Raw genomic sequence first — 576716 nt, forward strand, 5'->3', positions numbered from 1 at the left:
TGGAGACAGAACCAGAGGAAATCAGATTATTTCATCTCAGAAGAAAAAAAGTTGTTCTCTCCCATGTTCCAATTCTTCAAGTCATTCCTGGAAACTAGGGTGAAGAGAGTGAGGCATTCACATTTGTCTCATAATATAAGGGGATGCCAAAACTTCCTAAAATCGACCAAAAATATTTTAATACAGCATTTTGAAAAACAAAAATCAATGTAAAACAATCTACCATTTAAAAAGATGGCAAAGTTTAAAATAAAGACAGGATCAGTATTACTGATTTTCCTTTTGCCTCAGGCTCTCATGAAGTTTGGCAGGGCATTGTCACTGGTCTTATTACCACCCCACCACCACCTCCCACCCCCCCCACCCCCTACCCCCGACCCCACCCCCCCCCCACCCCCCCACCCCCCCCCCGCTGACCCACATGCCCATACCATCAATGACTTTGACATTGGATGTTTACCAAATTTTTCAAAATAAAATAAACATGCTAAGGGCAAATAGACATACAGACAGACACAAAACACAAAATGATCAGTTGAGGAGGGAGGGGAGAAAAATTTTTATTCTAAATAATTTTGCCTCAGAGCAGCTAACATTGTAACCAAATTCTGATGTGACAATTTGCCCTTACACAGACTGTTGATCAATCGATACTATTTAGTGCCTAATAGTCCATAAGTCACTGAGATTCAAGTAATACAATTATGAAGGTGTAGTAAATTGGGGAGTTTAAACACAGCCTTTCTACTTGGTGAGCAACCAGTGTATCAATTGATGAATCTTAACTCCAACCCAGATTCTTGCCATCAGAGGCATACTTAGTGCTTTTATAGCCCTTGATCTACCAAGGATTATGAATTCTTTTCCTATGACTAATTGTTCATTGTCATGGATTCTGTGTTTTACCACCCAAATCTCCCTTCATGAGCTGAAGGATTAATTCCCCCCAGCTCTTGGGACTTTGTTGTCTGACATTACTCAGCTGCCAATTCTTTTCAGAATTGTCATGCAGAAGAAGGCCACCTTACCCATGGTCACACTTCCCGCTGGGAGCAGCCTGCATCCAATGACTGGCTGATGACTGATCCAGCTCCCTTACCCCAGTTCAAAGACTATACCAGCTTCAGCACTCCTAGCAGGGTCAGCTGAGGCCTTTTCCCTCTTCCCAACCCTGCTTATCTCTCTTCCCCTTCTGCTGTTGATCCTGAGAACATTCCTAACTAAATTTCCTGCATGCAAATCTCCATCTGGGAGTTTGCTTTCCAATGAACCCAACCTGCTCCACTTATGGGACTTCCTATCATTGTGTTGTGTTGGTTAGATCAAGGTTTAACACTTGCCATATGAAGAAACAAAACTGATTCAGACAGTAAGTTCTGCTAATCATCAACACTAAAATTATTGGCACCCCTCACTGGGATACCAATAAAGACATCCCAGTATCTTTTCAAGTCTCACCTTTAATGCTACCATATCTGTATGTTTATTCCAAATGACTCTTTAAATATTTGCAAAGGCCTCATAAGTTCAGGTTTCAGGAGACCAAAGAAGATTTTTAAGTGAATTTTATCTGAGTTGAGGTTCTTTCTGATGCAACTTCATGGTGTTTGGATCTATGCTTATGATCTTCTCCTCCCCTTATAATTTGATAATCAAAGTAGAACTTAGGGTGGTGGTGACTAGGATGGAGAATAGAAGTGTAAACCATCTACTTATTTCAACTTGAATCAGTTTAAATTGAGATGTATTCAATTTCATCAGCTTTTTTCTGGCTCTTTCTCTAAGAAGTTGTTGTTGTTGTTGTTGTTGCTGCTGCTGCTGCTGCTGCTGCTGCTGTTCCTACTTGGAGGGCTTAAAAGAGCCCAGAGGAGGTGATGCAAAGAAAGTAGGATCTGGATCATAAGAGGGGTCTAGTCAACCTAACAAAACATGGTATAGGTGGGTTAGAAAACCAGAGTCTTTACCAGGAAGCACTAAGGCTATAGCCAGAATAGTGCCAGGCATCTATCCAAAGGTAGATAAGAAGACAAGAGAACAAGAAGCCAGGCTGGTCCTTGAAAAAACATTGAACAGAATCATGTATCTGGCATAATTTAAGGCATGTGGTTCAAAACCAAGTGAAAGGTAAACAGGTGCTGGAGCTTCCTTTGTCAGGTTGCCTGGTGCATACAGCCTGTATTATCAGCATGGCAATTTCAAATCTGTCCCGGACAGTCTCTCAATCTTCATCCCCTTTTCCCTGAACCCATCTCCTCAAAATGTCACCCACTGAAAATGGGGACTGGCAGGTGACGAATGTGATAGCAAAGAAAGGGTCACAAGTCCTCTTAGATGTCTAACCCTAACCACACATTCATTGCTTCTTCACACGCATTTTCCCATACCAAAAGAAGCTACCGCCCCACACACGGCATTCTAAGGCATCCTATGGTCACATGACAACAGAGCCCTCTTGCCACATTAAGTGCAATGTACCAGAGAACAGCTTGTGGGAAAAACCAGTGTTCTCCCCTGCTGATAGGATGGAAGCAGCATGACAGGCAGGTCTGCACCGAAATCCTATTTTAGCCTACGGTGGAGCTGACGGGTTGGGAAAAATGGAAAGCTGAATTCCCTCAGTCCAGATTATCCTCTTTTGTAGCGACCCTGATGAGATCGTGCCTAGAAAGGCAAGAGTGTGACTCATCCAGGATGCAGAATGTAGGGCTCATGCCCCAAGATGGTGACTGACAATATAAAGTTATAGGTTACTTTGTTGTTGTTGTCATTGTTTTTAAATTGTGTCAGGTTGGGACGCCTGAGTGGCTCAGCCATTGAGCGCTTGCCTTTGGCCCAGGGTGTGATCCTGGAGTCTCAGGATTGAGTCCCACATAGGGCTCCCTGCATAGAGCCTGCTTGTGTCTCTGCCTCTCTCCCTCTCTGGGTCTCTCATGAATAAATAAATAAAATCTTTAAAAACTAAAACTGGTCCAAGTCCCTGCTCCGTTGTATCGGGTATACTTGGACCCAAGCTCGAGCTTGTAAATAAACCCTCATGTGTTTGCATCGGTGTCAGATCCTTGGTGGTTTCTTGGATACATAATCTTGGGCACAACATTTGGGGACTCGTCCGGGATCCGAGAAACCCCCAGGACCCCATCCGGAGGATTTCAAATCCACCTCGGGGTCCAAGTCCCTGCTCGGCTGTGTTGGGTATACTTGGAACCAAGCTCGAGCTTGTAAATAAACCCTCATGTGTTTGCATCGGAAAAAAAAATAAAAATAAAAAACTAAAACTAAACTAAAATAAATTGTGTCGGGTTCTAATCCTAATTTTGAGATGCCACAGATGAACCCCAAATATCTTAAGGTGTCGCTAAAATTTCTCAAAATAAATTTTGTCTTACTTTTCTTCAATTCGAAAACACTTCTCTAAATAAATATAAATAAATAAATAAATAAATAAATAAATAAATAAATAAATAAATAAATAAAAATCAAAGCACCTCTCTAGGCTACATGAGAGTTTTACAAAAGGGAGCCAAGTTTGACCTGGGGAATAGATCCAAAGTAAACCAGTACCTGCAGTTCCTACCATATTGCTGTGCCTATCATTCTGGATTCCTAAAAGATTAGGAACCACTAGCCTAAAGTTTCCAAAGTCCAGGTAGATCCCTTCCCAAGTGACAGCCACAAAGCAAACACTGGATTGCACCCTATCTAAAGAAAAGAGAATGGTAACTAAAAAAAAAAGAAAGAAAAGAAAAGAAAAAAAAGAAAAGAAAAGAAAAGAAGAAAGAAAAAGAAAAGAAAGAAAGAAAAGAAAAGAAAGAAAAGAAAAGAAAAGAAAGAAAAGAAAAGAAAAGAAAGAAAAGAAAAGAAAAGAAAAGAAAAGAAAAGAAAAGAAGAAAAGAAAAAGAACCGCCCGCCCAGCAACGAGCAGACATAACAGAAATAGTAACGACCTGAAAGCAGCCCCAGCCCCCAAGACTACGACAAAGCTAAAGAAACGTAAAAGAAAAGAAAAGAAAAGAAAAGAAAAGAAAAGAAAAAAATCCCAAGTCTCCTAACCATGCTCCGTGATCTTGAGCAAGAGCTTTCCCTTCCCTGGGCCTCAGAGTTCTCTACCCTAAATCCAGAAGACTGTGAGCTCTCACAGCCCCCAAATTATGGGACCAGACGCTTGTCAAACCCCGCCCCAGACTACCTGGTGATCTCACTATTTCTGAGTCTGGCTCCTCCCAGTGACTCCTTCCCTTTCAATCCCTTCGTTAAATAGCTTCCCCTCCGATGGCTTTCGCTCTGGGAACAGCCCCTGCAGCCTGGCGCCGGAGCGCGGGCGCCCCAGCATGAGCGCAGCCCTGCTCCCCCAGGCCGGGGCCGCCCGCCCGCGCCTCGGCCTCCTGCTCCTGCTCTCCTTGTCGCTCCACCGAGGCGCGGTCGCTAAAGAGCTGAAGTTTGTGACGCTGGTGAGTCGATGTGTTTCCCCCCCTTACAACTGTTAGCTGCGGGGTGTGACAACCAAGTGTCAGGGGTCACTTAGCCCCTCCGGTAGGGCTGCTGTAGGTCTGCCGGGAGACCAAACTCAGAAAGTGAATAATCAAGTTTTGCAAGTTCCGCCAAACGCTTAACGTGTCCTGACAAAAAGGGTTTGCTTTGGTTATCTGTGCCTTTGCCCATATTAGGTATTTATTCACTTACTTTCCAGCTGCCTTGAATGCATGTCCCTTTTGGCAGCCCCACGACCCGGTGGGGGGAGCCCAGCTGGCAGGCTCAGCACCGGGAGCTAACCGGGCTGCCATCGGTTTAATGATTGTTCTCAAACCAAAAACCAGTCATTTTCTGCATTAAGTGGGCTTCTTACCCCTTTATTTATCGGGGACTTGGAAACTGTATTTGTAAACAGTCTCTGAAGCATAAAAGTGAAACTAAATTGGATTTTTCGAGGGGGACTTCCTGATGCGTAGATCTGGTTGACAATTAAAATGTTTTTCTCCACCCTGTGTAGGGGTGGCGAGTTATGGGAAAGGAGGGATGGCTGATGCGCGCGGTTAAGGAAAGAAAATGTACCGTAGGCATTGGCTTAAACAAAGGTAGGAGGGGGGTTTGCAAAGTGAAGGTGATGAGGGAGCAGAAGGCTTGAAGACCAAGCAAGCTGATGACGGGCGACACTCCCAGGTGGGATATGTAGGGCATTCCTCAGGCACTCCTGGCTGCCCTAAAGCCCAGGGGAGGAAAAACAAATGGTTAACTAATAGAGATCACAGTCCAGCAAGACAGGAGTCTCCCTCTGTTTACAAAATGTCTTAGTGATTTAGAAGAATAAAAGCATTCTTATCAATAACCTAACTTCCAGAAGGAAGCTCCCTACTGTCTTAATGCTAATGCCTTACTGGAGGAGAAAAACAACCCTGCAAGGCCTCCAGGATCTTCTAGGTCCTCTTTAGCATATGAAAGTTCTTTGGAAAACCTCCCTTTCCCCTACCCCCAATTCCCACGTGTATAATCAGCCACCCCTGACAGCCCTGGTGCAGCAGCTCTTTCTGCCCACAGGTCCTGTCCCCGTGCTTTAATAAAACCACCTCTTTGCACCCAAGATGTCTCAAGAATTCTTTCTTGGTCGTAGGCTCCGGGCCTCACCCACATTCCAAAACTATATCAAAGGGGATTTATCAATTTACCTATAAGTCCTGAAATGAATCCTTCTGGTTTCTCTGTGATTTGTTTGTTTTTGTTTTTAAAGATTTGTTTATTCGTGAGAGACGCAGAAAGGGAGAGGCAGAGACATAAGCAGAGGACGAAGCAGGCTCCTTGTGGAGAACCTGATTAGGGTCCTGATCCCAGGACCTCAGGACTTGATCCCAGGACCCTAGGATCAGGACCTGAGCCAAAGCAGATGCTCAACCACTGAGACACCCAGGTGCCCCGTCTGTGATTTTCTCTGTATCCCTACTTCTCTTATTCTGTTTCACTCACCGGCTCCCTTACCTCTGCCCCTCTCTTTGTCTTTCACACCCGCTCTCTCAATCTCTTTCTCTTCCTCACTTTTTTTTTTATAGAGTGAAAATATGCTGATAAATAAGTAAATTTTCTTACTTAAGAACACTCAAAATTTATTTCTATAATTTGCAGGGAGGTCATCTTTTACTTAAAAAACATGAAGTTCCTATTTCCTCAGCTTCAGTATTTTATTTTTATATATTTTTTATATTTTTATATTAATATATATATATTTCCTCAGTATTCAGAACTCCTTTCTTTCCCTTCTAAGGAAAAAATTTATAACCATATGATTATGCAAATTATGATTATTAGTCCAGTAAATCTTTACTAGGTCATGAGTCAACAAATGAGAGACAGAGAATCAAGAGAAACATATCATCAATTTATTTACAAATGATTTACCAAGCTGTCAGCCTTCAGTGCTGGGGGGGAAAAAAAAGTGAATTGTGTCCTGTACGTTCTGGAGAGAAGTCCACGCAAGTTGGACTTTTTTTTTTTTTTTGGACTTTTACATATATTCATGGCATGGATTCCTTGCCAACACGTATATTAAGCAAATGTGTGGACTCTGCAGAAGTTGCACTGTCAACACTGTAATTCTATAACAAGTTGAGACGTAATCCTCTTTGAGATATTACAGTGAATTTTAAGTTAACTGCATGTGATATGTTTTCTCCCTGTTTTACTACAGTGCAGGCTCATTTCCCTTGACTACTAAACTTGCGGGCTTCCTTTCTCCTCCTTCACTCTTAGTTAACATGTGTTCAGGGACAACACATTATTTCTTCCCTAAGAAAAACCTTACAAAGATAACACTCTTGGAGCTAAAAAAAATTAACAATTATCACACAAGGCTAATAATGTTAACGATTTTTTCCTACCAAGGTTTTCCTCCATCGGTGGTAGATAAAGGGCATTTTAATACAATTTCCTGGCCCTTACAAAACAGTATCTATCCAAGGACTTAAGCGATAAGATGCTACTTTCTTCTTTTTATCAATTATAGAGAATACTTGACTATAAATGGTTAAATCACATACCCAGGCAAATCCTTAGAAAATTATTAGAACCGAAATAAAAGGTGCCTCTGATTAAAGTGGTAACATTCATAACAATAAATGATCAATACTCAATGCTTATTATATGCCAGGCACTGTTCTGAGAGTTCAATATGGAATAGGTCACATTACCCTCAAACAACCCTGTAAAGTAAGGCTGCTAGGAAAACACAGGATACCTAGTTAAATGTGAATTTCAGATAAACAGCAAATAATTTTTTAGCATAAAGGATGTTTCATGCAATATTTGGGACATCCTGTAGTTTGGTTTGCTACATCTGGCAACTGTTCTATAAAGCTATAAAGTTATAAAAACCTTACTACCTCGATTTTATAGATAAAGAAAGTGAGATTCAAAGAGGTTAAGCAACTTGTCCATGGTTACACAGTAATCATGGAGTAGTCAGGATTTGAATCCAGGCTGTACGATCAAAGAGGCTACACCCCTAATCATGGTACATATTGCATTCCCGCCATGTGCATTTAAGCCAGCACATGGATCTGAGATCTCCCCATGGAGGTTGGGTATACAGACTTGTGATCAGCAGCTAGTTTCCACACTGTTTCTCTATGATACAAGAAAAATAAATCTTCCCCAATTCTGAAAAGCTATTCTTGGCAGAAAGAGCAGGAAACTGTCCTGTTCTTGTTCTCTCTCATAAACAGAGTTATCAGAGTTATCACACAGTCTTTTAAAACAGGTTTTTCAAAGCGTGTCCCACGGAATGCTAGTATGATGAGTTATTAACAGGAGTTGCTTCGTAAAAAACGGGTTTCAATAGGCAAATCAGTCTTGGGAACAGAATGAGGGTTAAACTGTATTTCAGGTCTCTGAAGGGCAGGGCTTCCTAGTCTTTAATATTCTGATATATGCTATGGCTTTAAAAGAAAGGATTTAGTAGTGAACTGTATTTCCTAGACTTTGACCAAAGAATCCACCTCCTTCTTTTTCCAGTGTCCCCTAGAAAACTCTTAGAGAATCATTATTTTTAACTTTTTGGAGAGAAAATAATAAGCATGGTGAGTATGGGAGGTCAAGGGAGAACTCTCTTGGTTGCCTTTTTCAGGAGGGACCTGAGTTTAGTGACCACCAGGATTAGAAGTGGAAGTTCCAGGCAACTAGAACATCCTTGCCCTGAGGCTGGAACAATGACTGTGTGGAAGAGCAGGGGCTCTGTGGCTAGGCATGTTTAGCAAGCGTGTAAGGTAATAACATCGAGGTGGGCAGGGCCAGAACAGGTAGGATGCTATAACATGCCAAATCTCCTTACTCGATGGAGAAGGATCATTCATAGGGGTACCAAATCGTGGTTCTTTTTTTAAAAAGTTACCTATGATCTAAAAGGTTGAAGTAAATGTGATGTGGTGAGGAAAACAGTGGGTAGCATTCACAAAAAGTAGAGATCTGGATGGCTCATTCAATCTCTTTCAACCTGTCTCCTTCTTTGTTCAGGATAGGGCCAGCCTAGTCTCAGGGAGCTGTGAGAATGGAAGGGGGGACGGGGGAGGGGGCTGTAGGTGTGTAGATTGTACAAAACCATGGGAGGTTGCACAGACATAAAGGGTTGTTCTCCTGGATATCTTCCTATTGCAATTATCACTGATACTGCAAAATAGTCCTACTGCTGACCCTATATTTTTAGGTTTCTAAAGGATTTCATGGCATATGCTGGACCGAGAACAGAGGTTACAAATTTGGCAGAGCAACAGTTAAGAAGTTTGCCTTAAAATAGACTTACAGGAGCACCTAGGCACAGTCCAGAGGCTCCAGCCTAAACTCTAGGAGCTCAAGAAGGCCATGCGTGCACTTGAGAGCACTCACTGATATGTGCATGTGCACATGGTTTTGTACAAAATTAATATGTATGGATTTCCAGACTCTGGTGGGAGGTGGGGGTCTGAGGATAGGGGGCAGGTGGTTTATTAATTGTCTCTGTTGGACACTCCTTCTGAAGAGCCCACAGCATGTTTGAACCACTACCTCAAAAACCCTTAAAATCTATTGAAATATAGGGGAGTACAATTATTCCTGACCTGTAGGGACAGACTAAGAAAGCCTGTTCAAGTCTATGATTATGGTCCAGGGCTCTGCTATTTAAAAAGCTCTCCTTTAAGAAGACTGCACTTCTTTTTCTGCACAGGCCATATTGTCATTTAGATGCATAATCGCAATTTTATTTTTTAAATAGTATTTGGAATTGTTTCTTACATCAAGGTTTTATTTTCCTTTAGTGTAACACCACCACCACCACCACCACCACCACCACCCCAACACACAGAGCTTCCAATCTTAGAGGAAAAGACTAGAGTTTATTAAGAAACCCCAGATCCCAGATCACCCAGTGATAGGATGTTGAGGTGTGTGCTTTAGCAGAGAGATGAGCCTCTTACACAGGTTAAGAAGGCTGGCATTGGAGGCACATAGTCTGTGTTTGGATCTCCGCTGTACCATGTACACCCTATGTGACCTTGAGGAGGTCACTTAACTAGGGCTGATTTACTTGTTTGTGAAATGAAGATAATAATCGTAAATCCTTTGTAAAACTGATGAATGGATTAAATTTTGACAAGCACTTAAAACAGTTTCTAGGACACAGCAAGCATTAAAAAAAACCTTATTGTGGTCACAGACTGGTAGGAAGCATTGTAAATTATTTTACTAGTGTCTTTCATCTGACTTCCCTTTGGCTAACTCAGTTCTCACTCAGAAATATCAGTGAGGGTGACAGAGCAGGAGAGACTCCTAACTCTGGGAATCGAACAAGGGGTGGTGGAAGGGGAGGTAGGTGGGAGGTTGGAGTGACTGGGTGATGGGCACTGAGGAGAGCACTTGATGGGATGAGTACTGGGTGTTATGCTATAGGTTGGCACATTGAACTCCAATTTAAAAATATATACAAAGAGAGAGAAACATATACAAATAAATATATACAAATATATACAAAGAGAGAGAGAGAGAGAGAGATGATTTTGCCCCCTAGGGCACATTTGGCAGTGTCTGGAGAACTTTTTGGTTGTCACAATTAGGGATTGCTACTAGCATCTGGTGTGTAAAGGCCAGGCACGCTGCTAAACATTTTACAGTGAACAGGACAGCCCCTCACAAGGAATAATCCGGCCCAAAATGTCAATCGTGCTAAGGTTGAGAAACCCTAGAAACTAAACATGGTAGGATTTATAATTCACTAAAACCACACGATAATTTTAGTTACTCAGATCTAAGAAAGCATTTTTCACAATTACCTGGGATCTTAAAAGTCTAAAGTATGTTTAGATTATAGAAAGAAAACTAATGAGGGGCTCCTGGGTGGCTCAGTTGGTTAAGCATCTGCCTTTGGCTCAGGTCATGATCCCAGTTTCCCTGCTCAGTGGGGAGCCTGCTTCTCCCTCTCCCTCTGCTCTTCCCCCACCCAATTCATGTTTGCTCTTGCTCTCTCTCTCTCTCAAATAAATAAAATCTTTTTAAAAAAAAAAAAGAAAGAAAGAGCACTAATGATGAGCCTTGATAATTTCTGAGACTATGCAGCCTTTCTTCCAAACCATGAAGGGACCATTCACAACAATAGTTTCTTACCTAACCAAAATGATTTCTTAAGATCCACTATACCATGTTCTCTCTGTTTGCTGTAGCTTGAGATTTTAATTTCTCATCAGTTTAGGGATCCAAAAAATAAGCTTTCTTTATACACTAGAGATACAACCCAGGTCCTATAAGTCTCCCTAACTTTCTTGGAATCCTATCTGATAGATGGGATTTACAGCCTAAAATTTAAGTCTGTTCCATATTTTGTGTCTCCTGGAGCATCTTAGCTGGGTAATGTAAATGACAAGTGCAGGAAATCTCATAATGCAAGATGTTATGCAGCCCTCCTCTGTATTAAAAATGTTTGCTGCCAGGGACACCTGGGTAGCTCAGCGGTTGAACATCTGCCTTTGGCTCAGGGTGTGATCCCAGAGTCCCAGGACTGAGTCCCATGTTGGGCTTCCTGCATGGAGCCTGCTTCTCCCTCTGCCTATCTCTCTGCCTCTCTCTCTCTCTCTCTCTCTCTCTGTCTCTCATGAATACATAAATAAAGTCTTTTAAAAAAATGTTTGTTGGCATCAGTATAGACTTCATCTTGGATTTCTTGAATATTTTCCATGTTTTATCTTTTGCTTGTAAAAGAACTGTGTATTTGGCTTGATATTTTATTCAGAAAGCATACTGGAGTTACAAAACACCAAGGTTTTGAAAGTCCAGACTACTCTCCCCAAAGAGGAAAATGTCCAATCAAAATAGCATGACATGCATACTAATCCAGAAATATGTTCTTAAGTATTAAGAATTAGCTTTTCTAATCTCCCTAACCATAAGTCCTTTATCCCTCATTTCCTAAAAACTAATAAATCACTGGCTCAGGATGGTCATAAATTGTATGTGGCATTTAAGAGCTATTATTTTTGTCATATGTAAGAATTTTTACACCATTCATTAAGGAAGAATACTTCTCATCAGAGTCTATCTGCAATAAAATAATCTTGCTAAGCTTTGTGCTCCTTCTTGCCCCAATATACAAACCAGTCTCCATGTGTGGCTCACCTGCTTTCTGATAACTGACCATTACTTACACTACCTGAAACAGAGTGTTAGTGAGCTTAAAACAGTGGTTTTTTTTTTTTTAAGATTTTTATTTTTTTATTTATTCATGAGAGACACAGAGAGAAAGAGAGGCAGAGACATAGGCAGAGGGAGAAGCAGGCTCCATGCAAGGAGACCGACATGGGACCCGATCCTGGGACTCCAGGATCATGCTCCAGGCCGAAGGCAGGCGCCAAACCCACTGAGCCACTCAGGGATCCCCAAAACAGTAGTTTTTAACCTGATATTTACCTGAGGAGGTCTTTAAAATCCTGATGCCCTAGCCACATCCTAAGGTTGAGAACCAGCAGTTCGAAAGAAAATCTATTAGGATGAACTGAGGCAAAACACCAACGTGAACTTTGTAACATTACTGTCTCAATCTCTTTTCAGGTGTTTAGGCATGGAGATCGAAGTCCCATTGAGACCTTCCCAAATGATCCCATTAAGGAAGCTTCATGGCCACAAGGATTTGGCCAACTCACTCAGGTTGGTTGGATTTTCAGCTAAAGGTTGCTGATGAGTCTTATGGAAAACTATGTGGAGTTTGTAATACATTGAAACCATAGAACTACTTTAGTTACTCAGATTTGGGAGAGTTTGTGTGTGTGTGTGTGTGTGTGTGTGTGTGTGTGTGTGTCTAAAGTGTGCTTTGATTGTGGCAGGTGAAGCACTAATGGTTAACTTCAATAATTTCTGATCATAACCAAGTCACCCCTCATGACTAGTAATGGGAGGAAAATTGTATAAAATTGCCCATTTTGATCTTTTTTTGCCCTATTTGGCTTTATTAAAGCATAAGAACTGCGCATGGCAATAGACGAATACATGAGCTTAAAGATGCTGAAGAGAGCCAAGAGGTCCTTGGAAACTAGCTCTTGAGTTTCTCTGCTTCCACCTGAGGAAGTAGAAAACCACCTTGTAATCAATAAACTGGATCAGCAGGGTTAGGAAAACAGGATTCCTCTGGAAGTGCTGATACCAAATTTGATTTTTTTTTTATCAGTGGAATACACTGGGATTGAACCTTCTTTTAAGTGGTCTTTTTTTTTTTAAAAACATTTTTTAAAGATTTTATTTATTTATTCATGAGAGAGAGAGAGAGAGAGAGGCAGAGACACAGGCAGAGGGAGAAGCAGGCTCCATGCAGGGAGCCCGATGTGGGACTCAATCCCAGGCCTCTAGGATCTTGCCCTGGGCCGAAGGCAGGCGCTAAACCCCTGAGCCACCCAGGGATCCCCTTTTTAAGTGGTCTTAAACATAAGGAGCCCTAACTCCTAAAGAGCACAAAAGGAGAAGGGTTGGGTAGGGGAAATACAAAGGCATCTGTAATCACTGTTGCAGTGCCCCACTCCCTCCCCTTGTAAGAGTAGATGGCTCTTCTATTTGGAGCCACAAGGCCATGTGTATGGCTTCTGTCCCGACCAAAGCACTGTTTAATTACATTAAGAAAATGTCGTAGAATGTTTAGAGTTGACTATCTCTAAACATTTAACCAAACATTTAAACCAATAGGTCTCAGTCTGGGCTAAACATTGAAATTATATGGAGAGCTTTAAAAAATATTGATGTCTGGGAGGGCACATGATGTGATGAGCATAAGTGTTATATGTAACTGATGAATTATTAAAAACTACATCTGAAACTCATGATGTATTATATGTTGGCTAATTGAATTTAAATTTTAAAAAATAGGAAGGTTCTTACTTAATTCATATAGAGTGTGGCCCAGACATTGGGATTTTCAGAAATTCCTTAGCTGATCAGTTGACTCTGAATGTGCAGCCAAGTCTGAGAACCACTTCTCTAACTCGACCACAGTGTTTCATAGAGGAGAAATCCCACAGAGGCTATTTGAGGTCAGCATCTTTTGACCCCCTGATCAGAGCTCCTCTCAGCATAACCTACTCAGCTTCTGGCTCCTTAAAAGAGGGAACAGTAATAAAAACTCAGGGCTACTTCTTAATACCTGTGGCTACATGGAGACTCCTGTTCCCATGTTCTGCTTTTCCAGGAAGACTTTAAGATTCTTTCAGACTGTGGGGATCTGGATTCTCCTTCTGGGAGTCTTTTGACTAGCCATCAAATTTTCCTAGAGCAGTATTTTTCAAGCTTCCAAGTACAAATGTACCATTTGGAGACCTTGTTAAAATGCAGGTTCTATTATTCAAAGGAAATGAAAACATTAGTTCAAAGGATATCTGCAACCCCTTGTTCATTGCAGCATTACTTACAATAGCCAAGCTATGGAAACAACCTAAGTGCCCATCAACAAAAGAATGAATAAAGAAGTTGTGGTATTGACATATAATGAAATATTATAGCTATAAAAAATGTATAAAATCCTGCTGTTTGTGAAAACATGGGTAAACCTTAAGGACATTATGCTAAGTAATATAAGTCAGACAGAGAAAGACAAATACTGTATGATCTCAATTATATGTGGAATCAAAAAAATTTTTTTAACCAAACTCATAGGAAAAGGGATCAGATTTTTGGTTACCAAGGCAGGGGGTAGGGAGAAGAAGATTGGGGAAAAGGCAGTTAAAAGTACAAACTTCCAGTTACAAGGTAAATAAGTACTAGGGATTTAATGTACAGCATAATGACTACGAATAAAACAGCTCTATGATACATATGAAAGTTGCTGTGAGAATAAATCTCAAGAGTTCTCATCACAAGGAAAAACAATTTGGGTTTTTTTTCTTTCTCTTTTTATTGTATCTCTATGAAAGGACAGATGCTAACTAAATTCATAATTTATCATTTCACAATATATGTAAACCAAATTGCATGCTGTATACCTTAAACTTATACAGTGATGTATGTCAATTATATATCAATAAAACTTGAGGAATAAAGAAAAAAATGCAGATTCTAATTCAGCAGGTCTGACATGGGCCTAAGAGTCTTCATTTCTAACAAACTCCAAGGTGACACCAGTGGTGCTGGTACCTGGCCACTCCTGGAAGTAGCAAGGTTCTAGAGCTCAAATTCCAGCCCTTGGCCTGGTACTTCCAATCTATATAATGAAAGGGTGATAGCTTTCTAGGTCAGTAGTTCTCAAAGTGTGATCCCTAGATGAGCAACATCACCATTACTTGAAAATTTGTCAGAAATGTAAGTTCTCTGGCCCTCCCCACTGAACCAGAAACTCTGGGCTTCAATTCTGGGAACCTTTGGTTTAACAAATCCTCCAGGTGATTCTGTGCATGCTGACATTTGAAAACCACTGCTCTATAGAAGATGATTCTTTCGTCAAAATTCAGCTATAAGTTAGTACAACAAATTAGGCCCAAAGTACCTACTTCTTTAACTACCCATGTCATCCAGGAAACTAGCAAAGCTCAAAGTACACATTACTCTTTTCCTACCTCCTTCCCCATCCTAGAAGGGTGGTGATGATCATGGGAGCCAGGAGTACAAGCAAATGAATGAGTGGGACCAAGCAGAAGCTCTAGTGACCACATCCTCTCTGACTCCTGAAGCTCTAGTAAAATTTTAGATTAAAGACAGACTTGAATGCAGTGTTTCTCAAGCATGACACTCTACTACATGGATCTGAATCACACAACACACTTATTAAAATGCAGATTCCAGGGCCACTCTGGGGTCTAACAAGCAGGAAATCTCTGAGGGAAATGCTGAGGCATCTTCATTTCAACAAGCACCCCTGGATAATTTTTCTTCTGATGCTTGAGGATCACTGAACTAAAGCAACATTCCTCAATAATTACTATCCATCAGAATCTTAGTAAGCTTGTTAAAAAGAGGTTCCTGAGCTCCACTCCCCAAAGGTTCTGGCTTCATAGATCAAGATGGGTCTCAAGAATTCGATTTCTTACATACTTCCAAGAAATGCTAATACTGCTGATCCCCAGACCACACTTTGGGTAACAGGCTCTCGTTTTTCATGAACAAGGCATAAATTAACTGTGCAGATAAAAATTATCACACCCCGAAAGTGATTGAAAGGTGAAAGTGATCTTCAGATTAACCAAGTCCAACCTCTTATTAGATGGTTGAGTTTCTTCACCAACTCTCCACCATGTGGTCAACCAGCTCTCCTGAACGTTCTACCAACAAAGATGAGCAAGTAATGTTCCACACTAGAGATGAACCATTTACTTAAATTAGATCAATCACTAGTTATTAACTGTGCTCTATGTTAGGTGCTAAAGAAGGTGAATAAGTTTTCTCAAGGAGTCATGGTTAAAGATTACAACCCTTTTTTCTTGTTTGCATTTACAATTATGTTGTTATTGTGGAACTATTAAAGTACACCATGGTTTGCTCTACGCATTCAGTAAGGAGAGATAAGATCATACATGAAGTGCACAGAATTCACTTTCGCTGATTTTTGCTTTTATTTGTTCCTGTAGCTGGGCATGGAGCAGCATTATGAACTTGGACAGTATATAAAGAAAAGATATGGGAAATTTTTGAATGAGTCCTACAAACGTGAACAGGCAAGTTGGGGAGCCAAGAATGGGAACCTTTGTCCTTGAAAGAGTTTAGCATGATGTTGCATTTGTAAAAGTGCTTTGCCTATTTCCCAAGGGACTTACACGAGTCAGAGATCTTATTTACAAATGTACTCCTCTTTTTTTTTTTTAAGATTTTATTTATTTATGAGAGAGAAAGAGTATAAGCGGAGGGGAGGGGCAGAGGGGGAGGAAGAAGCAGGCTCACTGCTGAGCAGAGAGCCTGACTTGCTGGATCCCAGGACTCTGCGATCACTCTCTGAGATGAAGGCAGACATGTAACCGACTGAGCCACCCAGGCACCCCAAATGTACTCCTCTTTATATGAATACTCTGTTCCTAAAAAATTTATGAATACTAAGTTGAAAATTTTATGGACACCTATGGCAAATACTTTGGCTTAGCAAGTAGCCACCACTTAAATGGTCTCTTTGTCAATTCAACTATTGACATACCAGGGTGGCATTCTCATAATACTCTCTCTTCTATAGTAGATATCATGATGCTTGCTACCAGATGTCTGCTAATGTTTTGGTGTGAGGGTCCTGGCCTTTCTCAGATGTGCTCTTCATTCCCCAGGGATAAACCCACAGTTCCAAGCAGTTAGAATCTCCTTTGATTTTCCTACTCTAGGTTTATATTCAAAGCACGGATGTTGATCGGACGTTGATGAGTGCTATGACAAACCTTGCAGGCCTGTTTCCTCCAGAGGGTATCAGCATCTGGAATCCCAGCCTACCCTGGCAGCCCATCCCAGTGCACACACTCTCTCTTTCTGAAGATCGGGTAAGTATTATGGAAAAGCCTGCACATCCCATTGGCCTAGGAGGAGGAAGGCAGGTTGCCCAGTACTTGTGGGTTTGGAGGTCTGGACACTGTTTGGTCTGTGCAATCTTAATCCTTTTCTAAATAAACATATGAAGGACAAAGTAGGACATAGAAAGCCCCAGGCAAGAGAGAGCAGGAACAGAATTTCAGTGTGGACCTTTATCATCCACATTGTTTTGCCACCCTTTCAGCAAATGGCAATATGAGGGCACCTGGGTGGTGCAGTTGATTAAGTGGCCAAATCTTGGTTTCAGCTCAGGTCATGATCTCCCAGTCATGGGATTGAGCCCCAAGTCAGCTCCACACTCCACACTCAGTGCCAAGTCAGCTTGAGTTTCTCCCTCCCTGTGCCTCTGCCCCTCTCCACCACATGCTTGCTTTCTCTCTCTCTCTCAAATAAATAATCTTTTTTTTAATGGCGATTTGCCCCCTCCACCTTCACATGTACATGCATGTGTGTGTGCGCGCACACACACACACACACACACACAGTCCCCCTTGTTCTACCTTCAATTCCTAGGCTTTTGGTGCCCCACATAGGGTTCTCCTCCCTCTAGAATATCCTAAGATCTATCTACAAAATACCCCTCCTCACATGAAAACCCCCATTCTGAGATAGGGGATTAAAGAAAGATTTGAGTACATAGTCAGTGACCAGCATTTTGATATATGTCATCATATTTACCTTTCATAACAACCTTGAATGGACAACATTATGTTCTCCTTTTATAGCCAGAGAAATATGTACTCAGAGAGATAAACAAAATAGGCCCAGTGCCACAAAGCTGGTAAGCATTATTACTGAGACCAGAACCAGACTTATCTCATTCCAGAGTAATTTCCTTCCCTGTAAACTAATAGTTCTCAAAGTTATTATATTAGAGTTACCTGAAAAAAATGTTTCAAATCCTGGCACCTAGGACACTCTATAACAAATCAGAATCTCTGAGGTTGGGATGCAGGCGTCAGTACTTTTAAAATAATCTCCCTAGATGATTCTAGTGGATAGCCAGGTGTGAGAACCAGTACTATAACCAAGTTGCCTAAAAGAGGCTAGTTGAGAGAAATTCTCAAATTTATTTGCACTGGGTAGGATGTACCAAAAGCTCTTTAACATTTTCAGAGGAATTGCTTTTGGTTTTAAATGGTATTAAATAAATCTAACTAATCTCCCAGGTGTGGAATTTAAGACTATATAAAGGAGGGGTGCCTGGGTGGCTCAGTCAGTTGGGTGTCAGACTCTTGATTTTGGTTCAGGTCATGATCTCAGGGTTGTGAGATCGAGCCCCGCTTTGGGCTCTGCACTGATCATGGATTCACTGGTCATGACTCCCCTACAGTCCCATTGTAAGTATGACTGGGTCATCTCTGTAGCTGAGGCTTAGCATGACTTCTGTACCCACACTGTTGCCCAGGGTCCCCTGGGGTAGGCTTCTATCCTCTTTTCCCTGCCAGTACACTTAGATATTTTATTTAACTGTTGCATTTGATGACATTAGAATCTTTCCCAAATACTTTGTAGAAACAGCCTGACCCTGTCAACCTCACTCTAGGTAAGTCTACTCCAACCACTTTTTCTGATGTTTCTGGAAAAAGCAAGATATATTCATACCTCTTTCTTTCCCAGAATCAAGGGAGAGGTATTATGATGATCCGTATTCTTAGGAGTTTGTGAATATTTTCTTCCAAAAAGAAAAAAAAATCACTTTGCCACAACCTTTTCTGCATTAGATAGACACTGTACAGCAGCACCAAATTTAGCCAATGTTGACCAAGGTAGATGTTTAACCCTTAGTCCTGAAAGATAGTATTTAATTTATGTAGTAAAGAGACTATAGGGGCTATTAGAAAACGAAAAGGGAGGGGAGCCTGAGGGGCTCAGTTGGTTAATCTGCCTTTGGCTCAGGTTGGGATTTCAGGGTCCTAAGATCAAGCCCCACGTTGGGCTCCTTGCTCATCAGAGAACCTGCTTCTCCCTCTACCTGTCACTCCCCCTGCTTCTGGCTTTCTCTCTCTCTGTCAAATAAATAAATAAAATATTTAAAAAGAGAAAAAGAGAAACAGGAGTGAGGGAGAAAGAAGAAAGAATTTATCAATACAAAGTTATTCCCAGGGCTGTGCTAAGTGCCATAGAGAAATATGAGGCTAAGTTTCTTCCCTAATTTATCATCCATTTGATGAAAACAGATTTGCATGTATGACCTGTGTAAACCACGATACAAAGTGGTGGGCCATGACGCAAGGGCCAGGTACGCTTGCTAGAGGAATGGACAAGAGGATGCCTGTGGTGCTCCCATAGGGTAGCCATTTGAGTCTTCACAGAGAGAGTGAGAGCTTGACACAGGCCTCAGAGAAAGGGATGGAAGGGAGAAGAAGGTGGCCCAAAAGCATGGCAGTGGGTGAATATACAGAGGGCTTGCCCTTCTGTGTTCAGAGTTCTTATTTAGGAGCAATGAAAATGTCTGACTAACTATGTTGGGCACAGACAGGAGACTCCCAAGTTAATAGCCAGGAGGAATCTTGAGGTGGAGAGGCAGTGTTGTAAGAAGGATTTAAAGCCAGGTAAATCCAGATTGGAGAGACAACTACCATTTCAGACACTTGACCTGAAGTCACCTCCCTACACTAGTGTCCTTTTCTGTGACATGGGAACAGCAGTTCCCTACTTAACTACTTCGTGACAATTTGTGAAAACCCAGTTAAGAAATGGAAGAGATTTTTGTGAATGGCAAAATGTTGGTCAGCTATTGAGGTGATTATCCCACTTATTTTCAGCCTCATGTGGGATGAGGAAACTAAAATCTAGGAAGGTCGAGTAATTCACTAAAACCTAGACCTTTAAATGAATAGTCCTGGGCCTTTCCCTCCGTAGTGCCATCCCTTCTGTGGAAAAATTGGAAAGCCACATAGGGCAATTGAGATGTCAAGCCGTGGACATCAAAGAAACCTGTGCACATTCGTTCTTCAGTACTGTGCATGTGTGATGAGTGGTGCTGTGAGGCATCTGTCTGACCAGTGGTTTGGAAGAAGAGGATACAAGAACCTCGGAGAATAACTGCTGAAAGCAATTCAGGAATGAGGAAATGGAGGTCTGAAATTAGAATAAGGCAAATGACACAGAATCGGGAAGCAACCTATTTTTAAAAAGGTTTCTGAGCAGCTGCTGATATGCCAGGCTTTGTTCTAGGCATTGACAACACAGCAATGGACAAGACAAACAAGATCCTGGCTGCCCTCATGTTGATATTTTATAGGAAATAGACAATAAAGAAGTAAAAAAAAAAATAGTAATAATCTCCAATGGCGATGAGTTCCCCAAAGGAAATAAAGCAAGGCAATGTGCTCATGGCTGGAGCAGAGTGGCTAGAAGAGCCTGGCAGGGGTCCCTGGGGACAAGGTCTCAGGCAGGGAACAGTCTGCAGAGCCCCTAAGCCTGTGAGGTCAGGGGACAACAAGGAGGCCCCAGTGTTGGTGCAGAAAAGTGAGGGGACAGTAGTAAGACAGGTGGGCAGGGATCTCTAGGGTTTACTGAGTTTGGATTTTATTCCAAGTGAAGATTATAAACTACAGAATGGCATGATCTGATGAATGCTTTAGAGAGATTTGTGTTTCTAAAAATAAAAGGAAAAGGATTAGGGTAGCTGTGGTGATACGGAGAATGAATTGTAAAGATGGAAAGAGTGGATGCCTACTGACCAAGTGGCTCTTACATCAGTTGAACACAGGTTATGATGGTTTAGACTGGAAGGGAACCATGAATATGAAGATGAAGAGTCTATTTTGAATTTTGGATTTTTTTGAAAGTAAACAAGCAAGGCTGATTAGTCTATGAAACAGGATGATAAATTTTACCTTTGGCCAAAGTAGACAGATTACGGAGGTAAAGTGGTTAAAAATGAAGCCGACTTCAGTTTTGTACATGTGAAACTTGAGGAAGAAGAGAAACAGCCAAGTAGTGATACCTACCAAGGGCTGGAAATACAAGACAAGACGCAAATGAAAAGTAAGAGCAACAAAATAAGCTGAGGATCACCAACCTACAGATTATAGTTAAGATTACAGAGGATTGTCAAGTTTAAACTCATCCCTTTGTCCTTATAATGGGTTTTAAAATACATTTTTCTATATATTTAGTATATGCGCTTATTTTGACCCCAACTTAAGTCAATGAATGGTTAATCCATCTCTTAAGATTCTTTCCAGAACCTCTCATTCATTTCTGTATACTCACGTTATGTTGGAGGGGGGTGGGTGGGATGCATTTACTCACATGTATGTTGGGGGGGTGGGATGCATTTACTCACGTGTATGTTGGGGGGGTGGGATGCATTTACTCACATGTATATTGGGGGGGTGGGATGCATTTGCACACACGTGTATCTCATGCTAGAAATGTAAGAGGTCCAGTAGAAAGTGAGATAATAGTTATATCAACATGGAAAACCAAGAAGTATGAATATTTACCAACAACACAGTCCTATTTAGGCAAGTTCATGAAAGGAAAAAACCTTCTCAGTTCTGGGTGCATATCCTACTATCTAAGACCTACATACAGACCATTTATCTCTTTTCCCTCAATTTTAGAGTTTCCGTTCAGCTCAAAACACATGTGTATCTTTTACTCAGGTCACTTTGCATCTAATGTGGTTTAAAATATGGCTGCAGCTTCTTTAGCAAAGTTCTTCTGACTAATAAAGAATTTATGATTTTTCTTTTGTCCTCAGTTACTGTACCTGCCTTTCCGGGACTGCCCCCGTTTTAAAGAACTTACAGAGGAGACTCTCAAATCAGAGGAATTCCAGAAGAGATTGCATCCTTACAAGGTTAAAAATCGTGTCATTTAGTGGTGTACAGGAGTGTGAGAGCCAAGACAAAGGATGAAGTTCCAGCTTCTTAAAAGTGTGGGAGAAATGTGTCTGCCAGTGGCTGGTGATAGCAATGGGTTAAAACGTTTAATAAGAGTCAGTCATCACTTTCTGATCCCCTTCCCTGTGTGGGGCCACAAGCCAGTAGAGAAGCCAGTCCCTTTCTAATCCTATACCTGTGTGCCAGAAGGAACCAGACAAAAGTGCATGGCTGGGTCAGAATAAATGCAAATCTAAAATAATTCTGCCTTAATGAGGCTAAGGGGCTAGGACCATTAATCTTATTCAAAGGATAAATATCAAGAATGCTGAAATTGAGAGACTGTAATGTAGCAATGTTCTCTCTGTCTGTGTATGTTTCAGGATTTTATAGAAACCTTGCCAACATTGACAGGATACCATACCCAGGACCTTTTTGGAATGTGGACTAAAGTCTATGACCCTTTATTTTGTGAGGTAAGAGAAAAAATATCAAAGATTAACTTGCAGTTGATTTTTATCATTTATGCCAATTTTGAAACAGATGAATACATTTTCTTTTACTTTTTTGGCAGATATATTAATTCTGCTTCCTCTGACATTGAAACATAATTCAAGACTTCTTTATATTAACTTGAAAATTCTGACTTTTTTCTCTCCATTATTTATGTTTTCACCCTTTAGCAAATTGCAGGCAAAATTGCTTTTTTCTATGGCTTGCCATTTACTTATTTCTCGGTCAGTCAGGAATGCTGGGCTCCTGTCATGGATTTTACTGAAAAAAGAAATGTTATATAGACAGACCAAAAAAACAAACAAACAAACAAACAAACAAACAGTACCTGATTTCTGGATATAGAAATAAGCAAGCCAACTTCAAGCCAGGGTGTTGAAATTGGTTTATTGGGCATCTCTTCTTTGCTATACACACATATGAAATAACCTCTGTAGCTAGATCAATTACCTACCATTGAGGTTTTCAAGGCTACAAAGTATTTTTCACTCACTATATACCATCTACTGGCCAAAAAGAGTGCTCTACAATCCTGTTTTCCCTACCAGGTTCACTGAATCCGAAGGCCAAATTCTCACCACCCATAAGACTTCTAACCACCTCTAATCTCGAGCTCATCATGAGGGTCTAAGGGTCATAGTAACTTAGTAACAAATGACACAATTTGCCCCCTTCCATGACAGAGTTCATTGACCTTCACATGACCTTCCTGATATTTTCACTCTATCATTAGCATCTGTTTCAAGGAAGACTAGCTAGCCTTATAAAAGACTCTTCAGAGCTGCCTGGCTGGCTCAGTCAGTTCAGCATCTGAGGCTTGGTTTGAGCTCAGGGTCATGAGGTCAAGTCCCTAGGTTGGGCTCTGCCCTGGGCCTGGAACCTGTTTGGGATTCTCTCTCTCTCCCTCTCTTGCTGCTCCTCCCCCCACTCATGCTCTAGCATGTGCACACACTCTCTCTCTCAAATAAACAAATCTTTAAAAAAGAAAAAAGATTCTCCAGTAGAAATAAGAGCTCAGGGATCCGTGGGTGGCGCAGCGGTTCGGTGCCTGCCTTTGGCCCAGGGCGTGATCCTGGAGACCCAGGATCGAATCCCACGTCGGGCTCCCGGTGCATGGAGCCTGCTTCTCCCTCTGCCTATGTCTCTGCCTCTCTCTCTCTCTGTGTGTGACTATCATAAATAAATAAAAATTTTTAAAAAATCTTTAAAAAAAAAAAGAAATAAGAGCTCACATTTTGCTTCAAATCTTGATTTTTTTTTTTTCTTCCTTACTACAGATTGATCTGAGCTGTTCCATGATATGGCCATGGTGCAGGTTTCCTTTTCACTTCTCTCCTACATATTTTCTCCCTAGGCACTCCACTTTGAGCTGTTTCAAGAACTCTCTCTCTCTCTCAATTCTGTCTTCGAATCTGAGGATTCTTTTTTTTTTTTTAAGATTTTATTTATTTATTCATGAGAGACACAGAGAGAGAGGCAGAGACATAGGCAGAGGGCAAAGCAGGCTCCTCCTAGGAAGCCCGATGCAGGACTGGATCCCAGGACTCTGGATCATGACCTGAGCCAAAGGCAAGACACTCAACTGCTGAGGCACTCAGGTGTCCCAAATCTGGGGGATTCTTAATCAGTTGTCCATAGCAAGTAATAAATATTGGCACAAAGTCTATACCTGCCCTGCTGTACAGCTTATTCATCCATTTAACAAAATTCACCAAGAGCCTACTGTGTGTACAGTGCACTTTCCCCAGGAGTCAGTACACTGGAAGATGCTGGGAGTTGGAAGGGTCTGGTACTGAAAGCTCCAGAAATATATTGCCTCTCCCAGCTGTCCTCTCAGGGCACTCATTCATCTTTGGCAGAAACATCATCTAACCCTGTCAGTGTCACCTTCCCTACAGGTTAATAGATTTCTAAACCTCTCCTAAAGGAATGAGGTACATTCTTGCCCTACCTCACTCTTCCTGCAAAATAGGAATCCCCCTTTGGACCCACACTGAAGCCAAAAGCTATGGACTTGGTAGGAAGGAGCAAATCAGTCTCTGTGAGTTTCCCTTCTGAAAAATCAATACCACTCCTTATCACAAAGTCAAGTTTTCCTAGAGAGAAATGGCTGGACAAGAAAGGCTAGACCCAGTAGATGCTGTGAGAGAAAGAGGACGAGAAAGTCAACAAATGAAAATACACATTTGCTTTCCTTTTTCTTTGCTACAGAGTGTTCACAATTTCACTTTACCCTCCTGGGCCACAGAGGACACCATGACTAAGTTGAAAGAATTATCAGAATTGTCCATCCTGTCCATCTATGGAATTCACAAGCAGAAAGAGAAATCTAGACTGCAAGGGGGTGAGTATATAAAAAAGTAAAAAGAATTGCACTGGATTTGTGGTTGAAAGTAGACCCAGGCAAAAGGCTGCCCAGCTCTTAGAATCAGGATAAGTAGGTGGAAAAAAGAAATGAGGACCAGGCAGGGCAGCAATAGATGCTGATGCCTCTGAGAGTAGTTGGGGTGGGGGGTAGGCCAAGACGCCAAAGGGGGCATCAGGTCTAGGTATTATTAATGTAGACATTTAAAGTAAGGATGGAGAATAAGATGAAGTCCATTATGTCAGATTGACAGAAGAGTGAAGAAATTCTAAGCCACAGGAGATGTCCCAAGTCAAATAGTCTAGAAAGTTTGAGAAAACCAGAGCAATCACATCAGGACTCCAACCATTTCCAGACCCTACTCACTGTGGGGTCAGGACAAGTTCAGCAGAGCCCCCGGGAGGATACATAGAGTCAAAGACATCTTGGCTGTTGGACCAGACTGGGCAAATGTTCACTCAGGACATGGCCCAGGCAGCAGCCCCATCTGATGTGTTAAACAAGAAGGGGCGGAGGGTAGAAGTTGGGCCTCGTTGGCTACACATACACCACGTCATACTCCTCAACTACCAGGTACCAAGGTATGACTCAATCCCAAGCCACATGAAATGGTGGAGACAGGGCTCTTAGTGGAGGTCCCCCCATGATGGGCTGAGAAATTCACCCCTCACTACTCAAAATGCAGTCCATAGGAGCAGTAGCAGCAGCAACATCACCAAGTCTCTGGTTAGAAATGCAGAATCTCAGACCCCACCCCAGCCAGACCAGCTGAATCAGAATCTGCATCTTAATGAAAGCCCCAGGTACCTCATGAAACATCAAAGTTCAGAAGCCCGTCTCTAGATGCAAGAAATGGTGAAGAAATGGGCAGGGAAAGCCAGGCAGAGGTTGAGAATAGTCTAATAATAGATGCAGATGTCTGTATGGGAAGAAAAACTGGGGGTTTCCTCACATTTGGTTCACATTTGCTCTTTTTGTTTTCCTTTGACTATTAAACATTGAATTTCAGAGAAGTCACTTCCCCTCTTGGTCCGGTTTCCCCATTTGATCAGTGCATTAAACTAGATTGCTGGTTAAGAGCTCTTCCCTAAGGTGTTGTTTTGGTGTCAGACTCTAAAGGCTGGTATTTGTGTGAATGCACCTGTCCCATTTTCTGGAGAAGTCCAGAGTATTGATTGACCTGGAAATTGTTTCCTGAGTGATTCCTGCCAAAACCCAAGTCCAGCCTATTGTTTGGATCTGGCTAGGCAAAGAGATTTGTCAACTACGTGCTTGTTGGGTGATGAAGCAGCTAAACACAATCCTGCAAAGAAAACATGTATTGTCTGAGTGACATGGAGGCACACAGGAACATCAGGACTTTGACTGGCATCTTCCCATCTCTGCCAAAACTTTTGTTTCATTGGTTGATTTTAGGGATGACACAATTTGGTGCTATGCACGCTTCCACCCACCTCCTTCTATGCATACACACACACACACACACACACACCCCACAAAAATTCCTAAGGTCCATTTAGGAATTTATGATATATGGCTGGTCATATCTGTATTACTGTAAACCTCTTCTTGCTGTATACCACAGGTTGGTGTAAGCTGCAGCCTGCAAACCAAACCAGCCTGCTGCCTATTTTTTATAAATAAAATATTATTGAAACTCAGCCCACACTCATTTAGGTAGGTAGTGCTATGGCTGCTTTTGGGCTTCCACCCGAGAGTGAACAGTTATGGCAGACCATATGGTTGACAAAGCCACTGTCTGGCCCTTTACAGAAGAAGTATGCCAGCCCCTGCTGTAGCTCAAGAGTGTGGGAAGGGAAGTTTATATCTTGTAGTCAGTGATATTTTGTCTAGTGTATGCAGTTAATAAACGATGTCACAGAGAACTTAGAAGCTAGCCTATGCTGCAGTGTAGTCTAATTATTAAGACATGCTGGGTTCAGAGAAGTCCAGCCCCTCTGTGTACATGTTGTGGAACCTTGGACAAGTCATTGAATGTCTCTAACCTCAGTTTGGCCTCCCATAAAACATAATTATAGGCATGACAGAGCCTAGGGGGTAACTGTGGTAGTTAGTGCTAGTTTTCTTCTGGGGAAAAATGGACAATCACTGCAGAACCAAGAGCTGATGTCATATCCCATTATCAACACCGAAGGCTGCTACAGAGGCAACTATTAAAGGCCAAGTTGCTGATAGGTAATGATGTTGCCCCTAAAGGACTCTGAGAAAGCAACCTTCTCTGAAACACAGTGGTCTAGACCTGTTGGAGATGTGCAGCTAGCTTCTTCCATTCCTAGTCAAGGGAGTCCCAGCATCTGCAGGAAGCACAGAACACCTCCCTTCACAATCAACCCTTTATTGTGCCTCTTGGTATACAGATGAATAAACAGTCTCTTTGAACTGTTTTATGAGCTTTTTGAGGGCAGGAGTCTGATTCACCTCACACAGTATCTGGCCCATGGTAACTGCTCAGTGTGGTGTTTGCTGAGTAGACCACAGAGTCTAGAATGATAGTCTATTAACGTCCATGCCCTGCTCTTTACAAAAACAAACACGTCATTCTGAAGCTGGGAGAGTACATGTGTAGTAAAGAAACCACCGGGGCAACTGGGTGGCTCAGTCAGTTGAGCTTCCGACTCTTGGTTTCTGTTCAGGTTGTCATCTCCAGGTCATGAGATCAAGCCCAGGATCAGGCTCCCCACTCAGAATAGAATCTGTTTCAGATTCTCTTTCTCTCTCTCCCTCTGCTCCTCCCTCCTGTGTGCTCTCTCTCTCAAACAAATAAATCTTTAAAATAAAAATGGATGGAGGGAAGGAGGGAGGGAAACAGGGAGGGAGGGAGGAAGCAAGCAAGCACCAGAAATATAAGAAGACTTCAGGTGATGGTTGTGGAAGTTCCTGGGGCCACATGTTCTAAGACAGCACCTGGCACCCCAAGATACCTCTCAGCCTTCAGTGTCTGCCAAGAGGATGAAGACTCTGAATTGTGTACCTGTCCTTCACCACCTCAGGAACAACAAAGATGAAGGGCAGGAGCTCTCCTCTACTGAAGACAAGTGGAGCCCTCAGATGAAAGATGCTGGCTGCCCCCTAATAGTGATACCAGGGTAGCCTAGAGAAACAGTCCACAGAAAACAGTCCATGACCTGCACAGACATCCAGAAAGCTGCCTTCTCCCACAGGTTTGACTACCAGAGAGCAGAAGCAAGAGGGGTAAAGGAGTACAGGCCAGGCTGTCATTTCAGGGCTGCCCCGGAGAAGAGCACTAGCTAACGACTGTCTGAAAAAATGCCATTGGTGATTCCTTCCAAGTCCTTCAACCTCCTATCTCAAGCTTTAACAAAACCTGGGGATAGTAGGGCCCTGAGTGTGCCGATCCAACTTTCCTTGCCTAGCCTGCGCTTGAGTCCCTGTGTGTCGCTGGGCCACAGCTTTCTCACTATAAACGGGATAGAAGTCAAGATTCAGTAAAATCATGTAAAGCACACAGTAGATGCTCAACTGAAGTTACTGCTTTTCGTCTCTTAAGACTTGAGAATGATGGCAGGGAGAATCGCAAAGTAGGAATTAATGAAAAGTGTAAGCCCATGTTTGGTTCAGCTCTCTTGTTGGTCTATCTTTTTTAAGGTGTCCTGGTCAGTGAGATCCTTAATCACATGAAGATTGCAACTCAGCCATCAAACCACAGAAAACTTATCATGTACTCTGCAGTAAGTATCATCACCTCTGTTCAACGTCGGTTTGTTTAGGCAGTGATCACTTTAAGGATGGAGCCTCATTTTCTTCATCATCATTTCCCTATTGTCCAGTAGATGGTAGGCATTTTAGATATTGATCCTTCAGATCTCCTGTGTATATTACGTGTATATATGACCATCTATGTGGTTGGCATTTTTAAATTTTATTTTTTTAAGTTTAAATTTTCAATACATAATTCTGGCCCTTGAGGACTTTACAATCTAGGACTGACTAGAAGACATAAACACCATTCAAAGCAAGATAGAAATGCAGTGCAAGCAAGTACTTTGGTGGCACGGAGGAAAGATGCATCACTTCTGTTCCAAACTAAAAGCAGAGCATGAACGGGATGTGGTGATGAATGGGATGCAGACAGAGAGTAACGATGTGGAAGTAAAACCACAAGTGAAGGCCATTTTTCAAGCCTCCAGGACTGGAAGGGGAGTGGAGCCATTAACAGAGGCACCTTTGGGCCAAGGGAATGTAGCCCTTTAGACGAGTGGGTTTGAAATGCCAGGGAGCATCCAGATAGAAATCTCCAGGAGGCAAAGGAAATAGAAGGGGTGGGGGAGGGGGCTGCAATGTGAAGCTAGAGCTACATTGGATGCAGAAAGAAAAAGAGAAGTCTCGGAGAAAACTTTAGTCTTAGGAGCAGGAGCCAGGGAAAGAGGCACTGTTCAGGGGATAGTGGGGAGGGGGGGCGGAAGGTGGAGATTCAAGGGGTGCACTGAGCACTGAAATGGCTGTCTAGGGAATCTGCAGGGACAGGGAACCAGGACACATAGTATGGTAATTCAGCTTCCCACCCACTTCTCGATGACAGAGGATTTCTCAGATGTGGTTTGGCTGGAGAAAGCCATGTTTTCATTCTGCAGGAAGTTGGAAGAGGTGACTGCAGGTACAGGGAAGTTTGTGTATCATCCGGGGTTCTAAACGGTGTAAGAAGACAAAGAGCTCATGGACTGAACAGAGTGTAGTGCTTCCTGGAGAGGGGCTTTCTGAAGCCAATCCGTTCTGCTAGTTTCTTTAATTTCTCATCTGGTTTCCAGTTCTAACCTGCGAGATTTCTGGCAAGTCATAAATCTGTAACTGTATTTCTTTCTCCAGTAAATCAGTTCTAGGCCCTTTTTATTTTTTAATTTTTTTCAAGATCTTATTTATTTATTCATGAGAGACACAGAGAGAGGCAGAGACATAGTCAGAGGGAGAAGCAGTCTCCCAATGGGGAGCCTGATGTGGGACTTGATCCTAGGACCCTGGGATCATGCCCCTCTAGGATCCCGGGATCACGCCCTGAGCTGAAGGCAGGCGCTCAACAACTGAGCCGCCCAGGTGCCCCTAAGCCCTTTTTAAATATGCCATATACTTTAGGCAACCAATGTTATGCCCATTTTGTAAATATAAAAGGTGAGGACTATCAAAGATTATGCAATTAATTAGTAGCAAAACTGGGATGGAAAACAAGTCCCCTATGCCTTCCAGCCACTCTGGGATAAACAATTAAGAATTATTTTTGAGATATGCACTCTATTTCCTTACATTTTATCATCTCTAACATTTACAACCTTGTATATTTTTTCTCAGCTTTAAAGTCACAGATTATCCTAATCTGGAGAAGAAATATAATCTAGCATTAATATGTTCCAAAACCTTTTAAAATTTAACAAAAATCAATGAAATAAACTAAAACAGAGATGTTCCACTAGAGAAAAGCATAGTACAAAACCAGAACATTAGACTCAAATTTACTTCCTTCCATTTTGGGGTTATATGACAGTAAGCAAGTTACTTAATTTATCTAGGTCTGTTTTTCTTTTTATTAGAAATAATGATATATTTTTTAAAAAGCTTACCACCTAGCACACAACAAATGCTCAACCAAAATTAATTCTTCCCCTTTCCACCATGGGGGGTATGGCCAATTTAAGTGAATCAGAAACCATCATGGTTCTCTATAAGTGCTTAATACTACTAGCTATGGAATGTACATCGGAATCACTGGTAAAGATCAAAAATACTTTGTTTCAAATCCCCGCAGCATGACACTACTGTGAGTGGCCTACAGATGGCACTAGATGTTTATAATGGAATCCTTCCTCCCTATGCTTCCTGCCATATAATGGAATTATATCTTGAAAAGGGGTAAGTACCTACAAGGTGCTTTTCACAATTAAAACCACTGGACCCCAGGCTTTGCTATTGTTATTGTTATTATTAGCTTAAATATTTTCTTAAAATAATCAATTTTCAGTCGGGTACGTAAATTTAAAATCATATACTATGTAAAATAATTCACTAAGTTAAAAATATTGCTTTTCTCCACTTTCGAATTTCATGAAACAATTTTATCCAAACTCTCTGTGTGCGTCTTGTGTCTTCACCATTAGAGCCAATTTGGAGTCTCCTAAAACTGTTTTCCAAATATATTAACTAATAGGGATAATTTGGCTACTGTACAAATGAGCCTCAGATTCTCAGAGGCTGATCCCAATGGACATTTCTTTCTCACTCATCTAATACTCCAAAAGAGATGACCCTCCCTCATGGTGCCTGGGTGGCTCAGTCTGTTAAACATCCAACTTTTGATTTTGGCTCAGGTCATGATCTCAGGGTTATGACATCAAGCCCCGAGTCAAGCTCAGCACTGGGCATGGAGCCTGCTTAAGATTCTCTCTCTTCCTCTCCCTCCCCCCTAAAAAAAGAAAAAAGAGAGACATCCCTAGTCATTAGGAGGTGACTCACCCATGGTGGGATTTGGGGACCCAGGGTTCCATCTTTTTAGGACCTATAGTAAGGCATTAACTGTCACAGATACATTAGTGATTCCTCTCTGATACATTTGAGCTATGTAAATTGAAAGGCTTCACCATTTTTAAATGCCATTAAGGACATTAATGATTCAGGGGATGAAGTCAACATTAACAGAAGTTTGGAAGAAGTTGATTCCAAAGCCCACATGGATGACTTAGAGGGATTTAAGACTTCATTACAGATGTGGTAGAAATAGCAAGACAACTAGAATTAGAAGTGGAGACTGAAGATGGGCCTGAATTGCTGCGATCTCATGATCAAAACTAATGGATGAAGAAAAAAAAAAAACTAATGGATGAGGACTTCCCTCTCATGGATGAGTAAAGAAAGTGGTTTCTTGAGACGGAATCTAGTCCTGGTGAAGATGCTGGGAAGACTGTTGAAATGACCACAAAGGATTTAGCTTATCACATAAATTTAGTTAATAAAGCAGTGGCAGGGTTTGAGAGGATTGACTCTAATTTTGAAAGAAATTCTGCTGTGGGTAAATTGCTATCAAAGAGCATCACATGCTATAGAGAAATCGTTTGTGAAAGGGAGAATCAATCAATGTGGCAAAGTTCATTGTTGCTTTAGCCACAGTCACACCAGACTTCAGCAACACCCCCCTGCAGTCAGCAGCCATCAGCATCGAGGCAGGACCCTCCACCAGCAAAAAGACTATAACACGCTGAAGGCTCAGATGATGGTTAGCATTTTTTTACCAATAAAGTATTTTTTATTAAGTTAAACACATTTTTTAGACATAATGCTATTACACACTTAATAAACTACAATATAGTATAAACATAACTTTTATACACACTGGGAAACCAAATAATTCATTTGATTCACTTTATTGTGATATTTGCTTTATTGTGGTAGTCTGAAACCAAACCCACAATATCTCTGAGGAATGAGTGTAGTCACTTGGTCCTACCTACTGCAAGGGAGTCTGGGAAATGTAGTCACTTTTCAGCCATAACTCTATTATAGGGAAAGAGAATCATGAATTTTGATTGACTATTAGTCATCTTTGCCATATCATCTTGAGATAAAATTTGCTATCACTGGGTAAGTCATCCCAGGGTATAAGTAGTCATTCATATACTATTAGGAAGTTTCTTTTTTTTTTTTTTAATTTTTATTTATTTATGATGGTCACACAGAGAGAGAGAGGCAGAGACACAGGCAGAGGGAGAAGCAGGCTCCATGCACTGGGAGCCCGATATGGGATTCGATCCCGGGTCTCCAGGATCACGCCCTGGGCCAAAGGCAGGTGCCAAACCGCTGCGCCACCCAGGGATCCCCTATTAGGAAGTTTCTAAAAATATATCTCTATATAGTTATTACTGTTTATGTAGCTTTTAAAAGTGATTTTTTAAAGATTTATTTATCCACTTAGAGAGAGAGAGAGAGAGACAGAGACAGAGCTAGCATGAGCAGGAGGGGCAGAGGGAAAGGGAGAGAATCTCAAGCAGACTTCTCACCTAGCACAGAATGCAATACAGGGCTCCCTCCCATGACCCTGAGATCATGAAACCAAGAGTCGGATGCTTAACCAATTATACCACCCAGGTGCCCCTGAAAGTGATATTTTAAAAGGCTTGATTTTAATAACACCCAACAGTCGCAGTTGTGAGGTTACTACCTCAAGAATGATCACTAAATCCTTTGAGTTTCTCTCCTGCCTCTTTGGCAAGTGACTTCCATAAGGCCCTCATGCTAGTTTTACAACATTGGCATATACCTTGTTTTTCCAAATAAAGTATCAAATATGAGGGAGTATAAGGACTTAGGTGTACACCCACACCCTCTTTCTGAGGTGTAATCTTGACAAAATCTTGATGTATATTTAAGCACATATGTTAAATATTGCTCAGTTCCACGCTTATTGCCTGGATAAGAAGAGCAGAGATACCTTCATTCAGAAGAAAGCCTAAAAGAAATCCTGAGAGGAAAAGAGAGAATGAAGCAAATAAGAATCATGAAGGAGAGAGAATAGGAGAAAGAAAACCCAACACCCCGTCTGTCCCCCACTTCTTACTCAAAGGCTCATCATATCACCCCCAACTCCCCTAGTCATCACCTGTCCGCTCCCTTTCAGAATAAGCATCCTGGTCCCCACCTCTTTTGCCCCTGTTTATCTAACAAACCAGCCCTCCCATTTCCACCCTCTGGGTCTGACCCACCTGCCCCAATCTCCCTATTCCCACACCTAACTTAGCTAATATCTACTCGTTCCTGTAAATTCTTCTCCTCGTCCTACAGCTGACATGTTACAGGCCAGGCGGGAAAAAAATCCAATGGCAGTTCCACAACACAAAACTAACAGCCCTGTCTTCTACCTTCCTCCACCAGGGAGTACTTCGTAGAGATGTATTACCGGAATGAGACCCAGCACGAGCCATATCCTCTCACACTGCCAGGCTGCACTCCCAGCTGTCCTCTGACAGAGTTTGCTGAGCTGGTTGCCCCTGTCATCCCCCAAGACTGGTCCACGGAGTGTATGACCACGAGCAATGACCAAGGTACTGAGGATATTATGGATTAGTGTGCATGCAGAGCTCTGCAAAAAGGCACAATACCCTCTCTCCAGGCAGATGGTAGCTTTAAGAGTATAACTTGGCCATCACCCCCAGCTTTGAGAGAAATGGGTTTGGGATGATAATTGTATGTTTCAGGGACCCCTGATTTCAGTCAATTCCTATCTCTCCATGAAGCCCTGCCCCCACCTGCCTAAACCTTAACTTGGTAGTTTTTTTCAGTGTTAACAGAAAAGGGCCTCAAGTCAAATATAATCAGAGATAAGACTTAGATCAAAGTTTGTGGGGCTGCCATGAGCTATTATGATTAACCCCATAGAAACTTTTGGTTGTTTTTGTTTTTTGTTTTTTAAGAACTCCCAGATATCACTTGAGTAGGATTAAATGAGGTAGTTCTTTTAGTGTCTGAAGTGAAAGGGATTTTTTTTTTTAAGATTCATTTATTTATTCATGAGAGATACAGACTGAGAAAGAGAGGCAGAGACAGGCAGAGGGAGAAGCAGGCTCCCTACAGGGAGCCCGACACAGGACTCAATCCCGGATCCCAGGATCATGACCCGAGCCTAAGGCAGGCACCCAACCCCTGAGCTACCCAGGCATCCCTGAGGTGAAAGAGATTTTAAACAAAATCTACAATCTAGAGTGAGAGCAAGGAAGGGAAGAAGTTAATTCTAGGCAAATAAGCAAAGGACCAGCTTGTCTATCAAGTTCCAGCCTTCTCACAAGGAGAGGCAGAGAAATGCATACAGTGGAGCAATCAAGAGAAATCATCTACAGTGGGAAACTGGTACTATCTTCTTATATTTATGTTAAAACATATTGGGTAGAAAAGCTGAAAAGTAAATACCTCTTTGTATCCTTTAGCCCTGGAAAATCCATGTTACTTTTGAAGAAACCAAAAGCAAACTTACCAGAAAACTTTGCTGTATACAATATATACGGCAGCTCTTGGAGTGCAGACATCATAACAATTAAGTAATTTTATTTAGACATACAACACATCAGAGATGCATGAGTGGTTTCTCTTGAAGATGGTAAGAGATGTTGAATCTGGAGTTGAGATAAGAGAGAAAGTATGATGACACATATCAAACTGGAACAAAATTAGAAATGTGAGAATGTTCTAAATGCCTCCAAGATCAAAACTTACCAGCATGTTGGAAGTATGGCTGTGATAGCTGCTCTGAGGACAAAAGGAATGTGTAAGGCTTTGATCCTGAGATCTTCAGAAAACCTAAGCAAGCTCACATGTCCTGCTGAAACTACTCCCTATACAAGAAGAAATCATGTTCAAATGACACTCTTTAGAGTCCTATAGATTTAAGGAGTGGCAGATGCAACACATCTAGAGAACACCGTGCTACGTTACTATTACAGATAAAGATGAAATGGTTTCTAGAGATGGTTTCTACTGGATGCCAGAGTCCAGAGCAAAGCCATTCCCTCTCCTTGTGGGTCATGGGGTGACCGACAGGAGACCGTGATTCATACATTTATTTGTATTATTTTTTTTCCCAAGTAACTATTTGTCCTCAGGGCTACCATCTAATTACTCTTCCTCCCCCATGCATGTAACTTTCTTCCAGCAGTAAGCCAAATGTAAAATAGTGAATAAAGTCACTAGTAGGGAGTTCAAAAACATTACTTTTATGATGAATTTTGAAAAGTGTGTGTGTTTAATCAGAATAAAATTCCTGAAGGGCAGATTTTAGGGGCTTTTTTTTGTTTGTTTGGGAATGTTATTATAATGTTACCGGAGGAAAAATATTCGTGTAAAGAAGAATGATTTTGACTGACTTAGATGAATATTTTACATTGAAAATGTATTTAGTTTGGACCTGACTGCTTCAGAAAAAGGCTAAGCTGATGGATGGCTCTGCTTCATCTATTAAGGTGGAACTTGCAAGAAAACATCCTTGGAAAATGTACAATGTAGTGGGGAGGAAAAAAGATACATATTACACAGAATAACAAGGGTTATATCTTTTTTTTTTAAGATTTTATTTATTTGTTTATTCATGAGAGACACAGAGAGAAAGGCAGAGACACAGGCAGAGAGAGAAGCAGGCTCCACGCAGGGATCCCGTTGTGGGACTGGATCCCGGGACTCAAGGCTCATGCCCTGGGCCAAAGGCAGGCGCTCAACCGCTGAGCCACCCAGGCGTCCCAACAAGGGTTATATCTTATGACTTCAAGGTTTCTGTTGGACAAGAGTTAACTGGATTCAGAGGGAGGGAGGCAGTAAGGAATGTCAGAAAGGGCTACCCTATAGAAGGTAACAGCTGCACCTTCTGAAATCGGTTTGGATGGGAGTTTCTAATGGTATAGTACAAGGTTCTAGAAAGCTATTTATCAAATGTCTTTGTGTCTTGAACCTGGAAAGGGTAGGGGAGTTAGCAGACGATTTTGGGTCCAAGGAGATTCCTGCAGGTTTCCCTCAAGGGGCCAATTATAATAAGATGAAATATCATCTCCACAAGAGCAAGGGTTTTTATCTGTTGTGTTCTCTCTTATATGTGTCCTCAGAAATACTTGTGCCTGACATGGATTAGTGCTCAATAAATATTTGCTCAAGGAATGTTTAAATTATTTACCTTTCCTCCCTGAACCTACTGTCTCTATCTTGATTAGCAACAATACCCAGTAACCTGGTGGTTACTTTTGATCCCATCCTCTCCTTTTTTCTCCACAGCCAATTCATCACCTCCTCTTATCAAACCTAGTTTAGAGTGTTTATAAAATTCTTTTCCTCAAGACACCAGCACCAGGGTGCCCGGGTGACTTAGTTGGTAAAGTGTCTGCTTTCTGCTCAGGTCATAATCCCAGAGGCCTGGAGTTGGAGCCGCATGTCGGGCTCCGTGCTTAGCGGATAGTCTGCTTCTCCTTTGCCGCTTACCCCACTCGTGCTCTCACTCTTCATTCACTCACTCTCTCAAATAGATAAAATCTTATGGGAAAAAAAAAGACACCAGTATCAACAATTCAATATTCAAATAGAGTGAAACGAATTACAAAATATGTTAATAAAAAGAAGACGTAGGGATTGTTGTGCTGGATCCAGCCCATACCAATCTCAAACGTGGAATATGTACATCCCTTCCTGACTCTGAGTTCAAAGATTTGACTTTGATAGTGTGAAATTGGTCATAATGTCAAAGCAGGAGCCTTTTCACCACAGAAATCAGCCTATGCCACAAATCAATGTCTGTCTGTCTGTCTGTCTCTCTCTCTCAAAATAAATACACCTTTAAAAATAAATAAATAAATGTTCAATCCCTCATACTTAGCCTAATTTCTTCATGGTGAGCCCCAGATATCAGAAACCTAGAACCCAAATGTTTGGGGCACCTGGGTGGCTCAGTGGTTGAGCATCTGTCTTCCTCAGGTTGTGATCCTGGGCTCCTGGGGATTTGAGTCTCACATCGAGCTCCCCACAAGGAACCTGCTTCTCCCTCTGCCTATGTCTCTGCCTCTCTCTTTCTGACTCTCATGAATAAATTAAATAAAATATTTAAAAAAAAGAACCCAATCATTCAATAAGTAGGAGAGAGAAGCTATGAATGAATGAGCCTCAAATGTGACTGTGCTATAAAGACCCAGTCACAGACTACATTTACATATGTATATTCCAGTATGTCTGTGTTATTTGATCTGTTTTCAGCATAGTCATCTTGGCATTTTCTTGTTCCCTCATTGCTGGGTAGTGCCTCTGTTCAATGATACCCCTTCTAGAACCGTCCCTCCCTCAGAGAGAAGGCCAGTTACAGCACCTGTTTCTCATTCTTGTTGTCACTATCATCAGTTTCCCGGGACATGTGTCATCATTCATTAATGACATTGGGAATTTGCTTTGGTATACACCAGCTCACTCCTCACTCCCACTCCTGTCCTCGATGTAGGCAATTCTGACATCCTAATAGTGGCCCATCCCATACCCTGCCCACCACAGCAATATCCAACCCTAGATTAAAACAACCATAGTTTCTGCATTCTGGTCAGCTAAGTGGAACAGAAGCCTATTGTTATTATTTCAAATTATGAATGTTGAAATTTCTGTTCCAATCCCAGCTGGATCTTTCAACACTGCTTAGCAAATAAATGTATTCACCCTTACTAGACTCTTTTCTTATATTCTACAGGAAAGCCTTGTTATTTCCCCAAAACTTGTAATTCCATCTTGGCTTCTTTAATTCTTATGAGATGTCCTGAGGGGAGCAAGATATTCCATTGAAAAGTCTTTTAGGGGATTCCTGGGTGGCTCAGCGGTTTGGCGCCTGCCTTTGGCCCAGGGCATGATCCTGCAGTCCCGGGATCGAGTCCCATATCAGGTTCCCTGCATGGAACCTGCTTCTCCCTCTTCCGGTGTCTCTGCCTCTCTCTGTGTATGTCTCTCATGAATAAATAAATAAAATCTTTTTTAAAAAAAAAGTATTTTAGGTTCTCCTGTCACTACCTCAAAATATCTTAGCCTTAACCTGCCTTCCCTGTGCCCCTCCCCCTCACAGGAAAACATATTCCTCCCTGAGTAACCTAACTCCTTTCCTCATGCATATGCTCCCACTCCTCATCTCTTGGAACCTCAGTGAATCTTAGCTTCATTTTCTTCCTCTGCACTGGCTCCCTTCTACTATGAACATGCCCAAATCACTCATCAAAGAACAGCTTTAAGTGCCTGCTCTCACTCTCTTCAATCCTAATTTTCTTGAACTAATCATTTGAATTCTGTATTTCTTCATCTTTCACTCCTGAGCTATTTGAAAAAATGATGTTCTTCCTTCCATCTCTCTTTGGAAATATCCCTTTTGAAAGTCATTGATGGCTTAATTCAGCAACCTGTCTTCCTTTTCTTGCCAATATCATGTATCCCCATTTTATAGAGAAGAAAACCAAGCCTCAGAAAATAACATGACTTAAGTGGTAGAGTCAGGATTCAAGCCTCACATTCTCCAACACCATATTTCTACTGTATCATCTTCCCTTTCCATCACACACTGGTTTGTTGACTACCCCCTGGGACAGATTCCCAGAAATTAAATTAGTGAGTCAAAGTATATGAATATTTAATAAACAGTAGCTATTTTTTGAGCACCTATTATGTACCCAATAGTGCCTATGGAGGAGGTGTTAAATCTGCTGAGGAAACAGCAGTAAGACAAGAAAATTGTCCCCATATGACCTGGACCCCTTGGCAATGGTGAAAGGAGGTGGGCAAGGAAGACAGGGAGATAAAGAATTAAACAAGCCCTAACAGTTAAGTGTGGTGAATACTATTATAAAGGACATATGGGAAAGGCAATTAATTAGCTTACATCTAAGGGGTCAGAGAAAGCTTTTCTTTCTTTCTTTCTTTCTTTTTTTTTTTTTTTTAGAGAAGGCTTTTCAAAGGGGGTAATGTTTAAAGCCTGAAGGAGAGAAGGAATGAGCTGGGTGACTGGAGGTGAAGAAAGAGGAAAATGTTACAAACAAAAGAGAGAAAATATATAGAAACCCAAAGGCTAGAGACAGCATGGGGCATTTTAGGAATTAGGAGTATGTCTGGTTAGAGCGCAAAAACTCGGAGGAGGCTGGCATTAAGTGTTTCAGGTCAAGAGGAGTAGTGCTGGACATTAAAGGTCTTAGGCAGATAGAGGTCCCTGGGTGGTTCAGTTGGTTAAGCATCTGTCTTCGGCTCAAGTCATGATCCCAGAGTCCTGGGATCAAGCCCATATTGGGCTCCTTGCTCAGTGTAGAGTTTGCTTCTCCCTCTCCTTCTGCCCCTCCCCCTGTTCCTGCTCCTCTCGCTTACTCTCAAGTAAATAAAATCTTAAAAAAAAAAAAAGGTTTTCGGCAGAGGACATATGATGGGACTGGCTTCTTATTTTAGAAAGCCCTCTGCCCTCCGTGGGGAGAACAGATTGGAGAGCAGTGAGACTGAGGGCAGGGAGCATGGCTGGGAGGCTGGTTGCAGTAATCCAAGGATGAGTAGGAAGGCAGACTTACTCAAAAGGGAAAGAGGAAGAAGAGTAACAGCAAGAGGAAGAGGCTTTTAATACTTACTGCCAAAATAGTTTTCAGAAAACATTGTGCTAAGGAGCATCGGGTGGCTCAGTGGTTGAGCATGAGCCTTTGGCTCAGGTCATGATTCTGGGACCCTGGGATCTAGTCCCACATCCCTTGCATGGAGCCTGCTTCTCCCTCTGCCTGTGTCTCTGTCTCTGTCTCTGTCTCTCTCTGTCTCTCTCTTTCGTCTCTCATGAATAAATAAATAAAATCTTTAAAAAAAAAGTGCTAATTCACACTGCCTTTAGCAACTTTCCCACGTTCCTGTATGGAAGAGGGTTTGTCAGTCATTACCAGTCCTGTCTCTTCACAGTAAGATAAAACTGATCACTCCTTGTTCTCAGATTCTAGAATCTTACTCTGTCAAATTCACAAAATCCTTCAGAGTACAAACGAGTGTCTAATTTAAAAAATTAAGGAGACAGAGAATCGTAAGAGAGAGAATCTCTCCTGAGTCTGAGTCTTGTCTTTTTTTTTTTAAGATTGTATCTATTCATTTGGGACTGAGTAAGCGCAGGGGGAGGGGCAGAGGGAAAGGGACAAACAGACTCCCTGCCCAGCAGGGAACCCCATGCAGGACTCAGTCATGACCAGAGTCAAAGGCAGAAGCTTAACTGACTGAGCCACCCAGGTGCCCTCCTGAGTCTTTTCTATATTCTCAGACTCCCACCTCCTCCAGCCCCCTAAATGATCCTGTCCTAGTGCATTGTCTCTGGTGCCCTCACTCCACCCTCACCATGAACCAGTTTTACACAGGCCTCCCTCTCCTACACCCACAATCCATACAGAATTCTAGACCTGTGTTTTGCAGTTGCCCCATGTTGTTTCTATGAGGATAAGAACCCATCTCAATCCTAAATTTAAAGGAAATTTATTATCTCCTCCACTCCAAAGTCTTCCTTTTAATATGCCTCCAATCTCAGTTCATAGCCTAATCATCTTCACCCAAAGTAGAACCCATGGGTGGCTGTGACTCTCCATTTCTCCTTTCCCAGCACATTTAGTGCATCCCAGAGCCTGTCAATTCTCCTTCAGGAGTACACTAGAGTTCCCTCATCCACACTATCAGGACCACACTTCCAGTGCTGAGCCCTCCATATTTTGTCAAAGGCATTTCTATAGTTACCAAGCCCATAGTGTCTCCACCATCCTGTCTTTCCCTGCAGTTATTTTCTTTTTTTAAACACAAATTGGGCCATGTCACTTCCATGTGTCATAATTGCTGCTGATTTTCACATGTCCCATGACAAACCAAACCTTCTAAGACCTAGGCCCCAACCTACCTATCTGGTCTCAACTCACCAGAAGCTATATTCCAGCCACATGCAACTGCTCATTATTTCCCAAACACACTCTTGTGCAACTCATTCGGTCTTATTTATTTCAAAGGCCAGTCAAATCTTAGCATTTTCTCAGAAGGCTTTCTAACCTCTTTCTCTTCTAAAAAGAAAGCTTTGTACCAATCTCAACTTTTTCTCCATTCCAATAGCAGGTCTGCTACACTTTTATTTTACTATTTCTCACATGATCTCATAATGGTCTATCTGGTTCTCCCACTAGATATTGATGATTCCAAAAGCAGGGATTATGGAACCCCAGAACCCAACACTGGCTTAGGCCAATAGCTGGCCTAGCTTATGGTGTATGCCCACTGCATGTCTAAGAAAGAATGAAGGAAGGAAAAAGATTGGGAAAGCATATTCCATGGGACCACTATGACAACATAGCCAATAAAAAATAATTGAAAATAAATTTCCAAATATAGAAAGTCATCCATGAACATTAATTTTAAAGAATCATTAGTCTCTGCTTTCTTCCCTCATTTCCATTTAGTTCTTTCGTTCCTTCCTCAAGTCTGTTCAGTTCCCTCCACCTTTATATTAACTCCATTCACAGTGGTAATGGCACTTGTCCACCAGGATCTAACTTTATTAATAATCACCTTCTCATGATGCTAAGAGGCATTCTGACATCATGAGAAAAGCACTGAACTACAAATTGAGAACCTATGAGTTCTAGATTATTCTTTCCACAAATATTTATTGAGCACCTGCTAAGTGCCAGGTACTATTCTAAGTACCTGGAATACATTCATGAACAAAAGAGACAAAGATTTCTGCCCTCATGAAACTTACATTCTATTAGAGGGAGAGAGGGATGGATAATAAATAATAAACATAATAAATACTTTGGAAGGTGAGGATCCCAAGTGCCAAGCTGGATGGTGAGTGTGGGAAAAGGGCATATTGGTTGCACCTTTAAATAGAAAACCTTCACTGAGAAGATGAGATTTGAGGGGCCCATGGGTGGCTCATTTGGTTAAGTGTCTGACTCTTGATTTCAGCTCAGGTCATGATCTCAGGATTATAGGATCAAGCCCTGCACTGGGCTCCATGTTCAGGGGGAGCCTTCTTCAGATTCTTTCCTTCTTCCCTTCCCTCTGCTCACTCTCTCTTTCTCACAAAATAAATTAATAAATAGATAAAATAGATAAAAGATGAGATTTGGGCAAAAAAGTGATGGAGTTACCTAAAGCAGAGATTCATGAGAAGAACATCTAGGTGACTGTAGCAACTATAGCAAAGGCAATAAATGGGTGTGTGCCTGGCATGTCTAAGTAACAACAGGAAGGCCTGTGTGGCCAAAAGAGAGTAAGTGAAGGTGGTAGGAGGGTAAAGGAGGGTAGTAGGAGAGGAAATCTAAGAGGTGAATCAGGCCAGATGTTGTAGAACTTCACAAACTGTTATCATTAGGACTTTGGCTTTCATTCTGAATGAGATGAAACATTCATTGCAGACTTTAAGTAGAGGAGTATCATGATTTGACTTGAAGTCATTTGGCTTCTGTGTTGAAAATAGATTGTAGAGGAGAGAGGACAGCAGCTAGGGAACAAGTCAGGGGAATGTTGTAGCAATTCTGGCAAAAAATGATCATGGTTCAAAACAAGGTGGTGGTAGAGAAAAGGAGAAGTCATTGGTTTCTGGATATAGTTTTTGGTAGAACCAATAGGATTTCCTGACAGATTGATAAAGAATGTGAGAAAAAGAGAGGAGTCAAGGAAAATTCCAAGACTTTGGGACTGAGACACTAGAAGAAGAAAGTTTCCATCAACTGAAATGGGGAAGACTGCAGTTAGAATATAGTTTGGGGAAGGAGAGGGCACAAGGGAACTAGGAGTTGACTTATTGAGATTGAAATGCCCATTGAAATGTGTCCAAGGAAATATGTCAAGTATTTGGATATATGAGTCTTGAGTTTGGGGAAGATTTCAAATTGGAAGTCATTAGTGAACAGATAGTTTTTAAAATCATGAGACTGATAAGCTCACATATTCCAACCCAAATACAATTAATTATCTTCTTATCCTTAACCAAATTATCTAATCTCTCTACTTTTTTTTTTCATCTCTACAACAATAAGTTTAGGTTAAATAAGTGATTTTCACTTGTGTTCCATGGAGCACTAGAGCTTCTGTAGACAGAGCTGCCAGGATCAGAGATATGTTTGCTCTCCCACTGCCTAAGCCAACAAGCAATTCTTTCTTTCTTTCTTTCTTTCTTTCTTTCTTTCTTTCTTTCTTTCTTTCTTTCTTTCTTTCTTTCTTTCTTTCTGCAATTCTTTATTTTTACAATGAAGATCAGACATACATTTAGAGATGGTACAACATGATATTTATGATGTATACAGTATCATGGACTAGGGTGTGTGTGTGTAGGGTAACTTTCCAGATGAAATAATGAATAGCATCTCATGAAAAATAACCCCATATATCTCCCCATGATTGGTCAGCTATCAAAGGGATATGTGCAAATAAAGGTACAGATTGGCAGTAGTACACAGTTATCCTAAAAATGCTTACCATTGTTGACATGTACTCAAAGTTTCCTCTCTAAAAGATATTTGCTAGAAATCAAATCCAGAAACTAAAAGATAATATTCAATTTCTTTTAGACCCAATTAATGATGGTTTTTCCTTTGACCTTGAGACCATAAACAATCGATCATTTTAATTGTATAAAAATGCATGAAGTTATGTTGGGAAAGGACCTTAGAAATACTTCAGTCAAAAAAAAAAAAAAAGTGGAGTGCCTAGGGGCTCCAGTAGCTTAAGCATCTAACTTTGGCTCAGGTCATGGTCTCAGGTTCCTGGGATCCAGCCCTGTGTCAGGCTCCCTGCTCAGTAAGGAATCTGCTTTTCCCTCTCCCTCTGCTCCTCCCCCTACTTGTGGTCTCTTGTCTGTCTCTCTCAAGTAAATAAGTAAATCTTTTATTTATTTAATGTATTTTTTTAAGATTTCATTCATTTATCTGAGAGAGAGAGAGAGAGAGAGAGAGAGAGCATGAGCGAAGAGGCAGAGGGGAAGGGAGAAGCAGACTCCCTGCTGAGGAGGTAGCCCAACAGGGGGCCAGATCCCAGGACTCCTGAGATCATGACCCAAGCCAAAGGCAGATGCCCAATCAACGGAGCCACCCAGGCACCCCTAAATAAAAAAATCTTTTTAAAAAAGAAAGAAAGATTTCAATTACTCTCCCTTTATAGTGGAGCTGAGGCCCAAAGGTCAAATGTCATGCCAGAACCAGAACCTAGGTCATCTCCTGACTCTAGTCTAGTAATCTTATCAATACACTATGCTGATTTCAAGGTTCCTTCAGAAATGTCACTGAAAGTTTACAATTAAGGCACTGATGATGTATGATCTTCCTATTTTCCTCATCTATTAATTTTACAATCTTTATACTTTCCTAATCCATTAATTTTACATTAATGCTCTTGCAATTTTTCCACAGTTCTAAGAGTCTACCTTGCTGTTGCCTTTTGCCTGGTGTCTGGTGTCCTAGTGGTGCTGCTGTTTACCCTCCTCCGCCACGGGCCCTGCTGGCAGAGAGACCCTTATCGGAACATCTGAACAGATGGCTGAAGGAGGGTGGACACACCCGACTGACCTCCTGTGATGCCTCATTCAAAAGACAGGCTTTCACCGTGTGGACATCACCCCATCCACTCCCTTCTCTTTTAGTCTGTCTGGAGCAGGGTCTGAACTTACAGTGACCCAGGGACTGATGAATGAACCCCAGGTTACTTGGTCAGGTCTCCTGACCTCCTGACTCCTCGTTGTAGTGCAGGCTTCTCATTCGGCTCGAAAGAGGCTCTTTCACAAAGGATAGTTGTATTCTCTGGCATGGATGTTCAGAAAAAAAGAAGAAATCAAACTCCAATCAGCCTTTTGCCTGCAAAGAGCAAAAGGTTACAGTGTGTGACAGAGACATAGATTAAAGAAGACTGGATAATGAGGACAATTAAACTAGAAGTAGTATCATGTAGGATGATTCTTAAGAAGTAAGACCTAATTAGAAGGTATAAATAAATTATTTCTTTAGCCTTTAAGTAGGTGTAATACAAACACGTACACATTCCTGAAAAGAACCTCCTACACAGTGTTTGGTAGCTAACAGATTTTTGTATGTGTATGTATACTAACACACATGCATATACATAACTGTGTTGAAACTGTGTTGACACAGTTTCTGTCATTCTCAGAAACTGTAATATCAACTACTGCAATTATAGCTCAGGTCATTTTCCCCACAACTTCTAAAATGGGGAATAACTAGAGAACCCATGCAGCCATGTTTCTTTTTTTTTTTTTTAACGTCTACCATCATCAGACCTAGATATTTTTATAGTTCCAGTTTCTTTATTTCATTTAAAAAGAGATTTACTTTGATGGAAACTCTTCATGACCCATCTCTTAGTCTCAGGAATCTTCCTCTCCCTTTGGACTCCACAACTTTCTCTTGTTAAACTTCAAGCACTTACCTGTACCACTTTCTACATAATTCTTACTGAGCCAAGGCTATTACAAAAAAATAAAAAAAGAAGGGAGTTGTGTTCTCTTGCCTAGCAACTGCTACTGCCTCCCATAACATAAAAGGCACGTAGGCAAGGAAATGCAAGATCTGGTTTCATCCTCAAGCTGGGAAAGGGAAAAAACATCTATAGCAAGTAAGAACAAAGGACAAATTACTGTCTTCCTAAAGTAGCCAGCCATATTAGTAATGAGACCAGAACATCTTATGCTGATAAGTGATGAGATTTGAAAATAGAAGTAGAAAATAGAACCATAAGTAATGGATTTTCTCACTTATTTAACAAGCCTTGATAGAACACCTACTATTTGCTTATTGCTGGCCTAACTGCTAAATTGCACATCCCTAATGTGATTATTAATGTGTTTGGCCCCAACAACAGCCCTTATACAGTTGATAGAATGTACAAGTAAAAGCTTTCACAACCTTTCCCTAATATTATCTTTTAATACTGTCAATGGCTAAAAGGACCTCTACTTTCTACTGTTTCTGGATTTTTTTTTAATATCCCCCATTTCTCTTCTTCTACCATTTCTTAATTATTGTAAAGAAAGCTCTGACTCCCACCTTAGTGGTTTCTTTTACCTTCCACAGAGCTACTCAGTTAATAAACACTGTAATTGTTGTTCATAGTTCATGTCAGAGTGAAAAATCACAAGTGATAAATGATCTATAATGATAAAGCAGAGAACACAAATGCACTGTAACATTCCTCAGGAAATAAGCTAATCATCCAACTTCAAAAGAAAAATATGCAAATTCTCTCTACTGATAAAAGTGACCTTTTCAGATGGGTCAGGGAAGCTCAGTTGACATGAGGACAAATATTGTTTGAAAGATAACTGCTGGATTGAGATAACTTCTGCTCTGAAATGTATTCCCCACATTTGAATCACTGTAGAGGTCTTTGAACAGGATGAGAATAATGTAGTAATTACCACATCAATGTAGGAAAATGCCCTAACAAAAAATATGATCAGTATATATGTAGAAAATTCTAACAAAGTTGTAGATAGGGAATTCCCAACTAGAATGGCATTGTGTAAAGAAAGTATTAAGAGAATATGAATATAAAAAGAATAACTTATGGTAATAGTAGAGTACAAGCTTTGGAGGCAAACATTTTATTGGAAGTCATTCAACTAACAAAACTTTTTTTTTTTTTAAGATTTTATTTATTTATTCATGAGAGACACAGAGAGAGGCAGAGACACAAGCAGGCTCCATGAAGGGAGCCCTACGTGGGACTCAATCCTGGGTCTCCAGGACCACATCCTGGGCCGAAGGCAGCGCTAAACCGCTGAGCCACCCAGGCTGCCCAACAAACCTCTTTTATATTAGGCATTTCTTCTCCTTGAAGTCAGTGATGTTCCCTATTCTCCCAACTTCCTATTCTCATTCTGTTTCGTTCTAGTACTGCTAGCATTGATCCTTCCTTTATCGCCAGGGAAGTGTTTTGATAAGTGAAAGTCAAAATGATAGTTTTCTCCTTCAAAACGCTATAGAAAATTCATTTGAGTAGTAATGGTTGTGTATTACATTTTGGTGCTTTATTCCAGGACTGTCTAATAGAAACATAATGCAAGCCACAAATGAGGACCACATAAGGGATTTAAAAATTCTAATAGTACATTATATAAAGGTAAAAATAAACATAAAATTAATTCTAATAAAATTTATTTGACCCAGTACACTAAAAAAAGTCACTTCAACATGTAATTAATATTCTTAACATTATTAATGAGGTATTTTTCAGGGTTTTTTGGAGTAAATACTTGAAATCTAATGTGTATTTACCCCTACAGCACATCTCAATTTGGACTAGTTACATGTCAAATTCCAGCAACCATATGTGACTGGAGGCTACCATATTGGGCAATTACAACTAGATGACAAACTTCTTGAAGCAGAAAGAATGTTTTGGTTTGTTGTTTTGTTTTATTTCTAAAGGTTTTTTTTTTTAAGATTTTTTAAAAATTTATTTTATCCATGAGAGACACACAGAGAGAGAGAGAAGCAGAAGCAGGCTCCACAGGGAGCCTGATGTGGGACTCGATCCCATGACTCCAGGATCACGCCCTGGGCTGAAGGCAGGTGCTAAACCGTTGAGCCACCCAGAGATCCCATTTTGTTTTGTCTTTAATTTGTAAGGTTCACTTTCAAGTGAAGAAATGAAAGTCATCTTTCTTATATGTCTGTATCTTACTGTTTTTGTATATGTGCTGAATTGATCAAGGATTTTTCTGAAATGTTTTATTTGCAGATATGTCTTAACAGCAGCACCCTAGACTTTTTCCAAAACCAAACTATACTAAATGAACTAGTTCTTCTTTAAAATGTCTAAAGAAGGAATCTAACAACACAATTAGAATATAAGTACTGCTAGATTGGGGGATGGATGCCTTTTAAATTTTTTGTTAAATTTTTAAAAAGATTTTATTTATTTGACAGAGAAAGCATGAGCAAGTGGAGTGGGGAAGGGAGAAGTAGGCTCCCCACCAAGCAGGGAAGCTGATGCAGGGCTCCATCCCAGGACCATGGGATCATGACCTGAGCCAAAGGCAGATTCTTAACTGACTGAGCCACCCAAACATCTCTGAATTTTTTATTAAATTCTTTGTTACAAATAATTGTATTTAAAACAAAAATAAATTCAGGTAATACAGAAGGGTATAAAATACAAGGTAAAAGGCCTTTCTACCCACTTCCATTCATCAGGGGCAATCCTGTCAACAATATCTGCTTTTAGTTCTTCTAGAGACTAGCATGAATTTTATGAGCTATACTTACACTTAGATTTTCTGAAATTTCACACACAATTATAACACATGGTGTCTTCTTTCTTGTAGTATTTTTTTCATTTTCTTGAAGGAATTTTTTAAAGGCTACTTGAACTAAGCTTTCTGATTCTGACATGTATGTTTTGACCTCCATTTACCCATCAATCAGCAAGGTATACATTTTCAGGTTGAAAATCATTTTGCCCCAGAATGTGAATGCAGTATTTTGTTGTCTTCTAACTGCTGATAAGAAGTCTGATTGGTATCATTCTCATCCAATGTAATTGTTCTTTTTTTCTGAAAAAAAAATTTTATTTTCCTTTTTTTTTCTAAATCTTTTTAAGATATTCTTTTTATCCATGAAGTTCTGAAATTTCACTAGGATGTATGTAGGTGTGGGTATTTGTTTTCTAATTATATGTGGCTTACACATGTCTTTGACTCAAGAAAACTGTATTCTTGAACTTGAATTTCCTGGGTCTATCCTTCAACTTCAAACTTCAAAAAATTACATTTTTTCTACCTTTTAATTTTATTTCTCTGCATTTTAGGAAATTTTATTTTCCAGAACACTAATTTAGTCTTCAGCACATTATTCTTTTTTTTTTCTTCTAAGAATACTTTCCTATTCATTGATTTTTCCTTTTTTTACAATGGCCACTTCCTATTTTATGATGAAACTTTAAGACTCTGACTTGGAATTTTTTCAAGTTCTCTTCTGCTCCGTAAATTATTTCTGTTTTCTCTGGGCTCAGATGTTTGAATTTATTAACCTTGGACTTTCTCTTTCATCCTCTTTTTCTCAGATTTTCATGAATCATAATCCACAAGTGAAGAAGTCTGTGGATTAGTAGGGATGACTGGTCTTGATTTCCCTATTAGTCATATATATCTGTTTTCCCAACAAATATCCTCTTGAATAACTACATTAAAAGTCTCTTTCACTTGGAATATTACTTAGACATCAAAAAGAATGAAATCTTGCCATTTGTAACAACATAGATGGAGTTAGAGTATATTATGCTAAGTGAAATAAGTCAGTCAGAGAAAGACAAACCATATGATCTCACTCATATGTGGGATTTAAGAAAGAAAACAGATAAACATATGGGAAGGGGGCAAAGAGAAAAGGGAGAGAGGGAAACAAGCGATAAGAGACCCTTAACAATTAAGAACAAAGAGGCTTGATGGAGGGGGATAGGCTAGATGGGTGATAGGTATTATGATGAGCCCTGGGTGTTGAATTCAGAATCACTGAATTCTACTCCAGAAACCAATATTGCACTGTATTTTAACTACCTAAATTTTTTTTAAACTTAATAAAAGAATTCTAATTTTGTTTGCTAATTGCAACCTCTTCATCATCTCGGAGTCATTCTTAATTGATTGTCTTTTTTCCCCAAGTATGGGTTATGTTTTCCTGTTTCTTTGAATATAGAGTAACTTTGGATTGTGTCTTAGACATTGTAGATATGTTGTAGAGACTCTGGATTCTATCATGTTCCTCTACAAACATTTTTTTTTTCTTACGCGGTTAGTTAAATTAGCTAAAATTAAACTGCAGACTGTCTCCCCTACAATGGACAACAGCTCAAATATCACTTCAATTATTTTAACCTAAATTAGGCTACTTGGAATCTTCCCTCTGTATGATTAGTTAAGCTATGGGGGTCAGCCACAGAGTCTGGGGAGAGTTTATACAAATATCTTGGGGTTACTCCTTTCTGGCTTTCACTTTGGGGGCATTTCCCTTTCACTTTTAAGAGCTATGGATGCCCCCAAACTCTGTCCTCTGGTAAGACTATGTCTTGTTTTGTTCTCCTGCATTTTAACCATCTATCCCCATGCTCTGCCCTTGCATGGCACAGACTTTAGCCTACACTCAGGTTAAAGGTTGTTCAAACAAACAAACAATAACAAAAAAAGCTAACAGCTATTCCCTTTTTCCAAATGCTGAATTTCCCCCAGAATCTGCCTGCTTTTGATTGCTCCCAAGTACTGTAATTAGTTGTATTTTCTATTTTTCCCAGAGTTTATCGTTTGTATCGGTGAAAGTTAGTCTGATAGGAACATAATGATTGTCAGAAGTGAATGCTGTCATTCTAATGAGAAAGCCTGGTTTCAATTTCTGTGTAAGGATGATAGTTACAGCATCAGGCGCCCAAGTAGTGTTTGTGGGCAGGAAAGTGGCAAGTCAGCCAACAGACATATCAAAAAAATAAATAAGTAAAGAGTCTTTACTTTTGGCTGGGTGACTATTTCAGTGTATACATCTCCTGGGTGGAATGACCTTAACTTTAAAAAGTTTTCCCTCCAAGTCTGTGATAAGTCCTGAGTTATCTCAACATTTATTGTTTCTCCCTCAGGGCACAGCAGCCACACGAGGAGGCCTCCCAAATGAGCACCCTCTTTCCACAAACAGCACTCCTCCAAGATTTTATCTGGGAGGCAGCCACTCCATATATGGAGGAAGGAGTAGGATGTGCAGCTGATGGAGAATGCATTCTTTATGTAGGTATCCTGACAAGTCCTCCACAGTTCCCTAATGCTCTATGTGATGAGCAAAGGTCCAGCCTCCTCTGTGGCTCCCTCAGAAAGAACCACATTCATCTCTTGTGGGTATGACTACAATTTCCCCGTTTTTGACTTCTTCATCAGTTCAATCCTGTCTGCTTATCTTTGAAGAATTTTTCGAAATACCTGACCTGCCACTGTCACTCTCTGCAGCACTGTTATGATTTCATTCCTTTTTTACGTATCATCCTTGCGAGAGGGGCCATGCTAATCTTCTCTGTATCGTTCCAATTTTAGTATATGTGCTGCCGAAGTGAGCATGATTTCATTCCTTTTTTAAAGAAATATTTTATTTATTTATTTGAGAGAGAAAGAGAGCGAGACTGCACAAGCAGGAGGAGAGGCAGAGGGAGAGGGAGAAGCGGGCTCCCTAATCAGCAGGGCTTAATCCTAGGATCCTGGGTCACGTGACCTGAGCCAAAGGCAGACACTTGAGCAGACCTGAGCCACCCAGGTGCCCCTCATTCTTATTTTTAACATCTTTTGTGTTACTGCAGGAAAACATTGGGAGGAAAGGAAATTAAGTGCAATGGGTCTTTTTTTCCCTAAACAGGAAACCTTGAGTTTGTTTTTCTCGCAAAAGTGTCTATAAGCGTGTCCATCAAAGTTAAGAAAGTTAGTCAAGCCATTCAGTAAAGAAAAAAGGAAAAGAGACGTAATGTTATGTATACAATTTAGTCTCACCAACATTTGCTAAGTGCCTGCTCTTAGAATGAAGTAGGGTCACTAGTTTCTCCCATATTTTTCAAAGGGTATCTTAGCTCAAGGAAAGGTTAATTACCATTGTGCCATTATTTGACATAGGGAATACAGTACTGAATTATTTATAGACCCTGCCTTTATAAAGCTCATGGATAAATAATTTCTTTAACTGGGTTTTTCTGATTTTACTAGCCTATATTATTTTTCCTTCATAATGTCTCAAGGACTTGATCCTTCCTTTATAGTGCTGTCATCAAATTTTGCCCTTCAGTACATGTCTGGTTTTATTTTTTTAATTATTTATTATTTGAGAAAGAGCAATAGAGAGAGAGCACAAGCAGAGGGAGAGGCAGAGGGAGAGGAAGAAACAGACTCCCCACTGGGCAGGAAGCCTAATGCGTGGCTCCATCCCAGGACCCGGGGATCATGACCTGAGCGGAAGACAGATGCTTAACCGAGTCACCCAGGTTCCCCATATGCCTGTTTTTAAACCATATGGTTTTCTCATCCTTCCAGTTAATTTTGCACAAAACATTCATATTCCCCTAAAGATAGCTGTAAAGGTCTGGACTGCTTGCCAAGAAGGGGCCTGGTGGGCCACCACAGTATCCTCCAATATGAGAAGCCTGAGAGCTTTGATGGCTGGTAAACCCAGGACTCCAAAAGGCAACCATTCCAAATGGGGACTGACATCACCAGCTTAAATCTGCTGCCTCAGAGTTTTGGGAGTAAGTTCCCTCCACCCTGGGGTAGTAGTACAGGTAGTTCAGGACTGATTAAAAACTCCAAAGGCCTGGAGTACCCTGGCTGACCTTGGGGGCTGACAAGATGTGTGCCTCATTCATGGGCTGCACACATCTGTGGAGACAGGGCTCTGGAACAGGGCATCTATAGGGGTATGCAGGGTCACAGGAGGGAGTTCTTGGGAGTACAAGCATTTGCCTAATCCAAGCCATAACCTACACAAATGCGCATATTCTTCCGAAGGCAGAGCTGGAGAAATCTGGACTAACTTGCCAGGTTGGTGGTGTGCAGGATGTCCTTGATGGCTGGAGAAGCCGATACCCCATCAAGCAGCTAGTCCAAATTGGGGCTGACTGTTGCCAGTTTAAAGCTGCAGACTCAGAAGGATTTTGGGTGAGTTGGCCTCCCTCCTCCCGGTAGGCTCATTCTGGAACTCCACAGACCTGAAGCGCCCCCTGCAGGCTAAGGCCAGCTGATAAGGTGTGGTTTGCGCATGGGCACACCAGGCAGTTCAGAGTAACTGGGGAACTGGAGTGGGGCAGGTGTAGAGGTAGGCTGGGTCAAAAGAGAAGGCTGTTTCAGGTATCTGGCATCTTCCTAATTCCAGCCTTAACCTACAGAAATGCACATATTCTCCTTGAAGTTAAAAGTGGAGGAATCTGGACTGCCTTGCCAGTATGGGGCCTGGAGGGCTACCAGGGTACCTTCACTAAGAGACACCTGGGAGCCTTGATTCATTGGTATGGACCCTCTCAGGCAACCAGTCCAAATGAGGACTGCCTATGAGCAGTCTAAATTGTCTCCTCAGAAAGAACTTGGGCTGGTGTGCTCCCTCCACCCTTAGAGGCCAGGCAGAGCTTCCGGACTGGTTGGACTCCCCAGGCCAGGAGGGCTCGGGGTTCCCAAGGCAGGCTGCCCAGGTGCATACAGTGCCTGTGTGAGCCACCAGGTAGCAGGGGCCAGACCTGGAAGAAGTCAAGTGTCTGGAGAGGTACGGACTCATGGGAGCAAGCTGTTGGGCGGGGGATACAAGGTATCTGCCTAATTCCAAGTCTTAACCAGTCAAATTCATATACAGGGCATATCTCAGAGATATTGGGGTTCAGTTCCACTTACTGTATTAAAGCAAATACTGCATTAAAGTGAGTCAATTGAAATTTTTGGTTTCCTAGTGCATATAAAAGTTATAATTGGGGCACCTGGGTAGCTGATATTTTTACTAAAAATATTTTTTTTTAAATCTATAAGGATGCTGGTTAAAGATGCAGATTCCCAATCCTCAATCTCAGAAATTCTGATTTAGGAAACTGGAAATATCCTTTTTTAGAGGTAGCACACCTGATTCTGCTGTAGACAGTTCCCAACCTTGTTTTGAGAAATCCTACTCTAAACTATGCAGTAACCCTCAGGTTGAGCAGAATGCTCATCTGCTACCTCAGGTTTATCTACTTCATCAGGAGTCTGTAAAGTAACCCAGAGGTTGAAACTTGCCTTAATTAAGTGGACATTGAAAATGCATTTTCAGGGCACCTGGGTGGCTCAGGCAGCTAAGCATCTGCCTTTGGCTCGGGTCATCTTTTTGAAAATGTATTTTCAATAAAAGAATCATAGAAGTCAGAAACAAGCTCACATTTTGAAATGCAGTTTTAGTAAGTCTCACTTGAAGAATAGAGGAAACTAAAGACCTAAAGGCCTATTAAAATTGTGGTTTTGAGAACAGAGATAGCTCCTCAAAAAAAGTCAGCCATTCACAATTTGTGGTTCCAAAAATAACTAATTTTGTTCCTAAATGATTCGAAATATGTTACAGTGATCATATTTTCCAGGCCCAAACATAAGAAAAATAAACTTACGTGCAATAAAATATTTGAAACAACGACTTCCCTTAAAAAAAACTGGAACAGATAGTAACCTTACCAAAGGTAAGCAAGTAACATACCAAAGAAAATTTAAAGCCAAACTTTATTTTTTTAAATTATTTTTAAAAGATATTTCTTTCTTTATTTGAGAGCAAGAGAGAGAATATGAGGGAGGAGGGGCAGAGGAAGAAGCAGATTCTCTGCTGAGCCCAGAGTCCAACATGGGGCTCAATCCCTGGATCCTGAGATCATGACCTACTGAGAGCAGATATTTTACCGGCTAAGCCACCTAAGTGCCCCTAAAGCCAAACTTTAATATGTAACTCTGTTGTTGTGTCACAACTAAAACTACTTGTTCCATTTTTTTTACATCTCCCCTATTTATGTTGTACAAAGTAAATCAGACAATAAGATGGATAGGGGAAAATAAAATGTGTATGTCTCTCCTTCAACCTTTAAAAGTATATTTTTTCCTTTTTTCCACTTGTTTGGCAGTGTCTTTTCACATCTATGTCTGATCTACCTATAATCAAATTATTTTAAAATTTTATAGAAGAGGAGCCAGGTCTTTTAAACCAAAATTTTGGGGATGCCTGAATGGCTCCGTGGTTGAGCATCTGCCTTTGACCTAGGATGTGATCCTGCAGTCCCAGGACCCAGTCCCACATCAGGCTCCCTGCAGGGAGCCTGCTTTTCCCTCTGCCTGTGTCTCTGCCTCTCTCTCTCTGAATAAATAAATAAAAAATCTTTTTTAAAAAATTTAAAAAAATAAACATTTTGGCAAGTACTTCTGTGTTAGGAGTTATTATTCTTGGGGTGGGGTGCCTGGGTGGCTCAGTTGGTTGGGCAGCCAAGTCTTGATTTTGGCTGGGGTTGTGATCTCAGGGTCATGATATCAAGGCCAGCATTGGGTTCTGTGCTAGGTATGGAGCCTGCTTAAGATTTTCTCTCTCCCTCTTTGCCCCCACCCCTCTCTAAAAAAAAAAAAAAATAATAATAATAATAATAATAAAATTTAAAAAGGAAAAAAGTTATATTTTTAGTGAAGTGACTCTAGAGGAATTTTATTCAATACTATTATTAAACATGGGCAACAAAAGAGAATAAGGTAGTGGAGCCAAATTAGCATGGATTCAAATCTGTGCTCTGCCACTTACTAGCCACATGATCCTGGGCAGGTTATTTAACATTCCCACGCCTCAATTTCCTCATCTGTAAATGGGAGCAATTATAGTACCTACCTTAGAGCATTGTTAAAGGAATAAACAGGTTAATACTTGTAAAGTGCAAGGAACAGTGCCTGGCACATGGTAAACACCATGTAAGTGTTTGTTAAATAAAATATTGAATGAAAAGACAGGGATTTATCATTCTTAGTTGAAAGCATTATAATTTTGAGTTTTATAAAGTACAAAGACATAACCATGAGATGTCATTTTTCGTTAGTTCTCTATATAATCTTGAAAGCAGGGTTTTTTCCCAATCTTTTAAACCACATCTTGAAGTGACACCTATTATTAAAATGATGAAAAGTTTCATTTAATGGAAGAATAAGGAAACTTGAGATCTTAATAAAAATATTACTTTGGGTGGAAATTTATTTCTGAGAGAATATAATGTTCTTAATATTCTCTGGAAAAATCAAAGCACCTAGATTTTAGCACAAGGTCAACTGTAATAGAATGCTTAGAAAATAAAAGTTATTAGGGACACCTCGGTGGCTCAGCAGTTAAGCATCTGCCTTCAGCTCAGGGTGTGATCCTGGGGTCCCAGGATCAAGTCCCACATCGGGCTCCCTACATGGAGCCTGCTTCTCCCTCTGCCTATGTTTCTGCCTCTCTCTCTCTCTTGTTCTCGCTCTCTCTCTCTCTCTCATGAATAAATAAATAAAATCTTTAAAAAATAAAAGTCATTAAAACATGAACAAAGATTCCACAGCAAAGCCAGCTTAAGTTATTACCAATTCAATGTAAAGGTAGATGCTACAAACAAGCAAAAACCAAACAAATGATTGGTTTTCTTAAAATTTGTTATCTTGTTAATGATAGAGTAATTTCAAGTAGACTAATATTGAATATAGGTGGATAAGTGGTAGATATCTTTCTTTCTTTAATGTCTCACTGTAAGTTAACTTCTTTCTTATAGAAATAAATTACCTCCTCTGTGCCCAGGCTTCAATGACCTCAATGAAACAGATATGACAATGTCTCCAAAATTGAACAGACTGTTGATGAATGAAGGCCCATCAGTAAGTAGGTGATTTCAAGCAGGATGTAGTCATCCCAACGATCAGACAACGAAGCAGCTTTTCCAGGTCGCGTTTGCATTCTCTCTCCAGTAAGTCAACAGAAAATCATGAATGGTTCTTTCTCACAGCATGTAAATCCTGAATGGAGTAGCTATGAAGTTACTAAAACAGTCACTTTAATTTCTTTTTCCTTTCCACACACATCATCTTCCTTGCTTCTTGAGGGTGACATTCAGTTCAGATCATTTATCATGTAAAAATTACCTCCCTTAGTTTTTTTAAAGGGTGACAGAGACAAATGGAGATGAGAAAAGCATTTATTTTTTTTTTTTTTGAGAAAAGCATTTAAAATGTTTTTAATGCAATGACGTTTCCAAACATAAGACATTAAGAAGCTGTTATTTTCATAATCAAACATTTTACACACACACACACACACACACACACACACACACACACATATATAAATGCAATTCCTGAGAAGTTAATCCTTGTTAAAATGTCAAAAAGTACCTGTATGAATAGGAATTTGTAAACTCAGAACACCCTAGTTTCACTAAAGCAATTGATGAAACATTACTGTGTTCAACAAAGAAATTTCATACATTCATTTAACAAAGACTCATATGGCACTTACCATGTGCTAGTCCTGTGAGGTAGATACAAATAGTAATATCATGGCCATTTTACAGATGGGGAGACTGAGGCTAAGTAATCTGCCTACAGTCACAAAGCTGGAATGTGCCAAGGATGGCGTCTGAGCCCAAGATGTCTTCTTCTAGACAGCGCACTTTTAAACTGCTAAACCACACTATCTTCTTCCTTTGGGGAAAAGTCCTCAGGTAAGATTCTCAGAAAATCACATCACATTCTTATTTTATTTTGTTGTTGTTTTTGCTATCCAAAATGTCTCACTTGTGTGATGTTAATGCCTAAAGAAAATGACCACTAAGATGATATGTGAGTCCCCTTCAAGTAGAATGTCATTTTATTTTGAAAATTTCAAATTTGATGTCTCCTAATGAAATTAAGTTGGGTGGTTTTTTTTTAATTTTTAAACTTTATTTAGGATAATAACATTCCTATCTGGCCATTTCAAAATCCCTGAAATATTTAGGAAGTAGCTCTCTATTCACAAAATATGTAATTCTCTTAATTAACTGGGACCTGCTACAATTACATAGACATAACCTTAAAGTGGTTTTTATGTAGATGCAATAGGATATGGAAACAAAATTTGATATTTTCACAATTTTATGAATGACATTTTGGGGCTAAGATATTCAAGTTAACAATCTAATATGTTGATAATCAGATATTTGTTAATAACTCAGCTCTCCCTTAGCTCTACTTAACAAAAAATTAGTGCTGAGAACTCTGAGTTGTCAGATCTCCCCCTCACTTTCGTGCTGCAAAATAAGTGTCAAATTATATCATCACAACTGAAGAGCTGATTAGTATTGAAAGTCCATTATAAGCTTCTCAAGGAGTGCTAAACCTTGACAAAGAAAGAAAAAGAAAAGAAAGAGAAAGAAAGATCCCAGAAAACCAGAGCACATAAACCAGAGCACATGACAATAAAGTTAGTCAACCGAGTGAGAATTTACATTTACCAAATTAACACAATAGTTTTGTAGACCAGTGTTTTGTAGACTATAATTAGTGATCCTTTTCAGGGAAACATGCTGAAATGAAAATGTTACTGCTTGCCCCATTAAAGATACATTATCCTTTTGGAAGGCAGATATAGATTCTAAATATGTTGCCCATTTTTTGAGTGGTCAAACATAAAATAAATTAATGCAAAGAATTGCTGGCACTGGATGCTGGTCGAGTGACTATGAATAAGTGACTCCATTTTTTTTCCCTTTTTCTTTTCTTTCTTTCTTTCTTTCTTTCTTTCTTTCTTTCTTTCTTTCTTTCTTTCTTTCTTTCTTTCTTTCTTTCTTTCTTTCTTTCTTTCTTTTTGAAAGGGGAAGGGCAGAGGGAGAGGGAGAGAGATTTTAAGTAGGCTCCACACGTTCAGCTCGGAGCCTAACTCAGGGCTCGATCTCACAACCCTGAGATCATAACCTGAGCCAAAATCAAGAGTCAGAAGCTTAACCCATTGAGCCATCCAGGCATCCCTAAGTGACTCCATTTCTGTATTCCTCTTTCCATTGTAAACTCTTGGATTTGCAACTCCTGCATGCCAACTTCAAGCATTTTAGCTTCATCTTCACTATTTGGGCATTAGATATAGCATTTACAGCCTAATGTATCTTTTAATTAACCTCTTTTAAAATATTATACTATCCTTTGTGTGAACCCAGAAATGCTAGCTATAAACATTCTATATGCATTAAGCCAAATATAAACTACTATAATTATACAAAGTTGATATGCACACTATGCATATGCATATGTATCTATATATATATGTGTGCATGTGGCACATATATATTTTAGGAATCATTTAAATAATTCAGAAGTCACTGAGAGTATCTCAAGAGAGATCTATTTGGGAGCACCTGGATGGCTCAGTCAACTAAGCCACCAACTCTTGATTTCGGCTCAGGTCATGATCTCAGGGTCCTGGGATCAAGCCCCCATTGGGTTCTGTGCTCAACATGGAGTCTGCTTGAGATTCTCTCTCTCCCTCTACCCCTCCCCCCCGGTTCATGTGCTCATTTGCTCTCTCTCTCTCAAATAAATAAATCTTTAGGAAAAAAAAGAAGTTCTGGGAAAAAAAAAAGAGAGAGAGAGATCCATTTGGACTTCAGTGGGAACTATGTGTGCCAAACAATGTTTCAAATGTAAACTCATCTAAATCTCATTATACTTCTATGGGGGGGGGGTACTATTTTATTCCTAGTTTACAAACGTGTAAATTAAGGCACAGATTAAGTCACATGCCCTAGTCTCATAGCAGGTCCTGTGGTGGAGCCAGATTTCAGTTATGACAGGTTGATTTCAGAGCCTGTGCTCACAACCGTGATGCAATAGCACTCCTCTGAGTCTGTCTCCAGACCCAGTCCAAGTGTTCATATGTACAGAGATTGCTTCCAGCACAACTACACTATTTTAACTTTCATTTCCATTATCTTCTCTAATCCTCTTATACTCTTCTCTGGAGAGAGTGTAACCTCTGAAAATCTTTGGGAACCAATCCAGGAGTCAGCATTTGGGAAGGATCCTGGGGCTAAATTGAGATCTTGAAAACCAGGCTGGTTATCTTAGGAATCATAGGCCAGGGCCACCTGGGTGGCCTAGTCACTTAAGTGTTGGAGTCTTGGTTTCAACCCAGTGGAAACCAAGAGTGGGTTCTGAGATTGAGCCCCAGAGCCTCGTGACGGGCTCCTTTCTCAGAGGGGAGATTATTTGAAGATTCTCTCCTTCTGCCCCTCCCCCAACTCATGCACTGGCTTGCATGCTCTCCCCCTCTCTCACTCCTTCTAAAATAAATAAATATATATTTTAGATTTTTAAAATTTATTTATTCATGAGAGACACGGAGAGAGGCAAAGACATGTGCAGAGGGAGAAGCAGGCTCTGCGCAGGGAGCCTGATGCAGGACTCAGTCTCGGGACTCCAGTATTATGCCCTGAGCCGAAGGCAGATGCTCAACTGCTGAGCAATCCAGGCATCCCTAAATAAATAAATCTTAAAAAAAAAAAAAGAATCATAGGGCATTTATTGGACAAAATACTTTGATTTCATGATATTACTCCCTGTAGTTCTTTAATGACAGCCAAATGCTATGCAAATCTCCATATGTCAATAATAATTCCAGAGTCCCTTTTTTGTCTGCATATCAATTTGCCAATTAATGTGAAGGATTCAAAAGACATGTGAAACATGGTCATGGTCCTCCATTCTATCTGTTACTCTCTAAAAATTTCCCCAAATTTCAGTGGCTTGAAACAGGTATTTTATTTTGCCCACAATTTTATAGGTCAGGGATTTTGGAATAGTTCAGAGGAGCAACTCACCTCTGATCAACATGGCATCAAGTAGGGTGGCTAAGACTAAAGGATCCACTTCCAAGAAGGCTTCTTCACCCTCTCTCCACTTGCAATTTCATGCTCCAGGGTCTCTTCATAGGGCTCAGTTAGGTTTTCACAGCATGGTGGTCTAGGTTAATTGTACTTCTTACATGGTGTCTTGCTTCTATGAGGAATAAAATAGAGGCTGACAGATCAGTTAAGGCCTGTACTCAGATGGTTATAGCATCACTTCTCACACATTCTCTTGGTCAAAGCTGTCACAAGAGGATTCAAGGGAGTGGAGAAACCTCTTGATGGGAGAGTGTCAATGTCGTATGCTGAAAGAGCATGTAGGGGCAGGAAAACAGCTGCCACCATCTCAGGAGCACACAGTCTGCCAGACCTCAAAGAGCTTTTACTCTAAGTCAGAGATTCATAAATAAGAGTCCCTGCATAAAATTCAGGAGGTCTCCAAAAGACAGCCGACAGAGTGGAAGAAGATATTTGCAAATGTCTTATCAGATAAAGGGCTAGTATCCAAAACCTATTATAAAGAACTTATCAAACTCAACACCCAAAAGACAAATAATCCAATCAAGAAAAGGCCAGAAAACATAAACAGATAGTTCTCCAAAGAAGAACTACAAATGGCCAATAGGCACATGAGAAAACGCTCAACTTCATTCAGCATCAGGGAAATACAAATCAAAACCACATTGAGATACCATCTCACAACCAGTCAGAATGGCTAAAACTAACAAATCAGGAGATGACAGATATTGGTGAGGATGCCAAGAAAGGGGAACCGTTTTGCATTGTTGGTGGGAATGCAAGCTGGTGCAGCCACTCTGGAAAATAGTGTGAAAGCCCCTCAAAAAGTTGAAAATAGAGCTACCCTCTATTTTACAGCAATTGCTCCAGTATCATGAGAGAACCTAAGCCAGAACTATCCAGGGTAAATACTCCTGGGTATTTACCCCAAGGAAACAAATGTAGTGATCTGAAGAGCACCTGCACCCCAATGTTTATAGCAGCAGTGTCCACAATAGCCAAAGCATGGAAAGAGCCCAGATGCCCACTGACAGATGAATGGATAAAGAAGATGTGGTAAATATATACAATGGAATACTAATCAGCCATCAAAAAAATAAAATCTTGCCATTTGCAATGATATGGATAGTACTAGAGGGTATTATGCTAAATGATATAAGTCTGTCAGAGAAAGATAATTACCATATGATCTCATCCATATGTGGAATTTAAGAAACAAAATAGAGGATCATAGGGGAAAAGAGGGAAAAATAAGACAAAATTAGAGAGAGAGACAAACCATAAAAGACTCCTAATCATAGGAAACAAATTGAGGATTGCTGGAGGGGAAGGGATTGGGGGGGATGGGGTAATTGGATAATGGGCATTAAGGAGGGCACAAGATGTAATGAGCACTGAGTGTTACATAAGACTGATGAATCACTGGCCTCTACTTCTGAAACTAATAATGCACTGTATGTTAATCGAATTTAAATTTAAACATTTTTAGCTTTAAATTTTTAAAAAGTAAATTAAATAAAACCTCAAAAAAGAGTTAATATCATTGGAATAACATGTAGTTCCTAAAAACAAGAAGTGTGTAAGCTCTGTTAATAGAAATATGTATAAACTGGGGGGGGGGAGCTGAACACAAAATATGATGCAAATACTGGTTATAACTTGTAGTAGTCTCTAAGATGGCCCCCAGTGATCCTCACCTCCTAGTATTTATGCCCATTCTCTCACACATTTCATCAGGGTTGGTCTGTATGACAAATGGAATATGGGGGAAGTAATAGTGTATGACTTATAGGGCTAAGTCATAAAAAACCATGGTGCTTCTACTTTTCTCTCTCTTGGATTTCCCAGTCTGGAGGAGCCAGCCACCATGTTGTAAAGGTATTCAGGGGCCTTTGGAGAGCCCACATGGAAAGCTGAGACTTCCTTCCAACAACCAGCATCAACTCACCAGCCATTGAGTGAGCCATTTGGGAGGTGGGTTCTCAGTTGCAGTCAAGCCTTTGGTTGACTGCTGCCCCAGCCTACATCTCAACTCCAGTATCATGAGAGAACCTAAGCCAGAACTATCCAATTAAACCACTCTCAAATTCCTAAACTGCAGAAACCGTTAGATAATAAATGTATGTTATTTGTTTAAAAAAATTCATGTGGTCTTTGAACTTAGAGGAAGAAAACTATATTTTTATTTTCCCTAGTCTCTTACTAAACTTTAGAATTTTTTGTCCATTTTGAATATAAGCACAAATTACAGTACTTACAGCAACACTCGTGATTTTGTTACCAACAGAAATCACATATATTTTTATAGCACATTGGGTTGTTATAAATATCTCAAAATATCACTTCTACTCATCACTATTTTGAAATTATAGTGGCTATAAAATCCTCCAATATATCTTACTTAAAGTGTTAATAAAAAAGTGATACAGGGCCGCCTGGATACGTGGCTCAGTCTGTTAAACATACAACTCTTAAATTTGCCTCAGGTCATGATCACAGGATTCTGAGATGAAACTCTATGTAGGGCTCAGCGCTGGGTGTAGAACCTACTTAAGAGTTTTTCTCTCCAGGGCACCTGGTGGCTCAGTCAGTTAAGCATCTGCCTTTGGCTCAGTTCATGATCCTAGGGTCCTGGGATTGAGCTCTGGGTCAGTCTCCCTGCTCAGTGGGGAGTCTGCTTCTCCCTCTGCCCACTTTCCCCCACTTGTGCTGTCTCTATCTCTCTTTCACTCTCTCAAATAAATAAATAAAATCTTTTTTTTTTAGGGGAAACCTAAAGCTCAGTGGTTGAGCATCTGCCTTTGGCTCAGAGCATGATCCCGGAGTCCTGGAATCGAGTTCCACATCAGGCTTCCTGCATGGAGCGTGCTTCTCCCTCTGCCTGTGTCTCTGCCTCTCTCTCTCTCTCTCTCTCTGTGTGTGTGTGTGTGTGTGTGTGTCTCATGAATAAATAAATAAAATCTTAAAAAAGAAAAACTTTTTTTTAAAAAGGAGGAGTCTCTCTCTCTGCCCCTTCCCTCTTCTCTCCCTCTCTAAAAAAAAGAAAAGAAGAAGCAGCAATATTTTACTCTATTACAATTTTGGTTTTTAGCATTTTGATAACTACATTTCAATTTAAAAGGTCTCTTTCTTAATCATATATATTTAATTTTAAACATTTAAAAACATTACTCTGGAAAGGGGTCTATAGACTGCACCAAAAAGCCAGAGGGTTTCATAGTCCAAATAAAACCTTAAGAATTCCTACCTTGAATGAAGATCAAAGCATTAAACATATAAATGCAAAATAATTAGAGAAACCCTACCTAATGGTATAATCTAATGTTGAATGTTGTAGTATAGGCTTTAAGTACTACAGGATTTCTTCCTCCTGATGTTACAGTTTGATTCAAGATACTACATTTTTTGATGATTTTTGACAGTTGTACATAATGTAATTATGACCACAGGAGGAATTAAAACAAAACAAAAACTTCAACAGTGGCAGATCTTCAAGAAATTTCTTAACTTCAAGCATCTAGAGAGTATCCTAAGGTTCCAGAGAGGAAAAAATATGGCCTACAAGGGAACAAGACTATGATTTCATCTTAGAATCCTCTGAGAAAAATAATTATGAACTTATTCTATTCTTAGTAAACATGTTAATCAAGTGAGAAGGAAAAATAAAGTCACTTTCAGACATGTAAAAATTCAAAAGGTTTATTTCTTATGCATCATTTCAAGAAAATTGTTTGAAGATGTTCTCAGCCTTAACAAGAATAAAATCCAAGAAAGGTAAAATTTTGAGCTCTAAGAACACTGGCTTCAACCCAAGACCATGGTAAAAGGAAGTCAGGATGACAGGCTGGCATCCAGCCCGGAGTGTTCTCTGGTCCAGATTGGAATAAGAAGGCAGAAGTTTCTGGGAAATGTATCTTCAGTAATTATATTGCATCTCTTACCATGGATGGAATATATTTAGGAAATTAGATAATGTTAGTGACTTGATGAAGACATATGACTAAAAAAGTAAAATAAAGACAATTTGGAATCATAGAAAAATGAACCATAATAATGCAATCACAATAATGGAAATACTGTGTATTGATATTATCAGCTTTAGATTCAACCAATAGATCATGCAAGAATTAATTATGATTACAGAAGAGATCATGAAAGTTCTCAAATTTGGAGGAGCTTACAGGTAGAAAAGTGGAAAAAGAGGCAGAGGGATGGAGTCCTCACTTACTCATGCTATTAATAATAGCTAACACTGAGTACTTATAAGCTCATCCTAAGAAATAATCATGAATTAATTCATCTAATTTCCAACGATGAGGACACTGAAGCAAAAAGGAGTACTGAACTTTCTATCATTTGTTGTTTCTTACTTCATGGGAAGTTAAAAAGGTACAAGAGATATTTTGTGATGGATCAAGAAAATAGATTTATATGTATTATTTCTAGAAACCATAATGTATCTATCAAAGGCATAATGGCACAAAAATGGATATGTATATGACAGTGGTGGTTTTTATAACTTCATAGGAATTAAATCAGTTTTGTACAGACTCATGGATAACCCAATGAGGAGAAAAAGAATATAAAATCCAGAAATATGCACAAATGACATATAAATTGATACATGACACAAGTGGTATTTCAGTGAAGAAAAGACAAGGCTAAGAAACTGGCTAGCTATTTAGAAAGAATATGAGAAATAATTTTCAAATGAAAACATATTTTTAAGTGAAATAATATATACTATACCAAGAAAACATATAAGATTATATAGATATATGTATGTGTGTGTGTGTATATATATATAATTTGGGCAATAGGAAAGGTTTTTTAAAGGCTTTTTAAAACTTTGAAGTGATAATCTATGAGATTAATAAACTTAAGTACATGCATATGTATTAAAAATTAGAGCATGGGACAAAATAACATAAAGTCAACAACAAATAACAAACCTGGAAAGAAAATGGCAACATGACTGATAGTGGGCTTTTTTTCCTTCCTTTGCAGAAAAGGAGCTCTTAGAAATTAATTAGAGGGGGGACGCCTGGGTGGCTCAGTGGTTGAGCATCTGCCTTCGCCTCAGGGCATGATCCCAGAGTCCCGGGATCAAGTCCCAGGATAGAGTCCCACATCTCAGGGAGCCTGCTTCTCCCTCAGCCTCTGTCTCTGCCTCTCTCTCTGTGTCTCTCATGAATAAATAAATAAGAATCTTAAAAAAAAAAAAGATTTCGCAGTTGAACCAACATTAACCCTTCTGAGAGCACTTTTAGTGATTTGGCAGGATAAAGAACAAATCAGTGGAATGATAAACTAATGGGGGGTATGGAAGTTAAAGTAAAGAATGTAAAGAGAAAAAAAGGTAGGGAACTGGACAAGACTTGAGGTCCTTGGGTCAAAGGAAGAAAGAATCAGCCCAAGAAACATTTCAAGCTATAAAAAAGAGGAGCTGGATTAAAAAAGTCAAGTGGTTGAAACTCCTGGGTGGCTCAGCGTTAAGCATCTGCCTTTGGCTTAGGGCATGATCCTGGAGTCGCAGGATCAAGCCCACATCGGGCTCCCTGCATGGAGCCTGCTTCTCCCCCTGCCTATGGCTCTGCCTCTGTGTGTGTGTGTGTGTCTCTCATGAATAAATACAATCTTTAAAGAAAAAAAAAAGTCAAATGGTTAATTGTGAATTTCAAGCTGGAAAAAAGAGTAGTGGGAAAAATGTGGCGCTGACACCCAGAAGGAAGATGGAGAGACCAATGGGATCTGACGTTTTATGAGGCAGAAGTATGGGCATGAAAGAGCAACTGGGATTTTAGACTTTGATTTCTTAGATGGATCAAATTCCCCTATACAATATGTGACCCATTTGGTGGGTAACTGAACTGGAGAGTAGTCATTGGAGTTGAATTTGGGCAAGATTAATATTTTGGATGGACCACCTACAACACCACTGAAAGTCTAGATGATAGAAGCAGCTGAGAAGCATAAGGGATTGAGACCCAACAGTGGATATCATCAGAATGGCCAACAGATGACATTGAGGAAGCCGCTGTTAGCAGGCATAGTGAAGGAATATTTGTGGGAGCGGAGCAGGAGTGAGGACCCTAGGCTTTGCAAGGTCATCAGTCTAGAATGTCAGAGCTGGAAATGAACTGAAGAACTTCAAGTTTCCAGTAATTAACAGATCTACTTATAATATCTATTTCATAAAGCTGTCATGACAATCCAATGAGATGATATATGTAAATAGCCTGGTGCAGCGGTAGCCAGCATTATAATTAGCATAATTAGTCTTTTTTTTTTAAATTTTATTTATTTATGATAGTTACAGAGAGAGAGAGAGGCAGAGACACAGGCAGAGGGAGAAGCAGGCTCCATGCACCGGGAGCCCGATGTGGGATTCGATCCTGGGTCTCCAGGATCGCGCCCTGGGCCAAAGGCAGGCGCCAAACCGCTGCGCCACCCAGGGATCCCCATAATTAGTCTTATTAGGTATTCCTGGGAGCAGAAAGGAAACACATGTAATTAATCACACCTCACATTTTCATTTGGGAGATGGAATACTGGAAAGCAGACTAAGGGACCTGCTAAGTCATGCCATGATTCTGTGATGAAATTCTAGATTCTGGAACTGGTTCCTTACTCCCAACTGAATTAGTTCATTGCGGGGGGGGGGGGGGGGGGGGGGGGGGGGGGCATTTTTCAAAAACTCTACATGCATATGGGCAAACAAATCTGTGTTCGGTTTCACATGGGCAACAGAAAATATCATAACAAATCCCATGAGTAAAATAAAATGAGTCCTTGAATAATTTTAGGGAAATATAGTACACAACTATAAGAAAGGAAAATATAGCTCAAAATTGTTTTATTGGTCAGTTTATCACCTTGATATAAAATACACTAACGGAAACTTAAAAATAACATGTCTTTTGAATTTTTATGAATTTCAGTGAAATGTAGTTACAATTTGTAGTTATATAGATGAATAGATTGGTGGAATAAAGTTCTATATACTCATATATGTCCATTGATGAAACTTTTTATTATTAATCTGTTAAATTTTTTTAATTCAGTTTGAACTCAGTTTGAATTAAGTTTCTGAACTCAGAATTGCAATTATATTTTTGTATTAATAGACCTATTTCATGGTTCCAGTTGTATATGATATAGATAAATACCAGTTGATAGCTCAACAACAATCATTTCTTTTTTAAAGCATAAAACTATAGTATTCAACCATAGAAGACTTTTTTTCTTAGGCTCACTCAGTAGCTGTGTTTTTGGTAGAACAAGATAAAAAACTGAGCAAAAGTTGATGATTCTGATTAGAAGGGTGGAATTTGGCTCCAACCGCCTTCTTTTCTTCGAGGGATTTTTAAAGATTTTATTTCTTTATCTGAAAGAGGGAGAGAGGTGCATGAGTGGGGGGGAAGCGGCAGAGGGAGAGGAAGAAGCAGTCTCTCTGCCAAGCAGGGAGCCTGACATGGGGCTCCATCCCAAGACCCCAGGTTCATGACCTGAGCCAAAGGCAGATGCTTAATCAACTGAGCCACCCAGGCACCCCCTTCAAGTACTTTTTAAAGGAAAGGGACGTTAAAATCTTTTTTTCATTTTTTTTCTTTTTAAATTTCATTTTCAGTAAAATTCGCCTTTTCCCTTTTGGTGTACAGTTGTATGAACTTTAACACATACGTAGATCCATGTATCCATCTCCACACTCAAGGTACAAAACAGTTTCTTCACCCCCAAGAAATCCTTTGAGTGATCTCTTAATGATCACTCCTCCTCCCTGCCTATAATCCCTGCGAATTTCTAATCTGGTTTTCATCTTTGTGGTTTTGTCTTTTGGAGACAGTCATATAAATGAGATCACACAGTTCGCAATCTTTTGAGACTAACTTCTTGTACTCAGCATGCTTTTAAGATCCATCCAAGTTATGTGTATCAGGAGTTTGTTACTTTTTACTGCTGAGTAGTATTCTTTAGTACAGATTTACCACACTTAGTTTATTATTTATTATTCACACTTATTATTCATTATTCATTCCTTCCATTGAAGGAAGTTTGTGTTGTTTGCAAATGTGGGCAATTATGAATAGAACTATGATAAACATCTGTGTACAGATTTTTATGTGGATATGTTTTCATTTCTTAAAGCAGGTACCAGGAGTGGAATGTAGAGGTCATGCAATAAGTGGATGTTTATAAGACACTATCAGGGGATACCTCGGTATCTCAGCAATTGAGTGTCTGCCTTTGGCTCAGGGTGTGATCCCTGGTCCGGGGATTGAGTCCCATATTGAGCCCCTCGCAGGGAGCCTGCTTCTCCCTCTGAGGAAGGAAGGAAGGAAGGGAGGGAGGGAGGGAGGGAGGGAGGGAGGGAGGGAGGGAGGGAGGGAGGGAGGGAGACTGGGAGACTTTTTCCAGGGTGGCTGTATCGTTTTGTATTCCCACCAAGCAGCAATATAAAAGTCCTAGTTGCTCCACCACTTCAATAGCACCTGGTGTTGCCAGTAATTCTTACTTTAGCCACTCAGAAATGTAATATCTCATTGATTACTAGAGTTTCCCTAATAGCTAATAATAAACTTTTTTTTTTCCTGTGCCTATTTGCCATCCATTTTTTCTCTATGGTGAAGTATCCACTCATGTCTTTGGTGGATTTTTAATTGAGTGTTTGTCTACTTATTGTTGAATCTTGATAGTTCTTTATCTGATCTACATAAAAGTCCTTTATCAGTATATGACTTGCAAATATTTCCTCTCCTCCCAATTTGTAGTTTATATTTTCATTCTTCTAACAGTGTCTTTTGCAGAGCAGAAAGGTTTTTTTTATGTGACAAAACTCAACTGATCAATTTTTTTTTGAGGATAATACTTTTGGTACCATAAGTAAGAGTTCTTCACTAAACCTAAAGTCTTCTATGTTTTCCTCTAAAAATTGTACAGTTTTATATTTTATATATAGGGCTCTGGTCTATTTTGAATTAATTTTGGTGTATTGCATAAGGTTCTGGTTAAAGTACTTTTCTCTCTCTCACTCTTTTTTTTTTTTTAAGATTTTATTTATGATAGTCAGAGAGAGAGAGAGAGAGAGGGAGAAGCAGGCTCCATGCACCGGGAGGCCGACGTGGGATTCGATCTTGGGTCTCCAGGATCGCGCCCTGGGCCAAAGGCAGGTGCTAAACCGCTGCGCCACCCAGGGCTCCCCTCTCTCTCTCTTTTTTGAACCCATGGATGTCCAATGGTTATAACACCATTTGTTGAAAGACTTTTTTTTTTTAAGATTTTCATCTATTTATTTATTCATGAGAGACACACAGAGAGAGGCAGAGACACAGGCAGAGGGAGAAGCAGGCTCCCTGCAGGGAACCTGACGTGGGATTCGATTCCAGGTCTCCAGGATCACGCCCTGGGCTGAAGGCGGCGCTAAACCGCTAAGCCACCCAGGCTGCCCTAAAAGACTATTTTTATTTGTTTGTTTGTTTGTTTGTTTTAAGTAATTTCTATGTCCAATGTGGCACTTAAGCTCATGACTCCAGGAGTTGCATGTTCTACCAACTGAGTCAGCCAGGCACCCACAAGATATTTTTAATACTCTAAGTGGCATTTGCATTCTTTGTCAAAAATTATCAATTATATGTGTGAGTCTATTTCTGGACCCCAATCTGTTCCACTGATCTATGTGTCTATCCCTTCAACAAAACCACACTATCTTGATTACTGTAACTTCCTAGTGAGTTTTAAAATCAGGTAGTGTGGTTTATTAAAACAATTTTCAGAAAAAGGTAAAAGCATGACTCAGATATAAATGAACACATGCTAAGTATTTTACTTTACTTGATAATAAGGAAGCCAAGGAGATGTTATAAATCATTCAAAGGAAAGGTCAAAAGAGCACACATTTTATGGAGTAAAGGAATATTGAAATGAATTGCACATGGAGAAGAAACTGGTTTTCCAGACTGTGAAGGGAGTACATTTGAGCCTCTACCAAATAAAACAGAATGCCTATCTGTCTTACAGCTCCCATAAAATCAGAATCTCATAAAATAGAAAGGTACATTTATAGACAATGCATAGTTTTCCACTGAAATACAAAATGTTCTTTATACAGATTGCTCCAAATTTATTCTTCCTTTAAAAACTTGCTTTACCTCTTCTATTTTGTTTGCTTTTTCATATAAGTGTTAGAATCAGCTTATCTATATCTACAAAATCCTGCTTGACTTTTGATTGGTATTATATTAAGTTAATATTTCAATTTGGGGAGCAAATGATATCTTTACATTGCTAAGTCTTCTAATCCAAGAATATGATACATTTTTTCATTACTACATCTTCTTTTTTTAAAGATTTTATTTCTTTATTCATGAAAGGCACAGAGAGAGAGAGAGAGGCAGAGACACAGGCAGAGGGAGAAGCAGGCTCCATGCAGGGAGCCCGATGTGGGACTTGATCCCGGGTCTCCAGGATCAGCCCTGGGCCAAAGGCAGCGCTAAACTGCTGAGCCACCCAGGCTGCCCAAAATAAAATCTTAAAAAAATAAAAAAATAAAGAGTTTAGCAGGGTTGCAACATACAGTCAATGCTCAAAAATCAATTATACACTAGCAATGTAAAACTAGAAAGCAAACATTTTAAAATACAGTTTACAATAGCTCAAAAAATTAAACACCTTGGTCTAGCTCTAACAAAACATGCATAGCATCTGTATGCTGAAAACTACAAAATGTGGATAAAAGTAATCAAAGAAGATGTATTGGGACACCTGGGTGGCTCAGCGGTTGAGCGTCTGCCTTCGGCTCAGGGCATGATCCCAGGATCTGAGATCGAGTCCCACATAAATAAAATCTTAAAAATATATATTTTATTTTATTTGTGAGAGGCACAAAGAGAGAGGCAGAGACATAGGCAGAGGGAAAAGCAGGCTTCCTATGGGGAGCCTGATGCAGGACTTGATCCCAGGACCCCAGGATCATGAGCTGAAGACAGATGCTCAACCACTGAGCCACCCAAGTGCCCCAACCCTGCTAAACTCATTAGTTCCAGGAGCTCTTCTGAAGAGTGCTTGAGATTTTCTACTTACAGAATCATGTTATCTGAGAATAGGAACCATTTTGGTTTTTTCTTTCAATCTGTATGTCTTTCAATATGATGCTGAATAAGAGTGGTGAGAGTGGACATCCTTAATTTATTTCTGAGTTTGGGAGAAAGCATTTAACCATTAATTGTGATATTAGCTGTAAATTTTTTTTCCCTGTAGATACTCTTTAGCAGGTTGAAGAAACTTCCTTCTAATCCTAGTTAGCTGCAAGTGTTTGTTCAGAATGATCTTTGGATTTTATCAAATGCTTTTCTGCATCAATTGATATGCTCATAAAGTTTTTCTTCTTTATATTGTTGATATGGTGGATTACATTGAATGATATCTGAATGTTGAACCTCCCATCCTGGGATAAACTCCACTTAGTATGATCTATCATTCTTTTAATATATCCCTCAATTCAATTTGGTAATATTTGTTGAATACTTTAGCATCCATATTTATGAGCAATATAGATCTATAATTATTTTTCTTTTCTTTTCTTTTTTTTTTTTTTTTTTTTTTTTTTTTTGGTCTACTTCTGGCATCAGAGTAATGCTAGCCTCATAAAATGACCTAGAATATGTTCCCTCTTTTTCTATTTCCTGGGGGTTATTGTGTAGAATTGGTGTCACTTCTCCTTTAATTGTTCCTAGAACTCATCTGTGGAAACACTGGAGCTGGGCAATTTCTTTTTGGAAGGTTTTTTTTTTTTTAAAGATTTTATTTATTTATAAAGACACACAAGGAGGGGGGGATAGGCACAGGCAGAGGGAGAAGCAGGCTCCACGCAGGGAGCCCGAAGTGGGACTTGATTCAGGGTCCCCAGGATCAAACCCCAGGCTGCAGGCGGCGCTAAACCGCTGCTCCACTGGGGCTGCCCTGGAAGGTTTTTAACTACAAATTTAATTTCTTTAATAGTTATAGAACAACTCAAGTTATAGATTTTTCTTGGTTGAGCTTAAACTGGCCCATTTCATTTAAGGTATTGAATTTGTGTGCTTAGAGTCATTCCTAATAGTCTCTTATTAACCTTTTGATGTTTACAGAATCTGTATTGATCTCTCCATTTTCAGTCTGATAGTGGTAACTTGTACCTTCTCTCTGTTTTTCTTTGTCAGTCTTGCTAGAAGTTATTCAATTTTATTGCACTCAAAAATCAGCCTTTAATTTAATTGATTTTCTCTGTTTTCTGTTTTAAATTTTATTAATTTATACTCTGATCTCATTTTCCTTTGTTATCCTTTCTTTGGGTCTAGTTTGCTTTTCTTTTTCTCTGGTTTCTTAAGGTAAAGGTAAGTAATTGACTTGACATCTTTTCTAATATAAGCATTTTAATGCTATAAATTTTCCTCTAAGGATTCCTTTAGCTGCATCCCACAAATTTTAATGATACATTCATCTTCATTTCATTCAAAATATTTTATATTTTATCCTGAAACTTCCTTTTTCAGCTACAGATTCTTTGGAAGTATATTGATTAGCTTCAAGTGCTTAGAGATTTTTCTGTTATATTTCTCTTATTGATTTATAGTTTGATTTCATTATGGTTTGAGGATATATTTTGTATATTTTGAATTTTTAAAAATTTGTTAAGGTTTGTTTAAAGATTTGGAATATGGTCTATCTTCGTAAATGTTCCATGTGCACTGAAGAAAATGCTTTCTTCTGTTGTTAGGTGGAATATTTTTCAAATATCAGTTGGTCACTGGCTTTGTTCAGTTACTCTATATCCTTGATATTTTATTAGCTATATTACTGAGAAAGAAGTGTTGATGTCTCCAACTCTAATTATAGATGTATCCTTCTCCTTCCAATTCTGTCAGTTTTTGTTTTGTATATTTTGAAACTCTGTTGTTGCATAATTGGTTAGGCTTCTTGTTATGGCTTCTTGGTTAGCTAATTCTTTTTATCACCAGTAATTTTCTTTTCTCTGAGGTCAGGTAAGTCTGATCTCAATATACCACCTAAGCTCTCTTTACTAGTGTCTGCGTGAAATATTTCCTTCTATCCTTTTACTTTCATCTATGTGTCTCATCATGTTTGAGCTAAGTTTCTTAGAGATGGCACTGAGTTGAGTCATGTTTCTTAATCCATTCTGAGAATTTGGGTTTTTAAATTGGAACGTTCAGATCATGTATATTAATGTTATTATTGATATGTTTAGATTTTGATTGATGGTACTCCAAATTCTGGTGTTTTTCCCCAATCTCCTAGTTATTTTCCAGAGTCTTCAACTATTGTTCCATGCATTCTGTCCAGATTTTGTAGCTACACCCAGAGAAAGACAAGATATAAAGTATGCTTACTCCATCTCATTTATAACTAGAACTCTGGAAATGATTATTTTTAGAGCTCCCATTAATCTAAGGATTAGATTCCAAGTTTCTGACTGTCATGTTAAAGTTCCTGTCAGATCACAGAATCTCAAATTTGCCAGGAATCCAACATACTTACATAAGTATTTTCTTTCAGCAGTTAAAAAACAAAACAAAATTCTCTGGATCCTTAAGGAAGACTGCTAGAAATGTACCCCTGCAGATTCAGAAGTTACCCTTAGTTCAGAGATGCTTGGGGTGAGGACCCACAATGTTGCCGACTTTTCTAAAACCAACCAAACGGAATATCTAGGCTGGTAGATAGCTGATGTCACAAAGTCATGCCATATATAGAAATATCATTTTTAAGGTTTTACTGCCTGTTTCCTGCCATATTGCTTAAGTATGTTACCTGTTGTCTTTCAACCTAGAGAGTGCTAAGGATTTCAAAGACCCCCTCTCCACCCACCTTCTTTCAAAACTCCTAATTTAAGACAACTATCAGTGTCTGTAAGCTCCATGTATGGTAGCTTAGATCCCATAGGACTGAGGCTGGGATATTTCAGTAATTAAAATATTCTTTCTCAGGGCCCAGAGCCCCTTAGATGTCTATTTACTGTGAGGGTAAATTTCAACGGTATCAGAATACAGAAACTTCCTATAATTATAGGGTTTTTATAGATCTTGATATATACCCTTTGAGTGGTCTAATCTTTGCCATCAAGAAGCTGGGTCCAGCTCCTTTACCAACTGTGTTTGAGATTAGGGAGGACTTAATCACTAGTTTGTAGGTATAGTCTGCCACCTACTGTCCAAAAATGGTATTTTTCATGCTTGCTTTCATAGTTTAAAAATATGATTCAAAATGCAAATTACATGTTTCAGTGTTTCTTATGAATGAATGAGACAGCAAATCTGGATTTTTAAAATCCACAATCTAATGATTTGCCTCCTTCATTCTAAACACATATCTAGGGGTGCATGGGTGGGTTAGTCAGTCAAACGTCTGCTGTTGGCTCAGGTCACAATCCTGGAGTCCAGAGGTGGAGCCCAGCTGGGGCTCCCTGCTCAGTGGGCAGTCTGCTTCTTCCTCTGCCCCTCACCTCACTTATGTTTTCCCTCTCTCTCTCTCTGTCAATTAAATCAGTAAAATATTTAGAATGGAAACAAATAAAAGCCATATCTAGCTAAGACTCACCATCTCTATATCCTTAATATTGAGCCAGAACTTGGGCTTTAATTGATCTGCAGAAAAAAAATATTAAGGGAGTGGGTTATATCAATCAAATTCCAGGGTATTTTATTGCCTGTGCATAGTTTGAGGTTTGATTAAGGTCTCCACTAATTCAGAGGGGGAAAAGGAACAATTTTCCTCATCTAGATTTAAATTCTGAGGGCAGGGGACACCTGGGTGGCTCAGCGGTTGAGCGTCTGCCTTCAGCTCAACATGTGATCCCGGAGTCCCAGGATCAAGTCCCACATCAAGAAGCATGGAGCCTGCTTCTCCCTCTGCCTATGTCTCTGCCCCTCTCTGTGTGTCTCTTATGAATAAATAAATAAAATCTTTTTTAAAAATGTAAAAATAAAAATAAAATCAATTCTGAGGTCAGAAATGTAGAAGAGGTAGAAAAGGGTAGACCAGACTTGGGCAATTTCATTTCTCTTTTCCTGGAAACTTCTGCCCTGATGTCTTCTCCAGTTTCCATCCTTGAGAACATTCAGATTCCAACTCAAATGCTTCCTACAAAGTCTTTCCAGACCTGCTGGGTAAAATAGCCACCCTGTCATCTCCCCACCCCCATCACTCTGTAGCCCGTTACTCTTTTTTTATTTCTTCCCAATGCTTGTCACTAACTGGAACTATTTGATTCATTTATTTGTCAGTGTGTCTATTGTCTTTCTTTCTTCCCCACCCTACCCCCACTAGAGGTAAGGATTATTTTCTTGTTGACTGCTTCATCCCCAATACTCAGAACAAGATCTAACCCACAGTATTTTATGGGGGGAAAAATAGATACAATTATTTTGTAACACCAGCCATCTGCTAGCCTACACATTCTGTCTGGTTTGGTCTTAGAAAAGTCTACATTATGAATATTCTCCAGAGCATATCCTAGCTCTGGAAAACCCGAGTCTGCAGCAGTGACCTGGGAAGGGTTTTAGGAGTAGCTCATCCTGAGAGTCCTTGGCAGTTTTGTTTTTTTATTGCTGAAGGAAGATACCTATATAAGTATGTTGGATTAATTATGGCAAATTTGGAATTCTGTGATCTGATAGGATCATTAAAGTGACCACCAGAAACTTGAAATCCGATCCTCAGGTTTAAGGAGAACTCTCTAAAAATAGTTATCCCTAGCGTTCTGATTGTAAATAGATGGAGTAAGGGTGCTTCACACATTGTCTCCCAATGAATAAAGCCATAGAACCTTGACGGAATGCATGGAACGACTATGTGAAAAACTCTAGAGAGTAAATAACAACAGGCCAGTTGGAGGGGTAGGGGAACACCATAATTCAGAGTACCATCAATCTAAATCTATTTTCAAAAACAGGCTCAAAATGGAGTCATTTATACTAAGCCCCATGTCACCAAACTTAGACTTAATTACAGTTTCAGCTCTCCCAGAAATGGAATCTTAAACCAGCCAATCAAGAGTTGCCTGATTAGTACTAATTAGATAATCTGTCTGATAGACCTATCTCCTACAGAAAAATACCTTTGCAATAACCAATTTACATTTTTGCCTAGTGTAACTTTCTTGTTCGCACTCTCTTCTGACTCTGGTAGTCTTTAATTTTATACAGCTCTTTAGAGCTTCTTTTTATTTGCTACTTGTATGCTGCCCTGATTTGAATCAATTTTTGCTCAAATAAACTCTTAAAATTTTTAATATGTCTCAGTTTATTTTTTTAACAGTATCAGTAATGATCTAAATGTAAATGGGATCTAAACATACTAATTTAAAAATAAGAAATGTCAGGATGGATTAAAATGTTACCCAACTCTGTGACATCTGTAAGTAGCTCAGTTCACCCATGATACCCATGGATCAGAAGTAAAATGATGGAAAAGGTATGTACATCATCCCAACTTGGGAGGAAATACATATCCCATTTCAAGCAAGTTCTGTATCATTCATTTCAGCAAATATTCATTCATTCAGCAAATATTTGTTGAAAATGTACTGGGTTTATACAGCACAGTATTACAGGTAATCTTAAGAGCTATAGTTAAAGGATGCCTGGGGGGCTCAATTGTTTAAGTGTCCAACTTTTGATTTGAGCTCAGGTCATGATCTCAGGGTCCTGAAATCAAGCCCCAGGGTGGCTCTGAGCTCCATGCTCCATGAGGAGTCTGCTTGGGATTGTCTCTTCTTCTACCTCTGCCCTAACCCCTTACACTTGTGCAATTTCTCTCTCTCACTCTCACTTTTTCTCAAATAAATAAATCTTTTTAAAAAAAGAACCATAGTTAAGAGTGAATTGTACTAGCTAGGCAACTGGGTCAATGTGGGATAGGTAAAAATGCCAAACAAACAAAAAACCTACAACTCAATACTTGAGATAGCTTTTGATCCATTAAGGGAGGTAAGACTCCTTTTCCAAACAAAGTGGTGAAGTGGAAATAAAATAGCGACAGCAAAATCAACCCAATCCTTTATCGGGCTGTACACCCTTTATAATAAAAGCGTGCTTATCAAAACTAAAGTAGAATATACACTAATCGGCCCACCATTATCACTTAGATAATAGTACTAGTTAGGAAGAACTCAAGACAAGGTTAGGAATTCTCACTGATGGGGATAGTATGTGTATTTTCCATTCTTTCTTTTGATAAACAGATACTTTTCTTTAATGTAAGGGTTTTGTTTTTGCTCCATGTTATCATTTTTACCATCCCATCCTTTTCCAGTTACCACCATGTGGTCTGCTGACCAATACTGTACTCTTAAATGTGTCTTTTAAGATTATGAATTAGTACCTAAAGGTACACAGAACATAAAATCATGCCTTAAACATAGTAAATTTCAATATTTGATGAATTAATATGATACTTCTTTAATGTGCGATATTGTCTGCTCCTTTATTGGAATGTGTAGATTCCATCAACAGTAAGTAGGATATTGCTACAATTTTAGAAAAGTAGTAGGAAACATTTTCCAAGTACTTATCCTGGGACATACATTGCTCTAAGTGCCTCACAAATATTAACTGGTTTAGAGTCTCAGCAAACATGAAAAAATATTATTATTAGCCCCATTTTTCAATTGAGGAAACTGAGACATAGAGAGGTTTAATAACTTGTCTAAATTCACCTTTCTTAAAAGCGGTACTAAATGATAGAAATGGGATTCCCCTTCAGGCAGTCTGGCTCCAATTTTCATGCTCTAAAATACTACCTGTGTTGTGGTCCAGGAATTCTCAAAGTTGAATGTACTTCAGAACCACTTGGAAGGCTTGTTGCAACAGATTGTTGGGCCCCACCCACAGAGACTCTAATCCAGTAGGCATAGGGTAAGATCCTAGAACTTGCCTCTCATTAAATGTGGAATTCCCACACTCTAGCTGAAGAAGTGTCTAATCCTGAGTGGATATGACTCCAATTTCTGATGCAATCTGTGACACCCTAGTGAATAAAGTCTAATTTAGTATTCCCTCCCCACTACTAGTTGATCCTAGAAAGTATTGTCTTCTCTGTGGTGATAACCAAGTCAATCCTAGATTCAAGCACTTAGTCCCAAATGAAATGATGCCGTCAATTGATGATCATGGGAACCTTCTGTTGATTTCACCCTGACCCTTCCAATTTTACCTGAGTTATGCCGCAGCTAGGAAAGGTTAATTTCTGAAAAAAATATTTCTTGCAGTTTTATTTTGCTCAAGATCAAAAATTTTGAAAATGTAAAAAAAGCACAATGAAGTAAAAAAGATATTTCTTACCATACCACTACCAAATGTTAACCAATTTTAATGTATTTGCTTCTAGTCATCTTTCCATTTCCAACTTTTTTAAAAAATAAAAATTAGTATACCCTTATTAGAGGATCTCAGCAAATAGTGTTCAAAAGAACACTGGAAATCAAGATGAGCTGACCAGGAGATAACCCAGGCTCACCTAAGATCTTTACAAATTACATCCTTCAGGATACCTCTGAGCAAAGAGATGTATTCCTAGGAGACATTGATCTAACTCCCATTCAAGTTGTCTTTTTTTTTTTTTAATTTTTATTTATTTATGATAGTCACACAGAGAGAGAGAGAGAGAGGCAGAGGGAGAAGCAGGCTCCATGCACCGGGAGCCCGACGTGGGATTCGATCCCAGGTCTCCAGGATCGCGCCCTGGGCCAAAGGCAGGCACTAAACCGCTGCACCACCCAGGGATCCCTCAAGTTGTCTTAATATGACTTCATAAGTTTGCTTCTTGTTAAGAGGACAGAATTATGCTGATTTTATCTAGTTATGCTTTCAGCCACAAAGAATTTCTCCTGTTCACGGTGTTCATATGATAAGCCACTAAACTCTTATCAAAAGAGTGAGACAAAGGGGGCACCTGGGTGGCTCAGTAGTTGAGCATCTGCCTTTGGCTCAGGTCGTGATCCCAGGGTTCTGGGATCGAGTTCTGCATGGGGCTCCCAGCTCTGCCTGTCTCTGCCTCTTTCTCTGTGTCTCTCATGAATAAATAATAAAAATCTTAAAAAACAAAAAAGGTGAAAACAAGGAACATTTAACAGAGACTTTAAAAAAAAACAGAGACATGCAGGTTCCTATTAAGGCATCTCTAATACCTGGGTTATTTTATTACTTTAAGCATGTTGTCTTATATTACCTAATTTAGTTATCTATAGTGATTAAACTGATGGCCAAATTCCCATTTCATTTCATAGTGACAAGTAAAAAAGCAGGAATTCTTCAGATCCACTAGTCAAGAATCAAGTTCTTCAAAGCTTTTTCACTGTTCTTGGTTTAGTTATAAAAATTACTTTCTACCTGTCTCAACTTGGACAAGCTCTCTAATCTCAGTGTCTTTATCTGTAAAATGTGAATTATAATATTATCTATCTCATAGAATTTGTTGAAGATTAAATGAATTGATCCCTGCAAAGCACCTATCAAATACCTGGCACATGGGAAACAAAATAAACAGCAAACTAATATCTATTATTAATAAGGATTGTATAATGTAATTCCTAAACTGTTTTCAGATAATTTCTGAGAAGCAATATTAAAGTTTATAGTCTTGTGATGAGTTCAGTAACATGTAAAAATGGATATAATGGCTACTTTCATGGAAAAACATAATAGGATATTAAATGGAAGTGCTGTTTTGAGAAGTGAATAATATACATGAGGAAATATGCTTTCTTAAGGACATAAAGGTGAGCAAAGTCATAGATCACTTCCATTTTTTAGAATATTGTCTCTAAGCCTGGGTTCTATACCTTAAAAAGGCCCAGAATAACAAAGAAGGAACAAATAGATAATATATAATTTGTGGGTGATATATATAAATTATATATAAAAATTGTATGCAAACAATAACATTGATTTAAGACATAATTTTTGACACTTTACCATACAACTGAGAAATTCCACACTTAGGTATCTACCCAAGAAAACTGAAAATATGTCCAACTGAAGATTTCTACAAGAATGTTCACAGAAGCATTATTCATATTCACCAAAACTGGAAACAATCCAACTGTCCATCTGCTAGTAAAAGAACAGAAAAATTGTGGTATATCCGTACGATGGAATACTTTCAGGAAATAAAATGGAATTAATTGCTGACAAATGCAACAGCATGGGTAAACTTTTTAGACATGCTAAAGAAGCCAGACACAGAAGACTGCATGTTGTAGGATTCAATTTATATGAAATTCTAGAAAAGGCAAATCCATAGAGACAGAAGGCAAATTAGAATTAGCCTCAGGCTAGAAGTGGGAGCAGGGAATTACTGCAAATGGAAATGAAAAAACTTTTTGGAGTGATTGAAATGTTCCAAAATTGGATTGTGCTGATGGTTGCATAACTATATGAATTTACTCAAATACATTGAACTATGCACTTAACACGGGCAACCTGTATTATATGTAGATTGTACATTAATAAAGCTGTTAAAAAGCTAGCAGGGAAAAAAACACTTTGTGGGTTGGAAAATAAAAACTGGTAAAGAGGGGCACCTGGGTGGCTCAGGGGTTTAGCGCCTGCCTTCGGCCCAGGGCGTGATCCTGGAGTCTGGGGATCGAGTCCCACATCAGGCTCCCTGCATGGAGCCTGCTTCTCCCTCTGCCTGTGTCTCTGTGTCTCTCATGAATAAATAAATAAAATCTTTTAAAAGAAACTGATAAAGATCAAAAGTACTGGGATTGTTTAGATTGGATCAAAGCTAAGACTCTATAAGCAATTATTATCCAATACTGGTCCCCAATTTAGCACCCAATTTATTCCACTGACAAATTTAAATGCAGAAAATAAATTCTGTATATAAGAATTTGTGATAATATCAAATCAAAATTACCTTTGTTTCAGCCTATACTTTTAAGCAATGGTAAGAATCCTGAAAAGTAGCAGATAATTCAAAAATGCTTAAATGGAAATGAATTTTCTTATAACAAAGTAAAAGCACTCATTACATATGAATGGATTGGAAAAATTCAAACAGGATAGTGCAGAGTGCAAGCTTACTAAAAGCATGCCTTCTATGGTGCTGTAAACAATATGAGAACTGCATTTGTCCATCACTTGACCATGCATCCGATCTATTTGCTTGCAGAAGGACCAATTTTTAGTAACCTATTTAGATCAAGTTCTTTAAAATTTCATGTGTGTATTTTTTTTTCAAATATAAGAAACAAGATAGTATATGATAGCATTGTCTGGAATGGCAAGAGTCTGGGGGAAAAAAAAACCCTAAATATCCACCAATAGGGGAATAGAATTATGTATAACTTACTGTAGAATAATGTGGAGTTCTCAGGACGCCTGGGTGGTTCCGTGGTTGAGCGTCTGCCTTCCACTCAGGGTGTGATCCCAGGGTTGCATGGAGCCTGCTTCTCCTCCCTCTGCCTATGTCTCTGCCTCTCTCTGTGTCTCTCATAAATAAATAAATAAATAAATAAATAAATAAATAAATAAATAAATAAATAAATAAATAAATAAAATCTTTTAAAAAATGTGGAGTTCTCAAAATCACTGTTAGATTTATATGCATTGAGCTGAAGGAATGTTTGTGATATGTTGGGGGGAAAAGCAAGATTTAGAGGAACGTATATAGTATCATCCCACTTTTGTAAAAGCTGAAACTATCTTTGTCTAGATGTATGCAGGTGTTTGTAAAAGCACACAGAAAACCTTGAAAGAATAGAGACCAACAGAATGTTAATAACCTCAAGGGGCTGAATTTGGAGAAAGGTGGGTGGTATGTCTCTACTGATTTTGTGTTGATGTATCTCTGTATTGTTAGACCAGTTACAATGAACAAAAGTTAGTTTGCAATTTCAAAAGTCAACTAAAATACAGTTGCTTTTCTTTCTTTCTTTTTTTTTTAATTCATAAGAGATGCAGAGAGAGAGGCAGAGACACAGGCAGAGGGAGAAGCAGATGCCATACAGGGAGCCTGATGTGGGACTCGATCCTGTGACCCGGGGATCACACCCTGAGCAGAAGGCAGATGCTCAACCACGGAGCCACCCAGGCGTCCTGAGTTGCTTTTTTTTTTTTTTTAAGATTTTATTTATTTATTTGAGAAAGATAGTGAGAGGGAGCACGAGCAAGCTAGAGGGAGAATTAGGCTCCCCACTGAGCAGGGAGCCTGATGTGGGGCTGACGTGAGGCTGGATCCCAGGACCCTGGGATCATGACCTGAGCCAAAGGCAGGTGCGTAACTGATTGAGCCACCCAGATGCTCCTACAAGAGTTGCTTTAAGTGTTCATTTCCTTATTGCTTTATTCTCAAGATACCAATGTTTACCCAGAGAAATTGAGGGGTGGTTGTACTATTTGAAAAATGGTGGAAATGGACATATAGGAAAATTGAACTCCTAGGACTTGTTTTAGTTCTTCCTCTTTCCTCTCCCCACACTCAGCCAAATTCTTCATTCATGTTTATATACTGGACTTGGTATGAAATAAAACCACAGAGCTGATTTCTTTCCTAAATGTGGAAGCAAATGATAGATCCAATCTCTTGAACAAACTTGGCTATTGCCATGTATAGATCAGCTGGCATTCATAGATGATTTACTGCCAAATTTCTTTTTTTATTTTATTTATTCATGGAGACACACAGAGAGAGAGGCAGAGACAGAGGCAGAGGGAGAAGCAGGCTCCATGCAGGGAGCCCAATGTGGGACTCGATCCCAGGACCCCAGGGTCACGACCTGAGCCAAAGGCAGATAGATGCTTAACCTCTGAGCCACCCAGGTGTCCCCTTTCTGCCAAATTTCAATGACAGTTGTTGATTTTTCCTGTTACTACATTCCATTTTGTTCAGATAAATTGTTTTTGGTGAGCCAATTAAGCATATAAACCTATGCTGGAAGAAATTGATAGGTAATACTTCAAAAGCGAAATGGAAGCATGGTAATCTAATTTTATTCCGTAATGTAGGGTTTCCACAATCTCAGTAGAATCTTAGTAATTAGAAATCAAATTAAACAACATGTGTTTCAACTTATTATTTACCAGGCCTCTTCGTTGAGTTCAGAAAGAGTTGCAATCAAAATGAAAGAAACAAGGAAGTAAAAAAAAGAATTCAGTAGTCAATTAGAGTTAAAAATTGAAACTTTTTTAAAAACGTATTTTCTTGGGATACCTGGGTGGCTCAGCGGTTGAGTGTCTGCCTTTGGCCCAGGGCAGGATCCCGGGAGTGCTGGGGATCGAGTCCCACATCGGGCTCCCTGCATGGAGCCTGCCTATGTCTCTGCCTCTCTCTGTGTGTCTCTCATGAATAAATGAATAAAAATTTCTAAGTAAATAAAGTATTTTCTTGGGGCACCAGAATGGCTCAGTGGTTGAGCATCTGCCCTCAGCTCAGGTCATGGTCCTGGGGTCCATGAGATTGAGTTCTACATCAGGTCCCCATGGGCAGCCTGCTTCTCCCTCTGTCTGGGTCTCTGTTTCTCTCTGTGTGTCTGTCACGAATAAATAGGTAAAATCTTTTTTAAAAATGTATTTTCTTTATAAAGTGAAGTGGTTAAAAGTATTAGAACAGAATACTAACTCTACATATATATATGAGTTGGGGTAAGTTTTCTTATCTGTAAAATAAGAACTAATAATTCCACTTCTCTCATAAGGTTCTGAAGGATTAAATAAGATATATATATATATATATATATATATATATATATATATATATATATATAGTGTAATTAGCACAATGTCTGAAAAGAGCAATAAACATCAGCTGCTGTTATTATCATTTGGGATTGTTCTATGGTTAGGTATAAAACTGCATCTTAGTGATGCCCATCGTGGACTTAATGGTTGAATTCACGGATACTTCTCAGCCTATGTCTTTTTTAATGCAATTGAATATAATCCTTTTTTCCTATGGGAGTTTATATTATTTTTGTGTTTTCAACATTATTTATATTGAATTCTGCAAGATTGCTTTACTGCTGTTGGAAATTCGTCTGTCTTCAAAATATTTAGAATTTCCTTGCTTTTGGAGACAGCTAAAAGAAAAAACACAAAACCACAGCTCACCATCTTCATTTCTGGAGATAAAAATGATAAAATATAGGGTATGAGAGATGATCAAGGGATATAGCAAGGGAGTCCAACTCCAAGAAGATCTAGGATAAAGCATAACTAGAGGCTGTAGTTATTAAAGGGGTAGGACACTTAGATCACAAGGTTGTAACTTAAAAGAATCAATATCAGAACTGGGAGTGGTTGTTTTCAGGAAATCTTTGCAGACATTACCCATGTGGTTATGTACTTTATTTTGTTCATGCTTGGCATAGGTAACATATAATAACATATTACACATGTTAAATATTGTGCATATATATTATATAAATAACTGTGGAAATAGTCTGAGCCACAGGAAGGCTACAATTTATTTCAGAGTGAGAAAAAATTGTACAAGTTGAATAATAAAGTCAAGAGATATTCTTGCACACTTTTTTCTTGGACCTTTTTTGAAATGACCTATGTCCAATGATTGATTCTGGACTTGATTATAAAAGCAAAAGATTGGAAACAACCTAAATGTACATCAATAGGAGAGAAGTTGAATTATGGTTCATCTGTACAATGGAATAATTTCTAGCCTTCACATTCACAAAGAATGAAACGAAACCAATTTTGAAGATATATTGTTAATCAAAAATGTAAGATATTGAGCTGTGGGTGTGGTTTGGCTACCATTTATGTAAAAATTAACTATATATATACATACACATATATACCAATACACATTATGCATTATTATATGTGCATACATCTGTAAAATACTCAGGACCATGGAATGGTCCTGATGCTCTCTAGTTCTCATTCTTGTAACATTCGAGAATAGCTGGGATTTAAAAAAAAAAAAACAGAAAAATTGAAATGCTATTCAGTTTTTTAAGTGACATCTTTTTAGGGAGAGTAGTTTAGCCTTACTGGTACTTCAATGGAACAATTATCATTGCAATTGTAGTACTAGTAGAAGTAGCAGCAGTGTTTACTGTGCTCTTGCTATGTTCCAGGCACTTTTCCATGCACTTTAGATGTGTCTAGAAATCTTCACTACAACTCTATGAAATGTGTGTTCTTTTTATTCATTTTAAGATGAGGAAACAGAAGCAGAGAGATTGGGTAACTTGCCTAACTCTCTCCCTCTCAAAAGCAAAGTGTAGACTGTGTGTTCTTCATTCATTAAGGAGGAGGGTCGGCCAGTATCATTCTTATCATCCATGTTCTCATCTGATTTCAGCAGGACCCCTGTCAAGATGAGTTCCTAGGTCACTGTGAACATAGAACTTGAAACACCTGCTTCACCCCACCTCAGACAGTTTCAATGAGCACTGAGAAGTGAACAAATGTGCAATAGGCTAATATTTTTAAGAAAAATGACATGCATTTTATTAATTCTGAAACACTTAAGATAGAACAAGGTTTTTATAACCTCAATACAGGTAATATTACCATTTACCTAGCTGGTAATTTCTACAAGAAAAGTTCCTTTGTTCTTTGGATCTCATGTATTTTAGGAAAGCGATTTCTCTTTTTAAATAAGTCTAAAAAAGTTCCAACTGAGGAAAATTGCGGCAGAAATCTCCATGCCAGGGCACTGGGGACAGCAGACAATAAGGAGCAACCAAAGAAACAGACGATGACAAAGGAAACCCCTGACAGCTCCTACTGGTGAGCAGTAAGGAGAAAATCTCTTTGAGCCCAACTGTTTCCTAGCTTTCCACTTACAATAAGGACAGAGCTGGCTCAGAACAGTCATAATTCTGAAAACTAAAATATATGCTAATGTTGCTACTGTGTCTTTTATGGGAGATTTTAAAAACATTTTACCCAAAGAGACCACGTTGACAACTTCTTTATTCTCCAGAGCAAACCTCTTGCCCGGGATATTGGAGGTTTTACCAGAAGCTGGTACAAAATCAGAGGGAGACTTCTGTCCTTTGTTTTTGGACTCGAACTCCCTCCCCTATAGAAAACTGAGCTTGGGAAATACACAGCACTGACACTTCAGAAAAGATAAGCAAGAAAATGGTTAGATTATATAGTGAGAGAGCATCATGACTCGATTATGGAAAGCTTTTTCTCAGCAACATCAGCTCTGAACTGTAAGCCAAAACACTGCTTATGGCAGCAAGAAGTTTACGGAGCAGTAAACATCTTTCCTCTCTAACTAGTCTGGCTTATAAAGAGAATAATTGTGTGGAGCAGATAACAACATGGAATACAGTGGGAAGTGAAGAGAGTCTGGAGCAGAACGGGGTCAGAAGAGAAGAGCTGAAAAAAAAAAACAAACATTGATTTTATTTATTTATTATGGATTTTGTTTTTAAGCCTTTCATAGCAGAGAATGGACCATTGTCTTGGTCTGGCTACTATAGACTTCCCAATGCCAGAAAAGGGTAGAAAAGGGAGAAAACATCTCCCTTTTTTTTTGCCTTAGAAAGAGAAATGTCAGCAAAAGGTATTGGTTTATTTTCTTTGTTCTTTTTATCAGCAAAGCCAGTGTGCTGCTATTGTTTGCTGGCCTAACAAAAATGAAATCAAGGCTTTCACTGAACAGCCTTCTATTCTTCTGCCAAATGCTGAATCAACAGCCCAGCTTCTGCAACAGCTTGCTTTAATGATCCTAGACAGTTTCTGTTCATGTCATATACTGGGTCACAAAGAGGAAAGAGGGATAACTGAAAGCAGAATGGGACAGAGACGAAATTAGAGCTTTGAAGGCTATGTGCACTGATACCAAACCAGTTTCTCAGAGAGGTGTAACTGGAATGTTTAGTAGCTGCCTACTACATATGCTTTGTAGTGATTTCATGTAGTATGGTAAAAAGTATTGTTTTCTGAAATCTCCATCCTTCTCATTCGACAGAGTACATTTAACTGTTCTCAAAAAATCCTGTTGTGATCTTCAAAACTTCCCTGAGAATTTTGTTTTATTGATTCTCGAAACTGTGGTGACCCTATCTGATGGACAGAATCAAGGTTTGATGCAAAATGAGATAAGCAGCTTCCAGTCCAGAGGCTTGTTAGGGTCTGGAGGTGTCACATGATTCACCCCGGCCCCCTTCCCCAGACAGAACTCCAGTTCAGTTCCCACAGTCCAAATTGCTGGAGGATTGAGTGAGCCCCCGGGGCTATGGTCACAGTGATGACTTGTAGTTACAATTGTGGTATTCTGAACCAGAGGAAGTCAGGGTTCCTTTTCAGACACTCAAGCCACCACACCCTCCTGTCTGGTTGGTGGCACCGGATTTGCCATCATCCAGGACCCCCGCAGTGGAAACGATGTTCAAGACCAAAGTCATGAAGGGACAGCAGCGAGGGATGATTAGCTGCTTCTCTCAACAAAAAACACTCTAATAATCTGAAATTATATAATCAAATGCCACCTAAGCCAATGCAGATTCTTACAAACAATATTAATCAGGGTGTTTTGGTTGTAAAAGTTGCCTGAGTAATGGGCTATGTAGGAGGCCTCTTCAACTCTGTTGATGGCTGAAGGCCTTTTAGTCATTTTTTTCTTTCCTTTTTCTTAAAAGATTTTATTTATTTATTCATGAGAGACAGACAGAGAGAGAGAGAGAGAGAAGCAGAGACACAGGCAGAGGCAGAAGCAGGCTCCATGTAGGGAGCCTGACGTGGGACTCGCTCCTGGGTCTGGAGGATCACACCCTGGGCTGAAGGTGACTCTAAACCACTGAGCCACCCTGGATGCCCTGGTCATTTTTTTATGTTAAAATCCCTTTGAGTGAATTGAGTGAAGTTGGGGGAGTGATTAAAAAGTGAGGTTAAAAAAAAAATACAGTGGAGAAAGAGAAAAGAAAAAAAGAGAGGTCAGTTAAACATGTTGGAAGATAAAACTAGCTTTCCTTGCTCACCCTTTGAGAATTGTCACCACCACTAATGGCTGCGGTAATACATTCATCTGCTCACTTCTTAAAATAGTGAGAGATTGTTCCCAATATTGAACTAGTGCTCCTTTTCCCAAGACACTTTTTGCCAAATGGAAGAACAGGTGAATGAGTTAAGGAGTAAAACTAAAGGGAACAAAGAAAAGAACCAACGGCTTCTAGGACCTCGTTTCTTCATATGCCCGATGCCATATAGATGTGCAAGTCAACTGATACTGTGATAAATTAACTCAAATCCTAAGATATAGACATTTTACATTTTTTAAAGGAAAACATGAAAATGTCCTCTTTAATCCATTAGCTTTGACCCTATGCATTTTAATTTCAGTTGATTTTGGATTATTTTGCAGTTTCACTTCCCCCTTGCCATTTATTTGATGTCAGTAGAAGCAGACTATTTAATTTCCATTTTTGTTACTCCTAATTTAGGCTATAAATGGGCTGGAACTGAAGGATCGGTTGCAGATGAGGGTAAATTATATTTTCTGTTATTTAAATTTACAGGCACAATATTTTTTTGAGGAGCTAATTCTCCTATAGGTCAAATTTTAATAAAAAGATAATACAATATTATAAAATTGATGTCGATAAGACACAAAAGTAGTTCTTCCATATTATTTTAAGAAAATACACACTTTCACACAAAGTGTGGAAGAGTTTTCCTCCATTTAAAAATCTCTAACATAAATTTTTAGAAGAATTATAAACAGAAATGACTCTTTAATGAGAAAGGAAAGAGGAAATCATGGCTAGTAGACTTGTGTGTTAAATGAAGCTAATCAGGTTAGAGCATGGATTTTGAAATCCAAGAGACCTGTCTGGAATGGGTCTGCAGCATTTGGTGATAAGACATTGGAAAAGCTAACTACCTTCTCTAATGTCTTAGATTCCTCACCTATGAAATGGAAATAATAATAGCATGTTCCTTTACAGGATTGCAATGAAAATTAAATCAGATGATGTAATAAAGCTCATAGCACAGTACACAGAGTAACTATAATAAATGATAGACATGAGATAGGTTAATATATGATATATTTCTTTAAAAAATGGTCCAAACTTAACTAAACTTGTAGATTAACTGGAGTATCTTTTCCTTAGCCTTTTGAGATAGTATAGAAATCCTTAATAACAAATTAATAACTTTTGGAAGGAGAGGGTGTTAAATAATGATTTAGCACATTTTGTTTGTTTCAGACTTAGGGTATCATAGAGTCATCATCTGTTTGAATTTCTCACTGTATTATTCATTGAGGATATTTTTGCAAAACCTGGGTTTATTCATGTTTTAGAACCAATTTGGTTGTCGACAGAGATTTAAATTTAGAGATAAAAACTATTTTGTTGGGCAACCCTGGTGGCCCAGAGGTTTGGCGACGCCCTCTGCCCGGGGTGTGATCCTGGAGACCCGGGATTGAGTCCCACGTTGGGCTCCCTGCATGGAGCCTGCTTCTCTCTCTCTTCCTCTGCCTGTGTCTCTGCCTCTCTCTCTGTGTCTGTCATGAATAAATAAATAAAATCTTTTAAAAAAACTATTTTGTTTTCATATTCGTAAATAATCTTAAATTATTTAACATATTTAAATATAGAGGTATCTTATGGCAAATATAGCTAATAGTTATAGTTTTTCAAGTAATCAATATTTACACACAGACACATAGATTAATGAAATCCACATTAGAGAAAATATATGTCTTCTAAGGCTGTGTTGAAAACAGAATAAGAAGGACATCAAGCTTAGTGATTTGGTGAATTTTTAGAGTTCCTTAATCTAAGATTTTTGAAAGATTCTGTTATCAGACCATCAATGATACAATTCAGCCTGCATATAAAACTGTGTGTTGGAAATTCCTTGTTTTAGAAATGTTTAATGACCCTCATGAAAAAATTAACCCCTAAACTTCTATTACTATGTACATTTCTTTCTGGTGGAAATTCTCATTTTGTAATTCTCCTAAAACCATCTGTGATGCCCTTAGGTATCTTTTCCTCTACCTACTGCTGGTGGAACACAAACATGACACAGTTTCTGTTCTGGTCATAGCATAAAATCTTTAAGTTCCTAAGGAGTACTGAGGAAGGACCAGAAGAATATCTAAACTATTGCTCAAAGTATACCATCTCACCTATAAATAAAAACAGTCATCAGGGCAGCCCGGGTGGCTCAGTGGTTTAGCACTGCCTTCAGCCCAGGGCCTGATCCTAGAGACCCAGGATCCAGGTCTCTGATCCTGGGTCCCAGGATCCTGGAATCCCATGTCAGGCTCCCTGCATGGAGCCTGCTTCTCCCTCTACCTGTGTCTCTGCCTTTCTCTCTGTGTCTCATGAATAAATAAAATCTTTAAAAAAGCAGAAGAAAGAAGAAGAAGAAGAAGAAGAAGAAGAAGAAGAAGAAGAAGAAGAAGAAGAAGAAGAAGAAGAAGAAGAAGAAGTCGTCATCAAATTACTCTTGGAAAATTCTGAACTTTGGCACCAGGAGGATGTGAATTTAAATTCTGATTCTGGCACTTACTTAAGTGGGGGCTGGGGGCAAGTCCCATAGCCCTCTGAACCTTGAAGAGTTTCTTATCTATTCAAAACAGGTAACAACATGTTTTAACAGATGAGGGTGCAGGATAAACTCTCAGTACACAGTAATGTCCTTCCCTTAAAACTCTTTGATCTCTCATGCCTGTCTTCAACTTCCATTGTCAACATAGTAATATAAAGCATCCTATTCTGTTAATATATATTCACAGACATTAAAAAAAAAAAAAACTCCTCAACTCAGAGCTGGATTTAGATCATTAAAAGTCCTCAATTCAAAAAAAAAAAAAATAAAAAAAATAAAAAAAATAAAAGTCCTCAATTCTATACCCATGAAATAAGTGAAGGCAACTCAATAAAATTTTTATTTTTCCCATGATTATTATTTTTAGTATATGTGCTGCCGAAGCGAGCACCCATGATTATTATTTTGATGCATTTTATAAAACATTAACTAGCAAATGCTTTTTAAATTTCTCTTATCTTGGGGGTCCTTGCTTTGTTGGTGTCCTAGGCATTTTCTTCAGCTGCCTACTATGTAATCCAGCACTGCCCCCAAATGTTTCATTATGTGCTTCTAGAATAACAGAGAAAGAGAACAAAAGGCATATAAGAGAGGAAGTTAACACTTAGGAAACATGAATGGTGCTTAATAAATGGTCCATAAAAGTTAGTTTTCTTCTGCCCTTCTTTCTTGGTTTTTAAAATTTAGACAGTATGAATTTACTCCTTATAATGAAAGATAACAACTTGCCAGGTTCATACTATCACCCTCTCCCTTACCCCATTTTTAAGTTTATGATTTTTATTCTATTATGCACCTTTATAATATTAAATAATATTGGTTCATCATTATTAGTGTGTCTTGACCCTTAATGCTCAAAACAACTGTAGTTGATATGTATATTGCCTTCCTTTAATTGATAAGGAAATTGAGGTTCACAGTTAAGTAGCTAATAAGTAGTAGAATTGGAACTTGAACATATACAAGATGAAGGAAAGATAAGAGAAAAAATATGCCTCCTCAAGTAAGTAAATGCAGCATCCAAAGACAATTATAAATGGGGGAAAAGCGGGGCTTCACTTATAACTAAACCATTGTTTCTTTCTAGTACAGTACACTGTTTTCTACTCCTAAAGTTTTGTCTGACAGGCAAATCTATAATAGACCCAATTTAACTGTACTATTCTTTGAAATTGGGTGGCTGCAATGACTAATATATGTGAGTTAATTTTATATTAGTAAGATTTTTTTCAAATTGCATTTATTAGTAGATACCTTTTATTTTTGCTTGACATTGATTTACTATTTATTATTTGCCAAATCCGTAGTATGGATTTGAGAACCAGTAGCTGAGCTTGAAATACTACTTCCTATATTAGTTTTGTTTTCCTTTATGCTAAGTAAGTGGCTGCCACCTCATTTACTGCTGCTCAGAAGGAAAAAAATGTCATATTTTTCTTGGAAAAATTAGGTTTCATACAGAAATGGCAGTCATCTTCATGTGTACAAAGTCAGCAAGAATTTAATTGTGTAATTAAGTTTTATGTTCTTGGATGAACATAATATGAACAAGTCATTATCCAATATCAACAGATAGACATCTTTTCCTGTAGTTGAGATGAATTTTTTTTAAGATTTATTTATTTATTTATTTATTCCTGAGACACACACACACACACACACACACACACACACACAGAGACAGAGAGAGGGGCAGAGACACAGGCCAAGGGAGAAGCAGGCTTCATGCAGGGAGCCTGATGTGGGACTCGACCCCAGGTCTCCAGGATCACGCCCTGGACTGAAGGTGGCGCTAAACCGCTGAGCCACCAGGGCTGCCCTTAATTAACTTTAGAGGACGTTTCCTCACCTTGATTTCTACGTGAATGGGCCTTTGGTATTCTAAGAACTTCACGATCAAATTTTGGTTCATTACTCAAATATTCTATTGTGCAAACAGTGCATGCATCTAGGTCTTTTTGTGTCATTAACATTCATGTATGACTTTAAGCAAGGCAATTCTCTGTGTTCTCTTGTAAGAAATAAAAAAAATTAATGACACCTTTTTGGCATGAACTGTTTTATGATTTTGCATGATAAGAGGATTCAGATACAGTTGTCAAGAACTTGAATTTCCTGTTTTGTGAGTAATAGATAGTTTAAATGTCTGTTTACCTTGTCTTGGTCAGATGGAGGAAACTCAAGCACGAGGGTTATATAAACCAGCTGGAGAGGCTGGGATTAACTTTAGTGTAGGAATCAGCAGGTGGGTACTATGTGTTTTTAGTAAGCAGGTGCTCCACGTAACATATTTTAACTCTCACTACCATCTCTCATAGTATCAACATCCCTACTTTAGGATGAGGGAAGTGAGGCCCAGAGGGGGTCAGGAACTTGCCTGTGATCTTTTACCACTTTATATTTCCTTGAAGGGCTGATGGGTAAAAATGTCTGACTGTAATAATTTCAGAGCAGATTGGGCATCTTGTTCACTTTAAAACCCTCTATGGGAAAACATATATAAGCGTAGATTTTTCTCAAATCTGGTAATACTGAAAGTGTTTGCATTAACTAGTAAGAATATTTGAATTGGAAAATCCTCAGCAATGTGTATATTACAAAAAAGAGAGAGAGACAGGGAGAGAGAAGGAAAGCCTTTGAGGTTAAGTTTAACCAAAGAACACAGAAAGGCCTTTTCCTTAATCAATTAATATTTCAGTAATGGTTTCAAAATGTTAAATGACATACCAAGTATTTCATTTTCCTCTTGATTCAACCCTGAAAATATGATCAGAACTAATTTTCTGTAATTAAATGAAAGCATATTTTTGGTAATAAATTCAAAATCCTTTATATAACAATGATACTTTTAATTTTTTTTAAAGATTTTATTTTTTAATTCATGATAGACACAGAGAGAGAGGCAGAGACATAGGCAGAGGGAGAAGCAGGCTCCTGCAGTTAGCCTGATGTGGGACTAAATCCCAGGACCCCAGAATTAAAACCTGAGCCAAAGGCAGATGCTCAACCATTGAGCCACCCAGGTGTCCCAATGATACTTTTTAAAAAGACGTTTTCATTTGTAATAATTGACGCAGTTTTTCTTTTTTTTAAGATTTAATTTATTCATTCATGAGAAACAAAGAGAGAGAGGCAGAGACACAGGCAGAGGGAGAAGCTGGCTCCATGCAGGGAGCCCGACATGGACTCCAATCCCCAGTCTCCAGGATCAGGCCCAGGGCTGAAGGCGGCACTAAACTGCTCAGCCACCCAGGCTGAGTAGTTTTTAAATGTAGTTTTTGAATGTTGGTGAGGTCTGGAGTTGACAGCCAAGAAGCAATTCTTGAGACGTCTTTGATGCAAAAGGTGATTTTATTAAAGCACGGGGACAGGACCAGTGGGTAGAAAGAGTTGCTGCCCTGGGATTATGAGGAGCAACTGATTATATACTTTGGGGTTTAGGGGGGAAGTAAAGATAAGGGAAGTTTCAAAAGGATTTTCGTTTGCTAAAGAAGATTCATGGGACACCCGAGGATTTGCAAAACCAAGGTTGTTTTTTCCTCTAGCAAGGCATTAACACAGTAAGACAGTTGGGAGCTTCATGGAGGAACATTAGACCCTGCCTGCCTCAAGTATTTATCAACAGGCTGCAGGTTATAAGGACATTTAGTTTTATCTACATTTCCTTCTGCCTTTGTTTCCCACATCATTAATAGAGTTCCTGGGGTAGGATTAAGTGAGCAGGGGAGACCAGACTATGATTTTTTTAAATTATGGAAACTGTGTATGTGCACAAACATATGTACATGCATCAAGGAATCCTTGTGTCATCATCATTCGTCACATGTTAGCAATAATTTCAAGTCTATGCAACTATTAGAATAGTATAGAGGAACACAAAAAAACTGTATGCAGGGAGATAAATTCTTGAGAAAAACTGACAAAAAACAACCACATAAAAATTTTAAATGAATTCTGGTAGATGATTCTGAGGGAACTACAAGCTTGCCAACTCAACTAAAAAGTATTTTCTGTGTGTCTGCACAGACTTTCTAAACCAGCATCTTCCAAGAGAAATATAATAGCAGCTACCTATAGCATTTTACATTTTCTAGTAGCTACATTTTAAAAAAAGAAACAAGTGAAATTAAATTTAATAATGTATTTTTTTAGATTTATTTATTTGAGAGAGAGAACCAGAGGGAGCATAGGAAGAGGCAAAGGGAGAGGGAGAGAAAAACTCCAGCAGACACCTTACTAAGTCCAGAGCCCAAAGCCAGGCTCCATCTGATGACCCTTTGATCATGACCTGAGCCAAAACCAAGAGTGGGATGCTTAATCAACTTGGTCACCCAGGCACCGCTTCATTTTTTTATTTTATTTTTTAAAGATTTTCTTTATTTATTCTTGAGAGACAGAGAGAGAGACCGAGAGAGAGAGAGAGAGAGAGAGAGGCAGAGACACAGGCAGAGGGAGGAGCAGGCTCCATGCAGGGAGCCCGACGTTTGACTTGATCCCAGGTCTCTAGGATCACACCCTGGGCCAAAGGCAGGTGCTAAACCGCTGAGCCACCCAGGCTACCCAGGCGCCCCTTTAATAAAGTATTTTATTTAACTAAATATATATATCCAAAATATTATTTCAACATATTTTCAATATATAAATTATTAATGCAGTATTTTACAGTTTTTCATATTAAATCTGGTGTGCATTTTATCTTTATAGCAAGTATTCAGGATCTACATGGGTTAGTGGCTACTGTACTAGAAACACTTCCAATCTTGCTGAATTACACAGTTTGTAGGGATTTATCCTGGATCTGGACATTGATATAATTAGGAAGAACAATTTAACAGCAATATGGAGTTTGATAAACTCACATCTTGTGAGTTCCCTAAAATCTAAAACCTCTCCTACCTTATAAATTAACTTACACCACTGATGAAGGCTATTGATACCTAAAAAGCTGTGAAATACTGTCAGTATAGGTTACACAATTTAGAAGGGCATCTTCTATGTTCTCCTTTCCTAACTAAATTTGATTTGTGTGCACTATGAAAGTGTTAGGAAAGCTAATGCAAATTTAAATTTTGACTAAAAAGGCAAATCCAGAAAGAAAGAGAAGTCTGAGAAGCTTGCTTTGTATCTGTCACTCTTTTAAAAAAGAATGCCTACGTGTGTTGGAGGTGGGGGTGGGTACTGATTTAATGGAAGAAGAGGGAATGAAGAGACAAGTCCTCCTACCCTTCCTGGCTCTTGCGTTTAGTTCCAGTGTCCTAAGAATGACACTGACAAACTTGTACAAATCAAATTAAGAGCCACCAAGGCAATTGTGAAAAGGCTTGAAACCACATCCTGTAAGCAACAGCTGAAAGCATGAGGGATATGGCTTCTGAAGATGGGAAGCTGTGGCTGGGGTAGTCACAGTGATAACTAGAGGAGAGTGACACAGGTAATGAGCTGTATGGGCAAATACATGAAGGGATGTCACACAGAGGGGAAAAAAACAAAATACTTATGAAAATGAAAGAGAGGTCATAAGTAAGTTGGTTGAGTTAGATAGCTTCTAAAAATGGAAGATAAATGTTTTGGGAGGCAGGCAATTTTCCACTACTGGGGCTGGGGACATTTTGGAATGCCTAAGTCTCCTCCCAACTCCTAGAACTGATACTGTCTTATCTCAAATTTATTGAACAGCGAGGCAGTGTGGAGGTTTACTATTTCACAGGCCTTGATGTTACCAGTCCTGCAACTAAATCTCTGCTTAACCTTTAGGAGTTAGGTCACTTGGGCAAATCTCTTGCACACCCTGGGGTTGTTTCCCCTACAAAATAAAAATAATACGCTCCATACAGACTTCTGGAATTACTGGGAGGCTTTGCAACCTATAACATGCTGCATACACATAAGTTTCTGTTTCCATGGGATAAGACAAGAAAGCCCCTTAACTCAGCCCTCCTTTTTTCTTCTCCTCCCCTTCTGCTCAGTATAAGGTTCTGTCCACACCCAGCTCTTCCTGGCACCACCCCTTAGATGCATCCTTATCTTACTGCTGCAGTACAGGAAAGACTACTATAAGGTTAAATATAGTCTTTTTCTGCCCCAAGGTAGGGCAAAGAAAGGGTCAATAAAAGCCAGAAGCAAAGTCTGTAAAAACTACTGTCTACATTTTTTCATTCTGCAACCACCATCTCTAAAACCAAGTCAACCGCCGAAAGGGACTGTGAGAAATCAGTCCCAACACTGCGCTGCAGAATATTAAACTGCTTATCAGACACCTTTAACCTTCATGAAACAATGTATCCATGCAAGTCACCCCCATCCATTTTTTTTTTTTTTTTTGAACTTTGCAGCAGAATCATTCATTTTTGAACTGTGATCTTTAGAACTCAGGTCTGGGAGACTGAAGTGCCTTAAACTTGCTCGCAGTCCCCTTTTCTGAAACCTGACGCCCCCACCCTCCAGCTAGCTCCTAAGTGTGTTCGGGGAGATGGTATTGGGGGCACAAGGCTACGGAGTCAGACGGCGAGGGTTCAAACACTAAGCCCGTTACTGTGGGGAAGGTGCTTTCATTTATCTGCAAAACGAGGATAATTCCTACTTTCAGAGTTGAGGACTAAGTGATGCAAATAATAAACCCCTGACATGTGGCCAGCAGACAATAAACGAAGCTAGCCGGCGCTCCAGCAGACGACAGGCAAGCCGGAGGCATCTCCCAAGCTTTAATCTTGGCGACGTCCCAGACCAATCAGATGTAAACCCTCGACTGTCGTTGCGGCAGGTCTCGGGAGGGGTGAACCCGCTGGCTCGCCATCCTGCCAAACTCGGTAGCAGGTGAGCCTTCGGATTGCCTCGCGGACACTCCACAAGCATTTGAAAGCCCAGGGCGAGACTGGGGAAAGGCTCTGGCACAGGACTTCGGGAATTAACAGTAGAAACAGCCTGGACGGGCAGCCCCGGTGGCGCAGCGGTTTAGCGCCGCCTGCAGCCCAGGGCGTGACCCTGGAGACCCGGGATCGAGTCCCACGTCGGGCTCCCGGTGCATGGAGCCTGCTTCTCCCTCTGCCTCTCTCTCTCTCTTTCTGTGTCTCTAATAAATAAATAAAATAAAATCTTAAAAAAATAAAATAAAACAAACAGCCGGGACGCGGCAGGCAGCACTACCGCCCGCGGGACCCGGAGCCACACGCCGAGGGGCGTGACCTTCGCAGAACACGCCGGAGGGGCGTGGCTCCACCCGCGCGCACGCGCACCCGGGCGCGCCCTCGCCGGCGCTGCGTGGACTCCGGCTCCTACAGCTGGCCTCGTCGCTCTGTGCATGTGTGAGTTCTGGCGGGCGGGCGGGCTCGCGGGTAGGAACCCGGAGGTTCTGGGAAAGGGGGCCAATGAGACGGGGAGAGCCGAGCAGCGCGCGCGGGAGGGCGGGACAGAAGGCGGAAGAGCCGGAATCAGCTGACGGGGTCTCGTGACCGCCGGGGCGGTGGCGGCGCAGGCGTAGTGGAGCGCGGTTGCTGAAACCCTGAGCGAAGATGGCGGCCTCCAGAGTGAGCCTCTGAGAGGCAGAGGGAGGAGGCGGAGGGGGCGGGGAGGCCGCGCCGCCGCGGCACCAGGAACCCGCGGCAGCGGAGCTACAGGGCCCCGACGGGGGAAAGGGGAAGTGGTGAGCGGGAGGAGGCCGGAGGGCACCTCAACTCACTCCGGACGCAGAGCCGGCGGCGGGAGGAGCTCGGGCTGGAGCGTCTCCAGCCTCCCGCGAAGGTAAACCACTCCCGGCACCGGCCTGTGGGGCTCTGCCTTAACCCTCTCCCCGCGCCACGGGGACTTGGGGGGCTGAGGGCTGGGAGAAGGAGGGGTGGTGTCTTGGCCGCCGCAGCCTCCAGCTGCTAAGGAGAGCAGGTGACCCTCCCCCAGGGCTGCCGGTCGGGTTCCTCCCGTCGGATCCCCCCGGCTGCAAGTGACATTCTCCCAGGGCGCTGCCGTGTCCAGCCCCACCCCTCCCCTCTTTTTTTTTGGATTGTTTGTTTCGTTTCCTACTCGCCTTGGTCCCCAGATTCCCTCTGCACATCCTTACCCCCACACACCCCTCGTTCCCCTCCGGGCTCCGCCCTCGGGATTCTCTCGCAGCTTCCTAGTCTGAATGCACTTTTCTGCTGGTTGCCGGCAACTCTTGTTTGTCGGGGTCCGCGACCCTCCTTCCCCTCACGCGCGGTGTCGACTTTGAGGTTCTTGGATTGGCTTTGTTTCATTTCCTTGGGAGATTGGAAGGGGGGGTTATGGGGAGGGAAGGACCCGCGACGTTTCTTCTCCAGGCTTCTTCCTTTTCCAAAATCAAGCTTACCCCCCAAGGTTTTTTACTTTCCTGCAGGGGAGCCTGTTTGCAGTGGCCTTTGGTTCACTGCTGTGGTGTTGCCTCTGAATGTGGCCTTTGGAGTGAGTGAAGAAGGACTCAGACGCTCAGTGAGTGGCGGTGAGACGCAGATTTGACTTCTTATCCTTAAGAAGAGTGTCTTCCCTTACATTGTTTTCCTGTAGGGTGTTCAGTTACCCACTCTGGTCCTGAGGTGGGTTTTTTTTTTTTTTTTTTTTAATCAGTTGATGTCTTTAGATTGTCTCATTTTCCAGTTGTTCGGGGGAGGGAGGCCTTAAAAAAAGCCCCCCCCCCCCCCAACGTGGCTGTGGTCTCTCTCGAAAGTAATGATTTCTCTCTTCTCTACTTTTCCCCTTTTTATCCTACTGTGGTTTCCTTCAAACAGGAGGGCCTCCGCTTGATGCTTTTACCTCCCCTATGGAGGGCTTTGCGCTGTAGGGTTATTTAGAGTCTCTTGGGAGTATAATGTTTTCGCAAAAAACAAACAAACAAAAAATTCAGAGTCTGCCCCAGTGATTGTCTTTCTTACTGTATTTTCTTTCTTACTCTATGGATCTGATCGATTTCTAGGTTTGAAAGTACCATCTGCAGAGTTTGAGGAAATTACAGTGGTCAGGTTTTGCAGTATGTCATCAGGACTCTGTGAGTCTATGGGAATCTGAAATAGGACTTGCCCTAAATATTTAAAAAAAAAAAAAAAGAAAAGAAAATTTGAAAACTACCCGTAAGAAACTGGCTATTCAAAAAAGACTTGATTCACATTTCTTTGGTTTTGGAAAGTGCTGTATTGTTTGAATTTAGCATGTAAGCTAAAACTTTGTTAACATTTTAAATGTATTATGAAACAATGTTTAAGCAGCTATATCTCAAACTTGGCTTCTGCTATTAATGTCACAATGGGGCATAAGTCCTGTTTAGAAAATGTTACACTGTATTCCTAGTTTGAAAACAGGAAGTAGAACATATTAAGGGAGGAAAAGAATAGTCAGAGGGTTATTAAGAGATAGGAATGTCAAGAACCTTAAGTCTCTAGTCTAGTTCATGGAAAATACCACCATTTGTATTCCACTGGGAGGCAATGGATGTTCCTCTTTTTCTAAAGTGACAGTAGTAAATGGGCTAAACTATATAAGCATTATCAATGCAAAAGTTAAGGAATCACGGAAAGCAGGAGTTATTTATAAGAATTTAACTTTATCCACAAATAAATAGAAGCTAGTTGCCAAGGTAGACTGTAACAATGCTGACTTCATTAAATTTGTAAAAAGCTTGATAGCGGAATCTGGTTCTCAATACATACTAAGTTACAGTTGAAATTAAAAGATCTGTTTTAACTAATTTGGCTCCATTCCTTAACCATTTCTGCTTACACAGGTGATTTTGAGATTTTTCATAGCACTTACCTTTCCCCTGCTTCTCTGATTGAGGTACTTAAAATTAGTAAAATAGAAGCAAGGCTGTGCAGATAAACTATAGCAAGGATTTGGTTGCTAATAGTTTTAGGCCTAAATGTTGACTGTAATTTAGCAGTGGTTAAAGGGGAGTTGTTTAGAAAGAAATCCTTTGAATCACTGTTTCTCAACTTCATGAAACCCAATAAAGACCCCCTTTTCATTTCAAACAGTTTGTAACACCTGCTCTATTATCAGGAGATAGTTTTTATATAACCACCTTCTGACTCCGGTCTTGGGATAAAAGAAGCTTTGCTCTCACTGTTGCACCAAAAAAGAATGGGACTCACTTTAAATTCTTGACCTTTTTTTTTTTTTTTTTAAGATTTTATTTATTATTCATGAGAGAGAGAGAGAGGCAGAGACATAGGCAGAGGGAGAAGCAGGCTCCTTGCAGGGAGCATAGTGTGGGACTTGATCCTAGGACCCCAGGATCATGACCTGAGCCACCTAGACACCCAAATTCTTGACTTTTTTTGACACCTGCTAAAGAACTGAGGTCACACAGCAAACCACTGGCCTGGAATTTAAGGGGAGAGAGTAGACATGAATTCAGTTTCACATTCATTGGACATAACACTGGTGAGAAGAGTTCAGCTAGAATAATTGACAGGCTGATGAAGGCCGAGTGTACCTTTTTCCAAGGTCTTTCTCCACAAACTCACTGGGCATTCTTAGAAAAGATTGAAAAAGAAGAAAGAAAGGAAGGAAGGAAGGAAGAAAGAAAAGAGGAAGGAAGGAAGGAAAGAAAGAAAGAAAAGAAAGAAAGAAAGAAAGAAAGAAAGAAAGAAAGAAAGAAAGAAAGAAAGAAAGAAAGAAAGAAAGAAAGAAAAGATTGGAAAGAACCATGGGGAGTCTTTGGGGTCTGTTGTGGTGCTGATATAGGAGGCGAAAAGCAGCGCAGCTTTCAAGAGGGGCACAAAACTCTATCTCTTTGTCTCTTTTATGGAACAAAAATCTTAATCTGCGAAGGGAAGGGCATCCCTGCTGGCTCTGTTGGTGAGCATTCATTGAGCTGGGCAAAACAAGAAAAGGGGAAAGAATCTTCTCCAGGAGGGGTACTGAGGTTAAAATGCAGCCAGGATGAATAAGAAGATCACACCCCTGAAATCCAGGGATACAGTATATACCTAAGACTGAACCTTAATCGGAACTACAAAGACTGTATCTCCACTCCCTGCCACTCTAAGAAGTTTTGAATAACAAGTGAATGCAGAATATTACTAGGAACAACATCATGCCAAGAGGCACAGCACAAAGAATCAAATAGACTTTGCTTTAGTAAACCATCCCCCACCATAGGCACTAACTATTTTGCAGATTTTTGAAGCCTGTGGTGCACTGAGAATAACCATAGCAACAGCAAATCATAAATCTAGCCCAATTCCTAAACAGATGAACACAAACCCTGCACTAAAGACCTAGTTAAGAAAAGATGTGTCCATTTCCAGCCACAAAAATTATTTACCTCAGTCTCTACTGTTCTATACATGTCAAGTTTTCAACCAAAAATTATAAGGCATACAAAAAGGCAAAAAATTCTCGAGAAAAGGCAGTCATCAGAAATATACTTAGATTAATATAGATGCTGTTACCTGCTAGGGGATTTAAAATTACTTTAAAGGTTGAACAGAAGAGTGGGCAACATGCAAGATCAGGTGGGTAATTGCAGCTGATAGAAACTATCAGAATAAAAAGAAATGCTAGAGTTATTATTACACAGTAAAGAAATGAAGAATGCTTTTGGACTTATCAGAATTGACATAGCCAAGGAAAGAATCAGTGAGGGTAGAAGAAATTACCTGACACACAAAAGTTAAAATGAAACACCCTAGAGCTTGGGGATAGATATATTTATATATCATTTTAATATATAAATGATTGGAATCTCACAAGAAGAGAAAAGAGAATAAATATTGAAATGTTTGAGGAAATAATAGAAAAATCTCCAAAATTAATGACAGACATCAAACCACAGATCCAGTAGCTTAGATAATACCAAGGAAGGTAAATCCCGCCCCCCTAATTCAAACAAAACTTACCTTGACATCATATTTATAGTGATGTGAACAAAGGACAGAGAGAAAATCTTGAAGATAGCTAAAAGAGAAATCTATACAGAGGAACAGAGTTAATAAAACAGAAACAGGGCAGCCTGGGTGGCTCAGCGGTTTAGTGCCACCTTTGACCCAGGGCCTGATTTCTGGAGACCTGGGATCGAGTCCCGCATCGGGCTCCCTACATGGAGTCTGCTTCTCCCTCTGCCTGTGTCTCTGCATCTCTCTGTCTCTCACGAATAAATAAATAAATAGGAATCTTTAAAAAAAAAAAAAAAAAACAAAAAAAACCCCACAGAAACAGTGCAAACAAGTAGACAATTGGGTGACAACTTTAAAGTACTGAAAGAAAAAAGAGCAAAAATATTTTTTCAAAAATGAAGACAAAATAATAGACACTGTCAAACAAAACCCAAGAAGATAGTCTCCCCATTTACATGATAGGTGGATTCCTAGAAAATTCTATGCATGTTAAACTCTGTGAAGCATATTTTGTGATTTGTATTTAATACAGAATTAAAATTGGGATTAGTTATAAATGAATTTTTACCTATGTGAATGCCCAATTGGATATTTGAAAGTCACTTGAGGGTAGTTTTCAACCCATGGGTCTGTATTGTACATTGAGGTGTATCTAGCCCTATCCATTAAATCATAGTAGAGTGGTCACTCCTTATTCACTTTTCACAGTTCAGGTTTTGAGGTCAGTAGCGATCCAGAGTCAGGTAATCCTTCTAATGAATTGTCAGGTCAGTGGTCTCCTAATGCTATGGCAGTGTCCATGTTACCTCATATAATCTCATCACATAGACATTTTATCTTAAAAGAAGGCTTTTTTTTTTTTAATTTTTATTTATTTATGATAGTCAGAGAGAGAGAGAGAGAGAGGCAGAGACACAGGCAGAGGGAGAAGCAGGCCCCATGCACCGGGAGCCCGACATGGGATTCGATCCAGGGTCTCCCGGATCGCGCCCTGGGCCAAAGGCAGGCGCCAAACCACTGCGCCACCCAGGGATCCCAAAAGAAGGCTTAGTAACTGTCGTACAATAAGGCAATTTGAGAGAGACCACATTCACATAACATTGCAGTATATTGTTATAATTGTTCTATCTTGTTAATATGTTACTGTACCTAATTTATAAATTAAACTTTATTCTAGGTATGTATGTTTAGGGAAAGAGAGTGATAGGGGATTTGATAGTATGTGGTTTTAGGCATCCACTCAGGTCTCGAAGCACATTTCCTGTGGATAAGTGAGGAGTACTGTAGTTTTATTTTTTTAAGATTTTATTTATTTGTGAGAGAGCACACGTGTGAGCATGAACCCAGGGAGAAGCAGAGGGAGAGGGAGAAACAGACTCCTTGGTGAGTGGGGAGCCCAATGTAGAACTTGATTCCAGGATCCTGGGAGCATGACCTGAGCTGAAGGTCAACGCTTAATCGACTGAGCCAACCAGGTGCCCCTACTGTAATGTTTCTAGTCATAGTGTCTCTTAGGGCAGCATCCTCCCCCAACCATTACTTTAAAATTGTAGTGTGGTGCTCAACACATTTTTCTGCTTCAGCAGTTTTCACATGCTCAGCACATGCCAATCAGTAACATCTCTTGTAGTATGGAGTGATTTCTAATTGTGGAAACTCCTTTGAGAATCACTGATTTGGGGAATATTTTTGTAATAAGTAATGTAAACCAACATGGTTGTGATCATCTTTACTAAGATATTAAGTGTGGTTCAGCAAAATCTTTATCAGTAAAGATAAACATAATTTGCTAGTAGTTTTCACAGGCCCTTAACTTTATTCAGCAGCCTGCATATTTGAATTTTACTTGCACTTTTATAAACTGCTTATTAAGAATAGTGATCTCTAAAACAACAAAGTCTACATTCAATGGGATTTTATAGTTGCAGCATTCTAAGTTGCCCTTAAAAGTAGACCACACACCTAAGCAGTGTTCACGTATTTAGTGCATGGCCATTGGTAGTATCTCTATGAGTAATAAAAATTTGGTCTTTGATGAACAGATCAAAAACAAAACCCCAAAGCAATCTAAAATAATTACCTAAATGTTTTGATTTTTGTCAAGTATAGTTGCCAGAACATAATGGAAGGATTGATAAGGTTATGAATGTAGGAGATTTTTCCTGATATCTCATAAATTCTATGCTAATTATAGTAAAATTTAAATTCTTATACATGGTTTTTAGACATGTATTCATTAGTCATCTAGTGCTATGAGGTTTCTCTCCCCCTCAAACTTCTAGTTAAGATACAGAGTGTATTTTGGATGTTTACCAAATCCTAGAGTAGATAAAACCATTCCTTCCCCCCCAACCTTAGATCTGCTGGGTTTAATTTTAAAAGGGGAATTTTCCTTTTTTTTTTTTTTTTTAACTGGTAGATTTGGGGGTGTTCTGTAAAATCTGAAGAACTATGGCAGAGTTAGGAATAACAGGGACATTTCAGAAAGAGCCAAAGGAGAAACCTACATGTTTTTTTTGCTATTTTGTATTGGGTTAAAGGGAAATCGTAGTAGCCTAAGCTCCTTGTCTTTTAATACTGTGTTTGCCTATTAGAGCCCTTACTATAAAACTTCCTCTAAGATGTATTTGTAATATACTTAGGAAATTTAGTCCTCCATTATACATTCACTGCAGTGATAGAGAAAACAGCAACAAGTTAAAACATGGCGATTGAAAATCTCTTTTACCCATTAGAATCTATTTAGTGTAATAGAGCAAGATTATTAAGTACCTGTTTGTGAGCTGAAGAAGAGCTTATTGAACTAGTATATTTTGTTCTTGCATGAGTCAAGTTAGCTTTAAAGATGAAATAGAAATTAGGTCTAAAAATCTTCTATGTGTACAAACTAAAACTATGTAAATGATCATAGCATTGATTTCACAGAATTGCTTAAACACATTTGTTTGGTAAATATTTAGATGAGTATTTCAAAGCATTTTTTCATTTTGGAAAGGAGAGTCAAATTCATGCATCTTTCTTGGAAAACAAACTTTTTGTGATTACAACAGATAGAGGTCTATTTTGTGAGAAGTAAGAATTATTCCCTCAGATAAAATCAGCATACATGTGATTAAAATGTAAAGACAGGGATCCCTGGGTGGCGCAGCGGTTTAGCGCCTGCCTTTGGCCCAGGGCGCGATCCTGGAGACCCGGGATCGAATCCCACGTCGGGCTCCCGGTGCATGGAGCCTGCTTCTCCCTCTGCCTATGTCTGTGCCTCTCTCTCTCTCTCTCTCTGTGACTATCATAAATAAATTAAAAAAAAATAAAATGTAAAGACATTTCTTTCAATATTTATATTGAATAGGAAGGGACAAAATTAACTGCTGTGATATTTATGCTTGCCCCTCCCCCAATTAAGATACTGTTTTTTTCTTAAGATTTTATTTATTTGTTTGATAGCACAAGCAGAGAGGGAGCAGCAGGCAGAGGGAAAGGGAGAAGCAGGCTCCCCGCTGAACAAGGAGCCTGATTGTGGGACTCTAGCATCCCAGGACCCTGGGATCAATGACCCAGTCAAAGGCAGATGCTCAACCAACTGAGCCACCCAGGCGCCCTTAAGATACTTTTAAAAATGTTTCTTCAGATTTAGGAATTCCTTTTGAGTTTTCCTTGCCCATTTATTTCATAAATGTATATCTGATTTCTAATGGGAAAGGAACAGATTTTTTAAAAAGAATGGAGAGATGGATCATAAATTATTTTGCCCTACCCTGTGGTGGTGGAAGTATTTAAAAGTTCATTTTAATGTGGCAGACAGTGCAAAGGTTTCTGTATTCTAACTTCTGAACAATTATTTAGAGATAAGATTGTCAGCTGACATTTGATAGTACCACTGGCTTTCCTCCAACCACATTTATCTCTGGAGTTAGTGGGTTCTTCAGTGCTTTTAGAAATCTAAGATAGGATGTATTAAAACCTTACTTTGTGGTCTATTTTATAGTTGTTTAAAGACCCCTGTACAGTAGGTATTATACACATTACGCATACTGATTTGTTATTTTTAGAAGGAAATGCTTTTGTCTATACTTGTGTTATATATTAAAACATGAAGTTAAAGATTAAAAAGAGGGTTAAAGTTTATATCAGGTTTCCCCTGTACAGAGCATATTCTAAGTCTGGTTGTAGCTTTTTAATCAAGGTAAAAATTAATGTTGTTAACTATATTTTGTCCTCTCTTCAGCACATCTAAAATTGGATCATTAAGTATTTATATTTTTACATTTTATTTGAAACAGAACTAGCCTAGTGATGTAATTCACTCAGATTTTGAATCCAGTTACAAATCAAAGAAGGCTTTTTTATTTTTAAGATTTTATTTATTTATTCATGAGAGAGACACACAGAGAGAGGCAGAGACATAGGCAGAGGGAGAAGCAGGCTCCATGCAGGGAGCCCGATGTGGGACTCAGTCCCGGGACCCCAGGATTAAGTCCTGGGCCAAAGGCAGGTGCTAAACTGCTGAGCCACCCCGGTGTCTCGAAAGAAGGCTTGTAAGAAGCTAGTATTAATTGATTGTCTCTTTGGTTAGCCTTTGCTAATCTTTCAAGATTAGCCTTTGTTTTAGCTTTGTGGTTCTCCTTCCCCCTGCATTTTTAATAGGGTATAAGTTGTATGAGAAAATATTAAGTTAATAAATTCCTGCCATGTGACTATCATGTGTCTGTATACCATATTTTCAGGTATAGTGTCACATTGTAGCAGAAAAATAACATTTCTATGATAGGAGAGCTTGGTCAGAAAATAAAGGTAAATGCAATTCTCCCCCCAAATAAGTTTTTCATCTACAGCTAAATTGAAAGAACTTTACATTACATACTCATATACTCCTCTCCCAAGATTTTTACATTAACATTTACTGTACTTGGGAATGAGTGGGTGGCTCAGTGGTTGAGAGTCTACTTTTGGCTCAGGTCATGATCCCGGGGTCCTGGGATCAAGTCCCACATCAGGCTTTCTGCATGGAGCCTGCTTCTCCCTCTGCCTATGTCTCTGCCTCTCTCTCTGTGTGTGTCTCTCATGAATAAATAAATAAATAAATTTTTAAAATTACTGTATTTGCTTTATTATATATATCCATCTTTCTGTCCATCTTATTTTTTAATACATTTCAAGACAAATTAATGTTTTAATACATTATTTGAGAGCAGAATTATTTCTTCATGTTAATAGACGCAAAGTGGAAAAATTAGTATCTTATTTGCTCACTCCAAGTTGTTGTAATTGTGTAAAAATTAGTGGGTCATGCAAAATGCATGCTTTAAAGGCAAGTAGCCTTTATTAAAGCCATTTCCTTCATTTAATTCACTAATGTATCACGGATGGTCCCCATCTTAATAATAGTTTGACTTACAATCTTTCAACTTTATCATAGTGTGAAAGTGGTATGCATTCAGTAGAAATTGTACTTTGAATTTTGATATTTTCTCAGGCTAGTGCTGTGTGGTACCATACTCTTGTGATGCTGGGCAATGGCAGTGAGCCACAGCTCTCAGCCCTGTGGTCACAAGGGTGAACAACTGATAGACTTACGACAGTTTTGTTTTTTCACTTTCAGTACAGTATTCAGTGAATCACATGGGATGTTCAGTACTTTGTTATAAAATAGGCATTATATTAGATGATTTTGTCCAACTGTATGCTAATACAAGTTGAGCACATTTAAGGTAGGCTAGGTTAAGCTATGATGTTCAGTAAGCTAAGTGTATTAAATGCATTTTCAGCTTACAATGGGCTTATCAGGACATAACCCCATAGTACGTCAAGGAAGATCTGTATTTTTCTGAGCATACACACTCATCTCTGGCTAAATGAGGGCTCTGTTTTTACTTAACATAAGACTTGCACATACACTTAGTTTTGCTATGTGTGCAAATTCTTTTGCTTATAGCTTGGCTGTAATCTGCTTGGGTGCCTGTGGTGTTGAGGCCTTTCAACCTGGTTTTTGTTCTTATTATCAGTTTGGTGTAGACTCCTGCTTAGTGGACTCTCAAATCCTGTGGTTTTGTGTCAAAATCATATCTTCTGAAAGATGATTCTCATTCATAAATTATCTTAAATGGATTGCCGGTTTTACTGCCAGTAATAAATTAAAGAATGTGAGAACATTAAATGTTCGAAAGCATGAAGCAAGGGAATTCAATGAATAGGGTGAATCTAGCCAAAATGACTGTGTTGCCCTGAATTTGACTTTTTAACCGCTAGAATACTTCTTTCAAAAGAACAAACTGTGAAGTTGCAAAAATGCTCTGTTGGTAGTATAATAAGATAGAGAATGAAAACAGGTGAGAAACCAACTAAAATTAGAGATACTTTCAATGTGAGTTATAAAGGACATGTAAACTTGTGTTTTTCTCATCAAAAAAATAAGGGGGGGTAAGTCTGAGAATTTGAAGTGGAGCACTATTGTAGGAATGAAGGAGATGATTTTTTTTTTTTTTTTTTAATTTACTGAGAGAGTATGCAAGTGAGCACAAGCTGGCAGGAGGGACAGAGAGAGAGAGGGAGAAGTAGACTCCCTGCTAAGCAGGGAACCTGATGTAGGGCTCATCCCAGGATCATGACCTGAGCCAAAGGCAGACATTTAACTGACTGAGCCACCCAGATGCCCCAAAGGGGATGGTATTTAATCAATAATTAGTTTGAACAGGTAAATTCTTGCTAACTTGTTGAATACATCTTAACAACTGGCAGGGTGGCAAGTGCTGATGATGGAGCTGCTACTAAGATATCATCCAACAAGTTTCACATTTTTTTAGTTGGACAGTTCATTGCTATTTAGAGAATGTGCCTATAAATGACTGTTATTGCAATTGCCTGCTTGATGCTTGAGCTGCTTGATACCGGAAGTTTTGTATATTTTTCATCACGATTAGTGGGAATTATGGTCGCTTAAGAGTTTTTGCCTATGAACAACAATTTTATTTTTTTTTTTAAAGATTTTTATGTATTTATTCATGAGAGAGGCAGAGACGCAGAGAGGCAGAGGGAGAAGCAGGCTCCATGCAGGGAGCCTGACATGGAATTCAGTCCCGGGTCTCCAGGATCACACCCTGGGCTGAAGGTGGCACTAAACCGCTGATCCACCCAGGCTGCCCGAACAATTTTAGAAACACTTTCAGAGCTTATTAAAGAAACATGCAGAGAATCCTAAGCAGGCTCCATACCCAGTGCAGAGCCTGAAGTGGGGCTCAGTCTCACAACCCTGAGGTCATGACCTGAGCCAAAATGAAGAGTCAGACTTAACCGACTGAGCCACCCAGGTGTCCTTATTTATTTCTTTTATAAACATTCTTAGATAAGATAAATTGTAAAGAATAAAATAACAATGGATATTAAATAATGACACCCTTATATATTCAACACAGCTTAAATATGTATCGCTATTATTTTTGAATTAGCAGGTGAAAAATATGAGTACTGATTAAAGCAATAAAACACTTTTTTTAAAAAAAGATTTTTATTTGTTTATTCATGAGAGACGCAGAGGGAGGCAGAGACACACACAGGCAGAGGGAGAAGCAGGCCCCCCGCAGAGAGCCCGATGTGGGACTCGATCTCCAGATCCGGGATCATGACCTGAGCCGAAGCCAGACGCCCAACTGCTGAGCCACCCAGGCATCCCAAAACACTTTTTTTTTTTTTTAAGATTTTATTTATTTATTCATGAAAGACACACACACAGAGAGAGGCAGAGACACAGGCAGAGGGAAAAACAGGCTCCATGCAGGGAGCCTGATGTGGGACTTGATCCCTGGTCTCCAGGATCAGGCCCTGGGCTGAAGGTGGTGCTAAACCACTGAGCCATCCGGGCTGCCCAACACTCTACTTTTGCAAGTAGAAATCCTAGCTGATATTTGTTGGTGATATACATTGAATAAATAGTATAAGGATTGAAATTAAAAGATTTATGATTAAGTAATAGTTTTAACTTTCCCGCCCAAGAAGCTTTAAGAGAGATACAGGGCCCTGTAAGCCTGAAAGTGAGAGAGGTAATCATAGATAGGAAACAATTATTTCATATCTAGGGTGGTATATTTAAAGTACAGTAATAACTATTATGATTGTAGTCCATGTTTTTGAGTGCTTGGGTGGCTCAGTCAGTTAAGCGTCTGTCTTCTGCTCAGGTCATGATCCAGGGGTCCTGGGACTGAGCCCCACATGGGGCTTCCTACTCATTTGGGAGTCTGCTTCTCCCTCTCCCTCTGCCCCCACCCCCTCATGCTTTCTCTATCAAATAAAATCTTTAAAAAAATATATTTTTGAGTGCTTATTCTGAGCCAAGCATCACACTCTCCCCTTTACTTATCTCATTTAGTCCTCACTGAAGCCCTTTGTCACAAATGCTGTTGTCTCTCTTTCATAGATGGTCTGTGATTCTGAGTTTAGGAAGCTTTTCTTGAGAGTTACACAGCTAGTAAATGGCAGTTATTACTAATCAGTGTTCAACCATAAGTAACATTTAAAAAATTCACTACCTTACTTACCTTGATGATAGATTGAATACTAAAACTAGTTTAGTGTGCATATTAATGTAGCTTTTTGTGCCAGTCATTGATTAGTTTAGTGTAGTCTGGTACCTATGCTACAGGGAGGTATTCAAAGTTTGAGTTGCCAGATTAAGTCATCACTTGAACACTGTCCTTGGAGGACTCCCCCACCTCAGTTTTGCTTTCAGTCATTTCCCAGTGGTTTCCTTAAAGTTGTTCCAAGTCTCATTTTGAATGATACATAGTACAGAATATTCTTATCCTATTTCTTCTGCATTTTTCTAATATTTGTGTATTGCCATTGTCCACTACTGAGTTTTGTGTTTGGGAGTATCTTCATGGTCTGAAAGAGTTAGTGCAATTTTCAGACCAGTAGCCTTCATCAGATGAAATGACTACATCAAAGTGGTTAAGGTTTTATTGGGAATATAAAATAGACTTTACCTGAAAATTTGGAGAAGTTAATATTATGCTGTTGGGAAGTAGGTCCCAGCCTCAGATCTCATTAATCTGGTTGTTTTAAAAGTTCAGTGTTAAAGTAATATTTTTTCTGTTATTGAGGGCTCCTTGAAGACTATCCTGGAATCATATTGGTGGCAAACTTCTGTCATGTTTGTTTTGAACACTTTATTTAAAAATCTTTTTAAAGCTTATCTATAGAAATTAATTTTTAAAAGTTTATTTTTAGATGGTAGAGTATTTCAGCCTTGGAGCCTTCCATTTTCTTTTATTTCTTTTGCCTTGTGTTAAATATAGCAGTTTGTTTCATTGTTTGCAATTGTGTGAAAGTAATAATTGGAACTGGTTCTAAATTAATCCAGGAATGTGTGGTCAGATAATACATCTGTAATTACATGGTCAGGATGAATTTATTTTGAGTTCCTAAATTTGAGGGAAGGTTTTATTGCTTAGGTTAAATACGTAGAGTGTAGAGTTAAGCAGATTGAGTCCAAAGTCTGGCCCTGCTGCTTACCAGCAATGTGTCCTGGGAGAAGTGATATAAATTCTCTACAATTTTCTTGTCAATAAAATGGGTTCATCAGATCTGTACTATAGTGATGTTATGGAGATAAAATGAGGTAGGTAGATCAATGCATAGTCAGAGCCTGGCCAAATCATTAATACACGATGAATACTCAAAGAAATCTAGTTTTTGCATAATTTCAGGATGTCTCTTAAGTCATTTTTATAGAGTCACCGTGCCTCCCCAATTTCAAGGTAATCTTTACTGAGGGCTCAAAAAAAGGATTATTCTGATTTCTATTATGAAGCTATGCAGATTACTAGCAATAAATAGCACTGAATTATCCCATTATTTCTGGAGTTGACTTGGTTACTTAGGTATCTCCTCCCTTTCTTACCTCTCAAATATACCTCTGCCTATATATAACATGGCTGAAGGCAAGCTTTTCAGATAGAGAAATAATTTTCTTCCAAAGAGAGCACCTCCATTTTACTAGCCTTTTTTGGTGGTGGTATTCAGAATTGGATGCACAATAGCAATATCACTTGTTGCTTCCTAAAATATTAGAGATAATTGTCAGGTGTGCTGATTTTGGCCATAGGAGCTTCTAGTGATGTCCAGAGAATTGAAGTACTTCTTTAATCTTATATTGTATTTTTCTGTCAATATGGTTATCTGCATGATATCTTTTCTACCAGACCAAGTAATCAGTAGTTTATTTTAAAATTTTCTTAAATTTTATTGTATTGTGGTAAGAACACTTAACATGAGATCTGTCCTCTTAACAGATTTCTAAATGTGCAGTACAGTATTGTTAATTATAGGCACCATGTTGTAGAGCAGATCTCTGGAACTTAATCATCCTGTACAACTGAAACTTTATACCCATTGGTTAGCAACTTCCCATTTCCAGTACATCCCAGTTCCTGGCAACCACCATTCTACTCTCTGTTTCTGTGAGTTTGACTATATGACTATAACTCATATAATTGCATGTAGTCACGCAGTATTTGCCCTTCTGTGACTGACTAACTTCAAGCATCATGTCCCCCCCCAAAGTTCACCTGTGTTGCATATTGCAAGATTTCCTTCTTTTTCAAGACTGAGGAATATTCCATTTTATGTGTGCGCCACATTTTTTTATTTATCCATCCTTTGATGGACTTATAGTTGTTTCCACATCTTGGCTTTTAAGAGAAAAATGCTTCAATGAGTAGTATACCTCTTCAATGTTCTAATTTCAGTTCTTTTGAATAAATATGTGGAAATTTGATTGCTAGATCATCTGGTAGTTCTAATTTTAATTTTTAGGAACTTCCATACTGTTTTCTGTACTGCCTACACCATTTTATATTCCCACTAAACAGTATTCAGTTTCTCTACATCCTTGCCAAAACTTGTTGTCTTTTGGGGTTTTTTGTTTGTTTTGATAATAGCTATTGTAACATGTATGAAATAATATGCCTTTAAAAAAAGATTTATACTTATATAAATAAGTAAAATATATGTATATAAATATAAATATTTATATTTTGGTAATCTCCACACCAAATGAGGGCTTTGAACTCACAACCCCGAGATCGAGAGTCCCAGGCACCCCCTCTCATACTTTTGAGTTGCATTTCTCTGATAGTGACATCAAACATCTTTTTATATACCTGTTGGCCATTTGTATATCTTCTGTTAGTTTAATAATTAATGTGTATGTTAGGTCTTTTCTTCCTTCCTTCTTTGATCTATCCTAAGAAATCTCTAGAGTTTGGTGCTGCTTTCAATCACCACCAAGTTCCTAGGTCTTCAGAAAGTTGTAGATAAGCATTCTTGATATAAACTTGTTTTATTTCCCCTACTAAAAGATCCATTTGAGGGGATCCCTGGGTGGCTCAGCGGTTTAGCACCTGTCTTCGGCCCAGGGCGTGATCCTGGAGTCCCAGGATCGAGTCCCACGTTGGGCTCCCTGCATGGAACCTGCTTCTCCTTCTGACTGTGTCTCTGTCTCTGTCTCTCTCTCTCTCTCTGTGTGTGTGTCTCTCATTAATAAATCTTTAAACAAAAAAATAAATAAAAGATCCATTTGAGTTACATATTCCCCCAAATCAGTGATACCTATGAAGTCATCTTCAGGGTTTTTATCACCCTCCTGGGTCATGTTTTAAGTTCTTTGGGGCTATCATTTTATGTCTTTACTATTTTTCTCTCACTTCCATTTTAAATTTAAAGTTTTTTAATGGTATCTTCACTCAAGTACATTTTCTTATCAGTTTTTCTAAGATAGGTCTTGGTACAGAGTCTATCATTCAGATATCATAAGTTATGGACTAGCAATCCAAACTTCACTCTTAATATCAGCCATTGCCTTTTTTATCCTCCTTTTTTATTCTCTTATTCCAATCTTCAGTTGTAGTATATCTAATGGAAAGATAACATCTGTAGACCTATATTTTTTATTATTTTGGCGTATTCTAGAGATCCTACCTAAGTTTCTTTTCAGCAATATCATTTACTGCAAATGATTTAGAAGGCAGGGAAAATGTTGCTGGTTTTAAGAAGTCTTATTGGCTGTCTATTTCATCTTAGATACACAATCCAGGAAAAAAACAAACAAAACGCACCAACTGTCAGGACTATATTTAGCTGTCTCCATACACACTAGTAGGAAGATGTCAGTTGACTGTAATTTCCTCTCTAGTAACAGTAAAGGTTTCCCTAACCTTGCTCTTACTTGTGGTTCTCTTATTCCTCGGAGCATGAGTTGATGCTTTTTCAGAAGATTTGACAAAATCTTAAGAGTACTTGTAAAAAAAAAAAAGAGTACTTGTTAGAACATGAAGTATAAAATGGACATCAGAATTTCCCATGGGATTGCTGCATTTCATTTATTCACTCAAATACGCATTGAGCACCTGTTTTGTGTCAGGCACTCTTGTAGGCTCTAGGGATGTGTGTGTGTTTGTGTGTGTGTGTATATATACACACACATATAAATGAGCTTAATAAACAAAAATGCTTCTCTCTGGATACAGTAGCAGGATTAGAGAGATAATAGATTACACATTAGACAATGAAAGGTGCCATAGAGGAAAAATAAGCAGAGTCAGAGGGAATTGAAAGTGTAGAATGAGGAAAGTGATGACAATTTATAACAGGATAGTTAGGGTAGGCCTCATGAAAGTGCCATTTGAATGCAGATTTGAAGGACATGTGAGCTATGTAGGTAGGGGAAGAGTATTCTACATAAGAGTATAGAGGCCCTTGCCACTTTGCTGATACAAAAACAAGTAGTAGAAATAAAGCAATTTCAAAATAGAGGTGTCTTAAAATGTTTTTGCCAGGCAGGTATATATATACTCCAGAGAAAAACGTATTCGTACAAATATTTGTAGCAGCATGATTCATAATAACCAAAAAGTAGAAGCAACACGAATGACTCTCAACTGATAAACAAATTTGGTATATCTATACAATAGAAGGAAATGAATCCATGCCACTGTATGGATGAACTCTGAAAATGTCATGCTAAATGAAAGAAGGCAGTCACAGAGAACACATTTTGTAGGATTCATTGATATGACATGTCTAAAATAGGCAAATCCATAGTAAGAGAAAGTAGATTAGTGGTTGCCAGGGGCTGGGAGTGAGTGGGAAAGAGGAGTGACTCCTCTAACAGGATTTCTTTTTGGGGTGACAAAAATGTTGTAAAACAGTATCGGTTGTAAAAATCTGAACATACTAAAAACCTCTGAATTGTACACTTAAGGGTGAATTCTATGGTGTGTGAATTACATCTCAAAAAGCTGTTATAAAAATGTTTTTAAATGAAAATAGTTTTATTCAAATTTAAAAAAAAATACTTGCTGATTAAAAAAATTAGACCAAAAAAAATTAGACCGGTGTGAACCATAATATGGTTGGAACCATAATTCCAACTATTTGGTGTGCATTGACACTTTGGTATGTATCCAATATTTTTTTTTTAAGATTTTATTTATTTATTCATGAAAGACACACAGAGAGAGGCAGAGACATAGGCAGAGGGAGAAGCAGGCTCCCCTTGAGGAGCTTGATGTTGGACTCGATCCTAGGACCCTAGGATCTCACCCTGAGCCATAGGCAGACGCTCAACATCTAAGCCACCCAGGCGTCCCAAGTATCCGATATTTTTTAAAGTAGGTTTCTAATTAAGGGTAGGGAGAGATAGTCAAGTCACAAAAGAAGAAATAAATGACCTATTCATTTTTAGCTTTTATGCAGTATGAAACAAATTATGTAGCATTTTCAACATTTATCAGTCTTTTCATTAGTAAACAGTTCAAATATTTATCCTGTACAATTAGCTAAATTTAATTTTTTTCATGAAGTAAGTGGGTTCTGGATTTCATACACTTCTGGGCTACAGTCAGTAAACTAATTTTAAAAGATAACATGTGACATTGTCCCTCTGGTAGTAAGCTATTACCATGTGATTCATCACACAAGTTCAGAGTCCTGAACTGTTTGGTCTATATACTCTTCAACCAGAGGAATTCACTCACCAAACTGCTATAAAGGTTTCTAAACACTTACTGTCAGTTTCTGTACTTAGCTTGATGTTTGCAGTTACACCTTAAGTAGCATTGTTCTAGTATATATTCATACAATGGAATACCATATAGCCTTAAAAAATCACTTTCTCAAAGAATATTTAATTCCACAGAAGATGATTAATATTGTGTGAAAATAGGCTTAAGCAGTACAATTGACAATCTTAATTTTGTTTTTTAAAAACTAATTCTAAATAGAAGAAGGGAGGCTAGAATGAATACTTTGCATGCTAGAATTTCCTTTATGAGCATTTTAGATTTTTTACTATGGACATGCATTACTTTTGTAATGAAAATGTTGCTCTTTTTAAGTTAAATTGTATTTATAGTGGGTGTCCTTTAAAGTAACAGTGACTACTGACAGTAGCTCAACAAAAACCTTTTGGAATTGGTTTGATACTTGGCCGATTTTTAGGTGCTGATATTGTGTCAAGCCTTTTTTTTTGGTAATGTGAGAGTTAAAGATTCATTTACTTAAACATTTCTTATTAGATTCTTTGTTTTTGGAATGTTGAGGACAATTCTTGTCCTTAAGAAACTCAGTGTAGTGGAGGGGAGCAGATAATCACAATATGGTGTGCTAAAGTCTATGGCAGCAAGGTGAACAGACCAGTGCCTGTCCACTAAAATCTTATGGTTTCATGGAAGAATTTGTTCCTTAAAATCAGTACTATATGGCAGGCTCTGGAAGTATGGATGGGAAATTAAGGAAAAACTCGAAGGATAACTGTACTAAATCCAGCCATATTTTTATCTTCCAGGTTTCGGCACAAAATGAACATAATTAGGGAAAACAAAGATTTGGCATGTTTCTATACAACAAAACATTCATGGAGGGGAAAGTAAGTATTTCTGTTGGTTTTATTTTTCTGTGCTTCTGTGAAGTATCATTTGAAACATAACTTTCAATATCTTGAGTAGTACCACACAGCTCAATTATGCCATTCAGCCCTTCTCTTCTGAAAAGCATATGTGCATATTTTAAATGCAAATGCTACACTTGGAATAAATTATTGTTCTTTTTTTCTTTTGACATTTCCGGTGTTCTGTGTCTGTCTTAAGGAGTGGGTAAGAATTAAAAGTAACAAAAGGAAAACAGACCATTTATCTACCTTCTTGGATGCTGTCAATTAATGATTGGATTATATAGTAATGGCAGAGTATTAATTCCACAGCTTTATTGCCCAGAGACTAAACCGTGTGTGATGGGTGCATTTGCATGTCGATTTGACTGTCAGAGAAAATATGCTAATATATAGTGCCTTTTATAATCTTTCTTTAGTCCTATAATGATTTTTAAAAATTGGGTTTGATCTGAGGCACCTGGGTGGCTCAGTTGCTTAAGTTTCTGCCTTTGGCTCAGGTCATGATCCCAGATTCTTGGGATCAAGCCCTGGGATGGAGCCCTGAGCTTCCTGCTCAGTGGGGAGCTTGCTTCTCTCTCTCTGCCCCTTCCCCTGCTTGTGCTTTCTCTCTCTCTCTCTCTCTCTCTCTCTCAAATAAGTAAATAAAATCTTTAAAAAAACAATGAGTTTGATCTTATCTTTTCCTTGGGAGAGGCAGTGATAGTTTTTAGTAGCCTGCCTGGTCAGACCAAGATGTTGATGCCTATGTTTCCTTTTTGTAAAACCAGTAATAATTCCTATCCCTCAGATTGTTGTGAGGACATGGAACATGTGAAAGTTTTTAAATCTTGCCTTAAATACATTGAGTATTCAGTGAATGGCACATACTGATCATTACCAAAAAAAGTTTCCTCTCTAATCCTTTTAAGTAGTGATAAGTAAAATGAGTGTCCCACACTTTGACAAATAGGTGGCCACATTATTCCAAATCAGGCCTTGGATAAACCATGCCATGTACACAAAGCCAGTAACTTTAGATCTTTTTCTGAACTTTTCATCTTTTAGGTAATAGTGTAGTAACTTCTTAGAATGGTGCAACATCTGAATTCTGTAGTGTTTCTGGTTTGCATTAGCAAACTGACTATAATTTTGAAAGATAGTGTTTGTTTCCTTTTAATAACTCAATTGTACGAGCTCCTAAATTAGGGAGCATAACTGTTACACTTGTAGAATATTTGTCTTGAAATTTTTTCTTCATTTAATTTCAATGAGAAAAGTTAGAAAATTAATATACCCAGGGTAGTGTGAGTCTCTTTGGTTCTTTGCGTAAACCTTAAAAAAATTACATATTGAAATGATTTTTATTTTTTCCCCAAGTGGTAAATTACTCTGGTCATCATACTATAACTTCTATTTTTTTAATACAAGTATTACATATTGATGCATTGTTCTAATTCTAAAGAACAAGCTTGCTGAATACTTTTTGGGTTTTTTTGTTTGTTTTTTAAATTTTATTTATTTGTTCATGAGAGACACAGAGAGAGGGGCAGAGACATAGGCAGAGGGAGGCGTAGGCCCCATGCAGGGAGCCCCAATGTGGAACTCGGATCCCAGGACCGTGGGATTACACCCCGAGCCAAAGGCAGACGCTCAACTGCTGAGCCATCCAGGCGTCCCCTGAATACTTTTTGTTTTGTTAGCTTGTCAGTAATTGTGATCTCCGGGAAATTTTCTTATATTCTAAGGAAAGTTGTGACTAAGACTAAAGACAGTCCTCTTTTCTTTCTTTTGTAACAATTTGGAGCAGAACTGTTTGGTTTTTTTTGTTTGTTTGTTTGTTTGTTTTTTGGAGCAGAACTGTTTATGTGCTCTCAGCACAATTCCTTGCCTCCATCATTGACACCTTGAACCTTATTTTTATAACATCTTTATTGAGATAAAATTTACAAAACATAAAATTTACTTTTTAAAGTGTACCATTCAGTGCTTTTTAATGTATTCAGTAGAGTAGTGAACTGTCACCACTAACCATTTTTGGAACACTTTCATCACTTCCCCAAAAATCTAATCTAATAATATTAGCAATTCTTTTTTTTCCCCATCTTCCTAGCACCTGGCAGCCCATAATCTACTTTCTGTCACAGGATCTGCTTTTTTTTTTTTTTTTTTTTTTTAAGATTTATTTATTTTGAGAGAGTACAAGTGCATATGTATACTAGCACAGGGAGGGGAGATGCAAAAGAAGAGGGAGAGAGAATCTGAAGCAGACTTTGCACTGAACACGGAGCCCAACATGGTGGGCTTGATCTCATGATCCTGATTTCATGACCTGAGCCAAAACCAAGAGTCAGATGTTCAATCCACTGCACCATCCAGGTGCCCCAGGATTTGCTTATTTAGGACATCTCATGAATGGCATCGTATAGTATGGGCTCTTTTGTGACTGTCTTCTTTCACGTAGCATGTTTTTAAGGCTCATCAATATTGTAGCTTGTGCATTTCTTTTTATTGCCAAGTAGTATCCTATTGTATGGATTTGCCACATTTTGTTTATCCATTCATCAGTTGATGAACATTTGTATTGTTTCCACTTTTTTACTATTATGAATAATGCTGCTGTAAATGTTTTTGTTTAACCTTAGGGTGAATGTGTATTTCCAAGTCTCTTGGGTACATACCTGGGAGTGGAATTCTTATATGGAGTTATATATAGTTATAACTCTACATTTAACTTTTTGAGGAACAGCCAAGCTTTTCCAAGTGACTGAAGCATTTCACAATCCTTCTATCACTGTATGAGGAGTCCAGTTTCTCCATGTCCATACCAATATGTGTCATTGTCTTTTTTTATTTTAGCTATCCTAGTGGATATGAAGTGGTTGTTATCTTATTTATTTATTTATTTATTTATTTATTTATTTATTTATTTTTTAAATTTATTTTTTGAGAGAGAGTAAGCATGCGTGTGCGTGAGTGGAGGGAGGGGCAGAAGGAGAGAATCCTCAATCCTCAGCAGATTCCCTGATAAGTGTGGAGTCTGAGGGTGGGGCTCAATCCCACAACCCATGAACTCATGACCTGAGCTGAAACCAAGAGTTGGACACTTAACCAGCTAAACCACCCAGGCACCACTTGTGGTTTTAATTTGCATTTCCCTGATGACTAGATGTTGAATATCTTTTTATTTCTTTGTTGACCATTTGTATATTTTTCATAAAGTCTGTATTCAAATCACTTACCCATTTTTTTTATTTGGGTTACTCATCCTTTTGTTGAGTTGTGAGAGTTCATTATATATTCTGAATACAAGTTGCTTATCAGACATATGATTTGCAGATATTTTCTGCTATTTTGTGGGTTGTCTTTTTACCTTTTTAATGGTTATCACCTGAAGCACAAGGTTTTTGATTTTGACGAAATCCAGTTTATCTTTTTCTTTTGCTACTTGTGCTTTTGGTGTCATATCTAAGAAGCCATTACTTAATCCAAGGTCTCAAAGATTTACTCCTATATTCTAAAAATGTTATAGCTTTGATTTTGGGTTAAATTTTGTATATAGTGTGAAATAGAGATCCAATTTCATTCTTTTTGCATGTGGATATCCAGTTGTCCCAGCACCATTTGTTGAAAAGATTATTCTTTCCCTATTAAATTGTTTTGGGACTCTGGTAAAAAATAATAGGCCATAAATGTAAAGGTTTATTTGTGAACTGCCAATTTTGTTCCATTAATTTATATGCCTGGCCTTATACCAGAACTATACCGTCTTGATTAGTTTAGCTTCGTACTAAGTTTTAAAACTAGGGGGACAGCCCCAGTGGCTCAGTGGTTTAGCGCTGCCTTCAGCCCGGGGTGTGATCCTGGAGACCCAGGATCCAGTCCCACGTCAGGCTCCCTGCATGGAGCCTGTTTCTCCCTCTCTGCCTGTGTCTCTGACTCTCCCTCCCTCCCTCTCTCTCTCTCTCTCTCTCTCTCTCTCTGTGTTTCTCATGAATAAATAAAATTTAAAAATCTTTTAAAAAAATAAAATAAAAATAAAACTAGGAAGTTTGAAATTCACTTTTGTTCATTTTCAAGATTTGACTATTCCGGGTCTCTTGCATCTCCATAAGAATTTTAGAGTTAGCTAGTCAATTTTACAAAAAAAGCAGCTGGGATTTTGATAGGGATTATGTTAAATGTGTGGATCAAATAGGGGAGTATTGCTGCCATAACAGTAATGAGACTTTTGATCCATGTGCGGAATATTTCCATTTATTTACATCTTTTAAAATTTGTTTCAAAAAAAAATTTTGTTTCAGCAGTATTTTGTTTTTAGTGACACCTTGAAGTTTTTAACTTCTTAAAAGATCTTTCCTTTCCAGAGAGGGATAGTTATTTCATTAATCATGTACATTATTATGTGGCACTCAAATTTTTATTACACTTACATATTTTATGTGGCTGATTCTAATCTAATTTTAAAGCATTCCTCATCATCTTAATGTAAAAAACAAATGGCTAACATTAAAAATTGTGTTGTTTTGGGCAGCCCCAGTGGCGCAGCAGTTTAGTGCCGCCTGCAGCCTGGGGTATGGTCCTGGAGACCCGGGATCGAGTCCCACGTCAGGCTTCCTGTATGGAGCCTGCTTCTCCCTCTGCCTGTGTCTCTGCCCCTCTCTCTCTGTCTCTGTGAATAAATGAAACCTTAAAAAAAATGTTGTTTTATTTATTTTTTTTAAGATTGTATTTATTTATTAATGAGAGATACAGAGAGAGAGGCAGAGACACAGGCAGAGAGAGAAGCAGGCTCCATACAGGGAGCCTAACGTGGGACTCGATCGCGGGTCTCCAGAGTCATGCCCTGGGCCAAAGGCAGGTGCCAAACCACTGAGCCACCCAGGCGTCCCAATTGTGTTGTTTTAGAATTGTTCGTTGAACCCTTTCTCTAGAAACAAGTCTGTCTACAACAGATTTTATGTGTGATTTTGGGGATTTAAGGCCTCGGTTTTAAGTGATTTTGTGCCTGTATACATACTGCTAACCCAGGCCCGACATTGAGAAAAACATTATTGATAGTGCCAGCAAGGATGAATAAGTATTTTTCTTTTTATGTATGTCTAAATTAAAAATATATGTCTTAAGTTAAATATGTATATTTACATACATCTAAATTAAAGAATAACCACTTTACATATTTCTCTTGAGATATTCATGTGACCTATTTCATGTTACCTTTGTAATAGTTTTCACGGGTCTTATTTTGCAGCCACTACTCCATGCTCTTATTAATTCAGGTCTATTTATGGTTAGTGTAGTCTCCTTGGCTGACAAGTAGCCTTTTCTCCTATGGTTATCATGTTCCCCCAAGCAAAGTACCTAACTATATGTTTGCTCTGGAAGGACCAAGAAGGGGGAATAGCTTTCAGCAGTAAAAAGCGCTTTTCTTTCATGAAGGAGCGTAGTTTCCTTTTTGGTCTAAGCAAACCATTTCTAATAAGAAGGAGGATGCACATATTTCAATTAAAGCGGAAGTGCAGATTCACTTAGAGAAACTTTAGGGTGATTTTTATTTATTTTATTAAGATTTTATTTATTCATGAGAGACAGAGAGAGAGAGATAGGCAGAGACATAGGCAGAGGGAGAAGCAGGCTCCATGAAGGGAGCCCGATGTAGGGCTCGATTCCGGGACTCCAGGATCATGCCCTGAGCCAAAGGCAGACACTTAACTGCTGAGCCACCCAGGCATCCCTTTAGGGTGATTTTTGAAGTACAGGTTTTTAGTTTTTTCTGGGTGGAAATTACAAGTAAAATCTACTTGTGCATCACTTTGATATTTGCATACATTAATTGTAGCAAATGCTCTGAATTTAAAAGTACTATTTTAGTATCTGAACTAGGTTCTAATACCTTGGGATGGATATATGGTAATCAGTCTATTAAATGGCAGGTGTTTATGACATTCATATATAGTCACTGTAATGACTAGATACAGGAAATTGAGAGGAAAGTTGGCTGAAAGTAAAGCTGGCAAATTTCTGATAACCTTTCTTATGTGTAGAAATAGAATCCTGCAACATAAGAGATACTCTTCTCTTTAGCCATCTGGTATTTATAGATCTCACCAACTCTGATAATCCTAGAAATCCTGAGGGTTTTTTACCCTGCTTTATTGATCTAGTTCTTGACCCTGCCAGCCTCTAAACCTCAGTTGAGTCCCATCCTGAACTGTTTTTGTGTTTTCTTTTATAATTCTTTGTGCTTATTATCACGCAATCTGGGATTTGAACATTTGTCATCCAAAAGTGGAAATAGTAATGCATTTGCTTGATAGGAATTTTATATTTTACACGTAGTGTTGTATTAGAAGCTAGCTCCAGGAGCGAAGGTAGTCTTTTCAACAAATGATGCTGATTACTTGGACATGTACATGCAAAAACAAACAAACAAAGACTCTAGGCACAGACTTTAAACTTTTCACAAAAATTAACTCAAAACTGATCACTGACCTAGTGTGAAACACAAAAGTCTTAAAAGATAACATGGGAGAAAATCTAGATGGCTCTTGGGTTTGATGATTACTTTTTCAATACAACACCAGAGATGCAGCCCATGAAAAAATGAATTGGTAAAGCAGACTTCATTAAAATTTTAAAACTTCTGCTCTGCGAAAGACACTGTCAAGAGAATGTAAAAACAAGGTGGGAGAAAATATTTGTAAAAGACATTTGAAAAAAAAAAAAAAAGACATTTGATAAAGGACTATTCAAAGTATACAAAGAACCCTTAAAACTCAACAGTAAGAAAACAGACAACTCAACTAAAAAAATGAGCCAAAGACTTTGGCAAGAATCTCACCAAAGAAATACAGATGGCAAATAAACACATGAAAAAAATGTTTCACATCATCAGTCATCAGGGAAATGCAAATATAGAGATACTACTGCACATTTAATGGATTGGCCAAAATCCAGAACATTGACAGCAACACAAATGCTGGTGATGAGGGTGTAGAGCAAAGGGAACTCTAATCATTTGCTGGTGGGAATGCAAAATGGTATAACCACTTTGGAAGACCTTTTGGTGGTTTCTTACAAAACTCAACGTCCTCTTACCATATGATCCAGCAATCACACTCTATAGTATTTACCCAAAAGAGTTGAAAACTTACACAAAAACTTTTGTGTTGAAAACATCCACCCAAAAACCTGCACACAGATGCTTATAACACCTTTAATCGTAATTACCAAAACTTGGAAACAACCAAGAAGTCCTCCAGTAAATGAATGCATGGATAAACTGTATTACATGCAGACAATGAATATTATTCAGTGCTAAAATGAAATCAACCATCAAGGTAGGAAAGCTATGAAAGAAACTTAAGTGCATATTATAAGTGACAGAAGCAGTCTGAAAAGATTGTATACTATATAATTCCAACTATATGACATTGTAGAAAAGGCGTAGAACTTTGGAGCAGTAAAAAGATGAGTGGCTGCCAAGGTTTCAGAGGGGAGGGAGGGAAAAAAGTGGAGCACAGAGGATTTTTAGGGCAGTGAAACTTACTCTGTATGATACTGTAATGGTGGATACATGTCATTTTATATTTGTCCAGACCCATAGAATGGGCAACACCAAGAGTGAACCTTAATGTAAACTTGACTTGGGTTGAAAATGTGTCAATGTAGGTTCAGCAGTTATAACAAATAGATGTACCACTGTGGTGAGTGGAGGATGTTGGTAATGAGGGAGACTGCATGGATAGGGTCAAGGAGTATTTGGGAAATCTGTACCTTCCTAATCTTGCTGTGAACTTAAAACTACTCTAAAAATTGAGAGTATTAAAAAAAAAATAGCTTTAACTCAGCTGGAAAAAAATACAGACCTTGTATCATGAAATTAAGCCCTTACATTTCATGGGATGTGCTTTATTTCTTCTGAAAGAAACGGAACATTTTCTTACTGAGTTATTGGGATATTTGCAGAGGGAGTATGTACTATATATGCCTTTCTCTTTTCTGAGGAGTATAACTTCTGATGTAAGTGAGCCATCTCAGGTGAAACTACTCTTTCAATTGGAATTTGACCAGAATCAGAGTATCCTGGTATTATAGGCATAGGAATGATCACTTTGCCCATTAATTTTCTTCTCTGTATTAAGTATAAATTTAGTAGTCATGGTTACTGGAAACATAATGATACTAATTATAATTAATTCAATGGCTCTGTTGGAGTTTTGAACCCCTCCCCCCTGTTACTTAATCAGCAGAATAATAGCAATAAGAATAGCTAACATTTACCATTATAAACAAGTGACAAATACTTTACATGGATTATTTCTTTTAATCTTCACATTATGAGGTCTGTGTGTGTGTGTGTGTATGTATTCATTCCACATCTTTCAGATGGAGAAGCTGAAGCTTGAAGAGATTAAGCAAATTATCAGAGGATACATAGAAAGTGAATAGTTCAGTGTTTGAACAAAGGCAGTGACTCCAGAGCTGGTGGGTTTAATTATAAGCTGTAGTTCCTCCTTCAGTATTGCTTACCATTGATCTCCTCTCTGAGAAACCTTGTGTTTCAGTTAGCCTTAATTTCATTATTTCATGGACTAAAATTCTAATTCAAATACCTGGATTGTGAAGCTTTTAGTAGTAAAAGGAAAAACCCTAGATTCTATGAGAATACTAACAGCTTCTTAGAAATTGGTAGCCAAAACTTATTTTAAAATGATCGAAGGAGGGATCCCTGGGTGGCTCGGCAGTTTGGCGCCTGCCTTTGGCCCAGGGCGTGATCCTGGAGTCCCGGGATCAAGTCCCGCGTCGGGCTCCCGGCATGGAGCCTGCTCCCTCCTCCTGTGTCTGTCTGTCTGTCTGTCTCTCTCTCTATGTTTATTATAAATAAATAAATCTTTAAAAAAAATAAAAATAAAAATGATCGAAGGAACTAGGGTGTTCAGCTTAGGAAAGAGGTTTCAAAGTGAAAGTCTGGTTGGCAGAAAAATTATTATATCCTATGTGAAGCTGAAAGACAGAACTTGAACCAGAGGGTGAAAATTGTAAGAAAGTAAATATTGGCTTAATTCTAAGAAACAATGGTCAGTATCTGCAGTACTGGAAATAAATAGAATTACTCTTAAGGAAGGTGAGTTGGTTCTCTTGCACCAGTAATGAACAATTAAAATCTAGCCAGCTTTGATCAGGGTATTCCAAAGGTTCAAGCTGTATGTTCTGGGGACTAGGCTAGGTAGCATAAAAGCTTTCAACTCTGATTGTTTGGGTTATTTGAAGCCTATTGCATAGACTATCTCCTGAAAGAATTGAGGTTCTTAACTTTAATATACAAAGGTTTTATGACCTCAAGAAACTTGAAAAACATTATTCTATAGTAAACACAAGCTTTGTCTGTACTTTACAAAAAGAAAGTAATACTGAATTTTCTCTATTTTGAGAGAGTTGAATGGTAGTGAAATCTTGTGCAGAAGAATATTGTGATGGTGGTCAATATTTTTGGAGTGTCCATTGACACTATTGTGTGTGTCTAATTGATACATTCTAGTTAAGAGTATTCAAGTCTGGAATTAACTTTCAAACAATGACAAGTATATTATCTCTTAACTGCTTTAAAGTTCATTTCAGTTGTTTGAATTAGTTAATTTAATAATAAAAGGTTGGGAGGGGCAGCTGGGTGGCCAGACTCTTGGTATAAACTCAGGATATGATGTAAGAGTTGTGAGATCAAGCCTGTGCTGGGCGTGGAGTCTGCTTAAGATTCTCTCTCTCTTTCCTTCTTCTCACCCCCTCTCCTTTCCTCTCTCTCTCTTCCTCTCTTAATAATTTAAAAAAATATTGGGAAGAAACTGGGTCTTTGAGGGACTGGACTCCTTCATTCACTGCCATGTCCTTGAACCTAGCTCTGATATATCCTTGTTTAATACTAGGTTGATCTATGGTTATACTTAATACGATATCTGATTTAATACATTAGGGTTTTTCCCTAAAAAAAAATTGCCGTAGGAAAAAAGTCATGTCATAAAAAGGAAAGCAATATTTATAAGGACTATAAAATTTAAAAATGGCATAACATAGGGACACCTGGGTGGCTTATTTGATCTGAGCTCAGGTCTTCTATCAGCAGTATCATTAGCACCTTTTTACTTGTTCTTATCTGTACTACTAGTTGTTATGGGAGCAAAATGCCCCAGATAAAGTGCCTCAAATATGTTTTTTATTTAAATAGCTTTAGTTTCCTGATTTATAATATTAGAGTTAATGGGTAATGTAAATTATATCACTTATTAAGCTGTCCTATTAGAATAAATCTATGATTTATAAAAACTTGAGAGAAGAAAATGCCTATTCCTATAGACATTTAATGATGTGTATAACTTTAGTTCTGAATAAAACAGAAACAAGTGCAATAAGTAAAGTCAATAATGAATATTAATTTCTCGGCGAAAAAGGTGTTAGCTTTTACGTTTCTTCATATTATGTATATGACATCATCTGTTATAAATTTCTCATACGTACATTTTGTTTAGTCTTTATTCCTTTTGTTATTTGGTTTTAATATAGTTATATTTTATAAGAACTTTTAGGGACCTCCTGGGTGGCTTAGTTGGTTAAGCGTCTGCTTTTGGCTTATGTGATGATCCCAGAGTCCTAGGGTTGAGCCCCACCCTCAAGTTCCCTGCTCAGTGGGGAAGCCTGTTTCTCCCTCTCCTACTCCCCCGGCTTACACTCTTTGGTACTCTGTCAAATAAATAAAATCTTTTTTCTTTTTTCTTTTCTTTTTTTTTTTTTTTTAAGATTTATTTATTTGTGAGAGACATAGAAGCAGAGACACAGAGGAAGAAGCAGGCTCTCTACAGAGAGCCTAATACAAGACTCCATCCCAGGGCCTGGGATCACAACCTGAGCCAAAGGCAGATGCTCAACCACTGAGCCACCCAGGTGTCCCCACTTTTTAAAAAAACTTTTAGTATGAATATTTTTAGGAATTAGCCAACACATTCATCTCAAACCCATAAGAACAGCAAATTCAATTATAATTTATAGATGGCATTTTCTCTTTGCAGATAAATAAAATGGGAGTACTGTCTTTCATAAAAATAACACCTTTTCATTTCCTGATATAGTGGTTATGAGTAAAAATTGGTATGGAATTAGTTGCTGTCTGACATATTCTGTTTTAAAAGCAAGAGTAAATGAACAGGTCATAGATTTGAATGCATGTTGATTTATTATTGGATAGATTGGTCTATTTAGCTATTTGATGGACACTGAGCATGTGCTGTATGTAGTGATGGGTCCTATGTAGAGGAGTTAGAGTTTCAAAGATAATGAAGACATTACTGCACTTAGGGGAATCCCTCCTTGTTCTTTATGATGAAGGACACTAGTGACTTAGTAAAAGATACCAAAAAAAAAAATCGTTTGTAGGTGTTGGGACTAACACACCATATAACACACCATATCTGTGATTCAGATTTTAATCTCTAAATTTGATATCCAAGGAGGCTTTACAGGTAATCTTTGAAGATTTAAGGCTTCTTAAAATGTTTTTAATGACCTAGAAGTATTTGTTCTATCCTTAAAGGGAAGTACGGCACACATTCTAGAGGACAGAGGTAGAGGGAACTCTCATGGAAGGGGGAGAGAGGAGAATAGAAGAGAATTCTCTTAAGAATTTCCTTATAGCTTTCTTCTTAGGGAAGCTGTAGAGCTCAGTATTTTGTCTGAATGATAGGTCTGAGTTTACTAGTCATGACAGTATTTTGGGCCTAATGGACACTTGACTCCAGCATCCTTTTGCTGAAGGATCTAGAATATGCTCTCTGGTTATGGTAGTCACTAAGTAGCTGTGGCTATTTAAATTTAAAGTAATTAAATATAAAGAAAATTTAAAATTCACTTGCATTAGCCACATTTCAAGTGCTCAATAGCTACATGCGGCTCATGGCTGCCTCATCAGACAGAAAGTTCTTTTGTGTAGCACTGATCTAAACAACTAAGTTACATGAGAAAGATGTTCAGAAGGCCTTTAGTTGGGTGGAGAAAATTAGTTTTATTTACTTTTATTTTTATTTTTTTTTAAGATTTTATTTATTTATTCATGAGAGAGAGAGAGGCAGAGACAGAAGCAGAGGGAGAAGGAGGCTCCATGCAGGGAATCCGATGTGGGACTCCATCCTGGGACTCCAGGATCATGCCCTGGGCCGAAGGCAGGCTCTAAACCGCTGAACCACCCAGGTGTCCCAGGAAATTGATAAGAATTTAGAATTCTTAGAAATCTAAAAGAATTTAAAAGAATATCTTTAGAATTGAAAAGAATATCTTCTTAACTGATATCCTTTAAGACTTTGAGTGTGAGGGACGCCTGGGTGGCTCAGCGGTTGAGCATCTGCCTTTAGCTCAGGGTATCATACTGGAGTCCGGAATTGAGTCCCACGTTGGGCTCCCTGCATGGAGTCTGCTTCTCTTTCCCTCTGCCTATGTCTCTGCATCTCTCTCTCTCACCTCTCTCTCCCCCTCTGTGTCTCTCAGAAATAAATAAAATCTTAAATTAAAAAAAAAAAAAAAAGACCTTGAGTATGACAACAGTAGTTGACATTGGAAAGGAACATTTCAGGCATTTAATCCTTATTACTTTTGCTCCCAATGCGTAAAATATAAACAAATTCTGTAGTTTCATTTCAGTATTATATCATGACTTTCCAGATGATTCTGAACGTTAGAATTTGTGAATTCACATTTCTGTCAGATATTTGATTTCATTGTGAAGTCTTCTGAGGCAGATAGTGATTCAACAAGATCTTTGTCCCTGTTAATTGATAAAAACCTCTGAAGTTCTGAGACTTTTTAGATGTTTAGGTTAATTTTCAGGTACTTAAGCAATCTCTCAACCCTCACCTAGCTTAAGAAGGTAGCAAATGAATGTTTTTATGTTAGAAGAAGATGCTTTTCACTCTTTAGATCATTTCCCACTCTATTTTAGACATGTGAAATTAGGGAAGAAATATTTGTAACATTTGTAATATGGCAATACTTTTGTAATGACTATATGGCAAAGATTAATATAATTTATCATTTTCTTTTTTTTCCCAAATGGAAATAACTTCATTTTTATCATATAATACACTATTTAGAAAAAGATGGAAATAGAAAAATTAAATTGTGAAAGATCTCTCTTGATCTCAATGGAAATCCTTATAGTGTGTTACCCTCAAGTCTGATCATGGCTTTTGGCTTAAGGCATGTATATCTTTTTACTGTATTAGTAGTTTAAAGCAGAAAAACATGATTTTCATAGATATCAAAAAGGCATTTTGATTGTATTTAACATCCATTTTTGGTAATTTAAAAATCTCTTGACTGAAATACAAATAGATACTTCAGTAAATATGATTGATTATATTAATAGATTTTTCTAATAATTGAACTCTCTTTTCCTAAAATGAATCTTTTTTGGTCATGGTGTACTACTATTTTAATAAGCTACTTGATTTTTTTTTTTAAAGATTTTGTTTATTTGACAGAGTACAAGCAGTGCGGGGAGCAGCAGGCTGAGAGAGAGGGAGAAGCAGGCTCCCCGCTGAACAAAGAGGGCTGATGTAGGGCTTAGTCCTAGGAATCTGGGATCATGTCCTGAGGCAAAGGCAGATGCTTAACCAACTGAACTACCCAAGGCACCCTGTTAGGGACTTCGTATCTTTTTAAAATTAAAAAAAAAATTAAATATATTTTTTAAACATTTTATTTATTTGAGAGAGAAAGAGCACAAGAGGCGGGGGGGGGGGGGAGGAGGACGGGGGCAGAAGAAGAGAAAGAAGCAGGCTCCTTGCTGAGCAGGAAGAAGGACATGGGATAGGATCCCAGGATGTGGGTCTCCATCCCAGGACCTGGAGATCATGATGAACCAAAGGCAGACACTTAACTGACTAAGCCACCCAGGCCTCCTGAGCTATTTGATTCTTATTGTTAATATTTATTTTAAAAATTGGTATATCTTTTTTGTCTTTTTGTGTTGTCTTACCAGATTTTAGTATCACTAAAAGAATTGAGTAACTGTCCTTAGTCTATTTCCTGAAATACCTTAAGGAGCATGCAACTTAACTGTTTCTTTAAGGTTCATCTTGTTTGAGCCATGGTGCTTTTGTAGGTTGTAATTCTTTGCAGCTTTCTTGAATTCTTCTGTTTAGGGGTTGATTTGTTCATAATTTGCAAATTTTTCTGCATAGTGTTACATCATTATTTCTTCTGTATCTGTGATTATAAATTCTTATATTCTTAATTTTGTTTTTGTGTTTTCCTAAACTAGCCAATGTTTTATGTATTTTATTTTTAAAAAACTATTTTTAAGTAGGTTTTTCTATTTCAGTTTCTATTTTTGCCATTATGGATTCCTCTTATAAGGGATTATTGATATTGAAGTGATTTTTCTCCTTAGATATGTTACTTTAAGTGAAGAAAGTGAAGTGAGAAGTGAAACTTGCTTGTCTATGGTGTAGGTTTCCTACTCCTATAAAATTGCAACACTTAAGTGTAGTAGATACTTGCTTAAATACAAATGATTAAAATTCTAGAATATTGCTGTGACTTACCAGTTACAGGCCATAGGTTTTCCTACCTTTGGATCATGGTTTTGTTGAAAGGATATTTTGAAAAAATTAGTAGTGTGCAGTGTTATTGTTGTTTTTAATAAAATTTTCCCATTTAGAATCTTGGCATCCTTAGGTAATATTTTGCTGACTTCATGTATACTAACAACTCAAGCTTGCATAAGGTCCTAATTCTCTGCTTAAGGATCTTACTAGTTCCTTCACTCACAGTAGAATGAGTGGTGGTAGGTGGGTTTTAATATCAATAACACTTTTGGAATATAAAACTAAGCTATATTTAGTTATCATTAATCAACTGATACATTTCTATTGAAATATCCCTTTTGGTTTAATATCATATATTTTATTATAAAATGTTTCATTTATTTAAGACTAAATTTAAGTCCTTGTCTTTCTTTGTAGGTATAAGCGTGTCTTTTCAGTTGGAACCCATGCGATTACTACCTATAATCCCAATACCTTAGAAGTAACAAATCAGGTAATCATGTTAGAAGCAGTCAGACATTTTTTGAATTCCATTTGAATTTTAAAGCCAGATATGACCCATGATTCCCTGGCCTGAAATCAATACTTTAGGTTAGAAAAGTCAACTTCAAAAGAGATTGATAAGCTTATATAATACAAAAAAATAAGTAAATAAGTAAAAGAGGATGGTGACAAATGTTTTTTTTTTCTAGACTCTAAGGAGTATAACTTTTTGATATGTTGTTTTTGATTGTTGCCATCTCTTATGTAAATTGGTACATTAATTCTTCATAATTTTAAAGACTGTATTGCTGCAATAAAGGCATACATAAGTCACAGTGCAGTGGTTGGAAAATACTTGTAATGGAAGTAGGATTACTGTTTATAAAGCAAGACCAACTTGAATATGGATAAGTAAACATATTTAGCTTATTTTTAATTCTAAATTAGGCATGTTTTACAGATTTTGTTTTAACAGATCATAAAATTTTATTCCTCACTTTTCACTTTTCTGTATTTTAATTGCTTTGGATTAATGTTATTAATCATTAAAATTGAAATACAGATGAGATTTTTATTGTCTCTGATCTGATAACTGAAAATCTTTAAAAGAATTTGTTGCAGAATTACTGTAATATATAACATCTTCTAGGCATCTCTTATTTTGTAAGATTTTTCTCATTTAATTGTGAAATTAAAGTAGTAAAAATAGTGTAATATTTAATATACCATCAGTTGGAAGAATTTTTCTTTTTGTTAGTGGCCTTATGGAGACATTTGCAGCATCAGTCCCGTTGGAAAAGGACAAGGAACAGAATTCAACCTCACATTTCGTAAAGGCAGTGGGAAAAAGTCAGAAACTTTAAAATTTTCTACAGAGCACAGGACAGAACTTCTTACAGAAGCATTGGTAAGAACGGTTTCATGTTAATAAGCTAAATTTTTCTGTCCTTTTTTTTAAATGAAACAGTTGCAAAGTGCAGATATTAATGTTCTGAGCCTTTGTTCCCACACTGCTCATTTTTTTCTTATTGACTGTAACTTGATTCTGTGAAACTTTCACTTTCTCTAACTGAAAGGCTGGAAAATCTTGTGTTTAATAGTGTTTAGTCTTTTTAAGCACACATACAGAGCAAAGCAGTTGTATGTTTAATCTATCTTAATTTTCAGCGAAGTTTCACACATTTTTTTATTGAACAGTCTTAAACTATAATTCAATAATATTTTTTATTATCAAAGTTATCAGGTTGGGATTTTACATGTTTTGGATAAAAAGGACTGAACTATTGAGTTGTCCTTACCAGTTTGTTGTCATAAACTTTGATTATGTTTTTCTCTTTCAGAGATTTAGAACTGATTTTTCAGAGGGAAAAATCACAGGAAGGGCAAGTATTAAACATTATGAATATCTATTTTTATTCTAATGTTGCCTGTCATTATAGAAATCATTCTGTGTTCTGTGTGTTCCTTTTATGGCAAAGCTAAAGGGAAAAAAGGAATCCTCATTTGTTTTCTGGCACTGTGTGATAGATGTAGTTTAACAGGAAATTCCAATATGAGGAATTAGATTTATGACTATTAATGCCAATGGTTGGGGAAAAAGTTTTGAGACCGAACTATGGAACATTAAAAACAGTGCTATAACCACTCAGGGTACTCTTTATTCAATACTCTAAACAGCCACAGTAAGCATCACACTGTGGGTAATACCTGTTGGAACACACAGTAGTTGTTTGGTATAGGATTTTCCTATTTCAGAAGAATTAAGGTTTTAAGTTTGGAGTATATCAGAATTGTCATATATGTTCTTGCACTGCTAATAAGGCTTTGCATGGTGCACTGACAACTTTGGAGAAGTCACCATTGCTTATTAGAATCTTCATAACTTTCTCAGGCATTCTGTAGTAATGTTACAACAGCATGTAAACTAAATCAGAGACTTCTGAGGAGGGGATATGGGAGTTTATGCTTTTTCCCTTCCTTGAAATACTGAATTTTTTTCCATGAGAATGTATTGCTTTTATAACAGGGATGGGGACAGAATAATGCCTACACTGGTAATACTGTTCAGAATTCTGACTTCTGGTCAAAGGCAGGAACTAAAAATTCTAAGAAGCTGGCAGTACCTGTCTTTCCCTGTCTTTTTTAAAGCCCTCATCCTTTCTATGGATGTTTCTGTTAGGAGTTTTAGCATCTTAGAAGCCTCACTGATCTCATCAAGCAACTGACTGGTTGCTGAGGAGACATTTAAAATAGATAAATGGCAGTTGACAAGCTGCTTTTTTCTTGTTTCTCATGAGCCACAGTCAAATTTCTATAAATTATAATTTGGTGTGCTTATTTTAATTGTTTTATGTTAGCAGTTGACTTTTCCATATTCCTTATATGGAAAACAACTGCTTCCAAAAACATACTTTTAGATTTTGTTTATAAGCTTCTCAATACTTCACAAAACTGAGATGGAAACTGTCTTTAGAAGATTGCCTGGAAGTCAGTCTGCTTAGTTTTAATCAGGAGTGAATTGCAAAAAGCTTCCTCTCCCAAAAGCTCTGCTGGAAAATACTCTTGTATAAATTGAATTTGACCCTCAGATCTTCAATTGTCCCCAGATAGACTCTATATCAGATCTCTAAGTCTCTGTCTTTTAGCCACTACAATCCTGAGGTTAATGATGTGTTTCTGTCAGCACATCTCGTTATGACAGTTGATTATCCGCTGTGAGGAATAGACGATCCTGCAGAGTGAGTTAGGGCATGCAAAAACAAGTGTAGTTTGGAAAAGCACCACCATTTTTGTGGTTTCCCTTCTTCTGGAGAGAAGTGGCACTGCTCCATCCTTTAGTTCAGAATCAAGGTGCTAAATATATTCTTGGGTTAATGCAGGCCCTTGTCTTTCTGCAAATTCCTTTTATGGAACTATAATATGCATTATTATGCAGTCGATCTGTAATGCCAAAGGGACTTGATGTCATATGATTCTGAGCCAGACTGAGGCTCATTGCTGAGTGTAGTGTTGGGGTGTTGTGGAGGTGTTTATTATTTAATGCCTTACTCACTTTTCTGAATACCTACAAGAGAATTTCTCTCATTTCAGTATTAAAAATAGTTGTACTTCTGAGTAACGGATTTACTTTTACTTAAGAGTCCTGTGACTGACCATGTGTTCCTCTTCATGTTGTTGGGTAGGAAACTTTGTGGACTTTTTGGGTGGGTGAGGGGATATTCATTTCACATCTGACACTTGGTTACTTTTCTCTTGCCTCATTTTGTCTTTATTTTAAATTATTTTCTCTTGTATCATAACATTTGGTTAGCAGCCTCACCTAAACCTATTTTTTTTCTTTTTAAGAATAAAACCGGGTAGTAAATGAATGTTGACCATTCTAATCATTTCTGATACTAAGTACTTTAATTTATAAAGGAATGTTATTATCTAAGTGGAATTTTACTTGCTAATACAATCAAATACAACTTTGCATTGGTGTGATTAGAAAAGCCTCAGGTCAAACTGAGGCTTCAGCATTCTTATGTATGTAGAAAGAAAATCTATATTAGCATTCTGAACCAGCTCAGATTATTTAAACTGAATATTGTAACTTCCCCAAAATATGATTTACCTCTTTTCCATATGTAAGTTGAATTAAAAGAATCCATCAAAAAAGTTGAAACTTTATTCCCAATAAAACTTTCAGAGTATTATTTCTTTTAGAACTTTCTTTTTTTTATAGATTTGCATAAACTGACTCAGAATTGTTTCACAAAATATTATAACCCAAACCTTTGTTAATTTAAAAAAGATATAATATCTTCAGTTTGAGCAAACCTTTTTACTTAAATACAAAGCTTTAAATACCTAAAATTAATGTTTTTAACAATTTGAATAGTAGCTCTAAATATTTATAATATTGTTTAGATTTCTGGTTGTTTTAGCAGGGACTGATACAGTAAATGTAACTTTATTTTATGGTAAGCTTACATATGAACCTAAAAGTAATATTACTTCTCTTTCTAGAGATATAACTGCTATAAACATCACTGGAGTGATACAAGAAAACCTGTCATTTTAGAAGTAACTCCTGGAGGCTTTGACCAGATTAATCCTGCAACCAACAAAGTCCTCTGTTCCTATGACTATAGAAATATTGAAGGCTTTGTAGATCTCTCTGATTATCAGGGAGGGTTTTGTATACTTTATGGAGGATTTAGTAGATTGGTAAGTAGTATTTTTAAAAAGTGGTGCCTTTAAGGGGTGCCTGGGTGGCTCAGCAGTTGAGCATCTGCCTTTGGCGCAGGTCATGATCCCGGGGCCCTGGTATTGAGTCCTACATTGGGCTCCCCACAGGAAGCCTGCTTCTCCCCCTGCCTATGTCTCTGCGTCTCTCTCTTGTGTCTGTCATGAATAAATAGATAAAATCTTAAAAAAAAAAAAAAAGTCATTTAAAAAGAGACATGATGGGGCATCTGGGTGACTCAATTGGTTAAGCCTCTGCCTTCGGCTCAGGTCATGATCCCAGCGTCCTGGGTTTGAGCTCCACATTGGGCTCCCTGCTCGGTGGCGAGCCTTCTTCTCCCTTTCTCTCTGCTGCTCTGCTTTCTTGTGCTTTCTCTCTGTCAAATAAATATCTAAAAAAATAAATAAATAAGGCATGACTATTTGAAAGAAAGCAGGGTTTTTACACTTGATTTTCAGATTTCATGTGAGTCTTCTGGAAAGAAGTATGGTATTAAGAGTGCAGGCTTGTTATCAAAGAGGCTTGAGCTTGAATCCCAACTGGGAGCTTTTTAAAGTGAGGAGAGTAATACATATATCATAGATTTTTTTTTTTGAGGCTCCAGTGAGATAATTTATGTAAATGTTTAGCATAATATGTGGGTTAGTATTCAATAAACGGTACAGTTATTTTAATTAGTATTAATGTCTTAGCTGAAAGAGTCTAAGCTTTCTTTGAAAAATAAGATCTTTTTTATAGTTTTTCCTCCTTTCCCCAGCTGTTTGTAATTTGGAATCTAAGTATTCATTGAAACTTCAAATTTGGAGTTCATTGCCTGTTTTTGTCTTGAAATTCTGAATTATGTGTGAATTGTGTGGTACAGAAGAAGCCACTTAGGATGCTCAGACCCTGTTTGTTAATTGGTAATAGAAGCTGAGCTAGAGGGACACATGGGTGGTTCAGCAGTAGAGCATCTGCCTTCGGCTCAGGGAGTGATCCCAGGGTCTGGGACCAAGTTCTGTATCAGGCTCCTTGCAGGGAGCCTACTTCTCCCTTTGCCTGTGTCTCTGCCTCTCTCTCTGTGTCTCTCATGAATGAACAAATAAAATCATAAATAAAAAAAAAAGAAGCTGAGCTAGAGATGATGACCATATTTTTTTTATAAGAAACATTTTGCCTTCCTTAATTAAACCTCACATCTCAGGGATGCCTGGGTGGCCCAGCAGTTGAGCGTCTGCCTTCAGTTCAGAGCGTGATCCTGGAAACCCAGGATCGAGTCCTGCATCAGGCTCCCTGCCTGGAGCCTGCTTCTCCCTCTGCCTCTCTCTCTCTCCCTCTCTCTCTCTCTCTCTGTGTATGTGTCTCTCATGAATAAATAAATAAAATCTTAAAAAAAATAATAAACCTCATATCTCAAAGACAAGCAATAGAGTTTACACAAGGAAAGTCTTGTTTGAACATATTCTCAGGGTTCCTTTCTCTTGAGAATTTTAGTGTCTGTAGCTATCTTGGTGGCCTGAGAACAACTACTCCCAAGATTTAGTGTTCTATAGATAAATTATCCTTTTCTGGGTAGCAGAGCCAAGACAAGCCTGAATATGGGCTAGAGGGTACCAGAAGGAATATAAAAGGAATGATGATGGGGTAGGAGTGCTGAACTATTTGATTTACAAAATATGTTAGCTCTTCAGAGTTACAGGCCTTTTTCCATCTTGGATTTCTCTCTTTGCTTGGGTAATGGGTACTAACCTAAGTATCTCTCATCTAGGAACACATATCTAGACATTTGTTACCTCTGAGTCTAGACCCAAAGGATGAAGGCCCAAAGAGAAAATTCGTTCCCTGTCCCACCCTAGAGCAGCTTAAATCCTGTTGTTGAAGTGCTGTCCAAAGGCTTATCTCTTCCATGGACATTGAAATTTATAATGATTAACTCCTTGGTGGGGGCACCTAGTTGACTCAGTTGGTTATATGTCTTGATTTCAGCTCAGGTCTTGATTTTGACTCATGTCATGATCTCAGGATTGTGAGATTGAGCCCAGAGTCAGGCTCTATACTAGGGATGGAGCCCACTAAAGATTCTTTCTCTCTCTCTCTCTGTCTCTCCCCCTTTACCCTCCCCTACCATTTACCTGCTCGCTCACTTTCTCTCTCTCCTTCTCTCTCTCTCTCCAAAAAAAAAAAAAAAAAAAATCCTTGGTGGAAAATGAACCTAATTGCAGGAGAGAGCCTTAATAGACTTTAATGGGACAATTGTACCACAGTAATTCAGCCAAGCTTTCCAGGGCACAAGGTAAACAGTAAGGATGAGAATTGTGTGATATTTCTCAATTGGCAACAGTTTTTATTGCTTAATGGCATCAAGCAGTTTTAATTTTAATCATCTACTTTCTAAGTATACTCTGCCTTTTAAAAGGTGGAGTCAGTTCACTACACATGTGATACCGTGACAGATTCATTCAGCAAACCTTTATGTGGTACTTTTTGCATGCATAGTGACTATCCTAAGCAGCTGGGGATAAAATCAGGTTTTAGGATTTTGTTTATTCATTCATTCATTCATTCATTTATTTATTTACTTATTTATATTTTTTAATTTTTATTTATTTATGATAGTCACAGAGAGAGAGAGAGAAAGAGGCAGAGACACAGGCAGAGGGAGAAGCAGGCTCCATGCACCGGGAGCCCGATGTGGGACTCGATCCCGGGTCTCCAGGATCACGCCCTGGGCCAAAGGCAGGCGCCAAACCGCTGCACCACCCAGGGATCCCCAGGATTTTATTTATTTTACCTAATTTCTACACCCAGCATGGGGCTTGAACTTATAAGCCTGAGATCAAGGGTTGCCCACTCCATTGACTGAGCCAGCCAGGTACCCCTAAAATGAGGTTTTATTTTATTTTTTTAAAAGATTTATTTGAGAGGGAGCACACACAAGCAGAGGCAGTGGCTGAGGGAGAGGGAGAAGCAGATTATCTGCTGAGCAGGGAGCCCAACATAGGGCTCATTCCCAGGACCCCAGGATCATGACCCAAGCCAAAGCCAGCCGCTTAATGGATTGAGCTACCCAGGCATCCCTAAAATCAGGTTTTAACATGATCTGAACCAGTGTTTCTCAGCCAGGGGGCTATTGGAGTCTGGACAGGACAATTCTTTATTGTGTGACACTTTCCTGCCTTGTCCTTTGCAGCACATTTAGCATTTCTGGCCTCCTGGCATCAAATGCAAGTAGCAATATCTTATCTTTACCTTCCTAAATACACTCCTGGAAGTTGATTTGTAATATCCATTGGCCAAAGGCTTGTAAACATTTAAGCATTCTTCAAGGTAATCTGATAAGAAAGTTCACTGTATAAGAACATTGTATCAGAGCTACTTTAGTTGAAACTGGAAATACTCACTACCCCCACTGGACTTGGCTGGAGTCCCTGGGACCCTTTCTGGAAGCTCCAGCATGCTGTTTTCTATATGGTGACAGGAACTAGACTTTGAGAAGTTATGAGTTAATTTCCACTCAGTTATTTGCAAGGCTCTATATCCTAGAGTCTGTGATTTTTAACTTAGTAACAGTGATTCAAATACAGCACACTGCTTACTTACCTTTGATAAGATCTACCATTATTTTCTTTTAGAATTGCTACTTCACTGTCTTTCCTGTGAATTAATTCAGAATGGTCACATTTTAGTTGTTTCAACCCTGACTTTTTAAATTTCAAAATTTATGCAGCATTTATTTGCATCAGAGCAAAGAGAAGAAATTATCAAAAGTGCAATAGATCATGCTGGCAACTACATAGGTATTTCACTGCGCATCAGAAAAGAACCTTTAGAATTTGAGCAGTATTTGAACCTTCGCTTTGGGAAATACAGCACTGATGAATCCATCACATCTTTAGCAGAGTTTATAGTCCAAAAAATATCACCTAGACATTCGGTAAGACCCTGTGTTAAAAATAAAAATTTGTTCATCTGATTTTGATATTTTTCTTCAGTAATTTTTTATGTCTCAATTTTGTTTGAAGGAACCTGTAAAGCGAGTTCTAGCACTTACAGAAACATGTTTAGTAGAACGTGATCCAGCAACCTATAATATTGCAACTTTGAAGCCTTTAGGAGAAGTAAGTTTGACATTATTAGCTTAAATGAGACTTCTTCCTGTTGCTAAATTAGGATAATTTTCTATTTTAATATTTTCCCATGCTTAAAGAATGGGAAATAAGGAGAATCTATTCTTCACATTATTATATTTATTATACTTAGAACAATGAATATTATAAACTTTATTTCAAAACAAATTTATTTTCAAAGTATGTAAGGTGAAAGGAACTTTTTATTCAACAATTGTATGAAAATTTGAGACATCTAAGCGGCTCTTAAATTATGATACTGTAAACAGTTTTTAAATACTGATTTTGTAAGCTAAAATGGGGATGTGTAGTTCTTATAAGGAAATGCCATAAAACTAAACATCTTTTGTTGAACTTGGTTTTTGTTTTCATTAGGTATTTGCATTGGTTTGTGACTCAGAAAATCCACAACTGTTTACCATTGAATTTATAAAAGGGCAAATACGGAAGTATTCTTCAACAGAAAGGTATTTTTTTTTTAATTCATCAAGCTTTTGAGATCCCAGTATATTCAAGGCGAAGTCCTCCATCAAAGAGGAAAGACAAAATTTATAATCTAGAACTTTGAAATCATATAACTTAGAAAAGACAGCATTATTTTGTTGTATATTGAAAATGAACTTCATTCAGTTTTCCAGTTTCCAAAGAGAATAAAAATGGTGATTTGATTTTAAATATAATGTTGAAAATGTAGTTCTGTAACTTAAGCTTTTAATGTATTTTTAAAGAGCATCTTTCACTTTCATTGTTAAATTGTTTGGATACCAACAAGTTACTTTAAATATACTTGAAGTTAGAGTTTTCTAAGTTAGCATCAGTAGACTAGTTACTAATTTTCCAGTGGAATGTGCCTGATTTTTTTTTTTATATTACTATGACTTGGCTGTTGATGTGAAAACGAGTGAGATGCTGTAGCTCATAAACTACTCCTGTAAGGTAAACCACTTATAGTGATGTTCTACTGTGAATGACTAGATCTCCCTTCATGTACTAAGCCATTGTAATGGGATTGGCAGTTTTTATATTTTGGACAGTTTTTTTAATGGTGTTGTAAATAGATTATGACTGAATCTGGTTTTAAAAGATAGTTGAAACAGTTCTGGTACATTTTGCCACTGTCTACCATACAGCCTTATTGAACTGCTGTCACTTCCTGGAGTATGACCAGTAACTGTTTCTTACCTTGGAAAACTTTTGATCTAAGTTCAACAAAAACGGCATTTTAAGCAAAAGGTTGTATTTTTTCCTGTCCTGAATTCAAGGAAGAGAACTTCTGAAAAAAAAAAAAAAAATAGTGCACATGTTCTAATCAGAGAAGAGATCTCAACATTTACAGTTGGTCATGTGCTTTATGTACATCAGATTGTTTAATCTTGATCCCTAGAAAGATGCCATTATTCCCAATAAAGCCAATATGCAGGAAGCAAAGCAATTTCTTTGTGACTTTGGATTAGGAAAAGATGTCTTAGATACACACAATTCATAAAAGTCTGATTAATTAGACATTGTAAAAATTTAAAACTTTGACCCCCATTAAGAAAAGGAAATGACAAGCCACAGACAGGAAGAAAATATTTGGAAAATATATAGCTAGTAAAAGACATGTTTCTAGAATATATTAAGAACTCTTTTGGGGTACCTGAGTGGCTCAGTTGGATGAGTGTCTGCCTTTGACTTAGGTCATGATCCCATGGTCCTGGGGTTGAGCCCTGCATCAGGCTCCTTTGCTCAGTAGGGAACCTGTTTCTTGCTCTCCCGCTGCCTGCTGCTCTTCCTGCTTGTGTGCTTGCTCTCTCTCATTCTCTTTGTCAAATAAATAAAATCTTTAAAAAAAAATTACTCTTTTAACTCAATACCAAAAAACAAATAATAAATGGGCAAAAATATTCAAATAGACACCTCACCAAAGAGGATATTTGAGGTAAACAAACACATGAAAAGATTATGACTCATTAGGGAAAAGTAAAACTGCTACATGTACACTGAAATGGATAACGTCCATTCAGTTGAACAACAAATTGGCAGTGCCAATTGTTGGCAAACCTGTGGATTCTTATACATTGCTGGTGATGATGTAAAATCATAAACTTTTAAAAAATAGTTTGGGAATTTCTTAAACATATAGTTATTATATGACCCTATGTCAATTCTCCTAGGTATCTACCCCAGACAAAAACATATGGCCACAAAAACTTGTATGTGAATGTTTATAATAATAATTCATAATCAAAACTAGAAACAATTGATATATGTATCACCTGGTGAATGAATAGGCAAAAATATTGATTATCCATACAGTGAAATACTACTCAGCAATAAAAAGGACTGAACCTTAAAAATGTGATATATAAAATAAGCAAGACACATAAGGCTATATATTATATGATTCCATTTATACGAATTTTTTAATAGACTTTTTTGGAGCAATTTTAGGTTTGGAGTAGTATTGAGCAGAAGGTACAGAGGTTTCTCATATACCTCCTCCTGCTTTGCCTCCTAACTGGAGTAGCCTCTCCCATTACCAACATCCCCTACCAGAGTGATACATTTGTTATGAATGATGAACCTGCAGGCTTGAACCAATGTATAATGACACTTATCCACCATTTTAGTATCTTACAGACTATTTTCACTGCCCTAAAAATTCCCAGGGATTCTCTCCAGCAGTAATAATACTGCTCCACTGATTTCATCTTGCCCTCCTCCCTAAACCTTGACAGTCACTCATCTTTTTACTGTCTCCAAGGTTTTGCTTCTTCCACAATATCATAGTTGGAATCATGTAGTATATAGCCTTTTCAGATTGTCTTTCATTTCCTCCCTGTCTCCTATGTCTTCATGTCTGGATAGCTCATTTCTTTTTAACTTAGTAATCCATTGTCTAGACATACCATGGTTTATTCATTTGGTCTCTTAGTTGCTTCCAAGTTTGGCCAGTTATGAATAAAGCTGCTCTAAACATCTGTGTGCATCTGGAACATATGATAAGAGGATGTTGAGTTTTTTAAGAAACTGCCAAACCGTTTTCCAAAAGTGGCTGTGCCATTTTGTATTCCAAGCAGCAGTGAATGAGAGTTCCTGTTGCTCCATATCCTCACCAGCATTTGGTATTATTAATGTTCAGTTTTGGTCATTCTAATAGGTATGTGGTTATTTCTCATTGCTGTTTCAGTTTGCATTTCTGTGATGATGTATGTGTTGAGTATCTTTTCTTATGTTTATTTTCATATGTTTATTTGCTATCTGTATCTTCTTTGGTGAGGTATCTATCTGTTAAGGACTTTGGGTTTTTTTGTTTAAGATTTTATTTATTAATTTGACAGAGAGAGAACGAACAAGTAGGCAGAGTGACAGGCAGAGGGAGAGGGAGAAGCATGCTCCTTGAGGAGCAGAAAGCCTGATGTGGGGCTGGATCCATGACCCTGGGATCATGACCTGAGCTGAATGAAGGCAGATGCTTAACTGACTGAGCCACTCAGGCACCCTATTAAGGACTTTGAATCATTTTAAAGATTTTATTTGAGGAGAGAAAGAGAAAACACTAGCAGGGGCAGAGGGAGAGAGAGAAGATGATTCCTTGCTGAGCAGGGAGCCCGATGCAGGGCTGGATCCCAGGACCCTAAGATCATGACCTGAGCTGAAGGCAGACGCTTAACTGACTGAGCCACTCAGGTGCCTCTGGATTGTTTTTTAATTGACTTGTTTTTCTTATTGTTGACTTTTAAGAGTTATTTGTATATTTTAGATAGTAATCTATTATCAGATATGGCTTTTATAAATATTCTCTCACAGCCTGTGGCTTGCCTTTTCATCGTCTTGCTGGAGTTGTTTGAAAAAGGAAAACTATAGAGATGTAAAGAAAATATGTGGTTGCCTGGAACTGGAGAGTTTTTTGTAGATGAACACAAGGGAATTTTTTAGGGTGATGGAAGTATACCAAAACTGATGATTGTACAACTGTATAAATTTACTAAGAATTCTTAAACTGTACATTTTAATTGGGTGAATTTTTGATTTGTAAATTATATCTCAGTAAAACTTTAAAAAGTTCTTAAAAAGCAAAAATATTACATTTATAGTGCTTAAGTAATTTGTGAAGATATGTGACAGTAAAGTGCAGAGCTAGTATTGAAACTCTAGGCTCTCTCTTAAAGCGCCCTATTCTGTTGTGCTTGTACTCAGAGTGTCCTGCCTGAGCAGGTGACCTGCTAAAGGGCCTATGCTGTATTCTGATTCTAAATTCCCCTTAATTATCAATCCTAAAACATTTTTTTTACTTTGCTTAGAGATTCCTTATTAGCAAGTTTGCTGGATGGAGTAAGAGCCTCTGGTAACAGAGATGTTTGTGTAAAAATGACACCAACTCATAAAGGTCAGCGATGGGGGTTACTCAGCATGCCTGTTGATGAGGAAGTAGAGAGCCTTCATCTCAGATTTTTGGCCACACCTCCAAGTAAGTATTGATTAAGTATAATTCCATTTCCATCCATCTGCTTAATAATTTAAATATTAGGAATGCAAGCCTCTAAATCTTTTTGAACCTTTTCATCTTACAGATGGCAACTTTGCAGATGCTGTATTCAGGTTCAACGCTAATATTTCATATAGTGGAGTTCTGCATGCAGTAACGCAGGATGTAAGATTGTTTTATAACTTGTTCATTGTCATTAATTTTGGGAATGGAAACTTTTTTGAGACATTCTTCCTTTACCTAGGGTCTCTTCTCAGAAAACAAAGAAAAACTGATCAATAATGCCATAACAGCATTATTATCCCAAGAGGGAGATGTTGTTGCTTCAAATGCAGAACTTGAGAGTCAGTTCCAGGCTGTGAGGAGGCTTGTGGCTTCCAAAGCTGGTTTTCTGGCCTTCACTCAGCTTCCAAAGTAAGTTGTCTTTGAACTTTTAGAGAATACAAACAACTCAAAATAGCAGAAAATCAACAGTTTATCTTTTTATATCTGTGTAAACCTGATACCTTTCATATGATGATATGGTAGTTTTTATTCATGTGAAATAAAGGAAGGTAAGTGGAAGTGAAAGGGGTAGAGATTGGTCCTACACATACCTGCAATATGTTGACTCGTTTTAATGAATTTGAGCAGGAAAGTAGATCCCTTTTAGTTTTGTTTTGTTTTGTTTTGTTTTGTTTTTTAAGGTTTATTGAGAAGCCCAGGGGAGAGAGAGTCTTTAAGTAGACTCTGAACAGAGCCTGATGTGAGGCTCCATCTCACCATCCTGAGATCACGATTTGAGTTGGTACAGAGTCTTAGCTTAACTGACTGTGCCACCCGGATGCCCCAAAATCCCTTTTAGTTTAATTAATTTTTTAAAAAATCTTCCCCCTCAAAGAAAAAAACTGTTAGGAGAACAGATATGTTCTAGAGGTAGAATTTAAAATATGTACTTGTTGAATGCAATAGAAACTTAAGAAGACTTATAATTCTCTGATATTGCTATTATAAGCTTGTTTTTTTGTTGTTGTTCCATAAGGTTTCGGGAGCGTCTAGGAGTGAAGGTAGTAAAAGCACTCAAGAGGAGCAACAATGGAGTAATCCATGCAGCTGTTGATATGCTCTGTGCCCTCATGTGTGTAAGTAGTATTTATTTTGTTTTGTTTTTAAGATTTTATTTATTCATGAGAGACACAGAAAGAGGCAGAGATATAGACAAAAGGAGAAGCAGGCTCCCCACGGGGGGCCTGATATGGGACTTGATCCCAGGTCCAGGATCATGCCCTGAACCAAAGGCAGACACTCAACTGCTGAGCCACCCAGGCGTCCGTGGTGGTTTGTTGTTGTTGTTGTTGTTTTTTAAGAGACTGGTTTTTCTTAAGTTGATTGATGGTTTAAATTTCCACAAACTCAGATTTTCATTGTACCAATTAAATTCAGTGTTTTGTATTTCCCAAATTGCTCTTTTGGCAATTTATTTATTCAAATGAAGGTTCGTTTAGCATATCCTATAAACCAGGCATTGTGCTATCTGCTAGAAATACAAAGTTCCTTCCTTCCTTGAAATTGCTGACAGTCTAGTAAGGTAAGCATGTGTGTGTCTCATCTAAAGTAGTAGGGGCCATGGGATCCCTAAAAAGCAGAACTTAGCTTTTTGGGTTTGTGGTGAGGAGAACATAAAAGATTTGAGGCCGGTCTTTTCAGATGTTACACATGAACTGAATCTTAAAGGACAGGCAGGTATTTTCCCTCTGTGTGGGAAAGGGGGCGTATACAAAGGTATGTTTGGGAAGAAGCAAATAATTGAAATGGCTGGGTCATAAAACATGTATGGAGGTGTGTGGGATTAGGAGTTATAGCTAGAAATATATGCAGAGACAGTCATCAAAAGCCTTTGGTATCAGACAAAGAGGCTAATAAATTTGTATCCTTTAGTAAGGAACAACTGAAAGATTTTTCATCAGGGGAGCAGTAATACTAGGTTTGAACTACCGAAAGCTGACAAATATTATGTGGAGACTGTATTAGAGGTAAAATTAAAGACAGGTAGACCAAATAAGAAACAAGATGCTGAGGTAGGATGGGGTTAAAGAAGGCACATTTGAAAGCTGAGGGTAAAGATCTAACTTAGTGACAGCTTGTATGGAGGAGAAGCAATGAATTATCCAGTATAACTTTGACATTCCTGATTTACTAGTGTTGTATATAGCATATGGGACTAAAGTGTTTAAGGCAAGTTTAGTGGTATAGGATAAACTTTAAGTAATCACTTGTAGAAAATCTTCCATTTATACTCAGAAATGAATTTTGCTATCTTTACTGCTTCTAATAATTCCATGGAAAGAAATAGTGGAATAAGGGTTTCTGAGTGGCACAATTGGTTCAGTGTGACTCTTGGTTTTGGCTCAGGTTGTGATCTCAGGGTCATGAGATTAGCCCCACGTTGGGCTCCTTGCTGAGCATGGAGTCTGATTGAGACTCCCTCCCCCTCTGCCCCTACCCCCAATGTTCTCTCTCTCTCTCTCTCTCTCAAATAAATAAATCTTGAAAAAAATTAGGTAACTAGAATGTAAAATAAAATATCATAGTGTGAAACAAACCCAATCTTCTCTCACTACATATTAGGGTTTGGCTATATATTTTACATGAATTATTTCATTTAAGCTTCATAATAGTCCTTTGAGCTAAGTATTATTAATCTCACCTGGACGGCTAAGGAAAGTGAAACTCAGAGTTAATGCAACTTAACCTTGCCTGAGGTCAGCTATAGTCAGCAAAGTTAGAATTGGGTCTTTATTCCTAACCCTCATGCTAGAATCTTTTTCCCATTTTAATTTTTCCACCAATCAGAAGAGACAAATAAATATTTGCTGCTCATTTTAGTACCTGCTTTTAAACATTTTTTAAAAAAAATAAGTAAATAAATGCCAAGTTTTATCATTTCAAATTTAAATATAAAATAGGGAGAGAGAAAAATGGGTCTTATTTGCCTTTTAAGAAGGAGACTTGTGTCTTTTGAGAGAGTTCCTTCTGCAGTACTCTACAGATACTTGCTAGGCACAGTGTCTATGAAGCCTCATCAGACCCTGGGGGAAATCATCACTTTTGCCTGATTGTCTTATCACGAGTTTCCTTTCTGCCTTCAACTTTAAAGGCTGTGTTTTTAAATTTTTTCAATATTTAATGAATACTCTTTACAAATGACTTTCGTGTGATACCAGCATGTGGGACTGCTTATGAACTATCATTGTTTTTAATCAACAGCCCATGCATGATGACTATGACTTAAGACAAGAACAGCTGAACAAAGCTTCTCTTCTCTCTTCAAAGAAATTTCTGGAAAACTTACTGGAAAAATTTAATTCCCATGTGGTAAGTTATAATTAAATTTGGCTTAATGAGAGATACCATACATTATTGAAAAGTATTCTAGAAGTGCAGTTCAGGCATTTTTTTTGTTTTCAATTGTGGCTCCCAACTTTGGTCAGTATCGGTCATACACACTTTGGTCAGCTTGGTCTCTCACTAATAGTAAAATATTTCTGTTTTAAGACTATATCCATTCATCTGGGAAGAATAAGTTGCAAAGACTTTAGGTTTTTTTCTTTATGTCATTATGAATTAAGCTTCTCCAAAAAAAAATCTTTGTTCCTCAGTCACTGGTAACAATTTTGGAGATGGGCAATCTATATAGATCTAGAAGGAACAAATTGGTGGAGTGGTTTAACTGTTGTCAAAGATTGCTTTTTATACAAATACTATACATACTAATCTTAGTTGTATTTGTTTGAGGAATCTTGTTTATTTTCTTGAAATTTGACCAAATTTTAATTATTTTCCTTTTAATATATAGTAAAGAATGAATTTACTGTATTAGTAAAACCAAGTACTCCTTAGAGTAATCAAACTTTAGGCCTCATGTTGAGGAATTATGTTTACTTTTAACATTTAGAATAACAGAAGCACATTATTGCTGCGTTTTACTTGAATTTCTCTGTCCTAAGGCAATGTGTTACTTTGTTTCAGGATCATGGGACTGGTGCCCTAGTTATTAGTTCACTCTTGGACTTCCTTACTTTTGCCCTCTGTGCTCCATATAGTGAGACAACAGAAGGACAGCAGTTTGATATGCTTTTAGAGATGGTAGCATCCAATGGAAGAACCCTCTTTAAGCTCTTTCAGGTGAGAGCTTGTATCTTTCTAATCAAATAACAAATAGCTAATCTAAGAACCACTTTTTGGGTCAGTTTGGTTTTAAAATAACGGATGTGTTTCTGAAGTAATGTTGATAAATAAATACATCCTAGTACATAATCATATTAAGAATATTTAATTCCACAGATCTCTTGGTGTTTCATGTAGAGTTCTGTTGATGGCTTTTGACCACCGTTTTGACCATGTTGCCCATCTTTTCTCAGAACTAGAGTAGAAAAAAATCATAAATAGTTGAAAACATTCTTATTTCATATACTGTTGTACTTGTTATGTTTCTATGTAATACTTATATTTTCGTTTATATTGTGTTATGTCAATTTGTGTTATTTTATCATTGCTGTTTGATATTTATCATTCCAATATGTATAATTATCCGAGTAAGTGCCAGCTATTTCCTGCTGATGTTTTAATTACCCTTAAAGCTATATTTTAAGAATACTTAAAATTTTTAACCAAACTGTGATCTGGCTTTGAGATGTATCCTTTACTAATTTTATGGCTTATAAAATTGTATATCCTCCTTAAAAGCAATAGCTAGTATGTTGAAATAAAATTATTTTATTCTGTGATACTTTTTTCCCTATTTTAAAGCATCCTTCCATGGCAATTATAAAGGGAGCTGGATTGGTTATGAAGGCAATAATAGAGGTGAGAACAATTTTCAAATTTTAAACCTACTTGAATTTTGATTGGGTATTTTAATTGAAGCTGACAAAATTACATTTCAGCTTTTTATGGGAAAGGTGAAGTTTTTCTGAGTAATAAAAGTAATTTTGAATCTTTATTCAGAAATTAGTTTTAAACTACAGAAACAATCCTTGGTATTAAACTAAGAGTTTAAAGTTCTGAGGTAAGTGGGCTTAGGGCAAATAGATCTTTTGGTTCCTACATTATTTGTATTTTGTTTGTTTTAAAAGAATTAAAAGTTAGCATTTTTCCTCTTACTCTTTTTTGAGGAGAGATGATGGTATTGATAATTTTGAAATCTTTAGGTACTGAGGTTACATAGGAATCTGTTAATGGAGTTATTAGTTCATAGCAAAATAGAATTAAATAACAAAAATTGGTTCTCATGCTAAAGTGCTCTAGAGATCAGGACATATCGTTGGACAGACATGGGATATTGTTTCTGTAAGATGGTTGCTTTAGCTTTCTGTCTTTTAGAAAATAAAATCATGGCTATGAACATCAAATTGCATACTGGATGTTTATAATGACATCAGTCCAAATGGCTTTGGATTCTTTTTGTTGTTGTCATAGTTGTAATTTGGATAAAATGTAAGAGTATTTGCCCCTTTTATCAAAAAACTCAGTGATTGTAGCTTATAAATACAACATTTGGCTAAAACAAAATGCACAGAATTAGTATACTCGTAAATAGGTGTTTAAAAATTAGGCAATACACATCAAAGGTTTTTTAAGCATTTTTAGTATGTATTTACAGATAAGGCCAATTTTCTTCCTCTAGCAAATGGGTTCTAGCTTCCAAAGTAAGTAATGTTATCTCTCACACAGCTGGTGGTAGCCAAGGGCAAGTAAGACCGTGAGACCAAAAAAAAGTGTATTCCTGACCCTGCTCCTCCAATATATTGCTGTTCATTCAGAAGTATTTCTGAAGGGCCAGGTATAACCGAAGTAGACTTTGGGGTTCAATAACAAGCCACACATGTTAGACGGATAGCCAGTGACTAGAGGTGGCTTTATTTATCCTGAAATCCTAGCAGGTATCTTAAATTGTTTTTTCTGATTGTAAAAGCAGTATATAATCTTTGAATAAACACTGGTGTTTACAGAAAAAAATTCAAGGAACAAATACAATAAGTCATTGATATTTTTATCATCCAGAGATAACTACTATTACTACCATTTTGGTAAATTTTCCCTCAGATTGTGCAATGTTCAAAGTTATATATGTATCTGTACTAACGGTGTGTGTGTGTCTATATATATGTACTTGCTATGTATATATTTGTATTGATACTACTGTCAGAATGATATATGTACATATTCACACTATGTGAATATTTGTATATATACTACATATTCAGTTGTACCATATACTTGTACTATTTTTCACTAACATTGTGAGCATTTTTGCTTATTAGTAGGCTGTCTTGAATATCACACTGCTTATATTTCATAGTTCTCTGATGACCTTTGACTAGTAGTCCTATCTATCTTAACTCTATTGCCAAAGTGAGTCCATATAAGCAAAGTAAAATCAGGATAAAAAACTATCCCAACTTACTATATCTTCTTTTAAAAAAAAATGAAGAACCATGTTCACCATGAAAATTATATTGTTAATAATAAAAGCAAGCCAGGTTTGCAGATGCCTTTGGTAGGAATTGCTGATTTCCCTGAGTCGCCTTTGCCTTTCATTGGCTGATATAACTCAGAGAATGAACCTAATTTTAATGCTAAATTAAGCAAAGCATAATTCATAAAATGTATCTGTAAACATTTAAAACCTCATTTCATAGGCAAATAATATTTTTAAAATTACTTGTATCACCTGTGTTATTTTTGGGTAATTAAGTTGCATTTCAAATTTTTATGACATTGTATACTACATAATTATTTTACCTAGAGGTGTTATAAAATTAGGATAGCTTGTTCTAGATTGCTGCTTTAGGGATCATCTTACCCTTTTTCCAAAGGAAGGTGACAAAGAAATTGCTACAAAAATGCAGGAGCTTGCCCTAAGTGAAGGTGCCTTACCTCGACACTTGCATACTGCGATGTTTACAATAAGCTCAGATCAAAGGATGCTTACTAATAGGTAGGTTAAATTTAATTTGCTATAAATGAACTTGCTTATAAAATGGATTTAGATATTATATAAAACAAACTGAGTAAGTGTTCAGATTATGCAAATGTTTCATTTTCTTCTGATTCACCTAGTTCTTTTCCTTTTCTTATAGAAGAAAGATTGTGCCTAGATGATGATTGCCCCTCCCCCCTGGAGAGCTTGGGGAGGGGAAACAAAACTGTTTGCTTTTTTCCCCTCACTATCCTGTTACGGCTCTATACCCATAGTCATGGGACTGGAACATGGAAAAGAGTGCCTAGAAGCTTATGGAACTAGAACCACATGCCCAGGATTTTTCTCCTTTTATTTTCTGTGGACCATCATATCAATTTTTAAATATCTTTGGTCAGTTAGGTACTCTTAAGAATCCAGAAAACCTTATCTAACTGTCCTAGGTATCCTAAATCTCTTGTAGTTAAGCAAGTTCTCCTTTGGTAAATTGTCTTTTTTTATAGTAATCCTTCAAATATAAGGAAGCACATAAATCTGTTCATTTATTCCAGGCCATGTGAATTCCATCCCTTTTAATCTTTCTTTGATTTCTGATGTGTGACCCTTCAAATATCCTTAGCATACTATGACTCATGACTCAGTTTAAGAAAAAGGATATCATAAATATTTTTAATCATGTTCTTCAGACTTTTTAAATGATCACACAAATTGCTGACTTAGGTTTACTTCGTTATATCATGAATTTCCTTTTTTTGTCACCTATATCCAGTTATTGGATGTCATAGTATGCCTCCTTGCCAGTAGTTTTCTGCTCTTTGTGCTATTATAAGAGGCAGTCTGCATCCCTCAACTTAACAGATGATGGCCACAAAAGTAGTCTTTTGTGTTGCCTGAGAGGACAAAAATAAAAGAAAGATGATTTCCTTGGTGTACTTATTAGTGATAGTAGATACCATCTTTCATTAAAATAGGCAGTGTTTGACATCTTACTCTGTTAAACCCCCAAGTTAGACGTTTGCTTATTGTGTTCCTCTTTATTAAATAATCAGTTACATCCCTTACTGTGATCAGTGACAGTATTTATTGAAAAGCTGTCTGCTTATAAGTTGCCACTTTTCATTTGCATTGCTTTATGCAGATCGCTATTATAAAATGTTATCCCATTTGTCCCTACTTAAAGCCTTTTCAGGAATCCCTGATAAATGATACCTATCCAATGCACGTGGAAGAAATTATGATTGTTTCAGTAGTACTGAATTTCCAAATAGACATCGAAATGAACAGTTTTAGTCGTGTTCCTTTTTTTTTTTTTTTTTTTTTTGTGATAGAGTATACATAATTTGGGTTTTTAGACTTTTCTTCTGGGAATGTAACCTGTGTAAATACATATGTCTGTAGGTTTGGTTATTTTTCTCACAGATTTCATACTCCTTCCTGTAGCAAATGGCAATTTGCATTCCTACCAAAGCACAGAAGGGTCAACAGTGAATAAAATATATTCTCTGCTCTTGAGGAACATATCGTGAGGGTTAAAATTAATAAATGACTAAATCATAGACTCAACATGGATCTTATATTTATATTCTTCACTTTGAACCAGAATGTGCTTTTACCTCTAAAGTGGCATGAGTAAAATAATTTGCTTTAAGTGCTTTAAGTCTTTCTCCAGACTCCACAACTTAAAATATTTTCTATCTCTGACTTTGCCAGAAAGATTATATTAGAACATAGTTATTGAGTTTTGCTCATGTTCAGAATTCCAAAGAATGCCAGAATGCTATATGCTCACTATATCAGGACTTGTTATACAAACTAATCGTATCATCAAGTCTAAGTGTTTCATTTATTTTCCCTCTTTAAATGAAATAAAAACCTACTTCTTCATGTTCAAGTCCATTGAAAATTAGTTTATCAGGGAAGCATTTTGATTCAGAGAAGATTCTAGAATATTAGCAATATTTTTAATTACTATCTCCTACACCTCTCCACATCAGAATACTAACTTTAAATATTTAACATCAGAATGATTTCTTTGCTGTAGCCATATTTCTTATGTGATATTTTGTTCTTAAAAATTCCTTTCTGTTCTAGCTGAGATAAAGCAGCAAACCTTTCTCAACGTCTGCTTTTTTCAGACAGCTAAGTAGACATTTAGTGGGACTCTGGACAGCTGATAATGCAACTGCAACAAACTTGTTGAAACGCATTTTGGTAAGTCAGTTCAATGACCAAGAAGATTTATGTATTCTTGCCCAATAAAATTTCATTGAGTGAGTTTATACTGTTAAAGGATGTTTTTAGTTTTTGCTTGTTTTTTATTTAAAAGATGCTTATCAAAGGAGTTACCACATAATAAATGCTAACCTTACTAGCTTAAATCATAGTATTTAATTAGGTTTTGAAAGCCAGATTTTCTTTTGCACAGTTGTTTTGAAAATGGATTTTATGTTTTGTGTGTGTTTGCTTTTAGCCGCCAGGCTTGCTGGCATACTTGGACAGCTCAGATCCAGTTCCTGAGAAGGATGCTGATCGGATGCATGTTAGAGATAATGTGAAAATAGCAATGGTAAATAATTATTGTCCTAAGTGTCTTTTCAGGTTGAAAAGAATAATCTCTCTAATACATACCAAAAATAAGCCAAGAATTTACTGTATATTGAATAGTAGTACCAAAAGTAGTATTATTAGTAACAGTTTTATTGAGGTAAAATTTACATCCCGTATAATTCACCTGTTTTAAGTGTACAATTCAGTAATTTTTAGTATATTTATAGGGTTATAAAACCATCACCACAATCTAATATTATAAATAATAGTAATCTTGTATGTTTTGTTTCCCTTAACTCAGCTTGTTGGCACTTTCAGGAATGGATTTTTTTTAAAGTATATTCATACGTATAATGTGATATTTTACAAATAATGTGTGATTGATAAATGTTGGTTAGAAGGGGCCAACAGTGAAAAAATTAACTTAGGGTAGGACTTTTTTTTTTTTTAAATAAAAACTATGTTTATTATTAAGATTGGGCTATCTCTGAGAAAATTACTTAAACATCTTTCAAGATACACCATTGTAATAATGTCTTATATGTGTTCTTTTCCTTTCCTCACTCCATTTTTCTATTTACACCCATTTCCCATTCACATCTTACCATCTCTCACGTAGGAATCATCTTGAAACTTAAGCAGAAAAGTTAAGATTTCTTGGACAAAAGTATAATTTATTGTAGAAATTTTCACTTTGTTTCTTCACTGAGCCCCCAACATCCAGTATGTATTTTATCATGTAAAATAAATAGTGTGACTCAGCTTTACTTAGATTTTAAAAATAAATTTGCAAACAGGAGTATAATGGATTTTAACATTATTTTACAGGATCAGTATGGAAAATTTAATAAAGTTCCAGAGTGGCAAAGACTAGCTGGAAAAGCTGCTAAAGAAGTTGAAAAATTTGCCAAAGAAAAAGTAGATCTTGTGTTGATGCACTGGAGGGATAGGATGGGCATTGCACAAAAAGAGGTAAAAATAAAATCTGCTTCCACGCTTCTAGCACTTCTGTATATTGTAGGTTTGCTTTCATTGTTGCAGTTCACAGAGATGGTAGTCAGATATTTCTGACTGAACATATGAAGAAATGTCACCTAATTCTGATTCATATTTTTATATAAATTTTTCTTAATTCATAGTTTTATGAATCATTGATAGGATTTTAGTTAGGTATTTTATATAAAATTGAATATAAAATTCCACCCATAAGTTTTCCTTCATAGGTTTTCGGTTTCCATACTAATTTATTCATAGATGTTTCTTTCCTTCTTTTTCTGAATTTTATTTTATAGCTATAAAAATAAAGGTGCTCTTCTTGTTTAGCATTTTTATTCAGAGCTAGCCAGATAGGTGTTTTGGTAATAAGATTCACATTTTTAAATTAAATATACTGTATGTACTTAATTTTTTCAGTATTAGCTCCTTAAATCAAGGTCAGATCAAAAACCATTTTAGTCTCTTGTTCCTTAGCATGTAGTATGATCAATAGAACCTAATTCAGTAATGTGTATTCTTGTGTCTAGGATAAAATGTGCAGTGGTTAAATCAATAAAAGTTGACTTGATCTCACCATTTTTGTTGACCACACTTACATTCTTTCTCTTAAACCGTCTCTTTACTTAATGGTAGCTATTTCTTTATACAAAGAAAATAATATAAATACCTCACCAAGCAGGTTTCTTATCTGTTAAGCCTCCAATTCTTGATTTCAACTTAAGTCATCATCTCTGGGTAGTGAGATCAAGCCCTGCATTAGGCTCTGTGCTGAGTGTGGAGCCTGCTTAAGATTCTCTCTCTCCCTCTTGCTAAACAAGAGCACCTTTATTTTTATAGCTATAAAATAAAATTCAGAAAAAGAAGGAAAGAAACATCTATGAATAAATTAGTATGGAAACTGAAAAGCTATGAAGGAAAACTTAAGGGTGGAATTTTATATTCAGTTTTATATAAAATACCTAAATTGAAGAAAGCTAGAACTGGTTGTCCTTTTTGTGTGTAGCATTTACATTTTCACTAGTCTAGACTCCTAGCTTTTTGTCTTGAGGGCCGGGGAAATTGAAGAAAGCTAGAACATTTAAATGTAGACATCAGGTGCCACAGAAGAATTATAGTCATGTGGTATCTGAAATTGAGACCAAAATTCAGTTCTGTAGAATTTGAGCATAAGGAGTTTATGCTGAACTGTATGAGTAATATGTGCAATATAAAGAATCACTAGATATGCTTTCTAAATGGCTAGGATAGTGAAGAGATATTGCACTTTGAACTTTTTTTTTAAGATTTTATTTATTTATTCATAGAGACAGAGAGAGAGAGGCAGAGACACAGGCAGAGGGAGAAGCAGGCATCATACAGAGAGCCCGATGTGAGACTCGATCCTGGGTCCCCAGGATCACACCCCGGGCTGCAGGCGGCGCTAAACCGCCGCGCCACTGGGGCTGCCCTGAACTGTTTGACCTATATCTGAGACTAGTTTTATTGTTTAAGACAAGTTACAAGTTTTCAGAGTGTTATTTCCTCTTTCATAAAATCAAAATAACAGTACTTCCCTTCTCTATTCTGGAGGGCTGCTTTTATGTAAAAGCAAGGAAATAATAGGGATGGCTGGGTGGCTCAGTCGGTTAAGCCTCCAGTTCTTGATTTCAGCTTAAGTCATCATCTCTGGGTAGTGAGATCAAGCCCTGCATTAGGCTCTGTGCTGAGTAGGGAGCCTGCTTAAGATTCTCTCTCTCCTTCTCCCCCACTCCCTGCTCGATCACTCACGCACGCTCTCTCTTAAAAAATAATAATAATATAGCAGCACTATATACATGTCTGTTCATTATAATATTCCTGAAACATTCGAGTAATCAAAAATCTACAGATATGATCTGATTTTCAGTTATTAAAAGTATGAGCCGCTGACTTCAAGTAATTAAGCCCATTTCTAAAATAATAGTTTTCAAGCTGTTGGATATAATTATCTAACTGAAGTAAGTTTTTGGATTCCAATTTCATATGTAACATTTATCCAGCATAAGTTTGAACACAAAGCTATTTTAGCTATAAATGTGGATAATATATGCTGTTTAAAGAAAATAATTCAGAGGAAAATAATGCTTTTTAATAGCAATAATGTCTTATTGGTCTGTTTCATATATGTGGGTGTTATCTAAAACATTGAGCAGGTAATGATGCCAAAAGATACGCTGGTCAAGAAACTCTTTAGGTAATAAAGAGATTATTTTTACTGTACTACTATTTTTAACATTAATTTCTTTAAGAAACAGTGAATAATCTTTGGGACTATTTTATTTGTAGAAATATTAACACCCAAATATGGAATGATCATGTGCTTTAGCTAGTCTGAAAACTAACCATTATCAAGATTAACTGGCTAGCCTTGAAAGGAACTGCATTTCTTATATAATCAAAATATTTTAATCAGAATGTTTTTAAGTCAATTTCATTTGTAGCTAATGTTCTGTGTTTGATTAATAATAACCTTCGACTAATGTATAAAATTGCTTTTTACTTACTTTGTTATTTTAGTTGAGGAATTTAACTAGTTAGGGGTTTTAGCCTAAGTGTGAACTCTGTTTATGGAGAACTGGTTGTCCTTTTTGTGTGTAGCATTTACATTTTCACTAGTCTAGACTCCTAGCTTTTTGTCCTGAGGGCCGGAGAAATTGAAGAAAGTGCTTCTTAATTAGAAGTTTTAGAGAAAGTTTTATCATTAAAACTCTCCTTATGTAACCAATAGGTTTCATGTTTCAAACAGTATTTACTTTTTAAAATTTACTACTCAGCCTTTATTCTTTCTATTTATTGTGCTTTATTTTATATAATTTGTCACTTCTTTAATTAAGTTATAGACTTCTGTGCTTTACTCTCTATTACTTTCTACTTTTTGGTTCTGTCACATTGAGGATCAGAATTTTAATGTTTTGCCATATTTACAGGTTTGACCTGGAGCAGAGATTCCTCATTGCCAGCCCATGTATATAGACTTCCAGAAATCTTTGAACTCTTCACCTCCAGTTAGTTATAAGCCTTGTGTATATGTCTTTCTCTAGAATAGGGGCCATAGCTTTCTTTGAATTCTCAAATAGGTTTATGACTGCCTAAAATTTGAGTCATAGACTTAGAGAAGCAGGTGGATCTCTGTCTTAAAGTGAAGATGATTTATATTGGTGACATCCTTGTGGAATTCGTATGATAGATGCAGCGTAACACATACAGACTCACTCTTTTATTTTTATTTAAAACTTTTTCATTTTTTCCTTTTTACAATTAAATTCAGGACAGAAACAATATGGTGAGTTTAAGTCCCTGCTACATGTGTGAAATGCATTCAAGTGCCTGGCATGTGGAGTTGTCTTTGAGATTCTTTGTCTAATAAATTAAATTCAAATCTCACCTCACATGTGTCTGATTGTAGATTCATATTTCTTATCCATTAGCTGTTTCAATTTATACTTGCTCCTTATGGCTTTGGTAGCAGTTTAATAGCCTATAATATTTTGCATTTGTTGTCCCATGAGTTGTGTATTAACTGCATGTAATGTAAATGTTTAAAACAAGTCACTGTTTTTGATCGTTATAAATTTTATCAGTCGTCATTATAAACTGTAACAAAATTTGGTGTTAAAACAATAACTGTAGGCTACATGGAAAATGCTTCAACAACACTGTAGAAATATCTGCTAGTGCCTATTTATTACATTGTGATATAATTTTATATTCACACTTTATAGATTTTGCTTCATTAATTTGTTTCTGCCAAAATTTGATAGAGAAAACGTTTTGTATCACTGATAAAGTGATGATTTTCTGACTGAGCCTATTTGATAGCCCCAGATTGAGCACTATGAAGTCTTATTGTTTTTTCCAGAATATAAATCAAAAACCAGTAGTTCTTCGAAAGAGAAGACAAAGAATAAAAATAGAAGCAAATTGGGATCTCTTCTATTATAGGTAAACATAAAGCCTCTTTTCCAACAAGTTAAATTTGGCATTGCCATTAGAGCAATCATAATAGGTTTTTCTTGTCTGAAACTAACGCTTTATGCAATGGGTATTTTTACACTACTGAGGTCAAGAACTGTAACTGTTAAGATTGGTATGATTAACAATGTTTCCATAATATTAATATCTTTTATAGTACAGTATTGGTAGTCTGAGGAGCTAAAGTTACTTTTAATTTTTTATTAAGGCTTTCAGCTGATTACTTTAAAGAGATAAATGATGAAAACATAAGGAGACTTGTGGGAAATGGGTATCAAGCTTAGCTGGCCTAACAGACTTTTCCAGCTTTCTGTTCTGTTTACCTCTTCTCCATCTACTGCCCCTGCCCACCGTTCTCCACCACAAACACACACAGACATATGCACATAAGAAGACTTTGAAACATTTTGAGGATTTGCTAAATTTTGGGGGATAATTTACAGTGCTTATTCTGGAAGCTGACATATTAATTATACCGTAACTTATAAAGGAAAACAAGTGTTTTGGAAACTTCCCACAGTACTTTTAAATTGTATAGTATAAATATAGTATATAGTATAGCCTTAAAAATACTGATTTTCTTCCTTAGGATTATGTTGTCTCCCCTAGAACTTTCTTGGAACTTTGACATTAGACTTTGTAGGAGTGTTGCAGAATGAAAATGAAAGGATATTGTGCCCATCCACCTCCAGTTCAGACCTGTGTCCAAATTTATTACAGTAGTTAAATTATTCAGGAATAAAAGGAAGATGTTTTACAAATATCAATCAGAACACGGCAGTATAGCTGTATTCTTAGGTAGTTTGTAACATTCTAATCTACAATGTTGCTCATCCTACACACTTTACATCCAGGTGCATAGTTCAGAAATTCTTATCCCCAACCTGAAATTTAATATCTAATAGTAATTATTCTCTGACTGGAATTTATACTAGCAATAAATATTGAAATTGAAGTATCAGTTCCTTGTTTTGAAATCCACACAGATTTGTTTTGTGGTTTGGGTTCATTTTTTTTCCCTTAGCATTTTATTTTGAAAACTTTCAAACATACAGAAAAGGTTAAAGAATTTTATAGTGTACAACTCTTATCTATCACTAAGATTCTACCTTATAGAATTGTACATTCTACTAAATTTACAGAGATTTTATTTACACTTGCTGAAGTTTATTCCAGTGTTTTCTTATTTAAAAATGTATAAGGTATATTTATAGATTTTTTTTTAATGTTTACTCCTTTCTACTATTTTCTAATTATACCTATAGGTTTGGTCAGGATCATGCCAAGTCAAACCTAATTTGGAATTTCAAAACACGAGAAGAACTGAGAGATAGTCTTGAATCTGAAATGAGAGCATTTAATATTGATAGAGAGCTTGGTAGTGCTAATGTGATCTCCTGGAACCATCATGAATTTGAGGTAAAGTTTGCTTTTTGTAATATTAGTTTTTTCTTTTTGAAAGTACATATTATTTGTGGAGTGTTTTTAAAAGATTTGTGGTTATATAACATTTTTACCTTTCCTTCTTAATTTTGTGGAGGAAATATTAGAAATATTAGAAAACCTTAGCATTTATCTGAGACAAAAATTAAAAATGCATTATGTTAAGTAACTGGGTTTTGTATCTGAGATCGTATAGGAGTTTTAATGAATTTGATCCCATGCTTTCTAGATCTGTTCTTCGCTTAGTTTTTCTTCCTTAGGTTTTTTTTCCTCCATTGAAATACAGCTAGTTCTACCTTTTTCCTTGTACTTACACCTTGTTTAATTTTTTTTTTTTTGTGGTAGTTTGATTCTGAATGTGATCATATTTTGCTTTTCTAGTAAAATATTGATGTGAAGAACAACAAAATAAGATCAGGAAACATGCTGGTTAAAAAAAAAGAAACATGTTGGTTAAAAAAAATGTTGGCAGTAGATAACCGTGTGTGTGTGTGTGTGTGTGTGTGTGTGTGTGTGTGTGTGTGCTGTAAGCTCTCATAACAGTTTTTTTTTTTTTTTTTTTTTTTTTAGATTTTTATTTATTTATGATAGGCACACAGTGAGAGAGAGAGAGAGAGGCAGAGACATAGGCAGAGGGAGAAGCAGGCTCCATGCACCAAGAGCCTGACGTGGGATTCGATCCCGGGTCTCCAGGATCGCGCCCTGGGCCAAAGGCGGGTGCTAAACCGCCGCGCCACCCAGGGATCCCTCATAACAGTTTTTAATTTAAGCATACTCCTGACCCTGTAGGCTTTGATCTTTAATCCAACTGCATTTGCAGAATACAACGATTTGCTTGTGCTCATTCCCTCCTCTTCAAAAAACTTCCTTTGCTTTGATTTTGGGAGTCTATGTTCTCCTGGATTTTTCTCCTCCTTCACTGTGCACTCCTCCTTTGCTTCATTTTTCTTTTTTTCTCAACTGCTAAACTGGCCCAAAGGATCTTGGACTTCTCATTTATATTCATTGCCTCATGACCATTTTTTGTTTACTGGTGACTTCCAGATTTTTATCTCAGATTTTCTTTCCGAGACCTCATACTGTTATCTTATAATTGGATACCCAATAAGCAACTGGAGCTCTAAAACTGTGCCCTTGTTCTTCTCCCAAACCTGCTTTTCTTGCAGTCTTTTCTGATCTTAGATAATGGCTTCTCCTTATTTTTTAGTCAAAACCCTTGAAGTCCTCTTTTCTCTTATATCCCAAATCAAGTTTGTCAACAAATCCTATTCAGTACACTTTCAAAATTTATCCAGAACCGGACCATCTTCTCTCTGTGGGGCTGTAGCAATATCTCTGCTACCCACTCGTCTCCCTTTAATCTGTTACCAACATAGCATTATGATCTTGTTAAAGTAGATCGTGTTATTTCTGTGCTCAGAGCCCTTTTGTGCTTCTATCACTTCCCATTTCATTTTGAAAAAGCCTGGGTTCTTGGGTTCTTCAGATGGCTTACAAGGTTGGTGTACCCCCTAGCCCTAAGCATTCTTTCTTTAATCTCATGTTTTACTACTCACCCTTTTACTCTTGCTCCAGCAACACTGACTTCCCTGGAAACACCAAATTCAGGTTCTTGACCTAAGGTCTTTCTCTACTTGCTAGAATATTCTTCTCCCCTAGATTAGTCTCAGAACTTGTTTCTTCCTTCAGGTTTTTAACTGAATATTATCATCTGGATAGGCCCTCCCTGGCCACTGTTTAAATATGGAGCCCTCAGGGGTATCAGGTTGGCTCAATTAGTTAAGCATCTGACTCTTGATTTCAGTTGAGGTCATAATCTCTGAGTTGTGAGATTGAGACCTGCATCAGGCTCCGCACTGAGCAGGGAGCCTGCTTGAGATTATCTCTCTTGCTCTCCCTCTCCACCTCCTCCTACCGCTATATTCTCTCTCTCTAAAAATGAATAAATAAATCTTTAAAAACACAGCCCTCTTTGTATATACATACAACTCCCTACATTCTCTCTCTCCCTCTCCCTTTTCCCTGCTTTATTTCATTCCATGGCACTTACCTACCACCTAGCTACCATGTATGTTTTACTTTTTTATCTGCTATTCCTATAAGGACAGTAATTTTTACGTTTGTTTATTGCTGTATCCTTGACTAGAACAGTGCATAGCACACACAGTATCTGTTTAATAAAAGTTGAATGAATTGAATGCTCAGTTTATAAAGTGAAATGGATACACACACACACACACACACATATATATTTGATTTTATATAGTTCATATTTTTAGAAATTAGTTTTTTTAGGCTTTGGAAAATGAATTTTAATAATTTGGCCAGTAGGAAATTCCTTTTTACAATTGCTTGCAAATCTTTACTTTAGACAAGTAGCCTGAGTACAGGTCAAAAGGTCATGGTGTTACCATATCCCCTGATCATCATGGACCACTCCTTCATCTATCACCTCCTTTGTATTCTTGGGTAATTTGACATGCAGAGAATGAATAAATAAAAATACACCATAAAGTGCAGTTCATGTGTTGGGAGATGAGGGAAATCCTGAGGTAGCTTGTGTGAATTGCACAAACTGTGTATGTGCAGGATCAACTTACTCCATAGTTGGTTGTGAGAAGGGAGTGAAACAGATTCTCTTAACAGTGTTTGAGCCTTCTTTCCCTTCACCCTTATTAGTACAATATAGTCCTGTGAAAGTTATCAGCAAGATTTACATTCATACAATTGGTATGTAATTTCAACTCTTTAACATTTAACTAAAATAAAATAGTAAGTTATATTAATAATAATGAATTGCTAGATATTTTAAGAAATGATGAATTTTTTTCTACTAAAGATGGTCTTACCAAGAAAGAAAAAAGCTCTAAACAGAATTTAAGAAGTGATTATGTGGAAACTGCCAAAACCTTCTTGTAAACTAAAATACTCTAATGTGCATTTATTAACAAAGGTTAAATATGAGTGCCTGGCAGAGGAAATCAAAATAGGAGACTATTACCTGAGATTACTATTGGAGGAAGATGAGAATGAAGAAAGTGGATCAATTAAGAGATCGTAAGCTATTTTTCATATCTTGTTATATTTGTTTTCACTGTTAGTTTCATGGCTAATTCTGTTGTGAACTTTTTTTTAAAATCTAGATATGAATTTTTCAATGAGCTCTATCATCGTTTCCTGCTCACCCCAAAAGTAAACATGAAGTGTTTATGTTTACAAGCCCTTGCTATTGTTTATGGCAGATGTCATGAAGAAATAGGACCTTTTACAGATACGAGATATATCATTGGAATGTTAGAGAGGGTAAGAATATCATTTAAGGAAACTATTAGATAGTGCATTTGGCATACTTGTTAAATTTTCAAAAATGAATATAAATTCTGTTTGATTACATTGTTACTGTAACGTTCTGCATGAGTTTTTTTGTAGTTTACCTTATACTTGATTAATTCTAAGTTAGATGAGTAGGAAAATGACTGCTGGGTTAGTATTTGTCCATGTCAGTTTATTTTTTTCAGTTGCTGCTTTTGAATGACTTTAGCGACCTATTTACCAATCTTTAAGTATGGATGAGCTGGACAGGTGTGTAAAAGAAGTAGTGACTATTTTGTATGTACATTTGGTTTCCACTTTAGAAAAATCTTAAATCATGCTAGCATATTAAATTTAAAATTGTGAAGATAATAAAACTTTAGAACTACAGTGATACCCCAAAAAAGAGAACCTTGAGTTAGCACATTTTAGGAAGTTTGTCCTTTAACACTTGAGCTTGCCTGGGGGAAAGAACATATTGACCCATTCATCTATTGTGCAGCTCAAATTTGAGTGTAACCTATTTGTTGCAGTGTATATACTTTGTTCTTTCACTTGTGCTTATATTATTCCTCTTAAATTTAACAATTTGAATGTCAGTGAACTGCCTTAGAACCATTCACCAATTTTTAAATGGCCATCAGTGCTTGTTATAATTATCTTAACTGTTAGTCATGCTTTATAGATTAGAAAACTGATGCTAGATAAGGTTATAAAACATGCCTTAGGAAATAACATAACCAGATGAAAATCCTTATTAATTACTGTTAGGCCAGATTGTACTATTGAATTTTAATTTACTGTTATTCCAGTGAACCAGAGTACTTATAGCATAGCCTTTGTATTTTTTAGACAAATATAAGTTTCCTTCTTGTGTTCTGCATGATGTTATTTGTATGAAACATCATTAATAATACTTTAGAATATTAATTGAGAAGTGTCATTTGGGGCAATTCTTTTATTGGTTTCAATTTTTATGTACTTAAAGCTATATACTAAAGTAATCTGTTGTTGACTTTTAATATATATGCTTTTCGAGGGAAATTAGACAAGTTATATAAAATTGCAGAGAATGCAGGACATTGAAGAATTATAATAATTGACTGTTTTCTCTCATGTTCTTGCTGTTTAAAAGGTGACATTATTTCTTATTGGTGGCGTTGATTTTGTCCATCAATGATAATATCTTAATTTGTATTTTTGTTCACTTCTGACTAAATTCTCATTTTTTTCAATAGTGCACAGATAAACTTGAACGAGATCGGTTGATCCTCTTCCTTAACAAGTTGATCCTTAATAAGGTACAGTATTTTTGCTTAAGCAGGCAGCTATTTCCAAATAAATCACATGAGTATATAACAAAAAAATTATTACAGCTTGAGTTAATTATCCAGACATGATTCTTTTCTTATCTTCTCCTTTTAGATCAGAAATCTCTGTGTGCTGTCAACTTCTGGAGTGAAAATTTTTTGCCAGATAGTCTCTGTACATTCTGTCCTACTGTTACAGATACTGAATAAATTAATAATAATAATATTCTAAAGGAAGAATAATGAGGGATGAAACCAATAGCTGATTTTACTTTAAGGACTCTTTAGGATTGGACTTTAAGTAAAATAAATGTTTGACATAAAATGGAAAGTTTTTAATTTATTCAGCATACATTTTTTTTTTTTCAGCATACATTTTGATGATAAGTAATTTCAAGATAAACTAGAGAGTCACTTTAGCTCTTCATATTCTCCTTTTTAAGACATTTTGATAGGCTCAGAGCTCTTGGGTGGCTCGGTTAAACATCTGACTCTTAGTTTCAAGTCAGGTTATGCATGATCTTAGGGTGGTGAGAACAAGCTCCACATCAGGCTGTGCACTCAGCATGGGATCTGCTTGGCATTCTCTCTCCCTCTCCTTTGCCTCTCTCACTTGTGCGCTTTCTCAAATATTAGCTTTTCTTTTTAAGAAAAAAATCCATTTTTTTAAAAAAGATTTTATTTTATTTATTTGAGAGAGAACGTACAAGTGGTAGGGGGTAGGGGCAGATGGAGAGGGACAAGCAGACTCCCTACTCAATGCAGAGCCCGACACAGGACTGGATCCCAAGACCTTGAGATCATGACGTGAGCCAAAGGCAGACACTTAAAATGACTGACCCAGGCATTCCTAAAATAAATAAATCTTTTTTTTTTTTAAAGGACATTATAGTAGGTTCATACTGGTTTGTTGTTGTTGTTGTTTTTTAAGATTTTATTTATTCACAAGAGACACAGAGAGAGTGGCAGAGACATAGACAGAGGGAGAAGTAGGCTCTCCATAGGGAGCCTGATCTGGGACTCAGTCCCCTGACCCGGGATCATGCCCTGAGCTAAAGGTAGACGCTCAACTGCTGAGCTACCCAGGCGTCCCAGTTCATACTGGTTTCTAACAAAAATTCATAGTTGTAAATGTAGCTTAATTCACAATTACATGGTGTTGCAGTGAAATCTGAACAAGTCTTTTATATCTTAAATCTTTGATGTTCTAACTTAGTTTTATTCTCACTTTTAGAAAATAATGCATATGTTTTAAAATGAAGTATAATTAATAAATCTTAGGAAAATGTAAATTATAATCTCTTCCAAACTTCTAAGAAATTGCCAGTTTTTATCTTAAGTTTATAAGAATTGGAACATTAAAAGGTTTTTAATATAACTGATTTTGTTTCTGATTATAGAATAATCTGGTTATTAACATAAAAACCTAGGAAAAGGCAGCATAATTTGAGAACCAGAGAATTTTTTTTTTTTTTTTTTAATTTTTATTTATTTATGATAGTCACAGAGAGAGAGAGAGGCGCAGAGACACAGGCAGAGGGAGAAGCAGGCTCCATGCACCGGGAGCCCGATGTGGGATTCGATCCCGGGTCTCCAGGATCACGCCCTGGGCCAAAGGCAGGCGCCAAACCTCTGCGCCACCCAGGGATCCCGAGAACCAGAGAATTTATTGTGGGTGTTAACTCCTTTCAGGCCTTGTTTATTTTTATTTTGTTTTGTTCAGAATATATTTAAGTAAAAATTCTTTAGGCAATGTCTTTGTTTTGCACTTTTCACATTTATCTAAATTCATGTTCCTTGAACACAAAGTCCTAAAACACTAAGTAATAATCAGTTGTATGTCAGTTTTTCCAAAGAGATTCTAAATGTTTTCAATAAATAAATAAATAAATAAATAAATAAATAAATAAATGTATGTATGTATGTATGTATGTATGTATGTTTTCTTCTTTGAGAGTCCTTTAGGTAATAATACGCATTGGAAAGAAAAATTTTCATTTAGGTAAAAGTGTTTTTGTCTTCCAGAGAAATGTTAAGGATCTCATGGACTCAAATGGAATTAGAATCCTTGTGGACTTGCTTACCCTTGCACATCTCCATGTAAGCCGAGCTACAGTGCCACTGCAAGTATGTATGCTTATCTAGATTTCACAAGTCTAACAGCCTCTGAGTATAATTTAGGATCCAAAAGAATCAAAAAAATTGACATGAAAACATGTCAAGATATGTGGCCATGAATATGGCCAATAAAAGTTAAAGTAACCATAAGCACAATCTAAAATGGATAGTGTTGATCCAGTTTTATTTTTCATGTGTCCCTTTTTTGTCTTTTAAAGTAACTATATCTCTAATATTACTTATTTAAAATTTAGACTGAATTTGTCAGTTATAGAATTAGAATTTAAAGCATTGACAGCCACTGAGAATACACTTTGCTTTTAGGAATCTGGGCCTCATAGAAACCAGCCAATAAGAGGATAGAGCTGCAAATCTCTACTGAAAGGCCTCTTTTGATACCTAATTTTAGAAGAGATTTATACCTAGCTCACTGGTGATTATTTTTGGTGTTTTGTTTTTGTTTAATCTCCTGGTTCAAGGAGATGTTCCATGTTAGCTTTTGGCTGAATTATGTACAAAAGTGCTATTTGAATATTCAGAATATGGCATTTTCTATTATCAGGTATAAATAAAGTAATTGTAATGCTTGTGTAGCATGACATTGTACTAGGTACTGTTCTGGTACATGATATATTAACTTTTTTAATTGCCCAGTGGCCCTCCCATTTTACAGATGAGAAAACTGTGGGACAGAGTAGCCAAGTGTATTACCCAAAGCCACCAGTTAAGGAACAGAACCAGAGTTAGAATCCAGATGTCTGTGCTCTTAACCACATAGCTATGCCTCTCTATATAAATCTAACCAAAAACTGGTAGTTATGAGGGTAGTTAAAACCTTGTTTTACTAAAATATATTAACTGCATAAAAATTTTATCTTAGGTTTTCATAAACATTGATATATAAATTGTAAGAATTATCTGTAGTGAGGGTAGTAAATTGAAAATGTTTAAAAGCAAAAAAAACCTTCCTTTTAGTATTTTAGCTCTTTGATCTCAGGTGCTTATTGAAACTGTTAGTTGGAGTGAGTTTTTTCCCTCAAAAACTTTAGTGTTTTTAGCATTATGGTTTAAGTTTAATGTTGTGTTTATTTATAAAGTTATTTGTAATATTCTTTGCTACTCAAGTTTTACTGTCCTCAGAATTTATTAGTGACAGTAGGATATATAGATGTCTTATAATTTAGCTTAGATTGCCAAGTGAATTTAGGAAGCTATTTATTTCAAATGCATATTAGTAAGGAAATAGATTTTTTTGGACTACTTGGTTAGACACTGGTTCTTAAAATTAAGGTCACCTGAAATTTAGGTGATTTTCCAAAGGAGTGTAAACCCAGGAAAGTTAGTTCTGTATTACTTTTTATGATATCTGCCCCCTTAGATTTCTGCCTTGAAAAATAACTGTATATTTTTAAAACTTAGAGCAATGTAATCGAAGCTGCTCCAGATATGAAAAGAGAGAGTGAAAAGGAATGGTACTTTGGCAACGCAGACAAAGAAAGGAGTGGCCCATATGGATTTCATGAGGTTTGTGTCTTAGAGAAACTTTTTGTGATGGTCTTTCTTCTTCTTATGCCCTTCTGCTTAGCATACATAGAGATGTGGAGTATTTTTAAACTATGATTTCAAGTACTATCATCAGGTCTAAGGGCTCTGTCATTCAATTTCCATATGAAGAATTAGATGGCTTGCAGTTCTAAACAACCACACATACATATAGGTGCACACATACACACAGTTATGTCTTCAAACCTTTTTGTTTATAAGCTGTTGTTACAGAGGTAGCACTTAGATTTTTAATAAGTTTTAAAGTAATAATAGCAATGGATTTCTTAATAGTTATAAGATATAGATAATTAAGGCTTTTCAAACTACAACGCTTCTATATGGAATAAGTAGGTAAATTTTATTATGCAGTCTGAAATTCACTGAAAATTGTGCAATTCAAGGGCAATTTCCATCTTAACAGCTACTGTTACTTGATCTTGACATCTTAGGCTCAGTTGGAATTTAGCCAAAGTTTTATAGAAGACCAAGCCCTCTACTTGTATATATCTTGGTCATTTTACACTCTGCCTACTGTTTTCATTCTTTCCAGTGTTCTTGATGCTCTGTAGGTTGGCCAACTAAATGGTTATTTTCTTATATTAGTAACCTATTTCAGGTTCTTGAAGACTTGTCAACAAAAGTTTGTTGTTTTTTGATAGTGAACTTGTATGTTTATTGTCGTAGTTCATGTGTTTTCCACAAAATAGAAAACCTTAGCAAACATCATTTGCTTCATTCATGTTTGTAGTAATGGTGCCTTCCATTGATTTAGATGCAAGAATTGTGGACCAAAGGAATGTTAAATGCAAAAACCAGATGTTGGGCTCAAGGCATGGATGGATGGCGACCACTTCAGGGAATACCTCAGCTTAAGTGGTGTCTGTTAGCCAGTGGACAGGCTGTACTAAATGAAACTGACCTTGCTACCCTTATATTGAACATGTTGATCACAATGTGTGGATATTTTCCAAGCAGGTAAAATGTAATTGCACATTTCCATGGTTAACAGGGACTCCAAAATACCTTGCTGTTTCCATTTATATGGCTGCTTCCTCAGTAACAACATGGGGATTACCCTGGTGATTTAGAGCAAAGATATCCATTTGTGACCTTGAGGAAATGCTGCTTTGAGTTTTGGAGCTTTTGAAACCTATAAAGAAATAATTTGCAAATTATATTGATAAAGTAGCTAAAAAATGACTTTCTCTGGGAGACTTCAAATAATGTTACCAAATCCAGGCTTACTCGCTGCACTCTAGCAACAGTAACAGTTGAATAAATATACTGCAGACTGTACACTGTAGTGAGTGCCACCAGCTCATCAGTCAGGTTAGCTCCTGGTAAAAAAGTTGATTCCAAGCCCACATCTTGCCCCATAACTTGTCCCACTTGACCAGTGAAGGTGAAAATATGTTATATAACTATTGCAGGGAACCTTTCAATCTTTATAAAATATTTATATATGTACATTTTGTGTATTACTCTTACTAGAGACCTTTTGTGATGGAAGTTACTGAGAAACTAGCAGTTTTATAACATTTGAGGCTTTTGTGGTTCCAATTCTCTTTAAAATTCAGATTGGACTTAAAAGCACACGGTATTTAGAAGGAATGTAGCATTAAAATTAAAGCTATACAGGGAAAATACTGAGAGTAGTTAAATTTATGCGACAAAGTTTGATATGCCCTTTGGGGGGAAATATCCTCTGACAATGTGTTGGGCAACACCAAGTTTAATCAATTAAATAATAAATAAGAGTCTTTGGCTCTTCTAGGGTACTGTTTTTCAAGGAAATCTTATGGAAGGAAATGAAGTCATATTAAGCAGCCAAATAGATTTAAACCAAAATACCTAATCATGTTCCCAGCTGTATGAGAGCTTAGTCTTCATTAACAAAAAAGTAAGGTAACATGCTTCATGCCTAGTAGAATGTCATATGCTCTGCACGTACAAATTTTAATAAATATATTAAATGTTGACCTTAGAAAATATTTTCTAGGGATCAAGATAATGCCATCATTCGGCCTTTACCCAGAGTGAAAAGACTGCTGTCAGATAGCGCTTGCCTTCCCCATATTATTCAGGTGAGTTACTTTTGTGTTCTCAAATTAGGAATAGTATTTTAAGAATCATTCTCCCTTACTCAATTTTGGTATGAGCGCTACCTAGTCTTTGTTGTATTGTAGTGTATTCCATTTCCTAAAACCTTGAACCCTGATTACGTTTATTTCACTTATTCCTAATTGAGTTGATACTCTGATTATACTGTGGAAGATTGCATATCCAAGAACATAAACATAGGAAGCCTCCAGACTCCAGAATTACTCTCAAAAAGTTTTATTTATTATGCATTCTTCAATCACACCGTTGAAGTTAGGAATCCTGGGAAGTACACCAGTGGCCACAGACATGGGCATGTGGTAGGTGATAGTCCAAGAAATAATCGCAGCCATATTGCCAGCTTGCCTCAGAGTTTGACTCTTTTCAGTTAAGTATTTTAATGAATAACAACTGATCTAATGCATTGAGTTGGAATTATGTAGGATAATGTATTTTTTTCTTCTTTTTTCTCCCCATTCTGCTCTTTTGGGATTAAGCTTTTTCTAGATTAGCATTAAATCCAAATAAATCAGGTCCCAGAGATTTCAGACCAGTGTTTCCCTCTATTAAATATCCTGTTATTAAATCTCAGTTTTATATTAACCACGCATGGTCTGACTTTAAAGTATTTGGCAGTAATTTGTGTTATTTGTATACATCAGTTGTACATTGATGTGAAAAGAATTACTTACTTTGTATATTTTTATATTCACAAATATGCAAGTGCCTATGTAAGTCACTGATAATGAACAAGTCTTCTGAAATATGACAGTGACAGTGCCCTATCAACTCCTGCCCACCCCACAACTTCTATTACTTAAGCATATCAGCATTTCCAAATTTGTATCTTTTCTGTTGTGGATCTGTTACACTACCTAAATGAAAAAGTGCTACAATTACTGTTTCTTGGAACCCATCATGCAGTCCAGCCTAGAGGACCATGTGGCTGTGTATGTGAGGGGGTACAAGGAGAGAGATTTGTTTTCAATTCTGGATGTGTAGATAAAGGCCTAGAAAATCTACCTCTCTCAAACATTTTTCCAAGTCTTAGGAAACTGAAAAAAAAAAAAAAAGTAAAAGCAAACACTGTTGAATTTCAGGTCAGAAAAGAATGACTAAAAAACTTGTAAGAGATGTGGTTGGCATAACATGAAGCTTTGGAGGGGAAGAGCCCATTTTAATTAAAAAAGTTTTTAGCAATATCTGAACAATTAAAATGATTTAGGAGAAAAAATTCATTGATAAGCCTACCTGTTCTTAATAGTATATACTGCCTTTTATGCTGAGTTTAAAAAAATATTTTTTTAGAAGCTATTTTTGTTTTTCCTTAATTTTAGAAGTCTAAGATTGAGTGAATGTCCTAGGTTTTCTGATATAGTTGTAATTTTCAAATATTCTTGAGTTTTGCCTGCTAGTTCCTATATTTTTATTAAAGTGATAGCAAGTCTTGAAATACAACTGCTGTTAAACTAGGGAAAAATCCTGTTACTGTATCTAGGTTTTTCCTCTGTAAAACATGTCATAGTATTTTAAACACTCAATCTAAATAACTTGAACAGGTAAAACAACAAAACACAGAAAAATCCAAATTATTAAAGACGTATAGCAATTCAGCCTTATAACTGAGTCTACTAACTTTGACTTCTTATTGTGAGCTAGTATTTACTCATACTCTAATTTTTTTACTGGTAGTGTTTGACCCAACGTTGGGAATTCTTGGGAAGTGTTTACAGAAAATTGAAATGCCACTTACATTAAGATAAAACTTATTAAATATCTTTATCAAGTGTTTATTCATAGTAATTCTATGGTTTCTTAATCACCCAGATTCATTGTGGTCCCAGGTAACTCCCTTTGGTACTGTAAGCTTAGATTTCTAGAGACATCTGCTTGGTACTTACTGACAGTAGTAGAAGTACCACTGGTATTTGGTTACCCATTTGCCTTCTACTTACACTTGTAGATCTGTTTTTTTAGTGCCATTAGTGTGCACTGATAGTTGTCCTCTGCTCTGCTCCTTGAGTTCTCCAGTAATCTTCAGAGAATGCCTCACATCCTGAAACTCTCCCAATGCATAGCTACTTTTCTTGTTTATTTTGTCGTTAACAAAGAAGTCCACTTAGGAAGATTTCTGCATAAGAAACAATTTTATCTATAGTTATGACAACATAGCTTCAGGTATCTTTGGACCTTTTCTGAATAAGTTTTGACCAATTCTCAATTAACGTTTTTCTCTCTGTGCATTAACTATTGTAAAATGAATTAATTTTCAAGTATCTTGAGTCGGGTAGACAAACAAGCTTACTAAATCCCACAGATTTTTATTTTCTAGCTTATTACATATAAGAAACTATAACTTCACATGAAATACATAAACCTAAATGATGTTATTGTGAGGTTTTTTTTTATAATCCAGTAACAAAAGCATTTTTTTTTTTTAGCTACTGCTGACCTTTGACCCTATCCTTGTTGAGAAGGTTGCGATTTTATTATACCATATCATGCAAGATAACCCACAGTTACCTCGTCTTTATCTTAGTGGAGTATTTTTCTTTATCATGATGTATACAGGTTCCAATGTGCTTCCTGTTGCTCGGTAAGAACTTTGATGAAAATCTTATTTAAAGTTATTTGAAATGTACATGACAGTTTTTTTTAATTGATTCTTTTTGTGAGTACATCATTGCTCTCATTACATTTTTCATTTTAAAAGCCATTTGGAAATAAGAATGGGGAAAAAATAACTCAGAATTGTGCCACTTTACCATATCTAACCTAAGAATTTATCACCATCTTTTAAAATATAGTTTTAGCAGATGTATTTAATATAACTACTTGTATTGCACATACAGTTTTACATTTTGTGTTTTTCTTCAGATTGGGTAATTTTTCATATTACTACATAATCTTAATATGACTATAATTTAAAAATCTTCCTAATTCATTTAATTTCTTGCCTAATTAGAAATTAAACAATTTGGAAATATGTATTTACAAGTGGTCTTTAGTGGTTTTTATTTATGAAAAAAACTGATCTTTAGAATATTAAAGTTACTAAATTTAAATCAGTTCCCATATTTGACAAGTCATTTTTCTTCCCTAGATTTTTGAAGTATACTCATACCAAACAGGCTTTCAAGTCAGAAGAGGTAAGCCAGATTAATCATCTGAATATATAACTTAACACTGAATAAGCTATCTTAACAATGAGCTGTGTATGTTTACTAGATTGTAAGCATTTGAGGATAGGTACTGTCTTACTCATTTTTCACATTTCTTGTGGTGGTACTTTGCACATAGATTGTCTTAAGCTAGCGTTTATGATGAAAATAAGTGTTGCCCGTTAGACTTAACACCAAATTGTAGATATGAATTATAACTTGACACTGCAGTAAATATAACTTGTTTCCTTTGTGTAAAATTTAGATTAATAATTTTCATAAAACTTGAGTATATACCTGAATCTCATATAATCAGCTAAAATTCAGTTAAGACTTCAGCCTTCTTTTTGTTCAGATCACAAGGTGGCAGAAGTGCCAAGTTTCTCTTTTGAAGCTACTTAATTTTTTAGGTGCTCTCAAGTGTCCTTGCCATTTTACATTTTACTAGGGAAGAAAAATAGGAATCCAAAAAAGATAAGACTCATCCAGATAGCTTTGACAACCTGAAACCTTATACCTACATTTTACAGAGGTATTTATTGTCAAAACGTAATGGATTTTTCTAATTTAGTTAAGGTTCTTATGGAGCAGTGATGTTGAGAGCCCATTGAAAGCAGAAGAACAAACCAAAACCAGACCACTGTTGAGGAGACTAACCAAGGAATGTTACACATCTTTGACAGTGGGCACTAGACCAAACTTCATGTTTGCTAGAGCAGCCATTGAAGCCCTGGAAAATAATCTAATAATATTAAAGTGATGCCCATGGCAATATAATTTCCATAGCTTTTATACAAATAGAAAATGAAAATGTAAAAAAAGTTTTTAAAAAATTACTTTTAATGCTATCACAGTAGTGTAGCATTAGGCATTTTTTGGCATTCTTTTTTCCCCTTTTTTTTTCTGTGCAGTTCTGCCTATGTAATCTTTTTTTCAAGTTTTTAACATAGAAATGATACATTATTTCACCTAACAGTATTTTGAATAATTAGAGCAAAACTGTAACAGAACTCTAGATGCAAGAATTACCAAACAATAGTATTCTAAAGAGCAAAGAAAGCATTTCTTCATCCCAAATTTTAACAGATAGTGAATTTATGGCTTTTATTAACAAAAAGCTTTGGCAGTATTTATCATCTAATTTGTCTTGGCTCTAGGTGATAAAACCATGTCTGGGTTTATTTTTTTGTCTCTTTGTCACATCCTAGAGAAAAAAAAATTCTCAATTTGCCTAGAAGGAAAGAAGAAAAGTATTAAAGTCCTTAGGATTTTATTTCTATCAGGTAAAGAAGTGAGTTTTAAAATTTAGTATGATAAAGTATAATCATTATCCTGACTTCATTTGGCCAGCCAGAGAATATGAAGTCCTTAAAATAGTCAATTATAATTACTTTGAATAGATATTCTTCATCTAAGTGTCCACACTTCATGAGGACAGGCTTTTCAAGATGTTGATTTTATGGACTTACTTGTTTTTGAAAACAGAAGCAAGTACAGGTGAAAACTGCAACCAACAGTGTAACACAGAATAATTGATGTGGATCATTGCAGGATCTCTCCTTATATTGTCCATTCCTGTTACACATGGTTCAAAGCCAGTTGTCCTAAATAATGTTGGCATCACCTGACACCTGAGGAGCTTAAGACTGCTGGAGATCCAGAGAGTGTTAATTCTGCCTTAGAGCTCATGCCAAAGCAGTTAATACCAGACATCTTCCACTTTACATTTTGCCATGTTTCCATCGTAATTTCCAAAGCATAAAAGCAATTTGTTCCAGTTGTTTTCTTAAAATGTTCTCTAACCCTAATTAATTTATTAAAAAATTGAAAGATGACTTTAGTGTTTCTGTGTTTTGTTTTAAAGACAAAAGGACAAGATATTTTTCAGAGAAGTATACTCGGGCACATCCTTCCAGAAGCAATGGTTTGTTACTTAGAAAATTATGAGCCTGAAAAGTTTTCTGAGATTTTTCTAGGAGAATTTGATACTCCAGAAGCAATCTGGAGCAGTGAAATGAGGTAAATAGCTTATTGATTATTTGTATTTTATTCTCAGAATCTTTTCATCTTCCATCTGGCTTGACTTCTGTTAAGAGAATTGCTTTCATTAGTTACATAATCTAAGCTACAGCAGTCATTGGTGCCAAATTAAGTGATGAGTTTGACAGGGCTGTATAAGCTTTTTTCTGTTCTAACATGATTTGACAAAGCTCCTGTTCTCTTAATAGAACTTTATAAAAGGTTAGAGCCTGTTACTACTAGTGATGCTTAAATCAATCTATAGAACTGGTAAGATTTTAGGTAGTGTATATAAGGAATATATAGGGATAAAATCATCACATGCTTCCTTGGTATTTGGAAGTAGAACTGTACTCCACTAATTAAAAATTATGCCCACATAGAATGGATCACACCAGAGATAACACAGATCATTTTAGAATGAGGCCCCCTAGTCAGCACATTTTAATCTTAATGTGAAAGTTAGCATTCCTAAAGAATATCCTTTAAGAAGAAAAGCCTGTGAAAATAAGAAAAAGTAGAGGCACAAAAGCAGATGTCAGCATTCAGACAGGCTCTGGAAAAGAGTACACACTTCATAGATCAGATGTCAAGGCCACCTCTTCTATGGAGAACGCCTCAGTCCTCTTAGCTGGATGGCAGTTGATTTTCTGATTCAGTTGTTTACTTCCTTGGCTGACATCATACTCACAATGCCACTTGCTTGTTATCATTTGTCGTATCTCTTAGGTTAATCCATAGACTTGGCATGTGCTAGCCACCAACTATGACTGTCTTTATAGGCAAGTACTATAAATAAGTTTATATCCATTGAGAACTTTTACATAATAACTTTAGAATGCCCTCAGTAACATATTTATAAACACTCAATTTTAGGCCAGTAATTAATTGAATTACTCTAAAGAAGTTCCATGTGATTATCTTGTGTGGATTACCAGTCTTAACCTTTTTTTTTTTTTTTAAACTGAAGTCATCCCTTCATAATGCTTGGAGATTTTTGTAATTGTAGGCGCCTCATGATAGAGAAAATTGCTGCCCATCTTGCTGATTTCACACCACGTCTTCAAAGTAACACAAGAGCACTTTATCAATATTGTCCTATCCCGGTAATCAACTATCCACAACTAGAAAACGAGCTATTTTGTAATATTTATTACCTCAAACAACTTTGTGATACACTCCGGTTTCCAGATTGGCCCATTAAAGATCCGGTAAGTCAGTAGATTTTTTTTTTGTGCCTTCTCAAACTGTAAAAATATCCTCTAATCACTTCTGGGTATTTTTTCCTTTAATAAGGATAATAGCTTTCTTAAGTGATTTCTCTTACTTAAGACTACGTAACTCTGAGTGTAATTTAATATATTTGGGTAAATCTCAAACTGAAAGATAACTTTGAGGAAGAATTAAGAACTTTACAATCTTGATCTTTTTGACAAATATAAACATAATTTCACGTATATAAACAATTATATACTGTAATGGCTTGGTGGAAGCTTGTCTTTATAGCACATTGAGTAAGCTCACAGATATTGGAGATAGGCAGTCTCGCATTGAGTCTCAGTTTGACCATTAATAAGGTCTGATTAATATTTCTTGATTTTTCTAGGCCTCAGTTATAGTAATACTACTACTACTACCAACAGCAATAATCTCATGTGGTTGGGAAAATTGAGAACTCAGATTAAAAGATAGTGTAATTCTTAAAAAAAAAAAAAAAAAAAAGATAGTGTAATTCTTGACACACATAGGCAGTAGTGGGACCTACTCATTTATTTAGCAGTGCCCTTAGGAACCCTTCTTCTTGAGCCCCTTAATATATATTGGAAGCCTGGAATAAAGTAGGCCTGGGTGGCCATGTTGCCTTGTTACTGAAACAGAGGTTATACCGTCATCCTTATCAGCAAAAAATTTCAGAACAGTTCTGCTCATACCAGTAGACATTGCCACTTTACAGCACTACAGCACTATGACCAAATGAAGACAGGTATTTTTGCTACTTGGTCTGGATTTAACTTGAAGTGTAATGGAAAAGCATGGGCTTTTTTTAGTCAGACCTAGGTTTGAATCCAGTTCTGTCACTTGGTAAGTGGGAAACAAGGAGCTGTCTCTCTGAATCTGAATGGTTTCATGTATTATTGAACTTTATGAAAGAATTAAGTTTGCTACAGTCTGTAAAGCACGTAGCCCGTTGGCATAGAGGCATGCAGTAAATATTAGCTTTCTTCTGACCTGCTACCCAGACTCCCATGTTTTTACTATTCCTTAGATTTGTTTTGGATACCAGCCTACTGGTAATTACATTAGATCACCTTCAGGAGCATGTTGCCGTATACTGCTTTCTTTCATGCTGCAGTGTATCATCTACTAATTTCATATTTTTCTGACTTCCTGAATGTTTAACAATTAAAAATAGATAAAATGTGGCAGAGAATAAAAAATACCACATAAGAGAAGTGCCTGGGTGGCTCAGTCAGTTAAGTGTCCCACTCTTGATTTCAGCTCACGTCATGATCTCAGGGTTGTGGGATTGAGCCCTGCATCAGACTCCGTTCCAGCTATGGAGCCTGCTTAAGATTCTCTCCCTCTCTCTTTCTCATTCTGCACCTCCCCCCCCACAAAAAGAAGATCACATATGAAGAGAGAGATGTAGCCCTATAGCAGATACCTTGCTGCCTATTTAGCAGTGTTTGAGAAAGTGGTTTTGGTTATTTGTATTTCAGAAAACTAATAATTGGGTAGCCTAGAAATGTCAGTTTAAATATATATAGCACAAGAATTCTGTAACTTAAAAATTATATTCTGAAATAGTTTTACTTTAAGAGATAAAAGTTTTAATCCTCTTGTCTTTAAGGTTAAGCTTCTAAAAGATACCCTTGATGCCTGGAAGAAGGAAGTAGAAAAGAAACCACCTACAATGTCAATAGATGATGCATATGAAGTGCTCAATCTCCCTCAAGGACAGGGGCTGTGAGTTATTTTCAGTATTACAACAGTAAAATGTCTGCCTTGTCTTAGAATGTGAATATCAAAGACTCAATTATTAAACAATTCTTAATTTTTTTACCTATTCTTTGATGTATACACCTATAGAAATAACATATGGAACTGTATCCATGTGATTATCTTTTATTCCACATTTTTTAGCAGATTAACATCTTTCTGTCCTTGCTGGTACAGTCTTTGCTCTCTATTAATTGAAATAATAGATGCAAAACACTTGGCACTATATCTGACATATAATGGTTACATATTCATATTCCCCCTTCCTCTTACTGTTTGTGTTATACATGAGGAAGAGATCTGGTAGCAATGTGTTTCGGACACTGACTGACAGATGTATAAGAATGCAGATTTACTTCATTAATTTATTAGAGATTTTTTATAGTAGGATAGATCATATTAGAGAAATATAATTTAAAAGAAAATTTTCTTAAGTGTAAACTGAATTTGTATATTTTTGGCAAGGCTGATATTTAAAATTAAAATTAGTTTGAGGTGTTTGAAAAAACTTCTTAGTTCTTCAAATATGATTTTGTAATTTGAAGTGATTGATAACTTTCCATAGGGAACATTGAGATTTTTTCTTTCAGATATAAAGATACATAAAGAATATTCTTTCTTGACTCTTGCTGAGTTTAATTTGATGTCTGATATATGATCATATACAATAACAGTAAGGTTCTTATTGTATTGTTTTAAATAATTCTGTAAAAAAAATTTTTGCACCTTACTCTGTTCATAAAATAATTTTACTATTTAACAGGCATGATGAGAGCAAGATTAGAAAAGCTTACTTCAGACTTGCACAAAAGTACCACCCTGATAAGAATCCAGAAGGGAGGGTATGTACTGCCTTTGGCATTAGGACTTTGGGGTTGACTTCCTTTGGCTGTATTACTATTTTAGGTAGAGAAAAAGATAAAGTCACTCTCTTTGCTAGTGTCTGCCTCATAATATAATGCCCCAGTGTATGTTAACTTTTAGCCCACATGCCCATGATTTCTGCATGAATGGTCCTTCCTCAGTTTACCAAAAGGACTGCCCTTGTGACTAGTAACTTAAGGATATTTTCTCCTGTCTGAGAATTAACTCTAGTGGGCAGTCACATGAATAATTGAACATTAAGAATGTGGATGAACTTAATTCATCGGTGATGTTACTGCCATTCAAATTACTTAGGGTAATTTTTTTTCCTAATGACATCTAACTTCATATTGTTCTAACTGAAAAAGTAGAAAATTTGGATCAGACTTTATCAGGTGCCAGCATTTCCTGATCTACCTCTTCCAGCTTCCTACTAAAATAACCAAGAAAGATTCATAAAAGATGAAATCACACAATGACTTCTATAACTAACAGTTTATTGCTAGAAACTTGGAGTAATTTCCACTGATTTCAAGGTTAATTTTTTTTATTAGAGACAATATTACTAAATGGGAAGACTTGGTATTGAAAAGATACTACTCTTAAATGTTTAAGACATTTTTAATCAAAAGCTTGGGATTTTTTGAGAAATGTATAGCAATCCAGATTCATTTGGAAGAGAAAACAACCAAAATAAGAAGAAATTTTGAAATCATTATTACATTACTAGACTTAACCTCCCGGATGTTAAAGTACTCTATAAAGCTATGGTAGTAAAATGATATGACACTGATGCAAGAATCAACATGTAGATCAAGGAACATAATACAGTGTTACAATAGTTTAAGAAGAAAAAATACATATAACAATATAGTTTAAGAGCAGGGATTTAGGAGTCAGACCTGGGTGTCTTAGTCCATCATCAATTGACTTTGTGATCTTAGGCAAAGTTATTTAACATTATCTAAAAAATGAGAATAGAACTGTACACCTCATATGGCTGTTTGGAAGATTAAGTGAAATAGTATTTGTAAAGCATATTTAGTACAATGCCTGCTATAGTACTCAATAAATAGTAGCTCATAACTATATAATAGCTCAGAAACTGGGGATCCCTGGGTGGCGTAGCGGTTTGGCGCCTGCCTTTGGCCCAGGGCGCGATCCTGGAGACCCGGGATCGAATCCCACATCGGGCTCCCGGTGCATGGAGCCTGCTTCTCCCTCTGTCTCTGAGCCTCTCTCTCTGTGTGACTATCATAAATAAATAAAAATTAAAAAAAAAAAATAGCTCAGAAACTGTCTTTAGTGTGTATGAGTTCAGTGTGATATATATTTGTATAAACCCAGTGAAGAAGAATTTTTTAGTAAATGGTATTAAGATCAATAAATCGCTTTGGGGCGGGGGAGAAAGTTTCATCTTCCAAGTATACCAGTTAGATTACCACTGGAATGAATTCCTTAATGTAAAACAAAACAAAACAAAAAATAACTAAAGAAGTTACTGGTAAAATACAAACCAGCTCTGTTCTGTTTAAGTTGTGGTTTGAGATGTTCCAAACTAAAAGTTAATTATCTTTGGTTATATACAGGATATGTTTGAAAAAGTAAATAAAGCGTATGAATTTTTATGTACCAAATCAGCAAAAATAGTGGATGGACCAGATCCAGAGAACATAATTTTAATTCTGAAAACGCAGAGCATCCTCTTCAACCGTCATAAAGAAGGTAGGCATATGTTATTCTCAAATTTAAATTTACCTTCCAGCTAATTCTACCATATATTTTTTTAAGATTTTATTTGTTTATTCATGAGACAGAGGGGGCAGGGGCAGAGGAAGAAGCAGGCTCCTCACAGTGAGCCCAATGTGGGGCTCGAACCTAGATCCCGCCGGGGTCATGCCCTGAGCCAAAGGCAGACACTCAGCCACTGAGTCACCCAGGCGTCCCTACTGTGTTGTTTCTATAGCATATTTTAATAGGTTTAAAGTTTTTATTGCAAAAGAGTCTTAGAATTACATTTTAGATAAAGTAAAAGAGTAATTTTCTTTCAGAAGGTCCAAAATGTTGTCTGTATTATACTTTCCACTTCTTACCTAGGTTTTTCAGTACTTGCATTTCTAGCAAGTTTCGTTATTTCTTCCTGAAAGGACATTTGTATTCTGTGGAAGTACTTAGGTTAGTTTTTTGTGTTAGGCCATTTAGCAGCAAATGTATTAAACGAGATCTATAATGGATCTGGATTTTAATAATCATTTCGTGTTGTTCTTAAATCACATGTAGAAGACTGTGCCTTTTACAACTTCAAAAGCTTCTAAAGAATAGTCTGGCCTTTAAAAAGCAACAGGAACTTTTCACATGATCATATGCTTCTCTTATACTTCTCACTTCCGGTGGTATCTTTCAAAACTCTGATCCTGTGGGACAGCTTGAAAAACACTGGTGTAGAAGAAATAGGTATGATTTCAGAGTACAGGTCTTTGGGAATTTCCAGCGTGTTCACAGGGCCATTTGCAGGAACAGTACCATCCAGAAGGCCAGGAGTATGTTGTAAACTTTAAAGGATTTGTTGGGGTTGGGAAGTTTAGGTTTAAGACAGCAGGTATCCTTTGGCTTGGGAACTGAATGAACTTGGCTTAAAGCACAAAGTGGGAGACCCATTTGCTCTGTTGGATGATGTTGGGAGAGAAGGAAGAGAGGACGCTGGCAATTTGAGATCACCAGAATTGTTGAGTTATTGAAGACAAGTAGGCTTTTCAGTTTTAGTATTAGAGGGGACAGCTTGGGGTTCTAGCAATTTGAGAGTAGTGATTAATTGATTCACTTTTGCATATGAGTTCAACAGAACACATTTATAAAGCATTTAGCTATATGGCATTTACTACTAATCAGAATGAGTTTAAAGAAGTCTTTTTCAAACTGTTGGTTATGCTTTAATGGCTAATGACTCTATGAGAGTTGCAGTTGTGGCTCACCATTGCTTTGTTATCAAAGTCATAATGTTTTTTCAGACTGTGTCTCCCACCTACCCCAAAGGGGATTTTTATACCTAGTAAGTTCTGTTGTGAGGTCCTGATCTGTCTGCTGTCTGAGATCAAGTGAAAAGTTACAAAGATCCCATGGACAATATAGAAAGTAGATATTTTGCGAAGGATCAAAACCACTACACGCTTAAGTTCAGTTAATCAACCACAAAATATTCTATTTTTGGTGGTAGCATTTTGGAGAAATCAGCCAAACCAAGTGTGCAAAAAAAAAAAAAAGAAATATCTGAGGGATTTATACCAGGTTTAATTTCTTTTTATGAATATGTTTTCATTTTCTTTTTAAGGGAATATAATTAAACATGGTGTCAAAATTAACACCATGACAACCACTTTTTGTTTTGTTTGCTATTTTCCCAGCACTAACCTTTGATTATTTCAGATTTACAGCCTTATAAATATGCAGGATACCCCATGCTAATTAGGACTATAACAATGGAAACTTCAGATGACCTCCTTTTCTCAAAAGAATCACCATTGTTGCCTGCTGCCACAGAGCTGGCTTTCCATACTGTCAACTGCTCAGCCCTCAATGCTGAAGAGCTCAGAAGGGAGAATGGAATTGAGGTAATATGGAATGACTTCTGTGCTTCTCTGCAAGCTGATTCAGGCACACCGTATGACTTTTGGCAATAGAAAATTCACCAAGTACAAGTACACTTGATAGAACTTCCTAACTTTAATTTATTCCAGCAAATAACATGTCATATTCTCCATTTAAAGGTAGAATGGAGCTTTATTTCATAATATGAGTTAGAGAGGATTGGATTCAAAATTGGTAAACTTGTTGCCTAAAAAATAGCTTATAGGGAATGTTTAAAAGGAAACTTCTAGGGAAGCCTTTGTTTACTTGTTCAACAAATGTTAATTAAGCAAAACACATTCATTTACAAATATCTAATAATAAAAGATTTTTAACATTTTATTCCTACCAGAAAAGGCTTTTCAGACTTCAAGCCTGAATGGAGAATTAATGGCTGACTTCTTTCTGTGCAGGTGTTACAAGAAGCATTTAGTCGCTGTGTGGCTGTCTTGAATCGTTCTAGTAAACCCAGTGACATGTCAGTACAGGTGAGGCTAAAATGGATGGTTCTAAGAAAGTTACACTAGACTATTAGTAGTTCAGACTTGAACATCTATGAGGATCACTTGGAGGGCTCATGAAAATGTGGGTGGCTGACCTCCACTCCCCCTGCTGCCCAATTTCTGACTCAGTGAGTGGTTTTTGGGTGGAAGATTGAAAATAAGCTTTTGTAACAAATTCCCAAGTGATACTGATGCTATTGGTCTCTGTATCATGCTTTAAGAAGTACTACACTAAATCACTTGTGATTAGTGGCTTAGTTGTTTGTTTGTTTGTTTGTTTTTTCTTAGAGAAGAGTATAATGAATTCTTACATCCTCACCACCCGGTTTCAAACATTTGTCATTTTGCCATTCTTGTTTGATTTCTCATTTGTCCATTTCCCTAATTTCCTTCCTTACCTCTGTCCCCCATCTCTAGTCTTTTTTTTCCAGTTGTATTGAGAAATAATTGGCATGCATCATTGTATAAATTTAGCACATATAGCATGATGCTTTGATTTACACATATTGTGAAATGATTACCACAGGTTAAGCTAACATTCATCAGCTTATATAGATACAATAATCCATTCCTATGGTGTTTTAATTGGCTTATTTTCTATTAAGGTTATAATTCTTTGATAGAAAATCCATCAGGAATTCATCGAGATTATTATAGAATGCATCTTTTTATGTGATCCTATATTTATGCCAGCAGATTTTAGAATTTAAAACAATTGAGTTCAGGCTTTTTAGTTTCATCCTTTGTTTTGCAGTACATACATAGAATTGTAATTCTGCAATGTTAATAAGTTGGACAAAAATACCTTAATCCAAAAAAAATACCGTAATCCAGAGTTGGCACACAATTTTTATAAAGGGTTAGAGTAAATATTTGAGGCTTTCAGGCTATATACAGTCTGTGTTGCATATTTTTGTGGTTTTCTTACAACCCTTTAAAGATGTAAAAATCAGTCTTAGCTCCCTGGCCGTACAAAGACAGGCCATAGTCAATTTGGCCCATGCACCACAGTCGCCTTTGTTTGCCAGCCCTGCATCTATGGGAAATCTTAAACAGAAATACTAACAATTCAATAGTAATGTTCTTTTTTAATTTTGGAGCATCATATATACCATTAAGCATTATTCATATATCTCTGCTGATTTGTTTTAAGGTTTAAATAAAATCTAAAAATAAATAAAATAAATTTTATTTATTCATGAGAGAGAGAGATAGGCAAAGACATAGGCAAAGGGAGAAGCAGGCTCTATGCAGGGAGCCCAATGTGGGACTCAGTCCTGGGACTCCAGGATCATGCCCTGAGCCAAAGGCAGATGCTTAACTGCTGAGCCACCCAGGTGTCCCTGATTTGATTTCTTCTGTCTTAAATAAGGAATGTATGTGTGACTCTTTTTTTGCTCTGTTGTGTTGTATGCAGGTGTGTGGACACATAAGCAAATGTTACAGTGTGGCCGCTCAGTTTGAAGAATGCCGAGAGAAGATCACAGAAATGCCTGGCATCATCAAGGATCTCTGTAGGGTGCTATATTTTGGCAAGGTACAGTTCATCTTTAATGCTTTCTGGATGCAGTAAGCAAAGGGTGTTCTTGTCTCATAGCCAATCTCCAGTTTATAAATAAGCTGTTTTCCCCAAGTTATTTTTATCTGCTGTATTTGGATCTCTAAATAATAATTTTTTTCGCAGAACCCTTGCTGTAAATGGAAGCTTTTGTTCCTATGGTGGCCCAGAAGGAATAAGACTAAAGTAATATATATAAAGGGAAGGGAGTCTCCCCTGAAAATTCCAAGAGAGGCAGAGAAGAAATGAGAAACTAGAGTAAATAAATCTAATGCAAATAAAGGACCACGTGAGATGTGAAAAAATCAATCACTGCCTGAGGGGAAGGGCTTTGGGGAGCTGAGAACTTAACACTTCCTCCCCATCCAGTACTGCTGAGAGAAGCTGGCTGTGGATAGATAGAATAGGTGACAGGGAAGGAGAGGAAGATTTCTTAGATAACTGGATAGATTTCTTAGGTAACTTGTGTTGGAATAGAACAGGATTGGAGTGCTGATCCTGGACTGAGGTATCTAGGAATAAGGAATCAGATGAAAATCTCTCAACTGTATTTACATGGTGTTCTTAGAACTATGTAATAAGAATACTAACTCTCAGGGCAACCTGCGTGCTCAGTGTTTGAGTGTCTGTCTTCAGCTCAGGGCATGATCCCAGGGTCCTGGGATCAAGTCCCGCATTGGGCTCCCCACAGGTAGCCTGCTTCTCCCTCTGCCTCTCTCTCTGTGTCTCTCATGAATAAATATATAGAATCTTAAAAAAAAAAAAAAAGAAAGAAAGAAAGAAAGAAAGAAAGAAAGAAAGAAAGAAAGAAAAGAAAGAAAGAAAGAAAGAAAGAAAGAAAGAAAGAAAGAAAGAAAGAAAGAAAGAAAGAAAGAACAGTAACTCTGATATAAGGAAGCAGACCTGCACTAGATATTGCTGATCCTAGCATGCTGCTATTAATACCTTATCACTATTTTTTAAAATTAAAGATACAAAAAAAAATGAAGAACTGTATTTCTAAGTCTTTGACAACTAGCCTCAAAGATAATTCTGTGGCTTGTCAAAAGGTCACTTTTAATTTTAGGCTTTAAAGATATTGGATTCAGATTTAAATTGGAATTGAAAATATAAGAGGAGGGAAACATTTTGCATAATAAGATAGCTGTGATATACATTCACAACCAATTTCTTTTGGGAGTTTTTTTTAACCCTGTAATAAATTTCATTATTCTTACTCTCTCAGAGCATTCCGCGGGTTGCTGCTCTTGGAGTAGAATGTGTCAGTTCTTTTGCTGTGGATTTCTGGCTACAGACACACCTATTCCAGGCTGGGATTTTATGGCATCTGCTTGGTTATCTGTTTAATTATGACTACACACTAGAAGAGAGTGGCATTCAGAAAAGTGAGGAAACAAACCAGCAGGTAACTTTCACACTGCTTTAATCTTGAATTTGAATCCAAACCATAGGTTAATGCTGAATTAATGCAAAGCAAAGTTCCCGCTATCCATAACCCCAGACATAAACTGTTTTTCTAGATAGCTAAGTTTATTGCTGTATAAGCCCAAAACTTTTTATCTTAACCATTTGTGCTAGAAGGATTCAACAGGAAGGAATTTATAGTAGCATATACTGGATATAATGTAATCTTTTTTTGATTACTTAGAGTCGTCTTTATGATCGCAAAATTATGGTTGTGTCACACAGGGAAATATAACAGTACTATTGGACTGTTGGGGCTAGCTCCCCCAGATACTTGAGTACTTAACTGATTTTCTTGAATATTTTTTGTCTCTCCTTTTTTAGTCGTCATTCATTATTCCTATTGTTAATGTCCTCTAGCAGGCAGGTCTTCTTGCCTATCTGCTACTCCCTACCCTATCCCTAAATGTGCTTCTTCCAGTTAGCCATTGTATTGACTCTGAATGAGTGTATTGATTCTGATGTTCTTTAGTATAAATGAAAGAGTAAGCTCTAATCCATAAGCTCTGACATCAGTGTTGGGGGACTTGCTTTCTGCTCCTTAAGTATGTCCCATCTGGTTTTTTGGTTTTTTTCCATATGGTTTTGATTCCATAAAGGTACCATGTTACCTATGTAATATGACAAATGTACTTTAATTATCTTAAATTTTTTTTGTAACAGGAAGTAGCCAATAGCCTTGCTAAACTGAGTGTCCGTGCTCTGAGTCGCCTTGGAGGATATCTGCCTGAAGAACAAGCAACCCCAGAAAATCCAACCATAAGAAAAAGTTTAGCTGGCATGCTGACACCCTATGTTGCTAGAAAGCTTGCTGTGGTTAGTGCTACGGAGGTACGTGCTTCAGAGGTAGCCTGTGTTTTGATGAATATTGCAAGATCATTTAAATAGTAGAGGAACACAAAAATGTTGAGTGGTTTAGAAAACCTAAAAGTTAAAAATATTCATGTTTGTTTCTCACCCAAGAAACTGAGTTTATTGTGGATTGATACTGATGATATCAGCTTTACAAGTCTATTCTTTCTGCAAGGGGAAATTAATTTTATGTTTCTTGGCTCTGGAACCCACCATAATTCTTACCAACCTTGAGTCACAAGGGGACAGGACAGGAGAATGAACTTGGAAATGGTGTTTTACAACAGGCAGAGAGCTGGGAGTTAGGAGATCCAGAGTCTTATTTTTGGCTGTTTCTTACAAGCAATTTCTAACCTTTTAAACTCAGAGTTGAAATCCTAAAAGCTAATACACACACACACAAACACACACACACACACATTCATGACCAAAATCAAACATGATCCCAACTTCCTTGGCCTCTTCTGTGAGGATCATTGAGAAACAATCTAAGAATATAGCACTAAAGAATTAAACTGTAGAAATCCATTCAGTAGAATACTATGAATAATTGTAAAGGTATATTTGAAAACATTAAAAGATGTTTAAAATATTTTAAGTGAAAAGGCTAAAAATCACATTTTTGGAATTAAAAAAATGGATGGATGGATCTGTACTAATATATTAACTGTAATTATCTGTGAATGGTAGAATTGTAGGCTATTTTTATGTTTTCTCCAATGATTATCCAATACTTTTGTAAGAGAAAAACTCCTCAGTGTTCCAAATGTTAAGGTATTCTTAGGATTTACTAAATATTTGTTATTAATTCAATATTCTTTTGTGTGTGGAGGGGGGTATAGTCCATTGCTTTTCAGTGCCCCTTGAGTAAGAATAAAGAGCTTTAGATGCCACTCTTGATTTTTGTACTCTTTCTGAATTTTGTGTTCACCAGCATGATGCATTTTGCTGACTGAAAACATTCTTTCCAGAAATACTGGCAGGTTGTTGATAAACTACAGTGAGGAAGAAAGGTATTTCAGAATCTTGGTCTGAACTCCATCTGGATTTGTCAAAATGCTTATTTTAAACCTCCATTCTCAAAGTTTTACAATTCTCTTAAGAACATGTTCTTTCAGTCATTTTACTTAAGTAGTAAACATTTTAAAAACAGGTTAGATGGTTTTATCTAAAATAAAGGTAATAACCTAATTTCCTGCTAGCATAGAGCTTTTTTAAGTGTAAAACGTACAAAAATTTGTATTAAAACAGTTGAAGGAAGGCAGCCTGCATAGCTCAGCGGTTTAGCGCCGCCTTCGGCCCGCAATGTGGTCCTGAAGACCCAGGATCAAGTCCCACGTTGAGCTCCCTGCATGGAGCCTCCTTCTCCCTCTGCCTGTGTCTGTGTGTCTCTCATGAATAAATAAATAAAATCTTTAAAACACAAAAAATAAAACAGTTGAAGGAGAGTCAAATGCCTACTTATACGCTTCTAATTAAGGAGAGCCACATAAACAGGGAAAGCACAGTGGACGGTTCAGCGGTTATGCCTTTAGAACTGCTTAATGCAGCCTTGATTCGGAGTTTGGACCAAGAAAATCTGAAGTGACTCTCTGCCCATAAATTTTACCTCCCTTGGTAGCAGTATGCTTCAGAAAAACTTTGATTTTGTTTTCAGATATGTTTATATAAAGTAAGGATGGTATGATTCTTTTTAGGCATGTATTTACTGAGTGTTCAATAAATACTGCAGCATAAACTATCAGGTAACTTTTGCTGTAGCAGAGCAAAACAAATGTTAAGGATATGAAGTCAGGGATCCCTGGGTGGCGCAGCGGTTTGGCGCCTGCCTTTGGCCCAGGGCCCGATCCGGGAGACCCTGGATCGATTCCCACGTCGGGCTCCCGGTGCATGGAGCCTGCTTCTCCCTCTGCCTGTGTCTCTGCCTCTCTCTCTCTCTGTGACTATCATAAATAAATTAAAAAAAAAAATTAAAAGGATATGAAGTCATACAGATTTCTATTTGAATCCTAGTTTTCCCCACTGTAAGGACTGTGTGAACTGGGATAGATCATTAGATTGTTCTTAGCTTTGACTTTTCTCAGCTGCAAAATGGATAATATCAACAAATTTGTTAGAATTATTGAGCCCCATTATACTTACAGCACTTATTACAGTGCTTGGCATGTAATCAGTTTCACTAAATGATAACTTGCGTTATTTTTTCCTAAATGTTACAAAACAGTAATATTCTGTATCCTAGATTCTGAAGATGCTCAACAGCAACACCGAGAGCCCCTATTTAATATGGAACAATTCTACAAGAGCAGAACTACTTGAGTTTCTTGAATCCCAACAAGAAAACATGATTAAAAAAGTATGTTATTGTTTCATGAACTTCTGGGGTGACGTCTCAAAAAAAATTCTCTGGAAACATAATTCAGTACTGACAAAACAGAAACGTACTGTTTCTCCATTTGGTGTTAATCAAGCCTACAGGTTTTTGCCACCTAATATGTGGCCCATGTAAGAACGGCCCTCTTGTAGTTAATGATACGTTCATGTTTTCGTCACTATTTACATGTAGCTTGTTCCCCATTTTAACAGATTATTCTCACCCAAAGCACTCTTGCAGTTCTCTTCATCCTCTTTCCTAGTACATCAAAGTGCTTTCTTGTATCAGAATTCAACTGTTTTTCCCATCTTGCTACCTTCTGGTAGAGAATCTATGAAACTGGTGAAAAAAAGCAAGACAATACTGTGGCCAGTAAGGATAAGGCCTGCATAATTCATGCGCTATATGGTTGAGACTTGAGGGTTTAGCAGACATTTATGTTTATAGGCTTAGAATTTATTAAACAATAAACACCACTGTTATGTCCTAAGTTTTTCAAGAATTTTTTAACTCATTTCGTGATAGTCACTGAGAATGCTATATAGAAAGAAGTTTTGAGAATTACAGAGCTGAGGAAAACAGGTCTTTTTTATACACCTGTTCTTTTACCAGAAGAGACATAAGAGCATCTTCTCTTTGTTTAACACTTTACAATTTATTGTATACTTTTCACATATCATTTCAGCCTAACTTAAATTCTGTGTAGTTTCAACATAAATCTTCATTGGTATTGTTTCTTCCATTCTTCTTTTCTGTCTTTTTCCTTTTCCTTAAATGGAAACTCTTACTGGTTTGGTAACTTCTGTAATATTACTCACCCACTCCCCCACCCCCCACTCTGCAGAGACTCTGTTTCCCAGCACTTTGATTCAGTGTATTACTTTTTAAATGCCAGTCCAGATATGTTCATTTCTTAGCTCCATCACCCTAAAGCTGACACTAAGCCAAATAGCTGCTGAGTGGAGTGAGAAGAACCAAGTGTCATACTTGCTTTATAAACATTAGCTCTAAGACACTTCATTGGATGACCTCTGTGATCTTTTGGAATTTTAAAATTAGTTATAGTATTAACTCCTGGAATAAAAAATAATCCATGCCTATTCCAGAGTTCATATTATTAGTTATATACATTAATACTGTATTGAGTGTATGATGTGTGTCCCACCACATTTTTCCTCTAGAAAAGAAATGGAATTTTCAGGCTAATTTCTGTTATTAAATTGAATATAGTTAGATTTATAAATCGGACACTAATGATTCTTATTACATCTAACAGTCTATTCTCTTTTTTAAAAAGGGTGATTGTGACAAAACTTACGGATCAGAATTTGTCTATAGCGATCATGCCAAAGAACTTATTGTAGGAGAGATTTTTGTTAGGGTGTATAATGAAGTCCCTACTTTCCAGCTAGAGGTAAGCTGTCTACTTTTAGTTTTGTCTGATACCTTCAGTCATTTGTTATTGAAAGCTATTAGTTTATTCACACCAAATAAGTTGAAATAATACATGTTCTTTGCCAAATGCCTTATACCCAGCTGTGTGATGGGGTGACCATTGGTAATTTATAAACTTCTTTATTTTGCATGTTGAAGAATTTAGTTTTATGGATTCATAAAATAAGTCATTCCTTGCCGAGCTATTTTTTTTATATTTTATGTGTAATGCTACCCAACTGTGTCATGTGCCTTCAACTTACTAGTCTCTCCTGGAAGTGCAAGGTCATTTACACATTCACCCCATCATGTAGGTTATCAGACCACCAAATAGTATTTCTCTGGCCAACTATAAGAGGAAAATAAGAAAATACCACTGGAAAGCAAGGAGATTTTTTTAGAACATGATTGAGGTCAAATCATGTCACCTCTTGTGACAGCCACTTTCAGAAGCAAACAAGCTTTTTCTCAGTGCTTGGTGATCGTGTAGGAATTTTTTGTTGTAGGTTTTTCGGAGGGAGTGGCAGTGGGGATGTGGTGGTTGGTTGGTTTGTATGGAGGGAAGAAGTGAAGCTATGTTTTAAGGTTTGCACTTAGGAAAAAAGGAATCTAACAATAATGTATTTTATGTATCATAAAACAATATATATAAATAGCTGTTAAGCAGAATGAGTTCATTGATTTGTGAAGTCTCTTTGAAAACTGTCCTTTGAATTTATATTCTAAATGATTTTTAAAATATAAAAATATAACCAAATTGTAGAAATTATATATTGTACTATCAATTACATTGATTTGTAAAAGGAAGAGATTTGCTAATTCAGGATTGATATACTAAGGTCCTAGTGGGAGTAAATCCCACTGTTTTAATCCCTAATGTTTTAATGCTTTGTTGGGATAAAAACCAGTTGGGAAATGCTTTCTAAAGCAACTGTGCTTAGCCACCCTCCTCCCACCCTGGTCCATAGGTGTTCATGTATATGTATAATTTAATCATTTCATACCTTGAAGTTTTTTGGGGGGGAGAGGATGGGTGTTACTCTGGAGTTTTATTGTTATTTCTGAGGGTACACGTGTTTGTAAATATTTCTCCACTCGACCTAGGTTCCAAAAGCATTTGCTGCAAGTCTTTTGGATTATATAGGCTCCCAGGCCCAGTACCTCCACACATTCATGGCCATCACACATGCTGCAAAAGTGGAGTCGGAGCAACACGGAGACCGCTTACCAAGAGTGGAAATGGCTTTGGAAGCTCTGAGAAATGTCATAAAATATAATCCAGGTGTGTGACTATACACTTGATCGGTAAGATCCTTACAGTGAAAGAGCCCTAGAAATTCCAGTTCTTGATTTTATCAGAGAAACTCAAAGAAAATAGTATACTTTGCCTCTTCTGGTATCTACCCAAAATTTTGAGAAACTACCTGAAGGTTTTAGCGTATAACAATTGAAATTTAAAAATGTGAGTTTTCGTTCTTAAACAGCCTTAAGAGGACACTTCCAGAAATGTTAGTCATGCCTAACTCCAGGGAGATGCATGAGTGAAAACTTCAAAGCTTCTTCTAACGTCGATAACAAATACGGAGTATAAAACCTACAACCATAAAAAATCAGTTTAAATAACTTGAAGATCCTAGATCCTTCTTACTAACATTTGTCATTAACTTTCAGATACTCTTTTGCTCTTTTCACTATATATTTCAGTGCTATAGTGGTTTGAAAATGATTTTAAAAGTAACCTATTTAGGGCACCTGGGTGGCTCGGTGGTTGAGCATCTGCCGTTGGCTCACGTCATGATCCCTGGGGTCCTGGGATTGAGTCTTGCATCAGGCTCCCCAGAGGGAGCCTGCATCTCCTTCTGCCTATGTCTCTGCTTCTCTCTGTGTGTTTCTCGTGAATAAATAAATAAAATCTTTTTAAATAAATAAATAAATAAATAAAGGCAACCTATTTATAGAATATTTTCAGGCTCCTTTAAGTCAAGGGGTCTTACTGAATTATCTTCTGAAGCCTCAAAAAGATCACAGATTACACTGTATTTTACTACCATTTAATAAAAGGAAAAGCACACTGAATAGAATCTTAATGTTTTTATTCTATTAACAACAGAATGATAGTAAATATGTGGAATTGGGGTTTGAGTTGGGTAGGAATAGAAATACTGTTCATTTTTTATGTATTTTCACAAGGAGCCCATACGGTTGTTTGTAATATAGTCATCATCTGGAAGAGTTCTAATTCAGTCTTAATTAAAAGCAAATGATGTCACACTCTTCCAAAATGTAACTAGGCTGAGAGGGTAGCTAGAGTCTAGAGGTAGAGTAAAATTACCACCTTACACTCTTATTTTTTAAGTTGTATTTGGATTGTGTATTTGCTATATTTCTTGTTTTTAGCTTGAGGCCTAGAGGTGTGGATGGAAATGAAAACAAAACATAAATTCTATCCTTTTTGCCTCTTAAGATTTGTTCAGGAAGTACTCCATTTCATGTCAAAAATGTTGAGAAAGGGTTATCAGACTTATAATTGACAGTAAACAACAATGTAGATTAGTTTTTTGAAGATCTGTAATTTAGAACATCTCTTAGAAATAAAAGATAAACATTTTATTCTTATTCCTTAGGTTCTGAAAGTGAATGCATTGGGCACTTTAAATTAATATTTTCTCTTCTCCGAGTCCATGGAGCGGGTCAAGTGCAGCAATTGGCTTTAGAGGTAAAAGAATTTTATATTAAAGCATGTTGTCTTTCCTATCACTACTATATGTGGTTTAGGCCTTGATTAACCACCATTTTTGGGAGGTTTTTTTTTTTTTTTTTAAATTCAGTTTGCCAACATACAGTGTATAACGCCCAATACTCATCCCTTCAAGTGCCTTCCTTAGTGCCCATTACCCATTCACCCCATTCCCCCAACCCACCTCCCCTTCTGCAACCCTTTGTTTGTTTCCCAGAGTTAGGAGTCTCTCATGGTTTGTCTTCCTCTCTAATTAATTTCCCCACTTAGTATCCCTCCTTTCCCTTATAGTCCCTTTCCCTGTTTCTTATATTCCACATATGAGTGAAACCATATGATGATTATCTTTCTCTAATTGTCTTATTTAACCACTATTTGAAGTTGAGTGGAAGTTTGCATGTGTTTTCTTTTTCTTTTTTTTCTTTTTTTTTTTTTCGTTTTAGCAAGTCAAGTACATATGTTCTTAAAATTTAAATTAGTATACTCATTTTGAAGAGCAGATGTTGCACAGGATCGTTTAAGGTGTAGTCCCTGTGTGGTCATTGTCACACATCAGAACTTGGGATGCATTGTATAGTGTCAAAGTGTCGGTTAAGGAATGCTCTTTACTGGGGAAGCTTGGAAACCAGAGATAACAAAAAGAGGGGGCAGGATTTTCCTGATCTCACAGTATCCTCAGAGACCAGGGCATACTGCTGGCCACACACTGTAGATTTGTGTTCAGAGGACAGACCTTCCCCTTTCCCTTCAGTTGCTGTCCCTTTTTGTGGATTAGTACAAAAGCAACCTTACAGTGAGGGTTACAGACAACTGGGCTGTTATGCTGTTTATGGGAACTAAGAAAGCCAGGTGCCCAGAACCTTTGGGCTTTAGAGATCCAAGAGAAGTTGGAAGTCTGTCTTTTAGGAAAATGAAACCACTGGTCCTGTGGGAAGCTGGATGCAGCCCTTTCCTCTGGGAGAAGCAGGAGGTCCCTGGCGACAGGGGGTCTCATTGTCTAGGCAACCCAGAGTAAGCTCTCAGGATCATTTTTCAGATGATCCTGCTAATTGTAACATACATACACAATTGTAAAGAACACCAAATTAAACCTTGCAGTGACTGGTTTATGAGCAATTTATGATTTGTATAATATGTTCTTAGGTTGCATTTTGGTTTAAAAGACTTAATAAAATAATACAAATAATATGAATTGGTCAAAAAGCTCAACAAGCATGTTCTTTTAATTGAAAAATGTGTTTCTCTACTTAAGTCCTCCACACCTTAGAACTTTTTAAATGAACATTATTAAATCTAATATGTTGGTTTGAGTTGCTGACCATGTGGTTCAGGTTAAGTGACCTTGATCTTTAGATGTATACTATAAAAGTAAGACTTGAGAGGTCATCCTCTCTGAAAGAAAAATAGGCCTGTTTCTTGATAATAGAAAGGTAAACCAATTCTGTTGTGTTGGGCACTAAAGACATTTTCTTTCTCCATCTAAAAGCAAAAAGACAGTCCCAGTAGTGAGAATCATTATCTTCCTAAACACTCCCTACCCCAGTTCTTTAATTGGAATACATAGTTATAGAGTAGGAACCAGTATAGGATTGTAGGCTTCTTAATAACCTCAAGATTGTGACTTGTTTCTAAAATATTTTCTAGATTATTACATTTAATTCTCATCTCCAAATTAATAGGAAGCTAATACATATATATGTGAGCATTAGCATTTTTTATTATTTTTATTATTTCACAAAAGATCCAAGTAATAAAGCCAATCTTTTTAAATTAAACTCTTCTCATTAAAAATTATTTTGTCCTCCAAACATCTTTTTCATTTTTGGGAAGCCTCAAATTTATTTAGGTCTGCTTAATTTTATTTAGGTCCAAAATTATTTACCAGTCTATTAATATCCTCTTGATTTAATTTTCAGGTTGTGAATATAGTGACATCTAACCAAGATTGTGTCAACAATATTGCTGAATCAATGGTTTTGTCCAATTTATTGGCTCTTCTACATTCATTACCATCAAGTATGTATATATCATGAATGGAATTTTGGAAACCATAGCATGGCCAGCCTGTAGAGGGAGCAGTTACATAGGGAATATAAAACCTCTGACAAAACATGATACCCATACTTGGCATCTTTTAAGCTGTACTCTTAAAGTTGTCTTTCTAATTATATTTTATTTAAGTTAATAAAACTATTTTGTACTTCCCATTTCAAAAGTTGAAAGTTGGAGGTGAGAGATCCAAAGGGAAGGGAAAATAATGGGTTTTTCAATTTTCTGGATATGGTATGCCCGTGAGTAACTGAGAGTTGACCCATGGTTTATAAAGAAACATCATTGGTATTGGATGATAGGGAAAAAATGCTTTAAGATAAAAATTAACTTGTTTTCAGCTTAGAGTTCAATCCCGCATTATTTGTCCTTCACTGATTTGATACAGATAGAGATTATTAACCACCAAGATCAGATCAGTTTTTAAATATACACCAATCTTATTTCATGAATACAGCCTGTACTAATATAAGCTCCTTTCAAACTGTGCAATTGTCTAACGTGGTAATATATGTTTGTGCTAGAATCAACCTGGAGATAGCTTTTCAAAGGCAGTTGGTGTATAGCTTCAACTTCACCACTGACTATCAGAATACTAATGTATTCTCAGCTAGCTTTACCAACCCTTGGAAGCCATGTTGCTCTTGGCTCACACCTGTCTACTTCCTTGAGAACAAGAACTTGTCCCTTTCATTTTACACCTTAGTGCCTTGCACACATTACTGTAAGTTCAGTGACTTAGATGGAGTTGAATTTCCATTGAATAATTTTGTTTTCTTTAATGGGTGACATTTGAAATAATTCTCTGAAATGACAACTTTTAAAAGTCATTTGCAGATTATTTTTTATCATACTTATCGCAATTGGTTTTTCTTCTTCATTGGTTTTCAGTAGCTTTGTGAGTCTTCACATAATACAAAATTACACTGATGAAGTAAAGAATGTTACAAAATTCATAGTTTGAAAATGTAATTTTATATTTTTATCTGATTTGTATAGTCCAATCAGTATTTTAATCTTACAGGTAAAATCGCTAATATGAAGGTATCTCAGCCTACTCTGCTGTCATTTATATTGTAGACTAAATTATCTGTCTTCCACTCTTTGCTAAAGGATATTAAATACATAAAATATTTAACCTTCCTATATCCCCTCCAGAGACTTGTTTTCCTTTGAAACTATGTTTAAACAGTGGTACATTTTCAATGAAGTATTGTTGCTTCTCTTAGGAACCTCCTTTTGTGTGTTTATTCTCCTATGTGAACAGAGCCCAGCCCAGTGACCAGCCATTGTGGTTGCTTCAGTGTCAGCCTTATAGTTGGCAGGCTTCACCCTCTTTGCCAACTCTTACCCCTTTGGTCACCTGTCTGAAAAAGAAAAGTCTAATAGCTGAGTATACTTTGATGGCAAGGGATGAGACATGTATAGGCTATGTCTAGAAGGGTACTGTCATGTCTTAGATTGGAGCAGTGTCTTGCAACTGCTACTTCCTACTCACTTCTCTAAGACCATAGCACCAGGTAAGAATCTTCAGTGCCTGACCAGTGTGTGTTCAGGGTGGTGACAGGAGGTGAGAAGATTTTGCTTGTGTAGTGAACAATGAGGAAGATAATATGGCACAGTGGTTATGAGCATGAACTTTGGAGTCAGAAAGACCTCTGTGTAAAACCCAGCTATACCACTCACTAGCTGTTACACCATGGACTGGTTAAACTGGGGCTCATCTTCCTCATTCCTGATGAGGCCATGGTAATACCTGTTGCTGGTTATAGTGAAGATATAAGTATGATACCCTCTATAGAATACCTAGGTTAGGGCCAGGCACAGAGCTGATGCCCAGTGCAGCTAATGTGATGAATGCATTCATTGAAGTATCTTTTACCCTGCAGGTCGTCAGCTTGTTCTGGAAACTCTTTATGCTTTGACATCAAGTACAAAAATAATCAAAGAAGCCATGACAAAAGGTAATGTTTAGGGTGCTTTCTCATCCAGTCATGCTCAATGATGATAAAGCGTATTTTGAACTGTTTTCGACAGTCTGATAAACTAGAAGGAGGTTTCAGAAGGCTTACAAAAAAAAAAAAAAAATCAAACTGCATTAAGTTGAACTAAAGTTGAGGGCAGCCCAGATGGCTCAGCGGTTTAGCGCCACCTTCAGGGCATGATCCTGGAGACCTAGGATCAAGTCCCATGTCAGGCTCCCTGCATGGAGCCTGCTTCTCCCTCTGCCTGTGTCTCTGCCTCTCTCTTTCTCTCTGTGTCTCTCATGAATAAATAAATAAAATCCTTTTAAAAAAAAAAGTTGAAATAAAGTTGAAAATGAATTCAGCTAATCAAAAAGTCATATTCTTTATGGTATAAATGCTAATTCTTTTTTTCCTTTGTAGGAGCTTTGATTTACTTACTAGATATGTTCTGCAATTCAACACATCCACAGGTTCGAGCCCAAACAGCAGAACTTTTTGCTAAAATGACAGCAGACAAACTAATAGGTCCAAAGGTGAGCACAAAATAGGTCCCTAGAAAGAAATTAATTATTAAAGCTCTGTTACTTTGATAATGATTTCATGAAGTTTACCAACGTCTGATGGTGAGGGTAAGGTCATGATTTGATGTGAAAGTTGGAAGGTTGACATACTTGAAATTGTTGCTCTATATTACTATTTTGAGAAAAATTATAGTTGGAGAAGCCTGTAGTGGAATTGAGAAGTCTTAAGACAGTGTTTGATTATGGTGATAAACTGTTTACCTTCCTTGAAAAAACGAACAAAAGTATATGTAAGTTTTGGCAGAAGATGATTACATTAGACCTTGACACTGTGAAGATTGCCTGTGGAAGCAACTAGTGAAAGGGAGATTATGATATGTGTTCTAATATACTCCATATCTTTGTTAGTAAGGATACACCACCTCGGGAAATAGGTCCATACAGGCATGTGAGTGTAACAGCCTCTCCATGCTGCAGGGGGATCTTTCATCCAGAATCTGGAGATGACCAGATGATCTTTGGAAACATGGTCCAATTTATAGACCAGGAACGTGTTAAAATGGTACTTCTAAGTAGAATTCCATCCAGACACAGGTGTAGTCAAAGTCTCCTTCTGTTATTAACTTGATTTCAGCAGTATAGTACTCACTGAAGCATTCATTGTCTGCGCTAGCCCATGAGGTGGCACCCAAGAGAAATGTGTCAGGAGTCAAAGGCTCCCCAAGCCCCCACTTCCCGAGTTGATTTTATATCAATAAAACAATCTAGATTTAGTTGTTTTTTCTCTAGATCTGGATATTGAGAATATGTCACAGCCCTGAAACAATTTTACTTTGGGAATAAAGTTAATCTGTCATCACAGGGGTTGATGAGGGAAATTACATTTAGATGTCTATAGAAAGGGTCCATGAACACATTTGAATATTGGTATTTAATATTGAGTTTTCTTAAAGCTAGAGTGGGTTAGCACTCTAAAACTAGAGTTGGGTAGTTGTAATATCCAGTATTACATGTTTTAGATAATGTTTTAGATGCATAAAACAAATATGTACTGGAGTTGGAGTTGACTTTGAACTCTTCAGTAATTTTTTTGTCCTTCAAAATACATGAGGGACAAATTTTGTCAAGGTAAATATATCTACACTTAAATTTTTTGTATGGGAATAATACAAGAACCAGCTCCTTAACTGAATGGTTTGCAAGAAGATATTTTAGAACTGGGGTCAGTAAACTTTTTTCCCTTTTTGGTTAACAGTTTTATTGAGATATAATTGACATGGCATACTGTTCACACATGGAAAGTGAACAATTCAGTGGTTTTATTATATTCACAGATTGGGTAACCACTGTCAGTTTTCATCAACCCAGGAAAAAAAACTGTTCCCTTTAGCAGTCACTCCCCATCTCCCCTCTTCCAGCACCTGGCAACCACTAACATTCTACATTTGTCTATTTTGGGCAATTATATGAATGAAATCACACAATAACTGGGTTCTGTCTCTTAGCATGTTTTCAGGGTTATTCCATATTGTTGTGTATGTTGGATGTATTATTTTTACTACTTTTCTTTTTTAAAGTAATCTCTACTCACAACATGGGGCTTGAACTCACGCCCCCAAGAGCAAGAGTTGCATGCTCTACTTACTGAGCCAGCCAGGCACCCCAGTATTATTTTTAGAGCTGCATTTTAAGACCTTTATGGGAAAAGGCACAATATATAATAGAAAACATAGTATAGCAAAAGAAATGCACTAAAAAAATACTTGAAAGATGAAGGCAGCATGAGAAAAATTTGTTCACAAGGGGCATGACAGAGAGTTAGAGGAACAGGCCAACTAAGGATATTCTGGGAGGAAGGAATAGTATGTGTAAGGCATGATCTAGCAGGCTGTGCTCTGGACAGTATGTGCATCAGCAATATTGATTTCTTCAAATGTCTTAAATTTAAGACAGAAAGGAAATGAAACTGGATGGTACATAAGAGCGGGTCGTATGAATCCTATTAAAATTAACTTTGCATAAACCAAGGTTGATCTCTTCTCCCACTCCAGATGGTTTGGTTAATAGTTATGGCCCAAATCAGCCAGCATTCCATCCTAGAGAAATACGAGGCACCCAAACACTGAGCTGTCCAGTAAGTCTTTTTTCGTTTTCAAACCCCCTCATATAGGTCCGCATTACATTAATGAAATTTCTACCAAGCGTTTTTATGGATGCTATGAGAGACAACCCTGAAGCTGCTGTACATATTTTTGAAGGAACTCATGAAAATCCTGAGTTGATTTGGAATGATAGTTCCAGAGATAAAGTGTCTACAACAGTTAGAGAAATGATGCTAGAGTAAGTACAGCCTTCACATAAATCGCCAAGAAGGATAGATGTTTCCCGCATTGTCCATCACCTCTCTAATGTTTATTCTAAAGGTTAATGAAAGTGTATTTTGTGACTGAAGTTTGATATTACCCTCTCCTTTTTTTTCCCCCTAAGGCACTTTAAAAATCAGCGCGACAACCCTGATGTAAATTGGAAGGTAAAATATGCTTTTATTCAGGGGAAGGAATTTTACATTTTACTGTCTTTTTTGTTGACTTGTTTTTTAATTCCTACTGAGTCAGTTTAATGACTATTAAATATCTTGTTATTAAGATACTTAAGTAAAAAAAAAAATGATACTTAAGTATTCCCCCAGAAAACAAGGTTTTAAATTTAAAAATAGGAATATTCACTTTTTAAGTAAGTAACTAATCAAAGCACCTTTTTTGAATTTTATTAAGGGAAATAAACTTATAGTAATTATAATTTGATTATATTAATAGCCATTTAATGGGCTTTGCATTTTTTTGTGTCATGTAGGACTAATGATTAAGTGACTTGACTATGATTCTTTCTTTTAAGTTGCCTGAAGATTTTGCTGTGGTGTTTGGAGAAGCAGAGGGTGAACTTGCTGTTGGAGGAGTTTTCTTGAGAATCTTTATTGCACAACCAGCATGGGTTCTAAGAAAGCCCAGAGAATTTCTTATTGCACTATTAGAAAAATTAACTGAACTCCTGGAGAAGAACAATCCACATGTAAGCTTCAGCCAGCAGCAAAACGTTTCAAATAGTTTGCTAAATAGACTGATGGTATTTCTGTTAAAATCAAATGCATTGACCCATGCATTAAGAATTGGTTACCTCTTCTAAGGAACAGCCACATTTAAATTCACATATGCCCATTCATCTTTGGTGGGGGCGGGGGGCATTTTCAAAAGTGAAATTTGTTAGAGATGTCTGTTGACAGAATACTATTTCTAACAAATGTAGAGGCTCTAAAAAAAGGTTTCTGGCACTCCATTTCCAGTGACTATAATTTTAAGGAGAAACCTAAATGTTCAGTGCTCCCTGGAAGTATGTCCTCTAGGGCATGTTCTTCTCCAGCTTTGCATATATGACCAGCTTGGCCCTTATGAAAGAAGTTGACAGGAGAGTAGTAACTATATGAGTGAACCTACTACTTGTGTTCAAAGCCAAAGGCTACTAGGGAAATAGAAGTGAGAAAGTAGCCTTGTCTTCATTCAGTGAGTCAGAAATCCCAGTAGTGTATAAATTTTTGTTATTTAAACCTTTAGATTAAAAATAATTGAGAGATATGACTATTGTTTTATTAAGCTGGCCATGGAACAAAGTGATAGCCCAGGCTGTGTTATTAAATGGTCGTGGACCCCAGTACCAGCTCCACTGGTTGCAGCTCTGCCTCATTTATAGAAGGATCATAGCACCTATCCCTAAGACTGGGGTTTTAATATATAGAGAATAGTTAGCATAATGTCTGGCACATGTCAAGTACTTAGAAATTACTAGTTACTATCATTAGTTTAGCACAACTTAAAAAAAAAATGAATGGTTTACCAAATATTTGCATATGTCACTTTCCATAGTCCTGTTTTCTCTTTACTAGGACTTTTACTACACATATAGTTTCCTTTTTTTAAAAAAAAAAATGAAATCCTCAAAAAGCAGAAACTTTGGGAAAGAAACAGTATTTTCCTCTTATCACCTTTCTTTGCGGGCTTATTCCAATTTCCATGTTTGCTTAAGATGCTGTGGTTATATATGTCTGGATATAGTGGTATAAGTTACAGGTCTTTTGCGATCCACAACAGAAGGTGCATTATGGCAGACAGATCTGTTAAGTAGAATTTTTAATAGAACTGGGAAACACATTTCATGAATTCTGCATTCTCCCAAACTATTGATGTTCCCTGATACTAATATTTCTATAACATTGAATAAAACTTTGTAGTAATATCTTTTGGAAAAAAAAATATATATATCTTTTGGGAGATGATCTCTTAAACTTGCAACAGCGATATGACCTGGCCCAGTGATAAGCTGCTTAGATTAGAATATGACATTCTTAAAGTCCTTTGAATTCATTTTTTCAAGATGGGAAGTTTGTTGTTTTCTTAGGATTTGTGACTCAGTTTTCAAAAATCAACTCTTAGAATTTACAGATCTCTAGGTTAGAATGTCAGATAATTTACACAGATATTTAGGACTGATGGTCAGTATCTTATAGTTTGTTTGTTTGTTTACACCCTCCAGGGAGAAACTCTGGAAACTTTGACAATGGCCACAGTATGTCTCTTTAATGCACAGCCTCAGCTGGCTGACCAAGTTCCACCATTGGGCCACCTCCCCAAAGTGATCCAGGCAATGAATCATAGAAACAATGCCATTCCTAAGAGTGCCATCCGCGTTATCCATGCCCTGTCTGAAAATGAGGTACTGATAAATCCATTTAGTAGCTTATAATTCTGGAATTTATTAATGCTCTCTCTCTCTGATTAATGCACATTACAGTATAAATCCTCTTCCTACCATGTGCCTTTCTGCCTGTGAACCAACAGGATTGTGACAACTCTTACAATAGTTCAAATGATATAATTAATAGACTGATTTTGAGTTTACTGTTAAGCTTGAGCCAAATGTAGATTTTTCATGTATTATTATATTTACTGTGCTATATGAACTACTGCTGTTCTACAGGTAAACTTCTTTTTTTTTGGACACTTAGCTGTGTGTTCGAGCCATGGCATCCTTAGATACCATTGGCCCATTGATGAATGGAATGAAAAAGCGACCAGATACTGTTGGTCTAGCCTGTGAAGCAATTAATCGAATGTTTCAGAAGGAGCAGAGTGAATTAGTGGCACAAGTAAGTGACTTTCTAGATTCAGTACTATTGGGCAGCCTAGGTGGCCCAGCAGTTTAGCGCCGCCTTCAGCCGAGAATATGATCCTGGAGACCCAGTATCAAGTCCCACTTCAGGCTCCCTGCATGGAGCCTGCCTCTCCCTCTGCCTGTGTCTCTCCCATTCTCTCTCTCTGTTTCTCATAAATAAAATCTTGTAAAAAAAAAAAAAAAATTAGACTCAGTACTATTTTAGGAAAACAAACATATCAGGCAAATAGATTTTCATTATTTATCTCATTATTTAACACTGATTTGGTTTCTCTGACTTAGGTTTGGTATGGAGATAACTTGTGGGTTTGTGCATGCATGATTTTATATTTTATACATACACGTATACAGGCACATACATATATATACACACACATATGTAATATATTCATATACACACACTGAAAAAGGTTGGCCAGCTGTCAAAAATCTTACCAACTTCAGAGTACCTCAGTGGCTCTGTCAGTTAAATGTCCCAACTCATGATTTTGGCTCATGTCATGATCTCAGGATGGTGAACTGAGCCCCATGTCAGGCTCTGTGCTGGGTGTGGAGCCTGCTTGAAGTTTCTCTTCCTCTCTCTCTCTCTCTCTCTCTCTCTCCCCCTCTCACTCTCCCCACCGCCCATCCCCCATCTGCCTTTTGCCCTTCCACTTGCTCCTGTGCTTTCCCTTAAAGAAAAAAAAAAAGTTCAAAAAAAAAAAACACGTCAGAGTACTTTTATGATGTTTAAATTTTGGTTTTCTGCTAAGCATTTATTCTTGGCTTGCTTTGTAAAATTTGCTTCATCCTCTTTGGAAAGACTCACTCTGTTTATTGATGCCTTCATTTCTTAAGTTATGTTTAGGAAACATACCAAGATTTATATGGTCTTTTTCAAAGAGACTACCCACCCACCTAATGTAATAGGACTTGGTGGATACCAGTGTAGGGTAGACAGACACCAAAGGAACAAAAACCATTGCAAAAGTGATCTTTCTAAAATATAGCTCTTAAATATAACTGGGTCACTGGTCATCCTCACAACCCTTCATTGTCATCTGGCAGTAATGGGAAACCAAAGTGACAGCTGACAGCCTCAGTATAAGGTCCTGCATCTTTATATCTGGTCTTCCAGTTCTCCCAGCCCCATCTCCTATCCCTGTCCACCCTTGCCCTTCATTTAGGCGGGTTAGAAGTACTGGGTACCTCTCAAATAGGTAACTGGATGCTCTGAAGTTCAAACTTGTAATTGACTCAGAGAGGGTTGTTGTATTGGAAAAAACTTGAGCTAGTACTACCACTTGATGGCTCTGTGATGCCAGGTATAACACATAAATTTACAACATTCAGATTCCTTACCTGTGAAATAGTTCTGATTCCTCACAAGGTTGTTAGGAGAATGGTACTATAAAGGGAGGTATGTACACTCAGTAAATGTTAGTTACTTCCACCTCCCCTTTGAGCTTTAGAGTGGGTAGTGAAAATTGTGTGATACTTGACTATTATCTAGCTTTTATTAGGCTGATATGAAATGTATGGGAATGCAAAGGTTGATGTTTTAAGAAAATGGAAAAAAATATTAAAATACGTCAAATTTTGTGCCCATTAGTACAGTGTCATTAGAGGAAACAACCCAGTAGAGTGGCTGAAAGGTCATGTTCTGCACTTTGTGGGTCTAGATATAGATTCCATCACTGCCTCTGACTGTCAGATTTTTACCGTTTGTGCACTGATTCTTCGAAAAGTAATAATAGTGCCTCTGTCATTACATGTGAAGATTAAATAATTAGTCTATAGCATTTAGAACAGTTGAGGGCATGGAATAAAATCTCATTAACTAATAGTGTCATTATCATTAGATCTATAAAAGAAATCTTTATTTGCATTAAAATGAAAGAAAGGAGGTTGTCTTTTTCCAGGTATGGTTCTGCGGGTGAAAGTGTTTCTTCAGTGAATTTTTTTCAGCATTTTATATATGCTTAAAACTCTCTTCTAGGCCCTCAAAGTAGATTTGGTCCCATACCTCTTAAAATTACTCGAAGGCATTGGCCTTGAAAATCTTGACAGCCCAGCAGCCACTAAAGCTCAGATTGTTAAAGCTCTCAAGGCCATGACTCGAAGCCTGCAGCATGGAGAACAGGTGAGTCTGCACAGGAATGACTTCAACTTACTGGTTACAGGAGGGTATTATCTGAGCCAAGGGTCTTGGCTATGGATGATCTGTGTACCTCACCTTAGATGCTCAGGTAGTCACTCAGGGAGATTCTTTTTTTTGAATACTGATAGCATGTTGTACATTTCAGGATGAAAAATGCTGAAATTCTTCATTATAGAAGAATATTAGCGTTTAATGCCAGTGAAAGGCTAATGGTTAGTTCTAGGATTTATTGCTGGGTAGTGATAGCCACATTCATTAACAGTCCATAATGCCATTTCTGAAAAAGCTTTATCCTTTTTGCTGACACTTACAATGTATGTCAGCTGCATGCTTACGCTGACTTCCAGCTGGCCCAGTAATTTAATTCTCCTCTTTGGTTTTATTCTTATTATTGTTTCTGATGGGTTCCTCATTCACTTTTATCATCCAGCATTATCTACTAATGTTCTCTTGCTCTGTTGTTTTTTTTTAATTAAGGTGAAATTTATACAACATAAGATTAATGATTATTTTTTAGATTAATGTTTTTAAAGTGAACAATTAATTTGTGTTTAGCATATTAACAGTGTTGTGCCACTACTTCTTACCTAGTCCGAAACATTTTTATCACCCCAAAAGGAACCTCTATACCCATTAAGCAGTTCCTCGTCATTTCTTCCCCCACCCCCTCATTTCTCCCCCCACCCTCAGCCTCTGGCCATCATGACTTTGTATTCTATGAATTCACCTATTTTGGTTATTTCATGTAAAATGGAACCATACAATATATGACCTTTTCTGTCTGGCTTCTGTCACTTAGCATGCTTGCTTGCTTGCTTTCTTTCTTTCTTTCTTTCTTTCCTTCCTTTCCTTTCTTTCCTTTCTTTCCTTTCTTTCCTTTCTTTTCTTTCCATGTTTTCAAGGTTCGTGTTACAGCATCTATCAATGCTTCATTCCTTTTTATGCTGAAATATTCCTTATGTATATGGCACAATTTGTTTATCCATTCATCTAGCGATAGACATTTGAATTGTTACTGCCTACTAATGTTCTTTCATAGGTTTAAATTGTCTTTTAGTGAGAGAGACAACATATCTTGCTGCAGTCATCAGCTGTATGTTTAGAAGTATTTGGGGTTTTTTTCTGTGGGTGTTCTGAACTTGCCAAGCAGAGGTACTCCTTAGTATCATGTGCAGGCAGTTGTCTTACCCTTGACCTGCCTGAGGATTTCTGTTGATGAAATTAGCCAAATAACACTGACACCCATCTTCCAATCTCAAGGGGGAAGAAACAAGTGTAATAGTTTTCAAAATAGCAGCTCCTCCACCACCTCCTTCTTGTGGTGCTTCCAAGGCTGGGACAGGGAGTCTCTTAGACTCACATAGCCCTGTGTGTATCTCTATTCTGTTTCCTGCCACTGAATTATCTGGCACCATCTGTCTCCCCCACTAGACTAGACATAAGCACATCAGAGACAGACATGTCCATCATCTTTGTGTCCATCATACCTCCACATATGAGGTACCCAGTAAATACTTGATCTGAGTGTTGATATGCAACTTGGAGTTAGGATTTCCTAAACATTTTCTCTGTACCACACAGAAATATGTCCTTCATCTTAGTCCATTATACTCTACACACGTATTTTATACTTATGTATGTACATCACAGATCAGCATTTAGCCATTTTGCATGTGATACTCTGGTACTTTCTGGTATTTTCTCAAACATACTGATCACAACCTTCTAAATCGATTTCATAAACTTTTAACAGGTCACAACTGATAATTTGAAAGACTTGAAGTCTTAGCTTGAGTTTGTAGCATCTTCTCCCCAGGGCCCTTACTCGGGAATACTTCATGAACTCATGCTACATTCTCAGCCAGTTGTTAATATCACAAGAAAATCTTGCCCAGATTACAAACAAGCCGGTAAATTATAGCTTCTAACCCTAAAGGGAAGATTGACTTATCAGGGACTTCTTTGGGTCTGGTTTAATGAGATGTGCCTCTCCCAGTGCCTGATATAGAGTATTTGATGACTACTAGGTCTTGCTCCATCTTTGAGTCTTTTCTCAGCTGACCTTTTTCATTTTATCTTGGAAGTTTGCTTTTTCTCTTTAGTTCTGTCTTCTACCACCCAAACCTTTTTAATTCATTTATGCTCAAAGACTTTGCTTTACTTCCCTAGGTGAATGAAATCTTGTCTCGTTCTTCAGTCTGGAGTGCCTTCAAAGATCAGAAACATGATTTGTTTATTTCTGAGTCACAAACAGCAGGATACCTCACAGGTAAGCCACACTTAATTGGTTACTCTAAGGTATAGGGCAAAAGCCACTTTGAACCTTCCTTGTTTTCTGACTAAACTGAATGTAGCATTTAAAGTTTCTTCCTAGGCTACTAGCCACCTGTTGTGGAGGTGCTATGGCATGCAGTGTATCTCTGGGGTTTGCCCTGGACAGATGTCAACTGCTCTTGTGTTGAATGTGTATTGACTAAAATGTGCACTTTGCTCAGTTTTGACCCAATTAATTAATGGTGTCATAGTTTACACTTGGAACATGACTGTATTAAAATGTTTCTCTTAAATGTGTAAAAAAAAAAAAAAATAGAGACGTATCTACTCGGAAGTATCAGTATCAGAAACATGATAGCATCATTCCATTTCTATCAGAATAACAGATTGAAACTCCAGATATGTACCTTTATATGTGAAATGGTTTTCTTCTAAGTTTCCAGTGATTAATCTGTTGTTTAAAAATATTTTCAGTTTGGCCTCTCATGGGAATATGAGAGTATTCCATATTCCCACTCCAAATATGTGGATACCATAAAGGAAAGGATATTTTACTACTTAAGGATCAAAGGATGATACATTTTTGAAGCTCAGGACATTTGTCCATTTGACACACTAATTGCATAATAATTTTGGATTTTTTTTTCCATATTAGCTTGTGTTTAAAAACAAAGTCATTATCCTTTTATTGCTATATCTGAAGATGAAATATAGTCTCTGGTATAAAAGTTTTCAGTTTGAAAATAGCCTTAAGAATAATAGGCAATTTTGCCATCTGTTTGTAGTGTATATATTTTAAAAAGTAAGCTCTGCATCCTCCTCTAACTAGAGATGGTGTGAGTAAATTGAGAGGAAAAAAAAAATAGTAACCAGTGGTTTGCATGCCAGGGTAATTGTTTCAATAATCCTGATTGGTAGCATAGAAGTTTATAAATCATGAAGACTAAATCTTGAGTATTCAGAAATGGCAACTTTAGAAAAGATTTTTCTTGGTTTTCATTTTAGTCTCAGTTGTGATACTACTGCTGCTTTCTTCACTATGACCACTTAAATATGAATCCTAATGTTTATAAACACACAGTGCTTTGACTGCTAGTCCTGGGTGTATGTGAAGAGCAGTGTCCTAGGTCTCCCTTCTAACTTCTCTATCCCCTGTCCTGTGATTTCTATGGAGAGAAATACCTAGAAAGTGGTCTTTGCTTATCTCCTATCTCTCTTGCAAATGTGAAGTAAAGTTATAGCCTCTAAGAGTGTATTCTATAACAGGCACACTAAAAACTCTCTTTACACTCTTTTTCCAAAAGTTTATGTAATATTACCTTTTTTGTGGTATTACTATCATTACTTTGTATCTAAGGATGTTGGACTGGAAAATCTGTCTGAATTTTTTCCAGCTTGGAAAAAAAAAAAAAAAAAACATACTTATTTAGAGTTTGGCCCTGAAGAATAATAGGATATAGATTATAAACTTCCCTATGGGGAGACCTCTTCAAATTTACTGTGCTCTCTATTGTGCTTAGCATTCATTGACTTGATTTAGAGTCAAGACTTGAGCTGGTCCTTGACTTACTAACAGGATAATGGACCAAAAGGTTTGTGGTTAGAATACAGAAGAAACGGATTTATCTTCAGGAGCCTAGATTTCCTTGCTTTTGATCCTCACTCCATCCAAATTTGCTATACCTATAAAAGAAAGCACAGGGATTGAAAAGTTTCCTGTCTGTGCCTTTCCTTCTACTTGGATCCTTGGGATGGCTTTTGAGTAAGGTGTGAGGAGCAGTTATGATGAATTGTAGGGGAAGAAGAAAAACTGGGGTTACAAATTTCTTCACATCCTCCTCTGGTCCCACTTAAGGGGCAGCAGGTTTTGTACAAAGCCAGTCAAGGGGGCAGTGGTATAAATCCCAACTTGGAAATGGATTGGTGTTACTGTGTGCATTCCGAAGGCCCTCCTGAAGCCTGCAGACATGTCTACACGGGACAGTCTGTACTAGCCTTGAGTTGTGTTGGGTCTGGAATTGTCCAGTTCTTAGTACATCATCAGTCTGAGATGTTCCTTTGTTGAGATGTTGATTCAGAAAACTTTTACCGTTGGTTCTAGTCTTTTTTGAAAGAACTGTTTAAAGAGAGCACTACCAGTTGAATTGTTGTCTACTCAATATTTAGATTGCCAAATGTTTCCTTCCTGTGTTTGAGCTTTTCTGTTGATGCTTTGTATTGTTTGTCATGTGTTTGATAGAAGGGGCAAGTTCTTCTAATGGTAAAATTGTGTGTGTGACTCTGTGGAATGTATACAGTGGTATGTTGAGTTGGAACTTTAATTGATTAGAATTTACCCCACCAGACCCTCAATCTTGAGAGGATTCTCATCGTGCCCAACCCCTCTCTAATCAGTATGCAAATGAAGTAAGGTGCTGCAAGAACACATTTCACTAACTCTTTTTTCTAAAATACATATGGATGGGTTTGGCAAGTAAGTGGATTTTGTGTAGGAGATGGGAAAAGAGGAAAGTTAATTATGATTTCAAAGGATAAGAATTAAAAAAAAAGTAAGATAAGAATAATCAAAAATACATTTATGATTTTCTGGCTGTCAAGCAGATACCATTCAATCATATGCTGGGGATTAGGGTTATAAATAAAATGTCCTAGGCAGGATTACTCATTGTTGATAAATTGAGATAAGACTGCCTGGTTCCATAGGCTCTCTAGCCTGGCATACTTGTTTTCTTTTATGATAAACACTTAATCTAAAAGTGCTTCAGTGTGGTTTTACCCCATGATGCAGAAAAGCTGTGGTTGCTCATTGAACCAGGCCCTCAGTTACTTAGCTACTTACTAGGTTCTAGAAGAACTGGGTACTGACAAGCTTAAGGCCCTGTAAAAATAATTTTAGCAGTGAAAATCCTCATATTACCTCACTTAGAAAACTAGGGTAGAGAAAGAAGGAACAACAGGGAAAGGAAGAGAAGGAGACCAAAGTAAACATGCTTTTAGGAGTTGGAAACAAAGATGAAGTACTTTGTATACATACACACAAACATATACACACATATATTTATATTATATTTAATTGGAATTGGAGATGAAGAACTTTATATACACACACACCTGTATATATTTATATTATATTTAATTAGAGGCATGTGGAATAGTTAAGTTGGCTTCCTAAGGTCATTAAAGGAAAAGTGGGTGCAAATCTTGGGTCTCTTCCTCAGACCAGTCTGTCTGTCTTTATAGACTTGGGTTGATTTTATTTTTTATTTTTCATTTTTTTAAATTTTTTTTACTTTGTGTTTTTCTTCTTACACCTGTCCCAAGACTACACAATGTGAGCAATGTTAGGATGTTTCCCTAAGGTTGACAGTTTATTGTGGGTCACTGACTGCTAAGGCAGAGCTTCCTTCTTTTTGTTTTCCCTGCTGAGAATCCCATGTTCATTTTTACCAAAATCCATGCTCTTTCCACTACTCCCATCATTGCAGCCAGTTCCATTTTGTGGGATTCCTTGTTAATTTTCCATCTTCTCTCGTTCTTAAGTCTGGCAGCCTTGCACAGTGTTGCCACATGCCCTGTTTCTGGCAGCCCCTCCTCTCCTCCTGCCTTTCTCTAGAGAACACAACTGCCCTGGCCCATCCTGATGACTAGACTGTACCTTCTGGCCCCTAGAAAGCAGACAGTGTCTAAAGGAGAAGTCAGAGGTGTGAGGGAAAGAGCATTTCAGACTTTAGTTACATAAATTGGTTTGTCTTTCTTAAAGCCAATGATGGGGCTAGACTTTGGTCTCTTGTGGATAATCCTTCTGGGCCCATCATCTCACAATTTAATTTTAGCCAAGAGGTTCCCAAACATTCTCAGTTCACAGTGCCTTTAATACTTGCATGATTTTTTCATCTACCCTTGGGCCAAAAGAAATAACCTAACAGTTAGTGTACTAAGTCCAACCAACTTGAAAGTGGTTCTGTGGTGTCCAATAGATGTTGCTGTGTTTCTCCCCAATTTAAAATATCTAGCAGCACCCCTGTGAGTTTGTCCCAGGGTCCCCCAGCACACAGTTTAAGAACAGTAGCCTTATTTTCTGTGTAGCATTCATGATTTGGTTTCATCATCTATTCATTTGATGTGAATCAAGTTGAGTCCACAATTGGAAGTGCTTGGGAACTTTACTGATCCCCAGAATGTTTGAGGATTTATTCTTAAGGCTTATATCTTTGATGAGACCTACTTAATAGTTCTGTGGTAATCTTGCTGCTGCCTAAAGTTCAGAGAATGGTAGGTTGGTGGGAAGTGATGTTAACAGTGGTGCTGTGGCTCTGAACTGCCTTGTTAGAGGGGGTAGGTGGACCCAGTGGCCTTCTCCTCAGCTGTGTGTAAGGCCTGGCACCCTGACTGGCAGAAGGCAGGAGCTGATAGATGCAGGCCTTATAACCTTAAAAAAGGGAAGATCCCTTTTCCATGTTTTTCAAATTCAGGGTTCTGAGGGCCCAGGCACTCTGGCATGTTACAACTCTTGCAGTTTGAATTGTCTCTGGCTGTATAATTACATACTAGATGCAGTGTTTGCTCAGTGATGCAAGCCATTTCACATCCTCGGTAAAAGTGCTTGTAAGGTGAACAAGATGAATCTGAATTGTGCCCCTTTTTTCCTGCATTAGTCCCTGTTACACCTTAGCCTTCATCAAACTGCTCTGCTGTTTGCACTTCTTATAACTTCCCTTGCTGCTTATATTTCTTTTTTCCCCTCAGGTGTCTCTCCTTCCCTTCTAACTGGCAGCAGCCCCCTTCACCTCAGGAGCGGGCTTTAGATCCGCTCTGCCAGGCAGCTTGCTAACTTCTGTGTAGCTCTCTGAAGCAGGTAGAGAACCATTTTGCTAAATGCATGCCGCTTCCACTGCCTTTCTAGTTCTAACCCTTTGATGTTCCTTAGCTGTTTGCTTATTTCCTACATTTTCAGCTAAAAATATCACTCAGTTTGTGGTATTATGCTACAGTGTCTCTCGCAAGTACTCTGTACAGTTTGTGCAGTGTTTCTGGGATGTAACTGTCTCTGCAACGTTTAAGATAAACTGGAGGGCTAAAGACATTATATGTAATGCTTATAGGACACATCTTGATAAATGCTGGCATAGGTAGCATTTCCATGCAATAGAGACTGTTAGAATCAAGGAAGACATAGAAAATATTGATACTGTTTCCCACAGCATTCTTGTTTTGACCTATGATAGATGTCCAGAGCCTTCCTTTTTTAGAGACGTTGGTGTAGCAGCCCTTGTTCATTTGGTGTTACTTGTTACAATAGCATTTATTTGCACCAAATGATAGTTGATTACCTTGAATGTTGATAAAGTGTTTTTCTTGGGCCTTCATCAAGTATGACTTTGGGTGGGCTGAATATAGTTTCTTTCCTCTACTTGTTCCCCTTCTTTCCTGCCCACCTCCCCCTGCCCCATTTGTCATAGCTGTCCTTTAGTTCCCAGGACTTGTGAAAAATTAAATTCCCAGAATTGAGGTGGGACAGTTTCCCATGTTTCCACACCAGTATTACTGTCGGCATCAATTTTGAAATGCTTTTTAACTCTGTCCTATAGTAAAGACATACCTTGAAGATGGCACTGTGTGGCTGTTTGTTAAGATATGATAAGGTACTTGACTAGGTTGTGACATTTTTATGAAGGTCAGTGTTTTCACATGACTCTGCTCTCTAGAAGATGTGTTTTCCTTTCTCCTGCAGGACCTGGAGTTGCCGGCTACCTTACTGCAGGGACGTCCTCATCAGTCATGTCTAGCTTGCCGCCTCCCGTGGACCACGAGGCGGGTGACCTTGGCTAGCAGACTTGACACATTTGTAAGAGACAGTAGATGCTGAAAGGCCAGTGCCCAGTCCACATTCCTCCAACTGATACGTTGAAGCAAACTCTTAACTGCCTTTCTCCTGGTTTCATGACAGTGTTATTCCTTTTTCTATAAAAATATTTTTATTTAGGAAACAAGTCAGTGATTCTAATTGTATCACGTTGTGAGAAAGCACTCTGTGGATCAACCTGAGTGGGTACACAAGAGTTTTTTTCTTGATGTATGTAAGCACATTCTGTTCCTTTATATCTGTTTACAAGACTGTGAATCAAAAAGACAAAACTCTCTTCCTAGTTTTTATAATGTTTTTTTGAATTAGTGTGACTGTGGAGTTGAACTGCAATCTACAGAAATTGGACTAGGTCACTTATCCCTGGAAAAGGGTGTTATCCTCTCCTGCATCAAGTCCACATGGCTGTCCTCCTCCACCGTCAAACACTATTAGGTTTTGTCCTTGCGCCTATTCACTGGTATCCTCTCCTCAATCATTAACCTTCTGAGAGCTCACAGTACACGTCGGTATGTATAACTGGCTTTACCAAATTGAATGAAAAAGGAGCTTGTGCAAAAAAATTTAAAAACGGATGTCAAGATGTTATGTAAGAGATTAGTGTAATTGTGAAATGTTCTATACATTATCAAATATATAAAGCTTTCTATATTGAATGTACATTATACAGATCATTCATATGTGTACATAAAATTTTAAAAATAAAGGGAATTGACTGCTTTGTTAATGAGATATATTTGTTCTAATTTAATTTTTCCCATGGAAGACATATGTTTCTAAGACAGATTTAGTAGGAGCAATAAACAGACTTTCCTCACATTCACCGCCCCTCATACAGACAGCTACATTGACACATCTGATCATTCCTGATGACCTTTGTTAATATTTCAGCCTCATCTAAATTTCCAGAAACATAGCATTTTATTTATATGCCATTAATTAATTCAGGAATAGGCCAGCCTATTAATACTCTAATGTATGAGACACATTAATTCCAATATTTTTAAGAGGAGAGAAATTTAGAGTGTGAGCTTACTTCAAATAACACAGATCTCACCATATAGGTATTCTAGTATGATCACGAACTGCAAGAAAATATAAACATATAAAGAATATGAACACTTCTTGGGACGCCTGGGTGGCTCAGCAGTTGGGCGTCTGCCTTTGGCTTAGGGCATGATCCCAGATTCACAGGATTGAGTCCCTCATTGGGCTCCTTGCATGGAGCCTGCTTCTCCTCCCTCTGCCTGTGTCTCTGCCTCTGTCTGTGTTTCTCATGAATAAATAAATAAAATCTTTAAAAAAAAGAAAAAAAGAATATGAACACTTAAAGAATGAGGAAATACCGGGCAGCCCGGGTGGCTTAGTGGTTTAGCGCCACCTTCAGCCCAGGGCCTGATCCTGGAGACCCAGGATCGAGTCCCACGTCGGACTTCCTGCATGGAACCTGCTTCTCCCTCTGCCTGTGTCTCTGTTTCTGTCTCTCTCTCTCTCTCTCTCTCTCTGTCTCTCATGAATAAATAAAATCTTAAAAAAAAGAATGAAGAAATACCCAAATCTCCATTCCATGTTGCCTTCAAAAGCAAAAACCATGTTTATTCCACAGTTGATGTGTAAGCAGAGATAGAATGGAGACACTCCTACAATAAATTACTAACTCAGACTTTTGCATCATCTTTCAAAGATTATGGAGTAATATACCCAGGTAAGTATTTTAATATATAACTATAATTTAGTTTCCAGACAATACTTGTCATAAAAATATGTTCACTAAAAGAGATTATAAGAGCTAATTTAGGAGTAGGTGTTTTAGGAGAGTGCAAATATATTTCCTTTAAATACTGTAAGAACACAAATACTATTTTATGATATTTAAAAGGCTATTTAATCTATGATCATTGTTAGTTGAATACAAGTAATAGCTTATCTTTATTGAACATTTCCTGAATGCCAAACATCATATAGACTTATACATACATAGTGTCATTTAATCCTCAGAGCAAACCTATGGGCTTTATACTAATATAATTTTCATCTTCCAGGTGAAGAAAATGGGCTCAGAGAGGCAAAGCAACTTGGCAAAAGTCACACAGTAAGTAACAGAGTAAGAAATCCAAACTACCTAGACCTAACACCAAAGTCTGTGTTCTGAGCCATGATCCTAACATGGCAGCAATCTCTGGCAGATGTATGTACCTAGGAAAACTGAGGGGTGTTGGTTTTTTTTTTTTTTTTTTAAGATTTTATATTGTAAACCAAAACAGATACAGAAAATCTCACTTAACAAATTAGTATATTGAGTCACTGTATAAGGCAGATCACCCTTGAAACTACCATCTAGGTCAAGAACTTTGTCTACCTCTCCAGGAGCCCCTTCAGGTGCTCCCATCAAAATCACAGCCTCTCCCTCCAAAAGTGACCACCTTTCTGATACTTCTTGTGTTTCTTTGTAGTTTTTATCACTCACATGTATATCCCTAAACGCTAGAGTTTGGTCTTACACTTTCTCTTTTTTAAATATATGTTTTGAGTCTTTAATCTTGTGGCACCCCTTCCATCCCCTTTTCCCCCCATAACTTTGTTGAAGACCCCAAGGCCATTTTTTGGTTTTCCCAGAGTTTTGAAGTTACTGATCACACACTCCTGGTGCAATTCGACTTATTCTTCTGTCCTTTGCATCCAGAAGCTCAATCAGATTCAGGTTCCATCCCTTTGGCATGAGTAGAGGGGTGTTGGGTTCTTGGTTTGGAAGCACATTATGTCTGTTGGTCATGTGATGTTAACAATAATGGAAGTTCAGTGTAACTAGGTCATTCGTATGTTGGGAGTTATAAAATACTATTCTGAAGCCGTTTCGCTTAGTAACTGGAATACTTTTATAAGATATACTTCCTGCAAACCACACCCCCCCCCAGGAAAAAAAAAATGTTAAACAAGTAGGACTACATTAAACTAGTTTCTGCACAACAACAAAGGAAGTCATCAATAATAGGAAAAGACAGCCTACTGAATGGCAGAAAATCTGATAAAGGGTTAATATCCAAAATATGTGAAGAATTCAATAGCAAAAAGTCTGATTAAAAAAATGGGCAGAGAAAAAAAACGGGCAGAGGATCTATATAGACTTTTTTTTCTTTCTTTTTTTTTTTAAGATTTTTATTTATTTAATTATGAGAGAGAGAGACAGGCACAGGCACTGGCAGAGGGAGAAAAGCAGGCTCCACGCAGGGAGCCAGGATCACGCCCCAGCCTGAAGGTGGTGCTAAACTGCTGAGCCACCCAGGCTGCCCTATATAGACATTTTCAAAGAAGATATAGGTGGCCAACTGCACATGAAAAAGTGTTCAACATCACTAATTATCAGAGAACTGCAAATCAAAACCACAATGAGATACCACCTCACGAACCTATTAAAATAGCTTGTATCAATTAGGCAAGAAATAACATTGGAGAGAATGTGGAGAAAAGGGAACCCTTGTGCACCATTGATGGGAATACAAACTGGTGCAGCCACTGCAGAAAACAGTATGGAGGTTCCTCAAAAGGCTGAAAATAGAACTACCATATGATCCAGCCTTTCTATTCTGGATATCTATCTGAAGAAACAAAAACACTAATTATGATACATGCACCCCTTATGTTCTTTGCAGTGTTTTTTATGATAGTCAAGATATGAAAACAGCCTACATGTCCATCAGTGGATGAATGGATAAAGAAGATGTGGAATATATATAATGGAATATTACTCAGCCATAAAAATGAATGAGATCTTGCCATTTGTGACAACATGGATAGACCTTGAGAGTATTACACTAAGTTAAAATAAGACAAATACCATAAGGTTTCACTTATATGTGGAATCTCAAAAACAAGTGGACTAACACAAAATTCAGAAATACAGGAGTGCCTGGGTGGCTCGGTGGGTTAAGCATCTGCTTTCAGCTCAGGTCATTATCTCAGGATCCTGGGATTGAGCCCCATGCTGGGTTCCCTGCTCAGTAGGGAGCCTGTTTCTCCCTCCTCCCTGGCTTGTGCTTTCTCACTATCTGTCTCTCTCAAATAAATGAATAAAATCTTTTTTAAAAATCATAAATAAGGAGAATGGATTGGTAGTTATCAGGGGGAAGGAGTTTGGGTAGAGGCAAAATGGATGAAGGATGTCAATTGTATAGTGATGAGTGGTAACTGGTAATCTCTTCATAGTTTCTACAACACTGAATTATTATGTTAAATAACTGAAACTAATATAATGTAATATACCAATTTTACCTCAATAAAAGAAAAAAAAAGAAACCTTTGTCTGCTATTTGTTACCCAGTGGCACATTTTATATGGGAAAGGCAGGATGAAGGCTTAATTCATTTCCTTGTCAACTTTTATCCTCTCCTAAAAGACCAGTTTGCTTTCTTACTAGGCCATTATTACAGTAATTTTTAGTAATACAGATTTGAACATATTTGCTGTGTTTCAGTCCTTTGTAGTTATAGGCATACATTTTTCTGTTGCACTTTGCTTTATTGTGCTGCACAGATACTGCAGTTTGGGTTTTTTTCTTTTTACAAATTGAATGTTTTGCAACCCTGTGTCAAACAACTCTTGACACCATTTTTCCAAAAGCGTTTGCTCACTTTGTGTCTCTATGTCACATTACGGTAATTATTGCAATATTTTAGACTTTTTCATTATTATATTTCTTTTTATCTATGATCACTGGTCTTTGGTGTTACTGTTGTAATTATTTGGGGGAGCCACAAACCATAACTTTGTGAGACAGAACTTAATGTATGTATCCTGCTCCACTGACTGGCTCTTCCCCAGTCTCCTCAGGCCTCCCTGTTTCCTAAGACACGACAATACTGAACTTAGGCCAATTAAGAACCCATAACGACCACTAAGTGTTCAAGTGTAAGGAAGAGTTGCATGCCTCTGACTTTCAATTAAAAGCTAGAAATGATTAAGCTTACTGAAGAAAGCATGACAAAAATCTGAGCCAGGTGGAAAGTTAGGCCTCTTGCACCACACAGCCAACTCGTGAGTGCAAAGGAAAGCTCTTGAAGAAAATTAGCACTGCCCCAGTAATAAGCACTAACTGATAAGCCTTATCACTGATACAGGGAAAGTGTATCAGTGATACACTGATACGTGGTCTCAACAGAAGATCAAACCAGCTACAATATTCCCTTTAGCCAAAGCCTAGTCTGGAACAAGACCCTAGCTCTTCAATTCTATGAGGACTGAGAGGGGTGAGGAAGCTACAGAGGAAGAGTTTGAAGCTAGCAGAGGGGTGTTCATGAGGTTCAAGGGAAGAAGCCGTCTCCATAACATCAAAGTACAAAGTGAAGCAGCAAGTGCTGATGGAGAAGCTGCAGCAAGTTATCTAGAGTACCTGGCTGAGGTAATGAACAAAGGTGGCTACATTAAACAACACATTTTCAATGTAGATTAAACACTCTTCTCTGGGTAAGAGATGCCATCTAGGAGTTTCATAGCTAGAGAGAAGGAGTCCATGCCTAGCTTCCAATCTTCAAAAGACAGAATGGTAGGAGCTAATGCAGCTGGTGACTTTAAGTTGAAGCCAATGCTCATTTGCCATGTGAAAGATCCTTAAGAACTATGTTAGATCTGTGTTTAAGCTCTATAAATGGAATAAGAAAGCCTGGATAATAGCACATCTGTTTGTAGCTTGTTTACTGAGTATTTTAAGCCCACTGTTGAGACCTGCTCAGAAAAAAAATATTTCAAAATATTACTGCTCATAGACAATGCACCTGGTCATCAAAGAGCTCTGATAGAGATAGACAACAAGATTACTGTTTTCATGCCTGCTAACACAACATCCATTTTGCAGTCATGGGTCATGAAGTAATTTTGACTTCTAAGTTTCATTTAAGAAATACATTTTGTGGGATCCCTGGGTGGCGCAGTGGTTTGGCGCCTGCCTTTGGGCCAGGGCGCGATCCTGGAGACCTGGGATCGAATCCCACATCAGGCTCCCGGTGCATGGAGCCTGCTTCTCCCTCTGCCTGTGTCTCTGCCTCTCTCTCTCTCTGTGACTATCATAAATAAATAAAAAAAAAAAAAAAAAAAAAAAGAAATACATTTTGTAAAGTGCTAGCTGTCAGAGTTAGTGGTTTCTCTCATGGATCTGGGCAAAGTAAGCTGAAAACCTTCAGAAGAGGATTCACCATTCTAGATGCCATTAAGAACATTCAGGATTCATGGGAAGAGATGAAAACATCAACATTAACAGGAGTTTGAAAGAAGTTGATTCCAGCACTCATGGATGACTTGGGCTCAAGACTTCAAAGGGGGAAATAACTGCTGATGTAGTGGAAATCACAGAACTAGAAGTGGAGCCTGAAGATGGGACAGACTGGCTGTGATCTCATGATAAAACTAACAGATGAGGATTTGCTTTTTATAGGTGAGCAAAGAAGGGGGTTTCTTGAGATGGAAACTACTCCTGGTGAAGATGCTGTGAACATTGTTCAAATGGCAACAAAGCCTTGAGAGTATTGCATAAACTTAGTTGGTAAAGCAGCAGCAGGGTTGGAGAGCACTGACTCCAATTTTGAAAGAAGTTCTATAGGAAAAATGCCATCAAAGAGCACCTCACTTGCTACAGAGAAATTGTAGGAGGAAGAGTCAACCAGTGTGGCTGAGTTCATTATTGTCTTATTTTAGGAGTTAACACAGTCACCCAGGACTTCAACGACACCACCCCAGTCAGCAGCCTTCAATATTAAGGCAAGACACCCCCCTGCCAAGGCCACATCAACAAAAAGATTACAACTCCCTGAAAGCTCAGATGATGATTAGCACTTTTCAGCAATAAGATTTTTTTGTTGTTGCTGTTGTTTGTTTTAGAGCAGGAGCAGGGGAGAGGGGTAGGGCAGAGGGGGAGAGGGAGAAAGAGAATCTTAAGTAGACTCCATGCCCAGTGTGGAACCTGACATGGGGCTTGATCTCACAACCCTGAGATCATGACCTGAGCCGAAATCAGGAGTTGGATGCTTAACTGAGCCATCCAGGCACCCATAATAAGGTTGTTTCTTAATTAAGATATATGCATTTCTTAGACATAATGTTGCACAGTTAATAGACTACAGTATAATGTAAACATTTTTTATATGCACTGGAAAACCAAAAAAATCATTTGACTTACCTTATTGTGATTTATTGCACTGCTCTGAGACTGAACCCCACAATATCTCCAAGGTATGCCTATATCTCTATTGAAATTGAAAGTGTCCTGTCTATGCCAGTGGAAGCTTCTTTAGCCTGGTTCCTAAGTCTTTTTTTTTTTTTTTTTTTTGTCTTTTTTTTCCTTTAATGTGGTAAAGTACACGTATCATAAAGTTTATCATCTTAATTATTTTAGGTGTACAGTTAGGTGTTATTAAATACATTCATAGTGTGCAGTCATCGGCACCATCCATTCCCGGAACTCTTTCACCTTCTAAAACTGGAACCTTATGTTCATTAACTAATAACTCCTCATTCTCCCTTTCCCAAGTCCCTGGAAAACACCATTCTACTTTCTTTCTCTGTGAGTTTGACTATTCGAAGTATCTCACGTAAGTGGCATTACACAGTGTTTATTTTTTTGTGAATGCTTATTTTACTCAGCATAATATCTTTAAGATTCATTCATGTAGCATATGTCAGCACTTTTTTTTTTTAAGATTTTATTTTTTACTTATTCATGAGAGACACAGGGAGAGAGAGGCAGAGACACAGGCAGAGGGAGAAGCAGGCTCCATGCAGGGAGCCCGACGTGGGACCTTATCCCAGGTCTCCAGGGTCACACCCTGGGTCGAAGGCAGCGTTAAACCACTGAGCCACCGGGCAGCCCATATGTCAGCATTTCTACAAGAGAAAACAGTGTGATGGTTCCTCAAAAAAAAAAAAGTAAAGGGAAATGCAAATCAAAACCACAGTGAGATATCACTTCATACCTGTCGGAATGCCTAGAATCAAAAAGAAAAAATAACAAGTGTTGGTGAGGATGTGCAGAGAAGGGAATGCTTGTGCCCTATTAGTGGGAATGCAAGCTGGTGCAGTCACTATGGAAAATAGTGTGTAGATTTTTAAAATAGAATTACCACATGATCCAGCAATCCCACTTCTGCGTAAATACCCAGAACAACTGATGAAAAAAAAGCAGGGTCTCAGATATTTGAAAACTGAGTTTTGATCTTTTGGAGTAGAGGCTTTACCTAAGACTTATACATGGGGCATTTTACCTCAGTTCTCAGATATGAAAGCAAGACAGCTTGCCCCCCTTTGCAGGGGGACAAGAAAGTAAATATAGGACACCTAGAAGGGTGGAGTTGTCTGGTATGGTTGGTGTATAGAGGTTGAGAGAGAGAACCCAGCCTAAGACCCAGGGAGTGACCAGTTGGGCAGCATCCAAGTGCCAGGCAGAGGTGTGGGCATCCTGGCGTAATTGTAATTTAGGAATGAGATCCATGTTTGAAAATAGACAGCAATGTGGTGTGATCCATTTGTTATGTTTGTTGCAGGGAAGGTGGTCACAAGTGACGAAACTCAAAGACACAATTAACACATAGCCTATGCAGAGGAGCAGAGAGGAGGGATCCCTGGGTGGCGCAGCGGTTTGGCGCCTGCCTTTGGCCCAGGGCGCGATCCTGGAGACCCGGGATCGAATCCCATGTCGGGCTCCTGGTGCATGGAGCCTGCTTCTCCCTCTGCCTGTGTCTCTGCCTCTCTCTCTCTCTCTCTCTGTGACTATCATAAATAAATAAAAATTTTAAAAAAATTAAAAAAAAAAAAGCAGAGAGGAGATGAAAACAGGGAACATGCCTTCATCAGTAAACATGAGGATTATCACCAGACAGTTGGGAGAATCCCTTTCAGTCCAGAAATTCTGTGATCCATTTCCTGATTCCATTATAGGATGGAATGTGTCTAAATAGCTAAGCTTTACTAGGCTCTGGGAAGAGCAGTTTGAAAAAAAAGTTACAGATAAACTTAGTCTATTTCTGGCAACCTACGGACTAGGAATTTAATGGCTTGCTTGAATTTTCAGGACCACATGGTGTCCTGTATGGCTTAAACACTTCCTTTGGGGCACCTGGCTCAGTCGGTAGAGCACATGACTCTTTATCTCCATGTCCTGAGTTCAAGCCCCATGTTGGGTGCAGAAACTGCTTTAAAAAAAAAAAAGAAAGAAGAAGAAGAAGAAGAAAAGAAGAAGAAGAAGAAAGAAAAGAAGAAAAGAAAAGAAGAAAAGAAGAAGAAGAAAAGAAGAAGAAGAAGAAGAAAGAAAAGAAGAAAAGAAAAGAAGAAGAAGAAGAAGAAGAAGAAGCAGCAGCAGCAGAAGCAGCAGCAGCACTTCCCTTTAAGTGACCAGAGAAAATATAAGCAAGGAATGCAGAAACTCCTTTGAGCTTATTTCCTTATCTCTACAGGAAAGTTGATAATTCTTGGCCCGTCCTTCGCCAGGGCTGCTGTAAGGATTAAATGCATCTGCAAAAGGACTCTGGGACCCATGGGTGATAAAGATGGATTAGCCCTGAAGTCAGCAATTATCAATAATTTTTCTCATTATGTTTAGGATCAGGAATAGGGTAAAACAAAATTCAAGGACTTTTAGGTCTATGTAAAATGATCTGTAATGTTTTATTAGTTTTTAGAAGTAGTCATGTTACTGCGTAATCCCTAACTAAAAAGTAACTATGTTGGCTCCAAAGTCAAACACTACAGTCTTTGGTCAGCAGAACCACCTGTTTCCTACAATGAAAACATCTTTTTCCCTGAACTGCTGCTTTTTTGCCAGCAGATGAGGTCTAAGAGGCAAGAACTAGAGAATGATTTAAATCTGCTTCCAAATAAGAAGAATGCCTGATAGCTGAGTTGAAAAAAGATGTCCATCCTCAAGCTAAAGCACAGACTGTTTACACAAACTAGTCTCATTGTCTTCATATGAAATGTAGAATTCAGATTTTGAAGTTAGTTGATTAGAAAAAGCTAGAGGAACACCTGGTTGGCTTAGTTGGTAGTGTGTGCAATTCTTGATCTTGGAGTTGTAAGTTTGAGCTCCACTTTGGGTATGGAGATTACCTAAAAATAAAATATTTTTTTAAAAAAAGAACGAAAGAAAAAGCAAGAAAATACAGAATGCCTTAGGAAGTTGATTTCTAGCAGGGCAGAGGGACAGCAGCAACCAGCCAGCAGCCACTAGCTTCCATTCCCAAATGAAGAGGCCAGATCTAACACCTTGGCCTGCAAAGATGGGCGGGTACTGAGGTGAAGGCTCTGCTGGCCAATAGCGCACACCAAAACTCGGAATGGACGGGTTAGAGTCAAGTGACCGCCTGGCTCCTGGGACCAAGTGTGTGTTTCTGGCTTTGTTGTTGTTGTTTTTCAGTATGTGTTAAATTTTGAGTATCCAGGTTATGTCGAATCACTGCTGGATACCAAAGAATCTGGATGTTGATTCTGAATAGTCCACCCTCCACTTCAACCCCAGGAGGTTGTGTGGACTTGGAGTTGAGCTCTCTGCGGTACACAGTCTGTTCAAGTGAGAGCAAGAGAGAGGCTGCCAGTTGTCAGGGAGCCAGCATGGGCTGTGGAGTCGGGGGCATCCAGGCTGTGGTCCTGGTGCCCACTGTGTGACCTCTCGTCTTTAGATGACCGTCGTGAACACCTCTCTTATGGTGCTGTTTTGTAGCTAAGAGATAATGGATGTAAACACCTGATAGAGCGCGAGCCTTCCAGATGGTGTGGTGGTGTCAGGGGAGGAAACACTGGCTTGGCGTGCGGAGTCTACCCTACTTAGGTTTCTAAACTTGGGCATCAATTTCTTCTATAAAATGCCTGGGTTGGTCAGTCAGAAAATATTTCACTCTTAGGAATTTGATGAAAGATAATATAAGCCCCGCAAAAATGTACAAAATACATATTTTTTAAATATTAGAGAACTCAGTCCCACTCTTATCCTAGTTAAAAAGCCCAGAGCTAGATAGCTTCTAAGAATTATGTATGATATTATTTCCCACAAATAACTGGGCTTATCATGAAACAGACTGTCTTCTGTGGAATCTATTCTAGTTATTAATGCTTTCCTATTGCTATTTTTTTTACTACACATATTTAATATGTTACTTAGTATTTAGAGCAAAAAACTTCACATCTGGATTATTGACCATCCACTCATTTCCAGACTGAAGGAATAAAAGGCAAGGCCAGTTTACTGTGGGTTCCAGCGCCCCATGAATACAGGAAGTAGGATAGCCAGTTTAAAAAGTTTGTTTTTCCACCAAGCTTACCAAAGACGTGTACATTTTCTTCATTTTTACAAAGACCCCCAGTTTAGGAAAATAACTCTGAGAGAAAAGAAAGGCCTCAGAACTGTTAAAGGAAAGTCTCAGTTATAAATATAAATAAGGATCAATGTTTATGCTTACATCTTTTAACACTGAAAAGTTATCTAACAAGGTTATGTTATTACTGTTTATAAAAAGTTTTCAGTTATCCACCAGTGGCAATATATATAAAGCCTAACGTCTGCGAGGAACATTTGCCTCACTCCCTGGCCCTTGCCAACTGGCAATATCTGTGAGCAAGAAAAGAGGAACCCCATGCCTTCAATTTCTTTATTTTAGGGAAAAGTTTATGAAAATGTGACTTGAGTCACTGAAGGAATGAGTCATTTGTCTTCAAAAAGAAAGGTCATATGGAAGTAATTCTACAAATATTTAGTCGTGCCTAAATTCAGACTAAAGTTGCTTCAACTAGAACTTAAGCTCAAACCCCACTCTCACCCTTGAATATTTTACAGGACTCAGAACAGCCCTCTGTGTACATCTATCCAGTTTCCTAGCATTCCAAGATAGGAAATGGAGCATACTTCCTGGCTTTAAATATGAGAGTTGGCCAGACACTGTCTTGTCAGCCTTGCGTGATCAAGACAAGTTCAGAATATTTATGCATGTCCCGAGTTTAGAGCAGGAAACGTTATCAGTTGCTACAGAGCTGAACGATACCACACGCTTCATATGACCAGGACATTCCTAAAGCAGCTTAGCATGATAGAAAACCTTTGAGTCAGACCTTGGATTGAATACCAACAACTGTATACCTCCAGTCAAGATTTTATACATGAACGAGGCCAAAACAGGAAAGAAAAAGTAACTGTAGAAAACAATAAAGGAAGAAGACAACACTGGAAAAGAAAGCTATCATATTTCATATTGTTAGAGATAAAGCATTGCATGCACAAAACAACAGGATGCCGCTTTAAAAAAATTTTTTTTCCCAGAGAATTAAAATTGGGTCTTACCAAAAAACACCAGACAGCAGAAATGAGAGACAGTAGAAGACACTGAGATAACATTGAAGAAATTCCTTTAAGAAGCAGAATAAAGAGAAAGACATGGAAAAGGAGACAGAGTTAAAGCAGGAGAGGGCCCATCTAGGAGGCCCATTATCCAAAAAAGGTAGATCCAAAAAGAGATAATTTTGAAAGGGAGATGTTATGGATTTGTGCCCCACCCCCCAATTCCTATGATGAAATTCTAACCCCCAGGTAATGGTATTAGGAGGTGGTGCCTTGGGAGGTGATAAGGTCATGAGGGTGGTGCCCTTATATCGGAAACCCAGAGAGCTCCCTTGAGCTCTTTCTGCCATGTGAGAACGAAGCATTGGTAAACCAGAAACAGTGTTGATCTTGGACTTTCAGCTTTCAAAACTGTGAAAGTTAAGCCACCCAGTTGATGGTATTCTGTTACAGCAGCTCGAGCTGACTAAGATGGGTGGAGAACAAAATAAAAAATTCAAAAGCATTCCCAGAAAGGAAGAGTTATGCCACTGAGTACCCAGCCCAAGAGATGAAAATAAACCCTTGCAAACTTATGGCATTGTGAAATTCTACAATATAGTAACAAGAAGTTCCTATAAACTTCCAGGGTATGGCAGGAGAAGAGAACATTTCTTAGAATCAGAATAGTCCTGAATTTCTCAACACTGGAAGTTAGAAGACAAGGGGGTGATGCCTTCAAAAGTCTAAGGGAAAAATGATTTCCCAGCTTAGGATTTTAGAGTCAGCCAAACTCCTGATGAAGTGAAGGAACAATATTTAAACATTTTCAAACACACACCAGGTCCCAGATTTCCCTTCCCATGAATGTGTTGTAAGAAGCTCCTAAAAGATGTTCTCCCCCAGGGTGGGGTAACCAAGAAAGGAAAGAGGTATTCTCTAAAAGGTGGTGAAAAGAGATGCTAAATCAAGACTGGAGCTGGCAGCTGACATAGAGCACGACCAGTCCAGAGCAGTTCAGAGACTCTGGGAACAAGCTCGAGAGAAGATGAAACCAGTAGACAGTCTCAGTGCTCAGCCTGCTGAGAGGAAGATTGATACACCTGAGGGGAGAGTCAAAGGGCAGAATAATTGTCATGGTGTGAAGTGATGAGGTAGCTTCTGACTCCTACTTCCATAATGCCAACGCCAATATGATTATATTGGGAGAATAAAAGAACAGGATGTGTGTGAGAGAGTGTATGTTTGGTGAGAAGAGAAGATGAAAGACAATTGGATCTTCTAAATTCAGAAATCAATAGATGAGGGCAAAAGCTAAAAAAGAGAAAACAAGGAGTAGCAATGTAACAGACCGTATGTGAATAGTAGTGTTTTGTCAAGGCCGCATTTCCCAAGTGTGTTATGGGTAAGTGCCACGATGTCAGCAACTATTTTTAGCAGAGAGAGAAAGCAAATGTGAATCTAGGTGAGGGCATTCAGGTATTCATTATACTACTCATGTAACTTTTCCAAAGGTGTGAAATTTTTTTCCAAAAAACCTGGGAAATAAGCAGTAGTATAATTGCACTACTTAGAAGATGATAGCCATGCTTATCAATTTAAAGCTCTTAAGTGGTTGCCCATGGGAATAGAAGATGAGCATATTGGAGGGTGGGGAGGAGGAAGTACTGTGCTTCAGAACTAGCATAGAATGGTGATTTCACTCTTGAACTCTGACATGTACACCTTTTATTAAAAGCTGAATTTAAACAAATCGATACATTATTAGGGGAAATGTAAAATCAGGAAAATCAAAACTTTGAAAAAGCAGCTTTTATACATACAATGTATGGAAATATGTTAGAAAAAAATATTGTCCACCGCAACAAAAAGAAACACAAAACAGGAACAGCCTCAATATGAAATGTGCTAGATTTATACGAAGTCTGGCCCTCTACTGAGGCACATAAAGGAACCCTTGAATAGAGAGACGCATCTTATTCCTGGTAGGATGATTCAAGATTGTAGAGTCGTCAGATGTCCCTAAGGTAAACTCAATGCAATCTCTTAAATCAACAAAATGATTTTATGGCTTACTTGGGAGAATACTATTAAAACATATGAAAGAAATGGACAAGGAATTACTCAGCCAGATTTTAAAGTTAAAGAAAATTAAAACTAGAACAGGCACTGTGAACAAAAGGTCAACAGAACCAGTCTTAAAAATCAGTCCAAGTATATGACAAATAGCATATATGATGAAGATGGCCCTGCCACTAAGCAGGCATGTATATTTGGGTAAGAAGAGAAATGTATTCAGAGGATAATTTGCAGGGAAAAATCACAGTTTTGAATTTTATAAAAATGTCTCCCATTCCCCATGACAAGGAAGGTATTGATTCTCACCATCCTTGGGTGGGGAAGGGGGGACTCCAGCTCATAGATCAACTGTGTAAACTTGAGAGCTGAGTTTATACTCTTCTCTTCCTAAGTATTAGAGCCAGCCTTTTATTTCTATCCAGAAACTGTAACCACCCTGAACAAATACTGATTTTCCCTGAAATGATCTTTAGGAGTGGTTTTACCCATCTCAATAAAATAGATATCTATCTTATCTATCCTTGTTGTGCTGTGCTGAAGGGTTTTTTCTCCTTAAATACAGGAAAAGCACTAGACTCAACTTTTTCCCTTCACCGGCTAACACAAAAGACATAAAATCACTGTCTTCCTTTAGTTGCCATAGTGCACAGTTGTTTTCGGCTGCTCATCATCTGGTCTCCATTACTAATAATGCCCAAGTTCTTTTCCCCACCGAATGTGATTTGGGCGGGAAGGTGACTTCTCACACTGTGGACTAAAGAGGAAAGCTGGGCTGTCCAATACAGCAGCCACTGGCCATATGTGACTATTGAGCACTTGGTGTATCTGAACAACTGAATTATTTATTTCATTTTAATTAACTGATTTAATTTTTTTATTGAGGTATAATTGGCATATACTAGTTTAAGGTGTACAACATAGTGATGGCATTTGTATAGATTGCAAAATGGTCACCATCGTACGTCTAGTTACCATCTGTCACCACACAAAGTTAATACAATACTATTGACTGTATTTCTCATGCTGTACATTATATTCCCATGACCTGTTTATTTTATCACTGATTTGTACTTATTACACTCCCCTCTGGCAACCACCAATCCATCCTGTATCTATGAATCTGAGATTTATTTCTTTTGTTGTATGGATTCCACATACGAGTGAAATCATACAGTATCTTTCTCTGACTTATTTCACTTAGCATAATGCCTTCTGGGTCCGTGTTGTCACAAATAGCAAGATTTCCTTTTTCTTTTTTTTATTTCCTTCTTTTTTATGGCTGAGTAATATTCCACTGTGTTTCTATACCACAGCTTTATCCATTTATCCATCACGGGGCACTTAGGTTGCTTCCATATTTTGGCTCTTGAAAATAATGCTGCAATGGACATAGGGGTGCATATATCTTTTCCAATTAGTGTTTTTGTTTTTGTTTTTGTTTTCGGTAAATAGTAGTGAAATTACTGGATCACATGGTATGTCTACTTTTAATTTTTTGAGGAAACTCCATACTGTTTTTCACAGTAGCTGCACCAGTTTATGTTCCCACCAACAAGTGTACAATGATTCCTTTTATCCACATCCTCACTTCTTGTTTCTTGTCTTTTTCATTTTAGCCCTTCTGATTGGTGTGAGGTTATATCTCACATGGCATTTTCCTGGTGATGAGTGACATTGAGCATCTTTTCATGTGTCTGTTGGCTGTCTGTTTGTCTCTTTTGGAAAAATACTCAGGTCCTCTGCCCGTTTTTATTTATTTTTTAAAGATTTTATTCATTTATTCGTGAGACACAGAGAGGCAGAGACACAGGCAGAGGGAGAAGCAGCCTTCCTGTGGGGAGCCCAAGTGCAGGACTCACGTGCAGGATCCCAGGATCATGCCCCAAGTTGAAGGCAGATGCTCAACCACTGAGCTACCCAGGTGTCCCCTCTGCCCATTTTTAAAGTGGATTATTTGTTTGTTTTGTTATTGAGTTGTATGAGTTCTTATATATTTCAGATATTGACACCTTATTGGATATATGATTTGCAAACATCTTCTCCCATTAAGTAGGTTGCCTTTTTGTTTTGTTGATTGTTTCCTTTGTTTTGCAGAAGTTTTTTAGTTTGATATAGTCCCCAAATCTATTTTTGCTTTTATTTCCCTGGCCTTTGGAGTCAGATCCAAAAAAATATTGCTCAGACCAATGTCAAGGAGCTTACTGCCAGTGTTTTCTTGTAGGTTTCAAGTCTTAATCCATTTTGAGTTAATTTTTGTGTATAGTATAGGACAGTAGTTTAGTTTCATTCTTTCGATATGGTTGTCCAGTTTTCCCAGCACCATTGATTGAAGAGACTGTTTTTTCCCCATTGTATATTCTTGTCTCCTTTGTTGTCAGCTAATTGACCATATATACAGGGGTTATTTCCGGCTCTCTGTTTTGTTCCATTGAACTATGTAGCTGTTTTGATTACAGTAGGTTTGTAGTATAGTTTGAAACCAGGGAGCATGATACCTTCAGTTTTGTTTTTCTTTCTCAGGATTGTTTTGGCTCTTTGGGATCTTTTGTGGTTCCATAAAAATGGTGGAATTATTTGCTCTAGTTCCATGAAATATGCCACTGGAATTTTGATAGGGATTGCATTGAATCTGTAAATTGCTTTGGGTAGTGTAGACATTTTAACAATATTAATTTTCCCATTCCATGGAATATCTTTCCATGTGTTGTCTTCAGTTGTGTTGTCTTCAATTTGTGTTGTCTTCAATTTCTTTAATCAGTGTTTTACAGTTTTCAGAGTAACAGGTTTTCACCCCCTTGGTTTAGTTTATTCCTAAGTATTTTATTATTTTTGGCACAGTTGTAAATGGGATTGCTTTCTTAGTTCCTATTCCTGCTACTTCATTATTAGTGTATACAAATACAATGGATTTCTGTATACTGATTTTGTATTCTGCAACTTTACTGAATTCATTTACCATTTCTACTAGTTTGTTTTTTTTTTTTGGTGGAGGCTTTTAGGGTTTTCTAAAGATAATGTCATCTGCAAAAAGTGAAAATTCTACTTCCTTCTTATCAATTTAGGTATCTTTTATTTCTTTTTATTGTCTGATTGCTTTGACTAGGACTTCCAGGACTATGTTGAATAAAAGTCTTGTGAGTAGACATCCTTGTCTTGTTCCTGATGTTAGGGAAATGTTCTCAATTTCTCACCACTGAGTATGTTTGTTGTGGGTTTTTCATATATGGCCTTTATGTATGGAATATATATGTTTCCTCTAAACCTACTTTGTTGAGAGATTTTATCATGAATGGATATTGACTTTGTCAAATGCTTTTTTCAGCATTTGAAATGATCATATGGTTTTTATCCTTTCTCTTGTTGATGTGATGTATCACATTGATTGCTTTGCAAATATTGAACCATGCTTGCGTCCCAGGAATAAAGCCCACTCGATTGTTGTGAATGATTTTTTAAATGTATTGTTAGATTCTATTAGCTAATATTTTGTTGAGGATTTTTGCAACTGTGTTCATCAGAGATCTTAGCCTCCAGTTCTCTTTTTTTGTGGGTGTCTCTATCTGGTTTTGATATCAGGATAATGCTGGCCTCGTAGAATGAATTTGGAAAGGTTCCTTCCTCTTCTATTTTTTTGGAATAGTTTGAGAAGAATAGGTATTAATTCTTCTTTAAATGTTTGGTAGAATTGACCTGTAAAGTCATCTGATTCTGGACTTTGGTTTGCTAGTTTTTTGATTACTGATTCAATTTCATTGCTAGTAATCTGTTCAAATTTTCTATTTCTTCTTGATTCAGTTTTCAAAGGTGATAGGTTTCTAGAAATTTATCCATTTTTTCTAGGTTGTCCAATCTGTTCCCATACAATTTTTCATATTATAATCCTTTGTATTTCTGTGGTGATAGTTGTTATTTCTCCTCATTTTATTAATTTGAGTCATTTCCTTTTTTTTTGATGAATGTGGCTAAAGATTTATGACTTGTTGATCTTTTCAAAGAACTCATTCCTGGTTTTATTGTTCTATTTTTTTTAGTCTCTATTTCTTTTATTTCTGCTTTAATCTTTATTATTTCCTTCCTTTTACTGGGCTTTGGGCTTTGTTCTTTTTGTAGCTCCTTTAGGTGTAGGTTAACTTGTTTTCTCTTGCTTCTTCAGTTAGGCCTATATTGCTATAATCTTGGTCTGTTGTATTTTCTTTCCTTTCCTTTTTTTTTTTTAATTTACATTTTTAAAAATTTAAATTCAATTTGCCAACATATAGTATAACACCCAGTGCTCATCCCATCAACTGCCCTCCTCAGTGCCCATCACCCAGTTACCGCATCCTCCCCATTTTCCTCCCCTTCTGCAACCCTTTGTTTGCTTTCCAGAGTTAGGAGTCTCTAATGGTTTGTCTCCCTCTCTAATGTTTCCCATTTAGTTCCCCTCCTTTCCCTTATAATCCCTTTCACTATTTCTTATATTCCACGTATGAGTGAAGCCATATGATGATTGTCCTTCTGATTGACTTATTTCACTTAACATAATACCCTCTAGTTCATCCACATTGAAGCAAATTGTGAGTAGTCGTCTTTTCTGATGGCTGAATAATATTCCATTGTATATATATACACACATATACATACACATCGTCTTAATCCATTTATCTGTTGAAGGACATCATGGTGTCTTCCACAGTTTGGCTCTGTGGACATTGCTGCTATGAACATCGGGGTGTGGGTGTCCTAGCATTTTACTACATGAATATCTTTGAGGTAAATACCCAGTAGTGCAATTGCTAGATCATAAGATAGCTCTATTTTTAACTTATTGAGGAACTTCCACACAGTTTTCCAGAGTGGCTGTACCAGTTCACATTCCCACCAACAGTTTAAGAGGGTTCCCCTTTCTCCACATCCTCTCCAACATTTGTGGTTTCCTGTCTTATTTTCACCATTCTCAGTGGTGTCAGGTGGTATCTCATTGTAGTTTTGATTTGTATTTCCCTGATGGCAAGTGATGCGGAGCATTTCCTCATGTGCTTGTTGGCCATGTCTATGTCTTCCTCTGTGAGATTTCTGTTCATATCTTTTGCCCATTTCATGATCGGATTGTTTGTTTCTTTGCTGTTGAGTTTAATAAGTTCTTTATAGATCTTCAATACTAGCTCTTTATCTGATAGATCATTTGCAAATATCTTCTCCCATTCTGTAGGTTGTCTTTTAGTTTTGTTGACTGTTCCTTTTGCTGTGCAGATGCTTTTTATCTTGATTAAGTCCCAGTAATTCATTTTTGCTTTTGTTTCTCTTGCCTTCATAGATGTATCTTGAAAGAAGTTGCTGTGGCCAAGTTCAAAAAGGGTGTTACCTGTGTTCTCCTCTAGGATTTTGATGGACTCTTGACTCACATTTAGATCTTTCATCCATTTTGAGTTTATCTTTGTGTCTGGTGTAAGAGAATGGTCTAGTTTCATTCTTCTGTGGATGTCCAATTTTCCCAGGACCATTTATTGAAGAGACTGTCCTTTTTCCAGTGGATAGTCTTTCCTGCTTTGTTGAATATTAGTTAACCATAGAGTTTGAGGGCCCATTTCTGGTTCTCTATTCTGTTCCATTGATCTATGTGTCTGTTTTTGTGCCAGTACCACACTGTCTTGATGGTCACAGCTTTGTAGTACAGCTTAAAATCCAGCATTGTGATGCCCCTGACATTGGTTTTCTTTTTCAATATTCCTCTGGCTATTCGGGGTCTTTTCTGATTCCACACAAATCTTAAGATTATTTGTTCCAACTCTATGAAGAAAGTCTGTGGTATTTCCATAGGAATTGCATTGAACATGTAAATTGCCCTGGGTAGCGTTGACATTTTCACAATATTTATTCTTCCAATCCATGAGCATGGGATGTGTTTCCATCTCTTTGTGTCTTCCTCAATTTCTTTCAGAAGTGTTCTGTAGTTTTTACGGTACAAATCCTTTACTACTTTGCTTAGGTTTATTCCTAGGTATCTTATGGTTTTGGGTGCAATTGTAAATGGGATTGACTCCTTAATTTCTCTTTCCTCAGTCTCCTTGTCAGTGTATAGAAATGCCACTGATTTCTGTGCATTGATTTTGTATCCTGCCACATTGCTAAGTTGCTGTATGAGTTCTAACAATCTTGGGGTCGAGTGTTTTGGGTTTTCTATATATAGTATCATGTCATCTCTGAAATGGGAGAATTTGACTTCTTCTTTGCCAATTTGAATGCCTTTTATTTATTTTTGTTGCCTGATTGCTGAGGCTAGGACTTCTAGTACTATGTCAAATAGCAGTGGTGAGAGTGGACATCCCTGTCATGTTCCTGATCTTAGGGGAAAGGCTCTCAGTTTTTGCCCATTGAGAATGATATTTGCTATGGGCTTTTCATAAATGGCTCTTAAGATATTGAGGAATGTTTTCTCTATCCCTACACTCTGAAGAGTTTTAATCAAGAAAGGATGCTGTATTTTGTCAAATGCTTTCTCTGTGTCTATTAAGAGGATCATATGATTCTTGTTTTTTCTCTTATTGTTGTGACCTATCACATTGATTGTTTTAGGAGTGTTTAACCACCCTTGTATCCTGGGGATAAATCCCACTTGGTCATGGTGAATAATCCTCTTAGTGTATTGTTGGATCCTATTGGCTAGTATCTTGGTGAGAATTTTTATATCCATATTCATCAGGGATAGTGGTATATAATTCTTTTTGGTGGACCTTTTCTGATTTGGGGATCAAGGTAATGCTGGCCTCATAAAATGAGTTTGGAAGTATTCCCTCCCTTTCTATCCTTTGAAACAGCTTTAGTAGAATAGGTATTATTCTTTAAATGTTTGGTAGAATTCCCCTGGGAAGCAATCTGGCCCTGGACTTGTGTGTCTTGGGAGGTTTTTGATGACTGTTTCAATTTCCTTGCTGGTTATTGGCTTGTTCAGGTTTTCTATCTCTTCCTCTTCCAGTGTTGGTAGTTTGTGGGTTTCCAGAAATGCATCCATTTCTCTAGATTGCCTAATTTGTTGGCATATAGTTGCTTATAATACGTTTTTAAAATCATTTGTATTTCCTTGGTATTGGTTGTGATCTCTCCTCTTTCATTTGCAATTTTGTTGATTTATTCTATAGTTCTGGTCTCTATGTCATTGAGCTCTGTTCTAATCCTTATTATCTCTCTTCTTCTGCTTTGTTTAGGCTTTATTTGCTGTTCTTTCCCCAATTCCTTTAGGTGCAAGGTTAGCTTGTGTATTTGAGTTTTTTCCAATTTTTTGAGGGAGGCTTGTATTGATTGCAATGTATTTCCCCCTTAGGACTGCTTTTTGCTGTATCCCAAAGAGTTTGAACAGTTGTATTTTCATTTTCCTTAGTTTCCATGAATCTTTTTAATTCTTCTCTAATTTCCTGGTTCCATTCATCTTTTAGCAGGATGCTCTTTAACTTCTACGTGTTTCAGTTTCTTCCAAATTCCTTCTTGTGATTGAGTTCAAGTTTCAAAGCATTGTGGTCTGAAAATATGCAGGGGACAATCCCAATCTTATGGTATCGGTTGAGACCTGATATGTGACCCAGTATGTGGTCTATTCTGGAGAACGTTCCGTGTGTACTTGAGAAGAATGTGTAGTCAGTTGCATTCAGATGGAATGTTCTGTATATATCTGTGAAATATATTTGGTCCAGTGTATCATTCAAGGTCCTTGTTTCTTTGGTGATGTTGTACTTAGAATATCTGTCATTTGCTGAGAGTGCTGTGTTGAAGTCTCCTACTATTAGTGTATTATTATCTAAGTATTTCTTTACTTTGGTTATTAATTGATATACTTGGCAGCTCCCACATTAGGGGCATAAATATTCATAACTGTTAGGTCTTCTTATTGGATATAGTGTCCCTCTTCATCTCTTACTACAGTCTTTGGTATAAATTCTAATTTATCTGATATGAGAATTGCTACCCCAGCTTTCTTTTGAGGACCATTTGAATGGTAAATGGTTCAATTTCTGTCTATCCTGGAAGCTCTTTATCTCTCCTTCTATTCTGAGTGACAGCCTTGCTGGATAAAGTAGTCTTGGCTGCATGTTTTTCTCATTTAGGGCCCTGAATATATCCTGCCAGCCCTTTCTGGCCTGCCAGGTCTCTGTGGAGAGGTCTGCTGTTAATCTGATATTTCTCCCCATATAAGTTAAGAATTTTCTCTTTATCTTTGGAATTTGAAGTTTCACTATTAAATGTCAAGGTGTTGAACATTTTTTATTGATTTGGGGGGATCCTCTCTATCTCTTGGATCTGAATGCCTGTTTCCTTCCCCATATTAGGGAAGTTCTCAGCTATGATTTGTTCAAATATGCTTTGTGGTCCTCTCTTTCTCTTAGCCTCTTCTGGAATCCCAATTAGATGTATATTCTTCCTTCTCAAGCTATCGTTTATTTCGCTAAGCCTTTCCTTGTTGACTCTTAATAGTTTTTCTCTTTTTTCCTCAGCTTCCTTCCTTTCCACTTGTCTTCTATGTTATTCACTCTGTCTTCCATCTCATTAACCCTAGCAGTGGGATCCCTGGGTGGCGCAGCAGTTTGGCACCTGCCTTTGGCCCAGGGCGCGATCCTGGAGACCCGGGATTGAGTCCCACATAGGGTTCCCAGTGCATGGAGCCTGCTTCTCCCTCTGCCTGTGTCTCTGCCTCTCTCTCTCTCTCTCTCTCTCTGTGACTATCATAAATAAATAAAAATAAAAATAAAAATAAATAAAAATTAAAAAAAAAAAAACCCTAGCAGTTAGAGCATCCAGTTTGGATTGCATCTCAGTTAAAAACATTTTTAATTTTGGCCAGATTAGATCTCAATTCTGCAGTAAGAAATCTCCTGGGTCCTTTCTGCCTTTTTCCAGAGCCACCAGTAACTTTATAATTGTACTTCTGAATTGAATTTCTGACATCGTATTTAAGTCCATGTTCAGTAACTCTGACAGAGTATTGCTTCTGGTTCTTTCATTTGAGGTGAATTCTTCCTTCTAGTCATTCTGTCCAGTGCAGAGTGGCTATATAAGCGAGCTGAATCAAAAATATCAACCACCACCTAAGTAAAATACACCCTAGATGATTCTGAAGAGGTCAGAGACCAGAAAATAAAAGAAAAAGAACAAAATAAAACAAAAAGACCATTAACATGAAAAACAAATTTTAAAACAAAATAGTAAAAATTAAAAACCAAGGCCAAAAACAAGAATGAAAAGAAGAAAAGGAAGGAAGGAAGGGAGGGAGGGAGGGAGGGAGGGAAGGAGGGAGAGAAGGAGGGAGGGGCTGGATGGTAGTGGTAAGGAAGTGGTGGTGGAGAGAGATTATAGTCTCCCTGAGAGGACCTAGAGGGTGATCCTCTTGGTTCTGAGTGTATTTTGTTCTGTATGTTAGAAGATGCTCAATCCCAAGTTTATATAAACCAGCAATACTTATATAAGGACCCAACATCAACCTCAAAAACGTAAACAAGATTAAAGAGGGGGGCATAATGGGAAGGAAGAGTGAATATAGTCTCACAGAATGAAGCAACACGGTGTTCCACGTGGTTCTGGGTGTATTTTGGTCGTGCGTTAGAAGGTACTAACTTCCACCATTGTAAAACAAAACGACAGAAAAAAAAAAAAAACATATCTTATATATCTCCCAAAATTAAATTGAATATGTTGAAGGGGGGATCCCTGGGTGGCGCAGTGGTTTGGCGCCTGCCTTTGGCCCAGGGCGCGATCCTGGAGACCCGGGATCGAATCCCACGTCGGGCTCCCTGCATGGAGCCTGCTTCTCCCTCTGCCTGTGTCTCTGCCTCTCTCTCTCTCTCACTATCATAAATAAATAAAAATTAAAAAAAAAAAATGAATATGTTGAAGGGAATCCAAAAGTGAAAAATATATCTAAGACATCTAATTGTAGAAATATGAAAGTCAAAAGGGAAAAAGCTTAACAATGAAGAGTTGGTAAAATATTACAGTTAAGGCAGGAAAAGAGAAAAAAAATTCGAAATTTTTAACCTGATATAAAAATGAGTCATAATAAGAAAGAAGAAAAAAAGATCCTCTAGTTCTATATACTATTTTCCCTCAGTCCTAGAGCTTTCCAATGCTCCTTGTTCTTATAAACTCACTTTTCCCTTGTTCTTCCAGCAGTTCTGGGGGAGGGGTCTTCTGCACTGATTCTCAGGTGTCTATGCCTGGGTGGAAATATCCCGCCCCTTGCCAGGTGCTGAGCTCAGTATGAACTGTTTATCCCACGAGGCCTTTGTTCCCTAGAGGCCCCACCTCCCCCAGGTGCAAGGTGAAAAGAAGAGAGAAAAAATGGTGCTGGCCAGATTTCCTGCTCTGGAGTCAAGCTCCCTGTGAGTAACCGCAGTCTCCCGTCCACACTGGCCTAGATGCTCCTGGGGGCAGGCGCAGGTGCACTGATCTGTACAGTTTGTGGGGCGCCCAGCAGCAGGAGAATTCTTGCTTTCCTGTGCCCTCCCCACTTCCACCTGCCCCAGGGGGACCACCTGCCCCAGGGGGAACGGAGGATAGTCAGCTTTGTCTGCTTTGGCACCCTTGGATCAGGGCCCTATGCCACTGGACCCACACTCCCAGTGAGGTCTCTCTCGAAAGGAACAGAGGACAACTGCCTCCTTCCATTGCTGGGCTCTAGGGTAAAGGGAGTTCCGGAGCTGGTGCACGTAACCAGCTGGCTTCTCCCAAATGCCCCAGAGGGTTGTGGCACTCTAGCCCTTTACTGAGATCAGACAGTGGTTTGCAGTGAGCTTTTTCCTGGGCGCCCCTCCTCTTATAGTGTCTCCAGGAATCTTGGTGCTTCACTGCCGCTCCTGTGATTTTGCCCTATTTCCCTGCTAAGCACTTTTCCCTCTTTTTCTTTTTTTTTTAAGATTTTTATTTATTTGTGAGACAGAGATGGAGAGTGTGGGTGCAGGGGGAGAGAGAGAAAGAATCTGAAGCAGACTCTGCACCAATCACAGAGCCTGACATAGGGCTTGATCCCACAACTGGGAGATCATGACCTGAGCTGAAACCAAGAGTCAGATGCTTAACTGACTGAGCCACCCAGGTATCCTATAGTTTTTGTTTTTCTGAAAAACTCTTTATCTCCCCTTGAAGTCTACATTGATGATAAAGCTCATTTGAGCTGAATTTCTTTGCAGTCCTAAAGACACTGGGCAAAACTCATTCTAATTTAAGTAGGCAGAATTGATGTTTTAACAAAAGGGAAAGAAAAAAATTAAGAGAAAAGTTATGTTTTGTTTATTAAAATGAGAACTTCACATTTTTTTTAATGAATAAATAAAGCAATGATGCTTAAAAAAACCTTTCTGAGTATTTTAGGTTGTACAGTTTTTCCTTTTAGTACTCCCTCACATAGAGTCTAGGTGCTTTTCCATCACTGGCTTTTTCCACTGGGTCTAGAGTGAATGAAACTGCCTGCGAGCCTTCAGAGAGGGGAAATCTCAGTTTCCTCTAGCATTTTGGGACACCAAGAAGTCAGTCCCATTTCCAAGCCCGATGTTCTGGGGACTCACCATTCTGGGGTGCCCAGTGTGGGGCACCAACCCTTCATCCTTCTCCAGAAGTGTCTGTCTGGTGAGATCCCACCCTCTTGTGGGTCAGCACATTGGGGGTGGTTGTTTTTGTGTTTTGGGTCTTTTTGCCAACCATGTCTCTGTTCCTCTTACCCATCTTGATGTGGTCCTTCTATCCTTTATTGTAGACAGAAGTTCATCTATTTTTTTCAGATCTTTTTCAGAGGGAAATGATCCATATGTAGCTGTAGATTTGGTGTGTTCATGTTGGGGGGCGGGGAGTTCAGGATCTTCCTATACAGTCATCTTGGACCTCCCTCTAGCCTACTTAAATTTAAAAACTGATAAATCAGTTTTTGAAAAATTTTAAGTATGTTTGGGGCAATTTGAATATGTAAATATGCTTTTTCAACTGTAAACTTTATGAAATTTATATACAGTTAACTTTTTATAGTTCATGTATTTCCACTGAAAATTTAGCCTCCAAATTGAGATGTGTTGTAAATTTAAAATATACTCTATAGATTTTGAGGGGGACAGTATAAAATATCTTAGTATTTTTTTATATTGATTACATGTTGAAATGATATGTGGATATATTAGGTTACACAAAATATATTGTTAAAATTAATTTCACATGTTGCTTTTTACTATTTTTAATGTGGCATCAGAAAATTTAAAATGACACATGTGGTTTGAATTATGTTTCTCTTTCTTCTTCCTTTTTGAGGACAGGCTGGGGGTGGAAGTGTACCTGAGCTTGGCCAACCAAACGCTCCTTAGAGCCCAAGCACATGCCTGCGGCAAGGACAAAGAAATGGTGGGCAGGTTGGAGGATGGTAAGCCACTGCAGGGGTTACTCCTCCTAACTGTGAGTGTCTTGGTGAAATCCTCAGAATTCTTAGTCTTCCACGTCCACACCCACCTAACAGATTCCTTTTTGCTCACATTAGCCATGTTTACAGCCAAACACCCTGACAGACCTGATCAGGAAGTGAGTCTCTGCCCTAACCCTTGTTTCACAGAAATCCCTGGTATACCTTGTTACCACTGAAGTCACACAGTCGCTGGGGAAGCTGAGTCTATATTAAGCTCGTTAGGGAATTCTGATGCTCAGCTAGGGTTGAGATCTTTTAAGAATCTGGCCAGTGAGCAAACAGCCTATGTTATCATACTTCTGATATAGAGGTTAAACAAACTTCCTGGGATCCCTGCTCTCCTACAGGTGAAGGCATTCCATGCATTCAACAAATATTTATTGAGGATCTATTATGCATGCTTCAAGTATTGTCCTATATACTAAGGGTAGAGCAATGAGTAAAAAAATCTCTCTTTGCTAAAGCATACTTTTTAGTAGGGAATAAAGGGACAATAAGCCAGATTAAAAGAAGAAAGATACATAATATGTTACATGGTGACAGTTCTAAGAAGAAAACCAAACCAAGGGGGTAAGGAGAGAGAGAGAGAGAGCGCGCGCACTAGAAGGGCATAGAAATTTAGATGGGATGATCACAGAAGGAAAAACCTAGAATGTCACATTTTCAGGAAAGGAGCAAGCCTTGAGAATATGGGGGTGGGGAAAGAGCTTTCTAGGCAAACAGAAAAGCAAGTGCAAAGAGCTTAAGGTAGAACCTTGGGCTTGAAGTTGACAAAAAGTTCCTTAATTAGGCCACTCCAATTTTCGAGGGTAAAAACTGCTCAAGGTTTCTGCATGCTGGAAGCTGCCACTGAGGAGAGGTGCTGGGCAGGACTAGCTTGTCCTGAAGGGTGAAAGGAGAAGGTCAGAGTTCTGTGCATGGAGTTGGTGGGACTGTTGCCTTAATGACTTCTTCAACCTTGTGTAACTTGGTGTGTCATTTTGGAATTTGCATTCACTCTTGCTAATTTAAGGAATCTCAAGAGGATTAGGAATGGAGTAAGCAGCTTCTAGGCCAGACACCACCTGTGGCCAGATGGCAGCCCCACTACACCCAGAGTACTCCTTGCTAAGGAGCGAATCTCTGACTCTCATGAGAGGCACTATGCATGTTTTCAGCCAGGTGACTGAGAGCTAGGTCTTTGAACTTTAGCCAGGAACACCTTATTTCCAGGGTACCATCTAATCCTGGCCAGCACATGGAGACGGGGACTTACGTACACCTGTCTGTCCAAGTGTACTCTAGGGACAGATAGCCTGTTAATAGTTGGATTTTGATTTTTTTTCTTCATGCATGTGGATAATCAAAAGTAAAATTAGAGTAGCCTAATTTCCCAAGAGTAGGTGGAGAGCTTTCCCTCCTACACAGGGAGGAACATTTTGAATGGACAGCCTCAGCCTGCTGGAATGAGAAAACCCAGAAAGGCTCTCTTGCACATTCTGTCCTCATGAGAGGACCCTATTTTTAATAAGAGACAAATATTTCTAATTTAAGAAAAAAAATCTGGGATACTGGAGAAACAGCAGAAGACCAGTGTGGTTGATGTGGGGTAAGGACAAAGAATGGTAGAAACTGAAGTGAGAGGTAAGGGCATTGTGGGGAAGAGGCATCTACAATCTCCACCTTCACTCATTTTGAAAGAGTGTAACATGAGTCTTCACCAGGGTGGTGAAGGAGTGCTGCCCATCAGCCATCAGCCCAGCAGGTGAAGGAGTGCTGCTGAAGTGCCGTCCTGAGAGAGGTAGCAGTCCAGGATAATCACCCTTTGTTTGTTCACATAGTTTTGGTGAAGATAAGGCAGAGAAAAGCCCTTGTTTCACAGAGCTTATCACACTAGACACACACAAGAATGTGTGTGAATTTTCTTCATGATAAACACATAATGAGAACTACTGAAAAAAAGAGAAAGAAAAATATTGAGGCAGGGTCACAAACCCTAAATGGTCTTTGCCCCGAATTAAGTGAGGACACTTCCCAGAATCCTGTTTATTTGGAAACTTGGAAATTCTAGCGATCACCAACAGTGGTTTTATTTTCTTAGGAGTCCTGACTTCCCTTTGCACCGAGTGCTGGTCACAGCACTCTGGCTGATTAGATTGGATTGGAAAGCAGGAAAACTTAAAAAGTGTGTGCATTCCCCTGGATTGTTAAATACTCATGAAGCCTTATTTCAATCACCTGATTTGCCCAAACTGCTGTGCACCCTTCTATGCTGGGGCACCAGTGTCCTTCTCCAGCTACCTGTAACCCATTGTAGGTCTGTGTTCATGGGCCAGAGCTTAAGCTCTGCTCTGCTCCATCTGCAGGCATATAAATAAATGCTTTGCCCTCTCACCAACTACAAATCAGGGATCATCCATGCTCATTCATTCATACTTTTTTTTTTTGAGTGCTTATGATCATACTTTCTGCTCTATGTTTCCAAGGTAAAATATCAAAGATCAAAAAGATTCTTAACTGGCTACACCCCTGGACAAGCTCTACTCAACTCCCATGACTGCTTTTGTGTGGAGCCTTGTGGAAACTTCTCTGTCAGGCTGTCATGAGGCCCTTCCTCCCTGCTGCTGACCACCTGCAAATCTTGGAGACGTCTTGATGGGTACAACACTGCCTGATGAACTCTCCTTCTTCCTGTCTTCCTGCCAGGTGGTTACTAAAGAGGGCAACTTGTCATTTCGAAACCATGTAGCATGGCTGACTGTCTCAGGTGTACTGCTGTATAGTGACTCCCAGGGACAGCCAGCCTGAGGACAGCCTAGAAATGGCTCTGAGCTCCCATGCTTACAGTCAGTCCATTCATTCACCATGGGCCAAGGAAAAGCATCCCTCATCTTTTCCTTCTTTGGAGACTGGAATTTTCTTTTCAAAACAACCCTCACTATTCTTTGTAACATTGTATGTAAATCAAATGAAAGGTAGGGGAGAGAAGTGAATATGGGCCACATGGAGTGACTTGCCATAGGGATGGTTGAGTATATGGCAGATATAGATAAAAACAGATGAATTGAAATAAGTCAACCAGCAATTGCACCAGATTTCCTCAAAGATACGGGACAAAATTACCACAAAATTTTAAGTACCAGACATAACCTTTAATTTTTTTAAAGATTTTATTTATTTATTCATGAGAGATACAGAGGGGGAGAGAGGCAGAGACACAGGCAGAGAGAGAAGCAGGCTCCATGCAGGGAGCCTGATGTGGGACTCGATCCCAGGTCCCCAGGATCACACCCTGGCTGAAGGCAGTGCTAAACCACTGAGCCACCCGGGCTGCCCCAACCTTTAATTTTAATTGTTCAGAAACCATCCTGATTTCTAAGTCACAACTTTTAAAACTAGAAATAAGGTTCGATAGCTTGGGTTGTAAGATTTTATCTGCTTCAAATGAGGAAACCTTATAAAATATTGTGGTTTAGAAATATCTAAGTGCTTCTACATAGCTTCAATGATTATCACAATACACTCTCAGTAGGTAAAGCTCCTCTAGATTAAATGGTTAATCCCTGGGTAGGGAAAGAAAAATGAGGTGCAGAGAGATTAAGGCTCAAAGGCAAATGTTTCAGAGGCCCATGTGACACACAGGAATCAGAGTCCAGGTCTGTCTGTGTCAAATGTCTGCTCTCCATTCCAGGAAGACATTTAAATTACCTTTGGACATCAATAAATGTATGTGATGTGTATGCTAATAAAACAAGAGTTTTAAAGTTTTTAGAAATAAAAATATTTCCACTTGAACATTTAAAATTTTACCAGTTAATGGTCCAATGGCATGCATACTAGAAAGGTAACAAGAAACAGATGAAATTAAGTTTAATAATAAATTTTAATTCAGTACAGGCATACCTCAGAGATGCTGCAGGATTGGTTCCAGACTACCACAATAAAGTGAATGTGGCAAAAAAGGAAATCAAACAAATTTCCTGGTTTCCCAGTGCATATAAAAGTTATATTTACACTATACTGTACTCTTAAGTATGCAATAACCATTGTCTAAAAAAACAGTGTAAACACCTTAATTAATGCTTTAGGGTTGCCTGGCTGGTTTAGTGTGTGGAGCATGGGACCTCTGATTTCAGGGTTGAGAGTTTGAGCCCAACGTTGGGTGAAGCGATTACTTAAAAAAATACTTTATTGCTAACAAAAATTGCTAACCATCACCTGAACTTACTTTTTTTTTTTTTTTTAAGATTTTATTTATTTATTCATGAGAGATACACAGAGAGGGGCAGAGACACAGGTAGAGGGAGAAGCAGGCTCCTTGCAGGGAGCCTAATGTGGGACTCGATCCCGAGACCAGGATCACACCCTGAGCCAAAGGCAGAGGCTCAACTGCTGAGTCACCCAGGCGTCCCCATCACCTGAACTTTCAGTGAGTCTTTTTGCTGGTAGAGGGTCTTGCCTCGATGTTGATGGCTGCTCACTGACCAGGGGAGCGGCTGCTGAAGTTCGAAATGGCTGGGGCAATTTCTTAAAATAGGACAATGAAGTCTGCTGCATGAATTGACTCTTTTCCTCATGAACTAATTCTCTGTAGTGTGTGATGCTATTTGATAGCATTTTACCCACAGGAGAACTTCTTTCAAAATTGGAGTTAAAACTCTGAAATCCTGCTGCTGCTTTATCAACTAAGTTAATGTAATATTCTAAATCTCTGTCATTTCAACAATCTTTACAGCATCTTGATTTTTTTTTTTCACAGCATCTTGATTTACCTCAAGAAACGACTTTCTTTGCTCATCCGTAAGAAGCAGCACCTCATCCATTCCAGTTTAATCATGAGATTGCAGCAGGTCAAATGTAATAATAATGGATGACTTTGAAATACTGAAAGAATTATTAAACTGTGACACAGAGACCTGAAGTGAGTAAATGCTGTTGGAAAAATGGCATGGACTTGCTTGATGCAGAGTTGCCACAAACCTTTAATTTATAAGAAGTTCAAAAAGTGAAGCACAATAAAACAAGGTATGCCTTATATTTGCATTTCATCATTTCGATATGTAATCACTACTTAAAAAGTACTGAGATATTTTACCTTTTTTTCATACTAAGTCATCAAAATTTGGTATGCATTTTACACTTACTCTGTTTCTTAATTTGGATGCTAAATTTTCAGCCAAAATACTGTACTTAGACTTCATAAAATTTACATTTGATAAAGTCAATTCACATACCCAAGTTATTGCAAAGCATACTTAAAAGTTTCCCAGTAACTGAGTTAAGAATCAGTATTTAATTAAAATTCTCAACAATCAAAAGTTCCTCGGTTGCACTAGGCACAATTAAAGTGCCCAAGAGTCACATGTGGCCAGTGGCCATTATCTTGGGCAGCACTGATTTAAAGAGCTACGAGGATGTTTGCTTAGGAGGTTGATATTAACAGGGTGGCATTCTGAGAAGACAGTTTGTAAGGTCTTCTCAAAATTAAAGAACTTTTTGTAGCTTAAACTACCCACTGTTCTCATCAACATAGTATACTTAATTAAATTTTTTCTTAATATTTTTTCATAATATGCATGTTTTATTTATTTATTCATTTTAAAAATTTATTTATGATAGTCACACAGAGAGAGAGAGAGAGAGAGAGGCAGAGACACAGGCAGAGGGAGAAGCAGGCTCCATGCACCGGGAGCCCGATGTGGGATTCGATCCCGGGTCTCCAGGATCGTGCCCTGGGCCAAAGGCAGGCGCCAAACCGCTGCGCCACCCAGGGATCCCTATGCATGTTTTATAGCAAACTTGAAACTGTATCAGATTTTATGTATAAATGCTTTCTATTGAATTAGGAAAAGGCTTCTCTGAATTCTAAAGTGATTCTATCAGCCACGTGTCTTTCTCCAGTGCAAATATGGTAGTACTACAAAGTGTTCAACTACCCCTTAAAGCCCACCATAGTTTATACAAGCAATAACTCCTTGAATATTTACTCAAATGGAACAATTCTTGGGAATCAGTAAGTGAAGATATGTTTATGCCTATGGTTTAGCTCTCCAGTTTACTTCATTATTTCTTTACAAGTTGAGTGTTTGAAAAATAAAGCCTAACACATGGTAATAAGCTAAATGATGGCAGCTATAGAATTTCTTATTTAACTTAAACCTTTGTGACCCTTGAAATTATAATACCCAATGATCAAAACAGATGCTCAGATCTTTACTGAACATGAGTAATTAAGCCTGTGCTCACACTGGTGCAAAGCTGGAACAAGGCACAAATGCCAGAGCCGGTGAAGTGTCTGGTGAGACGCCGCCGCCCCCTACATCTTGGACTTCGCGTCTCTGGCTTGATCCCGCAGCTCCATTGCTGCGATTGTTGAGAGGTGGACTTCATCAGGCCCATCTGCTAAGCGCAGAGCCCGAGTTAGGGCATACCTGTGAACACAAAAGGAGCAGGAATAGCAGGAGTTATCTAGGAGGAACATGGTGCTTTAACATCAGTCAGTCTGACTCTAAGCCAAGACAATTCATTTTTGAAATCTTGCCACGGCAGTGACAAGAGAAAGAGCACAAAGAGAATCAAGGAGAGTAAGCCACTGAAAGTTCTCACTTTGGGAAGAGGAATCTTAAATGGCCCAGTGCAATGGGCTTAATCTCAGTCTTGGTTTGCTTTAGGGTTCTAGAAGTTGCTAGAACTAAGAGATATCTTAGGTAAGCCACAAGGAATGAAGTATAATACACTATACACTATAAATATGTGGTAATATATTTCATTCTTATGGTCAAAAATTGATGGGAAAAACTGTGGGGCACCCAACTCATCTCCAGTGTCGGAGAGAAGGTATCATGGGGACTGTGCAGTAACGGGCACTGGAGAGTTCAACTCCCAGCCTCCAGGACATGACATGGTCACTGGCCTGAGGCATCCCTGCGGAGGTGGCAAACAGTCCTAAAGACATACCTAAGCCTGGCTCTGGGTGCCCTTTGCCATATGTGCTCCTGTCTGATCATTCTGGTTTCAGGGTGAACCCCTATGTCATTTCCTCAATACCCACGAACCCCAATGTCCCCCCCTCAGTGTAAAAGTTGACACCATTGAGTGAAGGGTATAATTGTAATCATAAGAGTAACCATTTATTGTACTGGGCACCTGTATTACCTCATTTAGCCTTCAATTATACTTTAAGTTAGTATCTTTTTTTTTTTTTTAAGGTTTTATTTGTTTGGGAAAGAGAGCATAGGCGGTGGGAGAGGGAGAAGCAGACTCCCCGCCTAGCAGGGAGCCCGATGAGGGCCTCGATCTGAGGACCCCAGGATCATGACCTGAGCCAAAAGCAGATATTTAACCAACTGAGCCACCCAGGGCCCCCGAGTTAATATCTTTCTTTTCTTAAACAATTAGGATCAAAGCAGCTGTAGATTTTTAATTCCATTCTAAGCCTGTCAAGTGTAGATGATTACTAAGTGACATCTACTTACATATTAGCCAGAGGGAAATCCTGGGAAACGCCTGCACCTCCACATACTTGGATTGCCCGGTCAATAATTTTGCAGACAGCCCTAGGGGCAGCCACTTTAATCATTGCAATCTACATAAGCAAGATATAAAAAGAATGTTTCTTTCTTAGACAATACACAATGTGGGAAAATTTGATATAATCTGTATTTTCTCTGTGAAATGAGACAAGGGAACTTTCCCACATGAATTCACCCACTGAAACAGGATCTTTGATGGAAGCCAACAAAGAGATCTGTTGTAATGTGGCTAGTGGCCATATTTCAGTCAATACAGACATTCTGGAAAAATCTCTTCCAAATCATATTTTATTATTTATAACTTGTCTTGTTTCCAAAAGGATTTAAGGCAGCTGATAAATCACATCATCACCTTAGGGATCATAAAAAGATTTTAAGAGCCTTCATTAATCACTTTTCTCTTAGCAATTTTTATTGGTTTTTAGAATGAATTGAGTGATCATGTTCTTACTCCATATAAGCCAGAAACATAAAAAGGTAGGAGAGGCATTTTTTTTTTTAAGATTTTATTTATTTGTCAGAGAGAGTATATAAGCAGGGGGAGTGGGCAGAGGGAGAAGCAGACTCCCCACTGAGCAAGTAGCCTGAAGCAGGACTCGATCCCAGGACCCTGCAATCATGACCTGAGCCAAAGGCAGATGCTTAACCAACTGAGTGACCCAGGCGTCCTGAGAGGCATCTTTCATGAAACATTTATACTCTGTGGTAGCAAAGTGCTATGCACTCTTTATCATCTTAGTCACTCTTCACTAGAACCCTAGGCCATAGGCAGAAAGGTCAAATACTTTTTGCTCAAGGCTACCTGGCAGAAAGTGCCATCCTGGGTATAATTCCAAATCTGCATAGTCTAGGATTTCCCTACACTCTGTTGCTGCATCCCAAGAATGCTGAAGATATTCTGCATCCTGAAAATCATTCCCTAAAAAAGTGACATATATTTATAATCTTAATACTAAAATCACATGGAAGCTTCCAAAATTCTGAGTGCCATCAAGGTACCACAAAACCTGAAATGCCCAGTGGGAGAAAGGAACTGAAGGTTTGGCAGACTGTGGTCCAAGGGACCTCACCTCCTTCTTAGCGGCAGCGCTGCCCAAAGTGTCAATGCTGTGGGCGGCTTTCAGGGTCAACAGACGTATCTTCTCAATGGCAATGCGGCTTTCGGCAATCCAGTGAGCCACAACCTCCTGCAGGGGGGGGAGCAAAGGGAGCAAAAAGGAGTGATAAACTGGCATGAGTCCATATCTATCACAACCATCTGACACACTGTAGGCCAAGGACTGTTCCCAGCCTTACTGTTTTTTAATGGAAGAGTTAATTCGTTTGATATATACCAACCAACCATATATTTGTGGAATGCTACAGTTAACACTGCTAGATGTTGGAAAAAAATTGTATTTGCTCAGAAAAATAATTTATTTTGGATATCTTGATATCTAAAGTCAAGGTGGCTGAACTGAGCAACTGTCTTATTGCCAGAACATTCTTCACTAGCCCTCCTGAATGCTAATCTCATAGTCTTACTGAAACTTGGATAAATGTCTGATGGTGGAGTTGCTTACAGATAATCGAGATGATCCCCAAGGACAATTTTAGTGTGGGTAAGGTGCAGCAGTCTGCTGTTGTGCTATTATTTAGTAACAGTGACCTTTACCTTTGAGGAATAGTTCTATGAATTGTACCACATGTACAGATTACTGTGACCAAAGTCAAGATACAGAACAGTTCCATCTCCCATTAAAGCTGCTGCCCCTTTTTAATCACACCCTCCCGAACCCCTAAACTCTTGCAACCAAGGATCAGTTATCAGTCACTACAGTTTTGCCATTTTCAGAATGTCATATAAATGGAATCATGTAGCATGTATTCTCTAGAGGCTGGCTTCTTTCCCTCAGCATAATGCTTTTGAGTGTCACCAAATTGTTCTGTGTACCGTCTATTTTTTTTTTTTAATCACTGAGTAGTATTCCACTGTAAGGATGTATCAGTTTGTTTATCCATTCACCTGCTGAAGGATATTTGGGTTGTTTCTAGTTTTTGGTGATTATTAACAGAGCTTCTGTAATCATGTGCATACACATTTTTGTATGACTATACTTTTCATTTTTTAAAGCAGATGCAGGGAACAGAATTATTAGATCATCTGGTAAATGCTTATAAGAAACTGTCAAACAATTTTCCAGACCAATTGTACCATTTTGCATTCCCACCAGCAGTGTATAATGGTTTTAACTGCTCTCCAAAACATCAGCACTCAGTACTGTATTTTTTAAAAATATATTGGTCTTTTTAACAGTGTGCAGAGCAATTTCATGTTACTTTAAATTTGCATTTCCCTATGACTGATGATGTTGATCACCTCTTGATGTGCTTATTTGCCATCTATATATTCTCTTTGGTGATACATCTGTTCATGTCATTTCCCCAGTTTTTAAATTAGGTTGTTTTCTTACTGCTGTTTGGAAATTTCTTTATTAAGGATACAAATCAACAGTCACAGGGGCAATTTGCAAATATCTTCTCCTAGTCTGTAGCATTTTCATTCTCTTAATAGTGTGACTTTCAAAGAACAAATGTGATTAAATTTAATGATGTCCAATTTGCCAATTTCTTCTCTTATGGTTGTGCTTTTGGTGCATATCTTAAGAACATTTTGCCGGGCAGCCCTGGTGGCTCCACGGTTTAGCGCCACCTTCCGCCCAGGGTGTGATCCTGGAGACCTGGGATCGAGTCCCGCGTTAGGCTCCCTGCGTGGAGCCTGCTTCTCTCTCAGCCTGTGTCTCTGCCTCTCTGTCTCTCATGAATAAATAAAAACAAATAAAAAGAACATTTTGCCTAATCCCAAGTCACAAAGATTTATCCTTATTTTTTTTTCTTAAAAATTTTATAGTTTTACCTCTTACATTTAGATCTATGATTTATTTGGAGTTAAATTTTGTGTGAGGTGTGAGGTTAAGGACAAGGTGCATTTTTTTGCCTATGAATGTCCAACTGTTCCAATAGCATTTACTATAAAGATTAACTTTTTCTCCATTGAACTGCCTTTGTACCTATATAAAATATCATTTAACCCTATATTTTTATAGATCTATTTCTGGACTCTGTTCTGTTCCAAAGATCTATGTGTATCTCTCTCTGCTAATACCACATAGTATTTAGATGAGGTAGTGATTTGATTCCTTCAACTTTCTTCCTGCTCCAGCTTTTTGTTATTTTACTTTCTTTGCATTTCATATAATTTTTAGGGCCAGACTGCCTATATATCTACAAAAATGTCCTGCCAGGATTCATACTGGAAATTCTTTAAATCTGTAGGATTAATTTGAGGAGAGCCGACATCTTTACTGTTGGTCTAACAGTCCGTGAACACAGTATTTCTGTTTATTTAGGTTTCCTTTTATTTCTTTTACCAATTTTATAATTTTTAGCATTTGGATGCTACACATTTTGTTAGATCTGTGCCTTTTTAAAAGCCTATTGTAAACAGCATTTTAAGAATTTCAGTTTCCATTTGTTCATTGCTAGTGTATAAACAATAAATTAATTTTATGTGTTGATCTTATATCCCAAGACTTTGCTAAGTTCCATTAGTTCTGGGAAAATTGTTTTGTTTGGTAGATTCCTAAGGATTTTCTATCAATCATTTTGTCTGTGAATACAGATAGTTTTACCTCCTTTCCCCCCCAAACTATATGTACTTTTTTTCTTGACTCACTGCATTGGCTAGGACTTCCTCTATGATGAAAAATAGGAGTGGTTAGAGTAAACATCCTTGCTTTGTTCCCAGTCTTGGGGGAAAAACACTTAGTCTTTCATCATTAAGCATGATGTTAACTGTAAAATTTTTTAGATGCTCTGCATTGGGTTGAATAAATTCCTTTCTATTCCTAGTTTGCTGAGTTTTTATTATGAATACTTGTTAATTTTGTCAAGCGCTTTTCTGGATCAGTTGACATGATTGTGTGCTTTTTCTTTTTCAGGCTACTATGGCAGATTATAAAAATTACTTTTCTAAGTAATTTTTGAATATAAATCAGCTTTGCATTCCTGGGATAAACCTTACTTGGCTGTGATATAATATTCTTTTTATATATTGCTGGACCTTATCTCCTAGTAGGTTTTTGCATCTATATTGGTCTAGTTCTTATCTGGTTTTGGATTAGGGCAATTCTGTCCTCATAAAATAAGTTGACAAGTGTTTCCTCCATTTCTAATTTGTGGAAGAAGTTGCATAGAATTGGTGTTATTTCTTCTTTAACTATTTAGTATCATTTATCAGTGATACCATCTAGGCCTGATCATTTCTTATTTCAGGAGCTTTAAAAGTATGAATTCAACTTCTTTAACAGTTGTAGAATACTCTGATTATCTATTTCACCTTCAGTGAGTTTTGGTAGTTTATGACTCTTAAGGAATTAGTCCATTTTATCTAAGTTGTTAAATTTATATGCTCTGCACACTTGCCAGAATGTGTAGGTTTCAAGGCCCAGACCTGGACTTAAGGAACCTCCACTTCAGCTCAGCTCCAAGCTCCATTCCCCAATTCAGCTTTTCCCAGAGAGTTCTGCATTGTATTTATAGGTACCTACATAGATTAATAATGTTGTCACTTCCAGTGACTTCTACTTCCAGAAAGATGAAGTAGATGCACTTTTCCCTATTTTCTTATTGAATATAACTAAAAACCTGGGATTTTCTATAAAACAAACACTGGTAAATAGAAGGAGGCAGACTGGCTAAGCTAAAAGAATAATACGGTAGTGAGTTCCCTGGGTTTTCTTTTTGCCTAATACATCCTAGACTTGGAGCTGAAAAAGTCAGCAAATTGAAAATGCCCATGAGCACCGACAAAATTTTTTTTAAAATACCCCCAACAAAAATCTACTCTACCTGAAGGTTTGGATAGGGGCAGCCTAGCAAAACAGAAAACTTTTATTTTTTTTTCAAAAAAAGATTTCATTTATTTATTTGAGATAGAGAGAGGGAGAGAGAACACATAAGCAGTGGAGAGGAACAGAGGAGAGGGAGAAGAAGACTCCCTGCTGAGCAAGTGTGAAGTGGGGCTCTATCCCAGGACCCTGAGATCATGACCTGAGCTGAAAGCAGAGGCTTAACTGACTGAGCCACCCAGGTGCCCCCAAACAGAAAACATTTAAAAGTCACCAATCACAAGGAAAGAGACCGAGAGAGGAAGAAAGAAGCAGACAAGAACAACCAGAAAAGAATTAGCAAAATGGCAATAAGAACATATCTAGCAGTTGAACATCTGCCTTCGGCTCAGGGCCTGATCCCAGGATTGGGGATGGGGCCCTGCATCAGGCTTCCTGCATGGAGCCTACTTCTCCCTCTGCCTGTGTCTCTGCCTCTCTCTGTGTATCTCATGAATAAATAAATCTTTAAAAAAAAAAAAGAGAGAACATATTTATCAGTAACTACTTTAAATGTAAAAGGTCTAAATGCTCTAGTCAATCACATCATAGAGTGATAAAATGGATTAAAAAACAAAACAAAAAAAGACTCATCTATATGTTGCCTACAAGAGACTCACTTTAGACCTAAAGACATATAGAGACTGAAAGTGAAATGATGGAAAAAGATATCCTTTGCAGATGGAAGTGGAAAAAAAAAAAAAGCTGTGTAGTAATATTTAGACAAAACAGACTTTATTTTTTTTTTTTTTTTTTTTTTTTTTTTTTTTTTTTAATTATTTTTTATTTATTTATGATAGTCACACAGAGAGAGAGAGAGAGGCAGAGATATAGGCAGAGGGAGAAGCAGGCTCCATGCACCGGGAGCCCGACGTGGGACTCGATCCCGGGTCTCCAGGATCGCGCCCTGGGCCAAAGGCAGGCGCTAAACCGCTGCACCACCCAGGGATCCCCAAAACAGACTTTAAAACAAAAACAGTTGGGGCACCTGCCAGGCTCAGTCATTAGAGCATGTGACTCTCTCAGGGTTGTGAGTTCAAGCCGTAGGTTGGGTATGGAAACGACTTAAAAACAACAACAAACCACAACAAGAGACAAAAAAGGGGATTATATAATGATAAAGGGATGAACTGAACAAAAGGATATAACAAATGTAAATGTCTATGTACCCAACATTGCAGCACCTAAATACATAGAGCAAATATTAACAGAGAGAAATTGACAATAACCTAATAATAGTAGGGGATTTTAGCACTCCACTTAGATTAATGGATAGATCATCCAGGCAGAAAGTCAACAAGGAAACAGTGTCTTTGAATGACACATTAGATTAAATGGACTTAGCATAATAGGGAATATTCCATTCAAAAACAACAGAATACACATTCTTTTCAAGTGGACATAGAAAGTTCTCCAGGATAGATCACATTAGGCCACAAAATAAGTCCCAACAAACTTAGGAAAATTTAAATCCTGTGAAGGAGTTTTTCGAACCACAATGATATGAAACTAGAAATCAATTAAAAGGAAGAAAAATGGAAAAAGGCCAAACATGTGGAGGCTAAACAACCAATGAATTAACAAAGATATCAAAGAAGAAATTTAAAAATACATGGAGACAAATGAAAATGAAAACACAATAATCCAAAATCTATGGAGTGCAGCAAAAGCAGTTCTAAGAGGAAAATTTATAGTAATATAGATCTAGAAACAAGAAAAATCTCAAACAATCTAATCTTACACCTAAAGTAACTAGGAAAAGAACAAATAAAGCCCTAAGTTAGTGGAAATTAGGAGATAATAAAGATCAGAGCAGAAATAAACAAAATTAATAAACCATTAGCTAGACTCATCAAGAAAAAAACAGAGAAGACCCAAATAAAATTAGAAATGAAAGAAAAGGGCAGCCCAGGTGGCTCAATGGTTTGGCGCTGCTTTCAGCCCAGGGCATGATCCCAGAGTCCCGGGATCGAGTCCCACGTCGGGCTCCCTGTATGGAGCCTGCTTCTCCCTCTGCCTGTGTCTCTGCCTCTCTCTCTCTGCTTCTCATGAATAAATAAATAAATAAAATCTTAAAAAAAAAAAAGAAATGAAAGAGAAGGGACAGTTGACACCACAGAAATACAAAGAATGAGAAGAGACTACCATGAACAATTATATGCCAACAAAATGGACATCCTATAAGAAATAAATAAATCTCTAGAAACATACAATCTTTCAAAAATTAATGAGGAAGAATGACTACTGGTAATGAAATGATTCAATAATAATAATAAAAAATTCTCAACAAACAAGAATCCCGGTCTAGATGGCTTCACAATTCTAACAAACATTTAAAGAATAGTTAATACCTATTCTCTTCAAACTATTCCAAAGAATAAAAGAAGAAGGAAAGCTTCCAAGTTCTTCCTACAAAGCAGCATTATGCTGAAACCAAAACCAGATGGACACTACAAAACAAAACTATGGGCCAATATCCCTGATGAATATAGATGCAAAAATCCTCAACACTACATTCAATGATACAATAAAGGATCATTAACCACAATCAAGTGGGATTTATTTGGGCGATTCCAGGATGGTTCAGTCAGTATCTGCAAATCAATCAATGGGTATACCATAGTAACAAAATGAAGGATAAAAATCATATGATCATCTCAATAGATGCAGAAAGAGCATTTGACACAATTCAACCTCTCTTCATGATAAAAACTCTCAACAATGTGAGTATAGTGGGAACATACATCAATATAATAAAGGCCATATATGACACTCTACAGCTATCATACTCAATGGTGAAAAACAGAGCTTTTCCCCTAAGATCACAAATAAGACAAGGCTATTCACTCTAACTACTTTTATTCAACTAGTGAGTTTACACCCATTCTTCTCAAACTATTCCAAAAAATATAAGAGGAAGGAAAACTTCCAAATTCATTTGATAAGGCAGTACCATCCTGATACCAAAACCATAAAGACACTACAAAAAAAGAGAACTATAAGCCACTATCTCTGATGAATATAGATGTAAAAACCCTCAACAAAATAGCAAACAGAATCCAACATTACATTAAAAAATCATTCACCATAATTAAGTGGTATTTATTTCCAGGATTCAAAGATGATTCAATATTCACAAATCAATGTGATACATCATATCAATGACAAAGGATAGAAACCATATGATCATTTCAACAGATGCAGAAAAAGCAATTGACAAAGTACATATGTTCATGATTAAAACCCTTTGCAAGGTAATCTCATCAAAGAAACTGAAGTCTCAGCAAAGATAGGAAGAAAAACCAATTAGATATTTTATAGCTGAAAAATGTAATAATTTAAATAAAAACCTCAGTGGATGGGCTCAATAGCAGAACAGTGGGGACAGAGGAACAAATCAGTGAACTGGAAGATAGGACAATAGAAATTGTCCAGTCTGAACTACAGAGAAAATAGAATAAAAATTATTTTTAAAAGAACATCATCCTAGGGACCTGTGAACCAAAACAAAACATCTAACATTCATGTCATCAAAGTTCAAGAAGAAAAAGAGGAAAGACTGAAAAAATAAGTGGTGAAACTTTCCAAATGTAGCAAGAGACAAAACCTACAGATTTAAGAGGCTGAGTGAATGCAAAGCAGGATAAACCAAGGAAATTCATAGCAAGACACATCACAATTAAACTTCAAAAAAATAACACAATTATAACTGCAGCCAGAAGAATGACACCTTACTTATACGGGTATGTTTATATGCCAGAAGAGAGTGGCAGGATATTTTTCAAGTACTAAAAGAAAAGAAGGGTCAACACAGGATCCTATACCCAATGAGGATATCCCTCAGGAATAAAGGAGAAATCAAGATGTTCTCAGATAAAGAAAAACAAAAAAATTGTCACTTGTAGACTCCTAAAGAATGGCTAAAGGAATTTCCCTAAACAGAAGAGGTAAAAGAGGAAATCAGGAAGAAAGAATGAACGTAGTAAGAAAATATATAGTTAAATACAATTGGTTTTCCTTTGCTTCTTGAATTTCCTTTATAAATTTTTTGAAGATTTTATTTATTTGAGAGACGGAGATTGAGAAAGAGAAGTAGAGTGAGGGGCAGAGAGAGAAGACGACTCCCCACTGAGCAGGGAGCCCAATGTGGGGCTTGATCTCAGGATCATGACCTGAGTCAAAGGCAGATGCTTAACTAGATGGACCTGAGCCACCCAGGTGCCCCTGCTTCTTGAATTTTCTAAATTATGCTTAAGAGTTGAAGCAAATATTTTAATACTGTGATGTCATTCTAAATTTATGTGAAACAAATATTTAAGACAATTATAAATGAAGGAAATTAAAGGGATTTCAAGGGCAGCCCCAGTGGCGCAGCAGTTTAGCACTGCCTGCAGCCCAGGGCGTGATCCTGGAGACCCTGGATGGAGTCCCATGTCGGGCTCTCTGCATGGAGCCTGCTTCTCCCTCTGCCTGTGTCTCTGCCTCTCCCTCTCTCTCTGTGTCTCTATGAATAAATAAATAATAAAATCTTTAAGAAAAAAAGGGATTTCAATTAAGGGAGGTAAAGTTTCTATACTTCACTCAAAAAGGTAAAATAAGGACACCAGCAGACTGATAAAATACATGCATATATACAAATATGTATATATTCATATAATGTAATACCTAGACCAACTACTAAAAGAGCTATACAGAAGGGTACACTCAAACATTATAGATAAAGCAAAATGGAATTCGAAAATGTTAAAGGAATGCAGGAATAAAAATAATGAAAAACAGAGAACACAAAACAAAACATTAAATGACACACTTAAGCCATAATGTGAATTACTACAAAGACTGTTAGAGCGGATTAAAGAACAAGACCCACCTAAGTGCCAATTAGAAAACAATTCATTTTCTTTTCTTTTTTTAAAAGATTTTATTTATTTATCCATGAGAGACACAGAGAGAGGCAGAGAGAGAGGCAGAGAGAGACACAGGCAGAGGGAGAAGCAGGCTCCATGCAGGGAGCCTGACATGGGACTCGATCTTGGGTCTCCAGGATCACGCCCTGGGCTGAAAGTGGTGCTAAACCGCTGAGCCACCAGGCTGCCCAAAATTCACTTCAAATATAATGACATAAGCAAGCTAAAAACAAAAAAAATTATGTAGTATGTAAACATTAATTAAATGAAAGCTGGAACAGCTAGCTATATTACTATCAGATGAAGCAAACTTCTGAACAAAGAAAATTACCAAAGACAGATAGGGTCGTTATACAATGATAAGGGTAAATCCATCAAGAAGTAGCAGCTAAAAAAAAAAAAAAAAAAAAAAAACCTAAAAAAAAAAAAAAAAAAAGAAACTAGCAACTATCCTAAATGTGTATGCATCAAACAATGGAGCTGCTGAATACGTAAAACAAAAACTGATAGAAATGAAAGGAGCAGTAAACAAATCCACAATCCTGATTGGAGACTTCAACACCTCTCTCTCAACTACTGATACAATTAGAAGATCAATAAGAATATAGAGGAATTCAACACCATCAAGCAACAGGATCTAATAGACATTTATAGAACATTCCACCCAACAACAGAATTCACACTCTTTTCAAGTGTCCTCAAACATATAGAAAGATAGACCATAACCTGAGCCATAAAACAAATCTCAAAAAATTAGTAAGAAATGAAATAATACAGAGTTTGTTCTGTAACTGCAATAAGATCAAACTAGAAATTAAAAACAGAGTAACAGGAAAAACTCCAAACACTTGGAAACTAAGTAACACACTTCTTAAACAATTCTTGTGTTAAAGAGTCTCAAAGGAAACTGAAAAATACACTGAGCTGAATTAACACGAAAACACAATATACCACATTTTGTGGAACATAGGTAAAGTAGTACTGAGAAGGAAAATTATAGCACTAAAAAACACACATGAGAAAAGAGGAAAAGTCTCAAGTCAGTAATCCATGCTACCACCTCAAGAAACAAAATAAATCCAAATGAGCAAAATAAATACAAAGAAAGCAAAAGGAAGTATATAATAAAGAGCAGGAATCAATAAAATTGAAAAAAAAAAAATAGAGAAAAATCAATGAAACAAATATCTTGTTAATATTAAGCCCTAATATAACAATCATGTTATAGTTTTGTATATTAATAATTAATATATTTTCTATTCTTTGATAAGATCAGTAAGAACAGCAGAGCTGTAGCAAGACTGACAAGAAAAAGTAGGCACAAGTTACCAAAGTCAGTGAAATAGGGGATATATCACTACAGACCCTGCAAACATCAATAGGATAAGAGGAGAATATTGTGAACATCTCTAAACAATAAACTTAACAGCTTAGATAAAATGGATCACTTCCTCAAAAAATACAAAAAAAAAAACAAAAACCATGACTCATCCAATATAAAACAGATAAACTGAATAACCCTGAAACTAATAAGGAAATTAATCTTTAAAAAACTACCTCTCTAGCCCCAAATCTCCAGGCCCAAAAGGTTTCATTAGAGACTACCAAATGCTTCAAGAATAATTAACACCGGGATCCCTGGGTGGCGCAGCGGTTTGGCGCCTGCCTTTGGCCCAGGGCGCGATCCTGGAGACCCGGGATCGAATCCCACGTCGGGCTCCCGGTGCATGGAGCCTGCTTCTCCCTCTGCCTGTGTCTCTGCCTCATTCTCTCTCTCTCTCTCTGTGACTATCACAAATAAATAAAAATTAAAAAAAAAAAAAAAAAAAAAAGAATCTCCTGAGGAGATTTAAAAAAAAAAAAAAAAAAAAAAAGAATAATTAACACCAATCTAGACAATTTCTCCCAGAAAGTAAAAGAAATGGGAATACCTCCAACATCGTTTTGTAAAGATACTATCCTAATATCAAAACCAGATAAAGACAGTACGAAAAAACAAAAACTATTGACCAATATCCTTCATGAATCCATATGCGAAAATCCTTAACAAAACTTAGCAAGTAGAGTTCAATGATATATAACAAAGAATTATACACTATGAAAAAGTAGGGTTTATTTCAAGGATGCAAAGTTGGTTGAGTATTTGAAAATCAATGTACTCTACCATATTAACAAGGTTAAAGAAGAAAATCACATGGTCATATAAATCCATGCAGAAAAGTCATTTTAGGGACCCCTGGGTGGCTCAGGGGTTGAGCATCTGCCTTTGGCCCAGGGCGTGATCCTAGGATCCGGGATGGAGTCCCACCTACATTGGGCTCCTTGCATTGACCCTCCTTCTCCCTCTGCCTATGTCTCTGCCTCTCTCTCTGTGTATCTCTCATGAATAAATAAATAAAATCTTTAAAAATACATACATACATACATACAAGCAAACCACAATGAGATATCACTACTCCTATACTCCTATCGGAGGGCTAAAATAAAAAAAAAAAGTGACAATACCACATGCTGGTGGGGATGTGGAGAAACTAGATCATTTATACACAGCTGATGAAAGTGAAAATTTAGCCATTTTGGAAAAGAGTTTGGTGGTTTCTTTAAAAACTGAACATACTACTCCTATATGACCCAGCATTCTTACGCATTAATCTCAGAGAAATAAAGGCGTATGTTCACATAAAAACCTGTACATGAATGTTTATAGCAGCTCTATCTGTAACAGTCACAGACAGGAATCACCCAGATATCCCTCATCAGGTAAACAGTTAAACTGTGATAATCCATACCAAGGAATACTGCCCAGCAATAAAAAAAATGAACCAACTATTCGCACATATAATCTGGATGAATCTCCAGAGAATTATGCTAAGTGAAAAAATGCCAACACCAAAAGCTTATATGCTGTATGATTCCATTCTTGAGATGACAAAATTACAAAAATGAAGAACAGATTAAAGGTTGCCAGGGGTTAATGAGGAGATGACAAGAATGAGGAGGTGGGTGTGCTCATGAAAGAACAAGATGAGGGATCCTTGTGGTGATGGAAATGTCCTATATCTGGAGTCTATCAATGACAATATCCTGGTTCTGATTTTATACTGTAGTTTGGCAAGATGTTACCATGGAGAAACATAGGAAAGAATGTAAGGGATCTCATTATTTTTTACATCTGCATGTGAATCTACAGTGATTTCAAAATAAAGATTTTATTTTTATTTTTTAAAGATTTTATTTATTTATTCATGAGAGACACACACACACACAGAGAGAGAGAGAGAGAGGCAGAGACACAGGTAGAGGGAGAAGCAGGCTCCATGCAGGGAGCTCCCTGAGGGACTTGATCCTGGGACTCCAGGATCATGCCCTGAGCCAAAGGCAGATGCTTAACCACTGAGGCACCCAGGCCTCCCCAAAATATTTTAATTAAAAAAAATTGGTACTTGCTTCTTAGTTGTCTTCATGAGTTTTCTCTACTGGTTAGAACTTGGAAGAAAAGTGGGGAGGTGAATGGAGAATATAGAGACCAACCCTTATCATAAATCCCACAGGCAAGCAAACATTCAGAACTCAGCAGTGAAACTCAGAGGACAATAACAGATGCTCCTGGTTGGCCACAATGGGTTCTTTCTTGGTGGTGTTGTTGTTCCCATCCCTAGTTAGAGAACTGGTGTTTACAGCGGAGAATAGTATTTAAGTTTGACCAACAGCCAATCACAGTGCTATTACTGGAGCCACATGAACCTTCCACAGTTATTTTTATGCTTATGTGTGCTATAGTACATTTCTTGAGCAGTGGATATTTGATCAGTTTCTCTATAACAGCGATGTTCAATATAACTGCTGATAACCACATGTGGCTACTGAGCATTTGAAATATGCCTAGTCTGAACTGAGATGTGTCCTAAGTGTGCAATGACACTCAATTTAGAAAAATCAGTCGTTTTTTAAAAAGATCATAAAATACCTTTAAAATATTTTTATATTGATTTCATGTTGAGATGATAACATTTTGAATATACTGGGTTAAATAAAATAGATTATAAAAATCAATTTCATCTATTTCTTTTACTTTTTAAAAAATGTAACTACTGGGCAGCCCAGGTGGCTCAGCGGTTTAGCACCACCTTCAGCCCAGGATGTGATCCTGGACACCCAGGATCAAGTCCCACATCAGGTTCCCTGCGTGGAGCCTACTTATCCCTCTGCCTGTGTCTTTGCCTCTCTCTGTGTGTCTCTCATGAATAAATAAATAAAATCTTAAAAAAAAAAAAAGTTGTTAATTTAGAGCCTTGTTTCAACCTCAAAAGTCATCCAATAGAAATGTTTGTTGTAAGCTACAAATGTAATTTAAAATTTTCTAGTAGTTACTTTTTTTTTTAAGCTTTATTTATTTATTCATGAGAGACACAGAGAGAAGCAGAGACACAGGCAAGAGGGAGAAGCAGGCTCCCTGTGGGGAGCCCAAAGTGGGACTTGATCCCAGAACTCCGGGTTCACGCCCTGAGCCAAAGGCAGATGCTCACTTGCTGAGCCACCCAGGCATGCCCTGAATTAACAACTTCAAACAAGCCCCAGCAGTATCTTTTTGATGACTGTAAAGCTGAGTGATTATAACTTCATGATCAGATTACAAGTACATTTATTTCTTAGCTTTCGAGTAAAGAAAAGTGTTCTCAGCTGGGTCTCTACAGACCCTGGATTTGCTGAAAAGCATTCAGTTAATAGAAACTGAGTGCTCCAAGGAGTTGCCAGATTATTTTGGGAGAGAATTTTTTGCTATAGTGCCTGGAATAATTGAGAAGGCAGCTGGAAAGAGTCTCCAAATTCAGGGAAATGGAATGTTACTTACACAAACTGAGAAAAAAAAAATCTGGCTCGGATTTTTGTTTATGACATGCCTCCACATCTCTTTTGCCTCTGCCAGGTCATTTTCTTTGTGCCAAATGCAAGAAGTTTCCAGTGAAGGGAGGCATATTTTTGAAAAGCTCAGGCTTGTTCTGCTTTATACATTAACTTACAAAAAGCATGAGGGAAATTTCCCTCTAGTATAGTGTTGAAAACATCTCTCATGAAACTTGAGGAAAGTGCTTTTATGTGTTCAAGATGTCTGTGCATCAACCTCTCATGTCCTCCCTTCATCCTGCTCCAGGGTTGGGGGGCAATCCTGAGAGAAAAGTATAGGAAGTGAAATTGATGTCATGAGCAACTCTTCAGCTCCTACTCAGAGCAGCATGGAGTTGTATTCAGAGTCCCCAAAGTTCACACCTTCTTACTTCCTCCCACAGTGTCCATCCAACAGCTGAACTCCTTGCCCTCACCATATACTAAAAGGGTTCCTCAACAAGTTATTCCTAGGTGTGTGCCAAAAACAGGCTGTATTTTTTCATAGAAAGTGTTACAACTAAAGCACAGATATGCTGAATAATATTTCACAAAAAGCAAACATAGCCTATAGGAAATTTAAGGTAAAAAAAATACACTGCGAGGGAGGCCTGGGTGGCTCAGCGGCTGAGCACCTGCCTTTGGCTCAGGGCGTGATCCCATGGTGCCAGGATCGAGTCCCACATTGGGTTCCCTGCATGGAGCCTGCTTCTCCCTCTGCCTGTGTCTCTGCCTCTCTCTCTGTGTGTCTCTCATGAATAAATAAATAAAATCTTTAAATAAAATACACTGCTAAATTTTAAAAGATGCTCACAAATGTACTTTACAAGGGGACCAATATACTAAAAGATTATGTCCAGCAAACACAAATATAATTTTACCAACCCAAGTTTGACCTAATACTAAAATGTTAGCAATCCTAAGTAATGAATACTTAAAACAAATTTTCTTGCCTTCTTACAAGTTAGAAAGGCTTTTGGGAGATGATTTGAATATCCCACTTATAAAGTTTTCCAAGGAAGTCAGAATGACAGCTTCTTTTCCCTCTTGATAGTCTCTAATTTTGATTATATTGCCCTCATGTAACTATATTGTTGATTGTGCTTTGTAAACATCAGACTCAGCAGTATATAATTTATAGATGGGAATTCAAAAAATCAGGAACATCTCATCAAATACTGGTTCCATTTGTACTTGCCTTTCTCCAGTGACAGGAAACTTACTTCCTATAGAAGCAGTCCATTCCATTTTTAGATCTCTCTCCTTTCACTGAGTCTTAGGTTATTTTCCTGTATTTCCTCACTTACTAATTCCCTTCAGAAAGTCAAAGAATAAGGCAAATCCCTCTTCTTTATACCAGCTCTCTCCTCAGAGTGCTAATGTACCTGGTTCTCTAGATAACAAGAGTCTGAGAAAGTTGAAGGAATTGTCCATACTCTTTGCGCTGTGTTGAAGCACTTTAGGAAGTAGTTAATCTTTCACAAAGTTAAAGGTCTCTCATCAGACTATATTTAAGTACAGACAAATATACTTTGTACTTAAAAAAAAATCATCTTATTTATTTAGAGGAAATCTCTTTATGACAAGTAATGCTGTTTTGTTTCTGGATCAGTGAGTGACAAGTAATGCTGTTTTGTTTCTGGATCAGTGAGTGCATTGGGCTAGAATAAATTCAAGTAACTAATCATCCTTACATGTGAAAACAGTTTCTTCTTAAAGGCCACCCTTTGTGTTGCTCGATCACACATAATCTGCAAAGCCCGTTCTGCCAGACCTACTGTTCTCATACAGTGGTGGATCCTGCCAGGCCCAAGGCGGCCTTGGGCAATTTCAAATCCCCTACCTTCACCTGTAAGAAAGAAGGGAGAATGTGAAAGTGGCCACAGCCCACCTATTCTGTTATTTACACAAATCTTGAGAAAATGATGAACGGCCCTCTCAATGAGAATGGCATTCTGGTAGGGGAAAAAAAAAAAGCTCTATAATAATGTGCATTATTTATGGAAATTTTGATCTCTATGTTTTTAAACCACCATTGTTAAACATTTCAATCCAATTTAAGAACTGTCTCTTGAGTACCAACTATGCATATGCTATTTCATAAGGTTTCAGTGGTAGATAAGACACAGTCTCTCTACTGGGAGTTCAGAATCCAGAAGAGGGACAAGGATGCTAGGAATAAGGGATATGGTGGAGAACAAGAAAGGCAAAGGAGAGAGAGAATGTACCCTGAGGGCCTGGCAGGCAGCAGGGGTTTATGAGTAGATTGGGTGAAGAACACAAAATCTTTCTGAAAGAAGTGTCACTTGCAGTGTTCACTGAAGTTTAGGGTAGGATTCCAGTAAGCAAGAGGATGAAATGAACCAGGCATTTATTATGCAAACTTATTTATGCTTCTAATATGTTTATATATAAGACTTGAATTCAGAAAGGTTTGAGGTTTCTTAAAACGAGAACTGAAGATGTTTTAGAAAAAAAAAAAATGTTGCTCCGAATTGTATTTTTTGTATTTAGCTATATATGATATATAAAACCACATCAAATACTTAAATGAAATATTATTCCATGTAAGAAAATCCACCATGAAAAAAATGTTCCCTTATAAATGGGGTAAGAGGGAAAAGTATCTAAGAGAAAAAAATATGTAAACTAAAGTACATTTCCTATCTTTTCCAGATTTAGACCTGAAAATATTTTAGTACACAATACTGAAGAATCATTTTTCCAAACTTATCTCACCTAGTATTAAATTGGTGGCAGGAACTCGTACTTGATTAAAATGGATCTCAAAATGTCCTCCATGGAAATTATCTGTAAAATAGAAAATAAAAATTTTTTAAAGATTTTATTTATTTATTTGAGAAAGAGATAAAGATAGAGAGAGTATGAGCAGGGGAAAGGGAAGAGAAGCTGGCTCCCTGCTGAGCAGGGAGCCAATGGGGGGCTCGATCCCAGGACCCCAAGGTCATGATCTGAAGTCAGATTTAAAAAATACATATTTTATTTATTTATTCCTGAGAGACATAGAGAAAAGCAGAGGCATAGAGAGAGAAGCAGGCTCCTCACAGGGAGTCCGATGTAGGGCTCAATCTCTGGACCGGGATCACGCCTTGAGCCAAAGGCAGATGCTCAACTGTTGAGCCACCCAGGTGTCCCATGCAGGCAGATGTTTAACCAACTGAACCACTCAGGTACCTCAGAAAACATAATTTTAAAGAGCAAAATGAGTTGACCAAAAAATTGGTCATATATAATTAATATTAATCAAAGAAATTACTCAGAAGGCACAGGACTTAAAAGCCTCATATATTAGGTATTCCTAGGTAGACCTTAAGCTCTGAACCCCTAGCCCCATAGCCCAGGAAACTCATAAACTGTTCCACTTAGAAGAGATTTTAGAATTATTTGATCTAGAGGTTTTCAAACTCATTTTCTGAAGTTTGTAGAGTTACTAAAAGGGAAGGCGGCCTCATAGGTCCAATCAGATTATCTTATTATTACTTTATTATTATTTCTTCTTTGAGATTTTTAATATATGAACTTCCATAGAAAATTTTGCTTGGGGGAGAAATGGTTTCAATAGTTCAAAACTTGAAAGTGAATAATGTAGTTTAAGGCTGTTTTGTTTTGTTTTGTTTTGTTTTGAGAGAGTGAGGACAAGAGAGCGAGAGAGCAAGAGAGAGCACAAAGAGGGGAAGTGACTGGCAGAGGGAAAAGAGAAGTAGGCTCTCCACTGAGCAGGGAGCCCAACGTGGGGCTGGATCCCAGGATTAGGATCTGAGCTGAAGGCAGACAATTAATCCACTGAGCCACCCAGGTGCCCTGTAATTTGTTTCTTATTTTATCATTGTGTAAATCAATGCCTGAAACTGCAAAAAACCTGCAAGAAGGGACAAAGCAGGCTCAGCATTCAAGACAAAGCAGAGACTACTCCCAGTCCAGGATTGTTCACTATGTGTTTGCCTCTTGGAAATGCTGGCATTGATGGAGACTGAGAACACTTTAGTCTTTACATCACACCGCCTACCCCTCCTCATACTCCCTCCCCCACCCTTAAGTTCTAGAGATAATCTCATGCTAACTCCACACCCTTTTCCTGTCAGAATAGACATTAATAATCAAACTTCTCCAGAGTTGTTTCTTTTGGCCTTGTGTGTAGCGAGTTGGAGAGGGGCTGTACATTTGTCTCACTGAAAATTTAAACACAGGTTCTAAAATGGAGGTGATTTCCAGGCAACATAAATTATAAATCCATTTTGGGGGTCTTAGGGTTGTGAGATCAAGTCTCTCATTGGCTAAGGGCTCGGCATGGAGCCCGCTTAAGATTTTCTCTCTCTGCCTCTTCCCCCCATTCTCTGTCTCTTAAAAAAAAAAAAAAAAAGAATTTTACTGTGGATTACTTAGATTTAATTTTTCTAGGGATGCCTGGATGGCTCAGTGGTTGAGCGTCTGCCTTCAGCTCAGGGCGTGATCCAGGAATCCAGATTCGAGTCCCACATTGGGTTCCCTGCAGGGAGCCTGCTTCTCCCTCTGCCTGTGTGTCTCTGCCTCTCTCTCTCTCATGAATAAATAAATATTTTTTAAAAAAAGATTTAGTTTTTCTAAGTTTGTTTCATTAACTCATTCTCCTAGATGATAGAAGCAGAGTCTCAACTGCTGTTCCTTGAATACAATCTACCCTTTCCCAAAAGTAAACAAAATGATGTCCAATGATGCATTGCCTCTCTTTGCTTTTTTTGTTGTTGTTGTTAAGATTTTATTTATTTATTCATGAGAGACACATAGAGAGAGGCAAAGACACAGGCAGAGGGAGAAGCAGACTCCATGCAGGGAGCCCGACGTGGGACTCGATCTTGGGACTCCAGGATCACGCCCTGAGCCAAAGCTAGCTGCTCAACCGCTGAGCTACCCAGGCATCCCTTTATTCTGAATTCTACTGGCATTTATGTTAAAACCGTTGTCAGCACCAAAGGATTTCTAAGAATATATCTACTGCATTATAATGCTATCTGTTTCCTTCAGTATTACTGCATATCTCAGTGATCCTGCTTGCTAATGCACACTTCTGTTGTTTGAGTACTTACCTATGTAGCCAAAAACTGACAAAGGCCTTATTATTTCTACACCAGGTGTGTTGACAGGAACAAGAACCATGCTGTGTTGTTTGTATCTGGTTAAAGAAAAACAGATGTTAGGAAAAGTGTGCTAAGTGGAAAAATAAAACAGCTGTTAGACGGAGTTGCAATTGTCCTTTTTCGATTGTTATTATGTACATGCAAGCAATGATGTCTGGAATGGGAATTGTGTGGAAGACATACATCAAGCACAGTTGGATGTAGGCTGTGATCTGGAACAGTAATAATGATATGAAAATCAATTAAAGTTACTTGATTGAAGCTTCTCATTGTTCAGCAATGGAAACTGGGAACTGATAATATCAAATGTTGCAAGACTATACTGTCTTTGATCTATAGTCTAATCACATAATTATTTACAGATCATTCTGAAAATTTTTATGTCCTATAATCTGATCCAAACAGCTTTGAGGATTCAGCAACACTTTTTAATACAGGAAATTCCACAGTGAAGAACATATAGCAACTCCCTAAAATGTTTCTTAAATAAATCTTATAGTAAAATAACTATGAAATACAAATGTGACATTAAGCTCATACTTTATATTATTATAATCTATAAGTTCAACTGGTACATTTTTTAAAAGAAATTTCTTTAGAGAGGGGTGGAAGAAGCAGAGGGAAAAGAATCTTAAGCAGGCTCCATGCCCAACACAGGGCTCAGTCTCATAACCCTGAAATCATGATCTGGGCTGAAATCAAGAGTCAGACACTTAACTGACTGAGGCACCCAGGCACCCAAACCAAATGGTGCATTTTAGGTAAATTACATGGGTAGAAAGAAAGGGTGATTTTTATTCCTAATTAGATTTCTCAATCACAATTATTTTATTACCTGGTTGCAGAGGCATTTTTAGTTCTTCCCAAAACAATTGCAATTGTGCACTTTGGATTTCCAGCTCCTAAAACCAGGGAGAAAATGAGAATACACCATAAAAAGAAATTTTGAGTCTGACATTTCACCCTAAAAGTTCTAATCCTTCTAAGTTTATTTTGAAAAAAAAAAAAAAAAAGGAAGAAAACCCTTGACTCATTAAAAAATGCTTATGTACAAAGCTGTACATCACCCAAGAAAAATGACCATGCAGAGCCAAGAGTGGATTCCATTAATGACAGCTGCTGCACAAAAAGAACCAGAAGTCGAAGCCATGAAACACTACAACCCTTAAGACAAATTATGGCTCTCCCATTCATACTATTTTGGCATGTTAGAAAAGTGGTAAAATTCCTTTAGTGTATTTCCTCCTGCTTAGATCTCCTATTTTCTGACATATGAACAACAAGGTATTAACACTCACATGGTATTAACTACCCAGTCAGTGGCTGAGAAAGACCTCATTTCCCCCACCATGGAGTTGGGGGAAGGTAAGCTGGTCTGAGGATCTTAGTACCCATCCTGACTATACCATTTGGGCTTGACATACTAGAGCCGCTGAGGATGGTTTACTTGGGCTTGTCCACATATATACCTCTCTGATTCTGATGTCAGTAAGCCTAGGTTCTCTTTTGTTTTTTATTTATTAAAGGTTAGAAATTTGAAATACAAAGTTCTTTCAATTTTAATGCAAACTTTAATTTGATTATATAGTTCAGAGCTCTATAGTAGTTCCCCAAAGAGGCCTTCTTACAAAAACTACATTTCTTTTTCACCAGGTAAGTCTAAGCTTCTGGTCCCTCAGGGAAAATCCCATTTAACTGGCTTTCTAATTACAAAGCCACATACCACAGGGGCAGACTAATTTAAAGACATCTGTAGAGAGCCTTAAACAAATTATCAGATTCTTTTTTCTTTTTTTCTCTTAAAGATTTTATTTATTTATTTATGAGAGACACACACAGAGAGGCAGAGACACAGGCAGAGAGAGAAGCAGGCTCCCCAAGGGGAGCCTGATACGGAACTTGATCCCAGGACCCCAGGATCATGACCTGAGCCAAAGGCAGATGCTCAACCACTGAGCCACCCATGTGCCTGTTTTTTCTAACTTCATATAAAAAATGGTTTCAAGAGATCTGAAATCATATGAACATTCAATGAGAAATGTTGAGAATTATGTCAAGTACAGTATTGCCACCTTATCCACAAGGGACATGTTCTAAGATCCCCAATGGAGGCCTGAAACTTTAATAGGACCAAACCCTATATATACTGCTTTTTCCTATACATAGACACCTATGATAAAGTTTAATTTATAAATTAGACATAGTAAGAGATTAACAACAACCAATAATAAAATAGAACTGTAACATTATACTGTAATAAAAGGATTGTCAATGTTGTTGATTAGGCAAGAAATAGAGACCAAGGCCAACAGATAAAGAAACAGAAGGATAAAAGTCAAGAGTAAAGTCAGAGCGAAGGGAAACTCCAGGACTCCCATTTGAAATTTTAAAATTCCTTACAATTGAATAGAAGAAACAAATGAAACAGAATGTATAGTTATGGCTCTTATGTTTTTGGTCTGAGGAGATCCTGAATAAGCAAAAAACCATACTATAGAAACCAATCTAGAATTTGCTAGAGTTCAGAATGGAAACGGAATTGGTAGCTTATTTATTTATTTAGAAAGTATGCACATGAGGTAGGGGAGGGACAGAGGAAGAAGGAGAGAGAAGGTTCCAAGCAGACATCACAATGAGTGAGGAGCCTGACTTGGGTCTCAATCCCTTGACCCTGAGATCATGACCTGAGCTGAAATCAAAAGTGGGATGCTCAACTGACTGGACAACTCAGGTGCCCCTTGGTAGCTTTTCTCAAAACAACTTGGAGAAATTCAAGATTGTAGAAACTTGTTTGTCCCCCATTACTCCTGAGATTCCATTGAAATAAATGTATAAAAGTACAATAAAGGCATAACCATAACAGAAAAGGAAGTAAAGAAGGTGAGGCACCAGATTAGGGGTGTTGGTGGTCACCAACGGATGAAAGATTTCAATAAATATCTAGGAAACAGATAAGGCAAATTGATCAATGAAATGAACAGAGAAGTCAGAGTCTGGAAAATGATGTAAGAAACTACAAAGGGAGAGGGTTCTGGCCTCAGAGTCAGAAGGTATAATTGAGAAGTAAGGTGACCAAAGGTGAATTAATTCAAGATTTACAGGTGGACAGATATATTAGCTGGCAATCCTATAGGCAGGTATATGATACTTAGCCTGAAGGAGAAGTATGTAGTATTTTACAAAACAACAACAACAACAACAAAAAAAAAACCCAAAAAACTGAATAAACTTATTCTGAGACTTGGGAGGATGTAACTTGGAAACTAGCTTCCCATCAGTGACTCTAAACTGAATCCCAGTCCTCCTCCACAAAAGGTTTCTTTATAAAATTCTCATCTAGGAGAGGAACATGGCTGGAAAAGAGCCCTGTAAAATGCTCTGCCATTTACCCTTCCTTTTCATCTTAAAGTATGAGCAGAAAACCAAGGATCTGTAGTATGTGAAGAGAGACTGCAGCATTAAAGAGAATGACTGACCAAAATAAATAAACTATAAAACTGACCATAGAGGAACAAAAAACAAGAAACAGACAGAACCTAAGCAAAGCAAAACAAAACAAAACGAGCTAAAGCAAACAACAAAAACTCTGGTTGATGTAATTGGAGAGATTCATATATATTGCAACCAGAAAACCAGAAAAGAATGTTACGAAACAGGAACAACCAGAGGACAAGAAAATAAAAACTCTTAGAGATTAACATATGATTGCTAAAGCATAAAGTTCAATAGAAGCACTAAAAATCAAATCAAGAAAATTTTTGATAAGCAGAAGAAAAAGAGGTCAAGGGCAGCCCGGGTGGCTCAGTGGTTTAGCGCTGCTGTTAGCCCAGGGCCTGATCCTGGAGACCCAGGATCGAGTCCCATGTCAGGCTCCCTGCATGGAGCCTGCTTCTCCCTCTGCCTGTGTCTCTGCCTCTCTCTCTCTGTGTGTCTCTCGTGAATAAATAAATAAAATCTTAACAACAACAAAAAAAAAAAAAAAAAAAAGAAAGAAAGAAAGAAAAAGATTGAAAATAGGGGAGCAAAGATAAGAGACACTTAGAGCAAAAATATGAAGTCTAAGATCACAGTAAAATAGGTTTAATAAAGAGAAAATAGTCAAAAAAAAAGAAAAATAAAGGGAAGAATTTATTAAAGAAACTTTAAAGTCCTCTAAAACTGAAAAAAAAAAAAAAAGTCTTTAGATTAAAAGGACCATTGAGGGGTGCCTGGGTGGCTAAGTTGGTTAAGTGTCTGCCATTGGCTCAGGTCATGATCCTGGGGTCCCGGGATCAAGTTCCGCATTGGGCTCCCTGCTCAGTGAGGAGTCTATTTCTCCCTTTCCTTTGCCCCTTCCCCTGGCTTGTTCTCTCTCTCTCTCAAATAAATAAATAAATAAAATCTTAAAAAAAAATAAAAGGGCCATTGACTGGCAGGAAGAATCTATCTCTAGCTACATGTTCGTGACATTTCAAAACATAAGCAATAAAGAGAAAATCCTAAAGGAAAAAAGAAAAAAAACAAGCCACCTCTAAAGGAATGAGGATTAGACTTGCATCATCAGGGATGCTAGATAAAGAATTCAATCTAGCATTCTTTTTTTTTTTTAAATACAGGTGTCAGCAGGGTTGGTTCTTTTTTTTTAAAAAAATTATTTATTTATGATAGTCACACACAGAGAGAGAGAGAGAGAGGCAGAGACACAGGCTGAGGGAGAAGCACGCTCCATGCACTGGGAGCCCATTGTGGGATTCGATCCCGGGTCTCCAGGATTGCACCCTGGGCCAAAGGCAGGCGCTAAGCCACTGCGCCACCCAGGGATCCCTCAATCTAGCATTCTATACCAATCATAGCATCAATCTCTGTGAAGGTAAAATAAATACCTACCTATTCAGACACACAAGATCTCAGATAAATTTATTTACTTATGCATCTTTCCTCCAAAAGTTAAGAATGTACTCAAGCAAAATAAGGAAGTAAATGAAAAAAAAAAAAAGAAGTCTTGGATCCAAAAGATAGTCAATTCCAGGAAAGCAATATATGGAAATCCCAGGATAATTGTACTGATATGCCTAAAAGATAATCAGTTCAGATTGCAATAGGAAGAATAAAGACTAAAAGAAAGGTCTCCAGAAAAAGGAAAATTCAATAGAATTACAGGTATAACTTAAAGATATATAGGTGTATATGTAAGGGGGAGGAAATATGATACAAATAATGCATTGAAAAAAAAATGAAAATTAGAAATTATAGGAAAATAATTTTTAAATATACAAGCGAACCATGATCCAAATATAAAGCCAACTAGAATATGGTATGAATTTAAGTAATATATAGAGCATAAGAAAAGCTATTCTAATTGACTTTGATGCTAGAAACAGTCTTCTTAGAATGGCCAAGGTGATATTATACAGCAGCTATTAGAGGACATGAAATATAATATACTACTTAGGCCACCACTGAACAATATCTACACAGTCCTATAAGACAAGTACTTTGTATTGGTTTTCAATGTTTAGAGTCAACTTGTGGTCAATCATGATTTCACAAAACAGAATGTAAATGTTAGTAATCTTGACAATGTAAAAGTAGAAGCTATTGCTGATGTAAGGTACAATACAGAAGGAGGAGATAAAAGGTAGAGAAAGTGATATGAGTATTCATATTCTTACATTATAAATAAAATTAATCTTGAAGAGATTCTGTCAAATGAGATTGTAGAGGACAGATTTAGAGATCATTTCAAAGTTTAAAAAGTCATCAATCAAAAATTTAAAACAATAAATATCTAATTAGGAAAATGCAGAGTTATGGTACAAATGCGTGAAATCATTATTCATATAGGGGGAGGTCAGTGGAGGAATAAATGAATAAATTAGGAGAGAGAAAAAAGCATTTTACCTAAGATTAGAGTAGAAACCAGAGAACTAAAAATAGAAAATGTTAGAAGAGTTTCTTCTAGGGTATGACTTTGGCGTGTGGAGGGATGGGAAACAGTATGCTCTTAAATATTTTCTGATTTGTTGACACTTCTATTTTTTTTTTTAATTTTTATTTATTCATGATAGGCACACAGTGAGAGAGAGAGAGGCAGAGACACAGGCAGAGGGAGAAGCAGGCTCCATGCACTGGGAGCCTGACGTGGGATTTGATCCCGGATCTCCAGGATTGCGCCCTGGGCCAAAGGCAGGCGCCAAACCGCTGCGCCACCCAGGGATCCCTTGTTGACACTTCTAATTGCCACTTCTACTACTACTACTTTTTTAAAAAAGAATTTGTGAGAGACTGCATGTAAGTGGGGGGAGGGGCAAAGGGGAAGGGAGAGGAAGAGAATCTCAAGAAGGCTCCACACTCAGTGTGGGGCTCAGTGTGGGGTTTGATCTCATGACCCTGAGACTATGATCTGAACCGAAACCAAACTGACTGAGCCACTCATGCCCCACTAGTACTACTTTTAAAAACATTTTTAAGAACTACCCTACCATCCTGTAACAAATCTGTAGGTCTCCGTTAGAAGGAGATTAAGAGGGATACTTGGGTGGCATCTGCCTTTGACTCAGGTCGTGATCTTGGAGTCCTGGGATCGAGTCTCACATTAGGCTCCCTGCAGGGAGCTTGCTTCTCCCTCTGCCTAAGTCTCTGCCTCTCTCTGTGCCTCTCATGAATAATTTTTTTAAAGGAGACTAAGAGACCTGATGAGTAAACAGTAGTATGTTTTTTTCCTGTTTCCTTATCTTCTTTTAATCTGAACATTATTAAATCTGCCAGCCGTGGAGGAGCCACTGCCAAATATAAGGTGGGGCATTTCCCCACTTCTATATACAGAAATCCTATATACATGCTCTGCGTTATAAAATGCTCAAATTGATAAAAATACTAACAATAGATTTCATCTGGGGAAGGGAGGGAAGGAGGTGGAAGGAATTTTAGTGTAACTAAAATGAGTGACTGTTCATCTCTAGGCTGGTAGATCTTAAACAGATTTAGAGCTTGACTCATGACGGTGCTTTCTCCATGCAAAAGAAAAGATCAAAACATACAATCATACATACATACTCTGGCATTCCCCTTCTGCTTGGCTTTATTGCACTTTGCAGATACTCTGTTGTTTTGTTTTGTTTTTGCTTTTTAGAGATTGAAGGCTAGTGGCAACCATGCATAAAGCAAGTCTATCAGCACCATTTTTCCAACAGCATTTGCTCACCTCCTGTCTCTGTGTCACATTTTGGTAATTCTTGCAGAATTCCAAACTTGTTGATTATTATTCTGTTTGTTATGTTAGTCTGTGACCTTTGATGTTACTGTTGTAATTATTTTCAGGCACCAAGAACTGCACCCATACAAAACTGCAAACTCAATCCATAAATGTTATGTACATTCTGACTTCTCCATCAGCTGGATGTTCCCCATCACTCTCCCTCTCCTCAGGCTCCCCTATTCCTAGAGATACAACTATATTGAATTTAGGCCAATTAATAACCCTACAATGGTCTCTAAGTGTTCAAGTGAAAGAAGAGTCATAGGTCTCTCACTTTACATCAAATGCTTTTAGAAATGATTAAATTTAGTGAGGAAGGCATGTCAAAAGCTGATAGGCTTAATGCTAGGCTTCTTGCACCAGTTAGCCAAACTGTTAATGCAAAGGAGAAGTTCTTAAAGGAAATTAAAAGTTCTACTACAGTGAACACACAAATGATAAGGTAGCAAAATAGCCTTATGGCCGACATGGAGAAGGTTTGAGTGGTCTGGATAGAAGATCAAACCAGCCACAACATTCCCTCCTCAAGCCAAAGTAAAATACCGAGCTAAGCCCTAATTCTCTTCAATTCTATGAAGGCTGAGAGAGGTTAGGAAGCTGCAGAAGCAAAGTTTGATGCCAGAGCACCTGAGTGGCTCAGTTGGTAAGGCAGCTGCCTTCAGCTCAGGTCATGATCCCAGGGTCTTGGGGTCAAGCTCTATTTCGGGCTCTCTGTTCAGCAGGGAGCCTGCCTCTCCCTCTCCCCCTGCCTGCCACTCCCCCTGCTTGTACTCCCCCTTTCCTTCTCTGTCAAATAAAATCAAGAAAGAAAGAAAGAAAGAAAGAAAAGAAAAGAAAAGAAAAGAAAAAAGAAAGAAAGAAAGAAAGAAAGAAAGAAAGAAAGAAAGAAAGAAAGAAAGAAAGAAAGAAAGAAAGGAAAGGAAAGGAAAGGAAAGGAAAGGAAAGGAAAGAAAGGAAAGGAAAGGAAAGAAAAGAAGAAAGAAAGAAGCTTGAAGCAACAGAGATTGGTTTAAGGGAAGGTTTAAGGGAGGTTTAAGGGAAGAAGCTGAAGCTGTCTCCATAACATCAAAGTACAAGGTAAAGGAGCAAGGGCTGATACAGAAATTATAGCAAGTGATCCAGAAGATCTGGATAGCTAAGATAGCTAATGAAGGTGGCTGAACTAAACAACAGATTCTCATTGTAGATGAAAACAACCCTCTTCTATTGGAAGAAGATGCCATTTAGGACTTTCATAACTAGAGAGAAATCAGTGTCTGGCTTCCATGCTTCAAAGACAGAGAGACTCTCTTGTTAGGGGCTGATGAAGCTGGTGACTATGAAGCCAATGCTCATTTACCATTTGGAAAATCCTAAGGCCCTTAAGAATTATGCTAAAGTTAATGTGCCTGTGCTCTATAAATGGAGCAGTGATGCCTGGATGACAGCACATCTGTTTGCAACATGGTTTACTGAATATTTTAAGCTCACTGTTCACACTTTCTGCTCAGAAAATATTTTTCTTTTAAAATATTACTGCTCATTGATGATGCACCTGGTCATCCAAGAGCTGTGAAAGAGATGTTGCTTTCATGCCTGCTAACACAACATCCATTCTGCAGCCCATGGATCAAGTCTTACCATTTAAGAAATACATTTTGTAAAGTTCTAGCTGCCATAGCTTTTGATTCCTCTGATAGATCTGGGCAAAGTAAACTGAAAACCTTCAGAAGAGGATTAACCATTCTAGATGCCATTAAGAACATTTGGGAATAATGGAAAGAGGTCAAAATATCGACATTAACAGGAGTTTGGAAGAAGTTGATTCTAGCACTCATGGATGACTTGGAGGGGCTCAAGACTTCAATAGGGGAAATAACAGCTGATGTGGTAGAAATCACAGAACTAGAAGTGAAGCCTTAAGAAGGAACTGACTGGCTGTGAGCTTATGATAAAACTAAGAGATGAGGACTTGCTTCTTATGGGTGAACAAAGAAAGTAGTGAAATGAAAATGCTGTGAACATTGTTCAAATGACAACAGAGGATTGAGAATGTCACATAACCTTAGTTGGTAAAGCAACAGCAGGGTTTGAGAGCACTGACTCCAATTTTGAAAGAAGTTCTACTATAGGAAAAATGCTATCAAACAGCATCACATGCTATAGAGAAATTGTTCATGAAAGGAAGAGTCAACTAAGATAGCAACCTTCATTGTTGTCTCATTATGAGAAAATGCCCCAGTCACTCCAACCATGAGCAACCACCACCCTGATCAGTCAGCAGCCATCAACATTGAGGTAAGACCCTTCCAGCAAAAAGATTACAACTTGTTCAAGGCTCAGATAATGGTTAGCATTTCTTTGCAATAAAGTATTTTTTAATTGTATACTTTTTTTAGACATACTGCTATTACACACTCAATCGACTGCTGTATAGTGTAACCATAACTCATATTCACTGGGAAACCAAAAGATTCATTTGACTTGCATTACTGCAGTATTTTATTGCAGTAGTCTGGAATCAAAGCTACATCTCCAAAGCTATGCCTATAGGTGATTTTGTCTACAGCTACAAAGGAAGGGAGAAGCTTTTTAGCTAATTGGAACAGGAAAAATTTTTAAAGAAACCTTAAATTGGCCACTAGATGCCACACTAATCAGGTAATAAACATATTAGGCAAGATTGTCTCTTATTTTTCCCCAAATATATGATTTATTGTCTGTATTTTGTATGAAATAAAGAGCAAAAGATAAAGAGCAAAACTATTTTCTTCACCCTCAGGGCTTTTGAAATATAATCATATTACTAAATCCAATTATTTCAAATAAAATATAAAGTTGTGATACTGAAAAGGAATGAATCTGTTTTTCACTAAAGGAAAAACACAAGCATTTTCAGAAATACAAGAGAAATGTAATGTTCAAATGAACACTTCGCAACACTTTGAAAAGTCTGCAGACAACAAAGGTCCTTGATTCAAATTAAACATACTTATTTTATATCAACCAATAATAACGGCATTTTAGTTTCTGGAATTTATACACACACACGGGCACAGAGAGATGAGAGACTTCATTTTATTTTATTTTTATTTATTATTATTTTTTAAATTTATGATAGGCACACAGTGAGAGAGAGAGAGAGGCAGAGACACAGGCAGAGGGAGAAGCAGGCTCCATGCACCGGGAGTCCAACGTGGGATCCGATCCCGGGTCTCCAGGATCGCGCCCTGGGCCAAAGGCAGGCGCCAAACCGCTGCGCCACCCAGGGATCCCGAGAGACTTTATTTTAGAAAACAGTTTTAGGGGCAGCCCGGGTAGCTGAGCGGTTTAGTACCGCCTTCAGCCCAGGGCGTGATTCTGGAGACTGGGATTGAGTCCTACGTCAGGCTCCCTGCAGGGAGTCTGCTTCTCCCTCTGCTTCTCTCTCTGTGTCTCTCTCATGAATAAATGGATAAAATCTTAAAAAACAAAACAAAACAAAACAAAAAAAACAGTTTTAGGTTCACAGAAAATTGAGGGGAAGGTACAGAGATTTTCCATATACCACCCCCACATGTAACTCCTTGTTATCAACCTCCCCCATCAGGATGCTATATTTGTTACAACTGACAAACCTGTGCTGACACATCATAATTACCCCAAGTTCATGGTTTCTATTATAATTCACTCTTGATGTTGTATATTCTTTGGGTTTGGACAAATGTATAATGACATGGAGCCATCATCAGGATATCATAGAGTATTTTCAGTCCATCCAAAGTCCTCTATGCTCTACTTATTCATCCCTCACCACTCCCAATCCTTGGCAACCCCTGATCTTTTGTCTCCATAGTTCTGCCTTTCAAGTGTCAAATAATTGAAACCATAACCTTTTCACTTAATAATGTGCATTTAAGGTTCCTCCATGTCTTTTTATGGCTTGATAGCTCATTTCTTTTTAACACTGAATAATATTTCATTATCTCTATGTTCTTTTAAACGGCAATCTCTCCTCTCTTCTGGAAATCCAACTACACATATTTTATGGCTTTTGATATTGTCCCACAGCTTCTTAAGACTCTGTTAATTTCTTTCCATATATTCTTCAAACTAGTTGATTCCTATGGTCTATCTCAAGTTCATTAAATTTTTCCTCTGTCATCACCATTATACCATTTAACCCCATTCAGTGAATTTTTTTCAGAGATTTTCCCTTTCATTTCTGATGTTTCCAATTGATTCCTCTTCATAGTTCTCTTCTGTATTTTCTTTTTATTTTTTCTTAACCTTATTGAGTAAATTTATAATGGCTGCCTTAAGTCCTTGTCTGATAATTTCAACATCTGAGTCATTTGGGAGTGGGCTTTCCCCTAGAAATGGGTCATGTTTTCCTGGCTCTTCATTTGGTAATTTTAAATTGTATTCTGGACACTGTGATTCTTTTGTTTTGAAGACTCTGGATTCTGTTACATCCCTTCAAAGCATGTTGATGATTTTCTTATTAGGCTCTTAACTTAGGCAGAGTCAAACTGCAGAGTCTGTCTCAGTTTAGGTGGGATGAGAGATCAAATTTTAGTTTAGTTCTTTTCATTTAGCTGCAAAGTGGTTTGAGTTGACTGCATGGTTTTATTCAGGAGTCAGCTAGAGACTCTGGCAAAGTTTTCAGGTAAAACCTGAGAGCTCTCCTTTTCTGGCTTTCTCCTCTCCTGGAATACCCACCCTATAACCTCATTTTTCAGTAGTGATGGCTGCCCCAAGCACTGTCTTCTGGTTCCTCTGGACACAAAGATCCGAGTTTTCTAGAGAAGTTTCAGCTTACTCAAACCACACAGTGTCCTCAAGCCAAAGCCTAAAAATGAAAAACTTCCTTTCTGCCTGTCTCACCTTCCAGATTTTGACTTGCTACAAAATCAGCCTACTTTGAGTCACTCCCTAGCATCTTCAGGTAGTTGGTTTTCTGATAGCTTTTTAGTTTTCATCTATGAGCTCAATCTTAGGTGCTAACTCCACCACACAAGAAATGAAGCTTCCTTAGAGTTCTGGCCTTTACACTTTGCCAAAACCAGGTTTTTGCATAACCAGTATGACAGTTTCTTATATATTCACATACCTATTATTACTGTAGGCTAACGTTTTAGAAATGCAATGATCACCTCAAAATATGATAATATAAGGAGAATTAGAAATCTTAGCTCTGAAACTTTAAAACCAATAAAACCGAGAGTTTAAAATTCTAGTCCCCTTGTTCTGTATTGTGAATTATTCATGTAAACAAAAAATGTATTTAATATTAAAATGTAATTGTTTTAAAACAATTTGGGTTCTTTCAAATTTAACAGAATCTACTTTTCAATCAGTTCTGACAGGACTCTCTAGAAGGATGTTTTAGCAGCTACACCTGCTAAATTTTAATGAGAAAAGATCCCACTATTTACATATTTCAAAATTAAGTTAAAAAAAGTCTCAGATATTATACCATCAAGGTGAGTCTACTTGACTATCCTCACTTATTGAATCATGTTTGAATTTCCAAATTGTGTATCACTGTTTTTTAAGAGTGTGTCCTGATTTTTACAGGTGCTAATAGATGAAAAAATGCATTCCACTAATCTGAGGATCAACCTGAAGAACATTAGGATTATTCAGATAACAGATTATCTACATTGAATTATGGATCTTAATTTTAATTTCTTATCTGAAAATGCTGGGCTGAGGAATTAAAAAAAATTTTTTTCAACTCTTGATTGGTCCTGGCTGTGCAATAATATGCGATTGTGCTTTGATTCTTAGTTAAAAATTAGAGAAAAACTTTTTTTTCCCCAGAGAAGCTCCCTTTCAATTTTTCAAGTGAGTATTTTTCTAGTTAAGAGTTTTTAAAGTTTTAGTTGTAGAAAGCTTTGAGGCCCACAGGCTGAAAGGGTCAGGCTACTTGCTTCATAAAACTTACATTGTTTCCATGGTGGGTATACTTCAAAAATCAGATTAGGACACAATGGAACAATTTGGGGTTCATTTTCATTAGAGGTCTTTTATTTCTTTATTTTCTATCCTGGCAATCAAGGACATTTTTGATAAATTTTTAAAGGTCTTGTCGATTTTAAAATAAGATGGCCAGAAACTGAATTCTTTAAAAGCAAAATCTTTTCTATAATTTCCTAAACCTAGCTGAAAGCCCTCTTTTTTTAATACCCAGAATATATTTTTCTCTAGTATTTCCCAATAACATGTCTTGCCTTGCTCTATCAGGAAAAACTGTTTCCAGTTTTAAGTAAGAGCTTAATAGATTTCAGATATCAGGTAAATTTTGAAAAACTCAAGAAACAAGGCAAGTAATTCTTTCATTCTGCCTCACTCAATCTAATATGGAAAACAATTCAGAGTCTAAAGTATAAAACATTTTTTTAAAATATTTTATTTATTTAATTTGAGAGTGAGAAAACGAGCAGGGGAGAGAGGCAGAGGGAGAAGCAGACTCTCCACTGAGCCAGGAGACGGACGCTGGGCCCAATCCCAGGACCCAGAGATCATGAACTGAGCCCAAAGTAGCTGCTTAACCATCTGACACACAGGCATCCCTAAAAAATAAACTTATAGGGCAGCCCCGGTGGCGCAGCGGTTTAGCACCGCCTGAAGCCCCGGGCGTGATCTGGAGACCCTGGATCGAGTCCCACATCAGGCTCTCTACATGGAGCCTGCTTCTCCCTCTGCCTGTGTCTCTGCCTCTCTCTCTCTCTCTGCATCTCTATGAATAAAAAAATAAAAATGTATTAAAAAAATAAACTTGTAAACTGGCTCTCGTTTTGGGGTCATTAAGTAGAGGAAATAAGGGTGAGTACATAGGTTGTAAATTTTAAGATACTCTGACTTAGCCCCGATGTTTCAGAAAATGGGAAAAACCCCTCACAAATATATCATCTCAACCTAGCTACAAGAAGAATTTGGCAGGTGCAGCAGCTGAAACACATGCTTCTTCTAAATAGAGCTTTTGTTCTTTTTTATTATTTTCTTTTTAAGTAGGCTTCATGCTGGGCATGAACTCAGAACTCTGAGGTCAAGACCTGAGCTGAGATCAAGAATTGGACACTTAACCAACTGAGCCATCCAGGCACCCCTCTTTTTTTTATATCTTAATGAACAGGATACCAAATGTTGTAAATGAAATATATTAGAGGAAATCTGAATAGGCCAGAAAACATTTAAATATATCTGTTGTGGCACAGATCTTCATGAATGAAAACAGATGGCACAGATAAAATAATTTTGTTTTTGATTCAGACTCTGTGGTATTTCAAGCTGTTCAAGTGCCAGGATTAAGTCAGGCTGAAAATGACATCTCCTTGATATTTGCTGGTGAGTTTTAACTTTTTAGGCTCTTACAAGCCGTATGGTTATCAAACAAAACCATTCTCTAACACAAAGAAAAATGGCAAGTGGAGAAAAAAACATGACCATTGGGTACAGGTGTGGTACAACAAAGAAAGTAATGTAAACAGTATATAACATGAAGCACAGTTAGCCATCTACAAAGTCTAAGGCTATTTCTTCTACGAACATTGAATTTGAGGTGAAATAAACTTCAGTTGGTCTTAGCTTTACTACTACACTTACCTTCAATTCAAATTGGAATGAAAAACAATTATGAGGTAAGTACAATTTTACAATGAAATTTCTACTTAGTAAAAAAATGTTTATCATACAATCCTACAATTAAGAAAAAGCCCCAATCTAACGTGTTCTCTCGGAATATCTGTTATTTTTAATGGAGGAAACACCCTTTGAAATTCACTTACTCCACCTCTAGAAAGGTTTGTACAGGGACGTCTGGGTGGCTCAGTGGTTGGGCATCAGCCTTTGGCTCAGGGCATGATCCTAGGATTCAGGACTGAGTCCTGCATCTGACTACCTGCATGGAGCCCGCTTCTCCCTCTGCCTGTGTCTCTACCTCTCTCTCTGGGTATGTGTCTCTCATGAATAAATAAATGAAATCTTAAAAAATAATAATAAAAAAAACAAAGGTTTACTTATGAAATCTGTCTGGATGGGAAAAAAATTTTAAACCTTATGATAAATTAAATTTCTTAAATTAAAAGAAAGAGATCAGTTGATTTGTCTATGTAAAACTACTGCACATTAAAAAAAGCAAAATTAGAACCCCTCCAAAAAAACTTATTGGGGGAAAATATTTCATATATGGCCCACAAGAGGATGGGAAGAGTACCAAATCTGTTACAAGTCATTTAGAAAGCAAAGTGGTAGACAAATAACACGTTCTATTGGCAAAGTTCCATGGAAACAGACACTTCCATTATTGATGGGTATACAAATAATATCCCTTGGTAGTAAAACTTGGCAATATCCATCAAAATTACAGATCCAATTATTCTTTGATCCATCAATCCAACTTCTGGGCTTTATCCTACAGATGTACTGTTCCAGAATGAAAACTGCAGTAGTACTGTTTATACTTGCAAAGCACTGGACATAAAGCAATAGCCACCAATAGATTATTTAAATAATATACTCTGCTGTGTCCATATAATGGAACCTTTCCAAACAAACAAACAAACAAACAAACAAACAAACAAACAAACAAGGAACCTTTCTATGCACTTATCTGAAAGAACTCTACAATTATTCTATACTGTGAATAGTAAGAACATTATCTTTTGTGTAATAAAGAGACAATTACACATGATTAATCACATCCTTCAACACTTCCCAAATTAATTTCAGTTTCCCACATTATCTACAAAGATGCTTTCTGTAACATTATTTGTAATACCAAAACACTAGAAATACTCTGCAGGTCCTATAGTAGCTGAGTGGGAACACAAATTATGACCCACACAACAAAATATTACTTAGCTACAAAAACGACATTTGTAGTGAATTTGGAGTAACATAAAAATGCTAAGTAAAAAACTCATATACAATATGAATATGTAATATGGACACTAAAGAGAAATAATGAGATTATCCAAATGTTCAATACATATCTCAATATCAATGATATTTTCAGTGATAATACAGTATATAGTTTAGTCAGATTGCTTTCCAAACATCTATCACTGAGCAAAATGGCACTACAAGAGAAATGAGTATGGAGAGAGAGATTCTTCAGGAATGAGGGACATTGCTATGGTAAGGCAGGTAAGGATGAGAGACAATTTATGGTGAGCAGCCATTAGGAATCATAAAGACTCTCTTCTTAGGGATATGAGAAATAGGAGACAAGTACCAAAAATGGGGGTGGGGGGAGACACTAAAGGAACAAGTAAGCAAAGGCAAATTGTTGATATGGGGACTTAAGGCAAATGATGCGTTGCTTAAGGCAAATGATGCCTTCCCCTAATCTCCAAACTATATGATTGTCTTTCATGTCTTGGCAAGTCTACCCTATCAATACCAGCTCCTCTAGTTCTGTCTAGGGAGAAGGAAAATATAGGAAAAGCCAAGCAATAAACTAGTTTCACTTATTTCATAGGGTATATGCTACCAGAAGAGGCTTGATCCTGAGATCCTTTATGCCCCAGGGGCTGGGTATTTGTGTAAGTTAGCAAAAAATGATGTGTGAATTTGAAATATGTAATGATTCTAGCATTATACTGATTTACAAGAAGAGAATCCTATTTACAAGGAAGCGTGTGATTGGGGTAAAAAACAAAGGAAAAGGCCACTTTTTTTTTCTTTTTTTTTCTTTTTTTATTTTAGGGCAGCCCGGGTGGCTCAGCAGTTTACTGCCGCCTTCAGCCCAGAGTGTAGTCCTGGAGACCCAGGAACAAGTCCTGCGTTGGGCTCCCTGCATGGAAGCTGCTTCTCCCTCTGCCTGTGTTGCTGCCTCTCTCTCTCTGTGTCTCTCATGAATGAATAAATAAAATATTTAAATAATAAAAAAATTTAAAAAACAAAGATTTTATTTATTCCTGAGAGACACACACACAGAGAGAGAGAGAGAGGCAAAGACATAGGCAGAGGGAGAAGCAGGCTCCTTATGGGGAGCCTGATGCAGGACTCGATCATGGGACCCCAGGATCACACCCTGAGCTGAAGACAGATCACGCCCTGAGCTGAAGACACTCAACCATTGAGCCACCCAGCCATCCCTTACATACCCTTTAAAAAATACCAAGATTCTATAATAGATGACACCATGGAATAACAAAGATGTGTAAGAAGAGATCGTATGATAAAGTGGAAATAGCATAAGACAGAAGATCTAGATTTAAAATTCCAGCTCCATTGCTAAACTTGTGAGTCTGGAGGATAAGTTAAACTCTGATTGATGGAAAAAAAAAAAAAAACTCTGATTGACGGGCTGAATTGTTCGTTCGTTCATTCATTCATTCATTCATTCATGTATTTAATGATTATTCAGTAAACTGGTACCATAAATAAGGCACACAGCTAAATGTTGAAGATATAGCAGGATACATGATTGCTATGGAAGACAGAAAATTTTACTAAGTACTAACTGCAGAGTGAGATAGTACTATAGGAGTAAAGCGTACATACATCTGACTTAATCTAAAAGGGTTAAGGAAGGCTTCCTGAATTAAGTAACATTAAGGTCAGACCTGAATCTGAATCCCAAATAAGAGTTAGGGAGCTAAATTGGAGTGGGAAGAGTATTCTAGATGGGAGTAATAGCACTAAACAAAGGCCACAAGTCAGTATTGTATCTATATGTAATATAGATGAAGAGATTATAGAGATTATAGAGATTATAGATGAAGAGATGAAGAGATTATAGAATTGTTAATTATGGAGGCTGCAGTTATAGAGGAGTCATTAAAGAAGTATAGCATCAAGGAAAGTAAAATGGATAATCAGAAGGGGAAGTATGGTTATTTATTCAAAATATTGACTATATGCCAGACACTATTCTAGGCACTTGGGGTGTATCAGTGAAGAAAGCAAATAAAAGTCCCCGTTCTAATGAAGCTTATATTCTAATACAGGGAGAGACAACAGCAAACATAAGACAAATGATACAGTACATTAACAGAGGATAAGTACTATGGGTAAGGTGTACTGGAATACAGGCAAGTGAGGGGTATTTTAAATAGCATCAGGGATTGCCTCAGTGAGGCGTGGAGGTGACTGGACAAAACCTTGAGAGATGAGGGAGTGAGACTTGCAAATATTAAGAGGAAGCACATTCCAGACAGACAGAAGAGCCAGTACAAAAGCCCTAAGAAGGAATGTGCTTGGTACATTCCAAGACAGCAAGGAAGTTGGTGTGGCAGACCAAATAAGCAAAATGTAAACTAGTCAGAAATAAGGTGAGAGAGGCAATGAGGGATGGAAGCAGACCATGCAGAATTTTGTAGGCCTCAGAATTTAGGGGAGGGCTACTTGTTCACTTCATACTGCTCTAGTGTATGTAGGATCAAGAAAAAGAAGTAAGAGAGTAGGCTTGGGAAGATGGCAGAGTAGGGGGATCACTGTCCCAAGTTTACAATAGATACCAATCACATCTGAGTAAATAAACTGGAGAACTATCTGAAGACTAGCAGAACAAACTCCACAACTAACTGTAGAAAAGAAGCCACGCTGAAGAGGTTAGAAAGAATAGAAAAGGTGGTTGGGGGAGTTGCCTGCAGGATGGAAGGAATTGCAGGTGCAGAGAGGGGAAAGCATCATGGGGCCCATACAGGGAAAACAAATTCCCATATTATCTGGCCTTGAAGACTGGAGGGGCTGAATTCCATGCATCTGTATAACTCGTGGGACTTAGAGTTGAACTTTATAAGTCAGCTGACTCAGCACTGGGCAAATGGAGAGGGGAGTGATAGCTGGGCACCCATCCCTAAAGAGAGAATAGGCTGCAGAGAGGCAACATAGAAGTGACAGTTTGTACAGTGGGAGGGAGATCTGTTTACATTGACTTTGGAGTGTGTCCGGGGACTTCTCTGGGAACAAAGGAGTTCATGGGTACCATTTCCCTTCTCCCTACTCCCCCTCCTAAACACAGAGCCACTTGCGGGAGATGGGTGTTGTGCAGTCACTTGCTGCCTAACCTGCTAGCAATGCACTAGCACTGTTCTCCCAGAAGACTTGCCTAGTCCAAGCCTCCTGGGTTCAGCACAAATTTTGTTAATGCCTCTGCATTTCAGAGGGCCCAGCCTAGGACTGGTAGCTCAGAACAAATCTTGCTAACACCACCGTCCTGTCCCCAAGCTCTTCTGTAGCCATGCCCCCTCAGAACCAGGCTTCGTGGGTGTCACTAACATCACAGAGAACAAGCACAGCCCACAACAGGCAGAGATTCAGTGCAGATGTGTGGACTGAAAGGAAAAGCAACTCAGACACAACAGCAGGATGCAAACAACACACACAGAAGACTCTTGTGAAGTGCCAGCTTCTGGTGAACAGGGGTATCCCTGTGCTGTAGGGCACTACAGGACCTTTTTTTTCATAAAACCATGACTTTCATTAGCAGAAGACATAGCTGACTTTCCTAACAAACAGAAACAGACACAAAGAAATAGACAAAAATGAGGAGATAAAAAATATGTCCCAAATGAACGAATAACATAAAATCACAGCAAGAGATCTAAGTGAAGCAGAAATAAGGGCCTGATAAAGAATTTAAAGTAATAATAATAAAGATAGATACTTATTGGACTCCAGAAAAAGATGAAGGACATTAGCAAAACCATTGAGAAAGAGAGAAAAACTAACATATCAGAGATGAAAAAAACTCGAGAAAAACTTATTAGAGACAAAAAAACTCAATGATGAAATTAAAAATACAATATACGAAATAAATAGTAGGCTATAGAAAGCAGAGGAATGTATCAGTGACCTGGAGGACATTGTAATGGAAAGCAACCAAGCTGAAAAGTGACAGACCAACAAATACTGCATAATGAGAACAGAATTAAAGAACTCAGTGACTCCATCAAGCATAATAATGTTCATATTATAGGGATCCCAGAAGAGAGAGAAAGGGAGGCAGAAAATGTATTTGAAGAAATAAGAGGAAAAATTTGAGAAGGGAAACACAGATCCAGATTCAGGAGGCACAGAGATGCCCCCAACAAATTCAACCCAAGGAGGTCCACACCAAGACACACAATAATTAAAATGGCAAAAAAAAAAAAAAAAAAAAAAAAAAAAGAGTGATAAAGAATTTTAAAGGTGGCAAGAAAAAAAAAAGATAGTTTTATACAAAGGAAACCTCTAAGGCTATTAGTTGATTTTTTTTAGTAGAAACTTTGCAGGACAGAAGAAAGTGGCATGATGTGTGAAAGGGGAAAATCTGTAGTCAAAAATATTCTATCCAGGGGCGCCTAGGTGGCTCAGGCAGTTAAGTGTCTGTCTTTGGCTCAGGTCATGATCTCGAGGTCCTGGGATTGAGCCCTGCATTGGGCTCCTGTTCAGCAGGGAGTCCGCTTCTCCCTCTGCTCCTCCCCGTTTATGCTCTGTCTCTGTCTCTCTCTCAAATAAATAAATAAAATCTTAAAAAAAAAAAAAAAAAGAATACTCTATCTAGCAAAGCTATCATTTAGAATACAAGGAAAGATAAAGAGTTTCCCAAAGTTAGAAGAATTCATGACCATTAAACCAGCTCTACAAGAAATATTAAGGGAGACTGAGTGGAAAACCAAAATCATAAAGAAGAGTTAAAAAAATAGGAAGCACAAAAGCGAATAAAGAAATCCCCCCCAAATACATACATGTGTGTATATGTGTGTGTATCTGTAAAAATCAGTCAAGAAGCACAAAATAAAAGCATATAAAATAAGATGACAAATATCTGAAGCATGGAAGGAAGAGAAGTAAAGAATGAATTCAAAATTAAGTGACCATCAGCTTAATATAGACTGCTATGTGAATAAAGTGTTACATATAAACCAAATGGTTAACTATAAGTCAGAAAACAGAAATAGATATGAAAAAATAAAGTGTGAGGAATCCAAATGTATCACTAAATAAAATCAGCAAACCAAGAAATAGAGAAAGAGAAGAAAGGATCAGAATAAAACTGCAAAAACAACCACAAAACAAGTAACAAAACTTGTTAATTACATATATATAATTACTTTGAGTGTAAATGGAGTAAATAGTCCAGTCAAAAGACATAGGGTGACAGAATGGATAAAAAACAAGACACAACCACATGCTGCCTAGAAGAGACTCATTTCAGATCTAAAGACACCTAGCAGATTGAAAGTGAAGGGATAGGGCAGACTGGGTGGCTCAGTGGTTTAGCGCTGCCTTCAGTCCAGGGCCTGATCCTGGGGACCCGGAATCGAGTCCGTCAGGCTCCCTACATGGAGGCGGCTTTTCCCTCTGCCTGTGTCTCTGCATGCAGCCCCCTCTCTGTCTCTCATGAATAAATAAATAAAATCTTAAAAAAAAAAGTGAAGGGCCAGAGAAACATCTTTCATGAAAATGGATGCCAAATGAAAGCCAGAGTAGCAATATTTCTATTGGACAAAACAGGCTTTAGAACAAAATGTGTAAAAAGAGACAAAGAAAGACATTATATAATAATAAAGGAGACACTCCAACAAGAGGATATAACATTAATAAATATATATGTACTCAACATGGGAGCACCCAGATACATAAATAACAGACGAACCAATCAATAGTAATATAATAACAGCAGGTGACTTTAACACCTCACTTATATCAATGGATAGATCATCCAAATAGAAAATCAACAAGGAAACACTGGCTTTGAATGCCACACTGGACCAGAAGGATTTAGCAGATATATTCAGAACATTTGGAACTAAAGCAACTGAATATACATTCTTTCCAAGTGCACATGGAATATTCTCTAGGATAAATCACATATTAGTGCACAAAACTAGCTTCAACAAACTCAAAAAGATTGAAGTCATACCATTCATCTTTTCTTATCACAGCGGTATGAAGCTAGAAGCTGGGCACATCGGTGGGTCAGTGGTTGAGCATCTGCCTTCAGCTGAGGTTGTGATCCCAGGGTTCTGAGATCGAGTCCCACATCAGGCTCCCATAGGAAGCCTGCTTCTCCCTCTGCCTATATCTCTGTCTTTCTCTGTGTGCCTCTCATGAATACATAAATAAAATCTTAAAAAAACAAAAAACAAAAACCAACTAGAAGCCAACCACAAAAAAAAAAAAAAAAAATCTGCATGGAAGTTAAATAACATGCTACTACACAATGAATGTGGCAACCAAGAAATCAAAGAAGAAATAAAGTACACAGAAACAAGCAAAAATGAAAATACAAGAGTCCAAAACATTTGGGATGTAGCAAAAACAGTTCTAGGAGATAAGATAATAGCAATACAGGTCTACCTCAAGAGCAAGAAAAATCTCAAATAACCTAACCGTAACACCTAAAGGAGTCAGAAAAAGAACAAACAAAATCCAAAACGAGCAGAAGGAAGGAAATAATAATCTAATCTTTATCCCAAAAAAAAAAAAAAAAAAAAAAAAAAAATAATAATCTAATCTTTAGATTAGAGCAGAAATATATGATATATAAACTAAAAAATAATAGATCAATGAAACCAGGAGCTGGTTCTTCCCTTCTCCTTCTCCTTCCCCTTCCCCTTCCCCTCCTCCCTCCCTCCCTCCCTCCCTCCCTTTCTTTATAAGATTTTATTACTTATTTGGGATAATAATAAGTAATAAAACGGTTCAACGTTGAGCATCTGCCTTCGGCTCAGGGTATGATCCTGGAGTCCGAGGATCGAGTCCCACATCAGGCTCCCTATTAGGAGACTGCTTCTGCCTCTGCCTGGGTCTCTGCCTCTCTCTCTCTATGTCTCTCATGAATAGATAAATAAAATCTTAAAAAAAAATAGAAGAAGGAAAACTTTCAAAATCATTTTATAAGACCAATATCACCCTGATACCAAAACCCAACAAAGTCACCACACAAAAAAAGAGAACTATGGCTCATATCTCTGATGAATATAGATGCAAAAAACTTCAAAAAAATATTAGTAAACCAAATCAAACAACACATTAAAAAAATCATTCACCATAAGCAAGTGGCATTTCCGGATGCAAGGATGGCTCAATATTCATAAAATAATTGCTGTGATATAACACATCAATAAGAGGAAGGATAAAAACCATATGATCATTTCAATAGATGCAGAAAAAGCATTTGACAAAGTACATCCATTTGTGATAAAAACCCTCAAAGTAGGTTTAGAGGTAACACACCTCAACATATTAAAGGCCGTATATGGAAAAACCCACAGTGAACATCATACACAATAGTGAAAAACTGACAGCTTTTCCCCTACGGCCAAGCTTGTTCTTAGGATATCCACCCTCACCACTTTTATTCAACATAGTACTAGAAGTCCTAGCCATAGCAATCAGACAACAAGAAGAAATAAAAGGCATTCAAATTGGTCAGGAAGAAGTAAAACTCTCACTATTTGCAGATGATATGACATTATTTATAGAAAACCCTAAAGCCCCCACCAAAAAACGACTAGAAGTGATAAATGAATTCAGTAAAGTTTCAGGATACAAAACCACTGTGCTGAAATCTGTGGCATTTGTATACACTAATAATGAAGCAGCAGAAAGAAAACAATCTCATTTACAATTGAATCAAAAATAATAAGATACCTGGGAATAAACCTAACCAAAAAGGTGAAAGACTTGTGCTCCAAAAACTCTAAGACATTGATGAAAGAAACTGAGGGTGATACAAAGAAATGGAAAAACATTCTATGCTCATGGACTGGCAGAACAAATGTTGTTAAATGTCTATACTACTAAAAGCAATCTATAGGTTTTACGCAACCTGTATCAAAATACCAAGAGCATTTTTCACAGAACTAGAACAAACAATCCTGAGATGTATATGGAGCCACAAAAGACCCCGAATACCCGAATAGCTAGAGTAACCTCAAAAAAGGAAAGCAGAGCTGGAGGCATCACAATTCCAGACCTCAAGTTACATTACAAAGCTGTAGTCATCAAAACAGCATGGTACTGGCACAAAAGTAGAGACACAGACCAATGGAACAGAACAGAAAACCCAGCAATAAACCCATAATATATGGTCAATTAGTCTTCAACAAAGCAGGAAAGAATATCCAATGGTAAAAGACCATCTCTTCAACAAATGGTGCTAGGAAAACTTGACAGCTATATGCAAAAGAATGAAACTAGATCACTTTCTTATATCATACACAAAAATAAACTCAAAATGAATTATTAAAGACCTAAATGTGAGACCTGAAACCATAAAAATCCTAGAAGAGAACACAGGCTGTAACTTATTTGACATTAACTGTAGCAACTTCTTTCTAAATCTGTCTCTTGAGGCAAGGGGAAAAAAAGCAAAAATAAACTATTGGGACTACATCAAACTAAAAAGCTTCTGCATAATGAAGAAAACAATAAAAGAATACAAAATCACTAATGGGATACATGTACCCATCTGTTTATAGCAGCATTATTTATAATAGCCAAGATATGGAAGGAGCCCAAGTGTCCATCAGCTGATGAATGGATAAAGACACACACACAACACACACACACACACACACACACACAGGAATATTATTCAGCCATAAAGAAGAATGAAATCTTGCCATGTGCAATGACATGAAAGGAGCTAGACAGTATAATAGTAAGTGAAATAAGTCAGAGAAAGACAAATGAGTGAAATAAGATTTCACTCATATGTGGCATTTAAGAAACGAATGAGCAAAGAGAAAAAAGAGAGGGAGAGGTAAATCAAGAAAAAAATCTTAATTATAGAGAACAAATTGATGGTTACTACAGGGGAGGTTAGTAGGGGATGAGTGAAATAGGTGATGGGGATTAAGGAGCGCACTTGCTGCCGTAAGCACCAGGTGATGTATGGAATTGATGAATCACTATATTGTATGCCTGAAATATAACACTATATGTTAATTATACTGAAATTAAAAAAAATAAAAATAAACGCACCATACATTTTTGGAGGAAATTACATCAAATAGATATGTTCATGAGGACAAAAATTGTAGGAGTATCATAAACAGCAAGTTCACCTGCATGTGAAGTACATTTCTTTGCTTCTCATGGAAAACATATTACAAAATTACAAAACTGAAGAAGTGATTTAAAGTATGCAACTAGGAGCTTATGGGAAGATGTTGTTCAAGGGGCAGAAGGTTTTAGCTATGCAAGATAAATAAGTTCTAGAGAGCTAATGTACAACCACATGACTACAGTTAACAGCTTGAAATTTGCTAGGAGAGTTGATCTTAAGTTTCTCACCACACATACATAACTATGTGAGGTGATGGATAATGTTAGTTGCCTTGATTGGGGTGAATATTTCACAATGTATAAACATATATCAAATTATCAAGTTTTACATCTTAAACATAAACAATTTTTAATTGTCACTATACCTCAGTAGAGTTGGAAGAAAAGGATGTACAGCTAAAAATGCTGGAAAAACAGTACTGTTGAGGTATGTCAGGCAGTTTATCGAAATGTTTTGTTGAAGTTTTGGTGTTTGTTGGTCTCTTAAGTTTTATAGCTTGTTGTGATGCATTTCTCATTTTAAAGAAATATTTTTGTACAAAACAAAAACCAAAAACAAAAAAAAAAAAACAACCAAGAGGTAAGAGGGTAAGAGAAGGGGAAAGACCAGATAGTCTAGAGAGACAGGGATAACATTAAGTGTAGCATCTGTCAGAAGGCATCAGAGACCAATGATCAGCCATGGTAAGAGATGCATCCCTTCCCCGGCCAAGTCAGCAGTCCAGGAAGAGCGCCCTGGGTGTGCTGCTAGTCTAAGTGGGTGCAGGATAGACAGCACTATTCCACACTTGGAATAGTGTGAAGAGCCCACCAAGAGATTATTTATTGCTCATCTCTTAGCAACTTTGCTTTCAGTGACTTCACACATTGATATTTTAAGTTGCCCTTGGTGGGAGTATCTACACCTTGGAAAATGAAAAACACCATAAATCCACGCACCTTTTTTTTTTTTTTTTTTTTTTGGTGAGTTGGCTTAGCTACATGCAAAGGACCCTTCCTCAAAGAATGGTGAATAACAAGGAGGAGAAGCTGGCAGTATTCTCAGACTTAAATTGTGGGAAGATGAAGGAAAAGGAAGACGAAGGTCCAGTCAGTGACTTAGAGTCTCTTTTCAGTGAATCTACAAGAAATTTTGATCAACTGCCGGGAGAAAAATTGGCTTGGGTCTGAAATAAGCTCTCCAACTGGAGACTGAGCCTAGCTTTGCATGAGAAAAGAAATAAAGGGAATTGTTATACAAATACATGGAGAGTTCAGTTCAAATCAGAAGGGCTAAATCTGCATGAATCCCTTCTCTAATTTTTGTTTGTTTGGAAGCAAGGAAAAAACAATGTCCCCAGACTGAAGGACTTTGAAGGTTTCTATGCTGGTCTTTGAAAAAAAAAAAAAAAAAAAAAGAAAGAAAGGTTATAAGAGGGCAAGATAGTTTAAAGTCATGGGGAAAGGCATACTCTGGGGTCAACGACAGGGAAAAAATATAGAAAAACCAAGAGTAGTCTAATAGCTTAAGTAAAATATTAAATGATATGGCACAAAAAATATTGTTCTACAAATGCCTAATTATCATTCAGAATTTAGTCTGTGATAATTAAAGATAATTTCTTTTTAAAAAGAGAACTTTCTGAGTCAAAGTCCTTTTTCTTTTCTTTCTTAGACAAAATAACTTTTGAGAGTATTTCTCTAGATCCTACCTACAAGTGCTCATTAGCTGCCTTGATGCTCTCTAGAGTATATTTTTTTGGTTTGGCCTTTGGTTCCTCAGCTGCAAGCACTTTCTTGTTCCTTTCTTCTAAGTGGAAACTTTGAAAGGTCCGTAGTTTTTGAAACAAGATAGAATTCCTTCAAATTTGTACCCTAAGACACCTTGGAACTTGCATAGGACTTCACAGCATGGTGATACAAAAAATAAAAGATCAAGTGCTCACAAGGTTAAATTTCAGGAAAGCCCTCTTGGATGCAAGACAAAGGCGGGGTATAAAACGAAAACAAAAGTAGCCTGAGTTAAAGAGGTCATTTGATTTTACTCTGCACTCAAGACTGCTCCTCTCTGCACACTGAAACAGGTTGGTTTTTTCTTTTTCTAATTCTAACTTGGATAAGATTGTTTTTTAAAGCCCAAAGACTTTGTATGTTTACCTATGTAGAGGGAATCTTGATGCACAAAAGTCTAAATGTTAACATGCAAAAAAGAGCTATATAAAAACAGCTATGTACTTTAATCTTAAAAATCTGAATACAGCAAGAAGAAAATATTTTATTATTTCTGGTATTATTTTAATCCCATTACTTGCCTATGAAACTTTGTCAATGAGAAACTAGGTTTTGCTATACCATTTTTTCTGCTTTGTTTTACAAATGCTATTTTTTTATTCTTGTCGTAATTATAAAGACATCTAAAATGTGTTCCTATATATCTGCCAGAAGGATCATTTCTGCAAATAATTTCCATTCTTGTCCTATTTACCCACATTTTTAGTAAGATTCTTATTTAAAAATATACTTCCTTAATATCTTATATTATTTGGGCATATTATTCCTTATCATCAGGTTCTCATTTGAGATGAATGAGAAAGAAAGAACAAAGTTCATACTGGGTTAATAATTAACACATAAGAAAATGATGACCAGAACGGTCTTCCAGATTGGAACTTTTCAAAAAAACTTAAGTATAAACGTAGTCATTTTAAGCTGTTGGCACCTGGTTTTTACATAATGAAAGCAGTTCTTCCAGGACTTTCTTATCAAGGCGCCTTCTTTGCTTTATTCATCCAAAAAGAGTAAGAATATATTTTTGGAAATGTACCATAAGATGACACACTGCTTTGAAAATAATATTTTCATTAATGATGATGTAAGAATGTCAGAGCTTCTTCCAAGGATAAAAATAACCAAACGGAGACAGAAAAGCTAAGGAAAAGGAAAAATAAAACTCAGCAGTATAAAACACTGAAAGTCATTTTTACATACATTTTAAAACTTGTGAATTCTGTGCAAGTTCATCTTAATAATGAACCAAAATGGTACAATAACTAATGATGAGACAAGAAGATTCCTGCCATATCATCTATCCATTCTAGACTAGTAGCTCTACCTGTTTGTAAAACCTTAAGTTTGACAAGTATTTACTGAGCACCTAGTATATACCAGTCACTCTATAAGGTAGTAGTTATAAATCCAACAGGTCATACTCTTAGGAAACTAAGAAACCCATCTTTTCCACAGGATGGGGTCAATTCTCTGAGAATGAACGTGGGTATGTATGTAGATATTGGATCGGGAAAGTCTTCTGGGGAGGCGATGGCCAAGTTAATTGAGGAGGAATTGGCCCTTTAAGGGAAGGGCAGGAAATAGTCTATCAGATGAAGGAACAGAATGAGTAATGATGTAGACACGTGCTGCAGCATAGCATGTGCCAACAAACTGCTTGCAAATGAGTACTATAACTGTCTGGGGCGTGTAGTAGAGAGATGTAGCACAGCGTGGGTGCATAGTAGAGGGATGTAGCAGGAACCATGGGTAGGATCACATTATGGAGGGAGCCTTGGGCAATCCAGCCTAAGGAGCCTGGATTGTAGCTTTCAGGTGAAGAAATGGTCTTTCAGGTAAGGAATTAAGCAGAAGAGTGACAGATTGACATTTCAGAGACACAGAACTCTGTTGGCAATAAGAAAAATGATTTTGGCAAAGAGGTGGTAAAGAGGAATAAGAATAGCAAATACCAGTTGGGAAGGTACTGTAGTAGGTAAGAAACCCTGGTGGTTGAATTGTGCAGATGTGTCAAAGAGGGCAAATTAAGAGGAAGAGGCAGATTCACAATCTGTTTGGAAGGTAAAAATCAAAATTTAGGAGCTGACTGGAAATTAGAGATGAAGGTGAGGGAAGTCAAGGATAGTGTAGGCTTAAGGCTTAGCTAACTGGGGGAATGATGCTACTGAATGGTAGCATGCATTCAGCATGTGTGACAGGTTTTGAAGGGAAGTTAACTAGAGGAGATTTTGTTTTATAAAGGCCATCTAGTGAAAGTAAGAATAGGGGCAGGTTGGGTGGCTCAGCGGTTTAGCGCTTTTTATCTTTAAAAAAATAAATAAAAATAAAAATAAATTTATTTTAAAATAACAAATAAATTACCTCAGTGTTTATTCTTACTTTTTTTAAAAAAAATTTTATTTATTTATTCATGAGAGACATAGAGAGAGAGAGAGGCAGAGACACAGGCAGAGGTGAAACAGGCTCCATGCAGGGAGCCCAATGTGGGACTCCATCCTGGGACTCCAGGACCACGCCCAGGGCTTAAGGCAGCGCTAAACTGCTGAGTCACCGGGGCTACCCATGAATTTATTTTTAAAAATAAGTTTATAAATAATAAAATAATAAAAATAAATTTCTTTTAGATAAATAAAATAATCTTTTAATTTACTCTTGATATACTGCATAAGAACCAAAAAGTTGGGGATCCCTGGGTGGCGCAGCGGTTTGGCGCCTGCCTTTGGCCCAGGGCGCGATCCTGGAGACCCCGGATCGAATCCCACATCGGGCTCCCTGCATGGAGCCTGCTTCTCCCTCTGCCTATGTCTCTGCCTCTCTCTCTCTCTGTGACTATCATGAATAAATAAATAAAATAAAAAAAATAATAAAAAAAAAAGAACCAAAAAGTTGTATATGTAAAAAATAGAATTTTTATTCCTTTTGTTGAAATCTGACTAACTTTTCATATTTTAAAAACTATTTTTACATAAAAATCATTACTTTGATTTAGGATTTAATGTTTAGGAAAATTCCTCAGGGTATTATTTTTATCTTTCTTGTGTAAATCCCAGCTCCTGCACATAGACTTGAAAAAACAAAGGATGAAGAACTAATCTTAGGGATGTATTCCAATGTGGCCTCCACTGAAGAGTTCTAAATTTAAAAAAGCAGCAGATTCAGCCGCACCTAGGTTATGGCAACAATCTCTCTAGTAAAAGAACAAAACATATGCTAGATTAAAAAGTGCTTCCTTTTACGGGGCGTCTGAGTGGTTTAGGTGGTTAAGCGTCTGCCTTCGGCTCAGGTCATAATCCTGTAGTCCAGGGATGGGGCCCCACGTGAAGCCCCACTTTGGGCTCCCTACTTGGTAGGGAGTCTACTTCTCCCTCTGCCCCTCATCCTGCTCATACACTCTCTCTCTCTCATAAATAAATAAATAAATGGATGAATGAGTGAATGAATGAATGAATGCTTTAGAAAAAAAGTGCTTCCTTTTAAGCAATATTAAAATGAATATTCTGTATTCTTTTTGACATTTAGAGTGGAGCCATGGCTTTGGAACACAACCAGTCAACAGATTACTATTATGAGGAAAATGAAGTGAATGGCACTCATGACTACAGTCAGTATGAAGTGATCTGTATAAAAGAAGAAGTCAGAAAATTTGCAAAAGTTTTCCTGCCTGCCTTCTTCACAATAGCTTTCATCACTGGAATTGCAGGCAATTCCATAGTAGTGGCAATTTATGCCTATTACAAGAAGCAGAGAACCAAAACAGATGTGTATATCTTGAATTTGGCAGTGGCAGATCTACTCCTTCTATTCACTCTGCCTTTTTGGGCAGTGAATGCAGTTCATGGATGGGTTTTAGGGAGAATCATGTGCAAAGTCACTTCAGCCTTGTACACGGTCAACTTTGTGTCTGGAATGCAGTTTCTGGCTTGTATCAGCATAGACCGATACTGGGCAGTAACTAAAGCCCCAAGTCAGTCAGGAGTGGGGAGAACATGCTGGCTTGTCTGTTTCTGTGTCTGGATGACTGCCATCTTGCTGAGTATACCTCAGCTGGTTTTTTATACGGTAAATCACAAGGCCAGGTGCCTTCCCATCTTTCCATATTACCTAGGAACTTCGGTGAAAGCATCAATTCAAATGCTGGAAATCTGCATCGGATTTGTAATACCCTTTCTTATCATGGGAGTGTGCTATTTTGTCACAGCAAGGACCCTCATCAGGATGCCCGACATTAAAAAATCCCGACCCCTCAAAGTTCTGCTCACAGTGGTTATAGTTTTCATGGTCACTCAGCTGCCTTATAACATTGTCAGGCTCTGCCAAGTCATAGACATCATCTACTCCCTCATCACTGACTGCGACATGAGCAAACGCATGGATGTTGCCATCCAAATTACAGAGAGCATTGCACTTTTTCACAGCTGCCTCAACCCAATCCTCTATGTTTTCATGGGAGCCTCTTTTAAAAACTACATTATCAAAGTTGCTAAGAAATATGGGTCCTGGAGAAGACAAAGACGAAATGTGGAAGAGATTCCTTTTGATTCAGAAGATCCCACAGAGCCAACTAGTACTTTTAGCATTTAAATGTAAAACTGCTGTCTCCTGCTTCGATACACATGAATGATGCTTCTCCTTCAGATAAAACATCTGCTTTATTGTGAAACTTAAATCTCAAACACTGTGGTGCCAATTTACAGCAATCAAGAGGTGGGGGAGGATGGGGCAAATGTAGCAGCCAGGAAGAAGAGGAAATGAAATAATAAATGTGCAAAACATGAACTTAAAATTAACAATACAGGAAAATAGTATTAACAGGCATAAATAATAAAGACAGCATTCTGTGAATTAGACCATCTGAAACAGATTAATAAAAAGACATATTAAGGAGCATTTCTGATTTTAAATGATTTAAATTTTAATGTAAGAATAATTTTACTGCATGATTTCAGTAATTGAATAACTACACACAAAGTTTAATCCTTTTTTCCTGTTTCTTAGTTTATAAGTGATTTCCAAAGAGCCCAGAAAGAATAACAATTGAACAATCAAAAAATACATAAAAAGCTTTACTGGTCCTTTTAATACATCCCTAGTAAATTTCATTTTTTTTTCTTTTTATCCCTGATAAATTTCTGAACACATAATTTGCTTCCATGTTGTTAATTTTCTTTAGTAATAAACTGGCTATCCTGTTAGAAGCAATCTTTGATAATCATATTTACTCTAGGTGCCAATTTTGCAATTTCCTAAAGGGCTCATCATTTATGTGAATCTATTACTGAGAGTTGACTAAATACATTTCTTATGTATAGATTCTGATTTTTTGCTTAAGCACTTGTATTTTTAAGCAATAAAAATATGTGACACAATAAACAATTTTTAATAACATGTACATCTTATCTCTTTAAATATAATTATTTATAAATTATTAGAGTTCATTTAATATATCCCTACTGAACTTTAATTTTAATAGGTATTACAATGATCAATAGTGTGCACTAATATGAATTTTCTGTCACAAACTATAAAAAACTGTGAACTATAAAACTGAAGAGAAAAAAATGTTTTCTGTTTTTTTTTTTTTAATTTTTTAAATTTATTTATGATAGTCACACACAGAGAGAGAGAGAGAGAGGCAGAGACATAGGCAGAGGGAGAAGCAGGCTCCATGCACCGGGAGCCTGACGTGGGATTCGATCCCGGGTCTCCAGGATCACGCCCTGGGCCAAAGGCAGGCACTAAACCGCTGCGCCACCCAGGGATCCCTGTTTTCTGCTCTTAAAAGAAATATTGCCTAATCAAGATATGCTATCTTAAAATTACTTTTCTTGAGATGCCTGTGTGGCACTGCTGGTTGAGCCTCTGGCTCTTGGTTTTGGCTCAAGTCATGATCTTGGGGTTCTGAGATCAATCCCCACGTTGGGCTCTGCACTCAGCATGGAGTCTGCTTAGAGTTTCTTTCCCTTTCTCCTTTTCCCCTCCCTGCTCCCACCCCTACACTCTTTCCCTCTCTCCTAAATAAATATTTAAAAAGAAATAAAAATTACTTTTCTTTTTTATCAAATATTTCTAAATTTGAATATGCTTTCAAAGGTAGAATTTAAAGAACTATGATCATGAAACTAATAACTACATATTCTAACATAGTAGCTGGGACAAAGGATGGATCTGAATACTCACCACTGCTCCACCATTTCTTGCCATTAATTACATAGCTGTCTCCATCTCGTTGGATGCTACATTCAATGTTTGTGGCATCACTTGAAGCTACATTGGGCTCTATAAATAAGCAAAGGTTGAATTTATAGGCAGGCAAACATCAATAATTTACAAAAGAGACTTTAGATAAGGAAATCTGAACTCTGAGGATAGAGGAATGTTCCTATCCTTTCCTCCTTCCACCCTGGTTCTCCTATAACTTACACTTAGTAGGTATTCAATAAATGTGCATTGGAAGAATGAACGAATGGATTTCGAACACTGGGGATCAGCAATTGTGTCCTTGTTTTCCTCACAGATACATGGTTTGAGATAACTCACTCAATCCTTTCTCCAATTATCAAAAGTAGATTAAAAATATTGTTCTTTATTGCCCACAATGGAAATCTACTAAATACTAAGATTTTGCAAGCTGGATTCCCACACCTAGTTTACTATCTTAGATAATTTCTAACTGTGCCTTGCAAATTCCATCAGTAATGCTTTCATTTTGCATTTTGTAAAGCCTGCTCAACACAATGTCTTCAGAAAGTTTTCCATGGGACACCCTCACACAATTGCTTTACTATATGGCATTTCAAAATGTACAGGCTAGCCCTCAATCATAGTAATCTGTACTTGTTACTATGCTGCTCTTTTAAATGAGTCCTTCTGATATTTTTTGTGTTCTATTTCTATAACTAGAGACCCATGGGGCTTCTTTAGAGAGAGCTGTATACTTATTTTGTAACCTCCAATTAGTTCTTTGTAGACAACATCATACTGCAGATGTTCAATAAATGTCTCTTACTGATTTTAAACGGAGATCCGTTGTGCTATTATAAATATATGCAATGTTATAGAAGACTTTTAAATCTGGCCAAAATTATAGCCAGATGACATTTAGTTTAATAGTAAGCTCAACTATAAAATGATGACTTTTTCCTTTGAAGAATTTTTTTTAATTTAAATTTATTTTGCCAACATATAGTATAACACCCAGTGCTCATCTCATCATGTGCTCTCCTTAATGCCTGTCACCCAGTTACCCCATCCCCTCACCTACCTCCCCTCCTTTGAAGAATTCTTAATTGCTGCTTCCTATGTACAAATGGTACCAAACCCATTTTTATTAACATGCTCCTAATTTTACTTCTCTTCATGATCATAATTTGAACTATGTGACCAGCATTGGTGAATGTTGTATTTTTCTAGGTTTATGGCAGAATTAAGTATTTTGTAACTACAATAAAAATTATTACAAAGATGAATATTTCATAGATAAGAGCAAAAAAAGATAACAGATATGCATAGATGGCAATTTTAGAAATGTAAGTCAAAAGATTATGAAGTTAGGTTTACTCTGCTGCTAAATGCCTAAAGTAGACTACCAGGAAACATCACCTGGTATCCTCCCAATTCTGCACATTTAAAAATGTCAAAATTTGAAACTGAGCTCAAAACAAACATATACACATCTCTGTCCATGGGCAAATTTGCCTGAAACACAGAGTCACCTCTTTCATTTCTTTACATCATCCATAACTCCAGGATGACTGACTGCACAAGGGGAGAACCATGATTTGCTTTTACCTGTCATACAGAAGCAGGAGGCAATGTTCCCTTGAAGAAGAGGCTCGAGCCACTGCTGCTTTTGCTTTTCACTTCCATATTGGTGGAGCACTTCCATGTTCCCTGTGTCTGTAAGTAATAAGAAAAAACATTTCTTTTGCATTTAAAAACCTACCAATGTAAAAAAATAAAATAAAATAAAAACTTACCAATGTGAAATCCAAACTTTATGTTGATAATATACACATGTATCTTTTTAAAGCAAATGTTTGCTTACAAAAATATTTTGAAACGTAAGAGTAAATATGATTTTTTATGAAGGTACACCATAAATAGTTATAAGTATATGGCATTTGGTGCATATTCAACTTGTGTTGAATTACACACACTTGTCTGCTTCACCTCAATAAAGCATGGCTTTTTTTTTTTTAAGATTTTATTTATTTATTCATGAGAGACACAGAGAGAGAGGCAGAGACACAGACAGAGGGGAGAAGCAGGCTCCTCAGTGGAGCCTGATGTGGGACTCGATCCCAGGTCTCCAGGACCATGCCCTGAGCTGAAGGTAGATGCTCAACCACTGAGCTACCCAGGCGTCCCAATAAAGCATGGCTTTAATGACATCTGACTCAATTAGGACTAAGGGAAACAATGTACTGTTTTAATCTTTCCTTGCTATCTTGTAAATATGCTTTGCTAGGATTAACTGCAGTGCTCCTGGAGAACAATTATTATTCTATGCTCTACTGAGACTCCAGTGCTGAGACTCCTGCTCCTCAAACATACACTGTACTAACTTTATCCATAATTCCTAAGTAAATTTCTGCTCCTGAACCACTTCCATTGTGAGGAATCTCTGATTACCTAGTCAGAAATATCTCCTTCCTCAAACTCAGAGAGTAATTATTGTCTTTTTACCTATACCATCACTCTTACTTTTGTGTACCCCTACCATCTAACCCCTACCATCTAGCGGAGTACTAGGTCATATCTCAAGAATGCTAAATACAGGTCAGCCCTGGTGGCTCAGAGGTTTAGCACCTGCCTTCAGCCTAGGGCCTGATCCTAGAGACCTGGGATCGAGTCCCACGTCAGGCTCTCTGCATGGAGCCTGCTTCTCACCCTACATGTATCTCTGCTTCTCTCTGTGTGTGTCTCTCATGAATAAATAAATAAAATCTTAAAAAAAAATGCTAAATACAAAATCCCAGATGGAAAATGACAGCAGATAACTTCAAAGATCCTTTCCAACCCTCAGAAGGCATTGTTCAGTTACTGATACACTAGTATCAGTCTCATATAACAAAGGATGCATCATGTCTGCCATGGAGCAAAACATTCTAGGAGCTTTTCTCTGATATCTGTTCCTATCAAACAACTAAAAAAAATACTATTTAAAACCTTTCCCTTGAAAACGGATTACTCATAAAATTTTTTTAAAAAGATCTATTCAGGGATCCCTGGGTGGCGCAGCGGTTTGGCGTCTGCCTTTGGCCCAGGGCGTGATCCTGGAGACCCGGGATCGAATCCCACGTCGGGCTCCCGGTGCATGGAGCCTGCTTCTCCCTCTGCCTGCTTCTCCCTCTGCCTGTGTCTCTGCCTCTCTCTCTCTCTCTCTCACTGTGTGCCTATAAAATAAAATAAAATAAAATACTAAAAAAAAAAAAAAAAAAAAAGATCTATTCATCTTGTTTTAGAGAGAGAGATAGATTAAAAGACTGTGCAGTGGGGGGCAGAGAGAATCTCAAGCAGTCTCCTCCCTGAGCAGGGAGCCTTGATCCCACAACGCTAACCTAAGATCATGACCTGAGCTGAAATCAAGAGTCTGATGCCCAACTGACTGAGCCACCCAGGTGCCCTGATTATTCATAAGATTTTCAGGAAGAATTTTTCAATATCACCTCTAAACATGACTTGAACATGGGGTGCCTGGGTGGCTCAGTCAGTTAAATGTCTGCCTTTGGCTTAGGTCATGATCCCAGGGTCCTGAGATCAAGCCTCACATCAGGCTCCCTGCCCAGAGGGGTTAGCCCACTTTTCCCTCTCTTCTGCCGCTCCCTCTGTTTGTTCTCTCTCTCTCAAATAAATAATTTTTTTTTAATTTTAAAAATAAATCTGACTTGAAGGATAGTCCCTGAAATGCCTATGAAAACGGAGTTAAATCCAAGTTAAGTCTCTCAAAATGTGTTTCCACTCTGTTCAGACACTACTAACCAAGCCAAAGTTATATTAAAATGCACAAAATTCCTAGTAGATTAACATTAGCTTAAAATTCTTTTTGACTGAGGGAGAAAATGAGCCTTGAGATCTAATTAATGAAGCTCATTGTTTCCTTTGCTTATTTTAAATTCATTGTTTGTTATAGTTCAAATGAGGTAAATATTGAATAATATCTTTCCAAAAATTGCAAGTTTATTCTGGCGAAATGACACTATCATTTATAGGCTGGTAAAAAGTCCAGATAAGTTACTTCTACAAAAACAATCCATTAAATCAGCCCAAAGGCCCCCCAAATTTTCTAGTAATAGCTATAGAATTAAAATAGCTATTTTCAACATTCTAACATAAAATGTCATATGACTTCATGAAGAGCAAAAAAAGAAAAGACAAATTGGAAGACTACATATGTTTCCTATAAGCTTTTAGAACTATTTGGAAAGCTTGAGTAAAAATTCATCTTTTAAAATTAAGAAACCTTCAAAGCATTTAATTGGCATCAATTACATTCCCTTCTTTATCTGTTTTGGAAATGATCTAAAACACAATGCCCCAAGGCCTTCATGAAGATAATTCCACTACAAATAGAAAACGCCTAGTTTTCTACTTATGATTTTATACATTCTTGTTTGCTGACGAGAGTTGCTGATCATACTTTGGCCAAAGAAAATGTATTTTCCTGCCCAATTTCAAAATTTCAGCAGTTTGGTGATATTATTTAGACAGTATAATTGATATACTCATGAAATGTTAATATTAGAAATTATAATGCTAGAAAAATGACCTTCTAGTGAAAAGTGAGTTCATGGGTCAAATGGAGAAAGAGTGGCAGAGCTGTTTCTGCAAAGGAAGTCTTCTATAGCATTATTTTTCATATTATGACCCATTAGTATGTCATGAAATTAATTTAATGGAATATGGTGAGCATTCTCTAAAAAAATGAAATAGATCAAAATAGAACACATTAGATTAGACTCATTGGAAAATATCTTAGTATTTTATTTAACACATGTTGAGAGACTTAACTTGGATTTAACTGTTTTCATAGGCATTTCAGTGACTATCCTTCAAATCATATTTTTAAAAATTAAAAAAATATTTTATTTATTTGAGAGAGAGAGAGAGAGAAAGAAAAAAAAGAGAGAGAGAACAAGCAGGGGGAATCAGCACCTCCTCCAGGGGAGGGAGAAGCAGGCTAACTTGCTGGGCAGGAAGCCTGATGCAGGGCTTGATCCCAGGACCCTGGGATCACGACATGAACTGAAGGCAGACACTTTTTTTTTTTTTTTAAAGATTTTATTTATTTATTCATGAGAGACAGAGAGAGAGAGAGACAGAGAGAGAGGCAGAGACACAGGCAGAGGGAGAAGCAGGCTCCATGCAGGGAGCCTGACGTGGGACTTGATCCCAGGTCTCCAGGATCACGCCCGGGGCTGAAGGTGGCACTAAACCTCTCAGCCACCTGGGCTGTCCTGAAGGCAGACACTTAACTGCCTCAACCACCCAGGTCCCCATCTTCAAGTCATGTTTAGAGGTGAAAATTCTTCCTGAAAATCTTATGAGTATTGCATGTAATAAGAGAAACTATTATTTCATGAAGCCCCTCTTCAGTAATATATATGCCTCTCACTTCTTGTTCCCCAAGCGCCTCACCGGATCCACCTATTCATTCATGAACATACATGTACAACTACATATGCTACATATTGGGTCAAAATATAAATTATATTTCTTACTATAGGTAGCAATAAAAAATTAAGTTTTAAACAAAACACTACCAGTTCTCCTTCCACAAAATCATGCCACCTATATATAGCATAATGTAATAGCTTCACATAAATGAGACGGAATCTTTAGAAATTCTGTGATAGACTTCTTGACCTTTACAATAGCCTCATTATTGAATTAAAATGTAATACAGCATTAATTTGATAAACTGATGATCTGAAGAGGGAAAACCACCTCAGGATGGTTCAACCATCATCAGAAGTCTGTAACTGCCTTAATAGTTCCAAATAAATGAGAGTCAAAGTCTACCACGCAAACACTTTGCTATGCAACCAGACTGTGTTTTCTCTCAGATATACCATATACTTCTTTGTGGCAGTTCCAGCCTTCATTAACTCTTTATGGGAGAGCTTTAGCAGCAGGGCCATACAATGAGCACAAAAAGTAATATTGACTTCTAACTTGTTCAGTGATAATATAAGATATCATACCATCATCCTTTTACAACAAATCAAATGTTGGTCCTTGATTGCAACAGAGTAACTAGAGTAACTTGGGGGAAAAAAAGACAAAAGACATTCCCAGGGTTTACCCTAGACCTACCGAATCAAATCTCCAGGGATAGAGACTGTGAATCTTGTGTGTGTGTGTGTGTGTGTGTGTGTGTGTTTTGTTTGTCTATTTTAAGTTCCTTAGCCAGCTCTTTGACAAATCCAGGTTTGGAAACCTCTTCTATAGACTACATTCCAGGTTTATATCTTCCATATTATCTTTTAAAGAAAAGTTGGCTTCCTTCCCTTATTCTTCCAATTTTTCATGCCATTATCTTTGGAGGCATCCTTGACTTTCCCATATCCAATCAGGAAATTCTCTTTGCTCTTCCTTCAAAATATACTTAGGATATTTCTGCTTCTCACCTTTTCCACTGCTACCACCCTGGAACAAATCCCCATCATCTCTAACTAGGATTATTACAACAGACTCCCTACTTCCTTCCTTCCCCCCTTTTGTTAATTCTCAACATAGTAGTCAAAGTGATTCTTTTAAAACTGAGGTAACATCTTGTCATTCCTCTGGTCAAATCTCCAATGGCTTCCCATTTCACAGGAGATATGAGCCCTTACCTGCCCTATAAGTCCTTTTCCTCTCTGATATCTTCTCTTACTATTTTCCCAACTAGGCCGGCTTCCTTGACTCTTCTTGTAATATACCAATCATACTCTTGCCTTAGGGTCTATGCATTTTGTTTCCTCTGCTGTGGAAATTCTTTCCCCAGATATCAGCGTGGCTAACTCTCTCGCCTTTTTACATGTTTATTGAATATCATTTTCTCAGTAAGACTTATCCTGATAATTCCATGTTAAATTGTAATCTGCATTTCTTGTTCCCCAGCATTCCAGCATTTCCCTACCCAGCTGGAGCTTTTTTTTTTTCCTTATTTTTTCCAAAGCACTTTTCATCTTTAAATCTACATAATTTATTCACTTACTATATTTATTATTTATTTCTGTCTCACTCCATCAGAACATCAGCTTAATGAGAGCAGGAATTTTTGTGTATTTTATTCCTTGATACATTCCAAGGATCTAGAACAGTGCCTGGCACATAGTAAGTAATCAATAAATAACTGGTGAATAGGGATGCCTGGTCTGGCTCAGTTATAAGAGTGCGTGATTCTTGATTTCAGGGTCTGGAGTTCAAGCTCCAGGTTGAGTTTAGACATTACTTAAATTTTTAAAAACTTAAAGAAAAAAACTGGTGAAGAAATGGAGAAATAGGGAGGCTAAAAAAGATTTGGAACTCTATCCATTCCAACTAGTCATATAAATATCTAATACTCAATCGTGAAACTGTAATCTTTATATTGCCAGTCCGTTTGGTGGTGGCCTCTATTCACTAATATTCTTAATGTAATAATGTTTAACAAAAGAATAAATCCAATGAGAATATCAGATCCATTTTTAAAAATATTTAAATCAAAGTACCTGAAAAGTAAAATTATAGACTAGTTTATAAACGAATGACTTTGTGTAGAAAAACTTCCCATCATGAAACAGAAAAATTTTAAACACTGCTCAAAATATCTGAGAAAGTTGTTTTTAAATAATATAGTAACCTGGTGCTTGGCAGTTAAAGACATCTGGAGCAAAAAAGCATTTTCCTGTTTCTTCAGCAATCAAGGCATAGTCCACCTGGCTGAGACCACTTACAGCTGGCAAAAACAAGTTCCAGAGGCCTTCTGCTTTAGCCATTTCCTGTCAAAGTGATGAATATGCCAGAGTGAACATAATTTACCAAGAATTAAAAGTTTATTTAAAAAATGTACTGCTATTTATGCTTTTTGAAATTTAAAAACACTTATGAAGTTATTTGTTTCATTTACCCTGCAGTGTGTGAAACCAAATAGTTACTAATTCATTATAAATCAAGTTTCCTATCTGTTAAAGAAATGCCTTTTTCTCCAACTTTCCTTATATTTGGCTGAAAAATTACATTTGCTTTCTTGAGTATTTCTTATTGAATCACAGTTATTACTGAATCTCCTACATTTGTGTATAATTATGCCAAACATACTATTTTGTACATTTTAATTTCTTACATGTGTTGTGGTTAGGATTTAAAATGATGAAATAGTCTGAGCCCATGTGGAACAAATGTCCTGTTTGACTTCTATCGCAATTTCACAACAGATGGTAGTGAGTGGTGTTGATCATCTTTTTTTCTTTCAACAGCTGTAAGAAGCTATCCTCATCCTATACTTTATACAAAACTCTCTGTAACCTAATTTGTATACTGTGGATTCTATTTTTAACTTTCTCTTTAAAAGTTATTATTGATATATTTATTCTTTACATATATAATAACAACAGCAATAACAAACTAAGGTTTAAAAAAAAACACCTATATATACATTTTCTAATGTTAAAGGTTTCCTCATTTTTCTTACCTTAAGTTTATCAATCACTAAAGGTTTTTTCCATTTGTTCACTGAATTTTCGTTTTGAACACAGAACTCAATTACCTCCTTAAAGTAATAAGAAAAAAAGTTTATCAGCTAAAGTAAATATAAAGTAAATAATGCCATAAGCTGCAAATATCCAAAGTAAATATATGTAGGCAAAGAAGCTTTTTGAGCTGCTATTAAATAAGTAATATTTCTAAGACCAGATATACAAATATAAACAATTCTAGAGGTTTGCTGCTCACGAAATTATGCTGCCTCAATATTAGATAACAGACTTCCAAAATCTTGTACCAAATTTTGAGTGTTCCATTTTTAGCAATATGGCACACTGGGTGGTCATAAGAACCCCTCTCAAAGTAGTACAATTAAAAATGTCAGAGAAAATATTTAAAATAATTTAAAAAATACATGTAGTAATGAATAGCTGTGCTGGAAAAACAATAAGAAAATTCCTCAGCAGCCAGAAGTAAAAATCCTGACTCTTCAGGGGTTACTAAATTACTTGTTTCAAACACCATTAGCAAAAATTGGCAAAACCAAAAGTGTAACAAAACAGAATTACACTCCCCAGAGACTACAGATAAAATAATAATCAGATACAGAATAAAGTATTTGTGTCCAAGAGATTTCAAGAATAAAGGAATGAATCAAAAGTATGACAAAGGTTGTCAAAATTGGCCAAATTTGATAAAGAACAGAACAAAAAAAAGGATAAAGAACCAAAGGCAACCTGAGGAAAAGAAAAACCAAAGTAATGAAATTTAAAAATTCAAGCAGTGGTTCTAAAACTTTGGTGGTATCAGAATACTTGGGGCACTTGGTGAGAACACAAGGATCCATGACTCATCCTATTTCAATGAGCCTACGGCTTCTGTATTCTTTACGAGCTCTGGCAATTCTGACACTCTCAATTTTTTTTTTTTTTTAAGATTTTATGTATTTATTCATGACAGACACAGAGAGAGAGGGGCAGAGACATAGGCAGAGGGAGAAGCAGGCTCCATGAAGGTAGCCCAACATGGGACTCGATCTTGGGACTCTGGGATCACACCCTGAGCCAAAGGCAGACGCTCAACCGCTAAGCCACCCAGGCCTTTCCTGACACTCCCAACTTTTGAGAACCACTGCGCTATGGATAGTTGAAAAATAGATTAGATATAGCTGAAAAAAATAAATAAATTGGAAGAAAATATGAAGAAATTACTTCTTTATTGAATGAAGCACAGAACTTCAATAAAAGAAAATATGAATGGTTAAGGGACATGTGGATATAGAGAAAAGTTTTCACATTAGTCTAACTGGGGACCCTAGATAAAGAAGAGGGAATATTGGAAAAAATTACATCTGAGTTTTTAGAACTGATGAAAGACACCAATTCTCAAATTCAGAAAATACAATAAAGCCAAAGCATAAACTGTTGAACACCAAAGAGGAACAAAAGCTCTTAAAAGGTTGGGGATTCTTGGGTGGCTCAGCGGTTCAGCGCCTGCCTTTGGCCCAGGCGTGAACCTGGAGTCCTGGGATCGAGTTCCGTGTTGGGCTCCAAGCATGGAGCCTGCTTCTCCCTCTGCCTGTCTCTCTCTCTATCATGAGTAGATAAATAAAATCTTAAAAAAAAAAAAAAAAAAAAAAAGGTGGGGTGGGGGTGGAAGGACAGATCAATGATAATTTTTAAAAGATGTTTATTTGAGAGAGAACGAATGGGGGATAGGGGCAGAGGGAAAGAAACAATCTCCAGCAGACTCCCCAATGAGCACAGAGCTTAACATGGGGCTAAATCTTACAACCTTGAGATCATGACCTGAGATGAAACCAAGAGTTAGACACTTAACCTACTGAAACACCCAGGTAGCCCGACATCATTGATAATTAAACAAGTGAGAACTGACTTCCCAAAGCAACAAATGACACCAGAAATCAGTGGTGAAGTCATCTGGTGTCAAATGACACCAGAATATAACTGTCAACCCAGGATTCTATATCCAATAAAATAATCTTTCAAGAATTAGGACAAAAAAAGGTATTAGAAATAAACAGAAAGACAGAGAGAATCTGAATCTGAGTTATTCATTACTTACCTCTCCTGAGCAAAAAAAGGAAAATAAAAGGAAAAAATAAAGATCAAAGAAAAGGTTACTAGCAGATTCTCATTAAAGATCCTAAAAGAAACCTCTGAGTTACAAGAAGAAACAGTAAATAAAGTGATAAATACATGGGTAAATCTAAGTTAAAAACTAGCCACATAAAACAATAATAATTTCTAATTTGTGCAACTAAAAGAATCAAAATGAACTAAAATATGGATTATGATGGCATTCTTCAATATTTTGTTATTATAGCATCTCCATACCTATTTTTTTTTTTACACTTAGGCTAGAATTACTAGATTAAAGGCTATAAATATTGTCACAAGTACACACTACAAAATTATTTTCTAAAATTGTTCCACTTCTTTACAGTCATATAACATACAAAAGATTTTTTTTGTTAAGCATGGCTAATCTAGGGTACTGACGTATTTGGTGAAAACTGCAAGAAGACAAAGGACAGCTCTTTCTAACCAGAATGAACAGCATTCATCATTTCTGTCAAGAAAGTCAGTTAAATTGGAGATTTCCTGTTTAGGGTTGTTTATTATTTCCATCCCTTGTACTGCCATGGAAATAGTCAATGCTACTGTGTTTGATAAAAAATATATTATGCAATATATTTACAAATGCCTCATTTCTAACTACCTCTTCATGATACCACAGTTCTAAGAAATTAGATTATGCCAATGTTTATACAATTATTTAAAAACTTGTGAGATTTAATACTTCTAAAGTCTATCCACTTATAGATCAGCAAACTTTGTTTGTGGTATGGCAGGAGTCAGAATTAAAATATCTCATTACAAAGAAGCTTTCTTTAGCTTTTAGAGTATGAAAAACAGTATATTGGTGAAGGAAGAAAGCAGAAAATATGCTTGGTGCCTGATCAATACTCCCCAAATAGCACCCTTAACATCTAACTTCCTCATTCCCTGATTGAGATATTGTTTTGCAGTATGTTGGTTCGGAAATTTAAATCTGAGCCTACAAATAATTTTGCATTATATTTTTCACTATTTTATTTTATTTTATTTTATTTTATTTTATTTTATTTTTACTTTACTTTACTTTAATTTTATTTTTTCACTTTAAACTTAAGTCTAGGGGCAGCCCAGGTGGCCCAGTGGTTTAGCGTCACCTTCAGCCCACGGCCTGGTTCTGGAGACCCAGGATCGAGTCCCATGTTGGGCTCCCTGCATGGAGCCTGCTTCTCCCTCTGCCTGTGTCTCTGCCTCTGTCTCTCTGTGTCTCTCATGAATAAATAAATAAAATCTTTAAAAAAAATAAACTTAAGTCTATAAGAAAGAAGCAATAGTTCTTTACTAGTACATTGTTATACTGAATAGGAAAATATTACTAATGTTATCATTACATAAAAGTGTGTTCTCAAGACTATGTTGCTAGTTCTTGTTTTACACGCTATTTTTAAGGACTCCTTATCTACTTTATTTTTATTTTTTTAGAGAGAGAACATGAATGTATGGGGAGGGGCAGGGCAGAGGGAGAGAGAGGAGAGAATCTTAAGCAGGCTCCATGCCTAGTGTAAGCTCGATGCAGGGCTGGATTTCATGACTTGACCTGAAATCAAGAGCCGGACATTCAATGGCCGAGCCACCCAGGTGCCTCTCCTTGTCCATTTTGAATAGGAAGAACTGCCTTTTAACATTTTCATAGATAATGGGTTCTTATGTTCTCACTGTACGAAATCCAAGGAATTTCAAAGGTCATTTGAACAGTTTAAATAAGGTTTATTTTTCCCATTATAAAAATCTGGAAAAATATGTAAAAGTGTTAAGAAAAAGTCATTAAGAGTCTTACTAAAGATGTGTATTGTTAAAATACTGGTTTATTATATGACATAATCTTGTTTTCTAGACACAACGTTTTTTTTTTGACACAACTTTTAATTTTTATAAACTTAGTTTATAAAACAACTATACAGTTATTCATGTAATAACGTAATAAATTCATGTTATTCATGTAATAATATTGGATAGAATTTTATAGGCTTTCCCCCCTCCTGTTTTGAAAAAGTTAATTCCTTTTCTCCAAATATCATTAAAAAAGGTATATGTTCACAGACAAGGATTAGTATTGTTCAGAATCATTCTATAGGATAAAACATTTTTACAGATGTTGCTTTAAGATTTTTTTTAAGATTTTTTTAAATTTATTTTTTATTGGTGTTCAATTTACTAACATACAGAATAACCCCCAGTGCCCGTCACCCATTCACTCCCACCCCCCGCCCTTCTCCCTTTCTACCACCCCTAGTTCGTTTCCCAGAGTTAGCAGTCTTTACGTTCTGTCTCCCTTTCTGATATTTCCCACACATTTCTTCTCCCTTCCCTTATATTCCCTTTCACTATTATTTATATTCCCCAAATGAATGAGAACATATAATGTTTGTCCTTCTCCGACTGACTTACTTCACTCAGCATAATACCCTCCAGTTCCATCCACGTTGAAGCAAATGGTGGGTATTTGTCATTTCTAATAGCTGAGTAATATTCCATTGTATACATAAACCACATCTTCTTTATCCATTCATCTTTCGTTGGACACCGAGGCTCCTTCCACAGTTTGGCTATCGTGGCCATTGCTGCTATAAACATCGGGGTGCAGGTGTCCCAGCGTTTCATTGCATTTGTATCTTTGGGGTAAATCCCCAACAGTGCAATTGCTGGGTCGTAGGGCAGGTATATTTTTAACTGTTTGAGGAACCTCCACACAGTTTTCCAGAGTGGCTGCACCAGTTCACATTCCCACCAACAGTGTAAGAGGGTTCCCTTTTCTCCGCATCCTCTCCAACATTTGTTGTTTCCTGCCTTGTTAATTTGCCCCATTCTCGCTGGTGTGAGGTGGTATCTCATTGTGGTTTTGATTTGTATTTCCCTGATGGCCAGTGATGCAGAGCATTTTCTCATATGCATGTTGGCCATGTCTATGTCTTCCTCTGTGAGATTTCTGTTCATGTCTTTTGCCCATTTCATGATTGGATTGTTTGTTTCTTTGGTGTTGAGTTTAATAAGTTCTTTATAGATCTGTTCAACATAGTACTGGAAGTCCTAGCCTCAGCAATCAGACAACAAAAAGACATTAAAGGCATTCAAATTGGCAAAGAAGTCAAACTCTCCCTCTTCGCCGATGACATGATACTCTACATAGAAAACCCAAAAGTCTCCACCCCAAGATTGCTAGAACTCATACAGCAATTCGGTAGCATGGCAGGATACAAAATCAATGCCCAGAAATCAGTGGCATTTCTATACACTAACAATGAGACTGAAGAAAGAGAAATTAAGGAGTCAATCCCATTTACAATTGCACCCAAAAGCTTAAGATACCTAGGAATAAACCTAACCAAAGAGGTAAAGGATCTATACCCTCAAAACTATAGAACACTTCTGAAAGAAATTGAGGAAGACACAAAGAGATGGAAAAATATTCCATGCTCATGGATTGGCAGAATTAATATTGTGAAAATGTCAATGTTACCCAGGGCAATATACACGTTTAATGCAATCCCTATCAAAATACCATGGACTTTCTTCAGAGAGTTAGAACAAATTATTTTAAGATTTGTGTGGAATCAGAAAAGACCCCGAATAGCCAGGGGAATTTTAAAAAAGAAAACCATATCTGGGGGCATCACAATGCCAGATTTCAGGTTGTACTACAAAGCTGTGGTCATCAAGACAGTGTGGTACTGGCACAAAAACAGACACATAGATCAGTGGAACAGAATAGAGAATCCAGAAGTGGACCCTGAACTTTATGGTCAACTAATATTCGATAAAGGAGGAAAGACTATCCATTGGAAGAAAGACAGTCTCTTCAATAAATGGTGCTGGGAAAATTGGACATCCACATGCAGAAGAATGAAACTAGACCACTCTCTTTCACCATACACAAAGATAAACTCAAAATGGATGAAAGATCTAAATGTGAGACAAGATTCCATCAAAATCCTAGAGAAGAACACAGGCAACACCCTTTTTGAACTCGGCCACAGTAACTTCTTGCAAGATACATCCACGAAGGCAAAAGAAACAAAAGCAAAAATGAACTATTGGGACTTCATCAAGATAAGAAGCTTTTGCACAGCAAAGGATACAGTCAACAAAACTAAAAGACAACTTACAGAATGGGAGAAGATATTTGCAAATGACATATCAGATAAAGGGCTAGTTTCCAAGATCTATAAAGAACTTATTTTTTTAAGATTTTAAGTAAGCTCTATACCCAATGTGAGACTCAAACCCACAACCCTGAGACCAAGAGTTGCATGCTCTACTGACTGTGCCAGCCATGCAACTCAGTTTAAGATTTTTAATGAAAGAAAAGGCTCATGTTATTAGGTGCGGATATATTCTAGGTTTGAATGATCTGCAAAGAGAAAATGAATGTGGCTTTTCTTGCCACACAAAATATTGACAATCTTCCCCTAAAAGCTAGAGACAGACTGCTTTTTTAACTTATAATAAGGCATTTTATTTTATATTGAAAATTCTTTGTAATAGCTGCATAATACTAAGTTCAGCAGATGTACCACAACCTAACTTGTGATGCTTCTTTTCTGTGCTTCATGTTTCCCTTGATTTTCCATTCACATTTATTAATGATAGAGCAAGACTACTTGGTTTCTTCTGCCAATTCTGGCCTGTCCTTTGAATAATCAGCTGGTTCCAAGCACAAGCATGTCAACAAATATGTTTTATTTTAGGGTGAGCAGGCAGGAATCAGGCAGGATGACAGGCAATCTAGGATTCACATCAAATCCCTATTAAAAAAAAAAAAAAAAGCCAAAAAATGGAGGACTCTAGAGCCCTAACCCTCATGTTGAAGCCTGGCTTCTTTGAAACAGATAATTTGCTTTTTTTCTTTTTTTAAGAGCTCTAGGTTATTACTCATAGCTTAAATATTCTCTGACTCATTTTCAACCCAGAGTAAAAATTGTACTCCCACTGCAAGGATTATATGAGTTACTATACCTCAAGCTCTTGGCACAGTATCTGGAAGAGGAGTAAATTCTTAATGCATAATAACTAGTGTTGATTCACTGTCTTCCTCTTCCATTTGACTGTAAAGATGGCAACTTGTCTCCTTGCTTAACATTGTAATGCTTAATAAGACTTAATATTGTCATGTCCAGACCATCTAGCACAGTGACCACCACTGAGGTGATCAATATTTGTTGAGTGTTTAAAGGAAATATTTTGCTGAGGGTAGAATTTAGGTTAAGTCTGGATCAGAACACATACTCTAACTCTAAGGTTCAGGTTTTCCACACTGTTCTACATTGGCTTCCTTCTCTTTTTTGATTTAGGCAACTTGCTTAATGTCTCTGGACCTCAATTTCCTCACTTTGTTTTTTTGTTTTGTTTTGTTTGAAATTGGAGTAGTTAGCATGCAATATCGTATTAGTTTCCAGTGTACAACACAGTGATTTGACAGTTATTCATGTTATGAAATGATCACCATGATAAGTCTAAATTGTTTGCTTTTTCAGAGTACTCTTATAGTCTTCTGTTTGAAGCGAATGCCACTGCTATGCAGGTGTGTTAGACACCTATCCCTGCAGCCCACCTACAGGTTAATTCTTCAGTCAAATATCTTGATTTCTCTTTCCCTTCTCACTCTTGCTCTCCATATCAGCCAATCACAGGGGACTTCATTGTAAAACAAAACAAAACAAAAAGGTTACCATCTGTGCTACAACCTTCTCTTATTTCAAAATGCTTTTGAGGTGTTTGGCTTCCTCTGTTAAGGATTAGTCTTTGGTATGATCCATTCTGCTTTCCAATCCAACTTCCATTCTCTTTTCAAAACCTTCAATCCTCTGATTGTCCCACTCCTGTTTTTGTGGTTTTAGCAACTTATTCCATTTTTAAAACATTTCTTTATTGCCAATGGGATTTTATTGGAGGGAAAGCAGATAAATGCTGAATTTAGTCTGCCATCTTGAACCAAAAGTGTTCATTTTCTTTTTAATACCCCAAAATTCAGAATTTTAAAACTCAAAATTGTGTATGTACTAACTAGATCAGAAAGTCTCCAAAGTGATATCTTAATCACTGAACACATATAAGTGGAGACTATTTTTTTTTTACTATTTTTAAAATTTAAATTCAATTAACATACAGTATACTATTAGTTTCAGAGGGTAGAGTTCAGTGATTTATCAGTCTTATATAACACCCAGTGCTCATTACATCCTATGCCCTCCATAATGTCCATCACCCAGTTACTCAATTACCCTCACCCCCTTCCCTCTAGCAACCCTCAGTTTGTTTCTTTGATTAAGAGTCTCTTATGGTTTGTCTCCCTCTTTGATTTCATCTTTTTTATTTTTCTTTCCCTTTCCCTATGCTCCTCTGTTTCTTAAATTCCACAGATGAGTGAGATCATATAATTGTCTTTCTCTGATTGACTTATTTTGCTTAGCATAATACTCTCTAGTTCATCAATGTTGTTGCAAATGGCAAGGTTTCATTTTTTTGATGGCCGAATAATATTTCATTGTGCATATATACCACATCTTCTTTATCCATCCATCTGTTGATGGCCATCTGGGCTCTTTCCATAGTTTGGCTATTGTGGATATTCCTCCTATAAACCTTGAGGTGCAGGTGCCCCCTTGGGTCACTACGTTTGTATCTCTGGGATAAATACCCAGTAGTGCAATTGCTAGGTCACAGGGTAGCTCTATTTTCAACTTTTTGAGGAACCTACATACTGCTTCCAGAGTGACTGCAGAGTTTGCATCCCCATCAACAGTGTAAGAGGGTTCCCCTGTCTTTGCATCCTTGCCATCTGTCATTTCCTGACTTGTTAATTTTAGCCATTCTGACTGGTGTGGTATCTCTATGTGGTTTTGATTTGTATTTCTTTGATACTGGGTAATGTTGAGCATTTTTTCATGTGTCCAATGGCCATTTGTATGTCTTCTTTGGAAAAATGTCTGTTCATGTCTTCTCATTTCTTGACTGGATTATTTGTTCTTTGGGTGTTGAGTTTGTTAAGTTCTTTATAGATTTTAGATACTAGACCTTTATCTGATAAGATATTTGCAAATACCTTCTCCTACTCTGTCAGTTGCAATTGAGGTCACAGAGGTTGCTGTCTGTGTTCTTCTCTAGGATTTTGATGGATTCCTGTGTCACATTTAGGTCTTTCATCCATTTGGAGTCTATTTTTGTTTGGTGTAAGAAAATGGTCCAGTTTCATTCTTCTGCATGTGGCTGTCCAACTTCCCAGTACCATTGGTTGAAGAGACTGTCTTTTTTCCGTTGGATATTCTCTCCTACTTTGTCAAAGATTAGTTGACCACAGAGTTGAGGGTCCATTTCTGGGTTCTCTCTTCTGTTCCATTGATCTATGTGTCTGTTTTATGCCAGTACCATACTGTCTTGATGATTACAGCTTTGCAATATAGCTTGAAGTCCAGAAATTATGATGCTATTTGGAGTCTTTTCTGGTTTATACAGAAACCAGAAAAATTTTGGATTATTTGTTCATACAAATTTTAGGATTATTTGTTCCAGTTCTGTGAAAAAAAAAATTGATGGTATTTTGATAGGGATTGCACTGAATGTATAGATTGCTTTAGGTAGCAGACTTCTTAACAATTTTTGTTCTTCCAATCCATGAGCATGGAATGTTTTTCCATTTCTTAGTGTCTTCCTATATTTCTTTCATGAGTGTTTGATAGTTTTTTGAGTACAGATCCTTTACCTCTTTGGTTAGGTTTATTCCTAGGTATCTTATGGTTTTGAGTACAATTGTAAATGGAATAGATTCTTTAATTTCTCTTTCTTCTGTCTTGTTAGCATATAGAAATGCAATTGACTTCTGGGCATTAATTTTATACCTTGTCACTTTGCTGAATTCCTGTATGAGTTCTAGGAATTCTGGGGTGAAGTCTTTTGGGTTTTCCAGAGTATCATGTCATCTGCGAAGAGTGAGAGTTTGACTTCTTTGCCAATTCAGATCCATTTTATTTCTTTTTTTGTCCGATTGCTGAGGCTAGGATTTTTAGCATTGTACTGAACAACACTGGTGAGAGTAGACATCCCTGCTGTGTTTCTGACCTTTGGGAAAAAGCTCTCAGTTTTTCCCCATTGAGAATGATATTTGCTATGGGCTTTTCAAATATGGCTTTTATGGTATTGAGGTATGCTTCCTCTATCTCTACACTATGAAGAGTTTTAATCAAGAAAGGATGCTGTACTTTGTTAAATGCTTTTTCTGTATCGATTAATGGATTAATGGCTCTTGCCCTTTCTTTTATTAATGTAGTGTATCACATTGATTGATTTGCAGATGTTGAACCACTCTGGCAGCCCAGGAATAAATCCCACTTGATCTCAAGAATAATCCTTTTATCTATTTTTATTTTTATTTTTAGAGATTTTATTTATTTATGGGGGGGGGGAGGGAGGGAGGGAGAAGCAGGCTCCATGTAGGGGGCCTGATGCAGGACTCGATCCTGAGTCTCCAGGATCAGGCCCTGGACTGAAGGCTCCACTAGACTGCTGAGCCACTCTGGGCTGCCCGAGAACAATCCTTTTAATGTACTGTTGGATCCTATTGGCTAGTATCTTGGTGAGGATTTTGGCACCCACGTTCATCAGGGATATTAGTGTGTAATTCTTTTTGGTGGAGTCTTTTTCTGGTTTGGGAGTCAAGGTAATGCTGGCCTCATAGAATGAGTCTGGAAGTTTTCCTTCCATTTCTATTTTTTAAAACAGCTTCAGTATAATAGATATTAGTTCTTTAAATGTTTGATAGAATTCCCTTGGGAAGCTACCTGGCCCTGGACTCTTGTTTGTTGGGAGATTTCTGATTACTTCTTCAATTTCCTTGTGGGTTATGGGTCTGTTCAGGTTTTCTATTTCTTTCTGTTTCAGCTTTAGTATTTTATATGTTTCCAGGAATGCACCCATTTCTTCCAGATTGCCTAATTTATTGGCATATAGTTGCCCATAATATGTTCTTATAACTGTTTACATTTCTTTGGTGGTGTTTTTTTTTTTTCCTTTGGTATGATCTTTCCTCTTTCATTCATGATTTTGTTTCTTTGGGTCCTTTCTCTTTTATTTATTATTCTGGCCATGGGGTTATCAATCTTATTAATTCTTTCAAAGAACCAGTTCCTAGTTTCATAAGCCTGTTCTACTGTTCTTTTGGCTTCTATTTTATTGATTTCTGCTCTAATCTTTATTAATTCTCTTCTCCTTCTGGATTTAGGCTTTACTTGCTGTTCTTTTTTCAGCTCCTTTAGGTGTATGGTTAGATCATGTATTTGAGACCTTTCTTGTTTCTTGAAAAAGGCTTGTATTGCTATATATATTCCCTCTTAGGACCACCTTTGCTGCATCCCAAAGGTTTTGAACAGTTGTGTTTTTATTATCATTTGTTTCCATGAATTTTTAAAAATTCGTCTTCAATTTCCTAGTTGACCCATCATTCTTTAGTAGATGTTCTTTAATCTCCACATATTTGAGTTCTTTCAAATTTCCTCTTGTGATTGAGTTCAAATTTCAAAGCATTATGGTCTGGAAATATGGAGGGAATGATCTCAATCTTTGGTACCAGTTGAGACCTGATTTGTGACTCAGTATGTGATCTATTCTGGAGAATGTACCATAGGTACTTGAGAAGAATGTGTATTTTGTTGCTTTAGGACGGAATACTCTGAATATCTGTGAAGTCCATCTGGTCTAGTATGTCATTCAAAGCCCTTGTTTCCTTATTGATCTTCTGCTTATATGATCGGTCCATTGCAGTAAGGGGGGTGTTAAAGTCCCCTACTATTGTATTATTATCAGTGTGTTTCCTTAATTTTGTTATTATTTGGTTTATATAATTGGCTGCTCCTATGTTAGTGGCATAAATACTTAAAATTGTTAGATCTTGTTGAATAGACTCTTTGATTATGATATAGTGTCCTCTTCATCTCTTTTTAGTCTTTGGCTTAAATCAAGTTTGTCTAAGGATCGCTACATTTTCTTTTGATGTCCATTAGCATGATAAATGTTTTCCAACCCATCAATTTCAATCTGGAGGTGTCTTTGGGTCTAAAATGAGTCTCCTGCAGATAGCATATTGATGGGTGTTAGTTTTTTTATCCATCTGGGACCCTGTGTCTTTTGATTGGGACATTTATCCCATTTACATTTAGAGTGACTACTGAAAGATACGAATCTAGTCCCTTGTATTACCTGTAAAGTCACTGTACATTGTCTCTATTAAGAGACTATTTTAGAAAGAATTTCCTCATATTTAAGTAGTATTTTCTTAAAAACAAAAAAAAAAAAGAAAGAAAGAAAACTATACCCAGTGTCAGGAAAATTCATCTCATGCCAGATCGTTATTAAAAATATGGTAATTCAGATGCCTGGGTGGCTCAGTGGTTGAGCGTCTGTCTTTGGCTCAGGGCATGGTCCTAGGGTCCTGGGATCAAGTCCTGTATTGGGCTCCCCTCAAGGAGCCTGCTTCTCCTTCTGCCTGTGTCTCTGCCTCTCTCTATGTATCTCTCATGAATAAATACAATCTTAAAAAAATAAAAATATGGTAATTATTTATGTAGTTCAAGCAACAACAGTAACTGCTCTATAAACACATATTGACTCTGAACATTTTTGTTGAAAGAGTTTTAGTCTTTTTCAGTTTCCTATTTGGTCAGTATAGCTTTCGACCTCTCAGAATCATAGAAAATCAAAATGAGAATTTGTTGTATATCTACTTATATCCATGCACATCACAGATGAAAGATTCAAGCACTGAGTATTAAAGTTATTTGTTCATGACCACCTAACTTATGGCAGGAATGGACCAAAAAATCAAATCCTTACAATTTCTATACCAGTGTTCAACTCACACACATATCTGGCCCCACCTATCTATGTATGCTCATAATAGCTTTTATCTTTTCTTCACAGCATTATTATCTCTTACTGAATATCTTTCTTTTGCTAAAGTATAAGCTCTGTGGAAGCATTAGCTCTGTCTGTCTTTTTCTTTTACTTTTGATGGCTGTCCAGATGCCTAACCCATTATTAAGTACCTAATAATCACATATTAACTGAACAAGTGAATGTACCATGTTACTTCTCTACCCTTAGTGAACTTACTGAAACTTAAGGCCTTATACGACTAACTTGTAGGGAGAGAGGTAGTAGTATCTGTGAATAGATTTAAAGGTATATGACATTTTCTGGTTAGGTCCATTTTGCTTAGGCTACAGGCTACAGTTTTCTTAATTCTCATATGGATCCATAAAAAAAGACTGACAGTCACTGCCTTATGAAAAGGCTCTAGGGTGCCTGGGTGTCTCAGTCAGTTGGGCATCCAACTCTTGATTTTGGCTAAGGTCACGATCTTGGGGTTGTGGCGTTGGGCCCCGTGTGGAATTCCCCACTCCTCACAGTCTGCTTATTCATCTCCCTCTGCTCCTTCCTCAATCGAGTGTGCTCTCCCCTTCTCTCTCTCTCAAAAAAAATAAATTAATTAATTTTAAAAAATCCTTTTTTAAAGGCCCTAAAGTCATGTTTTACTCTAATATATTTAGGATCTCAACTTTACAACAGTTAATACCCTTTGACTGTATTTTAATTCTAAAGATTTAGCTGTGGCATTCCCTTGGCATATTTTAGAAGTTTATCAGCTTCTGCAGCAGCTCAGTGCTAAGATAAGGAGGGGGAAAAAGTAAGGATTGACTACAAAGATAGGGTACCATGGTACTCCTAGAAGAGATACCAGACTTAATTCATCAACAGTCCTTGAACACAAATACATTCTGTTTGTTTATACAGTACTTACCTTTTCAGCTGGAAGGATGTGTCGTTTCATGAAATGCTTCACCCTAGCAAGAACTTCCTGGCCAGTCTTACTCTGTGCAAACAACTGTGGGGAAGTATCAATTTGTGGTGGTGTAGTACTGAAAGTTCTTTATAAAAAAACAAAAAAAAACAAAAAAAACAAAGGTTATAAAGGTGTCCCAAATCATTATTATGTATCTCCAAATATAATGTGAAGTTTTTTCCAACTCCCTCAAAATATCCCTCAGGAATTGCCAAATTTTGGAACTTCTTAAGTTTTTCATATTATGGGATGAATGCAGAATCACTTTACTCTGAACATGAAACTAATGGTGAAAGCACTACGTGGGTAAAACATTAGCCTGACATGATTTCAATCAGTGGTAGTTTTGAATCTTTATTAAAGTCACTTATAATCTCTCAAAAAGGAAGTGAAGAAATTGAACACAAATTTAGTAATTATTTTTAGTGTATTCCTCACAAATATAACTGCTGGATGTCATTATAAAGATCTTTATGAAGAGCAACACTATCTGTTACATTATAGAGAACACAAATATCCATCTATAAGATGAATTGTAAAACATAACTGTCCTAATGTTTTTTATCCTGGATACTTGTGGCCTGGACAGAATTTCTAAGGACAGCATCATCTATGCATTCAGTAAGTGCTATATATCGCATCACTTAGAAGGGAGTATGTGGTTAGTAAGTGAATTAGTGAATTAGATGCCTCAAAGTGATATGGATTTCGAAGACACTTATGAAATGATTAAAATTTCATGAAATATGATAGAAGAGAGCAATACTTCTAAAATTAATAAACCATCCTTTATAAGATATACTTTTAAATAGGTATATGTAAGTAACTTAAATATTAGAAATAAACATTTCAAAGTTTTAATCTATATCCTTAAAAGTTTACATACTCAATCAAGTTGGCAAAAAACAAAACAAAACAAAAAAAACCTTTTAATCATGAATCTGGGTTATTTTCTTTATATTTGAAGTCATTTTATTTTCAGGCATATAAGAGATTTACCAAAAAATTGCTATGGCTAGCAGCATCCATCCTTGTGTAAGTAATAGAAAGTCCCTCTCCTCCTAAAGTTTACAAACTTCATATACCTAATAAAGGCTCTAATTTGAGTTAGAAAAGGAATTGATTTTGCTTACCTTCTTGAGAGTTGTAATCCAGTTTCTGCCAGAGGTTGCACAATCTTGGCAAACAGAAAGCTATTCTCAGATGCATTATTTCCCAGAAGATATCTACTATATACACCCTATAAGTAAATTAAAAAAGAGCAATTAAGGGCAGCCCTGGTGGTCCAGTGGTTTAGCGCCGCCTTCAGCCCAGGGTGTGATCTTGGAGACCCAGGACCAAGTCCCACGTCAGGCTTCCTGCATGGAGCCTGTTTCTCCCTCTGCCTGTGTCTCTGCCTCTCTTTCTCTCTCTCTCTCTGTGTGTGTGTGTGTGTGTGTGTGTGTGTGTGTCTCATGAATAAATAAATAAAATCTTAAAAAAAAAGAGCAATTAAGATTCATTGAAAATTATTCTTCAGCTATCCAGTCTCTCCACAGTTTCCCAGCTATGTGAGTCACTAAACTCACAAGGTATCAAGATGTAAATCAGACCATCAATTCTATTTATTTACACATAGGGATAATTATACCCCCCTAAGTTAAAGAGTTATACATCTATCATTTGGTTAACACACTCTCATCCTACCAATTGTAACTAGAAATCAAATCAAACTTGAAAATGAGGTCAGGAGTTAACAAAGATACCAGACTGGCAGCACCTTATATATCACTGTTTAAAGATCACTGTTCTCCCTTCATAACGGGGGAAAATCTAAAGAAACCAAAATAAAACAAAAAAACCCCAAAAAACTAAAGAGAAAGCAATGAGATGATCTCTAAGAATATTTATTTCCCTCATATTTTGGACTCCTAGTTTAATTAACTGTCTCCTCAAACAGGGTCAGTTGAATACTAATTAGTTTTTCTTTCTTCTCCGTGTTCTGTACTTTAATATAACACACTCTCCTCTCCCTTGCTCGTCTCATCCTAACACAATTAACTGAATTTCATTAGTTTCATTTCTTCATGTAATTCTTTATACAACTAAACATTCTAATAGAACTTCCATCATTTCCAATTTCATATTTGTAGTTAGAATGCAATGTTTATGATCATCTCTGTTACCACATATAGTCTATGACATACATATTAATTACGAAATAATCCAAGTCAAACTTTCGTTTGAAATGAAAATCCATTTTAAATTCAAAGCCCGTTTGTTATCTGATTTGTGGAAACTGACAAATATAAAAAACACACTATAAACCCTCTTTTGAGAAACCCATCCAGCCAACATGATTACTGTGATTCTAAAATACAGGATGAAAGGTAATACAACTATATTCCTTTTTAAAATTTTTTTACAATTATATTCTTAGAAGATATTTTAGTTGGTCATAGATAGCATGGACTCTGAAGTCTAGGGGGAAAAAACCCTTAATCCTTCTTTTCCCATTCTTTTTTGTTTCTAAAAATCTCTTATTTACTTATTCCTCCAAGCCTTAGCCCTTTGTCAGTAATGAAGCATCTCAATTTCTTAAACTTCCAAGATTCAAAGCACATGGAAACTAAATCAGTATAAAAAAAGAATACATTTTAGGGGGGTCTGGGTGGCTCAGTTGGTTAAGCATTGGACTCTTGATTTTGGCTCAGGTTGTAATCTCAGGGTGGTGACATCCAGCCCCTTATGCGTGCTTAAGATTCTTTATCTCCCTCTTTCTCTGTCCTCCCACCCCCAAGGAAAAAAGAATACACTGTAGATTAAGCTGTTATTTTAAAAAACTGAGTTTATGCTCAATTTCCTCATAAAATTAATGTCATAAATATGACTGCTATAAAATGGAAAATTTTATTTATTCTCTCAAAACCATATTAAGAGGCTACTATAATCTACATACTGTGTGAGGCTTTGGGACATGCAAAAGCATTTCTTTCTTCCAACCCTGGTTAATAAATGGTTTTATAGGGCAGCCCGGGTGGCTCAGAGGTTTAGCACTGCGTTGCGCCCAGGGCATGATCCTGACGACCTGGGATCGAGTCCCGTGTCAGGCCCCCTGCATGGAGCCTGCTTCTCTCTGCCTGTGTCTCTGCCTCTCTCTCTCTCTCTCTCTCTCTCTCTGTATCTCTCATGAATAAATAAATAAGATCTTTTAAAAAAAAATAAATGGTTTATAGTTCAGCCCTGGTTAATAAATGGTTTTATAGTTCAAAGCAGACATCATTGAATGGATAAAGAAGATGTGGTCTCTGTATACAATGGAATATTACTCAAACCATTAGAAACGACAAATACCCACCATTTGCTTCGATGTGGAGGGACCTGGAGGGTATTATGCTGAGTGAAATAAGTCAATTCGGAAAAGGACAAACATTATATGGTCTCATTCATTGGAGGAATATAAAAATTAGTGAAAGGGAGTAAAGGGAAAGGAGGGAAAATGAGTGAAAATATCAGTGAGGGTGACAAAACATGAGAGAAACCTAACTCTGGGAAATTAACAACGGGTAGTAGAAGGGGAGGTGGGCAGGGGGTTGGGGTGACTGGGTGATGGACACTGAGGGAGGCACTTGGCGGGATGAGCACTGGGTGTTATGCTATATGTTGGCAAATTGAACTCCAATAAAAAAAATTAAAAAAAAAAAAACAAAGCAGACATCATTAAAATATTTTAGCTCTTTCTTAAATTGGATATTCAGGAAATAACCGGTTTTCACATGCTTTTCTCTTCTTATCATTATGTCTTTCTCTCTTCCCTCTCCTATCTTTTAAGTTCATCATACCAAAAAGTAATAAACATTTTGCTACTCAATTTTTTTCCCTTGCCAAATTGCTATTCTGTAAATTCTGGATTCATATTTACCCACGTTTGCTATTTGTCATTATCAAAAGCAAAATAATTTAAGGACAAAGAACATAAAACTCCTGAAGCCCAGAAAATACTGTGAACAGTACATTAATAAATAATGGTACAACATATTTTGCTCACCATCAATTACCTGTGCTATTCCAGCCATTTTAAAATATGCAAGGGCAAGAAAGAAATTCCAGTTAGGAAGAACAGAGTTAATTCCCCTGCAGTGGCAATATATTGAAATCAGTTCTTCTATTGATGGTATCCCTATAAAAACAATACACACTATGAAATATAATAAAGATAGCATGGTGACTATTTCAAATGTAATAATATTGCATATGTATACAAAACATATGAAATGTTTAACATTTAACATATGTTAAACCACATAACAACATAACATTTAACATATGTTAAACAACATAACATTTAACATATGTTAAACCACATAACAAACATGTTGTGAATGTTGATTTCCAAAAGAATGAAGTATATAAAGGGCTACATTTTATCATAAATTACTAAAAGTGAAATGCTATTGTTCAGAAAAATCAAGAATAAAATTTTTTAGAAACATTTCAAGAAACAAATAAGAGCTACTTATCTAAAATTGCAATATAATCTTACCTTTTAATTATGAAGAATAAATATATTTTTACATTAATAGCAATTTAGGCAACATAATGGTTTTGTACCTTTGTTTTCTTGAAAATTAGAATTTTGGTTTATCCATGGAACGCTCCTTGGCCAAAAGTAGAACAGAGAGAGATGAGCTAAGTCCGACAAAGAATGACCAATGGTTGAAAGCTCCCAATCCAATACAGCTATAACTCGAGACTGCAATTAAAAATGAAAAGGTTTTAACATATTTAATACAAAACTAAAACAAGGAAATAAATGAAATCCTATTTCCTATCAAAAGTAAATCTGAGCCGTAGTTTGTAGTCTTTACCTACAATGTAACATCTCATTTACCTAATAATTAATTAGCCTTGAATATGTAGAGCCAAGTCTTCTGGCTCCATTATTGGCCATCAGTTCTTCTGCATTTTACTTTATATAGCCTAATATCTCTATTAATGAGGGGAGGCAAAAGCAGTTGAAATTGCTCAACTGAGGGGTTACTATGGTAAAGAAGAAATTCTATAATTATAATTGAAGCATCTATGTCATGTCATATATAGTTAGAAGAGTTTGCTCTGTTGATAAATCTTACTGCATAACAAATATGACACTGTTATGGCAACTGTATTTTTTGGGCACTTTTTGTTTGTTTGTTTGTTTGTTTTTTAAGATGTCTAAGTAGTTTCTACACCCAACACGGGATTTGAACTCATGACCCCAGGATCAAGAGTCACATGCTCTACCGACTGAGCTAGCCAGATGCTCCAAAGCAATGGCATTTTTAAAAATGAATTATTTCATGCTATAGCTATAAAAGTATAATTGTTATAAAAGATGTTATTTGTTTTATGACTATAAAATTCACAATTATACAGCAGCATGATAAAAGTCATGTGATGCAGAATTCATAAAACAGAAAACTTTCCTCATTCTACTTTATAACAATACATATCAAGGGAATATATATCTCATGTTAAGGACACAGGACATTCAGGGTGCCTAAGTGGCTCAGTCAATTAAGTGTCTGCCTTAAGGTCAGGTCATGATCCCAGGGTTCTGGGATCAAGCCCCACCTTGGGCTTCCTGCTTAGCAGGGGGTCAGGGCTTCTTGTTCTCCCTGCTTGTGCCTTCTTTCTCTCTCAAATAAATAAAATCTTAAAAAAAAAAAAAAAAAAAGAACACAGGATATTCAACTGTAAATACAAAGGGAAAAGCAATTTGCAGAATACATGTAGTTGATTCTATTTATGTTTAAATAAAAAGGTTATAAACCAGTACTCAAAGTTGAAAGGATTTACACCGAACTAATAGCAATGTCTATGGTTACTTCTAGGTATGAAGGAAGGAGGAATTGGGTATAGGGAGGAGAAATCTCCACTGGAGGTTTCTGTACAGAGGAATGACCTGACAGGGTTTGTATTTTAGGAGGATCACTCTGGGTGCTGGGTTTTGAACAGACTGTAGGGGGGCCAGTGAGAAGACTGCAGTAGTCATTTTACACAAGATTATCCAAGCCAGATAAAACAGCAGGCTCATTTAGGCAATGAGGATTACTGGTTCCATGCTTTTATATAACTTTGTATATGCTTGCACTCCTTCACCCCTCTGGCACATTTGTACACGGTATTGTAACTTTGTGGAAGAACAAAGACTTTGGAACAAGATAGACTCATATTTAAATCCTAACTCCACCATTTAATGGCTGTGCAACTCTGGACAGTCTAGTTAACCTCTCTGAGTGTCGAATTTTCTCAGCCATAATGTACCCCTTGCAAAGAGTTAGTGTGAAGATTAACTGAGGGCAAGTAGCATGTCTGTTTTGTTTACCAGTTCCTAGGAAAGTACCTGGCACATAATAGATGGCCAACATTCCATGAATAAGTACAGAGCCTAGCGTATAGTGTGCATTCAAAAATTTCCTATTATATTGCTAAACTCTACCTCTGAAACTAAAAAAAAAAAAATTCCTATTATAACTAAGGGACAAATTGATCATGATCTCCCCCATAATTTGACTTAATAAGACCTTTTATTGTTGTGGTTATATTGTACTCTAATTACTATATGAGCTAGATTTGTTAAGAAAACAAAAAAAGGATTGGACATATTTTTCTCTTTATTACTCTACTTGTTTTTATGTTCTTTTTTTTTTGTAAGTTTTTATTTATTTGACAGAGAGAGAGAGAGAGGACACAAATGGGGAGAGGCAGGACAGAGAAGCAGACTCCCCATTGAGCAGGGAGCCCAACATGGGGCCTGATCCCAGGATCTGGGATCATGACCTAAGCCGAATGCAGACGTTTCACCAACTAAGCTATCCAGGAGCCCCTGTCTTTATGTTAACATCCAAAGAAAAGAAGATGAGACATTTGCTTATGCTATAGATTTCACCTTTTTATTCAATGAAAACTGGGAATCTTCTCTGAAGTCAGGTTTCAAGATATCTAAAAACTTTTTTTAGGTAATTGCACAAAGCTATAAAACAAAGGCTAGTGAGAAAAGTTGATGGTTCATCAAACTCTATCAATTAGTGTAAATTAAGTAGCAATAGTTTATCAGAAAACCATTGATGCCTGTTTGTGCACAGAGCTATATAACAAGCTCAGCCTAACTCCTAGTAGTGAAAATGAACCTTTACTAATTCATTTTGCTGCTAAAGAACTTAATAAAATGACTTCTGATGGTTTTTCTGAAATCTCAGCACAACAAACAGCTTTTCATTTTGCTGATTATCTTCTACACTGAGTTTTATTTTTCTATGTGTGTTTTCTGTACTATTGAATTTTATTAAAATGTATATATATTATCTTTTCAAAACAAAAGAAATACATGCGGGATGCCTGGGTGTCTCAGTGGTTGAGGGGACTGCCTTTGGCGCAGGGCATGATCCCAGAGGGATTGAGTCCCTTAATGGGCACCCCATGGTGAGCCTGCTTCTCCCTCTGCCTACATCTCTGCCTCTCTATGTCTCTCATGAATAAATAAATAAAATCTTGAAAAAAAAAAAAACCAAAAGAAACACATGCAATCTAACATGACAAAAAATAGATGAAGAAGGCAGGGAAGAAGATATTAATAGAATTTTAAATAAAAAGATGAAACTGGGGCAGCCTGGGTAGCTCAGAGGTTTAGCACCACCTTCAGCCCAAGGCCTGATCCTGGAGACCCAGGATTGAGTCCCATGTCAGGCTCCCTGCATGGAGCCTGCTTCTCCCTCTGCCTGTGTCTCTGCCTCTTTCTCTGTCTCTCATGAATACATAAATAAAATCTTTAAAAATAAAAATATGAAACTAGGGGTAAGATTATTACATCAAGTTAAATGTCATAGGTCACATATAGTTGTTAGCATGGACAATAAAAACTGCTCTGAGTTTTCAGTGGGCAAAATAAAGTGTGAAGCATGATTAGTCAAAATGCCCGTAGTGTATACAGGTTCAAAACAAATCAGCTACTTAAGAGTGACAACTTTTCTCTGCAATGAAGCTTAAGAAAAATCTTACCCATCAACCTGCATGACAGAGATATTGTGTAAAGTGCTGAAATGTCTTCAATTACATCAAGAGGACTTCAAAGGTCCGGTCATCCCCAGAAAATAGCTTGGGGTAGAAAGTGACTAAGGACAAAAGTGAATCAAGTAGAAGGCAAGACCATACACTGAGAGTGGGAATCTTTTTTTTTTTTTTTTAAAGATTTTATTTATTCATTCATGAGAGACACGGCGGGGGGGTGGGGGGGCAGAGACACAGGCAGAGGGAGAAGCAGGCTCCATGCAGGGGTCCTGATGTGGGACTCGATCCCAGGTCTCCAGGATCAGGCCCTGGGCTGAAGGAGGCGCTAAACTGCTGAACCACCCGGGCTGCCCTGAGAGTGGGAATCTAAGTGAGAAAAGCAATTTGATAGTTTGGGAAGAATGGAAAAGATTTGAAAAAAATATTTTAAAAAGTCATAGATTTTACAAAGAGATGAAGTTACAGCCTAGATGAAATTATGCAACATACATGTGTCCCAGAACCCCATTAACCTGATTCATGGCTATATAATGAAGCAAAAATATAACAACCCAAAATTAGGATTAGAGAATCTATAAAGTCAAAAGGTGAGAAGATTCTGGAATAATAAGTAATCTAAGGTCAGAAAACTTTATAACTCTTATATTACTTGTATATATTCACAGTCAAAGAATTATTAATTCAACTGACAATAAAGAAAATAGTTTTTAAAACAATTGATCATGCCCACATGAGCCAGGCAGAATAAGAAGCCAAAGTAAGTCATCAGGGGTTCATGGATTCTAAAGTAATCAAGCTTGTAGCATCTCAGGGGAAGTATAAGAAACAAGAGAAATAGAAGGTAAAGAGGCTGTGGTCAAAGACAAAGACACCCCTAAAGTTGATCAATTCCAAGAGAGGAAGAGGAAGTACAATACAGAAAAAATTATTTAACATTGCAAGTCTGTAGGCTGGAGTTCAAAACCTGGCTTTATTACCAACGAGCATTTACTAAAGAGCATTTTATTTTATTGTTGTATTTTTTATTTTATTTATTTGAGAGAGAGAGAGAGAGAGAGAGAGAGCACAGGCGGGGGTGGGGTGGGGTGTGTGATGGAAGAAGCAAGCTCCTCACTAAGTAGGGAGCCCACTCTGGGCTCAATCCCAGAATCCTGGGATCATGATCTGAGCTGAAGGCAGACATTTAACTGACAGAACTATCCAGGTGTCCCTACTAAAAAGTATTTTAAAAATATCTGTAATGTAGGGGCACCTGGGTGGCTCAGTTGGTTAAGCGTCCGACTCTTGAGTTTAGCTCAGGTCATGATCTCAGCGTCATGAGCTCAAGCCCTGTGTGAGGCTCCCCCTTTGAATGTGGAGCCTGCTTAAGATTTTCTCTCACTTTCTCCCTCTGCCCCTCTCTCCTCTCTCTCTGAGAAAAAAATGTTATAGAAAGGTGCTGAAGAAAAATTCAATTGCCACAGCTTTTCTAGCAACAAAATTAAATTGTATAACTATGATGCTCCCCAACTACACTAACATTTAAAAGATAATGAAGGAAATTAAAAAGAAAAAGCCATTAAAAAAACAAGCTTTGTTTGCATACTTTTTTTTCTTCATAAGTTAATATATAAGAGGCTGCAAGATAGATGACTTCAGAGGAACCAGATTACATATATTTGTTATCTTAAATACATAAGACTACTAATTAATGAATGCAGATGAGTTATCTCTAGGTTTATCTGTTTCTAATTAAATATTTTTGTTTTTCAAGTTGAAATACACATTAAATTCCTTAAGCATTTCTCTGCCAGATGGTTAAGATTTATATTTAGAAAATTAACAGTATTTTTCAGAAAAGCTGGATTTCTTTTAATCACTGCTGTAGCATGTTGTACTACAGAAATACTCGCTCAAACATGCTTCAAATACTTTATGTACAAGTAACTGGAAAATATGGATTACAAAACTGAGTAATGTGCTCTGGTTTTGCCATACCCTTTAGTAATCCTTTACTGGCTTACCACACACATTCCTGGGAGGTTGATAATTTAAGTTTGTTTTTGTCTTCTTTCTTGTGTTTCTAATAATAAAAATAAAACATGCTATTCTTTGAAAAAAAAAACACAAAATGATAAAACCTCAAAGCTTACTCATTACAGAAATGTACAACTTAGAAGTCTCCTATAATCTGATCCCCTACAATCACTGTTTAAGTTTTAGTGCATATTATGAAATATTTGCATTTACCTTGATAGTTGTCTGAAAAATAGAGCTTGATAGGCAATCTCAGAAAAAAGCAAAATAGAGAAAAAAGGAAAAGGAAGAAGAGAATTGAAACAAGTTCAGCAGAGGAATGTCAGGTACCAGTTACTTGCTCCATATTGATTACTTCATTTTAGCTTTTCAATAAATCCTGAAATTTTGGTACCTCTTTATCCAATTTAAAAGGCACACCTGGGATCCCTGGGTGGCGCAGCGGTTTGGCGCCTGCCTTTGGCCCAGGGCGCGATCCTGGAGACCCAGGATCGAATCCCACATCGGGCTCCCGGTGCATGGAGCCTGCTTCTCCCTCTGCCTGTGTCTCTGCCTCTCTCTCTCTCTCTCTCTGTGTGTGTGACTATTATGAATAAATAAAAATTAAAAAAAAAAAAAAAGGGCACACCATGTCAGTTTCCCGGCTTTGATAATATACTATATCAGTGTAAGATCCATTTGGGGAATTGGATGATAGGTATACATGACCCTCTGTGCTATTTTCACAACTTCTTAGGAGTCTATATTTATTTTAAAATATAAAGTTAAAATGAGTGGTTCAAGCAGTAACATAAGAAGACCCTGACCTCAACTCTTTCCACAGATACATCAAATCTTCAGCTTCATATAGAACAACTTTGTCTGAAAAAAGACCCAATAGCTACCTGAACAGCTCTTCCACAATAAAGGATAGAAAGGCTACATCAAGGGTGCCTGGATGGCTCAGTCAGTAGAGAATGCACCCCTTGATCTTGGGGTCCTGAGTTCAAGCTCCAAGTTGGGTGTGGAGATAACTTAAAAATAAAATCTTTAAAAAAAAGAGATCACATCAAGATGGGTAGGTGAGGCAGAGACATAGTGTCACCAAAAATCCTACCCTCCAATGTGGCAACCCAAAGCAGGAGGGATCTAATAAATATGAACTATATCTCTGAGGGGTAAGGGGGTCAAGCTTCACATCAGGTATTCTCATCCTTAGGATCTGCACCAGAGAGATGAGCCCCCAAAATGTCTGGCTTTGAAAACCAGTATGGTTCATATTCAGGAGAACCAAGACTCTACGAAACTGAGACTCCACACTTAATGTATAGATTTATCCATCTTGGGATTCATCAAAAATGGCATGTTGAAAAGAACTTGGACCTGGGGCACCTGGGTGGCCCAGTGGTTGAGCATCTCCCTTTGAATCAAGGGGTCCTGGGATCCAGTCCTGCAGGACCTATGTCTCTGCCTCTCTCTGTGTGTCTCTCATGAATAAATAAATAAAATCTTTAAAAAAAAAAAAAAAGAAAAGAACTTAGACCTTATATGAAGGAGATTCATTAGCTTAATCTTACACCATCTGCTGGAGTGGCAGGTGCCATTTTTGCACTGTCCCTCTACCTTGCTAGTGCTGTTTGCCCTGCCCCTGTGCTACCACATGGCCCTTCCTCACTGAACTCAGCAAGAGGACTACCCAGCTGGATGCTCCCACGAGGCCTCATTCCATAAGTAAATCCAGTGGATGGTATTATCCTGGTTTATCCTTCCTTTATGGCCCTGCCAAAGTTGTTCACACAAGGGATATTCCTTGAATGCTCACTCTGGTGGCCAGGGTTCTTGCATTTCTGGGCTCCACAGGGCTGACGTAATCATAGAGGCAGTCCTTGGCAGGCTGTTAGCCCCAGGACACTGCATAAACAGAAGACTAAAACACATCCCATCTTCCTGTGTCCACTCCTTTAAGATTGGGAGAGACAGCAGTTGTGCTTAATACATAAAAACAAAGACAGCGGTGCCTGGGTGGCTCAGTCAGTTAAGTATCTGACTCTTGATTTTGGCTTAAGTCATGATCTCAGGGTGGTGAGATCAAGCCCTGTGTCAGGCTCCACGCTCAGTGGGAGTCTGCTTGAGATTTTCTCTCTCACTCTCCCTCTGCCCCTCCCCCCACACACTCTCTCAAATAAACAAATCTTTATTTTTTTATGCTTGTCTTTTTTCTCTTTTTTTAAAGATTTTATTTATTTATTCATGAAAGATACACAGAGAGAGGCAGAAACACAGATAGAGGGAGAAGCGGCTCCCTCTGGGGAGCCTGCTGTGGGACTTGATCCCAGGACCCCAGAATCACACCCTGAGTCAAAGGCAGATGCTAAATCACTGAGCCACCCAGGCACCCCAATAAACAAATCTTTAAAAAAAGAAGTAACAAAGAGAATCAAGCAAAATGAGGAAAAAGGAATATGTTCCAAACAAGAGAACAAGATAAAACCCCAGAAAAAAACCTTAAGGAAATGCAGATACGTGCCAATATCCCTGATGAAATAGATGCAAAATCCTCAACAAAATACTAGCAAACCAAATTCAATAATACATTTAAAAGGTCATATACTATGATCAAGTGGGATTTATTCCAGGGATGCAAGGATGGTTCAACACCTGCAAATAAATCAATGTCATACACCACATCAAGAAAATTATCATTTGATCATCTAAGTAGATCTAGAAAAAAACACTTGACAAAATGTGACATCCATTTATAAAAACTTTCAACAAAGCTATTACAGTGAATGCATCTCAATATAATAAGCCTACTGCAACATCATATTCAACGGTGAAAAGCTGAAAACTTTTTCTTTAAAAATTAGGAACAAGACAAGGATGCCCACTCTTGCCATTTATATTCAACACAGTATTGGAAATCCTAGCAATTGGAAGTCCAGAGCAATAAGGCAAGAAAAAGAAATTAAAAAGCATCTAAAATGAAAAAGAAGAAGTGAAACTGTCATTATTTTTGGACAGAATTTTATATATAGAAAATGCTATAAGACTTCACCAAAAAAACCTAATAGGATAAACAAATTCAGTAAGGTTGCAGGATACAAAATCAACACATAACAATGTTATGTTTTTATATTATAACAACAAACTATCAGAAAGAGAAATTAAGAAAGTTACAATTACAACTGCACCAAAAAGAATAAAATACCCAGGAATAAATTTCACCAAGTGAGTAAAAGACCTGTGCAATGAAAGCTATGAGACATTGATGAAATAAATTGAAGGATGTACAATCAAATGGAAAGATATTCCGTGCTCATGGATTTTAAGAATATTGTGAAACTATCCATATTATCCAAAGCAATCGATAGATTCAATGCAGAAGTAGAACAAAGAATCCTAAAATTTGTATGGAACAACATAAGATCCCAAAGAGCCAAAGCAATCTTGAAAAAGAATAAAGCTGGAACCATCACACTTCCTATTTCAAATTATAATGCTATAATAATCAAACCAGTATTGGCACAAAAACAGATACAAAGATAAATGGAACAGAATAAAGAGCCCAGGAAAAAAAAAAAACTCACGCGTATATGGTCTATTAATTTATGACAAAGGAGGCAAGAATATACAATGGAGAAAAGATGGTCTCTTTAATAAATGGTATTGGGAAAATTGGACAGCCACATTTTAAGAATGAAACCATACCACCATCTTAAACCATACATAAATTAACTCAAACTGGATTAAAGCCTTGAACACAAGACCAAAAACCACAAAGTTCCTAGAAGAAAACATAGGCAGTAGGCTACTTGACATTAGTCTTGGCAGTATTTTTTGTAACTGATTGCCAAGGCAATGGCAATGAAAGCAAATATAAACAAACAGGACTACATCAAACTAAAAACCTGCATAGCAAAGGAAACCATCAATAAAATAGAAAGGCAACCTCCTGAATGGGACAAAGTATTTGCAAATCATATATCCAATAAGGGGTTAATAGCCAAAATAAATAAAAGAACTCATATAACTCAATAAAAATGATCTGATTAAAAATAGGTAGAAATTCTAAACAGAAATTTTTCCAAAGAAGACATACAGATGACCAGCGTGTCACATGAAAAAAATGCTTAACATCACCCATCAGAATGATGATATAAGATAATGAGGCATTATTTCATACCTGTCATAATGGCTACTTTCAAGAAGACAGAAAATAACAAGTGCTGGTGAGGATGTGGAAAAAAAGGGGACTTCTGTGCATCATTGGTGGGACTCTAGATTGGTGTAGCACTACAAAAAACAGTATGGGGTTTCTTCAAAAATTGAAAAGAACTATCATATGATACAGCAATTCTACTTCTGTATATTTATATTAAGAAAATTAAAAAAACATTTAGTCAGAAAAGACATATGCCCCTATGTTTATTGCATACTGTTCACAGTGGCCAAGATGCTAAAATAACCAAAGCATCCATTGATAGAAGGATGGATGGATGGATGGATGGATGGATAAAGATGTGGTATATGTACAACAGAATATTACTCAGCCATAAAAAGAGTGAAATCTTGCCATTTGTGACAACATGAGCAGACCTTGAAGGTATAATGCTAAGTGTAATAAGTCAGACAGAGGAAGACTAATACTATATGATTTCACTTATATGTGGCCTCTAAAAAACAAATGAACAAAACAAATATAACCAAACTCATATATGAAGAGAGCAGACTGGTGGCTGCCAGAGGTAAGAGGGAGGATATGATGTGAGTGAAATGGGAGAAGAGGGTCAAGAGGTACAAAATTCAGCCATAAGGGGATCAACATACACCCCGGTGACTAGAGTCTATAACATTGTATAGTATATTATGTAACATCATAGGGTGAAAGGGGAAACAATACTTATTGTGGTTACTATTTCATAGCATATGCAAGTATCAAATCATGTTGAACACCTAAACTAATATGATTTGTCAGTTATACATCAATAAAAACAAATTAATATAAAAACTGAGGCACAGAGAGAGGTTAAATTATTTGTTCTAAGGTCACACAGTTAGAGAATAAAAACTAAGGACAAATATATGATATAGAAATAGTGATTAATAAAATCAATTCTTTCAACTTAGATTAATTCAGAAACATGTAACCACCTGCTACATAAATGCTACACTTACTGCTTTAAAGGAGGTTACAGTCTAGCAGATCCCCATTTACTGCATCTACTATATAGACTCTAGAGGCAAAGGTAAAAAAAAAATTAAATGTAATCCTTATTCTCAAAGAAAAAATAATAAGCTTTCAATCATATCCATAGGAATGTAAACAGGTAAGCACATACATACACATATTCAGCTTGCTATAGTCCAAGGACTCATTTTTCAATTTGTGGAATGCCTTCATACAAAAAGAAACATACTCTAATTTTCTCTCACAAAAAAAAAAGAAACATACTCAGGGTGCCTGGGTCACTAAGTCAAGTATCTGCCTTTGGCGTAGGTCATGATCCTGGGGTCCTGGGATGGAACCCTGCATCGGGTTCCCTGCCCAGAGGGGAGTATGCTTCTCCCTCTCCCTCTGCCCTTCTGCCCTACTTGTGTTGGCACTCTCTCTCACACTCTATCAAATAAACAGAAATCTTTGAAAAAAAAATAAAATTATTAAAAAAAAGAAGAAGAAACATACCCTAATTTTCCCATTTAATTCTTAAATCTAAATAAAGGAGGTGGAGGGGGGTACCTGGCTGGCTCAGTAGGTATAGCATGTGATTCTTGATCTTAGGGTCATGAGTTTGAGCCCCACATTGAGGGTAGAGTTAACTTAAGAAAATAAATAAAGGGGACATTTAAAAAATAAAAAAAGATAAAATATGAGGTGGAAAAGATAAACTATTAACTAAAATTAAATTTTAATATTTCACAGCTATAAGTGACAGTCTACAGTGTATCTTTCCCTCTGACTTCTCTTAAAGTTCACTTTGTATGGCATACTTCAACACTTGGGTATATATGGTTCATTGCGGTGAGCTAATTTCTTTTTCCTCTCCACTTGTATTTTGAGCTCATTAAGCGCTGTACTTCCTTTCCAACGTTATCTTTTAGAGCAAATAGCTGGCAATAAATAAATAGTAGTTGACTTGTACTCTGCCAACCACATGTTAATTCAAAAAAAAATCAGCTACAATATTTATAGGAGGCAGAAATTGATTAAATTTTATTTAACTATTAATTATGGGTTTATTGGATATATATAAAGACGACATTTTACAAGATACCATATAATTCTAATACATTAAAAGATAATCATATATGTCAGAAATCTGCCTCTACCAGTTGTTTCTTTTTTAAAATAATGGCTTTTTCAACTATTTAATATTCTGCTTATCTAAAGGAAGATGACATCTGTTCGACAACTTTAATCCTGTAAGAAATGGTTTTCTAATATGAGATTAAAAATGAAAAGGGAGTAAAATATGGTACTTAGTGTTTTGCCATTACTTTCAACATATTATGACTAATCCTAAATTTAAACATCTTGGTTGATGACACAAAATTCAAGAGATCTAGGCCTGAATTTTCCCTTCCTTGCTTAAGCACTGAGTAAAAATGTACATAGAGGGATGACTGGGTGGCTCAGTGATTGAGCGTCTGCCTTTGGCTCAGGGTGTGATTCTGCGATACGGGACTGAGTCATGCATTGGGTTTCCTGCATGAAGCCTGCTTCTCCCTCTGCTTGTGCCCCTGCTTCTCTCTATCTGTGTCTTTCATGAATAAATAAATAAAATCTTAAAAAAAAAAAAAAAAGGGGGCAGCCCTGGTGGCACAGCCATTTAGCGCCACCTGCAGCCCAGGGCGTGATCTTGGAGACCCTGGATGGAGTCACAGGTCCGGCTCTCTGCATGGTGCCTGTGTCTCTGCGTCTCTTCCTCTCTATGGATAAATAAATAAAATCTTAAAAAAAAAAAAAAAGTACATAGAACACATAGAAGACTGACTTATTCAAAGATAGGCTCCTGAAATATTAAAGACTCAAATGATACAGACCAAATAGAGGCCTGATCCTGCTAAGTTTTAAGGTATAAACTTTTAAAAATTTTCCAGGTTATTAGTTAGCATTCTTTAATCTTCCTAATCCATATTTAACAAAGTTATTTCAGAATTAATCAGTGCCATTAACAAAAGTTTACCCATACACATATATAATTACATACACATAACTTTACTATCCAAACTGACTTTCCTATAAAAAGTTTTCTGTCTGGCTGGTGAATGTGCTCCTGATTTTATGTTATATTTGAATCCTGATTTCATATAATACTACTTTGAATTATGACAGCAATGTAATTTATAATGCTATTTTTCTCCTGTCCTCTTCCTATAGGGAAAGAACATGAAACCTAGAAGCTTAGCACATGAATTCAGAACAGCTCTTCCTGCTCTAAAACATCTTAGCATTCTGAGAAAATTAATGAACTCAGAAAAACCTCTTTTATTCAGGGAACTATAAACCTTTCACATTAATGTCAAATTACTAGTGGCCAAGCGTCTTGTCCCATGGCATATAGGTAATGAGGAAAACTAAGTGGTTTCCTCATTCCCACCATACTCTTCCAATCCTAGGCCTCACTGTCTATGCTTCATGGAGGAGAGTTATAGTTTTGAATTTTCTGTAGCCTTTATAAAGATTATACTGTGGGAGTGCTTGGGTGGCTCAGTGTCTGCCTTTGGCTCAGGTTGTGATCCTAGGGGTCCTGGGATCGAGTCCTGCATTGGGCACTCTGCGGGGAGCCTGCTTCTCCCCCTGCCTCTGTTTCTGCCTCTCTGTGTCTCTCATGAATAAATAAAATCTTATAAAAAATTAATAAATAAAGATTATACTGTGTACATTTACACAGAGCAAGGTCACATTAATCTCATAGAATTCTTTCAAAACCTCAAAAAAGGTTTTTGGAATTCTGTCCTAAGTTTATAATTACTTAAATTAAAAATTCTTCACAGGATAAGAAAAGGAAGTGAAAATGAACCAAAAGAACAAGAATATGGATAAGCTAAATATTTTTTGTAGATAAAAAACATCTCTGAAGAAAATAGTGACATGCAAGTAAATTCCCAAATCCTGTTTAAGTAGTAAATCAGGTATCCTGAGGGTAGACTTGGCCTTAAAGGTAGGCAGCTATCTTTGACAGAAAATCTGCAGAACTCATTCCTAAAAGTTTTGTATGGTGAAGACAATCCAAAAGGTAGGGGAAGAGTGAGGTTGGGTTGGGCTCCTTCAGAGCCTTGAGGGGAACATCTACCTAGTACTTGTGCCCCAAATCAGAAGTGCTAAGACCCACTTAGTTTATTATAAAAATGGCTTACAGTACCTCTGTAGGGTGGAAAACAATGTTATCTAGTTTGTAATCTCCATGAACCAAATTTTCTTCATTGTCATTATCTGGCAAGTTTTTCATTAGCCAGTCAGATAGCTGGTTCATGGCAGGGACATCCTGATGAGCTGCAGCTTGATATTGTTCTGTCCAGGTTGATACCTAAAGATATACAAATAAGAAAAATTATAGAACTGAAAGTAGAAGATCAAGCAATTCTAAAACAAAACTTGATTATATCAAATTTGGTCTTATTCCTAAATGCTGAAGACAAATGCCTAAAGTAATATTCACATAAGCCTAAAACATTTAAATCTCTTCCATCTAATTCCATTTTACTAACCTAGATTTTTATCAGGAAAAAAAATACTGGCATAGGAATCAAGACATATGGGTTCTAGTCTTTATTCTGCAACTGTTTTGTGGAAGAAAAAATAATGTATGCAAACATATACACATATATACACAAATAAATAGGCATAGGGGACTTCTGAGATTTCTGGAAGGGTCATAAGCAACAAATAATCCCTGAAAAAGGAAATATTGGGACTAGATTTTTATTTTTCATTTTAATACCCTTTCCTATTACCCAAAGAATCTTTTTTTTTTAAGATTTTATTTATTTATTTATTCATGAGAGACACAGAGAGAGAGAGGCAGAGACAGGCAGAGGGAGAAGCAGGCTCCATGCAGGGAGCCCAATGTGGGACTCGATCCCAGGTCTCCAGGATCATGCCCTGGGCGGAAGGCGGCGCTAAACCACTGAACCACCAGGGCTGTCCCCCCCGCCCCCAGAATCTTCTAAATCTATTTTCAGGTATAAGGAATGCAAGAACTTTTTATTTTTCTTAGGATTAAATGCAAACAAATCAAACTATTCTCAGTCAGTCCTTCATCAATTGAGACCATATTATTTGTCAGCTTATAGTTTTCTCTGTACTCCCCACGGTATCTCTGTTCAATTTAGGGGGTAAAGACCTACATCTTTGGAATCATACGGACCGGGGTACAAATTATGTCTAAGCCACTTATTCATGTGTTATCTGATACCCATTGGTCTGATTCCTCACCTATAAAATGGGGGTAATAAGACCTATGTCTTATGGTTGTTACAAAGATTTAAAAAGAGTAGGTCAGCAATTCACCTTCCATGGGACCTGACATACAGTGAGTACTCTCTAAATCTTAGTTCCCTTCTCTCTTCCATCAGCCCCCTCAAACAGACACACATACAAAGGGAAATAGTCCCATACATGGGACTAGCTGTCCCTTTGGTACGAAATGTTCACCAAGTCTTCTCTAACACTCTAGATTTTCTCTTTTCATAAATACACAATGCAAGACATCTCTCCCACAAAGCTTTCCCCACCTGAGCAAAGGCACAGTGATACCTATCCTCTGAATAGAACAGCTCTCCTGATGAGTAACAAACAATTTACTACTAAATTATATACTCTTTTATTATATTTTCAAGTTTAATGTAAATGAGCTTCACGTACAGGTCTCTCAAAAAATGACCATAAATTCCTTTAGGGGAAGAATTTATTTCTATTTTCTTGATATTTAACATAGTACTCAGCAAGTGTTAAACACACAGCTGTGCTTAAGAGATATGTTAACTTAAAAAGGGAAACTGTACAGAAAATATATTGATAAATTAAGTGAAGAGGCTGAAAAGCTTTAAATTGGATTCATAGGGCACCTAGGTGGCTCAGTCAGTTAAACATCTGCCTTTGGTCAGATGCCCTGGTCATGATCCCAGAGTCCTGGAATGGAATCTGGTATTGGGCTCCCTGCTCAGCGAGGAGCCTGCTTCTCCCTCTCCATCTCCTTCTGCCTCCCTTTGCTCCTTCTGCCTCCTGCCTCCCTAGCTCTCTGTGCCAAATAAATAAATGAAATATTAAAAAAAATAAATTTGCATTCATGTACATCTTGTTAGTTACAGAAGCTTAGGCTGAAAAAACCTGATCTAAAAATATAAAATTATTTCATGCTAACAACAAGCCAATACAAGGCTGATATTAAAAGTTATGTTCAGGGCAGCCCTGGTGGCTAAGCAGTTTAGGGCCGCCTTCTGCCCAGGGCATGATCCTGGAGTCACGGGATTGAGTCCCACGTCAGGCTCCCTGCATGGAGCCTGCATCTCCCTCTGCCTGTGTCTCTGCCTCTCTCTCTCTCTCGCTCTGTGTCTCTCATGAATAAATTTTTAAAAAATCTTAAAAAAAAATAAAGTTATGTTCAAGTTTCAAGAAAGCATAAAATAGGTCTTTATTTTGACTAATAAAGTATATTATTTCCAAGAACTTGAGAAAAGGAGCTCTTTATGTGGATGTATTACCTGTCTTTTGCAGTAGCCAGCACCTCTACCATATCCTTCCAGCTGCAATGACTGTACATTCAAGGAATGTAACCGAGCCAAGGTTTCTATCATGGCCACATATATGGCTGACCGTTCTGCTGGGCTAACACCAGGAATTGTGAAATCACGAAAGATTCGACCCTATGGAAACAATTACAACAAATAATTTAAAACTGAAAAAAATATTTTCACACAAATTATTTGCTGTGCCATAATCCCCCTTGCCTACAAGAAAAAAAAATCAGGATTAACAGTTTGCGACCAAAAACCATTCTTTGTAGAATATGCTAGAAAAACATTCATTTAGGAAACATGTTTAACAGAGTATGTATGCTAAAGGACATTCCAAGTTGAACTTAAAGGAAAAAACTACTTTCAAGTTACACTCGCAAAAAAATTTTTTTAAACACTTTGAAATTACTGTTCTTAATGGATTGATTTGGAAGTAGTTTTCCCCCTTCCGTCTGGAGCATTTGGTTATTGCCATTACATATAGTTCTTTATTGCCACCTAGAGGAAAATTTAAGAATAAGTTAAACACCCTCAACTGAATTTGTTCCTAGTCTATTCACCTCTCTCACATTCCTTGTACTTATTAAAACAAAAGTTTAAGCTCTTGAAACACAAACTAATTACCTAAAATGTTAATTAACAAGCTATAATTTATTGGCATCTAAATTCATCATTAAAAATAGAAGTAACAATAAAATAAGATTGTGAATTTACCTGCACATGTTCCATCATGTAAAATTCTGTTCCAATGACAGAAGGATCACTGCAGTACAATAAAGGTTTGGGAACGGGGAATCCAACTGAAAACAAAGCTTTCTGGACTTTGAATTCTCTATCAATCTAAATAGGACAATGAATTATTAAAAATCAGAAACAGAAACTTTAAAGATTTTTAAAATTATTATGTTTTAGTAATCTCTACATCCTACATGGCTCAAACTCATGACCCCAAGAAGAGTTATGTGCTCTGCCAACAGAGCCAGCCAGGCACCCCAGAAACACAGACATTTAATAACTATAGTGAGCTTAGATTAAGGCTAGAAATCAGGGAATCCCTGGGTGGCTCAGCGGCTTAGTGTCTGCCTTTGGCCCAGAGTGTGATCCTGGAGTCCCGGGATCGAGTCCCATGTTGGGCTTCTGCATGGAGCCTGCTTCTCCTTCTGCCTGTGTCTCTGCCTCTCTCTCTCTGTGTGTCTCAAATAAATAAATAAATAAATAAATAAATAAATAAATAAATAAAATCTTTTTTTTAAAAAAAGGCTAGAAATCAATTTTGAAACAGTATCAACAAATGACCTAGAGGATAATATTTTCCTTAAAAGTAGTGTTAGTGCAATTATTACAGTTATAAAGTAGGCTAGCACTTAAAAAGACCATGATCATTTAATTAGGCTAAAGGATAGGCACGTGTATGGGGCTTAATATTGGCTCTGTGACTATGAAGGCAACAGTTCCTGACAACAATATTTCACAGATTATCATAAAAACATCTTTGTTCTCAACAGTTCCCTGCTTGCTTACTGGCTTATGCTTGCTCACTCTTTCTTTCTCATGACTCCCAAGGGGGATCAGGCAAGTCTCTATTCTAATGCTCTGAGCAGTTAGCTATAGGGTGCTGGGGGAGGACAGAGAGTGCTAGTACCAGGGAAAAAGTACTAGCTCCTTCTGGAGATCAAAAGAGGTACTTATTTCTAAAGCAGGGGTAGGGGAATCGTTCTAGGTACTCAAGGCTACCATGGAGCTCAAGATAACCACAGGGAATGGAGGCAATAAGATGCAAGCAAGTACTGAAGCAGGGACCCAAATAAAATAGAAGGGCCTCCTCAACCAGGACAGATACACGGGCCTATCACTCAGGACCTGAGGACACAGCTTATAGCAGAGCTATAATGCTAACTCATCTGCCCCAGACTCAGTGGTGACTGATCACTTTCTTCTTTTTTAAGATTTATTTTAGATGGGGGTGGGGAGAGGCAGATTCTTCTTCTTATTTATTTATTTATTTGAGAGGCAGATTCTTTTTTTTTTTTTTTTTTTTATGATAGTCACACACACACACACAGAGGCAGAGACATGGTCAGTGGGAGAAGCAGGCTCCATGCACTGGGAGCCCCACGTGGGATTCGATCCCGGGTCTCCAGGATTGCGCCCTGGGCCAAAGGCAGGCGCCAAACCGCTGCGCCACCCAGGGATCCCTGAGAGGCAGATTCTTAAGCAGACTCCTCGCTGAGCTTAGAGCATAGAACCCGACGTGGGACTCGGCTCCAGGCTCAATCTCACAGCTTAAGCCAAAACCAAGAGTGTGATGCTTAACCAACTGTGCACCACCCAGGCGCCCACAGTGACTGATGAGGAGAAATCATGCAGCTCTCTTGGACAACAGCAGTTAACAAAGATTAACTAAGGCAGAGATAGGACTATAACCAGGACCCAGGTGAGAGAAGTCAATGAAACCAAAGACTGTGAAAGAAGTGTTTGTAATCCCCTGGTGCTGGGGGTGAGGTGGATGATGGTAAGGACAAATGGGTCAGGGAGTCATAAAGTGGACGGCAGTGTGAGAACAGTGGTTTTTTTTTTTTTTTTTTTTTTGCAGTGTGGACTTAGAAACAAGGAAGGGAGTTGAAACCAACTAAGCCAGATACTTGGGCTGAGATCATTATGATCATTATGTTATTTTCAGTCTTTTGATAAGATGTTATCAGGAAGAGAGAGAAAGAGAGCCATTTATTGGGCATAAACTTCTGGGCACAGGGGGGATTCTTCTTTAGACTTACCATGTTGAGACTTGAAGTTACCCAACTTTTTGATTTTTAGCATCCTCAAGTTTCTTGGATATGGAACCAAGAAAGCCAGAGTCTGCATTTTTCCATTAATGTGTAATCTTAAGCCCATCCTTCAATGGCCCTAACCCAGTCAGCTTGGCCTGGGAAACGCCTATTAAACATGTTTATGATAATACCCTAAATATGCAGTGCTTTCAATGTTTCCAGGACTTTGATTTGCTTTCTCTTGTTTTCTTCTCTAAAATTCTACAGATAATAGCTATTTCCTAAAAATAGACTCAATTTTTAACAAATCTTTTTTAATTCTCACTAAGCCTAATATTCAGAGAATACTTTAAAATGATTATTCAAGTATTTTTTATTAGCAGAAGATCAATGGATTGTCAGAGCAAATATATTAAGATCCTTCAGTGAGTAGATATTATTGTAAGATAATTTTAAAAACATAATTAAAAAATATATAACCAAAGACAAACATCTATAAATGAGCAGCACTGAAAATATTCACTGGATTGCATTTTTAGCCAATTGTAAGGAAGGAATCAAATCCATAAGAGGACTGGGTATTGCACAAGATTAATGACCTAAAGACAGCCTCAGATTTCAACCTCAAGTCCTTTTTAAAAATGGGATACAATTCAAGTGAAATTTTTATCTAAGAAATAAAATGTATTATTGTTTAATAATGAGATGACTTTTAAAACCAATTTAAATTATTTTTCTGCATATAAAAAGTATTTGTCAACAAAGAATTATTGCATTTGTATACCATACCTTATGTGCTTTAGGAAGTAGTGAACCAGGTGGTTTTTTTCTGAGTACATAGGCTTGAGAGCCTTTCTGGAGATAAAAGGTTGGATTGGACTGTCCTGATCTAGGTAAGAGTAGAGGAAAGGTCAACTACAAAGATATTTCCCTTCTTTCCCAAATCTTACCAAAATGTCAAAAGAAACACAAAATAAAAACAAACCTATTTCATTGCTAGAAAACCAAGAAGGGTGCTACCAGCAGCTCAAAATACTAGTTTTTGGATGACATAATGCAGATGGTAACAGGGGTAGGTGGAGAACCTATAACACAGGTAGAAGAGAAGACCTCACTCCCTGCAAATCATGAGTTTTATTTATTTTTTAAAAAGATTTTATTTATTTATTCATGAAAGAGAGAGAGAGAGAGAGAGAGACATAGGCAGAGGGAGAAGCAGGCTTCATGCAGGAAGCCTGATGTGTGACTCAATCCCAGAGTCCCAGGATTATGACCTGAGCCAAAAAGGCAGACGCTCAACCGCTGAGCCACCCAGGCATCCCAAATCATGAGTTTTATCAGAAGTATCCCTAGAACAATGCCTAGATCTAAATAAATAAAGGCTGGGAGGAGAGATTGTATCTATTAGTCAGAAAATTAAAGAGTTAATTAATAGCTAGGTTAGGGTCCCCTCATCTACTGTTAGAGATATAACCCCCAGATGCTTCACCAAGGCTAGTACCCAAGAAGATGGGTATCCCAGCTCTCCACAATGGGAACTGTGGTAAACAAGGTCCCAGGGTAGATACTTGGGCCAGGAAAGTACAGAAGGGCTCCAGGTAACTCAGATACCAGGGCACTGGATTTCCCTGCTGGGTGAGCAGAAATTCTCACATGAACTAAAAATGCACTCCAGATATCAAAACCATTAAATTAACACCTTCATTTACAATATGGGCAGCTTAGAATTACCTAGCTTTTGAAGACTCCAACAGTATGAAAAAGAGGACTTAATAATGAAAAGAATCAATCCCTGATATGTGCTGCAACATGGACTTTGAAAACCTGGTGCTAAGTGAAAAAAGCCAGACACAAAAGGCACATATTCCATATGATTCCACTTCTATGAAATGTTCAAAATCTATAAATCCATAGCAACAGAAAGTGGATTAGTGGCTGCTAAGAGATGAGAGGAGGGGAGAATTGGGAGGTGAGGGTTTTTTGGGGGTGATAGAAATGTTCTGGAATTAGATAATAGTATTGGTGACACAAAATTGTGAATATACTAAAATTCACCAAACTGTACAGTTTAAAATAGTTCAAATTTTAAATTTTATGATAAATTTTATCTCAAAAACAATCCCAGTGGCACTATACTTCAATAGAAAAATAAATTTAGGGGAGTCTGAGTGGCTCAGTTGGTTAAATGTCTGCTTTCGGCTCAGGTCATGATCTCAGGGTCCTAGTATTGAGGCCCGCATTGGGCCCCCTACTCAGTGGGGAGTCTGCTTCTCCCTGTGCCTCCCCCTGCTTATGCTTATGCTCTGTCTCTTAAATTAAGAAAAATAAATTAAAAAAACATGTATTTCTGTTTAAAAAAAAAAATCTCACCAAACTAAAAGCTTCTCCCCTGTATAAATATCTACCATAGTTCTAACAAAGACCCTGCGAAAATGCAGAAGTCTACCTTGGGAAGATCATCACCAACACGGGGAACACAGTAATGGCTAACTTTAAGCACTCTCACCATCAGGACACCATATAGTCTAGAAACCACTGATGATATCAATACTGTAAGAATCATCAATAAGCGAAGAGCCATAACTATTGCTTAGGGCTTGGACAAGACATTTGGTGCTGAAAGAAATGTGAACTATAACCAAAGAGGTAGTAGCACTTTTGATTTGTCAAACCTTAATTAACAAAGATGGAATTCTTTGCATTTTAAGTGTGTAGTTAGGGAAACTCACTTGGCTGGAGAAGGCTTTGATTAGACAATCAATCTCACAAAACCCTAACAGGCTACCCTCTGCATTGGTTCACTAGGAAGCATATGAAGTCAAGAAATACAGTATTCCAGCAGGGCAGCATCAGATGAGCATCTAGAGTAGAAGCATCTCAGTAGTCCATGCAGTATGCTAGGATCAACTCTGTGACCCCTGTACCCCTTAGGTGATAGCTCAGGTTCTAAGAAATGAGTCCACACAGGTGAGGATGGGTGCCAACCTGGCTTAGAAGCCTCGTGTTCCACAGGAGCTACTTCCTCCAGTAACAATCCTCTGGACATGGCTCCCAGCAGCCTAACAAGGAACATGAGCAGTTCCAAGAACTTGCTACACTCAGGGAAGCCCAAAGTATCCCACTTTGGGATACTTTGAACTTAAGAGTTCATTTCCAGGCCTTCCAGTTCAGATACAGTTTATCAATTAGATATTATCTCTACCAGAAGTAATGTTGCCTAGACACATAGCTGACATACCACCTTTACCAAGTTACCAGAGTAACAGAGCTAGAAAGTTAACTTAGCTTGTCTATTGAGAAGAAAAGGTTTTTTAACCCTTCCTTCACTTCTTGCTAGAGAAGTCTCAGGCCTGTGAGGTCATCTAGTGGGTGGTTTTAGCTGCATCTCCAAGCTTCAGAAACTTAGAAATTCCCACAGGATTTTTTTTTTTTTTTCCCAAAGGCAAGAAATTTGAAAAAAGCATCAATCCTGATAAGGGTGTTACTTATGTTTGCAGCTATGTAGGCAGTCATCTTGTAGGTATGTAGGTACCCATCTTAAGGGTATCTGGAGATAAACCTGAAAATACTCAGGATTCATTGCTCTTTGATATCATCCCTTTTCCTAGTAATACTGAAACTACTACTTTGGTATTGAAATCACTGGTGATTTCATAGTCATGACTATCCTGATTAAGCGCAATACCACAGTTCATTCCAAGTGGACTTAGACCTTCACTATCTACTCTATGAATCTGAGTGAGCATTGATGAAAAATAACAATCAATAATCATATCCCAATAGTCATGACTATTCTGGTTAAGCGCAATACCACAAGTTCATTCAAAGTGGACTTAGACCTTCACTATCTACTCTGTGAAACTGAGTGAGCAATGATTAAAAATAACAACCAGTTTGGCAAGTTTGAACTCACAAATATGCCTCCTACACCCTTCAGATTTGTACAAATTAAAGTAACTTTTGATATTGATAACAGCATCTTAAATATATTTGCCCTAGATAAGAGATCAAGAAAAGAGAAGATTAAAAGGCCAATGTCATGGTGTTTGAGCATGGAAAACATTGAGTATGTGGTCCAAGAGGCTTAAAATTTAAAAGTACAAAGCTGGAGATGAGAAGCAGAAGGGCAAAAGATCCCCTAAGAATATGCTCCGATGCTATGTATTCACCAGTAAGGCCACGCAGATGATGAGACACATCAAAGCAGAATCAAGGATGAAGTCAAACGGAAGATTCTTGGCAAGTACAGTGGAACCATCAAATGGCTGATGAAGAATCAGATTACTAAAAAGGAAGAATTTAACATTAGCAGAAAGAGCTGCAGATTATCTTTCCTTTGTACCCCCTGGAATTGTCTTTCAGCGTAATCACATACAGCCTCACTCTCTTCTCTGAATGGACCTATCATCTCCTTGCTTTCACTAAAATCTGAATGTTCCACAAGGACCTTGTTTCCTTTGTAGACCTCTAAAGTGGTCGATTTTCTCCCTATTATCACTCATCTTGTGGGCCTGGAGATGGAGTCGATGTTTCTCCTGATACTCATTGCCACTTGCAAACTCGTTGCCCTCCTTCCTGCCTAAACTTCACCCAATTTTGAATTTCATATTATGAGATTAACACATTCCACCCTTTCTTGCTGCAATCTACTCTGTTGCAATCACTCTCCCTCATTGTCTATTGACTCACTATTGCTCTTATTTACACTACTCCTCATTGCCTATTGACTCACTATTGCTTTTATTTACACTACTCCTATCATGATTTCAAACTTCACTCAGATGTTCATTTCTAACACTCAGGCCTGTCAGTTCCTTGAATTCTTCTACTTCAGCGATATTTTCATTTATACTACTTTACCCACTCTAGGGGACACATCTTACACATTAAGAACTCAAACACTGCATAATCCTCCACGGTAAGCATTTCTATCTGACCATAATCTATCTTTCGAGTCATTCCTGCTGGTACGTTCATTCCAAAGATCCTTCAATCCTGGGATCAACAGTCCATTGATCATACTACTGTTTACTGTCCTTCAGCTTCCCCTTCCCCCACCACATCCTTTCTGAACTCACTTAATTTTGATGGTCAATTATATTGTCAGTCCCTTGAGTCCATCTTTAATACACTTGCCCTCTCTCCATGATATTTGCTTGGCTTCCTCTATCCTGGGTTAAATCCACCTCTTTGCCTGCACTCACAGAGCTGAATGTAGCTGGAGAAAGAAACATCCTGACAGTATTACAGGCCTCTGGCATTTGTGTTCCTTGACTATTGATTAGTGTGAAAATAAAAATAGGGGTAATCGAGATGGGTCAGAGAGTCTTGTAGTACAGAATTAAAACCAGTTTAGGTTTCTAGCCTAGAAACTTGTATTGTAAACAAAGTTTAAAATATTTCACCGATTATTACAGCACTTAATTATCAAAAGGAACGGATACTTATTACAGATCAGGAAACTGGTTCTCAGGAGTTTATGTAACGTTTAAATTCCTAGTCCTTAAGTGACAGAATTTCCTGAAAGCTAAGATAGTTTCTATAGCTTTGTGTGTTTATCAAAATACTATTTTTTTTTTATTTCAAAAAATTTGTTTTCTATTATAAAACCGATCAGAGCCAGATTCATGGTGGGGAATAGCACTTTCAGGATCGCCAGCCAGTTCCATTCCATCACTTCAAAAGAACTAAAGCCCAAAGCGGTGGAGTGATCTACTAAACAGAAGGTATAGGATTAGAATTCATTCCCCCAGCTGGTGCCACTATCTCAATCTCCAAGAATATGGCCAATTTTAACGGAATTACACCTGCTTCTCAGAAAAAAAAAAAAATCTAATGGTTATAGAAAAAAAGTTGCAAGACCTCTTTATATTCCACAGAGCTTCCAACCATAACGGTCTCAGTGAGCCCTCCAGGCATATAATTGCAAACTTTTACAAAGATTCCTTCTCAGAGCTGGAATCGTGAATGCTGTGGTGCTTCCGTTACAGTCCTCGAATTGGAGATGCCCTGAAGGAAACGCAAGGGGACCCCGCGGACGGCAGCCCCCACCTGCACAGTGAGTCACCGCAGGAAAAGCAGCTGGGATGGGGGAAATGACGACTCCACCCCAGGGCCAGAGAGAGAAAAGCACAATGCACAGATCTGTTTCTGCTGGAGGAGAAGCCGGCGTCGATACCTGTACTGGGCAATGGTCAGCGTGGCCTCGGGCTCGGCCGCAAAGCCGGGCAAGTGATGGCTTAGGTAGGCCTCTAAGGCCCCGCTGTCGAACTTGTGCTGCGGCAACACTTCGGCGGTGTCGGGCTCTGGGGAGGCCTCTGCCGCCATGGCTGCGGCTGCTGCGGGCGGCGCAGACGCAGAATCCACCGAGCTCCGGCGGCCGGGAGCCGGGCCCGACAGCCAGGGGGCGAGGCCGGCACGCGTCGGGGCGGCCACCGCTCGGCTCCAGCCAATCACACTGCGCCTGCGTGCGGCCGGTTAGGTTCTAGTCGCCATCAGCCCGACGACCTCCGCGTGTTCGCAAAGACTCTTATTTCAGTCTCACGGTCGGAGGCCGCAACCTTCAAGAAGGCAAAGCTCTGTTACTCGCTACGGGCAATTAGGAACGAAAAGGCCTCTTCAACCCCCACATGAAACGCACCGGCAGCCTCAGACCTTACAGGGTCCGGTGCAGAAAAGGGTCCGTCGAGACCTTGAACCCAGGAATAAAAGATCCTGGTGTTTCTCCTAGCCGCCGGGCTGGAAAGGCAATATCGCCGGCCGCGGGCTTTGGACACTAATGACCCACAGCTCTGCCGCGGCCTGGTCTCTTAGGACCCGGCAAAGAAGGAAGCTAAGAGGGGGGGGTTTTGTGTGTGTGTGTGTGTATGGGGGGGTGTTGTTTCCCCCCTGAGGGGGAGCGATGACTGCGGCGTACCGGAAGCGGTACCGTGGGAACCCGGCGGGAGCGGCGGAGACGTGTCGAGTGTGAGGCGCCGGGAGCACTTCCGCAGGGCTCTGGGCTAGGAAAGCGGCGGCGGCGGCTGCCTCCCCTTCCCCTCGCGGGGCCCGCATGCCTAGCAGCGTGGGGCGGCGGCGGCGGCGGCGGCGGCTGGGGGAGCTGGCGGCCGGGGTCCCAGCCATGGCCGAGCCCGTGCAGCGGCTGCAGCAGCGGGTGGAGGAGCTGGAGCGGGCCCTGGCTCAGGAGAGAAGTCGGCGGGCCGTGGGGGGAGGCGACGGAGGCGGCGGCCGGGTCCGCATCGAGAAGATGAGTTCGGAGGTGGTGGACTCCAACCCCTACAGGTGACCGGCGGGGCGGGGCGGGGCGGAGGCGGTGCAGTCAGGGTGTCCGAGTGGTCCGCAGTGAGGCGTCCCTTCGGGCCCACCTCCCGCGGCCTCCCACCTCCCTCCTCTTGTGCCGGGGTCCTGCGCCCTGACGCGCCGGGCCGAGTCTTCGAAGAGGTGAAAAGGCCGTCTTTCTCTTAAAACAGGCGCACACACATACACAAAACCAAACCCGAGTGAATCAGCCATATGGCGCTGCTCCCGGGCCTGCTGGGGATCAGGCGTCCCGTTACCTGATGCCTCTGCCGCAGTCTCCCTCGTTCTGCATAAAACCGATAGTAATAAGTCTCAGGAGATGACATCAGGGGTGAAGCCCACCAAGTGCTGAGCTTCGAGTTTCATAAAGGCTTCTCGGTATTGCAAAACCTGGGGACGTGGCGGGAGACCAGGATTAGCTTTAGCTTTAAAAGCTGTTGGGTTTCGCCAGCCTCGTCCGCTCCCGTCCTTTCAGCTGGTTGAATGTGGTGCAGTGGTTAAGAGGAAGGATTACCAGAGCCGGACCGATTGGAATCGGATCCCACCTCTTGGTAGCTCAGCGACCACGGGAAATGTTTGTGTAGAGTAGGGACCAATGGTACCAGTGAAATCTTCAGGTGATACCTAAAACTGAAAATGCAGAAGTAACAATGTTAGCAAGTTAGAGATGTGTTAGTAACAGTTGGAAATTAGGAAGGAGGGTTAAAGGGAGGAAGGGGCCAGAAGCCTGCAGAATTTCCTAGCAAGCTTGGTAGAACTATTTGACTCTCTAAAGTGTAAGTGAGGGGCACCTGGGTGGCTCAGCGGTTGAGCATCTGCTTTAGGCTCTGGTCGTGATCCCGGGGGTCCTGGGATCTAGTCCCACGTCGGGCTCCCTGCATGGAGCCTGCTTCTCCCTCTGCCTGTGTCTCTGCTTCTCTGTGTGTCTAATGAATAAGTAAATAAAAATCTAAAAAAACAAAGTGTAAATGAATGGGAATTTTATGTGTATAGGCTTAAATATATATTAAATACATAACAGACTAAAGTACTTAACAGTCTTTGGCATGCAGTTGGTACTTACTAAAAGTAGACATCGTCCATTATGAGCAGAGACAACTGATGTTAAACATTAAATATTTACATACGCTAAGAAAGCATGGAAAAATGTTGAAATTTCACTTCAACGTATCTCATCTGGACCCTTAACGTTTAAGTCAGTTGTTTCAATCTTGGTTGTCCATTAGACTATCTGAGGAGCTTATAAAAAAAATCTTGTTGCACAGGCTACATACACCTGGAAGGATAGTGTTTTTAAAGCTGCCCAGGTGATTTAGTGTCACCTGGTAAAAGCCCCTGAAAGATTTTTTTCTTTTAAATATTTTATTTATTTGATAGGGAGCATACACCAGAGAGCACAAGCAGGGGGAACAAGAGGGGGAGGGGGAGAAGCAGGCTCCCCTTTGAGCAGGGAGCAAAGCATGAGGCTCTATCCCAGGACCTGGGACCATGACCTGAGCTGAAGGCAGATGTTAACTGACTGAGCCACCCAAGCACCCCTGAAAGATTTCTTCTAAAGCATTAGCAATGATTGTGTTTTTCTGTGATGATGTGTTTACCTGTATCACAATTAAAAGATTGTAAGCTTTAAAACATTTTTTCATTGTTTTAAGCCGGCTAATGGCATTGAAACGAATGGGAATCGTAAGCGACTATGAGGTATGGTAAACCTTTCCAAGTTTTTGAAGATGATTTCAGTAAATGAAAATTATTTCTGATGACATTTTTGATGAAAAGCTAACCGACAAACCTATAATTTTGCGTTTCACAGAAAATCCGAACCTTTGCTGTAGCAATAGTAGGTGTTGGTGGAGTTGGTAGTGTGACTGCTGAAATGCTGACAAGATGTGGCATTGGTAAGGTAAAAACATTTCTCTTTGCCTGTCATAGGGAAACTTCTCACTTCTGGAGTAAATCAGGTACAAATTAGGAATTTTTCTCGTTACTAATGGTTTGTTGATTTGTGCTGTCTTTATTCATATTGTTCTTTCTACCCACAGTAGTTAAGACACAACCCCACCCAAATGGAAGCTGATAATCAGATAAAACAAGGAATATCCCAATTTTGTTCAATAAGTTTTTGTTTGGAATAAGATATATTACAATTTGGGCTGTTTTAAATATAGAAACTAGGAGAGAAGTCTGTTAAATTGATAGTATGTGAAACCCAGGCACCTAACATATTTTTTAAACATGCTTTATACAAGATGGACTAGAAAGCATGTACCTTTTTTTTTTTTTTTTTCAAAGAATAGTGGCCCTTTATTAACTTATTTTTAAAAATTTGTTGACCTACAGTATCAGTTTCGGTTTTGCAACACATTGAGTAATTCAACAGTTCTATACATTACTCAGTGCTCATAAGTACGGTCATCACCTGTCACCATATAACTTTAGTACAGTATTATTGAGTATATTCTCTATGCTGTACTTTTAATTTTCATGACTTATTTTTACTCAAAGAAAAGGAAAACCATTTGAAAAGATATATATACTCCTGTGTTTACTGCAGCATTTATTTACAATAGCCAAGATATGGAAGCAACCCAAGTGTCCATAGATAAATGAATGGATAAAGAAGATAGGTGTGTGTGTTTGTATAATGGAATATTACTCAGCCTTATAAAAGGATGAAATCTTGGCATTCATGACAGCATGGATGGTCCTGAGGATATTATCCTAAGTGAAATAAGAGAAAGACAAATATATGATTTCACTTATATGTGGAATCTAAAAAACAAAAATGAACAAACAAAAACTTTTAAAAGAAACTGGTGGTTGCCAGAGGGGAAGTGGGTGAGATAGGTGAAGAGATACAAACTTCTAGTTAGAAAATACCTTTCTTACTCTTAAAATTGAACTGGAGAATGCTCTAGATTTCTTTTAACCTATATGTAGCTTTTTTTTTTTTCTTTCACTTTTATCTAAAATCGATTTAGGTTGTGGGTAGGAAGGAGAGATAATCTTTCCTGGAAATCAGTATACTTAGTCTCAGATTTATAAAGGTAAAGCCTATGATGTTAGATTCTTAGTGGTTGAATACCAAAGCTTTCCACAATTGATTACCCCTCTTTAGCATTTTGACAAAGCAAGCATTTTTCCCACAAAGTTTATCAGTGCTTTTTAATATGTTGGTCTTGTCCCATGCCTCCCCCCCTTTTTTTAAAAGATTTAATTTACTTTTTGAGAGAGAGTGTAAGTGAGTGAGCATGGGGAGGGAGAGAGGGACAAAGAGTCTGCACTGAGCACAGGAGCCAGATTGTGGGGCTCAATCTCAGGATTCTGAGATCATGACCTGAGTTGAAATCAAGAGTTGGACACTCAACTGACTGAGCCATCCAGGCATCCCCATGCCCCAAATTTTTAAAAGAAAATGGTTTCCAAGTTGGCATTTATTTATCAACATAGAAAAGGCAACATAAAAATTCTATAAGTGTTTATTAACCTTTTAAAGTCTTTGAAGTTTACAAAAGCCAGCCAACGATTGGTTATAGTTGATCAAAGAATCACAGCTGATTGACCTAGGATAATAGAGATCATGGAGATTATGGGTCTTAGGTTTGATGTGCTTCAGAATCATTTCATAGGCTTCTTAAAACATAGACCCTACCCCAGTGGTTTTGATTCCTTAGGTTTTTAGTGCACCTAAGAATTTGAGTTTGTATTAAGTCCCCAGGTGATTCTGATGTTCTAGGGGGATTTTTTTTTTTAAGATTTTATTTATTCATGAGAGACCCAGAGAGACAGGCAGAGACATAGGCAGAGGGATAAGCAGGCTCCATGCAGGGAGCCCAATGTGGGACTCAATCCTGGGACTCCAGAATCATACCCCGGGCTGAAGGCGGCACCAAACCCTTGGGCCATCGGGGCTGCCCTAGGGGGATTTTTAAGAACTGCTGGATCCCTGCTACTCAGTCTGATGCCCTAAGTAGTAGCATCAGCATCACCTGGGAGCTTGTTAGTAATAAATACTTCCAAGCCCCATGCCAGACACGCTGAATTAAGGATCTGTATTTTAACAAATCTCCATATGATTTGTATATATATTAAAGTTAGCCCCCCCACCCAGGAAAAAGGTTAGCCTTTATATTTCTTTACTTTTTTTTTTTTTTAAAGATTTTATTTATTTATTTATGAGAGAGAGAGAGAGGCTGAGGGAGAAGCAGGCTCCATGCAGGGAGCCTGATGTGGAACTCGATCCCGGGTCTCCAGGATCAGGCCCTGGGCTGAAGGCGGCACTAAACTGCTGAGCCACCAGGGCTGCCCAGCCTCTATATTTCTGATAAGCTTCCAGTGATACGGATACTGCTAGTCCAGACCACATTTTGAGTAGCAAGGATCTAGAACAATGGTTATCAAATATTTCTAAGATTAGAATCACCTGAGAAGTTCAAAAAAATTTTGCTATCTATAATAGAATAGAATCAACCTCTGGGGATGGGACCCAGACATCAGTATTTTTTAAAAAAACTCTCCAAGGGATTCCAATGTGCATTCAAGTTTTATTATTTTTTATTATTATTTTTATTTATTTATGATAGTCACACAGAGAGAGAGAGAGGCAGAGACACAGGCAGAGGGAGAAGCAGGCTCCATGCACCGGGAGCCCGACATGGGATTCGATCCCTGGTCTCCAGGATCGCGCCCTGGGCCAAAGGCAGGCGCCAAACCGCTGCGCCACCCAGGGATCCCTGCGTTCAAGTTTTAAGTTAAGGATCTCATAGGTTAAGTTTCAGAATTCTTTTCAATATATAAAACAGATAAACAAGGAGTTAATTCATGCTTAAACAGGGAATTTTTTTTTTTTTTTTGCCTTTTTGAGAGAATTTTATTTGGTTCTTACAAAGGTTGTTGCAATATGAAAGTCATTTTTGTTTGATAGAAATATCAAGCTGTCTTGTCAAACACACTGAAGTAACCTAAAAATATATTTCAGAGCTCACAGAGCTTAAAAAGAGCAAAGATTATATGCAACCAGACAAAGCCTATTTCTGCATTTCCTATTTCTTGCCCAGACTGCTTTGCTTACCAGACTGTCACTAAACATCTTGAGGAAATGCAGGGATCATTTTGTTTGGAATCTTAGACACACCAGAACACATAATATTTACAAAGAAACTTTTACAGATACATTAATTGAAAAGATACCATCTAGAAATGTAATCTTGAAATCTTTTTCTTGCCAATTGATCACGAAGCAAGATGGGAGACTTCAAGCCCACCTTTTAACCCCTTTGAGGTGTCCTGGATCACCAGATCTAGATCAGCTCCTTTATTTTACAGAGGAAGATACAGGCCTAAAAAGTGAGTGACTTATCCATGATCAGAGCTAATTTGTGACAGAGCTACAACTGATATTTCCTATCCCCAAATTTGAGATATCCTGTCACTTATAAGTCACTTACAAACCAGCTATGAAGCTGATGACTCAAGTGATTTCCTGTCACTTATAAGTCACTTATAAACCAGCTATGAAGCTGATGACTCAAATTTAATACTTGGCCTGACTTAATAAGTAGAGTCTAATGAGCTGAAATAAACTATATCTTGGAGACTTTTAAGTCGAGTCAGAAAATTGTAGAGGGCAGACAGAGGAGATGCATTTTTTCTAGCAAGATATTAAGAGTTACCCAGGGGTTGTTCTGTAGGTTGGGTTAATTTCGTTATTAAGATTCCCCCCCATACCCCCCCCCTTTTTTTTTTAAATTTTAGCTGTGTACAGGATAATGCACCATAAGCCACAGCCCCCTCAACCACTGCTGTAACCTTTGCTTCTGTGCTCACTTTACCCTGGCATTTTGCCATACTTTTGTTTTTATTGTTAAACTTAGGATGCTGAGAATTGTGTTAGTCACAGAATTTTAGATGAAGGAAGGGACCTTGGAAATATTTGGGTGCAACCTGTTCTTACTGATAAAAAATGGAATCTTTAAAAAGGTGTGTGTGTGAGTGTGAGAAATGCTGTCATGTCTAAATACATGGAAGGAAACAACAACTTACTGGGTAGTAATTCTGTTTGGGGTGATATTTTAGGCGTGGGTTAAAAATGGTGTCCTAGTCACAAAGGGAGTCATGTTATACTATGGTTTTAAGTTATGGCATTTGTTTTTATCTTATTTATTTATTAATCTTATTTTTTGAGAGAGAGTGAGTGAGCATGGGCAGGGAAGGGGCAGAGGGAGAAACAGATTCCTTGCCGAGTAGGGAGCCAGACATGGAACTCCACCGGGATCATGAGCTGAGCTGAGCTCAGATGCTTAACTGAGCTACCCAGGTGCCTTGTTGTTTTTATCTTAAAATTTCACTTCTCTAATGTGTTCTTGGTCTTCAGTAAACAATTGGAATGAAATGGAATAAACAGTTTTTCAGTGAATCCTTTAGAGAGGCAGTAAGTATTAGGGTTTGGGTACAGATGCTGGGTTGAGAATGCCTGAATTTGAACCTCATTTTCATATGTATTAGCTGAGTGGCTTTGGGGCATGTGTCATAGTTGTCTCATTTATACCTATATGAGCATTAAATGAATTAATATTTTTAGAGCTAGCTAATATTACTGTCAAACTATTAAAACCCATCAAATGTAAAGTCCACTAATTGATTCTTTGTTATTTTTAGCTTATATTTCGGTATGTTTTTCATCAAAATACCACTGTTTTCATTTTAGTTGCTACTCTTTGACTATGACAAGGTGGAACTGGCCAATATGAATAGACTTTTCTTCCAACCTCATCAAGCAGGATTAAGTAAAGTTCAAGCAGCAGAATATACTTTGAGGTAAAGGGAATTAGCAATTAAAGACTATAGTGAAATCTTAGTTCGTGTATTTTTATTTAAGTTAATGCACAAACTTTTCTCTATAAAATGCAGGTTTTACTATACAGATTGTCTTACCTCTTGGAACTGGGTTGGCAAACTTTCTGTATAGGGCGAAGTAGTAAATATTTAAGGCTTGGAGGGCCAACTGTGAAACTGTCTAGCTATGTAGTTGTAGTGCAATAGCTGCTGTAGGCAATAGAAAAATGAGTGAGCATGGCTGCTCCAATAAAACTTTGCTTATGGACTCTGAAGTTTAAATTCCATGTAATTTTAGCCTATTACGAAACATCGTTCTTCTAAGGAAAAACCATTCATAGCTTGCAGACTTTATAAAAATAGATTTGACACTAGTGGCCTGCCTTGCCAACCTTTAATAAGTTTCTTTGTGGCCCCAAACATGCTTGCACTGAATTAAATAAGGAATAGGGAAGCTCTTTTTGTCAGGCTCAGTGGTAACTCAACAGAGGTGATAAGAGCTTAATTCTAAGCACATACATGGTGGGAATAGTTTTGTAATATGCAGTCAAAATGTTGTGAATGTGGTAGTCCTTGAAGTGGGGCAAAATAAATAGAAGAGGACTTTGGATTTTCTTTGAATAGTTTGAATTCCATTTTTCTAACCTCATAAATGATCTTTTTCAGTTCTTTTTCCTGCTTTCATTTAGTATTCCTACCAGTAGTTTAATAATCATTCCCTTTTTTCCTCTCAGGAACATTAATCCTGATGTTCTTTTTGAAGTACACAACTACAATATAACCACAGTCGAAAACTTTCAACATTTCATGGATAGAATAAGGTAAATTTTATTTATGAATATTTTGTACAGTGTCTAGCTTAAACAAGTAATAGAAAATCTCTTGATGTTTATTTAACTCAATGAGTTCATACATTCAATATATATTTGTTTTTAAAATAGTTTTCTGTGCGGTCTTTATGTATTAGGAGCCCAGTAAAAAGTTAAGTATTGTCCAAAAACACAATAGTAACAACAATAAAAAAAAACAAAAAACTTGTTATGATTAAAAAGGGATCCTCAATTTTAAGTTCTGTGTTCTAGATTATATTTCTATGTGAAAGTGATTTCCTGCAGAATGTTGTAACAAACACTGAGATATTGAATTGTATTCAATTTTTATTACGTGTGGAGTGAAACATGAATAAAAGTCTGGAAGCTGATAGGGAAATGGTAATTTTTTGCCTTCCAGGAGTAGAACTGTAGTATCATTCATGTTATATTCATATTACTTAATACTCTTTACTAGATCTTTAATATTAAATACCATGTCATGATTGTACTCATTTACTGAAAGAATAAATGTGTGCCTGAACAAATGCAGTCTAATTAGAGGGTATTTTGTGTCCTGATTCCCCCGCTCCCCAATAAAATTTATTTGCTTTACCTAGTAATGGTGGATTAGAAGAAGGAAAACCTGTTGACCTAGTTCTTAGCTGCGTGGACAATTTTGAAGCTCGGATGACAATAAATACAGTAAGTATTCCTTTTGTCTAAGATGTTAACACTCATGGATTCATCTATTTTCTTGTATAGTTCTGCATTTAAACCCTTATGTGTTCTGTTAATTTTTAATGATCTCTTAGCCTGCCTTTGAGATTCTAATGGCTGTGGGATTTGTCTAGCCTTACTGATGTGGCTTATGTTTTTAGTATCCTATTTCCTCCAATACAGGAAATTATAACATAGTAGATACTTCTGAAGTACAATATTTAAGATAAAGATTTAATCTTAAGATGTCTTATTCTTTGTCAGCATTGGTTTTGACTTTCATTACTTTAGGTATAAATATAAATTGCCTACAAACCTAGTTTCTCAGAAATAAAATTCTTTTGAATTACTGTGTTTTCAACTTTTCAAAAGAGATTTTGCAGTTAATTGATGAAATTATTTTAGAAAAATGAATTTTTACTTTAATATATCCTATAAACCTAATGGTTCAATTTAATTAGGTATTTATTGACTGCTTGCTTAAATGCTGTCACTTTACTTTTTAGAGAGTGGCATTTGCCAGGGAATTCCACTATTTATAACTTTCTCTTGAAAAATTTAAAAACATCTTGGTAATCCATTTAGTTAAACCCCAATTTTTCAAGAAAAGAACTTATGGTAAATTACTTCTTTTGATGTTATGTTTTCACCTATTTCTACTAAGGCTTGTAATGAACTTGGGCAAACGTGGATGGAGTCTGGGGTCAGTGAAAATGCTGTGTCAGGGCATATACAGCTCATAATTCCTGGAGAATCTGCTTGTTTTGCGGTATGCATGATTTATTTTGGCTTTTTTTTTTTTTTTCCCCACTGTTAAGTACTAGAGTTCCTAGGGATGTTGAAAATGTATTCAGAGAAAAAACAAACTTTGAATGTGATAGAATACTATGTTACACTTTTTCCTTTTGTTTTGAAATATATTTTCTTTCATTCTTTTTCACGTAGTGTGCTCCACCACTTGTAGTTGCTGCAAATATTGATGAAAAGACTCTGAAACGAGAAGGTGTTTGTGCAGCCAGTCTTCCTACCACTATGGGAGTGGTTGCTGGGATCTTAGTTCAAAATGTGTTAAAGTGAGTGAGGGCTAATTTTTCTGAATAGTCTTGATTGTTTTTGATGGAAATATATTTCATAAAGCATCTCAAATATTGGAATTACTATTTAAGTAGTTTTCTAAAATCTAGTTTTAAATATACATACATTTTTATATATGCATAATATAATGTACTTTTAATTTACATACATATCTTAGTATATCTAATTTAAACATATTAATACACATATGTTACTCTGCATTTAGAATAGCTCTTGTTAAATGGTACAGTGGTACTAGTGTATTTATGAAGTAGTGACCAAATGACTTAAATCTCTGCAGTTTTGACCAAAGGGCATAAACATACCTCTTTATTTAATTCTTACTAAAAATAACACCAATGTGATTATACATTAATGAGGATAATATCTCTGCTATCCAAAAACATATCCAGCAACCACATCATCTAAACTACAGCAAAAAAGAAGGGCAAAGATTTCTTTGCAGCTAAAATTAATGTCAAAGAATTTTTGAACCAACTCACATTTTATTAAAAGCAGAACCTTTTTAAGGTTTTTTTTTCTATATCAGGCCATTTTTTTCTCTCACTTTACAACTTTAGTAAGCTTTATGTTTCTTAACCGTCCAATATAATAAGAACAAATTGCAGCATGATATACAGAAGCACCCTAATACCAGAAGTGTCAGCTACCAGCAAAAAAATTGTGAAAAGCATGTATGAGAACTCTCAAGGCAACTGTCTAGGGCTATTTCATATAAGACAACTTCACTTTACAAACTACACAAAATTCAGTAGGCCCTATCTAAAAACCTTTTATAGTATGCTACAAAAAAGGTGGGGAAAAATCACGGTTATACACTATTCTCTTCAGGATGTATAATATGTAGCCAAGCCCCTATCGATGGACATTAAAGCTACTTAGATTTTTTTATTTTGCTTTATTAACAATGCTGCAAATATCTTGCATATATTTTTGTATAGATTTTTCTAGATACAAACTTTTAGAAGTGGAATTTGAGTTTATGCAATATTTATTTTGAGAGTATTAAATTTCTCCTTCAAAAGTATTATACATTTCTGTCACAATGTTGGAGTACCTGATTCAGCCACACCAATTGATAACATTGGGTATCATCAGACTTTTTAATCTTTGTTAATTTAATGGGTGAAAAATGGGTATCTCATTTTAATTTTCAGTTTATGGAAAGGGGTGAGCACTTACATTTTTCTGTGAATTGTCTGCTTATCATTTGGTCAGTTTCTTTGTCTTGTATATTAACATTTGTTGCAAATATTTTTCCTTTTGTTTATATTTTATATGGGATTTTTCCTCTCCATATAATCTTCTAAAATCAGATTTGACTGGCAGGGAGCACAAGGGAGCACAAGGGAGCTTTGTGGCATACCCGACATGTTCTGTATTTTGATCTGGTAGTGATTACATGGGTGAAGACTTTTGGAAAATTTCATTGAACTGTACATTTAAGATTGTAAACTTTATAATAAGTTGTGTATAAAAACTTCTAAACAGTAGTTAGATTTAGTACCATGTCTCAGGGATTCTTCATATTTTAATCTGACATCTTAAAGTACTATTTTGTTACAAAGATCATTATGTACTTAAAAACCATTTTTTTAAAAAAAATTCTAATACTTTCATGATTTAGTTCTTTAAGTGTACTTTGATTTGTTTTTCTAGGTTTCTGTTAAATTTTGGTACTGTTAGTTTTTACCTTGGATATAATGCAATGCAAGATTTTTTCCCTACTATGTCCATGAAGCCAAATCCTCAGTGCGATGACCGAAATTGCAGGAAGCACCAAGAAGAATACAAGGTATACACCAATCCATCACAATGTGTGAGAGGTCATATTATTCGGACAATAATTTAAAACAGTTTTTTAGATTTGGAATACAAGATAGATGGATTCCTGGATTTTGAAAGTTTTCTTGATTGTATCCCTAAGGTGGAAATGTCAGCAAAAAATTCACCATGCTCCAAAAGTGAAAAAAATCTGTTGAAGTCTTTCTTGCTTTGAGTAAAATAAAAAGCCTGTCTGAATTCTTGCTCAATGCTGTTGATGCCTGAGAATGAGTAAGAATAAATTGATACTGTTTGATTTCTACAGAAAAAGGTAGCAGCATTGCCCAAACAGGAGGCTATTCAAGAAGAGGAAGAGATAATACATGAAGACAATGAGTGGGGTAGGAATTCTTTCATAAACTGAAATGGCATCATCAAATGTCTTATGGGAGGAAATAGAATTAAGTTATACAGATTTTGAGTAATTATTGCTTATTAAGTTCCTTGAAAACTATTATAAAATTTAATTTTCTAGGTATTGAGTTGGTATCTGAGGTTTCAGAAGAGGAACTAAAAAATTCTTCAGGTCCAGTTCCTGACTTACCTGAAGGAATTACAGTGGCATACACAATTCCCAAAAAGGTACATCCAAAATCTGATTTACCATAAGTAAATGTCATATAAGAGAAAATGTCTGCTTATCTTCTCTCATCTTTTTCCTATTTTATAATGCCAATGCAGTATTTCCTGTTTTTTACACTATAGGCGTTAAGATGTGAGAGGTATTCAGTGTTAATGTAGAAATAGGCACAGTGCCTTTTAAACTGTTTGAAACACAGACCTAAAATGGTGTTCTTGACTCATTAATGGATAAAGTAGGTTTTGATTAATGAAGGTAACATTTTTGTATATTGAGATGTCAGCCATAATACAATTTTAAAAATACCACTGCAATAGAGATCATGGTTACAACTTAGTGATTTTGTATTCCTAAGCATTGTAAATCTTGTTATTTTTCACAATGTTTCCCTTATTTGTTGATAGCAAGAAGATTCTGTAGCTGAGGTAACTGTGGAAGATTCTGGTGAAAGCTTGGAAGACCTTATGGCCAAAATGAAGAATATGTAGATAATGGACTGACCTATTATTTCCTGAGTTTAAGCCTACTCTCTTGCAATTAAAAAAAAAAAAAAAGAAAGAAAGAAAATTTTTTTTTTAAGAAAACCAACAACGCGGGCAGCCCGGGTGGCTCAGCGGTTTAGTGTCGCCTTCGGCCCAGGGCGTGATCCTGGAGTCCTGGGATCGAGTCCTACATTGATTGGGCTCCCTGCGTGGAACCTGCTTCTCCCTCTGCCTGGTCTCTGCCTCTCTCTCTCTCTCTCTCTCTTTCTGTCTTTCAGGAATAAATAAAATCTTAAAACAAAAACAAAACAACAATGCTTAGGGCAACATTGATACATAATCTTCACAGAATTGTTAACACTTTTTGAAATTACTGTGTTATTTGTCCCTTTTCAACTCAATCAGTAATTCCTAAAACTCCTGTTTCATTCCAGTTAAGAAAACTTGAAAACTTAGCCACTGAAATGCTTTGACCTTTTGGGAGGGGTGGGAAGAAAGGACCAATATGATGCTCTATTTCTTTTCCTTCTAGTAATCCTTTGTGGTCTGTTGCCTGAGGCCATGGATAATACAGTAGTATGCAGTTCTCAAATATAGGGAAAGTACAGGAGGTACAACCTGTTGATTAGAGCTAGCAGGTATCTACTCATTGATTTAGAATCCCTCTCTATAAGAAGACTATCCACTATTATTAACTTGGCCAACAGTGAATTTAAAATAGTTAAGCTACAAAATAAATATCCTTTCAAATGTTACCTGATGAAATACAAGAGAAAATGTAGTCATTGGAAAAGTCTGTAAACATGTGAATTCAAAACCAGACAAAGGCAAATAAAAGTAAGCTTTCTTCATGGATAAACAAAGGTATTTTCAGGAAGTACAAATTACTGTATTTCTGCACTGACCAAGGAAAAGAAATCCTGCATCTGTAGAACACACATCTGGAGTCACTGCACTTTACTGAGGATCAAGGAATAAATTTAGGCTAAGATCATCTAGATTATGCCCATCATATGGGCTACTTTCTGAATACTTCATAAAATTTGATTTTCTGGATAACTAGATAATTGTCCTGTACTGGCATAAAAGGGACCTAAATTACCTCTGAAATGATGGACATGTATTTATTCACTGGAATAGTATAATTTACCCTGATCATGACCTACTGAATCACAAATTGATAAACTGGTTTTCTCTAACATTGCATACAAATAATGAAAGCTTAGAGAACCTTAAATTCCCAATGGTTTGGAGACCAATAAAAATACGTATGTGTAGCCTTTATCAGTAGGATACTACTATGCTGATCCTCTATATTGATGATTTTTTTTTGTTTTGAAGATATGAATGAGTAAATTGTATCTCTAGAGAAGAAATGTTATTACAAAATTTAAAAATGCAATTTTCACTTGTAAAATAAAGTTTTAAAAACTGATTTCAGAAAGTCCCAAATATCAAATATGCTCAATGTATTTGTTTTGAGATTCTAGAATCATATAGTGATTCTTCTGTTTGGAGTAAGGTCAGGAAAATGGGATGGTAGCCTTGAAACTTATGTTGCCTTGGTAGGTCATTTGTCATTAAACAAAAATTAGTGAATTCATCTGTAAAAGTTTTTTTTCTAGTTACCTGAAATGTTTTGAATTTCAAAAAAGAAATGTAGTCTAAAAATAACCCCACTTCTTTGGAACTTATGGTATATTGATTTGGTAAGGCTTTGCTATATAAAAGCTCCACTCCCAGTGTGGAGCCCAATACGGGGCCTAAAGTCAGACTTGGCTTTGCTTATAATTTAAAAATTGTATAGTTGGATAAAGTATAATAGCCTTTGTTCTTAACATGGCATTGCACACTGCTGGTGTCGTATTGGTGGCCCAATACGGGGCCTAAAGTCAGACTTGGCTTTGCTTATAATTTAAAAATTGTATAGTTGGATAAAGTATAATAGCCTTTGTTCTTAACATGGCATTGCACACTGCTGGTGTCTTATACTGTACCAACTCTTTTATCTAAGTTATCTAATTTCTTTGTCTAATGTCTTCCATTAAAAATAGTTGAATTATTTACCCCCAAAAAATCTGGTAACAGGTGTCTTTTGCTACCTGGAGTGCTCTCTTGAAAGTCTGTATGCCATGAAAACTTACAAGAGCTGATTATGAGAAATTAATCATCACTGAGTCATTACTAAATAAACCGATAGTGGTTGACCATATTTATAAAGACTTATTTCTAATGTGAAAGAAGGAAACACACTCACCGAATTGCTTTAGCACAAAAGCTCTAAATTATAGTAAAACTATATGTTTAGCTTTAACCCCTTCCCTGCTGTTAATGGGAAGTTAATTTATGTACTACTTAAATGTTTTATGTAGTAAAAAATATGTATTCTAGGTTTTTCTCATAAAAATACTCCTTGAATACCTATAAACATGCTGATCGACACAAAAAGGTAATGACCATTTAATAATAATAAGGAAGCTTTAACCCTCCAATTGCATTTTCCCCCATATTTCTCTTTTTGCAAAGTATTAATGAAAATGAACTACAACCACCATTTTTTGGTTCCTACCAATTCACATATATTTGAGTAGGCTGAAAGCTACCTTTTTCATTGCAAAGGTGTGTATCAATGTGAACATATATCTGAGAACCTCAAATACAAAAAGGTGTCTGTCCTGGCTATTTTTATTTTTTTAAGTAGGCATTTTACATGAAAACATTTGAGTTGGTAGTATAATAAGTAAAAAGATCAAAATATTTGAGTTGGTATAAGTAGTAAGATCAAAATATGCTTTCAAAAATATATTTAAACAAATTTTGTGAAATATATGCAGTCATTAACCCAACTGTAATTAATGGATTTTTGCTATAAATCACTTTGAATACTATGTTTGCACTTATGTTTTTCAAGTCCAAATTTGTAGGAACAAAGAATGCCTATTATTCTTTTGCTAGTTTTTCTTTTCAGGCTCCTAGAATGTTAGATTATTTCCTAAAGCAGTTTTTTTAAAGGCATTAAACTTAATATACTACTTACTTATAATGCATTAAATCTTCCATTTTAGTAGCTTAAATCTGAAATCAGTGTATGGTAATTTGTGAATTTACTTTGTGCCTTTTATAGCTGGCAAACCCTCAAAGATGTGCTTTGGTCATATTTTATCTTATTTCCTTTTGAACTTCTCTCAAAAGGGGGATGCTCATTTCCTACCAAATTTCTTCTAAGTCACCATTATATTATAGTGCCTGAGAATCAGACCATTGCTTCTCAGACTTAGGTGCGTATGCATCACCTGGAGATCTAGCCAAATTGCAGGTTCTGATTCAGTAGTTCTGAGGAGAGGACCTAGAGTCTTAATTTTTCATAAGCTCCCAGGTGGTACTGATGATCCTGGTTCATGGACCACCCTGTGTGTAGCCATGCCTTACAGAACATTAACCAAAACCCTATAAAGTCACCAAAACTTTTGAGCAAACTACTCCGTATTGATAACATTCAAGTAGTTTTTGTAATGTTCAAACTCTTGTATAAACTGAAGTGGGGAAAATATGTTGAAATTGCACTTTTAAAACGAAGTATGGTTATTACATCTTTCACCTTTATAATTAAAATGTTGGAATCTTACAGGTATTAAAATTGATTTTATTATATATAAATATATAAATGGTGCAAAACTGAACTATGAAAACATTTATAAAACCTGTAAAACATTTCCTTTTCAATATAAAATTGACATTAGTTTGAGATAGATGAAGAAAGAGGTTTAGGCCATTTAAGAAAGGAGATTGTCATGTCCCTATCTTGGGGAAGGTCAAAGAATGCCAAGAGCTTGACTTATTACTGCATTAATAACTTCAGCTCATGCAGGTACATATAAAAGCAGAACAATGTAGAGAGCATAGAAAGCAGAGGGCTTAGCCTAGTCTGCTCACGGAAAGGCTAGAATTTAAAAAAATGTAACAGACAACCATTATTCATTTTACAGAAGACAATTCAAACCTTTCATAAACATTATCCTTTTATTCCTTGAAACTTTTGAGGTAGAGAATTGGGCTAGGCTACTGCTGAAAAGCGTAACCAGGAATGCTGAGGCCAACACAGCTCTTGAGAGATGAAAGAATTATGGAATTGAACTTGTCTTAGCAGCTCTGCTAGCTCTTGTTGAACAGAGACTTTCATGATCCATTCTTCATGTCATCTTAGGGTTCTAATGTGTCCAACATCCGTGGACCTCGTACAATAGGAAAGTTGATTCTTTTTTTCTTTTTGGAAAGTTGATTCTTTTAAGCAGCTAACACTGACACAATCATGACTCAAACTTTAATGTAGTCCAATGTAATTTCATGCAAATATCAGTTAAATCACAAAAATAACATCTTTTTATGTTTTACATTCTTAGGTTCCATATGTTTCCTAATTATTTTATCCTAAGGTACATTTGCAGTGAATTGTAATTGCTATTACCTCTGTCCTTGATGAAGGAAAACATTAGGAGAATGGGTTGTTTTTAAGCTAAATGTGTCTCCACTTGAGTGTCGGGAAGGAGCTTTTCCGCCCAAAAGTGAGGTTTCTGCTTCTTTTATTTCCATCGCCCTTTTGTATAGTTCAGCAGCTTTTTCAAAATCCCCTTCTTCATAGCTTTGAAAGAAAAAAATTGTTAAAATAGTATACTCTCTTAACTTGAAATGACTTTATAGGATACAAGTTGTGGATAATTCCTCATTTTCCCCTTTCTATTTTTAAATTTTTTTTTTAAATTTTTATTTATTTATGATAGTCACAGAGAGAGAGAGAGAGAGAGAGAGGCAGAGACACAGGCAGAGGGAGAAGCAGGCTCCATGCACCGGGAGCCTGACGTGGGATTCGATCCCGGGTCTCCAGGATCGCGCCCTAGGCCAAAGGCAGGCGCCAAACCGCTGCGCCACCCAGGGATCCCCCCCTTTCTATTTTTAGTATGTGCATTCACTCAGACCAGTAAAAGAAAATATTCAAACTCTTCTTTCTTTTCTGAACTGCTACGGTATATCTCAGTGCCTTACATATAGACACTATTAGGACCATGTAATGGGTGCAGTGCAGTGAAATTGCTAAGGGAAGTCTCTGCATCCTGAGATTCACAAACCTAGATGGAAAAGAAAAAGGTGCATATTGATTTTGCTTTAAGAGAGTGTCCACACAGAGTAGTGAGGAGGGGCAGAGAAAAAATTTTGAGCAGGCTCCAGGCCTAGCATGGAGGCTGATGCAGGGCTCAATCTCATATCCCTGAGATCATGACCTGAGCTGAAACCAAGAGTCAGATGCTTAACCAACTGAGCCACCTAAGCACCTCAAAATCTACATGCACTTAATGGTAAATTAGTTTTGAGGATGGCAAATTGCCCATCTAACTACCAGTTAGCTGCAAATGTAGTGAAAAACAGTACATGATCCATTCCTCTATAAAATAGATTATGCAACCTACATTTCACTTCTGGATACTACTTCAGTATCTTGAAGTAAATCAACCCGAAATAATCCCTTCCCCCTCCCAAGAAAAAACAATCAGCACTAAATATTCTGTGTTGTTTTATAAGTTAAAGCTGTTCCAAAAATGAGTTTGGCTGCTCTTAGGAAACTGAAAAAATTCTTACCTAAGCACTGCTAAATTTTTTAATGTTTCTCCAACTCGAGGATGCATCCGACCCAGGCTGTCTTCATAAATCTTTAATGCTCTTTCATACAATGGCAAGGCTTCATTGTGTTTTTTCTTATTAAAAAAAAAAGAATAATGCTCACTTGAATACACTGAGTTGCTGAAATCTAAAATTTTTGACTATGCTGATCTACTGGGGTAAACCCATTTATTAATTTTTTTTGAGATTTTATTTATTCATGAAAGACAGGCAGAGACACAGGCAGAGGGAGAAGCCGTCTCCTCGCTGGGAGCCCGATGTGGGATTCGATTCCCAGCCCTGGGATCACAACCTGAGCTGAAGGCAGACACTCAACCAGTGAGCCACCCAGGTGTCCCAGTAAGCAAGCCCCTTTAATAATGTTAATATCTTCCTACAGGATGTAGATAAAACAAAAGTTTATTACTAATCATAATAGTAGAAGCATGTAATAGAAAGAAACCTAAGTTTTAGACCTAGTTTGGTGACCACTGATCGTGTAAGTAGAATCGTGTTTCTTTATTGCCCAGTGGGTGTAACACTACTTTTCACCTATCACAAGCAAATGGCACAGCTTAAAGACAGTATTAGACATAGAGATGTACAGTCTCCAGAATTTAAAAAATGAAGCTTATGCCATGAGCTAAATAAATGTTCTGTAGGTGTTTTACACTAAGAGGAAGGGATCGCCTTACAAATGTGACCTCAATAACTTCTCAAGTACTAAAGGAAGCATTAGTAATCTTAAATTTTCTTTAATTACTTTTACTATGCTACATCTATTTCATTTTTCTATTTCATACCTTAAAACTCTTAATAAAGAGTTAATATGTGGGAACTTACCATTTGGCAATAGAGAACAGCTAAGTTCACCAGGGCAGTAGCTACACTGGGGTGTTTTGGGCCAAAGGATTTCTGCCGAATTTCAACTGCCAGCTCATACAAAGGTACAGCTTTGTCAAGTTTCCCCTAAAAAATAACAGTGAAATCTAACAAAAATATTAAAATAATAAATACTATCTGATCACAGAGCTTCTTCCATAAATAGAATTTTCTATTAATGAGTCATTTTGAGGAAAAAGAATTTCAGAAACATTTTCTCCCACTTTAATGGTTCAGCTTATAGATAACTGAAATCTAATAGAATATGTAAGTAAAGCTACATTGAATATAAATACATTTTGATAATTCAGAAAGCCCTTTTATAAAGGTCCCATTATTACTCAGTTCCCAGGGAAGTCAAAATATGCCAGTAAAATGTTTGTTACTATATATAATTTAGACATGGCATCAAAATAAAATTTCATTTCCCACCAACCCCCTTCGAGATTTTTCTAATTATTTTTTAAAGGTTTTATTTATTTATTAGCATGGTGAGTGGCAGAGGGAGAGGGAGAAGTAGGATCCCCACTGAGCAAGGAGTCCGATGGAGGGCTCCATCCCAGGACCCTGGGGTCATGACCTGAGCTGAAGACAGATGCTTAACCAACTGAGCCATCCAGGCAGAGATTAGTTTTCTTTTTCACTTGAAAGTTGGGCAGAAATAGCAACAATGCATTGTTCTTACTTCAGTTTCAGGGCCAGGTTGACCAGCAAGGGTCTTATGAAGTCTAAAAAAGTCTACGTAGCTCTGTAACCATACTAAATGAAATCAGACTTCTCTGGCTTTTTTTTTTTTTTTTTTTTTTTTTTCATTTTAGAACAGCTACAACAATTCCAACATTGCTCAGGCTAGAACCTTATGGCAAAGAATAGTTATATTTTATTGTAAGCAAAGAAAAGAAACCATGAAATTTAAATACTCATTTAACCTCCTATAGAGATTCCTCCTTCACCTCTGATAACTACGTGATTTGTTGTGTTTATGGCTGCTTAACACAGAAAACTTAATAGTGGCTGAATTTTAGAACTTCTGATATATAAGTTCCAATCAGAATGCTGAGGAATGCATTTGTCTTTGGAATGTATTTTAACAAAACCCAACCAGTACTGTAATTTAGTTAACTCTGGTATAGTGTTTTTTAATGTTCTATTCAGCTATTTGTTAAAAAAAAATCCTTATGATTGAAAAGCTCACAGAAAATAATAATCTATCCATCAGAAGACAAATTATTTTGCTGACAGTAATTATAACTTAATTGGTATATTATGAAACACATGTAAGCATGCCACAGATTACTTACCATTTTCTTATATAAGATTGCAAGATGTTTCACTGTATAGGCCAAAGAAGGATGATCAGGAGCTAATGCTCGTCTCCGGATGTCTAAAGCTCTTTCATAAAGTTCTTCTGCTTTATCGTACTGTTTCTTCTCATTGCACAGAGCTGCCAAATTATTTAAAGACTGGGCACAGTCGGGGTGATCTGGTCCTAGAACTCGCTCTCTCATTTCTAAGGACCGCTTCAGAAACTGGTCAGCTGTTCTATGAACAAAACCCCAAAATGGCTTAAATAATCGATCCTCTAGAAGTAAGAATTGTTAGCGCTAGTTAGGGGGAGAACTTAAGTATTTTTATTTTTAAATCCAAGATAGGTAATATCAAGGATTCACCTCAAAATCCTCTTTCTCTTTCCTACCCTTTATCCCTTCCTGCCCTTTTCCAAAAATTAAAAATGCTTTCCTGATAGTGTGAGGGCCTAAATTATCTGGATGATTGCCTCAGTTCTTCACTTGACTTTTTCTAAAAGACAAACCCATAAATATTTTCCAAAAAACTTCTGATACTTTTACTATTATTATTAGACCTAGTTCAAAAGATTTTGGTATTCGTTGATTTCCCCTTTGAAGTTAGTGCTATATAATTTTTAATTGAAGAACCCTTTCTGAGGCTGGCTAAGTATTTGTTACATTTTTCTGATAGCCAAAGTATCAAATTTGTTAGTTTTCTGAAATCCACAGAAGCCCCAAACACTTCTTCAGAGTATAAATATGTCTTTTTGAATCTTTTAAGTCCAAATAAACTGAAAACCAAAACTAGCAGCCATCTACATTCTATTCTTTATTCTCCCTTGATGTCAAGTTTCTTCTGTGAAGTCTAATGTACAGTATCTACACAAAACACTTTTATAGACATATAAAACATACTAGGGATGCTACAGAATAACTTTTTAGTTAATAAAAGAAACAACGTGATGGGAAACAGTAAAAAAAAAAAATGCCATGGTCTTTGTTAAGCATGGCTATGTTCATAACATACCATATGCAAAATCTGGCATGGTTTCTATCAATTTATTCTAGCTTGACTTGATAGAAACATAAAGCAGCTTTGCATCTAAGAGATAAAACAGACTTGTTTTCATTATTCACATCATGGTACTCACTCTAGGTTATTCTGAAGATAGTAGAGAACACCCAGCTCATTGAGGGTCCGAGCATTGTCAGGCGTGTCCTTACCTAAAGTGAGCTCTTCCAACTGCAGGGCTCGTCTACGTAAAAGGGCAAATCCATACTGAAGCAAAAACAAATTTATAATAATTAGTAAGTGCAGTCATTGATTCTGAAACTACACTGGAGTTCTAAGAAATCCTTTATCCTTTTGTTCCCCTTAAAGTAGATTACAAATATTTTAAGTATCACACTGAATTAATCCAATAGTTATTGCAAATACGCATACTTCCACATGGCGTCACCTTCTAAAAGTCATTAAAAGTTGTTTTCTGAAAGTGATGATGAGATACTTTAGCAAAGTGAACTGAGTCCCAAATCCTTCAAAAGGATCAGGACACAGAATTAACCTGCTGATATTTACCAATCCCACTGCTAAACACAGAAAAACATCAGGTACTTAGAATGCACCTAGCGCTTGCAAGTAGTAGACAAATCCTGGAGATCAACTGCACAGTATAGTGAATGTAGATAACAATACTGTATTATAATCATCAAACTTGCTAAGAGATTAGATTTTAATTATTCCTATCATAAAAAATATATAATTCTGTGATATGACAGAGGTGCTATCACTACAATGGCAATCATATTACAATATAGAATGTATCAAATTAGCATGTTATACCCCTTAAATTTATACAATGTTATATGTCAAATATATTTAATTTTTAAAATGTACACAGCAGTTGAAGTTAAAAAAGCTATATTTAGATTTTATCAGCAGCTTAGAAAATGAAAATAATTTTGTGTGTGTTGCGCTCAAAGGTTAGAATTTCTCTACATTCAAATCTAACATTAAATTTTTTTGCTTTTCCTTTAAAAAACTGAAGCCGCTTTTAAATCTATCTTCCAAAGTCTAGCCTTCAAATAAACTTTACAATTCCACTTTAAAAAAAGTAAAAAAAAATTTTTCCCATGTTTGAGATATAATTGCCATAAAACACTGTATAAGTTTAAAGTGTACAACATGTTTTCACATATATATATACTGCTAAATAACCATGATAAATAGTTCTACTTTTTAAAAGTCTGCTAAGTTGTACTTCTCAGTAATACTAATACTTAAACATGTCTTATGTGTATATAAGAAAATGTTAGCACTTTTACAGAAATCACTTTATTATGTAAAGTTCTTAAATATGTGAAGTATTATGCATCAATATTATGATATTCAGAGATGCTCTTTTCCTCTGGTTCAAAACACAACACAAAAGAAACCTCTCATTACCGAGTTGCCTTTCCTCCTTGTAGCTTTCTGACGAATTTTAAAGGATTTTTTCCTAAAATGTTCAGCTTGTTCATATCTTAAAAAAATAAATAAATAAAGTCAAACAAAAGAAACATATATCCAAAGTATCATACTTCAGTGACATGAAAGCATTCCTTACCTTGTGTAAAGCTTTTTTTGGCTCTTAAATATAGCATAATTTCTAAAAATGATAGTCACATGGAATTAAAAATCTTTAACAAAAACCTTCAAAAAACAAAATCTAACAAAATGAACCTAGTCCTCCAAGTAGCTGACATTTGACAGATTTTTAACCGATTTAACTCACTTTGAGTCCTAAAGGATGACCTAACTAAATGAAAATCTAAAATTTTAGTTTGCTCTACCACCTTCTCCTGTATGTGCTAATTCTGGTCAAATATAAATGTAAATAGTTTGTGTGAAACAATACTTCTAGAAATTAAAAGAAAATATTCCAGTATGTATCATTTATGATACATGGTTTCTGATAGAGGAAAAGATGCCAATCAGTGGGTGTGTCTAATAGATATGAGACTTTTTATTACACCAGGGATTAGTAAATTTTTTCTGCGGGCAATGGTTGGCTGCCCTGTATTAGTAACACACTTAACATTACAAAGCTAGTTGGTGAAGGAGCCCAGATTCAAACCCGACTCTATGACTCCAAAGTCCATTCTCTATCCTCCACACACCTTCAAATAGGGATGGATCTCGTAGTTCTAATTTTCTGCTTACTCCACAAACACCCAAGACTCAGAATAATATTCAAACATGATAGATTCAAAAGAATATTGGATGAGAAAAGTACACAGCCACAAAACAAAAGCTTACCACGTAACTACATTAAGAATTTTATGACTCCCCATCATTAAGCCAGAGTATTATGGATCTAAGTCTTACTTATTTTGTTTCTGGTACAAAGTTGCAAGTGCCTCAAGTTCACGAGCAATATGTGGATGTTCCGCACCATAGGCATTTTCTGAGATTTCTAATGCCTGTTTATACAGCTGTTCTGCATTGCCAAACTTCTTCCAGTGCACGTATACACTTGCTAGTTGGTGGAGGGACTGAGCTACTCTTGGGTGATCTGGATCTAAAGCTGTTTCTCGAATTTCTAGAGACCTCTGCAAAGGCACCACAGCCTAGGGGGGAAAAAAGTTAAAGGGCAGTTAAAGCCAGTGAAATGCTGTAAGATCTGCAATCTTATTAGCACAGCAAATGAAAGCTGCCCTACCTCCTAGTATGGAAAGAAGAGCAAACAAGAAAAACCCACGCTGCTTCTGATTCCTGGCTGGTTACCTGACTGAGGAGGCCTAGATCCTTGAGAAATCGCCCCAGGGTTTCATAAAGATCAGCCAAGCAAATCATATTCTCCTCGCCTTCACAGTTTTTCTCATATTGCTTCAATGAATCAAAGTATTCTGCTGCCATTGCGCTTTTGTCTTTGCCAACAAACTGCCAGTAACTCAGCAACTCAGCAAAGTGTCCTCTGTTTCAACAAAAAACCAGTAATTTAATGAAAAATAAACTTTAAAACTCACTATTGAGTGAAAATGCCAGAATTCCTATCAGGCTACTGACACTTTATTAGTAGGCAACTATAGTGTAGAGAGAGGTAAGACTGACGATAGACTCTGCCATCTGAGTCCACCACTTCCTAGTTGTGTGATGGTGAGCAGGTGGTCTGACCTCTTACACCTCATCATCCTTATCTGCAGAAAGGGGGTCACCAACCCTAGGTGTCTCAGAGGCTACTGTAAGCAGATGATGGCACAGATCAAGTACTCCATAATGTGGGCAGCTGTCGTTAATGTCATTATGGTTATCCACCAATGGGAATCTACCAGAATCCTTTGTAGACATTTCATGATACACAGTCAACTGCTGACTTCACTCAAATAATTATTTTAAATGATGGAAATTAGAATGGAAGAAATTTTTTTTTTGAGAATGGAAGAAATTAATGAAACATAGGCAACTGTCAGAATATAAATATAAAAGCAAGCTTACTCATCTGAGGAGATGACAATAGTAGGATGGGAGAGCTGGCAAACGAAAGAGTATATCTGATTTCAAGGGAACTATGAAAAGTTGGGATGGAGATCAGAAATAATGTATGAGGTATAACAAAGAAATCTGAAAAGTTTACTTAAGAGCGAAACAAATTATGTAGCTATGTTATGAGAAATGTCTACATTTCTAAATAAGACAGCAACCCAAACCCCCATGAGGCTTAGAGGTCAGAAGCTTGATTGTAAAAAGGTGGTTTGGCCACTGGCAAATTCAAACATAACCAGAAGAGACAAACAATACATTTATGGAAAAGGGTAATCCTTTCTTTAAATTTAATACCAATCAAATTTTGTGTAGAGCCCAGAATCTGGTTTGAAGGCTACACTGAGATACCTGAAGGCCCTGAGAGGCAGACATCATGAGCCACCTCCCTCGGTGGTTTTGATCTGAAGCTGCTGAAATGCAAGATTAAGATAGAAAGCTATCTCAAGATCATTCCAGTTCTGATTATTAAGAATATTCTTTTTCTTCACCTCTTGGAAAAAAGAAGATCCCATGGCAATTTGCAAATTATCTTAAAATTTCTCCCAGTTTCATAATTCAGGGACTACTGATTCAGACTTTTATAGTTTTTTTATTATTATTTTTAATTGTGCCCTGTTTTATCCCTAGCTTGGGGATACCATAACTATTTTAGGTTAATATAATATGCACAGCTCAGCCCATAGTCTGGACTTACTAAACATCACATTGTGAGTGGGAGACCTTATATTACCTCTTTCCACTTACCTAAATTTTACAGCTGAATCCAATTTCATCTCTCTGGGCCCACTCAGAAATCCCTCTTTGCCAGTTGCTTTCTCTCTAAATCTCATTTTTTTACAGCATTATAGTATTTTTCTGTAATTTATTTATTTTGTAAGATATAGTTGACATATAACATTTATTAGTTTCAGATGAACTACTCATGATTTGATATTTATATACACAGCAATCTGTCTTATCCCCAGTTTCAGTTAGTGGTGATCAACACGGTCCAGGAGGAGATGATCCTCCTCTGACATAAGGTCAGAAGGTCAATAGTAGCCTAAGGCTCTATCACAATGCCTTCTCCATTCACCTGATTTCATCTCATCACTGGGGCATTCTTTCATCTCACAGCATCACGAGAAGTCTAAATTAATCCAGTAAGATATTTTGAGAGACAGACCACATTCACATAACTTTTATTATAGTATGTTGTTATAACTATTCGATATTATTGTTAGTTATTGCTGTTAATGTCTTACTATGCCTAATTCCTAAATTAAAACCTTATCATAGGAATGTCTGCACAGGAAAAAAAAAACATATATAGGGCTTGGTAGGATCTCTAGGTTCAGGCATCCACCGAAGGTCTTGGAATGTATCTGCCATGGAAAGGGGAAACTACTGAATTGCAAAATACTCGCCACAATAAGTCTAATTAACATCTGTCCCTATATATGGTTACAGAATTTTTTTCTTGTGATGAGGACTTTTAAGACCTACTTTCTTAGCAGCTTTAAAATATGCAATACAGTATTATTAACTATAATACTGCTGCACACTATATCACCAGGAGTTATTTTATAACTGTAAGTTTGTACACCTTTCTACTCCTTTTAAACCATTTGGCCCACTCCCTACCCTCTCCCTCTGGCAATCACCAATCTCTTCCTCTATCAAGAGCATGTTTGTTTTTTGTTTTTTTATTATTTATTTATATATATATTTTTTAAGATTTTATTTATTCATGAGAGACACAGAGAGAGAGAGAGGCAGAGACACAGGCATAGGGAGAAGCAGGCTCCATGCAGGGAACCCCATGTGGGACTCGATCCTGGGTCTCCAGGATCACACCCTGGGCCAAAGGCAGGCGCTAAACCACTGAGCCACCCTGGGATCCCCTCTTTTTTTTTTTTTTTTAGATTCCAGATATAAGTGAGATCATGCTATATTGGTCTTTCTCTGACTTATTTCACTTAGCATAATGTCATTTTTATGGCTGAATAGTATTCCATTGTATGTATGTAATGTGCACATATATACATATATCTTCTGTATCCATTTATCTATCGATGGACACCTAGGTTGTTTCCACATATTGACTATTGTAAAGAACACTACAATGAACATGGGGGTGCATATATCTTTTCAAATTATTATTATTTTTTTAAAAAATTTTATTTATTCATGAGAGATACAGAGAGAGATACAGAGACATAGGCAGAGGGAGAAGCAGGCCCCATGCAGGGAGCCCAATGCAGGACTCAATCCGGGGTCCCTGGGATCACAACCTGAGCTGAAGGCAGACGCTTAACTGCTGAGCCACCCAGGCATCCCAATTTTATTTGTTTTCTTCAGATAAACACCCAGAAGTGAATTGCTGGGTCATACTGCAATTCTATTTTTAATTTTTTAAAGAACCTCATATTGTTTTCCACAGTAGCTGCACAAAATTATGGTCTCATCAACAATGCACAAGGGTTCCCTTTTCTCTACATCCTTGCCAGCATTTATTATCTCTTATTTTCTTGATGATAGTCGTTCTAACAGGTGTATAGTGATATCTCATTTTACTTTTATTTTGTATTTCCCTGGTGACTAGTGATGTTGAGCATCCTTAAATGGATCTGTTGGCCATCTGTATATTTTTTTTGAAGAATGTCTATTTAGATCCTCTGTCCATTTTTCATTTATTTTTTTTCAAAGATTTTATTTATTTATGTAACAGAGACTGCACAAGCAGGGGGAGCAGCAGGCAGCGGAAGAGGGGGAAGCAGACTCCCCGCTGAGCAAGGAGCTCTACATGGGGCTCGATCTTGGGACCCTGGAATCATGACCTGAGCCAAAGGCAGATGCTTAGCCAACTGAGCCCCCCAGGTGCCCCTCTGCCCATTTAAAAAATCAGACTCTTGTTGTTCTTATTGAGTTGTATGAGTTCTTTATATATTTTGGATGTTAACCCCTTTGCAGACATATGATTTGCAAATATTTTCTCTCATTCAGTAGGTTGCCTTTTCATTTTGTTTATGATTTCCTTTGCTGTGCAGAAGCTTTTTTAGTTTGATACAGTTCCACCAGTTTACTTTGCTTTCGTTGCCTTTGCTTTCTGTGTCAGATCTAAGAAATCATCACCAAAGACTGATGTTAAGCAGTTTACTGGCTATGTTTTCTAGGGTTTTATGGTTTCGGGTAATTAAGACCCGAAAAAACTACATTAAAAATGCCATTTTTCTTTGTTATACCAAACAACTGTTTAAATCTGTTTTTTTTGGGGGGGGGGGGGAAGGTGTTCTAAAAGTACGTTTCTTACCTTTTATAAAGGTTTTGAGACACAAAGAGATTGAGAAGGCAATCATGCAGCTTCTGTTTACTTCCCTGCTGCTGAAAAAGCCAAGGGAGCTCATCTGCACTCCTCCAGGTCACTGGGTCCTGACTGTTAGAAGGGAAGGGACAAAGGGACAATACTCAGTAACACTTTTCCAACAAGGAGATTGCCTCAAAAGCCTTCAGACAAATGTTAAAGGGAGAAAAATGTATTTGACATCTATCCCTGACTCTAATTATAATCTAATACTGAGAAAATTAGGTCAAAATCAGAAACTCTATCAATCTAAGAAAATGAATACAGTGATATCAAGAACACTAACCAAATTCTCAAGGTATTTTCCTAAAATCAAACTATTAAAAAAAAAAAACCCAATCAATCCAAATATACACACATGGATATACAGACATACACATATATTTAAACCATTTAACTGGAATAAAATAAAAATAATAAAATGACCTTGCACTGATATCATGTAAGTTTAAATCTTTAGCATACTATTAAAAGACACTTACATAATAATCTTTTGTTCTTTTGACATTAACAGGTGAGATGATTTAATCTTTTTCATAATAATTAAATTTTATACATTAAGTTATAAGCTAAGAAAGAGAAGTAAAGACCCAGAGGTAAAATGTGTTGTAGAAGAACAATATGGACATTTATAATACCTCAGCTGCATGGTAAAATAGTTGATTAGCTTTTGCCTACATGAAGAAATAATGGTGGGACCTTCCATATATTCTAGTCTCACTGTTTCCCAAGCCTGGGAAGAAAAAGAAAAAATATTATAGTCTATTTTTTGTAAGTCATTGTATATCTAACAATTAATTTATAAACATAAATTTATAATTATTTCCATTTTATAGTTGCATAATAGAGATGGAATAAGAGTATTTTAAAATTCAGGATATGTTTATTTGATAAACTGATAGAGAATTAAAATCTCCTGGAAGCACTTAAAACACAATTTAACTCAAATATTTAGTTACTACAGTAAAAATATCAGAAATGTGGATGAAAAAACACTGAAGAGAATATATTTAAGCAATATATAATAATAAAAGATAAGCCTGTGAGATTATAAACATTTATAATGCAGCATGCTCACAGGAAAGACTTCATTGCATTTGTATACACATAAGTCAACCACTGCATTGCAGGTGGCTAAGAACTGTACCAGTCAATGTGTCCTAAACATTTGCTACTATGTACTAGATATCATGCCTAAGACCTCACTAGGATGGAGGACCATCTCAATTGATTCTCTTCACAACCTCGTAGTAAGCTGGAAAAATCTGCCAAGGCTTGAAGAATTTACCCAAGGTTACATAGCTGTTAGCTGTGAAGAGCTGGATTGTGAACTGAGGCATACTGACTTACTGAGTCAAAGCTCTTAAGACATAATACCAGCAATCAAACAAACATAAAATTGAAAAAATTTTTTTTTTCTCTTTCAGAAGGAAACTACCTTTTAAAGTACTATAGTCTCTCTTTATGGGGGTTTAAAAGCAGATGATCCCTCTTCTGATATTACAGTCAGAAGGCCAATAGTAGCCTAGGTGACGGAGGTCACAGCTGCCTACATCATTCCCCTCACTTCATCTTGTCAGGTTGGCATTTTATCGTATTATATCATCACAAGAAAGATGAATGCAATACAGTAAGATATTTTGAGACCACATTCATGTAACTTTTAGTACAGTATACTGTTACAGTTGTTCTTTTTCTTTGTTACTGTTTTATTGTTATTGTTTACTATCCCTAAATTTTTTTTTAATATTTTTATTTATTCATTCATAGAGATGCAGAGAGAGAGAGAGAGGCAGAGACACAGGCAGAGGGACAAGCAGGCTCCATGCAGGGAGCCTGACGTGGGACTCGATCCAGGGTCTCCAGGATCATGCCCTGGGCTGCAGGCGGCGCTAAACCACTGTGCCACCAGGGCTGCCCACTATCCCTAAATTATAAATTAAACTTTATCATGGGTAAGCACATAAAGAGAAAAACATAGTATATTCAGGGTTTGGTACTATCCTGGTTTCAGACATTCACTGGGGTCTTGGAAGGTGTCTCTTGCAGACAGGAGGGGACTACTATAACAGTCACTTCATAAAGGTACATTATAAGAATAATACTAGTCAAATTTTACATTTAACCTAAAATCATTGCAAAAAAATTTGTAATGCCAAATTTCAGAATTCAACCATGTCTTATAATTAAAACACTTAACAGAGCATGGTATGTTGACATTTGTAAGTAAAAAACCTTATTAAAATAACATTTACCTGTAGATGTTGAAACTTGAGCAAGCCACAACCATAAGTCAATAAGCACATTTTGTGTAAACTGTGAATAAGGGAGGTCAAGACAGCCCAGGACAGCTCAGGGTAGAGTTCCATCAGTTCTGATTCATTCATGCCATTGTGACTAACATTTATTAGACAGAGAATCTAAGTAAAGAAATGAATTAACAATGATAGTAAGCCACCTCTGTAAGTAACGAACAGCCATTAAAATTTCCATAACTCTTTTAAGATTATTAACTTCTTATTCAAGCTTATGTTCAAATGATTTAATCAAGCAAGAAACAGATTTCTTAGAATAAAACACATTTTCCAAAAGGCATTAATCACAAGTAAGATAGCAAATCTAGCATGCCAATGATAACACACAGAAAAAAGTTGGAAGAGGGATCCCTGGGTGGCGCAGCGGTTTGGCGCCTGCCTTTGGCCCAGGGCACGATCCTGGAGACCTGGGATCGAATCCCACATCGGGCATGGAGCCTGCCTCTCTCTCTTTCTCTCTCTGTGACTATCATAAATAAATTTTAAAAAAATTTTTTAAAAACTTAAAAGAAAAAGTTGGAAGAAAATTAAAACTTCAGGAAATGGATTAAAACTAACGACAAAGTTCCAATTTGGGAAAAATGGTATAAGAAAATGGTCCTTCTACTATAAATGCCCATTAACATAAGACAACATCTAACAAAATATCTCTAAAAAAGCACAGGTGGGCCTGCAAGAATGAAAGGGAAATCCCCCAGGTGCCAAAAATGAATAGGAAAGTGAACGTTAGAGGGCTAAGTGCTGGGGTGCTGTTCCTGGGGGAAGGGAGGGTCCTGAATAGGCAGCAGTCCCAGTAATTAAGGGCTTGGGTTTTCACACCCATAGCAGGGATGGAAGGTGAGCCGCCCTTAAACCTGGTAAGGTGAGGAGTTAGAATTAGAAAGCTTGCGAATACCAGGAATCCCAAGAGCTGTACTCTCTAAGTAAAGGGGTGCATGAGAAAACATCGGCTCACAGACCAAGCACATATTAAAGCTTACTGTCAAACTCTAATATTTAAGACATTGTGGTGTTGGCAAGGAAGAAGAAAACTGGAACAGAAGAGCTCAGAAGACAAACTCAAGTTAATTTCTAAGTGTGATATCCAAATCAGCAGAAAAGATGTACTATTTGGTGAAATGAAAAGTTAGCTAGCCAAATGATAAAAGATTCCTCACACAATAAACAAAATTAAATCCACAAGATAAGAACTTACATAGGAAGAACAAAAACTGTAAAACATTTTAATGGGAAAACATACATATGAGAACATTTTTGTGATAATAAAATATTTTTTGATAATAAAAGATTTTTAAAGTAAGATATAACAGGCACAAAACCATAAGAGAAACTGTTGGGTAAATCTGACTTCATAAAAATAAAACTTTGTATAATGAATGATACCAGAAAGTTAAGACAAGAAACAATTGGAAAAATATATTTATTTGCAAACTCTGTAACAAAGGATTTATATTCAGTATGCAGAATATTTAAGAGCTCCTGGAGATCAATAAGAAAAGACAATTCAATTAAAGTTCAAGTAAAAGGGCTTGAATCAGCAATTCACAGAGGAGGAAACAAGAATGGCCAATAAACATGAACAGAGGAAAAATCTCAATGATAATCAGGAAAATGCAAATTTCTTGAGATATCACTTCTGGCCATAAGCACACTATCTATGGCAGCCAGCATTCCCATATATGCTTGAAACACACTTAAGCACAAATTTAAAAATAGTTACTATTTACTTCAATTCACACACAAATGCAAACTTTCATGAGTTTTATAAGTTTATTATCCATTACCTGTTTCATTAGTTCTTTATCCACATCACTTGCCATGGACTCCTGGATAGATCGCAGAGCAAGTCTATATAATGAAATAGTATCTTGACACTGGAAACACTGATGAAGGATTTTATCTAAATTGCCTGCTCTCCCAGCACTGTTGGAATTGAGAATAGATTTAATTTCTTATAGACAGCCAACATCTGTGAAAAATTTGGGGTAGATAAAAACAATGTGGTCTCTATTTTTCATACTTCAAATGATAACAAATTCAATAAAACATGATACAGGAAAATGATAGTGTTACAGGGCTGCTAGAGTCATCAATTTTATTCTAGTGTACCATTTAACTCCAGTATAAACACATGATAAGGACTTATGTATCAATCAATTATTGCACATTATGGAACACAGAAATGAGTAAGACATGGTTCTAATCATTTAGAAACATGCTACCTACATACAGGAAGCAGGAAAATAATTATAAATAAATGTCATTAGTTAGCCATGCAAGTTAAATTTGTGTAGAGACAGGATTTAGGGAACATCAGGCTACAGAAAAATCAGTAAATAGGGTAGTTTGTTTTTAAATATTACACAATATTTACCAGTAGTTTCTTTTTTAAATATGACGATATGTAAAGAAGAAAAAACAAACAAAAGGTCTGTAGTCCTTCTCTACAGGCCTAATAAATTTTCTAAAGATTTATTATCTATGGGAAGCCATTTCAGATTTCTAAGTCAGCATGACTGTATGTAAATTTTGTTTAAACCAAAAGCCTGATTTATGATCCACCAAGCATACACTGTCCATCTGCCTTGTAAATGAGTAGCCTAAAGGAAAATCATCTTGTCCTTGAGATACGGGTCAATGCTCCTACCCCCTGCATTCTTTGAATGTTAAAAATGCATGATTCCTACCTATATGTTAATCTACAATCTTTTGAGCTTTTACAAGATGTAAAAAAGGTATATAACTCTGTAAAAACTGTTGATTCTCCAGAGCACTTCCTTCCCTGTGAAGAAAGTGTGTTACCCATGTGTTTTCCTGGCAGCTGTCCTAACTTGGGCTCGAATAAGACTCTTTCTTATTTACAGAGATTCTAGGTTTCTTCATTTTGTGTTGACACTCTTAAAATAGTTAAATTCAATAAATATTATGAAATGTGTGGACAGTGACTCACACTCTTGACTGTACTTAGGCAAGCTCCTGATGCTCGCCAGAGGCCAGATACACTGCCAAACCAGAGACAGTGGAAGAGGACAGTGCGAATACCATGGGCAATTAAAAATTTCAGATGTTTTCATTTCAGATCTGGTGCTCAAGATGAGAAGGTGGAATTAAGAGCCAAGAGCACTAGATTCAGTGGCTAGAATATGAATTGTACTAGGATTACTGTCCATTGCAATGATCGCCAAAACCATATTCGTCTTTTTTTTTTTTTTTTTTTTTGCCTCATGGTTGTGAAGAGACAAAGTAAGGTGAGGCTATAGTGAAGAATAAGTGTAGTTACACTTTGTAAGGCTTATCTAAAGGCAAATGACTAATGGGCATCTGAAACAAGAATCTATTTTAAGATGAAAGGTTTATCGGAACTACATACCTACCTACTAATAATATGCAAGGACACTCAAAATGGCATGTGTTTGCCTCAATTGTCCCTCACTTTCCCAAAGCTAGGGGCCTCAAGCAGGTAACAAGGAGCACTCATGGGTCCCCAATGAGGGCACAGATGGCCTTCTCTGGCAACCGCTGACAGGGAAATGGTTAGTGTGATAAAAATTAGACAACTATGTCCAACAAGTTCTCATAATTCATGGGCTATCATCAATCTGCAGACACGAGTCTCATTCTCACAGGATGTTAGTATCACGGTTAGAATCAACACAATCTGATGTGAGTGGCTGAAAGCGATTGTCGCAAGGATCATTCTCAGTTTCACAAGGTGGGGAAGCAGTCTGCAGCAAACACAACACATGCAGATCATGTGAAATGGCCACTACTTACTGTGTGATCATTTTGCCGAAAAGGGTGACATAAAGGGCATTGCAGGTTGTAGCAGAACGACAGTGTCGTTCTAGCTTCTTCTCCTGCACCAGTTTACCAGAACACAAAACAAACAAAACAAACACAAAAAAAACAAGACCACCCTGGAATTAAACGGTCTTTACTAGGGAGCCATCAACAAATAGCCCTGGCAGAAATGACATGGTTCCTGCCACCTTATCAGTGGCATTGCTGCCATGTGGTGGTGGACCACAGATGCAGTAGGTATGTGTATATATGTTCTTTTGCTTTTAAAAATTCCTGTTTGGGATCCCTGGGTAGTTAGCTCAGTGGTTGAGCATCTGCCTTTGGCTCAGGGCATGATCCTGGGGTCCTGGGATGGAGTCCCGCATTGGGCTCCCCACAGGGAGCCTGCTTCTCCCTCTGCCTATGTCTCTGTGTCTTTCATGAATAAATAAAATCTTAAAAAAAAATTTCCTGCTTAATATAAGAAACTTAAACTTAAGCCCAATATGTTTTTTATTACGTCTTCTATCATTTGTTAGTAGTTTATGAGCAAGTGCATTTAACCATTAGTAAACTCCAATTTTCCTTAACACAATAGAGAGTTCCTATATTGAATGTTAAGTCTCACATAAGGTGTTTTATGGGAAAGCTGACAGAGAGTAAAAGAGCAGCAAAATTAAAAATACTTACCTGCTCTTTACTCAATGTAATGTCCACAGAGTGGCATTCTGCAATTATGATAGATTTTGCATCTTTTGGATTTAAAGGATCAAGATGAAGTGTAGGCCACAACCTTTTATTCAAAGAAAAAAAAATGAAATTCTCTTCTAATAAGATAATAAAAGCTGTAACCTACCCAAAGACAAGTCAAATTTTTTCATTGCCTTATAAAATAAACAAGACTAATTTCTGTTAATCTCACTAGGTAATATTATTTGATTCATTCTAACCTGTATGTCGTTACTTTCAGCAATTAACCCCAACAAAGACTTTTAAATAGCATATATGTTAGGTAGCAAAGTGGCAAAACACCTTCAGTTCTATGTTCTATACAAGCAATAAAACTAAACATATATATGTTTATAGCTTATGGATGGTATATATGATATATGATATATAGCATATGGATGGTATTAAAATCCTTGGGGCAAAGTAAGTGCTTAGGAAGAAAATGTCTAAAAAGGCTCTTGTGGGGGACAAAAATAGGTTGAGAAACACTGCCCTACAGAATTCAACCACTGTATCCCTTTTTTGAGGACTGCCGAAATAAGCGCATGTTTCAGGATAACAGGCGTCTGGAGCATTACTCATAGCCTGGCCCTCTCCTTATTTTTCTCACCTGTAAATGTAATTGCCTGCTAGCCATTGCTAGCTTGTGGTACAACTGGCAACTCAAGCTAACCAGGTCCCAAAACAAAACTTACATTTCCTCCACAAACTTGCCCACCCTTTGGTTCCCTATTTCAGTTCATGGATCCGCAATTTACTTAATTTCTCCAGCCAGAAATCTGGGGGCCATCTAGCCTTCCTCTCCTTGATATCCCGGCTCTAACCTCCCACCAAAGCCTGTAGAATATATCTTTCTTGGGAATTCATTCACTTCTCTCACTCCTCACTGCCACTCACATGAAAGACATAAAAACACAAACACATACCCAAAACCTTTCCTTCTTTGTACTTAACATATTTCATGTAACCTGAAAGAACTAAAGTTAGCATCGTACCTCCATGCTGGAGGGCATGTTTCTACATTCACAGAAACAATTACTCTTACATTCACTGGCAGTGGATCTATCAGCCATTTCATGTGTTTTTCAACTTGCTTAAAAATATAAAAACAAAATTCATTCTATTAATTCAAAATATTTCAAAACAACCCGATAAGAGCTCCCCAAATAAAATGAAATTCTCATTGAGTTTCTCATTATTATTGATAAAATCCTGTTTTTAGATAATTTATCTCAGAATATTAAAAGAACAAGTGGGAAAATACCATTATAGCTGATATGAATTCTGGACATTTAAGGAAAAGTCAAGGCCCTAAAAGTCTGTCAAAAAGAATAATTTTTGCTAATTGATTGGTTCATCCAATTGGTCTTTTCCAATAAGATACCAATGCCTATTGGCATATGTTACATTTTTTATTGATGTGTTTCCTCCCTAAAGATTCAGCAGAAATAACAGAAACAACACCAGCATTTTCTTCTCATAAATATATTTAAATGCTTGCTATAGCCACTACTGATAATTTTCTTTCTGAGAGTATCAATAGGTTACAAAGTGAAAACTGTACCTGAACTTGATCTATAGAATCAATAATGATGATGATGCTGCCTTGGTGACGGGCAGAGAGTTTTTCTAGCCAGCGTGGAAATTCTTCCAGAAGCTTGGCTGGATCCAATGTCAGAGCAGACACTGACCAAGAGTGCTGCATCAACTGCAAGACAAGAACACATACGAATGCAAGGAGTTAATGCTTTATCACAGCTGGTGGAAAACAAACGGGTAATACTGAAAATTGAAAATTACTGGGTACTTAGCCCCAACAATTTCTGACTCAAATAAAAATTCTGATAATTTCAAACCATGGCATCTTATACCTTTAGAGTTAGTCGTTTAATAATCAAGGAGGACTCAGAGCTGGTTGACATGGGCCTTCCCACAAAATGAGAAAGAATTAACGTGTTGGGGGAATTCTTTTGCTGTAACTGAATCCTGAAAGAAAAAGACCTTTTATAAGACTGATAAAGCTCATTTAATACCAACAAAAAAAGAATTCACAATGCATTAAACATCAATGCTACCCAACTGTCAGCAATCACATGGTCAATAAACATGGGAAACTTCCATTTTTATTCCACTTTTAGATCCTTTTAAATAAACCTTTAAAAATTATAGATTCATTTAGATTACAAATTGATATTAACTTGTAGAAACCAATATAGTGTACATTTAAGGTTAAAAAATTAGCGAAATGAGCATACCCTTTAATTGAAAATATGCTATTAGAGGAAAAAAGATATTTCTTTGCTAAGTACAAAAATATTACCTTCCAAAAAGTATTATTTTCCATTAAATAAAAGGGCAGGAAAAAAGGAAACAACAAATGCTCACTCTTCAACATAGATCATAATTATGAAAGAAAATATTCTTACTGTTTTTAAATAATAGCAACTAAAATGAAAATAAAAAAGAGTTTATCAGCTTCTATAAACTTTAGCCCCTAATCTGAAGAACGACTTTGCATTCATAATACAGGTCATCCTTTATTCTGATGTTCTTTATGACTTATTTCACACTATACACTCGGTCTTTGCCTTATTTCAAATATTTAAAATCTCAGTGAAACTTTTAAGATGAAGTCGATAATTGAAAACAAAGGCACATCCCCTGTATATATAGTTCACCTAATTCATTCCATGCTGACCACTCCCTTAACATAGCCCATGCTTAGCTCTGACCTACAAAATTAATGTACATAATCACAAATGCTCCTATTTCCTATTCCTTTCTCATTCTGTATCCTAACATCCATATTGTATATACTTCCGGGCATAAGTCTATTATTTTATACCTTTTTGCTTTTTTAATGTTTATTACAGGCCATGCAGGAAGGCAGATAGGTAATAATACATTTTGTCAAATGAGTTCAGTAATTTAAATGATAACAATGGTAATAACAATGTAATTGTAAAAAAAACACACACACATACACACACACACACACACAAAACAATGTAATTGTACTGCATCATACCACTTTGATAAGAGAAGGGACTTTCCAGAACCTGGTCCTCCAGATACCAGAAGCGGTGGAATTGGTGCTGGTGCTGCCACTAGATCATTAAGGCGTTGGTAATACTAGAAACAAAAATGAATTAAAATTGTGAGGAAGCACACACCTCTTAGAATACTAGAGTCAACTTCTGATTATCCTCTGAAATCTTTAGAGAAAAGCTGCATGAGAAAAGGAAATCTACTTGTAGTCAACAGCATCCTCATGATTGCTTATTTTTATGGCGGGTTAAGTGTGCCCAAAGTAGTAAACTAAGAAATGAGTCCCAATTTCTTCTACACATAGTACTGCTATAAATTAATGGATGAGACAACACTTAAGATCTCCTTTGGGTTTTGCAACATTCAGATTTTTCAGAATGCTGCAGGGAGGCCACTCTATTACCCTGTATCCCCTAAACCACAGAAAGCACCACAGAAGGCTTTGAGGGTGCTGGCAGGCATCCTCAGCCTCTTGGGCAGAACACCTGTCCCAGACACTGCTTCACTTTCCAGGGATTTCTGAGAATAGGTCCAAACAAGAACAGGTTTTTGTCTGGGCCCTTTATCTCGGTCTCCCAACTTACTACAGAGAATCAGGTCAAGACAGGCTGCCTGAGATCTTTCTGCAATTGAGTGAGCTCTCGGCAATGTCCAAGAACCAATATATCTCAGGCTTTTCCCAGACGCTAAAAACTGGTTTAGAGACGAAAAGGACACACTCAGAAAACCAAAATACCTCAGTACTTATTAGAGATGGTAAAGTTATCGTGGGGGTTGAGATGTTCATTAAGTGCGCCAGTGGTCTAAATGACAGCTGATAAGGAATTTAAAGAATTTGTACTAAGTAGTTTGTAACTAGCTTTAGGGTAGTAGAAATTTCCAACAACTACAATAAACAATTATTTGGTACAGTTTTTCAATCAAATTTTCTTTTTGCCAATATATACATAGAATATATTCCTCAGGAACTCAAATTATTATGAAAGCAATGATGCTTCTCAGAAAGTAAAGGACTTTATTGATTTAGGACCTTGTAAATCCTAACAATTTACTTCATGGTCACACAGAAAGCCTGTTTATAGACACATGGTTCCCAAGAAGAAAGAACATAGGATTAGGAGCCAGAAGACCTAGGGTCAAATCCCAGATCTATAATCTACTCCGTGTGTACTCTTAGGCAAACTGTAATATGAACCTTAGGTTCTTTATTTATGAAACGATAACAATGCCTCTCTTATAAAATAACAACATTTATCATGTGCCAGGTACTTTGCCAAGCGGTTGATGTATTTTATCTGGTTTAGTCCTCCTAACAACCCTGTCAGCTAGGTAAAGTAGTCAATCTCATTTTACAGACAAGGAAGTCAAAGTTCAGAGCTAAGTAATGATCAAAATCCAGAGTTAGCAAATGGGAGAACCAGGACATGAATAAAGACAGCCTAAATTATAAAATTTCTATGAAAATACCACTGTTACTGACAGCTATGATAATATTCTTTAAAACATTCGTTCTTGGGGATCCCTGGGTGGCTCAGCAGTTTAGCGCCTGCCTTTGGCCCAGGGCGCGATCCTGGAGTCCCGGGATCAAATCCCACATCGGGCTCCTTCCACGGAGCCTGCTTCTCCCTCTGCTTCTCTCTCTGTATGTGTCTCTCATGAATAAATAAATAAAATCTAAAAAAAAAAATTCATTCTTGGAGCACCTGGGTGGCTCAGTCGGTTAAGCATCTGCCTTTGGCTCAAGTCATGATCTCAGGGTCCTGGGATCAAGATCAAGTTCCCCATCAGGCTCCTTGTTTAGCCGGGAGTTTGCTTTTCCCTCTCCCTCTGCCCCCACCTCATGTGCGTGCTCTCTCTCTAATAAAATAACGTCTTAAAAAAATAAAACATTCATTCTTACATTAATTTTTAAATATTATTAGTTTTTTATGAACTTGGACATAGATTTCTGTGTACTTCAAATTTTGTTAATTTGTTTAGATATTTAAGGATGCTGATAAATTGATCAGCCTATTGCATTAACTACTGTAGTGTTTTCTGAATGTTTGATATTTTGATTCCCTAAGCACTGGAAGAATAGATAGCCTTATGATTTTTTTTTTGATAGCCTTATGATTTTTATCAAGTTTCCTAGCTACCCTAATCTTGGTTTGGTGAACTGCTGATGGCAGCATAAAGAACATGTGGTGCATAAATCCTAATCTTAACTAAAAATCTTTGATGTTCATAAATATAACTGAATCTCACTTATCTTTCATATAATACAGAGTTAAGCACATGTCTCAAATGGATAATCAAGCCATGAGGACAAACACTAACACAATTATTAACCTTGACTATATTTAGGTAAAAATACAATCATAATAGAGCCTTAAGTGGTGACTTATATTTGTTGGAACAATACTCCAAATGCTTACTTTCTCAAATCCCAACTCATGGGCTGAATTTGAAGCCTGTTGAAAAGTTTCCATTTGCTCTTGCTCATCATGTATGTCCCACAGAACATCGCCAAAATCATCTTCTTCTGGAATAGAATCTTCACTGCCCAAATCTTTAGTCTCCCGGTCTGTGTTTTCAAAGCCCAGGATGTCCTGAACATCAAGAGAAAGCACACAAAAATGAATAAAGAATGTAAACACCTTGTAGCAGTGTTAGCACACAGGCCTAAGGTGGGTTTCACCTACTGTGGAGGGCAAGTCCAAACCTGTGGCCTTTGGTTAGTACCTACAAGAATAAATTTGTAATTATAAAAAAACATTAGTTTAGAAATAAATATGAAAATGACAAACACATGAAAAAACCAAACTCTTAATAAAAAAAAACCTCTTTTATTCAAAATAGAGGTGCAATGGGGGCATCTGGCTGGCTTAGTCAGTAGAGCATGTGGCTCTTGATCTTGTGGTTATGGGTTCAAACCCCAACCAGGTGTAGAGCTTACATTAAACAAAACAAAGCAAAACAAACAAAAAAACCCCAAAAAACTGTCTGATAAAAATAGAGGGGCATTTAACTCTTGGGGATCTGTTTCCTGAAAAATGTTATGTAATATATTTGCTTATATATGGCAGTTGAATAATCTTAAAGATTGCACTCATGTGTAAGAAATATGCTGCTTTACATTTCTATAAGAATTTAATTACTAAGATGGGTTTTCTTGATATCAAATATCTGTATCATTCTATACTGTCTTTATATCACTGGAAACATGTTGTTCTTCAAGCAGTAAAGATGGCAAATACGTCCATTTTCACTTGTTGTCATTTATTGTACTCAATTTTATTTATCTGGATCCTAAAATTCACAAAATTGTTGAGAAAATCAAAATTGATGTCAATTTTTATACTAAAGAACACTATACAAAATGCATTGCCAGAAGTCATATCATTATGTTTGAGGACTCGTTCTTTTTTTTTTTTTTTCATTCTTTTTTTTCTGATAACAAGTCTCCATACTTGTAATACAAGTTAATTAGAAAAAGTAATCTAATCCCTAACTTCTCAAATAGAATCCCTGGTACCTTGGAGGAGGTGTCAGCAGGTATGGACAACCACAGGTTAAATATGGTACATCTTTCTATTGTGCCCATTTTACTTTAAGGTGGAGGGGTTCTTTTTCTTATCATGATTAGGTTTTTGATAATAAATAATTTAAAACAATTTTTTATTAAAAATAAACACAGATATAACATTAAGCAGAATATATAACTTACATAAATTTGAAAGATAACACTTGAGATATCATAGAAATTTTCAGTTTGTGATACTATGATCCATGACTTCAGACCTTAGAGGTATGATTTTATCCTTACCTGTTGTAAGGATAAGTAGTGGATATATCTGAAAAATATTTTTTCCTTTTTTTTTTAGAGAGAGAGTACACGCATGCACATGTGATTAGAGGTGGAGTGGGTGAGCTGGGGAGGAAGGGGAGAGGGAGAAAGAGAATCTTAAGCAGGTTCCACACCCAGCATGGAGTGCAGGTGGGGCTTAAACCCATGACCCTGAGATCACAACTTGGGCTGAAATGGACATGTAACCAACTAAGCCACCCAGACACCCCGAAAAAGGTTTTTCTAATTTCTAAGAATTCAAGGTGTACATAAAACCTGAGGAGACTATTGAATAAGATAAATATATTCCCTCAAATACTTATACTTCTTATCTAGTACTTTTGTAATTTATTTTACACTTAACAGGTGTTGAGGCATCAAATAGCTTTGTGAGACAGAGGACAGATAAAGATACACGGTACTAGTAATACTATGATAATACCACAGGATAGACAAACACCAGAAACAATGGCACTCTCCCCAGGTGTTGTTTTTAAAAAACAAGGAAGCTGTTTTTACTGGAAAACCCAACTTTATGGAAAACAGTCTTAGAGTTTTTTTTAAGTAGGCTCTATGCCCAAAATGGGGCATATTGACAAGAGTTGCATGCTTTACTGACTGAGCCTGCCAGATGCCCCTTAGAGTATTTCAGACAAAATTTTATAAAGAATGCATTTTTTTACCTGTTTAATAATCTTTTCCACATAAATATAAGTTTTATATACTCCTTCTGCAGGATCACCAGAGTGATCAATGATCTGGAAAAAAGAAAGTTCAACAAGAACATGAAGAAAACAATAGTAACAGTAAGAGGTAAATACTTCTATAGAACTTGTATGTCAGGGATTATTCTAAGTACTTTGTACACAGTAGCTCATCTGTCCTCACAACTCTGTAACATTAGAGACATTATTATTATTATTATTACCTCCGTTTCACAGAAGAGGAAACTGAAGCAAATTATGTAACATGCTGGAGGTCACAGGAGGTATTTATTGTGAACAGTGGGAACAATGTCACAATAATACAAAAAGTATACTTTTTTCCCTTATGTGTTCAAATTCTGTATTATGTATTTCATACCACTCAATATATATAACATTTGAAATATATCAAAATCAATTCTTAAGTGAGTAAAACTATAATTCTACAAAATAAAAGGCAAAATGGTATTTGGCTATGTAAAACAGTAGTCTTCCTTTTTTTTTTTCTTTTTTTTTTTCAACAGTAGTCTTCTAAATTTGCCAAAAGACTACCCTACCTGTAGAGAACATGTATGTTGCTAATAACTGATTAATATTCAATAAAATTAGAGTAAGGCAATGATTTTACAAAGCATAGCAAGTGAAACAGAATGAAAGTTTATCCTGTATTTCCATTTGTAATCATGGTAGACAGATCTTATTTTACTATTTTTATAAAATAAATTCGTCCTTCTAGTGTATTAAGTTTTTAAAAGATTTTATTTATTTATTCATTCATGAAAGACACACACACACACACATAGAGGCAGAGATACAAGCAGAGGGAGAAGCAGACTCCATGCAGGGAGCCCAACGTGGGACTCGATCCCAGGTCTCCAGGATCATGCCCTGGCCTGAAGGCGGCGCTAAACTGCTGAGCCACCCAGGGATCCCCGTGTATTAATTTTTAAAAGCCATTTATAAATAGGTTAAAGATCAGAAAGAAGAAACAGTATCTTGCCTCTTGGGGCCTAGTGGACCAGGCTCATACTAAAATAAAGCAAAGAGGGGATCCCTGGGTGGCTCAGCGGTTTGGCACCTGCCTTTGGCCCAGGGCATGATCCTGGAGTCCCGGGATTGAGTCCAGCATCAGGCTCCTTCCTGGCATGGAGCCTGCTTCTCCCTCTGCCTGTATCTCTGCCTCTCTCTCTATATATATATATCGTGAACAAATAAATAAAATCTTTATAGAAAAATAAATAAATAAAATAAAGCAAAGAATGAAATAATTCTGGAGATTATAAAAATATGCACTTTTTTGTGTTAGGCTTTTATTTTTTTAAAGATTTTATTTATTATTCATGATAGTCACAGAGAGAAAGAGAGAGAGAGGAAGAGACACAGGCAGAGGGAGAAGCAGGACACAGGCAGAGGGAGAAGCAGGCTCCATGCAGGGAGCCCAACATGGACTCGATCCCAGGTCTCCAGGATCGCGCCCTGGGCCAAAGGCAGGCGCCAAACCGCTGCGCCACCCAGGGATCTCTTGTGTTAGGCTCTTTAATGTTATGCTGGTCTTAAGCTTTGCAACACTAAATGAATGTAAAATAATGCTTCTGTTCACGTTTGATCTTACTTCTTGAATGAGCACAGAGAAATAAAAACAGTCAAAATCTGAGTTGTGGGACGCCTGGGTAGCTCAGTGGTTGAGCATCTGCCATCAGCTCAGGTTGTGATCCTGGGATCAAGTCCTTCATCCAGCTCCTTGCAGGGAGCCTGCTTCTCCCTCTGCCTATATATCTGCCTCTCTCTGTGTCTCTCATAAATAAATAAATAAAACCTTAAAAACAAAAACAAAACAACATCTGAGTTGTTTTCAACTGTATTCTTTTTAAAAAAAAAAAAAAAGATTTTATTTTTAAGCAATCTCTATACCCAGCATGGGGCTTGAACTCACAACTCCAAGATGCAGAGGTGCATGCTCTTCTAACTGAGCCAGCCAGGTGCCCTTCAACTGTATCCTTAACATTAACAGTAAGCATTTCAAGTTATCTCAGTGTGCAGTAAGGCAAAGCCTGCAATTTCATTCTAAAAATTATTCCACCATGCGTCTAAGAATGATCAAATCTCTCACATTCATCATTACTGTTTTGCTTTTCCCAATGCTCTTAGTAAAGTTTACCATGAAAAGGCTCTTTCTTACACTGATCCTTGGTCAACAGAAGATAAAAGAACTCTATACTTAGGAAGAAAAAAGAACAGAAAAGAATCTGATTTGTCCACTCACAGATCATACCCTTTGTAGCTGTGTATTGTAATTTATTTCTCTCTTTTTCTCACAGTCCACAACTAAGCCTATTGGCTCTGCTGTCAAAATTTATCCAGATTCGTGTTTCTCATCACTTCCTCTACCACCACCCTGGTCTAACCCACCAGCATCTCTCACCTGATTCCAAGAGCTCTCCAACTCTGCCCTCCTCCACTACCCTCCAAACCAATCAATTCTCAATATAGCAGTGTAAAAGAACATCCTTGTCAGAATTGCATTTCTTCTGCTGTTGCTTAAAGTCTTCCAATGACTCAAGTTAAAAAACAAAACAAAACAAAACAAAACAAAAACACAACGGGCAGCCCGGGTGGCTCAGCGGTTTAGTGCTGCCTTCAGCCCAGAGCGTGATCCTGGAGACCTGGGATCGAGTCCCATGTCAGGCACCCTGCATGGAGCCTGCTTCTCCCTCTGCTTGTGTCTCTGTCTCTGTCTCTCTCTCTCTCTCTGTGTCTCTCATGAATAAATAAATTTTAAAAAATTAAAAAAAAAAAAACCTCCAAGTAAAGAAACCATCTCACTCCAAGTGAAAAAAATACAAGGTTTCTAAAATGGTCTCCAAGGTTCTTCACCCTGGGCTCCCAGTTAACTATCATATTAGTCTCCTCTCACTCACTCCCACCACATGGTCTTTGTTCTACCACTTCCCTTGGCCAAGCAAGTTCTTAACAAAAATAACCTTATGAATTTTACCTTGGCTTTGCTGGTCTTGTTCAGGTTAGAAACTTGATCAATCAATTGCTGGACAGACTCAGAACTGACTTTCCCATCCTCCAAGCGATGATAAATTAATCGTGGTTTGCCTTCAGGGTTTTTCAGAAAAGCTTCTTCACAGTCTTCCAATAAAAGGCTAGATTGGAAATCAGTATTTCTTGTGCCACACTGAGCTATGGCAGCAAATAGTCAATCAACCTAAGTGTCAATAATGGGACTTTACAGTAATGACAAGGGGCCAGAAGTAGCCCAGGGACAGAACAAGTGCAGCTTTCCAGAAATGGATGCTTTATAGCTCTGTTCCAGCGTGGTCATAAAAATATATTATTTATTTATTAGCAGACAGTGAGAACAGGTACAATAAATTCTACATTAAATTGCATTTTAAAGCATACATTAATTTTTAAATCTAGCAACAAAAAGAAAATTCTCAAAAATACTGTAAACAGGGATCCCTGGGTGGCGCAGCGGTTTGGCGCCTGCCTTTGGCCCAGGGCGCGATCCTGGAGACCCGGGATCGAATCCCACGTCAGGCTCCTGGTGCATGGAGCCTGCTTCTCCCTCTGCCTATGTCTCTGCCTCTCTCTCTCTCTCTCTATGTGACTATCATAAATAAATAAAATTAAAAAAAAAATTAAAAAAAAAAAAAGATTTAAAAAAAAAAAATACTGTAAACATGGCTCAAAATAACAAACCAGACTCATGAAACTTTGCAAATAAATGGAAACCTAGTTCAACTAACAAATATATAATTTCCAAATTAAAATACAAATATTATCAACCCAATGCTTCAAGATTGAGAAATCTTCTCTAGTCCTTTGGCCTTTCTCATCTAATAAATGACCTAAATGACCTGAATCTTTATACCCAAGATACATCATAAGAAAGGCCAGAGGAAAAAAAAAAAAAAAAGAAAGGCCAGAGGCAGATGGGGGAGATTAGATGTCTAGTAAAAATCTTAACTGAGATACAGGGTTAAATAAAATTCTAACTTTGCTATAGGGTACCATACTGAGTGTTTTTGCTATGCCAATTTAAATGCTAGAATAATCTTGGAATAATCTACCAGTGTTTTCTACACTGCAAGGAAAATTGCAACCAATTCCCCTTTCTAAAAAGCATTAAATGAAGTTTGTTTAGAGAGGTGAGTTAGAGTGTATACGCAGAGGAGAGCTATTACATGATTCAGAATTTAAATACTATATTAAAATACAGCCCCAATATAAAACAGAATAATATTCTATTATATATCACTGTGCTAATCCAATCAATCCAAACCATAGAATTTTTCCTTGTTAAAATCATTCTGACCATGATCTATAGAATTTTTGGATTTTAATGGTTCTTTTGTTATTGCTTGGGAAAAAAGTTTGTGGTCATGTGGATACCAAAGAATGGGCCTCTGTTTGGTACATGTTCCTATTTCAGAATCACTCCCTCCAAAATTGACATGTGGAGCTCAGATAAAATGACATGATATCTGAGATTTGGTTCAAAGTCTTTGGTGGGAGAGAAGTAGATGGGGCTACTGGGTACTGGTCAGGGGACATATTTTTAGATTCATCTTTTGAGAAAAATGGGAGAATCATCACGAGAAGTAAAGGAACAACCTAAGAGAAATAAAGGCTCTACCAGGTCCTGCTTATGGTGTGAAGCCCACAGCTACTACCACACTTCTTGACAGCCAGGAAGTAAACAATAAGGAAATAAAATAATCAGCATATGGAATAAGAAAAAAAAAATAAAGGCAAAATAGAGGCGAAGAAATAACTAAATTTTAGAAATTACAATTATCTTTTTAAAAAATTACTTATTTCAGATAGAGAGAGGGAGGGTGTGGAGGAGAAGGGAAAGGAAAGAGGGAGAGAGAGTCTTAAGCAGACTCCACATTGAGCATGAACCCAATGCAGGGTTCCATCTCAGGACCCTGAGATCATGACCTGAGCCGAAACCAAGAGTCAGATGCTTAACTGGCTGTGCCACCCAGGCTCCTCTAGAATTAAAATTCTTATTCTTTAAGAAGAATAAAGTTTTAAAAATATAAAATATATAAAATTTTAGTTAAAAAAGATAAACAGAAATCTGCCAAAGTAATAAAATATGAAAGAAATGAGAGGTAAAAGATTAAGAGGAACTTAAAATGAGAAAGACAAAAATAATAAAAGTGTACAAATAATGTACAATATTTTATTAACTAAATATGGATAAAAGACAAAGAAAAAACAAGATGGTTTCAAGGATTAAAGAATTAATGAGGAAAACAACAAATTACACATATTACCACCTGAGATGAAACACTACTCAGACATTAAATAATAAAACAGAATATATCCTTAGTAAATATAACAGAAAAAAAAAAAAAAAAAACAGGAAAAGAAAAGGGATAAGGAAAAGAACTCCAACTAAAGGCAATCTAGTGGAAAGAGTCCTTAAACTTGTTCTGGGTTGAGGCTCATTGACTAGTGGCTCCCCAGCCATTGGACAATCTTAAGGATCAATGACAGATTACATTGCAGGGTCACTGATAAAGCCTACAGCTCCATATACGTCTGTACACAGTTGAGGTCTGAGCTGGTCCTCAATAAAGAGAAAAATACTTTGGAAGGGTTAAATCCAATCAGACAGCAAACACAGAAAGAAAACCTAACCTCTTATTAAACATATTTTGTCTTCTATCTATGTACCTAGTTGGTTAAAAAAAATCTTTATTTGCAGACTAGACTCATTGGTATAATTATATTCACATTATAAGAAAATTGCTCACTTTCCTGGAATTAAGTGGTAAGCTCCTCAGAGAATTAAAAATTTGATTTAACATCTATACAAGTGTTCAACTAGATCTCAATTTGTACTGAAGAAAGAAAATTATGAAGGTTAACATTGATAGTTGATATCAGGAGTTGCCAACTTGTTCTGGTAGGGCCAGCGAGCATGTATTTTAGGCTTTGTGGGCCACACAGTCTCTGTTGTAACTACCATACTAAACTCTGCTATTGTAGTGTGAAAGCAGCTGCAGAAATACGTAAATAAATGAATAGTATAATAAAATTTTATTTATAAAAACAGGTAGCTCACTGGATTTGGCCCAAGGGCCATAGTTTGCTACCCCTGATTTAAATGATCTTTACATTAATGATGTTACCCTTATGACCAATTAACAACTCAAACTGTAAAAATTCTAATTCTTTATGTATGAAAAATAAAAAAATATTGAATTTTATGGATTGTTTTTGATTATAAGAATTCTATTATGAAAATAAGTTTTAAAAAAAGAATGCTATTATGACTTATTTTTGAAGTTCATTTGGCAATCTCAATTCTATTTACAATTCCCATAATGAGTGACAGAATTTTCAGCTTACCTTGGTAAAGTTAAATGAATGAATAAAATAACTAATGAACTCTTCTCAATTTCCCATTTTCTTACAGCAAGGTATTTATTTTCAATATCTATTGGAAAATATATAGCATGGAAAAAATATCCCATTGTCTCACACATTCTTTTAAGTTTAGGTGAATAGTCCTAAAAAGAAATTAAAACAAAACAAATGAAAACTTAATAAAAACACAGCTTATTTAACTAAAAATCAAATCAGCTTCATACTACTTAAAATGAAAAATCATGTTTCAGAACAGGTTATGTTATACTTTTTTTATTTAAAATTAAAAAATATATATTATCATATGTTAAAGAAAATCTTTTTTTTTTTTTTAAGAAAATCTTTTTTTTTAAGAAAAAAGGCAAAGTTCCCTTAAAACAAAATTAATAAGGGCTTAGTAACGTGGCTGTTTCCCTAGCTCAGAAAAGGATTTATTTCATAATAAAGCCTAAAACAATGAAGAAAAATATTAGGCTACTTTTCTTTGGTATTTATTATTGTTATTACTGTAACAAATGATTTCTGCTTTATTGTTACAAAGAGTGGAAAACATATATCCACGAGTCTATATAGTAAAAACTGTCCACCATGATATATTAGAACATTAAAGCAAACAGGTATAAATTTAAAATATGTTGGTCTGTAACAAATTAGGTTACTAAGTAATGATGACTTATTATTATGCAACAAATGAGTAAATCCCTCAACATCGGTTTGGTAATAACCTACATCAGTTAGTGACTATAAACTTTGGTTTTCAAAATACTTTATCTTTTTACCAAAACTGAATAATATCAGGAAAGAACGCTAAATAGATTCATTACTCAATACCCTGGAAGATGTTAATAGAGCAGGTTATCACATGTTACATGCAGATTTATTGCAAATGCAGTTAGAAGAGTAGTCAGCAAACTTTTTATGTAAAAGGCAAATATTCTTACAAATTAGTAATAGCTTAACAACTTGGATGTTTTGGCAGAGGTCTCTGGGATCCATTTAGTCTCTGCTGTAATTTATTCTGCTGTTGTAGTGTGAAACAGTCATAGTATATAAATGAATAAGCCTACTTGTGTTCCAATAAAACTTTATTTATAGACACTAAAATTTGAATTTAATACAATTTTCACAGGTCACAAAACATTCTTCTTCTTTGGATTTTCTTTTCAACTATTTAAAAAAGTAAAAAGCAATCTCAGCTCTGGGTCATACAACAGGCTTCAGGCCAGGTCTGGCCCACAGACTGTAGTATGCCTACCTCTGCTTCAGGTTAACTCCAATGGCTGCCTTGAAAAATTAAAAACCATGGTAAGGATTAAATTTTGTTAAGACTTTAAACAAGAAGTCAAGTGTAAATCTGGCAGATATTAACTAAAGCAGGCACTATCAACATAGGTCTTCACACTGTGGAGAACATATAATAAAGCATTCAAAAGCATAACATTCCAAGGACTAAATTTGAATATACTGATAAAGCTGAGCAAGATTTTCTCTTAAGAAAAGCTCTAAATTCTTCCTACTTTTTAAGACATATACTCTGATAGGTAGTAAGCTACTTGGTTTAGATGTAGTAGTATCAGAAATAGGACACTATACTGACTTGTCCTTTAAATCAGTGAATACAGAATTTATAAATATCCTCACCTTAAGGAAAAGATCCACTTCAGGTTGGGTTTCATCTGTATAAATAAGGTAACATCTGACAGCGTTACTCCACAGAGAATGTGAAAACAAGGGAGTAACTTGTAATAAACTAGCTACAGCAATATCCCAGTCATCTGAAAATAAAATTTATCGTAAGTACATGAAAAAAAAAACATCACCAGAAAAACATCTGATAGGATAAGTTTTTTAAAAGTCTGAAAAAACATAGCAGGCAATGTAGAGTGGAATGTGATCTCCCTTGTGACTAATGACACAGTTTCTGGAATAGCATATTAGAAGGCAAACAGTTCTCAAACCTCAAATTTTATTGTGGGGCATAAAGCAATCAATGTTGACTGTGATCCATGCTGGGGTACTGCTGGTTCCAGTCAAATATCATGAACCTATTCTACATGAGCTATTCAATGAGTTTGCAACTTCAGGAGAGCCTACACCCCTAGGCTGGCCTATAGTGTTACACAATTATTCTTGAGGTATATTAAGTCAAAAAGAAACTTTAAGAGTGGCATAAAATGAAGTGCTGTTTAGTGAGAAAGAACATTTTAAGATATTTGGCTAATCTAAAAGGCATACTTTAAAAATGTTTTTCATTTTGCTTAGACAATTTTGCAGTTTTAAGAAAAAAGAGTGGGGCTACTCTAACACTTAGATCTGCACTGGTAACAAAATTCTAAATAAATCTTTGAGCTATTTTAGACACCAAACTATATAATGAAAATATTCTTTTGAGTAAGGATACTACATCATATAACTGAGGTTTTATATTCTATTCTGCAACCTTCTCCAACCTTGAACAGCATCAAAGATGCAGAGGGAAAGACCAAAACTACTGTTTTTCAGTTAATCTACAACAGACTCTCACTAAGCAATGGCAACACCTAGAATTCAGACCAGAAGCTAAGTTTTTAGAACCTGATTGGCCAGTCTGGCTGGAGAGCACCACCTGATCCTGATGGGAATCATATAATTTAATCAGTCCTGGTCAGTGACAGCACCAGTACATGCTGGTTTGGCAGTAGAAGACACCCAGAATAAAAATCTCATGCCCTGCTGATGGTCTTTCTCCTAGCACACACAAGATCATAGTACATGAACAGTCACTACCAAGGTAACTGGCAAATGGCATGTTTACCTTTGTTGACATTTGCAAAGGGTCCTTCCACATCTATGGAACTATGGGCAAATTCAGGGCCTCTGAAGGACTGCTGGAGCTGGATCATACTCCCTATGGAAGGTTCACTTCCCAAGGCTCCTCCAGTCCAATACTCACATTGGGTTCCAGCAGCTGTAAATGCAAGAGATTTCATCTTGTTTAAACCAAATTACCGAATTTTCAGAAAACTGCCTCATATACTAAACATGATTTCTAATTTTAAAAAATGCTATAACATTATAAATACAACAAATATTCAATCTTTAATGATTTTGTAAATACTTTGTCACCAATTTCTGGCAAATTCTAAGGTGTTGGTTAACATAATTCTGATTATCATCTCAAATTCAGAGGGGATTAAAAAGAGAAAAATGAAAAGAAATAAAGAATATAATAACCAAAAGAACTATAACAACAGAGGCAGTTAAAAATATCCCCATACAAAAATTCTAAACAACGTTTTTAACTTTATGGTTTAGGTATCATCATAAAATTGGAAGATGAGAATTTCAAAGGAAGATCATTACTAGCACACCTATAATTAAGATTGGTAATTCATTTGGATATAAGCTAAGGATGTAAAAAGTACAACCTCTTTAACCGCCCAGAGTAACAAAATTAACATCGGAGTCAACAGGTACTTACAAAAATATTGATTTTTTTTTTTAAGATTTACTATTTATTTATTTGAGAGAGAGAGAGAGAGAGAGAGAGAGCTTGCACATGCTTGTGCACCTGTGAGTAGGGGGAGGGGCAGAGGGAAAGTGAAAGAAGCAGACTCCCTGCTGAGCATGGAGTCACACATGGCACTTGATTCCAGGACCCTGTGATCATGACCTGAGCTAAAATCAAAAGTACAATGCTTAACTAAGCCACCAAGTCGCTCCTTGATTTTTTTTTTTAATAATTTGTATTTGTCAGAATATCTACATGGAATCCTTTTTTTTTTTTTAAGATTTTTTATTCATTTATTCATGAGAGACACACAGAAAGAGGCAGAGACATAAACAGAGGGAGAAGCAGACTCCCTGCAGGGAGCCTGACATGGCACTTGATCCCCAGACCCTGGATCAGGCCCTGAGCCAAAGAGAGACGTTTAACCACTGAGCCAATCAGGTGTCCCTCTACATGGCATCCTTGACTAAGTATGAGTATATTGTAACGGGCTCAATCTCTGGCAAAAATAAGATTATCCGTAAGGCTTTAAATGTGAAATGAGTGATGTTCCCTCAAGCATTCTTTCTTCATGTTTAAATCAAAATATGGAAACAAGGAAATATTACCTTGTTCTTATTCATTTGCCAAGGCAATTACAATATAATAGTTTCAAAACACTGTACATTTTAACATATGTCATCACTGATATAACCACTAAGACTAATGTGGGGGCATAAGAGCCTCCTATTCTCCACTCAAAGCCAATAACAATCACTTCATTTTTTTCCCCCTTAAAGTCAGTAATAAAAATCTTTAGATGCTGGTCAGATTCCAATGGGTTCTAAAATGCAAATTAAGAGGCAATTATCAGATGCCATATTTTACTTCAAAATCAGTTTGTAAGATAAAATGCACAGGGCACCTGAGTGGTTCAGTCTGTTAAGCATTAGACTCTTGATTTTGGCTCAGGTCATGATCTCAGAGTCATGAGATCGAGCCCTAAGTTGGGCTCCAGGCTGAACATGGGACCTGCTTAAGATTCTCTTTCCTTCTGCCCCTCCCTCCCCACTCACATGCTCACATGCTCTTTCTCAAAAAAATAAAATAAAATAAAATGCAGTTTCCTATAAATGAGAGAGTGACAGCAATTTTCCCACTGTATCTACAATAGAATCTTTTTCATTTTTCAGTATCAATCACAGTTTATTAATATTTTCTTGGAACATGGTAGACCCTTTCATTCTAGGACTCCAGGTTTTTCTTTATTTCTAGAAAAAAAATGTTTTGTATGTTTAATTATAAAATTAAAGCTTTTTGAATAGTTTATGAAACTACTGGAAGCCACTCAGCAAAATATCATGCAGATATTTATTCAAATGGACAGTTGCAAAGAATATATCATTACATGGAAAAGTAATGTGACAGAGACTATGAACTGTCTTCAATATCCATCCTTCCTTTCTTCCTTTAGTAACAGAATTTCAAACTTAGGTGACTCTCCTAATGATTACACTTTCCACTCTTTCTACCTGTAGTTCTGGCCAATGGGGTTTGAGGAGTAATATGTATACCTTTCAGATTGTGCTTTCAAGGAGAGGAACGTATTCCCATCCTTCCTCCCTCAGCTAAAATGTAGATGTCATGGCGAGACCTGGAGGAGCTGTCTTTTTTTTTTTTTTTTTAATATTTATTTATTTATTTATTCATGAGAGACACAGACTGAGAGAGGCAGAGATACAAGCAGAGGGAGAAGCAGGCTCTTTGCAGGGAGCCCAATATGGGACTCCATCCCCGATCCCAGGATCAGGACCTAAATCGAAGGCAGGCGTGCAACCCCTGAGCCACCCAGCCGTCCCTGGAGAAGCTGTCTTACACCAGGAAGAGAAATGCTATGGGGGGAGGCTGGTGGGGCAATGAGACAGAAGGAAACCTGCCTCCTAACAATGTCATGGACTTTACAGAAAATTGCTGTTATAACAGCTGAGAAAGGAGGAGAAAGTACAACTCTATTTATAAAGAGCAACCACTTATAACTAAAAGGATTCAAAGTTGGCTCTACGATATCATCACACTTATATTGAAGGCTCAAATATTATACATAGGAAGCAAATTTACCAGTAACATCTGTACAGTTGTCATCTGAATCAGACTCTCCAGGATCAAATACTTGGATGCCCTGAGCCTGGAGCCTCTGAAGTTTGCTCTCCAACTCTCTCTTAGCCCTCAGTAAGTCCTGAATTTCATTTTCTTTGGTCTCCCTAAAAATCTTTAAAAGACAAATGTTAATTTTGAAACCTTTTCTATCATCAGAGGACTGTGTCATCAACTCTTAACAGAAAAATCTTTCATTCAAAAAACCAACATTCATTTGGTCCCTGATCTTTTTTGTAGGATAAATAGCCCAAGTACCTCACTGTTTTGTAACTGAAACCCACTGGAATTTGGGCAGGTGCCCTGTCTGTGGCATGGAGCTGTCTTGTGCACTGGTGATGTTTAGCAAATTTGTCCCCTTCCCATTAGATGCCAGTAATGCCTTCCCATACAAAATATCCCCAAATATTTCCAAATGCCTTTCCCTCCATATGGAAATATTTTTCCCCCTCTCCCCAAAGCCCTATTGCAATGCTCACTTTTTTACTTTCTCCTTGAAGTGATCTCAAGTTTACCAGGTCCAACACAAAAATGTAAGAAGTGTTCTACTCTATTCTTAGAACCTTCAAGACGTCTACATCATTCACTTCTACTTATTCATGCAGCATTATATAAACTTTTAAAATATGTTCTTTTTATTCTATTTCACTTTGGGGGTAAAAACGTAAGGAATTTACCTTGAATTGCCTTTTCACTTTATCTCTATCATGTTCAAATGTCGCTGCCCTCTCCATTGCTTGGTATTTTGCTTCTAAAGCACTTTCCTTTTCCCGAAGTATTTTCTGGTAAGTTTTTTGAAGGGCCTGAAATAATTGACCTTGTTATTTCTAACAAAAATAGTATTCCTCTCAAATTTTACATGATCTTACTACATATTACATATATATCTTAGAATCTACTATTATCAATATCTTAGAATTGTAACAATCTACTATTATCAATAACTACATATTGCCATTTTATTCAAACATGTAATAAAAAATGCAAATATGCTTGAACTGTAGTAAGTGAAGACATTTCAACATTAAACTTAATGGAAATTAATATTTTTTCTTTGAAATCTTAATCTTTTCTTAATCTTCCCTATGTCTCAGTTTTCCCATCTGTAATAGAACAAAAAGTATAATTTGTAAGGCTTAACTTGAAGGATAATTAATTCTGCATGACTATGCACTCCTTGGCTCCATGTCTTTTTTATTTTGCTATCCCCAGAACCCTCTTGGTGCCAGATACATTGAAGGCCTCCAGTAAATATCTAACTAAATGGATTAAATAAATACAGAAGAGTTTCTTTAGTGCCTAGATATGTGAGAAAGGAATCAAAAGGGCTACATAAAAAAGGGAGTGGGGCAGGTGAGTTAAGAAATCAGTTTAGGCCCCAAGCGAATGTTCCTTCAAATTAAAATGCTGAGCGTTGTCTACTCAACTTTCAAAACTACTACATAGGGTACGAGGAGGAACCTGAGACTGTGACATTTGTCAGCCCTTAACAGCACTCTGCCCTGGTTGATCCAGCCTTCTTTCCTATCTCCATCTCACAGTCATTTCCAATGTGCAGTGTCCACTGGACAATGGCTTGGGTGCATGAAATCAGGTATCGGAGATGTGTTAAGTCCATTTTACACATGCAAGTTGCATCAAGACTGCCCAGTAGGAAAATTGGTAAGACCACAAGTAGACTGCTGACAAGGAGTTCTTCCCTGATAACAGTGCTAATTATACAATAGCTAATGGGGGTGAAGGTGGCTAGAATGCCTCTTCTAGGATGAAAAAGGCTCTCATCAGAAAAATCGGCCTGAGATATTTATTCAATTTCTACTGTGATGAGCCCAGGAACACGGGGTGTCTAGAAGTTTCTTCCACAGTTAACAAAACAGTAAAACCACAACCCTCACAGAGACCCAAAACTGATGGCGCAAAGTCTTACCACTGTGCTCACAGAAAAGCAACCTTTTGATTTATATACTATTTTGATGAGTCAAAATACATCTGCTATAGGGAGCCTATGCAATCATTGATTTTTGAGTAATCAAATGGATTAAGGGAATTTGGCTACACCTAGGGAATGTTTTCAATCACAGCAGTTTAAGATGGTCAAAATCAGGTTTCCATAAAAATTCACTTCAACTATTAAAACTCAAAAGCTTCATAGAAAGAAACTGAGAGGTATGTAAAATTTAAAGGTGGGGGGGGAGCGAGGAGTGAAGTTAAAAAATCCTAGGGAAAGTCTGAGGAGTTGCTTCGACAGGGGTCACCAAAGTCTTTTGTGTGTCCGTGTGCTCTGGGTTGACCTACTTGCCCTGGAGTCCCCTGCAGACCTGGCCTTTGCTGCTTCAGGACACTTTCAAGCTAATTGCTTCAAAGTGAATGCATGAACCAGAAACACAAGAGGGGCGGGGTTAGTTAAGGAATCAGTTTAGACCCCAAGAGGCTATGTCCCCTCCAATTGAAACGCAGAGCGGTTTCTACTCAACTTTCAAGGCCGTTCGGCTTGGAGAGGGGACAGGATGGACCAAGGACCGGGCCAGCGTCCAGACGCACCCAGCGGCGAGCGCGCATGCGCGGACCTTGCCCGCGGCCGTACCTGCAGCTCCGCCCGCAGCCGCTTGTTCTCCGTGTCCAGCTTGGCCTCGCGGCGGCCCATGGACAGCAACTCCTGGTTCTTGCTGACCCGGAAGATCTCGTATTCCTTCTTGAGCCGCTCGTATTCGGCTGCCGCGTACTCCAGCTCCGGCACCGATGAACCCGTAGACTTAAAGCTAGCCCCGAGCAGCCCGCCTCCTCCCGCCCCGCGGGTCAGCGACCCCGGCCCGGCCCCCGCCCCCGCCGCCGCCGCCGCCGCCGCCCCCCCGCGGCGGAAAGAGCTGCGCAGCAGGCGGGCCTTGGGCTTCACCTCTACCGGGATCTCGCAGGCCTCGCCGCCGCCCGCCCCATAAGTGTCCTCGATCACCTCCCCGCCTGCGGGGCTCACTAGCGACGAGGCGGTCCCCATCACGCTCGTGGCCGCCCCCACTACCCAGCGGGGGACCGGGAGGGGGCGGATCGCCGCGAAAGAGACGGGGCGGGGCAAGTAGGGGCGGGGCGGGGCGGGATGGATGGGGCGGGGCGGGGCGGGGCGCAAGGAGGGCGGGGCGAGCGGCGTGAGACGGGTGGGGCGGGCGCTCGCAGGGGCGGGAGAGAGCCCAAGGGGGCGGGGCACCGGGACCCGGCGGGAAAGAGCGCAAGGAGGGCGGGGCGGAGCGCAAAGAGGGCGGGCGAGCGGCGTGAGACTTGGGGGGGCAAAGCACGGGGGCGGGAGGGAGAGCTCAAGGGGGCGGGGCGGGGCGGGGCGGATGGGGCGGGGTGGGGCGGAGAGCAAGGAGGCGGGGCGAGCGGCGTGAGGTGGGTGGGGCGGGGCAATAGCGCGGGGCGGGGCGGGGAGGATGGGGCGGGGCGGGGCGGAGCTCGGGGGCGGGGCGAGCGGCGTGAGACGGGCGGGGCGGGGCGGGCCGAGCCGAGCGCCCCGGGGCCCCCGCGGGAGCGGCTCGGGTACCTCCTCGTAAGTCAGGGGCTCCGGGCGCGCGCGCTCGGCTCCTGCCAGCACCTGTCCCCGCCGGCGCCTCCTGACGGGCGCGAGCCTCCCCGTGAGCCCTAGCTTGGGTCCCCTGTTGCTCCACCTTTGCGACTGCGGTTTCTTTCCTGCTGCCGCCCCGACCCAGGGTCCCCTCCCCAAGGCAGCTGGCAAACCTGAGAGGGGTGTTGAGCGCGCGTGTGCGCCTCTCGCTCGAGGTCCCTCACATGCAGGTGGTTGGAACGACCAGCAAGACGTAGTCCCAGCTAAGAAACAGCTTTTAGCCTTTACAGCCTGAGAACACCAGGGATGATCTTAGACAAGGCGAGGTTTTGTTTTTGTTTTTGTTTTTTTTTAATTTTTTTTTATTTATTTATGATAGTCACACAGAGAGAGAGAGAGAGAGCGAGAGAGAGAGAGGCAGAGACACAGGCAGAGGGAGAAGCAGGCTCCATGCACTGGGAGCCTGATGTGGGATTCGATCCCGGGTCTCCAGGATCGCGCCCTGGGCCAAAGGCAGGCGCCAAACCGCTGCGCCACCCAGGGATCCCCTGTTTTTGTTTTTTTTCCTAACAACGAACTCTAGAGCCTGAACCCCAGAGAACTGTGGGGCATCTCACCAAATAAGGGGAAGGAGAATTACAGGATTGGGGGCAAGGATGGGCTTTAGGTGACAGGAAAAATTTTAAAAGATGCGGAAACCGTTTTAGACTTTAAAGTTAGGGAAGGGGTAGCGTTGACATCTTTCCTTTTACACTGTCTTGTGATCTTGGACCTGCAACTGCCCGCTTGGGCCTCCAGCCTCTCCAGGTTTGTAGGCCTGGGAGAGAAGACAGGAAAGGCGTTGATGGACATTCCTGTGACCTGGATGTTGGTGCTCATTGGACTTGGTAAACTGCTAAAGTTGGCCTTTTTTCTCATTGGTATTTTTGTAAGTTCTTCAAAGACCCTTCTCCCGTCAATGAAAACCTCTCATCGTCGTTTCCCTTGACCCAGGCTGGTGCAGCTGTGTTCAGGCTGTTGCTTGCTCCCTCCCTAGCTGTAAGGAAGGAATCCAGTGATACATTAAGCATCCTCTCTGCTGATGTTTGCTCAGATCCAAGATAATCCCCTGGTTCACTCGCCTTTGAGGCCCACAGGTGTTACAGCTCAGGTTTCCTGGGAAGCAGACTCTGAAATGGAGATAACCATGCAAGATGTTTATTAGGGAGTGCTTTTGGGATCAGCACCTATGAAAAGGAAAAGAAGCACAATCATATAGCAGCAGAAGTTAGGGTTTGCTGCAGTCTCCGTGGAGGCCTCAGCCAATCTTCAGAGAGTTCTGAAGCTGGGATGATGCTACAGAGTTGTCCTAAGTTGGGGTGCAGGCCGGAGCTTTATACCCTTATACCAGCAAGTCATCAGCTATCTCTCTTCAGCCAAAGCAGTTCCCATGGGGACGGATGGTTGAGGGCTGTCTGCTGGCATCACTTCCAGTGGCTGGAGGAACAAGTCTTTTGGTCATCACGACATCTACCACAGTAAGAAACACAACACAGTCTTTGCTCTAAAGAACTCTGGGGGGGATCCCTGGGTGGCGCAGCGGTTTGGCGCCTGCCTTTGGCCCAGGGCGCGATCCTGGAGACCCGGGATCGAATCCCACGTCGGGCTCCCGGTGCATGGAGCCTGCTTCTCCCTCTGCCTGTGTCTCTGCCTCTCTCTCTCTCTCTCTCTCTCTCTCTCTCTCTCTCTGTGTGACTATCATAAATAATTAAAAAAAAAAGAAAAAAAATAAAGAACTCTGGGAATGCAGGCCAATTATCCATCAAAGTACCTAGTCATCCTTTATCTTACCCTTTAGATTTTCAACAGGAGGAAGTCAGACATCAGGCCATTACGTTCTTCAAACTCCAGGACACACATTATCTTCAGGTAGTCTCTTGAGATTAAGGGAAACATTCCAACTCTCACCGTATCCAGGAACTCTCTTGATTTTGACTCAGGTCATGATCTCAGGGTCCTGGGATAGAGCCTCCAACTGTGCTCCACACTCAGCAGGGAGTCTGCTTCCCTCTGCCCCTCCCCCTACTCACTTGCGCACAAGTATGCACTCCATCTCTTTCTAAAAATAAATAGATCTTAAAAAAAAAAAAAGTTCCCTGATCTCTATCTTCCAATTCTTGTACTCTCAATGAGGACCAGTGCTTTAAAGATCACCCACCAGGTTTCTGACCACCTCCTTTGCAAAATTCTGCATCTTAATCTTGCACCTCCTTTAGAATGTGCCTCAGTTGAAGTCTTGCATTATTATGCTTGCATAATAAAATAAAAAGCCATCACCCATCCCCTCTAAAGCAGTAACAAACTACACTAAACTTTCCACAGCTTGTGGAGTAAATTCAGATCCTGCAGCCTGTCATTGAGTGCCCTAAAGCAATGAATCTCTTCTTTCTCCACTTCTCCTCTATCCAGTAACATTCCTCTACTCAAGTGACTACATCCTAGTCAAGCTGATTTTCTCCTCATACCAATATGGTTTCTATTTCCTTTCAGTACCATCTGCCAAACCCCATCTCTTTCAACATATGCCTTCTTTCTCTAAGAAACTTTCCCTGGATAATTATACCTTTTGAGTTTATCACATCAATAGTTTCAATTCAATAATCCCTGCCTACTATATGCAAAGTACCATACTTAACTGTTTTCCTGACCTTGTTCTCCATTGTTGTGTCTATCAATTTTGTTTTTTTGGCATTTGTTTTTGTTATTGTTGTTATGCCATTTGTTGGTTAGATTCATCTCTGCAACTCTTATTGAACTCCTGCTGAAAACATGTTTCAGAAAACAAATGACCGATGACCCAAAGAGATGAGATTTGCTGAGATCAAGGAGAGTTTTCCCTATATAGTGATTACTAGCTGCCTTTCTCATCAAGGACACGAGGTATAAGTTCAGCATGCATACTGACCTTGGATAACTGTTGTTCAATGCCTAAGTGACCTAACTGGGTGAGCTCAGAGGTGATCAGATCTAGAGTGCTAGCAGTTACTCAGGATAATAGTGTGGTTGGTTTTAATGAATTTCCTAATCCTAAAACATCACAGAATTTAATGTTCAGACTAATATCCAACCTATAATTTGTTTCCCTTCTATATGCTGGATTTAATACACATACTGCAATCTGCATTTTGAAAGGATAACTTAGAATACAGAAGTATGGTGAGGAATAAAGTCTCTGGCAGACAGCTTATGGCTAATTAAAGATGACTGCAAAAATCTTTTAACACTACTTTCATTGACAGGTGAAGCTTGTGGTCAGGACAGGCTATATAATTTGTAGGACTCACTGTAAAATGAAAATGTATTGCCTTTTATTAAAAAATTATAAAGAACTTCAAGATGGCAACAGAGCATTAAACGAAGCATGGGGCCCTCATGTGCTGAGCACTTGGGGTTCTTCAAGAGTTGCACATCCATGAGTCTAGCCTATTTATGACTCCTCCCCTTGAATCTGGTTGAGCTCAGTTATTGCTTTAACCAGTAGACTGTGGTAGAAAGGACATTGTGCCAGTTTCTGAGCCCAGGATTTGAAAGAATGGCAGCTTCCACTTCCCGTGTCTTGGAACACTCCCTCTGGGATCCTTGAGTTGCCATATAAGGAGACCTCACTTAAGTTTGCCAAACTAGAGAAGTTATATGTGGACTTTCTAGGCAATAATCCCAGTAGGGCTCAGCCTTCCAGCCAAGGCCTGTGAAGTGAAGCCATATTGGACTCTCCAGATCAGTTTATTTGCTAGCTGGATACCACAAAGTGACTTCAGTCAATGATAAGGAGAGCAGAAGAATCATTCATGATCTCTACCCAAATGCCCAATCCACAAAACCATGAGATATAATAAAATTGTTGTTAGTTTAAGCCACTGAATTTGGGGATGATTTCTTCTCACACTTGGAAGAAGAGAAAAATTTCCCCACATTTGGTCAAAGTAGTTTGTAAAATTAACGCTGCCACCTTTTTTTTTTTTTAAATGTGATTTGTAGAGTAAATAGCATTTGTGGCAGTTTGTGTATACTTGGTCCCCAGACTATGAATCTCAGAATGACTTGGGACGCTTGTTAAAAATTAAGATCCACTGAATTTTAATTTCTGAGACTGGAGCTTGCAAATTTGCATGTTTTGTTAGCTTCCAGGTGATATTTACATACTTTAAGCTCTTAGGACCAGTGAAATTGTATAAAAATTATGGCAGGGAATGACCTAATTCCTTACTACTGAACTTGTGTCTATGGACAGCAGAATCAGCATCACTGCAAAGCTGGTTAGGAGTCAGATTCTCAGGTGCCATCAGAGATGTACTGACTCACAATGTGCAGATTAAGAAGATCCCCAGGTGATTTGAATATACCTTAAAATGTGAAAAACACCGCTATAGAACAATGATTCTTAACCTTGGTTGCACATTACAATCACTTGGAGAACTTAAAAAGTACAGCTTACTTCCTGGGCCTCTCCCCAGAACAATTAGGTCAAAATCTCCAGGGGTGGGGATTTGGCCATCAGTTTTTAAAAGCTCTTCAGAGGATTTTAATCAGTAGTCAAGGGGGGAAAGCCAATGGTTTCATCCCTGCTGTCTCCTGGTTGCCAACATGTGTGCAATCCCCCTTGGTAACTGTCTTGGCATGTGTTTGCATACATCTAGATTCCTATTAAAGCTGTCTTTACTTTCCTCTCACTATGATGATAGTGAGTGCACATATGATTTTGACCATATTGCTAGTATTGTACTTCACTTTTAGAGTTAGACATGGCATCACAAATGGTCAGTATGTCCCTGAAAAAAATCCAATTGGAAATGCTACATGGAGTAATAGTGTTTGGAGAGAAAGCAACTTTACAGAAGGAAGGGATTCTCACTCTCATTAAAATTGTCAACCTTCTTGCAGGCCATTTAACTCTTCTCTGTCCTACCAAGTGAATTCTGATTCTTTAAGTCCCTTGTTACAAAGTCTATATGTACAACTCTGATTTCAGGAACTAATTAACAATGGGGAGCATCTAATCTGATTAAAGATCTGTGATTTAACATTTTTACCATTAGGGGGCAGTATAACTCAGTAAAAATTAATTTGGTTGGTAATTTGTATAAATAAAAAAAGTTCTCTTTTTCATATGAAGGTAGAAATTTTAAAGAATTCAGTCCAACTGTTGTTGTTTTCAGTAGTGATCATCTACATTGCCTTACTTAGTTCCTGTCGCAAGTAATAACATGACTCTGGAAATTAGTCTTGAAACAAGAGGAGAGCAGAGGTTGGCAAAAATTTTCCATAAAGAACCAGATTCTATTTTTTTTATAAATGTATTTTTTATTGGTGTTCAATTTGCCAACATATAGAATAACACCCAGTGCTCATCTCTTCAAGTGCCCCCCTCAGTGCCCATCACCCAGTCACCCCCACCCCCTACCCACCTCCCTTTCCACCACCCCTAGTTCGTTTCCCAAAGTTAGGAGTCTCTCATGTTCTGTCTCCCTTTCTGATATTTCCTACTCATTTTTTCTCCTTTCCCCTTTATTCCCTTTCACTATTTTTTATATTCCCCAAATGAATGAGACCATGTAATGTTTGTCCTTCTCCGATTGATTTATTTCACTCAGCATAATACCCTCCAGTTCCATCTACATCAAAGCAAATGGTGGGTATTTGTCATTTCTAATGGCTGAGGAATATTCCATTGTATACATATACCAGATCTTTTGATGGACATTCATCTTTTGATGGACACCGAGGCTCAAGGACCAGATTCTAAAGACTTTACTTTCTGTGGGACATTCAATCCCTGTCTTAATTACTCAACTCTGCCATTATAGCTTAAGAGCAGCCATACAGAGACATAAATGAATGGGCATGTCTGCATTCCAGTTAAACTTGGTTTACAAAAACAGGTAGCAGGGCAGAATTGGCTTGAGGGCTGTATTCGGCTGACCCCTGAACTAGAGGGGTAATTTTCAAACCTGGATAATTTTCAGAAATACCTGTGGAGGTATTTCTGAACACATTGTTTCTGAACAATGTGGAGATATTGTTTCTGGGGGTATTCTGAATACATTGTTAAAAATGTAGAGTCCTGAACCCCACATCAAATTATCTGTGGATTGGGCCCAGGCATCTAAATGTCTCAAGTCCCTACATGATTCTGAAGCAAATACTTATTTAGTAACCATAATGCCAAAATAAAGTTAATTGCCTTTTTTGGGAATTTAAGGTCCTCTCTGGCATTTTATAATCTTTTCAGTATCTGAATAACTACCTATGTTGTAAAAGACATAAATGTAGAGTTTAGGCTTAGATTATCCTATAGGTATAATCAAAGCACATCAGTGAAGTTCTCATTTCTATGTAAATGTTTGTATTAAGCCATTGATTTCACCGTGGTTTTGTACCACAGCACGTTAGCCCGTCCTGACTGATAGAGGGGCATACTGAATTAATCTGAACAGGGAAGTGGGGAGATTGAAGGAAATGGAACAAGTAGAAAGAAGAGCATAGAGGTGGTGGAATGTGGTGCAGTATCTCCCCAAAATGTCCTAAATCTTCCAGAAATTTACAACCTCAGAGAAAATTTGCTGTGATTGAATTGATTTTTTTTTTTTTTAAAGAAATTGTTGAAGGGGAGGAGTTTAGTGACTGAGTACAAAGGTGAAACAAAGAACACACACAGATGCAGTGGGCCAGGAAGTTAGATAAGAATATTTTAGATACAGAGTATCCGTTCTTCATGAGGTACTTTCTCTGAAGATAGGGTTGCCCTGGGCTTTTTCCCTTGGACTGAGCAAATATATGGATGTATAGAAAGACATGCTTAAAAAAGAGTTGCAATAGGTTTTCTCAAGAATATGATAGCAGTATATATTTACTATTGGTTCTAAAGCAGACCGCACATTTTGGACATTTGTTTAACAAGTAAAGTGGTTCTATTTTTCTGGAGCAGAAGCAGCCTGGGGGTACAGGAAGCCATTTATTTCTTGCTTGCTGAAAAATGTCCCTTTGTTTCTCAAGTTCAGGGCTGTTCTTCCTCCCCTACTCCCACCCTCACATTCAGCCGTGAAGTCAATCATAACCTTAATTTTTTTTTATGGAACCACCCATTTCAAATCAGGCAGCCAGTGTCTACTTCAGACTGTCATTAGTGACTATGACTTCTTACCCACACTTGTGACCCACATGCCAGGAAGCCGGCATGAGCCAGACTTAATCAGCTCCCATGAAGAAGAAATGCAGTCTTTTCTCTACTGTATAAATTTGAAAAGGATGTACCTTTTCTGACATAAGTCAGACACTAAGGAAAGTCAGGTGAGCCGTGTAGTTGTAAGAAGAAAAACTTTGTTTTCTCACAAGTTACTGTGGATAAAAATGGCAAGTTTTAACTTTCAGAGTTTAAAATATAGGAGAGTTTATCTTTTATATAAGATTTATTCATGGTTATAAAATTTTACTAACTCTTATAATACTAATGGGAGTTTTTATATTTGAGTTATAGCCTCGATCTATAAGTGAGTTATGTTCCAATGATTCATCTAATAATCTGATATTTAGAATTTGAAGCATATTTTCTCGAGAAACAATGTTAGACAAAGTGGTTATTATTTCAGCTCGGCACACAGATTTCTATTTATGCTAAATGCAGAATAAAAATAATTCAAATGTCATTGTAATATGTATTCTATGGAACCATGCTTTCAGCATTTAACTCAGATTATCTGAGAACACATTCATCCTTGGGCTGTAAAATCTTAGATATCACCCTTGCTCATATTTGTGGCCTGTTAGATGCCATGAAGAAGATAATTACAGACAAAAATTATAATAGAGTGGAAATACATGAAATAGAGATTGGAAAAACAATAGAAAAGATCAACAAAATGAATGGTTGGTTTTTGAAAAGATAAACAGCATTGAAAATCTTTAACTAGACTAATAAAAAAGGAGTCTCAAGTGCCTGGGTGGCTCAGTTTGTTAAGCATCTGCCTTCAACTCAAGTCATGATCCCAGGATCAAGTCCCACATCTGGCTCTCTGCTCAGTGAGGAGTGCTTCTCCCTCTGCCCCACCCCCTCTTCTTGTGCATACTCTTTCTCTCTCTTTTAAAAATAAATAGATAAAATCTTTTTTAAAATTTTTAAAAAGGAAAAAGGAGACTCAAAGAAAACAGAGAAAAAGCTCCTTGACATTGGTCTTGGCAGTGATTTTTTTTTTTTTTTTTGGATATGACACCAAAATCACAAGCAACAAAAGCAAAAATAAACAAGTGGGATTACATCAAATTAAAAAGCTTCTCTAGGGCAGCCCCGGTGGCTCAGTGCTAAACAGCACCGCCTTTGGCCCAGGGCGTGATCCTGGAGACCTGGGATCGAGTCCCTGCATGGAGCCTGCTTCTCCCTCTGCCTGTGTCTCTGCCTCTCTCTCTCTCTCTCTCTCTGTGTCTCTCATGAATAAATAAATAAAATCTTTTTTTTAAAAAAGAACTAAAATATAAAAATATATATAACTTATATAACTCAGTAGCAAAAGCACCAAATAATCCAATTTTAAAATGGGCAAAAGACATGAATAGATAATTTTCAAAAAAAAAGACATACAAATAGTCAATAGATGCATAAAAAGGTGTTCAATACCACTAATCATAGAGAAATGCCAATCAAAACCATAATGAGACATCACCTCCCACTTGTTAGAATGGCTGTTATCAAAAAGACAAGGAGTAATAGGTGTTTTCAAGGATATGGAGAAAAGGGAACCCTTTTGCCCCATTGTTGGTGTTATGGAAAACAATATGGAGTTTCCTAAAAAAAATTAATAGAACTACCAGCAATCCCACTTCTGGGTATATATCTGAAGGAAATGAAATCACCATCTCAAAGAGAGAATCTGCACCTTATGTTATTGCAGCATTATTCATAATAGCCACTACATGGAAACAACCTAAATGGATGGATGTTGATGGATGAATGGATAAAGAAACTGTGGTATATGTACGCAGTGGAATATTATTCAGCCTTTAAAAGGAAGTCCTGCCATTTGTGACAACACAAATGAACTCTGAGGGCATTATATAAAGTGAGAGAACCCAGATGCAGAAAGACAAATAGTGCATGATCTTATATATGGAATCTTAAAAAGTTGAATTCACAAAAGCAGAGAGTGAAATGGTGGTTACCAGAGGTGGGGAGGTAAAGGAAATGAGGAGATGTTGGTCAAAGGAGATAAACTTTGCATTGTAAGATGATTAAGTTCTAATATATGTGGTGACTAGTTAAAATATTGTATACTTGAAATTTTCTAAGAGAGTAGATTTAAATGTTCTTACCACACACACACAAATGGTAACGATATGAGGTGATGAGTGTGTTAACTAACCTTATTGAGGTAGTCCTTTCACAATATGTATGTATATCAAATCATCACATTGTATACCTTAAATTTACACAATTTATTTGTCAGTTATATCTCAATAAAATCTGAGAAAAATGAGATTCTACTATAAACTCATTCCAAATAGCTAAAAACAAAACAAAACAAAACAAAACAAAAACAAACAAACAAAAAAAAACAGTTCTAAGTGTCACCAGGACAAGAATTTGGAATAACTGCAACTCTCCTGCACTGCCTGAGGGAGTATAAATTGACACAAGCACTTTGAAAAATTGTTGGGTAGTATCTTATAAAGCTGCACATCCTACCTATCCTAGTTGTAGGCATAATCTTTATAGAAATGCACCAAAAGACACGTATAACAATGTGAAGAGTAGTATTACTCATAACCACTCAAGTTCCCATCAACAGTAAAATGAACAAATATATGGTGGTATATGGTCCCAAAGGAATACTACACAATAATGAAATGCATAAATTATGTCAGTAGGCAGTAACATGGTTACATTTCACAAATGTTGGACAAAAGAAGCAGACACAAAAGAGCTCATGTTTCATGATGTCATTTATAGTAAATTCCATAGTAGGCAAATATAGTTTATGATGGTAGAGGTCAGAGTAGTAATTTCTTTTGGCAAGAGGGAGAGAGTCTGGGGCCTTCTAGGGTGCTGATAGTGTTCTATCTTTGATCTCTTATTTGATCTCGAAGGTGGTAACATGAATTGTTCACTTTATAAAAATTAGCTGAGATTTATACTTAAGATTTGTGCACTTTTCTGTATATCTGCTATATTTTAATAAAGAAAGTTCTTAAAACAAAAAAAAGAGGACACTTATAACCACGGGTCGAAGTGGGCACATTCCATTGTCTGACACACATGCTCCAGCAGGGAGGGGACCTGGAAGAGGGGAGAGGAATTAAGTTGTCATATAGTTTCCATTATTTAGATTCTAGCAAGATCTTGTGCAAATTATTTGACTTCTTGCACTTTAGTTTCCTCATTTGAAAATGAAGATAATAGAAATTCACTTCATAGCAGGTCTAGACAGCCAAATGAATAGTCTAGAAGTGTTAGAACTTATTATATCTTGTCCCTCAGGGATCCAGAAGCACACTAGCTAAATTCTCTAAGTAACTTAGTAGGGTGATCCCAAAGAAAATTTGACATGCCTGACAGATATATTTCAGTCTCTGAAGGCTATTTGGACTGACAGACCAAGATGTAGCCTCCCTGTGATATCTGCATCCTTAAACACATATCACCACTGTCCTAAAATCAGTGTCTCTTGACTATTTTTGTGGCTGTTAAACTGTAAACCAGTCAACATCATTCCAAGAAGAGACTCTGTTAGATTCTGAGGTTAAGAAGCAGGAAATGCCAGATTTCTTTTTAGGAGCATCTGAGTTATCTTCCATATATCAGTTTTTCAGAAGACAACAGATTCGTAAATTAAATTGAACCAAACCAAACCAAAATCCACAAAAACCGCTACCGTGAAAATGGAGGAAAGGTTTATTTTTCATGGTGAGGAAACATAACCATTTTAGTCTTGACAAATCATTACTTGGCAGCACAAAATTATAGGGTATATAGCAAATAGGGAATAGTTTGCCTAATCACTTTTTATTACCTGTAATTAATGTTTTGTCCACTCCTGTTGGACTCAGAGGGTTTCCCCAAAACTGTGCCTTTGGCTTTTCTTCCAGTTTATTTGGGTTTTGAGTGGCCCCATCCTCAGCCACTCAAAATGTAGCTGCAGTCTGTATACGAGTGACATTTAAATCTATCCTCCCACTCTTGAACTTCTCTCTGTCCATCTTTACATTTTTGTCCATTTTGTCAAGTGTACTTCCACTGGATGCTCATTTGCAATTCAAATTATACCTGGGGAAAGCTCATCTTCTAATCTTTTTCAGAAAAGCATAAGCCACAGTCTTTTTTCTTACAACATTTAATCTTCAAATCAGGCAATTCAGTAACATTTATGACCTACCAATAGGGTCTCCCCACCTTCACAAAGCCAGTTATGCAAATTTACATGATTCTGTCACTAGGAATTTTCCAGAGATTCAGGTTCACTGTCCTTGCCTTACCCTATGCCTCCTACAGGTTAATTTTGATCCTTGGTGATTATCCATAATTTCCCTTTAGAATAGTTTAAAAATACGACCTAAGAAAAAACTTAAGATTCATTAAAATCCATTCTTGTCTTTCTCCAATACATACTATTTGTTATTTAGGATTATTCACTTTTTCACTAGAGGATTTTAGATTTTTATGCTATCTTTTTCATCTTTGTGGTTTTAGAGCCACAATAATATTGCCCAGAATAATGGAGCTATATTTCTACCATAGTATGCTCTCCAGCATTGGTCCTTTCCAGTTATTCCCTGAGACTTTCCAAAACTTTGGCATAGTGGAAGGAATAAAAGGAGGCAGTGAGCCATGCCAGGGTTGGAATCCCACATCTCTGAACCTTGCTTCTGTTAGTCTTTTCTTTTTCTTAATAGTAAAATGGAGTTGCCTCATAGACTGGCTGTAAGAATTAAATTTGGTTTCACGGTAGTGACTGAGCTTTATCTAGTATGATCCCTACTGACTCAGCAGTAGCTTCTTTCTCCCTCACCTCCCTCACATCTGGGAACTAAACCCATTTCCTGAAAGTGAAAAGGTTGAAGTTCAGAGAGAAGTAGTCTCATTAATAAAAATGAATAAACATATAATTGTTACTTCCATGCAATTCATTTATAGGGAAAGCTCACCTTTGTGAAATACCTCCCAAACACCAAAAGGAGAAAAGTGGCATCCCCAAAACATCCTTGCATTTTCCATGGCCAACATTGACCTGAGTCATGAGAGTGCATCCAAGGTCTCTATGAAGATCCTATGTAATATTATGTTGGGCATTGGCTTCCAATTTTACAAATTAGGAAAGCCTGGACAAGGCAGAAACACTGGCAGTAGTGAAAGTAGCAATTGTGGCCTAAAGTTAATGAAGGAAGTAGGAAAACTAAAAAACAAGAGAATTTTTTTTAAAAGGAGTAAATTTTTTTTTGAAAAAGGAGTTTATTTTAGCTCTCCTGTAGTCCCTGAGAGCATTGCAGGATAGTATAATAATCAATGACTAATAATCACTGATTCTTTAGTTGTCAATAAAAGCACAACTCTGTTGTTGTGAGTTTAAATATATTGGAAAGTGTGTAATAGGTTTTTAAAAAAATTTCTGTGCTAAGTAGTTAATATGTTTTCTTTAAAAAGGTAGTGACCCTTCATCAAGAAATTTCAGTTATCTTGAATTTTTGGTCATCTTATAATAATAATAATAATATATTATATTATATTATATTATAATATATATAATATATTATTATATATATTATTATATAATAATACCAACATTCTCTTTTTTTAAACTAACATTTTATTTTAAATAATTGTATTCATGTAATACAAGGAACACACAATTTGAGAGTTCTGCTGATAATGTGTTTCCTGCTCCAAGCTCTGAAACTATTTTTTGATGAGATCTTCATTCTTTGGTCAGTGGGAAGATTTAAACATTATTCATTTGCACAGGCAAAGATCATAGACCCTCATTTTAAGATTTCTTAGGGGGTGTTTGTGAAGAATTTCTTAAGATGTCTTCCTATTTTTATTTATTTTATTTTTTTTGATGTCTTCCTATTTATATTGGTCTTGTGTCTGGTAGCTTGGAGAAATACTGAGATCAGCATCTTACAGAAATGACAAATTTCCTGAGACTTTTTTCTTCCATCTCAAAGTATTCTCTTTGTGATTCTAGATCAGTGGTTTATTATAAAAAGATATACCTCAGGAATAGCCAGGTGAAAGAGATGCATAAGGCAAGGTATGTGGGAAGCAATGTAGAGTTTCCGTCCCCTGGCCAGGCATGCCACACTCTTTAAATCTCTATGTTTTCAACATCCCTGAAGTTCCCAATTATCTTGAAATTTTATATGTGGAACACCTGTGATATCAGTTACTTCCACTCATGCCTCTGTTGTGTGTGTGTACATACAAACACATAATTCTCTTTAAAAGATTTTGTTAAAATATATTCATTTAAAGGTGTCTCCTCTGAGCTACTTTGGGAGATGTAGTTACTAAGAGTATAAAAATTCTTAAGTCTAGTATGGTTTTGAGCATTGCTGCAGTAAGCTTTCAGAGGACAAAATCACATCTATAAAATACTGTTTTCTTGGATTATGAACAAACATCCTTCAAGTAAATTAGATCCTTCGATAAAATTTCAGGTTTCCCATCATCTCCTAAAAAGTGATTTTTGTCACTCTTCCTTCTGCATTAAATTATGCTGAATGTTTCAGCCTCTTAGAGTAAATTGGCTTCCCCAGAACTACCTGTGTTTTTGAAATTACTTTTCTTTCTGTGGAAGTAATTTCTATACATTATTGAACCCTATCACAAAGTTTCTATCCTGGGTAATTTTTCTTTATCCTGGGTAACTTCATAGATTTAAACACAGTAATTTCAGAAGCCAAATATAAAATTAACAGTATTTTTTTGTCAGTACTCATGACTTAATTAAAAGTGTTCCTCTCTCTCTCTCTCTCTCTCTCTCTCTCTCTTTCCCCATCAAAATAAGCCAAAGACCTCTATCTATCTCCAGATTGTGGAGTTCTACTTCTATTCAAAAGGTGGAAATATATACCTGTCTTGTCTTCATTTAGATTAATGAGGTATTTTAAGCTTATTCTGTCTCTCCATATGAGCTTGTTAAGTGTACATGTATATATCAATCGTTCAGTGGTTGCTCCAAACATTTCAGTATAGGGATCCCTGGGTGGTGCAGCGGTTTAGCGCCTGCCTTTGGCCCAGGGCATGATCCTGGAGACCTGGGATTGAATCCCACGTCGGGCTCCCGGTGCATGGAGCCTGCTTCTCCTTCTGCCTATATCTCTGCCTCTCTCTCTCTCTCTCTCTGTGACTATCATAAATAAATAAAAATTAAAAAAAAATAAAAATAAACATTTCACTATGTACCCTTGGTTTATTAGAGTTTATCATGAATTAGAACTTTTAGCACTTCTCAGATAATGCAATTATTTAAAAACTTAAACTTCGTTTGTTCTCCTTCAACTTTTGTGTTTCTGTTGTGCATTTTATTTTTTATTTTTATATACTTTTAAAATCCTATGATGTAATTATTTTTCTATTGTGGATATTTATTCATATTTTGCCACTTTTACCTTTTCTTTTGCTCTTCATTTCTTGGTACATTCTCTGCTTCCATCTGAGGTCACTTGAAAAATTCCCTTTGTATTTTCTTTTATGGAAAGTCTGCTGGTGACAAATTTTCTCCATTTTTGTTTGTCTTAAAACATCTTTATTTCATTTTCTTTTTTGAAGGATATTTTTATTGAATTATATAGTTTATTGAGTATATGATATTTATAGGATTGTAGGCTGGCAGCCTCTTCTTTCAGCGTCTTAAAATGTGTTATTCCACTGATTTCTACATTCACTGTGTATGTTTGGTAGTCAACTGTAAGTCTCACTGCAGTTGAGCCCTTGAAGATAACATCCACCTGTGTCTGCCCCACATGGCTGATTTTTAATTTTCTCTTTATTTTTCATTTTCAATAATTTGGCTATGAGTCTTTAAAAAAGATTTATTTATTTGAGAGAAAAGGAAAGTGCAAGAAGTAGGGGTAGAGGGAGAGGGAGAGAGAATCTCAAGCCTGATGCAGGGCTTGATCTCACAACCCTGAGATCACGACTTGAGCTAAAACAAGAGTTGAAGTTTTTCTTTGTTTGGGTTTGTTTTCCACACTGCTTGGGATTTTTACAGTTTCTTGAGCCTAAATCTTGATGTTGATCATTTTTACAAGTTCTCAACCATTCTTTGATTCAAATATTGTTTAAAAAATAAAACAAACCCCCCCACAAATGTTTTTACCAAATCTTTCTTATTATTATGGTTCTTTGATTAAATATGTATTTGACCTTTTGATGTCATCTTATATGTATCTTATCTGTTTTCTGCCTTTTCCATTTTTAAATTCTTCCTGTATTTCAGTCTGGATATTTTATACTAAACTATCTTCACTTTCACTAATCTTCACATATACTGAATTTAATCTGCCTTTAGAATCATGCTTAATTTTTGTAATTATTCATTTAGTGATTTTTGCTTATTTATACAAGAATTTTATTTTAATTCCTTCAGGTAGAGTCCAGTCCTTTCATAAAAGTCTCCATATTGTCATCTATTTTCTTGAACATATTAGTCTCCTAGAAAACTCACTGGACCAAAAGACTTTAGTAGAAAATAAATCTGCTGAAAGATGACTGCTGCCCTGGCCTATTGAATCTCATTTCTACAAGTGGGAACACTAAACACAAGATATAAAGGTTAGAAGTAATGAGAATTATATATAGCAAAGGGAGGATGACCTGCATTTGTGATATAAAATGGTTATAGAATTTAAATGCTGAATAAAACTTTAGTGATAATGTCAGCTAAACCCACCATAGAGTCTAATGTCTTGTAACTAGTGAATGCTCTTGGTAAGTCTATATAATGAATGCATCTTCTGGATGAGTAAATCAAGCCTAGATGACCTGCCCAAGAAACATTATGAAAGCATAGCTAAAATGGAGCTCAATTCAGGAGAATGTCACAGAATCGTCATCTCTATAAGTATGTTCCTTTGACACATGTCATTTTCCTTTGCTTATTAGATTTTTTATTATAAAAATTTAAAACATATACAAAGTAAACAGAATGATTTATTTTTGCACTGTAATCTCATGAACCAATCACCAAAGTTCAAAAATGTTCAACATTCTAATTATTATTTTTCTATAATTTTTGTTCTATTGATTCCTCTACCCATTCACCAACTCCTGATTTATAATTTTATTTTTTTACAAAATTTTGAGGTAGAATTTACAAAATTTTCTTCTATGGTTATCACTTTCTGTATTCTGCCTAAGAAATCTTTGTCTAGTCTCAGGTTATGAAAATATTCTCCTATGTTTCTTTGAAAGGCTTTATGGTTTTATTTTAATGTTGCAGTCTATGATCCATCTTAATTATTAACATATTTGAGGTCACACTGTGTATACACTCTTTCAACTTGCCCCCAGTATTTCATTAACCTTTTCCTATGTCACTGAAAATATTTTATGAAAAAATGTTAGGGGTCATATAATTTTCTGTCCTATGGGTCATAGTTTATTTAATGATTTATTTTTAGAACATTGTTCTCCTTTATTTTTTGTTATAAATAATTGTAATGAAAATGGGCTTTTTTGGCATATCTATGTGTATTTTGATAATCTTTTTTGGGTACATTACTAAAAGGGGAATTGCTGGGCCCAACAGGATGGAACATCTTTAAGATTCTTAATACACATCATATTCCCAAATTGCTTTCCAGGAAAGAATGTGATGACTTAAATTCCCTCCAGCAGTATATGAGAATAGCTATCTCACCATATCCCCCTCATTGAGTACTAGCCCTCTGTAAATCTTTTCTTTTGACATGTTAAGGAAGGTAGGTCTTGCAGTGTCAATTTGTATACCTTTCATTATTAATGAGTTTGAACTTTTTGAAATTTTTAAAAATTTAATTCCAGTATAGTTAGCATACAGTGTTATATTAGTTTCAGGTTTACAATATAGTGATTCGTCAATTCTATACATTACTCAGTGCTCATTGTAATAATTGTGCTCTTTAAAATGAGTTTAGACTTTTAAAATAGATTTATTAATTTTTCCCTTATTTTTAAATATCCAATTCATATTCTATGCTCACTTATTAACTCCTACCTTTATTTCCTATCAGTTTGTTCCAGGAATGTATATATTAAAGATAATATTAGTCTCTTGTTTTATTTTACTGTATGCTCATATTATTGTGAGTATTTGCTTATGATTTTTAATGTTGTTAGTGATTGTAGCCAAAATTTTTGTCAATACTATAAAGATATTTGGGAATATACCAATTAAAAAATTTAAGAGGCAGAGGGAAGGTAGTAGTAGTGAGTTAAGCATAATGGCTTTCACTGGGATGGCAAAGTAAGGGCTTTTACATTTGACATGCTCAGAGATTACTATGTATTCATGAGTAGGTCTCATGTTTATCCTCTGTTTGTTTCCTTATGTATAAAATATAGCTAATACTATATACCTATGGATTAATATTAAAAATTTATGTGAGCTCTGGATGATAGTATAGGATAATTAAATACCAAGTGTTATGCCTATAAGCTATTTTAGCTTACATATTGTGTGCGAGGTAGAGACCCATTTTCTTTTCTTCAAATATTTGTAAGAGATAAACATGTCATAAAATGCATCATTTCACTTTTATGACAAAAGTAAATTTATCATATTTAAGATAAGCAGTTCCCTAAAAGGAAAGATGTATCATTGGAAGCAGATTCAAATGCCATTGTATGTAATACCCTAGGAAAATTCCGGAAGAAAGAAAAGCCTTAATTAATGAAGAGGAATCATTCTAAAAACATGCTTAGTTTCAGATGCATCTTTGCTTTCTGAAATCTTACCATGAGCAGCTATTCCTGTGGTAGGTAATACCAGAATTCATTGATATTCATTATGGACTCAAACTATCTTATGTATATCCAATTGCCTCCTTTAAATTATGAAATAATAGTCTCATGGAGTTGTAGACTTCGAAGACTGGAAGACTCTCTTGTCTGGTTTTATTTATTTTGAGAACTGAGACCCATGGAGTTTTAATATTTTCTCAAGAACTAATATTTCCTAAAAACTAATGCTAGAGCCCAGAAATAAATAAGACTTGAAATCTTTTGCTTCTACTCTGGAATTTTTCCATAGCCCTATGCTGAGTAAAGAAAGTTAGAAGTAAATTTTAAAAAGCATAGCTACCTCAAAATGAAAAAACGGAAGGACATTTCAAAATTTATACTTTTTAGTCTAAGATCCATATGTCCAAGAGCCACTTTCTTTCTTGTTCTAAAGCAATGACTCTATTATTTCTATTATTTCTAATATAATAGGAAAGAAACTACCAAACCCTAGCATGTGTAAAACTGTGTGTTTAAAAAGAGATGCAGGGCAGCCCGGGTGGCTCAGCGGTTTAGTGCCACCTTCAGCCCGGGGCATGATCCTGGAGACCCAGGATCGAGTCCCACGTCAGGCTCCCTGCATGGAGCCTGCTTCTCCCTGTACCTGTGTCTCTGCCTCTCTCTCTCTCTCTCTCTCTCTCCCTCCCTCTCTCTCTCTCTCTCATGAATAAATAAATACAATCTTTAAAAAATAATAAAAAATAAAAAGAGATGCAAAGGGGTGCCTGACAGGTTCAGTTGGTAAGAGCATGTGACTCTTGATCTTGGGGTTGTGAGTTCAAGCCCCATGTTGGGTGTAGAGCCAGCTTAAAAAAAGAGGTGCAAATTATAACTTTCAGAGAGTTTGCCATTTGGTTATAGAATGGATTCTGCTTTATAAGGCTTTCTCCCAGATGTCAGAAAGCAAAATTTTTGGAAGTATTTTCCATTTGCTACTAAGAAAAAATGTATACATCTGAAAACCTCTTTTAAATTTACTTCAGAGGAAAAAATATCTGCTGTAAAGACTCTTCAGCTTATTTGTGAAAAATGAATTGTCATTTCATTTTAGAACAAGGTAAACAAAGCCATAAAAAGCATTGCTCAGAACTGTCAGAGAGGCATACAGCTTTTAAATCAGAAGGAAAGCTCAATGCTGCATTTTAAGCCAGTGCTTTGTTATGGCAAACTAAGTAGTTGAAATGATGAATTAAAAAAAACAACATTCTAGTGTTACAGTGATAAACATGCTATCTAGACTCTTGTTAACTACTGCAGAGCGTGACGAATGGAACTGATCTGCTGACCTTTGTGAAACGAAGCCCTTTCTGTAGGCTCTGTGGAAAGCCTGTTATTATCTGGATTTATTTTAAGTTAGATGGACTGTTGTGTGGACAAAATATAGTTCTAGTAGCTATCAGTAAAAAACGCACCCAACTAGATGCTATTAATTTAGTTACTTCCCCTGCAAACATACTTCATGTGCACGTGAGTGTCTATTTGGACATATTGGAAGATAAGTGAGTCTGAAGCTTTTTGAGAATCTTTCTGAAAATGAATTGGTAAGTAAGATATTGAATATGGAATTTTTAAAGTACAGTCAATATATTTAATTCGGTGAGCCCAACTTAGCAAAGTTGCCCATTTTTTCCTGTCATACTCTTACAGAGCATCAAAGTATTCTAATTAGATTCTCCCAGAATAAACTACAGTGCCAATACTGGTAGTTACTTTTCTGGTTTATTGAATCAAGTGTCTACTGTTTGTGTTTTGAAAACTTGGGCCAGGGACGCCTGGGTGGCTCAGCGGTTGAGCGTCTGCCTTTGGCTCGGGCCTGATCCTGGAGTCCTGGGGTAGAGTCCTACATCAGGCTTTCTGCAGGGAGCCTGCTTCTCCCTCTGCCTATGTCTCTGCCTCTCTCTCTCTCTCTCTCTCTCTCTCTCTCTGTGTCTCTCATGAATAAATTTAAAAAATCTTAAAAAAAAAAAAAAGAAAACTTGGGCAAGTGACTTGCAGCTGACGTAAATGAATTAGTTTGGGCTTTTGCACTGTGAGCCCATTTTGGAGGTGAATAAGCTTGGCTATGGATGGAGAGGTTGGAGTTTCTTAGCAGGCTACGAGGTTGATGGCAGAGTGCTGGACAACTAGAATTCTGTTTCTGGTGCCAAGTCCAGAGCTCCCTCTCTGCCCCAATGCTAAGAAAGAGTTCCATCTGTAGAGGCCCTGGGCAAAGGTAAAACTTGGTGTTTTCATTTTGTCACATTTTTCTTAATGAAAATGGAAATAGAGATGTTGTTAAATAACTGCTTTGACCAAGCAGTTCTTTTTTGGGGATTTAACTCAGCAGGGAATCTATTATAGCTTCCCCTTTCTAGGTCAAAAAGAAATATTCTAACAGCGCTTAGGAGATTTTGAAGTACACACCAGAACTCCAAAAAGAGAATTATAAAATCAGAAATAGGATCGCTTAACTAATGATTAGAGAGAAGAAATGCAGATCCTATTCTAACAAGCTTTGATATTAACTTGACATGTGTCTCACTTAGGCCAGGAAAGTCAATGCTGCAGAATTATTTTTTGGTACTATGCTCTATGGTGCTTAAAGAGAAGATTGATGTTGACTGTGTCAAGAGCAGCATCAAGGGTCTTGCTGGCATAGAGCGGTAGAGTGGACTGAGAACACATATGTTCTATACGGATAAAGATAGTCCCTGGCAAATACTGAAATAATGTGACCACTACCTGGTAATTACTTTGAAATTTTTGCCCCTGAATGAGCTTCTTCTTAAGCAAGAAAAGACAAAATATCCAAATGTAAGACTGCTTAAGAATTTATTTATTTATTTATTTATTTATTTATTTATTTATTTATAAAGATTATTTATTTATTCATGAGAGACACAGAGAGAGAGAGAGAGAGAGAGAGAGAGACATAGGTAGAGGTAGAAGCAGGCGCCATGCAGGAAGCCTAATGCGGGACTTGATTCCCGGACTCCTAGACCACACCCTGAGCTGAAGGTAGGCACTAAACCGCTGAGCCACCCAGGGATCCCCTGTTTAAAAATTTCAATAAAACTCCAGTAAGAAATAGAAACACAAACAGGATGACAATGATCATTCAGAGGGGTGACTGTCACTCAATTTCCTGATGATTATGTCCGTTCATTTTGAACTTCAGATTTCTGCTCCTTGAAACTCAGCAACCAGGGAAGACCACTCCATTGGATACAACTCTATTCATTTCTTAAACATTAATCACAGACCACATCAATGTTTATTCATGGCAAACTATTAATTGATATTTTCTACAGGATTATTTTTTGAGCTTTTGAATTATAATTATATAAGTGAGAGAAACAGAAATCTTTATTTGGAATGGAAAGGATGATGTGTTAGTGAACATCTTGTTTGTTTTATAGTTATATACTTCTTTGAGTCCTTGGTGTTTTAGGTCACCATGCATATGTAGGTATGGTAAAACCAAACCCTCAACTCTGTTAAAATCAATCAATGATCAACAAATTTGTTTTGTTCATGTAGTAATTGTTCTATTTCCAATCTAATGTTTTATTTAACCAAGGTTATTACTATTACCCATAATGGATATGACATTGAGCAATTTGTTTAACCCTTTTAAAATCTTATTTTTTAAGTATTATAAAAAGGCGAATAAAATGAGAACAGAAATATAGTCCAACCTGCACCCTGATGTTTATAGCAGCAATGTCCACAATAGCCAAACTGTGGAAGGAGCCTCGGTGTCCATCGAAAGATGAACGGATAAAGAAGATGTGGTATATGTATACAATGGAATATTACTCAGCCATTACAAACGACACATACCCACTATTTGCTTCGACGTGGAGGGACCTGGAAAGTATTATGCTGAGTGAAATAAGTCAATCGGGAAAGGACAAACATTATATGGTCTCATTCATTTGGGGAATATAAAAATTAGTGAAAGGGAATAAAGGGAAAGGAGAAAAAATGAGTGAAAATATCAGTGAGGGTGACAAAACATGAGAGACACGTAACTCTGGGAAATGAACAAGGGGTAGTGGAAGGGGAGGTGGATGGAGGGTTGGGGTGACTGGATGACGGGCACTGAGGGGGGCACTTGGCGGGATGAGCACTGGGTGTTATGCTAAATGTTGGCAAATTGAACTCCAATAATAATAATAAAAAAAGAAATACAGTCCATTTTATGAAATTGTAGTGGGTGGTAGGAGATAATATCCATGAAGTGTTAAGCACAGGTCTGACACACAATAAACACTCAGTAAATGAATTATGTTAATATTATTAATGAAATAGTAAAACTGTGAGGATGTGTATGCATGTTTGTGTTTTGCCTATAAAAGCTTGTTTATTTTTCATTAGGTTTGGTGCTTTAGAACAAAACCTCTTGGAGTTTCTGAAAACATTTAACGAGCAGACTTCACTAAATACACTGGCTTTAGAACTGAAGTAGTATGGAATCATATTATAAATATCTAATTTTGATTATTTGAAAATGATATATTAAATGTGGGAACTTCCATTAGAAGAAGTGTAGAGGGTCTTGGCCTGAAACATGTGAATGGAGGTCAATTAAAGCAACTAAAACTTGATTCTATACTTTTCTATTTTTTATGAATTTTTAAGATGGAAACCTTTGAAGGAAAGTTTCTTCTTCAGCAGAAAATATATGTTAGATATTATATATGGTTTAAAAATTCTTTTTCTGGGGTGCTTGACTGGCTCAGTCCATGGAGCATGCAACTCTTGATTTCAGGGTTGAAAGTTTGAGCCCCACATTGGGTCTAGAGATTACTTAAAAAAAAATCTTTAACAAAAAATGAAAAATTTTTTTCTAACAATGATTCTTCTAGATTATCTCATTAGTTAGGTCTTTAAAATTTTCTTTTTTATTCTTAGCCTCAAATGATAAACACTATTTTTAAAATATTATTTTTAGAGGTGGTATAAATACACAATGGAATATTACTGAGACACTAAAAAGATATCTTGCCATTTGCAACGACATAGTTGGAGGTAGAGTATATTATGGTAAGTGAAATAAGTCAGAGAAAGACAAATATGATTTCACTCATATGTGGAGTTTAAGAAACAATATAGATGAACATATGGGGGGTGGGAAGAGAGAGGGGAAATAAACCATAAGATACTTTTTAAGATAAAGAACAAACTAAGGGTTGATGAAGGGAGGTGGATGAGGGATGGGCTAGATGGCACTTGTGTGGAGTGTTGGGTGTTGTATGTAAGTGATAAATCACTGAATACCGCTCCTGAAACCAGTATTGTACTGGATGTTATATTAACTAATTAGAATTTAAGTAAAAATTTGAAGAAAAAAAAGAGAAAAGGTTAGAAACCAAAAAAATAAATAAAATATTCTATTTATTGAGGTATAATTGACCTAGATAACATTATATTAGTTTCAGACATACAACATAATGATTAGATATTTGTGTATTTTGTGAAATGATCATCCATCATCATACATATTACAAATTTTTTTTCTTGTAATGAAAATTTTTAAGATTAACTCTCTTAGCAACTTCCAAATATGTAATACAGTTTTATTAATGGTAGTCACCATGCTATACATTACATCTCCATGATTTATTTACTTTGTAACTGGAAGTTTGTACCTTTTGACCAGTTTTACCCATTTCACCCATTCCTCACACCCTACCTCTGGCAACCACCAATCTTTTGTCTATGTCAATGAGCTTGGTTTTGTTTTTAGATTGGACATATAAGTGAGATAATACAATGTTTGTCTTTCTCTGTCTGACTTATTTCACATAGCATAATACTGTTGAGTTTCATCCTTGTTGTTGCAAATAGCAAGATTTCATTCTTTTTTATGGTTGCATAGTATTCCTGTGTGCATGTGTATCACATTTTCTTTATTTATCCATTAATGGAGACTTAAGTCATTTTCATATCTTGGCTCCTGTAAATAATGCTACAATGAACATGGTAATGCATATATGTTTTCAAGTTAAGTGTTTTCATTTTCTTTGGATACTTACAAAGAAGTAGAATTGCTGAATCATATGATAGTTCATTTTTAATTTTTTAGGAACTTCCATACTGTTTTTCCATAGGCTACACCAATTTTCATTCCCAGTAACAGTGCAAAACAGTTCCCTTTTCTCTACATCCTCTCTGAAACAGTCATTTCTTGTCTTTTTAATACTAGCCATTCTAATAGGTGTAGATTATATCTTATTGTGGTTTTGATTTACATTTCCCTGACCAGTAGTAATGTTAAGCCTCTTCTCATGTATCTGTTGGTCATCTGTATGTCTTCTTTGGAAAAATGTCTATTCAAAAAAAAAAAAGTCTATTCAGATGCTCTGTCTTTTTTGTTTGATCAGACTGTTTTTTGCTATTGAGTTGTATGAGTTTTTCTTTTTTTTTTTTTTACATTTTTTGGACATTAACCCCTTATTGGATGTATCATTTGCAAATATTTTCTCTTATTAGGTAGGTTGCCTTTTCATTTTGGTTATGGTTTCCTTTGCTGTGCAAAACCTTTTTAGTTTGATATTATCTCAATAGTTTATTTTGCTTTTGTTTCCCTTGCTTGAGGAGACAGATCCAGAAGAAATACCACTAAGACCAATGACCAAGAGTTCACTGCCTATATTTTCTTTTTGGAGTTTATGGTTTCAGGTCTCACATTTAGGTTATTTATTTATTTATTTATTATTGGTGTTCAATTTGCCAACATATAGAATAACACCCAGTGCTCATCCCATCAAGTGCCCCCCTCAGTGCCTGTCACCCAGTCACCCCCACCCCGTGCCCACCTCCCTTTCTACCACACCTTGTTCATTCCCAGAGTTAGGAGTCTCTCAAGTTGTCTCCCTTTCTGATATTTCCCACTCATTTTTTCTCCTTTCCCCTTTATTCCCTTTCACTATTCTTTATATTCCCTAAATGAATGAGAGCATATAATGTTTGTCCTTCTCTGATTGACTCATTTCACTCAGCGTAATACCCTCCAGTTCTATCCAGGTCGAAGCAAATGGTGGGTATTTGTCGTTTCTAATGGCTGAGTAATATTCCATTGTGTACATATACCACATCTTCTTTATCCATTCATCTTTTGACAGACACCAAGTCTCCTTCCACAGTTTGGCTATTGTGGACATTGCTGCTATAAACATCAGGGTGCAGGTGTCCCTGCGTTTCACTGTATCTGTATGTTTGGGGTAAATCTCCAGCAGTGCAATTGCTGGGTTGTAGGGAAGATCTATTTTTAACTCTTTGAGGAACCTCCACACAGTTTTCCAGAGTGGCTGCACCAGTTCACATTCCCACCAACAGTGAAAGAGGATTCTCTTTTCTCCACATCTTCTCTAACATTTATTGTTTCCTGTTTTGTTCATTTATCATTTTCACCATTCTCACTGGTGTGAGGTGGTATCTCATTGTGGTTTTGATTTGTATTTCCCTGATGGCAACTGATGCGGAGCATTTTCTCATGTGCTTGCTGGCCATGTTTATGTCTTCCTCTGTGAGATTTCTGAATCACAAGAAGAAGTTTGGAAGGATTTCAAACACGTGGAGGTTAAGGACCATCCTGCTAAAAATGAAAGGGTCAACCAAGAAATTAGAGAAGAATTAAAATGATTCATGGAAACTAATGAGAATGAAGATACAACCATTCAAAATCTTTGGGATACAGCAAACACAGTCCTGAGGGAGAAATACATCACAATACAAGCATCCATCCAAAAACTGGAAAGAACTCAAATACAAAAGCTAACCTTGCACCTAAAGGAGCTGGAGTAAAAACAGCAAATAGATCCTACACCCAGCAGAAGAGAGTTAATAAAGATTTGACCAGAACTCAATGAAATAGAGACCAGAAGAACTGTGGAACAGATCAACAAAACCAGGAGTTGGTTCTTTGAAAGAATTAATAACATAGATAAACCATTAGCCAGTCTTACTAAAAAGAAGAGAGAAAAGACTCAAATTAATAAAATCATGAATGAGAAAGGAGAGATCACTACCAACACCAAGGAAATACAAACGATTTTAAAAACATATTATGAGCAGCTATACGCCAATAAATTAGGCAATCTAGAAGAAATGGACGCAATTCTGGAAAACCACAAACTACCAAAACTGGAACAGGAAGAAATAGAAAACCTGAACAGGCCGATAACCAGGGAGGAAATTGAAGCAGTCATCAGAAACCTCCCAAGACACAAAAGTCCAGGGCCAGATGGCTTCCCAGGGGAATTCTATCAAACGTTTAAAGAAGAAACCATACCTATTCTACTAAAGCTGTTTGGAAAGATAGGAAGAGATGGAGTACTTCCAAACTCGTTCTAGGAGGCCAGTATCACCTTAATTCCAAAACTAGACAAAGACCCCACCAGGGGTGGCCACAGTAACTTCTTGAAAGATACATTCATGAAGGCAAGAGAAACAAAAGCAAAAATGAACTTGGGACTTCATCAAGATAAGAAGCTTTAGCACAGCAAAGGAAACAGTCAACAAAACTAAAAGACAACCCACAGAATGGGAGAAAATATTTGCAAATGACGTATGAGATAAAGGACTAGTATCCAAGATCTATAAAGAACTTATTAACTCAACAGCAAAGAAACAAGCAATCCAATCACAAAATAGGCAAAAGACATCACATTTAGGTCTTTAACACCTTTTGAGTTTATTTTTATGATATGATATTCTTATGATATTAGAAAGTGGTCCAGTTTCATTCTTTCACATGTAGCTGTCCAGTTTTCCCAACATCATTTGTTGAAGAGACTCTCTTTTCCCCATTGTAAATTCTCGGCTCCTTTGTCTTAAATTAATTGACTATAGATGCATGGGTTTATTTCTGGGTTCTTTATTCCGTTCAGTTGATCTTTGTGGATGTTTTATGTGAGTACCATACTGTTTTGATTACTACAGCTTTGTAATATAGTTTGAAATCAGGAATCATAATACCTTTGTTATTTTTTTCAGATTTGTTCTTTCTTTTCCCTCAAGATTGCTTTGGATATTTGGGGTCTTTTGTTCCATATAAATTTTACAATTTGTGAAATGCCTTTGTGAAAAGTGTGAAAAATGCCATTGAAATTTTGACTATAGAATTTATAGATTGCTTTGAGTAATATGGACATTATTCAACAATATTAATTCTTCTGATTTATGGGCACAGAATATATTCCCATTTATGTCTTTTTAAATTTCTTCTGTCCATGTCTTACAGTTTTGAGTGTACAGATCTTTTACCTCCTCAGTTAAATTTATTCTTAAGTATTTTATTCTTTCTGATGCAGTTATAAGTGGGATTGTTTTTTTTAATTTCTCTTTCTGATGGATTGTTATTTGTGTATAGAAATGCAACAGATTACTCTATATTAATTTTGTATCCTGCAATTATACTGAATTCATTTATTCCTTCCAATAGTTTTTTAGGTGGATTCTTTAGGGTTTTCTACATATAGTTTCATGTTATATGCAAATAGTAACACTTTCAGTTCTTCTTTTCCGATTTGGATGCCTTTTAATTTCTTTTTCTTGCCTCATTGCTTTGGCTAGGATTTCTAGTACTATGTTGAATAAGACTGGCAAGAATAGACATCTTTGTCTTGTTCCTGATCATGGAGGTAAAATTTTCAGCTTTTGAGTATGATGTTAGCTGCAGGATTTTCATATATGGTCTTTATTAATTTGAGATATGTTCTCTTTATACCCACTTTATTGGTAGGTTTTATAAAAAATGGAGATGATCGTATTATTTTTATCCTTCATGTTGTTAATGTGGTGTATCATGTTAATTGATTTATGGATGTTGAACCATCCTTGCATAACTGGAATAAATTCCACTTAGTCATGGTATATGATCTTTTTGTGGTATTGTTGAATTTGGTTTCCTAATATTTTCTTGAAGATTTTTGCATCTGTATTTACCAGGGATATTGGCCTGTAATTTTCCTTTTTTGATGTGTCCTAGTTTTGTTTTGGTGTCAAGGTAATGCCTCACAAAATGAGTTTGGAAGTTTTCTCTCCTTTTTTTGGTGGGGGAGAATTTGAGAAGGATTGGTATTAATTCCTCTTTGAATGTTTGTTAGAATTTACTTGTAAAGCTGTCTGGTCCTAGACTTTGGTTTGCAGGGAGTTTTAAATTACTGATTCCATCTTCTTACTAGTTTGATCTGTTCTGGTTTTCTATTTTAATTTCTATCATAATTCAGTCTTGAAAGATTGTATATTTCTAGGAATTTATCCATTTCTTCTAGGTTGTCCAATTTGTTGGCATATAAATGTTTGTAATAGTCTTTTATGATCCTTTGTGTTCCTGTGGTATTAGCTGTAACTTTCCCTTTTATTTTTAATTTTATTTATTTCAGCTCTCTTTTTTTTCTTGGTAATTCTAGCTAAAAGTTTGTCAATTTTGTTTATCTTTTTAAAGAACCAGGTCTTGGTTTTATTGATCTTTTCTATTGCCTTTTTAGTCTCAATTTAATTCTGCTCTGATCTTTGTTTTTTCCTTAAATTAACTTTGGGCATTGGTTTTTCTTCTTTTTCTATTTACTAAGTGTAAACTTAGGTTGTTTATTTGAATTTTTCTTTTTCTTAAGATAAGCCTATATCACTATGAACTTTCTCCTAGAACTGCTTTTGCTGTATCCTAAAGTCTAGGATGTTATATTTCCATTTTTGTTTGTCTCAATATAGTATTTTTTTTTATTTTACTTTTGATTTCTTCATTGACCTACTGGTTGTTCAATAATAGCATGTTGTTTAGTCTGCACCTATTTGTGAGTTGTCCAGTTTCCTTCTTGAAATTGATTTCTATTTTTATACCATTGTTGTCAGAAAGGATGCTTGATATGACTTCAGTCTTTTTAAATATGTTAAGATTTGCTTTGTAGCCAAATAAAAGGATCTTCCCTGGATAATGTTCCATGTACACTTGAGAAGAATGTGCAGTCTGCTGTTTTTGGATGGAATGTTCTATTTATATTTGTTAAGTCCATCTGGTCTAATGTGTCACTTAAAGCTGATGTTTTCTGGGTGATTTTTTTTTGGTCAGTATTATCTATCCATTGATGTGAATGGGATATTAAAGTCCCTTACTATTGTATTGATGTCTGTCTCTCCCTTTAGTCTAATATTTCCTTTGCCTATTTAGGTGTTCCTATGTTGGGTGCACAAATATTTACAAATGTTGTATTGACCTCTTTATAATTATGTGATATTCTGTCTCCTTATTACAGTCTTTGTTTTAATATCTATTTGTCTGATATAAGAATAGCTACCCCAGCTTTTGTTTTGGTTTTCCTTTGCATGTAATATCTTTTTCCACCCCTTCCCTTTCAGTCTGTGTATCCTTATATCTGAAGTGAATCTCATAGGCAGCATACAGATTGGTCTTGTGGGTTTTTTTTTAAATCCTTTGATCCACTTTATATCTTTTTTTCATAGAATTAAGTATATTTACATTTAAAGTAATTATTTGAGGAGTTAAGATGGCAGAGGAGCGGGTGGGGGGTCCTAAGTTTGTCTCGTCCCTTGAATACAAGTAGGTAGAAAATGATTTGTTCAAAAATGATTTGAACACCCGAGAAATTAATTGGAGGTCTAAAAGAACAAATACTGCAAGTCTACAAGTAGAAAAGTGATCACCTTTTGGAAGGTAGGGGTGTGGAGACTTGAATCTGGTGTGATATAGATGTGGGTAGGGTGGCGGGAGGGAGCCTGTTTAAGGACACTTTTAGAAATCTGCTACAGTGTGGGGCGTGCCTGGCTTAAAGGTGCTCAAGTGGCAAACTGGGGCAGAATCCTCCATGATCTGAGGATCCCCTGGGTTGCAAGAAGAATGGGTGATGCCTAAGTGTGACACCATTCCCAGACATAGGAGTGTGGAAGCTGGCTGAGAACAGTCTAGGTGCCAGCTCTGTGTTGCCGTAAACTGTGAACTGCTGCCTTCTACCTCTTTCCTGGGGTGGGTCTGGCAAAAGGCAGAAGCATGGTGGGATTCTCCCTGGGAGGAACAGGGTGGGCCCGTGCCACAGGAGTTCCTAAAATTTGGAATTTTGAAACTCAGTCAGAGATAAAAAAAAATCTTGGGCACAAGCAGGGTGAACACAGGATTCTGATGGAAACCAGGAGACAAGAGTGATTTGTTGTTCTTCTATGAGGACTCTCTGAAGAATGGGGGGCAAGAATTTTCAGCTCCTGGGCAAAAGAGTGGGGTGCTGCCATATTCATCCCACCTATCAGTGCTGAAAGCCTTTAGGGAGCAAAACAGTGCCACCTAGTGGAGTCTGGAGCTGCTTACACCAAGCTCTGCCTCCCTGTGCCCTGGAGGTGGGTTTCCACTAGGACAAGCCCACCTGAGAATCAGCACAACAGGCCATCCATCCCCCAGAAGACCAGCACAAGCAACTGGCTTGCACCAAGTTTACTGACCATAGAGGGCTGCAAAGCTTCAGCTGTAGGGGAAAATAGTATCTAGCATCCTTTGTACTTCTCTGGTTTGTTTATTATTATTATTGTTTCAGTTATTTTCTTATTTTTTCAATTCTTTTAATTCTTTTTTAATTTAAAATTTTATGTATACTTTATATATATTTATTTTTGTTTTACTGTTATATATATAACATATATATATAACATATATATATAAAACATATATATATATGTAAGGATGATATATATATATATATTATATATATATATCATCCTTCCTTCCTTTCTTCCCCCCTTCCTTATTTTGGGATCTAGTTTGCTTTAATAAGCAGACCAGAACACATCCAGGATCTAGTTTCTTTTGTTTTTATTGGTTTTATTTTTCCTCTTTTCTTTTATGAACCAAATGACAAGATGAAGAAATTCACCCCAAAAGAAAGAGCAGGAGGTAGTATTCAGCCAGAAATTTGATCAAATATAGATATAAGTAAGATGTCTGAATTAGAATTTAAAACAATGATTACAAGAATACTAATTGAGCTTGAAAAACAAACAGAAGACACTAGTGAATCCCTTACTATGGAGATAAAATCAACTGCAAAAAAAAAAAAAAAAAAAAAACTAAAATCTAGCAGGTTGAAATTAAAAATGCTATAACCAATTGTAGTCCCAAATGGAGGCCATAAAAACAAGGATGAGTGAAGCAGAAGAGTGAATCAAAATATAGATGATAAAATTAAGGAAAATAAGGAAGCTGAAAAGCAGAAGGAAAGAAAACTATGCAATCACAAAGATAGACTTAGGTAACTCAGCAATTCCATAAAGCAAAATAATATCTATATTATCGGAGTCTCAGAAGAAGAGTACGGGAGAAAAAGGGGCAGAATGTTAATTTGAACAAATTATTGCTAAGAACTTCCCTATCTGGGAAAGGAAACAGGCATTCAAGTCCAAGAGGCAACAGATAACTCCCCTTAAGATCAACAAAAATAGGTCAACACCATGACGTATTATAGTGAAACTTGCAAATTGCAAAGATAAAGAGAAAATTCTGAAATCAGCTTGGGAGAAGAAGTCTTTAACCTATAAGGGATAGACACAGGCTGGCAGCAGACCTGTCCACGGAGACCTGGCAGGACAGAAAGCACTGGTTTGTTATATTCATTGTACTAAATGCAATAAATATGCAGCCAAAAATCTTTTATCCAGCAAAGCTATCATTCAAAATATCATTTAGAAGGAGAGATAAAGAATTTCAAGACAAAAACTAAAGGACCTGCAAGAAATATTAAAGGAGACTCTTTGCGTGGAAAGAGAGACCAAAATTAACAAAGAGTAGAAAGAAAGAGAAACAATCTACAGGAACAGTGACTTTACAGGTAATACGATGGCCCTAAATTCATATCTTTCAATAATTACTCTGAAAGTAAATGGACTAACTGCTCCAATCAAATGACATAAGGTATCAGAATAGATTAAAAAGAAATAAGATCCATCAATATGCTGCTTATGAGACTTAGTCCCAAGGTCACTTCCAGATGAAAAGTGAGAGGGCGGAGAAGCATTTATCATGCTAATGGACACCAAAAGAAAACTGGGGAGGTAATCCTTATATCAGATAAGTTATATTTTAAACTGAAAACTGTAATAAAAGATGAAGAAGTGGGCAGCTTTCGAGTCCCACGTCAGGCTCCCTGCATGGAGCCTGCTTCTCACTCTGCCTGTGTCTCTGCCTCTCTCTCTGTGTGTGTTTCTCATGAATAAATAAATAAAATATATAAAAAAAAGATGAAGAAGGACACTAAATCATAATAAAGGGGTCTGTTCAACAAGGAGACAATTGTAAATATCTATGTCCCTAACTTGGGAGCATCCAAATATATAAGTCAATGACAAACTTAAAGAAGCTCATTGATAATAACAAATAATAGTAGGGGACTTTAAGACCCTACTCAGAGCACTGGACAGATCACCTAAGCAGAAGATCTACAAGGAAACAAGGGCTTTAAATGACACTTGGACCAGGAGGACTTCACAGATGTGTTTAGAGCATTTCATCCTAAAGCAGCAGAATACACATTCCTCTCAAGTGTACATGGAACATTCTCCAGAATAGATCACATACTGGATCACAAATCAGGTCTCAACCAGTATGAAAGGATTGGGATTATACCATGCATACTGCAAAACCACAATGCTTTAAAACTTGAACTCAATTAACAAGAGAAAATTTGGAAGGAACACAAATACATGAAGGTTAAAGACCATCCTACTAAAGAATGAATGGATCAACCAGGAAATTGAAGAAGAATTTAAAAAATACAAGCAAATGAAAATGAAAACATGATGGTTCAAAACCTTTGGGATACAGCAAAGGCAGTCCTAAAAGGGAAGTAGATAGGAATACAGGCCTTCCTCAGGAAGCAAGAAAAGTCTCAAATATACCACCTAATCTTATACCTAAAGAAGCTGGAAAAAAGAACAACAAATAAAGCCTAAATTTAGCAGGAGAAGAGAAATATTAAAGATTAAAGCAGAAATCAATGATACAGAAATTAAAAAACCAGTAGCACAGATCAATGCAACTAGGAACTGGTCTTTGTTTTTTTGTTTGTTTGTTTGTTTTTGTTTTTTGTTTAAATTCAATTTGCTAACATATAGTATAATACCTAGTGCTCATCCCAGTAAGTGCTCTCTTCAGTGCCCATCACCCAGCTACCCCATGGTTCTTTGAAAGAATTAACAAGATTGATAAATCCCTAACCAGATTTATCAAAAAGAAAAGAGAAAGGACCCAAATAAATAAAATCATGAATGAAAGAGGAGAAATCACAACCAACACCAAAGAATGATAAATAATTATAACAGAATATTCTGAGCAGTTATACGCCAACAAATTAGGCAATCTGGAAGAAATGAATGTATTCCTACAAACATATAAACTACCAAAACTGAAACAGGAAGAAATAGAAAACCTGGACAGATCCATAATCAGCAAAGAAATTGGGTCAGTGATAAAAAAAAAAAATCTTCCAACAGGGACTCTGGGGTGGCTCAGTGGTTGAGTGTCTGCCTTCAGCTCAGGTCATGATCCTGGAGTCCTGGGATCAAGTCCCACATTGGGTTCCCCGCAGGGAACCTGCTTCTCCCTTTGCCTGTGTCTCTGCCTCTCTATGTCTCTCATGAATGAATAAAAATCTTTAAAAAAGTCTCCCAACAAACAAGAGTCCAGGGCCAGATGGGTTCTACCAAACATTTAAAGAAGAATTAATACCTAATCTTCTAAAACTGTTCCAAAAAATAGAAATGGAAGGAAAACTTCCAAACTCTTTCTGTGAGGCAAGCATTACCTTGATCCCAAAACCAGACAAAGGCCCCAACAAAAAGGAGAATTAGAGATCTCTGATGAACATGCATACAAAAATTCTCAACAAGACACCATCTAATCAGATTCAACAATACATTAAAAGGATTATCTACCACAAACAAGTGGGATGTATTCCTGGGCTACAGGCCTGGTTCAACATTGGCAAATCAATCAATGTGCTATACCACATTAATAAAAGAAATGATAAGAATCCTATGATCTCAACAGATGCAGAAAAAACATTTGACAAAATATAGCATCCTTTCCTGAGAAAAACTTTGCACAATGTAGAGATAGAGAGAACGTACTTCAACATCATAAAGGCCATATACAAATGACCCACAGCGAATATCATCCCCAATGGAGAAAAACAGAGCTTTTCCCCCAAGGTGAGGAACATGACAGGCATGTCCACTCTCACCACTGTTGTTCAATGTAGTACTGGAAGCCTAAGCCTCAGCAATCAGAAAATAAAAGAAATAAAAGGCATCCAAATTGGCAAAGAGGTCAAACTCTCACTTTTTGCAGATGACATGATACTGTCTGTAGAAAACCTGAAACACTACCAAAAAAACTGCTAGAACTGGTACAGGAATTCAGTAAAGTCACAAGATATAAAATCAATGCACAGAAGTCTATTGCATTTCTATACACTAACAATGAAGCAGCAGAAAGATAAATCAAGGAATTAATCCCATTTACAATTGTACAAAAACCATAAGATACCTAGGAATAAACCTACTAGAAGGTAAAAGATCTGTACTCTGAAAACTATAGACTACATATGAAAGAAATTGAGGAAGACACAAATAAATGGAAAAACATTCCATGCTCATGAACTGGAAGAACAAATATTGTTAAAATGTATATAGTGCCCAAAGAAATCTATACATTCAATGCAATCCCTGTCAAAATACCATGTGCATTTTTCACAGAGCTGGAACAAACAATTCTAAAATGTGTGTGGAACCAGAAAAGACCCTGAAGAGCCAAAGGAATGTTGAAAGACCAAAGATGGAAGCATCACAATTCTGGACTTCAAGCTGTATTACAAAGCTGTAATCATCAAAACAGTATGGTACTGGCACAAAAACAGACACACAGATCAATGGAACAGAATAGAGAACCCAGAAGTGGACCTTCAACTCTATGGTCAACTAATCTTTGACAAAGCAGGAAAGAATATCCAATGGAAAAAAATTGGTGTTGAGAAAACTGGACAGTCACATGCAGAAGAATGAACTGGACCATTTTCTTTCACACACACAAAAAATAAACTAAAAAATGGATGAAAGACCTAAGTGTGAGACAGAAATCCATCAAAATCTCTACCTGACGGTGGCCGCTGTCTTCCGCGGCCGCATGTCCATGAAGGAGGTGGAAGAGCAGATGCCCAATGTGCAGAACAAGAGCAGCTGGATCTTGGTCGAGTGGATCCCCAACAACGTCCAGACGGCCGTGTGCGACATCCCGCCGCGCGGCCTGAAGATGTTGGCCACCTTCATCGGCAACAGCACGGCCATCCAGGAGCTGTTCAAGCGCATCTCGGAGCAGTTCACGGCCATGTTCCAGCTCAAGGCCTTCCTGCACCGGTACACGGGCGAGGGCATGGACGAGATGGAGTTCACCGAGGCCGAGAGCAACATGAACGACCTGGTGTCCGAGTACCAGCAGTACCAGGACGCCACGGCCGACGAACAGGGGGAAGTTCGAGGAGGAGGAGGGGGAGGACGAGGCCTAAGAACTTCTCAAATAAATTGTGCATCTTTAGTGACCTTCTGTTGTCCTCAATCAAGCATGGTTTTTCTATTTGTATACTATGGTGCTCCGTTTTGCCTCTGTCAGAAATTCACTGTTGATGTAATAATGTGGAACTCCTAAAAATTACAGTATTGTCTAAGATACCTATACTAATAAAAAAGCATGTGTCCAAAAAAAAAAAAAAGCCTTTGGGAGGTAATTAGACTTAGGTGTAAAAAAAAAAAAAAAAAAAGCGAGCATCAGGTAGAGAACAGGTCAAACCTCTTTGATCTTGGATGCCATTATTTCTTGCTAGCCACATCTCCAGAAGCAAGGGAAACAAAAGCATAAATGAACTATTGGGACGTCATTAGGACAAAAAGCTTTTGCACAGCAAAGGAAACAATCAGCAAAACTAAAAGGCAAACTATAGAATGGGGAGATGTTTGCAAATGACTCATCAAATAAAGGGCTAGTATCCAAAATCTATAAAGAACTTATCAATCTTAACAACCCAAAACCAAAAAAATCCAGTCAAGAAATGGGCAGAAGACATGAACAAACATTTCTCCAAAGAAGACATACAAATGGCCAACAGTCACATAAAAAAATGCTCAGCATTACTCAGCATCAGAGAAATACAAATCAAAACCATAATGAGATCCCACTTCACACCACTCAGAATGGGTAAAATTAACAACTCAGGAAACAACAGATGTTGGAAGTGAAGAAAAGGGAATCTTCTTCCACTGCTGGTGTGAAGGCAAACTGGTGCAGCCACTCTGGAAAGTGGTCTGGAGGTTTCTTAAAAAGTTAAAAATAGAACTACCCTATGAGCTAGCAATTTCATGACTAGTTATTTATCCAAAGGATACAAAGTGGTGATAAAAAAAAAGGGTACATGCATGCCAATGTTTATAGCATCAATGTCCACAATAGCCAAACTATAGAAAGAGCCCAGATGTCTAACAACAGATGAATGGATAAAGAAGATGTGTTATATATATGCAATGGAATAGTACTCAGCCATCAAAAAGAATGAAATATTGCCATTTGCAATGACATGGATGGAACTAGAGGGTATGATGCTAAGTGAAATAAGTAAGAGAAAGATAGATACCATATGGTCTCACTCATTTGTGGAACTTAAGAAACAAAACAGGTGAACATAGGGGAAGGGAAGGAAAAATAAAATAAAAACAGAGAGGGAGGCAAAGCATACAAGGCTCTTAACACTAGGCAACAAAGAAAGGGTTGCTGGAGGGGAGGTAGATGTGGGGATGTGGTAATTGGATGATGGGCATTAAGGAGGGCACTTGATATAATGAGCACTCGGTGTTATATGCAACTGATGAATCACTAGATTTTACCCCTGAAACTAGTAATATACTATTATTAATTAAATTGAATTCAAATAAAATAAACAAAATAATTATTGGTAGGTATTTGCTTACTGCCATTTTGTTTTCTAGCTGTTTTTGTTGTTTCTCTCTGTTCCTTTCTTATTTTCTTACTCTTTTCATATATAGTTTAATGACTTTCTTTAGTGATATGCTTTTATTCCTTTCTCTTTAACTGTTGTGTATTTACTATAGGTTTTTGCTTTGTGTACTGAGTGGCACACCTATAAAAACTTGTTTATAAACAGTCTATTTTCCTTTGATAACAAGTTTGATCTATTCTAAAGCTCAACATTTTTTACTTCCTCCACCATATTTTATGTTTTTGATGTCACATTTTACATATTTTTATCTTGTGTATTCCTTAACTAATTACTTTAATCATAGTTATTTTTACTACTTTTAACTTTTTTAAGTTATTACTATTATTACTATACTATTTTTACTTTTTTAACTTTCCTTCTAGCTTTATAAGTGACTTGAGACCTCAGAATCTCAGGAAAGGTTTAGAGTCAGCTCTTAGACGTGTGTTTAATTAAAAGCTGCCCCTCATGCTGCAGCTATGATGATGAGCTAATTGGCTTCTTTCACAGAAAGGTTGAATTCCTGAGTCTATTGTCTTTTGCTATGCCCTGGGATAGCTGTTTATAAGCTCCTTCCTTATTGGTTACATCCTGTAGTACTCATGAGTATAAGCCCTGTGGGGCCCAGAAATATAAGCCCCTGTCCTCCAGAGCCAGGCAATCAAGGGATGTCTCTTGTGTGGCTGCTGCAAAAATTGAGTCACCAGATGTAAAAGCCAGGAACCCAATTATGTATAGAATCTCCCTTCTGGGAGATGCTGGCCCTCTAGGAGAAGGAGAGACCAAAGATAGTACCTGCCTAAATGAAGTGGGGGAAAGGAAAAGAAAAAAAAATCAGAAAAAAAAAAAAAGAAAAAGAAAAAAAAAATATGACGCCTTCTGGCTTTAACAAGGCAGAGGAAGAGTATACAGGAGCCCACCAGATGGAGCATAAAAATGGCCCCTGGGAGAAAGGAGAAAAAAAGATGGTGTCTGTCAGCTTTAGCAAGGCAGAGAGCAGGCAGGAAGATAGTTCTTACCAGTCTCTCTCTCACCCTGGAGAGCATCCTATCCGGCCCCTGCCAAATGCTTTAAATTAGGAAATGAGTCTTTCACATGAAGTCTGGGCACTTTGCAAAAGGCTGCTTCTAGCAGGGCCCTGGGGTGGGTGAGTCTGCATGTGGGCCCTGTAAGAGATGTTCCTTGGTTCACCGCAGTCTTGTGGGTCTCAAGGACACAAGCCCTGCTGGTCATCGAGTCAGATGTTTGCAGACTCATCTTTCAGGTGCCAGTCTAAAAGTTGGGGTGTCTGATGTAGCATATAAACCCTTCACTCCTCAGGTTTTGAGTTTCCTTTGGGTTATGGAGGTAGAGTTTATGGTGAGATTGTATCTCAGCTTCTCCTACCAAATGTGGTTTTCATTTCATTTGCCCAATGTTAAGGGGTTGTTCACCAGTTTTTAGAGGGTTTTTTTGGAGGAAATTTTTATGTACATAGCTATAGATTTGATGTATCAACAGGAGGAGATGAGTTCAGGATCTTGCTATATCACCACCTAAACCTTGATAAACATTTTTATGAGAATATTTATCTATTGTCCTAGGTTTCACAATTTTTATACTCTACATAAACATTTTTATGAGAATATTTATCTATTGTCCTAGGTTTCACAATTTTTATACTCTACACATCTCTCTCTCTCTTTTTTAAAGGTTTTATTTATTTATTTATTCATGAGAGACAGAGAGAGAGAGAGAGAGAGAGAAGCAGAGATAGGCAGAGGGAGAAGCAGACTCCATGCAGGGAGCCTGATGTGGGACTTGATCCCATATCCTGGGATCATGCCCTGAGCCAAAGGCAGATACTCAACCGCTGAGCCACCCAGGCATCCCACTCTACATATCTCAAATATAATGTGCTATTGAAATTGCACTAACATTACAGGTAAAAAAAATTCTTTATTTTATCAAAAAGATTTAAAGATGCTGGCTTGAAGTGCCCAAAGCCTTATCTCTTGGTGGAATTATAACCAAGGACCTCACTGTGCTATAGTCAAATCTTCATTCACCAAGGAGTTTTGGCTAGGGGAGAAATTTGTGACAAAATATGCTTGGTTTTAGAATTATTCTTGATCACACATAAAGGAGACCAGAAACAGGAAGATGGACACTCAGATGGTCTCTGGCTCTTTTTGTCTTCCATCTATGTGCCATTCATTCATTTGGTCTTCACCAATGCTGGGCCTATTTGCTATTTCCTGGGAGCTTAAGATCCATGGTAAGAAAAAACAACCTTACTTTGCACTCTGAAAATTTAGAGTCTAGGGAGAATACTAGTAGTAATAAAACAAATTTTGAGATTCAATGTAAAATTATAGGTGTGGGAAGAGTTACATAAGAGGAATTCCTAGTAAATGAGAACCTAGGCAATGGAGCCTTAACCTGGCTGGGAAAGTCAGGAAACCTTTCCTGGGAAGAAGCCATTTGAGCTAAAACCTGAAAGAATGAGATGGAATTCCAAGATGAAAAGACCCTTTGGTAATATGGAACTTAATGAGTGCAAAGGGCTTGAAAGAAGGAAGCAATGGCCAGATTGCTGGAGAAGTGGGCAGGAGCCAGAGCATTCAGGGCTTTGTAGACTGCATTAAAGTGTGTCCCAGGGTGCCTGGGTGGCTCCCTTGGTTAAGCATTTCACTTTAGCTCAGGTCATGATCTCAAGGTCCTGGGATTAAGCCCTGTATTGGGCTCAACAGGGAGTCGGCTTGTCCCTCTCCCACCCCTCTGCCCCTCCCCTCTGCTTGTGTTCTCCCTCATTCTCTCAAATAAATAAATAAAATATATATGTTTTTAATTTTTTTTTTTTTTTTTTTATGATAGTCACACAAAGAGAGAGAGAGAGAGGCAGAGACACAGGCAGAGGGAGAAGCAGGCTCCATGTACAGGGAGCCCGACGTGGGATTTGATCCCGGGTCTCCAGGATCACGCCCTGGGCCAAAGGCAGGTGCCAAACCGCTGCGCCACCCAGGGATCCCAATATATATGTTTTTAAAAGAATGTCCCTCTTTATCCCCAAAGCAATGAGAAGACTTTCAAGGGTTTTGACTAGTGGTATGATATGGTCAGATTTACATTTTGAAAAGATGCCCATTCTGGCTACAGGTAGAGAATTGGATTATAGGGGACAAAAGTGATTCAGGGGATATTGTTTAGGAGGCTACTTTTAAATCCACACAAAAAATGAGAGTGGCTTGAATTACATCATGTAGGATATGGAGAGAAAAGGCTAGATTTGAGAAGACTTGGATATGGAGGATGGGGGCAAGGGAGGCCTAGCTTTCTGTGCTAGGAGACTGTAGGGATGGGCATGCCATTTGCTGAATTAGGGAGCAATAAAAGGTGAAAGACTGGTTTTCAGGAAATGATCATGAGACTTTGTATGTGATAAATTGAGTCTGAAGTTTATTTGAGGCTGCTGAAAGGAGCTCTCAAGTAAGCTTTTGGGTATTGGTGTCTGTCCAAGGCTTCCCCCCATCAGGCTACCACTGTGTCTGGCTTCTTGAGACACATTTTAATTCCTCTAAGAACCTTTAGTAGGAACCTGCCTTGGATTTAGACCCTGGGGCTGCATTCTCTGGCCCTGGCCTCCTTGAAGTTGCGCAACAGGCCTCACCCACCCTCGCCACACAGAACGGCCTTGAGCCTTAGCCTGGTGGTGTAGTTCTCTTTCCTCTATCTTGAGCTACAGGTGGAAGTAACTCCTAGAAGTAGTTTCCTCACCTCTAGTCCATTTCTTTCCATTCTATCCAGCCTGTCTAAACTATATTCATCAGCAGGCTTTTAGGTTTGATTCTATTTACTCTTCACCTGTGGGCATGAGCCTGTTTGAGGGGACTTTAGTGGTGACCCCTATTCCCAGGGGCCTATTAGTTTCTGGTTGCCTCTCAGCTGCCTCCAGCACAGATTTCTTGTCTCATTCTATTTTTGCTGGAGCAACTTATTACCTCATGGTGAATTTCTTGTTTCTTTTCCTGAAATTACTGTAGTTCTCAGCTTATGGGCAGAACTAAGAATATTGACAGGTCTTAGGGTATCTCACATCCCCAAGTCCTATTTGGCAACTCGGCACCCAGGTAGTTACCTCAAAATGAATGTCTAGCATCTGTTAACTTCAATTTTAGAACAGAAAAATACTTGACAAATATAGTAATAATTACAGACCATTCTTTCCCAGAAGAGCAGGGTCATCTTCAGTATATAAAAGCCTTTTTTTTTTAAACAATTGATTGGTTGGTTTACTGATCATTTATTTGACAAAGATTTCCTGGGCTTGTTCTCAGGGTTTGAATTAGGTTGGAGGAATTCCTTGTACATCTTTCATTTACAAATCGACCAAAGAAATCTTTGTTCTCCAGTTAACACAGGAAAAATAAATAGTTCAGATGCTCCTGGCAGCAATAGAGTTAATTAATTTTGACCCAATTTTTCCAAAACTTAATTCTTAAAAAAAAAAACAAAACAAAAAACCAACACTTATTCACTTGCTAGAAGCACTTTACTGATTTATTTCTCAACATCCCACTCCTGGTCATTAAAAATGATGACTGAAATGTTTAAAAACCTGTAAGCTTCATTCACAATTCTGTGTGAATCTACCTTGTCATAAGATTTTTATTTTTATCTACCTTAAGTTTAGACTACAGAGATAAGTTGGCTTACTGTGACAACTTTTAATTATATAGAAGTAAGTTTCCTTGACATATAGTTTAATTTATGTGCATTTTATCTCAAATATATCTGCAATAAAAAAATGAGATATTTCTCAGTGGTTTCCAACTATCACTGTGAATTATGTAAGAAATGAAGAGCGTTGTTTTCTGTTTGCTGTATGAGGAAACTGAGTCATAGAGCAGTTAAATAAGTATTAAAGATCACCCAATGTCTGTGGCTGCAGAAACTAATAAATTCTCTGGTAGGAAATAAAATGCTTCAAATGGATATAGCTACCTCTGATCAGTCTCCATGGATTCTTCCATGATAATTCATTTTATAATACTTTTTCCTCATTTTGAGTTCCCATCACGTACTGAAAATCATGGTCATTCTCATATTGCTTATTTTTGTTCAAATTCTGTTTATAATTACTTAAAATTGCTTTTCATCTATATGTGGTTTTGATCATAGACTATGGCTGCTAGAGAGCAAGGACCACACTTATTTATTTTTAATCTCCTTAGTGTATAGAGTACAAAGATTAGCATATAATCAGGGGTCAGTAGATTTTAGTTGATTGCAGTTCTGTGTTTTCCATACTGTATTTTTTTTAAAAGATTTTATTTATTTATTCATGAGAGACACAGAGAGAGAGACAGAGACAGAGGCAGAGGGAGAAGCAGATTCCACGAAGGGACACTCGATCTCGGTACCACGGGATCACACCTTGAGCCGAAGGCAGATGCTCAACCACTGAGCCACCCAGGCGTCCCTACCATTCTGTATTGTTTTGACTGAAAAGTTTCTGAAATTTCTGACAAAACTCCGCTGATTGGTGGTCAGTGAAGTAACCCAAGACCAAAGAGGATTCCTGCTTGAATCTTACACATTGCCCTGTCTGTGGGCTGATACTGTTAAGAGAAGAAAATTATTTTAGGCTGAGCATTTGAAAAATTTGCCATGTAAAGGTTTTGCCAGTGTGTCAGAACTGAATGCGGGTCTTCTGATTTCAAATCCCATACTTTGTCTACCTGTTTATTTGCTCCTTAAAAAGCAGAAAATTTGGGGTATGGGGTCAACCTTCCTCCAGCTTTGAGAATGTGTATAGCAACAATCCCTAATGTTTCCTAAACATTTCCTAATGAGGGAAGCAAATACTTTTCACCTAACTAATATGCTTTCATGTTAATCCATAAATTTACAAGGATTATTCAATGTTGAGAAATTCCAATAGTGTAAATAAAAAAAAATATTCAAAGCTTTGATTTAATTCTTGCCAGTGTGGGAATGTCCTACTTTTGTTTTTGCACATACGTATTTTAATTTATGTTCCAGTTTACGAACAGTCAGTTGAAATATTAGTCCCAAGTCAAGGTCAAACACCTCACACAAAGAATAGCATTTCTCTAAAGTGCAGTACTTCTGTGCAGTTGAAGTGTATATTTCATGAGCAGAACTCATTGATCTGATTCTATAATACTCACAAAACTCAGGCTCCTTTTGAAGCAATAGTGATAATGCTCTCTAACAAATATGGAGTCATCTGTGTTCCACTTCTTTACACATTACCTCATTTGGTCCTCATAATGGCTCTGTTAGTTGGGTAGAAGAGTTATAATGATTATTAACATGCACATTTGAAATCAGGGATCTCAAAGCCATAGTTATATGGCTAAGAACATGAGTTCTGGGTTCAAATCTTAGTTTTATTACTAACTAATTCTATGACATTGGGCAAATAAAAACTTTCTCAGTATCAAAACTTTGGAAGTGGAGAAAACACTATCACCTGGTTCCTAGAAAATTAAATCAGTTAAAGGATCTAAAGTCCTTAGCATATTACCTGGCACATACAGAAAGCTCAATAAATAAAACTCTTAGTATTAATCCAACTAAACCTCTCTCTCTCTCACACACACACACACAGACACACAGACCCATACACACACAACCCACACGCACGTTACCAACAACCAACAAATGAGTGGAACAACATTTATATATTCTTTCTTTTCAATCACTCTTTGGATGATCTCATGCAGTTTTATGGCTTTCAATACTATAAATTCATTGATGACTTCCAAATATATATCTCCAATCTGTACCTCTTCCCTGAACTTGTATATCCAACTACCAACTTGAGATCTCCTTCTGGATGTCTAATAGCATCTAAAATGTAATGTACCCTGATGTGAGCTCATTCAGTATCTCCTGCAATTTTCCCCATCCTGGGTAATGGTTAACTCCATTCTTCACCAATTGCTCAGATCACAAATCCTGGTATACTTCTCAGCTTTTCCTTGTATTCCTTACTTCTTTCATACTACACATTGGGTTCAAAAGTAAATTATGTTGCTACTACCTTCAAAATACACCCAGAATGCTATCACTTTCCACTACTCCCTACTTACCACTATATATCATATCATACATTATACTATTTCATCTTGTTTATTGTCTGCTTCCCTTGTTAGAAGGAAAGCTTCATGACGGTAAAGAATTTTTTCATTTTATATACAAATTCTCTATGCTTAATACAGTCCCTGACATATAACAGGTACTCAGTAAATAATTTGATGAATGAATGAATACTTATTTAATAGGTGAAAAAGCTTCACAGAAGCTGATTAACTTGTCTAAGAACAGGAGTAAGTAATGGCACCTAGGTTTATGTGGCTCTAAAGCCCACGTTTATAAGTACTACACATTTTGCCAGGGTTAATTTCTGGATATTGGTCATAACCTAAACATGTCTTCAGGTACATGTTAATGTAGTGATGTCTTAGCATGTCCTTGGGAAATAAAGATTTCTTATAACAAAATCAGCCAGTGTTTTTAAAAAAAATGTTTTTCAAGGGTAAGTGCTTCCTGGCCTGAACAAAGGGAGGGAAGAGAGGCTTGGGAGGACTGGGGGAGGGACTTTTGATCTGCCCACATGGCTACCCCCTTCCTGGCCAGAGTCCTCAGATTCCTGAGAGCACATTTTGCTCAGGCTAGTGAGGCATCCTTTGTCTTCCTCACCCTCTTTCTTTCTTTCTTCCTCTCTGTTTCTTTCCATTGTGTCTTTTAACTTATCCCCATCTTCCTTCATGATTTTCCTTTTCTCTTGAGCTGTATTCTCTTGTCCCAAACTGCTCTCCTAGCTCCTTATTTTGTGAGTTTTCCCCGCTCCTCTCCCCTGCATGAATGTCAGTGCCATCTCCTAGGGCACAGGATCTAAAACTCATCATACAATATGTGAACCCTGTACCTTGAACCCCGGAAATTTCACATAGGTACATTACCTTACATGAATGTTAAATGACCTTGGGATAGGTAAAGATTTTGTAAAGGGAATACAAATAGCAGTTATCATGAAAGCTGAGGTTGATAAATTAGATTTCATTAAAATAAGAAATTATATTCATCAAAAACACTGAAAAGTGAAAATGCAAGCCACAGACTAGAAGACAGTATTTCAAAGGATTTATATCCAGCACATGTAAAAAACTCCTACAAATCAATAATAGAAAGACAATGTAATTAAAAATGGAAAAAAACCTTGAACAAACACTTCACCAAAAAGTATATTCAAATGACCATTAAGTGTAAGAAAAGTTCCCAACATAATTTTTCATCAGGGAAATATAAATCAAAACCAAAATGAGATCATCACACAAATGAGTGCACCTCCCAGAATGACTAAAATTAAAAAGACCTTCAATACCAAGTACTAATGAGAATATGAAGTAATTCAAATTGTCATACATTGGTGGGAAGTAAGTAAATAAAACCACTCTAAAAAGTAAAACATAAGCCTACCCCATTACTCAACAATCCCATTACTGGGTCAAGAAAAATGATATATGTTCACCAAAGTTATGTACAAGAATACCCATTAGTAGCTATAAGAAAAGAAACCTTGGAAAGGCTCCTATATCCATCAACAGGGGAAAGGATAAGTAAATGTGGTGTACTTATACAGTGCAACATGGCACTGCAACAAAATGAACGGACTCCAACCCTGCACAACAGCATTAATGAATCTCAGACAGCTGTTGAGCAAGAGAAGCTACACACAAAAGAGTACTATACACACTTTATAATTCCCTTTATATGTTGTCCCCAAACAAAACTAATCAATAGAGATAAAAGTTAGAATAGTAATGATCTCTGCAGCAGTCTGCCAATGGGGAAGGGGCACCTGTGTATTGAAAATGTTCTAAATCTTTTTTTTTAATTTATTTTTTATTTTTTGAAAATGTTCTAAATCTTAATCTGGATGGTATTACACAGGTGCATATGAATATAAGAAATTATCAATCTGAAAAAAAAAAGAAATTATCAATCTGTACATTTATGATTTGTGCACTTTATGTAAGTGACACCTAAATATAAAAATAACATCTTCCTTTCTAGGTATTTACTACACAAAGATTTATACGTAAATATTCATAGTGGCCTTAGTCATAATAACTCCAAAGTAGAAATTACCCAAATGTGAATCAACATTTGAATGGATGAACAAGCTATGGGACACCCATACAATGGAATTTACTTAGCAATAAAAAGAACTAAACAATTGAGAAATGCAACATGGATGAATCTCAAAATCATTACATTGAGTGAAAAAATCTAGACGCAAAGGACTATATATCATATAATTCCACTGATACAAACTCAGAAAATTCAGACTAATTTATAGCATCAGAAATAAATTGGTTGATTAGTTATCTGAGTAAAGGATAGGGATGGACTTACAAGGGGATGGGGAAACCTTGGGTACAGGAGGGAAATGTTCTGTATCTTGATGGTGTCAGTGGTTTCCAGGAGCATAATGTCTCAGGATGCATCAGATTGTACCTTTTGAAGGGATGACTTCATTTTCCATAAATTATACTTTAATAAAAATAATAAAAAGTAAGATATATATATCAAATTAAGAATACTCAGTGGCTTGGTCTTGACCAAAAAGGTGTAGAGGGCACTAGTTACATAAACTTCAGTTTCCTTCCTAAGACCCCTACATCTCCAATAAAATTAAAGCTAACATAAGCAGGATGTGTGTAAGGAGGAGGGATGCTCCCACCCACTTTGCCATATGGATACAAATGGAGGACATGAGTGGGGAATGGAGAGCAAGAATGGATGGTAGAAGACCAACATTATACCAGTTATTTGAACTAAAGGAATTTAAAGGATTGTTAACTCCATAATTGATAAAGTAAAAAGAAAACACAGAGGTATCAGGCAGCAATTGTAGGATGCAGCTACCACCCCTAGGTTTGGGGGAACAGATGGAAGAGGTTAGAATTATTAAAGCTTGGAAACTCGGAAGATGGTCTTGGGATCTGGGACTCACAGCTTTGAGGAAGAGGCCCAGGCTGGCTGGTGCAAGTGTTTCTGAGGCTTGTTTTATAAGTATCAGAGAAACTAAAAACTGGCTTCAGCTTCTACTGTAGAGAGATGTGGCTAATATTGAAGTGAAGAGACATTTCTGGGGTGACACTTTCAGGAACAGGAAGCAAATAGGTAAAAGTATATATATCCTTTCTCCCTCCATCAGCCTTGTAGTCTTCCTATAGCACCTATGGTGGCAGAGCTGGAAAAACCAAGATGTGGTCTGCAGATTGCAAGGTCCAGCATCATAAGCATGGTAAAGAAGGGGATGAGGAACAGTTTGAGGTTGAAATTGGGCCTCAGACTAGTTTGTGTTTAAATCTTGGTTTTGGGGCAGCCCCAGTGGCACAGCGGTTTAGCGCCGCCTGCAGCCCAGGGTGTGATCCTGGAGACCCTGGATAGAGTCCCGCGTCAGGCTCTCCGCATGGAGCCTGCTTCTCCCTCTGCCTGTGTCTCTGCCTCTCTCTCTCTCTCTCTCTTTGTCTCTATGAATAAATAAGTAAATAAGTAAATAAATAAATAATCTTAAAAAAAAATAAATCTTGGTTTTGTCCCCCCGCTTGTGTGACCTTGGGCAAGTTACTTAACTTCTCTGAGCTTTAGCTCAGCAAGGTAATACTCCATTCTAAACCTGTAGTATGGATGGAACTGGAGGGTATTATGCTGAGTGAAGTAAGTCAGTCGGTGAAGGGCAAACATTATATGTTCTCTTTCATTTGGGGAATATAAATAATAGTGAAAGGGAATATAAGGGAAGGGAGAAGAAATGTGTGGGAAATATCAGAAAGGGAGACAGAACGTAAAGACTGCTAACTCTGGGAAACGAACTAGGGGTGGTAGAAGGGGAGGAGGGCGGGGGGTGGGAGTGAATGGGTGACGGGCACTGGGGGTTATTCTGTATGTTAGTAAATTGAACACCAATAAAAAATAAATTAAAAAAAAAGAAAAAAAACAAACTATCCTCTATCAGCAACTCTTCATAAAACATTTTTTAGCATGAAAAATGAAGGTCATATTTTTAGGATAATAAAATGGGATAGATCCTGAAAAAAATAAAAATAAAAAAAAATAAACCTGTAGTAGTGGGCCTTCAGTAAATGGACCTTAATATTTGATTTCTTTGTTTACTTGTTCTTCTCTTACATATCCCTAAATCACCCCCAGCATCATGACCCAATTCCCCAGTCCTTGGGATGGCTGTTCTTAGAGGTGACTTAGAGATGCAAAAAACTAAAGTGTGGCAGGGTTGGATTGTGGTCCATGGGGTAGCACTTGGATTTCAGTCCTGGGGAGGAAGAAATTAAGCAGCTGGCCTATCATTCATTTCTCTCCTATTAGGAGGAGGACACTCCTGGGAGACAAAGAAAGCAAGTGATCTGCTGTAACCTCCTTATAAACATGCTGATAATCGGCCTCCTAGTAAATAAATAACGAGACTGACTAGGAAGAGAGTACCCACCTATAGAATGCTCTTAGCAAGAATGACTCTGATTAAGGATTGTTTATGGAAAACTAATTTAGAGTCTATGGACTGGCATGGCTCCCTGGTGGATTTCATGTGAGTTACATAATGATCTGGGTATAAAATGGAGATAATTCATTACCTATAATCTCCTTGCTGTGTGAGGTAACCCACGAATCTCTTTGGAGACTCTATCATTGCTCTGGGCCAGAGAGTACATTTCTGATGCAGGATAAAAAGATCTGGGGAGCCACTCTCCGTGTCCTGGATCTCTCCTGGTTTTCCCTGTGCTCTCAATTACATGTGTCCTTAAATTACTAATGAAGCTTGGTGCTGAGTAACAGAGAAACTCAAACTAACGCAGAGTGTTGTTAATGTGATCCAGTCATGCTTTTTCAGTGAACAAGGTATTATTATTTTTTTTTAAATTTTCTTTATTTATTCATTATAGACAGAGAGAGAGAGAGAGAGAGGGAGAGAGGCAGAGACACAGGATGGAGCCCCGACGCGGGACTCAATCCTGGGACTCCAGGATCGCGCCCAGGGCCAAAGGTAGGCACTAAACCGCTGGACCACCCAGAGATCCCCTGAACAAGGTATTATTGAGACCCAAATACAGGAGAGCTCTAGAGGCTCTTAAGGATGTGTATCAAACACTTTTAATTTTTAAATCACTAAATAATAGTCATGTTCTGGAATCTAAGCTTACATGTTTCTCTGGCTATTATAATTTCCCCTTCTCTAAAGAATAGAGGTAAAATGAGTGCAAAACTTCCTTTAGAAGATAAAGGTTCTGGTCCTGGCTCTGCCACAAATGGGCTGTGTGGCTTTGGGTGGAACCTTCAATGTCTCTGAACCTCAATTTCTTTATCTGCACAATAGGAGGGTGGCGATCATACTGCCTTCCTCACAGAATGCCATAAGAGTCAAACAAAAGATGTAGGAAAATACTAAGTAAGCTGTATAAAAGTACAAAGTCATATTTCTTCTTGAGGTGTCATTTATTCTGTGTTGTCTACAGCTTCATATTCAAATATAAGTTCTCTACAATTTAAAGAAACAACCCCATCTCAGTCAGTGCTTATACTAATACTTGCTCAAATGTGTAGTTAAAAATCTGAATTCTCTTATTTGTACTGATACTTACAAATCCCCAGTTTATCTCTGTTTTCTGCAAAATATTTTATTGGGATATATTTTATATAAAGCAAAACACATAGATCTAAAGTATACAGTTCAACCAATTTTGACAAATGCATACACCTGTGTAATTCATACTTATATCAAAATATAGAAATTTCCAGCATCCCAGAAAGATCCCATTTGCCCCCTTCTAGAAGAACATACCCTTCAGAATCAGCCATTGTTGATTTCTACTGAAGTATGTTCATTTTGCCTGTTCTAAAACTACATACTTTCGTGTGTTTGGCTTCTTTCATTCAGCATAATGTTTTTTAAATTTAGCTATATATTATCGTGGGTATGAGTAGCACATTATTTTATTGTTTTCTGTATAGGCTTCCATTGTATAAATAGGCTACAATTTATATATATTCCTGTTGATGACCATAAGAGTTGTTTCCAGTTTTTAGCTATTAAGAAGAATAAGGCTAAGGACAGTCTTATACAAGACTTTTGTAGACACATGTTTTCACTTCTATTGGGCAAATACCTTAGAGTAGAATTATTGGGTCACAGTATAGATACATGTTTAACTGTTTAAGAAACTGCCAAATAGTTTCCCAAATTGTATGGGAATTATAGTTTTTCCATATCCTTGTTGCCATTTGGCGTTGTCAGACTTTTTTTTCAGTATATCCATAGGTATGTTGTGGTATCTTTAGGGTTTTTTTCCCAAGTTTTGTTGGATTCTTAAACTGGTATCTTAAAATGGCCTTGGGGATGCTCATGAAGCTATATGCAAAAATTTATGCCCCCTTACATTTTCATGAAAATGGGATCTATACATTTCAACTTCTCAAAGCAGGCCCTCGTTCCCTCAAATGCTAACAATTATACAAAGAGCAGTTTCTAAATATGCGATTTTTAAAAATCAGTCTGATAGCCTAAGCCATAATTAACTAGCGACAATCAACTATTTATATTCTTACATCTTAAAGATTTTGTTTTACTGTAACATGCAGTTAAACATAACACAAATTCTTACCAGCTCTGAATGTCTTAAAATACCGTTTGGCCCAGATTTCTAAAATGTCCTTTTGTACACAGTCCTTTCTATAATGAAAATCATGTTTTCTGGCCCTGTGCTATTAGGAAAGGAAGTTTGTATTCCTGATTTGATTAAGGAAAAATTAGTCATGGAGACTTACACAAGGAAGGTCTTTTGGTCTACCTTCAACTTGAGGAAATAGAACAGAAATAAGAAATAATCGCCTATTCAGCATGCTCTGTAAGGTCCAATTTATAATTGTAACTAACCTCATCATTGCAAGTTTTAGGAATTTGCTTCCTAAACTGTTGTTTATTTTCATGTGCGTGATTTAGCAAAAGTTTTCAAAGCACCATTTGTATGTGTCTGTGACATAAAAAGCCAATGAGGTTCAGAAGAAATAAAGTTTCCTTTTTACAAACCCCTCACATTCACTTTTAAAATTCACACTGACTGAATTCAAGGATTAAAGAAAAAATTCAAAAGTGTTTGCTCCTTCCTTGGATGTCCTGCTTATGCCCAATTCAAAACGTCATTAATGTGTGGTGGTCATTTCCAATATAATTTAAAAGAAAGAAAAGAGCAGCTTCTAGCATTTATTTTGATAAATGCCTTTTGTCAAGCATTTAAGTTTGAATAAAAGTAACATAGAATTGTGTATTGGCTGATCTACACTGTATCCAAATTGCTTGAATATTAAAATAATGAATGAGATACAGGAGGATGGCACTTCATTCCAGACTACTGTAGTCATAAAGGCATTAGTTTAATATCTCACTGATGGCCATTTGATATGACCAAAGGAGAAATGGAGCAGAGGAGAAACTTCTGATATACTTTTATTTTTCTGGTAACAGATTTATTGATATTATTCACATACCATTCACTCACTTAAAGTGTTTTCGGTTTATTCAGTTTATTCATGGAACTGTGCAAACCTCACCAGAATCAATTTCAGAACATTTCCATCATCCCCAAAGAAACCCTACACCCTTTAACAGTCCCATGTCCCCAGCTTTCCCTCAGCCTTTCCAGCTCTAGATAAACATCAATCTATTTTCTCTATCCATTGACTTTTTAAAAGGATTTTGTTTACTTGAGAGAGAGTGCCTCCTTGTGTACAAGTGGGGGGAGGGGCAGAGGAAAGGGAAAAGCAGACTCCCCATTGAGTGTGGATCCTAATGTGGGGCTCATTGTGGGGCTTGATCCCAGGAACCTGAGAGCATGACCTGAGCCAAAGTTGGATGCCTAACCAATGAGCCATCTAAGTACTCTTCTATCCATTGATTTTTATGGATATGCCTATTCTGAACATTTCAAATGAATGAAATAATACAATATGTGGTCTTTTGTGACAATTTTCTTTCAATTAGTTTAATATTTTTGAGGTTCATCTATGTTATAACACGCATTCACATGCCATTCCTTTTTATTGTTGAAGAATATTCCTATGTATGGATATACCACATTTTATTTATCCATTCATCGTTGACAAATGTTTGGGTTGTTTCCATTTTTCTGGCTATTGTGAATAATGCTATGACTGTTTGTGAACGATTATGCATAACTTTGCATAGAAATATGTTTTCAGTTCTCTTGATATATATCTAGGAGTGGAATTGCTGGGTCATACAGGAAGTATATGTTTAATCTTTTGAGAAGCCACCAAACTGTTTTCCAAAGCAGTCACACTATTTAACATTCCCACTAGTACTGTATCTGGGTTCTGATTTCTCTACTTCTTAACACTTGTCATTATCAATAATTTTTATTATAGCAATTCTAAAGCTATGAAGTAGTATCATTGTGGTTTGAGTTGCATTTCTGATGGCTGATGATGTTGAGCATCTTTTCATGTGCTTATTGGCCATTTGTATATCTTCTTTGCTAACTTTTTAATTGCGTTATACTCTAATTATTGAATTGTCATACAGTTTTGATATGCTATTGAGTAATAGAATGAAATAGATTTCCACATGAGTGAAATCATATAATAATTATCTTTCTCTGAGTTATTTCACTTAGCATAAGACCCTCTAGTTCCATCTACATTGTTGCAAATGGTAAGATTTCATTTTTGATGGTTGAATGATATTCCATTGTATATACATACCACATCTTCTTTTTTAAAAAAGATTAAAAAAAAAAAAGATTTTTTATTGGAGTTCAATTTGCCAACATTTAGCATAACACCCAGTGCTCATCCCGCCAAGTGCCCCCCTCGGTGCCCATCAACTAGTCACCCCAAACCCCTCGGCCACCTCCCTTTCCACTACCCCTTGTTCATTTCCCAGTTAGGTGTCTCTCATGTTCCGTCAACCTCACTGATATTTTCACTCATTTTCTCTCCTTTCCCTTTATTTCCTTTCACTAATTTTTATATTCCCCAAATGAATGAGACCATATAATGTTTGTCCTTCTCTGATTGACTTATTTCACTCAACATAATACCCTCCAGTTCCATCCACGTTGAAGCAAATGATGGTTATTTGTCGTTTCTAATGGCTGAATAATTATCCATTGTATAAATATATCACATCTTCGTTATCCATTCATCTTTTGATGGACACTGAGGCTCCTTCCACAGTTTGGCTATTGTGGACATTGCTGCTATAAACATTGGGGTGCAGGTGTCCTGGCGTTTCACTACATCTGTATCTTTGGGTTAAATCCCCAGTAGTGCAATTGCTGGGTTGTAGAGCAGTTCCATTTTTAACTCTTTGAGGAACCTCCACACAGTTTTCCAGTGTGGCTGTACCAGTTCACATTCCCACCAACAGTGCAAGAGAGTTCCCCTTTCTCTGCATCCTCTCCAACATTTGTTGTTTCCTGTCTTGTTAATGTTCACCATTCTCACTGGTGTGAGGTGGTATCTCATTGTGGTTTTGATTTGTATTTCCCTGATGGCCAGTGATGTGGAGCATTTTCTCTTGTACTTCTTGGCCATGTCTATGTCTTCCTCTGTGAGATTTCTGTTCGTGTCTTTTGCACATTTCATGATTGGATTGTTTGTTTCTTTGCTGTTGAGTTTAATAAGTTCTTTATAGATCTTGGATACTAGCCCTTTATCTGATAGGTCATTTGCAAATATCTTCTCCCGTTCTGTAGGTTGTCTTTTAGTTTTGTTGACTGTTTCTTTTGCTGTGCAGAAGCTTGTTATCTTGATGAAGTCCCAGTAATTCATTTTTGCTTTTGTTTCTCTTGCCTTCATAGATGTATTTTGCAAGAAGTTGCTGTGGCCAAGTTTAAAAAGGGTGTTGTTGCCTGTGTTCTCCTCTAGGATTTGATGGAAATCTTGTCTCACATTTAGATCTTTTATCCATTTTGAGTTTATCTTTGTGTATGGTGTAAGAGAATGGTCTATTTTCATTCTTCTGCACGTGGAGTCCAATTTTCCCAGCACCATTTATTGAAGAGACTGTCTTTCTTCCAGTGGATTGTCTTTCCTGCTTTGTCGATGATTAGTTGACCATAAAGTTGAGGGTCCACTTCTGGATTCTCTATTCTGTTCCATTGATATCTATGTGTCTGTTTTTGTGCCAGTACCACAGTTTTGCTGACCACAGCTTTGTAGTACAACCTGAAATCTGGCATTGTGATGCCCCAGCTATGGTTTTCTTTTTTAATATTCCCCTGGCTATTCGGGGTCTTTTCTGATTCCACACAAATCTTAAGATGATTTGTTCCAACTCTCTGAAGAAAGTCCATGGTATTTTGATAGGGACTGCATTAAATGTGTACATTGCCCTGGGTAACATTGACATTTTCACAATATTAATTCTTCCAATCCATGAGCATGGAATATTTTTCCATCTCTTTGTGTCTTCCTCAATTTCTTTCAGAAGTGTTCTGTAGTTTTTAGGGTATAGATCCTTTACCTCTTTGGCTAGGTTTATTCCTAGGTGTCTTATGCTTTTGGGTGCAAGTGTAAATGGGATTGACTCCTTAATTTCTCTTTCTTCAGTCTCATTGTCAGTGTATAGAAATGCCACTGACTTCTGGGCATTGATTTTGTATCCTGCCACATTGCGGAATTGCTGTAGGAGTTCTAGCAATCTTGGGGTGGAGTCTTTTGGGTTTTCTATGTACAGTATCATGTTATCTATGAAGAGGGAGAGTTTGACCTCCTCTTTGCCAATTTGAATGCCTTTTATTTCTTTTTGTTGCCTGATTGCTGAGGCTAGGACTTCTAATGCTATGTTGAATAGCAGTGGTGAGAGTGGACATCCCTGTTGTGTTCCTGATCTTAGGGGAAAGGCTCCCAGTGTTTCCCCATTGAGACTGATATTTTCTGTAGGCTTTTAGTAGATGGCTTTTAAGATGCTGAGGAATGTTCCCCCTATCCCTACACTCTGAAGAGTTTTGATCAGGAATGGATGCTGTATTTTGTCAAATGCTTTCTCTGCATCTATTGAGAGGACCATATAGTTCTTGTTTTTTTCTCTTGTTGATATGATCAATCACATTGATTGCTTTACGAGTGTTGAACCACCCTTGCATCCCGGGGATAAATCCCACTTGGTCATGGTGAATAATCTTCTTAATGTACTGTTGGATCGTATTGGCTAGTGTCTTGTTGAGAATTTTTGCATCTGTGTTCATCAGGGATATTGGTCTATAATTCTCCTTTTTGGTAGGGTCTTTGTCTGGTTTTGGAATTAAGGTGATGCTGGCATCATAGAACAAGTTTGGAAGTACTCCGTCTCTTTCTATCTTTCAGAACAGCTTTAGTAGAATAGGTATGGTTTCTTCTTTAAACGTTTGATAGAATTCCCCTGGGAAGCCATCTGGCCCTGGACTTTTGTGTCTTGGGAGGTTTCTGATGACTGCTTCAATTTCCTCCCTGGTTATTGGCCTGTTCAGGTTTTCTATTTCTTCCTGTTCCAGTTTTGGTAGTTTGTGGTTTTCCAGGAATGTGTCCATTTCTTCTAGATTGCCTAATTTATTGGCGTATAGCTGCTCATAATAAGTTTTTAAAATCATTTGCATTTCCTTGGTATTGGTGGTAATCTCTCCTTTCTCATTCATGATTTTATTAATTTGAATCTTTTCTCTCTTCTTTTTAATAAGGCTGGCTAATGGTTTATCTATGTTATTAATTCTTTCAAAGAACCAACTCCTGGTTTTGTTGATCTGTTCCACAGTTTTTCTCTGTTTCATTGAGTTCTACTCAAATCTTTATTAATTGTCTTCTTCTGCTGGGTGAAGCTTTCATTTGCTGTTCCTTCTCCAGCTCCTTTAGGTGCAAGTTTAGCTTTTGTATTTGAGTCCTTTCAGTTTTTGGATGGATGCTTGTATTGCGATGTATTTTCCCTCAGGACTGCGTTTGCTGTATCCCAAAGGTTTTGAATGGTTGTATCTTAATTCTCATTAGTTTCCATGAATCTTTTCAATTCTTCTCTAATTCCCTGGTTGACCCTTTCATCTTTTAGCAGGATGATCCTTAACCTCCACGTGTTTGAAATCCTTCCAAACTTCTTCTTGTGGTTTAGTTCTAGCTTCAAAGCATTATGGTCTGAAAATATGCAGGGTATGATCCCAATCTTTTAGTATCAGTTAAGACCTGATTTGTGGCCCAATATGTGGTCTATTCTGGAGAAAGTTCCATGTGCCCTTGAGAAGAATGTGTATTCAGTTGCATTTGGATGTAAAGTTCTGTAAATATCTGTGAAATCCATCTGGTCCAGTGTATCATTTAAACCTCTTGTTTCTTTGGAGATGTTGTGCTTAGAAAATCTATTGACTGTAGAAAGCACCATGCTGAAGTCTCCCAGTAGAAGTGTATTATTATCTAAGTATATCTTAACTTTGGTTGTTAATTGATTGATATACTTGGCAGCTCCCACATTCGGAGCATAAATATTCATGATTTTTTAGGTCCTCTTTTTGGATAGATCCTTTAAGTGTGATATAGTGTCCCTCTTCATCTCTTACTATAGTCTTTGGGATAAACTTTAATTTATCTGATATAAGGATGGCTACCCCTGCTTTCTTTTGAGGACCATTTGGATGGTAAATGGTTCTCCAACCTTTTATTTTCAGGCTTAGGTGCCCTTATGACTAAAATGAGTCTCTTGTAGACAGCAAATAGATGGGTCTTGCTTTTTTATCCAGTCTGAAACCCTGCATCTTTTGATGGGATCATTAAGCCCATTCACGTTCAGAGTTACTATTGAAAGATATGAATTCAGTGTCATCATGATACCTATTCAGTCCCCGTTTTTATGGATTGTTTCCTTGGACTTCCTCTTTCTTTTACAGAGTCCCCCTGAATATTTCTTGCAGAGCTGGTTTGGTGGTCACATATTCTTTCAGTTTCTGCCTATCTTGGAAGCTCTTTATCTGTCCTTCTATTCTGAATGAGAGCCTTGCTGGATAAAGTATTCTTGGCTGCATGTTCTTCTCATTTAGGACCCTGAATATATCCTGCCAGCCCTTTCTGGTCTGCCAGGTCCCTGTGGAGAGGTCTGCTGCTAACCTCTCCCCATAAAGGTTAGGGATCTCTTGTCTCTTGCTGCTTTAAGGATCTTCTCTTTATCTTTGGAATTTGCAAGTTTCACTATTAAATGTCAAGGTATTGAAGGTTTTTATGATTTTAGGGGGGGATCTCTCTATCTCCTGGATCTGAATTCCTGTTTCCCTCCCCAAGTTAGGGAAGTTCTCAGCTATGATTTGTTCAAATACACTTTCTGGTCCTCTGTACTTTCGGTGCCCTCTGGAACACCAATTAAACATAGATTTTTCCCTCTGAGGCTGTCATTTATTTCCCTTAACCTATCCTCATGGTCTTTTAATTGTTTTTCTCTTTTTTTCCTCAGCTTCCTTCCTTGCCATCAATCTGTCTTCTATGTCACTCACTCGTTCTTCTACCTTGTTAACACTCGTTGTTAGGACCTCCAGTTTGGATTGCATCTCATTTAATTGATTTTTAATTTCGGCCTGATTAGCTCTAAATTCTGCAGTCATGAAGTCTCTTGAATCCTTTATGCTTTTTTCTGGAGCCACCAGTAGCTTTATAATTGTGCTTCTGAATTGGCTTTCTGACATTGAATTATAATCCATATTCTATAAATCTGTGGCAGAGAGTACTGTTTCTGATTCTTTCGTGGTGAGCTTTTCCTTCTAGTCATTTTGCTCAGTGCAGAGTGGCTAAAAACAAGTTGTATTGGAAAAAGGAGAAAAAGAGAAAGAAAAAAGGGTGGGGGGGGGGGGGAAACAAACAGAAAACAAAAACTAGGAGGGGTATCCTCTGATTCTATATACTGTAAGTCCCTAGACTTTCCTTGGAACTTTCCAGCGTTGCTCTATCAAGAACTTGCTCTTCCCCTGTCCTTCCAGCTGGTCTTCAGTGGGAGGGGCCTGCTGTGCTGATTCTCAGGTGTGTGCCCCTGGGGGAGCTGCCCAGCCCCCTGCCAGTCGTACGGCTCAGGGGGAGCTGTTTATCCTGTGAGGCTCCTGCTTCCTGGCGGCCCTGCTCAGTCCCAGGTACAAGGTGACACCAGGAGGAACAACAGCAGTGGCGTCGTTAAGCTCTCCAGCCCTAGAGTCAGCTCCAGCAGTAACTACCGCACCTCCCAGTCCGCAGGGGCCTGGATGCTCCGGGGGCGGAGAGCCAGGGCCAGTGATTTGCACAGCTTGGGGGTGCCGGTGGGCAGGTCCTTCTGCCTCCGCCTGTCCTGGGGGACCGCCGGATTTTGGACTGTGTCCCCCGGCGCCCTGGGCTCCTGGGCCTGCACCCTCTGGGCTGCTCCCCAGGCCACGCAGCCCCCTCCGTGGGGAGCTGCCGCCTGAGCATCCACCGGAGCTGAGCTAAAGGGAGCTCAGCCCGGGGATGTGGCGCGCTCTCCTCCGGGGTGCAGGTCCTCTGTTAGTGACCCTGGGAGCCTGAGGGCATCCCTCCCCTCCTGGTATCCTGCCCCAGCTCCCTGCGAGCGCCTTTCCATCCGGGAAGATTGGTAAAGTTCCTGCTTCTCCGGGCCTGGGCTCTCCTGTCCTGGGGGCTCTCACCACTTGGCCTTAGCCCAGCTCCTCGCAGAGGCCCCTCCCCCTTGGATGTTTTTTTATTTCTTTATTTTTTTCCGTCTTCCTTCCTTGATAGAAGTGTGAACTCTTCTCACTGTAGCATTCCAGCTGTTCTCTCTTTAAATCTCAGGCCGAATTCGTAGGTTTTCAGGATGGTTTGCAAGTTATCTAGGTAAGTTCGTGGGGACAGGTGACTTGGGGACCCTGCTCTTCCACCATCTTGCCTCGCCTCCTCAAGACTCATACCACATCATCGTTATCCATTCATCTGTTGATGGGAATTAGGAAACATAAGGAAAGGGAGGGAAAAATTAAGACGAAATCACAGAGATGGGCAAACCATAAGAGACTTTTAACTATAGGAACTAAACTGAGGGTTGCGGGAGGGAGGTGGGTAGGGGGATTGGGTGATGGGTGATGGACATTAAGGAGGGCACATGATATAATGAGCACTAGGAATTATATTGCAACTGATGAATCATTAGACTACCTCTGAAACTAATAATATATTTTGTGTTAATCAATTGGATTTAAATTTTAAAAATTAAACCAAAAAACATAAGATATTAAGAAAATTTTAAAAATGGAGAGAAGAAGAAGAAAAAATATAATGAAATGGAAAAATTGTTAATACAGATATCTCCAAAATGATAACAATATACATATTGATTGAGATGTTTTGAATCACAGAGCTTAAGGAAGTGGAAGTCACTGTAAAGAGCCGCAGGCAAAGCTCCTCTTTTATAGATGAGGAAACAAATTATTGTGAAAATTAAATGATTTCCTAAGAAGCTACAGCAAAGACATCAAAGAATGGAAATTCAAACTGAAATGTTTTTATGCAGAATTTGCTACTCTAGCTGATGCACTGTATTGCTTGGAAATGCAAAAAGATGCTCTGTGCTGCCGAGAATTCTTAGATCTTTGCCTATTGTTCTCTAAAGACAAATGCAACATTTATATTTATTGCAATGGATCATAGAAGTCTTCTGTTTAGGACAGGACTAATGGATAGTGAGTTAGAGCCATGTTCTCAGATTTGAGCATGCGTCAGGATCTCCTGGGGAGCTTGTGAAAAAGACAACTGTGTCTAGCATACATAATACATAATATCATGTAAATATATATTTTAAAATCACTATACAGGGGAATCCCTGGTGGCTCAGCAGTTTAGCGCCTGCCTTCGACCCAGGGCGTGATCCTGGAGTCCCAGGATAAAGTCCCACATCGGGCTCCCTGCATGGAGCCTGCTTCTCCCTCTGCCTGTGTCTCTGCCTCTCTCTCTCTGTGTCTCATGAATAAATAAATAAAATCTTTAAAAAATATATAAAAAAATAAAATTGCTATACTTGATGCACAAGTGCCATTAACAAAGGCTGAGTAATGTATAGCACTTATTACATGACCCCAAATAAACATTTATTAAATGGATATTAAAAACATAGTTTAATGTTTTTTTTCCAGATAGCATTAATCATAATCGTTTTTAGCGTACACTTTGGAATACATAACTTGCTCTTTCTCTTGTGGCTTCAAAGGGAGAAAATAACAAAAATGCCTGTCTTTTTAATTTCCTTAAACATACGTTGCAGAATTTCACACCATCTAAGTACTGTGTGTGTGTGTGTGTGTGTGTGTGTAACTACATATATAATAGGAAACTTCTTTTTAGGTTAAATAAGTTAAATAACTTATAAAAGATTACTGCTGTACATTAGGTTTATATATGTGCTTATATTTAGGTACATATAAATATAAAGGAAAATATTTGGGATGTCTCGGTGGCTCAGCGTTTGAGCATCTGCCTTTGGGTCAGGGTGTGGTCCCGGAGTCCTGGGATGGAGTCCCACATCAGGCTCCTTGCAGGGAGCCTGCTTCTCCCTCTGCCTGTGTCTCTGCCTCTCTTTCTCTCTGTGTCTCTCATAAATAAATAAATAAAGTCTTTAAAAAAGTAAAGGAAAATATTTGATAAGGATATTTGACTTCGCTTGTTATGTAGAGTGGTTGTATATTCTAAAACAAGGTAGCGAGAAGCTATCACTCTAATGCAGCTGGAAAGCCAATCAGATTTCTCTGGAAGAGCTAAGTCATGACCAGAGTCCTTAGAGTATGGAATGCTGATCCTTGCATACCATAGATCCTCTGTAAATATTTGTTGAATGGAGGAATGCTGTATCTGCCATGGGTTTTACTTTGCTTTGATCATGTAACTTTCAAATTGAAAAACATGGCTGATAAATTTTAGCTATACTTTTCAGACTTTCATATCAAGGTAAAAGATTTTTACATTCCATTAAGGCTGTCTGAGTTCTTGTATATCTTCCCGTGGGAGTTCTAAATCCAATTGCAGGCTCCATGCAGGGAGCCCGATGTGAGTCTCGATCCTGGGACTCCAAGATCACGCCCTGAGCCAAAGGCAGACGCTCAACCGCTGAACCACCCAGGTGTCCCTTATTCCTGAATTCTAAGAGAATTCTGTGATGAGGCATTTGGAAGTTACCTAGTTAATTCACCTAGATAGAATATGTTTTAGATTTTTATCATACTTGGTATTTTGGTTGACTCTACTTAAGAAATGAGGGCATTTTTGTGGAAAATCTTAGAAGAGGTGTTAATCATAAAAAAAAGTAATAGAGCCAAGATTGAATTTTCTACATGAATTTTAGAAAATTCTCACAATGTTAAGATACCAAGGCCATATATCCAGAACTAGCTTATAAAGTATGTTCCTTTATATCATTTTATAAAATGGTAAACATATAGGTACACAACCAGCTGACTGCCTGTGCAGTGGAAGAATGCATGGACTTTGGTGTCAGAGCTGTGTTCGGACATTCTGGCTTTGTTACTTCCAAGTTGGTTGACTCCAGTAGATGCTGTGATGTGTTGCTCAGATCTCTGTTTGGGATTGAAGAATTTATTTTCCTCAGCTGTTGCTAGTGCTGTAGACTGTGTTAACTGGTTTTTGTGAGAGTGTTAAATCCTGGCCCACTCATCCTAACTTGAGGCAACTCTCAAGGGACATTACAGCTCTAGAACTCCCCATGTGATTAGCTGAGGCCTCACTGAGACTGTATTGAAGCCCAGCTCCTCCTTATGTCCAATACTGTTTTCTTCCCTTTACCAGGTATTGATCCTGAGAATATTCTTTTCAAAATCTCTGAACATAAACCTCCACGTCAGAGTCTGCTTTCTGGGAACCAATGTGCAACTGTGATCATTTATAAGTTATTGAACTTCTTTGACCCTAAAAGAAGTTTCCTACAACAATGCCTATCTCATTTAAGGCTATTATCAGAACTAAATTAGATAATGTGTTGAATGACCTTAGCACAATGTCAGACACAGGTTAGACGCCCAATCTCTTAAATTCCTTTCTGTTCTCCAGCTAGTTTTCTTTCCTGTTAGTTAAGTCATTTTTCCCTAGACTATCACCTGTGCAACCACAGATAAGTTGGAGAATCTGAGATGTGAGAGAGTGTGAAAACTTTCATTTAGTTTGCCCAACCTCAGGCAAAACAGTCTCATTCTGGGACTATTATAAAGAAAGATGGCTTACAATACATTACCACATTCCTGAATAGGCTGGGCTATGGTTCCCAATGGCTACTGTCTGTACTAGTTTTTCCTGAATGCCAAGAAAATGCATGATAAACATTTTTTAAGTTAATGGTATCATGTTTGATTGATTAATGTACCATGTTTTAAAAAATTTTATTTTAATTCTAGTATAGTTAGCACATAGTGTAATAGGAGTTTCATATTTAACAGCTCCTTATATCACCCAGTGCTAATTACAAGTGTACTTCTTTATGTTTGTTTTTAGTGGTTTCATGTATTTTGGTGCTCCTATGCTGGGTGCATATATATTTACAACTGGGATGTCTTTTTATTAGATTGTCCCCTTCATTATTATATAGTGTCCTTCTTTGTCTTTTTTTTTTTTCTTCAGATTTTTAAAAAAATATTTATTTATTTATTTATTTGTTTGTTTGTTTGTTTGTTTGAGAGAGAGAAAGAGAGCACAAGTGGGGCGAGGGACAGAGGGAGAAGCAGAGTCCCCACTGAGCAGAGAGCAAGACACAGGCCTAATCTCAGGATACCAGGATCATGACCTGAGCCAAAGGCAGACACTTAACTATCACTCAGGTACCTCAGACTTTGTTTTAAAGTCTATTTTGTCCAATGTAAGTGTTGCTACTCTGGCTTTCTTTCTTTCTTTTTTAGATTTATTTATTTACTTTAGAGAGATGGAGTGCACTCATGCACATGAGAGAGTGTTCGGGTGGGGGTTGCAGAGGGTGGGAATCCCAAGCAGCGCCTCCACTGACCATGGAGTCTGACTAGGGGCTTGATCTCAGAACATGAGATCATGACCTGAGTTGAAACCAAGAGTTTGATACTTAACTGATTGAGTCATCCAGGTATCCTTCTGGCTTTCTTTTGGTATCTATTTGCATGATAAATGTCTTCCCATCCCCTCACTTTCAATCTGCAGGTGTCTTTAGGTCTGAAATACCCACCATTTGCTTCAACAGTGGATAGAACTGTAGAGTATTATGCTGAGTGAAATAAGTCAATTGGAGAAGGACAAACATTATATGGTTTCATTCATTCGGGGAATATAAAAAATAATGAAAGGGATTAAAGGGGAAAGGAGAGAAAATGAGTGGTAAATATCAGAGAGGGTGACAGAACATGAGAGACTTCTATCTCTGGGAAATGAACAAGGGGTACTGGAAGGGGAGGTGAGTAGGAGGATGGGGTGACTGGGTGACGGGCACTGAGGGAGGCACTTGACAGGATGAGCAATGGGTGTTATACTATATGTTGGCAAATCAAACTCAAATTAAAAAATAAACAAAAAAATGAAATGAGTCTTTTATAGGCAGCATAGAGATGGGTCTTGTTTTTTAATCCTTTTTGACACTATGTGTATTTTGATTGGAGCATTTAGTCCATTTACATTCAAAATAATTATTGATATATATGTATTTATTGCTATTAAGTTACTTGTTTTATGGTTGTTTTTGCAGTTTTTCTCTGATCCTTTCTTCTCTTGCTCTCTTTCATGGTTTGCTGGTTTTCTTTAGTGACATACTCGGATTCCTTATGCTTTATTTTTTCATATTTATTACTGTTTTCTGATTTGTGGTTACCATTTGGCTCATATATAACACCTTTTTCATATAGCAGTATATACTGAGCTGATGGTCACTTAATTTTGAACTCATTCTTTACTCCTCTCCCCTCCACATGTCAGATATTTGGTATCATATTTTATATCCTTTTATTTTGTGCCTCTCGACTGATTTTTTCAGATTTTTTTTGTGCTTCCTTTTTTTTCTTTTCTTTTCTTTTCTTTTTTTTTTTTTACTCTTACTTATAGTTACTGTTTTCCACCCACAAATTCCCTCTTTAACACTTCTTCTAGGGCTGGTGTACCGGTCATGAATTCTTTTAACTTTTATTTGTCTGGGAAGTACTTTATCTCTTCTACTCTGAATGATAGCTTTGCTGGATAGCGTATTCTTGGCGGCAATTTTCCCTTTTAGCACTTTGAATATATAGTGCCACTTTCTTCCAGCCTGCAAAGTTTCTGCTGAAAAATCAGCTGATTGACTTATAGGGTTTCCTTTGTATCTGTCTTCTTTTCTCTTGCAACCTTTCACATTCTTTCTTTATTATTATTTTTTGCCATTTTAATTACTGTTTGTCTTGGTGTGGACCTCCCTATGTTGAATTTGTTGAGGGGATCTCTGTGCCTCTTGAATCATGATCTGTGTTTCCCTCCCCAGATTCAGGAAGTTTTTAGTTCTTATTTCTCCAAATACATTTGGAGATAAAAATGTAATACATTTTTTGCCTCCTTTTCTCAATCCCTATAATATGAACATTATTATGCTTGATGGAGTCACTGAGTTCTCTTAAGTCTATTCTCATTATGCAGTATTTGTTGGTCTCTCATTGTTCAGCTTGATTGCTATGATACTTTAAATTCTCTATCAGGCCCATTACTTTTTCTGTTTCTCTTAGATCTCGTACTGTGATTTTGTTCAGTTCTTTCATTTGTAACATACTTATCTCCTCATTTTGTCTACCTCTCTGTGTCTGTTTCTCTGTGTCAGGAAAGTCAGCTACATCATCTGCTCTTGAAAGTAGTGGCTTTATGAAGAAGTCCTATAGTGCCCTGCAGTGCCATGTCTACTGTTCACCAGAACCTGGGACTTCAGGGGAGTCTCCTATGTGTATTGTTTACATCCTGCTGTTGTGTCTGTATTGTTTTTTCTTTCAGTCCAGACATCATCACTGTCTGTTTAGGCTGTGCTTTCTTTCTGTGGTGTTGACACCCATGCAGGCTAGCTCTCAAAGGGCATGATTGCAGGAGGTCTCAGAGGTGGGGCAGTGGTGTTAGCAAAATTTCCACTAAGCTACTAGTCCTAGATTCGAGTCCTTGCCCCTGAAGCATGGTGGCCCCTGGGGGCAAGGTATGCAGCAACAGTGTCTGTCGTGCTGAGCAGGGCTACACACTGGTTCAAGAAAATTTATTCTGTGCCCAGAGCCAAGGTCAGCAGGCTTGGAGTGGATGAGTCCTCAGAACTCCTGGCTGGGGTACACTGCTAGTAGCAAGTGTCTGTGCAGTGCCACCTCCCACAGATAGACCTGTGTTTATGCTGGGGAACAGGGGAGGAGAATAGCACCTGCCAGCTTCTTTGTTTCTAGAGAAGTCCTCCAACATGCTCATAAGTCCATGTAAACAAATCTCCCTCCCCTTTGCCTCAGGCATTGTGCAAACTGTCACTTCTATTTTGTCTCTCTTGGGCTGTTGTCATTTTAAGGGCAGGGATCTGGCTATCACTCATCCTCTAGCTTGCTAGTGCTGAGTCAGCTGACTTTAAAACTCCAGGCTCCAAGACCTGCTGCTTATACAAACTCAAAGAATTCAGGAGCACCTAGGTGGCTCAGTTGGTTAAGCATCTCCGTTTGGCTTAGATCATGATCCCAGCATCCTGGGATCAAACCCCACATCAGGCTCCTTGCTGAGCAAGGAGTCTGCTTCTCCCTCTCCTTCTGCCTGCTGCTTCCCCTTCTTGTGCTCTCTCTGTCAAATAAATTAATTAATTAAAAAAAAAAACTCACAGAATTCAGCCCTTCTGGTTTTTAAGACAGACATTATGGGGATTCGTCTTCCCAGTGTGGGCTCCCTGGTGCTTTCCCCTCTCTATGCCCATAGCTCCCTCTCTCTTATGAGGAGCTCCCAACCACTGTTTCTGCCCTTCCTAACTTCTCAGATGGCTTCTTCTTCTCAGTGGCTTCTTCTCTACATTTAGTTGTGGAGTTTGTTCTGCCAGGCTTTGGATCCCTCTCCAGTTTATTTACACTGATGTGAGTGATATCTAGTTGTAAATGTGGGATGGGGAAGCTTAGGATCCTCCTACTCTGCCATCTTCCCAAGCTCCCTCTCATTATTTATTTATTTATTTATTTATTTATTTATTTATTTATAAAAGATTTTATTTATTTATTCATGAGAGACACAGAGAGGGAGGGAGAGAGAGAGAGAGAGCAGAGACATAGGCAGAGGGAGAAGCAGGCTCCACGCAGGGAGCCCCACGTGGGCCTTGTTCCCAGGTCTTCAGGATCAGGCCCTGGGCCGAAGGCAGTGCTAAACTGCTGAGCCACCCAGGCTGCCCTCATTTTTTATTTAAATAGTCAACTTGAGAGAACACTATCATGCTTTGAGAGTCAGGTTTCTTTTTAAAGATTTTTACTCCTTTCTCCTCAAAAATATCAAACATCAAGAATATACTAAAGTGCTTCACCATGTAACCAATTGGATCATATATATGTAAAGCCAACAGTGTATATATATGATATAGTACTACTCATTGAAAATGGAAAGTCTGCGTTCTACATATTACTAGAGGGGTTTAACCCAGATAAGAGCAGCTGGAGTGATTGATTATTCACTTTGATAAACATTTATTAAGAATACCTCTGTGTTAGGCTTGGAAGATGTGGACATAATCCTCTGCCTTAAAACAAACAAACAAATAAAAACAACCCCCCAAACCTCATCCTTTAGTCCTTGGAGGTACTGGCTGTATAAGATTCTTTACTAGTGGAAAGGAGGATCTGAAATAAAATGCCATGTGATTTTTTTTTAAAGATTTTATTATTTATTCATGAGAGACACAAGGAGAGGCAGAAAAAGAAGCAGGCTCCCCACTGGGAGCCCAATGCGAGACTTGATCCCAGGACCCTGGGATCATGCCCTGAGCCTCAAGCAGACAGTCAGCTGCTGAGCCACCCAGGTGTCCTGATTTTTTTTTTACCATGATAGAAATCTATATGATGGTAAGAGTGTAGCTGATATAAATTGTTCATTATCCTACAGAATTCATTCTATCATTCTTCCTTTTAATAGTAAGCAAGATGGACATATGCTAACAATTTTAACTGGGCATATGTCCATCCAGATAGAAATACATTTCCCAGCCTTCATTGCTGTTATATGTGGCCACATGACTGCATTCTGATGGATGGTACATAAACAATAGTGATGTATGTGGTTTCTTGGTCACAGCTTAAAAGAAAGCATCCTTAAATGAAAGTTCTTTGCCACCAATATCTATCCTTTACACAGCTGGCTGGGAAATGACCTATCCAAATATGGAATCTATATTTTGAGAATGTAAGAGTACCTATGAACCACTACTGCTGGAATATAACATAAGGAAAAGTTTTTTCCTAACTAAGTTTTTTCCTAAATAAGAAGTTCTTATTTGAGCCCCTATATTTTAGGTTCTCTTTATTATAGAAACTTAGTCTATACCCTGACTTAATTAAATGTATTATCTCATTTAATCCTTATAATTATTATGTGAGGTATTTGTTTGTATCCTCATTTATAGATTAAGAAACTGATCCAGAGATTAATTCACTGAAGCAAGTGGCACAACTGGAACTCATGTCCAGATAATCTTTATTCAAGTCTAATTCTTTTCTCCAAATGGATTTGGTTATAGGAGAAAACTAAAACTTTTTTCTCATAGAAAACAAAAGGCCATGGAGATATTGTCCTTAAGTTCATAAAATCAATTAATAATAGTCTGCACTGGTCTTGCTTATCAAACCTTGCCTTTAAGAACTGGGGGCTTCTTTGAAGATTGAAACCAGAAGAATTAAAGTTAATAAAAAGAAGAGTTGTTCTATTTTACAAAGAAAGTCAACTAAGGTTGACTACTGCAAGAAGGCGTAAAACTGAAAATATAAATTAGCAGAAGGTGGTTTAGGTTATTCATTCATGATAGACTTAGAATAGGGAAATTTTGTGTGTTTGAGTACATCCTTAACTTGTGATTTTTAAGTTTTAAAGAAAAACTCTGCCTTCCAACCAAGTTCTCCTTAGGGCCTCTCTCTGCCAGAAATCTCAGATGGACTGGCTGGCACAGCATGCCATTCCTTAAATTCTCATGCTGGTGATAGCACAGCACACCAAGCTGTGAGCAGCTTTGCTGCCAACAACTTCAATGAAGAAGAAGCAGACCATATGCTAAGATATGACCTCTGTAAATGTCCTTAAATTCACAGTGATGAACAAGCAGGTGCTTAATAACCACATTTTAAAATTATGTCACAGTTTTGGGTTTGGAAGAGCATCAATCCATCCTGTATTCACAACCAGAAGACTTTGAATTTGCTGCTCTTAGAAGTTTCCTTTTGTGAGGACCCTTAGAATGAAGGTATGACATAAGTTAGTTTTTTGTCTTTGAGAGGGGCCATCTTCCCTTATGTGTGGCCTCAAGTGATCTGTATCATTTCCTTTTCTTCTGACAAGGGTGTTTTGGTGCAATAAAGTATGAGAAACACTGGTTGATTGGGCCCTTTTTCATCTTCTTACCTTTTCTGCATCTTCTACACTCCACTTGAAACTGCTCTCTTTAACAGCATTGGTGGCTTCTTGTGTGCCTAATCCAAAGACTTATTTTCTGACTTTAGTCCTCAGGAGTAATTGACATTACTGAAAACCCTTTCCTTCTACTCTCCCCTAAAACTTCCTGGCCTGTTCAAGTTACTAGGCACCTATGACTATAACCTAATTCTCCTCCTTATTCCCACTCCTTCTTTGTTTTCTTAACTAGCATTTCCTGAAGATTTGTAATATCTCAATTCAACTGGGAAATATGTTGAACAATTACTGTGTGCTCTGCACTGTGCTAGGCTCTGAGAATATAGACATAAGTAAAATTCAATCCTTGTATTTAAGGAGCTCATGGTCTTGTGGTCTGAGACCACAGATCATTAATTATAATTGAGGATAATTGGGATGCATGGGTGGGCTCAGCAGTTGGGTGTCTGCCGTTGGCTCAGGGCGTGATCCTGGGGTCCCAGGATCAAGTCCCGCATCGGGCTCCCTGCATGGAGCCTGCTTCTCTCCCTGCCTCTCTGTGTGTGTGTCTCTCATGAATAAATAAATAAAATCTTTTTAAAAGTTCAGGATAATAAGTACTTCCAAAAATGAGCAGTGGATGGTAAGAGAGGAGAAAGAGGCCAGGGCAGTATATCTAGAGGAATACTTAAAGAGTACTCACTCCAGGCAGTTATGGAATCCAATGAGGATGTTCCAGCAAAGAGAAGAGCCTGGTTAAAAGGTAAGAGGTATGAGGGATCAAGGTACAATCTGGGATCTGTAAATAACTTGCTTTATCATATGAATAAATGGCAAACATAAGCTGAACAAGTAAGCTGAGGGTGCATCATTTTTTAAAAAAAGATTTTATTTATTTATTCATGAGAGACATAGGCAGAGAGAGACATCTGCAAGGAGCCTGATGCAAGACTTGATCCTGATCCCAGGAGCCCGGGATCACAACCTGAGTTGAAGGCAGACATTCAACCACTGAGCCACCCAGGAGACCCCTAAGGGTGCAACATAAAGAGCCTTATACACCTTGTTAAGGAGTTAGTCTTTATTCTAAAATGTCTTTAGGGAGTTATAAACAGCAGAGGAAAATGGGTGACAGATTTGTTTTGGAAATACTCTCATGGTAGTGGTGATAAAGGTGGTTATCTTAAAGCCAGGAAACCAGTTAAGAGGCCTTTGCAAAATCTAGATGAAAAATGTGAGCCCCTAGTTAGAAAAGAAAGTTATTTCTGTGGTAGGATTGACAGAGGTGAGTGGCTGATTAGATGTGAATGGTGAGGAGGTTGCAGCACTGGAAGACAAAGCCTAAGGTATTATGTAGATTTCTGGATTATGTGAATAGGTTATGTGCATTTATCTGAAATAGGGTCTTGAGGAGGAAACCCAGGTTGGGATGGGGCAGCAGGGCAGGGGGCAGGAATGAAGAGTTCAGTTCTGGGCCTAATCAAATGGAGATGTCCGGAAGACAGATGAACATAGGGATAAACAGGCTTGCTCAGGGGGGCACCAACCTCGTTGATGCTCTTCTTTTGGAGCACTCCAAGCCATGGATACCTGATTGGACTTTTATATAGAATAATGACTGTGGAACAGATTAAAATAACACCCGAATCCATTTATAAATCTTATCCTCATAAAAACTCTGTCATTCAACATCTCTTTCCTTTCTCCCCCCTATTTTCTCCAGGACTCTGAAGGGGAAGTTGTGGGAGGTTGATAATGGCCCCTCAAAGATGTCCATGTCCTAATCCCAAAAACCTGTGAGTATGCTACTTTACATGGCAAAAGAGATTTTGAGATGAGGAGATTGTCCTGCATTATCCGACTGACCCAATATAATCACAAGTGTCCTTATAAGAAGGAGGTAGGAGAGACAGACAGAATCAGAAGAGATATGATGAGGGATGCAGTAGTCAAGATGATGCAGGGCCATAAGACAAGGAATACAAGTGGTGTGTTGAAACTGGAAAAGGGAAAGGAATGGATTCTTCACTAGAGCTTCCAGAAGGAACCAGATCTGCCAACACTTTGACTTCACTGAATTTGGACTTTGGACCTCTAGAACAGAAAGATAATAAATGTATGTTGTTTTAAGCCACCAAATTTGTGGCAATCTGTCATGGCAGCAATAGGAAACGAACACAGAAATGTAGCAAGAATTGACGCTAGAGGGCAACATAATGACCTTTGATGTTGGCACAATGAAACCTCAAACCTGCCTCATAGTGCTAGATTACAACAGCCTGAAAGGCCCCAGAGCCCAAGTTTATTATTTCTTGGTTGGATACCAGTAACCAATGCCACGATTACCCAAGCAATTATACTTTATTGTCATCTCTTTTGCTAAACCAGTAGTTTCCAGACATTATGCACTGGGAGGTGATTGCTAGGCTCCACCTTCAGAGTTTGAGATTCAGTAGGCTTCATGTAGGGCCTTTCTAATGCTGTTGAAAGCTGTTGGCCTAGGGACTACAACTCTGAGAACTACTATGAGTGTGTGTGTGTGTGTGTGTGTGTATAAATCTCCTTTTGCTCAGTCTCAGTTGCTATATCAGTTCTTTCTCCTCTCTTTATTAGGTTGTCAATTATCTTAGATTTCATTATTCTTCTTTATATCTTCAGAGTTTAGCAATGTGCCTAACCAAGTAGACATTTAATAAATGCTTATTGATTCCCTATGTAGTGCTGCCCCACTTCTGTTCCCTAAAAGTTAAGGAACCATCTCCTTTCAGCAAAAGATTCTACTGCACAAAGCATTCTTTGAGATGTAGGATTTTTTACAGCCACAACAAATTTCACTGAGATATAAGCAGTTGCACACTATTCCCAATGAATTGTGCATGGTCCACTCTGTGTGTGTGTGTGGTTTTTTTGTTTGTTTGTTTGTTTGTTTGTTTGTTTTTTATATGTCTGGAAGACTAAGTTAATTATCCTTTGGTTTTGGCAACTTCTCAATAAGAGATCTGTCCATTGTAATACTATCACAAGGCATTTGGTAACATAAAGAAGAGCAAAATTATGTAAGAAGAATAAACATTTTTGCCCCACTGGGGGCAGGAAAGAGGTGAGAAGAAAGCCACATTAGTAGTTGAAAATGTTCTTTCTCAAGAGAGCTTTTAGGGGAAACAGTGTTGGTTTATACCAGTTAATACTGGATTCACAGACATAATGCAGTTTTGTTTTAGCTTAGCCTTTCCCCCGACAGCTCAAAGCTTGACTCTGCCCTAGAACCATTTTCTAGCCTGATGTGACTCCCCACTTGAGTTCTGAAGAAAAGAGGCTCTCAAAGCAGGTTTTTAAATCTTTTCATAACGTATTTAGATTTCTTGTGTTAAGGTATCTAGAGACCCTCATGTACAAGATTCTTCAAATATTCTTTCTAGTTAGTTGCCTTGAAAACTATAACTAGCCATTAGAAAATGAACATTATATCCCATAAAATAGTAAAGTGTAATGACAGTTTTCTTTTGTTATGTAATCCATAGTGATTTATCATTTAGAATAAAGCTGCATGGTTATAAGGCACATACTTAAACGTGACTGACCAGATTGCACCCATCTAACTTTGCCTCCACTGAACCCAAACGCATCTTCAGAATCCTTCTCAACACATTACAGAGTCCTAGGACTCTAGAGTTGGAGCTGGGTTTGAATATACCCTACTCTAGTTACTAGAGATAAGGACTTGGACAAGGTACTAATCTTTAAGCCTTAGTGTTAGTAAATAGGAGTAAAAATAGTGCCTATCTCACAGAGCTCTAGTGAGCCTAAATGAGAATATGCACACACATTTGTTAGCACAGGCCTGGCACAAAGAGCTCCATAATATTAGCTGTTCTTCTCATTATTATCAATAGCTTTTGAAGAATGGGCAAAGGATAGAATTATCCTTGCCCATCATGCTTAGATCATATCTGGGCAGAGTCTTTATTTGTAGATTTCAAAGTTACTTAATTAACCAGACTCTGTCTTTTTTTGGCATGACAACACATTTGAGTGAGCACCCAATCACATACCCAACTGGGGTACAGCTCTTTGACTCTAAGCTCAGTTTTCCATGCAACCTCTCATCTCCTCCCAACCATCCTGCTCAAATCATATTTCAGACATTGGGGAGCCTGATGTTACTGTTGTCTTATCCTTTTAGCTCTTAGAAGGCCTAGACCAGAACTGAGTTTCATACAACTTACCACCTGCTCCTGTCTCTCACTAGAGTTTAAAGTTTTTGAATTCAACAGTTACTATTCCATTCAACTTCCCAGGCATATCTTAAACCCATCCATTTTTCTCCATACACATGCTGCTACTCTTCTATTTAAACACACCATTATCTCTTGCCTGAATTTCTGAAATAGCCTCCTACGTGGGCTTTCTCCTTTCACTTTTCCCTCCCTTCCAACCAATCTCCATCTTGGCCAGTTAGATATTTTAAAAATGTAATCCTGATCATGATCCCTGCTTAAAATTCTTCAATACCTTCCTAGGTTCTTGTAATAAAATATAAAATCAAGGACCAGCCCTACATGGCCTTTTTTGAATTTGCCTCTGCTTATTTCTCTATCCCCATCATCTCATACCCTCTCCTCCTCTCTTTCTACATCACAGCTAAACTGACATTTTTCAGATCCTCAATGAGCCAACCTCCTTCCTTTCTCAGTGCCTTTGCACATTCTTTTTCTTTTGCCTGAATGCTATTCCCCCAACTCTTAATCTGCTTGATTCTGGTTTTCCTGATAGGTTTCAATTCAGCTGTTCCTTCCTCAGAGTCTTTACTCATTCGCATTGCTTAATATGAGTTCTATCCCCATCTGTTATTTTTGCCAGACTACTTGTATTTTTTTTCCACAGAGCTTAGCGCAGTTTGTAATTCTACACATAACTCTACATTGACTTGTCCAGTATTTTTCTCCCCTTCTATGCTGTGTGATGTTTGTGTGTTTAAGCAGTTTCCTAGCCCAGGAAAAATTCTAAGCAGGTTCTGGTTATCCTGACAAATACAAGAGTAAGACCTTTCCCTCCTATACTGTCATACTGCTATGGCAAATTGTAAGGGCCTCACCCTCCCTTTGGGGGTGGGTGCTGTGTCCTGGTATTTTGCAATGGAGTGCCTGTCCTCATGGGGTAAGCTGGCTAAGGAGTGAACCAAGTCCAGGGAGATGAGTGTTGCTTGAGCTGGAGAGTTGCTTGAAATATTTTCAGAGTTGGCAAAACCTTCTGTAACAAACTGCAATATTTTTATGGCTTAATGCAATAAATAAGTAAAAATTAACTTCTTCTCACACGAGAACCCAGTCAGAGTGATTATTTTATGTGCTCTCTTCCAAGCAGGGACCCAGGACACAGGCCCTTTCCATCTTTTGGCTCTGCCATGCCCTAGGGCCTTGGAGCCCATCATTTATATTTGACACAACAGGAAAGAGGGAACATAGAGGATTGCATTGGAAGTATTTATGAACAGGATAGGAAGTGGTGAATATCACTTCCTCCCACATTCCATTGGCTAGAACTCATAGGTTTGCGATATGATTTCATATAACTGCAAGGGAGGCTGGGAAGTAGAGCCTAACTATATACCCAGGAAGAAAAGGCAAGCATGAAGTTTGGGTAGCTGGAGAAAGAATGGCTGATATGGGCCCTAGTGGGTGATAGGTGGTGTTGGCAAATGCACCCTTGGATACCATCTGATTCAAGGGTGTCCACAAATTCTCTTCAATGTGGCTTTTGGCCAACACAGTTTGTTTTCATTCATGGCCCCTTCAGGTCTGATTCTCTCTCCGATCCTCACTGACCTGTATGGCAATTCCCTTGCCTACCATCTTTCTTCTCCCTTTCAGCTCCAAGGAATTTTTTGTATCATATTAGGGTATCTGTGTGGGGTGAAGTTCATGCTAACATTTGCTCTAGTGACACTTATATTCCTATAACTACAGGAAGTCTCTCCTTTTTTCTCCATCTTCTGCTTATTTTCTCTCCCCTGAGGCAAGGAGCATAGTCTAGCTACCTGAGTGGGAGCAGGGAGAGAAAAAAGTAAGTACTGTGAGAAAATAACATTGGTTACTATTTCAAAAACATTATCCTACAACAAATACAAGCTGAGTGAGGGTAGAGACTGTGTCTATATATATACCACAATATCTCCAGAATCCAGCAAAGGGACTCAAGAAATATTTACTGAATAAATAAATAAATAAATGCATGAATAAGTACATGAGTGTTGCAAGAATCAGCATTCCTCACAGATAATCTCTTGCATCCTGATTCTTCCACACCTTCCAAGGCTTATCAAAGGAGTATGAGTGGTGGTCTTGTGGCTTCCACAGGGAGACCAGAGAGAGTTATAGCGATGGTGCCCTGGGCTCTGCAAGTTTGACATTGTCTTAAACTTTTATACACATACATACATATTGCCATATACACTTAGATAGAAAAATATTCCAAGAAAACAGCACAGGGTACAATAATAAAGAGAAGAGGGATAAAAACACCCGGTGCCTGGCACATAGGAACCCTATAAATGTTTATTGAATGAGAGAAAGGAAGAAATGCCCGGTTTTCCCTATTCAGAGACTGAAATGGGCAATTCATGGACTTGCATTGAATTCCAACATTTTTTTCCTTAAAGGTTTACTGAAGAGAGCTATGCTGTAGGCTGGTTATAATGTAACTCTTGTCCCTTAGCAACAGTCTAGGTTTGTTTTTCTAGCTGATCTAAGTCAACGACTGTGTGAGTGCTATTAAATGCTGGGGGAGAACTAACTCTCATGGCAGGGAGAGGCAGAACCAGGAGGTCCTGAGGTTCCCATCCAACACTGATAAGGAACGTGATGTGGCTTGAGATGGATTGTTTAAAAAAAATTTTTTTTTAAAATTTTAGAGAGAGAACATGAATGGAGGGGGAGCAGGCAGCAAAGGGAGAGGAAGAATCCCAAGCAGATTCTGCACCAAACCCAGAGCCTGACACAGGGCTCAACCCCAGAACCCTGAAACCATGACCTCAGCCGAAATCAGAATTGCATGCCTAACCAACTGTGCTACCCCGGGCATCCTGTGACATGGACTGTTTATCACTGGCTCTTTTAATGATATTTTTGAAGAGAGCAAAATTCAATGAAAATTTTTTCCTTTTTTTTTGAAACCTCTCATCAACATTTGTGGCAAACACTACAGGCTGCCCTTGCCAACTCTCCTATCAGTCCCTTTCTTTCTGGCCTATGTCTATTATATGGGCTGAAGAAAAAATATGCCATTCCCCAACTCCCTTGCAGCCAAAGAGGCCATCTGACCCAATTCTGGATCCAGAGACAGAAGTTACCCCCTACTTTCCCTTCTTTTCTATCCCGAATGAACAAGATGGCAGCAGCTGCAGCTACCATTTGTGGCCATGAGGGAGAGGTCAAGAGACCCACGGAGATGTTGGCTCTGGCATTGTTGAGCCACTGAACCAATGCAAGCAAACACCTGTCTTCAGACTTTCTTTTATGTGGGGAAAAATGAACCCCTCTTTGTCTATGGTACTGAAATGAAGAATTCTGTCACTTGCAGCCTAAAATATCCCTTACTGACATCCCTCTCTTTCTTTTATTTTTCTCTTTATCCAGAAAAAAGTAAATCAGCTATATTCAAAAAATATGAAAAATTTCCACAAAATATTAAAATAAGCTTTTAAAATATGGAATTGTAGGATAGGCAAAGCAATTTGGAAAAGAACAAAGTTGGAGGACTGACTGCCTGATATTAAGACTTACTCTAAAAGCAAAGCATTTATAGTCTTTACAAATCAAGACAGTGTGTTATTGGCAAACAGACACATAATCAATGAAACACATTACAGCATCCAGAAAAGATGGAATTGCAAAATATTCATCACTGCAGAGCATTTCCCAACATAGGAAATATTCAACAATTCCAATTACCTCTTCTGTTTACAGTTGCAAGTCAGCTCAATTCCCAGTGATTTAGGCTAAGTTAAATTGTAATAATAATGAATATGTTTAAAACTAAATTCTACATTAGCCTTTCCTTGGCTAGGCTACACATCTTCAATTTCAGTTCTTCTTGCTATGCCCTTCTGATCCCCCTGAAGTTTTAGGAAGACTCCTTTGACCTTCAAGTAAGCTAGTCCAGGCACTGTCAATATACCACTTCTAGTCTGAAGCAGCTGAAAAGATTGTTTTTCCTGATGCTTGTGCCTTCCTTTTCCTGCATTTACTGATTTTCTTTCTCAGACACATCATCCTTCTCCCTCCCTCAGTTGTCTTTGGTTCTATAGTTTCCTTCTATCTTATTTATTTCCTTAAACTGTGAGTCAGTTTAAATCTCCAGCGGGTTGCCTTTTTCACAAGGTCCGTTCCTTCAACACAACAGAGGCCTTGTTGGCTACATGTCTAGAGAACTCTTTCCCCACATCTTGGCATGTCCCAACCCCCGTTTGGACATTAAGGTCTCTACCCAAATGTCTTTTTAAGCAAGTCTTCCTGGCTATCTACCTCTCCACCCTGATCATTTCTAAATTCCCAGTTTTTCAGCTTTCTTCAAAGCTTAATCAGTCTCCAGCTATCTTGTTCATTACCCTGCTTGCTTTATTATTTTCCACTGGTAGCATTTCTACACATTAATAACAAAGTTATTAAGACAAATTAAGAAAAACAATTCCATCTACAATTGCACTGAATAGAATAAAATACCTAGGAATAAATTTAACCTAGGTAAGAGGTGAAAGATCTGTACTCTGAAAACTATAAAACACTGATGAAAGAAATTGAAGATGACACATACAGATGGAAAGATATTCTATGGTCATCGATTGGAAGAGTTAATATAGTTAAAGTATCCATCTTACCCAAAGCAATCTACAAATTCAATGTAATCCCTATCAGAATAGCAATAGGATTTTTCACCGAACTAGAACAAATAATGCTAGAATATGTATGGAACCACAAAGGTCCCTAAATAGCCAAAGCAAACTTGAGAAAGAAAAATAAATCTGGAATATCACAATTCCAGATTTCAGGATATACTATGAAGCTGTAGTAATCAAAACAGTATGGTACTGGCACAGAAATATACACATAGCTTAATGGAATAGAATTGAGAGCCCAGAGATAAACTCATGATTATGTGGCCATTAATCTATGAAAAAAGAGGCAAGAATATACAATGGAGAAAAGATAATCTCTTCAATAAATGATGTTGGGAAAACTGGACAGCTACATGCCAAAGAATGAAACTGACTGGACCACTTTCTTTCACAATATACAAAAATAAAGTCAACATGGATTGAAAAACTAAATGTGAGACCCTAAACTGTAAAAATCCTAGATACAAGTAGTAATGTCTCTGACATCAGCCTTAGCAACATTTGTCTAGCTAGACAAGCAAGGGAAACAAAAGCAAAAATAAACTATTGGGACTACATCAAACTAAAAGCTAAACTCTGGGGACTACATCAAACTTTGCGGCACAGCAAAGAAAGCAATCAACAACACAAAAAGGCAGCCTATGTAATGAGAGAAGATATTTGTAAATGATAGTAATTTCCATCTCCCTTTGTTTAAGCTCTAAAGGACCTTATCTGCTAAAATATGACATTTTTCTTTGGTTTACAATAAAATGAAGTAGCCTGAGAGGAAAGTCTGTAAGGAGAGTGTCCTTGTTTCTTCAGAATAATCCAGGTTATTTCCATGTCATTATTTATAGCATCCCCTTTCATTCTCAAAACCATGCCTGGTGGATTGTGAGAATACCTTTCTCTGAGTCTCTTGTCTTTGGTGCTAAGTACTAAGAATTATAGCCTTATGTGATCAGTGCTCTTTTTAACCATACCTTTCTGATACAGTGAATCTCTCAGCCTCAATATAAATTTGATTTTAAAACAGGGATGAACATGGGGTAAACAAACAAACAACTACGAATGACAGCCATGTCAGTTAATATACAATTATTCCTCTGCTATAAAGATGTATTTCAAAATCAAAACCACAATGAGATACCACCTCACACCTGTGAGAATGGCTAAAGTTAACAACACAAGAAACAATCGGTACTGGCAACGATGTGGAGAAAGGGAACCCTCTTGCACTGTTGGTGGGAATGCAAACTAGTGCAAGCACTCTGGAGAACAGTATGGAGTTTCCTAAAAAATTAAAAATAGAACTACTCTATGATCTAGCAATTTCCCTACAGATATTTATCCAAAGGATACAAAAATACAGATTTAAAGGGATATAATGTTTATAGCAGCATTATCAACAGTAGCCAAACTATAGAGAGAGCCCAAATGTCCATTGACAGATGAATGGATAAAGAAAATGTGGTATAGGTATACAATGGAATATTGCACAGCCATCAAGAAGAATGAAATCTTGCCATTTGCAATGACGTGGATAGAGCTAGAGTATATTATGCCAAGAGAAATAAGTCAGTTAGATAAAGACAAATACGATTTGATCTCACTCCTATGTGGAATTTAAGAAAGAAAACAGATGAGGAAATGGGAAGGGGGAAAAGAAAAAGGAAGAGAGCAAAACAAGCCATAAGAGACTCTTAAAAATAGAGAACAAACTGAGGGTTGATGGAGGGATATAGGTGGCAGACGGGCTATGTATGTGATGGGTATTAAAGGGGGCACTTATTATGATGAGCACTGGATGTTGTATGCAAGTGATGAGCCACTGAATTCTATTCCAGAAGCCAATATTGTACTGTATGTTAGCTAAGTAAAATTTAAATTTTTAAAAAAGATTTTATTTATCCATGAGAGACACAGAGAGAGAGAGAGAGGCAGAGACACAGGCAGAGGAAGAAGCAGGCTCCTGGCAGGGAGCCCAATGAGGGACTCGATCCCCGGACCTGGGATCATGCCCTGAGCCAAAGACAGATGCTCAACCACTGAGCCACTTAGGTGTCCCAGTAAAATTTAAATTTAAAAAAGATGTATTTTACTAGTTTTAGTGAATTCAGAATATTCCAGCATATGGAAGGCTGACAATTTATTTAACTCATCCCTTATTAATGAATATTTCAATTTTTTCCATTTTTTCTTTTTTAAAGATCATTTATTTGAGAGAGTGAGAGAGCAGGAGTGGGGGTGGGGGGAAGAGGGAGAGAATCTCAAGCAGACTCCTTGCTGAGTGTGGAGCCTGATTTGAGCAACCCATGATATCATGACCAGAGCCAAAACCAAGAGTTGGACTCATAACTGACAGCCACCTAGGGACCTCTCCAATTTTTTCTTTATTAACAATGTTATGACAATGAACATTCTTATATATTTAGTTTTGTATAATGAGCAAAATTTCATCAGGATAAATTTTTATATGTAAAATTACTGATTAAACAGTATGCACATTTATAATGCTGATGATTATTGCCTACGGCCATTTTAAACAGGAAGTTAATATTAACAATCACCTTTCCTAAAAAAAGCTTGTATTTCAGTTGTAATTTCAGAGTAACACACTTGTATTTTACATATGCATACAAATATGCTCTCTCTAAGGAAAAAATTTTAGATATCCAAAATATATAATTATTTTTGCATTCCCAGCTTTCATTTTAATGATCTCTGATGAATGCATATGGAGTGAATTCATGGATCGTTAGCAGTGATACACCTTTTTTGTTAATTTTAGGCTATTTAGTGGTCACAGATGGACCCCTAGTTTACACATTTCCTTTTTGTAGGCAAGAGTCCCAGTGTCTACAAACTTAATGATATAGTTAGTTGTATGCTAAATTCTGAATTAAAGTCATTTTTTAGGTTTTGCTTTGAATCACACACGAAAATTACAACATATTGGAACCATTAGGGATCTTACAGATCTGTAACCAGCATGGCCCAATTTATAGTTTAGGATGCAGATAAGGCACCAATCACTCAGGTGGCTTCCCAAAGTTGAACATGTAAGCCTTCACATGTCCAGTGAACAGGAAATACCACATCCTTCCCTGAGAGCCCCTTCCCCTGATATGCCAGGGTCATCATGGTCGCTTCCTTTTTTTAAAAAATATTTTACTTATTTATTTATTCATGAGAGACACAGAGAGAAGGCAGAGTCATAGGCAGAGGGAAAAGCAGGCTCCTCACAGGGAGCCCAATGTGGGACTTGATCCTGGAATTCCGGGATGATGCCCTGAACCAAAGGCCGACGCTCAACTGCTGAACCACCCAGGTATCCCATCATGGTCACTTCCATTTCTGTTTCTGGCGTCTCAGTAGAGATGTCCTCTTAAGGCCAGGGGATTCTGCTACCCCACAAGAGGCTGGTGGCTCCCAAGGAACTGCTAGTGTAGACTTTTGCATGGGCCACTACTCTTCTTTCAGGGGCCAGAGAGAAGATCCCCAGACCTCAGGAGTAAATTCCACCAGGAGTGGGTTCCAGGCAAAGTTGGTCTGGACCGCTATCCCTGTCCCTCCTTATGTTCCCTCACATAGCCACTTCTCTAGGACTCATATCTGCTACCTGATTCCTGGGCTTGGTCCAGTCCTCCTGTGCACTGATTTACAGCCTTCTTTTGAATTCCTAAGTCTATGCAGAGGCTAGGCTGGTGGTCCTATCTTTTCTCCTTGGTGGTGATTTTACCAGAGATGTCTTGTGGCCATTCCCTGATTCTGAGGTTTGCTCAGGGCAATCCCCAGCCCACTCTAACTAATTTTAATTTCTTAGACAAAGTTTTGGGGGTCTTGATGCCTTTCCACCTTCACCCTCTATGAGTGTCTTGGGTTCCAAATACAAATTTGTCTACTTCCTACCAGCAATCTTCAGGCTTCAGATCTCAACACTTTCTGCCTCACACAGATATTAAATTTAATTTTATCCATCCATCTTACTGGAGATCATTTAAGTTTGGTCCCCTCATTTTAAAAATGAAGAAACTGAGGTACAGAGAAATTACTCACCCAGGGTCGCACACCTGGTTATGATAGACCACAGACAAGAATTCTTGCTTTCTAAATCATAATTCAGGGCTCTGTCATTTCTAATGAGATGTTTCTATACTGTGGGGTTTCTCTGGTGAATTTTGAAATGCTAAGCCACCTACTCTCCAGCATTCTTGGCCACATTCCATGCTGCCCAGATGAAATATGCTCAGACATTCTGCATACCTTTTTATTTACCTAGTAGTGATTTCCAGAGTCAAAACCAAACTGCTCATTACAATCAGCTGCTCTTTCGGAAAACCCAGATCATTATTCCCCTCCATTAGGATAGAATAATCAAGGGTTAGTGCTGAGCTCACACACTTGTTGCCCTAGAATGTGCTTTGCTGTGACCCAGTGACTCTAGAAAATACTTATGCTGCAGCCCAGCCTTTGGCACATATTTCCTCAGCTCCTCTGGACTCTCCATTGAGTCAAACCTTTTTGGGGTGTTTTCAATTCTGTCTCATTCAAAACATTGTCACTTGATGGACAGCTTAGGGAAGCAACTGGAAAGTCATTAGAGAAGTAGGAAATCATTTTGAAAAACAATCCACCAAGCTGTGGATTCTCCCAGGGCTGGAATCCTCATCTGTGGCCTGGAATTCTGGGCATAGGCCCATTCCTCAAGCTGATGACTATCTTTGGGTGGGATGTGTAGTTCGAGGGTAGACAGGTCATGGTGCGGGGAAGGGAAGATAGTAGGAGTATTCATGGTTAGAAGTCCTTCTCCTAAGGAATTTTATTTCAAAAAGCCCAGAGTTTTGCTCTGTACTGTCAGAATATGAGTAGCTGACCTACCCAGCAGTGGGTCAGACTGCCAGCCAGCATTTTGGCAGAATGCCATTCTACAAAGACAGCTTCCAGAAATTTCTGAAAAGTACCTTTTAAGAAATCATGTTTCCATCTTGATTTATATTTGTTGACATGCAGAGAAAACTTATTTCTCTGGGTTTACACCCATAATTTTACTAATGTGCAGAAATCCCACTCTCTGTTTTCCATATTGGATCACCTCTTTTTTAGAGAGAGGTTCTCAACCGCGGCAGCATATCATATCAACTGGGGAGCTTTTAGAAATCGCCAATGCCCTGGCCATACCTCAGAGCAATGAAATCATCCTCGCTGGGGGTGGGATCAATGCATCAGTACTTTTTAAAATTCTCAGATGATTCTGTTTAGGTTGAGAACCACTGTCTAAAATCTGCAGGCAACAATTTGCCTAAATGCTTAACTGTATGCTTTGTGAGGGTAGAAACTTGTTTGTATACTCTTGCTCATCTCTGACACTTCCAATACCTCCTGGCCCATGGGTAATAAGTATTTACTGATGGGATGAATTCATGCTTATTTTGAACTTCATATACATGTAGATAAATAAATGTTCTCCCTTTGGCATAGGGATAATGTTGCACATCTATAGTCATGGCACTACATCAGTAGTAAATGCTTCTATGTACCCTGATTCTTAAATTACAGGGTCATGAAAGGTTTATGGTGCTTGAGGAGAAGCCTGATTTGCCAGGGCCATGGAGAAACCCAGGGGGATCAGTGCTGTGGTTATTTAACAGCTGGAATGAAAGTATTTTAATATTTTAATGTAGGTCCTCCTGTACTCATATATAAACAGGCCACGGCGTGGTTTAAGTTTTCGTCCTTCTGATATCAGAGATTTCCTAGTCTCAAAACATGTATGTGATTGTCCACTTGCTTCTCCTTGCACTCCAGCCACACTGGCTTTCTCTGTGGGTTCAAGAAACCCTGTCAAATGCCTTCTTGCCTAAGGGTCTTTGCACTTGCTGTTCAGTCTGCTGGAACAGTCACCTGATGGGATGAGCTGCCAAATCACGTTGCAAAGGGCATGGAAGCAAAAATGGGAATGACAGCAGCCAGTTTGGCAAACAGTCTACCACATGGCCCCTTTAGGGAAATATTCAGTCTCTTAGATAAAATAGCACCTAGGATTTCTCTTCTTTGTCTGTCTCTTTTTCTCTGTGAGCATTCAAAAACATTCTGTTTGGGCTGCGAGGATGTGAAATTAGCTCTTTTTCTTTTTGTTTCTGCAATAAATCTAATTCTTTTTCCTGCCTTTACTGCTCCATACTACCCATCCACCTCCTTCCTGAGATAAATGCTTGATACTGGCAGAGGAGATGCTTCATATAAAAATACAAAGGAGAGATACACATTTATATGGCTTAAGATATTATTAAAGTTATAGAAGTTACTCATAATGGGTTCACTTCCTACACATTGTCCCATTTGATATTTGCAAGAGCTCATTTTATGTAAGAAAACTGAGACCTCCAAGCGGTGGAAGAAACATTTACCTAGCTGAATGGTATGTGTATATTGTAAAAGAAGGTATAATAACAACTGGTATTTGTTGGGCATTTATGATGTCTTAGGCATTTAATCCTTTTGCTTTCTATCAAGCTCCCGTGAGGCAATTTGATTATTGTCCCTTTTTAGACTTGGGGAAATAGAGGCACAAATAGATTGAAAGAACTCACCCAACATCATTCAGCAAGTGGCCAAGCCAGGGTTTGAGCCCAAGGAGTCTCCCTCCATAGAGTGCGTTCCTAGCCTCTAGGGTACACAGCCTTTAGGGAGTGGCTGACTTACATGCAGGTTTTATTGGAGGAACTGAATTTACCGGGACAAGCCCATCCCTTGGTGTGGTAGAGGCATCTCATGACCCTGTGTAGAAGCAATAAGTCATCTGTACTGGCAGAGGCCATCAAACAAATGTGGTGAACTATAAAAGATGAAAGAGCCAGTGTTCCTTTCATTCTCCCAAAAAGTTTCACACATACATGTTAGAGTTCTTATAGAGCTGGCATCTGCCATTATTTAACCTCTGGGCTGCCTGACCCCATAGCTCATGCTCTTCATCCTTATACTTGGTGTGCTTCTCTGTGAGATCATCACCTGTAAGGTTCCCTTTATAAAGTTTTAAAATTCCTATTTGTTTGAAGCTTGTTTACTGCTGTAAAAAGTATGCACTAACGGCATACTGCACAGCTAAAATTTAAAAGAAGACAGCAAAAAGAAGCATGACACAGGGAGTGATTGAAATGACAAACAAATCACAGATGAATAATAGGAAAGCCTCCATACAGAAGGCTTTTATTAATCCAGGGAGGTGACAGTGATATTTCATCACAAGGCACAATCTAGCAAGAATGGACCACCAGGCTGAATTATATTGGAATATCTTTTCTTCATGATGGGCACATAAAGCAAGGGTACATATTATATGCATGATTATTTTTCTTCGAGTTGAGGCATATTTATGTGGTAAATTTCTCTTGAGGTATTGTATCCCATTTAGGCTTCTCACAAAACCATGGTTTCCTAGTCCTAAATTCAACATGGTTGAAAAAGATGTTTCTTCACAGCTTCTGTCATGTTTACTTTATCCTAGATTATTAATAGTTTCAATTTATTCCTAAGAAGTTACTATTTTACCCTCTAATTATTCAAGGGGGAAGATCTGAGTGAAAAATGTTAGCATTTGTGTTTTTTTTTTCTCATACTATGCTGTTAAAAAATAATATGGCCCCTGGACTAACAACATACACATCACCTGGGAAACTTGTTTGAAACACAAATTCTTGGGACTCACCCCAGGCCATCTGTGGTCTCCTAGAACTTTATAGTTTCAATTTTTTTCATGAAGGTTTATAATTCATTGCATATTATATTTCTCCATATACTTATCTGGTTGTACCAGCATCATTTATTAAAAAGACTCTGTCCAAAATCAATTGATTCTAAACGTATGGTCTATTTCTGGTCTCCCTAATCTGTTCCATTTATCTCTTTGGTACCACACTGTCTTGTTTACTGTACCTTTATAATGAATCTTGAAATCAGCTGGGGTAAGTCTCCAACATAGTTCTTTTTTTCTCCATTTCCTTAGGTCATCTGCAATTTCTCTCAGCAATGCTTTGTGGGTTTTTGGTGCATAGGATTTGCATGTCTTTTGTTAAACTTATTCCTAAGTATTTTGTGTATGTAAATAAACCATCACTACTATCCATCTCCAGAACTCTTTTCATCTTCCCAAACTGAGATTCTATACCCGTTAAATACTAACTCCTCTATTCTTTCCTTCCCTTAGCCCCCAGCAACTACCAGTCTACTTTCTGCCTCTATGAATGTGACTGCTCCAGGTGCCCCATATAATGGAATCATACAGTATTCACCCTTCTGTGACTGGCTTATTTCACTCTGCAAAATGTCTTCAAGGTTCACCCATGTTGCAGCATGTGTCAGAATTTCTTTCCTTTTTAAAGGCTGGATAATATTCTATATGTATATGCCATATTTTATTTTTTTGTCTATCTATGGATTCTTGGGTTGATTCTACTTTTTGTTATTGTGAATAATGCTATGAACATAAGTGTACAAATATCTGTTTGAATCCCTGCTTTCAGTGCTTTTTAGTATATACTTAAAGTGTTATTTTTAAGACTCTGTTTTCCAGGGCCATCTGTGTGTCTCAGTCGTTGAGCATCTGCCTTTGGCTCAAGGCATGATCCCCGGGTCCTGGGATCGAGTCCCACCTCAGGCTCCCCGCAGGGAGCCTGCTTCTCCCTCTGCCTATGTCTCTGCCTTTCTCTATGTGTCTCTCATGAATAAATAAGACTCTGTTTTCCAAATGTTTGTTGAAAAAATATAGAAACACACTAATATAACACTGTATGTTAACTATGCTGGAATTAAAATTCAAAATAAAACAAAAAAAACAAAATATAGAAATGTAATTGATTTTTGTATATTGATCTTATATCCTGTGACTTCGCTACATTCAATTATTAGTTCTACTAGTTGTTTAATAGATCCTTTACATTCTATGCATATAGTCTTGTTGACTGCAAATAAAGATAATTTTACTTCTACCTTGCTAACTTTATGCTTTTCCCCTATCTTTTCTTGCTTTAATGCATGGTTAGGATCTTATGGATAATGTTTAGGAAAAGTAGTGAGAGAAGATATCCTTGCCTTGCTCCCAGTCTTAGGGTGAAAGTGTTAAGCATTTAACCATTAGGGAAAACATTAGTTGCATGTTCTTTTTTTCTTGGTGCCTTTTATCAGATAGAGGAAACTCCTTTCTATTCCTGCTTTGGTGGGAGTTTTTGTTTTTAAAACAGCTATATAGAGGTAGAGGCAATATACAAAAAACTGCATATATTTAATGTACATGCATACCTTGTGTATTGCATTTTGCTTCATTGTGCTTCAAAGATATTACATTTTTTATAAATTTAAGGTTTGTGGTAACCATGTGTCAAGCAAATCTATTGGTGCCATTTTTCCTTTTTTTTTTTTTCTGGTGCCATTTTTCCAATAGTATTTTCTCATTTTGTGTTTTTGCGTCCCACTTTGGTAATTCTCATAATATCTCAAACTTTTCCCTTATTATTATATTTATACGGTGATCTGTGATTAGTGTTTACAACTCACTGAAGCTTAGATGATGGTTAGCATTTTTTAGCAATAAAGTATCCTTTAATTAAGGTATGTACATTGTTTTTTAGATACAATGTTTTTGCACACTTAATATAGTGTAAACATAACTATTCTATACACTGGGAAACAAAAAAAAAATCCATGTGACTAACTGTATTGTGATATTCACTTTATTGCAGTGGTTTGGAACTTAACCTGAAATATCTCTGAGGTATACCTGTATACAATTTGATGAGTCTGAACATATGCATACACCTGTGAAACTACAATCCAGGTAATAAACATATCCATCATCTCCAAAATTATCATACATGTACATTGAATTTTGCCAAATGCCTTTTCTGTGTCTACTGAAAAAAAAAATCACCAGCAAAGGACATTTAATTCTATGATTCAACTTGAAGTAAGGTGAAAATCCCAACTGCTTTGTGCATTTGGCTGCTTAAACAAAATTAAGATTTTATAAAGTAACAAAGAAGAGAAAATGGTGGTTGTGATGGCAACCAGCATTAATGTTCATAATACACACTTTGACTCAATTTTGGAATTTTGTGAAGCTTATATTTCAATAGAATTAATAGAATAGGGATCCCTGGGTGGCGCAGTGGTTTAGCGCCTGCCTTTGGCCCAGGGCGTGATCCTGGAGACCTGGGATCAAATCCCACGTCGGGCTCCCCGTGCATGGAGCCTGCTTCTCCCTCTGCCTGTGTCTCTGCCTCTCTCTCTGTGTGTCTCTCATGAATAAATAAATAAAATCTTTTTTAAAAAAAAAAAAAAAGAATTAATAGAATAACTTGCTACATTTGACATCTTGTTTTACCTATCCATCTTGCTCATGCAGTCAAACACGTCTTTCTAAAATACAGCTCTGCCCATTTCACAACTTTGCTCAAAAAGCTTGCTGGCTATCTATCACTACAGAACAAATTCCATAGCGTGGCATCCAATGCCTTCCTGGATTTGGCTCCATGTTGTCTTTTCAGTTATATCTTTCAGTACACTTATATCTGCCTATCACCCAATTCCTGTGTCTATCACTACTGGTAATGCCTTGCCCTCTGTATGTACTTCACAATGCACTTACCTTTGGAGACCCAGCAAATACTGCCTCTTCCATGATGCCATCCACAGTATTTCCAGTGCCATGATCTCTGTTACCTCTGTGCCTTTATTGTACCTGTAATGCTCTCTTGCAGGATATTTAGTGGAAAATGTGTTTGGATTATGTTTTCCTACATTGTTTCATATAGGGACTGCAGATATTACAGAAGCCACAAGTCCCTATTTGTAAGCCCATGGAAGGTATTGCTAAATGATTACAGCATGATTTCCCACCAAACTTAAATGCACTTCAAGGCACCTCAGAACATTATTAATTTATTATAATTGCCTGGGGCAGTTATTACCAGTTGGTTAAGTGAAATCTGCATTCCATCTCTAGCTAAATTTATGACCTTGTTCATAACAAAAGCTCAATGCCTTGTTTAGTTAGTTGAATTTCACTGCATAGACTCCAAGGGTGATTTCTACCAAAGACTAAATTTATTTGGGAAAGGTAGAAAGCTAGAGGATTATAGCAGATCATAGTGCTGTAGTATTATAGCATATGGAGTAGCTGGCCACATGGAAGAAATCTGTTAGTAAGAGTGACAAGCTCTTGCTGAAGGGAGGCCATGGGCTGTCAGACTGATTTTCTTTTCTTTTCAAGAAACTCACCAGGAGACCTTGTTATTTTCCTGGTTCAGAATCCAAGAATCAGATAAAGGTCTACATCAACTATATGTAAGGCCATGCCCTGGGAATCTCATGGGCCAAGGGGAGGAGTGAGAGGGTTTCCAAATGCCACAATCCATTTCATTACTGTGGGGCAAACTTTCATCAGACATGGCCATAAGTTTCCCTCTGGGAATGGCAGGTGTCTACAACAAATAGAACTCTTTAAATCAAAAAAACAAAAACAAAAACAAAAAACTCTTTAAATCATACAGACATTAGTCTGACTAGTGTTCAAAAGTCAGTTTGGAAAAGGATAAAGTCATTAGGGGTTTCCTTGAAGAGGTCAGTTTTGACTATTTGTCAGGTTCTTTGAAAACATTCTAAGGCTATACTGACCAATACAATGGCCATTAGCCATATTTGGTTTTTTAAATTTAAGTTAATTAAATTTAAGTAAAATTAAAACTTTAGTTGCTCAAACTAGCCACATTTTAAGTGCTCAACTAGCCACATGTGGCTAGTGGCTACCACATCAGACAGAGCAGATACAGAACATTTCTATCGTTGCAGAAGGTTCTAGTTACAGCACTGGTCTAAGACCACCTGCAAAAAACTTGAGCTCCTTTGCATTGTAGCTTAGAGTTTCTGCAGAAGTTTCAGCTTGTGTGGACCAATTATACTCTTTGATACTTCTATTATGTATATCACGTAACTATATTATTTATGTTTATTCACCTAAGTAAGTGCTTTTCTCTTCCAATGCCTTTCTGTTTAATGTCTCATTTGAGAAAAATATCAAGGAAATATTTATTCCCCATCGTTAGAGGCCTGTGTGGTAAGCAAGATTCTATTATTTATCTTCTGTTGTTTCTTTATGGTGGTTAATATTTTCCCTGATCCCTATGAGTTCCGTTTTGCAACCCTCTGCCTGCTAAGTCGGCTAAGTCCTGCATGGTTGTTTGAATTTAAATTACCTGCCGGTTTGCCTTACTAAGGGAGATGTAGCAAATTCAGTCATTAAAGGAAGGGACTATTGGGAAATAATGTGCCATAAGGTCCCATCTAGTCTGACATTTTTATTCTTGCCTCCTCTCCCACATTAAATAAAAGCTATCGTATATAGGGAGATGCATTAAAAATAGGCCACACAATACAATGTGGCTAAAGCTTTCACATTGGTTTTAAATGGGGTTCATTTGAAATGACTTTAATCTTGATTATGGGGGCTACTTGATAGAACATTCATTCTTTGTTACAACTCAAAGCTATATGTTTACTTCATTTATTCCTATGAAGATAAGATTAAATGTTTTTAAGATTTTTCAGTAAGATGAAATATAAATAAACAGAACTAAAATGCACTGCGGGATAGGAGACAAAATCTAATGTTTATTTCTATTCCTATGGTTCCACAGATTATCATCTTCCCTTATAATTTCCTATTGAGTCACCTCTTTGAATAAGGTCTAGATTGGTGACATAGTATTCATATTTTCTCTTTACCCACATGGTGCTGAGGCTAAAAGCTTGGTATTTATTTGGAAAAAATGAACCCAAACTTTCCCTTTCTGGTTCCATTGTTCAGAGCCCCCTGTAGAGGGATGGTTAATCACAGGGCTGGGTTTGAATCCCAGCTCCAGGCTTCCTGATGATGTGGACCACAGAAGTTCCTTAATATTGTATACTTCATCTTCTTCAACCTGAAGATGAGTTTGATTTCCAAACCTACATCATTGGATTTTCCATGAGATTTAATAAAAGCCCTTAAGACAGCACCATTATTTTTCACTTGGGCTTCAACTCTAAAGATCATTTTTCTGTGACTTTATTTTTTTTTAAGATTTTATTTATTTATCTGAGAGAGAGAGTAAAAGAGAGAGAGAGAGATCGTGAGTAGTAGGGGAAAGGCAGAAGGAGAAGCAGACTCTGCTGAGCATGGAGCCAAATGCAGACTTGATCCTAGGACCCTGGGATCATGATCTGAGCCCAAGGTAGACACTTAACTGACTGAGCCACCCAGGCACCCTCTGTGACTTTAAACTTTTAAAATTGAAATGTAATTACAATGATTTGAGTGATTGTGTCCTGTCAAAATTCACATATTGAAATCCTAGTGTGTTTGGAGATGAGCCCTTTGGGAGGTGATTAGGTCATGAAGGGTTTGCCCTGGTGAATGAGATTAATGCCCTTATATAAGAGACTCCAGAGAGAGCTCCCTTGTCCCTTCCACCACATGAGGACACAGCCAGGAGTCAGCAATCTGTTACCCACAAAAACCCGACCATGCTGGCACCCTGATTGCACATTTCTAGCCTCCAGAACTGTGAGAAATAAATTTCTGTTGTTTATAAACTACCCAATCTGTGGTGTTCTGTAGCTAAGACAATAATTTATGTAGTGAAATGCACAAATCTTAAGTATACAGTTTGATGAGTTTGGGTAAATGCATACACCTTGTAACCCACTATCAAGACATAAGAGATTTCTATCTCCCTATTAAGTTCCTTAGTGCTTTCTCAATCAATTCCTGCTTCCCCACCCCCAACACACACACACAGGACATTGATTTTATTGCCAGAGCTTATTTTTGTCTATTCTAGAATTTCATTTGAATGGAATCATAGAGTATGTATTCTTTTGTATCAGGCTTTTCTCATTTTCCATAATAAATTGTATATCTGATATTTATCTCCAATAGTTTATTAGCATTATATTTTATAATATTTAATTAATAATTGTGCATAAGGTAATGGATCACATTAGGAAAAACTGGCATTTCTTTAAAACTAAAATATAAACAGAAATCAAATGGCCTAAAATATAGCTTGTTACTCTGTTCCTTCTTTAGTAATGTTTTTTGACATACTGTTGTGTTTGTGTTTTTATGATAATCTTTAGTTTGTCTTAATTTATTTCTCATGCATTTTTTCTTAAGATTTAATTCACATAAAAGATATTTATCAAGCTTTGCAAATGTCACCATTATGTAATTCCAGAGTATTTTCATCATTCTTTTTATTTTTAAAGATTTTATTTATTTGAGAGAGGGAACATGAGAGAGAGAGAGAGAGAGAGAGTGAGCAAGCATGAGCAGTGGGGGGAAGGAAAGGAAAGAGAGAAGCAGACTTCCCACTGAGCAGGGAACCCAATGTGGGGTTTGGTCCCAGGACCCTGGGATCATGACCTGAGGTGAGCAACAGAGCCACCCTAGTGCCCCCTGTTTTCATCACTCTGAAAAGAAATCCCAGGGCACCTGGGTGGCTCAGTCAATTAAGCATCCAACTCTTGATTTCAGCTCAGGTCATGATCTTAGGATTGTGAAATGGAGTCTAGCCTTGGGTTCCGTGCTCAGCAGGGAGTCTGCTTGAGATTCTCTCTCTCTCCTTCCCCCGCCCCTGCATCTCCCCCTCATGTGCATGCCCTCATTATCCAAAATAAATAAGTCTTTTAAAAAATTTTCCTGCTTAAAAAAAAAAAATTTCCTGCTATAGTGGAACTTCCATTATAAACTTCCATTCATTCACTTATTGTCAATCAACAAACATGTTTGTTTGCTTATTTAATATTGGGGGTAATAAGTTCTTTAAAGAAAAGGAAAAGAGAGAAAAGAAACCTGGAGTGCTGGGACAGATTTGTCATTCTGAACAGAGTGGGGACAGAAGGCCTTGCTGGTAAAGTGAAGGAGGTGGGGACTGGGCCACAGAGATATGTCATTGGAGGTGTTCCTGGCAAAGGGAAGAGGAAGTCCACAAGCACTGAGGTAGGAATGTGCCTGGTATTTCCTAGGAGCAGCAGAGAAGTCAGTGGGCCTGGAGCAGAGTGAGCCAGGGGGAGGAAGGCAGGAGAGGTAATAGGGCCAATCGTGACAGACTTACTTGACATTTAGAAAACTTTGGCTTTTACTGTGAGCAAAATGCACAGCCATTAGAGGATTCTGGGCAGAGGAAGCACATGATTTGTTTTATATTCCTAAGGAATGTTGGTTTGAAAATTCTTCAGGAGCTTCCTGGATATAATCAGAAACAACCCCCAGCCCCCGCACTCAGAGGACAGGGAGAGACCCAAGAAAAAGGCAGATTACCACTCCAGATTACCAGGTTTAATAAGCAAGGTAACTTACATACAGGGCAGCTGCAAGACATCAGTAGATCTTGTTAGATCTCTGTACCTACCTGCCACATCTTAAAAGTTCATATAGAGGCTTTAACTGGATTTAGTCACATCTACTATCAGATGGTCTCGATACCACATCACTTTCTCAAGGCTGTGTCCTTGAGGCAGCTCCTGGCAGCAAAGAAGGTGAGTAGAATGCACATTCCAAGGATAAGGAAGGGGGTGAGGAGCCTCCAAATGCCAAGGTCCAACTCATGGGTCGACTAGGGGTCACGTCCTCTCCATGACCTCTTCCAATAAGGATCATTTTGGCTTCCGGCATGACAAGACCTATAAGAAGGGGATCCCTGGATGGCTCAGCGGTTTGGCGCCTGCCTTTGGGCCAGGGCATGGTCCTGGAGTCCCAGGATCGAGTCCCACGTCGGGCTCCTGGCATGGAGCCTGCTTCTCCCAATGCCTGTGTCGTTGCCTCTCTCTCTCTCTCTCTCGCTATCATGAATATATAAATTAAAAAAAAAAAAAAAAAAAGAGAAGACCACAGGAAGACAACATGGGAACAGGGAGACCAGTTAGGACACTGTTACAACAATCCAGATAAGAAATGATGTGGTGATAGAGGTTATGAGAAGTGGTTAGATTTTGGATATGATTTGAAGCTAGAGCCAATAGGATTTACTATTGGATGGGCTATGGTTTGTAACAGTGAAGTCAAGGTAATGTCAGGGGTTTTGTTCTTAGAAGTGGAAGAGAGAATTTCTATCACCTAGTATGGAGAAGGCAAGGGGAATAGGTTTGGGAAGGAGCATCAGGAAGAATTTGAGTTTGAAATCCCTGTTAGCCATCAAGTAGAGATGGTAGGTAGCAGATCTAGTCCCAAATATGAATCTAGAGTTTAGGAACAAGGTCTGGGCTGAAGGTATAAATTTGCAGAAAATTGTCAGAAAAGAGAAATTCAAAGCTAGAGGCTAGATGAGGACATTGATGGTGTGAGAATGTAGAAAAGAGAAGTTCAGTGAGTCTCTTTGGGACTGATGAAAATATGACTTAAAATAAAAACTATCTCTCAATTACAGGAAGGCTACTGAAGAGGTTTTTGTCCTTTATAACTATTTAATATTTCCATGACACTTCTCACTTATTCCTTAGCCATTTCTTTCCTTACTACAGGGATTCTTACTAATTTTATCTTTAGGATGAAAACCAGCCCTGCAGGCCACTTATTCTGGATCCTCTCAGATTAATGGAAACTAAAATTGCTTTTTTTTTTTTTTTTGAGACTGCTTTCAACTCTTTTTGACTCTTTAGAAATTAAGAGGACGCCAAGTAGGCACAAAAACAAATATATTTTCTGTGAATTCGAGGTCCTTATTGATGTGAGGAACAGAGTTTTAGTACAAAATGTCTTATTTTTCTCTAAGAAGCAAAGGCAAGAAATGTTCCAACTTTCTGTTTTAATCTATGACATTGAGAAATGCCTTCATCTTACAAACAGAAAAACACAATCCTATTTTGTTGAAATGTGTATAGGCAGAAATAATCCTTCCTCTACTTAGACATTGTTATATAGTCTTTAGGTTGTTTGAAAAAGTCACTCTGAGAGTAACCTAAAGATGAAATGAAGATTAAATACCTGGAGAGATTTTGTCCCAGTTACAATGTCTGCATAGTAAATGACCCTAAAGCTTAGTGTAATGAAATAAATTTATTATACTTTTGAGTTCTGTGGGTAATGAATTTGGATGGAGTACAGCAGGGATTACCTGTCTTGTTCCATGATGTCTGAGGCATCAAATGGAAGATGTGAAGCTGGAAGCAGGGATCATCTGAAAGCTTATGCAATCACCTAAGCAGTTGTTAGTAGGTAATTTTGGGGTCACAGTTCCTTTTCACATGGGCTTCTCCATGCAGTCTCTCTATATGGACTAATTTGAACTTATTTACAACATGGTGGCTGGGTTCCCAGGGTGAGTATCCTGAAAGAGAGAGCCAGGTGGACACTGTCTCCTTTGTCTGACTTAACCTCAAAAGTCACACAGCATCATTTCTGCCACACCTATTAATAGGGGCAGTCTCAAGCTCACCCAGGTTCAGCAGAAGGGATATAGGTCCTGACTCTGAGTGGGGGAGTGTCAATCACATTATAAGAAGAGCACACTGGATGAGATATAAATTGGTGCTCTCATCTTTGGAAAGATACAATCTGCCAAAGATTTAGTGACTATTACGAATGTAAGCTATTAGATTCAAAGAATTTTTGCCTTGAGAAGTAAAGAAGAGCTAAACATTTCTGAGAAGGGATAGGAGATTATGGTAAGAACTTTCACTGCTAATTTTAGAAATGCTTTATTTCTTTTTTCTTCTTCCTTTTCGACCATGAAGCTGTTACTCTGGGATGAAGTCTGCCTGTATCTGTATCTCAGGTTCACAGTCTCATTAGGACAGTATTTGTGCAATTTGCTGGATGACAAGATTCTCAGAAGGACACAGAGAAGTGACCTATGGTAAAGTTGTAAGCAATTACTGAAGACCCTTGGGAGTTTGCAGACATCACCCACAGGAGATGCAAGAAGCTTTAATATGAGGCTGTCCCACTTCCTGACAAGAGACCAGTGAATTCCCTAACTCAAACTGTGTTCAACTTCCACCAACTTCCCTCCAGATGTGCAGAGAGAATCAGGATAAATCATACCCTTTACTTCTGTAGGTTTAAATCTAGGAGGAAAACTCTTCTCTCCCCACATACAAAGTCAGCACCATGGAACTCATTTTTAGAAGACATTGGTGGCTAGGTCCAGGGTTAGAGAATAGATTAAAAGATTCACAGTCTCTTGATAAAGACTGAGAGGGAAAGGACTGAAATCCCTGGTGTTATGAAAGCTCAGATAAAATAAATGCACATATGTAGACCAAATCTGGAGAGTTATTTGGGATGATTTAAAATTCCGGAGGAGTGCATATACTCTGGGTGCACACATCAGGGCGGTATTTTCTGGCTTTGCCCATATACAGTCCAGTTAGAGGAAGGTCTAGGCTTCTTATCAGCTCTCCTGAGTAAGGTGACACAAAATATAGAGAAAGTATTTTTAAAAAATAAAAACACTTATGTCACAAAATTTTGGAATTGATCTCAAATCTTAGTGCAATTTAAATGGACCAGATTTTTGCAAGTTTCAAAGTATCTACAGCCAAGGTTGAACTTTATCAATTGGTTCTATTTTAATTGGCCTTTGTCTATTAGAATCTTAGAAAGTTAGACCTTCAAGTTCCTACAAATGTGATTTGGCTGCCTGGCTTCTATAGAAGCATAGGCGTCCAAGGGAATGGTGGGTGCTGGGAGAGCATTGTGGGGTCCAGGTTGGCTTGATGAAGCCTGGGAAGTGTTTGGCAGTCAGGGAAAGTGAGGGAACCAAGAATAGAAAAGTTAGTTCACCTAGAAATGGGTAATTTGGAAGCACTGTGGAAATAATTTGGAAGAAAGGTAGTAGAGGGAGGTTGGGTTAGGAATAAAGAAGCCCAGACCAGTTCTTTTTTCTTTTTCTTTCTTTCTTTTTCTTTCTTTCTTTCTTTCTTTCTTTCTTTCTTTCTTTCTTTCTTTCTTTCTTTCTTTCTTTCTTTCTTCTTTTTTTTTTTTAAAGATTTTATCTACGAGAGAGAGAGAGAGAGAGAGAGAGAGAGAGAGAAGCAGACTCCTTGCTGAATAGGAAGCCTGATGCGAGGCTGGATCCCAAGACCCAGAAATCATGACCTGAGACCAAAGCATATGCTTAACCAACTGAGCTACCCAGATGCCCCACCCAGACCAGTTCTGAGATAAGTTTGGGAAAGAAAAGAATGACCTGAGTAGGTGGGGAACTTACATTTTGTGTTCTGGGAGGTAATACAGAATTTGAGTAATTTAAATTTTCAAGAAGAAGAGTAATACTTTATGTAGTAGAATAAGTCTCTGCTTTATGTGGTAGATAATGCTCAACCATCCTGTCTGCCTCTTTTCCTGGCCCATGTGAGGTCACTTTTGTCTACCCATTTTCTGTTTGGATAGGGCCATGTAACTAGTCTGGCCCCTGGGCTATGTGCAAAAGTGATATAGTAACCAAAATATTTACTTGCTACTATAAAACTCTCCATTCCCTCTTTCCTCTGCCTCCAGAACCTGAAATGTTCTTAATAATGGAGCCTTCATTAATCTGGGTCCTGAAGAGAGGGCAATATGGACTAAAGACTAATGAACCACCCATCACCCCACTAATGCAAAATGGACATGTTGCATGAACAAGAAACAACTGTGTTAAGATACTGGAATTTTGGAGTTATTACCTCAGCATAACCTAATCTATTTTGAAGGACAACTCAGATGTTATAATATAATACAATACAATATTACAGTATTTGTAATATCATTTTCTATAATTTGTTTCATTTTGCTGTTAAGTCTGCATCTTGTTGGAGACTGACAAGGTGACATAAATGTTCCAATTAATGGTAATATATATTAATTAATACATAATACCAAACCCAGTATCATATATAATACCATTAACAAACATACACATATATACACTTGATCCTTGAACAACAAGAGAGTTAGGGTGCCAAAACACCATGAAGTTGAAAATCCACACATAACTTTTGACTACCCCAAAACTTAACTACTAGTAATGTACTATTGACCAGAAGTTGTTTTACAGATAACAAGGTTGATTAACATACTTTGTGTGTTATATGTATTATATACTATATTCTTACAATAAAATAAGCTAGAGGAAAGAAAATGTTATTAAGAAAATCATAGGGAGGAGAAGAGCACCTGGGTGGCTCAGTTGGTTAAGCATCTGATTCTTGATTTTAGCTCAGGTCATGATCTTGGGGTCATGAGATTGAGCCCCGCATGGGGCTCCACCCTGGTTGTGGAGCCTGGTTGGGATTCTGTTTCTCTCTCTGTCCTTCCCCCTTGGCTCACACTCTCTCTAAAAAAAAAAAAATAAAAAAAAAAATAAGGAAGAGAAAATACATTTATAGCACTGTACTGTGTTTATTGAAAAAATCCACGTGTAAGTGCAGTTCAAACCCTTGTTCTATAGATAGAGAATATATATACACACACACATGCCTAGATATACCTCTATACCTAGATACCATGTTGGCTGGAAAAAATCCTGAAAACTTGAGCTAGGGAAAATAATATATTTTTTTAGACATGTTATTTATTTTATATATATTTTTATTCAATTATATATATTTATAGACTTACATATATGTATTTTTTAACATATAAAAGTATATAACATAAATAGGTGGGCATACAACACACACACACACACACACTCCTCCCCAAACTCAAGTTCTCAGGACTTTTTCCAGTCAACATGGTATCTAGGTATAGAGGGTGGCTTATCTGTCCTTCTGGCAGAAGGGAGGAAAGGAGTTTATGTTCTTCATGATCCCTGAAAACCCTGCTGACTTTGACTGCAGAAGTTTATGGCTAGGACTTCTGCTGAACCAGTTCTACCCAGGTTTTCTAGGTCCTGCACATTCTGAGATCTCAGGTCTTGGATAAGTCCCATCTAGTAGCCTTGTGTAGGATGTCTGTCCCCTGGCCCAGCCCCATGATATAGTTACCTTTCCATGGCAGCACCATGCAGGCTTGATAGTCTTTATCCCTTTTTTCTTGTCCCCCTATTGGCTTATAGGCATGTCTGAATCACTTTCTTCTTGCCTCCTCTCCGTCTTAGATTTACGTCCTTTCACTGTCCACTCCCACTGCCTAAGCTAAGCATCAGAGAGATAGAAGGGCTAGGCCCAATGGGATCAAACAAACTCTTCCTCCTACACTCCTCCCCCACCCCCAATTTTTTCTTTCCTTTTCACATAGGATATGACCTGCCCTTTCTGTCTAGTGGGAACTTCCTCTAAGTCACTTCCTCTCTTGTTCATCTGTAGATATCTTTGTTCTAAGTGGTTGTGCCTCCTTCCCCAATAGTTTAAGGGCCTTAATGGTGAACATGATTTATGGGAGAATAAAACAGGGACTCAGGTTCACATTTTCAAGATAATTACATTAGCGTTTATAAAGTACTTTCTCCCTGGAAATTCTGCCCACTTATTTGATATTGTTGGCATTTGTTGACTTACTCGGTGGTGAGTCCAGCAGCCTCCAGTGGGTGGTAAGTACTTTGAGGGATATGGATGGCCTTGGTGTCAACCCTGTCGTCTTGATTGGTGGATTGACCCAGGAAGCTCCTTCCACTCTGTGGAACGCTGTATAAAATATTTGCCTGCAACAAAATAAACTCAGAGTTTAACCTCCAATTCCCATGGAAACCCAATGGGAAATACAATTCTTTCTTTAGGTCTGCCAGCTGCCTGATTATCTTAAATCCCATAGCCTAATTTCCTTTAGGGTCTTATTCACAGAGTCAATGGCTTATTTCAAGACTGTCAAGGATCAAATGAATAAATGCAAAGACTTTAATTTTTTAAAAATGTTTTCTGGTCACATAGTTGGTCTTGAGGCCTTGGGTGAATTTTATCTTAAGAGAAATTCTCATTTATATATAGAGTATCTGGTTTAATTTTGTACCTCTCTTATGGGTTGGCCACATAAATATGATGTTCATGGATCATTTTAAGCCGAACCCCAGGGAGGCTTGATGCTTTTAAGCTTTGAGAATTGTTTGACCTGGAGACTCTTAGTTGTTCTTTATGAAAAATAATGATTACTCAAGAGCTTTTAATTCTTTTTTTAGTTTGCTGCTGAATATTTTTAGCCATGCATCTTATATTTGTTGAGCTCTGTCTTTCATCTCCCCACCAGTCAGATCATACTTCAGGAATATACCGTGTGTCTTTCTTACTGTCAGCTACTGAAAGCCTGTGCTGTATAGAGCTGCTATATTTCTCTCTGGTGGCAGAGCCATTACAGATGACTCTCCTCCTCTCTTTAGCTAACAGTGATGACGGGAGCTTGTTCAGAAGCAGATGTGTGGCATTTTTGACAAAAGATACATTCCTGAAAGTTGCCTTGAAAGCAAATTTCTTTATTTCAAATCCTGTAACCTTATTTATATGACTGGATAGCTTTTGTGTGTTACTTAAAAAAATTGTCAGATCCTCCTCTTACTTGAGTTACTTCTTTGGCAATGAGTTCCTGCAGACATTATCTGGTTAATGCAAGGACAATTAGACTGAGACTTCCTATGGCTTCCATGGCTCATGCCATGACCATGTATGTCTAGTTTCTTGCCCTATTTCCTCTCTGATACCACATCAGGGGATCCTGGTCTGTACTTACAGGTATGTAACTCCGAAATTCAGGGGGGAATAAACTCTCACTTGAATCACCCTTGACCAGTGGGAGAGAGGAACAGATGGATAACTGCTTCTTCTTTTGTTCCCAGGCTAAACACTTCTGAGATACAGTTCTTAAGGGTCCTTGGGAGGTCCTGGTGGATCAAGTACTGGTTGTTCATAGGAATGGCCAACTCAATAACACATCCTTGTGTTGGCTTTGCCTTCTTCCTGTTTTGCTTTTCCTCTCCTGTAGTCCTGCTCCCTATGAGTCATATTACAAAATAACCTACCTGCAAGGACATTTTTGCCTCATGTTTTACTTTGGAAGCCAAGACTAAGATAGCATTCTCATTAAAGCCTATCAAGAGAGTTGAAGCTTGAAGTTTGTGAGTTTGGTGAGTGCATGGATATGCTTATGTATATATTGGAATATCTAACTGTATTCTATAACCATCTGTAGTAATTATTTGGTTATCCACATAAAGAATCAGATTATTAAAAAATCATTTATTTTTGATATTAAGATGTATCCATTCTCCCATCTACTGATAGTCAAAACTCATCTTTCCTTTTCTATTCCTGGCTTCAAGTTCCTTCCTACTTGATACTTTATAACCTAAGATCCTATATATAATGGTAGGGAAGGGATCTTGGAGAACCTACAAAGCAGATCAACAGACTTAACTGTAAAACTTAAACTGGAATTATCTGCTCCTTTGAATATTTCACATTTTATTCCCATTTATTAATATGAATAATTAAGGATTGAACTGATAATGATGATATAATATGATTACCTTTTACTTTAGATTGGAAACCTAATTAGTGGTTCCTAGAGGATATATTGTCAATGTGGCTATCAGGAGAGTGGCTCATATAATTTAGAAGATTAAAAGAGAAAAGGATTAAAAGAACACCTTCTTAGGTGAAGGTAGGATTCCTCCAAATTCTAGAGCTTCATGATTGTGGAGGGGGAATCCTAATGACCATTTCCATAATCAGTTCTTTGAGAAGGAATTTGTTCTCCTGCTGTACTATTATGAATTATAATAAATATATATATGGCCTTTATTCCTGGCGCAGCACTCCTGAAACCCTTGGAATTTCCTAAGTGAAGAGGAATTTGTCTTATATTATGTTAATGACCTGACATTTGGAATGTCTCTAGGTAACCTAAGGATGGGGGCTAGTTTGCAGGGGAACCAGCCGTGTGATGAGAAGATTTGAATTTTTAGTTCCACTAGCCTCCCACCCCCAACTGTACCTCTGAGGGGTGGTTAGGGACTGGAAGTTAAGTTCAGTCACCAATGGCCAATGATTTAATCAATCATACCTATGTAATGAAGCCTCCATGAAATCCCCAAAGGATGGGGTTTGGATATCTTCCAAGCTGGTGAACATATGAAGGTTTGGGTAAGTAGTTTACCTAAATAGAACATGAGCATGGAGACACTATGCTCCTTCCCATGTACCTTACCTTATGTATTCATCTGTCTGTTCATCTGTATCCTTTATAATATCCTTTGTAATAAACTAGTAAACATAAGTAAATGTGTCCCTAACTTCTGAGAGCTGGTGTTGGGGGAAAAAACATACAGTAGACCTGCCTAGAAAGATAGAATCCCATCAAAATCTCAAAGAAATAGACATACTATAGGAAGGCTTTAGGGGAAGAGATACCTAAAATATCTAAAAGAGATACCTAAAAATACCTAAAATTTTTCATCTACCAGAGATGCTGAAATTGGGATACTAGTCAATTGATAGAATATTCCAAATGACTTTAATCTTATTATTGCTCCTTTCTGAGTAACCAGAAGATAACATGTAGCTCTGTTTTCTTTATCCTTTTGCCAGGACAGGCAAAAATTAGAGAAAATCTGAAATCACCTCTTTTCTTGTATTATGTGAGTAATTAGTCATCATGGAATTTCTCCAATCTTCTGTTCAACTTTGATTATTTTGTTTCTTTTGGTGAATCATAAGCAAACATGATTGCACACATGCTCTTTTTGAGATCTTTCAATAATACATCAGTTGGATAAAGAATTTGAGAAGTTGATTGTATTCATTAGGGCTATTTTGGTAGCAAATGACAGAGTGTCTAGTAACACGGGTTGAAGCAATGATGTTGTGGTGTCCACCAATCTCTAGGGCAGGAGTGGGACTGGGATGCCAATTTTGGGCAGGCACCTCTCTTAGCCTTATATCTGTTTGTGTCTTTATTTTTCTCCCTCATTTTTCTCTTCCTTATTTTTTCGACTGGCTTGTTCTACCTTGGATGAGAAGAAACATGGCTGTTGACAGGATCTACCTGAGCTTTACATTTATAGCTTCAGTCATTTGGAAAGAGATGGACTTTCCTTATTATCAGCTACCAAATTCCTGGTCAGAAACTCTGAGTGGGGATCCCTGGGTGGCGCAGCGGTTTAGCGCCTGCCTTTGGCCCAGGGCGTGATCCTGGAGACCCGGGCTCCCGGTGCATGGAGCCTGCTTCTCCCTCTGCCTGTGTCTCTGCCTCTCTCTCTCTCTGACTATCATAATTAAATAAAAAATAAACAAAAAACAAAACAAACAAACAAACAAACAAACAAAAAAAAACGCTGAGTGGCTCAGCTTGGATCAAATGCTAAGTCTGGAACCAATTTGCTGGCCAGGATTGATTCTGGGAGGTGATTGACCCAGATATCTTCCCCTGCACCAACTAACTGTGGCACAGGTCACATTTTGTACAAACTGATTGGTCCAGAGGTTACCATGTTGATAGAGTAGGAAAAAAGAGAGGGAAGAGACTATTTCCAGGAGAAAGTAGAGGAGGGGTAGAGGTGGCTTTATATACTTAGAGCAATAATTGTTCATTACACTGATCTGAAGGAATTTGACCCTCTGTAGTCAATATGGTAAATTTAATATGAAGTATCACATCTCTTTTGGTTCTAGGAACATTAAAAGTTTCTTTTGGGAAAGTAAAAGTAAGGGTGTTTTAAAAATATATAGTTCCGGCAAGATGGCGGAAGAATAGGGTGCCCAAGTCACCTCTTCCCGCCAACTTACCTAGATAACTTTCAAATCATCCTGAAAACCTATGAATTCGGCCTGAGATTTAAAGAGAGAACAGCTGGAATGCTACAGAGAGAAGAGTTTGAGCATCTAACAAGTACAACTTGTTTTTAACCACTCTGCACTGGCAAAATGAGTAGAAAGAAGAACTCACCACAAAAGAAAGGATCAGAAACAATACTCTCTCCCACACACTTAACAGAATTTGGATTATAATTCGATGTCAGAAAGCCAATTCAGAAGCACAATTATAAAGCTACTGGTGGCTCTGGAAAAAAGCATAAAAGATTCAAGGAAAAAAAAAAGATTCAAGAGAATTCATTACTGCATAACTTAGATCTAATCAGGCCGAAATTAAAAATCAATTAAATGGGACGCAATCCAAACTGGAGGTCCTAATGACAAGGGTTAATGAAGTAGAAGAAAGAGTGAGTGACATAGAAGACAGGTTGATGGCAAGGAAGGAAGTGAGGAAAAAGGAGAAAAACAATTAAAAGACCATGAGGAAAGGTTTAAGGAAGGTTTTTCCTCAGAAGGAAAAAATCTATGTGTAATTGGGGTTCCAGAGAGTGCCAAGAGGGCCAGAGGGCCAGAAAGCATAATTGACCAAATCATAGCTGAGAACTTCCCTAACTTGGGGAGGGAAACAGGCATTCAGATCCAGGAGATAGAGAGATCTCCCCCTAAAATCAATAAAAACTGTTCAACACCTCAACATTTCATAGTGAAACTTGCAAATTCCAAAGATAAACAGAAAATCCTTAAAGCAGAAAGAGACAAGAAATCCCTAACTTATATATATCCCTAACAGCAGACCTCTCCACAGAGACCTGGCAGGCCAGAAAGGGCTGGCAGGATATATTCAGGGTCCTAAATGAGAAGAACATGCAGTCAAGAATACTTTATCCAGCAAGGCTCTCATTCAGAATAGAAGGAGAGATAAAGAGCTTCCAAGATAGGTAGAAACTGAAAGAATATGTGACCACCAAACCAGCTCTGCAAGAAATATTAAGGGGGACTCTGTAAAAGAAAGAGGAAGTCCAAAGGAACAATCCACAAAAACAGGGACTGAATAGGTATTATGATGACACTAAATTCATATCTTTCAATAGTAACTCTGAACGTGAATGGGCTTAATGATCCCATCAAAAGACGCAGGGTTTCAGACTGGATAAAAAAGCAAGACTCATCTATTTGCTGTCTACAAGAGACTCATTTTAGACCTAAGGACACCTACGGCCTGAAAATAGAAGGTTGTAGAACAATTTACCATTCAAATGGTCTTCAAAAGAAAGCAGGGGTAGCAATCCTTATATCAGATAAATTAAAGTTTATCCCAAAGACTGCAGTAAGAGATGAAGAGGGACACTATATCATACTTAAAGGGTCTAGCCAACAAGAGGACCTAACAATCATGAATATTTATGCCCCGAATATGGGAGCTGCCAAGTATATCAATTAATTTGTAACCAAAGTTAAGACATACTTAGATAATAATACATTTATACTGGGAGACTTGAACATGGCACTTTCTGAAAATGATAGATCTTCTAAGCACAACATCTCCAAAGAAACAAGAGGTTTAAATGATACATTGGACCAGATGGATTTCACAGATATTTACAGAACTTTACATCCAAATGCAACTGAATACACATTCTTCTCAAGGGCACATGGAACTGTCTCCAGAATAGACACATACTGGGTCACAAATCAGGTCTTAACTGATACCAAAAGATTGTTAGTGTCCCCTGCATATTTTCAGACCATAATGCCTTGACACTAGAATTAATCACAAGAAGAAATTTCGAAGAAATTCAAACACGTGGTTAAAGACCATCCTGCTAAAAGATGAATGGGTCAACCAAGAAATTAGAGAAGAATTTAAAAAAATCATGGAAACTAATGAGAATTAAGATACAACAGTTCAAAATCTTTGGGATACAGCAAAAGCAGTCCAGAGAAGGAAATACATCGCTTAACAAACTAGAAAACTCAAATACACAAGCTAACCATGCACCTAAAGGAACTGGTGAAAGAACAGCAAATAAAACCTACACCCAGCAGAAGAAGACAGTTAATAAAGATTCGAGCAGAACTCCATGAAATAGAGACCAGAAGAACTGTGGGACAAATCAACAAAACCAGGCATTGGTTCTTTGAGAGAATTAATAAGATAGATAAACCCATTAGCCAGCCTTATTAAAAACAAAAGAGAAACGACTCAAATTAATAAAATCATGAATGAAAAAGAAGAGATCACCACCAATACCAAGGAAATACAAACAATTTAAAAAACATTTTATGAGCAGCTATAAGCCAATAAATTAGGCAATCTAGAAGAAATGGATGCATTTCTGAAAAACCACAAACTACCAAAACTGAAACAGGAAGAAATAGAAAACCTGAACAGGCTGATAACCAGGGAGGAAATTGAAGCAGTCATCAGAAACCTCCCAAGACACAAAAGTCCAGGGCCAGATGGCTTCCCTGGGGAATTCTATCAAACATTTAAAAAAGAAACCATACCTATTCTACTAAAGCTGTTCTGAAAGATAGAAAAGGTTGGAATATGTCAAATCGTTCTATGAGGCCAGCATCACCTTAATTCCAAAACCAGACAAAGACCCCACCAAAAAGGAGAATTATAGACCAATATCCCTGATGAACATGGATGCAAAAATTCTCAACAGGAGAGTAGCCAATAGGATCCAATCCATTAAGAAGATTATTCACCATGACCAAGGGGATTTATCCCCAGGATGCAAGGCTGGTTCAACACTTGTAAAGCAATCAATGTGATTGATCATATCAACAAGAGAAAAAACAAGAACTATATGATTCTCTCAATAGATGCAGAGAAAGCATTTGACAAAATACAGCATCCATTCCTGATCAAAACTCTTCATAGTGTAGGGATAGAGGGAACATTCCTCAGCATCTTAAAAGCCATCTACAAAAAGCCCACAGCAAGTATCATTCTCAATGGGGAAACACTGGAAGCCTTTCCCCTAAGATCAGGAACACGACAGGGATGTCTACTCTCACCACTGCTCTTCAACATAGTATTAGAAGTCCTAGCCTCAGCAATCAGGCAACAACAAGAAATAAAAGGCATTCAAATTGGCAAAGAAGAGGTCAAACTCTCCCTCTTCACAGATAACATGATACTGTACATAGAAAACCCAAAAGACTCCACCCCAAGATTGCTAGAACTCCTACAGCAATTCCGCAGTGTGGCAGGATACAAAATCAATGCCCGGAAGTCAGTGGCATTTCTATACACTGACAATGAGACTGAAGAAAGAGAAATTAAGGAGTCAATCCCATTTACAATTGCACCCAAAAGCATAAGATACCTAGGAAGAAACCTAGCCAAAGAGGTAAAGGATCTATACCCTAAAAACTACAGAACACTTCTGAAAGAAATTGAGGAAGACACAAAGAGATGGAAAAATATTCCACGCTCATTGATTGGCAGAATTAATATTGTGAAAATATCAATGGCACCCAGAGCAATGTACACATTTAATGCAATCCCTATAAAAATACCATGGACTTTCTTCAGAGAGTTGGAATAAAATTCTAGAGGAGAACACAGACAACAACACCCTTTTTGAACTTGGCCACAGCAACTTCTTGCAAGATACATCTATGAAGGCAAGGGAAACAAAATAAAAAATGAATTATTGGGACTTCATCAAGATAAAAAGCTTCTGGGGGATCCCTGGGTGGCGCAAAGGTTTGGCGCCTGCCTTTGGCCCAGGGCGCGATCCTGGAGACCTGGGATCGAATCCCACATCGGGCTCCCGGTGCATGGAGCCTGCTTCTCCCTCTGCCTGTGTCTCTGCCTCTCTCTCTCTCTCTCTCTCTCTCTCTATCATAAATTAAAAAAAAAAAAAAGATAAAAAGCTTCTGCACCTCAAAAGAAACAGTCAACAAAACCTACAGAATGGGAGAAGATATTTGCAAATGACATATCAGATAAAGGGCTAGTATCCAAGATCTATAAAGAACTTATTAAACTCAACAGCAAAGAAACAAACAATCCAATCATGAAATGGGCAAAGGACATGAACAGAAATCTCACAGAGGAAGACATAGACATGGCAAACAGCACATGGAAAATGCTCTGCATCACTGGCCATCAGGGAAATACAAATCAAAACCACAATGAGATACCACCCCACACCAGTGAGAATGGTGAAAATTAACAAGACAGGAAACAACAAATGTTGGAGAGGATGTGGAGAAAGGGGAACCCTCTTGAACTGTTGGTGGGAATGTGAACTGGTACAGCCACACTGGAAAACTGTGTGGAGGTTCCTCAAAGAGTTAAAAATAGAACTGCCCTACGACCCAGCAATTGCACTGCTGGGGATTTAACCCAAAGATACAGATGCAGTGAAATGGCAGGACACCTGCACCCTTATGTTTATAGCAGCAATGTCCACAATAGCCAAACTGTGGAAGGAGCCTCGGTGTCCATAGAAAGATGAGTGGATAAGGAAGATGTGGTCTATATATACAATGTGATATTACTCAGCTATTAGAAATGACAAATACCCACCATTTGCTTCAATGTGGATGGAACCGGAGAGTGTTATGCTGAGTGAAGTAAGTCAATAGGAGAAGGACAAACATTATATGGTCTCATTCATTTGGGGAATATAAAAAATAGTGAAAGAGAATAAAGGGGAAAGGAGAGAAAATGAGTGAGAAATATCAGTGAGGAGGACAGAACATGAGAGAGTCCTAACTTTGGGAAACAAACAAAAGGTAGTGGAAAGGGAGGTGGGCAGGGGGACGGAGTGACTGGGTGATGGGCACTGACGGGGGCACTTGACGGGATGAGCACTGGGTGACATGCTATATGTCGGCAAATTGAACTCCAATAAAAAAAATAATTAAAATAAAATAATGTATATAGTTCCTAATTATGACATGGGTAAAGATGATGTAACAATTCAGTATAAATATCCAGTGTTATAAAAACATGTACACATTGGAATGTTGATGGATATTGGAATGCAATTATATGAAATATTAAATCATTATAATTTTACTTATTTTTCCCAGCTACTGAAATATTACTTCAATTAAATGTGTACTTAGTTTTATTTGTTGTTATTAATTGTGGAAATAAGAAGTGATTAAGGAATCTAGCTCTAGAAATATTTTGCTTGGTTCAGGTTTTTTTTTCCACTTACTGGTTTTAGCCTTGGAAAAATTACTTAATCTCCCTATGCCTGGTTATTAATTTGTAAAGTAGGGATAATAACTGGCCTTTTCATAGGTGTTATGAATATAAAATTAGTTAATATATACCAAGTGCTTAGAAAAATGCCTGCATGTAGTCATCATTCAAGAAATGTTAAGTATCATCACTAGAATACTCTGAGCACTGTTTTTTCTTCAGGATTATAAATGAATAATACAAATGGACTTTCTTGCATACCTTTTTGATTTTCATTGAAATGCTCACTTAAAATGGGCTCTTTGCAAAAAGTTCATGAATTCCATCTCACAGAAAAATACAAACAGTGTCATGCTTCAAGAACCTAAGGCATATTCTGGTATTTATTAAGACTTTTTGAAAATGTTCCCTTTAGTAGGTGTTCTATTCTGTCCTTCCAGGCATGTGGCAGAGTTTTATTTTCCATCTACCGGAAGTTAAGTGTGGCCATGTGATTTGCTTTGGCAATGATTCTCATCTTTCTGGGTAGAAAATTTAAGAATCAGGGTATGTTTTGCTTCATTCATTTTTTCTTCTACCAAGAAAACTGGCAACTACCAAGATAAAGTCTTCTCCATTAGCCTGAATCCCTGATTGACAACTCACACAATGAATATATGGTTTGAACCACAAAGAAATCTTTGTTGTTTTAAACAACCACAATTTCTCTATTCTTGATTCCAGTGAAACAGAAATCCTTTAAATAAGGCCTCTAGAAAGGTATCTTCAGGCATCAGGTCTGGCTGGGCTCGTTCTTCTTTGGCTATATTTCATTCAGGGAAGGAACATCTGCATAATTAGGTTATCAATTTCAAAAACCATCACGTTACTAAGAGCAAACATTTTAATGGAGGACAAAAAGCCATATTTTGCACAATGATGCTGTTATTATTTAAAACTCTGGCATCAGTTGAAAATTTATATTAAAGTAATAAATTTCTAACCCAGCCACACAAAAGCAGAGCTCATTTTTAAGGCTGCCATTCTGCTTGCCCGGTAAGACGCATATACCCAACATTCCAACAATTCCAAATATCAGTATCAATAAACTAGCTTTCATTGTTCTGTCTAGTTTTAATGATCCATTTCATCTATCTCATTCTTTTTCTGATCATTTGACACCTGATTTCCTTTGCCCAGAAATTCTTTGAAATTAAGTTAAATTATATTTGTTATTTTTAATCATCTTGAAATGCAAGCACAGTTTATTTAGCCTGTAAAAAAATGTTTCCTGTCATTCTGGAACTAGGAATATATAAATAGTTGGGTTAAGGGTTAGTTTCAAACTTGTGGGGATATAGTTTTACTGAGGCCAGAGTTTTTCTATATCATTTCTTCAATATCCAACTGGCCAATAAAATCTTTATGTTTTTCCTCAGCAATGTCTCTTGAATCCACTCATCCTCTTGCACCTGTTGAGTAGTATCATAGTTCAGGTTTCCTCATCCCTTGTTCATACTTTCAAGTTTCCCAACTGGTTTTCCTGATACTGTTCTATCATCAGAATTACCTTATTTATGTATTTATTTACTTATTTATTTTAGAGAGAGAGAGAGGGAGAGTGGTGGGGAGGGGCAGAGGGAGAAGGAGAGAGAATCTCAGGTAGCCTCCGTGCTAAGCCCAGAGCCTGACTTGGGACTCAGTCTTATGACCCTGAGATCATGATCTGAGCCAAAATCAAGAGTCAGATGCTTAACCAATTGCACAACCCAGGTGCCCCCAAAATTACCATTTTAGAAACCCAATTCTAGAAGCTTATTATCTGCGCAGGGGATAAAGTGAATGCTTTAGCATTTAGAATCCTTCTTCTATTGTGTTCCCTACCCTACCTCTAGTGTCCACAGTTCTTCAAAGACATATTTTCACCATTCGCTGGAAATGTCATAGCTTTTCATGCCCTGGGGGCTCTGCCCAGATACCAGTCTATGGAGCCATCAAAAGTCCTCAGCATGACAATTTTTCTTTCAGCTTTACTGAATTTAAGGATGGTGAACTGTAAGAAAACACCTTCTTTTGCTATGTATTCATTTACTTCTCATAATAATTTAGTGTGGCTTACAGAACAATAGCACAAATACATTTAACCCCTACATGGCATTTGACCTCCTATGCCATGTCTGGGAAATTGGGTTTTAGAATCAACTCCACTAGCTGTGGGATCCAGAGCAGGACACTTAATTTCCTGGGAAGCAACGTCTTAATTTTTAAAATAAATGGTTGGACAGACAGATTTTCAATGGAGGAGCAATTGGCATTGAGGCAGGACAATTCTTCCATGTGTAAGATTGTCCTGCATATTATAGCACACTTAAAATCTCTGGTCTCTGACTAGTAACAACCCTTACTCTTTATGACAACCCAAAATGTCTCCAAATATTTCCAAACAACCTGGCTTTTGAACACTATGCTTCCAACTCTAGAATTCTTTCTTTAAAAAAGATTTTATTGGGCAGCCCCGGTGGCTTAATGGTTTAGCCCCACCTTCAGCCCAGGGCGTAATCCTGGAGATCGAGGATCTAGTCCCACTTTGGGCTCCCTGCATGGAGCCTGCTTCTCCCTCTGCCTGTCTGTCTCTAATAATCTTTTTTTTAAAAATATTTATTATTTTAAGAAAGAAAGAGAGAGAGAATGAGCAGGGGGGAAGGACAGAGGGGAGAGGGAGAAGCAGCCTCTCTGCTGAGTAGGGAGCCTGAGGCAGAGCTCAATTCTAGGACCCGTGGATCATGACCTGAGCCCAAGACAGACTTTAACCAACTGAGTCACCCAGGAACCCCTGAATTCTAGAATTCTGTGACTCTTGTAAATTTTTTGACAGTTAAATATATGGCAAATACCTCTTTATCTGAAATCTAAGCTAATAAAAAAAAACTCAGATAACTAGGTTTTGTTTTGTATGTGTTGAAGGAGTGGATGTTGTATATTCTGACTATATTTTTGTATTTTTAGAAGACAAATGACAGGTGAATAATCTGTTGTGTCAATTCTGAAATGTCAAATGCAAGGCACATCCTTGCATTATATTTAACCCAATTTCTGATCCTTCTGCAACTTCCAAAATGATAGACATTAGCCACATGTGGCTAATAAAAAAATTCAAATAAAGTAAAATTTACAATTCAGTATCTCAGCTGTAGTAACTATATTTTGCTATACATGTGGCTGTACTTGTAGCTTGTGGCTATCCTATTGGATAGTGCTACTCTTTTGATCAGGAGTAGCAGAGTCTCAGGTAACCTCAGAAAGGGGACAGTTATTCTAAAGTTCCTTCAACACAGAGAGTTCTGACAGAAAGTAGTAACTGTCCTAGTATATGTAAGCAGTTATAGCTGACTCAATCTATGTCATGCAATATTTTGTCTTATTCATTTTTATTACTGAGAATGTCATTATTTCTGTGCTGATTATTTTGCAATCCAGACATGTAAATTTTTCCTCCACCCATTCAGGAAGGCTGAAAGTAAATTATAATTAGTAAAGTATGCATTCAGGGATCCAGATATTTTAAATTTTGTGTGGAAGATCATAATCTGGAAGAATTTGCCATCTAGCTTTTTTCATTTTTATTTTATTTTTAGTTTTTATTTAAATTCCAGTTAACATACAGTGTAATATTAGTTTCATATGTGCAATTTAGAAATTCAGTACTTCCATATGACACTCAGCGCTCATCATAAGTGCACTACTTAATCTCCATCCCCTATTTAACCCATCCCACTACTTACCTCCTCCCTGGTAATCATCAGTTTGCTTTCCATAGTCAGGAGTCTGTTTCTTCTATATATATATATATTTTTTTCCCCTATGCTCATTTGTTTTGTTTCTTAAATCCCACATATATGGAGGCTTAGTAAGACCTATGCCTCTGATTCCAAGAGCCTGGCAAACGTAGGCATTTCCAGATACCTCTTCTTCCTTATATATGTCTGGAGTCATTAAAGACAAAAAAAATTACCTTTTTTTTTTGGTGTAAGTCTTTTTTGACTATGTGAGTTCACTTGCTGAAGAAGGCTTGCTTACTGCCTAATGTCAGGATTAAAGAGTTTGTGTCTGGAGAGGCCTCTCTTTCTTGTTTTTCCCTCCTGGAACCTCACATGCCCGCATCCTGTCCCAGAAGGCAGGACTAGGGCTTGAAATCGCAAAGTGGATGAGGCAAGTGTAAGATCACAGGTAGGCTGAGGTGTCCCTCATGACCACATGTGCTATGTTTTAATTAGTGGAGCTTTTTTTATCTCCATGATTGTATTTCAATTGCCCATTGGAGAGCTTTGTTTCTTAGAGGAAGACTCACGGTGTCCCTTGAAAGCCTAAGAAAGATTTATGCTGCTTATCCAAAGGTTCCAGATGGTTTCCTATTACCACAGCTTTAACTCAACTCATAGATAGGTAAGAGACTTGTAGTGAATGAGAGGCCAATCTCACTGGTGGAATGCTTACCTTGTACCAGGCAGTGGGCTAAGGTATATATATTTTTTTTTTTTCACTTATTCCTGCCAACTAGACTAGGAGTGTTTTATTATTAGCTCCAGTCTTCAAGATGTTAAGTGACCTATTGAAGGTCACACAGCTGGGAAGATGTAGGGCTGAGATTTGAACTTAGTCTGACACTAGAGTATGTGTGCATACACACACACACACACAATTCTATTAAATGTTTGACATGCTTTTCTACTCCATCTTCTTCTCAATCCTATGAGATATAAGAGGGCTCAAAATAAAGGAAAAAATAAACAAAGATTCCAATGCTAGAGGAGTTATATTTCAGAGCTCCTAAACAAACTGATCTTCTTGCTCTCAGACACGACCATGCCTGTAACATGCCCTGACAGGTCTTCATAGGGAATGAGCACAAATGGGAGGAGAGGACAGATCTAGAAGGGAAGATTCTTGCTTCAGGACAGACTCCTAAAAAAAAAAATTTAAAAAAAAATTTAAAAAAAAAAAAGGACAGACTCCTATCAGTTAAACTACTCTTTTCCTCAAGGGTAGCAGAGACTCAGGTAATGTCAGAAAGGGGACAATTACTCTAAAGCTACATTTAGGGCAAATGTGGATGAAGGAACTCATGGAAATTTATCTCATGGGTTTGGTCTTCAGGAGCCAGGAGGTGGTGAGGGACTGGGATTTGAGGCAATTCCACATATTTTAGGATCTGCTTTTGGACTTGTCCACTATCAGGAAGCTTTTCTAGTGCATCCACCCCTCTCTGGGGTGCCCACAGCTGCCTGGCACCACCACCTGCCTTGTTCTTCCCCTATTTCCAGTTCCAATAATGACAGGAGAAATCTGATTGGCTCAAAAAATATTCATCATATCTGTTTGGGCAGAACCTCTAATTTCCCAGGGAGGTCTTGCCTTCAGCTGATAATTCGGTGTCTTTGTCAGCTGCCCACCCAGGCCCAATCAGAGGGGCTGGAGTGGTAGGACAGGGTAAGAATGACTGGCACAAAATAAATGGAAAATCTTGGTTATCTGGACCAAACCTTCTGCAGAGCTGTTTTTCTCAGAGGCAGCTGGGGATTCAGAGGCAATGGCATTAATGTATCTTTTACAGAGAGAAAATGCTGCACTTTTGCACAACTAGATTAAAGTTCACTCCTGTCTAGAGGGTGTTCACATTTTGGAAGGTGATTTTTCAGTTTTCTCCAGGTTATATAATTCCACATCTAATCGACCCAAGATGCTCATTTCCTCACCCCCTTGAAAATTAGATTTAGGTAAAATTCCTATGCTACAATTTTTTCTTTACCTGAAAATTTCTGAGACTCTAAGTCACCCAAAAACATGACATGCCTGTTTCTGAAGGTCCCATGTGGGATTTTGATTCAGGCTTTCAGGCCTTAAATTATTATTCTTTATTATCTTTTCTGCCACCTAATAATTCTCACATAAATTGTGGGGGTTATTAGTGTTTTCTGCTTGCAAATATCCTATCTAGTGGTTCTCAGCTATGGCTACAAGGTGGACTCATTCAGGGAACTTTAAAAAATACTTCAGCCTGTGGCATACCTTCAGAAATTATGATTTGTTTTGTGAAGGACTAGGAATTTTTAAAAATCTCCCCAGGTGATGTTAATGTAGAGCCAGGGCCCATAACCATAGTTCTCAAAGTATAATCCCTGACCAATAGCATTAGTAACATCTGGAAACTTATCAAAAATTCAGACTTTGGGCTTTATCACAGAACTGCTGATTTAGAAACTTTGGGGGTAGGGCCTAGAAGTCTGTTTTAACAAACCCTCCAGGTGATCCTGATGTAGGCTCGTTTCAGAACCACTGACCCACATGGAGCTGCTTAATTTAATTTACTTCTTCATAGATCCGTATCTCAAGCCTTTGAACTAACCATTTTGGAGGTGGCCTCTTGAATCACATTTGTCACACAGTTTAACTGACTTCCTAAGAGCTGCTTGGGCTGACTTATGGCTTGGCAGAAGGTTAATCGTTTTGATATTTTGGCAATTCTCAGCTCATATGTATATGATTATTAATTACCAAAATAAGATAGCTAAGTCTAGTCCTCTCAGCAGGCTCCTTTTATTATTTTTTAATGTGATTGTTTTCCTAATTGTTTCAGACAATCATTTTTCTCCCCATGTCTGTTCAATGACATGATAAATTGGCCAGATATTAAGTGGCTGCTTATTCTATCTTCAGCTGCCAAGATATAATTTTTCTGTTTTTTTCTTTTTCAGAAAAAAAGACCCAACAATTGTTTATGAAGATTTTTGATGCTAAATGTTTTTACAAACACATGGAGTATAATATACTTGCCATAAAAGCAAATACATATTGTGTAGGATATCACATAGGATCTAAAATTCAGGATGCAATACAATGTTATTATAATTGTCTTTATATGTCCTGCACTAAATACTGAACTTTTTTGGGGGTTGCATATTTTATTTTTAACTGTCTGGCAGAGTGGCTGGGGTATAATAAACAGTGAGCTCAAGTTTGGTGAATGAATAAAAGAATGAATGAATGATGGCACCATCTAACACTAGCTAGTCATATCCAGGTATCATGTTTATTTTGTCTGGAGGCCACTCTATAGAAGATTCATTGTTGTTATAATCCAAAAATGAAAGTCAGGCTGGGAACATGAAAATCATTTGGATTATGTAAGAGTGTCTCAGAGAGGAAGGGGGATTACTGCATGGGTTTAGAGTCACTCCCTTGTGGGGATAGAGCTGATTTTCTCCTCCCCAATGAAGCAGGGGAAGGTTCAATGCTGTCCTGTCAGCAAAAGGAGTGGGAAGCATAGCTTGGCATAAGAGAGTACAATTATTATAATAAATAAGAAGGAATCAAAATACAATAGTGGGAAGGTCCTTCTTCTTCCTGGGGGATGAGATGTCTATGGTGGGTGGGGTAGGACAGAGCTGTGGGAGTGGTCACCCATTAGGAGTGTATTCCCCCAAAGAGGTATCTTGACAACAGGTTCTTTAAAGTTCAGTGTTTGGGGTGCCTGAGTAGCTCAATGGTTGAGCATCTGCCTTCGGCTCAGGTTGTGATCCTGGGATGGAGTTCTGCATCAGGCTCCCCGCAGGGAGCCTCCTTCTCCCTCTGCCTATGTCTCTGCCTCTCTCTGTGTGTCTCTCATGAATAAGTAAATTAAAAAAAATGTTTTTAAATAAAGTTCAAAGTTTAAGATTAGGATGCAAAGGCATGGAGCAAGTGAATTATAAAGAAAATTCTTGGGATGCCTCGGTGGCTCAGCTGTTGAGCATCTGCCTTTGTTCAGGATGGTGATCCCAGGTCCCACATCCTGCTCTCCGCAGGGAGCCTGCTTCTCCCTCTGCCTATGTCTCTGTCTCTCTCTGTATATCTCTCATGAATAAATAAATAAGATCTTAAAAAAAAAAAAAAGTTCTCCAAAAATGGCACCACAGCAGCTCCCCAGGTCAGACTGTGGCGTCACTTGTGGAAAGAGAGGGGGTGACTATGGAGCTAGGAAGCTCTCTGAAAAGAGAAGGGTCACCTCTTGAGGCAGGCCATTTTCCCCATCAAGCTAAACCGGCCTGACTTTATGCTAGGAGGGGAGGGGGATTGGAACACTAGGTTGCGTGATGAATAGGATGGTCCTTCTGGAAACTCTCAGTCCTCACAGAAGGTAGGAGAGTCCACAAAGCAGTGGTAATTAATAAGAAACATTAAGGATATGAGGGTCTTAGGATAGGACAGAGCTTACTTTCTCTGGGATGCATGACTGGGCACATTTGGCAGGTGGTATGGTGAAGGACAAAGGACTTAGAACTGCAGAAAACACAAGAAGAACCATTTCTGCCCCTATTTAGCTTAGGAATACAATGTCCTTTTTTCTTTTTTTTTTTTTTTTTGATGAAGGATTTGGATTTGGGATCTCCTGATCACTCAAGTTCATTTTTATATCACCTTCTTTCTCCTCAGCCCTAAACCATGTTCTGTTCCATTTCCCTCATGATCAAAGTTCAGCTCTCTCCAGTGTAATGGCTGCCTACCATTTCTGGTTCATGCGCCCCAGGATGCAGCAGGTCGCTACACTCTATCATGATGTGAAAATGTAATTATTCATTACATTGAAAAAAATTATTTTTCACCCACACTAATGCGACACACATATATATTTTTAAGATTTTATTTATTCATGAGAGACACAGACAGAGGGAGAAGCAGGTTCCCCACAGGGAGCCTATGCAGGACTGGATCCCAGAACCCCGAGATCATGACCTGAGCCAAAGGCAGATACTCAACCACTAAGCCACCCAGGCACCTCTACATATATATTTTTTAGCAGTCAGAAATCAAGACTTTCTGGTTATTATGAATATCTGCAGGAAAACTGGCCTTTAGAAGCCTCCTTTTAGTTCATTCTCTGGGTGTGGTAGCTCTTGCCTCAAGGACCTTGCTATTCCCCTATCTGGAATATTCTTATGCTCCCTTTTCACTAAGCTAATGCCCACTCATCCTTCAGATTTCAGTTCAAATGTAGTAATTGTAATATTAGATCACAAGGGTCGACTGATATTTCAGTATTTGTTTCAAGTTTCAACATCCTTTTTTTTTTTTTTTTTATTCAAAAAGTGTTAACATAGTATAGTTGTTAAGAGCACGGACTCTGGAAGTAGATGGCCTGACTTTGAATCAACTCTTCTATTTACTATTGTGTGGCCTTGGGCAAGTTTTTTTAGCCTCTCTGAACTTTAGTCTCCCCATCTGTAAATGGGGTAATACTAGTACCCACCTCATAGGCTTGCTGTAAATATCAAATGAATAATATTTATGAAAAATTGATTAATTTTAAAAAAGAAAATGAATATTTAATGCATTTTAAAATATAAACATATTTAAGCCTATTATAAAAAGGAAATGAAAATAGTACCTTATAAAAATACTAGACATATTTTTCTGTTATAAAAATATAATAGAAATAAAATACTATAAAAATAAACGTGCTATATAAAAATGACTAAAACTTGAGTAATAAGGAAACATTTATTATGAAATAATTTTTGATGTTTTAAAAAAAAACCCTGTAATCTTAAAAACTCAAAAATGACAATCATGTATGTCATTATTGAAACTCCAGAGCATTGTTTTTGCAGAATAATCCAGCTTTTGGAAACTCTGGTCCATGAATGCCAAGAAGAGATTTTATTTTAAGTTTTTAAGATTTTATGTATTTATTCATGAGAGACACACACAGAGGTAGAGGCATAGGGGGAAGCAGGCTCCCTGCAGAGCAGGAAGTCCAATGCAGGACTCCATCACAGGACCCTGTGATCACCACCTGAGTGAGACAAAGGCAGATGCTCAACCGACTGAGGCAACCCAGGTACCCTAAAGAAGAGGTTTTAAACTAGAACTCTTTCCTTACTCCCTTATCTTCAGATAATACCATCCTTTTTTTTTTAAGATTTATATATTTATTTGGGGGGGAGGGTCAGAGGGAGGAGAATTTTAACCCAACTGGGGGCTGGAGCTGAGGACCCTGAGATCACTACATGAGCTGAAACCAAGAGTCAGGCACTTAACTGATTACGGCACCCAGGCATCCCCAGATAATACCATCTCTTTACTGATAATGTGGAGAAGTTATTTTTGAATATTTCCCCCAATAGGAACTAGAGAATTCCACAGATTTTTTTTTTTTTTTGAGTGATACTGAGCCAGAACTTTTGTTTCAAAGGAATCATTTCTGGTTCATTTTTGTCCTCCTTAGATTTTTTTTTTATATATAGGTGAAGGTTCTCACACAGTGTTATCTGTAAATGTGGAAACTGTTACTTCCTATTCCACTTTTTCAAGGCGATCTTTTTACACTGTTATTTTCCTCTTTTTCTTGAGTATCCTGGAGGAATAAAAGAACACCTTCCAAATGATTGCAACTTTGATTCAAAACTTTTATTGTTATTATTTTTTTAATTCAAAATTTTCATGTAGAATCCAACTCTGGGTATTTCTCAAGACATGATTCTGGCTTCAGTTTTTTTCAAGATGCCAGTATGACATTATACCAATAAAATATGAATATTTTCTACTTAAAGATTTTAAGATACACTAGATGCCAGACCACCAAAAACAGATTTTTGCAATCAATATTCAAATGTCATTTACTTAAAGAACCCTCCTTCCTTACTCCTCAGACTGGATTAAAGCTCTATGTTATAACCAGAGGTCTGCAAACTATAGCTGGGGGGCTAACTCCAGCCAGCCTCCTGTTTTTGTAAATAAAGTTTTTTGTTTTGTCTTAAAGATTTTATTTATTTTCTCACGAGACACATAGAGAGAGACAGAGACATAGGCAGAGGGAGAATCAGGCTCCCTAAGGGGAGCCTGAGGTGGGACTCGATCCCAGGACCTGAGCCAAAGGCAGATGCTCAACCACTGAGCCACCCAGGCACCCCTGTAAATAAAGTTTTATTGAACACAGGTATACCTATTCATTTACATACTGTCTAAGGCAGCTTTTGCAATACAATGGCAGGGTTGTAGTTGCAATAGACACTGTACAACCCACAAGATAAAATATTTTCTCTTTGATTATTTACAGAAAAAATTTGCCAATTATTGTTGGCAAACAATATCCCTATCCCTGTCCTTCAAGACCTGAGTACAATTGGTAATGATGTATCTAGTGATTATTTTATTAATGTTATTCTCTCACTATTCTTTAAGCTCCATGAGGGCAAAAACCATATTTATTATCCTCACTATTATATTCCCAGAACCTAGACTAATGTTGGCACATAGTAGTTGCTCAATAAATGCTTGTTGAGAATTAGATTATATCAGATGACAATTTGGGAGCAAATACTGCCTTTGGGGGTACACCTAACATTTCTGTTGAATCTTATGAAATACAGTGGTAAAGGGTTAGTGGGGTAATACACAAGGCATGCAGCATAATGTCTAGAATATAGAAGGTGCTGAATAAATGACAGCCCCTTTTTTTTTTTTTTTTTTTTTTTTTTTTTTTATGATAGTCACACACAGAGAGAGGCAGAGACACAGGCAGAGGGAGAAGCAGGCTCCATGCACTGGGAACCCGATGTGGGATTCGATCCCGGGTCTCCGGGATCGTGCCCTGGGCCAAAGGCAGGCGCCAAACCGCTGCACCACCCAGGGATCCCCAAATTAATTGTCTTTTTAAAATTCTGTAGAGACTTTGTCATATAAATGCACAAAAATATTAAGAAGTACATTCATTCCAGGGCACATGCTTATTATGGATTTACTCCATGTCTGATAAAGCCACTTTCCTTACTTCATGGCTTCTGAGTTTTACCACCCAGCCATTTTTTTTTCCAGCCATTTTTTTAATAGGCCCTTCCTAATGATAGGTGTTCTAGAAAAGAGGATTGGTGGAGAAGTCAGCTACCTTACCAAAGAGCATGTCAGTTCTTCATTTATGTGCTTGTTGACCAGGGCTATGCATTGCAATCACCTAGGGAATTGTTAAAAATATGATGTGTGGCCTCTGCCCCCAGAGGTTTTGGTTTCATTGGTCTAGGGTAGTGCTTTTAAAGCTCCCCAGGGGGTTCTAATATACAGTGAGGGGTGAGATTGTCTGTTTCATCAGTTAAGAGGTATTCAATAAATATTTGTTCAGAGAGATTGAATCCACAAATAGACGATGGCCAGACCATTTATGACAAAAGAATTCTGACCCACAAACTCTGCAGTAACTGAGCTACAAGAATCAGGACTTAGTAATTGCCAGCTTCCCCATTTTTATACCTCCCCCAACTTCCAGCTCAAGACCAACAAAAGGAAGTCAAACATATTTCCCAAACATTAATAATGCATTCCCATACTAAACAATCTCCAATCAGGTCATACCTGAAGCCTTCCTTTTTTTCTTTTTTCTTTTTTTTTTTTCTTACTGTAAAGCTTCCCTACTGCCCTTGTGTTTGAGTCTCTGCCAAATCCAGGTGATGGTGGCTGACTCCCTTGCTATACCAGACTCTGAATAAGTAGTGTCTATTCTTATTTGGGTGGTCTTCATTAATTTCCACAGTGCTATATTGTTACTGTAACTAATGTTAACAGATAAATAGCATACTTTAACTCCTCTTACAACCAAGAGAATCATATAAGAGAATCCCATGGGGATTAGGTTAAAAACTGGAATGAGTATGAGGTCTCAAGAGTGTCTCAGACAACTAAAAGCAGAATCCAGTTGGGTCTCAGGAACCCAGGGAGGGAAGGCTATTTGGAACCAGGAAATTTCTCCATTCTGTCTCTCATTCCCATTTCTCTCTGTGCATCTGCTTCATTCTTTCTTCTTGGTTTAGACAACCTATTTCTATCTTCCAGCCCACATGTCAGAATAACCAGTACCAGCAACTCTTAGGATTGTATCTCCTCAATTAGAGACAGAAGAGCAAGGCCAACTGGAATTTCTCATTCTGCATCCACATCTCCAAGGAAGGATCTCGGTGGCCCATGTTGCTGAGGTTCCTTTTTCTGCTGGCCTGCATACCACGTGAATTGCTCAGAGGAGGTCAGTTCCCACAGTAAACACAGAGGGTGACTGAGGGAGACATGTTAACAATATGACTTTAATAATTTTTTAAAAAGGCAATTTTTTTTCAGGATCCTATACTTTTAATCATGCAATAGCATTTTATTTTATTTTTATTGAACTATAGTTGACAGATTATATTTTTTTTAATAATAAAATTTTTTATTGGTGTTCAATTTACCAACATACAGAATAACACCCAGTGCTCATCCCATCAAGTGCCCCCCTCAGTGCCTGTCACCCAATTTAAATTCTAGATTTGTACCAAAGCTGTTTTTGTTTTTTTGGTTTTCTTTTTTTAAGTTTCCTAGTGATTTTTGTCTCCTCTGGTGAAGCTTCCTTGTATAACTTGCACCTGCAGCTCCACTCTCAGGCATCCTGGGGCCATTTAACATTGCAAGGAAAAGTACCCTTGAGATTATGGTGCCTCAGGGTGTGTGTGCCTCTCTACCTTATATGCTTATGTGCCCATAGAAGTGTGCCACCTATGTCCATGCCCCCACCATCTCTCAGGGTCCCTTAGAAGTACACTTCATCTATTATTTCGTGAGAGGAGTTCATGCCCAAACAACTGCTATGATCCATGCTATCCTTTTGGGGAGTTCTATGCCCTTGGATCTTCTTGCCCAGCAGATCTAGGGTTGGGACAGCTGTTTGGAGCCCCCCAACTTCCCACTGCCTCTATCTTCACTCATCCAAAGTGATACTATTCTCTACAGGGATGCAGAATCAGCAGGAAGGTACTAGGGATAGAATAAGAGAATTTCTGGAAGTGGAATGAGCTCAGAGTAATCCACTCCTCATCAACTCAGGCACTAAAATAAAATTCTAGGCAACACAAGGAGTCAATTAAGCCTAAGTATATGCCATTTGCTTTGTAGGTGAATATAAATTGCAGAGACTAGAGTTTAGAGACACTGTGCTCAAGCCAAAACTAGGGCATACTGTACTTCTTCCATCAAATCATACACCATAAATACAGAGGAGCCCATAGGATTAAGCCCAGAATTGATACTTTCAAAGGAAACTTGGAGGAAAGTGCTGTTTCAGACATTCTTGCCACTATAACCATGGAGCTCTGCACCGAGTCTTGATATCAAAGATTTACTGAAGACCTGACACATTTACTTACCATTATGCAAATAACGTATTCTTACTTTTCCCCACTGTGAAGTTCAATTAATGTTTTATGTGAAGTCAAATAGGCTGCTATCCCTTAAAGTTCTAGTTTTAAATAAGCAGCAGTATTATCAGTCTGCTTTGATGTCTGCTTATCTCTGAGCAAGGAGAGCAGGAACAAAGATATCTGGGTGTCTTACATTGGTTATATAATTGCAGAGTTCACAGTCTCTTTGCCCTTTTCAAGGTTTTGGGTTCTATCTGATCTGACATTTTCCAAGCCAGACAACCGAAGACAGCCTCTGAAAGATCATCTCTCTCTTTCGTCACCACCCCCCAATCCTGGAATATTTTACATGAGTTTGCAGTGCATCTGATTCTCACTGGAAAGGATTTATTAGGCCCTTTGGGCTGGAGGACATTATAACCTAGATGAGAGAGACTGAGTTTCCATTCCTCTGCTTATTCATAGAGGCTGTAGCGAGATATTTAGATGTTTTTGAGTCTTGATTTTTTTCACCAAATGGGAATAATGTGGAAAGCAATGTATTATCAAATGATGATCAAAAGAGATCTTGATGTGGAAGGCCTAAGATCATTTATTGAACACTTACATGTAATCTGCCGGACCTGTGGATGCAGTGATGGAGCAAAGTCAGACATAGTCACTTTTCACATGGATTTACTTGGAAAGCTAGATATTTGATTTTTAAAAGGCACACAAACAATGTAAACTTTAACCTTACAGATGCCCCAAGGTGGAGGTATATGGTGCTGTCAGAGGCTGTATTAGGGGCATCTGTTCTGGGTTGAAGGTCAAAGAAGACTTCCACTATAGTGGCAACAGAGCTACAATCAGAAGAGAAAATAAGAAGTCACTAGAGGAAGAGTTAGAGGCAGGGGAACAGCAGGTACAAAGTTACAAGACTCAGAGTGTATACAAGGGACTGAAAGGTCATGTGCAGAAGGACCACTGGCATCTTACCCTCCATTATTAAGGGTACATTGCATATAGTCAGATGGGGAGAATAAAAACAACTTTGCATCCTTAGAAAACCACCAAACAAACAAAAATCAGAAAAACTATGTCTAATCCTACTTTTCAAAATTAATCAATCTCTGAGCCATGTCTTGAAGGTTAACAACTTTATCTCTGACTTTTATGACCTTGAGGTTTTCAAATTTATAATAATATTTGAAGATATGAAAATTAAATAAGGAAGTCTGGTTTTTGAACCATGAGAATAATAATCAGACTGATTGGAACTTTTTAAAAAAGATTTTATTTATTTATTCACGAGAGACACAGAGAGAGAGGCAGAGACATAGGCAGAGAGAGAAGCAGGCTCCCTGTGGGGACCCCAAGATGGGACTCCATCTTGAGACTCTGGGATCATGCCCTGAGCTGAAGGCAGATACTTAACTGCTGAGCCACCCAGGTGTCCCTGATTGAAACTTTATAGCATTAAGTATCCACATTTTCCTTTTTCAGGGTGTCCCATTCTTTTGAAAGTTGGACTCTTACAGTTAAAGGCTTATTTCTTAGGGTTTGAATCTCCCTCTGGGGTCTCCTTTGATGGTGTTAGTGTGGCTGCAATGCCTCCAAATGAGTTGAGAGGGATTCAGTTGGGCCCAGCTTACAGACTCCTGCAGATTACTTCAGAAGTCTTATCTTTACCTTGAGACCAAGGAGGAAGCCATTGGGGGTCATAGGGACATGGTCTCCTTTTTTCCTAAGTTTTTATTTAAATTCAAGTTAGTTAACATATAATGTAGTATTGGTTTCGGGAGTAGAATTTAGTGATTCATCACTTGCATATAACCTCCAGTATTCATCTCAACAAGTACCCTCCTTAATACCCATCATCCATTTAGTCCATCCCCTGCCTACCTCCCCTCCAGCAACCCTCAGTTTGTTTTCTATAGTTAAGAGTCCCTTATGGTTTGCCTCTCTCTCTGTTTTTAATCTTATTTTGTTTTTTCTTCCCTTTCCCTATGTTTATCTAGTTTCTTAAATTCCATATATGAATAAAATCATATGGTATTTGTCTTTCTCTGACTTACTTTGAGATAATACCCTCTAGTTCCATCCATATCATTGCAAATGGCAAGATTTCCTTCTTTTTGATGTCTGAGTATATATATATATTATATATAATATATATATTATATATAATATATATATTATATAGCACATCTTCTTTATCCATTCATCAGTCAATGGACATTTGGGCTCTTTCCATAATTTGGTTATTTTTGATAGGGCTGCTATAAACATTGGGGTTCATATGTTCCCTATGAATTAGTACTTTTGTACTGTTTGGATAAATACCTGGTAGGGTAGTTGTTGGGTCATAGGGTAGTTCCATTTTTAACCTTTTGAGAAACCTCCATACTGTTTTCCAGAGTGGCTACACCAATTTGCATTCGCACCAACAGTGTAAGAGGTTTCCCCTTCCTCCACAACCTCACCAACATCTGTTGTTTCTTTTTTATTTTTTTAAATAACTTTTTAAATTGGAGTTCAATTTGCTAACATACAGCATAACACTCAGTGCTCATCCCGCCAAGAGCCCCCCAGTGCCTGTCACCCAGTCACCCCAACCCCCCACCCACCTCCCCTTCCACCACCCCTTGTTTGTCTCCCAGAGTTAGGTGTCTCTCATGTTTTGTCACCCTCACTGATATTTTCACTCATTTTCTCTCCTTTCCCCTTTATTCCCTTTCACTATTTTTTATAATCCCCAAATGAATGAGGTCATATTCTCCAAATGAATGAGACCATATGTTTGTCCTTCTCTGATTGACTTATTTCACTCAGCATAATACCCTCCAGTTCCATCCATGTCAAAGCAAATGGTGGGTATTTATCGTTTGTAATGGCTGAGTAATATTCCACTGTATACATAAACCACATCTTCTTTATCCATTCATCTTTCATTTCCTGAGTTAAGATTAGCCATTCTGACAGGTGTGAGGTGAGACTCGTTGTGGTTTTGATTTGTATTTCCCTGATGATGAGTGATATTGAGTATTTTTTTCACGTGAGGGACATAATCTCTTATACTTTGGGTATAAGTGCTTGCAGAGTGAAGAGTGCATTAGAGACAGAGTAAGTGCAAGTTGATATGTTAAGAGGCCACTGGAGTAACCAAGTTGAGAGAAGATAGAGGTTTGTTCTGGGGTGGTGATAGTGGTTGTGAAATGGAGAGGAGAATGGAACTGAAAGATATTTAAGTTGTAACAGGGGGCAGCCTGGGTAGCTCAGCAGTTTAGCGCCACCTTCAGACCAGGGCGTGGTCCTGGAGACCCTGGATTTAGTCCCGCATTAGGCTCCCTGCATGGAGCCTGCTTCTCCCTCTGCTTGTGTCTCTGCATCTCTCTCTCTGTGTCTCTCATGAGTAAATAAATAAATTTTTTTTTAATTTTTATTTATTTATGATAGTCACACACAGAGAGAGAGAGAGAGGCAGAGACATAGGCAGAGGGAGAAGCAGGCTCCATGCACCGGGAGCCGACGTGGGATTCGATCCTGGGTCTCCAGGATCGCGCCCTGGGCCAAAGGCAGGCGCTAAACCGCTGCGCCACCCAGGGATCCCAATAAATAAAAATCTTAAACAAAAAAAAAAGTGGTAAAAGGAACAGGACTTGATTCTGGCCTGAGAACCAGTTGGGTGGTGAAGCCATGCCCTGAATAGGGAAGCCCTGGAAGAGGGGCAGGCCTGGGTCTTATAAAATCTGTATGCAGGAAAAGTCTGATTTTGTCTTCCCAGGAATTGAAGAATTTCTCAGATGACGGTACAGCTATTTATAAACTATTCCAAACTACATCAGGCTTTAAACCCAGCATTTCCAAATCTCAGTGTGTAATCCCTTAAACCCTCCTGTAAAATGCACAGAATTCCTTTGTCTAAGGCACTATTGTTAACTCCTCAGAGAACTCATTGAAATGTATATACCCTCAGGGGCCGGGACAGGGGAAGCATTAAGCCAGAATCTTCCTCTCTTAATAACCTCTGATGTTTACATGGTATTTTAAAAATCACAAGATACTATATCACAGTGCTGCTCAAAGTGTGGTCATCGGAAGGCAGCATCAGCATCACTTGGGAGATTGTTAGAAATGCAGATACTCAGGGATGCCTGGGTGGCTCAGCGGTTTAGCCCCTGCCTTCAGCCCAGGGCATTATCCTGGAGTCCTGGGATCAGGCTCCCTGCATGGGGCCTGCTTCTCCCTCTGCCTGTGTCCTGGCCTCTCTGTGTGTCTCATGAATAAATAAATAAAATCTTAAAAAAACAAAACAAAAATGCAGATACTCAGACCTTCTGAATCAAAAACGTGTATTATGGGTGTTAAAAGCAGGGAGGTCTGCAGTCTGTGTTTTGGCAAGTTCTCCAGGTGATTCTGCTGCATGCTCAAGTTTGAGAAGCACTGCTTATCATATAATATCTCTTCCATGCTTAACAGTAATTGTGGAAGGTGGATATTATTATCATCCTTGTTTCACTAAAGAAGAACCAAGGCTCTGACAGGTTACATGACTTGCTTAAACATATAGTTGGTGGTGACAAAGGTTGAAACCCAGTCCATGGTTTTTCTAAATCTACATTTAGTGCCTTTATAGTCTTCTTTTTTTTTTTTTTAAGATTTATTTATTTATGACAGAGAGAGAGAGAGAGAGAGAGAGGCAGAGACACAGGAGGAGGGAGAAGCAGGCTCCATGCGGGGAGCCCGAAGCCGGACCGGGACTCCAGAATCACGCCCTGGGCCAAAGGCAGGCGCCAAACCGCTGAGCCACCCAGGGATTCCCCCCTTTATAGTCTTCTTAAATGAAATGAGTACAAGGACCTTGAGGGAACAGATGTGTAAATTTGATGGGGACAGAGGTTGGGAAGGTGGGTTTGAAAGAGATGGAAGGATATCCTACCTTACACCAAATAATATATTCTTCTTCCTGGGGAGGGCCTCATAGGTGGGAGCAGGGGTGTGCTGGAGCTTGTTGGCATCAGCTCCTGAGAGGCAAGAATGCACATCTCTTCCAAATTCTCCATTTATTGATGATATGCTGGTAGGTTAAAATAGACCAGGTTGGGAATATTTACATCACAGAAAATGGCAACGCTGCAAATCAGGGCTGGTCACTCCCACTCCTTAGGGGGAATTGTTAAATAGTTACCAGCACATCCCTGAAGGAGAGTCAGAAGATCTCAGAGGCAGTGTATCATAAAATAGGGAAGGAGTTGCTGGAGAAGTGGGACAGGGTCAACTGTGATCAAGGTAAGGTGTTGCCAATTATAACCATGAGCCAGAAGTTTCTTCTATGGATTAAGATTACCAGGAACAAATAAATGTATCTTAAATCTTATGCTTTCAGCTGAGCTAACCTAGTCAAGATGGGAAAAACTTACTAAATACACTTACTTTTGAGACAGAATAATAAACATTTTAAAACAGTGGTCTCTATCTTTTTTTTTAAGTATGAAAAGCAACATGGATAGGATTTTCATAACACTTCTTCAGCCTTTTTCCCAGCATGGGCTTGAAGTCACTTGTGAGAACTATTGAATAAAATGATAACAGGTGCCATCAATAAAACCTACAGAGTATGGAAAGAAAGGAGTTTTTGCCAACATCAGATTTTTATTACATTTCAGTTAGAGTTTAAGTCGAATAAAATTGTATGATTTTTTTCTAAAAATCCAAGAAAGAGAAACTAATTTTATTGACATATAGATTCACTCTGGGAGAATAATTTAAAATGGAACCTATCTTAGCTAAAATTTGAATATATTTTGGTGTAGAAATCAAGAATGAAAACTTATGTTGGGTTTTTAACTCAGAATGTCATAGAACTTACCTCCTGACAATAGGAATCTCTTAGATTCCTCCCCCCCGCCTACTGCCCCCAGCCCTGTGGTTCTCAATCTGGGTGTTACATTAGAATAATTTGGGGGATCCCTGGGTGGCGCAGCGGTTTGGCGCCTGCCTTTGGCCCAGGGCGTGATCCTGGAGACCCGGGATCGAATCCCATGTCGGGCTCCCGGTGCATGGAGCCTGCTTCTCCCTCTGCCTGTGTCTCTGCCTCTCTCTCTTTCTCTCTGTGTGACTATCATAAATAAATAAAAATTAAAAAAAAAAAAAGAATAATTTGGGAAGTTTCAAAATAGGTGATTCCCAGGCTATAGAAGGGAGGTCTGCAGTCTGTGTTCTAAATCGGTGTCTGGGAGTGAGACCCAGGCCTTATTTTTAAAGCACCTTAAATGGTTCCAAGGTACACCTAAAGGCAAGAGCCCAGTCCTGGAGCAATGACAGAAACTACCCCTTTATTCTACAGGTGGGAGACCCAAAGCCCAAATTGCTTCACTAATTGTCCCCAGGCTACTCAGCTAGCCATTCCCTGGTTTATCATCAATCATGTAACAGTTGTGGAACACTTAGTGTTTGCCCAGTCCTGGGTGGATGCCATGGAATTTGGAAAGACCAACGCAATAGTCTGTGGGGTTCTATGCTCATAATTCTAACTGGCATTTTCATCCTGGTGAAATCATGTTAAATCAGTAGCACCTTCAGGTCTTCATCTCATCCTGCAATCCTTCCCCCCACCCCATGTTTTTCCAATCCTCTACTTAATATTACTATAATAGCACTTCATAATTTGTTTTCCTAGCATTCACTACAGTTTATAGTCATAATTATTTATGAGATTATTATATGAATATAGACTTCCCCACCAGTCTGTAAACTCCATGAGGGCAGGGATTGTATTTGGGTTTTATTCACTATTCATTCATTCATTTTTCAGCCAATATTTTCTGAGTGCCTACTCTGGATTGGGCTCTATTTCAAGAACTAGAATATTGCCTGGAACACAGTAGTCATAGATATTTCTGTTGGTTATAAAAAGGAGAGAGAAGCAACATATGGAAGTGTAAAGAGGTCGCTCTTTGCCTTGCTGTATGGCTCTCATAGTGGTTCCCAGACAAGCAATTTCAGCATCACCTGGGAACTTGGTAGAGATGAAAATTCTTAGGCTCTACTCCAGACCTATAGAATCAGAAATTCTGGGGGTGGGCCCAGCAGCCTGGTTTAATGAACACCCCAGGTGATTCTGATGAATACAAAGGTTTGAGACCCTCCTCACTAAGAAGCTGGAGAAATCGGGAGGTGATGATATGCTCCAGATTTTGTTTTGGCTTTAGTTAACAAATACCACCTTTGACCCTCCCGTGTGCTGCCTCTTTGCCTATCCCTCTTTAAGGATCCCCACCTGCCCCCAGAAAATCTAAAAGCTCAAAGGGACCATCAGATTTTGATCCCTAAGGACAGCTCTTCCATCAAACTATGGCCCATACCTTCAAGGAAGGTGGGACAATGCGCGGTAGACACAGCTGAAAGCGATGGTTTATTGAGGCTCTCTTCATAAAACTTGGAGGATATCCTTTTTTTAAAAAAAAATATTTTATTTATTTATGAGAGAGAGAGAGAGAGAGAGAGGCAGGGACACAGGCAGAGGGAGAAGCAGGCTCCACGTGGGACTCGATCCTGGACTCCAGGATCCCCTGGGCCAAAGGCAGGCTCCAAACCGCTGAGCCACCCAGGGACCCCCGGAGGGTATCCTTTTTAAATGAATTGGTTGTGTTAGGAATCAAACAGCCTTATAAACCAGAGATGTGAGTGTCGAGTGATTATAAAATTTGATGCTACCCTGTTCTCTGGTATCTGTTGCCAACTCCCGCTGTCAAGCAGCAACTCTCATTTGCCTGTGTGTCTCCCTTGCTGGGTTGGCCAAGAATTTCTGAAGATGGTCACAAAGCCTTGCTATTCGGTCCACTCTCAAGTCACACTCTTCAGCTTTGACAAGGCCCTCCCTGGTGCAGCTCCGCATCCTTTTTGTCCTTTTATCCTCACCCACAACTGCGCACTTTCTCCCACCAACTGCTCTGACCTCTTTCACTCTTGGCTCTGACCCTGCAGCTCCTCTTGGGAAGTGAAGGAGGACAGTACACTGTCTCAGTACACTCTCTTGGCTTCCTTCATCCTCATCTTTCTGCATTTTTACATGTTCCTTCTTTCCTCACTTCCACTCCATTTACAAAGGATTTACTGAGAAGCTTTTATGTGCCAGGCAATGTGCAGCCTATAATCCTGCTCTCAGAGTGCATTCCTGAAAACCTGATTTTAAGAAAAACATTTAAGCAAATATATACTGTATATGAATATGTGAGACAGGATAACTATAAATGGCAACAGAAGCCACAAGGAAATTAATCAGGTCCAAAGAGAGAAAGAGAAACAGAGGAAGAGGTGATCTGTTTCTTTCCAGAGCTCTCCTCCCTCTGCACATTTTGATTCCAGCCTGGTTTGCTTCCCTGACTTAATTACTATCATTTCTCTCTCTTACTCCCAGTCCTTTCCTCCTGCCTACAAATAGAACTGACTCATTTCCACTATGAAACATATCTTCATGATTCTAAGATTAGTTTACAACTGATGTTTGTTTCTACCTCTCTACTGAAACTGGACTTTCCATTAAACTGGTCATTAGAGTCTAAATCCAGTGGCCATTGTTTAGTATCCTCATTCTTCACTTGCTATGAGAGTGTCATGTCTCTTTTTGATTTAAACCCATTACTTCCCATGGTGCCTGGGTGGCTCAGCCAGTTAAGTGTCTGACTTTTGATTTTTGGCTCACGTTGTAATCTCAGGGTCTGCACTCATCATAAAGTCTGCTTGGGATTCTCTCTCTCCCTTTGCCCCTCTCCCTGCTTGTATGCTCAATCTCTCTCTCTCTCAAATAAATAAATCTTTCTAAAAAAAAGAAATAAATAAATAAACCCATTCCTTCCCTAACTTCCGTGAATTGGAGCCAAACTTGTTCTCAAACCTTTCCACATGTGCATCTCTTCTTATCTTTCATTGACATCTCCACACCCACTTCCTTTGTGACATTTCTTTTTTTTTTTTTTAAGTTCTTTATTTATCTGAGAGAGAGTGAGAGAGAAAGCACAGAGGGAAAAGGAGAAGCAGACTCCCTGCTAAGCAGGGAGCCCAACATGGGGCCCAATCCTGGGACCCTGAGATCATGACCTGAGCCGAAGGCAGACGCTTAACTGACTGAGCCACCCAGGTGCCCCATGACATCATTTTTTATGTTACTAAGCAGAAGTGGCCAGGCCTTCCTTCACTGTTTGAAAGCTCTGCCCTGCTCTAGCTCTCTCATTTTCTTTTCTTTTTTAAAAGATTTTATTTATTTATGAGAGACACAGAGACAGGCACACAGGCAGAGGGAGAAGCAGGCTCCATGCAGGGAGCCCGATGTGGGACTCGATTCTGGGACTCCAGGATCATGTCCTGAGCCAAAGGCAGATGCTCAACAGCTGAGCCACCCAGGCATCCCTCATTTTCCTCTCTGGACCTGCAAAATGCTTAAGGGGAAGAACTGTGAATCAAACCTTCTGATCCCACCACAGGGCTTTGCTACAAAGGCATTCAATAAATATTTGGAATGAGTTGCTGTTAGCAATGGTATTTGATAGATATTAAGTAATATCTTCAAATATTTAATTAATTTTATGTATTTATGCATTTCATGGATTGTAAGTCCTGATAGCTGGGAATTTGATATTTCAACTGGGGAAGAACTGGATTTTTACTCTCGTCTGTAGCCCTGGTGCCCATGAACAGGACCTCAGTGAATGCTGCCATAGCAACACACAGCACTGCTTTGTTTTAGTCAGCATAAATTAACCTTTTAAAACATATGACTGTAAAGGGTTATGTTATTTTTGTTAAGTATATAATTACATTTTTGCTTTGAAATACCATCATCCCCACATTCCCAACCATTATGACTCTGAAACACATGCCCATGCCCCTCTGATACTTTCTCCTCCCAATGAGCTGAAGTGCCTTGTTGGATCACATCTGGCATGTTAATAGATGTATCTTTGCACAGTAAAATGCTAAATGATGTGCTGTGGATGCATGGCTGCTGTCAGGGTTTGCAAGACGTAAGAACTTGTTCAGAAAGTGTTTATGGCAGTAAGACTAACGAGCAGCCTCTTAGAGCATGTTTGATTAAGCCAGACTGAGAGTGAGATGAGAGGGCCAAGTGACACAGTATGGATTGGGGCAGTTAGCAGGAACATGCATCTTAAGAATAGATGAACTGAACTGCCAGCCCCAGGTTTGTTCATAATCTTTGAATTCTACTAAGTTTTACTTGAGTATATGAAGACTCAACCACAAATCAGTAAGAACTGGGCAGAGAAAGCATTTCTCCTGATTTAAAATAAATAAATAAATAAATAAAACAAGTTTCAAAATGCTGTCCTATTCTGAGTCCTATTCACAAATACTGTTCTTTTCTCTTTTTTTTTTAAGGATTTTTATGCATTTATTTGAGAGAGCAAGAGAGAACACAAATGGGAAGAGGGGAGAGGGGCAGAAGGAGTGGGAGAAGCAGATTCCCTGCTGAGCATGGATCTTGATATGGGGCTCAATCTCAGAAACCTGGGATCAGGACCTGAGCTGAAGGCAGACATTTAACCAGCTGAGCCATCCATGCACCCCTGCTGTTCCTAGTTTCAATATGTAACACAATGGGTGGAACAATGGGGTATAAATGGATAACACCTTATAAGTAAAAACCAACCTTCAAATGTTGTCCAAGAAGGTTTGTTTGTTTTTTTAAATCATATCCTTTATATTTCAAAATAGGCTATGATTAGTCTTCAACAATGTCAAACTCTCATTTATGTAGCAGATATAGGAAAACAAATATTCACCACTTTTCCCATGATTCTTCATGTGTAGAAGGGTGTATTATTCGGAGGCCTATTTGTTTAACACAGTCATCCAAACTCAGTGAGCTGAGAGGGACAGGGTTATAGGACAGCCTTCAAATATTTGGTTATGCACAATCATTCTCCCTGGGAGCAAATGGACAAAGTGTGGCACATCTGAATTTTTCTGAGGTCATTTCTAATTCTATGCTAGTATTTGATGCCGGTGTGATTAATAATATAACTCATCAGTTGTAGCCACTTGATAATTATTCTCATTTAGGCTCATGTATAACCCCATTTTTCCCCCATAAGAAAACCAAATTAAAAAAAAAAAAAAAAAAAGAAAACCAAATTATTTTATAAATTTTCACTTGCCAAATAAACAACAATTCTCACACTCCAAGAGCAAGACAAGTGCAAATTGCATTTCAATGAGTCTAGAAAAGGGAAATGCTATTTTATTTAATATTTTTAGTGCTATTTGTTCTTCTCGGATATATTTTTATGTTACTCTTTGATAGTTGCTTTGCTGAATGCCCTTTCCCACCTAATTCTTTTGAATCTCTGATTGAAAGTGCTTTCTCTAGCTCTCCAAGCAAGTTTAAAAGGAACACTCTTGTGTTTTACCAACCAAAGCAATAGAATCTATCACCTCCTGCCTTCACTACCAATCCCATGTTTTCAACAATTAGATTGGGAACACTGGAAGGGCAGGGATAGAGGCTGATCCACATTTGTATCCCTGGAGGTACAAATGGTTGTATCAATGGTTGACAATTGGAGATACTCAATAAGTGCTGTTTGAAAGAAAAAAAAAAGAAGAAATGCATGAGTGACCGCTCCATTCTAGTCCACTTCATTAGACATTTTTGAGGTCAATGGAGGAGACGCAGGGGTGAGAAGCTATTTAACACAAACCCCTCACCCACTCCCCTATCAGTTTGTCCTCTATAATTAAGAGCCTGTTTATTGATTTAATCTCTTGCTCTTTTTTTCCCTTTGCTCATTATTTTGTCTCTTAAATTCCACATATGCATGGAATCATATGGTATTTGTCTTTTTCTGACTTATTTCGCTTAGCATAATACTCTAGATCCATCCATGCTGTTGCAAATGGCAAGATTTCATTCTTTTTGTCGGGTTGAATAAAATTCCATTGTATATAGGTGTACCACATATTCTTTATTCATTTGTCTATTGATGGACACTTGGGCTGCTTCCATAGCTTGGCTATTGTAAATAATGCTGTTATAAACACAGGAGTGAATTAGTGTTCTTGTATTCATTGGGTAAATACCCAGGAGTGCAATTGCTGGATATTTCCATTTTTAACCATTTGAAGAACCTCAAACCATTTTCCACAGGGGCTGAATCAGTTTTCACTCCCACCAACAGTGCACAAAGGTTCCTCTTGTTTCTGCAACCTCGCTGACACCTGTTGTTTCTTGTGTTGTTCATTTTGGCCATTCTAACAGGTGTGAGATAACATCTCATTATAATGTTTTGATTTGCATATCCCTGATGGTAAGTGATGATGAACATCTTCTCACATGTCTGTTAGCCAGGTTGTTCCAAATTCTGGAAGTTCTCAGTCTTTGGGAGAAAGAACAGAGCTCAGATACACCACCAGGTTGGCAAAACAAAGCAGTTGACACAACTGAGAATCCTTTTCTGTGTCAGGATATTTATATACTCATTTTCATTTAATTTTTTAATAATTCAATAAAGTTAATATCATTCTTATTTTGAGGTGAGAAAATAGAAGCTCAAGTGTATTAAATGTTCAAAGAAGCTTTGATGGGAACTACAGAAGCACTAGTGAATTCACCACCAAAGCACTAGAGTTTAGTCTAACATCTTCGGTCAGTTTTTCTTTCCCTTAGTATCATTAAGTACTGTGTGAGCATCTCTGTGTGTGTGTGTGTGTGAATGTGTACATGCATGTGTATATGCTAAGTGTGAAGTTGTATGTTTTTCTTAAAGATTTATTTATTTGAGGGGGGAGAAGTAAAGAGAGAATCCCCAAGCAGGCTCCCTGCTGAGCCTGGAGCCCCACAACATGGGGCTTGGTGCCAGGACCTCTGGATCATGACCTGAGCTGAAATCTGGAGTCAACTGCTTAACCAACTGAGCCACCCAGGTGCCCCAAAATTGTATAATTTTTAACTTTTAATTTTAAAGATTGTTATGCAATAAAATTCCTTTTTTCTTTTGGTATACAGTTCTATGAATTTTGTGTGTCTGTGTTTGCTATTAATTTGCATTGTCATTCTTTTTTAAATGAAGTGTACTTGATGTGTGATGTTACTTAGTTTTAGGTATATAACATATAGATTAGACAATTCTATACATTACTCAGTTCTTGCCACAGTAAGTGTAGTCACCATGTGTCACCACATAATATTATTACAAGATCATTGACTATATTCCCTAGCTGTACTTTTCATCTTCATGACTAATTTATTTTATAACTGGGAGTTTGTACTTCTTAGTTTCCTTCACCTATTTTGCCCATCCTCCTACTCCCCTTTCCTCTGATAACCACCAGTATTTAGGAGTCTGTTTCCGTTTTTTGTTTGTTCATTTGTTTTGTTTTTTAGATTCCACATAAAAATGAAATCATATGGTTTTTGTAGTTGCCTATACAGTTTTATGAATTTTAACATATATATAATAGAACCACCATAAACTGGAAAAGAACAGTTTCATGACCCAGAGGAGCTCCCTTGTGCTGTTATCTTGTAGTCATACCCTCTCCTCATCTCTACCTCCTGGCAACCACTGGTCTTTTCGCTATCAATATAATTTTATCTTTTGATAATGCCCTATAAATAGACTCAATAGTACCTAAACTTTTGAGATTGGCTTTGTTTTGTTTTTGTTGTTTTTTAAATTTTATTTATTTATTTATCACACACACACACACACACACACACAGATAGGCAGAGACATAGGCAGAGGGAGAAGCAGCCTCCATGCAGGGAACCTGATGTGAGACTTGATTCTGAGTCTCCGGGATCAAGCCCTGGGCTGAAAGGCAGTCCTAAACCACTGAACCACCCAGGCTGCCCAAGATTGGCTTTGTTTAGTCTGTATAATGCCTTTAAGATTTATCCAAGTTGTGTATATCAAAGTTCATTCCTTTTTATTGATAAATGGGATTCCATTGTATAGAATACCACAGTTTGTTTATTCATTTGTCCACTTGTGGTGGATGGATAGATGATTCTCTGAAAGACCTCCACATCCTAATCTCCAGAACCTGTGTTGTGGCATGTTATAATGTGTTATCTTTCATGGCAAGAGGAATTAAGACTGCTAATCATCTGAACTGGCCACTGATGACTTCAAAAATGGAAGGGACCATGAGCCAAATAGTGTAGACAGCCTCTAGAAACTGAAAAAGGCAAGAAAAATTCCCTACAGCCTTCAGATAAGAATGCAGCCTGTCAAAAATTTGATTTTAGTCCAGTGAGACCCATTTCAGATTTCTCATTTCCAGAACTCCAAGATTTCATGTGGGTGTTATTTTAAGCCACTAAGTTTGTGGTAATTTTTTCCAGTACTATAAAACTAGTACATCATTGAAGGACAACATTAAATTATTTCCAGTTTGGGGCAATTATGGATAGAGCTGCTATAAACATTTATGTACAGGTTTTTGTGTGAACATAAGATTTCATTTATTCAGGGAAAATACTCAGGAGTAGGATTGCTAGGTCATGTAAATGCATGTTTAATTTTATTAAAAAACTGCTAACCTGTTTTCTAGAATATCTGTACCACTTTACATTCCTACTAGTTACATATGAGAGTTCTAGTTGTTTTTGTATCCTTATCAGGTAGCATTATTTTAGCCATTCCATAGTTGGGTAGTTTTATTTATTTGTTATTTATTTATAGATTTTGTTTATTCACGAGAGACAGAGAGAGGCAGAGACATAGGCAGAGGGAGAAGCAGGCTCCCCACAGGAGCATGATTGTGAGACTCGATCCTGGACCTGAGGATCACGACCTGAGTCAAAGGCAGATTCTCAACCATTGAGCCACCCAGGCATCCCTGGGTGGTAGTTTTAATTTGCATTTCCCTAATAGCCAATGATGTTAAACATCTCTTTATGTGCCTGTCTGGTAACTTTATATCCTTTTTTAGTGAAGTGCCTAAATCTTTTGTCCATTTAAAAATTGGGTTATTTTATTATTGAGTTTTGAGAATTCTGTTTTCTATGAAGAAGTCCTTTGCTGCATATGGAACTATTTGTGTGAGTCTACTTCTGACTATTCTGATCTGTTCCATTGACCTATGTGTCTATTCCTTTGTCATTACTACACTGTTGATTTCCAGTAAGTCTTGAAATTGTAGTGTGATTCCTCCAGTTACTCTTCTTATCAATATATTTTCTACCTACTTCCTTTGCCTTTCCATATAAAATTTAAAATATGTATGTATACATCAACAAAAAGTCCTGCTTGGATTTTGTCTGTTATTAGTTAAATCTGTAGATCACTTTGGGGAAATTGATATCTTTACCATCTCTCTCCATTTATTTTGATCTTAAGTTTATCAGCATTTTTTTTTTTTAGTTTCCAGTATACAGACCCTGTCTTGTTACATTTCTATTCCTTGAATTATTGTAAATGGTGTTGTCATTTAAATTTCAGTTTTTATTTTACCTTGTTAGTATATAGAAATGCAATTGATTTTTTGGATGTGCTGACTTTATATACTGCAACCTTGCTAAATATACCTATTGGTTTTAGAAGCTTTTTATGGGTTTCTTGAGATTTTCTATATAGGCAATCATGTCTGAAAATAGGGAGAGTTTTACTTCTTCCTTTCTAATTTCTATGCATTTTATTTCTTAATTTTTCCACCCTTATTGCACTAGTTCTTCCTCTTCTAGATTTAAGGCTGGAAACTTTTTAGTCCTAGGAGCTGCTGTAGCTATCTTGGGACCACAGAGGAGAGGGTTCCCAGAAGTGTCACCAACACCAAGGGTGCAGAGCAGAGGAAGTGAGAAAAAAAAAACACACCTTGGTATTATCATTTTGAGCTTTCAGTTAAATGTTATCTGAAACTAGTTAGATCTCTCCCTGAACCATCCAGTAACTGGGGCCAATATATTCCCTCCTATTGCTTACTGCACAGTGAGCTGAATTTTCTGACATTTGCAGTGGAAATATTTCTCATTTTATCAATACTATCATTTTGAATTTCCTCACATATTAAAAAACACTGATTAGTCATAACATATTTCTTTTCAAAGCATTTGCCTTTACCTTTTCCTTATGGGCCAAGGCAATCTTGTTATCCATATATCCATATATCCATTTAATGTGATAAACTGATAAACTCAGATTCCTCTGGGAAGCTCTGACTATGAATAGCTGTTAGGTATTGTCACATGCCAAGAGCTCACAAACAGACATTTCATCTGATGGTTTCTCGACTATTTCTGATGGAATGTGTGTTTTGAGATGGAAGGTGAGGAGAGGTTGAAAGATGAGAGAGATGAGTGTATAAAGTTGCAGTAATATACTACAAGCTTTGGTTAAATTGTATCCATTGGAGGTAGCCCAGGGAACTTTATAACTCTTCTCTCATGAAGAGGTAATACACCTCATGATATCAATAGAATCTCCCAAGATGCCACTAAACCTGACTGATATCTCTCATCTGTATGCTAAAGTTCAAGGGATGTTGGACCCTCTTGGGGAGAGGGTGGCTTGCTAACAAAGTGCTAAAGATGACTCAACCAATCACTTAAAAAACTGGCATTTGAATCCAGACCTGCCTGACTCCAAAGCACTTTATTTATCCTTGAGGGTACATGGTCACTTAAAACATGACCAAGAAAACAAAACAAAACAAAAACAAAAAAACAAAACAAAAATCATCACATAGAAGCACACATCTGAGCAAAACTTCTTGCATACCCACTGGAAAACAGCCAAGTTGTCTGTGTTCATCTCCTTCTATGCTACAAATTATTGCATTGAGATCATGGAGATCATAGTCTCTTCCATAGTGGCTGTAGACACCATAATAGATTAAATATGCTGGATATTCCTTGCTATCCCTTTCATTAAAAGGTGGGGTCTAATTCTCACTTCCTATTAATATTGCCTGACTTTAGTGTCTTGCTTGACCAATAAAATGCAACAGAAATGATCTTTAGGGACTCCTGGGACTAGGTCATAAAAAACCTTGCAGCTTCTGCCTGAGTCTTGAAACACTCTCTCTCTCTCTCTCAGAGCCCTGAGCTGCCATGTGAGAAGCCCAACTACACTGACACTGTCAAGATGAAGAAATGTCGATGCTGCTGTTGACAATCCCCATTAGACTCAGCCAACAAGGCACTAGAAATATGAGTGAAGCCATCTTGGCCACTTCTGTTATTCTGTGAGATGTCCTAACACAGGAATTTTCTCACAGATCGAAGGATCTGTCATCCAAGTGTTCTGGATGCAAGGATATACTTCACCATCCTCTGTCCAGGATATTGGGTTTGTTTTCCATTTGCAGAAATCTCCTAACCCGTTTGTTTCTACTCTCAGGGAATCAATCTCCTTCTGATGATTGTATCACCCTTCCTCCCATTTCATTTAATTCACAGCACCAGCTTCCACCCATTCCCCTCTGGGATATACTAGCTTTTTCTCAGTAAGAACCATTTGCTTCCCATCAGTGTCAGAGTGCAGGTGGTGGTCCTGTGGTAAGAAAAATTTGAAAATACAATGGTTTGGTGGAGTGGGACAGGGGAAAATGGTTGTTTTGTTCTCCCCTGATGAGCCTATAAGAAGGCAAAGCAAAACCAAATAGACACAAGCCACCAGTTAGATTTTTCTCTAATCTCTGATGAGTTACCTTCTCATGGTCTCCAGGTTCTGGCAGTGTCCAGAATTGAATGATATGCCAAAGAAAATGCCACAGAAGCTCTCAGAGAACTGCCAGTTTTATTGGAGAAATGGGTCTCATATACAAAGCAGCATCTTTCACCATGGAAGTTTTTCTTCCAGGTGAAGGCACTGTTGGACCCGCTGTCTCAATTCTCAAAGTCTCGATTCTCAAAGAATTTTGTTGAGGCAACAAGACATGCATCCAAGACCATCAAAAGTCCATACACTTCAGTGAATGATGAAATGGTAAAAAGTTGTGGGAGAGACAGCTAGGTCGTCCCTGGACTTGTAGAACAGCTATTTGAAAATCACCTCAGAAAGGGACTGGAGTTTCTACAGCTGTTCTCAAATTGCCACTTTGCCCAGATGACCTCTTTATGATCTGAAGACAATCTGCCTCTGAGAATTTGAAGTGTATATATATTTTTTAATTTTTATTTATTTATGATAGTCACACACAGAGAGAGAGAGAGAGGCAGAGACATAGGCAGAGGGAGAAGCAGGCTCCATGCACCGGGAGCCCGACGTGGGATTCGATCCCGGGTCTCCAGGATCACGCCCTGGGCCAAAGGCAGGCGCCAAACCACTGAGCCACCCAGGGAATCCCCTGAAGTGTATATTTTTCACTGAGCAATAGGACAGGCACTCCCGCATTCTGAGAGGACGACCAACAGCTGACAAAGTGGAAAGGATCTATGCATGATTCTTGGCTTGGCTTGGTTTCATCTATTAAATACGTGGTTTTCTTTCATCCCAGCAAGTCCTCTGAAGTGCCTACAAGCCATAGGGTGAAAATATGTCAGGAGCCCTGCAAAGAAGAGAATTATCTTTTACCTTTTGAGAGGTTATGGTATAATAATAAGTGGTTTCATATGTCAGCTCTGGATTCGGACACCTTGAGTTTGAATCTCTGCTCCTCCACTCACTAGCTATGTGATCTGGGGCAAGTTAATTAAGATCTTTTTACTTCTTCTGAAAAAAATACATAAAATTCCTCCCTTATAGGGTTTCTTGAGGATTAAATCAGTTAATGCATATAAATACACTTAGGATGGTGGCTAGCACATACTAATTGCTCCATAAATGCCAACTATTAGTATTCTTGCTGTTTACTCTTTGAGGATATCTCAAAAGAACAAGCAGTCTGTGATACGTTTGCAGGCTAGGCTTTAATAATGAAACACAAATGAATAGATGTGGTAACCTTTGGAAGCTTAAAGGAGGAAGTATTAAAGGGCAGCCCAGGTGGCTCAGTGGTTTAGTGCTGCGTTCAGCCCAGGGCCTGATCCTAGAGACCGGGGATCGAGTCTTGCATCGGGCTCCCTGTATGGAGCCTGCTTCTCCCTCTGCCTGTTTCTCTGCCTCTCTCTCTGTGTGTCTCTCATGAATAAATAAAAAAAAAATTTTTAAATGGAGGGAGTATTAAGACATATTAAAAATAATGTTGCCTTACCTGGCAAGTATGAAGCACACGGAACTCACTATCCCAGGAGGTTATATAAGCCAAAAATGTAAATAGAATCAAGGAGAGATGAAACAAAACTCTGAATGGTAGGACGTAAAATCAGTGCATGCTGAATTTCTGAGGCACAGAAAACACCTGCCATTTCCATAGCACTTTCCTTGGCACCACCATTACAGAGAGCCAGCTCAATTAAAGAATGGTGGGGCCTCACAGGAAACCTATTTAGATAGTGCTTGAAGAAGTTAGTGCTTTGACAGCTGAAGCCTTCCAGAGCTCATAGCTGGAAACCCCACACCTGCCTTCCCAGAGAGGGTGCTCCCAAATATTTTGTTAAGTAAAAGAGTTCTCCAAACTCTGGGACCCATCATTGCCCCAAGATAGTGAAAAAAGCCTTGTTTTAGGAGTTTGGTTGATGGTGGTACTATTTTTGGTTGTCTACCCTGCAGCTATTGCCTCTTTTTCCTTGCTGACATGACCTTGAATGTGTTCAGGTGTCAAGGCACCCTATATCAAGTTCCAGAGGTTGCATCATGATGTGTCTAGACAATTGTCGTCAACCCACTCCTCTTTGCAGTGACTCGTTTACTTGTGTTCACATGTTCTGGTTCTGGCCAAGGTAATATTAGAGGGATTCAGCTGAGAAACTTTGGTCAAGATTTTTCTCATATTAAAAAAAAAAAAAAAAGACTTGAAAATTTTATTCCTTCGTACTTTCAACACCATTATGTGAAGGCGTGGTTTGTGGGGCTTCTATATCCTTTGCAGTCATGAAGGAAACTGAAAAGATATTTAGCCACAGTTCTGACTTTGGCAAGTGATGGAAACAACCTTAAGACAGCCTACTTCCAGACTTTGGATGTGAAATTACTAATTACTTGTATTGCTTATAAGCCACTTTTAGTTGGATATTGCATCGCTTGCAGATAAAAGTATCCTAACTGATGTAATTACTGTGTATGTTTTGTTCACCACCAACTAGTGCAGTGCTTGGCAAATGGCTAGGAGTTCAATACTAGTTTATTGAATTAGTGAAAGAACTACTCAATCTTATTGCTAAGTCTACTCTGTCCTGGTTCTGATGGTTCTGAGCCCTTGCCTGGCTAACCTGCCTGCAGTGGCAGTCACTTGTCCACTGAGCCTTTTCTTGCTCTTGCCAATTCTTTTGAGCTTGGAGTTATGCCCATGGTCAGTAGTGGCTCCTAGCTCTCCCTGAGACCAACTTCTGTCCAGATTGTGAAAGGATGGCCTGCTTTCATATCTTCTGTTGATGAGTTCCTACTGGAAAGGGTCTATGTATTACCTTCTGCTGAACTGTCTGGCTATGGACCACCTGCCTAGATTGCTAAATTTTGTCTATTTTTTTTGTTGTTGTTGTTCCATTCTCATATCTTGGGGACTATTTTATCTGCTTCCTTGAAGCACACCTTGCACCCCCACCCCACCCCAGCTATCATCATATCTCTTATATCTTGTCCAGAACTGGCAGTTGTGACCTGTATTCATTACCCAGTTCCACCCCCACCCCCTGATCTGGTATGGTCTAACCTTGGAGAGTGTTCCTCTTGATATACTCAGAAGTCATTTCTGTCCTCATCAGACAGAGTTTGGTGAGATGCTACTGAAGAATGACAAAAATTGCTTCTTCTGCAGGCTAGGAAGCTTTACTTGTGATCGTGTAATGTCAAGTAGAAGCTGAGCTAGAAGAAGAATAAGAAAATTATCCTCTACTCATTGTTCTTTTCTAAGATTAAAGAAAGGATCCCAGGCTTTTTGAAATCCCTATACAAGGACATTTCAGATTCACTGTTTATAAAATCAAAGAAAGTAAGCTTATTTTCAATTTTACTGAAATTACTGAGAATTAGGAATGATGGAAATGTTTTATAAATTATAAACTTGGGCAACCCTGGTGGCTTAGCAGTTTAGCGCCGCCTTCAGCCCAGGGTGTGATCCTGGAGACCAGGGATTGAGTCCCAGTTTGGGCTCCCTATATGGAGCCTGCTTCTCCCTCTGCCTGTGTCTCTGCCTCTCTCTCTCTCTCTCTCTCTGTGTGTGTGTGTGTGTGTCTTTCATGAATAAACAAATAAAATCATAAAAATAATAAAAATTGAAATACATTATAAACTTACAGGACCTACCCCAATGCCTATCACCAGTAGAAGAGTAGTTCACCTGTGGCATATGTACAGAACATTAGTTTAATGAAAGTAAATGATATACAGCCATGAGGAATTTCAAAATGTAGTATTGAGTTAAAGAAGTCAGATACAAGCATGCTATATTTGTTTAAGGCTCAAAAAGAAGCAAACCAAATATATGTTATTAAAAGTCAGGACAGAAGTTACCTGTTGTGAGACTAGAAGGCTGTGACCAGAAGGGAGCATGAGGTAGGCATTTGAGATTCTGGTCATGTTCTACTTTTTTGTCCTGGAACCTGGTTACATGGATGTGTTTAGTGTGCAAAAATTCAACAAGCTATACACTTATAATATGAGCACATCTCTCTATATATTATAATTCATTGAAAAGTTCAAAAATAGTTATATGGCATGGAAACAGGCCTGAATCAGAAAGCAAGCAAAGATTCACAGAATCCTAGTGGCAAAAATAAAGTCTCTCGTTTTATTTTATTTTTGATTGATTTGAACGAGAGAGAACACAAGCAGGAAGAGCAGCAAGCAGAGGGAGAGGGAGAAGCAGGCTCCCTCCTGAGCAGGGTGGGGCTCCATCCCAGTACCTTGGGATCATGACCTGAGCTGAAGGCAGAGGCTTAACCAACTGAGCCACCCAGGCAACTCAAAACCCCTCATTTCAAAGAGAGGAAGATTGAGTGCTCTGAAACCATTGAATCATTGAAGATCATGTCACATCAGACATTGCACCTACATCTGATTCTAGCCCAGGGCACTCTCATTGAGTGGGTATACAGGAACTTAGATTGTGACCAGAAATCTAGTGATATTTCCTTCTGTGCATCTTTATTTCTTTTTGTTGGATTTGCTTGTGAATCAGGATTGGGGGAATTGTTTAGGCATGTTTATTACTAACAGATATCTTTGTTGCTTACCTGAGGTATATAGAGAAAAGCACAGATGAGCAGGGCTGGCAGTCACACAGGATCTCAAGCTCAGAAGAGTTCTAGCCTTGATTTAATGCTCTGTTGTTTCCATCTTGAAATCCTTACTAATTTTCAAATAAAGCACCTAGCATTTTCAGGTTTTGTTGGTTCCTACAAATTATGTAGCTAGTCCTGCAAATAAATGTTGCTTTGTGGGCAGCTTGGGTGGCTCAGTGGTTTAGCGCTGCCGTTAGCCCATGGTGTGACCTGGAGGCCTAGGATTGAGTCCCACGTCGGGCTCCTTGCATGGAGCTGCTTCTCCCTCTGCCTGTGTCTCTGCCTCTCTCTCCCTGTGTCTCTCAGGAATAAATAAATAAATAAAATCTTTAAAAGAAAATGTTGCTTTGTGTAATACAGGTGATATGCAAGTCAAGTATTTGTAATCAAGAATTATTTTAAGTGATTGAGGGAAATTTGTTACTTAAAGGTAAATCCTATACAACAAACTGGTTTTATACAAAGAATAATACCCTAATATTTGTATTGTTTTCTAAATTTCTATGCCACCAGTTAACTTAAAATGAGAAATCTTATGGAAAGTGAAATAATAAATAAGAATTTTGGTTGGAATCATCTAATTTAAGAACTGGAAAGAGATCTTCAAAATAATCCATCCCTCTTATTTAGCAGATGGAGAAAATGAAGTTTAAAGAAGAGAGTGATTTGCAAAGAAATTGAGTCAACTGTGTAGGTGGAAGTCAATCAAAATTGATCTGTATAGTGTAATATTTGAAGACTCAGTGATATTTGGAAATTGCTGGCAAAGTTTCTGGAGCACTTTTTTTCCATCCCAGAAAAAGCCTCGTAGCCCGGCCAAAACATTAAACTTTGCTTTATGCAGAATCATTTGCTAGAGAGAAAGCATACAGGGAAATTGATTACATTTTGTATAAAATAATTACCTTAATGTAGCATCTGCCATATACAATGTTCACTTGGAAACAGAAATGACTGTTAGAATGGCTCTGCCTCAAATAGTTTGTTAGCATCAACTTGACCCAGCTCAGAGTCTGCCACATGCAGATACCAGCATTGAACAAAGCCCCTGGCATGTATCTGAAACACTGGGCTTGCATCTTAGCCCACCTGTTTGGCTTCACTGAATGGATTTAGTTGTCTGGGTCATGGCTTTGTTCTGTTTTTGATCAATGACATTTCTGAATCCAGAGAAAACATGAATGAATTAAAGCTTTTAATTAATTAAAGCTGGTAGGGGCTAGGAGTTCTGTTAGGTGACAGAATGGAACATGCCTCTGTTCTCAGGGAGTCCACAGTCTGGTTAGAGAAGGAGGCATGGTTATAACTCAAGGCAGTGAGTACAACAGTACAGATACACAAAGGGTAGTGGGATGGTGGGGCTACTTGGTGGAGCCTTGCAGCAAAGCAGGCAGCAAAGAATTGCTTCCTTAGTCTTAAAGGATGAGTAGAAGTTAGCCTGATGAGGGCCTACGAGAGGGATGACATGGCACGTGGGGCAAAGAACTCCAGGAAAGAATGTGAACAGAGCCAGTGAATGGTTTTGAACAGAGAAGTGATTGATGCTTCAGAAAGATTGTGGCAGCAGCAGGGACAATGGATAGTGGGTGGTAAAGGGCAAGAAGGCAGGCAGTGGTCCAGGTATGCCCACCATTACCTTCCAAAATTTCTTTTCAGTGAGAGAAGCAGTATTATCAGAATCCAAGTCAAATAGGTGTTAGCATCCACTAGGAGGACTTTTGAAGTAATAGTAAGGAATTGTTTTGGAATAATTATGCTTGGGCCTTTCAAATCACACTCCATCCTAAATTCTAAGAAGGCAAATTATTAGATGTCATTGTCAAGGCTTCATTTTATATAAAACTTATGGTTATTGGGAGCCCCTTATACTACCAATGTATACAGTAGAGTGGTGTCCAAATTATAGAAATCAACATGGAATGTTTCTTTTCAAAATGATTATAGATTTATGGTAGAATATTTGCATGAATATTTCCCTGTCTTTGGACCTTTGATATTTTATTTCATCATTTCTTTCGGTGGAGAAGGGAACTTTAAACATAAAATAATATTAAAGGTAGGCAGTGAGAAGTCAATATTGGCAAGAGGGAGCCAATGTTGTCTGCTCTACTCTGAAGAATTTAAAGCTGTGGGAAAGATCTGTCAGCATGGCAACCATGAAGACCAAAGTAGGTGCCCTGGCCAAGGGCAGTGGAAAAGGAAGAAGGGAGGAGAGGCAAAACTTCATGTAAGCAGACCTCAGTGCAAAAGAGAAACTATAAAAGCACCTGACAGTCTCTATCCTCTGAGCATGTTACAGATTCACCTTAAATAAGACTGGGCTCATTTTGGGAAGGATTGTATCTACACACCTCACTATACAATGCAGCAGGGTTCTAGTTGTTTTTATGACATCCTAGTAAGAGCCATGCTATAAGGAGATGTTGAGTCCTTGGTCAGGAATGCATAATAATAATGAAAATTATACACTGTCATTCATTTAACAAATACTATATGCTGCAAACCATCCTAGGTGGGTAGCCTGACTGAAATCTCATAGTCAGGGCAGTGATATCCAGACCAGAACCCAGGTCACAGGGCTGCCATGTTCATGCTCTTTCTATTGTACTATATTGTCTAGTGTTTGTAATCTAGCCTGGAGGTGTGTGTGCACATGGAGATGGAAAAGCTGCCAAGACTCCAAGGAATGAATCTTAGGTAGTAGAATTTTAGGCATGTGAGAAGCCTGGGACTTTATCCAACTTTCTGAAAAATAGTACCAGCTAGGAAAGCTGTTCTGCCCAGATTAAAATACACTATGGAATGTGGTTGTTGGGAGGATCTCAGATGACAAATGGTAAAGAGCCTGGCATACAGTGTGATTAATAAATGAACCAATATATAATGAATTAATACAATATGAGCTCTGGAGGGCCTCTCACACTGCATATTTGAAGCCCTCCCTCTCTACTGCCTATCCCGTGAAAGCCACTACACACAGTACCTCACTACCACTTGATAGACTATGGGAGACTATGATTGTCTTCCTTGAGAATCCTGGGAGTGCCTTGGGTTTGGAGACCTAAGGGGCAGATTCATGGCTATTTCTGCCAGGCCCAAGGCATTCACCAGGTAGATTCTGGACAACCTTGTTCAGTCCTAAGTTTCTATTTTTCACTAGTGATACTCTCACCCAGGGCTGGGGCAGGAAGCTTGCTTCCAGATGCAACTTTCTAATCCCAGACCACAGAGTGGGTAGAGAACTGTTCTGGTTTCCTGCCCATGACTTTGCTTCCTGCCCAGGCATTAAAAGATCTCTTCACGTGTATCTAAGACTCACATTCTGAGGGCTTCATAGTTTTAACTCCTACCTACTACACTATCTAAAGTCTTCTTTGTTTCTGGTTTCTGGGAATTTCTTTTTCTCGTTTGCATGCATATTAAAGTGAAATCTTGTTAAGAATGCTCAGTTCAGGCCCTCACTGAATGGCCCCAGGGCTACTAGAAATTTAGGCAACTAATCCTGGACTTGCTTAAATCCAGACTTCCCTAAATCAGAGACAGGAAAAGAAAGAATTTACATTCTGCCTAGGGCCAAGGTCTTTTGATTTCTTTCTTTTTTTTTTTTTTTTTATTATTTATGATAGTCACAGAGAGAAAGAGAGAGGCAGAGACACAGGCAGAGGGAGAAGCAGGCTCCATGTACTGGGAGCCCAATGTGGGATTCAATCCTGGGTCTCCAGGATCGCGCCCTGGGCCAAAGGCAGGCGCTTAACCGCTGCGCCACCCAGGGATCCCAGGTCTTTTGATCTCTAATGGAGAGACATGCTGAACTCACACCTGAACGAGGCTACGAGGCTACATGGCTCTCCCAGGTAAACAACAAATCCAGCTTTGTTTCAGACATTTGGTCATCTTTGTTTCTTACTGTTGTCTTTCACGTATCCTTTCTGTATATTTGGAAAAGAATTGGGAGTAGGATTTGTTAACGACTGCTAAGTCTGCCACTTTTTCTAGACAGCTGGGTAATACTACAGCATTTACAATGTTGGCTCACACTGTAATACTCCACAAAGGCCCTGAAGGGGAAACCAGCCACAAGTAATAAAATAAGGAGTGCCCAAAGCGCCTTTTATAAGATATAGAAAGGCTCTCAGCTGCCCTGGCCAAGGGCATGACTTGCTCTTCAACCCAAAGTCACAGAGGCAGAAGGGCTACTTTCTGTGTAGTCAGGAATCTGGGTTCCCCCATCAGCAACCATATGTGTTTGGGAACATTCATCAGCTAGGGAACTCGCTGAGCTGGAAAAAGAGACTTTCCACAGGACAGCTCAAAATATTTTAAACTTATGGAAAACTGGTAGTGACTTTCTTAATGTGCCAGCTGCTGACAAGCATTTTTGTTTAAAGATATACCAGGTCGAAAATAAAATGTTTCAAGGAACATTTCAATGGATAAAAGTTGGCTGTTCCAGGTGTCACTTGAAACAAAAGTCACCCTCAGTAATAAGGCATCTAGGTGGGCACCAACAGTGACTACTACAATATTCATTCCAAAGCCTATTTCATGTAGGCTTTTCTTTTTAGGAAATTCAGCAGTCTCCTTAAAATGGTGTGTAGCTGATATCTACATTAGTTTCTTAGTCTTGAAAAATGCTCTATGAAATATGCATTGAGGCAGAGCAAGGTCCTCTACCCAGTTTGTGCTATTAACTTGAGCCTGATAGATAGCACCCTTCTTTGTGGAATTGTGTTTTTTGACTATAATAATAATGATGCAACCTACCACACACATATATTGTGCTCTTCCTCAGAGTAAAAACTATGCAAACTAAAATCTTGTGTACCTTTAACATTTGTGGGGTCCAATGCAAGAGCACCAATGGAGGCCTACATATCACATATCAAAGTATTTTAAGGGTATAAATCATGCTAACAAACTGTTAAATAAGTTGTATCTCTCTACATTCATGTATATGCATTCATAACATCCTGGAAGAGCACATTTGAGTTTATAATTTTCAGATTTCTTGAAGTGTCATGCTGGAATGAGGTGGCCAGTGGAGAGTAGACCCCCTCACACACCCAACCTATGACCCACCTCCCCACCTCTTGCATGCCTAGTCTAGTCTGTTCTGTGAGGGACCTTGTATATTAGTCTACTTGGGTTGCCATAACAAAATACCACAGCCTGGGATTAAATAACAGAAATTTATTTTCTTATAGTTCTGGAGGTTGGAAGTCCCAGATAAGGTGCCAGCTAATTTGGCTCATGCCTTGCAGATGGCTGCCTTCTTGCAACATACACGCATGGCCTTTCCTCTGTGGCATATGGAGAGTGGGAACTCTCCTTCAAGCCCTGGCCATTTAGGGCTAATTGCTACAGAGGTTGTGGTTGACTTCCTGGGCTGGTTGCTACAAGCTGTGGGTCAGAGTTCTGTTTTCATATATGATCTAGCCATTGTCCATTTGTATATTTAATCTCTCAGAATCTAGCCACCATCTTGTCAGGGAGCTTCCCATGTGGAGACGACCTTAAGGTCTCACAGCAGCCAAAACCAACTTGCCAACTCTGTGAGTGAACTACTTGGAGGCATATCCCATAGTCCAAGCCAAGCCTTCAGATGATTACAGTCCTAGCTGACATTGGACTACAACCTCATGAAATACCTTGAACCAGAACCACCCTGATAAGCTACTCCCAAACTCAAAATTTGCAGAAACCATGAAAGATAAAAATGATTATTCTGTTAACTCATTGAGTTTTATGGTGATTTTCTATGCAGCATTAGATAACTCTTGAAGGAGAAGAGTGCAGCAGAAAAGAGGCCATCCCAAAACCTTCCAAGGTGTGGGGCCCAGGATGGGAGCTTCTATTGCCTGGATCTAAGGATGCTACTGATAAAAGGATTTTTTTTTGGTACCTAAGTATTTCATAGGGAAGGATCAGCCTATTTATATAAATTAGGAACTTGGAGGGCTCTAAGGGGTTTGAGATCAGAAAATTGTTTTACAGAGCAATAACAAAAGTGCCTTTTGTCTGGAGTGCACAAACAAACTAAAATGTAATGAGACCATTTATGTGCTTGGTTGTGTAAACATACAAAAATGTACATATTTTGGAATAGTCATAGTGGAAGATCTGCTTAAAACAACAATGCTGTCTGTCACTTTTCAAAAATGCCTGTGAAACTTCTCTTTCAAAATTGCCCACAAAGCTGGATTATGAGCTTCCTGTGAAGCCAGAGTCATCACTCAAACTGAGACTTGGTTTGTGACCCCAGACAGCGTTTCCCAGCTTGATCACCCAACCTACTCTGCAGACTTTGCTTTGAATGGCTTAGAATTGTTTCCAAAACTCACATCCCCCCTCTGAGGATACATGTCAGAGTTATCTTTCTAAAACACATCATGGATCATGTGCTTCAGTGGCTCTTGGTTGCAGAGAGAATTAAGCCCCAGCTTCTCAGCCAGATTTGCAAAACTTTATATAATACCCAACCCCCACCTCATTTTCCAGGTCTATCTTCCTGGAACACATGATGCCCTTGCCACTTACAGATGACAGGTACATTTACTGAGCTCTTATGATGTGCTTCACACTGTGCTAAGAGCTTTATATCATATCTCATTTTCTCTTTATATGATTTTGTAAGGTAAATGTTAATCTCTATAGTACAGATAATAAAACAGTGATCACTAGCACTTTGTACAGTGCTTACAATGTGTTAAGCCACTGTCCAATGGAAATATAATGTGAGCCATTTATATGATTTAAAATTTTCTGACTATTAAAAAGTAAAAAGAAACAAGTGAAATTTGTTTCAATAAAATGTTTTATCAGTGGGCTTGTAATCAATAGAGACTTACTGATATATTTTTTCTTCTTCTTCTTGGCAAGGTATTAACTCTTTCAAATCCACTATGTATTTTACACCTACATCATGTCACAATTTGAACTCTAAATTTTTATTGAAAATAATTGACCTCTATTTAGATTTCATAAAAAGTACAGTGGAAAAATTAGTTTCACATACCCAAGTTATTCCAAACATACTTTAGAGATTTCTAGTTATTCCAAACATACTTTAAAGATTTCTAGTACCTGAATATCAAATATCAAATATCAATAATCATTTCCTTTTCTACTTTTATCCATATTGATAAAACTGCTTCAATTGAAAACTTTTAATTTCAATTTCAATCAATTAAAATGAAATAAAATAAAAAATTTGTTTTCCAGGGCACTAGTCACATACCAAGTACTTGATGGTCATATGTGTTAAGGGACGCTTAACACGCTATGTTGGGAAGTACAACTCTGAGCACTTTACTGTTGTCAGCACAAATGTAGGAAGTAGATGCTATTATTATGAGAATGGTTGATTTGCCCAAAGCAACTTAGCTAATATCTTGGAGTCAGGATTTGAACTCAGGATTATTTATGTCCAAAGCCTAAGTTTTTATCCACTGTATTAGGTTCATACACTTAATTTCTCACTATTCTCTTTTAATGCTTACTTTCTTATTTCTAGTCCTTTTTATTAGACTGTTCTCTCTGGAATGCTTTGCAAGGCCCATTTTGGGTGTTGTCCATTCCTTTGGACAGGCATGTGATCACATTTTCAGCAAATATTAACAGCCATTTTTTTTAAGACTTTAATTATTTGAGGGAAACAATGCGTGTGAGAGAGCACAAACAGGGAGAGGGGCAGAGGGATAAGCAGACTGTCACTGAACAGGGAGCCCAATGTGGGACTTGATCCCAGGACCCTGAGATCATGACTGAGCTAAAGTCAGATGCTTAACCAATTAAACCACTGAGGCATCCTAACAGTCATTTTTTAAAATATCTCCCATGTAGGATATAGCAGTGATCAAGAAAGATGTAGCCCCTGCCCCCAAAGGGCTTATGGTTGAGAATAACATGTTACAAACTTTGATCTCAGGACCTTGTAGCACTCTAAAATTTCAGGACCACAAAGGGCTTCTGATTATATGAGTAATTGCTGTCAATGATTATTGTATTAGAGATTAAAACGAGGAAACTTTAAACATATTTATTAATCCATTTAAAAATAACGTAATGGAAGGTCTGCTAAAAAGATGTAGGAGGACACTAAGCTCACCCTGACCCACACATACAACTAGATAATACTCACATCAGTATAAATAACCCAGGAAGCATCCAAAGACTGGCAGATAAACTCCACAACTAAACGTAGAGAGGAGGCCACATCAAAAAAAGTAGGAAGGGTGAAGAGGAAGTCTGGGAGCAAAACAGACTGTAGCTGTCTATGGTGGGGAGGGAGCCAATGGTGTGGAGAAGGGTGGAAAACAGATTTTTACACTGGGGAGCCCACAACTGGAGAGGATGAATCCCTAAAACATTTGCCTTGAAAGTAAGAGAGGCCAAATTGCATGAGTTCTTACATCCAGTGGGACTTAAAGCCTGGAATTTTAAAAATCGCTGGGCTCCATTCTGGGAGAGCATGGAGGGCATTAGGAAGCAGAGTCCCCACCCTTAAAAAAACAGCACAACAAACAGCCTGTGCAGATACAGCTTAGAACCAGGAGTTTGAAAAATGGAGGGGGTTGGGTGCAGATGTGAGGGAGAGTGATTTGCTCATCTCAGAACATCCCCAAAGAGACAGGGATCATGGGAACTCCAGGAACAAAGGAGCTAGCAGATGCCATTTCCCTCCCATGTCTCCTAACATAAACAACGGCCCCCTGGGTGAACCAGTATGTCATACATTACCTAACTTGCTTACAACAAGCCCTCCCTCCCCCTCCCACCCCCATACCTTACTCCAGCACTACAGGCACATCCCCCGAGAAGACAAGTGCAAACCCTGCCAATGCCACATTTCTTGACCTGTGCACTTTGGAGAACCTCATTTCTGGCTGTAGATCTCCTTTTGCAGGTAAACCACTGAACACCTGTTAAAACATGCCCCTCTCCTGCTAGGGACCAAACGCTACCTATAATAGGCAAAGAGAGTCTCTGCAGAAAAATGGACTGAAGGATTGCCCAAGACTCAACAACAGAGCACATGCAACACACATAGGAGATACTTCCTGAAATGCCAGGCCCTTGGGAACAGGGAACATTGCACTTAAGGGCAGACAGGACCTCTTCTTCATAAGGCTATTATTTTTAAGAGCAAGAGAAGTAGCTGACTTTAATAACACAGAGAAACCAACAAAGAATGTCAGACAACATCAGGAGACAGAGAAATATCTCCTGAATGAAAGAACATGACTGTAGCAAGAGAACAAAGCCAAATGGAAATAAGTAATATGCCTGATAGAGAATTTAAAGTAATGATCATAAAGTACTCATGGGATGTGAGAAAAGAGTAGAGAACATCAGAGATTAAAAAAATAGAAATCAAGAATATAATAAATGAAATTAAAAATACACTTGTTGGAAAAAATAGTAAATTAGATGAAGCAGAGGAATGAATTAATGACCTGGAAGGCAGAGTAATGGAAAGTAACCAAGCTGAGTAAAGGAGAGAAAAGAAAATTATGCAAATTGAGAATAGTCTTAGAGAACTCAGTGACTCTATCAAGTGTAATAACATTTGCATTATGGGGATAGAAGAAGAAGAAGAAGGAGAAGAAAGAGAAAAGGTGGCAGAAAATTTATTTGATGAAATAACAGCTGGAAACTTCCCTATGTGCAGAAGGAAACAAATATCTAGATTCAGGAATCCCCTCCAAATTCAACTCAAGGAGCTTCACATCAAGAAACATAGTAACTAAATGGCAAAAAGTAGCTATAAAGAAAAAAATTACAAGAGAAAAGAAGACAGTTACATACAAAGGAACCCCTATAAGGCTATCAGTAGAATAGCCTTGGATCTTCAGCAGAAACTTTGCAGGCCAGAAGAAAGTGGCATAATCTATTCATAATCTATTCATAATACTAAAAGGGACACATCTGCAGCCAAGAATACTCTATTCTGCAAGGTTATCATTCAAAATAGAAGGAAAGATAATTTCCCAGACAAACAAAAACAAAGAGTTCATGACTATTAACCCAACCCTACAAGAAATATTAAAGGGAACTTTTTGAGTGGAAAGGAGAGACCATGAATGAAAGAATAAAAAGAAAAAAAAAAGTAAAAATATATATTTCTGTAAAAGCAGTCAAAGCATTCATAACATAAATAAATATAAAACATCACATTATATACCTAAAATGTGGGGAGGAGAGAAGGGTTTAAACTTAAGTGATCATCAATTTAAGATAGAATGCTATATGCAGAAGATGTTATATACAAACCTAATGGTAACTACAAAATCAAAAACCACTAATAGATATGCAAAGAATAAACAGAAAAGTATCCAACTATATCACTAATAAAAGCCAACAAATTATGAGAGTAAGAGAAAAAGGATAAGAGAAAATCTACAGAAATAACACAAAATAAGTAATAAAATGGCACTAACTACATATCTATCAATAATTACTCTAAATGTAAATGGACTAAATGCTCTAATAAAAAGACATAGAATGAAGAAGTGGATAAAAAAAGAAGACTCATCTATATGCTGCCTATAAGAGACTTACTTTAGACCAAAAAACACATGCAGATTGAAAGTGAAGGAACGGAGAAACATTTATCACACAAATGGATGTCAGAAGAAAACTAAGGTAGCAATACTTATATCAGACAAAATAGACTTTTAAAAAAAAGACTATAATAAAAGACAAAGGGGAACCTGGGAGGTTCAGTCTGTTAAGCATCTGACTCTTGATTTCCACTCAGGTCATGATCTCAGGGTCCTGGGATTGAGCCCCACATTGAGCTCTGTGTTCAGTAGGAAGTCTGCTTGGGATTCTCCCTCTCTTGCTCCCTCTGTCCTTACCCCCACTCACAGACATTTCTCTCTCTCAAATAAATAAATAAATCTTAAAAAAACACAAGACACAAAGAAGCATATTATATACTAATAAAGGAGACAATGCAACAGCACGATATAAGAATTGTAAATATTTGTGCACCCAATATGGGAGCTCCCAAATATATGAAGCAGTTAATAACAAACACAATGGAAATAATTGATAATATTACAATAATAGTAGGGGGCTTTAACACCCAATTTACATCAATGGACAGATCATGCAAACAGAAAACCAACAAGAAACCATTGTCTTTGAATAATATACTGGACCAGATGGATTTGACAGACATATTCAGAACATTCCATCCTAAAAACAGCAGAATACACATTCTTCTCAAGTGCACACAGAACATTCTCTGGGATAGATCACATATTAGGCCACAAAACAAGTCCATAATTTCAAAAAAATCAAAGTCATACCATGTATCTTTTCTTTTTCTTTTTTTAAAGTTTCTATTTCAATTCCGGTTAGTTAATACATAGCGTAATATTAGTTTCAGGTGTACAATTTAGTGATAAAATATTTACATACAAAACTCAGGGATTATCACAAGTGTACTTCTTAATCCCCAACCCCTACTTAACCCATAGATATATATACTACATCTTTATCTATTCATCAGTCAATGGACATTTGGGCTTTTTCCATAATTTAACTATTGTTGATGCCGCTATAAACACTGGGGTGCATTTACTCCTTTGAATTAGTATTTTTGTATTGTTTGGGTAAATACCTAGTAGTGCAATTGCTGGATCACAAGGTAGTTCTATTTTTAACTTTTTGAGGAAGCTCCATGCTGTTTTCCAGAGTGGCTGCACCAGTTTGCATTCCCACCAACAGTGCAAGAGGGTTCCCCTTTCATTGTACTTTTGATTCACATTTCCCTGATGATAAGTGATATTGAGCATCTTTTCATGTGTCTGTTGGCCATCTATATATCTTCTTTGGAAAAATATCTATTCCTGTCTTCTTCTTTTTTTTTTTTTTTTAGACAGCAAGAGTTCAGGAGGGTAGGCAGAGGGAGAGGGAGAGAGAGAATCTGAAGCAGGCTCCACGTCCAGCATGGACCTCCACACAGGGCTTGATCTCATGACCTGAGCTGAAATAAGAGTCAGATGCTTAACCAAATGAGCCACCCAGGCACCTGTCTTCTGCCCATTTTTAATTGGATTATTTATTTTTGGGTTGTTGAGTTTTATAAGTTCTTTATATATTTTGGATACTAACCCTTTATCAGATATGTCATTTGTAAATATCTTCTCTCATGCTGTTGATTGACTTTTAGTTTTGTTGTTTCCTTCACTGTGCAGAAGCTTTTTATTTTGATGACGTCTCACTAGTTTATTTTTGCTTTTGTTTCCCTTGCCTCGGGAAACATCTAGAAAGAAGTTGCTATGGCCCGGGTAAATGAGGCTACTGCCTGTGTTCTCCTCTAGGATTTTGATGGTTTCCTATCTTATATTTAGTTCTTTAATCCATTTTGAATTTATTTTTGTGTATGGTGTAAGAAAGTGATTCAGCTTTATTCTTTTGCATGTAGCTGTCCAGGTTTCCCGTCATTCACTGAAGAGACTATCTTTTTTTTTTCCTTTGGGTATTCTTTCCTGTTTTGTTGAAGATTAACTGACCATATAGTTTTGGGCTCATTTCTGGGTTTTCTGTGCTGTCCCATTTATCTATGTGTCTATTCTTTTGCCAGTACCATATTGTCTTGATCATTATAGCTTTGTAATATAATTTGGAACCTGGAATGGTGATGCCTCCTCCAGCTTTACTCTTCTTTTTCAAGGTTGCTTTGATTATTTGGTTCCATACAAATTTTAGGATTGTTTGTTCTAGCTCTGTGAAGAATTCTGTTGGTATTTTGATAGGGGTTGCATTAAATGTGTAAGTTGCTTTGAGTAATATAGGTATTTTAATAATATTTGTTCTTCCAATCCATGAGCATGGAATGTTTCCCCATTTCTTTGTGTGCTCTTCAACTTCTTTCATAGGTGATCTATAATTTTCAGAGTACAGATCTTTTACCTCTTTGGTTAGGTTTATTGCTATTGGATAGGTATCTTATGGTTTTTGGTGCAATTGTAAATAGGATTGATTCCTTGATTTCTCATCTGCTGCTTCATTATTGCTATATAGAAATGCAACAGATTTCTGTACATCAATTTTGTGTCCTGTGACTTTACTGAATTCATTTGTCAGTTCTAGCAATTTTTTTGGTGGAGTCTTTTGGGTATTCTATATTGAGTATCACATGATTTGCAAATAGTGAAAGTTTGACTTTCTTGCCAATTCAGATGCCTTTTATTTTTCTTTGTCACCCATTTGCTGTGGTTAGGGTTTCTAATTCTATATTAAATAACAGTGGTGACAGTGGACATCCCTGTCTTCTCCCAGACTACAGAGGAAAAGGTCTTAGTTTTTCCCCAATTTGGATATTAGCTGTGGGCCTTTCATATGTGGCCTTTATGATGTTGAGGTAATTTCCTTCTAACCCTACTCTGTTGAGGGTTTTTATCATGAATTGATGTTTAACTTTGTCAAATGCTTTTCTTGCATCTATTGAGAGGATCATATGGTTCTTATCCTTTTATTAATGTGGCATATCATGTTGATTGATCTGTAAATACTGCATCACCCTTGCAGCCCAGGTATAAATCCCACTTGATCATAGTGAATGATTCTTTTAATGTGTTGCTGGATTCAGGCAGCTAGTATTTTATTGAGAATTTTTACATCCATCTTCATCAAGGATATTGGCCTGTAGTTTACTTTTTTGGTGGAGTCTTTATCTAGTATTGTTATCAGGGTAAATAACATGGTCTTGTAGAATGAATTTGGAAATATTTCTTCATTTTCTGTTTTTTTGGAATAGTTTGGAATAGTTATTAACACTTCTTTAAATGTTTGGTAAAATTTGCCTATGAAGACGTCTGGCCCTAGACTTTTGTTTGGGAGATTTTTGATTACTGATTGAATTTTTTTGCTACTTATTGGTCTGTTCAAGGTTTCTTCTTCCTGTTTCAATTTTGGTAGTTTATATGTTTCTAGGAATTTATCCATTTCTTCCAGGTTGTCCAATTTGTGGGCATATAGTTTTCATGATATTCTCTTATAATTCTTTGTATTTATGTAGTGTTCGTTGTTATTTCTCCTTTCTCTTTTTGTCATTTTATTATTTGAGTCCTTTCTCTTTTATTTTTAATAAATCTGGCTAGGAGTTTATCAATTTTATTATTTTTTTATTATTTATTTTTTTTCAAAGAACAAGCTCCTGGTTTCATTGATTTGTTCTATTAGTTTTTATATCATTTATTTCTGCTCTAATCTTTATTTCCTTCCTTCTGTTTGCTTTAGGCTTCATTTCTTCTTCTTTACCGAGCTCCTTTAGGTTATGTTGTTTACTTGAGATTTTTCCTTTTACTTGTGGTAAGCCTGTATTGCTATAAACTTCCCTCTTTGTTCTGCTTTTGCTGTATCCCATAGGTTTTGGACTGCTGTGTTTTCATTTTCATTTGTTTCCAAGTATTTTTTTCATTTTTTCTTTAATTTCCTGGTTAACCCATTCATTCTTTTTTTTATTTAATTTTTATTGGTGTTCAATTAACCAACATACAGAATAACCCCCAGTGCCCGTCACCCATTCACTCCCACCCCCCGCCCTCCTCCCCTTCTACCACCCCTAGTTCGTTTCCAGAGTTAGGAGTCTTTATGTTCTGTCTCCCTTTCTGATATTTCCCACACATTTCTTCTCCCTTCCCTTATATTCCCTTTCACTATTATTTATATTCCCCACATGAATGAGAACATATAATGTTTGTCCCTCTCTGACTGACTTACTTCACTCAGCATAATACCCTCCAGTTCCATCCACGTTGAAGCAAATGGTGGGTATTTGTCATTTCTAATGGCTGAGTAATATTCCATTGTATACATAAACCACATCTTCTTTATCCACTCATCTTTCGATGGACACCGAGGCTCCTTCCACAGTTTGGCTATCGTGGCCATTGCTGCTATAAACATCAGGGTGCAGGTGTCCCGGCGTTTCATTGCATCTGTATCTTTGGGGTAAATCCCCAACAGTGCAATTGCTGGGTCGTAGGGCAGGTCTATTTTTAACTCTTTGAGGAACCTCCACACAGTTTTCCAGAGTGGCTGTACCAGTTCACATTCCCACCAACAGTGTAAGAGGGTTCCCTTTTCTCCGCATCCTCTCCGACATTTGTGGTTTCCTGCCTTATTAATTTTCCCCATTCTCACTGGTGTGAGGTGGTATCTCATTGTGGTTTTGATTTGTATTTCCCTGATGGCAAGTGATGCAGAGCATTTTCTCATGTGCATGTTGGCCATGTCTATGTCTTCCTCTGTGAGATTTCTGTTCATGTCTTTTGCCCATTTCATGATTGGATTGTTTGTTTCTTTGGTGTTGAGTTTAATAAGTTCTTTATAGATCTTGGAAACTAGCCCTTTATCTGATATGTCATTTGCAAATATCTTCTCCCATTCTGTAGGTTGTCTTTTAGTTTTGTTGACTGTATCCTTTGCTGTGCAAAAGCTTCTTATCTGGATGAAGTCCCAATAGTTCATTTTTGCTTTTGTTTCTTTTGCCTTCGTGGATGTATCTTGCAAGAAGTTACTGTGGCCGAGTTCAAAAAGGGTGTTGCCTGTGTTCTTCTCTAGGATTTTGATGGAATCTTGTCTCACATTTAGATCTTTCATCCATTTTGAGTTTATCTTTGTGTGTGGTGAAAGAGAGTGGTCTAGTTTCATTCTTCTGCATGTGGATGTCCAATTTTCCCAGCACCATTTATTGAAGAGACTGTCTTTCTTCCAGTGGATAGTCTTTCCTCCTTTATCGAATATTAGTTGACCATAAAGTTCAGGGTCCACTCTATTCTGTTCCGTTGATCTATGTGTCTGTTTTTGTGCCAGTACCACACTGTCTTGATGACCACAGCTTTGTAGTACAACCTGAAATCTGGCATTGTGAGGCCCCAACTATGGTTTTCTTTTTTAAAATTCCCCTGGCTAAAAAAAAAAAAAAAAAAAAATTCCCCTGGCTATTCGGGGTCTTTTCTGATTCCACACAAATCTTAAAATAATTTGTTCTAACTCTCTGAAGAAAGTCCATGGTATTTTGATAGGGATTGCATTAAACATGTATATTGCCCTGGGTACCACTGACATTTTCACAATATTAATTCTTCCAATCCATGAGCATGGAATATTTTTCCATCCCTTTGTGTCTTCCTCAGTTTCTTTCAGAAGTGTTCTATAGTTTTTAGGGTATAGATCCTTTACCTCTTTGGTTAGGTTTATTCCTAGGTATCTTATGCTTTTGGGTGCAATTGTAAATGGGATTGACTCCTTAATTTCTCTTTCTTCAGTCTCATTGTTAGTGTATAGAAATGCCACTGATTTCTGGGCATTGATTTTGTATCCTGCCATGGTACCGAATTGCTGTATGAGTTCTAGCAATCTTCGGGTGGAGACTTTTGGGTTTTCTATGTAGAGTATCATGTCATCGGCGAAGAGGGAGAGTTTGACTTCTTCTTTGCCAATTTGAATACCTTTAATGTCTTTTTGTTGTCTGATTGCTGAGGCTAGGACTTCCAGTACTACCCATTCATTCTTTAGTAGGATGTTCTTTAACTTGCATGTATTTGTAGCCTTTCCAAATTCTTCTTATGGCTAACTTAAACTTTCATAGCATTGTGGTCTGAAAATATGCCTAATATGTTCTCAATTTTTTTGTACTTGTTGAGGCCTGATTTGTGACCCAGTATGTGATCTATTCTATAGAATGTCCTATGTGCCCTTGAAACGAATGTGTATTCTGCTGCTTTAGGATGATGTTCTGAATATATCTGTTAAGCCCATCTGGTCCAGTGTGTCATTCAGAGGCACTGTTTCCTTGTTGATTTTCTGTTTAGATTATCTGTCCATTTATATAGTATAGTCTCCTACTATTATTGTATTATTATCAATGAGTTCCTTTATATTGGTTATTAATTGTTTTATGTATTTCAGTGCTCCTATGTTGGGTGCACAAATATTTGCAATTGTTAGATTATCATGTTGGATCATCCCCTTTATTATGATATAGTACCTTCTTCATCTTCTGTTACAGTCTTTGGTATAAAGTCTAGTTTGTCTGATACAAGTATTGATTGCAACTCTGGCTTTCTTTTGATGTCCATTTGCATGATAAATGTTTATCCCCTCACTTTTTTTTTTTTTTTTTTTTTTTTGCACTTGGCTGATATATTTGCGTAAAGCCAGAAGGGAAAAAAAAAAAAACACACACACACACACACACACAGCAGGGACAGTGGTAGGCTGAGCTCACTGGCAGTAGAAATCCCATTTATCTGTCTTCACATCAATTTTGCCAGGTTTCAGGGTCTGGTCCTCACGTACAACACTACTGGGGAAATAGCTCAGGCGAGCAGCTAGATCTCCATAGTAATCTCCCTGAACACTGCCTCCCTAGAAGAGCCGCCCTCGGCCCTTCAGCTTGGAGAAGACATATACAACTTGGCCCCTGTATATGGTCAGGAAAGAGTAGTCGGGGGACACGTAGTCCTGAAGGGCCACAGCCATGGAGTATCCCCTCACTTTCAAACTGCAG

General features: G+C 37.8%; 6 protein-coding genes, 2 long non-coding RNA genes, 1 other non-coding gene and 2 pseudogenes across 19 annotated transcripts; 7 read left to right on the forward strand and 4 right to left on the reverse strand.

The window, feature by feature from the left end:
* Positions 1 to 4200: 4200 nt before the first annotated feature.
* On the forward strand, positions 4201 to 63422 carry ACP3 (acid phosphatase 3). 4 transcript variants are annotated; one of them, XR_005377026.1, is made up of 14 exons: positions 4201 to 4448; positions 12052 to 12147; positions 16041 to 16127; positions 16776 to 16928; positions 21695 to 21793; positions 22199 to 22291; positions 24540 to 24672; positions 28321 to 28403; positions 30470 to 30573; positions 33583 to 33752; positions 56479 to 56670; positions 57274 to 57423; positions 62446 to 62571; positions 63364 to 63422. XR_005377026.1 is itself a non-coding variant. In XM_038570853.1 (11 exons), the coding sequence occupies exons 1-11, from the start codon at positions 4329 to 4331 to the stop codon at positions 50853 to 50855; spliced, it is 1173 nt and encodes a 390-aa protein (XP_038426781.1). In that variant the 5' UTR covers positions 4202 to 4328; the 3' UTR covers positions 50856 to 50965. The 4 variants fall into 4 exon arrangements, 3 of the variants coding, with proteins under 3 accessions (XP_038426781.1, XP_038426782.1, XP_038426780.1); XM_038570853.1 differs by lacking the exons at positions 56479 to 56670; positions 57274 to 57423; positions 62446 to 62571; positions 63364 to 63422 and adding an exon at positions 50821 to 50965 and having other exon boundaries at positions 4202 to 4448; XM_038570854.1 differs by lacking the exons at positions 56479 to 56670; positions 57274 to 57423; positions 62446 to 62571; positions 63364 to 63422 and adding an exon at positions 34632 to 36342 and having other exon boundaries at positions 4207 to 4448.
* LOC119865487 lies at positions 51182 to 51289 on the reverse strand. The gene has a single exon (XR_005377319.1). It is a non-coding gene; the product is annotated as a U6 spliceosomal RNA (small nuclear RNA).
* A 35202-nt stretch (positions 63423 to 98624) lies between the features above and the next one.
* Positions 98625 to 216450, forward strand: DNAJC13 (DnaJ heat shock protein family (Hsp40) member C13). 6 transcript variants are annotated; one of them, XM_038570856.1, is made up of 58 exons: positions 98625 to 98876; positions 99484 to 99679; positions 117813 to 117893; positions 132899 to 132974; positions 133722 to 133871; positions 134305 to 134346; positions 136973 to 137173; positions 140899 to 141105; positions 141194 to 141289; positions 141674 to 141765; positions 145585 to 145751; positions 145855 to 145934; positions 146014 to 146183; positions 146791 to 146890; positions 149016 to 149123; positions 149778 to 149933; positions 150558 to 150614; positions 152627 to 152748; positions 154866 to 154941; positions 155201 to 155296; positions 156106 to 156249; positions 159560 to 159574; positions 160151 to 160233; positions 161529 to 161682; positions 164660 to 164763; positions 164850 to 165009; positions 166257 to 166319; positions 168354 to 168455; positions 169866 to 169970; positions 170764 to 170966; positions 171991 to 172075; positions 174533 to 174687; positions 175195 to 175240; positions 177117 to 177271; positions 178281 to 178482; positions 180123 to 180238; positions 181035 to 181113; positions 182725 to 182860; positions 184559 to 184743; positions 185173 to 185247; positions 186680 to 186799; positions 188046 to 188225; positions 188948 to 189115; positions 191379 to 191492; positions 192808 to 192924; positions 194049 to 194226; positions 195569 to 195660; positions 197598 to 197697; positions 199620 to 199694; positions 200118 to 200230; positions 202389 to 202558; positions 202706 to 202748; positions 203114 to 203287; positions 204803 to 204982; positions 205275 to 205415; positions 207420 to 207563; positions 209751 to 209850; positions 215587 to 216450. In XM_038570856.1, exons 3-58 carry the CDS (start codon positions 117826 to 117828, stop codon positions 215682 to 215684), a joined length of 6738 nt encoding a protein of 2245 aa, XP_038426784.1. In that variant the 5' UTR covers positions 98625 to 98876; positions 99484 to 99679; positions 117813 to 117825; the 3' UTR covers positions 215685 to 216450. The 6 variants fall into 6 exon arrangements, with proteins under 6 accessions (XP_038426784.1, XP_038426783.1, XP_038426787.1 ...); XM_038570855.1 differs by having other exon boundaries at positions 99484 to 99585; XM_038570859.1 differs by having other exon boundaries at positions 99484 to 99575.
* A 756-nt stretch (positions 216451 to 217206) lies between these two features.
* Positions 217207 to 245165, forward strand: LOC119865390. Its single transcript, XR_005377027.1, has 3 exons — positions 217207 to 217810; positions 242339 to 242447; positions 244952 to 245165. It is a non-coding gene; the product is annotated as an uncharacterized LOC119865390 (long non-coding RNA).
* Positions 245166 to 247179: 2014 nt separating this feature from the next.
* Positions 247180 to 355657, reverse strand: ACAD11 (acyl-CoA dehydrogenase family member 11). The gene is made up of 20 exons (XM_038570863.1): positions 355170 to 355657; positions 349781 to 349880; positions 346938 to 347063; positions 346191 to 346352; positions 343850 to 344014; positions 330054 to 330195; positions 329501 to 329622; positions 326597 to 326703; positions 325422 to 325548; positions 311488 to 311565; positions 310657 to 310795; positions 304617 to 304724; positions 303006 to 303104; positions 270687 to 270753; positions 269801 to 269886; positions 267456 to 267527; positions 266411 to 266565; positions 251068 to 251184; positions 249941 to 250050; positions 247180 to 248896 (listed from the first exon to the last, which is right to left on the reverse strand). The coding sequence occupies exons 1-20, from the start codon at positions 355316 to 355318 to the stop codon at positions 248782 to 248784; spliced, it is 2346 nt and encodes a 781-aa protein (XP_038426791.1). The 5' UTR covers positions 355319 to 355657; the 3' UTR covers positions 247180 to 248781.
* LOC119865391 lies at positions 282405 to 282783 on the forward strand. Its single transcript, XR_005377028.1, has 2 exons — positions 282405 to 282532; positions 282627 to 282783. It is a non-coding gene; the product is annotated as an uncharacterized LOC119865391 (long non-coding RNA).
* ACKR4 (atypical chemokine receptor 4) lies at positions 296861 to 302217 on the forward strand. The gene is made up of 2 exons (XM_038570868.1): positions 296861 to 297124; positions 300348 to 302217. Exon 2 carries the CDS (start codon positions 300357 to 300359, stop codon positions 301407 to 301409), a length of 1053 nt encoding a protein of 350 aa, XP_038426796.1. The 5' UTR covers positions 296861 to 297124; positions 300348 to 300356; the 3' UTR covers positions 301410 to 302217.
* Positions 355658 to 355890: 233 nt separating the features above from the next.
* Positions 355891 to 368737, forward strand: UBA5 (ubiquitin like modifier activating enzyme 5). Of its 3 annotated transcripts, XM_038570864.1 has the most exons (12): positions 355900 to 356272; positions 357943 to 357988; positions 358101 to 358190; positions 362994 to 363103; positions 363856 to 363942; positions 364551 to 364635; positions 365315 to 365419; positions 365596 to 365723; positions 367405 to 367540; positions 367835 to 367910; positions 368045 to 368151; positions 368554 to 368737. In XM_038570864.1, the coding sequence occupies exons 1-12, from the start codon at positions 356043 to 356045 to the stop codon at positions 368635 to 368637; spliced, it is 1284 nt and encodes a 427-aa protein (XP_038426792.1). In that variant the 5' UTR covers positions 355900 to 356042; the 3' UTR covers positions 368638 to 368737. The 3 variants fall into 3 exon arrangements, with proteins under 3 accessions (XP_038426793.1, XP_038426792.1, XP_038426794.1); XM_038570865.1 differs by lacking the exon at positions 365315 to 365419 and having other exon boundaries at positions 355891 to 356272; XM_038570866.1 differs by lacking the exon at positions 357943 to 357988 and having other exon boundaries at positions 356146 to 356272.
* Positions 368738 to 372637: 3900 nt separating this feature from the next.
* Positions 372638 to 413800, reverse strand: NPHP3 (nephrocystin 3). Its single transcript, XM_038570862.1, has 27 exons — positions 413331 to 413800; positions 411424 to 411549; positions 410711 to 410861; positions 407918 to 408070; positions 406765 to 406898; positions 405106 to 405266; positions 401723 to 401879; positions 398707 to 398781; positions 396612 to 396785; positions 394175 to 394278; positions 393018 to 393132; positions 392711 to 392854; positions 392142 to 392239; positions 391108 to 391210; positions 390412 to 390494; positions 388422 to 388560; positions 386578 to 386742; positions 384961 to 385055; positions 384272 to 384394; positions 380221 to 380410; positions 379822 to 380063; positions 378901 to 378976; positions 377606 to 377733; positions 376467 to 376707; positions 375127 to 375252; positions 374263 to 374378; positions 372638 to 373270 (listed from the first exon to the last, which is right to left on the reverse strand). Exons 1-27 carry the CDS (start codon positions 413736 to 413738, stop codon positions 373093 to 373095), a joined length of 4005 nt encoding a protein of 1334 aa, XP_038426790.1. The 5' UTR covers positions 413739 to 413800; the 3' UTR covers positions 372638 to 373092.
* Positions 449444 to 450046, forward strand: LOC610786 (tubulin beta-2A chain pseudogene; annotated as a pseudogene).
* On the reverse strand, positions 576431 to 576688 carry LOC102152516 (annotated as a pseudogene).
* Positions 576689 to 576716: the final 28 nt, after the last annotated feature.

Source organism: Canis lupus, chromosome 23, assembly GCF_011100685.1.
Source record: "Canis lupus familiaris isolate Mischka breed German Shepherd chromosome 23, alternate assembly UU_Cfam_GSD_1.0, whole genome shotgun sequence".
NCBI classification, from domain to species: Eukaryota; Metazoa; Chordata; class Mammalia; order Carnivora; family Canidae; genus Canis; species Canis lupus.

Excerpts from the sequence above, each read along its gene's own strand:
- ACP3 (XM_038570852.1), top strand. The coding sequence starts at position 4,329 with ATGAGCGCAGCCCTGCTCCCCCAGGCCGGGGCCGCCCGCCCGCGCCTC. Across the intron at positions 16,128-16,775 it reads AGTCCTACAAACGTGAACAG|GTTTATATTCAAAGCACGGA; the intron begins GCAAGTTGGGGA and ends TTCCTACTCTAG. Across the intron at positions 21,794-22,198 it reads AGAGATTGCATCCTTACAAG|GATTTTATAGAAACCTTGCC; the intron begins GTTAAAAATCGT and ends TGTATGTTTCAG.
- DNAJC13 (XM_038570856.1), top strand. The coding sequence starts at position 117,826 with ATGAACATAATTAGGGAAAACAAAGATTTGGCATGTTTCTATACAACA. Across the intron at positions 146,891-149,015 it reads TGCTCTGTGCCCTCATGTGT|CCCATGCATGATGACTATGA; the intron begins GTAAGTAGTATT and ends TTTAATCAACAG. Across the intron at positions 200,231-202,388 it reads ACAAACTAATAGGTCCAAAG|GTCCGCATTACATTAATGAA; the intron begins GTGAGCACAAAA and ends CCCCTCATATAG.
- ACKR4 (XM_038570868.1), top strand. The coding sequence starts at position 300,357 with ATGGCTTTGGAACACAACCAGTCAACAGATTACTATTATGAGGAAAAT.
- ACAD11 (XM_038570863.1), bottom strand. The coding sequence starts at position 355,318 with ATGGCGGCAGAGGCCTCCCCAGAGCCCGACACCGCCGAAGTGTTGCCG. Across the intron at positions 349,881-355,169 it reads CTGACCATTGCCCAGTACAG|ATCAGGACAGTCCAATCCAA; the intron begins GTATCGACGCCG and ends ACTCTTACCTAG. Across the intron at positions 304,725-310,656 it reads CTTTAACTGCCAAGCACCAG|ACACAGGGAACATGGAAGTG; the intron begins GTTACTATATTA and ends TATTACTTACAG.
- UBA5 (XM_038570864.1), top strand. The coding sequence starts at position 356,043 with ATGCCTAGCAGCGTGGGGCGGCGGCGGCGGCGGCGGCGGCTGGGGGAG. Across the intron at positions 358,191-362,993 it reads CAAGATGTGGCATTGGTAAG|TTGCTACTCTTTGACTATGA; the intron begins GTAAAAACATTT and ends TTTTCATTTTAG. Across the intron at positions 367,541-367,834 it reads AGCACCAAGAAGAATACAAG|AAAAAGGTAGCAGCATTGCC; the intron begins GTATACACCAAT and ends TGATTTCTACAG.
- NPHP3 (XM_038570862.1), bottom strand. The coding sequence starts at position 413,738 with ATGGGGACCGCCTCGTCGCTAGTGAGCCCCGCAGGCGGGGAGGTGATC. Across the intron at positions 392,240-392,710 it reads ATTCTATAGATCAAGTTCAG|CAAGTTGAAAAACACATGAA; the intron begins GTACAGTTTTCA and ends TATATTTTTAAG. Across the intron at positions 386,743-388,421 it reads ATAAAGAACTAATGAAACAG|ATTCTCTGTCTAATAAATGT; the intron begins GTAATGGATAAT and ends TTCTTTACTTAG.